General features: G+C 40.6%; 2 protein-coding genes and 1 long non-coding RNA gene across 10 annotated transcripts; 2 read left to right on the top strand and 1 right to left on the bottom strand.

Annotated features, from left to right (window-relative positions):
* Positions 1-296,915: 296,915 nt before the first annotated feature.
* Positions 296,916-327,616, top strand: MOCS1 (molybdenum cofactor synthesis 1). Of its 6 annotated transcripts, none has more exons than XR_012673120.1 (12): positions 296,916-297,053; positions 304,308-304,440; positions 305,114-305,281; positions 309,956-310,120; positions 315,038-315,099; positions 316,379-316,490; positions 316,819-316,931; positions 317,600-317,710; positions 318,539-318,659; positions 320,150-320,212; positions 322,411-322,465; positions 324,360-324,569. XR_012673120.1 is itself a non-coding variant. In XM_075146821.1 (12 exons), the coding sequence occupies exons 4-12, from the start codon at positions 310,055-310,057 to the stop codon at positions 325,229-325,231; spliced, it is 1,608 nt and encodes a 535-aa protein (XP_075002922.1). In that variant the 5' UTR covers positions 296,978-297,053; positions 304,308-304,440; positions 305,114-305,281; positions 309,956-310,054; the 3' UTR covers positions 325,232-327,616. The 6 variants fall into 6 exon arrangements, 5 of the variants coding, with proteins under 5 accessions (XP_075002923.1, XP_075002919.1, XP_075002920.1 ...); XM_075146821.1 differs by lacking the exon at positions 322,411-322,465 and adding an exon at positions 310,309-310,411 and having other exon boundaries at positions 296,978-297,053; positions 320,150-320,197; positions 324,360-327,616; XM_075146822.1 differs by lacking the exon at positions 322,411-322,465 and having other exon boundaries at positions 324,360-327,616.
* Positions 327,617-333,756: 6,140 nt separating this feature from the next.
* Positions 333,757-338,371, top strand: LOC142080799 (uncharacterized). Of its 2 annotated transcripts, none has more exons than XR_012673122.1 (2): positions 333,757-334,085; positions 336,104-338,371. It is a non-coding gene; the product is annotated as an uncharacterized LOC142080799 (long non-coding RNA). The 2 variants fall into 2 exon arrangements; XR_012673121.1 differs by having other exon boundaries at positions 334,708-338,371.
* A 1,380-nt stretch (positions 338,372-339,751) lies between these two features.
* DAAM2 (dishevelled associated activator of morphogenesis 2) lies at positions 339,752-556,199 on the bottom strand. 2 transcript variants are annotated; one of them, XM_075146815.1, is made up of 27 exons: positions 556,081-556,199; positions 535,425-535,561; positions 468,636-468,838; positions 445,168-445,257; positions 425,432-425,506; positions 417,770-417,864; positions 410,685-411,018; positions 401,642-401,752; positions 400,685-400,788; positions 398,460-398,526; positions 397,411-397,528; positions 395,476-395,614; positions 393,965-394,023; positions 393,358-393,542; positions 392,083-392,400; positions 385,113-385,220; positions 382,294-382,326; positions 378,664-378,770; positions 369,768-369,852; positions 368,034-368,140; positions 367,247-367,335; positions 366,305-366,473; positions 364,421-364,528; positions 362,897-362,957; positions 358,137-358,268; positions 349,767-349,937; positions 339,752-347,790 (listed from the first exon to the last, which is right to left on the bottom strand). In XM_075146815.1, exons 3-27 carry the CDS (start codon positions 468,807-468,809, stop codon positions 347,575-347,577), a joined length of 3,255 nt encoding a protein of 1,084 aa, XP_075002916.1. In that variant the 5' UTR covers positions 468,810-468,838; positions 535,425-535,561; positions 556,081-556,199; the 3' UTR covers positions 339,752-347,574. The 2 variants fall into 2 exon arrangements, with proteins under 2 accessions (XP_075002916.1, XP_075002917.1); XM_075146816.1 differs by lacking the exons at positions 535,425-535,561; positions 556,081-556,199 and having other exon boundaries at positions 468,636-468,995.
* Between the last annotated feature and the right edge of the window lie 20,517 nt (positions 556,200-576,716).

Genomic DNA, 576,716 nt, shown 5'->3' with positions numbered 1-576,716 from the left:
GGATTTTGTGGTTTTTTTTCCAAAACACAACTGCCTCTAAGTGCAATGATAACTTGAATTCTTTTTTGTGTAAGCATTATATTTACCATTGATTCTTTCTTTTCTTTTACTCCCACTTTATTTAACTTCTGGTAATCCCTCCTCTAAACTTCAGTCCCAATGACAGTAATTCATAAAGCCATTTGGATTACATGGGCTGTGAATGGTTTTAATCAAATGATGAATGCAATTTTTGTTTCACTTCACAACCACAGTCTGGTTTATTTCCTGCAAGAAAATGTTAGGAGCAATTTTGCAGCACATTGCATCATGAATCCTAATTTGTGTATTTTATTTCTATTGCAAGGCTATGGATTGTAGTGAACTTGACAGAATTCACTAGGCTCTCTCCAGAGAAAGTCATGAGATCAGAAATGGTGTAGGGTTCTACCAAGTCACTACTTACACAATGTCCTACTATCAAAATTAGTTTTGACAACAGTGGCTTCAACCTTTCCATCCCCTATTCAGGATAACTAGGCTGAAAAAGTGAAGAGGGTGCATTTTTTATTGCTCAGCCATGCAATAAAAAGCCTATGGACAAACTATTTTCAAAATAGTCTAAGAAAGGAGATGGTAGAAATCACTTTACAAAAATTTATCATTTTCTTCTTGTGAAGAAAATTTCGAAGGGATGAATCAACATTATACAATTTCTGTTAAACTTGAAACCCTGACATGATCCAGCCACGTACCCACACTCCAACCCAAGCCTAATCTGGATACAAACAGCTCTTGTTCAGTTTACCCCTGATTAAAAGAATATGTAAAGCTTGAGTCTGACTTCTTCCAGTGCTCTAGTGACTACAAGACAACCAGTTTAGACTGCTCAGAGCAAAGGAAAACAGTAAGCGTGCCTGATGTTTTGAAAGAAACACCCTGAAATAATCTGAAAAGGACTAAAAGTAGCATGAAAACAGATTCAAGTTTGTGGGGAAAAAAAAAAAATAACAAAAAAAAACCCAACCCCAACCCTGTGGGATTTAAGAACAAAAAAAAAAGCAATACTTATGTAGAAGGTAGGATGGATATTGTCCTTCCATTCCTGCCCATAGGTGTAGGAAGACTGTACCAAGCATGCCTAGACAGTCATGACATTCCAGACATTACTGAATTTGAGAATAGGTAAAATGATTCCTTGGGTTCTTGGGTTTTTTAGGATGAAAGATATAAGATATATCTGCGACTATACCCTCATACATAACTAAGTACTAGCAAAACAATCAAAATTCCTGTTGAAACAAAGAAAAGAGAAAGAACAATAACAATTTCTGAGAATTCACAGAGGAAAAAAGCAGGTGACTTGAACGGGATAATTATAATTTGCTGCTATTGCTGAAGAATGAACCAGAGGGGGAAAAAAGCACAGGAAAAGGTCAATCAGAAGAAAAAACATATGCCCCAAGTATGGCCCCAATGAACAATTGTGTCCCTGTACAGCAATTAGAGCAATGGTTTTCTATTCAGTTTATTCACTCTGTCTTATCACTCAAGAAAAGGGAAATAAATCAGGCTGTTGCCTGACCTTTAAAAAACACTGATTCCCACTGCATCATCCTGCCACTGACATCACTTGATTGCCTCCTCAAGTCTTTTTTTACACATCCAGCAGCTGGCAATAACAGAGCTGTGGGCCTCACGTTTTCATGAAGCAGCCTTTTTCCCTTGCTTCTTAAAGTAAATAAAGTATAGCAACTGGAAGCAGTTGGAAGCAACTGAAAGAGAAATTTATTGTCATATCCACCATGCCTATAGAGAGAAAATCAGTAACAAGAATGAGATCTGCATGAACCTCTATCTGAAAACTCAACATGGCATCAAAACATTACATTTTAAAGTATTGAAACCTTTTGTTTCTTTCTCTTCACAGTTATTTTTAATGTGTTATTCTGGCTTCCACAAAGATAAAGTGTCCAACCACCAAAAAAATATCTCTGTATTTATAGCTTGAGCTGACTCACAAAGGTCTGGAAATCTCAGAGAAAGACAACTTTAGGAATATTTCCAGAGACATCCAAGAAATTAATGGAAACATCCTACTCCTGTGTGTTTATCCAATCTCTACATTGAACCCTCTGCTGGTTTAGAATTGATATATGAAAAGCTTTTGCCATGCAAATATGACAACGATGTAAAAGAGATACATAGTTGTTTGTGAACATTACAAGGTTCATAGTTAGACTGCGGATATTATGCCAAAAACTAAGAATCTGCTAGTTTGTTGCACCATTTTGTGTCATAAACCATTGGAAGAGCAGACAGTGGCAAAACATAAACTGGATTCTGCATTTATCCTCCTTTCTGTCCCTGCTCTAACCATTTTTTAGGCCAAAGTAGATGATGCAGAGAAAGAAGTAAAAGTGACCTAGAATTTATTGCCTTCTCTGGAGTCAGAAAAGTAAGTAAAAACATTTGCTGTGGACCTCAATGTAGTTTCTAGTAGATATGATGGGGTTATGCATTTTGTGTAAGACCTACATACCTGACCTATGTAGAAAACCATTATCTGTCCTCCAACGGATTCTGGGGACTTTTCTGATTCTCTACTGTCTGAAGTTAAAATAGGAACTTAGGGCAAGTGAAGATCAAGAAAATGCAACATATAGAGAAATGTCAAATTAATGCCTCTTTCTTCTCGTTGACCTTTGTGGCTGTACTTACTGAAAATTGATTCATCTAAGTTGTCCATTTAGGTCACCTAGGTCACTGACTCCAAGCTATCAGAAATAATAACCTCTTATAACTAGCAAACAGCAGTAATTTTTGTGTCCACCAATAATTTCACTAAATTTCACTAAAAGTTTCACTCATTTTGCTGTTCTTATCATTGCTACTTCAATCTTGAGGAGCCCTTTTCTCATTTGTATATTAAATTCATTCATAGACAGTTTGTATCTATTTATTAACATACCAAAGTTTTCTTTTAGCTTAAAATGGCTCTTCTTCTTCCCTGATCTTTATTCCCTTGGCATATTTATAGAGAATAACAATATTCCCTCTCCATCTTTATTTTGCTAAGCTGGGTAAGGCAAGTTTTCTTCCAGTGTCTCTTGAGCAATAAATTAATCATTCCACTATTCATCTAGTAGCTCCTTTTGCACCTGTTTCAGGTTGATTTAATCTTTCTTGACTATGGCTTTCCAAAATTGTCAGTGTTGTAGAACATTATTACTGGCATAATTGGAAAGTTTCCCACATCTGGCATATATTTAATTATGGGAGATGAATATCTATTTTATCCTTTCATCAACACTGTCCTGTAGTTTAAATAGCTCTCTTCCTTCACTGGTGTTTATCCTTCTGTTTTATTCCTAGGTAGCAATCATCTGATTCCTCAGCTTGTGTTTTGCTAGGCTGAGCAGCCTACACGCTTTTACTCTTCTTTCACAACTGGATATCCATTTTCTTAATAATTTTACCAGTCTCCTTTTCATTTGCTCTTGTCTGAATTCATATTTCATGAAGGTGGTGAGACTTACTCACAGTATGCTAAACAACACCTCCCCATGACTTTGCTATTAACACTCCAATATATCTGCTGATATATCCAAAGAGAACATTTGATTTTTTAATGATGGCATCATACCAGCAGCTCACAGTCATTTTGGGACTGACAGATATATTTAGATAGTTTTCCTTCTCTTTCTGCTCTGGCCAGTGATATCCCAGGGCACTGCAGAAATTCTTGTCATTTGTCCCCGAATGCATGATGTTAAACTTAAACAGTAGCTCATTTTGCCCCTTTCCTATTACCCTGAATCTTCTGACATCTAATTCTTTATGTGTAATATTCCAAAATTGATTTCTATAGCTGGTATCTCTTGTGTTTTTGTCATCAGTTCCTCTTTTTCTGTTCCAGGATCAGGATCATTCACAAAAACAACATATCAGATTGCTCCTAAGACTAATTTTTGAGAAAATCCACTGATGATTGTTTTACAGACCAGCAATTCTTGTTCTAACAGTACCCTTTTTTTTTAGTCTGACTTTAGCCACCGTCTTAATGATTTCACGCTTTTTGCTAATCTACACCTTCCTGCACAAAACTAGTAATTCCTCAAACAGCTTCATAACTGAAATTACTTATGTAATTCTGGCTAGATAAAATCAGATGTGTTTCCTTTGTACAGGAAAAAAAAAATCACAGAAAGAAATCAGATTATCCCGTAGTATCTACATTTAATAAGCCCTTGTAATATCTTCTTCCTCAGTCTCTTCAATGATTCTTTCTTTCTGAATTCTTAACATGCTTCAAAGGACTGACCCATGGATTTCTTGCTTCCCAGTGCACTTCTCTTCTCTGTCTACATAAAAGCATTGCATTTTCTTCTTTCCAGTTTTGTGCCATTGCCAACTTGAAGTGCAGATTTAAAATCTTTCCTTCCTGAATGAAGATTTCATTCGCTAGTTCTTTCAGGGTTCTGGGCTAGAGATGATCTTCTCCCCTTCACTTGAGAGCATTCAACTCTTCGAGTTTAGTTCCCTCTCAAGTTCAGTTTCTAATTCCAAACTCTCATTCCCATTAAGTATTTTCTCTTTGTCTTCATGCATATCATTGGTCATATTTAAATTTTTTATCCAATGCCCTCTTCCCTCTGGTATTTCTTATACTAATTGGGAGACTCCTGAGCTTTCAACAATCCTTTTTTCCATTTGGTCAGTTTTCTCCGTTCGCCCCCGATGGCAATTTTTGAGAATGTACTTTTCTTTACAGTGCACAGACTACTGAACTCAACAATATTTTTAAACATGCACCAAATCCTACTTAAAGTGTCTTGAGGGAAGGTTGCCTTTTGAAATGTTCCTCTCTGTCTGGATTTCCCTGGATTCTGTCTTTACAAGAACAGAACATGTATCTTGTCACTCAAGCTCAGTTCTGGGAGTGGTAACTCTGAAGGCTTATGCCCCAGCAAAAAATAATCCCAGGAAATCAATGTTAATGGCAGTTTTCGCAGCTTCAGAAAAAAACTTTTTGTGATATGCAAATAATGGAAGTTTTGATTCACTGCCATGGCAAGAAAATAAATGAATAAAAGTAACTGCTTCTGGTTTATTAAAACATTTTATTGTTGTTGTTGTTGTTCTCTTTTACTCCAGTAATGCTTAAATGCCAGCTGAGAAGTGGGTCGTTTTGTGTTTCAGACTATAAAGCATACAATGAATCACAATGTCTGTCCTCAAAAGGCTAATCCTGTGCCATGGTAAGGTACCTCCAGTGACTTCAGCAGGATTTCAAAATTCCTCCATGCCTTCTGGGGTCCAAAAGACAAAAAAACCCAAGGATCTGTGGGCTGGGCAAGTACTTTTCCATGCAGGGAATTTCTGAAGGAGGAAGGCGGTAGAACAGAGGAAAGTCAGGTATATGCATGTGTGAGAGAAAAAGATAAACTTTCTGTAGTTTAATGTAATGTAATAGTGAGCTTCATTTCTCTACAGGCTTTTTAAAATCTCATTTTAGTTTCCTGTATCTGCTCATGGTAACCTGATCAAACCAGTGGGAGCTCTGCGGAGTTCTGAGCACGGCATGGGGCACAAAAACCTTCAGTTTCATCAACACGTTCTTTTCCACTGACAGCACGGAGATGGTTTAGAAAATAGCTTTAGTTGTCAAGAATTAAAACCCTGTCTTATAAAACCCTTTATTTCCTTGAATCTCTGAGTAGGCTGGACATTTAATTACAAAGAAGAAAATAATCACAATGACCTATCAGCCTTTCAATTTCCTTATCTGTGTTGATGACTTCCAGGGGATGGAATAATTTATTAGGTTCTCCAGAATTGGCAGCATATTATTCCATTTTCATCAATGTTGCATATATACAGATAGTTATTTGAGAATGATTTCTGGAGATAGGGATAAAAAATTACTTGTGCAGTGGCCACTGAACACATGTAAATGAAACTAATTATAAAGTGTATTGCTCCTCATGGACCAGATAACATCCTATGTGACTCCACTGGCCCGCTATGCTCATTTGTTGACAATCTATTAATGAGAGCATGTTTTAATTTGTAAATCATTATTTCCACAGTTCATCTAGCATAGAAAGAAGGGAGGTAGCCAAACCAGCTCTATGTAGTCCAAGACATTGTAACTCTGAGTAAATCTGCTCCCTAGCTTTGGCCTTATTTTAGAAAAAGAAAATGTATCTGCAAGGCATTCTGACACTTCACTATTCATTTCTCTTTTACTACAAATGGTAAGCAGAGGCTCCTATCATGTCACAGTGCAGTACCTAGATGCCAATGTTTCACAAATACTTCTCTGCTCAGGAAATTCTTTACTGTTTTATTCTCTTAGTCCTTCCAAAAAACTTTAATCTTCAGCTTGTGAGGCATCTACTTTATCACGGGTGCTTCTTCAGGGAGGGGGAAGAAGCCTGGTACAAGATAGCAGCTGAAGAGTTTGTCAGCTGGTGGATTTTTTTAAACCATTGGCCCCTATTAGGTAGCACTGCCACTTCTACCACTAACACAGTGAATCTGTCCAGCACATGAAACTATGCATCAAAAAACAGGTTGTGACTGGGCTTGCAAACATATTTATGTAAGTCTAGCTATGGCAGGCCCCGGTAGAGAGACCATGATGTGGATCTCAGTGTCTACATCTGTGATATCTGTCATAAGCTTTCATTTTAATTTTGAGCCTGTGACTTGATCTTCTGAAACAACTCATCGTTCCTCTAATTACAGACTTGGGGTGCCCAGAGTTTTTAAAAATGTCTGGGGACTTGTGTTTATTTCCTTTGCAAGAGCCAGGTGAGGCACTTTCAGAAGGTTAGTTTTCAAAAGGCAGGCTCAGAACCTTATGGAAAATTAGTTCCCTTTATTACTTTTCAAGCTGGACATCCAAAACTTCAGGCATCCAAAACTTTAGGCATCCAAAACCTAATGTCCCTTTTAAAATATTCAGACATGTAGTTGATGGTTATCTCAAATGAACATCCATCTTGCTTGTTTTTTAAAAGAACATCTATGCTCAGCCATGGCAAGAAGTATGTGATAGAATTTTTCTTCTAATCAGTCACTGAATAGGGATTTGAGTTTGGATAAGGGCCATGAAAGCAATTTGAATTAATATGGTCAGAACTGCAGGATAGTAGTGTCAGCAATTTTTACAGCCCTCCCCAACTTCTTTAAGCATCTGGGCTCCCATTTAGCATGGCAATTAAACAGCTTAAAATATGCATCTGTGTGTTTTGCTGTAGTTCAACAAAGAACCTCCCAGAAGCACCATTACAGGAGAAAAAACACTGGTAGACAAATACAGTCCTCACACCTTTGCCTTCAGATATTTTATCAATTTCTTAGAAAGATATATACATAGTCTATACATATATGAGTGTGTATTTGTCTATGTGTGTATACTTACTCTTGTCTAAAATCACTATAGAGCAAGCAGCACAAGAGCAGGTATCTGACACTGTCCAAGTGAGAAGCAGCATATGTACCTACCACATGGCGTAGGAAGTACTATCAGCCAAGATTTCCTTTGTTAGCTAGTGAATGGTACTTCATCTCAGGAACCAAAATCTGCTTTGGGGCCAGGGAACAAATTAACTCAGCCTCCTCCAAACTGCCTTTCTCTCTCCCTCTGTTCTCTCTCCTTGCCCAGCTACAAGTTTCAATAATCATAACACTACTGGTGCTTTTTACCATTAACATGATCCTTTGTGCTTTCTTCTTTAATGATTACCTTGTCATACCTCCTTATTTTTCCAAGGGCTAAAGGGAAGATGTCATTTGGGCAAATCCACTGAACAGGTACTTGCATGAAAAGGCAGTTTATAACAATTAATTAAATGTTAGGATTAATCTCACTGCCAGATGATGCCACTGCCTAATGATACACCCCTGATGTCAGTTGCAAATGATGAGTTGTCAGCAAGAAAGCTATTTGGAGTGGAGAACTTACATGTCAACCAATTATGATCTTATTTGTCCACACTACTTCTTATGCCAAAGCACTGAAATTCATAAAAATACAGCTACCCACTGAGTTGCTGATATGATTCAAGCTGATGTCGACTGACACTATAAACTATTCAGCATAAGGGAAATGGAAGAATCTCTTCAAGGGTTTATCTTACTCTCATTGTGTAGGGCTATACCATCCCTTACTCACTCCACTGGAGGAAGGGTTGGCCCTACAGTAAGTACTCCAAGGTCACCTGGCAGTTTGCGATCAGCTCGCCTGTTCCCAGCTTGGCCGATGGATGGTCTGCTGTGATTCTCCTCAAGAATGACAAGGTGTTAATGAAATTATTTATAGATGTCCCCCAGATTTATCAGGGGGATATGTCTCAGTGCATGGGCTGTGATGAAGTGAACAGCTTTTGTGAAGGATAAGTGCAAACAAAGGGAACAGATAAAATATTGGTGGATGAAAAAAGCCCAGTGGCTGGAATACTGAAAAAGGAAGTATTGAACGAAGTATTCCTGCCACCCACATGCTAGCTGAGGAGAAGCACCAGGGGGAAAAAAAAAAAAAAGAAAAAAAGAAATATGCATAACAAATTGCTCTGACACCCTGGCTGAAAGCCAAGATAACTTATAGGCAATAAATCATATTTCCAAGGAACTGAATTTCTTGCACTTGTGCTAGCTATGTCCTGGCTGTCATCATGGTAAAACATGGGTTAAATCCAAAATTCAAAAATTTTGGTTTGTTTAAGGCTTCTGGCCAATCATAAATGCTGCCTTTTAGCTCAGCTTCCTCGCATTTCTCTTGTGGGGGGACTGCTGCTTTGTTGCATATCCAAGAAAATGCTGCCTGGGAAAACTCTGGCGGTATCGAAGGTGAAAGAATGGTCCAAAGCCATCAGAGATCCACTGAACACTGATATGTCGATGGATAGAAATTTGTGCTTCTCATTCTCAAAGCTACATTCTGTAGTGCTCACCTAGAGTATGCATAGAACACTAGATTTGTGACAAATCAGAGAAATTATGGTGGTTGTTTTCACTCCTGTTGAAACTCTGTTTTGTTTCATCCAATACATCGTTTCAGAGATGACTGTCCTGTCTTTCACATGGTTGTTGCCTGCAGCCAGGACCATTTAGTTCTAACAAATATCCTATTTCATGCAAGAAACACCTAAAGCTTAGGTTACCCATCGCTGGCTGCATAAAATTGCAAGCTATCAGTATGTGTTAGATGAATCCATCTGGAGAGGATAAAAGAACCACAAATGAAACTAGGTTTAATGTTCCAGATAAACTGTCTTTTAAGGTTAAAAGAAAGAAAAAAAGGCCAAAGATTGGTTGCTCTCTTTCTCTTCATGCAAATTAGGGAAGAGGGCAAAGAGCTATTAGATAATGCAGTCAGCTTCCTAGCTGTTTCAGAATTATATTTCTCAGAGGCTTTTTCATTTGAGGTAGTCTTCCTTGCCCAAAGGGTCGTCCCTCTTCTATTGTTTATTGAAGTATTCTGACCCTTGTTTTTCAGCAGGACAAAGAGGCAGAAGAATTGAAAAATAACAACAAACTTGGTCTGGCTGGAAGCAGAGAGTATTAATGCTCCTGGGGAGAAAATCCTTTTCACAAACTTTACAGAAAAGTAGAAAAAACTATAAAAAATACTTTTCCTTGGAAATGAACCTCAGTCTTACTCTCATTCATGTCAGTAGGTCTGAATGTCATGATTAATGAATACTAATACCCCTTAATACCTCTTTCAGAGCATATATAGACAATAAAATTGTCTTAAATTATGTTTACGCCCACTTCAAGAGCCTTTTATGGAGCAAAGAAACGTAAAGTTGCTGTACAGTGATTAACAGTCCAGCTCTGTATGAATTTTCCTGTTTACTACCGGGAAGAAGAATGGGATACTTGGATTAGGACTTTTGAGAATTTGAGTTAAACCACCAAGTATTTGATGTTCACTATGCAGTTCATTATAATCATAAGACCATCCAGGTGCCGATGCATTAGCAAAGCACTCAGCTTTGTTTCATGCTGCTTGTTTTTCTGTTTCCTTCAAATGGAGATGGAGGAATCACATTTTGGCTCACAGAATCTTGGAGATGGAGTAACTCTTAAAGTGTAAAAATGTAGCTCTAATTCTTGGAAGCAGAGATCATTTTTCTATTCTGTAGTCCTTTTATTCCCACCCACCCACTCACGCCTTGCCTGCCTCATCTCTTTTCTACTCCATTACCTCCCTTTCTTATGCCACAGGTAAGGATACAAAGCCGTATTAGGATCCTAGAAAATCCTATCCATAATATCTATGCAAAATACATAGATCATACTAAATAAAAGTGGTTAAAAAAAAAGCCAAACCAAACAAAAAAAACCACATGAAATGCACACGATTCCTCTGTACTGGATATGTGAAGCTGATACATGTGCAAATCATGCCCAGGTAATTTTAATACAGGAGCCCTGGGTCAGTTCTAATGTGTGTAACAAACAGCCTAAGAGGAGAAAGGCATTTGCAGTTCCTCTGGCAGGAGAGTAAAATAATTACTACTGAGAAAGCTTTTTAAAAGTATGAACATTTTAATTCCACTGCATATGATAAAGGAGCCATGGAGATTGGAGAAACCTTCCCTTCCAAACAAATGCTGAAGAAGAGAATTTTTTTTTTTTACAATTAAGCAATACTGTCTCCAACTGAGAGGCGATGTCAGGTGACAGGAAGGGGATTATCCGTTATCTAGGCAAATGTATGAAAACAGGAGGAGGAGTAGGAACAGTGTGTGGATGTGAGTGTGAGAGTGTGCACATAGCATTTCATGGCTCTGAGAGACACCCCAGTGCAGTGACTAGCACATAGACAGGAAGTAAAGGGGTTTGAAGTAACCCCCTGGCTCTGTCCCCTACTTCCAGTGTGCTCCAGGGTCCCACATAATGACAACCACTCTACCCAGAGCAGCATTGGCACTCATCGGGGGAAGTTGGTAAAAGCTTCTTTGAAATTCAGCAAATGAGAATATATTCAAAATGGCCTTTTTTTTGATGAGGCAGTTAGGCAGGATCAGAAAGGAAAAGAAAACGGCATTTGTTAAGTAACTACTGTTGCAGGGGCTTGTGTCACGTCCACTTGGATCACCAGATCCCCACTTACCCCACAACTGGAGAGAAGTGAATTACCCTTATGGGGAGCCATACAGTACTCCTTATTTCCGGGAGATATGCCTTCAATTTCATGTTAGAATTTGTCATAATTCTACAGAATTGGAGCCATAATGTTTTGCCGTAATACTTCGTACTGCCAGAGCTGAAGAAAAAGCACAGATGGCAGGCCTGACTGTATCTTATTGAAAATCACAGCTAGTCCAGGATAACACACCTAAGTCCAAGCAGTCTGCCCTCAAAAGCAGTCATATGTTAGAGTGGAGAAATACCTCTTGTGCATTTCTAATGAAGATATGGTGCCTAATCTGACAAGGTCATGACAAAGCATGATTTCTTTTTTGTCTTACCATGTGCTTTAGGAATAAGCCCCTTTCAGCAACCTGAAACACAAACAAAATAGATACTATTAATACCATTTTTGATTTATTTACAAGAGGAAACCTGGGATGGGAGCAGCCTGTGGGAAACACAATGCAGCAAAGAACAGAGCTGACCAAGACCAGTAGGACACAATGGGGCATGCCACATAAACTGTGTCCAATACACTATTTATTCACTAGATCTCCACAGGTATTAACAACAATGCTCCCAGGAAGTCTCTCTCTTTTCTCCCACAGTTGAAGAGGCCATGAGCTTTATATTGTAAGTTGGGCAAGTGGGACCTACATCAAGTGTCTGTAGTATGGCTCACTCCAAGAAATCTCTTCTGCTGAGTACAATACAAACACTGTTTAACTAAAGCACGAGGCATTTAACTGGCTGACTCTTATGTTCCCTTTTTGCTTTTAATAGCTAGCAAGGGCCCATAAACACTCGGGAAGGGGAACAGAATTGCAAACAAATTGAAATTCATAGTCACGTGGGTATAAATTAAAGAAAGATGTCAAAGTACAGCAGCACAGCAGCCCTCCATTACAATCTACAGATACTGTTTATGCCTCATTAAAAGCAGTATGTACAGATTATAATGGCAAGAGGGCCTAAAACAGAACTATTCTTCTTCTTTTCATTTCAAGGCTATGACCCTGGACTGTTCAAAAGCCACTGTCAAGGTGATAAAGAGGAAAAAAAACCAAGACGCACTAGCAGAGAACTAGAGATGAAGATTTCAAATGCAGCAGAGAATGGAAAGAACTTGTATGATTTCCTGTATAAATAATTTTCTTGATTCCTTTCTTCCCTTCATAAAAAAGACAAATTTCTGCTGCTAATCCAACACCATCCCACTCAGTGGCTAAATTACATATAGGCTGTCCTGTTATGCTGCCTGACACAAGCATCTTTCACTGCTGGGTGTTGTGGGATAGCAGGTGAGATGTTCCTAAAATTAACAGAGGTTCAGGTTCAGGTTCATTTCACACCACTGAAAAACTTCCCTGATGTACTAGTGTCATGCTAGTCTAAACCTGACATAAATTATAACATAATCAAAGTCCTGTTCATTAACTCAGTGAAAATCTCTCTTCTGATTTTATTTGGATTTTTGGTCCGGCAACAAGTTTATAATCCAGAAAACTCTTTAAAGACCCATGAATTCAATAGTGCCATAGACATAGAAAATAATTATTTACTACTATAGTAATCTGAAAAATTATGATCTTTGATATATTATTAATATCAGCTCCCTTGTGCTCCAATCATTAAGAAATACAGACATTAATGTCAATTGTAAAAGTTCATAACAGAAATTGTTAAACAAAAATGGATTACAGTTATAGGATACCCTTTAAAAGAGATGTAGCCGTATTGGAGAGACACAGAGAAAGCAACAGGAATTGTCAGAGATCTAGTAATAATAACCTATAAGGAAAGACTGAGAGGAAAGATTGCCTAGGTAAGGGAATAATGGAAGAAAATATGGAAACAGTCTGCAAATATGCAAGAGGATGCTCCAAAGACAAAGGGTATTATCTCTCTTCCTTGTCCATGAGATTAAGACAAGAAGTAAAGGGGTTTAAAATGCAATAAGAGAGATTCAGGTAAAACATTTTAAAAAGCCTTCTAGCAGTAGAGCTCATGAATCACCAAAGTGGGTATGGAATCTCCATCATGAGATATTTTTAAGAACAAGAAGGACAAACTTACCTCCGGTAATTACAGTTAATGTCACCGTAGCAAGGGCATGGGTGATATGTCCTCTCAAGATTCCTTCTAACTCTTTCTACTGCATTTTGAAATTCAACATTTTCTATTTTAACAATAGGATTTTTTCCCTTTCTTTTTTTTTTTTTTTTTTCCTTGTCAAAGAAGAAAATAAAAAGCAGTTTGCCTATTGAAAGATGGATTATTTGTATCATAATTAAGCTATAGCTCCTTTGGGTCAAATTTAGAAACAAATTCCTGGTTTGGAAAAGTTACTGAGTACTACCTCAGCATTCCAACTCAGTTTTATTATGGGAATCAATCTTTTTAAAGATACCATTAAAACCAGCCATATAGTGGATGAAGCAATCAGCTAGAATAATTGTTCAAATAAGATGCCATACCCAAAACACAATGCCAGAAATTTCTCAAAATAGGATTTACTATTCTGAAAGGATTTCTTTTCAAGTGAAGGCTTCCATCAATGTCTCTTTTTATAAATTAAATTAATACTTAAACTATATGTACAGACTTTTCCATCGCTTAAATCTCAGCGCATGAGAAACAGGTTTGGGCTTATCCTCTATGTAAAAGGGAGTTTCATCAGACATACATAAACAAGAGGATCTTTACATACCTACTTTCAATACTCTATTTCTCCTGTACTGTAAACAACTATCTGCTCCATGGATGAAACTTAGGTGTGGGGAAGAGTTTGAAAAACATTCCCATAAACTATTGCCTACAAACTGGGTTTGTAGGGGTTTTGTTCTGTTTTGGTTTGGTTTTCCCTTTATGTCACACTTGTTTATGCTGGTCATGACCAGATGAAATAACAGTATTCAGATCCCACATGTTCTTGACATTTTTGTCATGAATGCAAGACACAAATTGCAAAAGACTTGAGTTAATATTACTTATTGGGAAACTAGTCAGCTTTGAATTAGGAAGTTTTGATTTAAATCCAAAGGAACAGCCAATAAAGGAGTATAAAAAATACTACAACAATATGTTATGTGGTCAATCACACAATATGTGATTCAAAAAATGGTCATACAACTGCCTGCAAACACTTATGGGCTACAAATAGTTCACTCACATTAAATAATGAAAAGTTGTAAATTACAAACATGATAAGAAAAAAATATACATTAGTTCATGAATAATGTATTAACCCAGACACTGGCAAAAATCATAAAACATAGCTGGGCAAGTACTACTCTTCATTTTCACAGATTGTATGTTGTCAAACAGGTTGTGAACCTGGGTTGAAGAATCAGCCACAGCGAATTGCAGGGCTCAAACGGCATTATTATGTTTCCACAAATGGAGAAGAAAAGGGAGGGGAAGGAATGTGGAAAAACTCTTTAAAAAAACAACCGCAAATAACAGATACCTTAACTGCAATTCAATAAAAGTAATTTTGCAGCTAAGACAAAGTAATGACCACATTTCTGAGATTTGTAATACATAGCAGGAGCTGGGCCCAAGGGCAGTGCATACTTATTACTGGCAGTGTGTATGCTCTTTCAATACACATAAAATATTATAAAGCTTGATCTCACACAGTCAGCAGAGAGTCTGCACATTATGTCGTTACAATGAGTCTAATTTCAAGAACAACTCAGAGCCAGAAGTAAATAAATAAACTAAGGAAATAAATAAACTAAGGAACTAAGTAGAACAACTAACCTTTCACAGAAAAAAGAGGGGAAAAACAAATGTGGCTGTCAACAAGACCAGCTGTATTTCTGCAATACCATCTACCTTTCTGATGATCATCCCACCTGGCAGAACTCAAGTGTTGAAAAACATCGACACCAGGAAATAAGCAAGGGAGGGAGAGATTAAAATGTCTGTGACCATCAGCAGCCATGGAAAGAGTAAGTGAGATGGTATGTTTTTCTGTAAAGAGCATCAGGGTATGGGCTAGCAACTCCTGCTGATAATTTTGGAGGGTGGGCTCCTGAGCTTTTTACATAATAGAAGACAATGTGCTGTTAATAACACTATGATACTATGCAGAGCTTCCTGAAATGAGTTCCTATAGCTATCCCCAGCCACCCCGGATCTAAACAAGCTATTTCTCATAAACGTTAACAGATAGTCCCTCTGGTCTGGATATTGTGCTTCTGTGAGATGGACTCAAATGCACTTTGGTTCTTTGTGAGCCCTTTTCCAGATGTGAGACAATGGCATGGGCTAGTGAACCTGTTATTCAAAGGGACTGAAAGCAGTTCGCACTTCCATACATTGCTAATCTTCTGAGTGTCAGTGAGTGGAACTGTCATTGCTTTTCTGTGTCCTGCCACATTAGGAAGAAGGGTTCATCACCTAGTCACCCTGAAAAACTAGTGGTTCATCATCCTTCCCCTGGTATTACTGGGCAAAGCAATGGCATGGCTGATCACCTATTAAAAGATTCTAATTCTCACAGGAAAAAAAATCCATCTTTCCTAAATTATGCCAGAATCATAATTTGAAGATCTTCTAAAAATTTTGGTAATTGAGGATTTCCTTGAAGATTATTCTCGGGATGTCATGGCTCAACCTCCAAGCCAACTGGAAGTTTACAAAAGGGTCAACATTGGGCTAAGAAGTATACTTCATAGCTCATATCAGCATCCAAAGCCTGAATTATGAGGTCTTCTGTCTTTGCCCATATGGTATTTAATAATCATCTTGGAATCTTAACACATCTGAAACTTTTATGATTTCTAGCATGGCATTGATAATGAGCAAATTTGTGACACAGTTGATATTAGAATTCAACTTATAAAAAATAGAGGAAGACAACCTAATTGCACTCGATGATCTTAAAGGTCTTAAAGGTCTTTTCCAACCTAAATGATTCTATGATTCTAATTAATACCAACACTATTTTATGGAAAACAACTGGTTCACAAAGTTGAATAATAAGGATAAAAATTATTAGGAACTATCATTAGATGTCTATAAAACATCAGATTTAATATCATGCAACATTTTGATTAAGAAACTAAACTGATAGTGGAAATGTCAATGCACGTCTTAAGAACATTGGCAGATCCCTAAATGTAATTTAGGTGAGGAATTATCATTATGTGAGTTAATTTCACTGAGAGATTCTGCAGACAGCCTTTTTTTTGTTTTGGCTTAGACTATTTAACAATTTCACATGTGACCTGGATCAATCAATAAATGAGTAATTTTTCAGATGAAACAAATGTTAAGTACTGGAAAATAACAAAGATACAGTGCTGTTCAGAGTAAACCACTGATAAATGGCAGAGGAAAGCATATATCTAGGAGCAGTTTTCTTCCCTGAAAGGACGGACAGGTTATCCCATGAAGAAATGACGGAAAAGAACTTAGAGGTCACAGCACACAATTGATTAAGAGTAAGTTTTAATATCATGTGATAGGAAAAAAGCCCCTTAGATTTCGATATAGTAGAAAATACAGTAGGATGAAGATGTAATATCTTTGTCTTTAATGCAGGTAAAACTGATTTCAGAACATTGTGTCCAAACTTCAAGAAAACTATCAGGAAAAAAAAATAGTATCATAGAATCATAGAAGCATAGAACAGTTTGGATTGGAAGGGACCTTTAAAGGTCATCTAGTTCAGGTTTCAACTAGATCAGATTGCTCAGAGCCCCATCCAACCTGACCTTGAATATTTCCAGGGATGGAGCATCTACCACCTCTCTGGGCAATCTGTTCCAGTGTTTCACCACCCTCACCGTAAAAAATTTCTTCCTTATATCTAGGCTAAATCTACCCTCTTTTAGTTTAAAACCATTCCCCCTTGTCCTGTCGCAACAGGCCCTGCTAAAAAGTTTGTCCCCATCTTTCTTATAAGCCCCTTTTAAGTACTGAGAGGCTGCAATAAGGCCCCCCCCCCAGCCTTCTCTTCTCCAGGCTGAATAACCCCAACTCTCTCAGCCTTTCTTCATAGGAGAGGTGTTTCATCCACCTGATCATTTTTGCGGCCCTCCTCTGGACCGCCCCAACAGGTCCGTGTCTTTCCTGTGCTGTACACTCCAGAGCGGGACGCAGTACTCCAGGTGGGGTCTCACCGGAGCAGAGTAGAGGGGCAGAATCACCTCCCTCGACCTGCTGGCCACACTTCTTTTGATGCAGCCCAGGATACAGTTGGCCTTCTGGGCTGTGAGCGCACATTGTTGGCTCATGTCCAGGTTTTCATCCACCAGTACCCCCAAGTCCTTCTCAGCAGGGCGGCTCTCAATTCCTTCATCCCCCAGCCTGTATATAATATATAGGATTTCAAAGAACCACAGGTATGACTTAAGACCAGGAAACCATGGCTGGTAGTGGGACCCTCCTGAACTCTATTTATTGAGCTTGTTAAAGAAAATGTGCAGAATGATTTGATCACAGCCATTTTGCAACTACCTACCAAGCAGAAAATTTGTATGTGTTCTTCAGTATAGCCAGCAAAATTATAACTTGATACAATGGATGAATGCTGATGTTAATTTATTATTTACATTTATTATTTAAAAATTAATGCACTGAATTTGCCATGAGGATATTTAACTTTTGGAATCATTTAATAAAAATTGTCATGGGTCCTTTGTCCTTGTTTGGGGAAATAGCTTTTTTTGACATGGTTTTGTTGAAGCTGTCTGCTGTAGCTCAAAGAATAATTATTTTTATGGTTTTTGCAGAGAAAGTCAAAGTAGCTGATCAGGGTGATTATTCCTTACTAATCTCTTCTAATCTAAATACAACTGACAAACCTGTCCAGCTGCCTCTTCACAGAAAAAGTTACTCTCTCAAGCCTTTCACACTGCGCTCTTCTCACCATTTTAAGCTGCATCTCAAATGTCCAAAATAAGAAAAAGTAAACCCAGCGTTTCACTCCTCAAGTATGTGCCTTCAGTTTTGGAGAACATTTCTGAACTTAGTGCATCAGGCAACCTGACTGAGTCAATTGCAATAGGGCATCCAAAAGGCATGAAGAAATCTCCAGAGTCTCATTTACTATCAAGATAAAATGTAGCCATCAAAGAAAATCCTGCTGTGTTGGTGTCAGCTTTTCTGTAGGAACGGAGATATATAGAACCGAAGTGACTCAGAAGTCTCTGAAGTTAAATTACGCTTGTTAGGCATCCATAAGTACCTTCTCCAAAACTTAAGATTGAATTGGCTTCCCCAGGACTAAACAGCCTGGTGAGTGTATTGCACCTTCTGCCACATTTCACACATTTAGAGGTTCCACAGGAGCTGAGTGCATTTTTGCTGTCTCTGGGCAGGAAGAGATTTTAAGTTTCTGATTTCAGTTGTTCATTGGAAAGATTAGAATCATAGAATCATAGAATCATACAGGTTGGAAAAGACCTCTAAGATCATTGTGTCCAACCGTCAACCCAACACACCATGTCCCTATATCTCCACTAAACCATGTCCCTAAGCGCCTCATCTACACGTCTTTTAAATACTTCCAGGGATGGTGACTCCACCACTTCCCTGGGCAGCCTGTTCCAAGGCCTGATCACTCTTTCAGTAAAGAAATTTCTCCTAATGTCCAATCTAAACCTCCCTTGGCACAACTTGAGGCCATTTCCTCTTGTCCTATCGCTAGTTACTTGGGAGAAGAGACCAACACCCACCTCACTACAACCTCCTTTCAGGTAGTTGTAGAGCGCGATGAGGTCTCCCCTCAGCCTCCTCTTCTCCAGGCTAAACAACCCCAGTTCCCTCAGCCACTCCTCATAAGACTTATGCTCCAGGCCCTTCACCAGCTTGGTTACCCTCCTCTGGACACGCTCCAGCACCTCCATGTCCTTCTTGTAGTGAGGGGCCCAAAACTGAACACAGGATTCGAGGTGCAGCCTCACCAGCGCCGAGTACAGGGGCACGATCACCTCCCTACTCCTGCTGGCCACACTATTCCTAATACAGGCCAGGATGCCGTTGGCCTTCTTGGCCACCTGAGCACACTGCCGGCTCATGTTCAGCCGGCTGTCAACCAGCACCCCCAGGTCCTTTTCCTCTGGGCAGCTTTCCAGCCACTCTTCCCCAAGCCTGTAGCGTTGCCTGGGGTTGTTGTGGCCCAGTGCAGGACCCGGCACTTGGCCTTGTTGAATCTCATACAGTTGGCCTCGGCCCATCGATCCAGCCTGTCCAGGTCCCTCTGCAGAGCCTTCCTACTCTCGAGCAGATCAACACTCCCGCCCAACTTGGTGTCGTCTGCAAACTTACTGAGGGAGCACTCGATCCCCTCGTCCAGATCATTGATAAAGATATTGAACAGGACCGGCCCCAATACTGAGCCCTGGGGAACACTGCTCGTGACCGGCCGCCAACTGGATTTAACTCCGTTGACCACAACTCTCTGGGCTCGGCCGTCCAGCCAGTTTTTTACCCAGCAAAGAGTGCACCTGTCTAGGCCGTGAGCCGCCAGCTTCTCTAGGAGAATGCTGTGGGAGACAGTGTCAAAGGCTTTACTGAAGTCCAAGTAGACCACATCCACTGCCTTTCCCTCATCCACTAGGCGGGTCACCTGGTCATAGAAGGAGATCAGGTTGGTCAAACAGGACCTGCCTTCCATGAACCCGTGCTGGCTGGGCCTGATCCCCTGGTTGTCCCGCACATGGCTCGTGAGCACCCTCAAAACCAACTGCTCCATGATCTTCCCCGGCACCGAGGTCAGGCTGACCGGCCTGTAGTTCCCCGGATCCTCCTTCCGGCCCTTCTTATAGATCGGCGTCACATTGGCAAGCCCCCAGTCATCCGGGACTTCCCCAGTTAACCAGGACTGCTGGTAAATGATGGAGAGCGGCTTGGCAAGCTCCTCCGCCAGCTCCCTCAGTACCCTCGGGTGGATCCCATCCCCAATTGAACCTTTCTAAATCAAAATACAGAATTTACCAAAACTAAGCTTGATTTGGAATTACCATTTAATTATAAAGGACTGTAAGAAAAATTTAAATCAGAGAAAAAAGGTTGAGAATAAACATATGAACAGAAATGAATGAAAAAATATCTTCCAAAACCACCTGGGCTGGTACTAAGTGAAGTGACAGAAAGTGAATGACTGATCCAATGGAGAATTTGCTATTGACCTTAGTGACAACAAATCTTGACTTCCCTGCTGTTCAACTTAACCACTTTATAAGGAAGTACTCTACTGGGAAAAAAATATTCAGCAGTTACAAAGAGATATTGATTTCTCTCAATTCATTCAATCTGACTTGGGAAAGACAAATGGCAAAGGTGTTGAATGGACAAATGTAAAAGGAGCACATAGACTAATGCATAGAGCTACAATTGCTCCCCACACCAGGATACTCTTTTCAGGTTTATTACTGGCCAAGGTGAAGGCTGTAAGTTGAAATTCAGAAATTACCCACCTATCAGTCATGCAGTTTTAGGACTTTGAAAAGAAAGTCACAGCAGGCAGAAGAAAATTACCTTAGGCCTTTTCAAAGTCTAAGACAGTTTTAATGCAGGTTTCAAAGTGCTCTGAAAATCCCCCATGACCCAGCAAACATGAATAGGTAGGATGTTTATAGACAGTGACTGCTGGCTGGGGATAAGACAAGCAATTGTTCCTCATCTTATATCTTGCCCTCCAAAACCTGTCGTCTCACAGTACTAGAAAGCTCTGAGCTCTATTACGCTTAAATTGCTCTATATTACTACATCCTACAGCTGTTTGAGGTGGTTTGTTGTAGTTACGCTCCTGCCAGGTAGGCATAAGGAAATAAATGATACATTTTGATACAAGGCCATTTTCTTGAACTGAATGGCTTAAAGAACTGGTAATGAATTTCTTTTTTCTCTTCTAGGTCACTGGTGCAAATCCAGTCCAGTTCAATAGTGACCAGAAGTTATTGCCACCTGACAACAGAACCGAATCCGTGTGAAATTGATTGGCAGTTCTTAACCCAGCTCCTAATGACTTGGTCATGAAATTACCGCCACTCCTGACACAAATTGGCCCCAATGAAACTGTATTAACACCCAAGGACAAGTGGGGTGGAACATTCCCTCTACTTTTTATGTGCCAGGCAGAGTTAGGTCACATTTTTCATTTTAAAAGCTTTCTTCATAAAAAAAAAGTGGTTTTGTCAAGACTGAAACTTTTTAAAGGGAAATATAAAATTCAACACAAAAATTGATCTTTTTATGGGAAGTGTCAAGCTGAAATACTTTTCATTTTATCTTGTTGTTCTGCTTTGAAATTTTAGTTTTAAAAAACAGGAAAAGAAATGACATGTTACGATGAGTGTTTAAGATGACAGCTAGGGTGGGTTTCATTTTACCTAACTTTAGACATCCATAAGGTAGGTGTCAACCTCAGAGCTAGTCACCCCAGGTTTCCTTTATAGTCAACGGAGAGAAATAGGCACATTTAAGGTGTGATTCATCTGACCTATTTTAAATATCTAGTTTAAGATATTTAAGAATGATCTTAAAATCACTGTATCTCTCCACTGACTATGGTATGAGACTACAGAGACTGTCTCAAATGGAGATCTAGCAGAGACACCTACTACTGGTCAGATGAGTACTCTCCCAGTTGTCTAATTCTTTATTACATACCATTGCTTTTCAGCTTTTTAACACTGAAATCCTTAACTAATAAGTTATTTTCATTTGAAATAAAAGGAAAGCTGTATGCTGTTTCAGAATTTTCATTTGAAGAATAAACTTCTCCAAGTCAATTCAAAATTTTAAGTGGAAAACCCTATTCCCTATATATGAAACTGAAGGTATGCTGAGGGACATTTTAGTAGGCAAGAAAGATGAAAAAATCATAGATTCTCTGAATCCTGTGTCTAGCACCTCATCAGATTGCTTCCACTTACAACTACTCAAGTCAAGAGAAAAGCTGTAAGGCAGTTCTGTGGGATGGAGAATTCAGCCATTTTGCTTTCCACTCAAAACTGCCATGAGGGAAAGGGGAGGGAACAAATCAGCTAGGATAGCAGAGGGGAGAGATGGGGACAGGTGGGACTGGCCATGGGAAGCATGCAGTGGGTAGAGAGAGCATGAAGAAACAGATTTGTAAAGGGTGGCTGAAAAGAAGGAGGGGCATTTGTGAACGAGGGGAGAATGTCTGAAAGGAAGGCAGATGTAAGAAAGAGCATAGAATGGGTAGCAAAAGAAAAGGAGCTGTAGAGACATTAACATTTTGCATAAAGTTAAAAAATCCAAAATGAGGATCAGTACTTTCTCACAGTTCTGATCATCGTTTCGTATGTTGCCAGGCACACATCAGACAAAGTAAAGCAGCACTGTGGATCCTGCTCTTCCCTCTATATTTAGTGTATCCCCATTCAGCTCCAGAGCTGTTCACAGCCCTCCTTCCCCTCTCTCAGCTTACACTTCCACAGATCTGAACCTTTTTATTGCAGATCTTTGGTTGCATTGGACCTTGTCCGGGTTCAGCCACACAGCTGGGAATATAGCTCGTTTCGTTCAGCAGAGCCAAGTATATTGATAAAAACAAATTTACATTGATTGCCTCTGAGCCTAGCACACAAACTTTCTCCACCCCTCTGCCTAACAAAGCTGTGAAGGAGACTTTTGACTTGCCAATAATCTCACAAACAAATTAGCTTGATTTTAGCTCCATTACTCAGGCTAATCTCTCTTGGATTTCCTAGCATTTACACAGGAACTGGTTCATTCATTATAAATGGTGTGCACACTTAGCTTTTGTAATTCAAGGAATGTGTTAGGTGTTAGGTGGTTTGTGGTGACATTTTTCTTAATAATGTGGACAGCACTGGAATGTCTTTCTCCAACTACCGTTCTCTCGGTGGATGCATACTATTTAGATTGAGAGCAAGAAACTCTCTCAGGTGGTTTGCAGGTACAAGAGAAAGTATCTGCTGGAAAGGTTAGGAATAAAATTGAGCTGTGCCTTTGCCTAGAAAGCAATCCCAGACTGATAATGGGTTTTAATGCAATTACCTTTTAGCAGTCTTCAGTTGCTTTCCTCCCCTTACCCCTTTTCTATCAGGTAGGAGGAAAAATGAAAATATAGGAAGCTGTGCAGTGGTTCAAAGTCAGACCAGGAACAGGTAGGAGTTTTAGGCATGTCTTTAACACTGATTCACCCTTCAGCTTCACGCTAATGCATATCCTCTCTGCTTTGGTGGAACAGGTCTTCTAGGCGATGTCAAATTAACCACGCTTCTGATTCTGCACTCAAAACCAGACACTGCTACCATCACAATGTTACTCTGCAAATCTACTTTAAAAGGCAGTCTCAGCTGAGTCCTAATATCTCATTGCTTTAGAAATGGACTAAACTTCCCTTTCTTACACAGTCAAACAGTTCAGTGACTGGCAAAACAAGTGGGCTCTAGACATCTCAGCCAGCCTCCTACCTCCATGTTTTCCTCACTGAGCTCCAAAGAAACTATGTGGATATGCAATATTTTGGTCATGAGCTATTGTGTCATTTTGAGTTCTTTCACTCCTTCCCTTGTCCTGCAAATGCAGTTGTCTCCCAAATCCACAGGAGAGTGATATTAATATTTAAGCACAACAGCCAGCATTTTTGATGTTGTAGCTTGGTAATGACTGCCTTTCCTGAAAGCAGGGGATACCAGCAAGATCTCTGGCAACGACTGCCTTTTTGTTCACTTCTGTCATTCCCACACCAGAGTTTTTCACCTCTTCACTCTCCATTCAGGAACTGATCTTCACATTGCACAGAAGGAATAATGGACTTGCAAAAGTTCACCTGGGAAAGATGCATGCTTTACTCTAGCAATGAAATAAAAGCAGAAGAGCGTTGAATTGAAACTTGTAATGGATAATGTGACAACAAGAAAGTCCTGGAACACAAATGACCTTTCCTGTTAATCTATAAACTATTTGTAAAGTACAATTTGTTCTCTTTGGCTGGAAAAAAAAAGGTTTAAAAAAATAGCTTCAGAAGAATGATGGTAGCACAGAGTACTAAGCAAAGATTGCATGATTATATGAAAAAGTTTTGTTAATCACTCCCTTCTGGTCTTAAGTGCCAAGAGACAATATTTTCCAGATCTACATGTTTCCCAAAATAAGACATTAATAAGGTTTTATCATTCCAGTACAGAATCATATAACTTACAAAAACACTTAGATGTCTATGCTGTGAAAGATGTCTCACACTTATGTGATTTGCCACACAGATCTGTTGAGCAGGAAAGAAATATATTGCAAAGGCTATTTGTTCAATTTAAAAGCCAAGGGTAAAAGAATACAGGAGCAGCAAGAAGACAGTGATTTGGGTAGCTTACACACAAGCAGTTTTACTGTCTCAGCAACTCAGAAGGTATGATGCCCTGTGCACCCAAATTCTCATGCTACACCATCAGAACTGCACGCCTACTAGATTGTACTAGTATACACCGTGCTTAACCCAGCTACAGGTAGTGTCCTACTACCACCATGAGGCCTTAATTTGTTGCGAGATACCAGTTCATTTCAGCAGCCCAGCTAGAGTGCTCTGCCCACCTTAGCCACTTCCATCTCTGTAGCAAGTTTATTCTCATGAAGAGCCTTGCAGAGTCAAGGCAGTGTTCCCCTGTCTGTGAAGCCTGGGCTTTTCATGTCTGACCTTTAATTGCAAGTGGCTGCAGGGAATCCCAATAAGCACCAAGCACAGCTCTGCAATAATGAAATGTGTCTGGAGTAGTGTTCACAAGCGTATGACTGCCTCTAAAGATTTACAATTCAACATTCAGCACAGATACACCTAAATAAAATATTCTGTTCTAGGAACAACAACGAATTAACAGATTTTTGTGTGTTTTTGCAAAAGAAAAAGGGTAGGGGAGAAAGAAAATCTTCTAGTTATTGAAGGAACAGATAAAAGGGAAATTCCTTTTCAAAATTTCACTACATCCTTCTTTCAAAGCCGCAGTAGAAAATATAGAGATTCAACCTAGATTAGGTCTAACATTTAAGGGGGTGACAGTACTATTGTCAATTGATGCTACAGAAGATAAGTGCTGAGAGCATTGCTTCTGGCCTGAGCTTTCCCTGGTACCTTTGTCTTGATCTGCCTCTGTTGTCTCTGTTGAAAATTCAGATAAACTAAGAAATCAGAATTAAAAATTAAAAAAAAAAACCAACACCACCCCCCCCCAAAAAAAAACAAACCACCAAACCAGCAACAGATAGAATCTGGCTTAAGCCAAAACCTGCTCAAATTCAGTTTAAGATTTGTTCAGGCCTTTACGTCAGCCTGGTACCCTTACCCTGAGTTTGTTCATTGTTATACAAAGCAGTCTCTTTAAAGAGGCAGCTTAGGAGGGAATCATCTGAGTAAATGCAGATGTTTGCCAGCATGAGCTAGCCAGGTATATTCTTCTTGCAAGAAGAAGCCTGGTACATTTGTCATTAATTCCCTCCTGAACTCTTCAGCTAAATTGGGTCAGATTAAGCACACACTCAGAGTAACTAGTTCACAAGTGGACATCTATCTTTCAGACATCTAAATATAGAGAAATCCAGTACAGTGCGTTTGCTCTGGAGTCCAGTGAGGGTAAATTTACAGTAGCTCATAACAACATACTTGTATAAAATTATTTTAACTGTCCTTAGCAGCAGTAGTCAGAAATGTAAGTCAGCACAAGTTATAACACAAACTTTAACCAGAAGCCCCCAAAGCGTTCATATGCTGCCTGTTGACACACGCTGAAGCCCATATTGCTATACCTTTGCCGATATCATTACCCATATTAGCTACTAACGTCTTTTTGCTGGTTGGATATATTCCCCAGGTGTTTGCAGGGGAAAACAAGTATCTTTTCTTCAACAAGTTCAGAGGGCATCTAGCACTCTGTTTGAGCTGGTATAGCTGGCAGTGACTCATTTTGCATTAAAATACAAAGAACAAGATAAATAGGAAATCTTGTGATTCCTGTCTCCACAATTAGGCTTTAAAGCCATTAGAGTGATCCTGTCTCTCTTTTAGCCACCATGGATCCTGGCTACTTCCCAAAACAATGAGCATCACCCCCATCCCTGGAAAACTAGCACTGTTCCAAATCTTCAATATCTCAGCTGGTAGGGGGGAACTAAACTAAACAAAAACATTCTACAGAATTAATTAGGGATTTGGAACACAATCTGCACCTGAGAATTAAATGAAGGATCTGCTCATACATAATTGGGAAAAACCATTGATCACTCTGAACAGAAACGATTCCTTCTTCTGGAAACAGAAATGCCCAACCATATGCCACATCATTGCCTATAGTTAGCATCAATCACTTCTCCTCCAGCCATGTTGATCAAAGCACCTGTATGGGATACTAAATGACCCTGGTGAGTTATCTGATGGGTCTAGAAATTGGAACAGGATCTTATGTATGTTGCTCTTTATAGAGCTAAATGTGTTTCATTCCTATAAACTCTTCTTTTTTCCTCTCTTCTTTCACCCATTTTCTACACACTTTTTTTTCCTTGAAGAAACACAGATTTGCTTGAATGCAATTGTTCTCTGCAAAACATTCTATCATGAGAAACATTTTAAAAGAAAAGAAAATGGAAATGTTCATTTTGTGTGAATTGCGATTTTACTTCCAAAGGTCATTCATTCATTTACGAATCCATTCTAACCACCCAGCTAATTTTACTTTCTTTCACACTCATACCAAATCAAACTATTACCCAGAGTTAAATAAAATTACTTCATTGTGATTTTTTTTTTAATTAAAAAAACCCAATCCTCTTCTTTCAGCTGCTATTATTTCTGTGTCTCACTCCTGCTCAGCCTCACCATAAACAGGAGCTGAGTGCCTTCTAAGCCAACCCATCAGTTACCTTTTCTTCCTGTGCATCACATCATGTCTTTGCACTGCCTTTTGGTACTCGCTACCACAAAGTGATCATATGCATTCATGAGAAATTATACCTCACATCAGCCGAGGTTCTGTAACAGAGAGACCGGTAATGTGCCGCAAGCAAGAGAGGCAGCACACCTCAGTGGGGAGAGCACTAGAATTTGGAAGCCCTGAGTTCTGCCACTGACTATGCAGTTTTAGGTACAGCACATACCAGTTTCCACATCAGTGAATTGGAATGGCTGGTATTTTATTTGCTTCTTAAAACATTTTGTGATCTTACAATTCAAAGTGTTAAACATAGCAAAAAATGGTAATCCTACTAATAATGATAATATTTTTGTACTACCATGAGTTTTATTGCTGTGTTTTTTCTTTAACTGATTAAAAACTACATACGGATACTGGCTCAGGACATTTCAGACAATCAGGATGATCATCTGTAAAAGAAATACTGGTATAGACTTAAAGATAATACCAATAGGCTAAAATAATGTTGGAAATTAGGTAGTATGTTAAATTCTAAGAACCCATAAAATTAATGTTTCTGAGCTTGAAAGATGGTCAATATAGAAGTGTCCTAAAGGTCAATATTGGGGCCAGTGTTTTTTAACGTGTTACTAAGCCAACAAAAGAAGTAGACAGCAAGTTATTGAAAATTGATAGAAGGTTAAGTTGTTTCAGCTAATAATAGCCTGCAGAGGATTGTGAAATTCCCCAGCTGTACTTAGTCTTTTGAGATCTGGGCAGCATGATGGCAGATTAAATTAATCTTGGGTAAGCAGGAAATATTTTACATTGACACGATACAAAAATCAAAGTCACTGATGGTCTCTAAGCCCAGCAGCCAGCTACTTTAGTGGAGAAAGAGATGGAGGAGCCAGCACAAGCAGTTCAGAAGCTAGATGATGAGCACAGTTAAAATTACTTAGGTTAGACATAGCGTGAGGCAGATGTCTCCTGCAAGCTTGAGTAGAAACAGGCTGTTTGGTATCTTAAACCAGGGAGAGAGAATAACCAAGAAGATTTTATTTCATGTGTTTTGTACAGTATAATACAGAGCTCACTCAAGCGTTTCAACGAAACTGGTTGTTCACCTTTAAGAAATGTAGAACAAGAACGATACTTAAAGTAAAGGGGGGGATTAGGGGCCTGGCTGGATTCATAAGTGATGAAGATTATTTATGCTGGAAGAGAGATTTAAAAGTAACATTTAAAAATTTGAAGGATTGAATGAAATATAAGTTACTTTCTCCTTAACATGAGTAGTTGAGAGGCCAAAAGAAAGAGTAATGGAGAAAAATATGAAGATAAACAAGCACAAAGCTTGCAGTGCAGGGAAGAACTGTGGAAATGCCGCTGAAGCAAAGGCAATTAATGTGATTTGTTTCAAATAGGAACCAGACAAGTTGTTAACCAATAACTGCAGTTGCAGTTAGGTAGTAAAGGTAATTGAATTCTACCTTTCACAATGCCAGCTAAACCAACCAATTTACCATTTGGTGAGCACCAATATTCACTGGGCAAAAAGCAATTAGGGTACTTTGTGTGCATTCTGATATTATTCCCTCCCAGGGGCATTGTAAACTCTGTTCTCAACAAGTTTGACAAATCCACTTTAAAAAATCCTAGCAAAAAACTTCCTTGCTTGCCCTCTCTGTGCCTGTGGAATTCGGACAGATCTCTCAGCTACAAATGGTCTCTGAAATCCAGCCCTCATATTGCTTTCCACAGTAGCTGCCTGTTATCCTTCGTTCAACTTTTTAGTTACCTCCTTCTAGAGGGCTTGGTTCTCCTTCTTTGACTCAGTCGGAGTGTTATTTTATTCCACAGGCTGCTCACTGAAATCAATGGCACTCATCACAGAAAGTTATTCTTTAACATAAACAGGAGAGGCAAGAGTGAATATGAAAAAATTGTCATGGCTTTTTTGCCCTAAGAGACAAAAAAAACTGCCCTGATACAAAAATGCACTAAAATGTGTCCACATTGGAAATACATAGAAGAATTTGCCTCACTGTTCCTTTGTCCTTAGGATAGGTACGGTTAAGTCATTCCTGTACTTGTGTGGGGGAGCTGCAAAATAAAGTCAGTATTGGGCTCCAGGATTCCTGCTCAGGAGAGCGTATACACACATATAACAGAGAAACCAATAGCATAGCAGAGTTTAAGCTTCAGGTTGTTTTCTGAATGGAGGTAGCCTGCTGAATCACAGCCTTATATGAAGCATTTAACCTATTGTGTGCCGCTCTGTTATAAAACAAATTCAGATACACGCTGGTAGAACAAGCTCCTTGAATCATCTAAGGAAAAGCTGCAGTGGCATTCTCTATTATGCCTCACAATAGGAGTTTCTCTTTCTCATTTTGTTTTATTTAATTCCTCAAATCAGAAAGAGAAGGAAAAAGAAGATAAATTACTTTTTTCTCCCCAGGTTGACTGAGCTTCAGAGAATGTCAGGTCTGGTCTTTCTTGCTTTCCTTAGGGTTGCCCAGATGGCTCCTTTGAAATGGATGTGTCTAATTTTAGAGTAAGAAAAGGAATTTAAAAATAGAGTCTGAAGCAAGGTGACTTTTTCCTGCAAGCTTTGATGTGTTAAAATTCTATGGCAACATTTTTCTCTCTTTCTCTTTGCTTGACTCTCTCACTCTCTTTTTTCCCCACAGAGATGCACATGTGTTAACTTAAAAGTAATGAAGCACAGAGATGTATCTGATGAATAGAGACTGCTCTGTGGCTGGTTCAGCTCTTAGCATGTAAAGAACACATTTGCTTTACTGGTTTTCTGTGGCCAACCTGAGAAAGAGATATGCTAAAACCACTGTAATATCATATTAAAATGGAGTAATAGGGCAACATGGGGCGTGAATTTCAGATTACCAAGGGGGCTGCCCATGGAAGTGAAAGAATGAAATACATGGGGGGGTTTCTTGTTATTAGAGCTGGGTGTGTGTTGTTTGTTTGTTTGTTTGTCTTTTAGATTAGCTGTGTTCTTGCTATATATATGCTAATTTATAAATACTGAAGCTTATGATGTATCCAAATGATCTGCCAATTCACATTGAATTCAGACACAGACAACTTTCCCAAATTCTTACTTCACAACTTTCCAAACAAATGGTATATTCTATTTTGGAATTAATCAAAAATTTTGTCCAAGCTGAAACTGAGATAGGTGGACAAGCAGATACGTTGACAGGTAGATAACTAGAGCTTTACAAGTAGGATGAAAATTATTAATCTATGCTCATCGAATATGTAAGTATCTCAAGATTAAAACTAATCACTGTAGTTTTGCTGTGTAACTCAGCTTTCTTCTGTTTAATACAACACAAAGTGGTATATGCAGAGAAAATAATCAAGTATTTTAAAAGTAAAAAGCTACATAATTAGAGCTAAAGAGCTGAAACTACTGCAGATAAAAGATATAGATTTCAAGAAAGCTTGAAATAAATCTTTAGCATCTTTGACCTTCTTAGAATGGCTGGCAATGGTGCTTTGCTATTGCATGCACAGTGCTTTAGATAATTTATTGTTCAGCTTGTACAGTCCTTTGTAATAAAAAATTCAGCCTTCAAAAACAGGGTCTATCTAAACACCTAAGAGAAAAATGGGAAATTACACACATGACAGGAAAGTAAACCAGTTTTGCATTTGTCTGTCATCCGAAGAATAAGATCTTCACAACAAAATCTTCTAAGGTCTTCTAAATTTTCGCAGTTATTAAAGAAATAAATAAAACAATGACTTTATAGCAAGAAATACTTATATTGTGTTTGTTCCTATAAACTTGGATCATTTGGGAGCTCGATGAAGTTCAACAGGCAAAGAAAGGAGCTCAGGCGGTGTCTCATATTACTGAGTTGAATTTGTGCTATTAATTGAAATAAAACTTAGTACTACCTAAAGTTTCTCTGTTTTATCTTCAGTACCCTGGAAAATAAATTTTATGCAGTCCTCTTCATTCAAACAAAGGTACGTTACAATAGATGATCATTTTTCTCTATGTTACTTTGAAAGATAATGTACAGGAGGTCTGGTGGATGATACTGCTGGAACTGATTGAGTCTTATTGGCTCTGGCCTTACCAGTGTAAAGGGCAGCTGAAGCCTGGACTTAAGGCCAAATTGACCACCACTTTGTCATTGCCTTCAAGAACATCAGTACCTTGCATTCCCATGTTCTTTCTTTCCTGGAGGTGGAAACAAGGGTCCATGTTTTTCTTTAGGTACTGCAGCAAAGTTCAGGGTAGTGGGTCTTTGAAGCCCTGATGATGCACGTCTTAAAAAGCTTTTGACAAAGGTGTACCTCAGCACCATTTATCTGCAGAGTATTTTCTATATATTGTGTTAAATGAATGATTCTTTTCGAGTAAGAAGAGGGAGGCAGCAATGTACACTTTGCTGTTAACAACCATGACATTGGACAGGTAGATCAAGTAAAGGTCCTGTTCCCAGGACTCTGATTTCAGTGGAAAAATCAAACCCCTTGCGTCTACTAGTTTCATTAGCGAACTCAGTAAATGCCGTCTTTGTCTGATTGTGTCTATATAAAAGACATACATCTTGGAATAAATATTTACATAGAAATATCATCTAGTTATGCTTCTAGAGAGCAAGCTATTTTCAATAAACTGGAGCTGTGATGAGACTTGGGAGTATTAATATGCATAATATTACAGTGAGGCCCACTTACAAGAATGACCTGAATTATGTATTTGTAATTCAATGTCCCAAGCTTTTTAATGTACTCTTGAGGATAATTGCAGCTGCAGTACAACTGATGTTAAATACAGTGAGTATAGAATTTTTTTTTCCATTTGTTGCCTGGTTTTCTCCATCAGAGTTCCTTTTTATTTCAGATGGTAGCTACGACTGTCCCAGACCTCCCCAATGTACACCTATTGCAAACTGAATTTCCCCATCCAGCTCTTACATTTAAAAGGCATGGAAAATAATCTGAAGAAAGCTTCCTGTTGGGGAATATGGTGGAAAAATGTCCACAGATAGTGATTGTCACAGCAGGAGATATTAAAGAACACAAAAGCTAGCACAAAATTGCCCAGGAGCTGAGCTGAGGTACAATAGTGTTGTGAGGAACAGAGCCAGATCCATATCCATCACTTACACAGAGAAACCAAGGCTCTGGATTCAGCCAGCGTCCTTGTAAGTACCAAAACAAGAGACAGATTCCCAAGGCTCTCAGAAGTCCTCAGTTTCTACTTTTATGTTGAGGAACAGATTTTCCAAGGAGCAGGGTAGCATAGTTAGTACAACATTTGGCACCTGGACTGAAATCTAGATGGGCAAATGACTGCTCTCACCTCTGCTCTCTTCCACCTCCAGAGCCTACAGAGGTAGTTACTCCACCTGCACATGCACCAGGGACATCTTGAAGCCTGCAGACCCAACAGAGGTCTGATAATCAGAGAGCTTCTCTGATAATCCAGCTTCTGATAATCAGCTGCCAAAGACGTCTGCAGAACCCATTTAGAAAGTCTGGTCCTTCTGTTTTTACCAATATGCTATGACCATGCTACAAGAAGGTATTTCTTTGTCAAAATATTTTCTTCTTATACTAAATGCTATTCTTGCATTATTTTTCTACTGATAATGTATGTATTTGAACGTGGGAAAGAATAATCAAGGAAACAGCTTTGGAAGAACAGATTTTATTGACGTAGCTCGGACTTTGGACAGTACATATTATTTGATGGTAGCTCTTCACCTATTTGCCTTTCTATGAGAAGAGATAGACTTGCATCTCTCTTTCAATTAGGGACGATGTTCTGCTCCCATTTATGCCAGTAAAATCCTCCAAAACTCAGTGGAACAGCACTGGCAAAAGACCTTGGACTTAGATGATTTACTTTTATGAAGAAGAACCTGATGAAAGAGAGAACATAGAAAATACAGTCCACAGAGGTTAAGAATAACAGCACTGCAATGTTACACATCAGTGACTCTTGTCTTGTAGGTTATGGACCGGTGGCAGTCTGTGAGACATAGACACGGGAAAGCGGTCCATGAGATGATCGCAGAGGAAAAATTAAAAAACAAAGGCGCTCTTGCCCACAGTCACGCAAGCAAGCAAACAAACAAAATGCAAGGAAGTAAAAAGAATAAAAGAACAAAGCTTAGCCTAGTTTGTATTTATTTGTAAATGAAAAACATTGTATCAACACTACAAAAGATGTAGTGAGATCACTCCTCAGACAGGGTAAGTGCCCATGGAATTCTTTTTTAAAGGCTAAATGGCATTTTGACTAAAGAAAGTGATAAATATTATTATGCAACACATTGAGAAGTATCAGCAGCACCTATGTTGTGATTAGGTCCATGATTATTACAGTTCAGGACAAAGATGTATAGCAATGGTTGGTGCAGAAAAAGTGTAAGGAGACACGAAAGATATGTTAACAGAACCAGGCTCCAACCTATTTGTGACAGAAAATTCTGCTTTAGAAACCAGGGACGAGATTTGCTGCCAACATTATTCACACTGCTTCATTGAAAGACATGGAATTACACTGATTTACCTGTAGAGGTCTTACCTCTTACTGTGGAAGTGACTACTGTGCTTTGGTTTGCAAGAATATGAAATGCTTCCATTCAAAAAATGCAGTTTTAGCCTCTCCTCCATTGTAGCATATCAGTCAGTTTTCAATGAAACATTTTTCATAGGAAAATACTAGTCCTTGTTTGCCAGAAACGGTCCATTCTGAAGAATTTAAAATTGTAAAATAGGTAGTGGAAACAAACTTGTCAAATTATGTGAGATTTTGTGAATTACATAGCTGAATATTCCTTCTTGTTTTAACATTTAAATGAATTCATTGTGAGAAGGAGGGAAAAAAAACAGGAGGTTGTCCTGATTTTTATTTCACAGACGTATGTTGTGTTTATCATAATTCAGGACAGCAAAAAATGTAAAAAGCCTTGAAAATTGCCTTGGAACAAAGAAAATAGCTATAACCAGATGCCTCTGAGCTCAAAATTTATCCGCTATCTCCCACATCTCAAGCACACTATCTCCCACTCTTACATTGCCACAAGAGGTTATTAACCATAGGGGAAATACTGTATCAACCCCTCCCTTTTCCATCACCCCATTAATTGCTCCAAGTCAGCAGCTTAAGGGTTAAGAAAGAAACTTTATCAAGGACCTTGTCAAAGTTTTCTGAGAACTGTTAATTTGCAGCATGCTATTTAAAGAAAACTTCTGCTCATCAGAGGATAATCTCAGAGATCTGTGGGTTTGCAAAGTGGCAGGTGCCCAGCTCTCCCTTGGCTGAAAACAGCAGAGAATTACTTTCCTATCTACCTCCCACGTACAGGAGCTTTTGCCTGGGTTTTTCCGCTTAGTTCCTCATGACAAGGCATTTCAGGCCACGCATTTGAACTTCGTTGGAATTTTCTTTATACATTTAAAATGAGGGATGCTGAGCCAAGCGCTAAGGCTTTCAGTAGAACTGAGACATGCGTACGTGTTGTCAAATATGATGAGGGGTTGTTCTGGAGCCTTGTGCTCGCTATTTCAGGCTCAAATGTTAGTGTTTTCCATAGCGCAGCCATGCCATCCCTTCAATCATTCCTGTTGTCCTTCTTTGAACATTTCCTGGTTTTGCTAAATACCATTTTCAGCTGAGAGGACCAGAAGTGAACACTTTTTCAAGATGTGGAAATACAGGGGATTTAAGCTTCTAAGTTATTTTATAATCCAATAAATAAATAGTAAGGTAGATTAATGGTGATATGTGAGCCAATATGGATCAGCATGGCTGTGATCACCGATCTGTGGCTGACATGCCAAAACTTATTAATGTCCTCAAATGAATGGTTCGGGTGGTTCTTGGCTGGTTCAGGCGAGCTGAAATACTGCAGACTAATTATGTCCATTACTTGCTCTCTCAGGCCTGCAGGTTACCCCTGATTAATTTTACCTTTGATATTTAGTACAAATCTCTGCTCTTCGCAAGTACCTGGAAAGGGCATAGTGTTTACTATACAAACATTTAACTAGGCATTTTTTAGGCATTCAAAAGCATAAAACTTGTGTTTGCATTTCATTAACCTAATCATCTTGTCTGGTGACATCAGTATACTTTTACTCATCTACCTATCTCCTCTGGTTTTACCCAAATGTAAACTGAGGGTATGATTCTGCTGTTATTAATGCCAGATCTCTGCACTTCTGGATCACAAAACGTACAGATAGAGGCAGTTCATGCAGGGGCACATTTCCACACTTTGCATGGGCACTGCCAGATCAGCCAGACTATACAAGAGGACCTTACCTCTGCATGTGTCACATGCAGCTGGCTCCTATTTCAGATTGCCATCCAGTTTTCCAGCTGGCTGCCTTGGAAGCCACGCTGTTTCACATGGGGTGTTTTGAACAGCTCCCCAGGAAGGAGAGATGAAGGGGAACAGAGATTACCCTGTTCCCAAGGCCAGGCAGAACCCCCAGAAACTTCCTCCTAAAAGCAGTTGTGCGTCGCTTCTGTCACCGTTTGCACCTCAGCCCTGTTCTTTTTATTTCCACAAAGGGCAATCCTTGTAGCAGAAGCAGCAGACACATGGTCCTAGGCTTGTTCAAGCCCTACAAAGCTGTCCAGAGATTACCTGCATGAGGAATGAGCTTTCTTATTCACAGTGAACCACACTCAGCTGGAAGCAGTATGTATGAAGATGCAAGACTGACCCATGTCTCTCTGTTTTTTCTTCTTTCTCAGTGCAACCAGCAGTAACTTGCTTTTCCACACCAGGAATAGGGGTTGCTGGGACTGTTCCCCTCTGCCTTGATGAGAGCTTAATATTCCTGTTTGCACCTTCTTAGCTGCTTGCACTGTGAGAGGAAAAATGACAAAGGATGTTAGTGGGAATTCTGATGAGGTGGTGCTTTGCAGTCACCCGTATCTTTGCGAAGTGTTCAGGATCAGCTCAGCTGAGGATGAGGACAGCATGACTTTGTGTTCTGTCCATCTCAGGCTTTATCTGCAATGGCCCTGTCTTTGTTGATTGAAAATTATTCCTGATCTGCATGATGTCAGGGTGAGGTTGGCAGCCCACAGGAAAAGCGCTCCACGCAATGGTTATGTTTGCCTGCTTTATATTTTTCCCTCAGTAAGCTTGGCTAGAGTCTCTGCCTCCTAAAGCAGCGACAGATCCAGTCACTGAATTGAGGACAGATGAATAATAACTAATAATAAGCTCTGCAACACAGCAAGGAGCCTGAAAGTGGAAACCTCTACATCAGTGGAGCTGGAATGGAAAACTTTGTTAATGAAAAATTGGTTTGGAATTTGTGCTTGCCTGTGCGAGCAGCTGGGCTTACTACAAGCACGGGGGATGCAGCTACTTTATTAGTTAGACCTTTTCCTCTCCCTCTTTGTTTTAATTAAATGAAGACCTTTGATACGAAAACCTTCTAACATCTCTCCCAATCATCTGTAGGTACGGGCAGGGTGTTCATTCTGTGCTTAGTCTTGCTGGCAGTCACTCAAGGGCTGGTTTTTGCTGCTGTCAGCAGCAACATGTGTCATGAATTCAGGCAGGCTCTTGTTCTGATGACTGTATTCACAGGAACAAGAAACGGCACAGAAATCATAGGACATTGTAATACATTTGCTTATTCCTGCCCCACTTCTGCTCTCAAAGTTTGTGAATTCATTGAAGTAAGTCAGCAAGGTGTAAAATGCTCGAAGACAAAGAATTCAAAATATACAGCTATATAAACACTTGCATACATGTATATAGGTACATATACATGCATATGCATCGTAAACAAACACTTGCATAATATACAAAACGTGTGTATACGGAGAGGATTTCTGCTGGCATCCACCCTCAAATACTTGTTCAACATACATGTCCGCTGCAAGTCTTTGCAGCGTCGACCAGATAGAATTCTTGCACTTTCAGTTCATTCCAGTACAGTATGTGTCATTTTTGTTTGGTAGTAAACTTAAGGAAGACTTATGAGTTGGCTGCTTTTTACTTCTACACAGTAAATTAACTGCTAGGTCTTCAATGCAGTTCTTTTGCTCTTGCTGTGCTTAGTAAGAATCACAGTGATTGGCCCAATTGTCTCTAGAACACAGAACTGGCATGTAGTAATTATGTTCTTTTCAGTTTTTAAGTGTTTGTATGACATCCTAGCTCTGCCAGAAAATCTAATAGGAAATAATAGGCCCAACTGAGCTCCACTGAATTTAAATTGAGCTACCTCAAGGAAAAATTAGGTTTTTAATTATGATTATTACTCTGTCTTATTATTTTCTCTTCATAATATCATGGTGATTTTAAAACATAATGAATAGACACTTGTCTGGAATCCTACCGAGTACAACACAAGCAGAAGAGGGATAGGAACTCCATTTGTACAGCAAATGCACAGCTCAGCAGAGCACATAAATCCACACAAAACTCAAGGTATACATTTATATTCTGTTGCCTTCTTTGGGACTTTACGGGTATGTCTGGTTACTTTGCCCACTCAAGTCCTGCTAGACTAAGTCAGCACTGTCAGCACGGTCAGTGGCAATGAGGTATGGAAACGTCCTATTCCCCCCACATCTGTGAGAGCTTCTGGTTTCTACTGTAACTCAGAAGAAGCACAACTGCTATAAGAAAGATTCTACCATGATATTTGGTTCACTCAGAAACTGCACAGGAAAAATCTGGTCATATAGAACATTTAGTCCATTTTTTTTCAGATATGACATTTTCAGATAAATGTTATATACCGGGTGCTCATCCAATGTACAGCAAAGCACCTTAAGAAGAGGAAAGTGAAACAATAACACGACAATCATATTCTAAGCAAGTAATTGGGAACTCCACATAAATATTTCAATCAGCATTATTTTATGCTAAGTTTATGCAAGTGTGGAGTCAGACCTCACAAATGTGGGATGTGATAATTCTATTCTGATCCGTGTTCCTATTCATATGATACTGGCATTAAAAGTTACAAAGCACCATCCATTCATGTTTTTGAATTTGTCCAGCCCCATCTGTGCTGCTGGCATGATTCGTTACTTCTTCTGGACCAGAGCCTGGCAGAGGGATGTACCTTGTTGTTTTTCATACAACAACTTCCATTTTCAAGCCACTTTTGTAACAGCTGGGAGTATTTTTTTGTTATCACAATTTTATATAGATAATGAAACAGTTGAGGAAATAGGCCATAGAAAGTTGGGTAGTTGCCTATCACAGTTCGTAGGCACTCTAACAGAACTGTGGGCAGGTGTTTTTTGTGAAAGTACTTCCTCGATCATGTTCCACAGACCAGTGATTGCATGCGAGATAACCTTTACTGAATTTAATTGCTTGGATGCTTGTCACATTAAGAAAAAATCCTTTTCTTCTTTCTGGATGCATACACTGGAAGTGGAGTTAGTAGCAGTGAAAATATACAGAAGTTTAGGAGCTTCTAGTGCAACTTTAATACTGTGTTTGTAGGTTATCTGTGAATAATGTGAAATCTGAGACTATTTTGCCACTGATTCACAAACTAAAAATGGGAGCGTGGGCTAAATGCATCAGATGAAGTATTCATAATGCATAATTCAAGTATTGGAAAGGCAATACTCCCATCAGTTTCAAAGGATTGGTCGTATGTGTTTTGGTTTGCCTTCATCTCTTTTTTTTTTTTTTCTCTTTGCCTTTTCTTTCTACATAACCCTGCTCTCATCACTAGATATATAAGGGCTTTCAGGTCTGAAGAAATAACAGTTACCCCCGCCCTACATATCAACAACCTTTGGTCAACAGATTGATTTAACGTTTCATGGTATCCATACTCTCAATTTATGATTGCAGGGAAACTGAGACAGAATCCCTTTAAAATCCTCTAATGCAGTTTCTATATAAAGAATCTTTTTTTTTTTTTTACTAGCACTTCTCTTCTTCAGTGGGAAAATAAGCATCATATTTTATGGGTCCTGATACATACAATCCCCATATTCTCAGTGGGGCATTTCATATTGTTTCTCACAGTCTTAAGAGAAATGACTGCAAAAACCCAGTTGACAACTCCATTATGTTTAGATCAGTACGAACCAGAGTCTTCCAGTTTTCAAACACGCCAGAAACAAACAGGAATATCCTGTTATTACTATGTAAGAGGAAAGTACTGAAAAAATGGAGATCTGGGACAGCAAGGCTTGGGCACATGGAAAAACACTCCTTTGTGCTTCAAATATAAGCATGCACTCCTAATTTCTTATTTAAAGTGATTTCTCCAATCATTGCCATAATTAAGAAGATGAGTAGAACTAAATCAGACCCAAATCTTCCACCTAAAGGAGTCGTCTGTGGAAGCTATAGAAGCAGCTCACTGCAAGCAAATTTGGGAGCTGTCTTCTGTTATGTTTCAGCTTGTTCTCTAATGTTACAAATAGCCTTAAAGTTTAACGTCCTTTTCAAAATGTGTTAGCGTGCATTGTTACTGCTGTGGTTGCAGTTCAAGGTATTATTTGCAAACTTATATTGTAGTCATGCTTCACCATATCCTGATACAATAGGAAATTTAGCTGGGAAATATTTCCAAGGTAACAAGGTCATTTTCCTAAAATCAGCCACTTTCAAGATTGCCTTTTAATTTTCAAGGACTTCTTCCCACAATTAAATAGACATTTTTCAGTGCATCATTTCCCTTGCCCTTCTCCCCCCTCTCCGCCTTCCCTCAACACTCAAAAGAAAAATCAAAGAATAAATGTTTGATTTAAAAATGTCCATCTGCAGCCAACAGAATGAAAACTACTTTGATTTTTGTGAGAACTTATGACTCATGGTCTTGGTGTGCTCAGTTGGAGGGATGGGGAGAAAGGAAAACATTGTTCACTGCCTCTCCCTGATTTTTCAATCAAACACTCCGTGGATTTGGGAGGTTCCCCCCAGGTAGCAAACCTCCAGAAATGTCCACGTCCTGTCCATGTATTTGTCAGGTGGGGATGTTCCCCAAACAGCTCAAAATTTCTTGCTTGCACTTTTACCAGTGGTTAGTCTAGTAAACATTCAGATTTTCTATATTACTGTATTTTAGTGCCTTGTACCATTAGGAAGAGCAAGTGAATTTTAATCACACAGCAGTGACTGTAATCACTCTTTCTTTATCGTTGCCATGTTTATACCACTGACATAGGAAGTGTGATGGGGATAATAATCACGTACAAGCTGGGGCTCAGACCACTGGTGTTTGGGACCCGTTAGAGCACCAATCTGCAAAAACCCAAAGTTAGGAGCAGAGATTGAAGACCCAGGATGCCAGAAATGCCCAGGATTTTGGTAGAGTCCTAATTAGCAGTGTTCACATGCACATCTCTTGACCCGTAACAAGGCTGATGCACACAGCCCAGTGAAATACAACCCGACCTTGTCACATCTGGATCTGTGGCTCACTCACACAGGCTGCCGGTGCGGAGTGACCACATGTGACCCTCAGCAGCCAGAAATCACCGCAAAAGCAGAAGAGCCGGTGCTCTGAGCTACCTGAACCCACACCTCAAGAACTGCCAGGAGCCCTCATCTGAAACACGGATGCTCGTTACAGCAGGACCCTGCCACATGTGTCCCTGGCTGGGCTCCTTGGCAGCTCTGCAATGACAGCAGGCAGCTGGGCTGTATAATTGGCCCCAGGAGAAGGTTAATCCTCTCTGTTCAAACAGGTGGATGCGCGCTACCAACGCCGTACTCGGAACAAAGGGGAAAAAGAGCAAAGGGTTTAATTTTGCTCTGACACAGCAGCGTCCTTTTATGTTCAGAAGGCAACTTGTTGATGAAGAGAGGTACTGCAGAGTGACGACTTCTCACTTCCTTAATTTTACCTATAATTTATGAATAACGTGCGATTTCAAGACATTAAAGAACAGTACCCCTAATCCAAGGAAGGCACATTTTTTTCCACAGAGTGCTGTCTGACCTCTTGTGCTAAATATTAGTAACTGAACATATATCCAACACACCATACGGGATTTTAGAAGTTTAATTCTTCTACCACCGGTAATACATATCAAATAATGCCTGCATATACCAAAGTAACCTAAATTCTTCCTCCAGGGTAAACTCTGTTCACTAAAGAAGACCACTTCTATCTCCTTTCCTCCAGTATAAAGGATTGCAAATCTATATTGGTTCATTACAGCTAAAAGAGTCACTTCCTTCTGAAGCATCACAGATGTGCAACAGAGAGAAAGTACTGATCATGATAGACCATTGGTGCCTAACAGGGAAAGAAACAAAACATGGGCTTAATTGTAAAAGCTTGGAAGCCAGCAGATTTGGCGTTTCTACTGAGATGTATCAATTCTCACTCAACCTTTCATTTTCTGTGACTGTAAAGGGGATTTTTGCTATCTACTTCCATGGCAACAGAACCAGGCTGCTGATGTCTTTTGACTCAGTTTCCCAGACAATAAAATGGAAAGGCCTGTACCTCTTTCATGGGTGTATAAACACACTAATGGTGGCCCTGCATGCTGAGATCCCTGTATTCGATTCCAGAGTGTTATTGAAACTGATTGATGCAGCTCATTACTGGGCTGTAGGCCAGACCAGCTTTTAAGTCCTTTCCATGGCAGCAAATTTTGGCTGTATAATAAACAGAGCCATGCTTATAAGCAGATCTGTCATAAATGCAACACATCTATGATCACAAAAGCATAAGTTTATAGAGCAAAGCAGAAGGAACGGTGAAGGGGAGGGACTGGACCCTTGTCGTTGTTGGTGGTAAGCCCTGGTCAGTAGGGCACATGTCCTTGTCCCATGTGAGGGCAGACATCTGCATTTCTTTCCTTCCTAGCAGACTGCTGCTGTGTCTATCCCTGAAACATCTAAGCAGGAACATGTCTGCAGGACTGTGCATGAGGGTGCATACTTATCCATGGGTAGATTGCAAAAGGGCTTGAGGGGAACGCAAGAACTCACACCATATTGTAATACAAATTATTCATATGTGCTTTAGCTAATGATCATTTCTTCTTTGTTAAGGTTATTTACATATTCCACTCAGTTAAAAGAAAAAAAAAGAAACCACAAATCCTTTCAAAATTTAAATAAGTTTGAAATAAACAAGGCCAGGATAAAACTCATATTCAAAGATATTGGCACGAGATTCATGTGGGGTAAAAGACTGTGTTGGTTCACCTTGTCTCACTTTCCAAAATATTTTTATTACTGCATTATTTTTCCCTTTTTCTTTATCTTCACCCTTGCATAATGCAGTTTAAAGAGTGGAATCTTGTTTATTTCAGCCCCAGGGCCCCACCCTGTCATGTTTCATTACATCAGGTTTTATAATCATCATATATATTTTTCACCCTAATCTTACACAAACTGTTCTCTTTTGCTATTTACATTTTAATACACACTTTAGCTTCTGCAAGTTTCTTTCAACTTTCTGTTGCCTGTGTTTATGTAGGACCTCCAAATATTGCTGCTCTGCCACAGAAAATTCAGTGGCACAGGTATGTAACTATGATGACTATTGCCTTGTCCCAGAGCTGACACAATACAGAAATCTGACCTTCACTTATGCTGCCACGGAGGGGCACAAGGGATAGATGAGTTTTTCTACTCCTATGTGACCCAGAGGTTGACTATAAAAAATGTGCCATCTGCTGAAAGGTCGTGCTCTGATTTAACATCCCTGAGGACTACTTTTCCCATTGAAGTTATGCCTACATCTCTAAAGGCATCTGTCTCAGGGAGCTATCCTGAGCAGCCAGGCATAGTACCATAGAGTGGCTCACAGCCAGACTGCACAGCACTGCCAGCTTCTGGAGAAACCTAAACTTATTTTTATCACCTACTATGAGCCCCATGTGTTCATGGGATAATTACTATTTGCATGTGTGGTTTATCAATCCAAAGTGCCTGAAACCTCATGGTACACCAAATGTGTTCTTTTATACCATGACGTCAAGCATATGTGACATGGGGCATGGCATAAGTGGGAGCAGGGGAAATGGGGGGTACAAGGCCTGCTGAAGTAATGCTGAAAGACTGTGTGCAGTAGAAACAGCCAAGTCTAGTGTGGAGGGGTCCAAACTGCTGTCCAGCGAAGGGCCACAAAGATGATTAAGGAACTAGAGCATCTCTCCTATGAGGAGAGGCTGAGAGAGATAAGACTGGAGAAGAGAAGGCTCATGGGAGGATCTTATCAATGTATATAAATACCTGAAGGGAGGATGCAAAGAAGATAGAGCCTCAGTGGTGCCCAGTGCAAGACCAGAGGCAATGAGCACAAATTGAAACTCAGGAGGTTCCCTCTGAACATCAGAAACACACCTTCACTGTAAGGGTGATCAAGCACTGGCACAGGTTGCCCAGGAAGGTGGTGGAGTCTCCATCCTTGGAGATATTCAAAAGCCATCTGGACATGGTCCTGGGCAACCTGCTGTAAGTGGCCCTGTTTGAGCAGGGGGGGTGGACCAGATGACCTCCAGAGGTCCCTTCCAACCTCAACCACTCTGTGATTCTGTGAAAACTTTACCAGGATTGAATTACCTGAGAACACTAAAAGTTACCTTTTTACGTTCAAAAGAAATTAGGATTCTAGACATGTAGTAGAAATAATGATGCTTATTAAAGCTGAAACAATTTAAATGTTTCTAAGTACATAACTCAGTGCAGAAGGCTGAAATTTTACTCTAAATTTTGAATGTGACAAAGAATATTTAACTTAGCAAGTTTTCAGGGGAATTCACAAGTATGGCCAAAGCTCATATTTTTCATCTCTGGGCCCAGCATGCCTGGCTAAAATTAGGACTGATTTTTCTTCACCTCTGAAATAATGAGACATATGTCATTAAAGTAAAAATTGAAAGCCTTACCAAAGAAGAGTGATGACTCCACACTTGCAGCAAAAAATTATTTTAAAATCATGGCATGAACTACTCTTTTGATTTTGTAGGGAAAGATGGAACTCATCAAAACAAAGTTGGTAATCAATTTAGTATTTTGCAAGGGAAGAAAGAACAGAATGAAGGAAATGCAAATAAAAAGCACAACCACTTAGCACTGATTGTACTGGTAAGACTTTTCCCTGTGATGCTCCATACCTGTCAGGACCCTCTTTAAGCGTAAAACGTAAGAAGAATAATGTATTTTTTAAATGCTTAAACTACATTTTATTTCATCTTTCTGTGGAGGTGCAAAGTTTGCTGGCAATTACTCTCTACCCACAGCTTGCAGGATTCATGCCAAAACCCTCCTCCACATGAGGAGATATTTCAGCTGCTTTTACTGAAATCAGCACATTTCCTTTAAAGCTGCTGTGGCCTTTAATTGAGATACCTCCTTTTCGTATTTTGTTTTTGTTAAGCTGACTCAAAGGGCAGAAGTTCAGATCACTGTATGAGAAACTTCCCAGTTTTTCCTGAGATAGTTTTGTAGTAGTCATCACTTTTTCTCGGTACGTACAGCATTATACATCCATCTATCTATTCATCCATCTATTCATATCATTCTTTTAGCTATCTATCCATCCATCCATACCATACACATCCACTAATTATGTTCACCCATTTATTCATGTAAAGAGGCATTCATCATAAGAAATCAAAGTGCCTTCCAATGCTAAAAGCTTTGACAGCATTTCCTCTCTTATACTCACTACCGCAGAAAGCTGTGAATATTGGGGCAATTTGACTGAGCTCTGTGGGCTAAGATTTCATGAGCTAAGTAATACAAGCCCTGATGGATACTGCGCAGCGTGAGAATCAGTTTCAGGCTGATCTCTCCTCTCTGTTTCCATTGGGCAGCCTCAGTGGTGTTAAAAGCTTTCTTAATATTAGTTTTCTAAGTGAGGTGCCACAGGGCTAGTAGAGAGTTGTTGATGGAAAAAAAGATGGAAACTAAGACATAGGACACACAACTAAGCAGTGTAAATCGAATCAATCTGTTCTTAGATCAAAACTAAACAACATATTTCCCAGAACTAGTCTTTACAAATCTCTGTTTTACTGTCCATTGTCTACCTAGCAGGTTCTCCAGCCCTCCACTATCAATTTCCTTCAACACATTTAAAGAAATTAAATACATATATTCATAAAAAACAGTTTTCAATCAAAGGCGTGTGGTGAGAGAGAAGATATTTAAAATGCAAAATCAGAAATGGTTCATATTCTCTGCAGAAGTAATATGAAATCCAAATTTAAATCTAGCTTTCACTCATAAGGCATCCCCATGACACAATACATTGAACTGTATCACCATAGTTGAATGTCCGTACCACTGGAAACATCTTGAAATACAAACCTGGATCTGAAATCCAAATCTAGATGCAGGTGTGTAGCTTGCAACTTTCTTGTCTTCTTATGGCCAAGAAGCAAGAATGAGTCACCTGATAAGGATAAAATGATAAACAAGAATTGTGGTCCAACACAGAAATTCTTCTTTCCTCTTTTTGTATCTTCATGTCTTTAGTATGTCTATCATTACTTCCTACAGCACTTTTCATAATAAGTCATACCTATTGCTTCTCAGGGGCATCCATGCAGGGTTTCCTTCTGAGTCCTCTTCTTTACAACTGATGTCTCTCCCTCAGACCCATACCCTTACAGAATGGATATCCTTCACATCAGCATGATTGCTGGGGCATTTTCCTCTGATCTCCACTGAAGTCATAGAATCATAGAATCATTAAGGTTGGAAAAGACCTCTAAGATCATCCAGTCCAACCATCAACCCAACACCACCATGCCCACTAAACCATGTCCCTAAGCACCTCATCTACATATCTTTTAAATACTTCCAGGGATGGTGACTCAACCACTTCCCTGGGCAGCCTGTTCCAATGTTTAACCACTCTTCCAGTAAAGAAATTTTTCCTAATGTCCAATCTAAACCTCCCCTGGCACAACTTGAGGCCATTTCCTCTTATCCTATCACTAGTTACTTGGAAGAAGAGACCAACACCCACCTCGCTACAACCTCCTTTCAGGTAGTTGTAGAGCGCGAAAAGGTCTCCCCTCAGCCTCCTCTTCTGCAGACTAAACAGTCCCAGTTTCCTCAGCCACTCCTCATAAGACTCGTTCTCTAGACCCTTCACCAGCTTTATTGCCCTTCTCTGGACACGCTCCAGCACCTCAATGTCCTTCTTGTAGCGAGGGGCCCAAAACTGAACACACGATTTGAGGTGCGGCCTCACCAGTGCCGAGTACAGGGGCATGATCACTTCCCTGGTCCTGCTGGCCACACTATTTCTAATACAGGCCAGGATGCCGTTGGCCTTCTTCGCTCCCTGGGCACACTGCCGGTTCATGTTCAGCCGGCTGTCAACCAGCACCCCCAGGTCCTTTTCCAACAGGCAGTTTTCCAGCCACTCTTCCCCAAGCCTGTAGCGTTGCATGGGGTTGTTGTGGCCGAAGTGCAGGACCCGGCACTTGGCCTGGTTGAACCTCATACAGTTGGCCTCAGCCCATCGATCCAGCCTGTCCAGGTCCCTCTGCAGAGCCTTCCTACCCTCCAGCAGATCAACACTCCCGCCCAACTTGGTGTCATCTGCAAACTTACTGAGGGGACACTCGATCCCCTCGTCCAGATCATTGATAAAGATATTGAGCAGGACTGGCCCCAAAACTGAGCCCTGGGGAACACTGCTCGTGACCGGCCGCCCACTGGATTTAACTCCATTCACCACAATTCTCTGGGCTCGGCCATCCAGCCAGTTTTTTACCCTGTACATCTGTCTAAGCCGTAAGCCGCCAGCTTCTCTAGGAGAATGCCGTGGGAGACAGTGTCAAAGGCTTTACTGACCATATCCACAGCCTTTCCCTCATCCACTAGGTGGGTCACCTGGTCATAGAAGGAGATCAGGTTGGTCAAGCAGGACCTGCCTTTCACGAACCTGTGCTGGCTGGGCCTGATCCCCTGGTTGTCCCGCACATGGCTTGTAAGCGCCCTCAAGATGAATCACTCCATAATCTTCCCCGGCACCGAGGTCAGGCTGACTGGCCTGTAGTTCCCCGGATCCTCCTTCCGGCCCTTCTTGTAGATGGGTGTCACATTGGCAAGCATCCAGTCGTCTGGGACCTGCCCTGTTAACCAGGACTGCTGGTAAATGATGGAGAGTGGCTTGGCAAGCTCCTCCACCAGCTCCCTCAGTACCCTCAGGTGGATCCCATCCGGCCCCAGCTGAGTCCCAGCAAGAGCTCCCCCTTCAGCCAGGCCGGTCGTCTTCCCCTCCCGTTCTTCTTACGGCACATGGGGACAGCCCGCTCCTGCGCCTTTAAGGCTTCCTTCTTGAAGAAGGTCCAGTCTTCCTCTGACTTCCTCCAGTCATTTTCTCTGACTTTGTTGTTCAAGAATGAAGAACCACTAAAATGTTCAACTAACTTTTTTGTATTTCTGGAAACAGCAGGAATGCCTGGGAATGAAGAAAATTATGGGAGATTAATTGCCCAAGAAGGGAAAATGCATTTGCTGAACAGCAATGTTGACAGTGATATGAATGTGCAAGGGAAGAAATCAACAGTCAGTAAAAGCTGATCCTTGAGTGTGCAATCAAATATGGGGGTAAAGGTGTTTACTCCATTGCCTGAGATTGTTATTCAAATGACTTTACTTCTCTCCAAGTTTATGCTTATCAAGAGGAGAAGCAGTATGCCATGTTGACATCTACTGAGGCAATCTCAAAAAATGTGTGCTGAGAGAATAGTCATACATTCCTCCAAGGAAGGATTTTGTTGTAGTGGTTCCAGTATTTTTCATTTCTCAGATGGGACAAATTTTTTAATAGCATAGGTTCTCTTGGAAGGGTAGGGCTCATTTCCTTCAGTTTATAATTTCATGTGCTGTGTAGTCAGAAAGGACCACTATGGTCATCCAGTTTGAAAACTTTCACCCAGAGGCCATGGCATTTTTTTCCTAGAGACTGGACTAAAGGGTGTCCAAAACTAAAGTTCTGCCTGAAAGACTCTAGACAATGGCAAATCTATCACCTCCTCCATGGAAATTCTTCCAATGTTTAATTAACCTTAGTGTTCAAAAGCGTGTTTTATTTCAAGTTTGAATTTGTCTGATTTCCAGCAAATTGGATTTCATTATATCTCTATGTGCAAGACTGCAAATCTTCTCATTATCATAGCTTTCCATGTCTAAGGACCTCTACAAAATAATCAGGTAATCCTTCAATCTTCTCTTTGATAAATGAAGAGATTAAACTTCTTGAAGTTCACATGGGAGAGTTTTTCCAGTCCCATTCTTTTTGGCTCTTCTTTAAATGAAAAGGTGGTGTAGCTAAAAGTGATTTCAAAGAGGCTGGCAAACACTGGGTATTCTCTTCCTAGCAAGTAGTAAACTTAACACAGGGTGCACTGAAAATTTCAAAAGTCCAGCTCAGGCATCCCTAGGTGCTAGTGACCTCTTCCTCTTAGATTGCAAGTGCTGTATCAGAAGCTGTAAGTAGGAGCTGTGGCTGGGGGGAGAAACCTTTAGCTGACAGACATTAGTTGTGGTAGGATTTGCTTGCTTAAACATGGGTGTGTAGTCCTGTTCAGATTGCTAAGAGACATCTCACATGGCCCCAGCTGCTCTTCTGGAAAGGTTTAAGTTTTTCGTAAGTCCTGTGTCATATCTACCAATCCTAGGCAGCTGAACCCAGTTCCTTACAATACTTAAAATGGCACCTGATTTTTTAAATTTTTTTTTTAATGAATTGAATCTCACTTTCAGTGTCATGTCAGAGTAATTCAGAGAAGTTATGAAATTTAAGAGTATTCTTAGAATTTTGTCATTCTGCAGGCTTTATACCACTGGTGAATTTTACCAGAAAGATATAACAAAACAACTAACCAAGAGGAGTAGAGGTGCACCTATAGATTATCTTACTAGTAAAGATTTTGCTTGCTGATAATCTCTATTAACTACTGCATGTTCAGCTCTGCTAGTAACAGAGTTTTAATCCACTTAAAGTGTGCCCTGTTCATTCCATATATATTTTTTTTCCCCCTCAAGGTGTCACATGGTACTAAATCAAATTCCTTGGAGAAATCCAACAAATCCACTGTATCAACAGAGTTGTTTTCATTAACCTGACTTGTAATCTTGCCAAAAAAGATTGAAGGTTTGTTTGACAAGGTCTACTTTCCACAAAACTATGTTGCCTGAAATTATTTATATTTTTACTTTCTAATACCTCAATAATAAAGTCCCAAATTAATTGTTCCATTAACTTATCTATCACTGAATCAGCCTAAGTGGTCATTGACATGTCTCCTTTTCCTCTTTTAACATATATAAAGTATATAAATTGCAGCCCTCTAGCAATTTAGATTTTTTTTTCTTTTTCAAGAGATATTAGACATTAACATAAGTTGTTCACAAAACTCCATAGCTTATTTACTACTCTTACAGAAATTATCTTAACTTGTTGATTTTAAAATGTTTGTTCTCAACACATGCTGTTTAATACTGGTCTTTTTTGTGGAGGATGACCCTTATTATCTATCTCCATTATTGCATAAGCCAGATAAATCTCCCTGCTTCAATCTAAACCTTCCCAGGCAAGAACAAAAATCAACACTGAGAAAAACAGTGTATGGATGTAATTCTGAAGCTTCTCAGGAGCAGCCAGGGAGCATTCTTGAGGTTTTCTCTGTTGTTTTTCAAGTCATCACTGCTTCTGAAAACGCTTTCACAAGAGCAACAGTATCATGAGCAAGCACTGTGCACCAACATGTGTTGTGTTGTCTTATACCTAAGGCATAGAACTATGAATTTAAAATTCTGGGTTCCATTCATATCTCTCTGACTAGCATGGAAAATATCATTGTCTCAGCCCATTTTAACTCCTTGTGCTCACTTCCTCTCTCATCTTTTTTCTGTCCGTGTATTCAAACTGTAAACTCTTTGGGACAAGGGTTGTCTCATGTAATCAGGAATACCTACGGAGCTCCTATTAAAATTAGGGCCTTAATGTGGTACCTCCACACAAATAATTGATAATACCAACAACTGACTCATAGGACAGGCTGGTGGTGGTATAACTCAGATGAACTCCCTTACACCCTTACATCTTTCATCTCATCAGAGAGCTCTCAAAACACCACAGCCAGTTGGTTACAGGGAACATGCGTCTCAGCTGCTTGTTTGAAATTTTAATTACAATGTAAAGCAGATGTGATCCTTGCTACCTGCTATTTATTGGTTCTGGGCAATGATTTCTGCCTTCCAACAGCAACCTAAACACAAAATGTTTTACAAAGCCCAACCACATCTGTAATTTATTATTTTAATTTTTTTTCTTCCAATCGTTCTTGTGCCATCTCATGTATAACTTTTTTACTTTCCTTTTTTCCTGTGTAAGTGGAAAACTGAATGTATTACTTTATGTATAAATTATACATATGTAAGAAATAAAAATGGTGTATACAAATTTATAGTTAACAACTCAAGCTACCACAAACCCTTCTTCCCCAACATCCTAGCTGCAGTTTTCCCTTTTCCCTACTGTTCCTAAGTGCTGGAACACACACTTCACCCTGGATATTTTTAAGGAGCCTCTGCACCCGAACACATCGCTCAGCAACAAGACTTTATAAATAAAGGACTGTGTAGGCAGCAAAACTGTTGTGCACATGTGAAAATCAAAGACGGCAGATATGAATATGCGTATGAGTGTGAAGGTCCAATCTGGAGATGACAGGAGAGGCACTGTACAGCCTATGACTGATTTCTCAGAACATACACAACATGCTAGTTAGTGTGCTGCAAAGAGGACTGTAGACCTTGAACCCTCTAAAAGAAGTGGGACTCATAAAGTTATCATGAACTCTTCAGGAGGTAGAGCTAACCTCCTCCTGTGTCTTCAAATGCTTTTCTTCTCAGTATTCTCTCTTCTAGCCCTTCAGCTTCCGTTGTATTTGCTTCAACTCACTACTTTGATGGACCCAGCAGGCCACATGCAAAGGTGATGTTTTAAGTACAGAGGATGTGAGCAGCACACTGGGAGGTTGTTATGAGTCTAAGAACTGGTCTGTACAACCTTATTCATTTTGAAGAGCTACTGACATCAATGTGAGTACTTGCATGGTCCAAATATTCACCAACATTATGGCACATTCCAGGCCATCAGAGAGAGACATCATTCTGCCTTCTTACCCATGCTGAGAATTGCTTTGATATAAATAGTTACATTCAGTAAAAATGTTTGTCCTGATAAATAAAACTGTCAGACTTTATATCCCTATAGCATCAAGCCAGTCCAGTCACTTCCGTGGGTTCACCCCATACCTGATTTAAGAATCATTAAGACCATTGATTATACCAACCTTAAGCTTCTTGAAACCTGCTGGTGTGCCTCAATCTTAATATGTAACATATGTAATCCTACACTCCTGTACAAAGTCTGTCTAGAATATTAATTCTAGCCATTGCAGCTCTAGCAGTGTGTTTGCAATGTTAATGAAGATCAAGATTTACAAGTGCCAAAAGTCATCAAATGTATTTTGATGACAGAATAATTTACTATTTTTTTTTCTCAAAAACATTTAAAAAATATATGAGTTATTTGAATTGACAGATTCAAGACAAAGTTCAGAAGTCATAACTATTGAGAAAATAATGGTGTTTGGTGTTCAATTTGTGAAGTAGCAACAGCAAGTTCTCAGAGAATTCCCAAAATAAAGGGCAAAAACAATGGCTGAAGACAAGACACTACATGGATGGATAAAACCCAAAACAGTGGCATGTTGATAAGAATGGTTGAAAGTAAGAGCTGAAAGGAAACATCCCTCCGCTAAACAAATTGTGATATAATATTGATATAGAATGTCCTGATGGACATTCAAGGCTCTCCTTGTATGGTGCTTGGAACAGCTGGAATTAAATATTACAGGTTACCAGAAAAGTCAAATACAGTGGCTGGCTTAGGAAATTCCTATGCTGGAAAAGTTGCAGAACCCTAAAACATAGACTAGATGGGGCAAGATTGAGCAGGACAGGTCATGATGGGAGCTAGAAGGAACATAAGACTATGTCCTGGCTTCAGAACACATTTAGCCCGATCTTCTGTCTTCAACAGTGGTCACCGGTGGAAACCTAGGAAAAGTGAAACCAGAACAAGCAGGTATGAAACTTTCTACTCTAATACTTGTCCATGGATTTCTTGTGCTTTTTGTCATTTGTTTATTTTGCAACCACCAACGAATATCTCCACAAAGTTCCTCTCCCATCTTCCACTGAGCCCATGTAAATTCCTTGTACCTGCAACATCCTTTGGTAAGGAGTCCCACAGGTCTGTTGCATGGAGAAGCTCTGATCATGGAGAAGCACTTACTCTTGCCATTGCACCAGCAGCATCCCCTGGCACATGTCTTCAGAGCACTTTTTATGAAGGAAGAGGTGGTTTAATCTTCCACAGTCATGCAGAAATTCCTAAGAGTGGAATGCTGTAAGAGATGCAAATTGATTGTGATAAGTCACAAATGTGCATCTATATCTATCTCACTAACAGCACACAGCAGTAGCAATGCTAACAATCCCAATAACTTCATGCTTTTGGAGACTAACACAGCTTTATTCTTCACTTTTCTTTGACATTTGAAAAACTCAGCAAGCTATAAGGCCTGAAGCAAATTACCTTGCAATTGCACTGGGGCATCTACGTCTGCTCTGTGGTTATCACAACTAAAAATGGCTGTCAGCAAACTCCTTTTTCCCCTGCTCAGTGAATTGCACTGCTCCATTGCTAAGGTCAGTGATCTCAGCCAGGGGAAGACTAACTGCTAGTAGCTGTCACCAGAGATAAGACACATACCCCAACAAGTAACCCAGTATGTGTCAAATGGGCAAAGAAAGAGAGAGAACCCAGTCAGCATCAAATCATCGAATCCTATAACTCTTCTATATCTACAAAACACTCAGTTTATTCACTTTCAGTGCCCTGCCTTAGACAGCAGAGTCTTAGATAAGTCAAATATTGTGTGGCCATATCACAGCAAAAATGACTGCATGATTTTTTACCGGAACTTGATAAATTCAGTTAGATGGCAGGCGAATGCAAACAGTTCTGGCAATACTAGCACACTCTGAAGGCAGAACAAGAAATTTTCGGTTAGCTCCTTATGAATGGTCTCAGTCTCAGTGGGTATCATGACCATATGAAGATGCCAATTTATTCCAGCTATAACAATATTGCCCTAAAGCAATATTGTTCTGCAGCAGTTAGTTTGACTTCCAGTTAACCTTTTCCTAATACCAGTGGTTTGGCACCATTTTGTGAAAGTAAAATCACATGTAGCAATTTTATTTCTCCCATCAAGAAATTCAAATGTGTCTTCACATTTGATATTAACCAATAATAACAGATGATGATGACCATTTATGGATGAGGCAAAGGAGCAAATAAATAAATAAACAAAAGTTAAAAAAAAAAGGAACCCTGGCCAAACTAAGTCCTGACTGATATGAAACCTCGCCTATACAGTGACTCGAGCACACATACTCAGACTCTACAATTTAGCAGGATCTGTGGGTATCAGAGCACATGATATCCATGGACTCAATCAGATCCAAATATCAGAAAAGCATGAGCTGTGGATGGTAATTTCTCATTGAGTCCTTAAGCAAAGTGTGTGTCTTATCTTAGTCTGTTCAAATTAGTCCTGCAATGAGAACATGTCCTTGAATAAAACAGACCAAGAACTATATCAGGATTTTTTTTTTTTTTAAACCTGGTATGGTGACCAGGACTGTAAAATGGTGATTACAGTGTCCAAAGGTGGTGCATTAATAAAAACTATGAGAATATTAGGATCTTCCAGTATATGGAGGGTAGAGGATAATGATAATTACCCATAAAACAGATTCAAAACTCAGTCATGGGGGTATGAAAATAAAATGACATCACTAAAATAAATTGCTATTCACAAGAGTAGCTGGCCAATAAGTAATTTTTCAGGGAAGGCTAAGACTGGGGAGCCAGGGCAGAGCCCAAGTAGACTGGAGGAATGAATAACTCTTCTGAAACAAGACCAGATGTTGCAGCAGCCCTGGAAACATTTTCCATTTAACAGGACGTTGTAGTGACCCACACCAAACCACCCCCAGCAAGCCTTGTGCCTCGGGTTTGAGATCAGCTTCTCTCTCACTCTCAGTTTTCCAGCAGCTCGATTAGAACAAAACTTGCAGGGATCTGCATTACTTCATGTGTTACCAGTACTCAGGTTAAACCTATGTGTTTCCAGCTTGTTCTGTTGACTCAATAAGCTCTCAACCTTTCCCTTCTAGAAATCTCAATCACAAAAGCAAGAGCAAGGAACTCTGGAGTACCACCTTGAAGTTGCTACAAACGACTCATTCATCTGTTTGTGTAGCAGCCTGAGCGCTCTTGAATCCCATTGAGACAATTAAGGACTCAAGGCCTCAGAAAAAACAGCTTGTGTGCATCACAGGCTGGGCATGCAAAGACCGCAGCATGCAGAATTGGGCATGTGCTGAGGTCTCCTGGTGATCCTGCAGCAGGGGAGAGAAATCAAGCCTCAACTTTGTCTTTGTATACAAAAAAAATACTGTAATCAAAACCAGTAGATAGCTCTGAGTATGTTGGCTTACATTTTTTTTCCTTCCAGCTTTCTCAGGCATTAAGAAGGGTAATACTTAAAGTTGTGAAACTTTCTAAGCTTTGCAGAGCTCTTTGAGAACCTTAAACAAAAAGTACTAGCAAAGAGGACAATTTATGCTTGTTGCCTGTAGTGCTGGAGCAAGCTCAAGTAAGGCTGCTCACAAGCTTGAGGCTGTTCAGAAGTTAATATAGGAGGAATATTCCAAAAATATTGCTCATAGACTCTGAGTCCCGTCCTCCTATCACTTACATCACTGCCAGTGCAGAATAACTTGGATGACCTGACAGGAATGGAAGTGTAAGTTGAGAATAATTTTCTCCCTGAACAAGTCAAAATACCAGCTCTGTCTTCAAACATCCATAGCCCCGATGATTTTACTGACTATAATTGGATGAAAAGAGAGCAATATTGTCATGTGAAGCCTGACTTCATGCTCACTAATAGAATCCTCTTCCCGGGGTGCCTGGCTGCTCCCAGCAGGCTGCGGCTCCGCCAGGAGCTGTGCAGGAGACAACTCCTGCAGCAGCTTGGGGTTTGGTGGCTTGCTTTTCTTGTCTTTATTAACACAGTGCCACTCATTAAACCTCTCTAAGATGCAAACAAATAGATTATTCTTATTATACCAATTATATGCTCCCTAATGAAGCCAGAGAGAGTACAGCTGCCAGAAAACCCTTCCTTTGCAAAGACTGTGCGGCAGCTTTGTTTTGGAGTTTCTTTCTCTCTTAGATATTATTTCTTTATGAGAGTTCACTGTTCTGTGTTAGTAGTGACACCTGGATAGCTGATTGCTAGGGCAGAAGTTATTTTAATTCATATTACTCCAGAGTTTCTGGTCCCTTCCGGTTGAGAATATCCATGTCTATCCACAGTTTTGCTTTCTGGAGCTAGTCTTGCAAAACTGATGCATCTCAATAAACCTGTTTTATATGATAGCCTCACCGACTTCAGTATTATTACATGAGGAATGTAATCTTCTGATTACAACATTAATCTGCTGAAGTCTTATAAAAAGAATTACCTGAGTTACTGGTGCTACAGTGTGCTTTACTCTTACATTGTTGCTCAGGCAATAAAAAGGTATGAGAAGGGCATTCAGACATCATATTGTATGCTTTCCCACTTTTCTTGCCTTTAGCACACTGCAGCTACATGAGGATGATCTGAATTGCTGCCTGGTATTTGGGGAATTTGTGGGATGGTGTGGCAAACACACCATCTCAGGAGCCATGTAGGTCAGTGGGGGGGGGGGGGGTGACAAGCAGGTAGAAGGAGAGTTTGGTTTACTCCACACATAGGGCACCTGCCTATATGGAGGGAGAGAAGTAAATATTCTGCATCCTCCAAATGATGCTAAACATTACGTGATTCACCCCCAGTGCAATCAGGAACCCCAAAAAGAATAGTTTGCTGTACAAGACATAATCACATCTCTAAGCCACGATGACTCCCAACATCCCTATGGGAAGTGCTTCTGTATACAACCCCTTGCCATGGAGGACAGACCACATGCAAAAAACACCTCATAGCCCATAGCTACTAAAGACACCTGACATGTGCCTCATTCAAAATGCCATTCTCCTATCAAAAGCAGCGTGAACTGAAGGCTTAGTCAAGCTTGAGGTCCTTTGAAAATCTAATTCTAAATTACAAACATTTCAAATCATTCAGTTTTCACAGCTCCAACTGACTTTTCTTTTCATAATACAGTTATGTTGGCCTCCAAATTAGTTAGTGTTTGGCTCTCTCAGCATTTGGAACCCAATTTCTCTTTTTCAGAAAAGCAAAGGTATTTTACTTTAGTACGAGATGCTTTGTAATTCTTCATTGTCTAACTATTAGACAGTGACTCTAATTTTCTCCCTATTTTCTGTCTTCTTTTGATTAATCCTGACACCTCCATTAAATTTTATGAAATCATTCATTTAATGACATATTGCTTCCATTTTGTCTTTCCTCTTTCTACATCTGCCTCTCACTCTGGGACAAACTCTTCTGTCACTGCAGGATCAAAAGACCTTCAGCTAACAAAAAAAAAAAAAAAAGAGTTTGAATCTCAGTGCCTCAATAAGCTTTGCAAGGCTCAGGACAAAGGACACATGAATTTAAATCTCTGTTTTCAAGCAAAGCATTCAATCACTTTGTTCCCTTGCTTTGCTACTGATCTTGAATAAGACTAAATTCTCCCAGTTACAATTTTCCAAGAAACAAAGTGGGGTTTGCTACTTTTTTCTCCAGTACCAATGTGACTTTGCAAGATTGTGAAAAGACTGCTAGTCTGCCCTGAGCAGAGCATAACTTAGGCAAAAAGAACTCAGATGATTACTCAGGATTGTTATAATTTTGGTTGTTTTCCTCAAAATCATATACTTTGGCAATTGAGCTGGAAGGACTGACACGGCACTACTTATTTCTGAAATATTTCATTTTGGTTTAAACCCAAAACACTACAGTCAGCTAAAACGTGCCATTTTTGTATGGCACATGGGTTTCCAACCCACTTGAAAGTCCATTTATTTATTTGTTTTTAAAAAAACCTGTTGAAATGCATAATGTTATAAAGCTATTATATGCAAGTATATTATTACAAATATGTATTAATCAATAATATTTTAATGATTCTATTTTTAATATAGGTGTTATACATTTGTTGGAGCTCCTCAGCATTCTTGTACTTTTTCCACTGTTGTGTTATATGCCACCAGGACCTGTAGTCAAACCTAAGTGTTAGGGAAGAGTCTCCTCTATGCAGAAACCCCATCTTACCAAATCCTGAGTTGTCTTGCAGAGCTTGTAGAGGGATAGCATGTTATTTCTTAATTACCACACCCAAAGGGGAGGATACCTTGCTCTTCATAAGTTACCTTGAAGATACCCTTAATATAAGTCACCTTTAGGCAAAAAGAAAAAAAAAACACACACACAACAAACAGATCAAGTTTACAGACACATTTTTCATTTTATATCCCAAACCCACTGTGGGCTTCCACTCATATTAAACTCCTTCCTTTGTCCCTGAATGTCCCTGATGTGAAACTTAATCAGAAAATATTTTATACTATGGTTATACTGACCACCACTGGTGGTCCAGACTTTTGCTGAAAAGGAGGACGTGACTGCTGCCCACCTGATCCAACCTCCTCCCTTCAACCAGCCAGATGGAAAACCACACTAAGTAATAGATTCAGGTGAAAGCCAAGCCTGTAAATGAAAAACAGAGGTAAGTGGAGCTGTTCCCCACTCTGCTCACCATGGGGCTGCACAATGCTGACCAAGGCACAAGAGGAAAGGTGACAATGACATCCAGCACTGGCAACGGGGATGGGTATGAGGCTGAGCCTGCCGCTTTCAGAGCTGTGGAACATTAACACGGTCATGTAGCCACTGCTATACCTTCCTTCCAACTGCTGATCATCTCGGGTTCATCTAGGGTACTAACAAACGGTTAGCCCCTTGTGAGGTTAGTTATTTCCACCTGCTGGAAAGAATATATAAATCTTAGGGTGAAGCCTCTCTCATGCTCTGAATTCACAATGGTATGACATTCATTTAAAGTTCGTGCAGACATACAACTGATAGTTTCGACCCATGTTCGTGGCAGACAATGTTAATGTTAAAATGAAAAACGTTGTTTCAAACTGAAAAGTCAAAGCATGCTTTTTAAATTGTTGAAATAAAACAGGTTGGCATTGACAAGGGAAAATAGTTCAGTTGTGAAAAGGACTAAGGGAAATGTTCTTGCCATTTTTTGAATGGACTCTTTCTCTTTAATTCTTCTAATGTTTTTTTGAAATTTAAAAATTTGAAATTTTGAATTTTTGGGATTTTGAATTTTTTCAAATGAAATCTGCCAGCTAGTTGCATGCATTGTTGCATACATAGTTTCAACCTCTCCAAATGAATTTTGTCAAGTTCCTATTTATAAAAAAAAAAAGCCTGAGAATGTGTCCAGATTAGCTACCTCTTAATCTACCAAGCTAATACCTCATCCCTTTGTCTGACACCGCAGCAGGTAAGAGGTGGGATATGAAATACCCCACGCTGTTCAATATTGTTCAGTCCCAGCAAATTGCTGTTACCTCAACAGCAGCTTTTGTCCAGCTCTCTCCAAGCTGCTCAGGGGATGCTTAATTAAGGTTCACAGTAACTCTGTAAGTTAATGTCCTGGTTTTGGCTGGGATAGAGTTAAATTTCTTCCTAGTGCTGTGTTTTGGATTTAGTATGAGAAGAATGTTGATACCACATCGATGTTTTCAGTTATTGCTAAGTACCCTGCTGGTCAAGGACTTTTTTCAGTAAATACTACTGTCATTTTGAAATGAAGTAAGCCAAGCCAAAAAAGAAGTAAAAGTTGTGCCTAACATTAAAAAAAAAAAACCAACATGTGTGAGATCCAGGAGCAGAACTGCAAGAATCAAACTCATGCACTTCAGGTACTAACACCAGAAGAAACTGACAGTCTATATGAAAATCCTGGTGCTCATTAGGTTAATCACCTGCAGAAATCCTTTTCTAGCAGCTTCTTTCTCTGATCATTCCAGTTTTCTCTTTGCCTGGTACGTTGTGTAAGAGGCCTCGAGGCACAATTAGCAGTTTGGCCTAGCACTAGAAAATTGTGGAATATATTTTTTATTAATTGCAAGTGTTACCGACTTTGCACACACATTCAGGTGATAAAAGCAACATTCTTTCTTTCTATTTACCAGAAAGCTGGTAAGCAGGCATTTAAATGGAGCTATTTACAGCAGTTTGGTGCTCTCTGCATCACTCTAATGCAGCACCCATTCTGCCTCTCAAAGGCTAAGGGCTATTGGCAGCCACCAAGCTCTACTTGGAGACAATTTCAACCAAGGGAAAGTCAGCTTAGGAACTCACCAGTTAAGGTCCTTTTCTCTGAACATATACATTTAGCTTTTCCTTTCCATGGCCTTTGGGTTCTTTATGCTGGATATATTCTTTATGTTCTTGAGGGAAACAGGTTTCATATTTGAAAAACATCTAACAGATAGTGGAAGCTACAGAAAAATACATAAGAAATATCCCTCTAAAAATTAAGATTAATATATGAAGAATGTTTAGTGGGATGCAGGTTTAAACCAACAGTTGGGCTGATAAGAATTTTGTGCTTGGCTATCTGTAATTTCACATTCTGAAGCCAGTATGTTGCTGCTGTATATACAAAATACATATGCGAGATATATATATACACAAGAGCATTGTCTAAGGGTTTATTATTGTTTTGATTCACTCCTCAGCCACCAAAGTTTGCAGTGACTGTGGATTCACAGGAGAAGCAAGACCCATGCATAGTAAATGATATTTCCTTGGTATTCTCTTGATGAGAAAGACAAGCCTGAATCAATGCCTGGCCATGAACACCCTGAACTTTATTGTAGTAAGCTGGGCTCAGAATCCAGATCCCAATCATGTTGCTAAGGCACAAAATGTTTTATATCTGCCTTCAGATATCATATCGTTCATTCATTGCACAGGATCCTTGAAGTGCTTTATTGACATTAACAAACAAAACCTATACAATCACTAAGTGCCGTGTCCTTACTGGCATTTCAAGGGAGCTGCGGGAAAACAATTCTGGGCTTTGGCTGGCCAAAGTGAATATCATTAATTGGTTCTTTAGTTGTTTTATTCTCTTTGCAAGAGACAAAAGTGGGAAGTTTGGGGAACTGAAAAGTAACAGTAATGGATCTAAGAGCCAATAGAAGAATTTGTTTTATATGCCCATTAAGAAAGCAAGCTGTGAAACCATCTTTTTGGGACAAGAATAGAACAATGTGTTTCGCTTACATTTTGACAGATCATTAACAATAAGAAAAAGTAGGCTTACAATTAATCTCAAGGAAGCCTCTAGTCCAATCTCTTTATGATGCAAGACCAAGAGTTCGTAGCACCAAATAAGATCTGAAAGTGGGTATCCACATACAGGTGTTCATCTGGGCTGCCCACCCCTCTCACAGGTATATTCTACTCACTCACATTGTTCAGATGTCACTCACACACCACCCATGTGTTTATATTTTCATTCCTTTCATGAAGGTCTCCTGTAATTACTCAAGAACAAACTAAATGCACACAGCTGAGAAACTACGCTTGGGAGACCAACCAGGACATAAAAACACATAAAGAATAAACTACCTCAGTAAAAATGAATGTCGAAAACCTAAAAATAGTTATTGCAAAAGTAATTAGGTGAAACAAACAAGGCTCAAAAGAAAACAGACCTAAATGAGCTGTAGCTGGAATTGCTGAAACGTGCCAAGACTTGTGTGAATAAAGATAGCAATAAGAGGACAAAACCTTCGCGCTTAGTTAATAAATCAAAGGGAAACCCAATTCCCAGACACATGCATAAACCACTGTATCTGTGGAAGAAATAATGCCATATGAGAAATGTGCTGCTGAATATATTAAGCAGGGGAGAGACAATTCTGCAGACAAACAAATGGCAAATATCCAGTCGTCTCCCAATTAGAGATATTGATTTTGGCCAAGTATACATCACAAAATGGAAAGGAGTAAATAAAACAGCACAGTTCTTGGAAACAAAAACAATTGCATTATCATCCAGAGATTATTGGGAAATAGGTGATGGCAAGGAATTGTGCTGGTTTGGGATGTTAGTATTAGATCTATGACCATAGACCCAGCTGAGTAACGATAAGGTCTCACATAAAGCAGGTACATTATTCTTTGATTGTTATAATGGCTGAAGGGGGAAATTTAGGCACCAGGAAGATTTCCATGATCTGTAGATGAATACCATGCATCTGAATACATTGTTTGTTCAGACAAACCAGAGCAAATGCCCAGGCTTTTGCAGCTTAACTTACAGATTGATCATTTCAGACAGTTTGAAGCAGGGAGAGAGGGAGCATCGGGGGAAAAGCAATGGACTAGGGCATGGGATGGCAGCTGAAATGCAGCATTTCTTTGTATCCAGGAGAAGAGTGTCCAGCCTGAAACCAAATTTCTTCCTTATTGTCACCTCTGTGAAAGGTGCTGCTAAGTTCTGGCTGGCGCACAGAGGTCTCTATAGGCATTAGCATCCCTGGCTAAGACCGCAGTTACATGCCATAAAACCAGCAATTCACCCTGTGTGGTGGCCCAGTGAGGTAAGAGTATGTCAGTGTTATTCCTGGGTTTCCAACAAGGACAATTTAGATAATTCCACTACTGAACACTATCCCTTCTTCTGGACCCAAGATGTAAAATTTTTCAAGGAGGAATAAAACCCCATGGCAGAAGAGTTTTTATAAACATGTTCAAATTGTACTTATCATGTTAAAGATACTACTTTTTAAAAAAAAAAAAAAAAGAAGGAAGGGAACAACAATATAACAAAAACTGTATTAGCAAAAGTGCCTTAAATATATATTTTTAATATCTCTAGAATTACTGACTCTGCTTTTTTCAAAGCTCTCCCTTCATAATGAGTATTTGTCTCTCTGTTTTATTTCTTCCTATCCTCATTTCTGATATATTTCTTCTCTTCAGAATCTCCAGCATCAGAACCAGAAATTTAATTATCATTTCAGCAATCCAAAAGGGGAAAAAAGTAAAATAACTGCAACAATTCTAGCAAAAATAATAGCCCATTGATAGTATATTCTGATTAGTTTATTTAGTTATCTTTGGCCATTAGAATACACAGGTTTCATGGTATTTCCATACTGTTTCTTGCCTGGCTTCATAGCTGTTTCTGCTTCCCTTTGTTTGAACTTTCTTACCTTTCCTCACTTACGTTGCACCTTGACTGCAGGGAATTCTGTATCAGGCATAATCTCACTGCAAAGAGAGCTGGCTGGAAGCTCCCAGCTTCTCTCTGCAAAGAACAAGTGACATGGGGAAAGATGGCAGCCATAGCATGATAATAAATTTTTTAACCCCAAACCCCACTGAACTTGTTCCCCATGTAAAAAGTCATTGGCCCAGGTGTTTGTTAAAGAATTCTCCAATCTGACAGTTGCATTGGACTTCCATTCTCTGAAGCTAAAGACATATATTTATGTGACCAAAAAGATGTAGGCAGATCCAGGCAATAAAAGTTAACTGAAATATTTTTAAGATGAAACGGGCTTCCAGATAAACAGAAATATTTCTAATGTAATCTAACACCTGTAATTTTAGCTTGCCAAACTTACCTTTATAATTACAATGATGTGCAAACCCCAAATATTTCCCTAATATAATAAAAAATCAAGATTTTTAAAATAGGAACATATATTTTCTAATTAAATATAAAAAATGAATTCCAAACAAGATTCTGCAAGTAAAAACAATGTTAATTACAAAAATCTAACTGTATGCTGGTTCTCCTCGGGAGTGCAAACTTTGGCATATTCAGGGACCTGCTTGGAGGAATTACTATGGGAAACCGTCCTGGAGAGAAGAGAGGTCCAGGAGAGCTGGTTGATTTTCAAGGATCAGCTCCTCCAAGCGCAGAATGGTCCATTCTGACGAGCAGGAGATGGCAGGAGGCCTTGTGGATGATCAAGCAGCTCCTGACTAAACTCAAACATAGAAGGGAACAGTACAGGAGGTGGAAGCAGAGTCAGATACCCTGACAGGAATATAGAGCCTCTGTCTGAGCACACAGGGATAGATGAGCTCAGAAAAGCCAAAGGCCACCTAGAATTTAATCTCATGAGGGACATGAAGGGTAACAAAAAGGGCTTCTAAAGCGATATCAGCTACTGCTGTCAGCATAAGAAAGCTAACATATCTTCCCTTCGGGGAGATGGATTAGTGTCAAGAGACATAGAAATACACAAAAGTCTAAATGATAAAGTGGAAATGAATCGCTTTAATGTTATAAAAATGAAGTATTCAATAAGGTCATCTGAAGATTTCTGAAACAAAATCTTTTTAGAATTTGCTTTTAATCTGAATTTTAGAGTGGAAGCACTTAATTGCAGTGGGAGATAAGACAGAACATCAAAAATGAATAATTTCCCAAGAAAGAAATTTCCAGATTTTGGACATTAATTCTTTGCTTTGACTGTGGTCTGAACATTTCTGTGTTGAACACAGTTTACAGGTTAGTTATTTCAGCCAAGAATGATTCCAAAACACAGGTTAAAATATGCTGCTAATTTCTCATGAGCTTTCAAATGAGTTCCCTTCCTACCCCTTGATTGGGAATAATCCTGCAAATTTGCAAGATTTGAAGCACTGCAGAACGGCCTTTTTGTCACCCCCAAGAAAACCCATCTGGCACTGGATAAGTTATACACCTTTGGAAATCCTAGTGTGAGATAAGTCAACAGCGACTTGCTAGAGCATGGCAACTAAAGGTCATGAAGTGACGGTGAGCTGGACTTTCCCCATGTGCAGCTCAGTGCTCTCAGGGACACAAGCTTTGCTGTGTTGCAGAGGGCAGAACTGTCTGGCAAAAAAGAAGAGGAAGAGACCTGGGTGCCATGAGAAAGGAGCAGGACATGGTGCTGGGAACGGAGGGTTCAGCAGAGCGCTGTAGCTCATGTTCGTCTGATGAAAAAGCCTGGGAAAAGGAGCCAGAAGAAGAGTTTCAGCCTGGAAGCTTAAAGTAGAAGTTGTGTAAGTATCAGAGATGTGACAGCCTAAAGGCCATTGGACAGAGCTAGTTCAAGGGATAGCTATTAAGATCATATAGGAAACTTAAATTTTATAATTTCCTAGTTGTTGAAGTGACTGATTTAGCAGCCTGTCTTTTTGGAAATTTTTTCTTTTCTTCCTGTAATGTAGATATTGTGAATGCTATGTAAATGCGACCAGAAACCACCACATTTTAGAAAAATGTTCTAATTTACTTCAAAATAAAGGCCTCAGTACTGATACAAACTCAAAGAGACGATCATAGCACAAATTAAGGTTCAAGTATTGAAAGAATAATAAAGATTTCCTCTCTTCCTGAGTGCAGTGTAAGCACAGCTTTTACAGTTGGTTTCTGAGCAATTCCATGTGCAGATGTATTTACAGGTGCACACATGCAGAATGTTAAGCTTTGTCATCTTAAAATAAGACATCTCTCTCTCTCTCTCTCCCCCTCCCTTAAAGTTAGTTTACTTTGTGCAAGAGATTTAAAGCTTGCTGCTTCAGGTCTGCTGGTGCAGTAAGCATTCACAGCTTTTTTTTCAGATGCATGCACACCCAAATGCATACTCACAGTCTCAGGTTCAGTAACACCCTCATTCATTCCCATTTCTTAAAGGGCAGGAAATGATTTATTAGACTGAGACAGCTCCTCCATAATAAAAAGGAAGTTATAAAGATAAAACCAGAAATCATACTCATCTACTAAAGACCAAAATATGAAACAAAAAGAAACCAGCTGCAAAATAACTACTTAACATGACAAGACATTTTTCATCTGTAGCACTGAATGTGTTTTTCAAAGACAGCTAGTATCTTTATGCCCATTTAAAAGCAGCTAAACAGAAGGGCATATGGAGGTGAAATGGAGAAGGCCACAGCAGGCATGAGAAACTGGGAAGAGAACTCAGGGTGCAATTACTGGGTAATGCTGTCTCTTTAAAGTGGGGATTTAGAGGTGTCAGCTGAGCATCCCTACCATCAACGGCAGAACAGCTCCCGGACGCAATGTGAGGTAAGGGACGTGCCTTGGAAAGGGCAGCTTCTCATCTGGGATTAGACAGGGATTAGAAAGTGCAGCTTGCATAACTCACAATAATCTCCAGGAGCAGCTTTTTGTATTTTTAAGAAACTCACTAACAGCCGTCAGTTTGACAGCACTTTGGGGATGTGATGGAGCAGGTCAGGCTGCTATTTACGGAGAATCCAATGACCTATGGAATTTCAGCATAAAACCAGTGATGCTGACTGAGTAAAGAGCTTCTCTCAGTCAAGGAAGAGACAAGAACTTTCTCACCTCTGTGAACAGAGTTTAGTACATGTAAATAATACTTGTGTGTTAGTTTTTCCATGCAATAAACACTGCAAATCAGCCCAAGAATGATAACAATATTTATGTGTACACATACACACGCAGTAGCATCTGCATGCAATAATTTTTGTACGTGAGACTGAGAAATATTTGTCACTCTGACCTGTTTCTTAATGGATCTTTATAGCATCAATAATAAAAATAGTAGCATTTGATTTGTACCGACAATGTGCTTAATACAGGGTAAGAAAGCATCTGTGTTTTAAAGAAGACAGAAAAACAAGACATGTTAGAAGTTCCATACTGGAAGGGTTTATTTTCCCTTTTTCCCTCATCGTGCTCCGCTATTTTGAGATGCTTTTGCCTTAGTCCTCAACAAAAGAACAGGACAAGAGAACAGTTTTCATAGGCAAAAACTGAAGTTCCAGCTTCTAACCAGAACTAGACTTATTTCACTAAAAATTGCACTGGCTTTATTCATCAAGGACTTGCTTTCTCATTCAGTGTTTGGACAAGCATCTCACACATTCTTCTCACTTAAAAAATGCCCAACGCTGCAGCTTGGCAGCCTGATAAACCCCCAATCTATTCCTGCAGACAGCTATCTCTGAGAGCCATCTTGCTATTAACAATGACCTCATCTTCCAGCAGAAAAAAATAAAAAACCCTCTGTAATTTGTTCCTTGCTCCCTAAGACTGTGTTTTTCTTTCATTAGCATTTCTGTGTCCCACTTGCAATTAAATCATCTTGGCTTCCAAAGCTACATACTAGGGATGAAATTTCTAACAATGCAGCAGCCTTTATAAACTGAAAACAGTCAGTGATTAGCATACCTTTATCCAAACCAACCATCATATGTGTCAATTTTTCTTTTAAATCGAGCAGTGATGAGGATGATGACTCTCAGAAATGAGCAGGATAAAGAAGCACAGACTCTCCACGGCTCACTTTGGGACTTTAATCCTTTTTATGAGCTACAGTAGGTTACAGTCAATGAGATTGCTAGAAGTGTCAGTATGCCGTTGCTTGTGTCTGAAAATTATTATTAACTCCATCTACCTACCTAATTAGATAGTGCGTCCTCACAGAAGTATCTCAAAGACTCATTTTCAGTGCTGCATTTTATTTACAATGTCCTGGGAAGATAGTGAACCTTTGGCAATAAAACTGCCTCTTGTGGAAGGGTAGAAGTTGACAGAGTAAAGCAAGGGAGTCATCCAAGACCACTAAAGGAAATCTGTTGCCAAGCCAAAAGTTGAACGCAGATCACTTGGGTATTTTGCAGATTGATCAAGTAATTGATATTTTCCAATTAAATTTGGTATATCTGCATAACTGGAATTCTATAATGCACTAAGTACACAATTTTTCAGCAGAAGAACATGTTTTCTATGTATGTAAATTAGGTGACGTTTAAAACTAGATACCAACTCGAAGATGGTGATGTAAAAAACAAAAAAAAAAGTAATAAATTTATTCCACATTTGCATTCTGCAGGCTTAAAAGCAAGTTTGAGTAGTTCTGATGACGACCACATAGGGGACAGATTGGATTGCCAAATGAATTTGACAGAGATGCTTTTGTGAAGCAGACAGCAGAGAGGAGCCAGAATCTGATTTCATTTCCATGTAAATAAATACCCAGTGACCAGAGGCAGAAAAAGAGAACTAGAAAAAAAGATATATTAGAATATAATGTATAGCAGTAAGCCATGGCCCTCCCCAAAGCCTTCAAAACCAGGAGAAGTTCCTTTCTGGGCAGCATTTGGTGATCTGACAGAGCACCAATGTCCAGCTTTAATAGATTTAATTTACAGTGAATGAGTTAACACCCAGATCTGGCCTCATGAAGAAGGAGGGGCCAGAAAGACTAATAACATATTTTATGAAAGAAAACCTCTATGCATGGCTGTAAAGGATCAGGGACTAAGGCACAATGAGATCAGAATAATTCCAAACAGAGGAGGTGACAAGCAGAGGGAGAAAAAGTATTTAGCTGGACTGTGAAAGAATAGAAGAAAGAAGATAGCTGAGGGCAAATTCAACAGATATGAGGGGAGATCAAGAAGGATGAACTAACTGAGACTGATACAGCCTGATGCACTACTGTGAAACACTCAGGCTTCACAGTGAAAAGGACATCATATGAATATAGCCAGATTTTCAAATAAGCAAGAAATTGTAGGAACAGAGCTGGAATAAATCTACTAGACCTGTAAGTCAGGTCCCATTCTGAATCAGTAACTTTAAGAAAGATTTACAGCTTGACTTTTGTCCCAAACTGGATGTGCAATCAAGTATTTACTTGGTATGTGGATAACTGTGTGCTGACATTCTTGCCATCTTAAATAATACATGGTTCTTTAACCATGTGTATATGAAAATTTTTCATATGCAAACTAGACTGAACCATCAAACCCCTAAGGCTTTAGATAACTGCGACTTGTCATTTCTCCGTACATGTTACAGTTTCTTTTTTTTCCTTTCTGAAGTACTGTAGAAAATAATTTTGTGATTTCTATTTCAAAGTTCACCTTGTTAAAAGTCTTTATTGATCCCCCCAGAGATAGAAAGAGCACGAGAGAACAAATGTACAGTGAAGAGAGAAAATTCAATAGAAATCATTCCTTAACACCGCTTGGAGACATGCAAACTGCTTCTGACATACTTGTGAGGACATTTAACTTTTTCTTCTTTCATAGCAAAATACTTTTGCCTTTTATAAAACTCCCAGGGTCTCATTCTCTCATTCAGGTCAATGAAAGCTAGCCACATCCTGCAGAGAGAACAGTACTGTTCCTCTCCTATGGCTCTAGAGCAGTGGACACAGGACCATTAACCACCACCACTTGTTTCATCCCAGAGTTGACAAATGCGCAGCTGGAGATACATGCTGCTGCAGTTCTGAAAGGGTCTGTCTCTTCTGGGGTGTGACAAGAGGATGAAGAAAGAAACTCCATTAAATGTTGCTACTCAAGAATTTCTGTTTGCCTGAAAGCCCTTGAATCCCCACTAATTGAAAATTCTGCATGAAGTTTCAAAGATTGAGGAAAAAAAAACCAAACAAACATACACAAAAAAAGAGCCTTAATGGCTAGCTTTGCAAAACGATAGGGGTCTTTAATTTTAATTGATTTGCAGAACTTAGGTTTAATTTTGTACCTCAAACTGCTTCCCAGAATTGCACATTATATATTTAAGTAGGAGTTGTGAGGAGGGCTAAGAATGAGAGAGGTTTAAAGCTGTTAAGCTGGTGAGGGAGAAGTCTCTGACTATTGTGCAAACACTGGCCAGCAACATGTGTTAATGTAGAAACTGATCCAGATAACACTGCAATAACCTTCATATCAAGATGTAATCTGATATTTCATCCTCTCTTGTTCTACTTAAACGTCAACAGGTCAGTGTTGAGGTAAAATGATCCACAGTGATTTGAATTGGAAGATCTCTCCCTGTGGCAAACAACTGTCAGAGTTTGGTTTTTGACTTGCGTTAACTGGACTTTCCCCGTTTTTTTTCCAGCTTTCCCATTTTGCCACAAAGTGCCATCTTCCCTTCTTGGACACTTGCTTTTAATAAGGTGTGGTATGTTTATGTGCTTCTTTGAGCAGGATCTCAATGCTCAGAGGACTGGACTACTACACAAACAAACCTTATCTCAGCTCCCCACTAGTCACCTTGCAGTTCAGCTGGGAGATATGCAGAGCTTTTCCAAACATTGCCACAGACTTGCACTTCACAGAAACTCTTTTTTTATTGCTTTTCTTTTTTTTTCCTTTCTTCTTCCAGCAGTAAAGTGTACCCCTAGCAAATATAGATTACTAACCCTCCGGTCTACGTTTTTTTATCAGGTGGCTGTAGCATTAACTAGAGAAGCTATTGAGTATTGACCTCAGTCAGGTGACAGCAATTCTAATTAACCTTCATAACATTGAGTATGTTAAGAGATCAGGGAGAGGAAATTCAGCTCATTCTCACCCTGATCTTGTGTGTCACACCTTTATGACAGTAGCAAACGGTTTGCAGTGAAGAGCAAGTCCTCTGCCAAGCAGATAAATTTGCTGCCCAAGACTTAGAGTGAACTGAATCTCTTTGTAGAAGTATGTCTCATTATCAGTGGATGTGATTGCGGAGATACATTTTTGGTTTATTTCCTAGAGTTTGGAATGACTGGGATTAAAAAAGCAGGTGGAGTTCTGCCCCTGTAATTCACTTGTTAAAATTGGCAATGAATGTTGTTTTATGCACCTTTACGGCTGCTAAGCAGAACTCTGTCTCTTAATCCATTCACTAAGGAACAGCTCTTTACAGGATAGTCTGGGATATGGATGCTGGATTTAACCGTTTGTTCTGTCACAAATTTCCTTGTGCATCACTGGTCAAATCACTTAGACTTTGTGTGTCTCGGATCAGTAAAACAAGGACAAATAAGAGTTCCTTATTTCTGGGAGGGCTGGTAGATACAAAAAATCTGAAGTTTCAGGAGTTGCATAGGAATAGCCAGGACATATTTCTCTCAAAGAAACTAAAACAGGTAAAAGCAGTTTTTTAAAAAAATCAGTTATGAGCAGTTCCAGCTCTTCCTTTTTTGCTGGCAGCAATAGCAAAGATACAAGTGACTAAATGCACTAACACCTCCTTCATCCTTCGGGCTCTTCCCTTCAGTTCATGACTGATGTGTGTTGAAGATTCAGAGCTTTTAAAAGCATGGCAGGAAGAAGAGCCATTTCTGCTGCTTCTGCGGTGGGTTTGAGAGAGAATATTGGACTTCAGGGTTGCCAGTCCCGCATCCTCAAGTCTGTTCCCTCCTTCATTTCATCTCCTCTCAGACATTCCTTCAAGGCACTGAGTTTGGTGTCCACCTCAGCCTGGCACATCATATTTTATTCTGCGACTTTCCAGACCCAAAAACTTGCATAGAAATAACATCAATTGAGCTGTCTGCTCAACCTCTCACTAGATCAACTGTATACATGCAGTCTTTCTCTGTAGGAGCAACAGTGTCTATAAGACTACAAAATTAGAAGATATTTAAGGGCCACCTGTGTAGCCTTTCACCATTGCAAAAATCCACCTTTCTGTCAGAGCTGTTATGCCTCTTCAGCATCAAGCTTCCAGAAATCCCAAATAGTCAAAATCCTCATATTTTGTCCAAAGCAAAGAAAAAGGATTTGGCTGAGAGCATTCAGTTACAGAGCTGTCATATAACAGGTACATTTAGCTCTATCATTCCTCTTATTTAGTTAATCCTTTTATTTCCCGGGTCGAGGACCAATAATGTCTGTCTGGAAGAGATGGCTATTTCTTGAGTTCTTTCCATCCCCAGAGGTCAAAAATTATCTACTAACTTCAGCTTCATTGACTTTCTTGATTTAGTTTCAGGAAAAAGTGTGTTGTGTGAAATTCTCTGATCAGCTACCCTCATCCCCAGGAAGCTTTAATGCTATGTCATACCGCATATCTATACTTTTCTTTTGCCCTTGGAAATCAGTTAATCTTGCTTTCTCTAGGTCCTTCCCAAAGGCAAAAGTTTGACAGATAATCCATGAATGTAATGATAGGTAGTTAACATTCCTTTTCCTGGACAAAAAAACCACCTTTCCCTTGGTGGTCAGATAATGAGTTAAAGTTTTTATTTCTCAATAAATAGGTGTTCCCAAACTGTTTGAGACTTCAGTTCAGATGAGGGAATTTGGGGTTGAAACATTTCCCAAAGTAAACCTTATTTAATTTTCACTGCCACTTACTATTTTCCCATGGTGCACAAACAGTTACATATTAAAAATTCTGACCAACTGTATCTAGAGAAGATAAAATGTCATCAGATTATACGGCTGAGGGCCTGATTCCATAATAAGCTTTCCATGTTCCACATCAAAATACTAAATAAGTAAATACATTTTTGCAATTATTTCTAATCTCAAAAAAAAGAAAATCACCGATTTTCTCTGTGCTAGATTAACTGTCAAAACTAAAGTAAAAAGTGCACTTTTCAGTGGGCTGTAAGAAGAAGTTATGAACAACCAAAGAGTTTGGAGATGGTTGGCCTCCTTCCTTTGATTAGCAAAAGTCTGCAACCATTGTCAAATCAGTAAAATTCCAGCAGGTCAACACAGATCTATGTGTCTACAGTAATTTTAAGTATTTATGGGACACTGGAATTCTCAAAGTTTTCATAACTGAAACAGTATCTTAAAACTTTGTGGCAGAGTATACACCTGATTTAGCAATATATTTAATCCTATTTATATCTCTTTTAGGTATATGAATAATCCAGATGAATCAGTGAGATTATGACTATGTTTAAGGTTCAATGCGTATTTTAACCAAATCAGTTAACTACTCACCAAATCAGGACCTATGTGAAAACGGACCAGACTCTTGAGGTTTTCTTTAAAAAAAGGAGAAATCAGCAGGAAAAGCCTGGCTCAGCTCTTGCAGCCTCCAGGTAGAACTCGCTCTGGAACACAACAGAGTTCATGCACTAATCTTCTGGGAAAGACAAGGAACAATAATCCTAGAAGAAAAAAAATACTCCAAATATATTTCTGAAACACTGTATTTTCTTTTCTTTACCTTTTTTTCCCAGTATTTTAAAAATTCATTTATCTAATTAATTACAGTAAAATCTTCTTTGTCTATGGTTTTTTTCTTCATAAAAAGGGTTTTCTGAAGCTGGATCACTGCTGCTATTTAATATCTCAAGACACAGTGTAAGTCCATCTATGATTAACTCATCAAAAAATAACTAAAAAGAAAAGCAATAAACAGCTCTCTATGAATGCTGTAAACACAAGAAGTGTAAAAAAAACCCCATAGGAATATTGTACATGTAAACATAATATTATTTACAAACAAAATATTGTTTTAATTCTCTTTCATACTAATAATCAAGTGATTCTTCTAATAAAGCAAAGCTCTCAGTTGTCTTTAAATTCACAACATTCCTCTGTCATGGTACAGAGAAAGCAAAGGACAGATGTTAGTAACCACTTCTTAGAAAGACAGTATGTCACATTTATTTAATACTTCCATGTGCATTTCTAAATTGTATCCCATCACCCGCCTTGTAGTCCACTCCCTAGAGTCAATATCTCTTCAATTTGGCTAGCAGGATGCTATGGAACAGTGTGTAGAAAGCTGTTCTAAATGACATGTGCGTGCAAACAACATAAACTTCTCTCCCTTCATCCACAATATCGGTCATTCCATCATAGAAGGCAAAATTTGCCCCTGGTAAATCCATGCTGGCTTCTTCAAATTACCTTCTAGTACTTCGTGTGTCTGGAAACATCTTCCATCAGGACACTGTCTACAACCTTTTGGAGGCTGCAGGGAGGCTGACTAGCCCATAGCCCAGACTGTCCTTGTTACCTTTTTCAAAAGATGGGCAGGATTTCAGCTACACACATTATAAGATTTCCAAACTTTCACACCGGTGTACTACAAAGTTACCTCTTTTTTTTTCCCCCACTAAAACGAAATATTTGCTGTCCTTGTATTGAAGTTAACCATTAGAATACTTATTTTCTCATATTGTTATTCTTCTTATAGAAACAAATAAAACTTTTAGCTAGATCTCTTAAAAAAACAGGAGTGGTTTCTGGTTATATGCTTATTATTTCTAAGAGCTAAGTAGAAACAAGAAGCAGTTGAATATGGGTCAGTACTGTGCAGAAAGTCTGATACTTCTCTGAAACATGGGACTTTTAAAGTGTGCTTTGAGCCACAGCACACCTCACATGCTTTATGGCCAGGACATTCTGTAGGCATGATGTTCATTGACATGTGCCATGCGGTTCATACACATTGCATATACGAAATTTCAGAAGGGAGCATGATAGGGAAATGTTGCTTGGACATCAGTGGTACTTTAAAGTATTGTCATCCAGGACAACAAAAAACAGTTAGTCAAATGCCTCTCAGATTAGGTACAGTAGACCCTGAATTAAGGTTCAGAATTAGAAGAGACTTACTGAGTTCCTCTCCAATGGAATCTTGCTTAATCATCAGGCCTCAGTCATGAGATTCAGTGAACAAAGAAATGAAATGAAAGACATGACATCGGATTTCCAAGAAATTACCCACTTCCATTTCAGTTAGTGCAACAATCCCCTGACTTAGTGTTCGTAAATGATGTGTTTCAGGTAAGAAGTAAAACCTAGATCCTAAATTCATAAAGTTAGCAATTTCCTTAGGGAAGTGTTTTTAATTTCCAAAAGATTGAATCAACTCCTTCCCCTACTGAGTCCCAACTGCTGTCACCCACGGTTTATTTGTCACATGCAGCTACAGTTGGACACTCTGTTCTTTCTCTTTTTCAGTCATAAACTGTTGGCTCTCTTAAACAGCTCCTGCCTTTCAGAAAGTCACAAAGTAATTGCTCAATTTACTTCCTTTTAGAGAGGGTGAAGTGATTCTTGTATACTGCTGGCAGAGCTCTTCAGGTTGAAAGGAGCTTTGAGAAGATGAGGTGACGTTATTCTACAAGCTAAGGAGACAAAGGACGACAGTATTAGCAGACAAAGGAATAAGTGGCTCCAAAATCTGATTACTTTATGCCCATCATGCACTGAGACATGCACTAAAGGTACAAGTCCAGGCATACCAGCACTACAGCAAAAGGTGTTAACTTATAGTTTTCTGCATGTTACAAAACTTCAATTAGATCTCAGAACAAGATGTTTTATTTATATACTGAACTTCACTGTGGACCAGTCAATGTGCATCAGTGGTATCAGGGGTGAGGTTTTGTAACAGTGAAATGTACTTCTGAATCTCTTTGGGTTTTAATGCTCATTGACTTGGACAGGTAATCAATTGCTGCATCTCCAAAGGCCCATAGATATTGGCTTTGGTCTCCAAAAGACTTTATAAAGAGTCATTTGGGGGATACTTTCACTTCAAATTGAATTGTGGACCATTAAATCTCTTTAGTAAAATACTGGAACAGGCACTAGATGTCAATGCTCCTTCTGCATTTTTAAATAGAACACAAATGCTCCTGGCTGAAGATGAGGTTCCTAGAAGGATCCCAGCTTGTTCTTTTTCTCTGGCAGATTCTTTAAATCATTATAGATTTTATTTCCCCTACAGACAAAATTCATTAGTTTTACAATACTCACTCTGCTTCTCTCACAAGACAGTAACACACGTACCTCCTTAGAATTAGGCATGGATCAGCTGTACAAATTCTGGAGAGAAGGGAGGAGGAGAAATGATACGGCAATCAATTAGTTGATATTTATCTCCTGGTTTCTTGCCTACACATTTGATAAAGGACCTGGGGATGAAAGGAGATGGGAAAATCTTATTTTAAAGAGTGTTTTTTTGTTACAGGTTACCTACTATGCATCTGTACAGAAGATTAGATTTTTTTTTTCAGTCTGCTGAAAAATGAATGATACTAATGAATCTACAGGATTAATAAATGTGATGACTCAGTTTGCTTGGCAGTAGCCAATACATTGGAATTCCTGCCATTTGGCCGAATCATTTCTATGAACTGTCAGAGTTTGATACTGTCTAAGTAGCAAACTAGTAGCAAACATTCCAAGTAGCAAACACAACGAAAAGACACTTTTTCAAAAAGGAAGTAGTGTTTACAAAGAAGAATGTAGTAATGCAGCAATGTAGGCTGTAGCAAACTTTTTGTGACTCATTAATAGTTCTTAGGATGTTCTATACGAACAAAGTTAGGCATTGTAATATAGACAACATGAGTGTTATGTAAATATTTTAGGTAAGTATACTAGCTATATTTTTCTTGTATACAGTGTATTTACTGTGGCATATTTATCACGTCCAAGATCATACATCCTACTAGATATTTTTAATTCAGTAAAAAAACAATGTGCCTTGAAATCCTCTGGAGCTCCAGTTTATGACTGCGAGTCAGCATCTTCCACGTGTCCTGAGCCCTCCCACCGCCTGACACTGCCCTTCAGCTTCCACACTGAGCCAAAGTCCTGCAACAAGCCCGTATTTGTGAGGTTCAGGACACAAGACTGCACCGTGAGCCAGGCAGGGCTGAGGAAGCCAGGTGTGTGTCAATGCCACAGTGTCAGGCAACAGAGAGTGTAGCCCTGGTTTACCAGCCCATTCTTGATTCTCCCTAGCCCTCCTGGCTTCTTTGAGCCCAATATCAGGTATAAATGTCCTGCACTACATTTGCCCGCCCTAACCTTTCCAGGCATAAGAGCCAGGAACTCCCTCTGTCCTATGAAAGGCTAAAAGTTGGCCTCAACTCAATATGCAGAGGTACTCCCTGCTCCAAAATTAGCAAGGTGATACTAGTGCCGTGGGTAGGTGCTAATTCAGTGGAAGGGGCAGAGGAAGGTGCGTTGGAGGTAATGGGTTTCACAAAGAGCACTGAGACTTTCATACATTGTAAAGTACAAAAATGTTATTTTATTATCAGGAATAAAACTCGTTTGTCATGCTGAAGTTATACTGGTTTCAAACAGACAGGCTGTTGGGAAGGGGAGTCCCCATTTAGCAGAAGAGACAGGTTGTCTGTACCATTGGGAGACTAAAAAATGTAGATAGGTCAAAAGGTAGACAGACAGATAGGCAGGCAGGCAAGTAGGCAGAAAAACAGAAAGACAGTCTGGCCTGCCTGTCTATCTGTCAGTCCAACTACTTAGAGCCCACATTAGAATATATTTTCATAGAAGTAAATCCAAATATATTTCCAACAAAACTAATAAACAAAGAATACTCTTATTTCATTAAGATACATCCCTGTAAGTACAGAATCAGCAGCCATCTCTGCCCGCAATCCCCATCTGAGACTGGTCTTCAGTCCCTGGATCCCTTCATCACCAGTAAGGTCCATTGCTGCAGACAGTGAAGGATGCACACAATAATTCCTGTTGCACATCTGAGAAAAATGAAAACAAAACCTCAGAAAACAGAGCCTCGGACCCTCAGTGAAGAAAACCTTTGCGTCCTCACCTGCACCTCCTAGCCTCCGCTGAACCTCTCCTCCCAGGCTGCTCCCACCGCCTTGACCTTGGGAAGTGAGGTGGTTTTTACAGGGATTTCGAGGTATACCATACGTCAGACCTGTGATCTTCATCAGCTGCATAAACCCCAGGAGAGAAAAAGCCATTTGTTGGGAATACTGCAAAGCCTAGAGCCCCTTTTAATCCATAAATAAGATTTGTAATGCCACACTGAGGAGAGACAATGAAAATGCCCTGATTTTAGATATTAAACTACTCCCAAAAAATACATACAAGGAGATTTAAATACACTGAATATATAGGTATTCCTCTCAACAAGCAGCACCGCAAGTGTTTAAACTTATCATCACTCTGATTACCATGTTATTTTTCTCTCTGGTGTTTTTATCTGATAGTATTTGGTTTTCTTTTATCAGTGCCTCCCTAACCCTACTTCACAGGTGTTTTTTATCTTGGGTGTTACGCTGTTTTTGGTTAACCATTCTGCACGCTAATTAACCTGTATGGTCAAAGATGATTTGTAATCTCAGTGCCTGAATTAATTTCTTGTTTTTCCTGTCTCTGCATCTTGCCCCTCTCAATTCTGCTTGTACTCTTTACCTGTTCCTTTCAAGTGCAGAGCGCCTTGTCTTTTCTCCAGGTGCCCCCTTAACTGTCTCCAGAATTCTGACACCTAAGATGTGCCAAAAATTTTGCCTCATGGATCTCTGCCACTTCAAGTTTGCAGGGTCTCCCCTGGAGTCAGAGAACTGAAGCAATTCAAAGCATGGCTGGGGGAAGGAGAGCATGCGGTTCAGTTCCCCTCACTGTGTCAGCAAGAAACAAAATTATTTGCTGCCACACAAGGATGGGAATATCCAGGATGGATACAAGAAATGGCAGCAGAGAGAGAAGTGTTTAAACGTACCTTTACCCAGGTGACATCAAAGTCTTTTTACTGCCCCATCTTTCTGCTTCCTTCCACCCCTCAGAGCTGCTCACTTACATGCGCCTGTCTATTCATTATCATCTAATTAATGCATACATCTGCTGCAGCTTTACATCAGCATTGCATTCCTCCACATTAAAACTGCCTGCATCTTTCTGTCTTTTCCTCATATTTGTTTCCGGTGCACTAAGAGCAAAAAAAGCTTTTTCATGCTGATTGACAAACAGAGGGAAAACAAACTGTGGGTTTTGAAGAGGATGAAAGAGCAGAATATGTTTCTCATCCAAAAACAATCTCTCCTCAGGGATGTGCCCCAGAGAGGTGGGGAGGTTTCTTTTAATTAAAGGAGTAATGAGGACAAAAAAAGTGTCACAGCTGTAGACACGACAGTCAGGGCAGAAACTGGGTAAAAGCAGAGGTTTTGTCTTTTTTTGCCATGGAAAGAAGTTGTGCTCTATCACTTTACCTCACTTACTCATCTGCTTGTTTCCAGCCCATTTCTACATACCGGAAAGGTAAGCCAATGCCACAGGTTAATGCCCAAACCTGAGATGATTTCCTAACCAGATTTCATACCATCCCTGGGGGGTGCATTACTTACAGAGATCACGGGTGACATACACAACGATGTTCCAGAAAGCCCTGCTAACTGGTAACAACCCCGCCTCTTCCTTCCCCCCTGCTTCTTGAAGAGCATATTCACAGCTCTTTCTGACAGGTCTGAGAAATGGAGATGAAGCAAGCCGTCCCAGTGCCTGCTGGCGCATCTAGTCTTGCTCACTCTCTTTTTCTGATCGTGGACAGCTTTCTCCACTGAGTTACAAAATACAGACCTGGAGGAATGACCCTGGGTATTTTCCAGTCATCCCTAAGCACACCATTGCTGGCCACTGGACTTGCTTTCTACCAACCTTTCCAACAAATGCAACTTGCAATTTCATAAAGATGCTAAAATGCTAAACTCCAAACCAGGAGCAAAATGTATAACCCAAAGGGCTTTACGGTAAAGCAGCATGCAGTGTTCAGCCACTACTTTTATCAGAAGTGACTGTAGTTTCTCCTCAACACAAAAAATACCCAGCTGTGGCATTTCAGCACAGAAATATCCACCATAAAGACAGACTGCATTTAGCAACGCTATGCTGCCTGCCTCACTGCCAACAAGAAAAGACTTCCACACGGTCCACAGTTCTCAGACAATATAGCATATATTGATAAAATTATCTACATTGTGACTGCCATCACTCAGGTTCTTTGACTTCTTGATGCTCCAGAAAGACTTGCTGTTTAATTGCTTAATATGGAGCTCTGGTGGTAAAGCACTTAGAAACGTGACCACAACTATCATTTTTTGAGACAACTTTCCATATATTTTGCCTGTATCTGCTTGAAACAGAAATATAGTTTTTATCCCAGCTGTGGGAAACAGAATTGACGTACCTAGAAGTCAATAATTTTGTTTTGCTTTTATTTGCTGATTTGATTATAATTATATGTATTTTGCTCCGGGATTCACTTTAATTCCCTCTGACATACAGTATCTTTTGTACACACATCTCAAAATTATTTGAAAGACTTAAATATTGATAGCACACGTAAACTACAAAGGAAAGTTTCATGGATAGATTTTAAGAGTGGGGATCTTTTTTCCTCTCTTCCTTTACACAGTAGGCCAAAAATCTCACATAAATGATTACTTCTTGAGAGTTTTATCTTATTTTGAGCATTAAGATATCTTTTATAAAGACATTGAGACTTGATTTACAAGCTGCCAGTGACAGAGAATCCATCATAACTGGAGGAAAGTTGTTCTACTGATTAATTACTCTCTTTGAATTTACCTTAGTTTAACTTCCAGCTCCTGAATCTCATGGATCCATCTTTCTGACAGAAATACCACCTACAATAAGCCATCTCTTCCCACTATCACCTCTTAATTTTCTCTTTGATGCACTACACTGATGAAATTCTCTTGGTTTCTCCCTACAAAAAAATATTTTCCTATTATTCTTTCCTGAACCCTTTTCAATCCTTCATCAGTTTTTTGAAGAATGACTATTAGAACTCAAAACAAAAGTGTATATCATTAGTGCGAGAGTTTAATGACTCATAACAACAGTTATAACTCTCACTTAAGCAATTGAAATAGCTAGAAAGAAACATGCAAGTCCCTCTTCACGACAACTGCAAAAATAGCACTCCCTTGTTCATATATGATATTTCCCAACTAATTCTTCAGAAGTTGTATTGAGCCTTAGCCACATCAGATTGCCCACTCATGTTCAGTTGTTTCACTGCTCTGGTGCTCTTCAGTTACTGATTTCAAGGATGAAGTCCCAGTATCCTAAGACTGACACACTTTCTGCATGCCTGGAAATATAACCTTGTAAGGTAACCACAAAAAAACATTTGTGTTGAAGTACCTGCTTGTTTATTTCTGTAAGTGATCCAGAGCAGCCTTTATACCCCCTATGCAATTTATCATTATTATTCATTCACTAATTCGGTGTCATCAGAAATTTACAAGTGTGGTATTTACAGGTGTAGTCCTCCTGGATTAGACTGGGCCAAGAATAAACAGCGGCAGCATCTGCCCAGAAACCAATCCATGGGACCACGACTTGAACTTTTACAGTTACTCTCGCTCAGTCGCTACCCGGCTTCTGTGGGCTCTCTTGATTTTGTTTAGTGGTAATTTTCTCATCAGAACATTGTTCCAGTATATCACCTGTCTCAAAAATGCCTTGGGTATATTATATCACAGAGATGCCTTCACTGAACACATCCGAGATCTCAAAAATGATACCTGTTTGCTTGACAGGATCAATCTTCTATAAAAGCATGCTGATGGCATTAATTATACTGCCATTCCTTTCTTCTTTCCTATTCGTGTCCCATCACTGCCTTTCCATGATTTTGCCATGAGCCTTATGGTTTCCTACGCAAATTTGCTGAACCTTTTAAGTAATTAGAATTTTAATGCATATGATTACATACTGTGACATTCCCATTTTTTCCAAGATTTGTTTAAAAAAAAAAAATCCATGTCTAAGGGAGTTCTTTTCCCATTCTTTTCCTTTTTTTTTTTTTTAAAAGTACTCAACTGCTGTTTTTTAACACCCCTTATGATTAACATTAGAATAGGAAGGAATAAATTATTGCTCTAATCTCTAATATATGACTATAGCACTCTACTTCTTTTGGGGTAGTATATATTTGTGAGTATATATTGAACACTATAGCTTTTTGTGCATCCTAAGAAGATGTTTTTCAGACTGGATCTGTACAGAGATAAAATATCTATTTTACCAGAAACAAATAAGGTGATTGTAGTCCAAAATTTAGAGCAAGAGACCAGAACTCCACACAGAGCAGAAAGAAAGGGTTCGTGATCATGCGTGTGAATTCTGAAACCTTACTTTACTCTCTTGTGCACATATTTCCAGTTTTCCTGATGGTATCATTTTCTTTCCTCAGACAAATGGAGGTAGTGGAAGAACTTTTGAATTCCATCAGAATTTTACTTAATACTGGCAAAATATTGTTTTTATTGATGAATCATAATTCATGGGAAAGCAGAAGCTGTTTATAGAATTTATAACCTGGACTGGTCAAAAATATTTTTATTACAAAGAGTGTGTTTTGATGAAAAACTGTTCCCAGCTGAAAAAATGTTTTATTGTTGGATAAAATAAAATTCTAATTTATTTTACTCCATTTCCTTGAAGTACAAAAAAGAGACTTTTAAAAATACCTATTTTCTTACGTTTTTGCAGTTTTGGAACTGAGAAAAAGGAAGAGCACAATACAAAAATGAAAATGTAGAGTGTTTTCTCAGGGAAAAAAATGTGGAAAACAGTAAGAGAATAGAACGAAACTTTTATTTGAAAAATTTCCATGAACCATCTTTCTTTCTTTTTGATTGACTCTAGTTGTGTCATCCAGAGCAGAAGCAGAAACAATCACCATGTGATACAGTAGGACACAGTTTGAATGGCAAATCACTGGGATGAAACACTCAAATTAATATTAGCTACATGAGTGAAATGGGTTGGAACAAACTATTCATCAAACCATTTCAAATAATAAACTAATTAATGTAAATTGTGATGTGTTCATGGAGAAATAACAAATGCAAAAAGGGCAAATTTCATTGTCAAATGAATTGTTCTCAGGGAATAATTCATCTAACTGCAGAAGAGAGAGAAAAGAGTTGAATGCTAATGGGCAGGAATGAGGAGAACATAGCACAGAAAAAGATGTAATTCGTGGATGGCAGTAAGTCTACTGACTGCTTGGGAAAAAAGGGGACTAGATAGATATCACTGAGTCTCTTGAAAAGTTGGACATACCTTAGGTTTAAACCCATGTGTTCTATTTTGCAAGATTAATATTTCAGACTGTAGCCTCTTAGGGAAAGTATCTTAAAATGAATATGCAGCATGTAATAGAAAGAAGCTCTTGTCTCAGTCAGGTTAACTAACCTTAAAGGAAATGATAACAGTTATTAATAATACATGGTTATAAAACTATTTTTTTCATTCTGCTAAATTTTGTAGAACCTAGATAAAATAAAACATTGTCTGAGAATAATCATATAAAACAAATCCCGCAGAGTCACGATATATTCATTTTAAATATAATCTGTGATCTTCAGTTTTATTTATTTGTCTATTTAAGAGTACTCTCACACCTGCTTGCTGGACACTGCGGCCCCCTAGAACCAGCTCCTGTTTCAGTAATGCAGAGCTGTCAGGAGGGTTCCGAGTCATCTGTGCATTAAGCATCTCCTCAGCATTTGCTGCTTCATTGTGGCAGAACAGTAACACATGCACAAATGTACACACACAAAGACCTGAATGCACAGCTCATTGCTTTCTGGATCATATTGATTAGTTTTGGAGAGGCATTAGAGAGAGGGAACTGTGATGTCAGTGGTCATTGATTTCCAAGATAAATGAGGAATTGACCAGCAAACTCCTGCCCAACCAAAAGATAACAACACTTAAATATAGTCCAAAGGATTAGCTTTGCTGAAGTATCAGAACTGCTTTTAGATAACATTAATTTCAAGTACATGAATGTAAATACTTTGCTGTTTCAAGGCCAGGAACACTGGGGGTTTTTTCCCTTTTTCAGTTTCAACTCTTTGCTAGTTATAACCCCAGCGGCCATTATAGGATGCCCCACTGTTTATTACAAGCTTAAGTTTCTGTACTAAAAATATCTGATTTTGTTCTGCATTCTTGATCAAACCTATTTTAACAAGGTAATAATTATAGGCACACTCTTCAGCTGTCAAATATATGTTAAATGGGGAAATATTTATTAAATGTGGGCACTTAATGCCAGGAGAACCAGTTACTGCGACACTTCTTAAAAAAGAACAGAAGAAGCTGTTCAACACCTGCATACTCTGTTTTGTATGAAGCTGCTCTAATTAGCACATTTTGAGATATGATTAGAGCACTAGAGGAAGCTTTCCAAATGCCATTAATTATGGATGTGATCTTAAATTATTCACTTTGAATATTTTTTCTTGCTATGCCTCTTTTATCTTTCCCTAACTTTTTGTTGCATCCTAGAACAGATCCAATTAAACCTCAAATGGAAGTCTGTTACGCTAAAGAAAAGGTAAACTGAAAATTAATCACTTTTTTTTTTCCTAAGGTGCTTGTCCTAAAAAGGGAGAATGTGGGTAGGAGTCAATTTTTTTCCTCTTAAACATTCATCATTCTCTACCTCAGCCTTTATCGGTATTGGAAGAGCGATATTCATGCAATAATTAAGCATGAAAATTTCCATCTCTTACTAAAGCAATATTATGGGATGCAACAAAATATTTGCGTAATCGTTCATTCTTATTCCTTTCAAAGATTACTATATCAGATCAGTTATCCAAGCCTCTGGTGTATCACAGGTAGTGTCATATGTGGAGTCTAATAGCTTGTGACCAGCTGAAGAACCTTTGCCAGGCTCACATGCAACCAGACCTGTCAGGAATAAGTCTGTGCAAAGAAAGGAGGATGGTACTAGGAAGGAGGGAGACACAGAGAGAGGGAAGGGTGGAGTCATAATGTAAGAAAAAAAGGCGAGCAAAGCTGAACAGAGTCCAAAGTAAGAAGCAGACTGAGAAGGAACAATAGACAGAGGAAAGCAGTGAGGGGAAGGGGGACCTTTTCCTTAAAGTAGCAAAGGTGGCTGTTTTCAGGTTGTGGGTGGCGTGGAGCGCTGTGACGTCCAGGGCTGCAATCCAACACAGTTCTGAGCCTGCTGCTCCCTGCACCAATATCGGTCTAAGAAAGATCATCTGGCCACCAGCTTTTTGTAGCTTTACACAGATACTGGCTGGAACCTTGGGTACCTGGCTCAGGTATCATACTAACTCACATGCTCATATCCACATGTCCTAAATACCTCTCCAGTGAAAAATGTGGACAGCATAGTGAGTAAATTGCTTTTGCTCCCTCTTCTCTCTTATTTTTTCCCTTCCACACATTAATCTGACTTGTTGGTGCCCTTAGCAGGGCACATTTTCACAGAGATAAAGAAAGAGAATTCACATACATCTGTTAAAAATAAAGCTCACATCTACACATAATAGACAGAGACATAGTAAAAGGCTCCCATGTATGTCCTCTGGACTAAGCAGAATAGTCAAACAATCCTAGCGCATGCAATGACTGAACATTGCCCTGGATTTTATCTTTTTTTCTAGGTTTAAGCTCCTCCTTTAAAGCTTCCTCTGGGACCCTAGAAGCTACTAGCACATACTTGTTTTGATAAAGACTGCTGATAAAATCCGATGAAAAGTAATGACAATTCTCTTAAAAGGCATTTAAAACATGTGGCTGTAGAAAACAGACAAAGATGAGCTGTAGTCCAAACTGGAGTGCTATCACTTCACACAACAGCCACATCCTTTTTAAAGATCAACAAAGCTGAAGTTGGTCTCTGGATAGGAAACCTCCAGGGAAAACACATCTAGGAGCAATCATTCAGAAGTCTGTTCTTCCTGTTGACTCAGTGTTTTCTGGTTGGTGTCATGTGCAAGCTGTCTTCTTACTGATAAGATAAGGTGGAATTTCTCTTGCATTTGGCATCATTAAAGCTCTTTAGAGAGACTATTTTTGACATCCTGAATCAATATCTTATACGTCTATTACCCACAGTCTACTAAAGCACTTCTGGTATTTAATGTTTTACCTTGTCTTATTCATTAACTTCCTCTTGTCTTGAAAATTACTCCTGTGATCTTGGCATGAGGTGCTGTATCCCTAGCCATTACCAAGAATTCACTTACATGCTTGAGTGGACTAGGGATCAGGCTCAAAACAGGTAAACAACCTATTCCTTATCCTCACTAAATCAATGGAGTTTGCATCATCTCTCACAGCTGCATCACAGTATCAGGTCCATACTGGACAATCAGAAACCCTATAGAACTAAGGAAAAATGCAAAATGTAATCTTCCATTCATCAGGATGGGAGAGAGAAACTGTTATTAGGTGAATAAAATACATTTAAAGGGATTTTACTGTCCTTTGCAACCTTGTAACCTTACCCACTTTATTTCTCCATGTTCATACCTTATCCTCCATGATCGCTTCTGACTCTAAGATACCATAACAAGGAGATTAGGACCTTCCTTCAGCTAGTCTGTCCTTGCCCTCAAGGTCCACGCATTGCACAGTGATGGCTCTGTGCAGCAAGCAAGATGCTTTCTGCCATCTGGAAGCTGCTCAAAGTCACCATCAAGTTGGCAAAGATCTGTGAAAAAGATAACATTTCTAATTGTCTATCAGCAAAAGGAAAATCTCATGGAAAGAGCAGGTCTTTATAGAATGGAAACCTATCTTTAGTGCTATGTACACACTGACTTATATCTTGAAGTTTTGAAAGAAAGAAGTTATTGATTTTGTAAGTTCATGTTGCCTTTGCAATATTGCCAGTTTCCTGCAAAAGCTTGCTGGGAAAAAGAAGAAAAACTGAACAAAAGGCAGGGAACTATAATGCAATCCAAATCTTCTGTGCTAACTTCTCTGCCTGCAGTTACAGATGTGTAAGTATATAACTCCAAAGAAATAACGTTAATATAACTCAGAGTAACTTCATTGACTTTCTCAGTAAAATTGAGATCAACAGAAGAATCAAAATCACAATAAGAAATATCTCACATATGAGTTCTGGCTCTTCAGTATCTTAACATTTCTTACGTACATTAATATTGTCACAAAACATTGCCCTGAGTGTGATAGAGGCATCCCAGCAAAGGACTATTTCAAATGCTCTCAAACATCATCGTATACTGTATTTCACACACAGAAAATTAACATATGTGATTTATATTAATTATATTGAATATTCAATGCATATCTTCCTGGCAACTTATTAGGACTGATATTAGGGCAGGTGGAAGAGAATTTCAGACACCCTGCACACGACACTCCTAAATCATTGTAAAATTAATTAAAATTACTTATATCTAAAGTGAGTTTTGTCCAAACTTATTTTACCGTATTTTTGCTGAAAACCTTGGATTTCTTGTTCCTACAGCCTATTATAAGTATGGCATCAGATAATACCAGCGGCTCCAAATCTAGCGCTAATCAAGGTGCACCTTATGTGAAATGAGCCATAACAGGTCCTAAATGGAAGCTGTCTGTATCACATAAATGCTATTCTCTAGTTGCCCCAGTATGAAACATAAGCAGATGGGCTAAGGTGCCAATAAATAAGAGACACTGAATAACACCCTCATATTTGCCAACTACTCCTGAAGGTCTAGAGTGGGGCATCTTAGAAAGTAATCATTCATGCCCATTCAGTTTTACATAGGTGGAGGATTTTTTTTTTTCACTTGAGTGTTGGACAAACATCTTCTTCCAGAATTAAATATATTGGAGAAGTTATCAAAAAACATTAGCCCTGCCTTCGCCCATTTTCAGCTGCATTGGGGGATGTTCTGCACGCTTTTATTTGCAGTAGGAAAGAATGTGAGAGGGAAGGAAATGAAGATGAATACCAGTCAGTGCTGTAAAAACAGATCTACTGATGCAAAAATGATGTATCTGGCAAATCTTCAGTTAATCAGCAAGGAGACTTGCTGTAACCATAGATCCTCCATGGTACAGGTGTATTTGTAGTCATATAAGAGTTTCCCGAGTAGCTTAGGACAGCTTATCTGTCCCATCACCCTCTCACTCTTCCAGGAGAATTCAGTGTGTCCAAAATGAGGACAATAAATAATGAAAAAAGAGAGAGAAGAGAAAATACAATAAAATACCTATCCTTGCATTACTGGCCAGAGAAATCCTACCAGTCCATCATGCTGGAATAAAATCCCAAGAAAGTAACCATGGATGGTTTGGGAAACTCCAGCCAGGGTCTTTCTCTCACATTCAGGCCAGACTAGTAATGATCAAAGGCAATAGCATTTTCAATTGGTCTAGAAAGGAAATTTTAAAAGCCTGGTGTGGCTTCAGATTGTGTTCCCAGCAGAACATTTCCTGGTCATATCTCTGAGTAATCTCTTGGGGCCACAAACAGAGACGCTACAGGAATATCCTTTGCCTCATTGTTGCAAGGTCAAAATAGCAAATAAAGAACATGCTACAAGCAATACTATAGTTTCCCTCCCCATTGCTCGGTTTTCATCTTCTAATGCCCTGTACGTGTTCCCAGGACACCCTCAGAGTGGCATGTAAAACTCCTGGTTGATTGTCAGACTGTTGCTAATTACCAATGTCTAAAGGGTATCACACATAACAGATGCAGGCATTCATAGCTAGCCTACTACCAAAGAGCTAGACTGGCAAGCCCTAAGTTAAGGAATGAAAGGCTTGTAGATTCATGGGGACAGTTGTTTATTGCTTTCACAGTCTTTCCCCATCCAGCCAGGCTTGTGGTTATCACCTGCACTACATCAAAATTGCTGTTCCAGATCTAGGGAAAGGCACAAATTATGTTTTACCCTAATTGGACTTACTGTGTCCCACAAGAATTTACTTTCTACAAGTCATTTAAGGCAAGAGATGATAGCTCTTCAGGAGAATAATATCATTATCATCTTTCTGTTTCACAACAGTTTTTCTAATTATATAATGGATTACATTCTCTTCTGCCCCCTCCCCATGTGGAAGCATTTCTCAGGCATGGCAGACAGGAGTGTTGTTTTAATAGAAACTTTTTTTTCAGATGCTTACTTTCATCTTGGTTAAAAATTACCCTTCATATCTTCTGCAAACACTAAAGATCACCTGGTGAGTTTTTTGTCAGCTCAGATTTATTTTTGTCTGTGTACTCCAGAACATGTTATAGTCAACACTGCTACTACTTGCAATTACAGGAGAGAAAAAGTGAGTACCTGATTGATACGGAATAAAGCTAAAGCAGATGTAGACTCCAGCAGCTATAAAACACATTAGCTTTTCTGCCCCTTACTATAGGGAAAAGGGAGTTTTCAACCTCTTATGAGAATGCTTTGCCAGTCACACTAATTGCCAGTAAATAAATTGATTCATATCTTGTCAATTATAAGTGTAGTGATTATCTCTATATATGCTACTATCACCTTCCACACTGTACATATTGTACTGAAGAATTTCTTCCCTCCCAGCAGTGAAATTCATCCCAAACAGTCATTTTGGGGCTCAGGAAGTGATAAAGGCTGCCAGACACACACAGAGAATATTTTTGGTAAACCAAATGTAATGGTCTGTGTTTGAACTGGCCTAAGATGGCCGGGTTACTACATCTACTCTTGCAAGAAAAATCCAATTGTGATTTTCTAATCAACAAAATTGTGAGGTTTGGTTTTATATTTCATCTTTTACTATGACTCAACCTCCAAAATGACCCAGTGTCCCCTTGTCCCAGCTTGCATAATAGAATTGGTGTTGGGTGCCAGGAGTGGGAAGTTACGAAAAAGTTCAGACATTCTGATGACATGAAAAATGGTAATTTTTTTTTAAAGTCACAAAGCCCAACCTTTACTCCAAAGGAAGCCAGGCCTTAGTTCAAAACATCTAAAAACATATATTTGAAAAAACTAAAAACATGTATTTTTTTCCCTTGCTACTCTCAGTGGACGCATAGGTGCTGATACAGCTACTGCTGAAGATGAGACTCTGCCTGTTGATTCCGTAGGCATCAGTTGGATTCCCCATGCAGGTAAAAGGTAAAAAAGCTGTGTCTCATTCATGCTAGGACTCATTCTGTCACAAACACACAAAGGGATCTTAAAAGGCACAATTGCAACTTGTGCTTCATTTTAGCTCCCTCCACACCAACCAGAATGGTGAAAAAGAATTGATATAGAGGCATGAATCAAGTCTAACAACTTCAGAGATTAGCAATTCATTTAATGGCTGACCAGGACTATAAAAGCCTAGATATTTTATGAAAAAATATCTGTTTCCCATGTGGTTCTAATGGCAGTGGTAAGTCTGCAGCTTTATTGAGAGGTGACAATAACCATCAGCTTAATTTCAGTATTGGCCAAGACATGGATTCCTGCCAGTATTCCCAGAGAATTCTGAAAGACCAGGAGGTCCGCAATTAAAGCTATCTACATCATGAAGTGCAGACAGTGAAAAAGCAGGATCCTAACGTAAAGTACAACTCCTGCCCAGTTTTTCCCACTGTAAATTTACTTTTCTTGGCAACATAGTTTACACTGTCCGATAGATGCCATGCTGCTCTAATTCAGTGACAACACCAATTGCACCTCTTCATCTGAATGTAAAATGAGGCGTATTACAAAAACTCAGATAACATCACAGTCCATATTAACAGAGCTGCTGAATTAAACAGAACTTCTGAACTGTGGTTTATTTTGTTTCTATTTCACTGATGGGAAACTGAAGCAAAGATCATGAAATATAAGGCTTTAGAAAAATTCTAGCACATTTTCTTGGTCGTGCCAGGGTCCTATGACAAAAAGTTAAGAGTGGTGAAATGACTTTTACAAGATGATACAAAATATCAGTGGCAGAGTTAAAAGCCAGAGCTCTACGTTCTGACTGCCTTTCCTCTAACCACCTGTATATCTTGCTGTTCAGAAGACAAGACTTCTGCAGTCCGTACACTTTAGCTGTTTTGCTCAACTTGTGAGCAAAGCATACGCCCCTGCGAACAATGTGATAACAACTCCATTTTCATCCCCTATGCTTTCTAATTAATGCAAAACATGCCAGAGTTACTTAAATACAGTTATATTATAAATATATAAATAAAGTTATAGTTGGTAATGGGGAGGTAGGGACAAGCTTATTTTTTTCTCCCTTGCTTAAGACAATTCACAGCTATGGCAATTATACAACATGCTGTATTTATTAACCCAGCAGGCACCGTCAAATGCTCATCAAGCATTTGCATGTAATCTTCAGCAGAAAAATTGCTTTTGATGGTAAGTTTACGGCATCTGGCAGCAATAGTCAATTTGTTGCATTGCAAAGCTGTGACAGGATTCTACAAGAGCCTCCCGAGAACCAAGGGATGTGGGGGTTAAGCGTGTCATTCAAATCTATGTCATCGGTGAGAGTGCCATGATCATCCTTGCTGTCATTCATTTTCAGCTCCGCTGAAGTTTCTTCATGGCACCAGTTGAAGAAACTTTAAGGGTTTATTTCTGACCCAACCAGAATTAGGAAAGTACCTATATTCTGGTGACAGCCTTCTCCTGTGAAACTTCATATCTACATTGTCTACATTTCTTTAAAAATAGTAAACTGTCTCCTCACATGACGTGTTCCTCATACATTCAAAGGTGAGCTATACTAAACTAACATGTGTTAGATCTTCACACCCTTGAAAATACATCTGTTAAAATAAACAGTCTCCAAAAATTGCTTGCAGATATCAGAAGATATGTATAGTCCCAGCCTGGTATAAATCAGAATAAGTACATGAATTTCAAGAAGCTATCTTCATTGCTGCTAAAGTTCCAAGTTAAAGTTCCAAGTTATAGCAAGTATTACCTGTGGTGCACACAGATTAATGCTTCATTAACAAAATTAGATTTACTGCACAAGTTTGCATTGTTCAGTTGATTATTTTTTTCCAAATAAGAACATTTTTTTATTATACTATACCCCTGATCAAGCACCACGCCTGTATAAATGCTTACACTAAAATCATGCATCCATTTGGTTCAACATGGATTTAAGTTAAGAAAACACTTCTTGTAAGTGAAGGTAGCATTAAAGTCATCAGTACTTCATCATACCTCAAAAGTGTTTGCATGTGCATGCAAGTCCATGACACGAACTCTGATGTCCTCTCACCACGAACTTTTCTAGCACTATTCCAGAGCAGTTTCAGCATTGTTGATGACAAAGTTAAGAGTATGACCTACAAGGAATATTTGAAAAAATGTAGAACATGGAATGTTCTTGCAAGGCACACTCAGCAAAAGAGTCAGAGTGCAGAATGACCCAAATGCCAACAAAGCCAATGAATTTAGAGCAAATCTTTCGGAATAATCTTCCAAGAAGAAAAATATAAGCACAATATTAATTTTATTATAACTTTGTGAGATAGGAAACTTCCATGTTGGTGAATTATAGGCCTGAAAGAAAAAGGATAAAACTACTTGTTTCCGTATGAGACAAAGCCCTCCAATGCCACTAGTACATTTAGGAATGTGCGTATCTTCTATAGGAACAGGCACATTGTGGTTCTCAGCCACTTTGCATTATGCCAGTAGCACAGTGTTGGGCTTCACAGACTACCTTTCCTTAATACTGCATTTGCCTGGAAATACTTTTTTTCCAGGTAGTCTGTGATGTATTATACAGCAAGACAGGCCTCATCATATAACAATGACATGCTTTCTGTTAAAAGGGACTTACTCTAGGTTAAGAGAAATGTTATCCCTCCACTAGTGCCTGATGACAGCTGGAAGGTCTTAGAAGACCTTCCACAGTAAGATAGCCTGGAAATACCACCCAGAAGTTAGTGTCTGACTGCCCCAGCTGTCTTCAAGGAGTTGCTCCAAAGAAAGAACACCATTCCCCCTCTGGTGGGGTTTTTTGTTTACTTTTATTGTTCAATTTCCACAACGGATTATTTCTAATCTTAATTCTCCTTCTTTTGTATTCAGCCCTCATCAGAATATGGCTCTTGATGTAGACAAGTGAATTGCCATGTAATGCTAAAGGAAAGCATTGCAACATCTGTGTAGATAATCCAAAACTTGGTATAGGCTCTTCTCTAATCTTCTCTAGTTACCGTAGATGCCCTAGTGGCTGCATTTTACAAACAGGGCAAAAAAATCATACAAAAATAAAACGTTACAAAGTTCTAATTCTGATTTTTTGAATTAGCCAAGGGTGTTTTTAACTAGTTTTTATACTAGTGCTAAGCTGAAATTTCCCATCTGAAAAAGTGTCCAGCTTCATTCCTAGGCAGGGACCTGTCATCATTTCAATCAAGTAGTGTTTCTAATTATTGCCGGCTAATGAGCACATTAACCCCCATTTCTGTTTGCATTGTGATTTCTTTCAGCATTTCAGCCTAGTCAGCTACTGTATTACTAAGGAGGATTATTACTGATGCAATAATATTTACGAATTCAGGCTTATTGCACAGATATAAGCAAGAGGCATCTGTTTATTTTAATTACTTTCTAATTAGATAAAGGAATGAAAATGTGATGGATCAAAGGAAAAGCTATCACAAAAAGGATTCAGTGAATTGTCTCTAACAATAGGCAATGATAATAAAGTAACACATTACTTTTTCAAACAACAGTGTGAGCATTAACCAGTTAATCAGCCAATACTAGCAACATGTAAAATATGAACCAGAAGAAGGCCAAATGACCTGCTGAACAGCTCCCAGAAAATCCAGAGCTATACTGGGAACAGGGATATGTCTGGTGCCCTACCCAGCACCCTGTGCTCTACTCCCCACCCGAACAGCCAGCCCTGCACTTTTAGCCACTGACATCAGCGACAGTCGTATTTCAGGAGGTCCATCTGTGGTGAGGCTAGTTTAGTTATCTAGGTTCCCCCCCCGCCCCTTTTCAGCACTATGAAGGGTATATTTTTTAAAACTCTACCTGCAAGGCAAGAGGCTAACAGAAAGAGGTGTTGTCACCTCTAGGACCAAAAAGAGCTTTTTTTCCACTGCAACTGACCTCAATGCTGAGGTTTTAGCGCACAACCTGACCTAAAAGTCAGTGGCTCACCATGACGGCACAGAGACCAATTAACATTTTCTAAATTTGCTGCTGTGTCCACTTTGTACTAAACACTAAGATAAAATGTTTTGTCATCCTCTCCACTTCTTTTGCCCTTAAGATCCTTTCCTTAGTCTTCATTTTAATTTACTTTTTTTTTTAACTTGCTTTACAGTCTGCTGAGCTTTCTCTTCTGCAAACCCATAGCAAGATAAAAAAAAAAAAACAACTTATCCTCTGGCACCAAATAGGCCACTCGGAAAATTAGTTAGCATGAATGGAGAAAGTATCACCGTTAAGCTGTGTCAGAGCCCCGAGCACATTCCCCGCTCCCCATCCTGGGGGTTTGTCTGCCTGGGCTCAGGGCCAACACTGAGCTGATGCTGCTGGTGGCCTTGGGGAGAGCTCCTCCAGACAGCACTGCTGGCAGGGCTCAGTGGGGGCTGCCCTTCCCCTGGGACAGGAATGTCCCTGCCCTACCCAGCCATGACCCCATTGATCCATAGCCTGACCCCCACCTGAGGGCTGATGTCCCAGCCCGGCCTCAGGGTCCCAGGGAGGAGCTTGGTGTTCGGGGCTGGGGCTGCCCCCCAGCTCTCCTGCTCCCCGGCTGAGGTGGTGGGACAGCCCTGGCTCCCAGGCCCAGGAAGCAGCTTGCTCACTGGGTGCTCCTTCATGACAGCATGATTCAAACTGGGCTTGTTTCAGTGAATCCAAACTTTTCCACCTCCACATGAGGATACTCTATGCACACACGTGTTCCTATGCAATGCCATGTTGTTGTTATTTTTTCTTTTCTGAATAACGCACTGAATAACAACTTTGGAAAGTGCTAAGAAGAGCTTTTCTTTGCCTAATTACTCAGCTATTTTTCCCACTACATTTTTAGCATATGCACTATTTTCTTCCTCTAAGCTAAAAAAGAAACAGTTTTAAAGCATGTGTTTGATCTGAAAATATGTGGTTGGGAAGAAGAGAAGGAAGTTTATTACAAAGACATTTGTGTTCAGATAGCCTAACAGGAACTCAATGTATTGCCATTGATTTTCAAGCGGTATAAACATGGTCTGCCCTCAGACTGTACAACTTGAGAAAGAATTGCTTACTAGTTGGTCACAATGTAAAAATAGATTAAATATTCACATTTTGGTGACAGCTATAAGATTACAGTTGAATTCTCTTTCAGTCTTTTTTCAATCCCTCTTTCCCACTAGAAATCTACCCTTATAAACATTCATTGAAAATGAATATCAGGCTTATTGCCTAAATTTGTGGTATCCCAAGTCAAATGTTGTTCACAATTGTATTTGCCTTAAGCAGAACATTGAGTAATTTAAGCTAATAGCATTAGCAAAAAAGAGAAAAAAAGGGTTTTTTTCTGATTTCCCAACAGCAAAAATATTAACAGATGTCACTGAAGTAGAGAGGGTTTTTTTATTTTACTTTTTTTTTTTTTAGTTTTTTTACATAATATACTTATTTCTGAGGTCTAATAATTAATCAATTATTGCAAAAGCTTATGGTGCAAGGCCAATGACACAGTGAGCTTGGACTTGATCCAAAACCATTTAAAACAATGGAATTTTTTCTTTTGATATAACTGTATCTTTTGATATAACTGTTTTGTGTCCAACCCTACTATACATCACTCCTGACACTTTTACTCTCAACGACTAAATAAGTGTTCTTTATACAAGCCCAGTATCCTAGATGATGGGAAAAATAAGTGGTTGCCTTCAGCGTTTACAAATCCCTGTGCTTCCAAGTACCATTGATCAGTGCTAAAGCTTTCTCTTCTGCTTTAACACCCTTTCCCACAGATCCAGACCGTTTTTCAGAATAACTCTACAACCCCAGATGGATGTATGAATTGATAAAGCTTTCCACATGTTCAAGCAGGAGACAACTGCATCCTGTTTGTTTACCAGAATAAAGTGGTACAGAAGATGCTGAACCTAATTTGCGTATTTCTGAAAGCCTTCATTTTATGCTTTCAGTCAAGAATGTTTGAGTTCTGTCCTGGGTAGTAAATATGAACAGGTATTTTTAAACCAACATTAAAATTAACAGCACCTATCCTCCCTCTTCCTACTGTCTTAATTTATACACTACTCAAGATCACTACCTCTTTTTGAACTATCTACTCAGCTCCTCTTCCCATAAACCTTGTGTACAAGTTGGGAATGATGAGTTTAAAAAGATATCAATATGTGAAGTCATATGTTTAACATCTTCATTCAAAATTCCAGTAGGGAGCTTCAGAGCATGATCAAGGCACAAGAGCTGGGTAAGCATGTACCTGTAAGGAAGGAGCCTTTATTTCTGTCCTTCTTTCCCTATCTATAAAATAAAATCATATTCTACTGGAAACAGAGTTGACTTTCCAAATCAGGCTCTTGTCAGACTCAAGGGAAGCAATTAGGTGTAAAGCAGGCCACCTGGTATGACAGTAATTAAGCTCTAAATCTGTTGTTATCAGGACCCAAAGCTGCACTGTGAAATTAGCTCAGAACTTTAATTAAACCTGTATTAACAACTTATTTCTATTTCTTAATTATTATTTTATTGGGAACGCAGCTGAACAGAGGGCTGAATGGCTCACTGAACTAGTAAAAACTAATATAGCTATTCCCCTCTGTATTATCGTAGAGATCAGAACCACCTTAGCTGTTATGAACACTTATTATCACAAGTACCCCTCTGGCTCTTTGGCATCTATCGAGAATTAATTAAAAGGCTCAAACTGGTGTGTAGTTAGCATTTCCTACTGTCAGTTTAGATTCCATGTAGGCAAGCAAAGCAATCATGGTCTGTACCCACATTTAATATTAGCATTATGGTTCAGGGCATTTTGGTGACTCTTCTCAGTGTACCAATTCGCCATGCACAGATTGCATTTACAGAGCTTATTTGGGATTCAGAAGAAAGTGAACCAGAAGGTCTGTTCCAGACCTATACCAGATGCACTCCAAGTCTGACAGGGACACAGACAGTGAATCCAAACAGCTACAAACCCTCCACATAGTGAGAATATTTGGTCCAGGGAACCAGTCTAATTTTAGTCTGACCTGCACCCCCTAAACTTCACATTAGGTAAGTGACAGGTCTTCAGCACCAGCTCTTTCAGTCCACTGAATCAGTCCTGCTGCACCAAATTTCTCGATGTAGACACAGGCATCAATAGCAATGGGTCACTGAGATTTTATAGTACATTAAATACAAGAAAGGAATGCTAACAAAACCAAGAAAGTTGTCTTGATTTTCATCTATCTGTGCATGGCATTTAGAAGACAAACATATAAACAGCCACCTAAGCAAGGCCCCCGTGCACATACTCTTTTGCAATGAAAAGTTAGAACCAACACATAATACAAAGTTAGGGCACAAGGGTTATTACTATTATGATAGCATTTGTTGTGCATTGGTACTTCATTCACAGCTCTGAGCTTGGCTACTGCCCATCATCAGTCTCTTCTATAATGTCCAAAATCTCTGTACACACTTGCAAGTACTAATAATATTAAGTATTAAAGCCCAGGTTTTTATCCCACAACATCAAAATGAGACAACAAAAAAAAAGATCCATTGATCCCTACTGACAGATGAATGCCACTGAAAAAGTAGCTCTGTCAGGGAATTCAATGGGACAACATTTCATTCATAGTACCCAATAGCATCTGGCATCCCATCCGAAGAAAGGTAGATATTCTTGGAGAATACACTGCCCTCAGATTCACCTGTATAACTGTATGAGAAATCAAAAGGGAATGGACACTTGTGAAGGCAGAATTTTGTTCTTAGTTTGCAGCCAACCTTAGCTGTGAAACATCGTAATTCCAAATTTTCTATATAGTAAATGAAAAGCTCTACTATCTACCACTGTTAACCTGTGCTTTACATCAAAGCTTATAATTCACTAGTTATGAGTTTAGAATCAGAAGATAAATAAACAATAGAAAACTTCTGGGGTAGGCAAAGGGGTTCTTCTTCTGGAATTGTGCCTCCATACAGGAGGGATGAATTGGCATGCTCTATATTTAAATCATTACTCTATAAAACCTATTAATAACGTTCATCTGGTCCATTCCCTTTGCCAAAGCACAATTGTTTCCTGAAGTACATAACCACAAGTTCTATTTCAGTAGGATAGGATTTTTATCCCCATAATACTTCTATTTAAAATAGCAATAACATTCTTAGCTCAGGTTTTAAAGCAGGCAGAATGTTTATTAACCTAATTTTTACTTTTCATCATTTATGCTCTTAATTATTCCTAATTTAGCTCCCTTAGGATAAGAAAAATTGCATTAACTGATTTTCACCATTCAAATACAATGACAATACTGGTTTGTACTTTCTTATCTTTAGCCTTGAAATCTACACAATACTACTACAATAATGTCTAATAAACTTTTTTTTGCATTTCAAACACCACAAAGAAAATTTGAGCAGCACATGCAATCTCTTTATTGAAAGGAAAAGATTAAATACATGGATGTCAATAGTAGATTCTGTAAAACCTAAAACAAAACAAAATTCTAATTGTATTTAATTGGCAACCAAAGAGCAATTAACAATATTCTTTAACATTTTGGGGAGAGAAATCAGTCTTCAGAAAAGTTGTGTTTGCTAGACCAATAATCACAGCCTAAAAGTTCCTTTCAACACCACAGATAAAGGTCTTCGTTATATCTTTTAATGACTGCCTATATCATATTCAATTCATATATTTAAAAGAGAAGCTACTGAAAAAAATGAACATTGATGACTTCTGTAAAGTTCAAGAAACATTGAATTTACTCAAGTTTCACTGATAAACTTGTTCATACATACCATTTACCCGGTTGTATCTTCGTTGCCCACTTGGTCATATATTTTGATGCATTCTTGCAGACAACTAGAACCTGCCTTTTACGTATATATTTCAAAAGACAAAAGTACCATTTTCTGACCTCTCCATCAATCTCACAAAAATCCTTGCAGAGTTTTGCAATATGTCTGGACAGCCAAAAGAGACCAGTCCTGGAGGCAAAAGGCAAGATTCTCCTTGAGCAGAAGCCCAAAGTAACATGGTGTATTGACACAAAAAGGCTGTTGTTTCAAGGTACTTCAAATTTCAGCTCCTGAACAAGCCAAAAAGAACATCCTGCACGACTATACTAATGGAGAGAGGAATAAAAAAATGCCACTTCCAAGGCAGCCAGGTCTCAGCTTCCCACAAATACTAGTCAGGTCCCAGAAGCACGTTTGAAACCTGTTGGGAGGTAATGCAGTATATGGATTTGACTTATAGTATGTTCCCCAGGGAACATGAAACTGAGCAGAAGGTTATAGCTATTCCCTGCACTAGCTAATATTTTTGCATGGTAGCTTTGTGAGCATCCTGCAGCACGGGTGTCATAAAAGAAGAGTATATTATTAAAGCAAGAATCCCTATCTGAATAAGCAAAGCACCTCACACAGCTTGCCAAAATGTCCATTATCAGACACAACCTACACTGTGCTGTATCCCCTACAGAACAGCTCAGATCTCTAAAAGTACAAGGTCTGTGAAAGAGTGGCTTCTAGCCAGCTTCTTTCTGTGAAAGAAATGCTACGAGCAGCACAGTTCTCCACGATAGAAATATACCACTTTAAGAGTTTGACAGCCATCTTTGGAGTACGTCTAATGAAATCAATGAAGAGGTGAAAAAAAAAATCATAGACATTCACAGCAAAAGGTTTTATATATATGTATATACATAGGCTTTTTCTTTCCCCAGCATCAGATGTCAGCTTAGTGTGAGGAAGAGACGAGACACTGAGGAACTAGCATCAGCCAACTACAGCGCTCTATTCCTGGGCTGCCTAGCCCGAGAAGAAATCAGAGCAGCTGAGGTTATAAAATTCCTAGAGTAGATCCGAGTTAATTGGTTTTTAGCCAAAAGTTGGGGGGGAGGGTTCCTAAATAGTGTATTTTTCAACAATGAACTGTTTCATAAACTTATGCTATTTTATCTGACTTGCTTCAACCAAAAGTAGCTAGAACAAAAATTGTAAAAAATTTGTTTCATCTCTATTTTTTATTTTTTATTTTCTATTGCATTTTTAAATTCAGAGTAATATTACACCTACATTTTTAAACTGTATTTTAGAATTATAAAAAATTTTAAAACAGCAAAAGTTAAATAGCTTCTAACTCAGTCACAAACAACTGTGTGTAATCTTCAAGTTGTCAGCTAAACTTAAAATAACTAAAGTAGAACATAAGCAATTTTTTATTTTTTTTTTACTTTGATGAGAACTAAATACAAATTTTGAAATTACAAAGTGTCATGACTACAGGGACAGAGGAATTTTGAGGCTGCTGGACAATGACATAGAATAGCTCTTTCCTGGTAATGGCAAACTCAGTCATCTGGCACAGTGTTTGGATATCATGAATTTTCACCTCCTGCCATTCTCCCTGTCATGACAGGGCAGTTTCTCACTAACCGTGAACCTAGACACTTAAATTATTACCTAATCTCTGCAAAGCTTATTTAAGAATCTGGGTCACACTGATGCAAAGCAGACTACCTTTCTTCACTTTCATAACGTTATTACGGATTTATAGAGATGTAAGAAAGAGCTGAATTAGGCCCACCGTTTTCTGAAGAGAAATACCTGCCAGGGTCCTAGCACTACTGCAACCCTGCATAACAACAGTACTCAGCACTGGTACAGGAGTGGGGCTGATGTGTCTCAGCTCTTCACCAGCACATTCCAGCTGGAAGTCCAGACCGATGAATGATGTATTTAGACACATAAAATGGATCTCCACTTTTCAGTGCATCACAAAAAAGGAGAGGGGCTTTTGAAGTTATTTTGGGTAAATTCTATTATTTAGATGTTTTATATGGGGTTGCTTGCTCAACGGCTTAACACAGCTGCATTGCTACTGTCTGAAAATATGTCAAGCTATCAGGAAGGCAGCTTCCTAATAGCCCTTAGAGCATCAATTTTAGAGCACATTACAAACAGTGCTGATCCCCTCAAAATCCCTCTAAGGTACACAAGTCAATAGTATTATTATTATTACCTTCTTTTTTACAGTTGTTGAAATTGCAGTAGAGAAACATGATCAGCCTTCATCAGCATTACAGTGTGGAGGGTAGGTCCTCATGTGGTGTGAAACTTGTTAATGCCTTTGAAATCAAAATAGGAATGAATATTACATTATGTCAGAGTCTGCACTTACAAAATGAGAGTTCGTTAATTGTTATTGTGGGTAATTTTATTTATGGGGAGCTTACAGAGAGAAAATGAATCACAAAGACAAAGATCTTTCCTATCTACAACTACTAAATTACATTTCAAAATAAATAACATTTAAATACTTTTCAGCAGAAGAAATTGCTGTGTTTGCCTCAGAGATGTTACACAGAACTGGCTGCAGCTGTGACATGCTGGGGGCCTACACTGTGCTATATAATCTTCCTTACAATGGAAAGTTGCATGAATGAAGTTTGAAATGCACCAAAGAGTTTCAGGTAAGCAGTCTAATGACTGAGTATAAAAGGAAATTCATCATTAAGGAAAGTGAATGGAAATCAGCTATTGGGTCTTGTTTTCTGGTCATTGACAAGGTACATGTAAATCTTGTTTATCTTTCTCCTATAGACATCTGTACCTATCTGGTTGACACAGATGGGTACTGGTCCTTTTCTTGCAGTGAGAAGCAGCAGCACAAAGGCCAGGGCAGAACCAAGTCTGCCAGGTTTGCATTTTCCTTCCCTTGCTACAAGGCACAATGTGGGTAAAGTAGAGATAAACCAAGTGGCAATCTGTGGGCATGGAGCTTGATGAAGGCAGGAAAGCAATGATGGCCAGGGTGGGTTGTCTGCTCCATATTTCTAAGCTTCTGCAACAGAGTATAGGGGCAGTGAATTGGCACAACTCCAGCTTGAATTGGGAGCCACTCCAATCTCTAAGAGTATTTGAACAAGAGAACTTCAGTTCTCTTCCCCTGTATATCTGCACCCTAAGGAACCCAGCTTTTCCCCAAAAAGGTCATACTTTGAGAGCTTCATTTAATTTCAGGGAGATGTTCAGCCATTGTGTATGCTCACAATAATCCTGCTTTAATATGTAGTAAAATTTTAATATATTAACATCTGTAAATAACAACAGATACAAGAAGGACCCAATGTAAGTAAATCTACAGGCCTGTCAGTGTATATAACTCAGCTGATTTACCTTAGGCAACACTAAATGGCAGAGTTTTAAAACCATCAGTTAGTGATGATGACAAAAGAATGTATAAGCAGATAAATTACTCCCTGCTCTTTGCTGGCCTGCTGACTAGCTGGCCACTTTGGGATGAGAAGTGAGATCTGCACATGAAAAATCATCTAGTCCTTGCAGGTTTGCTAAGAAGCCCACAGATCTGGGGCATGGTGATGTTCCAGGACTGAGGCGAAACCAGCACACTCCTTTTTGTGTAAGTCACTGGCCAGCCTTTCCATAGCAACAATTTTTGAGGGCTACTCTTCAAGGCAAGGTTTAAAATCATATAATCTAGAGGAAAAAGCCTCCCTAATCCACCACTGACTTCTCGTTCTGTCCAGTGTTTGGCTCAGAATTTTACAAAAAATAAGAAAGCTTTATTGACTGAAAGTATTGCTTTCAAAACAAGAAGCGGCTCAGATGTCTTGGTTCAGCCTTCATTTGTGAACTGGCAGAAGCAGCACAACCATGGGAATAAATTTATAAGTAGAATGAAGCTGTCTCTTTGAATCATAAATTGACTGCAACCAGAAAAATCACAGTTCTCACACTCTACAGTGTCCAATGATGCTCTAAAAACCACCCATCCCCAAACACAGCCCGTCAAGTGTCAAGTATGTTATTAACTGGAAGTAAAAGTTAAAATAATTCCTCCCTAAATTCTCCTTGGTGAAGTGAAACTTTATACTGTCCTTAATACAAGCAAGTGTTTTACGGGCATAGTTCAATCCTGTACCAAAGCACTACTTATCAGAATTGACATTTAAACACCTCTCCTGTTGTAGGATTTTGGAGCAATAATGACACTTTAACTTCTACGGCAACATTATCCAAGGAGTGTTTTAAAGACAATAATTAATTTAAGCTCCATGAGGTAGAGAGGTAACAACAGTACTTCCCATATGAGATAAATTAGACATAGATTCCCAGAGGTATCACACAGGGTTGTGCACAGGGCAAGCAACAGAGCCAGAGACTGGATCCCTGGGGCTTCCTGTGTCAGTGCCCTGCATCAAGCATCAGATACCACTCTCTGCCACCCTACGTGTGCTCTTGTCAATGCTCAGTAAATTCTCATCATAATGAAGACAACACTGAAGTCTTTTTAGTACTTATTTACAGTAAATGCATGTTATTATCTCTAGGTGGTTTGGTTTTGGTTTAATATGTTGGGGTTCTTTTTCTCCCTCCTCCTCCCCGCCAAGTGAGCTCTTCTTCCTTATTACTAAACAGCCAGCAAAGAAGTAGAGAGTTACCAAAGGCTGACTACATTAGTCTCAAATGTCTTTTCAGTGTATTAAAGTGTTTTCAATTACCTCCTAATATACCTCCAGGGAGCCTAGGAGAAAGGAAGGATTAGTAGAATAATGACTTTAAATTATTTAAGGGTTTGGGGGTTTTTTTTTCCTCTTATTATGTGACTTTGTTGGATTTAATCCTAGACCAGAGATATTTGACAGTACAAGCCAGGTTATTTCTAATGAGTAATCTTGATCTCAAATGAAAGGGTTGCAAGAAGAGGATATAAAAATGCAAATTTCCCCTCCTTCTCCAAGAAGATACAGTAAAAAGGGTAGGGAGGTCTGTTATATTTTGCACTGATTGAAACAAAGTGACTATTTTAGCAGTTGTTGAAACTGATTGATAAGACAGTCATGAATGGTAGGTGAATTTATCAGGCAGGAACATCCATAAGGAATCCACTTTACCTTATTGCATCATGATGTAATAAAACTCCAAAATTCAGCCAGATGAATTAAATTTCTGAGGTAGCTGAGATTTGTCTAGTTCTCTCTGATAACCACCGGCATGGCTATCATCACCCAAATAGCTGAGCATCTCAAAGCTATTAGATGTATTTTAGGCTCATAACATCCTGATGAGGTAGAGAAATTTCATTTTGATTGCATTCAGGAACCGAACATATGAAATCAAATGCTAAAGTCACACTGAAAGCTCAGAGAAAGCCAGGAATGCAACCAATATCTCCTGAGCCTTACCACATCCCTGATGGGCCAACAGTCTAGACAAAGCAATAATGCAAAATAAACAAACAAAAAAGAAAAAAATGCCAAAACATAAACCAGACCATGGTGTTAGAGGGAAGAAAACACATGATTTACAGGACAGATGTCTTAATCATTTCTAGTCTGGTATATTAAACAGGTGGTCCTGACTACGCTATAGGCTGCTTTTCAAGCTTTTCCTTCTTCCTACAGTTTTCTGTTCTACCTGGCTATTGTCTAAGGCACATCTAATTCAGCTGCCAAGTTCATTTTTCTGAACCTGAAAAATTAGGCTACTGACACTTCCGTCATGGTGGCTGTCAGTATCTTCACTATAATTAATGCAATTGCCTTCACACTGAAGCTGGAACTTGGCTTCTATCCTATATGGTCCTGTGGATTAAACATGGATTTGTTGAAACGGGTCCTAATACCAGAACTTTAGTGACCGATTTAAAATGAGGATCTAGATATTTTGCTTAGCTCCTACTTTCTTTGAACGGATACCTAATTAATATGGCTTACAAGTGCAGCATATTCTCAACAACAGAAAATATGAACAGACCTTACTGTTCTTAGACCCTGTGTGTTGTCAACATCACAGCTGTATCAGAATTTTAATGTGTCACCTATGGAAAATACTGGGGATCATGAGAAATCAGTCAGAAACAAAAAAGCATGTGAAAGATGTTTCAAATAAAAATCTCAATTGGTTTATATTGTGGAAGAATATCAACCATGTACTAGAGTTTGAGAGAAGAGCTGAGAAGAGCTGTTGGAACTACAGCAGGTCTGAATATTTTTTCCCCTCCCCAGAAGTAGCTAGTCAAAATGTAAACTTTAGGAAAAAAGTTTTCGGTTTTGTTTTTTCCTCCCACACCTCCACATCCAATATTGAACTTCTTGAAAAATAGACTCATGCTAGCTTATTGAAGAGATCCAAGGACTAGCATCAAGCAAAGCAAGAATCGTGAGTTTGGAGTTCCTTATGCTCAGGCAAACTTTAATCACAAACAAGTGGCTCTTTTGTTGGTGTTGACTGTACAGGTATCTGTGTGTGTATATATACACACACATATATATGTATGTATGTACATATACATGTTTGTTTCTGTGGTCCTTTTTCTGCTTATCTTTTTAAATTTTGTTTCTGTTTTTCTCCTCCCTCTTCCAAAAAACCTTACTGAAGAAGTCTTGGTTTATCCCTACCAGAAGAGGGGAAAAGCTTCTGTGGGCAGAAAGACACATTTTTTTTTTCCCCTCTGTTCTTGTCATGAACACCTGACTTATTTTAGTCGTCTTAATTCATAACTATAAAGGATTCTCTATTCTTGCTAATAGATATAATGACTATTGTTAATCCAAAAAGAGCATTTTTCTCACTCATGCTTTCATAAGACTGAGTAATCATAAATGAGTAAGTATGTGTAAAGATTCAATTTGAAATTAAAATCTAAAATATTTGTCAGATACATGAGATGATTAGACCAGTATACACAAAATTATCACAGAAATGGAGAAATTAACAAAAATGTACCCAAGCCACAGCTTCCATAAAACTGATCCAAACACTAGATAATCTTAAAATTGAGATTTTATCCAGTATTTCACCACCAGAACCAGTCCAGAAATCAGAGCTGGGCAAAAGATATTAGTTTCAAGCTGTACCCAGAAAATACATTTTCCATTGCTTTCACTGTTACTGTGATCTCTCGTGACAGACTCCGCCTTTAGAAGGTATCAATACTTTATGATGAATGCTATGAAAAGTGACCAGTGTGTTGTCAAGGAGCCTTCATCCATATTCATCTTCATCCTCCTCTAGGGTACCATTAGCTAGTGCACTTAGGGGAGTCTCCATGTTCTGCTCAGCCTGGGATCAGCCAATTGATGTTAAATCTGAGTGCTCTGACACCTTTTCTTCATCCCAGGAAGAGTGAAATATGAATTCACTCTTCAATATGGATCATGAAGATAGCTCTATCCACAATCAAGAAGCTTAATTTGCAATACTAATAGAAGCCTGTTCACAATGAGACGAACGAGACCCAGCCACCAGAAAAAATGAACCCAAACTGTCTTAAAAAACAGTAGAAGCTACAGATATTGCTGCCTTTCAAGCATTACATTTGTAGTAGTTTTAAGTGGAGTTACTACTCATTTTGGAAGTAGCTCACATACAGATGAGAGCTACAAAGCAGGACTGTAGATGGAGACACCTTAGCTCTGCTAATTCTCTTGTTAAAATCCTGTCTGCATTTACACGCAACCCAGAATTTAAAAGATTGCATGCCATAGCAAAATTCTACCTGGGAACCCCAAAGCAGCAGCAGATGCTTTGGGTGTATGTTAAATACTTCCCCACATCCCCAGGACACTCTGCCAGCTCTGAGTTGCTACCCAGCGGCATAGGAACCCAGAGCTGTGGAAGGGATGTGCGCATGTCATCCGAGTGCCCTTCTCCTGTTCTTTGTAAAATGCGTTTATGTGAATAGATTGAAAGTTTTAACCTGAAGTAAATTAACTACATTATGTATAATGACAAATTATGCAGATTTATACCAGATAATCAGTCGATGTGCTTGCCATTGGAGACAGCTGATGTCCAAATAGAATGGTTTGAACTTGAACAAATAAGTTCAGATTATTCCCACTGGGCACATCACTTCAGTCTCCTAGCATACTACCTTGTGATTGTCACTAAAACTACTGTTTCCTATTATGTTCATATTTCAGCTTGTTCTTTTTGAACTTTGATGGATCCATCCACCTCCACCCTTCTTCAACCCCTTTACTTACCTTATTGCAGCCTTTCAGTACCTAAAGGGGGCTTATAAAAAGATGGGGACAGAATTTTTATCAGGGCCTGTTGAGACAGGACAAGGGGGAATGGTTTTAAACTAAAAGAGGGTAGATTTAGGCTAGATAGAAGGAAGAAATTTCTTACAATGAGGGTGGTGAAACACTGGAACAGGTTGCCCAGAGAGGTGGTAGATGCCCCATCCCTGGAAACATTCAAGGTCAGGTTGGACGGGGCTCTGAGCAACCTGATCTAGTTGAAGATGTCCCTGCCCATGGCAGAGGGGTTGGACTAGATGACCTGTAAAGGTCCCTTCCAATCCAAACTATTCTATGATTACTTTGGACAGAAATGCTAAAAAGGGTGCTAAACTGTGCTACAGCAAGCAAAATACAGTACAGAGTTTGGAACCCAGGGCATTACCACTTTGGTACATTAAGGTGTTAACGACAGGTGTTTTGGCAAGGAGGAGGAAGGAGAAAGTAGAGGGATGATACTATGCTTGATGAGAGGGAAAAAAAGGAGGGAAGGAAAACCATGGGCCCAAACAATAGCTTCCCCAAAAAGCAATTGGGATTTGAGCTCAGGCTGCTCTTGGAAAACTTCCTTTTCCTTCCAACACACCAAGGGGAGCAATGGCTCCCTATAGAACGATGCACAAACAAATTCAGTGGAAATAATTGTAGTCTTGAAACTACCCCGCTGGACTCTGACCTTGCAAATTTGTGTTGCGGCAGAAAGAGACCTTCTGTGTGAAGTCAAATCGTTTTTAGCACCAGTGTCCCTCTTCCCCAATCATTTGTTCTCTTGCTATGCAGGCTGTAACCACGACGGGGATAAGGTGTTTCTTACCTGTTTACACTATATATAGTACTGTGGAGACCTTGTTTTGGTTGGTGCTTGGTGTTAAGTGTAATCCTGTTTCTAGGTATACACATATGAATGCTCACCTCATTCTCCAAGAATGGCAGGCATTAAAGACAACTGACTCCTCTGGGAGCCTGCACAATGCAGATCTTTCCAGACAATAAGGTACAGAGAACATAAGCCCTTTGCAACACTTAACAGGGAGTCAAACTTGCAGACTTCTCAGAAATCTGGTCTTGACCTGAATGATCCGGGTCTCAGGTCAGGTACCCAGCTCAGAGAGAAACCCATAATCTGAAGAGCCCAAAGGAAAGGACATGGAGCCCCAGCTCATTCCTTGAGAAGAGGAAATTTAAACCCCTTCAATAGCAGCAAGCCCTTGACACTCTGGTCACTAAAGCCGGTAGAGGCAGTCCAGCAGAAGCATCCAAACTGGGCCCCCAGGGGCAGTCCCACCATCTGAGCTCAGAGGACAAATGATTGTGGACACAGCAGCTGAACTAAGATCCAGAGAGATCTGCCAACTTTGTTGCCCTAAATTATCAGACACAGCTGAGCAGCAAACATGGCACAGACTGAAATGACACTGTGCAGCCTTTCTGCTTGGGGAGAAACTTCCCTGATGAAGTGTCTTATTGAGTAATTGCAAAATATAAGAAATGCAGGATTCTTTTTCTTCCTTCTTCTAATAGTACTATTAAGCTTGTGTCTCTGTTTGATGGGCATATTGATTTTTGTTTCATGCAGGGATACTGCAGCTTGTTGGGAATAGTGTAGTGGAAGAGTATTCTTTTTTTTTTTTTTAGTAATTTAATCTTCATGCATTTTTTTTAAATCCATCCTAGCACTGCAGGTGCTGGGACCAGTGCATTAACTGCTCCTTACTTGACTTTAATGCTTACAGAGGGAGCCCATATAAAAAGGTCCGGACTTACCAGGCAGGATTTCCGGCACACAGAAAACATACTGACAGTGTAGTGGTCTGTCAGTTGTGCCCTGCCACTTCAAAAAGAGCTTCTAGATTGTTCTGGAAGCAGATGCAGTGTGACCATGTTTATCTGCAGTAAATAAACATTACATCACCCCAATAACCTTATCAAACCTTCTTTCACACAGACTCGAATTGCTTGCCTGTCCCTCCCTGGGGAGACGCCCTTTTGTCTGATCTTGCAATTTACAATAAAGAGAGATATTGTATTTATGAAAAATCAACCAACTATTTTATTGTTCATGAATTTGCTGTCCTAAGGTTTATATTTGAACCTCGGTTACCACAGAAACTCTGTAGTACTAACAACACTAATGCCCTCTGCTGTGTAGAGTTAACACTACAGAGCAACTACAGCAGGGTTCACCATGGCAGCTGCCAAAGAGCTGCATTTTGACCCAGCATCTCAGTAAGCCACCCTTCTTGCCATGCCGCAATCCCATTCATAGCTGGGAGATCAGGAAGGGATGAAAGGTCTCCAAGCACTCAGATAGGCAGCTGCTTCTCCAGACGGATCTTTGGGATCTGATGAATACACAGTATGGGTGAAGCAGGGTCATTGTAAAGCCAAGTATGGATACGCAGGTTATAAGGGCTGTTATTTCACTTTATGAAGATCTGGGAACAAGTTAATAGTTGCCAGTGTGATGCCAAGGGGGCAGACTGGCCTTCCAGGTAAGACAGGACTGGAGACAGGTATTTGCTTCTCAGCATTTCCACCAGGTTATTTTATGATCATAGGCAATTCACATAAGTTCTCCAGACTTCTTCCTTATCAGTCACAGAGGTAACAACATCCATCTCTCGGGACTGCCATGAAGTCAGACTCATTACTATGTGTTCAAGGTACTCAGCAGTCACCAGTGCTCATCCCAAGCACACCAAAGGCAATATAAATATACCCACCGAGTTCAGTGGGCTTTAGGGTTGAGACTTATAGAGGTGCTATTCCCTGTTACCGTATGGCATAGCATGAATCCTATTAAGAACCTGAATACCTTTGAATGAAAAAAGGTTACAGGAGAAATCTCCACCTTTATTAACAGCGCATTAAATTGAACTACCTAAAGCAAAGAGCCATGGAGAAATCTCAGCAAGAAGGGAGATTGCATGGGTGAGTTTGGCTGTAGCAGCCCTTCAGAGCCAGAGAAGACTGCAAAACTCAAAATCAGAAAAATTTGCTTAAAGCAAACGCTTGTGATGATGGGGAAAGTAGACTCTTGGCTACCTGCCTAACACACTTAAGTTTAAAGTAAACTGAGGACTGCATTACCTCACTGAGTGAGCCTGCTCTTAGCAATACATTCTCTCTCACATTTTGTATTAATTTAAACGTCTTCTCACAATTACGACTATGTGAAATTTTTTTTGCCTTAAACCAAATTTTAGAACTATCAAATTCAATAGTTCCGAAATGTCTTTGCTACATCAAACACCAGTAGTAAAGATGTCTGAATACCACCCTTAGTCTCCATTGCTTTGATAATACCAGTAAATAAAAAAGCCAGGGGATCATTATCTAGATGTAAGGTTTACTGGACCACCACAACTTACATCACACAGCTAAATTCTTATCACAAGCTAAACAGGACAGATGAGAAGCCTGTTTTTGGACAAATATCATATTTCTGTATGGTTTATTATTTTCTGTCCTTTAGTTTATATACGATATAGGTAATTAATTACATTTTCTTTTTATCAAAACATTTTCAAAATTTCAAATGGCTTTTCAATTCCATTGTATTTTTTTGACTGAAAAATTAAAGCAAAGTTTGATCAAAATACAGAACAAACTGAAATCTTCAGGGGAAGAAGAAAACAAGATTTTTTTTTTTTCTACAACTTCTTGGGTTTGTTCCTGAGATTAAATATTACAATAATACTGGGACAATTTGAAGAATAAAATTCTTGTAAAACTTCAAATGAAAAGCGGGCATTTTTGATGTATTCTGTTAGCGTTGTTTTCCTACATTGTCTCTGGTGTGTGTTCCAGTGTTCTTAATGCAGGTAGAAAGCACCATATGAGAAGTAAATGACATTACTTATGGGTTTTCCACACAGTCCTTCATTCCCGAGAGATTTACTTTGCTATCTCATCTCACTTTTACATGTTCAATCAATACCTGTACTGGCATATATCAGGCACATACAGTACCAGTTATTGGTAAATTAGATCCTGACACAAGGCACCGTTTTTTCATGAAGGTGTTGCCCATGGCTATATGTACCATCCCTTATAATTAATCACTATGTGTTCTGTCAGATCCTAATACAGTTTTGGCCTGAGCTTTTCCCCAGTGTATTTAATACCGCAGGGATGGTCTATAAACTACATTATTTCACATGATTCAAATGTGAAGAGCTGCTCAATAGTGCAGTAGCCTTTCTTTGCCTGAATAACGATGGCAGTACTGATTACCCTTAATAACGTTATTATGCTGTATGCACAAATCAAGCACGATGAGCAATCAGGTGGAGAATTAGATTGTTTTAAAAAAAACGTGATCTTTATTCTTGCTACATGCCTACTGGACCTTGAAAACAGTAATAGGATGGCCTTTAAACTCCTACTGCTTTGATAAGAGATGAGAGGTGAAGCCAAATACATTTCTTCCGGTTTGGTTGTTATAGCTTGCAGGCACTGCTCAGTGCCTAGAGGTTACTTAAAGTGGAAGTTATGAAAGAAGGACTTGAACTGCATATGTAGTTGGTACAGTCATATCAATATTTTAATACAGTAATGACACATTTTATGCAGCTGTACACAAATATGGAGAGACTAAACCTCAACAATCAGTCCAAAAAACTCTCAAAGGAAATGAAAAGCAAAAAAAGCAAAGGAAATCCCAACCCATCAGTCGCTGAACTGGTTCTGGATGAATCGAGATCAGTCTCATACTCACCAAAAAAAAAACCTTCAAAAGAATCAGTGGATTTGATTTCATTTGTCTGTAGCACCCTGCTGATATAATCAGTTGCTCACAAAGTGATTTTTCACATAGCCATGCAGAACTGCTGCTGAGGCTTTTCTGGTTCCTCTTACACCCCAAAGTGTCTGGATAATGCCACCTAAACTCAAAATGTGGCCCATGAGCAGATTCCCCCGTTTTCAAGGAATCAAGACCTTCTTAGAAAATACCTCACATATACTCATATACAAACAGACACCTCTCAAAAACTGAAACCTTGAACACATATGGTTTATATCAGCCAGATGGGTTTCTTTTGTCCTATATTGCCAAAGGACTGGATATGGTTTGAAAGCAAATTTAAAGACTCAGGGCAAAGGCAGCTTTTCTTTGGGAGGACTCTAACTGGCTCCTTCAGTTTTTCAGTGGAGATTCAGAAGTCCTGGCAATTTGAACCACTTAATGCATTTTGAATCAGCAAACCATTTGACAGATCCTTGCAAACAACTCATCCCTGTAAACAGGTCCTTGTTGGACTGAACATGGACAATAGTCTTCTGGTCCTTTCCTTGTTCAGTGGTTTTTTGTGAAGTACCTGGATAATGGACACATTGCCAAATATAAGCAGTTTCTTGAGTGCCCTTTCATTTTACTCTCCCTGTCTCATTCAGCTATTCAAGGCTTTTTTGCATTCTTTCTTCTTTATATCCCATCTCTTACAAATCCCTTCCAGACAAGGTAACTTAGCCTTAGGCAACACACTTGTGCAAATGACACAAAGAACGTAGGTATTTAGTCTAGAAAGCTAAGTAAAGAAAACTTTGGATGACTGCTGTTGGATCCAAAACAGGCATAATTTAGTGCGAATCACAGAAAAACTGTTTATTCTAATGAAGAGAAATTAGAGGAAAATAAACTAGAATTTTCCAGGCATACTCCCTAACTCACAGCAATATATTCAGGAGATTATTTTACTTTCTGATCTATTAACATGCATAGTCATCATTCCTGGAAACTATAAGCACACCATCATTAGCATGCTGTGCATGGCTTTCTGAGTGATGGAGTTTCTCTGCTATGTGCATTTTCTATTGTTTCAAGTGTCCAAGGATTTACTAGCTCGGTTGCCACAACAGGGCATGTAGCTGCCAAGTTTTTATATGCACAGGGTAACCCACCTGACTATGCAATCACAGAGATTGGGTGCACAGGTATAGATGGGAAACATACCCAAATCTTACTGCTTTCAAACTTTGCCTCCAATCTTCTGCAGGATCCCCAACTGGAATAACTCAAAGTAGCACCATTGCGTAGGACCTACTTCTTAAAGTGGCCTCAATCCTTGACAACACATTGGGGATTCATCCAGCGCTGTGAATTACGCAGCCTAGGTGATTTTACATCATTGTTTTCTCAGATCTTTGCAGTCTTAGGTTGACAATAGACTTGTTCAGTGATGGCGTTAACATTTAACAGTGGACCCAGAGACGGGCAGATAATACCTAAACCTCCCTCTGACAGCTCCATGCCCTCCGATAAGGGCTTGGGTTTGCTGTTGCCACAAGACAATAAAGATGAAGATTTTGCTGTTGTCCTGTGGAAGCTTACAGTCCTGTGGGACTCAACACCTGCTCAGCCATTTGAACACACACAGAAGAAAATATGCCAAGTAGCACCACTACTTCCAACAAAGAGGGAAAAGTTAAACTTTTCACTGACTTTTGCATGACACATTGAGTCACTTCTCTGTGAGTAAACAAACCAGGACTACTCAGCCTATCCAGTTCAGCAGATGATCCCAGACTAGCCTTGTGGCTGCATTAATATGCAAAACCAGAGACACCAGGTGCTAGGTACAGGAAAGGGAGGAGATGAGTCAGAAGAAATTTAACTAATTGCGTAAGTCTGCTATTGGGTCTTCTGCCAGTTGGCAGAGAGTGTAGCAGCCTCATTAAGTTTCAGTCATCGTGCTGCTCACTTCTAGGTTGGGAAGAGGGCAGCTTCTTCCTCCACTCAACTTGAATTAAAAAAAAAAAACATAAAGAGGTGTTTCCACCCAACTTGCTGATGATGCCTGGCAAGAATCAGAGATGTCTCTCCAAACCTAATGCTATTCAAAGAGTTTTCTTTTCTTTAATTTACATCTAAGGGTCTGTAGAAGAAATCACCTTTTCTGGCTAGAACAGCACCAGACTGCAGCATAGGAGATCCTGATGAGTGGCTGAGAGCCAAATAACATAAGGTGAAGCATTATTATGAATTCAAACAGTAGTGCCAGAGCTTGCTTCTTCCTTCAGCAAGCACAGATTTGCCATTTCGTATTTAAATTAAAAGGCTGATTATTTTGCCTCAACTCTAAATAAAGATCGAAAGCTAAGTGGCACCTGATCTTTCCCCTGGGATAAACTGCAGAGAATTAAAAATAATATTTTCTTTTTTTTTTTTTACCAGATCATCCCCCCCGCCAATAACAACAACAAAGTGAAGATACTTTGTAGGTAGGATGTTTTTAGGCTGATGGGATACAGATCCCCTGAAGACCCTTTCCTTCACTGTGAGGGAGGACAGGAATGGGACATGCTGAAGACTGTATTCCACATTCTGGGCATTTTCCTCTCCATTCTTAAAGCCTGAATCCTGACTAATTTCCAAACCTCCAATTTCCCAAACCTCCAATTTCCCAAAGCATCACAGTAATAGTTTTATTCAGAATAATTTTATTCTCTTTTATTGACCCTTCAAAATCTCAATTCAAAATAGGTTGCAGATGTTTTACATGAGACTTTGATTCTTGTAACTAATTTCTTGCTTTGATTAAACATAGTTCTGACAGGTCTCAGTTCCCTGTTTCCTTCTCCTATTTTTTCTCATAAAGGTAAATTCACAAACCGTCAGGATGCAAACTGTGCTGAGTTGAACCACCCTTGTCCCTCTGCATCTGAGCCTAGCCCATGAAGTCCTGATGTCTGAAGAGGGAATAACCAGCAATTTTTGGTTTTTTGCCACAGTCAGAACCTTTTCTAGTCTCTGACATTCTATTCTTTCTTTCCATTTAAGACAAAGAAAACCTGTGTAACAGCCACAAAATATCAAGGATAGGATACTACACATAGGTGCTCTACACTTAACAAATCAATTTTTTTCATTTTTCTTAGCAATCTGGCATCTCCGATTTTCACTAAACTGATTTAAAAGCTCTGTGTAATATTTATAAATGTGCATCAACCAGACAGAGAAAATAAGGTACAAAGAACAAAAGTGATCTGCCCCAAGTTACTCAAGGCAATGGCAAAAATCACAGAAGAAACAAGGAACCCCAACTCCCATTCCCCTGCTTTTCTTCATCATTCAAAAGAAAAGCTGTTCCTGTCTGCAAAGCAGCTGCCAAAGAGGAGGCTGCACCTGGGCCATTTCATACTGAAGTAACCAGGGGCCTTGACTGCCTCCAGTGCCCCCAAACCTTTTGCATTCTTCTCATTACTTCCCCCAGTGCCAAGCCACAGAAACCCGCTTGTGACTGAAAGCTCGGGAATCTTCATGTCAGCTCACTTCTGCTTAGCTTAGCAATCACATCGGGATCTGAAGGCTCTGCCTTCCAAACCAATGTCTATATTTATTTGATTATGGAAATGAATGCAGAGGTCCTGTTAGGAAAAAATCCTAGCCTGTTTGGCATATTAATGGGATAACCCATCTACCCTGGGAGGAAAGCGTTCAGTAAAGACTGCTTAGTAGGTATTCAATAGTTTTAACCCTCAGTGGTGATGCAAGCCAAGACTTTGTATGTGATGCATGTGCTTCAAACCATCTCACCTAGTCTCACAGGATGCAGCTGCAGAGAGGCAGATGAGCACAGAGCAGATGCAGCAAAGAGTGCATGAGACAGAAAGATAGAGAAATCAAACAGGATCGAGATTGGCTTAAAGCCATCAAAACTTCTCTCTAAGGACTGTCAGTCTGGAAGAAAAGATGGCCTGGGAGGGATATAATACATAACCCAGGACTGACACAAAGAAGGGAGATTAAGGCTGAGTGCTCCTTGTCTCTTCCACCACAAGAATTAACAGGCATCAAACAAGAATCCTAGGAGCCACGCTCAAAGTAAACACAAAGATGTGGCTCACTACAGGTAGCAATTTGTGGAATTCCTAGACAAAGGAAGCTAAAACGGATGCTAGACCTTTATGTGTGCCAAACAGAGGGGAACTGTTCAGAAAAGAAGTCATTAGGGATTAGGAAATGTACAGAGAAATGGGAGTCATGTTCTAAAAAGTTATCAGAGGTTTGGAAAGTAACAGGGATAAGAAGCGTTAAATATGTTCACCCTGTTCTTGCTCATTCATAACTATCTTCTACAGCTACAATCAGCTACAGCTGCTTAGCTACAGCTAAAACCAGAGTATTGAGTAGATGAACCTTTTATTTGACCAGTATGGCCATTCTGTTTCATTCTTCTTACAACCAAAATTTTCCTACCCAGGCCTGTCACAGACTGTTCACAAATAATTTTGCTGTAATAAGATGAACCCTGTTGGTCTGGTCTGAAATCAGAGTAATTAGGAGAGCATTGCTTTCATGAGTTGCACGCCAGAATGCTGAGACCTCATGCTCTGTTAAATTGATTTTTTGTCTCTGTGTGGTCTCCTACCCACACTGACCACCAGGCTCCAGGAGCTGCCCCACTGCTCAATCATATGGACAGACACATCCTATTTATGCTTGATCTTGATGCACTACCATTCAATTATTCCCATTAACTAGTTCTCTTCCATAGAAAAAGAAATATATTTATATTTAACATAGTACTCCTAAAGGCAAACTAGTCTGACAAATCAAGAGACCAATATTGGCTGTTGATGTAAAGGCAATGATGGTGCAGGCTTTCACTTTCCTACACACACCTAATTCCTAGCTAACGTGCCTTAATGGGATTGTTACTAGCAAGGGAGAGTAATTCATTTTTCACAGTCTCTCTCGCCTCTCGGCCTCTCTACAGAGCTTGACAACCGAGGGAGACAATTAGCAGGTATGGCGAGGTGGATGCATATTTTATGAGTTAGCTGGCAGAGAGGACACACTCCATTTTCTTTAATGTGTTTAGGCAATGAGCTGGGGTGGACTTGAACTGCTGACTCTGTGCAATAAACCACCATGTGGTATTTTGACCCTCTTGAGCCAGCTACTGCCTCAGGAGATTATTTTTTAAAATCTGACTAGTAGAAGTTCTTTAAGGGAGGAAAAAACCTAATGATCACAACACTTGTAGAGAGAAATCACACATCCAAGGTTTTTTTTTCCTCCCCCTTAAACATAGCTACTACTGTATCATTAAACTATCAAGAGTGAACCTGAATAACAAAGCAAGTTGCACAATATTAAAAACACATTAACATCAGTAGGTGGAGTTCAAATGGCATGAGCTGCATTTCAGTCCTATGAGGTACAGATACATACAATATCTACACATATAGTAGCAGCATGATGGATGTTCTCCTTACAGAGGTGTAATGATGACACCAACAAGAGACAAGACAATTGCATTTCTAGTTGTACCTGGATGAAAGGATGCAAAATGCAGCTGAAAAAGAGCTGGTGATAGAGTATGAAGCACTAACATCGTGATAGTTTCCAGCAGCAAACAACCTTTCTGTAGAAAACTGCTGAATTGGTCATCAGCTGACTCATGCATTCCCACTGTCAGCAGGGAAGCTGCAGATTGAACAAGTCCTTGATCATTCCTATCACAGATGAGACAGCTTTATTTATTCAACCATCATGACAGGCTCCCCATCCGAAGGCACCAGCAGTCTAACTGGATAAACATGCGAGTGAAAGTTTGGGCCCAGAAATTCCTATAATTATTATTGAAATACTCTGTTGTGCTTCAGCTCTCTTTGGGAGTCTGAATCTCTCCAAACAAGAGTTAGCAGGATTTAAGAATATTACAGGGAATAATCTTAATCTAGCCCCTAGGGATAGCCTGGGTGATTTAAAAAACTTCTACCTCTAAAATCTACAAAAATAAAAGAGTTCAGCAGAACAACATGCAAAAAAGTGCCTGGGGATCAAAATAATTGTCCTAACAACACTCATCTTTAATGTTTTATTTTCAGCAGTTACTGTTTTCCCCTTCTTATAGCAACCACTGATTAGTGTTGCATCCTTACAATGGCAGCAGCTATTCCTGGCTAGTGACAGTCTTCCAAGTGGGCATGAAAGAGCTCTGCATGGCAGGTAAATTACTTGCTGACATGTTCCTAATTAGTCCTGGCAGCCTGTTCCAAAGCTTTAGAACTGAACAAGATGAAAGGAAAAGTAAAGAGGGGTAAGGAAGAGTGAGAGAAGAGGTGACGTTAATGACAAACAACCTGTTCTGAAAGTGATTCCAAGTGGCCAAAAGCCTGAGAACAACTGTGCCCAGAGGTCCTGCTTCAATCATTTCCATTGTGATGTGCATGTGTTAAAGAAAATCCTTACTAAATCAACTTTGTTTTACAGTCAGGGAATTATTAATAACTGAGTCTCATTCAAAGTCCATGGATTTAGTAGGAGTTTAGCATGTGAACATGGGTAAGTATTTGTTTAAATGCTGTACTAAATAGAAATTGTTTCCCGAATGATAGCCTCAGATTTATAACACATAAGGGTGCATCTATAGCAAGAAACTCCACAATCCAGCTGACCTTTCCAGGCAGAATACAGTTATATCATTCATTAGTAATCTGTGACAACAGTCCCTGACACGCTGCTGGCCCACATCAACTAGCTCGTTCACATATGGGACCCAAGATTTGTTCAGCCCATACAGCATCTGAGGGACGATTCCCAACGTGCAGTCTCTGCACACTGCCTATACAGGGGTGTAAAAGCACAACTTAGCATGGCTGAAAGTCATTCCCTGCCAGCTGAACTCAGTGCCTGCAAACTTTCCCAGCCACATTGAATTCATTACTGTGCACACAGCTAGACAGCCCTATTAAATTCACATGGGTTTGCTCCTGAGGCAAATGAGGAATAACTTAACCTGTCTAACCTTGCTTAGGAGAAGTTCAGGATAGTTCCCATTACATGAACTAGGGAAGCAGTAACAGAAAACCTGGGAGATTTGGCCTCCTAAATCAATACATCTGTAAAAATTACTTGCCTGCTTAAAATCGGGTGGGTCAACTGTTCAGCTGGGTCAGCATGCTGAAGCTGACTGTACGCTAGACCTCTGCTCCTTCAACATCAGAAATCCAACTCATGCCAAAAGAGCACCACCATCCCTACCCAGCACTCTGCTTAAGATCCCACAGGGTACTTGCATATCGGCTTTTGGCCATGAAGTGGCATGATACATTAGCAAAAATCCAGAGCAATTCTTCTGATGTCAAAGGACGTCCTTGTTTCCTTTCCGTTGGTGTGATCCCCAAAGTAATGACTTCTGGCTTTGCTCTTCTTGTCTAAACAGATCTGTGCAAACTATCTTTTATTTCACTTCTTACAGGCAGAACACGTTTTAGGAGCAGAAATACACTCACTCATACTGACCTATAAAGTCAGAAACCTCCATTTTCAACCTCTTTAGTTGACTACCCTTTCAGACCTAGACCCACTGTGAAAACTTAGATGATAATCACATTGTTTAAACAGACAGCATTATACTGCAATTGCACACAAATATTCAGTGGATTCTTAACTCAGAGTCATATTAAGAGATTTGACTGATTTTAGGGCTTTTGCCTCTCTCTACTTGAATTTCACTGAAGGATTAAAGATATTAGATACAATTCCCTTAAGTACTTCAGAAATATTATGAACAAAACAGATCAATCCATCAGCGCTTTAGTCAAATCTGACTATCATCATCCAGCCAACTTTCTCCAAGAAAACCACCAGCCACTGGTGGGACCTTTAACAGAACATCACATCACTCTAAGTCTGTATTTCCTTCTCCGATTTAAAACTGCTTTTCTGATATACTCTTGAAATCTCTGCTTTATTTCTTCTCTTTTAAAAACCTTCAGAATATAAATAAAGGCAACCCCAGAGGTTTCAAGTGGTTTTATTTTCATTCACTCATCTTTGTTTTCTTGGCATAGCTGACAGCAGATTTGGGCTAACGGCTGTATACTCCTAGATTATTCTCAGATGCACAAAAAAGAACACCCAGAAAAGCAGGGAGGTGAAAATGCCAATCTATACAGCTGCAATTCAACTGAGCCTTCAGAACTGAACACCTCTGTATTCTTTTCTAAATTTAGGAAAAAAGTTGTGACTGGAAAGAAATAAAGACCAAAGACAACCACAAAGTGATATAAGGAACAGAACATAAGCCACACAAGGAGCAAGTGAAAGAGTTAAAAGTAAAACAACAGGGAATAAGATCAATAATATTTTTAAAAAGAAAAAAAGAAAATAATAGAAGAAGGAAGTTAATTAAATCATGGCCTCAAAAGATAGCAGGACAGAAAGAAATAGCAAGAAATGAAGAAAGGTACCTATCAGTCCAGGTATCAGGTAAAGACTCTTAACAGTCAGAATTAAGTCAGCAGCTGATTATATTCTCCAGGTAAATGACCAAGAGATCCTCATTACAGACATTCAAGAGGTTAAATAGGACATCAATGAGAACATGTCAAAGACAAAAATCTCTGTGACACACAAAGGGCTGAGAACAGGTGACCTATAAGGGCTGCTTTTGTTTATTGTACCAACTTCAGCTTTTCTTTGGAATTGATGTGCCCGTAGGAGTACTTAGCATGCAATAAGCCACAGCATGGGTCACTCTGAAGGGGTAGAAAGCAAACTAGCAACACTGCAACAACAACAAAAAAATCTTCTCAAACATCCATTTTAAAATAAAGTTTTGTGCACAGCCACTCATTATAGGAGAAAGGTAATGAAAGATAAACTTTAACCCTATTCCACCTCCTTTCCTGAAACGCTTTACCAGCTGTCAAAAGTACAGGCAGGACAGATGGCCATTATGGCCAATAGCTCTACAGAGTAGTGGCATTTGAAGCAAAGCAAGAATGGGATCAGCAGAGACTGGTCAGTTAGTTGCATCAGGCTTTCCTACCCTTGATGCTGTTGCATGCATTCCCCACAATTGGGGCAGTCAGGTCTTCCGAGAGGGTTTTGCCTAGAGTCAAAGTAGATTCAAAGACAGACGCTGATATGAGAGTCAACTTGCTGCATTTTTATTCTGGTTCTGCCCCACCCCCTAGTTTGTAAGGTGGGAAAAAATGTGTTTGCATTGGCAGAAATAGGTTAGCCATTGGGTCTTATATTTACACAGATAATTCCCCTCTGCCTCCCAAAACACTACACACCTTGTTTATCTGATAAATATTAATAATGATGTCAGCTTAGAGGATGGTTGCCGAGCCCTGCAGTCAGGACCCAGCAGTAAGGATTAACTGAAATGAGAGGGGGGAGAAAACTAGCATAATCCAACCTCTATCAAGAAACAAGACTTAATTCTTTCTAATTTTCTGTTTGCTTATTTAACTTTGGAGGCCTTAAACTTTTTAAATTTTGTTAATTTTGTTTTTATTATAATCAGTCCCCCAGACCCTATGACTCATTACTCTTCTCTACCTTTCTTAAATCATAACACTAACTTAAAGACTGAGATCTTAAAAATAAATCAAAATGGATTTGGTTTTGACTTCTGCTTTCTGCTCCTTGAACCAACACACCAGCCCCTTCTTCAGATTTTCCTCTCCTATAGCCATGGGCAGCATCTGCATTTCATTTGTTTTTGAAAGGTAGGAAATCACATTTAAGCACATGCCTCAGTTTCTTAAGAAATAGAGGAAATAATGTGAGACATGACAACATTGTATCCTTCTGGTGCCCAACCTTTGCTGTTGTTTTTCCCCTAGTTTACAGCTTAATGAATAATAACTAACTATAACTATTGTTAGCTCAGTGACCCTCTGCGGCAAAGACATACACCCTATAAATTCACCCATACACCCTATAGGTTCACAGAAAGACACAGAAAAGAAGTTCCACTATCCTCATTTTACAACTGGGAAACAGAGGGAAGCTTCAAAACTAAATCCCACATTAAGAAAACCGCTTCACTGAACTGGATGAGACTTCTGCGCAAGATTAAATGCTTTGATGACTGGTACCATAAGTGATAAGCCATGGAAAGGGGGGGGGGGGGGGGGGGGGGAAGCAAAAAAACCAAACTACTGTGGCTTTTCAGAAACCTGGTTTTGGTTTTCTACATTTCTGGCTAAAGTCTTCACCTCCTGACTAGGCATGTTCTTAGGAACTATATTGAACATAATTAAAATCTACATCAAACACTGAGATCCCCGACAAGAATAAAGATGCTTACTGTATTGATCTGGTGAAATATCTATTTAGAGAATTAAAATTACAATCCTGGCAAGATGTACGTCAAGGGAAGACATGGCATATGGAGTTACAGACTGCTCTCAAGAGAGGCCACTTGCATTGGTAAATAAGAATTAATGCTCTTAGCTCATTTCATATCCCATTTCAGCAAACACACAGCTTACGTCTAGTAATTACTTCCAAACGTAAATTATATGTTGAATATCTACACTTAAGCCTCTCATGACAGTCTAAGGTATATTGCACAGCTAGATTACTTTAATGGAAGCTAAAAGGACTTTTTGTGGCTCACAGTCAGACACATTGCTCAGCCAGAAAATTCTGGAAGTATAAATCACAGCCACAGGCTGTTGTCCTTGATGTTTCCCCTCTGCCCCTCACAGAAATAGCATCTGTCTCTTTCACTTGTAAAACTTATAAATTGAGAGATCCTACACTGGGCTAAGCTTGGGGACCTGGATTCCTCTAGAAGCTCACCAGCACCAAGCATCCACGTCCTGCTGTCACACCTGGGCGCACAACGCACTTTTGCCATCTTTCACAGTAACTTGCTACCAATGTGCCACAAGGGGAGAATGAAACATAACTAATGAGTGCACTAATTACACCCAGTTTAAATCAGCCTGTGCGTTCTTCCTCCAAGCCTTACCTGCCAGGGTGAAGTTACAGCACAAAAGCAGAATTAGGAAGTTCCTCATATATCTCCCAAGCTTCAAATCTCTGCTGCCATCACTCACACTCCCTGCCTGTCCCACCAGGCTGGCTGCTCACCCAGCTCTAGTACCCACTCACCCACAGGGTTAGGTCCTGCTGTCTGCAGCCTCCAGCCTCTTCAAGGAAATGCAAGGATGTGACAGACAGACTTTTCACTAAAGGAAAGACATTGGTACAACTTTGGTAACTATATCTTCAAAAATTGATACATGTTACTCTGTAAGGCCTTTTAGGTATATAATTTTAATAGACAAATTGACTGATTTTGGCTGCCTAGATGTTGAATACTTTAAATATTGACCCGCAGAGGTATTCAGTGTAAACTAATTGCAGATCAAGAAGAGAGTTAGAGAAAAATGGACAGCAAAATACAGATTGTTTTTAGGTGAGGTTGAAAGCCTCACCTCTCCAAAGGCAGCTCCAGGAGGCTCCTCTGTCCAGTGGTCCCTCAGGGCACACCTGACCAGCCAAGGTTTTGGGGCTCAGGGTCCAGTCTGCCTCAGCTCCTAGTATCTTTACACAGTAGGAAGCAAGCTGTGCAGGTGAAAAGGCCACCAGCCAAACGAAAAAAAAAAAAAAAAAAAAGGCAGTAGCAGAGTCTCTAGAATATTCCCCATAGGTTCAGGTATGAACCAAAAATAAAGATTTTTCCTGATGTCTTACATTTAGCTCAAAAAGAATAAAAATATCTCAAACATGACAGCAATATGTCTGGATGAAATACTACCACAGTTCATCTCTCATACTTGGAAAGTTGTGCCTCTCCCAAATTCTATCTGGGATATTTTATTTTCTTTACTCTAGGATTATTACAGTGTTTTCAGCGCTGCTTAACTGTCCATGAATTGCATATCTGCAAGGTCATGGCCCACAAATTAAGATGCACTTCTCCCCTCAGAAATAGTGAAATGTTCTCTTTCCCCTTCCTTAATCAGTTAAGTGCAGGGGCCAGACAGAATTCTTTAACGGCAAGAAAAGCAATACCAACCAGAAGGAAGGGACAAGATGATTTAACAGGTCTTCACCATCTTTGTTTCTGACAGCTGACCCAGCAGATGAAATCTGTGGAACTGCATATATTCTTTGGTGGTTGGATGCTAATACTTCATGGCAGAAACTATCTCCATATAATTAGAATGCAGGCTTATGTGAGCTAGGAAACAGCCAGTAGACTAATTAATTGTGGCAGGAAGCACATGCTTCTCCATTTCATGGTAATTAACTGGCAGTGAATCAAAATTTTTTTTTAAACAACCCACTTTTTTAATTAAAAAAATGAGTTTGTAGAAATTCCACAATCAACACCAACTATGACAGACGAAATCCTCCGGAAGTAAAGGATGCTGTCAAGCATTCAGGTAAGTTTGCCTGAGTCTGAATGTAACACAAGCAAACAACTACTGGTTCCCTTACAGATATAACAAGGAATCTACAGACATTTTACAGATCACAGGCCAAGAAGAGGGAAATGGCCCAAAAGTTTGGGTTTGAAAAAGTTCGTGAATTAAAGGGATTTTGGATTTTTCAGAAAGAGGATTTACTTTTATGAGGAACAGTTACCAACTACTCATCATACTGGAGGTTCCTATTATGAATAATAGATACACTGTGAGCTGCATAGAAAAAGGCCGTTCAACTCAAAACTTTTAATATATAGAAACTTGCAAATAAATATTTGTAATAAAGGAAGACACAACCACCTGATAGATGATTGGAAACTGTTAAGGCTGGCCACTAGGAAACCACCTAAACCACTTTAATTTTCAATTATTTTCTCTTTCATAGAAAAACCTCTATGGGTAGGAGGAAATAGGACATTCACTGATGACAATAAGGCTATTCCTGTATGAATAAAGGTGAGATTTTGCCCACTGTTGGAATTCATGTCTGTTCACCAGCTGCCTTTTTAAAAATCATGAGTCATACTCCTGCTTGCCAAGATCTGACATAACCAGACAGCTTTCTGGTTTCTATAGCTACTTGGACTCTGGAAGGGATGACTAGAAGGAAGGAAAGGTAGCCTAAAGCTGCTTTTCCCCCTTTGTACAATTCTCCAGTGCACAGACCCCAGAGGGACTCTCTGATTTGACCGAGACTTTTGCATGCTCACATATTGCAGTTGTTGAGAAAGAAGTCCCAGAGGGCTTAACTCCAGGCTTTGAAAGCTTTGTATTTGCTTTAAAATGCATTAAGAAAAGGCCACAGCTGAAATCCACATGGGTCCTCTTGTGTGTTTGTTGTGGCACGCTAACCAAACCTCCCAGAGGAAGGCTACAGACCTCAGCTTCAAGGTGCATCCACAAAGATGTGTTCAAGGCGCAAGCAGAATGAATACCCACAGATATTGCTGTAAAATCCTACAGAGAGATTACCTACATTTTGGTAAACTAAGGCTGGCATTGTATTTTACTTATTACTGTCTAGATTAGCTTGAGCACATTTAACTGGCTTCAGAGTCACGGTAAAGACAGTATCTTTCCTTGTGTCTTATTTAACTCTAAAGTTTACCATGGGTAAAAGGTTTTTCCCACATATACAAAGCTTCTTGAAACACACAAATAAAAGTCCCTCTGGGAGTATTAAGAACTGGCTGCTTTAGGGCTTGCATTGCAACACTGGACAGAGGATAGTCCCCAGAAGCTCCTTTTTAAGGTTCTCTCATTCCTACCGCTTCATGAGTAGTTCATCCTTGGCAGGGGGGCAGGAGGATAGGACATACACAGGTCTCCTCCAGCCCTGCTAATGACTGACACAGAAGTGCCAAGCACAAATCCTTCCCCACTGACTTGGCTTAAGCTGTCTCAGACCTAGAAACACTTCCATGCTAGCAGGCAGGACTAACTAGCTTGGGTGCCACATACATGCTGCCACTCTGCTTCCAGAGCTGAGCTAGATTTTGTACTGTGTTGAGTTTTCACTGCATCATGAAAAACTATCATTTTATCTCAACTTGCCTGAGGGTGTCAAACTGAGTGGTAGAAAACAGGTCCTTTAGTTTCCTAACTTATAGTTGCAAACCTGTTAGGGAAAGACATTATTTTCAGGAAAGGATCCAAACATTTTATTATCATAGTCTATGTGTGTAGAACATTTTAGTACATTCATCCATATCTATTTACATATGAATGGGGAAAAGAGTTACATTTAATTCACAAAGAATGCATCTCAAAGTAAAGCGTTCAGTTCTGGAGCCTGCATGCCTTCTTATACCATATCTCCCTACAGCCAAAGACACAAGGAAGCCACATAAATAAATGCATGTTCCTGCCCTCTATTTCTCTTTGCTCCCAAGACACCACAGAGTGAGGGAGTTAAAGGCATTTCTCAGGCTATGGAAGAAACATCCTCAGCTCCACCAGACACTTTGGTGTAATATGGTCAGATGGACCTGAGCAGGTAAGCATGTCAGTGATTTTGCTGCAAAGGAAGATTTGAGAAAGATGAGAAGCATCAAGAAGATGAGGAATCCAAGTCCTGTGGTTTTGAGACTTGAATGGCCTTTGATTAGACTTCCTTTCCTGAATTTGAGGAGCAGAGTGGTTTTGGAACAATGTAACCCGTCAGCTTTACCGTGGCTTCTCTTTCAGCCCTCAGTGGTTTGCTATTGTGGAAATAAATTGACATATTTGCATATGAAAGCTCTCTACTATCATCTCTGGGCTCAGGATGGATTGAGAACTAGCAGGTCTGGAAGAAGAAAAAGAATAGATTGCCCTTCAATAAGAAAAAAACAATTCCACACCTCACTTGTCCTCTTCCCCCACTCCCCAAAAGAAAAAGGAAAAACTCACCACTTCCTTCCCAGCTGTCAAGGGCCAGAGGGGAAAGCTTTTCCCCTACCAGCCCTCTTAATACTCAGTCCCAAGGATTTTCAGTTTATGTAAGCCTCAAGAAGAAAAGTGTAAAATAACACAGTTCCCATTCTGCAAATAGACCTGGCTTTGTATTTTGCCCACTGCTCAAGCTGGGCTGAGCAAAAGACTGTTTCTTCAGTCTCCTGTTGTTTCTTCATCACACACACTCACTCTTGTTTCAACTTGCAAGGATCCATGTGCAGGGGATATTAAACTCATATGCCATCTTTAACTGCTCACCTTGCCCCTGAGAATGAATTTAAGGCAAAGAATATCTTCCCTTTCTTTCCACTCCATGCACAACAGCTCAGTCTGATGTCAAACACAACTTGCAAAATGGGGCCCTTATTGAGCAAAGACACCATCCTCTCTCCTTGAAAGGGATCAGGACTCTGAGCCTAGACAATGGATTATGCCAGCACTTCTTCTCTTCCCCCTCACCAAACTGATAACCATCTTGCAGGAAAAGCAGACCTATATATTAAGGAAAAGGAAGTTATTAATAAAGGTGAATTCCTGAATTTCAAACCTTCTCCTTCCTGAGTCAACCACAAAAGTTTCTGGCCAAAGCTGGGAAAAGACAGTATATGCCCACTTCACAACATGTTATGAAACTTAGTAACTGCAAAGAACTGGGACATCATCTCAAGAAGGCAACCAGACTTTCTATATTAACCAGACAGAACAGTAAGCCTTTTAGCCACAAGCACAGATCCCAAAACAAATCCCACCAAGATAACCTTGAATAAAAATATAAAAAATCTCTAAATTGGCCCAAAGAAAAGGCCAACACTACTCACCATATTACAATAAGCTTCCACTGCACTTTCTGATTGTCTCCGTTGGGCAGGAGCTTCAGACTACATATAAAGCTACAGATCACAGGGAGCATCTAAAGAACCTCTTATGTCCACTCTGTCTAGGCTAATACATCTCTCAATCACCCACAGAGGGCTAAGAGAAATGAGATCTGTCTGTCCCCTCCCATATATTGATTTCCTGATTACTCCTTTTTCACCTTTCAGGTGCAAAGGTGCTGTCGTGGTTTAACCCCAGCCAGCAAAAATAAACGCCACGCAGCCGCTCGATCACCCCCCCCCCCGGTGGGATGGGGGAGAGAATCGGGAGGGCACAAGTAGGAAAGCTCCCGGGTTGAGATAAAAACAGTTTAATAATTGAAATAAAACTAAGTAGAACAGTAATAATAACAATGAGAACAACAACAATAACAGAATACACAAAGCAGGCAACGCACAACACAACCGCTCACCGACCGCCGACCGCGTGTCAAGAACGGGGGGCGAGCCCCCCACACACCTGGTTTTTATACTGAGCATGATGTCACATGGTATAGAATACCCCATTGGCCAGCTGGGTCCACCACCCCGGCTGTGCTCCCCCCTCCCGGTGCAAGCATCACCCAGCAACAGCCAAAGCATCAATGGGCCATCAACGCTCCTTTCACAACGAACCCAAAACACAGCACACCCCCCAGGCTACTGGGAAGAAAGTTAACTCTGTCCCAGCTGGAACCAGGACAGGTGCTAACAAGCATCCACTTTCCAGGTGCGTTGGAATCACAAGCCATAGCAACCCCTCTAAAAGCTCCTAACATAAAGATAATGTAAACAAATCCAGGCTGAGGTTACTGTCAGAAACACAACAAATTGCTGATGGAAACAGATAAGCCTTAAAATGACTCTGTGTTCTGTTATTTCAAAAAATTATTCATTAAAATATGGTGTTTATTGCTCCAGATCCTATACCATCATCCTTTATTATCTAAGTCAAGCTGTGTACCCTCAGCTAAAAGCACTGTCTTCCACATGTTTTATTCCTCCTGGTAGTCAGCCATGGTGAACTATATATGCAAACAATATTTACTGGGGACTTGGGGATTTATTTTGCTTTTGCCAGAAGTGCTGTGTTTTGCACTGCATGATTCTGCCTCAAGTGCTAAGCTCCTGCTAGGCTGCAGCCACAGAACGGTTCAGGATAGCTATTTTGATGGCTTGTGACCAATGCTGCACTTGAACCAAATGCTGGAAAGACACCATGCTATTTCTTCCTCTTATCGAGATCTTTTTCCATCTTGGTAGAGCATACTTAGAAGATTCAGGTGAAAAATGTCAAAAGAAAAAGAGTAGAGAAATAGGAAGAGGTTTGGGTTTTTTTAGAGAGGTCATTTTAAGTCTTGTTTGAAATAGCTTTTCTTGCTCCCTGTCATTAGTAGTACACAAGACTTTGCTAATGCTTTATAATAAATAAGACTGGCCCAAACTGTCAGATTTTGCCTTTTGTGCAGGCAAAGCTCTCAAGAAAGAGATGGTCTGTGATTTTCCTGTCAAGTTATTAAGTCTAACAGTGTGAGAACTTGGCTTAGCCATTCATACAGCACCAATTTTTCAAATGATTCAAGCACCAGAAACACTATTCACCCTATCCAACTTTAGATAACTAAACAAGGCACATTCACAGTTTGGAGCCTCTTTCCTAATGGAGAGAAAGAGCCACCTCCAGAAGAAAACCCTCCCCACCATAAGTCCAACTTCTGAAGATATCGATCATTACACTAAAAAACAGGGCAACTTCATCTCCACTGACCACAGTGACCATATTTGCCTTCAGTTCCTAGATAAATAGTACTGATATAAAGCAAGATTTGTAGCCTGACCAGGAAAGTGGTGTCTTTGAAAATAGATCAACCAGCACTCTATCAAAAACTGGACAGGCTGTCTGAGGTTTCGTTACAACACAAAGTTAAATTTTCAATACTTTTGAGGCTCACTTCTTGTACCAAAAGGAGGAAGTATCCAGCCTTGCAGAGGGACCTAACTTCAGGCTACATTTCAAGTGCTTGAAGACACTGACCGTCTAGCAGAGTGCCCAGTTTTTCTTCATTGAGACAGGCACCTTCAGTGTACCAAAGCTGAAATATTTAAGTTAAATGGACACTCTCTGGTGATTTTCACAAATATTAGTCCCATTCCCCAAATACCTAGACATCTGCAACACTTGTCTCAGCATTACTTTGGTAGCTAGCTAAAATGCAGACAGATTTGTGTTAAGCATACTAGAGCCCATCTGAAGTTATCTAAATGAAATATTTGGAACTGACCAAAGCTTTTCTGTTCCGACCTTAAGCTGAACCTTCATACCACCCTGAACCCAAGCCTTTTAGAAAAGCTTGAAATAAACATCCTTCAATTCTAAAACTTCAGGCTTTCATGTTCCTTCTTCTTTCAATTAATCTCAAATCAGAGTCTTTTAGATGCAATTGGTTCTTTTCATACAAGGAATGGTGTAACCTTGTGCAAAGGATACTTTAAAAATCTTGTGGTGTATACTTTCCTCATTAAGCCAACACCTCTAATGAAGGTGGACTGCACTGAAGACAGCAATGAAGGTTTAGGTTCATCTTGTAATAAGTACAAATCTAAGTAGAAATTAAAAAAAAAACACAAACAACAAAAACCAAATCAAAACAAAACCCAAAAACCCCTCAGCTGAATCTAGCCCACATAGATGGGAAATAATGATGGATGGTATTGACCCTAGACTAGGTCAGCTGCAAGGTGTTAAATGTCAAGTACCTGTAGGGTTAGACCTACCAAGAGGTTGAAATAGTGAGTGAAGATTTTTGCCATCTTTATTTCTTCAGTAGTAAGTATCTGTCCCCAGACACATACAACAGATTAAAATCTGGCACCAAATGAATTATCAGCTGGTGGATATGTCTACCCTTATTTAGATGGGCAAGGAAAGGTCAAAGTACAACATATGCTGTTATGTGCAGCAAAAATGCTGCTATTGATTAGCACTCCTGTCTGCTGATGAGTAGTGCTGCACAGATTGAGTTCACTGAGAAGAGCAAGGCTGCACAGAGCTGTACGGTTCAGCTGCTCCCCCCACTCCCTCTCTGCAGCACGGCAGTTTAACCGAGCAACTGAGCTGGAACGAGACTCCAGAATTACACCCAGAGTATATGTGCGTGTAATCAAATTGTCAAAACAGAAGGAAGCTTATTTCCACAGCTACATAATACAGACAACATGTTTGATGTGATGGCACTTGCACAGAACAGGAAAGAAGGCAAGAGGTGTGTATGCTTTGCGGAATGAGTTTATAGGCTTAATGGCTCTGCAGGACATTGCTGTGTTATTATTAACTGTTTGTTGCATCTCTATTTTTAGAGTGTCAGTTTGATATACCAACAAACTAAGAGAAGAACAAACTTTTCCCACAGAGCCTTGAATCAACATGTCTAATTCCTCCCCTTGGAAAGAGCACTCTCAGGGTTAAGAGGTTACTTCAGTCTCCATGTATATTCAATCTTTTGCTTCTCTGATGAAATTGTCGGTGGCAAATTAGAGTGAACAGCAGCATGGTGTCCTCCTTTAGCCACTGCGTCATTGGAAACTAACACTCTACAGATGGCAAAAAGAAAGGATATCGTGCTAAAACAATGTTTGGTAGCAGTCACTCACAGCGCAGGTCTCGGGCTCAAATCCTGCCATATGGTAGGTTTGTTACAGATGATACCTTCTAGACACTGGAAAATGTAGTTTCAATTCACTCCACCAAAAAGCCCTCAGATGGTGATGATGATGCTTTTTGCAAACATTGTCTAGATCTGAAACACTGCTCCAGAGAAACACTCAGCACCCTATTCTGAGTTCTTTTTTGCCTCTTGCTTATGCATTTGCTCAATGTTCGTTTTTAGGAGTCAACAGTCATCAGAAACCAGGAACCCAAACAGAACCAGCTTCAAGGCAGATCAGACACACCACATTTACCTTGCTCCCACATGTCCAATGTTTAAGATGTTTAAGAACTAAAGTTACTGATCCTCCCAGAAAGTTACTGATCCTCCCAGAAAGCTAGAAAGAGCTTCACTAACACATACAATACTCTCAAATATTAGGAGCAGATGAGGATTAACACAGCTGGCGCTGGGAGAAGGACACAAGGAAGGTGTGGACCACAAAGGACCATAAGAAGAAAAGGGAGAAGTGGGGATGGAGCCTAAGAAACCTCCTAAGGATCCTCCTAAGAACCTAGGGAGGTTTTACCATCTGAATGTAAATGAGAGATTGACTGGGCAGATTTAGAAATACTTTTCCTTTATAGCAAGTAGCATGTGAAATAGCACACTGGCAGAACAGAAGGCCTTAATTCCTCTCTAACCCTGAACATAGTGTTATTTGCATCTTGGTCACATAGGCAGAGAGCTTGAACCTCAGCATGTGCCTGAAAGTAGAGTAGGAAGAGAAGAGGAACAGTGAGAGGTGAAAGGACTTTCTCCAGGGTGCATGACCCATCAGCAGCAAATAAAGTATCCAGGCTTCCTGGTGTCTTCACCGCTAAGTGGTGCTGCCGTCTGATTTGGGATCATCTTTAATTTAATGGTAAGGTGTTTGAAATGCTTCAAAATATCTTAATTTTTGAAGTCGTTATGAGATAGTCAGATCACTGGAACAATTCTGAGAATATTCTTATTTCCTCTCCATGAGCTCTCTTATCGTTGTGTTCCACAGCCATCCTTTGAGGAGCCTCCAGAGCCACGTGGTTAGGAATGGGGCAGGACAGGGGTAATCCTTTATTCTCAGCAAGCATTTAGTCTAGTAATGGAAAATGTAGGGATAAAAGCAGCTGCCATCAGTACACATTTTCTTCCATATCAGCACTCTGATGCTGAATTCACTGTGGTTCAGCGAGAGCTGGGCCTGGGTTGCTTTTCAAGGATGCAATGAGCAGTGTCTAATATGCTCATTATGGTAACTGTTATCAGACATATTTCTGCATCTGAGCATATCACGGCATTACAGCCAGTTTTATGTCTGTGTACACTTGAGGCAGGCAGTTGCCAGGCAAACATCCTTAATGTGTGTGCATCTTCCTTTGGGTAAAACGGGCCCACACTGATCCCCTCTCCGCTCCAACAGCTTCAGCAGCCTCAGAAGTCTTTTGCTCAGTGCACCTCTCTCCCCACGAGACCCTCATTAAGGTGTACACCTGCAGTGGCTTCAGGCCAGCCTTCTGCTCTGCAGTCAGTAGCTCATTCCAGTGCACTGTGATTGCACAGGTACACAACAGATGCCATTATCGGAGCTCGCATTTACCAGCAATTAAAACACAATAGCTGAAGAGCTTATCAAGGCATTTCCTTTTTGGAGGATTGCTTGGTTTATTTCCATATTCATAAGTGGAAATAGCTGCAATCCTTGTTGACAAACATTGACATCTCACCTAATGCATTAGTTACTTTGCATCTTGGGAGTTTTTGAGCTTCCCAAACTGTCTTTGCATTTACATTATCAAATTATCTATTTCACAATATTTCAGAAATGTTTCTTCATGTTAGAAATTAGTCATATGCCATTTATTTGCCCCACACCAGTCCTATCTACTACAACTACAGAGTAGCTAAGTAATACTGTTGTAAACCCAGTCTTCTAGGGTTTATTTTGCTGGTGGTGAAGGGTACGTGTCTGGGTTTGGCTTATCTTTTTGACATCCCGTCACAGATGTTGTGTAACATCACATGCATCTTCCTCCCCCTCCTCAATAATCAGCACAGCTGAGAGAGGTTTACTTTATCCTTAATCAGAGCATACTTCGAGGCAGATGTTTTTCTCTTCCATAGTCTTACAGACACAGTAATTTCCCGCTGCCTCAGTCCTCAATGAGAAATTGTGTCTTTGGGGGAAGTCAGACCTCTTATACTACCACATACAAAAATAACACTTACTGCTCCTCCAGGAAAGGTTTAGCACCTGAAACCCACCACTAGAATTCAGCCTGCACTTTCTGGCAGAAAGCTAACTCTCATTACACACGGACAAGACTTACGCAATGTATTCCACATTTTCTTTATCTGTTGTAGGCCATTAAGACTGCTGGATGTGAATCTCTTTCATTGCTGCATTTGTTACTAAGTGTATCTAAGAAAGAATGAATGACAATCAAGCTGGACTTTCAGAGCAGAGAATTCCATTCAGCAATTCTGAGATAACTGGAAATGAAAGCAGGAATCTCCTTCAGATCCATTGGACTCTGTGGCTGGGCCAGGAATCGAGACAGGGCTAAGAATAATGTAAAAAAAAAAAAAAAAAAAAAGACTCCTTGCTGCTTTTAATTAAAGCATTAAAGACTCCCCTAGGTCCAGCTGGCTCCACTGAATTGTCATCTTCAGTTTCTCAGCATAGCATCAGTGCTGCATCATTTATGGAGGTGTATTTGCTTAAGAGTCGTTCTTGTTAAAATTCAATTACATTGAAACCATATAATCCCTCATTGTAATAACCTGATAAAAAGCCCTTAACTGCCACACCACGTGCCCATTTAGCAAGGAAATTAGCTCAGCAAAGAACACAGTCCTAATTTAGCAATTAGGGTGTAGTTTGTATCAGGCTATTTCAATAAGATTGGAAGGCAATTTACAAGGTAGTTTTGCTCATTGCAAACTATTAAAGGCATGTCAATAGTGAACAGAATTCCCAGTGCATGTCTGGATAGAGAATGATGCCTTTGTGCATTTCCAAAAGTAAAAAAGCTGTCATGAACAGGATCTTCTATTTGTAGTCATATTTGCTAAACCAATATATTATATTTTCTTTCTGTGCTAAATGGTGAAGCGGATATATGTTACAAGAATGAATTACAAGATGAATTGTATTCCTATGGTCCAAGGGAATTCTCCTTGATTTTGAACTTCTTGATTTTTTTAAAGTTTAGGTGTGAATTTTAGGGTCAAATTCTTTTGATGGTATCTTGGAAACATCCAGTGAGACATAAGCTTTCTTGACTGTTCCCTAAAGAACGAGTTGTGGATTGAATGTGGTTGAGTTAGGATCTGCTTGTTGCTCTGATGACTTTCCCAGGTTTATTAATCACAAGGAGAAGATCACACCCTGTAGAGCTTTCCACACTTTGACTCAATGATGAAACTAAGATTTGGCTGTGCAACAAGAATATTTATTGAGGGGTGATACTGACGCCATGAACTACATTCATATAAGCTCCCAGAGAGTCAACGTGATATTCTCTCTCTGGAGCTTTTATCATCAGACCAGGTGATAAAAAAGCACACCTATGCAGTTTGCTCTCAGTACCCATTACTATCACCAGCTGTAGCTTTTAATTACTGTGATATATTGGAAACAGTGGGCCATTGCAAATCAAAGCTAAAAGGTCCCCTAGAAACAAAGTTAGTGACATGCTCCCAAAGTTTCTAACACACAGAGGCTTACTAGTGCCTTTTGCCAGTGTAGTAGAGTAATAACTTTCAAAGACTATGGTTCAAGGTAGCTCCAGGATTCCAGCTGTAAATTGGGAAAATTTCAAATCAAGATTGGTGGGGAAAAGTCCAACGGAAAGCAATGCTTTTTAGGCTCTAGCCCCCAGTACAGCCAACATTTGTTTGGACCAGGATTTGATGTGATCAAGGCAAGCTGGTTTTACAGTGTCTTTTTACTTTGTCCATTAGGCTGTGCAGAAGCTGGATTCCTCCCTTGGTTTTGGGGCATATTTTTGGTTTTGGTTTTTTTTTTTTTAAATAATGTTTCATGACAATTTTCAAAAGCCCTTCACAGCAGCCAGTCAAGACAGGAGAGCTCGTTCTCACTGGAGCTGTTTCTAACTCCACAACATTGCAGGGAAGGTGGCGTGAGAGTGCTTCAGGAACAAGGATACAACTCTGAGGTCATTCAGAGTGCTTTTTCTTCATATTGCTTCTAGCTATCTTTCAGTTTATATTTAAACCTTCATTTTGATCCCTTGCTGGTTTTTTTTTATTAATTGTTAATGGTTTCTCTAGAAGTATATGTCTTTTATTTGTAGTGATTTTTCTCTCATGCTAAGTCTCTTTGCCATGTTAATGAAGTGAATTATTAGCTTTAATTAATGGAATTAGCTTAATTTCCTTGGTATTTTTTTGTTTTTTATAAGTGTTTGTGTAGAAACATAGATAGACTGATAGTTGTGCTGTCCTCATGAGTAATATCAGAATAACATAAAGGGTTACCAGTAGTAAACTGGTACTGAAATTACCCTAACTAAATAGCTAATTAAATTAAACCTTTGTGTACATTTAGCTATGCATACATTTTTATGTGCAAAAGTATTATTACATCCATAAGTACTCTTTTTGCACAGACAAGATTTTATGTGCAAAATTATCATTCATGTAGTTTCTGTTGGGAGGCAATGCTTATATTTTTCCCTCAGAAAAGGTGAGCTGCTTAGCAAACACGAAGTTGATTTAGCAGAAAGTTAGTGGTAAACCAGACTACAGTTGACTTTGGGGGTCATATATTATTCAAGAATTGAAGCTTTCATTTAAAAACAACTAACAAAACAAAACAAAATCTTCCCTTAGACCTTATAATGGAAGAAATGCTCTTGTCAGACTCTTGCTGTGGTTTTGCTCATATTCCTATCTGAAACAGTCACAAATAGGAAAATGCAAGACGCATCTGCATAATTACCGAAGTTTTGCCAGTTTTGAATCAGGTCATCGTAGTTACACAGTGCACTACTCAAAGTACAGTAAATCAGGGGTCTTCAGGTGGACAGTCTTGTTTTGACACAGAAGAAGTCTTTTATCAATAGCTCACTGAATTCCTGTAGCCACAACTCTAGGGATCCCAGCTCCCTAGGATCTCTGCTGAGCTCCTGTGATAATGATGTGTGACTGTGCCTTTTGAATCTTTGCTCACGATCTTGTAAGGTTTAAGTGATATTCTTTGAAGATTGCAAGTGAAGACTAGAAAGATATAAAACAATCTGAAAGTAGCTTATCAGAAGCCATATAATCCATGACCTGTCTACACTCCACAGGCTTTTTTCATATTAGAAATTCTCTATTTGTCTCCAGTGCTCTAAGGGAGGTTGCTCCTATTGCATCCATTCAATAATCGGTTGGAACTGACTCATAACATGATCTGCCAAGGAGCAGCAAGAGTGGGCTTCTCAGTGAGGGTGACAGTAAAGCTGGCAAGGCAGTGCCCTCACTGGCCAGGACACAGTCCCATAGTACCCGAAAGAGAAGAGCAGAGCAGGTCTGATCATGATGGCCTTGAACATAGGCAACCAGACCACTAGGAAAGAGGGAGAAGAGGTTTCACTGTCTGTGGATACACTCAGTCTCTGCTCCCAGCCTGTATAAAGAGCCCAGGAAGAGCACCTCCTGGCTCAGAGGAGGCTTTTAAACTGCATTGAGTGTACTGTGTTTGCCTCTGTGTGCTGCTGTGAATCTCACCTATGAAATAGCTTTTCCTTTCCAGCCTTTGGGCACTACATAAACAAATACGATGAGTAGGCAAATAACTACGGGGTGACCTATAAAGAACTGCCAGGTTTATTCTGCTACAGACCTGTGATAATCAGCATCCAAAACAGCTATACAGTAGTCCAGTCTGTACAAGTTACCGGCACATCACTGTGGTGTAAAATACTGCCAGCGTCCCGAGTTTGGGCAAATTGTTTCCTTAGCCATGTATATCCTAGCTTCACCTACAAAATGAGACAGGCAGAAGGGTTTAGAGCCTGAACTCCTGTATATTTGTAAATGGTTTTGAATACCATGGGTGAAATGTGCAACTGAAGGGATCACTTACTGGAGCTAGCACTTGATGAGAAGATGTGAATTGGAAAGATCTGGGAGCTGGGCAAGAGACAAGGAGATGCATAGGTTGGAGCAGGGAACGAGAGAAGACATGCAACTGTGGTTGTTCCCTTTGGTGAGATTCATTAAAAAAAGGAAAAAAAGGAAAAGAAAGGAAGTGGGAGGCTGCCAAAATGGGCAGACCTAGCTGATTACATCAAACAAATGACCTCCCATAGTGATTTATGGGCTAATCTCTCACCAAGGGTGCAACTTATCAGTGAGTAGCCAGTACAATTAGTGCTGCTTCATGAATCGCTCGCAGTGTTGGCTCCTCTGCAGGGCTTTCACACAGAGTTTGTTATTACAACTAATGAAAGGTTTGCCTGGCCCTCCTTTCACCTGGCCCAGGAATTGCTGCTGAGGGCTGAAGATCACATTAGCGGGTTTCTGCAGCCTAAGGAGGGAGCTACTTAATTGCCAGGTCTGAGCCAAAGGGGCCATACAGAGGGGCATAAGCTGAGAACAGGGTTTAAACTTCCATGAGCAGATCAAGTGGTGTACCCAGAAATGGAAAACTAGGTTTGTCTAAGGAACAGTACTAAGAAGGGACATGTGATCTACTGAAAACTCACCCAAGCTCACTTTCTGTGTTGTCCCATCTTAATAAAATGGGGCCTGAAAAACAGACAGTTTAATGTTTTTGAACTGGAAGAAGTGGGTATATATATTTATTGTTCACCAAATTAATGAAGAATTAATCCTGTATGACGCATAAATAGTGAGTCTTAAAATGCTTGACATACCTTAAAAACAGTAACACAGGTAGCTGGGGATCTATATAGAATTCAGTCTAATCTTTTACGGCATAAGGGAATCACTGCAATAGCAGTGAAACAGTTCGCTCTCCTCCATTCTTGCTATTATATATGCTCATCGAATTGACTGTAATTTAAAAGACCATAATGTCTGGTTTACATTCCCTGAGTCAGAGAGAAGAGCTGCTTTCACAGCTTACGGGCTAGTGGTTACAAACTTTACTATCCATTATGGTTCCTGAAGAGACATTTTCAATCACATCCCTTTCACGGAAGAGTTTTGTTTTCTTTCGAGGACGCTCTGAGCCTATAATAATGCCATTAACGAATCAAGACCTAAGTCTGTATATAGGGAGTGTTTGGATGATAATTTTACCTTATGAAGATAAACACCAGCCTTAACAAACAGCAGAGCTCCTTCTTTTCACTTTCTTTCAGCTTCCATTAGTGTCTAAATCTGCCAGTCTGAAACAGGTTCCTTTGTCAAAGAAATATAGCTGAAGAGTATGATTCAACTTCGTGCTGCATGTGAAGTAGCTCAGAGCAGCAGCACTGATGAAGGAATCAATATAAGGGCATCGATAACAGGATGAGTGGGAAGTCTTTCACACTTTGCAGGCTTCCCTTGGGAAATGTGCTGCTGCTGCTGTGAGATGATTGTTCATACAATGGTGTTCACTGCAAGCATGCGGAGCTATGCAGAATTTATCCTGCTTATTCTTACATTTCCTTAGAGCTTCATGGCTCCATGTGATCTGTAGAGCAGATACAATGGCGTCCAAGCACATAATGGACTGTCAGCAAAAACAGGGGCTTGAGCCCAGTTCTCATTGCACATGAGTGGAAGGACCAATTTAGAAGTCAGCAGCATAAGGGGTTTGTCTTCCATAGGAACTAGCAGGTAACACAGACAGTATCTAGAAATAAGAGCCCTGGCAGGACACTCAGAGAGTGCTTACTGGAAAGCTTATCATACAGGGCTTGTTGAGGGTATCTTTTCTGCTGAGGAAGAGGAGGAAAAAATATCCATTTTTGTTGTAAGTTCCTCCCAGTCACTGACTTTTTGCCTGGATCAAAGGAGTGATCCTCCTTTGGATGTATGGCAGTAACATTTTTTTCCTATTATTTTTTCCTATTAATTACAGCAAAGCAGAAACAGGCTGTATCTAGACACTATGGTTGAAAGTGTGCAGGGGACATGGATCCAGCACCCTGTTTGCAGTTAGCCAGAAAACTGGACTTACAATATCCTGAAGTGGCATGGCATCCATTGAAATCAGAGGACAGCCCTACATTTATATCGCCTGCACATTTTTTGCTCTTAAGTGGGAGAAGCTTCCTGAGATAAGTATGGTATTTCGAACAGCTCTGATTCCCAGGCATATCGTCCAAAGGTCTCAAAGCCCAGTCTGAAGAGGTGTTGTGCACTCTTTGACCCCAGTCTCATCCCATAATGCAACCATTCCTAATTTATTTCAACATGATTGCAAGGGACACTGAGTGAAGTCTGGCTTTGAGTTCACATGGCAGATGATGACAGAAATGTCAGCACTGAAATCACTGACCCAAAGTAAAAGAGTGCCCTTGTAAATGTCTCAAGATTGAATTAATCCCTCATACCCTCTCGTAGCTTCCACTAGTGAGTGGGAACTGTTCAACTCTGACTGTATTTGGCATCCGGATCCACAAAATGGAGAACTCGGGGCTCCTTTTTGAGCCTGCCAATTTCCAGGTTTGAAATGTTTTTGAGGAGTATCTTGTGACTTTAAACCAGGCGTCAAGGCAAAAAGCAGCAAATCTGTTCTGAGGATGTAATGGTAGGGGGGAAGGGAATATAGATGCGGTAACTGCCTATAGCTTGTAAGTGTAAAACCATTGTTTGTATGTGATTTCCATTGTCAATTGACATCTGTGTCCCAGTTCTAATTCTACCCTTGAGATGATGGGGCATCACCAGATTTTCAACACTTTTGTTAAGGTGATTTTCAATGACTGCCTCAGCAACTCTCCCCTCCAGCTCAGAACAATTTAGGGAAGCAGAAAAAGTTGGCATGCAAAAGCAAGGCTATGCTGTTTGTTGCTGAGGATATGAGTCATGCTAATCTTCTCTGAATGCCTAACGTGAGGTGCTTCCAAGCCTAAGTCCAGTCTCTGTGTGCTTGTGTAATGCATACATCCGCTGCTGTCCAGTGAGACGCACAGGAGCCACTTAGAGCAGAATTTGGCCTTGTCAACTTTGAGACCTACAAATGCACATATCTGAAAATGTCTTCACTGGTAAGTTCATAACAATAATGAAAGTGATGAATTAAGGAATAAGTATTCAATAATTTATGTAGCAAAAGAAATTGTTCCTACCGATAAAATACCCAAACACAAGATTTAATACAAAGAAAAGAAGGAACTTTGCACATACCTCAAAATAAACCCACAGAACATCATGCTGCAAAATGTTGTAGAGGACAAAGAAAGGTTCAAAAAGCAATGAGACACATTCATTAAACCAAGTCATTTGGGGTCTATTAACCATCATGGTCTAGATACAACCTTCAACTCAGTAAGTCCTTAAGTCGAAGTTTGTTGGCACTTGGGTGGGTGTATTCTGGGAAGAAATGAGCCATACTGACACTCTTCTGACATGCATCACCTGCTGGAGATGGAATAGTGACTTACAAAAGATGAAGGTCTGACCCAGTACAATTGCACTTATAGTTCCTAGATTCAGTACTAAACATCCTTTCCCTCATGACAGATGTAATATTCCTGTTTTCTCTTTCTGCTGCAGGACATCTGCTGCGTTGTTTCTCCAGAAAGAATTTTAGTGTGGTTTGATGCCATAATTTGGGCTGCTGTAAGGGCTTCTAGCCCTAAGAGTAACAGGAATTGTTCACTGTGTGCTCCAAAGCCCAGCAATTTCCCATTGTGTTCTGTTGTTTTTCCTCCACTGGGTTAGGCAAAGATATCTTTTGGCCACTGGCATTTCAAATGCAAATCATTGAAAAGAATCCACATCTTCAAGGAAAAAAAAAAACACCAATTAAACATGTGGTCCTATAATCTTCATATCCCTAGTCAGCACACTAAGGAGCAAAGTAAAAGCCATAATTTGAGGTGAAAAGAGTGGAAGTGATATGGTGGACAACATAAGACCAAAGTTAAGTGAATTCTCTCTTATTATTTACATAATACCGATTTCTAGATTACAGGCCTATTTTGTAGGCATGGTGCATATGCACGGCCTTAGATTCATATCATCACACTAGTGGTCGCTGGTTTTATTCCTTTTTTGCCTTGGAAGATCACAGTGCAGGGAGGTGACAAATAGGCCCATCTCAGGGGGAGCTAAAAAGAGCCTTTTTCTTATTTGAATTACTTTTTTCCTTGCACAGAGAGACACTAAGCACAGAACTAAGTGAGCAGTAAAGTGTGAAATTAATTTCTGATTGTCAAATAAAGAGGAGGACAGGACTGTGTAAGAACAATGTGTATTCACAGTGAAGAAGGCACTTCAGAATACTTCATGCTGTTCTCCTCTGCCAGTGCCATTACACCTACAGGACCACCAGCTTCTCCCATAAAGCAGAAGTTCTTCCAAGCATCAGCTGAGATGACATGACCTGGCTGTGGTAGCAAGCAGACCTCACTCTGGCTCCAACTTCAAAACCCTTATCTGAAGACAAGAGTCTGTTACCACTGACTATAACAACTATGAAATATAGATGTGGCAGATGGTCTAGATCAAATCATCCTCAGACATGTGTGGCGTGAAAGATCTCAGCAGTGCTGCACATCTGATTTTGAAAAGGAAGAAGGGCTGGAGCTTTTGTGGCAGAGGAGAGGACAGTCCACAATCATGATTTTGGCAATTTGCACAACACTTTCCACCCCATTTCTGTGCCAAAGATGTTCAGCACTTTTTACTCTAGACATAAACCCATCCTTGCTTATAACTAAGAAGTCCAACCTCAGTATACCAGAAATCTTTTGTGTGACTCAGGCTGTGAAGCATGCTTCTAGCACTGTCCTAATTTGTGTTCAGTTTTTCTTACCCAAATGTTTTTATCTAAGAGTAAAGAAAGTCAGTCAGGGATCAATACTGAGCATCCCTGGATTTTTGTCGTTTCTCTGTGAAAATGCTGTCCATGAGCTTGACCTTCCAAAGGAGCGAGCGATACTTTCTAAACAAAACAATCGTAGCTCTTTTCCATCTGGATCCAAATAAAGTGGATAGAGTGACAGAAAATAAGCCCACTGCAGCTGTGTTGAAATAAATTGCTTGGCCTCCAGGAAATCAACCACACTGTTTTTCAGAAAATGTTTTTTGACAGCTTCCCTGATCGCCCCAATCCACTGAGGAATTATGCACCAGAGCAGTTATCCCCACATTTTACTGGTAAGGTGACTGATGCAGCTACTGCTGCTGATTTTATATTGTCCAGATATTGTCCAGGTTGTACTTTTCCTTTCCTTGTGAAGCTGTTGCGCCTATGCACAGACATTGGGATCCTGTAAGGCTAGGGAACCTTTACTTCCATAGACCATTGCCACATTGCCTGCATTGTCTATATCGGAAAAATCAGTAGTCTCCCACACTGGTCCCACTCAAGATTAACAGTGTGTCTGTGCACACACTGTGTCATTCCCTCTGAAATTCATGAAATTCTGGTCTCAGAGCCGCCTGCACTGCTGCCTGGTGACTACTTAGCAGAAACTGAGAATTCAGGCTGCCTTCTCAATAGCATAATCTGAGCCCTTAGAAAAACAACGGATGGAGCCTCACGGTGCACCTTCCCTATGACAGAGTATTATTGATCCTGGTTTTAGACATGGAAACTGAAAAATTAAGTCATTCATGCTTATTTACCACAGGTAATGGAAGAGTTAAGCAGAGAAACCTTTCTAATTCTGCCTTTTGCACCTGCCATCACTTCCCTCCCTTTCCTATTCCAGTGGGAACTTTCCTTTCCTAGTGCCCGTGACAGGTCCCAAAGAAAGTCTGAACTCTGAGGGGTGAAGCTGCCAATTCAGAGTGGGCACAGGGCTGTGCCAAGCACTTTGCTAGAAGCCAGTGTTCAGCAACAGCCTGTACAGAGGACTCTCTTTTATACAAGAAACCCAAGGAAAGCCATGCTATCAGAACACCAGCTCCTTCTTCCATGGCACGGGAAACACTCTTTCCATGAGGATAATCTCACACTGATTTTAAATCCAGCCAGAAAGCACTCCTATGAGTGATCAGAGACAGGTGGACATCATACATGCAGAGTGTGCAGTGAGCAAACTATTTAGTCTCTCCTTTTTGGAGCAAGTGCAAAAGCAATTAACAAACGCAGCACGAGTTTCCGTCTGAAAAGCCATTTCCTGAGTACATAAAGCAGATGAACTCCATCTCCCTTTAGGGTTTTACTGGAAAAGGGCCAGTGATTTCTCATAATTAAATACAATTGCCTCGGTTGTATGGACATCAACAATAAAGAGCCACGTTCCTCCTGTAAAACTCATTGATGCCAGGGAACACTCTGTGTTTTAAAACATATGTGATATTATTATTAACATCATTATTATTTGGGACTTCCTTCTTTGATTCTGAGCTTAATCAGTAATGAATTTTAGCAGGTTGTTTCTGAGATCTCCTTCTTATAAAATGTGTTTTGTGAAAAGTAGTTACAATAGTAAACGTCTCCTTTGAAAATATTATCGTCAAGGTTTTTAAAGCCGTAAGTGTGATTTGCTGTTATTCCTTCAGCTTCAGCACTGAGCCAGTGCCTCTCACCACTGATGCAGTGCTCCACACAGAGCTGGCTTCATTTTAATGCCATGTAATGCAAATTTCCTCTGAAGCAGTTTCACTGTGAAAGTTAGCATCTCATATAAATACGTTAACTATCCATATACATTTCTAGTATCAATAGTATCTTGTGGCTTGACGGCTGATCAGTCTTACCCTGCTACAGTTAAATTTATTCATGGCTCTATGTCGTTTCTATCCCTACCGCTGAAGAATTTCCTCATTTCCCTCCATTTTATTTTTATCTGGGACTTTGCTGATTCCATCAATCCCTATAGGCAGATGTCTTAAGCTTTAGCTATACCACATATCTGAATATGTGTGTTTCCAACACTGTAGAGGTTTCCACACTCTCTAAAGCTCCTTTTTTGCTTCTAGAAAGAATAAGACTGCATAGTTAGAGGCTGTTGCTCAGGAAGCAAGATATAATTGGGATTTGTGGTGTTGACGGGGAGAAGTCTATAAAGAATATGTCAGGAATATTCAGTGATTCTCTCTGGCTTCTGAAAAGCATCCTTTGAAATTCTCTTTTTTGTTTGTGTTACTTGTTTTACTCTTGTACTTAACAGTAAATTTCAGTCTTATGTTTTGCAGAATCATACAGCACTGAATTGAACCCCAAGCAATTTCAGGTTAACATAACTGCAAAAACTGTATAACCTAAATGACCATTGTATTTAGCAAAAGGATGTATTTTCATAAGAACAAGTAAGCCCTTCTGCAGGAATTCTGTATATTTTAAAACCAAGATTCCCCTCATGTTTTATCATCAGCTGCTTACAATATGAAGAAAAGCAGATGTCTTACTACCAAGAAAACATTTCCTTCTCAAATCTACTGGTTAAATATTTAGAGTGCACTTCAAAGGACACGAGGTAAAGCTTTAAAAGAGCTGTCTGTGGAAAGAAAAAAATATTATGTGAACTTTTGAGATGTGGAAAGAACTAAAATAATTGTTCCAAAACCCAAAACACTGCTTTACAAAACACTTTTTGTAGGATGATAAAGTTTGTTTTGCCACATGTTCCATTTCAAAATGCAGCATCAAATCAAGCAGCAGAAATTGTTTTATAGAGAAACCTCTCTAGCCCCACCACCTCATACTCTTCTCTCTCTTCCAAAAGAGACACAGAACAAAACAACCTGGAAAGTCAGTTTGTTGATGATATTGATTGTATTTTAGAACAGCTTTAGAAAGCCCATAATCTTTTCAGGTTTTTATGGGTTTTCATTTTTTCTTCTGGCTCTTTGTCACCTTCCAGACTGAGAGGAACTTAGGTGCAGGGTTTTTCCAAAACTAGCTGAATCTATATAGAAATTACTTCTGGGGTCTATTTAGTCCGTCTGTTTGCCTGGCTGTCACTGCCAAGAAGTTTAATAAAGCCCTGCACTTAAAGACAGTGGAGAAGCAAAAGTGAATACACCTCAGCAAAGACCTGAAGCTAAACATGGAACACAAGCAGGTCTCCTTTCTGGTCATTAAAAAGCTTATCTTTAGTCAGTCTCAGTCCATGGCCCTCTTATGCCTCTCTAGACATCCCCTACTTACTACCATGTGCTTTATTTTGTACTTTGTTATTTTGAGATTCTGTATGCCATATCTCTGCCCCGAAACCAGGCATTTGAGTTTTACAAAGAGAGACTTAAATTACAGCAGTATTCAACTCATGCAATGTTCAACATCTGCAATACAGATGGCTGCACTGAAGACAGTCACCCTACAGTCTCCTCACTGTCATTGGACACAAGTGACAGTGGAGAGTAACTATGACGCCCCGCTCAGCTATAGATGTCTACACTGCAAACGTTAACATTTGTCCAGATTAATCCTATCCCCAGGGTCTGACTGAAAAATCCTTCTTTGATTCTGTTCTTGTTCCACTTCATTTCCAACTCCATTTCATTCCCCCTGGTTGTCGATGGAGGTTATCTTCTCCAGCTATCTGCCCTCTACTCTCATATCTTCTGTGGACACATACAACCATTATATAGGGCCTGGGCACCTCCTGAACAGAGGTCGATGATATCCTTTCATGAGCAGCCTTTTCACAGACAAAAAGAGTCCACATCTTCCTGGCAGGATACGAAAGTACAAAATGACTGAAAGATTTGCCAGTTAGGCACATGAGCTCAGTCCTGAGCTGAAGTTAAAACCAACTGACTATTCCTTTTCCCTCATTGCAGGCATCATATTCAGGAGCTGAGATGCAAAAATCCAGATGAAACATTTCACTGCAATTTGGTGCAATATTTCACTTTCTCAAATGTCATTGTTCTGCAAAATGGCTAATGTGATATCAAAATAACACAATTTAATTCTTACCTGGTACAAACCTCCTACTGTCCCAGGAAAGTGTGTGCTACAAGGACTGTTGTCTGCCCAGCACTAGAGACATTAGGAAGGAGATTTTCAAAGCTATCTATAGGACACTTAGACCTTCAAAAATTCCATTAAAAATTCTTTCTGTAGGGCATTTGCTGCACTACAGGATTAATTCTTTTGAATAATATTAAGTCCCCTCCAAGGCCTCCATTGAGCTTCTTCAGGACAGGTGGAATATTAAAATTATAGGACCATCCTATATAATTATTGCTTTAGGGGTAAATAGGCAAAGTTTTGGGTCTGCATAGGAATAAATGTATTAACAATGCAAAACACTGCCTTGGAGGAAAAAAATTAATCTTAGTTTCCAAGATCATACACCACCTGTTTGAATTCTCCTGCTGGGAAGAGCAGATGCCCAAAGTCTGCTGCTTCTTCTGCCCTTTCTGATTTGCTTTGCTATATGTAAACAAGGCTTCCTCCCACATGGGAAGGAGATTTTTCCTCCTTTCCCTTTCTTTCCTCCTTTTTTTGAAGGCACAGTTACAGATCAAAGCTTATTCTCTTGCTCTTGGGAAAAATAAAAACCTCTCTCTCCCTCTCTTTCTGTTTCTCTATATATGCATACATAGGTATGTATGTATATATAAATATATGCATAAAAATATGATTTAATTTATCTAGGAATTACTTTTACAGTAGTACTGAAAGAGAAATTTTTTTTCTATTAAGAGGAAAGTATAAAATTGTTATTCTTGCTTTATAAAATTGTTACATATTGTTATTCTCCAAGACTGCAATTCACCCTTGTGCAGTGGGCCCAGTACATGCTGTGCATACCTTCGTTCCTAAAGGTCAACCTGAATGTCTCTACCATGATGCCTCATTTTTAGTCTTCTCCTGAAGGTCATTTCTGTAGCTCTGAGTTCTTTATTATGTGTGGCAAGTAAGTGACCAATAGGTACATATTCTGAAGCAAGAACTGCCTCTGATTCTCCAGCTTATCTCTCACAGCTTACAAATCTTCCAGAGGACAGCAGGTTTTGGTAATAAGTGATCTGAGACTTCAGCTGCTGAGCTGAAGTGTAAGGATGTGGTATATACTTCTGAGAAATCCGAACAATCTGCTACCCTTGGAAGTGAAAAAGTTTTCTAATCCAAGGGCATCATTTAGATTCTTTATGCATTAATACTGATGCATAAAAAAACATGAAAGAAAAATCACTTGGATGCAGAATGAGAAATGCCCAGCTGAGTTCAGGCACGTTGCATATGGATTAATAATTTGGATGCCCTTCAGAAAGTTCCTTTCAGTTCAGGCTGAAAGTTCTCAAGCTCATTTGAAAACTCCACAAACCTCTTGGTTAAAGACATTCTCCAACACTCTTCATAAAAAATGCTTTTTATAAACCGCAGGAATTTTGGCACCTTGCAGGCTTGGCCAGGGAACCCAAACGACACACTCAGAGGAAGGGGCACCCTGTTCAGTCTTGTGAGGGCAGCCCCAGGAGTTGTTCAGCTCTGTGGTCCAGGGGTGACACCCATCAAGATGAGTTGATGGGTGCTCTGCCAAATCTCTGGAGAACCTTTCAGACTGAGGGAGTCACTGCTCAGGGGTATGGGACACATTATGGGATGAAGGGGAAAAGCATTTCAGGATTGCGGAAGACTCATTATGGGATGCTTAGGTGAAGAACCAAAAGTGGGGAAAAGGATGGATATAGGTGATTTGGGAACAAGCATGGGAAAACACAGGGAAAAGGGAATAAAAGGGGCTGGTTGCCTGTACACAGGTTGCTGGTCAGTGCATTTTTATGACTATGCATGGTGTCTGATCAGTGCAGTCTGCCTTATCTTATTAAATTCCCTTTCTAACTATTTTTCTATTCTGTGTGCATGTGTGTGCCAACAATTGGAGTGGGATTAAGGGTCGGAGGCCCATGTGTCTGTGGTGCCAGCAACTGGAGGGAGTGCAGATGTGTGAGTGAGTGTGTGAGCGCTAGCAAGTATCAAGCCAGGCTTGCCGGCGAAGTGGCCTGGGAATCAGGTGTCCTTGTGTCTCTGAGGGTGAGACCATGGGAGGAGCTGGCTACCAGAGGGACCAGGGGAGTCCTGGCCAGTGACCTCTGTGTGTGTGTGCGCATGTGTGTGCGTGCGCACGTGAGTTTCTGTGAGCAACGTGTCTTCACCAGCAGCTGGAGTGGGACTGTGGACCTCCTGGGTTTGTATGTCCAAGAGCCAGGAACTGGGATCCAGGGGGCAGGCACTGCCTAAGGCCAGCTGCTGGAGGGATACATATTGTACATATATTCAGATGTATGCACACATGTATTTCCCACTCATGGACCTTCCTCCTGATCAGCCAGACAGAGGAACAGGATGAGGACGCTGAGGCTGTTTATGTTTGTGTCAGTGCTGAGTTTACCTGTTTGTGCTGATATGTGTGTCCAGTTGTCTATATATGCATTGTATATGTGTGTTTTTATGTGTGCCTACTGGGAATCCACGCACAGCCGTGGGGTACGGAACTGCGACAGCCTCACCTCTGTCAGGCCACTGGATTTCACACACACGCCCCCAGCTAACAATTTGCGTTTGTTTGACTTTAGAAATAGGACTTGAAGTAAGAAACTTTATTTTCTCTCTGGGTTCCTCTTGAACCATTACCACTCCTGCTGAAGGTTTTGACAGCCCAGCTTCTCGAGTGAAGAGTCTGCAGCATTCACTAATAATAATAACATCAACACAGTGCTTACATTGCAATCTATGTCTTAAAAGCTCTTTGAAAATATCTGCTAATTAACTCAATTAATTAAAACAATTAGTCTGTGAAAACACCACACAGTCCTCAAGTCATCCACTTGGAAAGCATTTCTCTTCTAACTTTTAAGAACTAAAAATATAACTGCATTGAATTCCCTTAATACCTGTCATTCTTACTCTGTGCCAATTAAGAGCTCACATATTCCTAGCTAACAACTAGAAATAAAGAGAGACAGAGTATGAGAGAGAAGGGAAGATTGTTTTAAGGTATTAAAGGGAATTTAATTAAATATTTGTTCAGGAGTAATTGTGTATAAATTGCATGAGAATTAAGTTTTACATCATTAGTACATCTTAATTAGTGTCTTTTCATGATCAATGTTTAATTTACTCACAAGTGTTTTGCTTTATTTTAAATTAAGTACTTCTTTGTAAACTCTTTACTTAAATCCATTACCCATGACTTTTTCACTTGGTACTAGAACTGATGTTTTTGATGTTATTAAATGTCTGCAGGTGCCCACTATGATCCCATAGAGTCATAACATTTCAACTTACTCCTCATATTCATTGAAATTCATTTTAGTATTTCTTGACTTAGCTCATAGTATATTTTTATATATCTATATTAAAAAATACATGGGAAAAGTAGGCTTGTGCACTTAGCTGGAAGCAGCAGCCTTCTCCTTAACTTCTGGAGATGAAAGGTTAATTACGTCATTGTGCTAAAGGGAAGATAGTATTAAATAATAGAACAGGAAGATGTGAATTAAATCAGAGCATCTTTTGATTCGTATGATGGAGCACTGTTGTAACAGATGCATCAGAGCTACCTTGGCTGCTGGAGGTCATCCATTCAAATATTGCTGAATTATGCAGGAATAGGCAATTTTATGGATAATAAAAACACTGATAGAATTCTGCATAACCATATTGCTTCCAAGGAGGATGACTGACTCACTATCTTCAGAAACACCAAGTTTTTGGCAGCTCCTAAAAGCAGATTTCCAATCTGTAACTAAAGTTGCAGTTCAAAATAGAAAAGTCTATGTCTTGGTCACTGAGATGGTGATGAATTGCCACTATAAAATCTGTAGGAGGAGAAATAATTAAAAAAAAAAAAAAAAACCAAACCAAAAAGCCCAAAAAAACACCCAGGTCAGCGTACTCAACATAAAATTCGGAGGATGCTTCACTTTCACTTGTAACTTTCCGTATGATAACCGTACATATCCATGTCCCCACAAATGATACATCACATCTCTATTTCTATTTTTCATCCTTTTAATATAGAAAATATGTGTAATCTTGGTTCTTTACTGAAAAATGGCCATGACAGACAAGTGTTAATGATTTAGGAATAACTGTATTGACAGTTCTTATTAATGTGTAGTTTTGCAAGTCAATCTGAGAACATAAGAACAGCTCTATTGGATCAGACCACTGGTCCATCTAGCCAAATACTCTCTTTGATAGTGGACATAGAAGACAACATCTAAGAGTGTGAAAGAGCCTTGGCTTTTCCTTTAATCCATTCTCTTTGTATTTCCACACTTCTTGTATTAAGGATAATAGAGGATATAACCCTGTCAATCCACTTCAGCATCTTGTTTATGGATCTGGGGTCCATGAATTTATCTAGTTTCTTATTGAGCATCTCAATACTATCTGCCTCTACAGCCTCCTGTGACAAAACTGTTGCAGTAATTTCAGTTATTATTCTACTTAGTTGAGTTTCATCCTTCAAGAAGGAAGAAATAAACACCTCCATTATCTCAGTTGATATCCCTTCAATAACACTTTTAAGAGCTTCATACCAAATTGTCAGAAACACTTTAGAAAGAGTCGCACATGAATGTGATTTAAAGTAGGCTAGCAGTCTTTTTGCCTGAAGACATCTAATGAGGTAATAGTAAAGCTGAGCACAGATCTTGGAAGCCTTTTTCCCTAACCACTAGGTCTAGCCACTCTTATGGATTGTATTTGAAAGGCACTGTCATCACAGAGGAGGTGTGAAATGGGAGGAGTTAGATTAACTGGCGTTTTCAGGTAGAAGAAGAAACAGCGCTTACTGCATGCCATGCCCTCAGACTAACAGAGTTTCTGCTGTAAACAAGGTGTCAGCATGCAAAAAGGAAAAAGATCAAGTGGATGCGTTAGTCAGTTATAATGGGACTACAAGACATCATTACAGTGTGGACATGGGAGACACATATGCAGTCTTTGAAACATATTCAAGGAAGCTGAAATCAAAGGTCTGTCTGAAAAGAGCTACTAGGACAACTTGAGAATGATGAGATGAGTTTAGCTCCTTTAGCCTCACTAAACAGGAGGGTGAATTGAATGACCTGGCATGGTATCTTCTAGCCTTGGTTTCCTCTGTTTGAGAGTTTGAGAAAAGCTATAAATACATGAAGTAAGTATTCATGAAGGAGAGAAGCCATTTCTGTTAAAACAACAAGATAATTTTTTCAATTAAAGCACAAAAAATGGATGTAAATTGGCTAAGCCAAAAAATTAGAAGGTTTCCAATGATATGCTAAAACAGCCTTTCCATAGAAATAATAGGGACAGAAATAACAATTTTAATAAGCAGTTCAATCATGTTATTGATAGGGTAGATAATCAAGTTACCATTAATAATTGGAGGCCAGATTTGGTGATCCAGGAATTTCTATATTCCAAGGACTTTCTGCTAGTTAGTCTACCAGGCTTACCTTCAGGGGATAACACCCAAGGTTATTCACACGTGGAATGGAAACCAAAATTGTTTAGTAAGACAGCATGAGCCTGCTATGCCATTCTGATTGGGAAGATGATGTGGAGGCAAGAGCAGTGATAATCTCCCCCCATTCTCACTGTGAGTTCATTGCCCTGTTGCACTCTGCTTTGATTGCTTCAGTACCAACTCTGATACCTGTGGACATTCATTCTAAAAGTATCCTGACAGGCGCCTGCTTCTGTACAGACCTCTATGAGAAATAGTCTAGTGGCTAGGAGAAACTTGTTCCTTCAAGAACTTTAAAGACTTTAAAAGCTGCTCATTTGATAAGAGCTGTTATTTTAATGATAACTAAAGAGACATGTTGAACATAAAAGAGACAGGTAGGTCTTTGAAGGCCACTTTCTTTTGATTTACTTTGGACTTGAAAACACAGAGACATGGCAGAGCAAGAAAAGTCAAGTTAGGAAGATATTCAGAAATTAAGAACCAGCCTAGATCTTAACTGAGCTATCAAAGAATAAAGTTCTGGTAATTTTCTACATCATATATTATATGCTGTCAATGCTGTAAATACGTGTGTCTTTTCACACTCTGACAATATCCTCATGCTGACATGTTAATATTTTACAGGCTAAGTTTCTTGAAAATTTTTCTCTCAGCCACATTTTCAATTCATCAAAAACACAAAGCCAAGTTTACATACTTATATGGTCAGCAGCCAGACTTTCCTATAAAACACTTGCAGATATTCTTTTAGAATAAATCAGATCCCATTCATGTGGTTCAGGTATGGCCATGTCTTACAAAATGCACAGGATGCAGTCATTTGTAATGAAACACTTAATATTAAGATCTCAGAAAAGTACAGCACAGTGCTCTTGATGAAAATATGGTTCAGCTAGGGACCCTAGACTGCTGAAAATTGGTCTTTAAATCAATGTGATTATAACTCATTTAGAAGGCTCAGTTCCACTTTCAGAGTCAGCTGGAGCTTTAACACTGACTTCAATGGGATCACAATCTATCATCAAGTCAATATTCAAAAGCAAGTAGCCAAAGCAGCTTTTTTAACAGATAATACTTGATTTAAAGAAAGAGGAACAGGGTGTGAAAGAAAGGAGAACACGGTGTGCGTGAGAAAGTGTAAGAGAGACAGAGATATAATTGCCAATAGGAAAAAAGAAGTAGGTTTCTGAAGGTGATATTAATGAGAGAAATGAGAGGAGAATTTCCATATTTTGCCAGTGAAAAAATACAGTGATTTTCTAATGGTGGATGTTGAAACCCCATCATCACCAAGAGGAGTTAAGAGAAAACACCTCCACACAGAGGATAATCTCACAGTCGTGTCAGGATGGAGGACGGGATAGATAATCCATTCAATACTTCAGCTCCCGCATTCTGCCATTCTGTCTATCAGCTGTGCTCACTTCCCTCTTTTATGAGGTATATAATCATTTCATTGTACCATGCACTCTTAATCTTTTGCTGCAATTTCTGAAATCTGAGAAATCACTTTTTATGCAGTTTATATTTCAAATCTCTTCAGGGTAGATTTGTGGCTCTCTATAATTCTTTTTTTCCTGTATGAAACGTTTCAAAAAACAAGATGCAGTCACAAAATGTTCCTTTTATTGGATGACTGTACATGTTCATTTGATTTTTATCTTCCTGAAGACAAATGTATCATCACATTCTCCCAGGAACGTGTAGTGAAATACTTGAAATACTTTCTGTGCAATTTATGAAAGTTGTGATAACATTCACATGGCTGAAACACAGCTATGTCTTAACAACCAAATGAAAAACTATGTTCCTGAAACTCAGCAAGATTTATTAGTAGGGCATGAATAAATAATCTCAAAAACTTGAGCTAAAGGATTCATGCAGCAGCTTGTCCCATTGATGGGTCTGTACCCAAAGATACAGCCTACCAAAGGGAAGACTTAATATAAGCATATTACTACTGCAGTTGTTGATTTTACACAAAAGCCCTGCCTCCCCAACCCCCAAAAAAAACAGTTTTCACTTCCTTTTAGACACATACCCAAAGCAAAACAGACAAAACATCTTCTGAACATGAATTGTTAACTTTTGTGAAGATGCCCATGGGTGATGGCATTAACGCAGTCACAGACTTCTTTTGAGGTAGCATCTGCACATTTCTCAAATACTTTAGACTCTTCCCTAAAATGCCTTGAAGAAAAGCCAATCCTGAGAAGAGAGAGGCTAAGACCCATTTGGACCTTGGTTGCACTGATTTTACTGAGAAGCAATTGAGTTTTGAGTGTTTGGGCTTGCACAACTTTCCTAAGAGGACACTTACTACACATCTGAAGTAGACCCCACACAGCCTAACCACAACCCTGTCTGGGCCAAAAACTCCTCCTCTTCAGGCTCCACAAAGATTTTAAGTTGAGTGTCATAGATATCATTATAGAGATGGACAGAAAGTGGATTTATCTCCAGTTATGATCTTTGTAGACTTAAAGAAATGTATGCTGAAGAGAAGACAAATGTAGACATTCAACAGATTTGTCTTTCCAACAATATACTTATCATATATTACATGATCTGGTATTTTAGTTTTTTTATATTATATATCAGTTTCTAAATGTCTCATTCTAGGTTGTTCTTTCTTTTATGACTTCTGTATGGTAGTCTTCTAGCCTTCTTTGGGATTCAGACACTACCAAAATTAACTATTATTTAACATAATATTTGAGTTTGTCTTGATGCTTAGGCTACAGCATAAAAAGAATAAATTATCAGTAAAACAAAAGCAATCACTGTTTTATCCTTTTTATTTCTGGACCTCACCTGATTAAAAAGCCTAATGTACTATGTCTACGTAGTAGTCCCTACTAGGTTGGTATAGGGTGCTCAATCTCAGAGCTGAGCTGGTATTTTGAATTGTCTGCAGTGTTCTGCTTTTAAATTTAACCTAAATAGTCCTGACTATTTGCTCCAAGTGGAAAATGCACTTACTTAACCTACCCACTAGGAAGGAAATTCTGAGTCTTTTACCCCTTTCACTTAGTAGGTTAACTAACTAGCGTGACATAGCAGTGACCATCACTGTGAATGTTTTATCTCTACCAGTTCTTCTTTGACAGAGAAGACAAAACTATTTTTTTTCTTAAATATACTTGGTGCTGGACGATATCCTCTTAAGAGTCTTTGTTAATGAGGACAGATACAGCGTTATATGTACAAAGCTTTGTTAGTGGGGTCAGTAGCTGATGCCATACATTACTATAAAAATTACTTTAGGGATAAACAAAGGGGGGGGGGGGAGAAAGAGAAGCAAAAAACTCCTCCACAGCTAAGACCAACAAACCACCTGTCCTTATGGCCAGCTAGGAAAAGCAGTGACAGGGCCACAGTGACTGCCTCTGGGCAGTCCCTTCAGCACCAGCAGGTTAATATGGTGGCAAGCCATCACCATCCTTGTCCCCCAGCACTTTGTACTTTCCACAAGGACCTGCTCCAGATCCTATGGGCTGTTCCCATCGATGACACTCTCTATGCTGCCTGGAGCACGCTTAGTTGGTCACAGGCATTGCACACGGATTGGCTGCTAAGCTTTCGTGCACGTGTTTCACTGGATAATCCTGACCAGGTATCCAGATGACCACTGTCTACTTTGCTATGGTCTGAGCTTTGGATCTTCTTAACACACACTAAAAGCCATAAGACAAGGTTTAGGAAAGGGGTAGGAGGAGTGATTCGCCATGCTGGTGGCAATTGCATCCCATTAGAACCTGCCAAAAGATCAGTATCTGGGCTTCTGGGTGCAAGACCATGAGGAAAACCATGTAGAACAACAACATAAAATAAGGGAAAAATATTGCCCTGGCAGCTCTGGAAAACCCTGCCACAAGAGCCCAGGTGAACAGGTACAGTCACCTGACACTGTGCAACATGCTCCTGAGCAATGTCTGGCTCCATAGCCTGGGATTCATGAGTGGAGGCCATGATGCTGAGATACCTTCCTTTGCACTGCATTCATGGGCTGAGTCCTGACAGCTCTACATATTTAATACCAGTCTCAGATCAACATTTTCTTCCTAACAGATTCTCTTACACCTCCCTGCAACTAAATGGCAATTTCTTACAGCAAACCAGTTCAGTCCTTGACTATTGATACTCTGTCTCAAGGTCTGTGCTACTGTGCAGAAGACGCTGATAACCAGTTACACATATTCTTGGTTTTTGCTCAGATAGCAAAAAAGTAAAAAGATGTGCATTACACCTTTCTCCAGTAGAATTTGGTCCTGACTTTTCATTTTCAGCTTCCTTTCATCCAAAGGAGGCAGGAAGTACAAAGTGAAAGTATCCCTTGGGGAGGAGGTCAATATATTTGATTGGCTGTCTAAGTAACAGGATATTAATTGTCCATGGAACCTGTGCTATTCAGGTATATAATTTTTGCCCTTATAAATTCTCCTTTAAAAAAAAAAAACGTTAACAAAAACAACCTACAAAAGTTTCAAAACAAATTTCAACACAAAGCTTCTATAACTAATATGAGAAATTACAGAAAATTATAGCAATATTTTAAGGCCCTCAACAATTTTTCACAAGAAACCTAGAAGATCAGCTTTAATTTAACTGACATATTTGGTATGCTAGCAGTGAATTCTTGCAAAAGGTAGTAATTTATTTATGTTTTTAATCTATATACAATGAGTGCTTTATGGAAATAGTACAAGTTGTTGACTACTCCTAAACACATCCCTAGCAATGGTAAACTTCAAAAAAATCATACACATAAAAACCTCCTCTGTTTCATCTTTTCGTATGAATATTAACATAAGAATGAAAACACTGAATGCTGGTGATATGATGATAAGCAACCTTAAATCATCTAAAATTGCAGCAGCAGACAGAAGTTATTTATTTGCTCTTTTTTTTTTTCTTACTTAGTATTCTTTTTCTCAAAAAGTTTAAGGTGTCCAGTCAGAGTGAAAAACAGTATCGTGCAAAACAGATGACTAATCCAGAACTATCTTAATGAACCAAAATGAAAAGGGTGAATTATTTTTAAGCAAAAAAAAAAAAAAAGTGTTTCCTGTTGCGAAGAAGTTCAAGATTTGCTAAAAGGAACATTCTGGAAAAGCACAGATATCCATGTATATCATTCACCACCAGAAAGCAAATGTTTGGTGTTAGGTTGTGAACAGAGGGAATTTTTTCAGCAGGAGTTAGTGATTGTTCCAGTATTTAGTCAGTGATTACTCTGTAGGTAGCAATACTGCTGTGCTACTTTTGAGTGCATTTTGGGATTATTGGGAATCAACGATAACAATCATGCACTGACGTTTCCGGAGCAGGTAGATGCTACCAGGACCAGTAAGTACAAAATCACCAAAATATGTCCTAAATCCACAAATATAGAAAGTTTTGTCACATGACTCTTACATTTGCTTTAAATGTAGGCAAGAAAGTGGTGTCTTCGTCTTCCCGCCTCTCCTTCAGATCTATGCACTGGACCATCCCACCACCATCAGCATTTCCAGGTAGCGCTCCCTGACTTTCCTCTTAAGTCATTAGCACCCTGGAAAACATGAAGACTGTAAAACTCTTCCTTGAAACAACAAAAACCCTAGACACAAACAAAACCAAAAGGGCAGGGCCCCATTCAATCCCAACACACGTGAAGAGGAGCATAAGACACCTATGTAGCCATACTAGTGTTAAATTGAGGTAAAACGAGATTTAAATAATCCTGATGGTGCTTCTATACAGGTTTTTCCTGAATCTGCATTAATCAGCATGTCTAAACGAGGCATAAGAAAGAGCGAGCTTTTGTAGGGTATAACTGCTGGAAGATAAAAGAAGGATACCTTATACCTGGTTCCATGATCTGTAATGTGGGCTTCTCTTGCATTTGTTTATGATATACATGACCAATCACTTCTTTGATATTTGCAGATGGGTACTGCAGCTGATCTCAGAGTACATCATCCTTTGATGGCTCCTGTCATTGGAGTACAATGTGCTACCTACTATCTACAACAGGGGTCTGAGGCCAAGGAGTCCAGGAGTCCAGAAATCAGATTTAGCTCACTGTGACCCTAAGCAAGACTGTTGACTGTATGATGCCACAGTTCCTCCTCATCCCTGAATGGAAAAGAATTAAAGGGGATTCAGAGGCAGAAAACAGTTAAAATAAAAAGCCTGACTGCTTTGTCCTACACCACAAAACCTGTTTCTCATCTTCCCTTGCAAAGCCCGCTGCAGGCGACGCAGCACAGGTTGGTTTTAATTGTTCCTGCTGTCTGCCATAAAACACATGATGCCATTTTTCCAGCTGAATAATGGAAGCAGAAGCATGATTGATAAAGAGATAAGCCAGGTTAATTGGCTTTATTTCAACAAACATCAATTAATTAAATTAAACACCAGAGGGAGGGCATCTGCTCACTGTAGTTCAGCCTGGAGTTCCTCCGTTCCTCCCTCTGCCGATCATGAAAAGCTACAGGGCTCCCTGGAATACCTCCAGGAGGGGCAACCTAATAACAAAATTATTTCAGAGTTGTCACGTGGTCTGTATTCTTAACCTTTTTGCAACTCAGTCAGCTAAAAGAGGCATTCAACATAGTTAGTCCTTCATGATTCCTCAGCTCTCTCAGCAGGAATCGAAAAATTAAAATCTCCTGGAAAGGAAACTGTGAGCAATCTGGCTCCTGAAGTTTGGCTTGCAGGGTTTTTGTTAATTTTCTTTTTAATTATGGTCTACAGTCATGGAAGACTTTATTGTTAAAGTTCATTCCATCCTCTACCTGTCAATGCAAAACAAGATTGGTAATCTTTGATGAAACATTATTTTTCATCTCAATATGTCAGTTAGTCAAAACAAAAACTTTCCTCTTTTTTTTGCATAAACTTGCCAATGAAAAGCTTTCTCAGAACAAAAAGGAAGAGGTATTCTTCCTTCTTTCTCTTATTTTTTTTTATTTGTTTCTAAAGGTGTTGGGTTTGCCCTGATAAGTGAGATAGCAAAATGGATAGAATTGTTGTTGCTGAATTTTTTGTGTGTCACAAAAGACACACACACACATACACACATACGGATGTATCCATCTCTGTGAATCTTATATACAATTCAATCTGTCATAAATTTAAAATCATAGAAAATGCAGAAGACAATCAAGAAGTCATCTACTTGAAACCACTCCCCAAATTAGGATCAAAATACAAGTGCCATCCCAGACAGACACTGACCTACTCTGTTCCTAATCCAATCTTTGCAGCCTTTCGTCCAAGATCATGACTCTTAGATCACTTTTACTCAATTCTAGTTCTTCTCCAGACAGTTCACATCTCTTCTAAAGCATTATGGATAAAAGTGAACACAGTGTAGTCCTGCCTAGAACTGAGCACATTGGGAGGATTACTTTGAATATTTTGTATGAGACATTCATGATTATACATCCTTCTATTAAATTTGCTATTTTCACCTCATTAAACTATGTTGGATTACTTTCAGTTTGCCATTCCCCTTGCTTCAGTCCAGTGCCAGTTATTCCCCAGTTCACTTTTGTGTAGCTGGGAATTATTACTGAAGCACATTACTTCATTCTTGTCCTTATTAAGTTGTACCCCATTTATTTCAACTCATTAACTCAAATGATCAAGATTTTTTTTTAAATTCTAAATCTGTCTTTCAGTGTGCTTCCACCATGTCCCTTCTTTAGACTGGAATTAAATACAGGTGAAGTAATGGGATTGTCTTTTCCATTGTCCAAGGAAATGAAAATCCTAGGTAATACCAGACATAAGAAAAGCACAGGAGATCCCACCTGATGGTATCTTTTCAGTTTACTTGTGACACACTAATTATTACTCCCACTTGTGCAGCTATTTTCTCTAGCCAAGATTCTCTAGCTTGGTTATGTGAATGTTGTGGAAGACAGTGTCAATAACCTGAAGATATACAGTATCTACTTCTTCTCTATCTAAAAGGCCTGTTATCTGTCACAGGATGTAGTTTTATATGACTTGTTCATGACAAAGACTTGTTGGTTATTTGTTAACCCTTAAAGGTTTGCCAATAGATTGATGTTCCAGTATTTCTCCAGTCATTAAAATTTAAACATCCCAGTAGTTTTCCAGGTCTCTCTTTCCTACGCTTTTTAATGAAGGCTCTATCTTTGCCCATTTCCAATCTTCTGGAACTTCGATCACTCTCCACAAAATTTCAAAAGCGTTTGCTTGAAGACTGCTGTATGTACACTGCTGTTGCTCTCCAAAGCTTCTTACAGTACTAAGGTGTCCTGAGAAGTGGAGCTTTCTACACGGAAAGTGGCCTCATGCAATAGAATTCGATCCACAGCTCTGTGGAAATCATTGAGGGCTTTCCATCAGCTCCTATGAGTTCTGCTCAGGTCTTATATGTGTCTTAATTCCTTATATCATATACTATAGAGAATTTGAAAACTATAATAATTATAGCAGTGAATCTAAAGACTTTAACACACAAAAGCAGAGAAATTTACAACCTGTGATCTCTACTGCAGTGTTAACTCAGATGAATTACAAATATCACTCCTCTAGGTACAAATTATTAGCATAAATATTCAATCAAAATCTTGTTAACTGTTCTTTGGTCAGCTGTGATGTAATGTTTGCCATTATGTGTACAAAATAATATTTCCAGTCGTTTCACTCCAAACACTGTTCATAGTGATAGCAATACGAGATCTGTGACACACCCCTGTGTAGTCCTGATTCCACACTCAAAAATATACATATTGAACATGTACCCACATATCAGCACGGCTTTTTTTATGTTGCCTAGCTCTAATTTTACCGTGCTTTTAAAATGCCTGCACTGTAGAGAGGAGACCTGTGTCTGTATGTGCAATATTGGCTCATGTGTAGGCTAGAGCCTGCCATTCTCTCTGTGTCCATATTGTTGATCTCATGAGTTTTGTGTTTCACTATGATTTGTCTGCAGAATTTTCAAAACGCTCCAGCTCAGGTATAGGAGTTACACATGGTATCTCTCCTTTCTTGAAAGGAGACTGGGACTAGTTTGTGTTTCCAGCACTGATCCCATGACATTGCTTTAAGGCCTTAGGAGTGAGATGGTGATGAACAACAGTTTTTTATGTTTAGCCATCTGTGACCTAATTGCATTACTAGTAGGAATACTTGAATCTGTGCTAATGAGTAACACAAATACAGTCTTTAATCTAGACCTCAGCTATGCCTAAGAGTGGTTTAGCAGCCAATCAAGTGGGTTTGGTCTAAGGCAAGCTTTGGTCCAGGCATTACCAGGCATGGAGCGCAGTCTGCACCAGAGAGAACAGAAAAGAGTGGCTTTACTTGTGGCATTGTCACTTGGTGTCAGTTCAGCAACAGTTAATCTTGTCAAAGCAGGAAAAATACAGCAGTCCCTTGGTTTACCATTGATTTAATAAGTTTAGTGTGTTTTGAAATCCTGGCTGAAATTCACTCTATAGTTGGTATAGCTGGGGAAAAATATGTGAAGGAACTTTCCCTGTCCCGAAGCTAGGCTGCCACTACACCTAAGCAATATTTTTGACCCATAAATATATCACGTATTTCATCATGGCCATATGTCTTTGGAGCTTCACCTCTAGCCAGACCCAGCATGAGAGAAGCAGAACGCAGATAAGCATGCAAAATTAAAAGGAAAACAAAACCACTGTGGATTTAATATATCTCTCTCTATGTCTCATTGTAGGCAGTCACTGGCCTCACAGAGGGACAAATAAATATGGTTGCACATCCATTATTAAATGTAATTGTATTGTTACTTATTCGTTTAATTAAATACCTAGGAAAAAATTGTAACAATTCAAGGCGCGGTATGAGCAGCAATGACATTAACCTTTAATAATCATCTTTTCCCTTTGCACTGTGGTAATGACCATATTAATTAGTAATGAAATGATTAAATATGAAGAGCGTGAACAACGCCATGAATTGCCGCACATGGGCACCTTTCAAGGACTAGCTGGCATCGCATCAAGCACACCCTGAAAGATGCATTCAGGGAGTTTTATTACTGCTGGCTGCAGCCTCTGGGCACTGCAGGGATTCTGCAGCCAGGAGACAGCTAAACTAATGGACTGCTGTTTTGGTAAATTGAATGATCTAAACCAAACACAGCCGGATTGTGCTACCATCCTGGAAAGGCTATGACCTTGACAGCCCTGCTCCCGGCTAAACCGTGTTTCTCCGCTCTGTGGAGATCAAAATCTCTCCTAATCCTGAAAATCACATATCTCAAAGTACAGCTGATCCTCTTGGCAGTCTCTTTGAAGGTGCAAGCACATCAGTGCAGCTTCAGTCTTGTGAGGGGTACCTCAGACTTAGAACATGCCAGGTGGGTGCTCTTCATGCATACCAGAGTGTACATTATGCTGTACTGGACAGGTAAGCAAGAGTGTAAGCTGCAGTACGCTTTTCTCACTCCTCCCACCCAAACATACAGAGTCTTTCTCATCCGTCCCTTTCCAAAGGCTACCAGTCAAGGTATTCTTCACCATAATAATTCTTTTCTGAAGGACTGCAGTCACTTTGCATGCCTTAATTATTCCCAAGGCTATAAACACTGTCCTCTAACAGAGGTTGTTCTCAGAGGTTTGGTGCCAAAATAAATCAATATTGATGTGATAACTGTGTGTGTGTGCTAGTACAAGCCTGCTGTCTGATTTCCTGACATTTAGGAGGTCTTACAGTCCCATTTTAGACCATTAGAGGACTCACATGTTGGCACAAGAGGCAAGGATTTGACACAGGATCAAGGGAAAAACTGCCCCTTTCTAGAAATGGGCAGCTGGAGCCTGGGCTGGTTACCACATATGGTCTGAAATGTCACTAAATGCCTGCTGCAAGGGACGTGAATAGCTCCAGACAACCCTGACATGTTTCACAGAACAGCTGAAGTTGGAAGGGACCCCTGAAGGTCATCTTGTCCTGCTCAAGCAGGGTCACCTATAGCAGGCTGCCCAGCACCATGTCCAGGTGACCAGTTACCACTGGGTGATCTGAAGTCACTCCCCTGTCATCAGTAGGATGACGCCAGATTTATATTAAAATGACTGGAAACAAGCTTTGGCATTAGGAAGAGGTTGTGTAAAATCCTTCCCATTCTGAGATGTGTTTTCCCACTCCTAGGAATCCTAGGCTATTCAGTGTCACCCAGTGGAGCAGAAATGCTTACACAGCACAGAGGCTTTAGAGATCCCAGCAGTGCTTCTGTATATTGCACTTTCCCATAGGACTGCAACACATCCCACTGCCTAATGCCCACTGAAAATCAACAGTAAAAACTCTTTCCTTTCATTACAGACACAAATGACAGGCTTTTAGAATGATTAGCTGGAAATTGCCTTTTCCATCAGATACAAGCCCAGAAGAAGGAGGGTGCCAGAGAAAGAAGATGTTGATATGGGCTTCTTTGTAATGCAAATGTAGGAACATGCTTTTTATCTTCAGACAAGTGCAAGTGCTTCAGAAAGATTTTTATTTAAGGCCTGTGTTCTCATGCATTACAAAAGTGAAGCAAAGAGACATGCCAGCATTAATGAACTTCTAGGGGCTGTATTATTAGTTCTGAGGAAAAAAGAGAGAGAGAGAGAAAGAGAGCAAAAGAGAGCGAGCAGAATTTAATGTCAGGCTTATTAACAAAGAGACAAATGCTATTCATGCAAGGAAGATGGTAGAATTGAGACACATCTCTATTTACTCTGGGGACCTCATATAAACACAAAAACAGTTCTATCTCTATCAACATCTAAATCACTCCATTGCATCCTTAAAGATCCTTTTTTTGCTCTTTTTCTCACATTTCCATGTCATAAAGCTCTGATAGTTGTGGTGACAGGAAGATGCAGTTCAAGGGAACGCATCTGTCTACAAGGCACTCGCTCTGTTGTGTGCTTGCCTGGCATTTAACAGTGATGTCGTAAATGCATAATGTCATGGCTTCCTTTCATTCGCTTTCATTTCTGCTGAGAAACATGTGTAGACTGGGCTCTGCAGAATGGGCAGACCTTCACAGGCAAGTCAGGAGAGATGAAAAGAAGCCAAAACCAACAACAACAAAAAAAACACAAAACCAAAACAAAACCCAGAACAATAGATAATTCCATTCATATCATCTTTATTCCCTCACACTATCAGATAGGTTCCCAGGAAAACAACAACACATGACACATCCCAATATGTTTTTTCTCTGCACTTCTCCATCTCCGCTGTCACAGGCACCCTATTTCCTCCTAGGTAGTGGTCTCCAACCAGGTGAGAAAGAAGAGGGCTGACACATATCTAAGGTTATCCAGAAGAGGAGGTGGAGTAATACCAGTTGCTCTATGAAGCCCAAGTTAGCTAAGTAACTGACACAGATTGCTTCAGCAGATACAGAGTCTCCAGTTGTATAGCTGGTCCAGCATTGGCCTCAGAGGAAGGATCAATTGACTTTGCAAGGTCCTTTTCTGTCTTATTTTCTACAAATCAGAGGTTGCATGAAATTCAAGCTGGAATTGACTGACTACTGACAGAGGGAGTAGGAAAGTTTAAGATCTCATATCAAGGTATTTTGAGGATCATGTAGTCCACAGCACCTTGGTAAGTAGCTGGTCTATGTATTGTTCCAGGTCTCACTTCCCAAAAGTACCCAGCAAGGTAGAACATCTCCCCCCAATGCCCAACATCAGAGGCTGCTGCACAACAGTCAGTGCACTTGTCCTCACAGCTATTTGAACATCCTTGGGAAGAAAAGGATAGGCACAGCTCGTTTAAGACATTGGCATGGGAACCTGCACTATAGTATATAAAAGTAGTTTTCAAAAAATGCTGCATTTTGTGAAGCCCTATTGAGGGAACAACTTTAGCCTAAATTAAGGCACCTCTCTGAAAAACTTTGATTTATACATACTACTATTAAGTCTTTTTGAGAAAAGCAGGGAAGGAAAGACAGAGAAAGGCCACTTCATGGTAGAAAGAACTGTTGAAAAGATTTCTGCAGCCTGAGAACATAATGATTAGAGGTTTTCAAGGGTACTCATAATGCTGCACACCTGTTAGGCAAAAAAAAATCTCGTTTTACTAAAGACAGGAATGAACACCTAGAAGCTAATAATTCAAGAGCTTTCTTGAGCAAGCTGTTTCTTAACAGAGCTTCTATTCCCATTTAGACCCACCCACCCCTCCCAAACACACACGCCCTGAGAAATGGTTTCCAATTCAGCTGAGAAATGCATATGGCCATCTTCAATATCTCCCCTCGTATGCTGAAAAACAGAATATCATCTTGGTTATTACACTGTATCTGGTCATAACACTAGATATTCTGCTCAGATGAGAAGAAAAAGACAATGTTGTTTCCCTTCCACCATGGAAAGAGACAGGAATGCATTGCACATTAAACTCCACTTCTCTCTGAAAGCATGTAACTTATGCAGCTCTTATGACATGCAACTCCCAAAAGATGGAGCACCCACACAGCTCTGCTCTAGATCTTCAGCAGCTGATAAAGCTCACAAAGAGATGAGATTTACAATGCTTATGCCCCTTACTCCTTTGACACCAAGTCTGCTCATCGTCCAAACTCCACACTTCCCCTCATCCCCCAACCAAGCTTTCAGCAGTGATGGGACTGAGAACCTTTCTGACTGTGCCAGCACATTTCACAGCTTGTTAATGATGGACTTCATCTTGCCTTTTGAACTTGCTGACTGCTGGCTGTGCTAAATGAAGCATCTTTTCCCTTGGCAGCCTACTCTAAGTAGTATGCTTTTGCTCTTTTCTTCAACCTATTGTCCTGCCATGAAAGCTGACTGTTGCAGAAGCAAAGATAGGCATATTGCACCTATTGAATGGCTGTGAAATGGCATATGAGGTAGAAATAAAAGGCAGAGACTGCAGAGTAAAGAAGAAAAAAGTTTCTTAAAAGGCTGAGTAATGCAAAGGAATCATTCCTCACCTTCCCACCTTTAAAAGACACTAACTAACAAATGAAACTACTACTATGTGTGAACATCATGAGATTCAACAAGGCCAAGTGCAAGGTCCTGCACCTGGGTCAGGGCAACACCCGGTATCAATACAGGATGGGGGATGAAGGGATTGAGAGCAGCCCTGCCGAGAAGGACTCGAGAGTACTGGTGGACGAAAATCTGTACATGAGCCAACAATGTGCGCTCACAGCCCAGAAGGCCAACCATATCCTGGACTGCATCAAAAGAAGTGTGGCCAGCAGGTCAAGGGAGGTGATTCTGCCCCTCTACTCTGCTCCGGTGAGACCCCACCTGGAGAACTGCGTCCAGCTCTGGAGCGTACAGCACAAGAAAGACATACTGTTGGAGTATGTCCAGAGGAGAGCCACAAAAATGATCAGGGGGATGGAATGCCTCTCCTATGAAGAAAGGTTGAGAGAGTTGGGGTTATTCAGCCTGGAGAAGAGAAGGCTTCAGGGAGACCTTAAAAATGTGAAGATCTTCAGAAGAAATAAAATATCTGCAGGCAACACATGGCTTCCAAGTAATTGGAGTGACCTTTGCCTTCCCTCAAACTCCATCTTATGGTCAGAAAAATCCCACCTGTATTGCAGAGAACAAGGGTATTAACTATCCAGGCTCATTGCTATTCACTGAGACTTACTCCCCACAGCAGGAAATCCCCTGCAGGGGAGTGGGGTTAAAAAGTCCTGAGTTGGTACCGAGCGATGGAGTGGACAGTAAAGGACTTACTGGGACATCTGACTGGAAATGGAGCCTGTTCTATTCTATTCGTTCACTAATTTGGTCAATTCATCCTATCCATTCACCAATTCCTGCCCCGCTCACACTTTCAAGATTGCCTTCTAACGCTTTAACAACACAAGACAAAAGGTTTTTGCATAAATAGAGGTCTTCTCATTTCCTTCTTTGCTTAGTCCAATATTTACAAATGTGTATTTTCAACTTGCCTAACACCCATTGCTGTTCCCTGGCTTCCTTAAAGCCATGCCTGTGGCACATCAGGACATCAGTATATCCAGGCTTTGAGAAAATGCAACAGCTTCTTCTACGAAGCTGCCTGGCAAAGTGTCAATGTATCAGAAATTATCTCTTGATATGAAGGTACCAGCAACTCTTTTATGGGATGAATGAGATATAAATGCATGGTGATCAGGTCCAAGCAATTGCTGTCCCCAGCTCCCCACCATGGGAGATACTGGCATCATTGTCGCCAACAGAAGGTTGTTCTTTTGAGCCCTTCCTTCTTTGTCTCTTCTCCTTCTGTTCCTCATTCTGACTTCCATATATTATGTGTGGGGAGTCAGTATATAAAAACGGGGAGGCTTCACAGTGCATTCTGCAGTCACATTTTCTCAGGTGATTGAACACCTGGTGACATAGTGAAGCTAGAAGTGTTCAAATGGCTGCACTGAGGATTTGGGAAGAGATACTATATTTCATGCGTCGCTCTCAAATGACCAACTATGACAATGCACCAGAATATGAAGACAATCACCTCAAATCTTAATCTGGCAAATCTTTTGCATCCAAGACAACTTGGAGAAAGTTTACAGAAACAGAGAAAATATGTTGAGAAACAACTACATAGAAGTGGATGCGGGGTTTAAGGCAAGAAGAGGCATTAGCTGGTGACATTCTGGCCAAGTGCTCAGAGCAGGACTTCAGAACAACGCAGCAATCTGCAGGACCCCTTCCAGTCATGTGCTTTCTAAGAGTACAGACTTTGAGAATAGATCCTCTGTGCAGTGTATACCTTCTGTCCAACAGATGCAAAGGATTATCTGTAAAGCTTTAATATCACGCTTGATTTTACTTAGGCATCAGAGTATCCTTAAAAAACTGTAACCTAAATCAGGGGCCTAAATACCATTTTTAAATCCCACTTCTGAGATTCTCATTATGTTACCATGGAAGAGAACACTGTTAGTGCTGCAAACTGAAACTCTTAGGAAAAAAAATGCAAATTATATGTATGTATTTATTGTCTAAATCAAGTCCCTGCTCAGGATGGGGTGGGAGGAAGGAAGAGAAAGGTGGAAAAGAAATTTGAGAGTGATACTCAGTCATTCTTCATTTGCTCAGGGGGCCAGTATGTTTCTCTCATCTTTAACCATACACTTTTACATGTCTTAAAGCCTCCCTAAAGAGGTTCAGATTTTCTTGTCTATGAAGATTTAATATGCAATTAAGCCAGAGGTGAGATTTTTTATTTTATTCCAGTATTTCTCTTTACATTCACTGAAATTGTGAACTATAATTAAATCAGTTAAGTTGAGAGGCAAATAGCAAGATTCTGAAATCTATGGAATTGAATTCCTATCTTGGGTATTTGTTCACAGAAGTGGGAATTGCTTTATTGTCTGTGTCAAGAACACATCCTCAACTACGTAACTCTCTAAAAGGCTTACAACTGATAATCAGATATATTCTCCAAGGAACACTTTCTCTTATGGTACGCTTCCCTCCCCTGTTTTTGTACAAACTCAACATTAGTAACTTTGATTTCACAGCTAAAAGCCATTGAAATGTTGTCATGCGCAAAGAGCATCTCCTGATAACTCCCTCCTAAAGATTACAGTACACTATTTATTGTGCTTTGACTGAACAGAGTCATGAAAACAGCTGGATAAGCAGCATGCAAGACTGAAGCTTATCGTTGCATTGGGGTATTTTTAGGAACGTGGCAAGATCATACCATCTAACAACCTGGAAAGTGAACACACTCAAACAGCTATACCTGCCTTTCCTAGAGCTGAAAATCAATAGCTTCTCCCCATCAAAAGCATAGTTACTTTACATTTCTGTCTCCGTTGCTACACCTTACCTCGCACACAACACAATTTATGTGCAGATCTATAGGTGCAGAGACAGTAGTACTGCTCCTGTCCTCTGCCTTCAGCGTGCTTCATTTCTGGTGATGAAGGGACAATCTCTTGAGGAATATGGGATTAATGAGGAAGACCTTCATGGTTCGGTAAGTTTTTGGCAATTCCTCTCAGCTAGGACTGTCCATTAAAGTGCTGTAAAGGCACCAATGGAGTATGTGCACACAACAGGACCAACTGTATCATCAGCTATCATCAATCCTTTTTGACCTAGAATGGGTTTAAAACTGGACCTGGAGGCAAGAATCACTCAAGATGCTCAGTTCTGAAGAGCTACAGTGTTTTTGAAAGCCCTCAGCTACAAAACTCTGATCTCCTATTTTATCAGCTTCTCTGTGTACCACTGTAACAATACAGGCATAGTCACACATGTAGGAACACAAAAAACTTCCAGTCCAGAACCAAATACTGGTCCCTCCCACCTGACCTCCTCTTCTGGCAGATGCTTCAGAGCAATGGCAGAGGCTCCACAGTGCGTCTATCATAGAACTAATGTTGACTGGTCAAGGAGAATTAATATCTTCACCACTTCTATAGCATTCAGAAGCAGTCAAACTCATTTTGTTGACAAAATGGCTAGCAGAAGAAAAGGAGATCTCTAGTGCTACTGATGCCAAGCTTATAATGCTACTAGAGCCAAGCCTTATTACTGCAAGTTTCAGATCCCATAAAACTGCAGAAAGCTGTATTGCTCAAAGGGAGCAATGAGGGCCCTTGAGGGCTGCTTTATTAAGGCTGCAAATTGGTCTTTAAGATCGGTATTATATCATCAGTGATGATGAAGGGCAAGATCCCATCAGCTGATTGCAGTTTTTCTAGCCCATTATTTATTTACACAGATAATTAATTCCTCTGAAGTGCAAACATTTATCAACAATTCCATTACCTAACTCTTCCTTCTTAGTTCTTTGTAGGACTAGGCACACTGACAGCTTCAGTAACTACCATCTAATTAAAGTAATTGTTGGACTGCATTTCTTATTCTGTTTCATGTATAATTATACTCCATAGAAATCTTGTGGGATTTGAAACAGACTTTTAATATATTCCACATGAATCAAAAACAACTCCCAAGAAAATAGTTTAATAGTCATGTTTAACAGTGTGCCACTTCATTTGCACCAGAGATTTCACAGTCTCAGTGCTACTCACAGACCTTTTCAGTCACACAAGGACAACAAAAGACTCTTTCAAAAGGGAAACATTTTCTAAAATTTTTGTATATTAATTAAGTTGGTTTTAAAAGGAAATCTTTGCTGAATTGTTTGGACAAACTCTCCTAGAGAGACTGACAGCTGCTCATCCTGAAGTTTTATGGACAGTTGCTCTTTTTGACTTTGTTCTTTAGATTTTCCATGACCCATTCACACTGTCATGAATTCTCCTTCCTTATTACCCGGCATGAGAGTACTACCAATTTTGGTTCAGTGATAATATGTACTTTCACTACTACTTTGTTTATAGGACAAGTTAGTGTCAAGATGTCTTATTCTGGCACTGATATCATTGCAATTCTTCACTGCAAGTGGTTCTACTAAAGACGATACAGAAAAAAAAAAAACCAACTTTTCTGGGGCTGTCACTTCTGTGGTACTTTCATGCTCAGAGTGATGGAACTTGTGTCCAGACAGGACAGGTGCATTGGAAAAGGACATTTCTGAGCTTACCTGTGGTTACATTTAAATTCAACTACTGGTGTGCATCATATCAGGACAACCAGCGCGTCAGCCAATTATCTAGTTGATCACAACACAGTTCCCTTAAAACCCATCACCAATTTTCTTTCTGTGGAAACCAACACATGGAAGCAGATGATGAGACCTGGGTGTCAGTTGAGTATGGAGCCAGGTGTTACCAGGACGCACACCTTACAGACCTATAAGTGGGAAAGCATTCCTGTGTCCTGTGTCCTTTACTTTAAACATGTCACGCAGAGAGGATACAACTTCTTATTAATCTTTGTGAACCTTCAAATCTTCTCTTGCCATTTGAACTGAAAATTGCTCAGATTGTCAAGTTCCTAACTCCAGGGCATTTCAGGAAAAATCACCAGATATGTTTTTCTTAGGGCAGTTTTCAAAATTGTACATGAATTGATTATGGATGTCCAGCTTTGCTTTATAGAGACAAGGAAGGTAAGGCTGTCTAATCCTACAGATGTGTCACTGTTCCACTTCAGACTAGGAACCATTTAGGATCTTTGTTTCACCTTTCAAGGGACAGAAACAGTGCCTAGAATTATGCTTCAGAATAACAAACCTGAGCGTTCAGATTGCTACACTTTAGTTTGATTACTTGCAGATTTTCATATTGGCTAAAATTACCAGATATGTGGATCTACAATGTTCTCCTTTCATGCTTATCACGCTGTCTTTCTATGATCACAGTCTATTAAATCAGGAGTGGTCATTAGAAAGAGAGCTTGCCAAGCTATTTATTGGGTTAATTAACTCAACATTTTCCTGCTGCCTTATTGATTTGGCAGCCTGAAGCCACTGGACAAACAATTTTATGGACATGCTTATTACAATTTTAGGGGATTATATAGGCATTGAACTTTACTATCGTGTCAGCTAGCCAGTACTTACATAAACAGCAATTATCTTATGCAGGTAGATCTCAACTGGCACACAGGCTTAATACTGACTCATTACACAAAGAGGAATTTCAACCACTGAAAACACTCAGCGGTTCGTCGGATATTAGCTGATAGAGCTTGCAGCTGGTCAAGAAACCATGCTATTTCTTTTCCCCAACTGGACAGCCCAAAGAGGGTCATGTAACATGGAGATGGATCTGGGACACTGCAGTCAGAGCACACAGCAGACAGATTCGTCCTACGGACCTAGGCATTGTCTACCACCTCACGAGAAGAAGCATCTAGCCAATATGCAAAAGTAGATGCTGTAACATAGGTTGAATACAGGTTTTGTGAATATATCCTTATGTACCTACTGTAAGACCCTCTGTGATCACTTTATGAAGTTTTTCTAAACCTTTTGCAACTAAAGTGACACTCACTTTTGCAAAACTGTTGGCAAAAAAAAAAAAATCACTTTTATCAGCATGATTATGGTGCCTTGACAAAGAACGAAATGCATTTTTCACTGATATTCATATATTGCAAACAAAACTTTGCAGACTATTCCCCTGCATATTTGTAAGCAAATAACGCACAGTCCAACTGGCAAGCTAATGAATTGTCTGTGAATGAGTTTTTATTCTACTGACCACTTACGGTTAATATCACTTGTTAAAAGGTTGGACATTTTGAAAGCAAGAAAATTAATGTTATATAGGGAACAAAATATGTTTCACAATGACAGCAAGCCAAAGGCACTATTTTGTGATTTTCTTGAGAGGGTCAGACGCACAAAAACCTTTCAAAAACATTCTGTTTTGGAAACACTCGGTTCATAGAGTGTTTCTATGGTGTTTTCCTACCTTTCATCATTATTTTTCTTCTGTCACCATACCCACCTAAAGCAAAATTATGCTGTAAGGGCGCTGTCCTTAGGCACCCTGGGGCTGGGGGAGCTGCGGGGCATCCCAAGGCTGGCAGGGAGGGAGCAGAGCAGCCGGGGGGCACCTGCAGGGGCAGCCCCAGCCATGGGTATCGGGCACCTCCCTGTTGGTGCCCCCAGGGGTCTGGCAATTTAATCTCATTCACTTCTAGCAGAGATGATATCTCTGCTAGAAGTGAACAGACTTTTTTCAGTTTTCTGTTACAGAGATGAATATTTGATCTATCTTTTGTGAACAAAACCCATTCTGTGCATGCTACGCAGCCTCACCTGTGACTCAGATTAGCGATGCAGTATTTCCATACTAGGTCTCACCTCAGTCTACTCTTCAGCATGTTGTAACATTATACCGTTCCCCTCAATACATCTCCCATTAACAGAGATGATTTATAAATCAGATGCACCCAATTTTTTAATCCTCTATTTAAATATTTATCTAAGTAGCATGATTTTTGAAAATGCTGAACACCTGAACACCTACCATTTTCTCTTCATTTCTCTGAGCATACCTCACTGCCCAGCTCAACACCTTACAATGTGTGATAGCTAAATATGGCATTAAAATTGACTACACTTAGTAATCTACTAATTACTATTACATACCAACTTGTGAAGAACTTCAGTGGGCTCTGCAGACACTTGTTCCTCAGAGCATAAATATAACTCTGTCACCACAGGCAAAAACAAAAGCAGGTGATCACACCCCACTTGGCTATACATCTACAATGAATCACTGCATCCAGAACATGTTGGTTTCACTGCATACTTGCAGATTAACAAATCGTGCAGTGAATCCAATGCATTTAAATGTGACAGACACATTGTATGTGATACAGAGCTGTTTTCTGCAACCATTTGCCTGTAATTGCTGGTGATCCTTTAGCCCCTGCTGGTTGGCATCAGAAGTGACAAAATGATAGATTACTGGTAGGCAATCTAAAAGATTACATGAACAACCCAAATTTCATTAATTCTTGAGAAAACAACTTAGAACTTACATTCACATAACATTTTTTTTCTTATTACAATTCCAAAGCATCCCAAAAGGATCAGATCAGAAATCATGTTCTATGTTACTGAAAGCAATAACTTTTTACATGAATAATAGAATAATCTTTTAAAACAATGTAAATCAGGAATCCAAATACAATCTGACAAGTTGAAAATTCAGGGGCAAATTGACGAGACAGAATGCAGTGGTGGTGAATTCTTTCTAATGAATGTGGAGAAATGTAGGATAAGGAATATAACTGTAGAATATGATTACAACTAAAGGTTATGGAAGAAAATCCCCATTATGTTTTAATTACTAGGTATCAGCTGCATTTTTTTTAAGTCATATAAAAAACCCGCCACAACTAAAGCTGTAGTGTCTGTCCCCTTACAACCCTATGGAGTCTGCCCTCATACCTGACTCCGAAGGAAGAGCGCTGCTTCTTTCATTTGCGAGCATTGGCAAATCTGTATACCAACTACAGAAAAATAAATAAATAAGCTTTTTTCACATATTCAAATTTCTTTCAATCAACACTTTTGAAACACAGCAAACCATTCTTGTGTCTTTCTGCAAATTTTCAAACACTTGTCATTCCTACCTGACCTCCTGTTGTCACTTGCAGAAATGGGGTGTGAATCCCAGCATTTCAGTATTTCTCCCACTAACAATAGAAATAGAAATTTCTATTGAAGACAAGAGATTCACTTAAATAATTATTGGATTGCTGGGAAATAGCACGTCTCGTCCACCTATGAACAATCAAAATGGGTGTCAGGTGGAATTGTACCTGCAACAACTTTAACACTCGTTAACATTGTCCAATAGAAAAGATCGGGTCAAGCTGAGAGTCTGCATTGTTACTCCTTCTCAAAGTTCTTTATTTTGTCTATTATTTCTTCCATTTTTCCTAGCTAATGAGGAAGAAGGAGGGATAATGTCAAAGAGTTATTGCTTTTTGAGGATATATTAATGTGTTGGGTTGCTTGTTAGAGCAAACGTGATACCTCCTAAAGCATCCTAATGATATTCAAGGAATGTGAATACATAATTACTGAGGCACAGGGTACTCAAATGCTGAGGTTCCAGATACAGCAAGGAAAAATTCCTGATTCTCACTGCAGTGCCCTGGGATATGATCTTGAGAATTCACATTTGTCGTTCTTACACAAAATTAGAGAAATTAATTGCCACTGGTATGGGATTTTCAGGCTGTTCTTCAATCAATGCACACAAAAATTGGCACGAAGGTGGGATCAAACCTGATCCCATCTGCATCGTCTTATCAGTAGTTTCCATTTACATGGAACAAAACATGATTTTTGTGGATAAAGACAATTGAGGTTTTTCACTAGAACAGGTGATTTACTAAAGAACTGAAAAATCAAGACAGAGCAATGGGAACTAACCCCTCAGATGCTGAAATTTCAATCACACCTTTGAGAAAGGAATAAAGATGCTTCTGTTGTTTTAGTGAAAGACTGACAGAGACGCTTACACTTCTTTTGCAGAATACATTTTTCAGAATAAATTAGGAGATTTATATGGCCCAAGTACTGGACTGACAGATCCTGCACCCTTACCATCATTTTGATTCTTGAGGGATTTCTCTCTTGGATTTCACAACCACCAAATGAATTATTATCTAATTAGGGATCTCTGTGGGAATTAAAAAAAAAAAAAAGAGACAAAAAACCCAACAAAAAACACGGAAAAACCTGTCCTAAGCTGGGACAGATCTTTTGCCAAAGATTTTCACTAACATCTTTCACTGAAAGGTTTTGTACTTAATTTATAAATCTTCTGCTGTACTTGAGTGCATGGATGGAAGGGATATTTTACATGTAACAATATTGGTGCTACTTCCCACTAGCTGAATTCCAGGAGGAAAAAAGCCCTGGGAAAGATAGGGAAATGTAAATGGTATGCGTGCTTCTCAACTTCTATGTGATATTCCAAAGATATTGTTGTTTGTAATTACAAATAATTCCAAAATAATTTCCATAACCACTTAACCATTTTACTTGTAGCTATAGCCTCCATCCAAGGTAAATTTAGGTAGACAATATTGAAGATACATGTGTTTGAGGGAAGATAGTGAAAGCAGTGTTAAAACCAGAAGTGTTTAAATCATTTTGCAAAGATCTCGATCTTGTCAGCCTTTTGTTTTTGTTCTAATTTCTACCTTAGGTTGGTTGTCCATGGTCAGACTGTTTTTTATTTCATCTCCTTCAATTCCTGTGTCTGAAAGTTGGGCATCTAAGCCTGCAGATCACCCTAAAATACTTATAGTCGATGAAGAGAAATGTCCAACACCAAAAGAGGAGTCATCATTATATGTCAAGCAACCTAAGGAGACTAGTTCAGGTTTGGATGTTCAAAATTAGGTGAGATATATACTACCCAGTGTGCCTAAATACTAGGTAAGAATATTCAATCTTATACTGATTAGTATAAGAATATTCAAATGTTCATAATAATGCAAACTACCAAACTGTAAAGTGAATTCAGGGTCATCTCTCATTGCTGAAGCCAATAGGATTCTTTATATTGATTATAAAAGCAGCTAAATCAAGACTATTTCCCCCATTGTAGGCAGGTTAGTGCTAACTTAAGTACCTAAATATAATGACTATGACAGGATATAATGAGTATTATATTATTATATCTGATTAATTTTGAACAAATAGACTACTGAAATAACAGGCTTTCGTTAGAGGGAATTTGATCTTATCACGTTTCAGTCATCATCAAAAGATGATATGCCGCTCTGCAAACACTTGCTGCTCAAAAAGAAATCCAAGAAAATTACTACATCTCCTTCACATTTGACCCCCTACATACTCCTCCACTTAATATATAACTTTATCTTAAGTTGCCAAAAAAGGCAAGGTTCATACGGCCATACAATGGAAGACCAATATGATGCCAAAACAGAATTAATAAACATGAAAGAACAAACAGCAGGTGTTCATGGACTTGTGTGGAGGTGGTGGCTGATCCGTCCTTCTTGTACCACACAATCAGAGCTTTTAGTGTCCCCAAAAAGCTCCTCTCCTTTCCAGTGCTTGATTTCTTGGTCGCCCATCACACTTTTAGACTTGTTACAGATGTTAACATTAACCTTAGATCCTCTTCTACTATAAAAGCCAGAAGGGAAATATATATTTGTAGACCATAGTAACAGAGTAGCGAGTCCTTTACCATAAAGAGGATCACTTAAAGTATGTTTCATCATAGAAAAGACCAGTGGAAGATCTTAAAGGCCAGGAGAATGCCCTGTTGAAAAAGAAATGAGAATTTAGTGCATCAGATGTGTAAAAAGTGTTATTTACTTTACCAAAATTGCAGTCAAATGCTATATTGAAAATTGAAATGGTGGGATGCTCTTTTGCTGGGGGCAGATTCTAGTCCTTAGGGATGATTATATTGCATTTCAGAAAACTAGTGTCAGATGACAAAAAGAAGCTGAAAAGTATGGGATTTCTACAAGGGTCTTTACAGCTAAGCCTGTTGAACACCCCTCTGGCGATAAGTGGGTTGAAGATAGAGAAGAAAAACATCTGAGTGGATGAAAATTGTTTTCAGAATAGCATTTTGCCTTGGTAAAAAGGTTTCTTTCCTTCACCAACATCAAAGAACAGTTTAACTTAACAAAACTTCACTGCTATTAAAATAAATATCAAGTTCCCCAGTGACAAACTGGACTATAGAGCATGCATATGAAATAACACATGGGTTGACTTGTTGACCTTCTATCCTCCTGGTAGTCAGAAATTCTATCTGATAGCTCTCCTGACAAAAACATAGCAGAGGAATGAGTGATCTATGCCACATGCCTGGAAATTGATATGACATAAGGTCATAAGATTTGTGGCATTAGATGACTCTCTCTGATGCAGGAATTATGTCAGAATCTTCATCAGAGACTAATGCAGAATGCCACAGCAGGGAAAAGATCCCCAAAAGGCTGCTGAAGCCAACGTGAGGCAAGGGAAAACTGGACCCTAAAAAATGCAGTTGTTTTTCTCCTCATTCTGGACTTTTAAAAACAATATTTTTGTGATGCATTCACCTCCATAAAGAACAAGTTAATCACTCTCAACTTTCACAACTCATAGGTATTAGCAAATATTGCCAAGCCCATGAAGTAATTTAAATAAATTTACCTAACGTAGATATATAACTATATATACACCTGTATATATAGGTATAGATGCATATATAGACTACACAGCATTTTAAGGGACTTCTAGCCTAAGTAAAAAAAAAAAAAAAAAATCTACAATAGGACAAAAGACAAGAGTAAAGTCCCTAAGAGGCTCCATATCACAAAGGGGCAGGGGAAGGGGAAAAAAAAAAGACAGACATTACAGTTTCACAGATGTAGGCATCACAAGTTCATGAACGTATGTGCTCCGTTTGTGCTCCCTTTCTGATTTGGCAATACAGTCAAGTAACTTTAATGCAATGATGCCAAGTTCCTAAAAGCTGAAAGAGCTATTACAATATCTAACATCAATGAAATTGATACCATGAAATGTGTCGCAAAATTTCTGTGGAAGCCATTTACTTTTTAAAGCGTGACATTTTTCTTCCCCGGAAAATACAATTACATTTGGAGAATTTATAACAACCAGGAAAGAAAACCTACTATAAACAAAACTGAAAGTAATCTGTTTCATTGTTCATACTAAATGGAATGCAAAAATAATTAACTAAATAAAAACCCCTGATCAGGCTTTCTAACATTATTCCAGTATTAATCCAGCATTGTACATTGTTCATTGTACAGGCAAGATCATATTTAAAATTTATGTTGGGTGACTACCTTGATGAAGGATTTTTAATCCACTTTTTCATAGTAAGGCTAACTCATAACTTGGCCAAAATGTTTAGAAATTATTACTAATAAGATTTTCTAAACTTTACTCATATAGATGTGATATAATCAGAAGCACATCTATTACTGCTGGTTCTAGAACTACACAATACCTCACAGTATTCTATGAGAGAGTAATTCACAAGCCCTCAGAGAGTGACAACAGGACATGTCCAAGATCTAGACATTATAGGGGTGGGAGAATAACTAGTGCTAAAAGATGCAGATCTACTGCCCATGTGGCTACCACAGGCCCAGGCGAGCTTCTCAATCATACACCACCATCCTCTTCACAGCAGAAATACCAGAGGTGTTCACATTAAAAAAGCGTACAATTCTTTCATAAGAGAAAGAAGACTGCTGCTTTTGAGAGGCAAACAACCAAACAGCAATTTCATTAGAATCTTTCTGAAATCAAGCCAGAAGGAATAAAGGATGTTTCTGCCAAGAAAAACCAGAAGAACCGGTATTTGTGACCAGTAAATAAAAATCCAATAAATGTAATAAGTCCTGCAAAGCCATGAAGCCTGAATGCCCCCCTTAACCATGTTGCTTACAAGCTTTATATTTTATGGTAAATCTATTTAATTTTCATGCTCAGGTACTGGTGTTGGGATGTCTTATTTTGCTTTGAAATGCTCGTAGCTATTGCACTTATAATCTGCCCTTCCAACCCCAGCACATTTTTTTCTGTGGAATGGGTAAACTGACTCTCAAAGAGCTGCTGGCCATTTACATGCTCTCTCTGTTACTCACATCTTCACTCTCTCAATGTGCAACAGTATTGCCCCAAGCATGACAGAGACCTACAGTTATTCCCAAGGAGTGATGAAGACCCTGTCCCATGCTTTGTCAAGGTCCGTATAGACACTCCAGGAAAAAGAGCTATGCGTTTCATCTGCCTTCCCATCCTGGGAAGACTGTTATGCCTTTGCTTGACAAAAGTGTTCATCCCCATTAATCATGTCCCCTAACCCCTAGACTCAGACTCTCCTTCTTAGGTGAGACAGCCTGTGAAGGACTACCTGAAATTGTTTTCAACAGCAGTTTCACCTGCAGCTGTGATTCTGCATGAGATCTGTGAGCTAACAAGAAAGAAGGCATTTCTAAAAAAGTCTATATATTTCACACTGTAAGGATAGGAGACAGTATTGAGGTCCTTTGACCTTAGGACTGCAGAATTCAAAATTTTGGTCAGTTTCCCTGTTGAGGGGGACAAAGGCAATGATTATTATATAGCACCAACTCAAGTATGCATTAGTGGAAGGTGCTGATACAATACAGCTTCCATTAAGAATACATTTGAAGTTGTCTAGAAGAAATTCAGGGTATTATTGGTAGGATTTAAAATGGAGTGTGCAAGTACATGAGACAGTGCCAACAAAATAAGTTTTACCCGTCAAACTCTGTGGAGTGAACCTTTGATTTTGTTCCCCAAGCTCTTCCCTTTAATTTTCCTTTTGTCTCTAAATTCTGTGGCTCTAGCTGTAAAACTGCTACAAAAAAAGCTGGGTTTAGAGCATTTCCAGCTGTGTAACACCTGGAGAAACAAGATATCTCTGGAGTTACCTGCAGTTGAATATCCACATCAAAGGAATTAGAGAAACTTCTGAACTTTGGTTGTTTATTCACATCATATCCTTGGCCGTTCCCAAGATATAACTGGGGAATTAAAAGAAGACCAAAATAAAACATTATTTTTCTATTATCTTTGCAGTGTCTTTAAACAGGGAGAAAAATCTACTTCTTCATTGGGTGGGAGCTGCCATTTTGTGTGTCAGCTGAGACACTCTTTCAAAGTTAGTCACTGTACTCATACTGTCACTCAAAAAGCCTTTAGTGTTTTTTTCTTTCTCATGGCATAAAAGTTAATCAGAACAAGATACATAACACAATAAACTGCCTTGCCACAGAGACAATCAGACAACAGGTTTTTAACTCCCATCTTTGTTTGTTCTTGAGGCTTTCTAAGCTCAACCTCTAGACTGCAAAATCTTTGAATGGACTCTCCTAGGTTCTCTGTTTTCCACAGCATTGAGCACTCCACCAAAACCAATCTATGTAACATTTAGCAATCCCCATAGAAAAATTGTTTTGAAATGGCTTGCAAATAAGTTTGTTTTCTTCTGGATTCTAATCCTTCCTGATACTTTTGGGATATTTTAAATTTTGATGACAGCTGGGAGTTCTCCCCCCGCCTCCATTTTAACAGAAATTTTCCTCCAGTCATGTATGTCTGTAGCTTTAAGGTAAACTTCAAATATGAGAAGCACTATCATAAAATTTCAGGAATTGGAAGCACTGTGGTGTTGAACAGATAATAAACAATTGTACTGCAAATGACTCCATCACAGAGCTACAATCTGCAGTCTCCAATGGAGCGTTACTTTATTAGTGGTCACAAACTCTATATCAAAGCACTTCTTTTAGTCAGAAACCAAGGCAATGTTTTTGAAACTGTGATGGATGGCTTAGCTATGCCTCTGCCAGGGTTTCGTTTTGTGAGTCAGAAGGGATGGTTGGAGAAGGCATCACTCACGCTGTCAGCAGGTACCAGGGGCTCCGGAAGGAAGGTCTCTCTTCTCCCCAGCCATTACGCACTGGTTCCATTACGTAGAAGTGGTCCCTGACGGTGAATCACCTGGTCTCCCACTCAAGCTGTTTGTAAATCTGATGTCATTTGCTGCAATGTATACACACCATGTCAATGGCAGCAAAACACCAACAGCTTCCCAGCTACAAATATTTACTCGCTGTGGGAAAAGTTCCTGGATGGATATCAGGAACCTGCCAATTTGCATTAAATATATGGTGCATGACAGTTTTTTCATCACCCTGGAGCCCCACTTCCAGCAGTGGTCTCTCCAGATCTTATTTTGAAGGGTTGCAAGACCACTGAAAGAATAGAAGGTGCTGTAAGAAATAGGAAGAAGTAATCTGAATTAGCAGTCTTCCGCGGGATCTGGTACCAAACTAAAATTGCAGTATGAGAACACAGAGCAGTTTGTGTGACATTTTAGAGTGAGACTTACAATTAAGTAAGTGCTGTTGCAGAATTTCAGTCATGTCTTCTCTCATTAAAAAAGACCCTGGGCTGATTTTTACAGGAAGCTGAAGGTTAAAGTCTTTATCTTGCCGAGTTGTATATTGCAATGTATGGATCCAGATGGAAGATGTTTCTTGATCAGTCCTACGTCATTTGCTCCTGATAAACCCTGTTCAGCCCCATCCCACTGTGACTAAACTATACGTGCCACAAGCAGGCAGAGATGATGTTTGCTAACCTCTATCAAAACTTAGTATATGGAAGAGTGGACTAAGGCAACAAGGCTTCTCAACAGAAGCGAATGCTATATTAGTGCATGAGTGCAGATTAGGTCTGAAGAGGCAAATTCTTTGGATGGGGCAGTATATTTTCATTGGCAACCACAGTGCCAATAATTCTGTCTAAGGCCAGTGCAAACAAACAAACAAAAAATCCTCAAATAATTCTAGGAATCTGCTCAGCTTTCTGGTAGAAAGTTGTCCTGGTTCCTCCTGTGTCTGAGCCCCCCCATCTGTGACCACATCTGTAATGATCTGATATGACTTCCTCTGAGTTAGGGTTAGTTAGCTCAAAGCTTTCCAGAGAGATTACCTTCTAATCGCAGACACTAGCGCTTTCTTAGATAACTTTGATTTGGTTTTGCTTTTCAAGATAGATCTGTTGCCAAGTCAAAGTCTTTTCACTGCTCAAGTGAAAAGACAGTTATATTACAAAAATGAAAAAAAAAAAACCAAATGTTGTACAGGACATAGAATTACTCATTTAGGAGTGGGTTATTAAAAAAACAGGTTGTAAGGGAAGTCAGTCTTCTGATGAAGAATATGAAAATATTAAAATGAACAGAAAACAGGCAAAACTGCTAATTTAGCACTTTTAATTTTCAAAAGAAGATTTTGACAGATAGAGAAAAACATTTAATAAAAGCCGCCAATTTCTCTCTCTTTCCTTAAAAAAGAACATCTGTATGCTTAATGCCAGCTATAACTGAATGTGATTAATTTAATCTTTTTATGTTAGCAAGAGAAGGGCAAGGGATAATTAGTTTACCATCCTCAGATACTCTGAATGACTCCAGCTTGTGACAAAATGTCAGAATTCATCAGAAGTATAATTTTTAGAGAAGTATATTTCAAAATCTTCAGACCCACTAGAGGTTATTAAAATGGCTATTTTCTGAGGAAAAACAGGGTAAGAATGTATTTCAGTATAAAATTAGATTTTGTTAACACAGAAATGAGTTTAGGAAAGAGGTGAAAATAAACATAGATAACATAGTGAGTAGGACACAGAGGTGCAATATGTATTCACTCCATTTACTATGTATTGTAAACATGTTATTAACATGAAGATAGATAAATAACAAGTATAGGAGAGAGTTCCCTATGGGGGTCTAGAGCCTCCCCTATGAGAAGGCCTGAAATTGAAAAAAAATTTTAATTTTTTTCTCTGCATTCAGAGAAAGAAATTGGAAGAGTACAAGGATAAGCAGCAGGATCACAGCTGGCTTAGAAATAAAAAGCATGCTGTGTAACATTCATTTAACAATATGCTTTGCCTTTTTACTCCTGATTATTCTAAGTACACATATATCCAGAAAAATTATTCATGTCCACTGTATAGGCATATAGGGAAGAAATTAACAATTTTCACCATTTGAAATAGATAAGATGCGTGAAATTGGTCCATGAAGATTTCCAGTGCTAGCTATCTATCTTAAACTAATGGCAAAGAAGATCTAATAGATAAAAAACAGAGAAAGAGTGAGTCTGAAAGAAATGGAGTGTCCTCCATCACTGTGATTCTTCAAAGCTTAGCAAAGCAGAGGATCAGACTAATGGGCCTATTTCACAAGTCAGTTCTGAAATACAAGAATGAGATTTCTAGAAGTGACTAATTTTTATCTTATAGTCCTCTCACTCATATACATAAAGCAACACCATAGACACAGGGGCTGTCATGGAAGACCTGCTCCCCAGCATATGGCACCACACACTTTTGCCCCTGAATCTAGCTTGAAAATGTGTTAGGTCAGGGAGTATCAAGTGCAGGAGGAGTGTGGCCATCCCTTACTTATCAGTAATCATCCAGGTTTGACATCAGAGCCATTTAAAACTAATCACCTCTGCTTTCTGCACTGACAGTGATAAGACCATCTTGATAGTGAGGACACCACAAATTGGACTCCTCTTCTGGTGAGAAGGGTGATAAAATGGGTCCCACTAGACCTAGGACTGAGATAACCACAGGTAAGCAAATGAATTTCCCTTTTAATGCAGGTCAAGTCATATAGTCTATCTCTACTTCTGTGACTGGAAAAGAAGAATAATTAATTATATTACATAGATGTTATAAATGTTTAATCCAGGAATATTGCCATGTACCTGTCTTGACTCTGTCCTGCCTTTAGGTCAGAACAAGACCAGGGTACATACCTGCCATAACAAAAATACAGATGTTTAGGCTGGAAAAGAAGTGTATCACACTTCAATCAGTCTCTCAATAGAGACATCCAGGAGAAATGGAAAATATTGGGGAACACATCTGTCCTGCAGCTCAGGCTCACATTCATTTCCCAAGCACAAACCAACACGAATGAAATGGACATGTCTGGGAGACCACGGCTTTCGGATGCACCAGGAAATGAACCAAATGCACAAGTCAAGGCATCTGTTCTCTAGTGCAGGCTGGGCTTCCCAGTGAAACACATCATTCCTGATGTCCTTTTCTGGAGATCAGTTATTGTGTGCTTGTAGTTCTTCTTTACCTGGCAACCAGACACATAGTCCAGTGATCAAGAGCTTGGGACATTCTGTAATCTAAGTAGGTAAGCCACACGACGGGTAGAAGAAAGGAAATATTTTCAGTCAGCTCTGGGTAATGACAGAGGATGAAAGCACCATTTGCAAAAACTGGGAAAATTAGAGCTTAAAATGGAGAAAAGTCTCATTTTTTCTCTTCAGACCCAATACTCTTTTACATGTCAGATTCCCCACCCATGCAACATGTCTAAGGAATTCTACATCCAAAGATCCCTATCTTATTAAGAAAGAAGATTTTGGCACCATGAGGTGTGCACTTCAAACACTAGATTACCTCCAAAAATAATTGAAAATGTACAGCTCTTGATAAATGTTATGGATATAAATAGTCTTTCAATTTTAATCCCAAAGTTAATAATTAAAAATTGCAGGGTTTAGCCAAATTCCTTTGGGTTTTTCCTGAAATTGATATTTCTGATTATATACCAAAGGGTCAAGATTTTCAACAGAAATATATTCGATGGAACTTTTCTTCCTCCCTCTCTTATTGCCTTTTTCCTCTAAGGAAAAAGTGAAAAACCAAACACACAAGAAAAAATTTGCTCAGCCTCACTCTCAGACAAGAAATTAAAGCAAAGAGATGCTACAAAACTTGCCTAAGACACCTCTAGAAGCCTAGTTTAAATCACAAGCCTAAATTCAAAAGGCAGAAAACACAGAATAAAAGACATGGTTTTAGCTAGTGAATGCCAATCCAAGGTAAAGCACAACAAGCAGAGCAGCACTCAGAGAATGCATTGTCTGTTTAAGCTTAAAAGACATTTGGGATTTTAGGCAGACAAATCTTAGTTGTATGTGTTTGAAATTCAGTTTGAACTTCTGGGTTCCAGCAATAGTACCTACAAGATTAATTACCCTTCTCAGCTACTAGAAGGAGCAAAGGCCCAGGAGAGGAAATGTTTAATTAGGATGGATAATCTATCTGGGAAGAAATCTGCATGATTGTTTGTCTTCTGCATTAGGAACAGGGGCAATGCTGACTTACTCATTGCTTCATTGCTATGATTTCACTGCACTGCACTTGGGTCAGCAGGAACCCTGAGGCCCTTTATAAGGGATAAGAAGCATGGGAACCTTGGACTAGTCCACCTGTTGTCAATAAACTAATAAATTATTATATGCTAAGGCCTTCAATCCCTTCTCACCAATTGTTACTCTCAATATTGGAATTTGGAGAGAATTCGGAAGAATGTGCTGTGACTGATGCTTAGCAGTTCTTTTTCTTAATGCTTAATATTGGTTCTAACTGTACAATGGCTAAATCTGATTATCAGTGCAAAAAAAATTTACTGTTCTAGTTCGCTACTTTAATACCAGTTATCATATCTTTATATCATAAAGCGAGACTCCCATTCATGGTACTGATATTCTTTATAAAAAGTTTCTTAAGATTCTCAGCAACTCTATAAAGCCTTATTCTTGACATTAGCACTGGGGGAAATTATTTGCCTATATTTAAATTGCACATTTGCTGCCAGCCTGTAAAAAGAAACCAGATCTCCTGAATACTAATCCTGTGATATAATCACAGGTTGTTCCTTTCATTTTATTTTCCTCCTCACTCCTTCCTCACTTTTTTTTTTCCTCCCCCTTTCTCTTTAACATCAGGACTCCACCATCAATGCAAATTTTGAACTTGCGTTGGAACACTCACAGAGACCCAAGACATCAAGTCCGGACTAAAATGTTCCTCTTACCTGTTTAACTTCACAACAATTCCCCTTTTCTCCTGGCCAGGTATGTTTTGCATCCGTATCATTGCTATTTATAATTACTTTACATAAAGTCAATGCAATATCTTTAAAAGAATTTTCCCTATGGAGAAAACTCACCATTCAGAAGGCATTACAATTTATATAGAATTATTATCAATCCTAAACTGAATATACAACCAAGACTCTGACCTGGTTGGTTTGTTAGTATCAGGGTTTGAGAACTATTAGACATAGCAGTCGCAGTTATTATTATAACAAAAGCCATGTATCCCTTAGAGGATCACAGCGTTTTAAAGGCTGTTCCTCTTGGATCATCACAAACTTTGGCTCTCTTAAACATAAGATATATTTATTCTCACAAAATTTGACAAGAATGCAAAATACACTCACATTTCTAATCAGCTTAGCCTATAGCATGCTGGCATGTTGCAAACTGCCAGCTGAATGAATCCTGAATATGACTGAGATGAATAACACGTCCACAAGACTTTAAATAGTTACTGCTATATGATATCCGAGGAGCAAGAATTCAAGATTTGCACAATGTCTTGGAGCTCCCAGCTTCCACCCTCATCTCTCTTCTGGTTAATGGAGTGGAAAATGGGTCTACATTTTCCCCAGGTTTTAAAGCTTCCTTGATAAAAGCAAATTCAATAACTTTTATTTAGGCTGTCCTATCAATTATGATTTCTGGTGTTCCTATTTCTTCTCCAGTCTGATACAAAATGGATACAAAAAGAGCACCTATAGAGGGCTTTGAACACTGCTGGTACTTATTTACACACTTAACAGCATCAGACTTCTTAAATGCAAGCCGTTCGAAGCGACAGCATTCACCTCTCACATCCCATCATTACCAATCATTTGATGAAGGTAATCTATAATTAAAGCTGGATAGATTCAGAGAATGCCTTTGGGAGGGTGGGAAGCCTCAGGAATTAGAATGAAAAGAAGAAAAAGCAAAAACAACTACACATTTTTCCCCAGCTGGTATTTCACAAAATAAGACAGAGGAAATGGATATTTATTTTTTTTCCACACAGAGAGTAAAAGTAAAATAAACATTTCAGGCTTCCATTACAGTGCCCTAATTCCCCATTTCTGCCCCTGTCTGGTTCTTTGTCTGTCTCTGTATCTTCCCTCGTGACTTACTTGTTGGAAAGGGAGATTGACCCACCCCAGCCCCAAAGAATGAAGGCAAACCAAGAAACTCCACACCTTGCAGGCAAGCAGGCAGGGAGTTGTTTCACTGCTTTCCCTATCAAGAAAGAAAAGTCTTGTGACCAAACTGAACTTCTGATGAGAAATTTTGAATGACATCATGAAGAATTTTCACCCAACATTTGTGTCAGCAAATTGGGAAGATTCTCAGTTAATTCTACTTAAAACTCTTGCTTTATTGCCCTATGTTCAACTATTCTTATCTTCATAATAAAATAAGCATCACAGACTACTTGAAAACTATGTTATTTTTTACCTTTCATAAAAAAGGACCCATAGGACACTTACAGGAATTAGGGCAGAATTCAATTCAAAATACTCTGCTAATCTCAGTTGCTGCTAATTTTGATCAATTTCAATTCTTTAGTTTTTTAAAAAAACAGATTACGACACCACATTACCATAGCTGGTAAATGGGAGGAGGGCTGCAAAGGTGAGTAGCAATGGACTTCAATGTGAATATTGTGTAGTCTCTTACAAAAGATGCCTCAAGAATTTTATGTAAATCCTGCAGAGAACTTTACCCAAACCTCAAGTAAAAAGGAAAGAAGAAAAAAAAAGAGGGATAGATATGCACACACACAAAAAACAGTCTGTCAGTCTTCCTCTGAGTAAAACTGCTGCATTACTAAATCCCTTGAAAAAATCTCTGTCACATTTTTGTAAAAATGAATATTTGTAAATTTTTGTCCAGCTCCTTAGCCCTATATCTTCTTCCAACCCCTTTATCGCTAGTTGAAGGGAGAATACAATCAGAGACTTTTCCCAGCTACTGGTTTGGAGTAAATGCAGTCCTTTGCAACACAACTCAGATCTTTACTTCTTACAATTATGCCTCTACCGTTCGTTTATTTGGGGTCAGTGCAGAATCCTGAATGATCTGCTACCAGAAGAAAAAAAGAAGGAGTAGAGGCACCTTTATCCCTTGTTTCTTTCAAACTCTTGCAAACCTTGGGCAGTCAGAAATTCAACTAGGAATAGTACTTGCATGGATCAGCCAACACGTAATCTCAGCATCATTCCAAAAAAACAGTCAAGTAGTGAAACTAAGACATAACTCTCCAGTGCCTAAAGATAGGACTAACACTTTGCACCAAATGTCTTTCTAACACTAGTTCTTTAGGTTTTTTAGGGCTGCTGCTGACACATAAGTGCAATGCAGGATCAGCCAACACAGACAATCACTGGGAACCAACTTGTGTACAGCAATGTAATAGTCCTATTGCTCATTTTAGTACAAAGCAAGCTCCAGGATCTCTCCATCTCCCAGTAGATTCTTCCTGGCATCATCAAAAATGCTTTGGAAGCCTGGCTCTCCAAGACAGAAATTCTTCACTATGTTTCCATCACAGTAGTTTTTTTCTGATCTTCTGTGCTTTAGAGTTGCTCCTCAGCCTAACCATTTTTCCCTGAAGCCCTGACAGCTGTAGGACTACATCTCTGTTTTCCTTCACACTGTTTTCCTTCAGCTGTTCAAAGGCCATCTTCCTGTCCTTCATCATTTATCTGTTTTGGATATCTATTCAATATATCTGGATATCTATTCAATATCCAACCAACTCCTTTGTCTTCTTCCACTTCTTCCACTTCTTCCAATAAGTTTTACTAGCTCAAAGAATTTCACTGTAATTTCTTTTGAAAATCAACATTTTCCTTAAAACACTAAAGCTTTGTACTTTGCCCCATAGACAACCATCAGGAATTTTGTAGAACATTTAAGTGCATGAAAACTAATAGACATTTAACCCTCACTGTTGACCAACACTGTGTCATATCCCCCCCCAAACCTTGAAAACATGAACTGTAAGATTAAAAATATAAACGATGAGTAAATCTAACCAAATTGCTCTACTATAATAAAATGTTGTTGTTTTGAAACTAATCCCACAAGTTCTGATGTCCGAAGAGTCAATTTTTAAAAACACTTGGGGCAAGACCCACATTTTCCATTCCCTGGAGATCCTCTGTCACTCCTGCTTCTTTTTCAATTTAGAGGGCCCCTGTTAAGTGCCCCAGCTGTGTCTGGTAGCAGCACTGGAACAGACCCACATGTGGTACCTCTGCTTTATTGTTTATACAACGCACAGTGATCCCATGGCAACGGACCATCCTGGAGCCCAGCTGAACATCTGCAAGCATGTGCCTTCTCCTACAGGAGGCTGAACCTTTTCCCAGCCACTAGCTCCAGCCCAGTTGGAGAGCGAGAGGGAGAGAGGCTGACAGCTCTTCTTGCTGCCAGTGCTGGCTGTACCTGCTTCAGCAAAACCAAGTGCTACAGAAGACATTGTCGTGACGTTCTTCGATAGCAATAGTGATTTTGTCCCGACTCCTCCCATGCTCATACCACTGCAAGGCACAAACATCTGCTGCAGTTTTTCTAGCTTTTCTCTGGTTTTTGATGCCACAAGTGTTTGTCTTGTACAAGAATCACGTGGCAGATATTGCAATTTATCATTAGCAGCTCTAGGTTTCTAAGTCTGAAGTTTCTGCTCTTTCAACCTGCAACCCCAGGCTGACTTGCTGACAAGAAGTAATGAGGGAGTGTGTGAGTTCTTGTCCATCTTAGCTACAATAAATGCTCAGCAATTCTGATTTCTAGGCACTGCATACAGCGCCATGACAACCTTTCTTCACAAAGGCATGTCTTCCTGGGCTGGAAGCTGTGTCCTTAATAAGACATGTTGAGGTGGATGTCATTTTTGTCATAAGGGAAAAGATTCTTTGTCCAGATAAAGACAACTGCATCATATTTGAGGAAGGCAGTGTCTGGGAAGCAGAGTCAAACTGAACTCTAGTGCTCTTAACAACATCTGGGAGTTCCTGTTTTCAGCACCAATGTGTCTGTCATCATTATCTTTGGCTTTTTAAGGCCTTGGGTCCCCGTGCTAAGCTGCTTCTCCTGTGGCCAGGGCTGGAAGGCAATTAGACCAGCAGTCAGTGGGGAACGAAGCCCAAAGCTCTGTGCTGAAAGGTTCAGTCACTTGAGATCCTTGACACAAAGTGGCAGTGGAGAAATTAATGAACAGAAAAGCAGAGCTTGCTGATGCTTTTTCCCCTTACTACTAATAAGTAACAAATAACATGTAGAGATATCAGCTGGATTGAACAGATTTGCAAAGCAGTGGTTAGATTCCCTAAGGAAGCACCTAGCTCCAGCTGCAATGTGAGAAAGCCAGCAAGGTCCTTTTCACACATTTGTGGATTTGATTAGTGGAATGGTGCCAGTTTCTCTGTGGTGCTTTCATACCTCTCTTAGTGCATCTAAGGTACCCAATGCAGAATCTAGCTGTGTGTGAAACCACATGGATTTCACCACAAAAATGCAGCCAGCTCTGGAACAGTACAAAGCAACACTACATGTCCATTTAGGATAAAGACAAACATTGTCTTCACAACTGAAACTGCTGGAAAAAATTATGTGGGTACAAGGGATATGCTGTGCCAAATTTGTGATTTTGCCAGGATACCAGAATTTACTCCTCAGTCATGTGTCTTTTAAAATCCATAATAGTAAGGAATTAATACCCATGCATCTTTTCCGAAAGATGGCACTAACATTTTCTGTTCATCATTCTATAATGCCATATTTTAGCCCTGATAAGATATGAACTGAGAATGTCTCATCTTCAGTCTTCTATCAACACAATGAGACAGCTGAGAGTAAGAACAAAAGCTGGCACAGAGAGGAGGAACTGTGAGGAAGCACCAGGACTCAGAATACCCCACACAACAGGCTTCTGCAACCCCTCTGGAGGGCTCTGCATTAAAATCCCTATCGTAAAATAGATTGAAGAGATATATGGACCCATATCTCACAAACTGCAGGTAAATGCTCCAACAGCTGGGCTTTTGTGTAAGAGACAGGAAGGCATTTCTTCCTGCTGATTGTTCCTCCAGCATTTTCAAAGCACATCCACAAAGTCAATCCCAGAAGCTAAGATAGGCAAGTGCATACCCAAGCACTTACTGAAATCATAAACATAAGTGTAAAAGTATGGATAGTTGTGTGCATAGCGGAAATGACAGAACTGTAGTCATCTGGAGACTTCGGGGTTAGGTTGCAAGTAACTGCCAGAAATGGTTAGATTTTAGCAGATGGTTCCATTAGGAACATAACTTCCCCTGTCCTGTTTCTTCTTCTTATATGAGGAAGGGTTTTTAATACTTTGCCGGTTGCAGAGGGTTCAGAATAATACTATAATAAGAATGTTTACTGCTGTGATGATCATTATAAAATTATGATGCATAGCCAGTAAAACTACTAGCTGTGAGCTATGCATAGGTGAACTATTGCTCTTTTATTTCTCAGTTCTGCATAATATGGGGCTTTTTTTGGTTTTTCACACTCAAGAAGAAATATAATAATACAGTAGAATCAGAGATCCATCATAAGAATTTACCTGCAGGCTTATGCAGGTGGCTACAATGTGAGGACAAATAAAATGCCACCAATAGGAAGATAAGTTAATATGCCAACTAAACCATTGCCTACAACAATAGATATCATTCAGCTTTGTTAAGAATTCCCTCATTTCACTTTCATTGCTTTTTCTTTTCTTTCTCCCAGTACAACATAGAAACATTTCAGAACATGAAATATAGAGAGTTGTTGTTTTGGGTTTTTTTTTCATTCTTACTTTCAGAAAGCAGACGGTATTCAGCTTACATAAGCTAGAACTGGATGATCTCGTTTGATCTCCTTCAGAGATCAATGGCCTCACTACAGATGGCCAGATGAGAACAGAAAATGTACCTGAAAACTTCAATATAAGCCCTGATTCTAGCTAAGCACAATTCACCTGAATGTTGCTTGGTCACCAGTTCCTGGGTCATTTTAACCTTGGCCACTTTCAAAGTATTTTTTCTTTTTTTTTTAACAGCTACCCAGCTCAGCTTGTTCCATTCTATTTCCATTTTAGATTCTACTCAAAATCAGCCCATAAGACTTTCACAAATACTCAGTAGCTAAGGTCCAAAATTCACTCCAACCTGTTATTTGTATGTCAGTCCATTTCTCCCCTACTTCTTTAATTTCTGGTCTGTAATCTCATAGTTGACAGATTCCCATTGCTTAACAAGCACCGCTTCTATTCTTATATTTGTGAATTTTATTGAGCTATCACGTAAGTAAAAATTTCCACTTCAGCGCAAGCAGTTAAATTAAACCCTAGTGTAATTCTCAGCAAGTTTGGAAAAGTAGAACACATGGTCTAAATACATAGGCTCCAAGGTCCTCATGGGCTAGCTCCGCATTGCTGGATAGTCACTTGGTCATGCTGAGATAAAGTGATGTTCATGAAAAAAGGAAGGTTTACTCGTAAAATCATTTCTTAAAAATAGTAACCTTTATCCCATTATTATTTTCTTAATAAAGATTAGATACAACATGAAAAGAATGCAAAAGAAACAAATGAAGAAAAGTGTCCCATGATTTTGCTGATTTGAATCCATCACATTCACCCATCCTACTGTGCAAACTGACAACAAAGTCCATTAGTACTAGTATATGTTCCTCTCAAAGCACCTGTCTGGTACCTCTATAGCAGAGAACACAAATCACTTTTCTGCTTTGCTTCCCTCTTGTCCCCCCTATAGATATTTGAGGGGATGACATTCACAGCATCGTTTAATTATACATTATATTAATAATTGTATACCTCCTTTATTACTCAAACCTAAAGAAAACAAAACAAACAAAAAATACAGGAAAACCTGATTCTTATTTCTTATACCAGAGATAATCAGGATTTTCTCTTCTGAGGATAGTAAGGTTGCAACAGTATAAATCAATGAAATAAGTACTAATGTCTTTCAGGGCTTCTGAGAGAGAATAACTTTAAAGCTGTGCACATGTTTTGAGGCAAGAAATCGTTCTCTTACCACAAGAATTTGCTGAGAGTATTTTCACCTTTGCATGACTTTCCTCCACCACATCTTCTGTGTTTCCATTTACAAGAGATAGATATTAGATCAGTGGATTCAGAGGATGAGCATGATATAGCCAGGAACTCGGTAGGTGTTTTCTTCTGCAGTTGCTCTGTAATATACAACAGTTCAGCAATGCTGTTTACAGGATCTCTGTACACCAGTAGATGCAATCTACCTATATAACCTGTAAGTATTCGGGAGCGTATTTAAGGCTTTTGCATTTAGATAGACCTTGTTCATATCAGTGTTGTTCTATAATATTCATAATTATGCAGAGATAAATCCTCAAATGGTAGAAATCAGATTAGTTTTGACAGGTTCCACCAGACAAGGACCCAGGCCAAAATGTATTATATCCTATATGCAGCAAACTTCCAAAGCTCTGTATGAGTCATTGCAATTTCAAACCCTCATTCTGTAAAAGAAGGTATTGTTCTTATAGGAACTCAGTGTTAGCTAGCAGAACTTACACAGCACAGTAGAAAATATCCAAGCTGCAATGAGTTTTAAAACTTGGTAAAGCAGACATGGTTCACCCCACACTTGTGTGGTACTTAATCTACATAATATGTGTGTTCTCCCAACACAACTGTTTGGATCCATCCACACTGCAGCTGTATTCTGTCTGGATGGAGCTGCTTCACACCCCAGTAAAACAGGTGTCTCATGAGTAGCTGTACCTGGTCCATCTGGCAGTAATTTAGCAATTATGCTTTTATTATTAGCACTCTATAATCAGCTCATTGTGTGATTGCCAGTGTGTCGTCCCTGCCATTTTCTTGTGTGTGTGTTTGCATGTTTTCATATTTTCAATATGAAACCAGTCTTTTGTGCCTTATGACTAGCATGCGCAACAGAGACTTAGAGAATGGAGGCACACACAATGGGCCAAACAGCTGGCTTTGTATTGCCTTAGTAGAAAATGTCTAATTACAGCAGAGTACACACACCACCATTGATGGCAACACATTTGTATTAAAATGCCTTTGTTCTCGGTACAGTCCTATCATTTATCTAAATGACTATTATTTTCCCTTTCTCCTCAGAGCTTTTATTAAATCTCTGAGCAATTTCAAGCCATCAGCCTACAGATACAGGCTTTATTCAACAGGAATGCATTACTAGGAGAATGGCTGTCTGCCTAGCTGTGTCTGGCACTAGCTAGTCATGTCAGGAGTCCCAGATCCAAGGGGCATGGCTCTTCTCGTTTTGATTGATGCTCCGCTCCCTTAGTGATGCTCCCAAGTGAGGTTGTAATTCATGCCTGGATGATTTTGCTGTCACTTATTTCTGCATAGAGCATCTGCCTTTTTCTGGGTGCATTTTAATTTCTGGGGTTTAATTCCATTACTGCAAAATCTGCTTGATGCTGGAGAGACTGCTTCCCAATACAAACTAATTGGGAGAAATGTTGAGGCGGAGGAGGATCAGTGTGAGGAAGAAACTGGTGCAGCTGGCACTTATACATGCCCTTGCTCTTCATCCTGTGATTGGTGGTGAACAGAGCACATCTGCAGTCATTTCTTTTCCAGGCTGTGCTCTTGTCAACCTGCCTTGACAGATAAGATTGATCACATCATCTGTGTTCTTCTTGTCTACTTGAATTAAGTAGTTTGGGCTAGGGACTGCTTTTATCTGCCTGTATATACTGTACTAGATGTAGTAGGGCAAGCATAATGACACTGCTAAAATGCAAATACTCACTAACAATTTATCTCATTAAAGTTCTAGAATGTTTTGAAAAACTGTGGCAGTTGGGCTGAAATTCTACCTTGCAGGGTCAAACACCACTGCCCCCAAGAGAGGTTAGAATTAGAGTTTTGAGAAAGCTAGGAAAGACTTTCGCATTGGGGACAAAAGGTCCTCCAGAATAAATGGAAGAATGCAGCTAGAATTCCTCTTCCAGCAATGCAGAGTATGGATATATGTGCAGGACACTGTCAGAACCTAGGACCTAGGAGTAGGGTTTATTTCAGCGGGAGGGGTTAGGTGAAGGGAAGACAAGACTGAGAGTAAAAGGGGGCTTAAAAGGGTTTGCAGAAGTAAGTGAGGGCACATCAGTAGAATTATCCTGCTAGCAATAATTTGGGAATGCACACAACCTCAGTGGCAGCTAGCGATTACGTCTCCAACAAGGGTTAGGGTTTGGAGAATGAGAAAGCCAGACAGAGGATAGCAACAGGGTTTGAATAGCCAGGAAGGGTAAGATTTAAGCAAGAATGCTTTGAAGCCTCTGGGCTATTTTTTTTTGCCCTGGGTAGGAAACCTAGCAGTAGCCTCTAGCCTACTGTGGCAGATTGCACTCTCAGTATAGCTCCAGGCTTTTTCCTTGTCAGAACCTCCACTGCTACCTTAAGCCTTCCTACGAACTGGAGACATAGCCCAGGACTCCTGCCAAACACTTGTACTATCTAATGTTTGGAGGGGACGTATCATGTTTCCTAGCTGTAGGGTTAGGTTCAGACTAGGGTCAGCATTCAGCAGAAGTGAAAGCTGGGAGAGACAACCAGGTCTGCTTCCCAATTTAGTGGAGGTCTGATGCCACAATTCTGTGTTGTACAGTACTTTGAAGGATTTAGGGGAGACTACCCTCTCTTAAATATTGGTTTAGCTTAGGATTATGCTTCTGAGAAGATAGGCAGGACCTGTGGTAAAGAGAAACTATGACTGTTTTTTCAGTTCTCCTCCAAGCATCATTCTCTAGAACTTCTAAGATCTGCACACCTCACTCTCGGACAAGGGATTAGGGTGCTGAGAATCACCTAAACAAGAGACAGAGTGAAAGTAGAGTTCAAAAGGGCCCATCAAGGTGATATTTGGGACTTGGACTCCCAACTGTACATTGTCCAGGCACTTGGAGACAGTTGGGCCTGAATCCCTGATTCTTTTCCAGGTTCAGGTAACAGTGAAGGTTCTAAAAAAGGGAAATCTTGGGTCAACACTAGGAATGCAGTTGGTTGAAAAAGGGGTTGGTAAAGTGAAGGACTGCAGCGAGAATTCATGTCCCAGCAGTATGTGCTCTCAGGACTTCGAGGAATTCCCAGCCCTGTTTCAGCTGAGGGCTAAGGTTCACATTAGGATCAGTTCTCTGTAGGAGAGACAGCAAGAGCAACATTCAAAAAGTGCCTGTTAACTAAACCAAGAGCTTGTTAATGTCTCTTCCAGCCAGAATACTCAGGTATTGTGTCAGGGAGTAGTCTGCCATGTCCCAGTCTCCATCCACTGGGGAATTTTTGTCTACACACTGATACCTGAGCTATTGCTGTCTAACTCTTCTAGCCCCAGACTGCTTCTTTTCCTTAGCTCCATCTTCCTACAGTGCAGTTACCAAAATTACATTTTCTTTTAACCACTGCAACTGGCAAGCCACACTGCTCTTCAAGGGCTTTCACATCTTTCCTCCAGTTTATTTACTTACCCTCAGGCTTTGCAGAGCTCTTTCACACCTCTGCTACTTCTCTTATGCACCCAAATCCTCTGCCCTTTCCTCAGCTTATTTTCCTAGTCTGCAGATACTCTCATCATCCTACCTCTGCTCACTTCCGTTCACAACTTCTTATTCCAGAAGACAGATCTCCTATCTAAAGAAACTGCTGGCAACATTTTTCTGGTCCTGAAAGAGTGTGAGGTTTTATGGTGTTTCAGAGCTCTAATTCAAAGCACCATGCTTTCTCACCATTGCTACTCAGAACAACATGCACCAGAAAGGGATTTACTACCAATATATTCCACTAATTTTCATTAGTAATACATCCATCTCTGCAAATGCAATGGATAACTTAATTAGCTATGTTATATTTACTTCGCTGCCCCCAAAAATGATAATTTAAAAAAGGCATGCACTGAAACACATTGAAAAATATTTGTACTTAACTTTCTGCAGGAGACCTGGATTTATAAACAAAGCCAGTTTCCTTTCTCAGTCCTGCACTTGTCTGCTGTTCTTCCTAGCCCTGCAAATAATGGGATGGGAAAGTAGACAAAGAGATAGGCTGGAGCTCAGAAGTCCAAGGCTGAGATTTGTGCAGTGTCATAGATGTCCTGTGTGACCTTTCATCCTCACAGACGAAATGGAGAAAGCAAGAAGGTACTTCTCTTGCAGAGATGGTATGGGACACTCAAGTGCAAGTGCAATAGGGGCCACAAAAGCACCCAATAGAGTGGTAAATTCAAAAAAAATATACTGACCCATCCTTTCCTTTGACCTATTTTACAAGATTAAAGCAGATGATAGCTTTCATAAATCTAAAGGGAAGATAAGACACACATAGGAATAAGTTTTGCATCTGTAGTGACGCTAGCTAGAATGAGATTATAACGGCTGTAAATAATAGATTCTCCAAAATTAGAGCTACAAAAGACTATTTTACAGGTCATCCAGACCATCCAAGGCAGGATTTCCCATGGAAACTATTCTCCAATATCTTTATCCAGCCTACTTCTAGAGTCTTTGTGGCTTGAGGCAGAAGGTGATCTCCAGATGAGGTCATAAATAAATTTTTCCCTGTGGCACAATACAATTTCCTGAGCATGTCTGAATCAATTTATTAATTTCCAGCAAGAGACTCTGACATTTTTTCCCACCAGTTTGAAGCAGATGGTCTCATCTGAAAGCTAGTGACCTGAAGATATGCATTTTTTTTCCACTCACAGGTCAACCACTCATCAGTGACCTTGAAGAGAAAAAAAAATCCAAATGCTGAAAGAATTTTCTTTGCTAAAGGAAAAATGAAAACATTTCAAGTGATTGGTTCAAACTATCATTCTAAAATTACCCTGTGAATGAATTAAGAACTTAACAATGAAACAATGTTCCGTGTTATCATTTGTTACAAGGGACTTCAGCCCATAAGCCATCTGTAGCTTTATTCTGGATTCCCTTTCAGAGGTCTCAGTCTGCGCCAACAGCAGTTTGCAAAGGAGGATGGATTTTTCTGAAGTCAAGAGGCTACCTTCCCCCAAGCATCTTTTTCTACAACTCATTAAGTGTCTGTGTGATCATATAATGCACGAAGGACTGAGGGGACTAAGCGGTAAAAGAGCTCCCAAGCATAGACTGTTCTTGCATTTCACTGTCTACTCCCTGTTCTAGGAGAAAAGTTGCAGCTGTGAGTGGGCTGTATGAATTACTTTACTCATGGCATCCTACACATGGAAACCATCTTTCCAGGTCACTTCTTAAGCACTGCTAGCTGTCAAGAGGCCTAAATACAGTAGTTGATCTGCACATAAGCAGTACAGCTGGCACTTCTCTCAATTCATTTTCTCCAAGGTACAAGGCAAGTATTAAAAAAAATCAGGTGCAGTTTTCCTCTTTCTATTCATGAGGACAATATTTTTTTCCTTGGAATCCCTGTCTGAAACTCATTTGTATTGTTTCACCATCTTGTGCTGAATCCCTCTGCAGTGCTGATGGACTTCACTTTCATATCTCTATTTTCCATTTGCTGTGCATGGTGTTATTGTTGAAAAGCTGGGATTTTTTGCTTCTGATTTATTCTAGGTTACTGGTGCAGATTCTCAGCTTCCTGAAAAACCCAAGAACACGTGACAGTCTCTCACTGCACTATTTAGTTCCAGCTGGTCTGATTTCCAGAGCAGTTTATCCAACTGTTTGTTGGAAGATACATTGCCATGGGGCATAAGAAAAGACCTTCTCATGAGAACACATAAAAGATGGGAAAGAAGAAGTAGCTATAAATGGTTAAATTTCACAATGGAAAGATATCAAAAGTGGTCCTAATGCTTTTCAAGGTATTAATATATGATGTGACAAAGTTATTCAGAGCAGTGAAAACCAGAATTGACAGCTAAGAGTTGCAGAGGTCTCTTAATGCTTAGTAATTGAGCAATAAAGCATCAGATGAAATTCAGTGTCAATAAATGCAAACTGAGGCACATGAAGAACAACTTTAATTAGACACATAAAATATCGGCCTGTAAGTTAACTCTTACTTCTCAAAAAATGATTCTGGAATTCAATGAAAGCATCAGTTCAGTGCTCAACATTGGCCAAAGAGGGAAATAGATTATTAGAAAGAGATGAGAGAGAAATACTGTGAAAAAGAAAAGAGAAAATGCATTATGCCGTGCTATAATGCCTTGGAGCAGTTAAATGAGGCCAATGAAAAATAAGGAGCAGATTTCAGATGAGGAAAAGTTAGAAGACGAGGGATCTTAATACAGGAGATGAGACAGAAGAAAAGGATATTACAGGCAACAATGAAATTATTACTGACATGGAGAAGGTGAACAGGGAACAATTTTTTTGCCATTTCACATAACACAAGAGATAGAGGGAACCTAATACAATGACTGAGCAAGAGTCTTAAACTAAACTCAGTATTCTCTTCGCACGTCATTGCTTCGGGACAGTACAGGGGTCAAAAGTATAAATGGTTAAAAAAGTAACTAGATTTATTCATGCAAGAATATTCTTCAGGGGCTCTTAAACACAAAAATGAGATTATAACACCTGTCTCAGGAAACCCTTACACCACAAATTTCCAGAATCTGGGAATAAGAATGGGAGAAAATATCATTTTGTACTTTTTGTTCATATACTTTTTCCTATTCAGTGTCTACTGGACACCATGAAGAACAGTGTACGGAGCTAAACGGACTGTTTAATGACTTGGTACAGTTCATTTACTAGTATAGCTATTCTTAGGTCCGAACGCTTTAAATCTCAACTACACCATTATGATTTCATGCTTAGGAGAGGAGATTTATCAGTCAAGGGCTCTCACACTAAGGCACAATGCCTTTTTGTGGTCCATCATGCAGTGTGGGCCAGGAATTCAGCCTGTGTAAATCCACAGGTGTGAAGTTATATAGTCTGTTCTTGAATTAAAGTTTGGTACAGATTAAGTGGCATCTCCCCATGGCAAACAAATTGTTTTGGAATGTATCTTTGACCAGCTCTGATATTTTGGGCTTTATCATTCAATCAACCTGTTTTGTTTAGCAATTTCATAAAGTAATTTAAGTTCTTGGTTTCCATGGTAACATATGATGCTTCTCTGAAATCAGATATAAGCTCTTGAAAGAACCTTATCTTCTCCCAGTTTTCTGAAGAGTAACGTTATATGGAACTTAATATAAAGTACCACTGTTTAAACATGTAGGGTTTTGTAAAATGGCAAGTATTCTTCATAGCCTATCAATATATCTCACTCTCACTAGATAACACTCTCCACATGATAATTCTTATTGTCTGTTCAAGTAAGGAAGTGCTGTTCCGTAACATCAAAAGCAGTAAAATCTGACTCAAAGTAAATATTAATGGCACTTTACAAAATAATAGAAAGTAAGGATATAGATCGCTAAGTACTTCACTAAGCACAAATCCAGAGTAGTGTTTGAATAACTACAGAAGGTAAATACAAACTGTTTTGCAAACATCAAGAATGGTAAACAGACCTGTTTCCACTGTTTATGTATTTAGTTTGTCATCTCTGCTGATTTCAATATGTGAATTTGCTAGATTAAAGAAAAGCTTTAGGTAACTGTTGCAGAATGTTTTCAGAGAGTTGACTTTAATTTCATTAAGACCTAAAGACCAAGAGTGGTTAGCCCATAGTGTTTCATGGGAAGTTATATCATTACATATTCTGCTCAGGAGGATAAAAAAAAAAAAAAGTCAAGTTACTTTAGATGTTATTTGTTCACTTCTAAAATACATATAAATAGTACGTAACCGAAGGGGAATGTCACTCTGGAATAAAGAACTAACTCTAGATAGAATCCTCAAAAGGTGTGAGTCCATACTAGAATCAGTACCACAGATCAGTACTCCAACATAAGTCACATTTCCATTGACATCAATAGGCCAAATTAGCAGCTGACATAACATGAAGTAGCTCCATAAGGAAGAACATACTTATAAGGCTTTTCTCCAGCTATGGGTCTGCATAAGTGGAAAAAAGAAAAAAAGTAAAAAAAAAAAATAGATGCAAAAAAGAAATATTTCGCATTTCATTTCACACCAGCCAGAGAACTTCACAGTACCACTTCCTCCATCTGCTATTATCAAACACTGGGGAGAGAAACACATTGTGTTGCTGACCTTAGAGGCTGCAATTTACCCACTCACTTTCCTTGCAGCGTTCCCCATTACAGGTGGGTCACTGATTTACTAAAGCAGTGATAACTCTCTCACCAGCAGGCACTGTCTTCAAACAAGCTGATTATTCATGAGTGCAATATGCCCCTCAGTGTTAGTACTTGACCTCTTATTTGTTCTTTTCTTTCTATATCTGGACCAATTTATGCTCATAAAATTACTTTGGGCCTTTTCTATCCTCCAGGTTTGTACATTTCTATTGCATGATTGCTTCCTTACATAATGGGATAGTAATCAGTAATTGATGACTTAATATTTCCCTTTTCTAGCTAATTAGCTTCCTGATCACAGTGCTGCCACCAGGAATGTTCAGGTGCCATAGATTATGATACCAATCAGGACTCTGAGCCAGGAAATATCCAATGCTTTTAGTGCTGGTAGGTGTCATATTTGCTGGAGGCATCCTTTTCCAGATGTGACAGGAAGCCAAGGTTTGTGCTACCCTGAGTTGCTAGAAGATGATGGTGTCTCCATATATGTTATCTTCTAACTCTGATTTACTTGCAAGATTTCACTTGCAAATTTGGGTAAATAGACCTGACATTTGAATCTAATACATTATATTCTTCCTTATCTAAGCTACTATGAAGAATTAGTACATGGTACAAACTTACATTCTGTGCTACAGAATGAAGGCTAAAGTGATTTTTATTTAGGGAGTTTGCAATATATGTCAAATATTCTGTGATCTTCAGCTGACAAGTACTCAATTTTAGGCACTGTTAATATATTACAAAATTTAGACAATTAATATGAGTGAAATAAGAAGGAATCTTGTTAGTGACCCTTGTGGAAGCTGTGGCAAAGAGGACACCCATGTTAATGTTATCGGTACAAACTTTGTAACTTCATCTACCAACTCCAAACTCTGTGTTCCTGAACATGCCCTACCCTCATACATATTTATGTCCATATAAGTACACTTAGATTAAGTTAAAGAAAGAAAAAGACAAGAAGTGGCATATTCCGGAAGAGGATTGCTCAACTTGGATTTTCCTGAGCAGAGAACAAGTTTCTACTATTAGTATTTATGTGCAGGTCTTATGTATCACAAACTTATGTTCTAGTGCAGCCAGATGAAAGATTTTGTCAGGAGCACCATGGAGACAAAAGTGAGAACTTTGTTGACTACTAATGTATTGCTATAAGACTGGCATAAACCATATTTTCCAAGTAAATTATTAGATTGATCTAGTTATTTCCAATAATTTCCCATTTACCCAGTCTGACTATGATACTGATTCCCTTTGATGGACCACTGATAGCAGAAGAGATGTCTTCAAAATTCAGGATTGAAACTGATCCTTGTAAAACTGCCCCTGTTCATACAGGGATTGTGTCAGACTTGGCATTAATACAGGGCAAAATTCATTTCTTTGGGTATTGCTGCATCACTTTGTGTGTGTGTTGGCTTTCATTTAGAAAGAGAACCTGTCATTAATAAAAAGTCTACAATCAAAACTGATATAATTTGATCAATGGTAATTTTATTTTCCCTAAGTGTAAAGATCTTACTTCTAAACACCTTAATTCTCATGACAGCTTTGATAACACTAATGTTGATGGATTATCTTGTAAATCATGGTCATTTATCTCCAAAAGACACCCTAATACAAATGATTATGGCATTACAAAGAAGCTTTTTTCCCATGAGAGCTGGTCAATATCCTTGATAACTTTCTTTGTAAACTATTGTTTGGAAAAATTTAAGTGCAATATCTTGGAAAAGTAGAAGACTGCACAAAGGAGGCTGTGCTCTATCTTCTACTTGGAGGAATAAAATAGACATGGTAAGCAGCAATTTATATTTTAGAGGTAGCATTTCTTATAATAACCGGTGGATTATTTCATTCATCATAAAGCAGTTTATTACACACTCAGGATAAAACCCTGAAAAAACCAGCAAAAAGTCTATCCTGCCCTGGCAAACATGGTGCATCTGTACTTCCAAACACAATGTGTTTGAAATTCTTGATTGCATATACTTTGTCTCTCTCTCTCTCTCATTCCTAAACAATCTAAAAGATATCAATGGAGGTCAAGATCATGGCAACAAAAGGTGCCTTTATTTAGGGAGAGGTTGTATTTTATTCATTACTTGCAAACAGAACTAAATAGCAGTCATGAATGTATTGACTTTCTGAAGGTTCAGTTTCATACAGTGAAAACACGTGTAAACTTCCTATAACTCACCAAGCTAAATCTGATGAAAAAAAGAATTTAAATGGAGAATGACAACTGGGAACTGTTTCAAATCCTGAAAGATCCAAAAGGCACAATCAGCAAGGCAGATAAAAATCAGTAAAAAGAAAAAGGAAAAAAAAAATGTGGTCATAAAGAACAAATAAATATATTTATGTTTTTGTAAATTAATGTATGAGTATGTGTAATAACAGAAGAAAAATGGTAACTAGACAGTTAAAAGTATGTGTTTGAAGCTATAATTTGTATAAATAAGCATATATTAATGTCTGTGATATATATATAATGTCTTGTATAATGTATCCAAAACTTGATTACAAGGTGAACTCAAAAATGAGCAGAATTTGAAGTCCTTCTTTCCAAATGGCAGAACTTTCTTCTGAAAACAGAGTTTCAAAGTTTCAGAAACTCAGAACCCAGTTTTCTCAACAGACGAGAGATGACAGAAGAGAGAAACCTCACTTTCACCTAACAAGTGCTAAGTGCTCTTTTTTATTTATCCTTCTATTCAGTTTCAGTTGTAGTTATATGTGAGCACTCAATCCAAGGTGATTCTCCAGAACAAGCTCATCTATAATGTCTTCATTGCTTTCTAATGTAAATCTACAATCTATATTACCTTTCATCTGGGAAAAATTGGATCCTAATTTTATGAATAGCATTTGCTCTCCACTCTATACATAAGAATTTGAAACCTCTCACAATGTCACAACTCCTGTTAGTATGTATTCCCCTCACAACATCAGAGAAGCCTCTATTCAAATCCAACCCTTAGTATTTGTAGGAGCTACCAGAATGAGTGATGATGGTAGCTGTCCTCCAGCTTTAACAACTCTGTGAAATGAAACAAGGAGAGAGTCCAGGACAATCCCATCTAGATTCAAACACTGTCTACCAGGCTTGTGTTATAGGGTCTCACTTCACACTTTACATTTTTGCAGCATAAAGCTGTAATCTCTTTCGCTTACACACTTTGGGATTGCACACAATAAAGTCTTAAGGTATAGGCTGAGGGAATCTGTGTTTCTCCCTCCTCAGGGCCATGTAGCTAGAGCACAGACTGCAATGTGATCAGGGTACGAGCATGGACTTTGTGTGCAAGACCTCGTGATTCTTCAGAACATGCATGAACCCAAATGTGAAACCATTGGGTTCATTTCCATGTGAAAACTTGGACCAGCTATCCGTTGCCCAGCTGCGTGTGACACATAGAATCATAGAATAGTTGGGTTGGAAGGGACCTTTAAAGGTCATCTAGTCCAACCCCCCAGCCATGGGCAGCGACAGCTTCAACTAGATCAGATTGCTCAGAGCCCCGTCCAACCTGACCTTGAATGTTTCCAGGGATGGGGCATCTACCACCTCTCTGGGCAACCTGTTCCAGTGTTTCACCACCCTCACTGTAAAAAATTTCTTCCTTATATCTAGGCTAAATCTACCCTCTTTTAGTTTAAAACCATTCCCCCTTGTCCTGTCGCAACAGGCCCTGCTAAAAAGTTCGTCCTCATCTTTCCTATAAGCCCCCTTTAAGTACTGAGAGGCTGCAATAAGGCCCCCCTCCAGCCTTCTCTTCTCCAGGCTGAATAACCCCAACTCTCTCAGCCTTTCTTCATAGGAGAGGTGTTCCATCCCCCTGATCATTTTCGTGGCCCTCCTCTGGACCCGCTCCAACAAGTCCATGTCTTTCTTGTACTGAGGGTTCCAGAGCTGGACGCAGTTCTCCAGGTGGGGTCTCACCGGAGCAGAGTAGAGGGGCAGAATCACCTCCCTCAACCTGCTGGCCACACTTCTTTTGATGCAGCCCAGGACGTGGTTGGTCTTCTGGGCTGTGAGCGCACATTGTTGGTTCATGTCCAGATTTTCGTCCACCAGTACCCTCGAGTCCTTCTCGGCAGGGCTGCTCTCAATCCCTTCATCCCCCATCCCGTATTGATACTGGGGGCTGCCCCGACCCAGGTGCAGGACCTTGCACTTGGCCTTGTTGAATCTCATGATGTTCACATGGGCCCACTTCTCGAGCTTGTCCAGGTCCCCTGGATGGCATCCCATCCCTCAGGCATGTCAGCTGCACCACTCAGCTTGGTGTCTTCTGCAAACTTGTGAGGGTGCACTTGATCCCACTGTCATTGATGAAGATATTAAACAGTACTGGTCCCAATACAGACCCCTGCAGGACACCACTCATCACCAATCTCCATCTGGACATTGAGCCATTGACCACTACTCTCTGGATGCAATCAGCCAACCAATTCCTCATCCAGCTGACAGTCCACCCATCAAATCCATACCTCTCCAGTTTAGAGAGAAGGATGTTGTGGGGGACCATGTCAAAGGCCTTACAGAGGTCCAGCTAGACAACATCTGTAGCCCTTCCCATATCCCCTGATGTAGTCACTCCATCATAGAAGGCCACTGGGTTGGTCAGACAGGACTTGCCCTTGGTGAAGCCATGCCGGCTGTCTCGAATCACCTCCCTCTCCTCCATGTGCCTTAGCATAGCTTCCAGGAGGATCTGTTCCATGATCTTGCCAGGCACAGAGGTGAGACTGACTGGTCTGTAGTTTCCCGGGTCTTCCTTTTTTCCCTTTTTTAAAATGGGGGTTAATTTACTTACTTAATAAGATTCTTTCCATCTGTAACTACTGATCTGAATCTGGCTTCAATTAATCACCTCCCAGTATTCTTGTTTCTTTTGTGCTGCTGACAAATCCTCAGTCATAGCAGAGTTAAGTTGGGACCTCCAAAGCAGCTCAGTCAAGGGAGAGGACCTGCTACAACAAATATTCAACACACAGGTAGAAGACTGGAGTGTTTCTAGCTGAAACTGGTAGTGCTGACCAACAGTGCCTTTTCACAACCACTCTGAAGTAGATCAAACAACACGGAAAGTGGATATCAGTAGATTTTGTGAATGGAAATATATTTTTCCCACTCTGGAGCTTTATTTAACGTCTTTATCCAAAAGACGTTAGAGGCAGAAAACTGCACTCTGAACAGGAGGCTGTTCTGAGCTCAGAGCAGAGACACAACTGCCACAAAACTATTCCCGAGAAATATATTATTCAAATAAAATAAAACAGGCTTACCTGCCCGTAATCCTGGGCAGAGACCATCAGTATAATCTCTTCCATTTTAAGTCCATTCATCTATGAAAATAATAGGTGCTAGAGTCTTAACTTCTGATCATGCTTTGCACCATTTTCAGCACAATTTCCTACATTGTCCATCTCTTCAGGTTTGGGAGAGGGACAGAAAGAGGTTGGAACAATCAGACACCAGCACATTCTCTCATCATGGGAACGGGTGAACAGTTCCAGCCTTCTGTGATCATGAAACTATGGTCTTGCACCCCAAATCCAGTTTTACAAACTCAGTTGTCTTTTCATAGCAAATCTCAGAGCTCCTTAGTGACATCAGCTCCTCACCGCTGCCTTGGATAGTCCCCTCAAGAAGCCTGATGGCACGTATGACACAATCTCTACTGTTCATCCCATCATCCCCTTTAAAAATAGGAAGATAGGAGAACCCAGACAAAAGGAAAACATGAATAACATGAAACTATGTATATTAGATCACAAGAACATTTTAAATTACATTCTTCTCACAAGAGGGACCAGCAGACATACCACTAGTGTGAATGCATTCTAGCTTCACGTCCTGACTCAAAGAAAAGAAAAAAAAATGTTAATACCTATTGCAAAACTGCTTCTACCAAAAAGAGATATACTTTGAACGCAGTCTGTTTTGTGACTGAGGCTGACTGAGGTTCCTCAGAATTGTTTATTCTTGGGGAGGAGCAAAAAGCCTACTATAAAAATGTCTACACCACTTTCATCCTATCTGTGAAGAACAAGGGATAGACCCCTTTCTCACTTCCAACTGCAAACCCAAGATAGCCGAAGCAGCCTCTTTCAAGTGGCTAAGCCTTGCCATGTCATCATGTCTCTTTGTACACCTCTGAGTTTCTTTTTTTGTACATGTATGAACAAAACTTACATAAGCAAACGTTTATGGAAAAGAAGATAGAGAAAACATTTGTCCTCAGCCAATTCAAAGTTATTATATTCTTGAATGGATTATTTATGGAATATTTTCCCACTTCACTCTGGGCTCCAACTTTTAGGCAAAGCAGTGTGCCAAGCACTTTAAATTATATCTATCCATCTGAACATTTCTAACAGTATAAGCACTGAATGCCTCCTATGACAGTCAGGATGGACAAGATGAATTAATTCATCACATCTTCATCATTAATTTCAGTGATTTCAATACAGCCAGACAGCTATTTGCCGGTGGTGGCAGCATCTCTATGATGTGTTACTTTCTCTGACTTAATATTTTTCTTAACAGAAACATTAAAGGGAACTGAGCAGAGCTGTGGAGCTGTTAAAGCAGAATGAAATGATGTCTGGGAAAAAGTTTAATCAAAACACCCTCAGTTTGCCCATTAAGTGCTCAGGGATATCTTGTAGAATTCAACCAAAGACCAAAACAACAAAAAAAAACACAACCAAACAAACAAATAAATAAATAAATAAAAGCAAGAACAAAGAGAGAGCTTTAGTGCTCTGCTTCTCTACTTCCTACAGAGTTTAATTGTTACACTACTGTCATTCACTACATGTTACACTCAGTCACAGGAGACTGAAACTACAGATTTTGTCTGAGACATACCTGTGGATAAATTTAGTAAATGTAGTTATTGGCTTTCTAATCAATCCTTTAAGATTCCCGTGGCTTCCTACCCACTGGGGACTAAGAGGAAGGAAATTTAACTGGGAAATTTGTCTTCTGCAGAAGTGTTTCAATGTAACTAACTAAAAATGTTACAGAGCCAATTTCTACTCTCACTCCATGTCCACAGACTGAGACTCCAGTGATACTAGTGCAGATACTACTGATTTACACTTGTAGAAGCCATAAAGCAGATACCAGTGCATTTACATATTTCTCTCTGGAGTTTTAGCATCCTCTTGTTTGTTTTATTTTTAGTCAGTACTATTGTTTGGGTTTTTTTTCCCATGTTTGTTTTTATTGAATTATAGTATAATTTATTCTTGGGAAAGCATCATCATCATTTGCAAGATGCCTCCAGATTTCATTTACATTTTTATTCCTTTGCTTCTGAATAAAAAAGTTATTCTTTAAGGCTAGCTGGCAAGATGGTGACTACTTTTCTGACAGTCACTGCAGTCATGAGACTACAGTGAAGCATTACAGCAGTTCAGCTCAAGAAAACACACTTCATCACAGGGTCTGGAGCCTTGCCAGTGAAGAATAGTGGCATGAGATATCAACACGGGGCATTTCAGTGGTTCAGGGAGATGTGGACTGATCATGAACGTACCCAGAAAGTAATTTCCTTATTTTGTATGACATAAAGGAACATTTTGATTCCCATCAGTCGAATGAAAAATTCTAAATGTAGTTATTAGCCTGCTAGTACACAAGAGGAAGTTTATCAGGCAGAAAAGGATATCACAGCATAGCAGCATTTGAATATCACTGCATGGAAACCATAAAGGGCTTTTAACCAGGGGAAAATAAATTACATTTTTCCACAATTGGGAGAACTAAGGAGATATCAACTCTCATGAATTTGTGCTCTATATTCTGGTGCTCTCTATCAGCAGTTACCCCAGCTCCTTCCTTTACCCCTGTAACCTTGAAAATCTTACCTTTCTCTGAAATACCTCCATGTTCCTCATTTCCTTCATCCGAATACAAAGATGAACAGCCTCTCCACTCTCAGTCTAATACCTGTTCTAGCTGCCCTCTAATAGACTGAGGACATGCTCAAACAGCTTCCAAGCTTTGTGTGCAATATTTTGCCAGAGGCAAGCCAAGCAGAACAGTTAACCATTGAGTTTACACTGCAGCCTTTCCCTCTGTGGGAGCTCTAATTTGGGTGTCACTCCTCTCCTCACACACCGCTTTTCACAAAGCATATATGAATGCCATTACCTTTCATGCCTCTGCTTCCTTGCAAAATGTAGTTGAAACTGGCCAACAGATTTGACAGTTACTTAGGTAAGGATTAGGAGACAAACAGATGAACAAACAGGTGGAGAGCCAACACAATCACATAATCTTTGCTTCCAGCCAAAAAAATAATTTTGGAAAATTTGCATTTGCTTCTACAGAAAGGGTTTTGTAGGAACTCTTCCATGGGAATGTAATCGGTTCCATCCAAGGCTATGCCTTGAGGATGCTTCATACAGTATATGCAACTGTCCCTTGCAGGACATCTGAGTCTACACTGAATTTTAATCAGGGTTTCTAATACCTTCTTTTTTTCTTTCTTTTTAATTACTGCAGATTCATTTCTCCCCGCCTCTCCATCTTTATATATACCTGTTCCCCTTGTTCACTCTTTCAACTTATTACAATGGTTACCATCTTAAACTCTTGAAAAACAGCTTTATTGAGCACACACCATGCAGGTAGAATCGAAGAACCTGATACCGCAGTCATGCGCTTGCTGGTGAAGCACATTGAGTTAGTGAAAGGCCTAACAACATGGACCCAACAGAACTGCTCCCTTCCCAAGACCAAACTGAGACACACTGTTGTGGATAACTGGATGCAATCCTGGATGTACTATAAATCACTCAAAGCTGTTGCTCTTCCTATCTACAAGTTCAACAGAAATCCACATTATGTTCATTTTCAAGATGGAAAGCTTGAGGGATTTCCTTTCAATTTCAACTTTTATGTATTCCACTGTAAGCAAAATAAAGTAGTAAATGCAGAAGAAAACCAATTAGAGAAATATTATTGTGAATTGAAAACTCTGGATCAAATTTTCACATTCATTATTCCTTGACCTTGCACATGCGCAGTTTTAAAACAATTGTACTAGATTTTTACTATGCACCTTTCATTAGTGCATATGGAAGGCTGATTAAGTGCTCCCTTGCGATGCAGAGAGAATTCAGCATGCTGTTTTGCTTTGGCACCAAGATCTTTCACAAGTGTTGGGGTTTTAATTGTTTTCTCATGCAAAATTTTATCTGTTTTCTTCGACTTTCACTGAAGTTGTCACCAGCTTGCAACATTGTCATCACTTTAGAGGAATTCTATCACTTCTGAAAAGTGAAGGGTATTAAACTGCCTCTCCCCCAAGGTAAAATGAGATTCTTGACTTTGTCTTTTGCTTTTTCATTAATATGCTCTGTAGCTCTAAGCAGGATTGGTTTTTCAGTTCTGAACGCTGACATGGAGGACTGAAATAATGGTCATTATTATAGTCATCAGTCACTTTATTCTGAGCTATGCCTTGAGGATGTTTCATACAGTATATGCAACTGTCCCTTGCAGGACATCTGAGTCTGTGCTGAATTTTAATCAGGGTTTCTAATACCTTCTTTTTTTCTTTCTTTTTAATTACTGCAGATTCATTTCTCCCCGCCTCTCCATCTTTATATATACCCGTTCCCCTCGTTCACTCTTTCAACTTATTATAAATTTTTATAAAGCACCTTCACTATTTCTTAGAAGGCTTTCACATTTGCACATTTCTCTTTTATATGGACTGTCCTCTGTTTCCTGCGTATGTCTCGTCTCTTCTTTGTAATCACAGAAACAAGAAGGGGAGCAGACTGACTGAATTGCTCCATTGCCCTAGGTCAAGGGTAGGGCTGAGCTTTATGATACATTTTCAATACTTGTTTCTGGAGGCAAAGAGCATGTAAACGTTACACAAGGTGTGTGTTGCATCTGACATGCTGGGAGTTGTACACAGAGCAGGACAGGCTTCAGTACATGCTCTGTCTCTGTTAGCTCCAGTGGGAACTTGCTCATTTACACAAACCAAGAGTTTGGTCCACTTTGGTCCACTGTCCTCCTTCCTCCCCCTGCCTGCCCGCATACTTCAACCACACCTTGGATATTGTCTTCTCAATCATACATTCACTAAGTTATGGATAAGTATATGCTTATACATCTCATACCAGCAAAAAGGCCTCACATAATTTGAGGCCTTCAAAACCCCCATCTCCCAGAATCAGGGGAATATATCACCCTTGTACCTTGATATAAGGTACTCACTTGTACCAAGTTTTTTTCATAGGAAAATAATGTTGGATTCAGATCCACTCTAATCTCAAAAAATTGACGTAAAATAATAAAGCCCCAAGGCATGTTATTATGATGGGTTTAGAATTCATTATTTTTAACACTATGTCATGATTTTCAAGGGTGTGACTCATCATTCTAGAATGCCTGGAATTAACAATATTGAGTGACAGTAAAAACAAGGCTCCATCATAGCATAAGCCCTTAGGCAATATTGTAGCAATAAAACAAACACTATCTCATAGCTAGGAAGCTATTTCTAGGTCCCTCTGGGTGTCAGCAGGACTTAAGCAGAGCATAAAAAGAAGTGAATTTCACAATGTATCTAAGCCTCTGTGATAAAAGGGCACAGCTTCTGTGGAATTAATTCTGCTCACAAGGAGAAGTTTCCACCTCCACAGTACAGCAGAATTATCTAATGAACAGTTTTATTATGAAGCCACTATCAGGTGAATTTCTATGCAGTGTTTACACCTTTCCTGTCACTATTGTGGCTATAGGCATTCCTTCCCCAAAGAATACATTAGTGTTTTGTGTATCATTATGAACGGTGAATTGTAATAGAAAACAGTTTTGCTGTCTGATAAACCAAGCATCATTTGAAGCTCTTCCAGTTTTACTTAAAAACTCATAAACACGTGTTTGTTTTGCTAGGACAATGAAATGCCATTTAGCTACCGAAATCCCAATTAACTAAAAATCTATGCTGATGCCACTGATGTAAATCAGGCTATTAGACAGGCAGTGCAAATGAAGATGCAGAATTGGTTCCAACCATTTAGCTGCTGCTAATTGAGATGAAACGGAAGGCAACACATTGAATTTAACATTGTCTGTATAGACAGTCTAGTAGTCTTTTTTCATTGCAAGAATTTATGGACTGTGCAATGATAGCACCAGTGAAAACATGACAATGTAATAGCATGACGCATTGTAATGCTTTATCCTTTATTGTAAAACAATTGGGAAATACGGAGGTGATGGAACATTACCTCCCACATTTTCCAATGAACCTTTCCGTACTACTGTGTCTCATGGAACTGCTGAAGCTAAAAACAATGGAAGACTTACCAGGGGAATCTGGTCACAGGGGAGGGGCCATATTATAGTCACTAATAAAAGAACCTCAAGAGTCTAGATTTCCACAGGGGAATCTCCATAAAGCAATATTTATCCCTCCAACAGTAATTTGTAGATGGCTTGCCATTGCAGTGCATATCAGAGCAAAAAGGCCTAAATAATATACAGGGAAGAAAGATACCTAAAATTTAATTCAAGGAAGTTGATAGTTCAGCTGAGGAAAGGCAGAACTCAACTGAGGAAAACAATTAGGGAAGAAGTTATTTAGATTCTGCGTCTCAAAGAGATTTTAATATCTGGGCTGAAAGGCAGTACTTCCCCTGACTTGTGTTTGAGAGCTGTAAACTCTTTTACAGAGTCCAGGGCCTAAACCCAGTTAGTCCTTAATTTTAAATAAGAAATCAACAACATCTACCATACAGAAAAGTGCCCTATATGCCACCGTGTACAGTCTGAAGTACAGCTTTCTCCTTCCCTCCCACTGAAGCCTTCCCATTTCGTATCAACAATATAAAGTGTTGTGTTAACGGCAGCATACAAATGGCTTAGCAGACCAATAGTTAGGATTATAGGTAGTTCAGGTCCTGTTTCCATGAATAGTTAGGTATTTCCAGTAGAAGAGTTTTAATGGGAGAGGTTCAGAGCGCTTGATATCAGAGTGTCTAATAACTCATCACACTGGAGTGCTTTAGGGTTAAGACACTTCTCAGAACAGTAGCAGTTCCTCCTTCAAATCAGGATGATGAAATTGTTGAACCAAACCTACTACATAGTCAGTGTAAACAGCTGGTCACAGGGACCTGTGCTGATCACACAGACAGATTATTAATTTTCTTTTGTTTTACTATTTTCACCAAGAAACTGAACTATGTTAAGAAAACTGTTCTCCTAGGATTCTTTGAAAGGACAAAAAAGTAGATGTCAATGAATATCTGGAGGAAAGATTAAATTTTAGTCTAGGCAACTTGGTTGCCATTTTAGGTGTCTCTGAATGCCTAAACTTAACTGTTCCCTGGCTGAGGTTTATGAAATTAGGTCCTTCCACAGCTCAGGAAGTGCCCTATTACTAGACCATGTATTCTTTTTTTGAAGTTGAGTAAGGTATCTGAGGACAGGAAAAGGAGCCAAGGAAAGGCATGACCTCTCAATATCTCTAGCTGAAGCTATATCACTCTGCATGAAACAGTTGAGTCAGACAAAGAAAGATGGAAAACTTATAAAGTTTATGAGATTAGTCAGTCACTGAAGATAAGAAGAGGAACCTAAATCTATTATCCATTCCAATAAAGAAAGCCTTTTGTCAGAAAATTATTCTGGCAAAAGCTGAGGTGCTTAAAGATTTTATGTTGTAACTGAGAATGTCTTTGGAGAATCATAATTTTAAATGTAGTGCCTGTATGTTCATATCAATGCACTTGTCTTCTGTGATCATTTCCCATAAGCACTTCTATGATTGAGTTTCTCTGAAATGAATATTCATGCAAAATATACATATTAGCCTGCATATCTGAATGCTGGTGCGAAAAAAATGTAAAATGTACTTTCTGCAAGCATTTACATCTGAAATTAAGTACAGTCAGCCAATCATAAAGTGAAAGCCCTATAGCATGACTCATATGATCAGACACATGAAAGCGACATGGTTCCTTCTGAATTCAAGCTGGCATAAGTTAAATGGTTGAACTGCAGAAAAACACAGGACTTTCAAGAATGTTCTCAAATGAACAGCATATTTAACGTATTTGTATTCATTTCTTATATATTATGATGTTCATTCTTTCAACAAGAATTTTTAAAGAGTGAAATTATCATTGTGACAAAATGAATTGGGCCTTGTTAGGAGCCTGGCCCCACCTATACTTATATGTTCCTCCTGGGCAGAAGTACCAGAAATGAAAATACTATGGGGCCCATACAACAGGGTAATGAGACTTTTGGCTGAAATATGTGTTTTATGAAAAGGAATGCTTTCTTCTCTTTTAGGTGTGTTGCCATCCAGAGTTGAAAGCAGGAGCCTGGAGGTTTACAAGATGTCTGTAGTTTAAGAATAAGGACTTTGGATAGTGGATGTCTGAGTCTGAAGAAAATAGCACTCAGAAAACTGAGGAGCATGCCATTGCACCTTTTGGAGATGTCTGGTTTTTTCTTCTGGTCTCAAGATAGGAGTTTGAGGTAGAAGAAGTAAACAAACTTCCATATAAACTTTCCCATACCTTACTGTTAAATATCAGGTGTTCAGCATCAGGAACCAGAATCCAGGATAATTATAAAAAAGGTTTAAAAATCATGAAGTTTGTTGATATTTTAAATACATCAGCTTCACTCTGAGCCTGAGCATTTACAGGCAAGTCTTCAGCTTTTCTAAACTAGGAAACTATTCTATACCAGAATCTCAAGGGAGAGACTGGTTTGTCAGTTATTTGCTTATATTACATGTTTCCAGGAGCAGGCAGGAGCCTTAAGAAGAAAAGCTAAATGTCAGTGACTCAATAGCTGGTAGTATGTTGGTCACATAAACTAGGAATAGGGACAGGAGAAAAAAGGAAAAAGGCTTACAGTAAAACCTTGTAGTAAGGGAGAATGAAAGACCCCTAAAGTATAAAAATGGACTATTGAGCACCACTGAAACTTGATGATAAGGGAGACTTTAATACCAAGCAACCAAAGACCAACCCTTTGCCGTAAAGAAACTGTGGTTAGAGGGGACACAGATATCACCCACAACTGTGCTTGAATTTTGTTAATCTCTCTAATTACCTTTGAAAATAAGAATGTCTGGTCTGTGTGGCCAATAGCTTCCATGTATCAAATTGTCCTACCAGCAGCTCTGGAAGGAAATGGTAATGCAAAGTATAAAAAGCTGACACATGGGCACCAGAACAATTACTGCGATATCTGTTGATATAATTTCTAGAGATACTTGAAACAAGATTTGATAAACATGCATGTGTTTATATTTTGGGTAGGGTGTGATTGGGATAGCTGAGTAGAGCATACAAACAGGCACTATGCACTTGTAGCTCAATCCTATTGACATCAAACTTCGAATACCCCATTGACTGCAGTGGGATTTGAATCTGGTCCTCTGAAGGTTATCGATCTTCTTCTGTACCTTGTATTGAACTACACAGCACACTGCTGAGTGACCCTTCAGAGAAACAATGGCAGGACCTCAGGAGGAGATTATATTTGTTCTTAAAAAACGTTCAGGTTACTTTTGAAGTAAGGAAGAAGGAAGAAGAAAGCTGTAATGACTCAAAGACCTGTGCATCGAAAGAACTTGAGAAGAAAATATGGCAGACTTCATTTCTGAAACTGTCATACAGAAAAGCTCTTTGAAAAGTCAAATATTTCTTTGTACCTTAACTTCTTTTGTCTTTAATGAAGAGGGTACATATGCTGAAAGCACAGGGATAAGCTGTAAGATCCCAAAAGAACAATATCAGAGAATCTGAATGTATTTGAAGCTTTCCTTAAAAGGTGATCTGGAATATGAGATAGGATCTCAATGATCCAACAGTGAAAACCGTTTTTCTAATTTTCTCCTTCTTGTCTCTTGAATGATGTCCCTGATGCCTCAAATCACTGTTGCATTTACAGGAAAATTCAAGTTTGTGTATAGCTGGAGTTCTATATGGGCCTGGACTTTATAAGACATGAATGCTCTAAATTTTTAACATACGTTACCTTTGTGAGCTGAAGATGCTCAGAATATTGACAGACAGGAATTGATAGGACAAAATGGGCTATGGACACTTTTGAACTTTATTACCTGCAGACCTTGAAGAGTCTGGAACAATGAGATAAGAGAATTGTGGTTAACTTTGTTTGAAAAATAGCAGTCTGCTGGTAAAGATTCACTTTGTTTTGCATATTCTTATCAAGCAGATACAGAAAAGATGATGAACCTGTTGCAAATATATCCTTGCTTTGTTCTGCTCAGCACTTTCTTTTACCCACCTCTCTATCCTTCTGCACTCAAATATCTATACAAGTGCAGTGATAGGAGCAAGCTGGGGAAAAGGAGAGGAAGGAGGGCAAGACAAAGCCTGTATTCATTTTTGCCAATCATGTGCGGTCTTTTAAAGCAAGGACTCAAGCAGTGACCGCAATGGTGAATAGAAACTGGATTCACCAAATCCTACATAAAGAAAAAAAACCAAAAAATTACAGAGAAACAAAATTAAGGAGAGGGGACATGGACAGATACATTGAAGAAACAACACAAAAGCAGAGGACGCTTTAAAGAAGGTGATGTTAAAAAGGAAGAAAAGAAGAGGCAGACTTTTAAAATGGATAGGTATGTGCCATGGTTTAATCTGGCAGGCAGCCAAATACCACGCAGCTGCTCACCCAGCAGAGCAGCGGGTCCCGGGGGTGGTGGGCAGCGGAAGATCAACCCCGGCAACAGACATGGTGGCTACTCAAAACCCCACGACAGGCACTGCGGCTACTTCAACCCCCATGACAACCCCTGTGGCTACTCAAACCCCGGCAACAGTCACCGTAGCTTCTCCAACCCCTGTGACAGGCACTGCAGCCACTCAAACTCCGGCAACAGTCACTACAGTTACTCCAACCCCCATGACAAGCACAGCTCCTCCTGGCACCCCGACTGCCGGTGCTGGGCTGGATGTTCAAAGGGAGGGTCCTCTCTACACATCATGCAACCGATGCTACGTGGAGTAAGTGGGTCGCACTGATCACACAACGGGCCCGAATAGGAAACCCCAGTTGCCCAGGAATCTTGGAAGTGATCACGAACTGGCCAGAAGGCAAAGATTTTGGAATATCCCCAGAGGAGGAGGTGACGCGTGCTGAAGAGGCCCCACTGTATAATAAACTACCAGAAAATGAGAAGCAATATGCCCTGTTCATTGATGGGTCCTGTCGCCTTGTGGGAAAGCATCGGAGGTGGAAAGCTGCTGTATGGAGTCCTATACGCCAAGTTGCAGAAACTGCTGAAGGAGAAGGTGAGTCGAGCCAGTTTGCAGAGGTGAAAGCCATGCAGCTGGCCTTGGACATTGCTGAACGAGAAAAATGGCCAGTACTTTATCTCTATACTGACTCATGGATGGTGGCAAATGCCCTGTGGGGGTGGTTGCAGCAGTGGAAGAAGAACAACTGGCAGCGCAGGAAGAAATTTAACCCTATCCCAGCCAAAACCAGGACAGTATGTATAACAAAACCTCATTAAAGTTTTATGGACCTTCATGAGACCACCTGTTCTTGAACTGTGAAATTCACCATTCTTGCAATCTGCAGGAGCAGCTATCCTGTACAAGTATGTTTGATATAGTATTGTCCATGAGTCTAAGACTCCTTGTATTTGTAAGTGTTTAAAGAAACGTCATTAATTGTCACACAACACTAGTGATCTCAGCAAAACAGCTGGAGGCAGAGATAGAAATAGATCAAAGGAGTCCGCTCAAAATACAGACCATTGCAATACCCACTAAAAACTGTTGTTATCTTATATGTAGCAAACAGCAATGTGATTTTAATAGATTGAGAAATGAATAAGGTTTGTGTGTGAGCTTGGGACTCCTTAAGATGATGATTTTCTGTGTTTACTGAGGATAGAGAAGCTTAAGAAGATACCTTCTTAAGAACTGAGTTCATTTTTGTTCAATGCTTAAGTTGAAAAAATACCAGGTAAAAAAATTTCTGGAAAAAAATAAATTATTAGTTTCAAAAGCAAAAAGCACAATAAAGGTGAGACTGGTTCCATTTTAACATTCAAGAACATCCAATATTTTAACTTAAAAACTCACCAAGTCAGAGACTCTTCACCTGTTTGTGGTATGCTTCCCCTCCCCTCTCCACAGTTGGATGCTTGAGTACTGCTACGCTTAAAGTATCTAAAATAGGATGCCTTGGGATCCTAGGTTTAAACTTTCTAAAGTGAAAAGTTTTGTGATGTTTTCAGATGTTTTCAGAAGCTTTTCCAAGCCTGTATGCAGGTTTTGGAAGAAAACTTTGGAAACAAAGGATTTCTTTTCAGTTATTCTAGTTCTTGCCTATTGGAGAAGCCATTTTCGTACACAATAGGGTTTCCATTTTAGAGGAGTTCCTTACTTTTTATTTCCCCAAGGTTGCATGACCAAGAGCTGTCATGCTAACAGATGTGGTTCGTTGTGAGCATGTAAAGACATCATTGGGTTCACTTGGCTACAGAGGAGCTTCTTGGAGCTGAGGCTAAGATGTTGTAAGGAGTTATTTTGGATCCATTTTTTACTTTGCGTCAAATGGTTCAAGATTTTTTTTTTCATTTTTCCCCATAATATTTTTCTGGAGATGCAGATCAGTTGAAAGAAAGAAGTCAATGCACTGAATATTAACACACATCATTTTAATGGTATTATCTTAGGCTATATTTATTTGGAAGGTTGATTCATTATTAGTTGAAATGCTAATAAAGAAATATTAAGCAAGAGGCCTCAAGGGTGATACTATCATTTCTGATTAATAAAAGTCCTACTAATGTGCCTTAATTAACTACAATATGTGGTTCCTATAGCCCGAAGGTCTGACTCTTCTAAGGAATTTATTGCTACTAAGGTCCAAGGCAGTGCCCGTTATAAATTTAATTCATTAAAATGCTACACTTAATGAGGAAAAGGTTATTCTACAGAATTCAGACTGGGTGCACATATTAGCTTTAGCAACTGATAGACCTTTTCTAATCTTGCAACAACTTTTTAACATTAAATTCTCTGCAATACTTCCCTTCTTACTGTAGTTTCAATCAAATGAAAACATAGAGGCAAATCAGAAGTAAATCACAAACACAAATTTGAGTCTCCTTCTTCTGCTAGAGGGCCTCTAGAAGGCCTTCCTGAAAGTAGTAACACGTGTGGTTGGGCAGGAGGAGTAAGTGATGCTGTCCTCCCATTGTTTATTTGATCATCTAGATGATAAGATAAGATATTTATGCATATATTTTTCAGTGGGAAAATTAATAGTGTGTAGAGTATAAAATAATGTTATAGAGCATAAAAGAGTGTGTAAAATTGAAAGCCAGTAACTACTGAACTGTATATTCAGGCCAGACAGGACTAACATGATTATTCATCTAATTCCCTGCATAATATATGTCATAGAATTTGACCCAGCAACTCCTGGATCAAACTCACAAGTTTTTCTTCAGTTCTGTGGGGCCAACTGAGACCTCTTCTGAATCACAGTCACTCCATGTCATGTGGTAGCTTATCCTGCATCAGCAGATAGTGAAAGAAAGACTAAAGGATCTCAGTCCCCTCCCTCTCTCTTCCTCCCAGTATGTCAACAACTGCCACAATTTTCCTTTTGTTTTTGAAAAGCTTATTTTCAAATTAGGCTAATTAGAACAAATTAAAACTAAATCTGGGCCATTTACCAGAGAAGAGATTCAGGCTCAAAGAAATGAAGCAATTTGTTCTACAAAGGCAATCTGTAACAGACTCAGGATTTGCAGGAGGGAAGAGCGTTAAGGGAAAATACAGGGCTACTTAACTTTTGCCAGCTTGATTATAGGTTTGATACTGTTTTCAATGCTTGACACATAGGAGGAGCCTGGTCCTCCAGTCCCTCACACTACCACAGTTCTAATAGAACATAGCCAATGAGAGTTTTCTTATTCCTGAATGAGAATTGGTCTTCTATGTAGTTTCATTATCATGCCATGATAAGGATCAATGTCTTGAGATTAACTTGTGTGTGGAGCCAATATAATGCATGAAGTGCTCAGCAAATATACTTCCACTCCATGATATAGCTCCAGGAAAGCTCTAGTCTGTTCTGGACCAGTTGGAGTTTTATGATTCATGTATACTTTCCAATACAGAATGAGTTAATTGGATCACTAAAATGGCCAGAGAGTGAGGTACAGGGTCCCTTTCCCAATCACAGATCGAAAAATGTCTTTCTGGCATTGAAATAAATTTGTGTATCAAGAATCAGAGAAGTCCAGAAATGCTCTCAGGCTATGAACCAATTTTACTTTCAGGAGCAGAGACTGTCAATGCATACAGATGTGACAACACCATCAAAACACTGCCTGCCTTCCTGTCCCTAGCACCCCTTTGGATGGATTTAGGCTTAACCAGTTGCTTCACAGCCACTTGCTGATTTTAGCCAGACAGCGAGACAATTAGATAACAAAGAGCTGGGCTCTGCCATAATGGATTTTCACACAGACGGCAACAGACGCAGGTGGTCAGACCTTGAACTGGGCAGCAAAAACATGTCTTTAGTTCCTCAAACTTGCTGGATTCTGACCACAAGCACATAAGACCTAGATTGCTATCCAAATACCTTCCTTGTAGTAGCACTACATGTGCTTTCTGAAGAAGACAAGGAGAAGCTGAAATCCATATGTAGCTAGGTAAATGTACAAGTTTATGCAATTTGTAAACGTATGGCATCTGCTGATCTTCATGCACAGCTCAGTCCTGGCACCCACAAAACTAGCTCTGAGGCCATAGGAAACACAATAGCAGTAGAAGATAGACCAAGTAATGCTCTACCCTGTCTCCCTGCCCAACTGATTGCAAAATTAGAGGCTAGCCTTCTATTTCCCTTGTGCTATCAACCATACTTTAGTCAATGTCACTTTATTTGTGGCCTTTCGATACTTAAAAGGGGCTTACAAGAAAGATGGGGATAAAATTTTTAGTAGGGCCTGTTGTGATAGGACAGGGATAATGGTTTTAAACTAAAAGAGGGTAGATTCAGACTAGGTATAAGGAAGAAATTTTTTTATGATGAGGATGGTGAAAACACTGGAACAGCTTGCCCCAGAGAGGTGGTAGATGCCCCATCCCTGGAAACATTCAAGGTCAGGTTGGACAAGGCTCTGAGCAACCTGATCTAGCTGAAGATGTCTCTGCTCACTGCAGGGGGTTGGACGAGATGACCTGTAAAGGTCCCTTCGAACCCAAACTATTCTATGATTCTATGATTCCGTTTCTCAGATATTCTTATATCAAGTCTGAGTGGAGCATGGGAAGTAGACGAACTTTAACATAATTGCCTTTACGTAAAATACTGATTCAGTTGGTGATGCATTTCACATTGCAAAACAGCTTCCTGACCCTCCTACAGAGTAAATGGTCCTATTTCAAAAATATACTTTGGTATCCACAGTTGCAATATTTGCACCCCTGTGCATCATTTCTAGTTCAAGTGGAAAATAAAGATCTATTTCTGAAAATCTTACAGGCACCTAAATACCTTGAGAAACCTGGCTTTTCTGGAGCAACAAACATTATCCCTGTTTCCTCCATTACACAATTAGCAACCTGCAATGCCGGTAGTTGACAAGGAACACAATCTCTGTAACAGATGGCCTGTTTATTGCGTTGTTGCTTTCCTCCTAGTCCGGCTAATTTGGGCCAGCTGTCTTTTTAAGAGATCTTTTGAGAGGTGCCTGCTTTCATGCTCAAGCTCCAAGAGTTTTCTTAGAAAGTGAAAAGTCTGGGATAGAGTGTGAGTCAGGTTTCCTCTTGGGTGCAAGTAGAAACTGGCAAAACTGTTGCTTTTAGTTAGTCTGCAGCTTGGTCTTATTGAGTGTGGAGAGAACAATTTCCTGACTCATCAGCTCACTTGACGATAGGTTCCCCTATCCCTCTTTTTTCCCCTCTCACCTTTTTAGCAAGCATTGTACAAGTTGTGCATATTGTACTGAAGTACCTAAGAAGAGTAGACCAACCTTGCCATTTGATATGTTGAACAATTCAATAATGTGAAGGAAAATGATTGACTGTAGGGTTGTGATGAGAGACAACTGTGGGCAGGGAGAGACTTGAGAAAAGAGAAGAAGTTTTAAAATAATGTTTAAATTCCTATGTTTTCTATAGCACTAGGACAGGGCTAAGAGGAGGGCTAAAATTCATTGATATTCCCTCAATCATGTGCTTTTTCTTGTGGCCACATCCCCTTGCTTCTTCAGAGCCCTGCAAAGATACTGTATTTTCATGTGGTGGAGAGCCGGGTTGCAACTAATCATTTTTGTGGGTGCATATTCATAAGTGAGGAACAGCAAGACAGGTGGTGATAGAGCATGTACACAAGAGAGGATGTTTATGTAGGCAGTTTGCTCAGATTACTTAACCTTGTAAGGCAGAATTCAGATAGAAAAAAGGTGGTAGGTAAGAAAAAAATTGTTTGTGTATTATAGCATTGTCTCAAATCAAACTGAGAACTGCAATAAATTAAAAACAAACTTTCCAAAGACATTCTTCAGACACTGAGCAGCATTTTTTAAATGATTGATAAACAATTACAAAGCTGCTGTCACACCTCTAGCATCATAATTCAAGACGTGTGCCTAGAGTACTGTTTAAATCACTGGTTCGTGTCAGGAAAAAATAAATAAGTCCCAATTCTCATATGGCACTGAGTTTTCCTCCTTTGCTTCATTTCTACCCAAAGTATTTTCCCTCAGCTCTTTGAAAACTGGCTAACAAGCCAAGCAAGTTTCTCACCAACAAGCTAGAAAGCAATGGCTGGATAATCTCTGGGTTTGCTCTCTGGATGGGCTGCTTAATTGTTGTTCACAGGTGCTGAATACCCTAGGGAAACCCTTACCACTGAAGAGGATTTAGAACCAGCCTCCTGATGAAAATATTGACAGCTTCTTCCAGAGAAGCATGCAAAGAAACATGAAATTTTGGAACTAATATTTATTGCTCAACAGCAGCTGGCAAATTGTTCTCATCTGATTTGGCTGGCTGCTTTGCCTTGGAAATCAATAGCAGATTGGATATATTTCACTCCGTCTATTAGGTGCAATAAAAATGTATATATATACACATCATTAAAGTCAGAGATTGCATAAAAACCTCATTTGAATGTGGGTCGTATTCTGTAAGCCAAGTTACAGCCCAAACACTACATGTCTGTAATGCATGTCTAGCTGCTACAACAGGTGATGAAGTATATTCAGTCATCCAGCTGTGCAGCTGCTGCTTAATTCTGGAAAGTATTGAGGAGTAAATTGTATTAGTTTGTTAACATGTTGTCAGATTACAGCACACCATAGCATAGCTACCACACACAGGCATCAGGGGGCAGCACCAATGAAAAGACCACACCAAGAACATGCCATGGCTGAGCTGTCACATGTTCCAGGGAAATACATTACAGAAAAGAAGAGATTGGATCCTAATGTTATTTAAACAAATTTACCCAGTGCTCAGAAAAGCTAGTATTTGTGTCTAGTAAAAAAAGAGAGGGTTTGAGATTGAGCGGTGGGTTCTTTCTAGTTCAAAAAAATATCTGGTAGAGCGGCTTCATAGAAAAGTTGTGATCTAATCAACAGCCCTAGGGTCTAGCTTCCCAAAGTTCAGAAGACCACAGTTTTGATGGTGGCATTACTGCGCATAATGATTATGCATACATAGTACTCCAGAATACGGTGAATGGAAAAGAGGAGGTTTCACAACCAACTTCTGCTCAAACAGCCAAATAAATATTTCCTTCCACTCAGAAGGGAGAAAAGAGTAGGGGAAAAGAAATTTGTACAAAGCAGGTGTATCTGATGCCTTCATGAAGTTAAATCCCTGTGATCTCCTAGTCTAAGCTGGAGGCTGGGAGTCAGGACTGAGGCTCTCCTCAATCTTCAGGTACTTTGCTATTTGACTGATTCCTAGATACTTTGTGCCAAAATAGACAGAATTGTGTTCACCTTTAATGTCACAATTGTCTTGGACGCTAATTAGAAGGGGAGGGCTCCTTCTGATTTATCTTGATCTTAATGCACTCACTGTGAATTCAGGCAATTAAATTAAAGCCAGCCCTTATACCTGCCCTTCGTTTCTTTATGGAACAATTTTCCTGCAGAAAATCAAACTTACAAAGGTCTGAGACTTAGATAACTCACCCATTTATTTCAGGAAGCTTTGAGAAGTTCTTTAGATCTTGGTAGAGTGAAAACGGTGAATGGCCAGTGTGGCTGGACAGCAAGAAAATGAGCTGGCATACTGACAACTGTGAGTTAACTCAATATGCAAACTGCACTCTTCTGGTGCAAAGATTTGATCATTTGGAATAGCCTTGTCTTGAGTGTTCTGTTTGCATTTCAATATAAAATAGATGTAGACGGAGTGTTTTTCAGTGAGTTTCTATAATAGGTCATTTGTCTGTTTCCTTCCTCTTGGAGCCTCATCTTTTTTCAATGATAAATGTATTAAATCTTTCCTGAAATCAGCAAAAGATATATGAAAATGGGGAATAGATCAAAGGCTTGAATGAAAGAGGCTGTCATTTTTTTTCACATTCAGTTGCCATAAAGATATACTGGATGTTAGGTTGCCAATTTTATTTATATTCTGACCTGCTATCAAAAGTAGATTATTAAAACCTGCATTGAGTAAAATAATATATGGGTGTGCCTTTACCATAAATTCAGTAAATTCAACTAACCAAACAAAAATGGAGAAATAAGCCATACACTGCAATGGAGAAGTCACCATAGTTCATAGAAGTCTCCTATGCCATCAACTGTCCATTCTGGTCTCTCCCAATCTAGATTCAAATCAATGAAAAAGTAGCTTCGAAGGAACCTTTAATCCTTCACATCTTTCGGTCAGTCCTGGAGTTACAATACTGAGTCTTAACTCTGTTGTCAAAGCTCACTGATTGCACTCCTTCAGCTGACAAATGAGGCAACCTCCTAGACATTGAATCTGCTTTATTTAGGCACTTATCTAATACTTTTACCTGCACATCTACATTCTCCACAGTGCTGCCTTTTAGAGCTCTCTTCTGAGTCCGAGCACAATTTCAGAGTAAAGCTTGTGTGCTTGAGCAGAGCCTTTGTGCTCTTTGTGCATATTTTGGTAAACACAATTAGAATGGATTTTCAAAATGAGTTTGAAAGAAGAAACCTTAAAAAGTCCCTATGGGATGTTTTATTGCCTGAAAAGAGACAATTACATACAATAACTAGAATCTAAATCGGAAAACACACAAGCTTCCAAGTATATTTTTTAAGTGGAAGGAAAGGGAAAACATCTGGAAAGGTTGAAACTGATGAGAGAGGATGTCATCAAACTCAGTGAAGAATCTCTAGATTAAATATCTTTTTACTGCTTGTGTGTCTTTAAAGGATATAGAATGGTATTGCAAATGTCTGTCTTTTCTATCAGATAGTCAAATAACTCATTCAAAGGTGAGATGAATCCAAAGCAGGCTGTCTTCAAAAAGTCTTCAATGTCATTATGCTGCTTTGGATTTCCAGAAAAAAAGAAATGGAAAAAGGGCAGGGAAGGGGTAGAGAAAAGAGAAGAGGAACAGGAAGCAGAAGAGGACTTCATGGAGCAACTCATCACCTTCCAAAAGACCCAGTCACAGACAGGTTCTGAAACTCTGGCATTAGTTGTATTAATTGCAGTTCATGTTGGTGAAGCTTGGGTGTGGATCTGAGAAACTGTTGGGCTTGCTCTGAAAGTTGTGAAGTCCTCTTCACTAGCCCAAGTCATCAAATTTTACTGACAAAATTTTGCTTGTGTTCTGGACTAGTAATAGGGGAAGGCTTGACTCCAGATTCTAAGCCTCTGGAAAACTTTTGGTTTTGCTATAATGTTAATCTTACTGCTATTGTGGCAGTAAATCAAGTACCCCAGGCAGAAATCAGCAGTACACTTGATAACAGGTGCTAGTCACAGCTCTAAAAAGATTGTGGCTTATTATTGAGATGATTCACAACAGCATATTCACACTTAGCTTGTAAGCATTCTGAGATGTACACCATCTGTTCCTGCGTGCCTTGTCCACACTTGAGAAATTATTGTCATAATAATAGTTTTAACAATAATAGATGATTAAATGGGCTAAGCTAGACCTTTCAACAGTGTCAGTCAAAACAATAAAGCCCCAAAGAAAAAGCAGCTTTCAGCCCTCTTCATGCCTCAAAGATTTCGGGTTGCTGCTCACAGTGGTTCTCAGAATAATAATCCTGCCTGTCATCATATTTGTACCACTAGTTTTAGATCTCTGACAAGTGGTCTTGTCTTAGACACAAGTCTAAGAGTGTTTTAAAAATTCAGCCAAGCAAATAGAGTTATTTTCATTTTCCAAGCCCCTTCGTCTCTTTCAGAATTCCAGATCATGAGGCTTTAGAGCTGCAAAGAAATCGCAGGTTTCAGCTGGGCATGGGGAAAGTATCGTACTATCCAACAGAGTCCAGTTTAATTAAGTCTTACAACATCGTGCAAGAGTCACCATTTGCTGTTGTGTGGTTCTTCTAGAAACACTCCTCTTCCCCAACAGATCTTGACAGGTTTAGAATTAAAATTTTAATTGGACTGACATTTCCTAGGCAACTGTACTTTCACAGCCCTTGAGTGCCAACAAAAAACTGAAACCCACAAACAAACAAAAAAAGAAATTTGCATTTAGATGGTAAAATTATTTTTTTGTTTTGTTTTGTTTTGTTTTGAAGAGAGTAACAAGCAGCAAACCATGATAACTTCCAATTTTTGAGATAACACCTGCTTGGAATTATGCCAGTCCTCATCAAATTAGGGGTCTGCCTCTTATTTAAATACATTCTCCCATCCCAGGCACAATATGTTCCTTTTTTTCAATTTTATTCTTTGCCTGTAGCATGTGGCAATAGAAACAAATCAAATCAGCTCAGTTTGTGCCAAATCCAAAGAATGAATTGCTTTCAGTAATACACCCACACTTCCACACTTTAAAAAAAGTAAATTGTTGGCCCCATGACTTCTAAAGCTCTAGAACATTTATTTTGTTCATTAAGAAGCAGTCAGCCCTATAAAGATACTCAAACTGTTTTATCAAAGAAAAAACACACTTAGTTGCTAAATGATGCAGCTGTAAGTGAAATGATTAAATAGACTGACGGTTAAATGCTTCAAAGCTGTCTGTCCCAGGAGGTATGGCTGTTTTACAGATTTTGAGAATCAGGGTAGAATGAACTGGAAACTCCTACCCACTCTGCAATCACACCTTCACTTGCAGTATAGACATAGACTGAGTTTCATATTCTTACCTGAGAAGATTCTTGGGGTCTACAATCCAAACACAACACAAAGGCCATTAGGTACAACAGAAAACAGCTGATAAAGGTTTCCCATACTGGTAGATTCTGGTAGAGAACATGAGTAATGGTCTGAGCTGGAGCAGTTAGCAAAATTGGGAAGGGGTCAGAAATGCAAATTCTGTGATCTTCCACTCACAGACTACTCTAGCTGATTCCTAAACCAGAAATTAGTTTCTTCAAGTGGTGATTTCCCTTCCTTGACTAGCTCAGGAGTAGGGGAAATCTAAAATGTAACAGAACCACACAACCTCCCTTCACCGAATTGTGCCAAAGTTAGGGTCAGCCTAGCTCAGGCTGTGTTCAGACTGAATATGGTAATTTTCAGCAATCAGTATGTGTGGCACTGATACTTAGATAAAATGAAGCAAAGTGCCAAAGGACAGTCTCTGGGTAAGTCTCAGACCATGGTCAATAGAGGCTACCTCTGAAACAACAACTTTCTCAGTTTCACTGGGTGCTTCTGCACATGCTTCAGTCCTGTGATGTGTTATGCCTTTTGCAAACAGCTAGTTCAGAACATAAAAGATTATTACAGTAGATGGCTAAAAAGCATTGTTTTTTTTTTTACTGTACTAAAAGGAGAAGAGACCAAAAGTGTTCATAGCACAAAGATAATTCTTTATAGCAACTACTTAATCCTGCAGTTTATTTCAATTTCCTCCACTTATTTATCCTAAAAATAAACCCTGCATCTTCTCTGAAAATTGTATTCTTAGCATTGCTTATTCTCTTTCCACTCTGCTCTAACCTCAGCTCTAACTTTGACTCAGGTCAAATATAATAATTAGCGCTTAGAAAGTGATTTCTGTTTGATGGCTCAATTTGCTTTGTAAACCTTAACAAACTCAGTCCCTGCTATTTCCAAAAGTCAGGTACTATTTGAGGAGTTAAGGAAGTTAGTGGCAGAGCCTGGAAGACAGAAAAGTCCTCACTTCCAGGACCCATATCTTAAACAAGAGACAATCTAGTTTTGTTTTGGTTTTTTTTGTTTTGTTTTGTTTTGTTTTGTTTTGTTTTGTTTTTAAAGGGTAGAAGATGTATTGTGTTATACAGGAACAAAAATCAGCTAAATCACCTTTCATGCTGTTCTTGTAACTGAAGTGAAACTGCATACCAGGGCTAATCAGAAACAGTTCAATAGTATTTCACTGGTAAAATGCTGTCTGGTCTGTTCTAGAATGTTTTGATTTTAATTTAATTCTTTCTATAGAAAGAATTTTGAAGTGATTTGATGTCAAAATGTGGTATTTAATTTTGATTTTCTCATTTGGGTCTCTTCCGAATCCTTTTTTTTTTTTGGACAAAAGTGGATATGTTTAAAATAGATGTTACCTCAGAAATATAAATTATTAAGATTTAGTAGTTAAACAACTGGTTTTAATACAGATCTTTTGACATTTCAGAATTAATTTGCTTTGGATTTTTTTCTAAATTTTATCACTTCAAAATTTGTAATTTATGCAAATCAGGGAAAAATCATTGCAGAATTGGAATTTCCTTTGAAATGCAAATTCTGTTTTTGTGAAGACCATGTGCTCATTAATTTTAAGAGTATCTTGGAGTTGGGTCCAATAACAACCTTGTATGTGCTTTGCCTGTTGTGATTCTGAACACGTTGTTTATAATCATGCACACACCACACACTGTTTCCATTCCAGACAGAGCCTCTTCTCTACAGTCTGAATAGCCTTTATGACATCCCCAACAAAAAAAGAATAGAGACAGGACAGGAAGAGGTTGAAGACAAAATGGAAAGTGTACATTTTTTATCTTCCAAGTTAATGAAACAACTGTCTTGTCTTCTACAGACCAAGTAAAGATTTCCAAATGGTATATACTGGATGATATGTGATCCCATACAGAGAACCGCTATAGAATGTAATGCAGTGCAAGTATCATGTTTCCATAGGCATACGCTAAAACTCTGTAAGCTGCTATCAAGAAAAAAAATTATTTCTATGTATTTTTAGACTTTCAGTAGAGTTGCTTCCAAAACATGGATATAAACTTCTATTAATATTAATTCTATTTAACAAATATTGGTACAATTGTTACCTGACAGTGTTTGGTTTTATAGAGATTTGTCAAGTGCACATGATTTTAATAAAGTTAAAGTATATGCAATGAACCAAGCTAGTACAGTTCTAACTCTAGTTTACAGGTGCTAAAAAAACATTGAAATGGAGTCCCACTTGGAAAAAGTGTTGCCTCCACTACTCTTCCTACCTTAAGTGGAAGTTATGTTGTTCCATTCTCTTACAATTCCTACAAAACTGAAATCTTGAGTACTGTGTCAAAGACTGTATCAAAATAACAGTTATTAAAAGGAGGGGAGATCACTTCAATTTCATATTGGAATATAATGGGTTGGTTGGTACAAAAGGAATATAGCACATTTGCTCATTCAAAAATCAGTAAATGAACACCAGGGCACACTGACTTAAAAAAGAAAATGGCTTGAGAATGCAACTAGTAAATATGGAAATAAACAGGATTGTCAGCCAGTTGAGATATTTCTGGAAGCAAGTGGGTCAGACAGCACCAAAACATATGGAAACAGTCTTAAGCATGAGGTATTTATAATCAAGTATGAGATGAGCTTCACAGTATCTCCCATGTTCACCAGGGATCATAGTGTGACTGGAACAGACACACGCATTCTTAACAGTTGGATAATACACAGTGCATCAAAATACAGCAGGTACAGATATGTGTGGGGAGAGTGAATGCAAACCTAAATGGAGTGATTTTTTTCCACAGTGCTGAATACTCACAAATGTCCTGAGAGTCAATGATGTTGAAAAACTTGGATCAGATAATGAAGGTACCTGGCTTTACAGGCAGAGGAGTCGATGCCAGTTCTATAAAAATTTCTCTGATACTTCTGCTGACATATTTGGAATAGAAAAAATACACAGGCGGTGCTCCCTTGCAGATACCTAAAAAGATTTGCACATGAGAATATGTCAGAGATTTTCTGCCCAAGTCCACTTTTTCTACAGTCAGCCTTCCTATGGTTTATTTCCTTTTACATCAACAGCTTTAAAATCAGAATAGCCTTTTCTCATTTAAATTCTTATCTAGCGTGGAATTATTGCAAAGCTCATTTTTAAAGGTCATGGTTTGTCAGATTAGCATCATGTGGACACAGTCAGCCATGAGGTATCCATAGAGAAAGCATCACTCAGGAAAGGTGAAGGTTTCCTTTTTAATCCTGACCTTGACATGTCTTATTAATGCCAGCTAGAGACCAACTAATGCTCAGGTAGGGAGGAGTGGAAGCCATGAAAGTGCACAGACTTGACAGAACCTATAGCTTGATACAAGATTCATTTTAGTGCTGAGACACTGTTTTTCCTAAATAAAGCAAAGCCTAAAAAAGAAAAGTGAGGAGGCATGGACAGAGAATAAACGATGTTTACCTGCAGCTAGACAACCACAAACAGGGGATCTGTATTCAGGCAGTAAAAAGGAATAGAAGAAATTCTAAACAATAAATAAGAAAACAAACGTGACTATTTCCTTTTTGTACTGTTCTGTGACACAGCAATAGGCATATCCAGTGAGCTCATCACTCTACATGATGATTGGTAGCTTGTATGCCAATTTGGAATTTAAGAGCTTATATTGTCAGTATAATTCCCTGTGCAAATGGTCAACGCTGCTCGTAATGCCCTTTAATATCTGGCAGTTTTTGTTCAGATTTTGGGGTAGTGATATGAATATCTCAGGGTCTCTTTTGGGTGCCCTCACTTTGAGAGCAATAAAGCATGGAACGATAGCACACATTACCTGCAGGTATGCCCGAGATGTTTGCGAGCAGATCACTACCACAGCCTGGAAAGAATGGTGCTTCACTTTGCAGAACATAATACTATTGATGGAGACAAACTTCTGGTTTGTTTTTGTCTCTGGAGCTCTTCTGTACTCCCAAAACACTATTCCTTGGCCTGTCAACACTGTTAATAGTGTTCCCATATAATTAACAGAGGAAGATTGCCTAAAGATGAAAAATAGCATTCCCTTTCAAGACAATTTTTTAAGACTTTGCTTCTTTCTCTATGGGATCTTAGCATTGGCTTTCTCAGAGGCAATCTTAATCTGAAGGATGGTATAAATGCTTTGAGAGATATCCAGATAATTTCAGCCTCCAAGAGAAAAATTCCTTGGTATCAACACAGCGTGAATAAAAAGTCTGGGGAAGATGGGGAGCCCCATTAGAAGAGTTTGATTTTAATAAGAGGATGATGAAGCTAATTAAAGCTCAGTGCCCGTAAGCAAAGAGAAGAAGAGAGCACTTTGGGGTTTTTCCTTTTGCTTTGCTCCAGCTGTTCCTATCTCCAAGCCAAAAACATGAGCCAAAATTATAAGAGCTGGCAGCTTTTTATAGCAAGGGGATCATCTGTTAAACGGTTAGGTTGGGGTTTTTTTGCCATAAGAAGACGAGGAGTATAGTTTCAAAGTTTTCAGCAGGACTTTAGCCAAGCAGTTCTCATTGCTTTTTTAGCCTCTCTTTTCATTTTCCTGCCTATAAATTATACAATGAAATCCCTCTCCCTCAGAGCACCTCTCATGTCTGGAGTTAGTCATCAGTTTCTCCTTTGCCTGTACTAACTTTAACCTTTCTAAGAATTTTGTGAGTTCTGTGCTTTCATTAATAAGGTGATTATGCATTAAAAAAACCCTGTTTGTGTCCTAGAAAATAGGCATTTGTGCATGCAAATTAGCTAATAATTGGCCAGGCTCTTAAAGATGCTAAGATCCAAAATTCAATGGGAACATAATAAATCTTTCAGTATTTCACCTATTATTAATACTTTCCAGGCCACCCACTTTCCAAAGATTCAGATTAGGAGCCTCAATGCACAGGGTTTACCTCTTGTCTAAAGCCTAGACTAGCCAGACTAGTGAATTTGAACTTAGGCCCAAACTCTGCCAAGCATCTCTAGTGACTGTCTGTTGGCTCTCAAACTTGGCTTGTTTCTGAAATAAGTCCTCTGGACACTAGGAACATCCTTGTTCCTGTGGATAGGATGAGAGAACACAACACACGTGACTCTCTCTAACGGCCAGGTCAGGTAGTCACATACTGTCTCTTTAACTAAACCATACCACAAACAGGCTGGCATTGCTTGGAAGTTTCAAATTACTCCATATGTAAGATCTGATTCTCCAAAGTGTTGAGAATTTCTTGAAAAAGGCTGAATGTGCTGACACTTACTTAAGAGAAAGAGAATCGGTATATTTACTCTCATCCTGCATGCATAAACTGATTTGATGCTGAAAGAAGTTCCTGACATCAGTGGATTTGCTGCTGTTTCACTTCAAAATATATAAGGTAAATCAGGTCTATGGTCTGTCCTGCTATCTCTTCTCTCTTAATGAATATTCCTCTCCATCTATGCTTTGACCAAGACAGTTCCATCATAAGTTGGAATTCACAGCCAGCACCTCACTTTCCCATGTGTGCCTTTCCTGCTGGCTCATCTTATTCTCACACACTCAACTTAGGTGCTAAGACACTAACCTATAGCCTTCAACAACTGCTGGGAGAAACGCTTCCATTGGGCTGTACCTTCAAATACAAACCATTCAACCAGCAGCTGTACAACAAACAAATTAATTTGTTTACAGTGGCAACTTGTCAGGATCTTTAAGGATTGCACAGTGAGGCACCTAATTGAGTCTTGACTAGGAGTACACCCCAAGTTAATAACAGGAAAGAGAAGAATCAAGAATTCTACTAAATTCTCTTCGTGGCAGTCCCCAGCTCCAATAGAAGTCAACAAAGTAGAGAATAAATCTCAGACTAAGAAGCTGGTTGGAGGAATCTAGAGGGATAAGATGATTTCAAAAGGATGGCAACTGAGAAAGGCAACTTCTTGTACACCCAGTTGTAAACAACCTAGCTAGCAGATTAGTTTGCAGTACGACACAGAAAATCAAGCAGTTTCTCAACGCCTCTTTAAATATCAGAGTTGCTAACATTTGAAAGCGATTAATGGTGATATTGTGTAGTAAACTGGGAGATACCTTTAACCCCCATAAACTGCACTGGTATCCATTAGGTTTCTGGGAGAGGAATGACTAGTCAGCACGGGTGAAATGGCAAAAAGACAGGCTGTGCCCTAAGTTCTCAAAACATTTGGAGCTCTAAAGAAAGTCATTGAAAGCAGAAAACGTACTTTGCAGTGCTGAAATTACAAAAAAAAAAAAACACAACAACAAACTGGGCAGTATCCCAAGAGCGCTTAAACAAAAAGTTGCGATAAAGTCAAAGTGCTGAAAGACAAGGGTATAAATAAGGAAGGCAGAGTTCTTTCCACACAATCTTCACACTGAGATTTTAGGTAAATCACCTGTGTTTTTGTTTCTGCATCTGTAAGACAGATAGAGAGATCAACAAGACATAGATTCTGGAAGGTTTCATCTCTGAGAGTCAATGAAGAGAGTCTGAATAATAAGACATAATATCAGCAAAAGTGCAATATCTCATCAAAACCAGACTCAACTTTCAGCCAAGCCTCCGCTTCACCTCACAAATTAAAAATAACTACAATTTGAGTTAATTTTCTCTCATTCGGGACATTGCTGAAAACATGGCCCATTCTGGAAAAGGAAAGCAGGGAGGTTCTGGGTGCTTCTTAGGATATTTTTTTTTGGATGGTGAATGAAAGTTTGATGTTGTGAGCATAATGCAAGAAGAAATCCATTGTCAGGAACTCACACATAAATATTTACAATATATTACTAAGCCTATCCCCCTGCTGATTTTGCACCAAGGCTCAACATTTTCAGTGATAAATTAATCATCTACCTTGAAGTACTGCAAGTGTTCCAGGCAGTTATAAATAACTCCCTCCATCAGATTCTCAAATCATACAACATCATCCGGACCAGTAGAGTCATGCCAACATTGGATTTGGCTGGTAATCCCTACCTCAAAGAACACACAGAGTCATTTCCATAATACAGCAAAAGACTGATCAAGGAGATCAGGACAGAGAAAGTCAGATGAGAGTATAAATAACTGGATTATAAATAAGCGGATTGGTTTGTCTCATTTTTCTGTCATAATTATTAATGATTCCTTAATCTTAACATTATGACAATGGAGAGAATTTCACTCCATATCAATATAATGTGCTATACAGCTAATAATACTGTTTGAGAACTGGTAATCCAAAAGCAGGGAGGCAACCCCTGGTGGCATAGATTGCCATTCTGTGTTACCTGTTCTTATTTTGACAGCTGTATTAGAGAAATTGCAAGCCTCCTTTTCCCCATATCCCCAGATTTGGATAATTTTCTGTCATAGTTCCAAATGTGTAGGGCTGCAAGATCAAATGGTGCTGCAATCCCACAATTAACACTCATTTTTTGCAAGGTTGCCCTTCACCTATAATGCAGAAAGTATATTCAGTTTACTTGAAGGAAGGGAACACAGTTTGATCGCTGTAGAGGACTGCATTTACAGACTTTTAGCCATGGATCCTCCAAATGGCTGTCTGTTTCTATACAGAATATAAAATCTCAAAAAAAATCTGTCAGAATGCAGGTTATCAACTCATTAGTTACCAAGAAAACAAAGATCAACATTGCAATTAACAAGTTATATTTATACAGGTTATCAGTATTCTGAGCACAGCAAATGAGGAAGTAGGTACAGCTGTACTTGTTCCATGGATTTCTTCCCTACATGCAGCTGAAGCAGATAATGACAGTCACTGCAGACGGATGGCATCACCAGCAGTTTTGAAGGTTTTCAAGTAAACAGTACTCTTAAGAGGCAAAAAAGAGTAATAAAAGAGGCAAATAGTGTGATGAGGGAGCAGCGCTATCAACTTGAAATCATTCAAGTTCTAGAGATGGAGTGCTATACGTCAAGTGGTTAAAATACTGACCAAGGAAACAGAGTAGGGCACAAGGACCCAAAGATGGTTATAAAGATTCAGAATAGGGCATTTGCCTGTTCTGTGACCTTGTGCTTCCCACCCTTTACTTGTCATTATCTCTTTTGGGATAAGCATTGTCTTTCACTATCTGTTCATATCAGAGAGCACCAAGCACAATGGTGTTCCTCTTTCACATGTGGCCTCTTAACACCAATATAAGGAGTAAGAAGTCTCAAGTCTTCTTGTAGGTCCTGCATCCAAATCAGAAATATATCAGTGAAAGCTATAAGAAAAGCCTGCCCTGGCATTGCTTACAATGTATGTTTCCTGGAGAAAGAAATAAAGATGTCACTTGAGTATCTTTCATCAATGCCAAATTCCCTTGCACTAAATTCATAACTTACAACATATTGTTTCAAGACAGTGTGAATAACAAGATGGAGATTTTAGATATAAAGGGAAGCCTAGTAATTGTTTTCATCCTCAGAAAATGTAATAATCATCTCTTTCAAAGATGAAGTGAAATGACTGACCATCCATTGAGAGCAGTGTAATTGATCCATGTAATGAAAGATGCAGTGGGAGGAAGACTTCAACAGTGATGAAAGAAGGAAGAGCCTAAGCAGCAAACATGAAACCAGCAGAAGAAACACAAGGTCAGAACATTATGCAGACTACTCTGGTGAGGCTTGTAACTCAAACCATAAATTCAAAAGATGGTGTGCACCAATTATGTCAATTTTATACTGCTTTTGAAATGAAACAGCTAAGAACTGATAAAGGTGTAAACTCCATCCATTGCTGGTCGCTGAAGCATTTAATCAATGTTTTACTAATATTCCCACCCCTACCTGAACTCAGTTTGACTTTTCACAGTAAAATCAATGGAACACTCTAATACTGACTCCCTTCCTGGAGTGAAATATTTGAAGATGTAATTACAGTTGGGATTTCACTTTTCAAATTACGGTTTCTTCTTTAAGGACTAGAAGGTTTTAAGTTTGTACTAGTGGTCAAAGACAAGGGCAGGACAAAATCACATAACAGAATACTTTAACTGGAACCTGGGCTGTCTATGAGTGTTGTCCCATAATCTTGACTTATAACAATATTATAAAATCCATCAAAATCTTAGGAGTTCAATTAGACTTACCTCTGTCTTCCCATATGTGAAGAGCCTTTCTAGTTAATATTGTCCAATGGAAGACAGATATTCTTTCTCCTCACTTCTCTGCATTAAGGGGAATGTTCATTTGTTGGTTTTTTTTTAATACTTTGATTAAATGTTTTGGAGCTTTGTACAAGTAATCTCAAACCCAGAGATAAAAACTCCAGAGCCAGCAGTGTGGAATGCACAGATTCAAGGCAATTTGCTTTCAAGTAATTATTAACTCTGGACAAATGCAAATAAGGGGAATTGAAAGCTCTTTTTCACCTTCCCATCTCCCTTTCCCTCAGGGTATTGACTGGCTGCATCACTTTCCAGGTACCATCTCTTGTACTTGACTAAACTATTACCAAATCTTTTAATGCCTTGGATGTTTAAGCTCCTTCCCAAAGTTATTACAACATACAAATCCCAGACTGGTTTTACTGTTACACTACAACTAACATTTGAGATCAAACTGTCAGCTGATCTCATGAGTTAATAAAAGGGTATGAAATGAATGGATCATTTTCATTTATTATGAATTCGTGATTGAGACCTGCTTGACTGAGTTTGGGGTTACTGAAAACTGCTACCACTTTGAAAATTACCATGCTGTTTGCCATGTGAATGCAAAGCCTGCAAGATCCTTCAAGGCAAAGTTTATAATGTTGGGCTGATTATATTTCATCAAAAAATCCTTCATCTGGGATGTCCTCTGACCACACAGACTGGGAGACTTGCAGGAGTATTCTTGCTGTCTTCCTGCCCACACAAAGTATTTTTTTTCCCAAAAGAAAGGTGTGAAGACAGAGGCCCTGAACCTAGGAGCTGGGAAATATTCCCGTATCCCACAGTTTAGATGTAAGCTGTCTAAGCCAGTTTGATATGCAATAGCAACCCCAGCAGTGAGTCACCAGCTAGTTTTGAAACAAAACTCTGACCAAGATTATATGGTACGGAATAAGAAATAAAGGTCAGTGTTACTTCTGTTCATCACATTTACATTAGAGTGTATATGATACCTACACAGGGACACTGAGGCCATAAATGAATTCAAAGTCTAGCATGAAAGGCATAAATCCTCACCGCTTGACCTGAAGGAGCAGGTCTATTGGATACACTGATAGCAGTGCATAGGCTTTTATAATTCACTAGGCCAGCCTTTGGAAGCAAACAAAATCACATGCACTGAATCAGAGAAACAAACAAGCAAGCTCTGCTGAGGCATTTGCACTAGACACTGCAGACTCACAGGTCTTGCTCTAAAGATTCAGATTTAATGCAGAATTAACCATGCCCTCTCTAAGGGACAGAACTTGGATCTTCGTGGTTCCTTCAACATTCAGGTCCTTGAGGAAATATTTGCTCTCCCTAGTCAGACAAGCACCCCACAGGAACTGCACATTCTGCCTTTCACAAGGTGGAATATATGAGGTTTTCAGAACTTACATGAAGAACAGCAGTAGGTGCTCCTCAGCACTCTTCTCATCCCAGGACTAAATCTGTTCTTAATCAGAGGTCACGTTTTTGGCGGAAGTAATGGATTGTGCCCACTGAACCGCTTTGCCAGAATGCAGAGTTCCCATGGAACATGTGGAGCCATTTGCAGCAATGCCGATGCAGCCATGATAAATAGGTAATTCTTGATCAACACAGATGGGCCTCTGAAGATTTCTCTCTACAAAACTTCAGTTGGCCACTCCATCAACTAACCAGAAAGAGTTAATGTAGTGTCCTCTCTGAAGAAGTGAGAGAATGCAAAACAGCTGTTATCTTCTTTCTCAAGGCACACATCTGCTCAACTCAATGTTCTTGGAAGAACATGCTTTAATCTTTTGGTCGGTCTTACGATCTTATTACAGACTGAGCTATAACACACTGGGCTATAACTTCTATGTCCTCCACTGGCAAAAATCACTGCTTCAGCAATCAAACCCATGTTTTTATTCCCATCGCACATATTTTGTGTCTATAAAGTGAACACAAGGTAGAGATCAGACACTAATCCTGCAAGTCAAGAGACGAATTCCATTCTCCATTCTGCCGCTAGTTTGCCTCATGCAAATTATGCTTGCTCCTTAGCCACTCTCATCACTACTCTCATAAAAGTCAGCTTCTGTGTCACAAAGCTGACAGCAAGCCTGCCCAGCACTCTAAGCCCACACAGACAGACTGTGAATAGCTGGAAAAAAGATACTTTGAGTTCATTAAACATTGGTCAGAGCTATTTAGCTCCCACCTTCTATATCTATGACCAAGGACAGATTTAAACTGACATGAACAGTTCTTCTATTTTCTAGTATCATTTAACTTATCACACATTAACATCTGCTTTACATATGTGACCCTTCCTTAGCATGAATAATTCCATCAGCTTAATGACACAGGGAAGGGGAAGATGTCCACATGCAACCCGCTGCTTGCTTTTTAGCAGTCACACATACCTGATATTTTAGGAAGTCAACTGATTTTGCATCCTTATTCTGGAAAAGATCTGTCTGTGTTTGTTTATCACTGCCATAAGTAATGTGTTGCTTTTCAGTCCAAATCCTATTTATATAAGCATGAAAAACAGACACACACATAAAGAAAGATTAGAAGTTCACATTTTTAAGTCACCTGAAGGTCTTATTACAACTGAAAAAAAGCCAGAAAACTGGCAACTAAGAGCTGACACTCCATATATCATGTTCCGTCAGGTTCTATTTTGTGTGTCGTGTGTGTGTGATGGGAGTGTGACTTTTACTTTCTGGGCTTATTTAATGTTAATTTTAAAAAGGGACTCGCATGCTGGAACAAACTTGAGAGACAAGAACATGAACACAAACAGACAGTGTCCTTATACACAATAAAGGCAACACCAGCAGGCATCATCCGCTGTAATTATCTTGACATGGTGGCGTGCATCTGTCTCCCAGGGCTACTTAACATGACCTTTTTAACCACAGTGCCAAAGGCTTTCTCTTGCACTTCCCTGCTCCATTGGTACAATGCCATTCTGCCTCCACTCCACCCCACTTTGGGTAATGTGGCTATTCCAGAACAGACTGGTCACAGACCACACAAGACAACAGAAGACTTTTTGGCACATCGTGAGACAGACAGCACAGAACAACCTTCATTACTTCCTGTGAAGATCCCCACCTAAAGGCCTCAGAATGCTTCATAAATACTCGTTAATTAAACATCAGAGGAGCCTCTAATAATAAAGGGATTATTTTGTACAGGTCCACAGCGCTGCCATATCAATATAACTCCTCCCCCAACGGGAGGCTATGCCCCACAGGGAAGATGGAATTCCCACTGGCAGGGTGAGAGCTGTGAGAGCAGGGCATAAGCTTGACATTGCCTCCTCTGGCAAGAGGACTCCCTTTCTAAGAAGTGTGAATGACTTACAATCTTACAGCTTCCTGAGCAAAGTCTCAGTGGCCAAGGGCTTACACACACCATTAGTGATAAAACAGCCAGCGAACAATGAAGAAATTACTGTTTAAGTATACCCTTACTGTCGAGGGTGATACAGCCTCCTAGCAGTGACCCTCTTTTTTGTGTCTTGTTAGGCACTTAACGTCAGGTTGTCTGGATATCTGTGGATAGGAAGATTTAACTAAAGCATAGATTTAAGAGTGAATAAAGCAGAAGAGGATTGACAGACTTGAAGTGATTAAATGTCTCCGCTTATTCTTACTCTTTTTCCAGTCTGCTGATCTTTTTTTGATATTCCTAGGTTTAGAATTGAAAACAAGGTGGGACTTAGCTGTTTTGCAAGTGCTACAGCAAACAGCAGGCAAGGATTGATCTGCAAATTCAGCTTACCCTTTCCTTCTCCCTTTTCCTCCAAACACATTGATTCTTAATGCCATTGTATTTCATTACAAAGTAACTTAATTTATTTTCTGTGGCCACCTCTAGAATTCTTTCAGCCTTGCTTCTTTTTCATTTAGCTGTCTTCACTTGAATAGCATGGATTCGAAATGTTTTTCTCCAGATAATTTAGTTTGCATGTTATTTTCTGCCCATGTTCTAACCTGTAGATCCTTTTTTATTATGTCTGAGCCCTGACTGGCATTCATAATATTTTCCAATACACTTTCACATATTAATTAACATGTGAGGGATTTCTTTTCATTTTTTCTAGGCAGCACAGAAGTGGCCCTGGAATTAGATATGATGAACGGCACACAGGCATACGACCCCAGGAAGTTAAAGGTGCCAGTAACAAAGATCTTGTTTTCAGATAATACTCTTTCTACATCTGTAAATATCTGCATCTTCTTTCATTTTTCCAAAGAGCAATGCCCACTATACAAAGGACACTCTGATACTTTAAATGTGCTTAGGTTCATTCATGTCAGCATTCTTTACAAAGTGTTTAAAATCTTTTCATCCTCCTCACAGCTTTCCTGAAGTCTGGCCCAAGGTACCTGGAAATGATCACTTTTTTGGATCCTGACTCCCAGAGACTATTTAAAAGCAAGGCAATTGCCTTACAATCCATCTGATAGACTTACCCATCCATCGTGCTATGGGAAGCAAGAAAAATGCCTGAAGCCCTGCCAGAGGACCTAATAACTCTAGCTATGGCTCTCATGATGTTATAGTGGAACTAGCAACATCCAGAGTAAGGTATGCAAGTAATCTGTATGCAGGGGATATAGTCAATTTAGAAGCTACTTGATGAATATGGCATTTGGGTGTAAAGGAGGCATAAATGACTACCATATATAAACATCTTCAAACCAAAATACAAAACTAGTTTTTCAACATGGGTTTCCCCTTTTATCTGAAAAAAAAAGAAAGAAAAAGCAAAAAAGAACAATGCAAAAGAGACTTGCAGAATGAAATCTACTCTTGACTAGAAAGAAAGTGATAAAAATATCTTTATGCATACTTTTCAGGATTGCAAAAGGTAATTGAAAAGCAAATTAATATAACTTTCTAAAAATTCAAAGACTGAAGTAGCTGAGTGATTTCAGTAATGTATTTTCAACTCATTTTTTCTCTTTCTCTGTGCATTATCCTTGAGGAAATCACTATTTTCTTGAGTATGTTGTTCCTTTAAAATTACTGCTCCATTATATTCCTTGCATGTATCCCATATTATGTTTTTGTTCTTGCACTGAATGAATACCAGTCTTGGAATCATATTTTATCCCCCCAAAAAGTTCATTAATGTTTATTTAATTAATAGGGTCTTCAGAAATATTCCTTCTTCCTAGCTACCTATTTTTTAAGAGGAAAGCAAATCCAAATGGACTATTTAATCAAATTCACTTAAGATATTAATTCATTTTCCTGGAATTCACCTTTTTTTCGGGGTTTTCAAAAATACTTTATTGCATTAAAAGGAGTAAGCAGTGCATTTTTTAATATTTCACAAGTGAAATATTGATGTTAAATGATTTCACTGAAATTAGTGTTATTCAGTGATATTGAATGATTGTTAGTCCAGCATACAATGTATAGTGTAGTGTATCCTATACTTGAAGTTTCAGATGATACCTATACAATTTTGTAAAGATCCCTGAAATCATCTCATGTAGGTTGCAAAATGCAGTTAGGGTGAACTATTTTTTCCTTTTCTGCTATTCTCAGGAACAGGAATGTTATTGCAACAGAGTGGCTTATTTCTTTCAGTTCAATCCTTTTAGCATCTTCTTTGCTAACTACATCTTGCTATTTCATCATGGTCAGTGGCATTTGTTCACTGCGTAAAGCTGGTCTGAGTGGTACTTTAGATCAAGTGGCATCTCTATGCTGTGATAGAGCCGTGACTGAGAATTCTCATTTGTGAAAATCTTTCAGATTTCTGAGTGTGTCCTTATTCATACCTGAAACGAAAATGAAACCTTTAATAAGTCATTGGTTGTTGTTTGTTTGCTTTTTAAAAACAGGGAAGTTGTATCAAAGTTTCCAGTTCCAAACAGAAAGCTTCAAGTCTGATTCGAGAAGAGTTGTCAAAACGTCCAGAGATGGGTCACCTAGTAGCTAACACGCCTTCCTGAGGATGTGAGATCAATTCCAGACCTTCTTCTTCCTGAATCTAGGCAGCATTAAATCTAGTTAACATTTGAAACTGGATCCCTTGTATCTCATAAATGTTTTTAACTGCCAGATGCAGAACAGGCAATTCAGTTTTTAATAAGAGTAATTTTACTGAAGTTTATTCAGGAAAAAGCAAAATATGAGGCTAAGCAGACACTGCACTCAAGCAGAGCACCTGGGAACTATGGTATTGCACAGCTTCCATTCCCCGAGTAAAGAAAGATATATGGCATCTTCTGCAAGATGCGGGAGAAGTCACGCATTCGTGAGCTCTGTAAAACACTGCGAAAAGCTACCTGTCTTTTTCAGAGTGATGGATCTGGATCAGACAGGATGAGAATTCACTATTTTCAGAGGTCTTGTGTGAAGATATGAACATGTCTTTTTCTTGCTCACTCTCTTTTTATCTCCTAAAAAAGGGCAAAAAATCTTTGATGTTTGGCTTCAAAATGGAAATGAAACTTCAGAAATAGCTAAGAACGGGAGGAGAACTTAGACTGCAGGTCACTCTATGGTTCTTCTTTTAGTGAAAACAAAACCAGAAAGGTTAAAAAGGAACGTGTTTACCCTTTTGGCACTAGTGTGATGTGTGTTTTGGGGCTAGCAAACAACACTGTCTTCTTCCAGAGATCAGTTTTTAGTCCTGGCATAAATCCAATTTACCTAAGGTTGAGTTAAAGATTGGGGGTTTTTTTGTCTTAAGTGAACAGCAATGTGAATGTGTTGACCTTCATTTGGAAAGCAAAATTCTACTTTCTCACTGATTGCTTTAATACTTCTCCCTCTGCTGGCCCTCACTCAGCTTCCAGCAGTATTTTCTCTTTTTATTCTGTGTGCACCAACCATTGGAAGAGTTGCTCTCTATCTGGCGAGAACTGTTAAAAGCATGAACTTCTTTGCACAGCTGTGTGGTCAGAGGTGCAAGATGGTTCATAAATCCCCAAAGCAGACACATGCAGTCTATTGCTTCAGTACAAAGTCCTGTAAAAAATAGCATGTGGCAGAACAGCCACAGGGAGGCACAAATAGTACCCAGATGATCTGCAGCGTAACAAGTTCAAGTAAAAAAGGTCATGCCGATTCAAGCAAGATGCGTAAACCTCTCTTACAAAGTAACAAGCTGGGCTTTTGAGTCTTCTGGGGTTTCATGATGATTTGACTGGTAATGGTCAGAAATGTTTCAAAAAAATCAACTTCTGTCAGAAAAATGCCAGCCCATTGAAAAGTAAATGTTTTGCAGAAATGTGCCTATTGAACAAGTCTGCTAACAAAACTCACCAGTTCTCTGCCTCTTCTTCATTCATCCACCCAGCTTCTCAGATGCTCCCTCAAGGACTGCCACACAGCTACATCCCCAGGGCTTTTAAACTTCTGGGATATCATCTGCCTCCCAGAATTGCTGCCCATCTTTTATGCTCAGGAAACTTGTTTTCATCAGCAGTGAGAAGAATTTATTGGACAGAGTTTCCAGTCTTGCTGCCACAGTGGTCAGAGCCCGAGTCTGGGATGGGCTCCTGGTCACCCTGCAAGCCACCATCCAGAATGAAGTGCGAGGAACCCAGTGTTTCCATTGCTCAGCCTGGCTACTGTCCTAGGGCTAGTCACCTCACGTGGCCCTGGCTATGTGACCACTGCCGCTTGGGGAGCCAAATACCCTGAGAGTACAGCAGTTATCTGTCCCTGTAACTTTATGTTGGAGCACTATGAAATTGGCCAGAAGTAGCCCCACTTTGAGTCAGTAGGTTTCAAGAATTTGGAGAAGCAGATTTTATTTTAGGAGTACCAATTTGCAGCATTTCTGAAACAAAAAACTTTGGAATTCGATTTTAACAAACATCTTTAAATTTTGGTCTCTCTTTCTGAAGATGAAAAGGTTTCGGATAACACAAAATTTATGAAGAACAGGAATGTAGTTTTCTGACCTACTATAGTCTTTTCTAAAGGGATAGCTCAATAGGTTGTAGAAATAATGAGTTACTTTACTGCTTTATTGCTACCTCCCAGCTCACTGCCAGTTGCTAAGGGAATGAAAACTCGTATCAGCCTCAAAGAGAATGAATGAATGCAAATAAATACTCCTACTACAAACAGAAGACCTGGTTCTTTTCCCCTTACATCAGTGAGACTGTCCTAGGCCAGTCCCCAGCCATTGATCACGCAAGACGGAGATGTGACTTGCATCTACTCCCAGAGAAATACAGTGGTGGTAACAGCAGGAATTTCAAGAAGGGAAAATCGGTAGCTTTTACTTCTGAAATCTATTCACCACTTGAACAAGCCTTGTGAAATAAAACTTGAAAGTGGACAGGAAGCGTGATCTTCAACCCAGCCACAGACTACTCGCCCTTCTTAAAACTGCATGCATGCTTCACAGTAGCCCCTGCATCATATTGCAAAGTTTCTGTTTCCAATGGGAAAGCAAGACAAAGAGCAGTCAAGTGTTCACAGGAAGTCATTTAGAATGATTCGGAAAGTGTCTGGACTAGACCAAACACCTGGAGAATTTCATTTCTGACTATATGGCATTATTTTACTTTACTTTTATAAATGCTAGCCCTGGAGGAAAAGGCATACTGATTCTACAACAATGCATATATATCTCCGCTGAATCCCCTTTCTTCCCCCACCAATAATCAGTCCCCAAAGTCTCTGAATCCTTCATTATGTCTGAATTTCAGATTTAGGTTTCAGGACATGGAATAGAGTGTAAGCCATTTATAAGTACTGAGGGAACGCAGTGCAGGTATTGATTATCTATTACAGTTCTGCAACATTCTACTGGATTCAAATCAAGGACAGAGAAATGGGTTAGGCTGAAATAAGATTTCTCGCTTTTCCCTTTTATCTTTTTCCTAGCTAGCAAAGCTTTGCTCCTCAAATTACTTTGGATTAGCTGCTTCCCTCACAGTCTTTCATTGCGCTCAACTTCAGCACAGCCTTGATATTTTCAGGTTTAATTTGCAAAAATACAGAGAGAAACTCTGCCAGGAAGAACTGCATTAGGCTAAAGATGAGTAAAAAACCCAGATGAAAAGAATCTGTCAAAAAATGCTTAAAATGTCAATGACATTTTTGTCAACATTGTGAATTGCTGACTCCAGAAAAGGATTATTTCCTTCCAGAAGATATAATTTTTTTTGACCAGATAAATTTCTGACATTTGGAGTAGCTGTATTTAAGTACACTGCCCACACGGTATTTGAATAGAGGTTCTTTCTATCCCTGGGACCTCTTCAGACCTAGAGTGTGGTTCTGAATGCCACAGCTTGAACCTCTCTCTGCTCACCTGAAAAACTGACATCATTCTCACCATCATTACACACCATTTTATAACTGATAGGCAACAGCTCTGTTTAATTTCAAAGCACATTATTATTACTTGAAACTTGGAGCCTTTCTAGTTTTGTCACTAGTTTGTGTGAGAGATGCCAAAGGATATTACAACAGTTACTCATTGATAACTATCATTCAAATGTTCAACAATAACCAAGCCCATTTTGGCAATGTGTGGGAACACAATCTCTGCCTAGATGTACAGTCCATGTAAGAAAGACAAACAGAACCAGAAACTTCAGTTGTGAATTCCCTACATAAAAACATTTGTGAAATAAAGCAAGCAGCTCCTTTCTACAAACAGAATACAAATATTTCACCAGCATTTTGAGGGATTTTAAAATAAAGTTTATATTGCCACAGAGCAGTAAGCATGACAATGGTGATATACTTACTATACATATGGTCTTAATGCTAGCAGTTTCGTTATTTATTAATTTCTCATATGGCCATACAGCAGAATGCCATATAATTTCTTCTTCTACCTTGCCACTAAAGGTGAAGGTGCCCTAATGGAATTGACTTGTTCAGTCAGGTGGCAAAATGTTAATTAGTTTTCATAAAAGATTAATCCATTGAATTCTAAGTGAGTGAATTTATTCCAGGGTGCTGAAAAAACTCACTGTGATATGCTTTGAATTAGCAAGCCATGTCTTTGGAAAACTCCACAAAGTAATATTATGATTTCCTGGGCATACTGTTCCACATATCTCCCGGTAATTAAAAGGTTAAAACACAAGGAAGTGTGTTTTAACAGGGAGAAAAGGATGAGATGCTACTGTTTTGGTGCAATTTGAGCAGAATCCACATTTGTACAGCTAATTATAATCAAAATCTAATCCAACAGTTTTCCTGAACTCCTAGTTCTGTCATGGTGGTGGTTCTGCTGACCACAGCTTAAAAGAAATTTTAAAAAATCTGAGTTGGAGAAAGGGGCTACAAAGATGGAACAAATCAGAAAAAAAAAAAAAAAAAAAGAAAGAAAAGTTGATAGCAATTAATAAAACTCAGATATTAGCAATTACAGAAAATTGATGGGGGAGGAAAAGGATATCAAGGGAATAATCGGTAGCCTGAGAAATTTAGCAGATAAAAAAGAGCTTTTAACAACAAAAACAACATGAATGTGGTCTTGGCTTATTCCTACCCAGAAAAAATAAAACCAGTGATAAAAAGGTGCAAGGGACATATGCATCCAGTAAATATTTCTGTTCTCTGCTTGGAAAAAACAGGTAATGTATTTCCAGTACCTAATGGTCTTTCAATACTTTCTGTCAGCAATGCAAGAGGATGTAAAGAGAGCTGCTACTACTAAATATATTTAAATCAGCAGACCTATATAGTTAGTACGCACAGGTTTTGAAAACTAAGAAGTTCTCTTTGACATAAATGTTGATCTTCAATGAATCTTGGAAAACCAGCAGATTTTCAGAGGGTGCTTAAACAAAATTACCTGAGTCATTGTCAGTCTGACACTGATCACAAACACAGCCTGGTAGAAGACTGATACAGGTCTAGATTAAAACAGAATTAAAGGAGGGAAATATAATTAAATCCAAGCAACATGGGCTTATAAAAAGCAGATCCTGTCAAGATAACATCAGAACTTTGAAAAAATTAAAAGCTCATAAATACAGTAGATAAGATGTAGTTCAATTTGATTTCAAAAAGTACGGTATGTTCAGCTCTGGGGTCTGTAAGGATATGGGGTATGGAAGAATTGGAGAAAACTCAGAGAGTAACCCTGAGAATGGTTACAGAAATGAAAACATGCCCTTCTAAAAGAGATTCAAAGAGCTCATCAAAAAGAAGGTTTACTGCATAACAGTCTGTAAGTATCTTCTTACATCAGAAAAAGGGACTACAGGGAAAGAGGGACTATATAATTCAAAAGTGTATTTTAAACAGTAGATTATTTAAATACAGGTTAAATTTCATTGGGGCTGTTGTACAGCCCCCACCTCTGGCATTTTTTAAATTAATACCATATAAATTATGCTTGTTTTCTTAAACTTTGTGTCATGATTTCCCAAGACATTATAGAAAACCGAGGGAGAAGTTTAAGAAAGAAATGTTAGAAAAGGCTCATGAAGTATTTAAGCTTAAGGAATTCTATTTCCATTGGGCGTTGCATGAAGACTGATGATAAAAAAGGGAGTTAAACTTTTAAAACATTCGGGAAATAAACAATTAACCCCAGAAATCCTCAAGGCCTATTACAGGCAAAAGATCAGGTGAGATAATTATAATGTCCTTTGAGTTCTTGTAATTTATTTATCTATTAATTAGACCTGTGTAAGTGGGGATTTGATCACTCCAAGGCACCAAGCTGGAAGTTTAATTTACCTGGTCTGCATGGACTTATTGTACCAGACATACACGAAATTGAAGTTAGAGATTTAAATATATGTTAGTGACCCAGCAGTCAGGTCAACAAAGGGCAGAGAAGTAATAAGACAACTATGATACAGACATTTTTGCAGGTAGGAGTCAGGATTTATGCCAACTGAGGATCTGCCACTCAGTTTCAAGCCTGCATGGGCCAATATCTTCTGCTGTCATAAATATGGTAGAGGTTATAACATAATTAAGAATGGTTTCTGCAAGTTTGAAGTGCTCTCTAATGTTTATCTAAGTCTTTTGGACCACATTCTAGCCTGTGTGGCTGAAGAAAGTAGTGAAGTTCTTTGAAATGGTTATGTTCATTATAACATCATCAGTTTAGCAGCAACGCCTCCAATAAGTTTGGTGGCACTGGGAATACATATTTAGTCTAATCATTCAGTAAGAAGGAAAGAAACAATGGATAGGGTATTTTTCTGGAGGATGAAGAATACAGACAGCAAGTATTAATTTTAGTAATTCAACATTGCTTTTACTATTTCTTAAATAACTAGTTAGCATTGATATTGCTATTTATTACCATGTAATCTGCAAGGTTACTACTACTCAGTCCTCTGTTCTTCATGCCATAGCAAGCAATGGCTCCCACTGCTCCTTTAAACTAAGATTATTCTAGTAAAACAAGCAAGGGAGAGAAAATGCTCAGTCTCCCATTATCTTGGCCATCTGTGTGTTTTCTTTATGGCATCTCTCCAAATGCTTTAAAAAAATGCCAGGTAAAGTGTTAATGTCTAATGAAAATATACAATAGACCCTGCACCCTACACTTTATCTTCTCCTTGACCTTCTCTTTTTCTCCTTCTCCAAAAAAATGAAATAAAGAATAATTTACCTGATAAAATGCCATGTGACCATTCACACTGCTAAATCTGCTCAAGACTGAAAGTAACCAAAAATAAAATCCTAATGTCTGCTTTTCCTACCAAAAAATGTTTGCCTGCCTTCCAGATTGACACAAACCTACAGGTAATCCCTCCCGTTCCATGGTGGTGAGGTTAGCAAGGATGAGCAGGTGGAGAGTGCCTGGAGAGCAGAAGCCTGGCTGGGCCTGTAAGGATTCTTGCATTGGAACAGGAATCCAATCTACAAGGAAGATGGCTTTCAGTATTCCCATTTCTGGAAAAAGTGGAGTAAAGAAGACTTTAGACTTGCCCCTCTTTAGCTTTTCCCATTAGGTCTCACCTCTGCCCTTTACGCAACCTGGAAGAATAGGATGAGCCCCCACTCCTCTCCAGCAGATCCCTACAGACTTCAATTTGTCCTTAGGGTGCAGAGGCAAGCTGCAAGCCTTCCTTTTCCTCTGGAAGCAGAGCAACTGGTTGTATCATTGCTGGCTCAGATCCATCTGTTTAATAGTAAAGTAAGGCAGCATCTCCTCCAGGTGCAGAGCTTCATACTGAACACAGACCTAACATCAAACATTTGCTTGTACATGCTGCTGCTGTAAAGGCACATGGTACTTCACAGGTGGAGAAAAGCCCTCTGAAAGGATCTGGCCAGATGCAAGACAAACTGCAGCGCAGGTCACTTCCTATACTAGAAGGGCTTTTTACTAGCCATCAGTATCTGCACTAATAAAATTATAATGAAGGAATACTGATGCAGAGTGATCCACCCTGGATGTGTACAGACCTGGCTATGCCTGCTGGAGATGTGTGCTAAACCTCTGGCTAGCATGCTACCCACTTCCAAAGGAATGGTTTCAAATTACACTTTTTTTCCCTGTATCTTCCTCAGTATGTTTAGTCACCTCATTTTGAAGCCTGTGGAGAGTTTTGCCCCCAGCTGATGGAGGTCAGGTTAAGGGCTTTGCCTGGATGATCCTTGGGAGCAAGAACCTCGTCTTCCTGTCTGCCTATAAAAGATCATGCACATGGGGTTACCCACAGAAGTGACAGATCAGAATTCAGTTACATTGGTTTTCACTAGTATCAAAGGCTCTGATGTTTTCCAAACACAAGGCTTTGCACTTGTAGGCTTATTTTTAGAAACAAAGGACAGTAAACACAGTATGTTTTTTGTATGGGGGTCCTTTTATAAATATTTGATGATCGCAAGCTTCTCACTGAGCTGTTACTTCTTTACCTCATTTTATCTGAGTGGGGCTTCCCTCCACTACTGCCCCTCACACAAAAATGAATTTGCCATTGCACTTGAATAAAATCATGGTTAGTTTTGCTGTGGTCATTCTGCAATGATTTATCATTCAATAGACAACCTTTGTCCTGCAACTATCGTAAAATCAGATGAAAACAAAAAAAGGAAATATTCCAATCATATAGGACAGATCAAGAAGGATTTAACCACACTTGAAACAACCAGTTTGTTGAAGGTAAACATCATGCTGGAATGCACGTTTCTCATTTTCAGTCCTATTTTTTCTGTTTTGAAATCACTGACATATCTTAATTTGGTATTAAAAATCTATTTGGAGAATAGGGACATAAAATTTTGTTTTGAGGTTAACATTATTCTATTAAAAAAAAAAAAGAGAGAGAAAATATAAACTATTTCCTAACCAGATTTAAATTTTTCAAGCTTTCCAAATTGAAATAGAGAAGCACACAGTCCAGATTCTCCTCGGATAATCCTAGACTGTTCTTCCCTCTTGCATGTGAATTTATTATCATGTGGCATTGACTTTTATGGGATGGTAATGTTATTGCTTTGATTTAGTTTCTTTCCAAATACCAGAGTCTATTAAAAGCATCAGTTCATCAAAGTCCACAGTATTAATTTACCAGGAATATCCCCACAGGATTTTTAAAAATAATTTTGTATTATGAAATTATGCTTCAAACTGAACTAACAGAAATCTAATTATAAATGGGAGCACAGTGCTAATTAAACCACCCACTCCAGCATTAAGGCCCACTTGGGGGTATTCACATTGGTAAGTTGCCAATTTAAGCTAAATTGCAGGATATAATATCCAAGTATTTGCTAGCCCTACCTTTCTACTCCTCTCTCTCCTTTGGCCTGCTCCATAATAATAAAGTGTAGAAGGCAAGAAATCCAACAATTTTTCAACCCATGAAATATCTTTCTGTGAATAACAATAGCTACTGTAGTAGCACGGGTCAATGTAAAACACGAGAGCTCCCAAGCCTGACTCTTCACATGGTTAAAAGTAACCTGACATGCTCTTTAACATGTCTGGCCTGTCCCAAATGCTGTCCCAGATCATCTCATTCGCCCAAGCCATGCCGAAGGACTGAGGAAGGCAGCTGCGTGCTAATTCATGTTCAGAGTTTTGCCATTTTCCAGCAGAAAGTCTCATTTCTGGAGGAAGGGATCATTCAACGCACAGTGGCCCCAGCCACAGCACTGATATGGCCCATCTAGCTTCTCTGCCTTGAGTCTTCATGGTAGAGGGTAGGTTCTCCAGCAGAACAGCCATAACAAACCTCTGGTCAATCCTGTCTGATCTACAGGGTCTGATAGAACAAAAGCCAAGTGCCATCTGGGCCAGGTAGCCTTGATCTTGTTTTCTGCCATTTAGACTGAAGGTCACCTACATGACAAGCAGCCTGTGTATGATAAAATCACCTGCTCTGCTCTGATACTTTGTTCAGAGAGAAAGAGAGAGATACCTTAAAATGAATACTCAGAGCATTCATTTTAATGAGAAGGGAGATGATTTGATTCCCAGTAAGCCAGTACTCTGCTGAGAGATAGGAAGAAAGTGACATGACTTACTCAAGGGTTTGATTTCAGAGTAAGGATAGTGGCCCGTATCTTTTGCTCTGAGAGAAAGGTAACTAGGTCATAGATGCCTTACCACTCTGATAGACAGGGAGAAGGATGGATGGGGTTGGCAATCAGCCTTTTCTAAGTAGTGATAATCTGGGGTCTAGGACAAAATAAGAACAGAAGGAGAAATCTTAACAGGTTATGTCTAGGACTATATATGCATGATATCTGTTATCTTTCCAACAAAACTTGGTTTTCTATTTATTACACTGAAGTGTTTGGCCTCTTATACCACCTGGGTTTTACCACCAAACACTAACGGGAATTTCACCACTTTAGTGGACAGATCCATAGTCAAGCTGGGACCTTTCTGACCCACTAGCAATGCTTCCTTCCAATCATGTATGTCTGGAGAGATCCCATGGGTAACTTTGAAAGGCTTGTGTGATATATCAATAGAAAGCCACACAAGACTATGATTTCATACAATAACTTACCAACTACATGGTGTCAAGCTTGTTCACAATTTGGCTGACAAATCTCTGAAGATAGCCTAGGGAAGGAAGTAGCACTAGCACATTGCAAGTAGAAATGTCCAATACACAGAGAGTAATGAAGCACTGCTTAGTGCACCGGGGCTCTAACCCAGCAAGAGGAAGGTTGTGTGACTGATTACTTGTGGTCATTAAGACACCAAAGTGTCGACCAGAGCAAACATATTTCCCCAACAGGAAAAAGAATCCTGTATGGTAAAAGAAAATTTCTTCTATATATAATACTATTTTTGTATTTTCTGTTAGATGTAGTAGTCATCACTTTTTCCTATGTATTTGTGTACCCTTTTTATCTCCTATGCTGCTCTATGTTATTAACTGGCATAACTCACACCAGATTTTTGTTTTGCATGGGAAAAAAAACATTTCTTCTTTGTGAAGCTTTGTTGTTTTCAAAGATGCTATGTTCTCACATGCCTGCAATGGAATTCCTAGGTGACATGAAGCAAAAATAGGCATGTCTGGCCATACCTTATAGAATTAGATTTGCTTGATGCTAAGACCTGGTTCTCAATTTCTTACAATTTTTCTGGACTTTGACAGTCCAGGCTCAGGCTTGTTATCCTGAACATTTGTTCTAAGCTCTATCAGTGACCTGGAGGAGGTGGGGAACACAGCATCATGAAGTTTGCAGGTGACACCAAGTTGGTGGGAATAGTTGATATGCATGAGGGCCGGACTGCCATTCAGAGGGACCTAGAGAGTCTGGAGGAATGGCCAGACAGGAAATTCAACAAGGACAAATACAAAGTCTTGCAATGGGGAAGGAAAGGCCCCTGTAGTGGTACAGGCTGGAGACAGATGGGCTGGGGAGCAGCTCCGTGGAAAAGGATCTCGGTATCCAGGCAGAGAGTAAGCTGGGTATGAGCCAACAGTGTGCCTCGGCAGCAAAGAAGGCCAACAGTATCCTGGGATGTATTAACAGAACAGCCAGGACATTGGAGTAAGAGATTTTTCTGCCTTACTTGTCAATCATTAGATTGTATCTAGACTACTGCATCCAATTTTGGGCCCCCAATACAGGACAGATATCAACAAACTGGAGCAAGTTCACTGGGGCCACCAAGATGTTCAGGAGCAGGAGCACTTGTCCTGTGAGGAGAGACTGAGGGAAGGGGGCTTGTTCAGCCTGGAGAAGAGATTACTTTGTGGGCAGGTAACAGCAGCCTCCTAGTACCTATCAGGAGGTTATCAAAAAGAGAGCCAACCTTTTCACAGTGGTGCATGGTGAGAGGATGAGAGACAATAGGTACAAATTGAAAAAAGAGATATCCAGACTGGATATAAGGAAAAGCTTTTTCACCATGAGGACAGCCAACCAGAGAAGAGGTTATGCAGTCTCTGTCCTTGGAGATGTTCAAGACCACATTGAATAAAACACTGAGAAAACCAGCCTGATCTAATGGCTGACTCTCCTTTGAGCAGGAGGTTGGATTAGAGATCTCCTGAAGTCCCTTCTAACCTGAATTCCATGATTTTCATTATTTAAAGTTTCAATCAGGAGAGTTCAACAATTTCCAAGAAGGCATTTTTAGACACATTAGGATACTTCTTGTAGAATATTGTTTTGGAAACTTTAGTTCCCCAGGGTCTAGAAAGGAGACCTCTTCCATATTTTCATTTGAAGTTACCTCTGTATTGGGGTTGTTCCTTTTGCTGTTCCATTAAAACCCATCCAAGTCAGAAAACTTTGTAAAAGTCTTCTCAGCAACAAAGCAGTGGGAACAGGTTAGAAGTTGCCAAGAAAGCTACCTGAAAATGTCCTTCTCTCTTTGCACTGATTGCAGAGGAAGACTAGCATTGAGATTTACCTCATTTACCTTTAGAAGTCTACAGTGTAGGTGTTCGCTTCTGAACTAGTCAGCCCAGGCTCCTTTTATAGCACAGTGTAGGAGTTAACAGCTGGTTACCTGAGTCCTGTCCTGGATGACTAGCCTAGACACAGAACTTTTAGATTATTTAAATTAAAGGTGATGAATCTCATGACTTACAAGCAGATATCTAGTCTGTATTTGCTTTTTTCCTCATCCCCCCCCACCCCAAATTATGTGACCAGAAAGCATTATATTACTTCATCAGGTAGTTTTCTGTAGTACCCAAATGCTTTGAACACAGGCAATGTTAATTTAACCTTGATTTGAGTCTGTTATTATTCCTACTTTATAGGCGGTGGACTGCACCATCTGCAATAACCGATACCCACAGACATATTTATTTAAAGACACTTCATCTCCAAATCCCTGTCTTAGTCTTGTTGGTTTGAGTTGGTTTAATGTGACCTTACAGGAGACTTTTACATGTCCTGAAATATGGTTTCCACAAATTTTCATTAAAGCAGTGCTTGACACATACAATGCATTGCACTTCTCTCTTTAAATTTACTCGCACACTGATCACAAAATGTTCCACAAACGATGGTTAGCAGGGTTATTCCCATTTACCAACAGATAAACTGAGACACTAAGAGTTTAGAGTGTGGCCTGTAGAAGGGTTCAAACTGTCACGTTAATGCCCTTATGTGAATTGACCTCACGATTTTTTCTCAGCTGAGAGAGAAAATGCACTTGGAATACTGGAGAGCGATCCTGGGGGCTAATTCATTTCTTAATAAAAAGGGAGAAATAAACTGCAGGAGGAGAACTGAATAATTATTAAATATCTTTCTTTTTTTTCTTCCAGAAAAAGAATGAATCTTGAGAAAGTTGCAGGGACGATCCAATGGGAAGTGAATGGCATGACTGTCCTACAATGCATGTTAGTGAAATAGTCACAACCCACTGCATGAGCCATTTTCTCTCAGATCTCTGAGCTGGTTTCTTCTCTGTCATACATCTGCATGAAAAGCACAAGTCAGACCCTTGTTCTGACGCAAGGATGTGTCTCTGACCACATTGCTGCAAAAAGATGACTCTTACAAATAGGTAAAACCATAGATTTGGCTCTTTAAACTACAGCTTGCTGAAGTCTTCCACTGTAGCTTACTGAGTTTGTCCAAAGCAATCTTACACTTGCTTCCTAACGTGTTGTGTTTTTTTTTCCTGTAAGCTTAAAGGCAAAGACAGAGGAAAAGGTAACTTAAATGTAGGTGCTCAATACTGAATGCTTTGTCAATGCTACTGGGAGATCCTGGAACTATGTCAGTTCTCCGAGGCACAATATGCAGTAGCTGTTTACAGCATATTTTCTTGTCCATTTTTATCAGTCCTTTCCTGGAAAGTGAGACAATGCAGCAAGTAACTCAGTTACTTATTTCATGTTTAAAGGAGTTGTCTGTTTCACTGCCCTGGATATCTGATGGAGATTTCAAGTGAGTGTAAGTGCAATTTAAACCTCTTTAGAACATAAGGATTGCCACGTGTTCCTCAAGTCCACTGTCCTGACACCAAGAGTGGCAAGCCACATGGGTAAAAGCAGAGTGTACCTATGGTGATTGTTCCCCTGTTACATCTTTCCATCCCAGCATCACAGTTTAAAGACTTCCTGAGCCAGAGGTTGTAACCCAGCCTTTGTGTTGAATAGCTACCAAAAGACTTTGAGGGCTCTCTGTAGTTTCCAGGCAGTGTAAAAAGAAAAAAGCATAAGCAAGAATCACATCAGACATCTTTCAAGCAATATGGTATGTCCAGAAACCTGCAAGGTGATGGTAAAAGATGCTTGGAGTGGTTCTTGTTCATTCCTACTTGTAATCTGCAGTGTAGACACAGCATAATTCTAAAGGCAGCTGCTGCTACTCCCCAGGCTCTGGCAGGAGATGGTCTCACTTTGGGTTCATCATAGGCTGAAGGTGTGTCACAGATGCCCACACACAAATTCAAAACTTATTCCCTGAGGAATTTCAGCAATTCAAAAAGGGGTGTGTGTGTGTGTGTGTGTAGGGGTATCTTTCTCCCCTGACTAACATGTATAATCTTTTTATTCAGAATTAATTGTATTAATGCCGAAGGGGGACATTTTTTCAAGGTGCTGTAAATACACTACATTTACTAGTTGCCAGTCAGAAACATATGTTGTTTAGAGATAATAGATGTAAAGGGTTTATAGGAATGAGCCCAATTCATAGTGAACAGAGGCACACAGAAAGGAAAAGCAGTCTCAAAGGATGTTTTGTGTCCGTTCGAAAACCCTCAGCCCTAAACACTGTATTTTCCCAATACAGTGTACAAGGAAAATCACTAGATCCAGGACCTGAACCTCTGTACCCTCATAAATCACTCAGATAATGGTCTGTAGAATTATGTGTTGTTACTTTCAGGCCCAGTGAATATTTAATGATTTATGCAAAGTGCAGCCTCTCCATACGACTTTTGCTGTCTGGATAGGAACTGACTGTCCTGTCCAAGAGCTCTGATCCCTCATGTGAACATTACATCCAAAAAACCCAACAGATTCAGTTTTGTTTTGTTTTGTTTTTTAAATAAGCACTCTGTTCACAAGTGTCTGTGCAACACTTACATATGTCCAGTTTATCTAAAAAGCTCCTAAACAGATCATCCTCTGCCACAGGTAGTATATCCCACCAAACGCTGCTATTATGTACTATTATCATTTACGAACACTCGTTTTCTAAACTGAGTTGGAGCTTTGATTTTGATTCGCTTTGGTTGGGGGGAGAGGAGTGGAAGGTGGTGAACAAGTGACTGAACAAGAAGAACATAGAAGTTAAAAAAATTTTGTTCTCTTCTTGCAGATATGTTTCTTCATCTACTCATTATTTTTTGCATATGCATGTGTGTGTGTAATGTAGGTTTCATTGCATATAAGTTTCTGGTTAATATACTTTAAAAGCTTCATGAAGAACATTGTCATTTGAATTATTTATCATTACAGACGCTTTTAAGGCACTTATCACCATGATATCTGGATGCACTTTTTATAGTTTGTATTAGGTCATTAATAGCTAAAAAGAGAGAGAAAAAATCCACCATCCTGCTCTGCAGTACCCTATAGCTGAAAGGCAAGGGAGATGGTTTTGGCCAGTCAGCTAAAAAAGGAGAAGCTTATTGCTTCAGATCAGGCCACACATAGAGGTCCAATTGCAGTCCCTGAGCACACCCAGATATGCTCCCAAGTATTTCTGATAGAAGCTATTTGCAGAGACAGGCCTGTTTTCCCTCCAGATCCCAGAACCGTCATCCTGGTCCTACAGATCTTAGCATTTTATATGAGTAGAGGCCACATAATCAGCATAACTGAATCCTGTTCCTTGGCCATCAAATTGACGGGAATGGTAGAGCTCCCAATAGCTGTGTCTCTGTTCTTGTGAGACCTATTGCCCAGCTCCAGGCTGTGAGTGGAACATGTGGGTGTTATGGGTGGAATATGGAACAGGCTTCCTGCATGATGTTATCTTCTGGTGTTGGAACAAGAGTTATTTTAGCTATATTTCACTGAGATCTTGGCTAAGTTGAATTATTTTGCATCTGCTTCAGGCTAAGAGGATGCATAGAGGCAATTACTGCAAACTAGTTGATGCACAATAACCTGTTAGCTGTGTTACTTTGTTCATACATCTAAACCATTAGACAACTCTAATAGGAAGCAAGATAACCGAGGTAATTCTCAACTGCCATTGGCTAAAAATAAAAACACAAGTGTCTTCCACAGCTCGACTGCCGTGTTCTTGCATGTTACCCTAGAATAACATGTCCATGTGTCTAAACGGTAAGCAAGATTTTCTTAACCATTAGAGAAATCAGTCTTTCAGGGGCAAGCAGAGCAGGGTTCAAATCCCACATCTTTTTGTGCAAAATGCATGTGTTCCCTTGTCCTATCTGATTCTCAGTTTTGGCAACAGACCTTCAAAGCCACTGCTGAGCAGAATCGATGTTTTTCAGAGCATCAGGAGTCAGATTGTTCAATACAGCACTTTCCCTGTATCTCTCTCATCTTATACACTGTATTTATTATTCACATCATGAAGCTTCCCCTGCAACATGCTGGACTTGCTTTTGCTTCTGGTGCTGTATTTCACTCATACTTTTTTTTTTAAACTTTTTTTTTTTAAAAAAAGATTTCACTAGTTTTATCTTGTAGACAACCTTGTCAATCCTCAATTGTCAATCCTGCTCACTATTAAGGAAAGAATACAGTATTTCCCATTATTAAACCACAGCAGAGCATTACGCCAGCTAGACTGGATGATCCTGTAAAAAATCACACTTCTTGTATCATTTCAGAAAATAAAAATACCAGAATAGTCATACTGAACCAGAACCTATCACTGGCCAATAGTACAAACTTGGGGAAAAATATAAGATTAGAGTAAGGCTACAGTGACACTGCCTTATTATAACATCCAAGATTTTAGCAATCACTAGTTTACAGATGTCCTGAGCCAGAGATTGTACCTGCATCTTCACACTTCATAGCCCTCAGTGGACTTGTCTTCCATGAATATGTCTATTTTTTTCTGAACCCACTTATACTTTGGGGCCCTACAACGATCTGAAGCAGCAAATTTTTCAGTTTCATTGTATGAAAAATACCCTCCTTTTCGTTTCTTAATTTAAAAAACATCCACCTGATTCTTTCACTTGTACACTGCTTTTTCTACACTATTTGAGAACGTATAGGGCTCTATCAAATTCCTCTTTGACCATCTCTTCAAGCTGAAAAACCTTTCTTCACACCAAAACCTTTATTCCAGCTTCTTTTTTACTACAACTCAGCTGACTTTTCCTTAGACTACACCCGGACTTGATAGAGCAAGTTTACCTAACTACTGTCAAGGTTGGAGGTCAAATTTAGTTCTCCCAGCATTCAAGAAACTTGACATGTGGATGTAAGACAAATGTCTTAGACCTCATAATTTGCTGAGAAAGCTTCAAAGAAGAAAAACACAAATACGTTTATAACACCCTGGTTAAGTGTGCCATGTTCCACTGCAGCAGCTGGTTTGCATTAAAAAGAAGGGAACTTCTGCCAGAGATTCCAGATTTTATTACTTGAGATAAAGTAGTAAAGTCCTTTTTTCAGAAAACCCTTGTTCAAAGGCATGCTTAAAATTAGCACGGAATTCTTTCTCAAAATTGCAGATAAAGATTCCATGATAGCATAAACTAAAGGGACTAAAAGAAAAAAATCCCTTGTAGTCAGTGCTCTTCTACCATGTTGCAGAGCCACAGCTGAAGCACCTGTGATGTAAATAAACTTAAGTTACTTGGAAGATAATAATTACAATGAGGTAAGGCATTGGCATACCTCTCCAGCTCTGGGCCAGAGGAGCAAGAGCTACGATACACATTCTTGTGCAAGTATATCTGATGAAGAAGCAGAAAAACTGAATTCTCTGATTTATCAATATCTTTGTTCACCTTCAGACATCAAATCAGGACACCAGATTCCAGAAATGACTCAACTGTCAAATGCAGACATAAAGTACTTATCTAGTTAGCCCCTCCTGATACCTCTATTAGGTAATTTAAGGAGTTAATATCCTTATGTGTTAGTACTCATGAAGAAATTATTTCAGGAGCATCCTATACGATTACATTACGTAATCTTTGTAAATGGATATTCTCTCCAAACACCAAACAGAAATATTTGAAAACATTTGTGTTTTTCTGTATTACTGGAAATTCTTTCCATCTATTGAAATCTATCACTTTTCTCTATTCAGCTGTGGTAAATTGATAAGGTAAGCCAAAGTGTATAAAGTACCATACTTGGTCAGCAGAGTTAAATTAAGTATTTTAGGAAAAAAAATAATTCTAGCAATGCATCAATCCATGATGAAATTATCAATAGTAACATAGAAAAGGTTAGTGTGCAATAAACACTATATTCTGTTTGGGAAAACAGAGTATGGATTTATGTCATATGAGGCTTTGACATGAGGGCTGAAGATGTATTTTTTCCCAGATTCAAACTGTGCAAAATTAACAGATTGAAGACAGAATATGAGTACTTCAAAACTTGGAAACTTGGCATAATGCAGCAATCCAACAGAGAAAAGGCAAACTTTAGGCTCAAGAGCATTGCCAGATAAAGCTCTATCAGGTAGGAAGAGAAGGAGGAAAACTGACACCAACCAAAGTGTGATTTCTTTCTTTTTAATTTAAAATTAGTACCGAATATCTCTCTATTCTAGGCAGCTTGGGCATTTATTCTGCTGCCTATCAAATCATGTAAAATCTTTCGCAATTGGCATCCAAGGTGCTAAACCTTGGCTGAGTCTTCAGGCAAAATTAAAAGCCAAGGAAATGTCAATCTATCAGAGATTCTTAAAATCCAAAAATTTGCATTTCCTTACTGAAAGTCATGTTTCAGTAGAATCAGAGAAGTTGTTGAAGGGTGGTACCTTTAAAATCTATGATGCCTGTGTTGAGAGTATCCAGTTGCAGCACCAACACTGGAGAAAACTTAGAAGTAATTTTTAAGTATGTGCTAAGAGGAAAAAACAGATGTAACTGCTCATCAAATAAAAGGTAACTATTTCTGAAGAAGCCTCACTGTGAGGTCATGGAGACAGTCCAAATCTGAAAAGTTGATATCCATAAAAGCCAAATCAGACAAGGCAAGGGCATTTCCTCCTTCTAGTTACAAGCTATCAGCTCTCACATTGCAGAAAACAACAAACTATTGTATGGATATACAACTGGCAGGTTTTATGCTGAGTTTTGGCTGAAGTTTAACCCATAGAGGAATTAATAGTCTGATCCATCTTGTGATAAAGCCTAGTGAGTAGGCTTTTGTGAGTCATTACCAAATTATTCAAACACAAAATATAGGAAGCTTGTGGAGACCGGAAACAAGAGGAACAGTCACAAAAGAAGCCAGAGAAGTCCTTTACCATCAGCACTTCAAAAGCATCAGCTTTGTCATAAGACTTTAAGCAATAGTTATCCTAAATCACAGAGAATGTAGCCAGTGGAGGAATAGTGTAAACAGAGAAAACAAAACAAAGCACATTTGTGCATCAGTCATAACGAGGAAAATGGCTGCAAGAAAGGAGAAACTATGAGTAAGGAGAAAAGTCGTAAGAACTGAGAGGTGGGACAGGCCTGACAACAATACTGCACATCATTGCTTTAGCAGGAAATCCATCTGTCCCTCCTTTCTGATGACAGCCACGACTTCTGAGTCATGGGTGAATCCTGTCCCCGCTCCAATGATATTTCTAAAATTATCTTGCACCATTGAAATATTTTATAACTCGAACAGGAGTTACAGAATTGATACAGAATTTAACTAGTGAACTATATGGCTTGTGCTGTACAAAAAGTCAAGTCAGATGGACCTAGCAATAATCCCTTCCAGCTTTAATATCCTCAAGTCTGTATAGATCAGCTTCTCCAACAGCCTTATCTTAAAATAGGAAAGTGAAGTTGATTTTACATTAGATGATGGCTGAGATCCAGGCCCAGTCTCCTGACATACTGATTCCACAGGACTCCAAGTTATGCAGTCTCATAAGATTGGGGAAAACTATCAGTTTGTTGTATGGACCACTGAATCTTAAAAGAACTTATATGCAGTGCACCTGCAGGTTCAGATTTTACACTTGACACAGAGTCCTTAGGTTTCTCATCTTAAATTGTCTTTACACTTCATTGGGAGTGGGGAGAAGGGGTTGGAGGGTTTTCACCTGCTAAAGCCTGTAGGTGTCAGGGCTATCCATTGTATCAACTCCCATCTTTTGATGTTATTAACAGCTTAAAAATGGCAGTTTGATCTGTTTGGGTAATTCATAAACACAGGGAAGTTCAAATCACAGATATCTCTAACGGTAAACGGAAATTGCCAGAGGGAAAAAGATAACTTCAAACTTAGTTTACATGGGGCAAATGATTCTGCAATATATCCCTGGTCTTAAGGGAAAGCAGCAGGAAAGGGCTTTGAAGCACAAAATTGCCTCTGCTGTTATCATCTGTTTGCATTTGATCTAGACAATATAGACCAGGCTTGTGTACTTAAGAAATAAAGCCAGGTTGCTCAAAAGAGGACAACAGCATATACAGATGCATCAGCATCTCACATTTTCACTGAATTACAGAGAAAAAAACCCACACAAATAAAGACATCTGAGGATATTAGATATTGTACTTTCCATGATCAAGTTTATATGACCACTCCTATGTAGTATTTTCCAGTAGCCAGCATGCTTTCTATTAACCTCTCTTTAATGATTTGATAGTGCAAATATTCATGGCTCTGATGAAGGCATATATAGACTGATGTCTCTTTAGCTGTACTATTTCTTTTCTAGACTTTATAAATTTAGCTCATTGTGTCTCATTCTTCAGTCCTTGAATCATTTCTGAACTTTTCTTCGTATTTTTTCTATCTTACTAGTAGTTCACTTACTACCACAGCAATCTTCTGCTTCTTTCTGCACTTCTTTCTTCCTGACAAGCCACCTGAATCTCTGGGTCTCAATATGCTATTCAGTGTGACCACTCAGACATAACTTTGTCTTTTGCTGCCCTGCCAACATGCCTGAGCCCAGACCCACTGCGATCATCACAAAGGCTGAGAATTAATCATTCATGACCACTTAATCATCAGCATCACTGCTGAAGCTGATGACAGGGGTGACAATTAGTGTGAATTATAGTGGACACTTCCTTGGGGGAAAAAAGGTATCTAGAAGATCTGATAAGAAATTTTCAATCAACATGATTTGGGGACAAAATAAGCAGCATCTGAAAAACTGCAATGTGTCCAGCCAATGAGAACAAATAGATGTGCAAGACATATATTCTCTTCCCACTCTAGAAAATATCTTCATCACTACAGCATGCAAAGGAAATACAATTTCATGAAGGACACATTTGAGTCATTGGAACAGTGTTTGGATTTAGAAATATTGAAGCATCTTGTTCCTAGAGAGAACTGAAAATAAAACACTACACTGCATCTGAATTAAAAATGCAATGAAGTTTTGGTCATGTGGAAAAGGTTCAGTATTTCGCCTTTTTATAAATCCAGGAACAGAAGAAGCACCAGAATGTGGTACGAGACTGAAGCCCTGATATTTGCTCAGAGCTCTCCTGCCTTGACTAAAAGCCTCCCAGGAACTCATTTCACAGAATAATTGCCCAGGCATTAGATCAGCACGCCAGTGCTCCACTGGCCTAAACTGAGAATCTATGATGGAGGATTCTGCGAATTTGCTCTCGTCCCAGTAGTTCCTGGAAGATGCTCTGGACTTTTGACCAATACAGGGAAACATTCTTATCAAAAAATAATACACAATGCAGTAAAGGCAACAACTTCTTGTAGAAAAAATTTTTAAAACAAACTAAAGTTAACCTGTGAAACCTGCTACATCATGAAAACCCATGAAACCTAAGATTTTATCAGCACTGAAGAAAGAACTGGATATTTACATAGATAATGGACATCCATATGCTGATTTGATAGCCTACATAAATTAAGAGACATAGGAACCTTTATGGCTTTATTACCAGTTCTGAATATGGGATTGTCCTGAAAGACAAGTTGTTTACAACTGTCCATCATTCAGACACTTGTATTACAGAATCCTGCAGATTGTACTGCAGAATCCTGTTTCACAGATAACAATGTTAAATGGTCTGCCAAAATGATCCGGCAATGGTCTTCCTCCATTCAGAGAGATCATCTGGCTGGCATGCCTCTGGATGGGTATGTGAGGACTTTCTTAACAGGTAGCTTTGGTTCCCCTATAGATTTACCTAACAGATGACTGTAAAGGTCTGTTAATGAAGACCAGACTCAACCACTTGTACAGTCAGGTAGCACAGAGTGGTTATAACAATTGCTATGCTTTCCCGGCAATTCCTTACATCCACAGCTGCACTCTTCCTTTTCAGGTACTTTTCTGGGACATTAAAGAGAAGACATCTAGAAACCATATACGATGAAGCCAGAGAAACGGCTTCAAACCAGGCACGCTAACTCCTTGCTATGCCTTGCTGCAGTGCAGCATGGATCCACCCTGCTGCAGAGCAGTAGACTCACAAGCTTTCTCCTGGCTGACACCTCTGGTTAGTGCAGAAGTCTACTCATGTCTACTCAACAAGTGATTTAAAGCTTCCTGTAGGATCAGCAAAACTAACCCACTGGAAGCTGCTCCCTAGAGCTTTACCCTGCAGAGTCCTACGTCTCTCTGACAGTGACTCTCTGGAAAGATTCCTGCAGCTGTGAAATACAGATACATAATTATCACTGTCAGGAAAACTGTTGTGAGTGCAGTCCTGTAAACACTACGGTGAAGTTCCCTTGTATTCATCACTTGGGCACAGAACTCACTTTTGTGAAGTTCTCAAAGAGGCAAAAAGCAAAGGAGTAGCCAATGTTTCTGCTCTTCTGTTGGGGCTGATCTTGTGAGGGCTGCACAGAGTTAAGACATTCAGCAGTCTCCAATTTTAGGCCCTGAGATGTGCCTGGAGACTCTGCTGAATCCACAGCTCACCAGACAAAAGACATTTCTGGTGCTCAGACTAAATTTTCCTTATCTAGATGTTTCCTAGGTACCACCCAAACAGTGCCTTTCCCTCTTGCCTACTGCATACTGCAGCCTGCAGGTCTGCTTTACAGGATTATCTCAGGAAAGGTAGAGAAAGCAAGAAAGGAAAGATATGATAAAATGAATTTAGTTTCAGGCAGGAGCAGCACATACTGCGCATTGGTATAGCACGCTCATTCCTCCACAGAACTGCTTGGATACCATTGTGAAGGACTAGCATAAGAAGCCAGATCATGCATATTAGGATATGTAGACAGACAGATGAGAACACCCATTTAGATCAGTTCAGACAGTCCTTTAATTCACAGTGACTGAATTCTAAAGCTCCTACTGACATTTTAAAAAAAAAAAAAAAAAGAACCATTGTCCTTATCAGAAGCTCTTATTAAATCCGTTTAGTAAACAGGCTGTACCATTTTCAGTGCCCCGTGTTGCAACGGGAACTAGGTTGTAGCAGGAGCTGCCAAGACAGATTTAGGCTGTAACAAAATGAAATTAACTGGTTTTCATGATATTTAAAGTGCGTAGCAAACCATCACAAATCCTGCTCTCTGTATATATATATTGCCATACAGGGCACCAGCAGCCCACATTTTAAATAGCTCAGAAATTGGCCTATTTGTAATGTTTTTAATTTATTGACTGTATTGCAGATTTATTTATTTTTTGTTACCATGTAGGTGGAAAGTAATGTTGCTTAGTCGACAAGGAGCCTGAGACCATATATGCTAAGAGGAGTTGCGTAGCAGTGCGGGTATATCTGAACGGTGGGGGTCCTTAAAGCTGTAGGTCTGGTGCAGAGGACTTATGTAAAACAAGCCTACTTTCCACAAAAAGTGTTTAGTCAGGTGCTTTTTATCTCCAGGTCTCCTCCTTTCGTTCTGTCACTCAAGGAAATTAAAAGGGAATTAAAAATGGAGGTTCAAGAGGGACAATGGCTAAGGGAGGAGAAAAGGGTAGGAAAAAATCTGACATTAAAAATTAATCCGCACGCTGGAAAATAATTTTCCCTATAAAACATAATTGCAGCTTCCCCTGTTGCTCTAGTAAATGAAATTTAAATATTTAACTGGAGTACTGGCATCACAATGCCTGCAGCATGTGCCATCCCCTGCTCAGGAGAGGCAGAGCAAATCTTGCAGAACTGAAGTAGCCCTGCTGCTTTCTGCTCCATGGGGCTGCTTGACTCTGCAACACACCCACCTCTTCTGCTCATGGCAGCTCTCCTAGCCCCAGGCAGCTGCAGATGGTGGCTCAAATGCCATACGGATGAGGCAGGTGGTACCAGGTCCTTCTGCTGGTGCACTTTATTTTACCTCAGATATAAGCAAAAGCCAGTGGGACACCAGCCCTTCAAAAAGAGTGCCATGGTCTACTGCAGCCAGGAAAAGTCATGAATCTCCTGTATGTTGCGTGACTAAAACAATCCAACACAGCTTTCATGGCCACAAAAATGGGAATGAGGTCATTGATGATCAATAACCTGTTATTTTCTTGAAGAATTCGACACCCAGAAGTCTTGCTAAAGTCAGTGTTAGAAATAGCCACATGATACATTTAGAAAATCAGGCCATTAACCAGGTAGCAGTCAGGCTCCCTGCAGAGACAGGACGGTTCCTTTGAGTATACTCAACAGCACTCTGTCTAGTCTGCTTTTTCAAATGGCCTATGTAACAGAGACTCCATCACATCCCTTCGTAACTATCCCATAACCTAACAGCTCTCATTCCTTGCTATTCTGCAGAAGTGTTCCCTCTTAGTGTATTTATCCTCATCCTACCCTTTTGTACTCACTTTAAAATCACTCCTTTGTGAGACTATTTGGGACCCCCACTTCCAGATACTCCAATATTGCTTTTCCTACACTTGTTTAAAGATTAATTGTTTCCCTTTTATAGTGACCAGAAAGAGAAGCAGCATTGTTCTCTCCTTTGTGCTTTTGCCATCCAGAAGTGATCAGGGCTGTGCTATGCTTGGCTAAGGAACAGGCATGGACAAGATGCTTTACGCAGTGTATGTTACTGTGCACATTAGAAATGCATCAGAACAGTGCCTATTTCAGGCTTTTTCCAGGTAAGGGATCCTACTCTCTGATTCCCAACTAACATTAAAGTTTGAACTTTGTCCTCTTATTTATTGATAGCGGACTTACCAATGCATCCTAAAGAAAGCATAGATACATGTAAAAAATGCAGCTATTTGTAGCTGAGAAAAGCTTTTGCCTGAGCAGACCTCAATCAGGGTGTCGTGGTTTAACCCGGCAGGCAGTCAAACACCACACAGCCGCTCACTCACTCCCCCCGCCTCCAGTGGGATGGGGAGAGAATCGGAAGGGTAAGAGTGAGAAAATTTGTGGGTTGAGATAAAGACAGTTTAATAGAACAGAAAAGGAAGGGAAAATAATAATAATGATGATGATGATGATGATGATGATGATAGAATATATAAAATAAGTGTACCCGCCGAGCAATGCCCATAAAACAGCAATCGCTACTTCCTGGACACGCCTACATTCATATACTGAGCATGACATCACATGGTATGGAATACCCCATTGGCCAGCTGGGCCAGCTGTCCCAGCTATGCTCCCTCCCAACCTCTTCTGCACAGGAAGCTGAAAAGTCCTTGACTATAGGGTACTTAACAACAACTAAAAACATCAGTGTGTTATCAACATTTTTCTCATACTAATTCCAAAACACAGCACTAGGAAGAAATTTAACTGTATCCCAGCCGAAACCCAGACACGGGGAACACAGAACAGCACACTCTAGGATGAGTTAAATGCCAATGGAAAAAGGCTTTTTCTGAAGCTTGAGTGAAGCCTTTGAGAAGAAAATCAGATCACAGGATGACATAGTTTACTCTGATTCTGGCATTGCCTCACATTGGAGCAGAAGCCCAAACCCTCTGAGACACAGAAAGCCACACTCTCCTCTCCTATGAAGAAAGGTTGAGAGAGTTGGGGTTGTTCTGCTTGGAAAAGAGAAGGCTTCGGGGAGACCATACTCCAGCCTTTCAGTACTTAAAGGGGGCTTATATGAAACATGGGGACAGACTTTTTAGCAGGGCCTATTGCGACAGGACAAGGGGGAATGGTTTTAAACTAAAAGAGTGTGGATTTAGCCAAGATATAAGGAAGAAATTTTTTACAATGAGGGTGGTGAAACACTGGAACAGGTTGCCCAAAGAGGTGGTAGATGCCCCATCCCTGGAAACATTCCAGGTCAGGTTGGATGGAGCTCTGAGCAACCTGATCTAGTTGAAGATGTCTTTGCCCACAGCAGAGGGGTTGGACTAGATGACCTTTAAAGGTCCCTTCCAACCCAAACTATTCTATGATTCTAACTTTTATGGTCCATTCTGGTATCAAAACCTATGAGAATCTAAGGTTCCATCTCCTTCTCTGTAAGTGAAAATCTATAAATATTGACCACTCATTTCACAAGGAAAGAGCTATAGTAAAAAGCAACCCTTTCCTTCCTAGTGGTAAAGGGCACCAAGCAAAATTTGCCATTCTTTTGCTTCTAGTATCTCTGTCTTTCTGATACAAAAAGCACCCTCTAACTCTGAAAGAATCCCCCCTTTGCTTTTGTTCATATAAAATCATGTGTCCATAGTCAAATGCAATCCCAAAGAGGGAACACCTGAGTTAACAGGGTCTCCACTCATCAGAGCCATTAAATACTCTATGTGGTCCTCTACAAGCAGCAACAGATTTTACAAAGTTGTTTACATAAGGATGGTAATGTGATTTTCTACAGTACCACATAGGTGAAGGTGTCTAGAAAAAGGTGAGTCTTTATTTGCTTTTTTTGGTTAGAACTGCTAAGACTTTACTGCGGTGGTTATGAACAGAGGTAATCCTTTAGCTAAAAAGTAGCAGGCGCTTGGGGCTTAAGACCATATCTGTGGTTCTTACTGAGGGTTCCACTGACAGAGCAGTGTCTTCTGATAGTGCTGCTATTTGAGCACAAAGTTGCCCTGCCTTGTAGCTCCCTGAGGCTTCTATGGGAGGTGAGTAATTTAGAAAGAAAAAGGGGATCACACTAGTAAAGCTGGAGGAAAAAGTTGGGGGGAGGAGAGGGAGAGTTGCGCACAGTTTAGTCTAAATCCCCGAGTGAGTATGAGGAAATGAGTGTGTCCAAAGAAGAGCAATGAAGCCAGTGAAGAGTCTAGAGAACAAGTCTTATGAGGAGCGGCTGAGGAAACTAGAGTTCTTTCGTCTGGAGAAAAGGATGCTCAGGGGAGATCTTATTGCTCTCCACAACTACCTGAAAGGAAGTTGTAGCAAGGTGGGTGTCAGCCTCTTCTCCCAAGTAACAAGTAATAGGACAAGAGGAAATGGCCTCAAGTTGTGCCGGGGGAGGTTTAGATTGGATATTAGGAAAAATTTCTTCACAGGAAGGGTTGTCAAGCATTGGAACAGGCTGCCCAGGGAAGTGGTTGAGTCACCATCCCTGGAAGTATTTAAAAGATGTGTAGATGTGGTTCTGGGGACATGGTTTAGTGACGGTCTTGGCAGTGTTAGGTATACAGTTGGACTCAATGATCTTAAGGGTCTTTTCCAACCTAAATGATTCTATGAAATAGAGTCTATCCAGTTTCTGTATGTGACAAGCATAAGGCCTTAACTTAGGAAGCTTTTCAGTGCATTCATATTCAGGACTGAAGAACTCTTTAGGAAATAAACAACATCTGTGGATCCAAAGCAACTTCTAAATTAGCTAATCACTCTCTGTGAAGTCCAATTTCAATATAACACTTCTCAAAGGGACAGTACATTCTGAGTCATGCTGAAAAAAAAATACAGTCTTCAGGTCACTAAGCTGCTTTCACCCCTTGCACTCAGAAAGGTCAGACTTTGAGAAGAATCCAGGTGGGTGGATGCATAATGTATAAACTCACAAGTGTAAGCCTGATTACAGTGATTATACAACAACATTGTGCCTGGCTCATTTTTGTCTCTGTGTTAGCTAATTCTGAGAATCACTTGCCTAGTGATTTATTGTTGGAGTTCCCTAGAAAAGTGAGGTCTTACAAGCCCCTGAAGCTGCAGCCTAGAGCAAATGCATTCTAATATCAGAAAAAACAGAGAGGAGAAGAGGTGGTGCCTTAAAGCTTGGCACAGGTAAGCCTGTCTCAACATCATTTTTTGCAACAGGAGACAAAGTTGCTTCCTATAATACGATGATTGCTTTTGTAGAAATGAGGAACAACTGTTCAGTTGAGAGCAGTTTTACCTGTTTTATCAGAAGAGTTTTCTTCTGTAGTGGAGATTCCCCAAGCTGTTTCACAGAGATCTTCAGAGAACCCAGAGAATGAAGCGAGGTGATCTTTTGCAGGTGTACTAATGTCATGTAGGGTCATGTAGCACTCTAAGCAAAAAGGTAGGAGTCCAGATAGCTTTGCTATTTGTCCACCTCTAGTACTAATTTGCTGGGTATCTTTGAGCAGCAGAATTGATCGCTGCAAGCCCCACTTTTTTAAGAAAAGGTCTCCTAATATTTTCTTAATATGTGAAAACTGCTGAAATGCTTGGGTAGAAACACCTATGTTATGAAAGATTAATGCTCACTCATTAAACAGAGTGCCCGGATCATGAGAAATCTAAGGGAACTCAAGGGAGCTCTGTCAGTTTACACTGGTTCAGACAGAACCCTCTAACCTGAGACGAAGGTGCATATAACAAATATTTATCTACAATCTTTAAATATCTTGACAAATAGCTGATGTCTGACCTTTACCTCACTAAAATCTACCCCAAGGTGCCCATTGAGTAGATCGAGGATGAATTCATGCTTAAAAAAAGCAGATCTATAACTCAGTTATGTCTCAGCTGTGGGACAAGCATGGTGTATGGTGGCTACTGAACATCTAGATTTAGTAGTCTGGCAAGGCAGGGCCTGCTTGCTGAATCACAGACCCTTTCACAATCTGTGCTGCTGGTGGTCATGCCAGAGCAAAGCTCATGCATGCTTAAGTAAGTAAAAGGGTACTCCTGCCATAGTCAGCAACGGCCTCCCTGCAAGGAATTAAAGGCTAGCATGTACTTAAGAGCTTTGCTGTACCTGGGTAAAGGTGCCCCATGCCTTGAGGGCTTGAGCTCTGATCCAGCACAAGTCTAGTACTTGAGTCATATTCTGCTTTCATTTAACACTGATGTAAACTAAAATAACCCCACTGAGATTAGTGGCTTTACTTTAGCTTATACCACTGTGTAATAATAAACTTGACTGTATTAACTGTTTCTTATTGTGCTGTGCACTTCTGAGGATACCTTTGCCAGAAATGCTAAATTTCTGCAGAACTGTCTATTATTTGGGGAAATTGAGAGATTTCCATCTCTGTAATATTAATTTCTTGACTTCTATCAGCATGGGCCTGAGGAATCATCTTTCAAACTCTTTCAACAGAGATAGAATCATAGAATCATAGAATCATTAAGGTTGGAAAAGACCTCTAAGATCATCGAGTCCAACCATCAACCCAAAACCACCATAACCACTACATCATGTCCCTAAGCGCCTCATCTACACGTCTTTTAAATACTTCCAGGGATGGTGACTCAACCACTTCCCTGGGCAGCCTGTTCCAAGGCCTGACCACTCTTTCAGTAAAGAATTTTCTCCTAATGTCCAAGATATTGGTAATGTACCAAGATATTGGTAAATTCCTTAACATGAATACTGCTTTCCTTTTCAGTGCTTGAAATGAATACATTTGTAAAGCAGATATTACTTTAATCTGGAATATATTCCCCACCAGCGAACATGCTATTGTTCTCATAGTTTAGCTGGGAGGCTGTTCCTTTCTTCTCCCCAGTAACAGTTTTGGTTGTTGAAAGAAATGTTGAACCAAAGAGATCTCAGGGCATCTAGTGGTTCACAGGGAAAACTGCATCTTCGTGCCAGCCGTTTGGGGATGAACTGACAGCATTAACAAGTGAGGAAGTGATAAGGAGAGCTAGAGGGGAAAAGTGTCACCTATTCCAACGCCGATCAGCAGCGAGCCTTTGGCCTCAGTCACAAAAGTTCAGTCTCATAAAAGCTCTGCATGTGTGGCAGTCCAACCTTCATCATCACCATCAAATGACAGTGACAGGTACCCGGCAGGTTGGAGGAATGCAGGAATGTGATCGTTTGCCCTCTGCATCCGTTCAGACTGCAATAGAACAGACCCATCCTAACAGGGCAGTAAAAATGGAGGACTAGCCTTGTGATTAATGGGATACAAAGCCAAACGTAGAATTCTGCCTCAGTTTTCCTTGCATGATTAATGGTATGTATTAAAAATTGAGTGTTTACAATATGGAAATGCTGCTTACTCCCACAAGAACTGTCCCTCTGAGTACAGAAGCACAGGAGATGGAGTGTAGCTGCCATAGCCACATATGTATCATTCAAATCCTTGTTCTTGTCCATGAAAGAGCAAATAGCTTGGTAACAGTGATCATTTTGCAGACTATTAAGCACTTTTCTAAGGGTATTTTTTGTATGGCCTAAAGCTAGACTACAAAGGGCTTCTTTCTAAACTCTGCATCTTGCAGGCAACAGTTAAAATTTAAGTGTCCAGAGGGCCCAGCTGAGATCAGAGCTTTGCTGTGCCAAGCATTGAGTAAATATATAAAAGTGAGCCCCAGGTCCAAATTAAAATTCTGAAAGAAACTGAGGTGAAAGGAAAGGTAATTCATGTGTAGAAACAGATGTTTTAGTATAAGGAAATAACACAGGACAGAGATGAGCAGGGAGGACAAATAAATAAATGGAAACCAATTGTCACTTCTATGTCCATTACCTCCCCCAAAGGCCTCTACAGAGCTCCCCATGCTGGAACTGTTGCCCTGTGTTTTTTGTAGTACAAGATAAAGCACGGGCTCTCTGATTTAAATGCCATAGTTGAGAAAGCAACAAGTACACTTCTCTCTTGATTGTAAATTACATCTACACACTGTAAGTGAAAAGCATTTTATTAAGGTTGCAACTTTGCAATCCAAAGTTAGAAAGTGGCAGAATGATGGCAGCATACAGAATTTCAGTTCAGTCCTCTTGTGTCTCTATTATGGCACATTTCAGTTCCTTGATTGCATGCTATTTTTCTCAGCAACCCCCTGACATATATTGCAGACCTGGGCTGAACTGATCATCAAAATTATGCATGGCAACTAGCAGGGAAGCTGTCAACTACTGGAGAGATCTACAATGAATTCAGTAACACCAGCAAAAATGAGCTGCCTGTAGTTCACCTGACCAAGGTTAGAGTTATGATCAGTGTATATGCACAATTTTCCAAAACTGCATTTATGTGTCAGAAGTCCTCTAAGGCTAACAGGGAAGACCTATGCCAAATACGTGATCAATGTGCTTATTAGATGGTGGCTAGCTTAATATGTAAACATGTTTGGAGCCCCTTTAGCAAATGCATCATGCAGAGACAGAACATATGTTTCTGTGTAAAGGAAGTCGTGGCTAGTGTGCATTGGATTCTAGCTACTGGATGAAATGCTGTTGGTCATTGTTTGCCCAGGAACATACAAATGCTGTGCTGCTTGGTGTTTGCCACTGCCAAAGTAAAAATATCTAAATGCTGGTTCTGGTACTAATTCAAGTCTGTGGCAAGGAAGATCAAAGATGCATGGGCTGAAAAAGGAGAGTAGTGATGGCTAATTCTGCCAGAGTTGCATTATTACCAGCAATTAGTACAACTTCTTTTAAGGACTATTTTTTCTTGACGCAGATAGGTCAAAAGATGTGTTTCTTCTCTGGCATAATACACAAGGTATCCTTGAATTCCCAAATGATCATAGATTTGCATTTCCAGCAAGTAATTTTAACAAATGTTACTCCATTTAAATGTCACTATTCGTAGATAGCTCTTCACCGTGTTAAAAAACAGTGAGAGATGGAACATATCTATCTTATTCAGACTACATAGTTCAGGTTGATGGCAAATCATGATACTGTTGACGGTAAATACCTCAGAGAGATACAGCAGTGCTGTGCAAACCAGAGTGCTTGACTTAATTTCAAAGTGAAAGTATTCTGGGTAGTAGGAATGTTTAAAAGGACTGAGAAAGACACATCATGACATAGACCTAGAAGAAAAAATGATTGTAGCTATGCAGTGTTTTGTGATTTAACCACAGGAAAGCTACTTGAGGAAGATAAAGAGATTAAGATAATGTGAGATATAATAAAGGATAAGATTATTCAGAATTATTAAAAAGAAAAATTATTAAGAGGTGTGTTTTAATGCTGAATGTCCCTGCTAGGATGAAAACTAAGAAAAGGGTTTGTGTCCCTGCTCCAGGATACTTAGCAAAACAAAAAAAAAGGGCCCTGGTAAGATCACTGGACAAGAATACTCTACTTACATGGATAGGAGTACTCCTACCCATCCTACCCATAACTATCCACGCCTATTCAGGGATTATCTGAGGAAGACTTATATCCTTATTATTGATATATTGCCCTCGTCTTGTAACTCCAAACTGAGTAGTCTGCTAATCAGTTTCGAATAATTTCAAATAAGAAGCAGCATCTTTTTATCCATCACCCAGAGCTGGGTGAAGAGTTCAGGGGAAAAAAAAGTGTCCATGAATGTTCAAATAGATGCTCTGTAGGGCAATTTGGGGGGAGGAGAGAAGGTTTGTTGTTTACATGTGAGCATCTACTTTTCCATAAGATTATGAAAACAAATATTGGAGAAAAGGAACCCTACAATGGCTCTATTAGAAGAGGATAACGAAGAGCCGTTTCTTCATCAAAACTGTTCTGTCTTCTTTCTTGTAAAAGCATAAACAGCTTTATGTGTCACCTTCTGATACTTTTTGTCTCCTCTGGAATATATGAAACTTCTGATAATAGCATGGAGAGAGTGGGATTGTAAGATGGGATCATAATGTTGTTCTACAACTGCATCAAAAAAGATGGCTTAAGAAGGTCCCTGCAGCAGAACCTAAAGGGATGCCAATGTTTCTTGATGGCAGGCTTGATGTCAGGTGAATGGACTGGCTCCAAACTATGTGCTACTTGCTTCAGGTGAAGAAGTGAGGCCTACTCCTACATTATCCGTTAGGGAAATCAGGTAGATACTGCTTTTCTTATTTTTATTTTTTCTTCTTTCTTTTTTCCACAGGCTTAATGACATTCAGGGCAGCAGTGTGACTATTGATCCATGGGGCAAAGATTCTGTCTAGTTCTTCTATGGTGTAACCTTATGCCAAAATCTAACCAGTTCATCCCCTTACTAAAACTTCCCTCCTTGCCCTCTTCTTTTTTAAGACATAAAAATTATAGAAAGTGCTGAAAGGGAGAGAGCATGGCAGCAGAGCTGAGTGTCAAAACTCCTTGGTACTGTCCCTGATTGTGATCTGATTTGCTGTGTTACCTTAAAAATAAGGGGGTTAGATCTCCCTGTGCCTTGCTTGTTTCTGCTCTGTAAAATGGAGGTAATTAAAATCACCTGCCTCATGGGAATGCCTTACACTGATACTTAATGGATTAACATTTGTAAAGCTCTTTGAAAGCCTTACATGTGGGTCTGTATAGAAATTCAAAGCATTGTTATCTTGCAGGATAAACAGGCATTTCTCAAGGCCGATCCTGCTTTATTCCTGGTATATGAAAGATGATAAAATGTGGGGATAGATACTATAATTCAGATAAAGCAAAGCCTACTGGCTTGCTTGTGCTTCTAATATTATCATGCTGTCTTCAACATCTTCTGCTTATATCTTAGCCTGTGAGCAAAAATCCCAGTGCATGTAAGGGTAACCTAGGACCTAATGACACAAATGCATGTTTTTTGAAATCCTATGATAGGTGTTGGAGAAAAGACATATTCTGGTCAGAATCCAGAACAAATATTTGTTTTTCCTTCATGCAGTGGACAGGCTAAGAGAAAACGACTTTAGCAGACTTTCTCCCCATGGCTGTGGAATGATGTCATCTCTCTAACTACAAGTGACCTCCCCTCCTAGCCCCCAGCACAAAGAACGCTTTTAACTCTGGCCATCAAAGTTGTCTCTTAGTTCTGACAAGTAAGGGGTTGTACACTTTAGAGATAAGGGATAAAAGGTCTAAACCAACATTTCTGTTTGTATGTACATTATGTAGCTGGTTTGTCTGCTGTACTGAGAATAGGGAGGCCTTCGCACAATCCCTCAAGTACATAACTGAGACCTCCTAACAGGTCAAATATGTAAATAGCACAGCCAAGGTCTTCAACACACATCAGATCACACAAATGCAGAAAGAGGTAGATACTGCATCATCAGACCATGCACCAGTTTATGCACTCCCTGTACTTTGGTGAGGGAAGTGAAAGCCACCCAAATTAAAACCAAGTTATCCTATACATGTGCCTTGTGGCTCTTGGCAATAGCACAATTTTGGAATACAGCTTTTAAGTATAGGAAGGTTCTAATTCTTCTGCTGCTTTCTTCTTTCCTTACGAAAATCAGTCCATTCTGTTTGTAATCCTGCCTAACACAGGCAGATGGAGTGAGTCAAGTCCTTTTTTGTTGTTTATAACAAACATGATATTCAGCTAAAATGTTACAAGCAATCACAAAACCACTGATACTATTAAAACAAGTAAGATAGTTGTGGTGAAGAGCCTAAGGGAGGCAAAACAGAACAATCTCAGGCTGAGAAAATAACAACTACGAGGAAATCTTCAAAGATTTGAATTTGTTTTCATCCTTTTAAAAAAATGTAAGGAGAGATATGAGCTTTCTAATGAATAAAAGATTCTCCATATATACCAAGGGAAATTGAAAAAAGTTGGCTTTATTTTTAGCAGAGATTTAGATTGAATATAAGGAGTTGCATACTATGAGGCAGACTAATGAAGTGCTAGGCCAGGCAGTCTAGAAATGTGGAATTCACTTAATCAGCAGCTTAAAGGAGAAGCTAAACAATCTGAGGATGGTTTCCAGCTAGTTGGTCTTGTATAAGAGTTGGAGGTTGGAACATTTTTGGTTTGGGTTCCCCCACTCCCTCCCGCCATGTGATATACTGAAAAGAATCCCATGGGTTCTTTTCAACAACAATAAGCAGTACAACCTGATGTAGGAGGTGTGATATTTGATAAAGCACATGACTCTCAAGATACGAGCAAAGAGGCAAGACATTTCAAGATATGTTTAAATTCTTATTGAAATCATTTCAATCGCTTCAATAATATACAAACAAGGGGAGGCTGTCTTTGAAATTGTCTTCAGTTTTACTTTGGAATAAATGAATACTGTCATGGTGGGTTTGGGTTGGTTTTTTGAATGATGTGCCATGAAACATTTAGCTGTGATCTTGACTTCATTATAGGAGGGAAAAAGAACGTGCATTCGAGTGTTTTACTGAGTACATTGCTTTTGTTAACTTATACAAGCAGATTCAAGAGTACAATGCAAAAAGCTAATACATATTGTGGGTAAAATAGATCTGATTAGGGAATACCTAATCAACATGTCTATAGTTTTAAGTATTATGGCAAGCCCATTGCCTTCAGTGAGGAAACTAAAATCCTTAACATTCATTAAATGTCTTGCTGAACAAGTGCCTATAATGGGAAGTCTAGGGGATGCTTTCTTTCCTTTTTGGAAAAGGGGTTCTGTAAATTCTCCTGATTCAAATGTATGTGCCTGCTGAAGCCTTTGCAAACTATCTTTTGAACTTTGCACAATAGTCTCTAACTCAGTTTTGCAAATTGCGGTGTATTACTCAGTAATTGTGCATTCCTACCATTACAACTTGAGTTAAATCCTACTGACATCACTGGACTTACCCTGAAAAGGAATCTGGTCCAAGAGGTCAGCAAATAGCAGTGCAGTGTACTCTGGGACTTTGATCTGATGAGGAAATAATAATTGTTAGTACTCTGGGGTCCTGTCCTGGTTGCATGCTGGTTTTGCACAGAATTCATTCTATTGACTTCATTGAATTTGCACCAGAATCAAGCTTGTTCCCTCTCTTATTGTATATTTGGATCCATTAATAAGTGTTTATTTTAGGGGGAGAACGTTGTTGAATTTCAGTCACTTCTAAACTGTGGGATTCAATGACTAACACAAGCTAGATTCTGGTCACTCAGAGCATTAAGCAGCACGAGTTTAACACAGTGTTAAAAATGAGTCACTTAATTAACAAAGGCAGGGAGTGATTAGTATAGAACAGAATAAATGGTACCCAGCTAAAAATATTTTCTCTGCTTCATTCTTTCAATTTATTTTTTACTTTCAATTACATGCACTAGGGACATCAGGCTGATATATTTCATCATAGGGTCCCAGCCTGAATATTGTAGTGACAGAAAACAGTGTAAGTTAAATATGCAACAAGTGACTCTACAGATACTCATTTAAAGTTGTGTTAGGTAAGTGTGTGCTTTGGCAGGGGAATTTTAAGTCAGCTGATGGTAACTCCTAGAATACTCAAAAGTGAAATATATTCTTTGCTGTGTATCTTTCTGAGTGTGAGCCATTTATCTGGAGACAAACAATATGGAAAACATCAGGTGTATTAACATACAAATAAGGAAATATTCCGAACTTAAAAATTTATGTAAGAAACTAACATATATCCCATTTCTGACCATCAAAGCTGAGTATTTTCTCTTCCTTCTAATTATTAATTTACAGATTGCCTTATATATTCAAACTATTGTACTCTGCCTTGCACTTCTTGTTTTCTGCCTAAATCCGGATTACTCCCATCCCATTCTGTCATGTCAGCTAGTCATTTCCTGTGCCATTCTTCTATTAAACCAAAAAGCCTGTCTATTAGTAGGCTTTCCCCTCCCCTTATTTGCAGTTTTCATTTCTGCTGCCTCTTTCGCTGATTGGCTCATTACTGACAGCAGCTCACTGAAACAATTTTCTTTTAAATGTCAGCGAATTCTGTGTACTGCCTTCTTGACGGCCCATGTTTCCATTATGAAGAAAACAGGTCCATGATCAAGGCATTTGGTCACATGAGTCTGCTTCCACACCCCTCCCCCCCCCCCCCCGGGTTTATAGGGACATTCCTCTGTTCTCCACTCTGCCTCGGCTCTCCACCTCTAAAATGGAGATGATAATTGTGATCTACAGGAGGGGAAGGTTAAAACAGCTTATGGATTGTTTCAGTCAGATGACAGGAGTTATAAAAGTACTACATATAGAATAGAAAAATACAAATCACAACTGAGGTATGGTAGACAACCATAACAGAAATTCCTGGACTTGAATAATAAAATCCTTCAAGACAAAGATGGAAGATGCAGTATAGGGTAACTTGCAAACTCCCCCATGCTGTAAAAACCTGAAGCCACACTGACCAGTTCCCTTTTAAAAAAGTAAAATGCCATCAGTAGATGAATGATAATAGGAGTCCATAATAAGCTTATCAGAAGCAGTTGTTTGTGTTCCTATGTACCCACAGGAGAATTACAGCAAAAAGGAATGTGATTAGAGGCAGCTGCCAAAATTGGAGGGTGGAAACAAAACTTCAGAGTTACATAGGAAATAAGGTGACATGAAATGAACTATCCCAGCTGAGATAATATAATCGTATATGCATTTGCCACACTTATAAATAAAACATTGACTTATTGCACTTCCAGGGTGTACATGTCCCAGGGAATTTAACATAATGTGATGCACATGTGGGGGCAGAAGGGAAGGTCATATACAAAAATGTGATGCTGGAAATGGCTTTCATGTAGTCTGTAGAGGAGGGAGGAAAGAAAAAGAAAAAAGCAAGGAGCATTCAAAACTTGACTGTTGTTTTTCCCTTTAAAACAAAATTCTAATCAGGACTTGGGCACAGAAAATATATTAGACTTCTAGCAGAGTAATTCAAATGATAGGAGATAAAAGTGTCACTTCATTTATTACTGTCTTTGAAAGGTTTCTACATCTCTTTCAATTTTTGTCACCATCTCTATCCATTGGAGCTTGATGTTGTTTTCATTTCCAGTTGATGCAAACCTTCCAGATAAGCAGGAGAAACCACCCAAATAATGTGAAGTGTCTTGTTAAAAACACACAAACATTTGGGCTTTAAAAAGCAGGTTCTCTTTCTTTAACTCCTGGTGTTTTGAAAGGAAGGAGAAAACTCAATAGTGTATGTTCCAAATGCAGTGGGTGAGTATTTGATGAATGAAAGAACACAAACACAATAAGGAGGTATCCTGTGGAGTGTCTTTGGTGTAAATGTGATCTCAAAGTGCTTTATGAATTTAAATTGGGTAGAAGGATGGAGAAATTAAAAGCCAGGCAGGTGAGGAAATTAGGAAATTTTTTTCAGCTGATGAGATGGAAAGATACAGACAAGTTTTCAGCTCTCACACAATGGTAGAGAAAGGTCTTGCACTGAGGTAGGAGAGAGAAAGTTGAAATTAATAAAATATACATGGAGGGAACTTCTGAATGCATTTACAAAATGTGTGTATAAAATTCCCTGAAGATTTTGCACAGTTCATTGGAAACCCAGGGTTCTAGTAGGACGGAAAATACAAAAGACTTATTTAATAGAAATAACTTCATAGCCTCTCAAAAGGTGTGCCAGAAAGGCAGAAGAACATTCACTGCTGCTCCAGAAAGATTTTTAGAGGAGGCAGAAAAACTGGCTGTCCTTACAAATTAAACAGTTATCGCATTTTATGAATCCTACCATGCAAGCAACTTTTAGCTTTTTCCATATCTGTTTCTTTGGGGTAGTTTTTTGGCCTGATTTTGTGTATTTGCACACCTTCCTTCAAGCTGGAACTGCCTTTTGCAGAGTTTTGTTAGTCTTTTGAAGGACTATTGACACAGGATTGATTCACCTGTGTCTATCTGCTTAGCAGCCATTCTCTGAAGTCTTTCTATGACTCCATTATTGCTGACTTCAAATATTTGTCCTTGTAGGCAAAGGAGGACACGACAGGTATGACATCATGTGCTATACCTGGATGCTGCCTATTCTTACTCTATTCCTGCAGCCTAGAAATACAGTCTGTGGGGGTTTGCCTTCTGTTAGTTTCCCTTTTTGTAACATTGCTTGGTCATCTTGACAGCTGCCTCTGTGTTGCGGCAGACAAGATGTGATACAAAGAAACTCTTCAGACTGAATTCTGCTTATGCTGCACAGTGTGCAGTACTCCCAAATGCTGGATGGAGCAAGGTGAGTTACATCTGTCATGCCTTGAAGCTATTACGCTGGGGAAAACAAGTATCTGGCATTCAGTTATATGGACTGCTCTTGTTTTATTTAAGGGATCTACTTTCCAATTAGCATTTGTATTATTAACTATAGCAACAATGTATCCTATGTTAGGCATCTGCATGTTAGCTCTGAAGGCTTCCTAATATTTACAGATATCCCAACCATTTGCACTGCAGCAGGGAAATGGGTATTGCCTACTCTTATGCTGAAATGCTCAATGCATTTGGCCAGCTCCACTTAAAATGAGTTAAAATTAATCTAATATCATACTAAAAGCAGCAAGGAAGGTCATTAACAGGGCACATTGCCAGCTGACTTCCCTGGTCTTTTTTCTTGTTTTCTTTCTTTTTTTTTTTTAAAAAACAGAAAAAAAAGAACATAATAACCATCATAGCCCGTTTGTTCTTGAGCACCTTGAACTGGCTTATTCTGTATTGACAGCTGTACGTGTACAATTAACTCTTTCAAACCAACTGGCAAAAGCCTGTGCAAAGCACTGCATTATGAAAGACCAGGCATAACCAATGACCCAGCCATCTGACCAACACCTGGCTGTACGACGATAGTGGAAAAACAGTTCTGCTGAAAATCAGAGCATCATCCTCTGATGAATAACTACACATTGACAAAGAGGTTCCAAGAAGGGCTCAATATGTGCTGTCTGACACTTCATCAGCCTGCCACCTCAAAGATGGATGCTTGCGTAAGCGGGCCCGGCAGGGTGCTAGCACGCCGCTGAAGTGTGTGTTCTGGCTGTGGTTGAGCCATCCTTGCATAGCTGCTACAGAAAAGAGAGGCAGGGCAGCCTGTCACAGCCCACAGATGCATGCCCCATCCTACGTGACACATGAAGGGCTGCATTCTCAGGTTCATATGCACGTCTCCGGAGGCTGAGTAAAAACCACTGGATTTGGCCTTCACTGGGTAAGGCATCAAGGTACCTGATTGTCACACATTAGCTTGCAAGTGTGATTAGAAGAAACACTAATGGAAACCTTCCTCATTCCTATTGCTAGCCTGTCTGCCTCAGGTTCCCTGTGATAATAATAATAATAATGGAGTTTCCAATGGCATTAGTCATTCCTTTACATTCAGGGAGTTTTGACTGGTAGAGGCATAAAAATAAACAAGACACAGTACAGATAAGCAGTAGGTAACAATTTTCCATAGAATTCCTCTGTACACATTTTCACTGCAAATGTCACTAGAAGAAAGAACTATATAATCAAGACACAAATAAGTAAAGAGCACAGAATAAACACAACAGCCCTCTTACTGTAAGATATAAAAGTTGTACTTATTGAAGGGTAAAGAGTGTACTGAACACTAAGGAATGGATCACCTGCAATAAGATAAATTGGTTTTCTTCTGATGATATGGTTTGACATGGCGTTATGGCTCAAAAGGAGGAGGAGAGAAAAGTAGAAGAAGTAGAAAGAGGAGGAAAGAACACAGCTCTTCATCACAAGAGGAGAATGAAATGCATAAACCAGTGGAAAGGCACCCTAGCTAAGAAACTCAGTTGTGAGACACTTCTAGTGCAGGGGGAAGTCCCAGATTTTAATCCACTCAGTGATTTCAAGGTTAGACACTAAGAGTTCTTCTTGTGGCCCAAAACAGGGACATAATTTTTAGGTAGCACTTGAAGACAGGTGGTCTCAATAGCTCATTGAACCTTTTGGCACTTAAATTTCAGACAAGTCTCAATCCAGGTGGAGTCCCGTTCCTAGTCTGTTAATGCACAACTTCCAAAGGGACTGTGACCACACGAACTGCAGTAAGCTCTAGAGCAACAGAGAAAATGAACCTGACTTCTAGAGAGATGCATGTATTATATGGAAAGAGATTCAAGAAAACCACATTGCCTAGTTCAACTGAACTCTGCCTTCTAGTAATTGTGTTGCTTCTCTTCAGGTTTTACTATTGGGTTCAAGCTGGTGAGCCTCACAATTTGAATGCTCTGTCAAATGCATTCATGTAGTGACGATGCATTTGTACTCGGTGTCATGTATACTGTGCTACACAGTAATGTAAAAATCAGAAGTTGACCTCAAAATCTAAATTGTTAGGAAGCACAGAAAAGATTCAACTAAAATAGTTCTGTGAATCTCAGGAGCAGTATGAAAGTACACAATTGGGAAAATAAACCTTATAAATGTACTTAGCTTGCTGTTTCCCCCAGCTACATAAGATTTCTGTGGGAGTTTCTTAACAAAATACTTGCTATTTTTGAGGAGTTAGGGGAATCAAGGAAAAGTAACTGAAAGAACTAGATAACTATTAAGGGTAAAGAATAAAATTTTAATATAGTATTCAGGAGGGGATCACTAGGGCATGTACTTCCATGTGCACAACTAGCTAAAGACTTAGAGTTAAAGCAAATCATCAGCGTTTGTAATCTCTCCTAGGATTTCATGTTGTTCAACGCCAGTTCAAGCAAGACAATCTGCCACGTTTTTGGCAGATCTTATTTCATGTCTACCACTTGTATGCATGAATTTGAAGAACAGCTCATACAGAGTTTCAGTATTTGTTAGGACACACATCTCTTCCTCTGTCACTGAAGTTCCCTGTTACCTCAATTCTGCTGCTGCACAGAGGGGTGTTACTGTAACTTCTATTTGAGTTGGGCGGTGTCACGGGACAGGAAATAATTCTGAAGTGACTACTGTTCCTGCAATACTAGAGACAGCAAAACAGACTCTCTGAAGCAGTTTCTGACTACTAGATCACAGCCTGCTTTCATACACTATTACGTGTAGGATGGAAGTCCTCTTATAAAGCATCACTAATTTGGTTGGGACTGCGTAAGCCTATGGCACCACCTAGCTGCAAACACTAGTTTTTTTTTTTTCACTTCAAAAAACACCTTTTTAATTCTGCTTTCAGCTTTAATTCAGCTAATTAAGAAGTCGGCTAAGTATTTACTACAAATCTACTTATCATCTGATCTAGGGTTCCCCAGACCTGTTGCAAGTCTTTTGTACGTGCTGGCTTATCTCACTGCTCTGTTATAGGATGGTGCATTAGTGCTTAATTATGTGCACTGACTTGGTGAAAAGAACTCGGCTGTCTAGGGCTCACTTCTAAGTACAAGACCGCTTGTCTGAACCAAGGTCCTGACTTGTATTTCTTCTTTCTGAACCAGAACACATGCTGAAGTTATTTGTTTGTTAAATCACAAAATTGTGTTATGACCCCAAACAGAAAAAAGAATTAGGAATCTAAAACCAACCCCAAAAAAGATACTTATTTTACAGCAGGAATTACAGCTGCACTTTAAAAAAAAAGTTGACAAATAAGTGTACCAAACTGTGCTGTTTTGTGGAAACTAGAAGTATTTGTTTCTTTGGATCAAATTTGGCAGTTTCACCTTCCCAGAAAGGGGTAAGAAACATCAAGCTTCCCAAATGGTCTCTTCTTTTCTGCAACTTCTCAAAAACATGACAAGTATATTTTTGTTTAAAAACAAAAACCACTCATGTTTTTCAAGTTTAAATGAAAAAGTAAACACAGAAGTGAAACAGTTCCCTTAACAGGGGGGTCAAAAGAAACATTCTTACTCTATGCAAAATGGTATTTTGTCTGTTTTCTTTAAATAGATATTCATGTTTATGTTAATCTAAACCAATGTGCCTTCCTTTTCTTTTCTGGGACATTTCTTACTGCCATTGAACAAAATCAAATACCCTGTTATTTAGCCAACTCCACAGAGCAGGCTGGAGACACATCAAGATGTATTAATATCTTCATTGTTCTTGATATGTTTCCCAGAAATCTTGCCATAAAAGAAGTAGAATTTGATATTTACAAAATGGGTCTTTTATGAACTTGGTGGCCTTGGATACACTTACAGTCAGAAAAGATGCTTGAGTTGTAATGGGATGGTCTTCATGACTGAGTGATCATTATACCATTAATAGTTATTGTATTTGGTGAAAGAACAGAAAGTTGACGTTTTTCTTTGTCAATGTTCACCTCAGGCAGAGTTCAGAAAAATGTGTTCGAGGAAGATGCAGTACGTGCTTTAGAGAACAGAGAATATTTTGGGGGTTTTCTTTTTCTTAGAGATGGCATTTTAGACACGTCAGCTTCCTTGACACTCTGCAATATGCAAGATTCACTTATGCCATTGTGCAAAATTACTTGGAGAGACTTATAAACTGTACAGACTTTTCTTTCTGTATCATTACCTAAGGTCCTGCAGAAAAGCCAAAATGACAGCTTTAGCACAGTTGGACCTGTGCTTTCTCAGCATGCAGCTAGCTCCTTCACACATGTCCTCTGGTTGGTGCTTCAGAAGATTTATTTTGAAGCTGAAGGAGGAGAAAGCAGGCAAAAAAGAGATCATAGCACCAGCACCTTAAATCTCATGCTCTAGGCCTCAAAGAATGCTGCCACAGACATGAGGAAAGATGCAAACTTTCTTCCCAAGCAAGTTTTCTATTAGCAATTAACCAGAGAGTTATAAGATTTTTATTTAGCAAACTGAAAGGCTGTTTTTGCAGTATGGCAAGGTGAGCTTTTTGAACCAGAGAGGTAATGCTACTCCGCATTTCACCATTTCCACTGACTTGGAAACGAAGATGCTGATTTCTGAGTTTTCTTAACTGCACTATGCACAAAGGCTTTTCCAAAGCTTAGTGAAGTTATTGCATCCTTCTCAATGCAAGATTGCATCTTGACAGCTCTGGTCCCCCAAGCCCTGCTGTTGAAGTTTCCCAAAAATGAAGAGAAAACATTCAAATAAGTCATGAATTCTTCCTGATCTTCAGGAAGGTTTTGGATGAATTTCAGGACAAAGGCTTGGGGCCGAATTCACTGTTCTTAAATGGCTCACACTTCCAGACTAAACAAGTGAGGGTAACTGCTAATAAACAAACAAGCTATTGCAAAACCTTTGCAATTATAGAGAAATAGGAAATTATTTCCTGGGTTGTTATTCATCATTCATAGCTTTTCTTCCCTACTCTCCTTTCTGATGCCTACCAAAAAATCTGCATATAGTGCTTTTGCTGCCCTTTACTATCCATTATTTGGTACAGCTGAGCAGGGCACGGACACTTAGAAAGCACCAGGAAATTTTCTTGTTAGCATTGTATTCATTCATTCTGAAATGAGTCTCCTAGTTGTGCCAGTAGGGTTGTTTGTGGACAACATAGTACGATGAATTGGAGAACAGATCTATGTTAAAAACAACCTTGCACAGAAGTAAGAAAAGTCTTTGGAACCCTGGGGTTAATGGACCTTAGTGATATTTCTCTCATAAGTCTGAGTTTGGATGCATAAATAAAGAACTACAGCCAAGCAAAACTGAAAGGGGAAAACACCTCAAGGGGAATTCAAACACTTAAATATTTAGTGAAGGTGCTTGAAAAGGTATTTAGGTGTTTCTGGCATTCAGACCTCCCTTTCCACACACACTCCTCCCCACTACCCAGAACATACACGACTGTTTCTGCTGTATGGCTGGAGGTTGCTGCATGATTCTGATATGTTTTGTCATCTCACACCAGAGATACAGAATTCACAAAACAGTTATTTTACTTCCAGGGTCTGATTCAGTAAGACTAATACAATGATGCCTATCTTTTCCCAAATGAAAACTGGGGGACAGGGAAAATCTGGTAAATGTACACAGCTCACATCCAACCCCATCCAGTGGACAGGTCTTAATATAATTCTACATAAAACAAAACTTTGTTATGTGTGAGTTTCATGCATTGGGCATCTGCTTGGGACTCAGGTGTCATGGCCTACTGAACATAATAATTATAATTACTAATTGTTCATTAGAGTGGCAAATGGCAGTCATGTTCCTCTTGTCACAGAAAGGAATGACTTAGCTGTAAGACTGAAGGGTCTTTTTTTTCCCTCTGGCTCAAAAGCTAATTCTTCCATGCAAAGCATGGCATCTTTAAGAGAGGTGGACTAATGGTGCTGCGCTCAGGAGTATTCTGACTAGAACATGGGTAGAAAGGTGGCAGAGGTGGACTCCTGCCTCCTCAGGCAGGAGGAGCAATGTGCCAGAGCACCCTAAAAATAGTACACTGTTGAAGAAAAAGGTAAGGGGAAATGTGTCATGCCCCTCCCTCCTTTTCCTTGCAATCTATGTTGTCAGAAAGTACTTGGCATTTCACTCCTTCCACACTGCTTTACCAGCATCTCCATTAAGTAAATAAATAAATAAATAAATAAAACCAAACAAAAACCCCAGAAAACTCAAAAGAGATACTTGGCCATGAGAGTCCAGAAGAGGTTGTAGTTTTGAATCCTGGAAAGTCAGAGTGAACTCCCCATGGAAAAGAGTAATGGGACTTAAATATTAGTTTGTTCTAGGCATTTCTTGATCCAATGAACAGGAGATTTTTTTTTTCCCCCACAAGTCCCTAAACAAATAACAATTGCTGCTGTTTAGATTTGGATTCGGTATGACAGAGGTTATTACAAAAGAATCAAATAACTACATATACTGATCATTAGTGGATTAATTCAAAATCAAATTAATAGGAGAATCAAATTAATAAGAGAAACTTTGAGAGATAAAAGAAATTTGCTGCAGCACAGGCATATAAAATCCTGAAAAGGAATAGAATTTCTTCCTATTCTAAAAAAGGAGGAAGGGATTTACTCAGGGAATTAAGATAGCTATCATATCCCTTTTGTACCTACTCCTGCAGTACCTCACATGACACAATTGCTTCTTGTGAGTTTGGATAGCCCTTATCCAGACCACAGTTGCATCTGGGCTGATAAATCCTATCTATTATTTACATCCCAATGAAGGGGAAAAATGTGTAATGATGAGCTTCGAAGATAAAAATCACTTCCTCAAGAATATTGGGAATGAGAACAGCATGAGGAGGAAAGCCTTGACCAGAAAACAAAGTTGTGTTTTGGAGTTCCAAAAGTGGAAGTACAAAACTAGTTGGAAAACAACACTGTGTCTCAGAGCTTGCAGTGTTTACAAAAATAAATGGCAAAATGTTGCTTAATTGTAGAAATAAAAACTAATAAATGGTGTTGCTATGTATTGAGATGGTATGGACTAGAGCAAACAGTAAATAATATCTTGGTCTCTGTTCTACATACATATTCTTATTGAAAGTGCAGTAAGGGCAAGACTATTAATATGAATGAGTGCACAGATATGGAAAGTACACAGTCAACAGGGAAATAACTGACCCGTCTGGTGGCAAGACTCTTTAAAAAGCTATTCCTTCTAGTCTTAAATGGTTCCATGAGATTTTAAGATAGGATATTATATTTTCTATTTAAGAAAGGAGTAGTGGTGTTATTCAGACAACAAATGCTCTATTACTTTGTCCTCAGCTGGTTAAGCGGTATCTAAAAATGACAAAGAACATTCTGCTGAAAGAGAAGGCCTAGAAAGAGATGACTAGTGGAGCTCTTCAGGATCTGTCTTCGGACTTCACTTGTCAAATATTTTCACTAATGATGTTGGCTCAGAAATCCGGTGCTCTGATGAAATTTGTTGCATACACTTTGCGGCCATTAGCAAATCAGGGGAGGTGTTGAATATCAGAGGAGAAATACTGGATTACCATGGGGCCCTGACTAATAGAAATGAGATTAAATTAAATCACACAAAACAGAAGGTCATGTATTTACATCATACATTATTGCTCATTCCTTAGTGATGAAATGACAGAAGATCGTATGTTGACTAGTTAGTCATAGCTTGTCTATTACCACCAACATGATATGGTCTTCAAAAAGACAAATGCATCTTGGGATCATATTAGGAAAGAGATTTCCAGCAGACAATGTATTGAGAAAGGATTCATTTTAATATATAAGTCAGCGTTCAGACTTAAGCTGCTGGAAGGATGTATCTTAGAATGTACCTCTAGCCAGCCACCCAGGTGAAGAAAAGGGTTTTCCTCTTTCTTAATACTAGAAAGGTGCAAGGAGAATGTTGGGTCATGCAGAAAGATGATCAACATATGTGCCATGTCTAATGGCACTGGGAATTTATAGCACTGTCCTGTAGCTCCAGGAATGACTTTGCCAAAAAGTGGCAACATTTACCTGGCTCACAGCACCTAAAGAATAGTAAGAACAGATTCCATTGCCCAAAAGCAAAAGGAATTACAGCAGAACAAGCGCAGAGAAAGGCTTTCCATGTCCCCACTCACCCCATCACCACATCTAATAAGAGAAATCTAAAAGAGGTATGCTTCATCTGCTCTGAGAAGGGGTACACATGAATGGAAAGCCAGGGAAAGTGGTATAAAAGACAGAGGCCAACTTGTGCATAAACTACTGACAATTTTTTTTAGGTTGAAACTTAGAAGGTGGTTTATAGCCATCAAAGCTCCTTGGCTCTAAACTGGCTTCTCAGCAACAGTAAAGTTGCAGGTTTGTGACAAAGCCATCTGCAAGTCCCTCTCCCTGCTTCGCTTTTTCCCTCTGACAAGTACCCCTGTGATTGTTGGAGGTCATAGCAACCTGAAAAAGAGACGAAGAGGTGCTAGCAGACAGTGAAACACAATTATAAAACTCTAGTAATCACAATGAGTTGGAGTCACTTGGGAAGATAAGCAGAGAGAGTCTGAAATGTTGGTGGCTTTTGTTTTGGTCTTACCTCTGTTGCAATATACCTGCTCTTAGAATTCTGCACGTTCTCATTCTCCAGACTCTCAATCTGCATGTGAATTGAATAAAGTTTTTGTAAACTTCCTCAAGACTGAGTTAATGTCCTAATCATAAATAAATTAGGAGGAATAGGGCCATATCCTTCCTATTAATTCAAGGACAAATTTCTTTCTTCATTTGCGCTGCAGCAAAATTGGATCAAAAGGCTCAGTACTCTGCAGCCTTGTTCACTCATGCAGTCATTTACCCACGCACGATGATTGCAAATTATTGTACAAGGCAGAACTCAATGATGAAACAACTGCTTGGATTATTATTTAGCTCTTAGGAGTGATGAAGAAGTAATGTTGAAGAGAAACTGTCACAGCACTGTCACAAAGCCAAGGTGTATCCTAACACCTCACTGCTCCAACAGCTAGATGTATGTGAGTCCAGGGTAAGGAACAGAACAGAAATTTAAGGTAAACACTAAAATCAGATATCTCAGACCCACTTCTCTGCTATGTCCTTGTTTCACCCTTCTTTTTCTGCCATGCTATGTTTAACCAAAGTGCTCAGCCTTCCTCACAGGTATCACGAGTGCTGTGTGTGGAGATGGAGGACTTGCACAACAGCAAGACACAGAGTGACAAGCCAGTACTGCCAAATGTTGTTGGATGCCTTTTGGAACAGGAAGATATCACCAAGATAAAGTTATTTTCTTCTGTCAGAGGAAGAAACAAACTTGTAAACAGCAGCAACACAAAACCTCTTGACACTAATTGCCAAGCTTAAAAAAAAAAGAAAAAAGGAAAAAAGTAAAGGCATTCCACTGGCTAAGATGGAAAGACTTTCCAGCAAACAATAGCCCATTCAGGTCAGCATCAAATCAGCCTGCTACACTTTTGTGTTTTATTTTATAATTAATTTTCTTTACACCCACAGCATTTGAAGTTGAAATAACTGGGTCAGGAGACCAGATTTCCAGGGCTGGGATCCTAATGAATACGTCACTATCCACAAGGAAATACAAGGCCAATAGAGTGTCCTACAGGCCTTTTTCCCGTGAAATAAATAACCCATTCTCATTTCCCCACAACAGAGTATTTCAGAGGCCCAGTGGTTAGCCAGTCACAAGGTCTGAGCAATTACCACTGTAATGAGTGAAAAGCTTAAGAAGAACAGCTACTACAGAAAATAAAGCCTCTGACCTCTCAAACGTAGTGGGCATAGCTGTCGTAACCTTTGAAACCTCCAGCCTGATGGCTTCTCTGAGGTCAGACTGAATGCCACTGGTCAGATAGCTGCCTCTCAAGGGCTTGATTTTCTGTTACCTTACAGGCTGTTTGTAAACATTGATGTGAGGGTGAGTGGCAGGAACCAGGAGAGCAGAATTCTCTTCTCCTCTAAAGGTAGCATCTCAGGCCCACTTTTCCATCAGCTAAGTCACTAAACAATGCACAACAAAGTAATGATCCTCTGTCCAAAAATTCAAAGAAAGTTTTTCCAAGACATTGTCACATTTTCACCTTTTTTGGAAACACAGCTTAGAAACTGGCAATACGGAAAACACTGGGAAGAGGAGATGAGAGAACAGAGTGAATCTGCAGACAGCTTTTACAAGATGATAGCCATTTATTGTGATTTGCAAGAACTGAACAGAACTGTAGTGCCTAGGGGATCTGAAATGACAGAGAGTGAAATATCTGTGTGATGCCGAATCTGGAACGTAACAGTATCTGAAAAAATATAGTCTTTGATACAAGCATCTACAAAACAAAAATGCCAACAGCCCCCAAAGATGCCCTGATGTTTTTATTATTTTGTTTTATTTTGTTTTGTTCTTTTCTGCCTTGTGACCCTCTAACTTGATAAAGCTCTTTGGATACAAATGAAGTTTCTCAGAGTGCTGTTTGTTACAGTTTCACTTACCTTAAGGGGATGCTTAACAGACTGCAAGTTGGCTTGTTTCAGCAAAATAAGCCAAGAAATAAGCAAAAAATAAATCCTATTCTAGGTAGACTAAGAACCCAGCTATAAACACTACCACTTAGTTTTGAAAGGGACAAGACAGGTATAATTTAGACCCTTGACAGAACTTAATCGATTTCCAAATCACATCAAACTCTTCCAGCACAAAAAAAAAGTCTTGAAAGTCTATGTTCTTGTTTATTGTTTTGTTGGGATGTGGAGAAGATCTTTTGTTGTTATTGATGAAATTGCTTGCTTCAAAGCAAATTAAATGGGAAATATCATATTTCATAAGATCATATGTCCAGCTATTTAACTAAATTAATTGCTTTTGGAAATACAGGAACTAACTTCAAGAGAGCAAGGCAGCACCTGTATTGGAAAAGAGGCTGCTTTTTTTTTTTTTTTTTTTGCTAATGCTTAAGGACAAAGCTACTATAAGGCTATTTGGAATTTATTTCTCTTCTCCCCTTTTGAAGTCAAATACATTCCTCTTGGAGCAGGGAAGGCATAATTCCTTCTCTTAGAATAGATGAAGACCAAGAACTGGATCTGCACTTCAAGGAAAAAGGGAAATTATGATTTGTTTTGTCCAAAGTACAGCTGAATTCTCAGGTCTGAGAATCATCCCACTGACCCAGTGCCTTACACCTGGCATGTCGGTGGTGCTAATATAGAATCATAGAATCATAGAATCATACAGGTTGGAAAAGACCTCTAAGATCATCGTGTCCAACCGTCAACCCAACACACCATGCCCACTACACCATGTCCCTAAGCGCCTCATCTACACGTCTTTTAAATACTTCCAGGGATGGTGACTCAACCACTTCCCTGGGCAGCCTGTTCCAAGGCCTGACCACTCTTTCAGTAAAGAAATTTCTCCTAATGTTCAATCTAAACCTCCCTTGGTGCAACTTGAGGCCATTTCCTCTCGTCCTATCGCTAGTTACTTGGCAGAAGAGACCAACACCCACCTCGCTACAACCTCCTTTCAGGTAGTTGTAGAGCATGATGAGGTCTCCCCTCAGCCTTCTCTTCTCCAGGCTAAACAACCCCAGTTCCCTCAGCCGCTCCTCATAAGACTTGTGCTCCAGGCCCTTCACCAGCTTCGTTGCCCTTCTCTGGACACGCTCCAGCACCTCCATGTCCTTCTTGTAGTGAGGGACCCAAAACTGAACACATGATTCGAGGTGCGGCCTCACCAGTGCCGAGTACAGGGGCACGATCACCTCCCTGCTCCTGCTGGCCACACTATTTCTGATACAGGCCAGGATGCTGTTGGCCTTCTTGGCCACCTGGGCACACTGCCAGCTCATGTTCAGCCGGCTGTCAATCAGCACCCCCAGGTCCTTTTCCTCTGGGCAGCTTTCCAGCCACTCTTCCCCAAGCCTGTAGCGTTGCCTGGGGTTGTTGTGGCTGAAGTGCAGGACTCGGCACTTGGCCTTGTTGAACCTCATACAGTTGGCCTTGCCCCATCGATCCAGCCTGTCCAGGTCCCTCTGCAGAGCCTTCCTACCCTCCAGCAGATCAACACTCCCGCCCAACTTGGTGTCGTCTGCAAACCTTATGTAAGGTACCATCACATACCACCAATACAGTTAACTTCACTCTGCAAAATGAAGCAGGATTTCTTTAATATGGAAAGGAGGAATGGGAGTTACTCATGGGAGGAGAGGGGAGGGCGTTGGGGGTCCAGGTCATCTGTGGGAAAGGAAAAAGAAGTCTCCTGGTGCTTTCTAACACTCAGGTACCTCCTTTTACCATGTCCTTGAATTCAGTCAAATACAAAAAAAAATGTAGGCATGCTAACAGATTAACCCCAAACCTACAACTGGAGCTGTCTGGGGCAGAATAAGCCCACAGAGAGTTAAGCTGAGACAATGTATGATTTTGTCTAAACTTTCCTTTGGTTATGTTTGTGTCAACCTTATTAGATGGGGTTGTTCTGTGTCACTATATTCATTGTTCTCACAGTTCTCAGGAATTAAACACGATAAGCACGCAGTTACACCAGCAAAGTTGTGGTGGTCAGCCCATAAACAGCCTGTTTACTGGGAGCGTTGCGTAAAGGGTGGAACTGTGGAATCCTGCTCCAGATAAAAAAAAGCACAGCAGCTGTCTTGCACAGAACTTCTACGTAAAAACCAGGAAGGCACAAAGTGCTACTGTTCCTCAATTGTGTAATGCTAAAGGTGTGATGATGAGAATTCATGTAAAGGAAGGAAGCCAAGAGAGAAGGGTATGGTCGTACATAAATGATAAGGTCAAGCTCACAGCAAAACTCTTCCCCCTTCCCTCCTTCCTTGCTTCCTTCTGCCCTTCCATCCTTCCCTCCCTCCTTTGCTCCCTCCCTCCCTCCGACCGTCCCTCCCTCCCTTCTCTTCTCCCTCCCTCCCCTTCCTTCCTTTCTTTTCCTCCTTCCTTTTCCCCCCTTTTCTACTTATATCAACCTCTGGTTTTTATGCATTTCTTAATTCCTTTTCTGTAGTGTGGGTGTGCAAAAGTATGGAAAAGTAAATGTAGACTTAGCTTTAATGTGTAGGATCAGTTGGATTCCTTGGTATTCTACAGCCCATTACTCTAGATACTGCTCAAATAGAGAATGCAAAAACTTCATCACTATGAGTTTAGTAATGTTAAATGAACATTTTTTCTTTTCTCATTGTTGTGAGCAGAAAAACTGGACGACATCAAAGAAAATACACCAAAGGAGGAGGGTAATAAGATGAGGGAGGAGAGGGTTTCTCCAGCACACAGGAGAAGACAGCATTGACACCTATTTTCTAACTAGCCTGGCTGGTTCCATGCCAATGATTTCAGATCAATTTGATTAGAATGGCTGGTCTTGTTCTGATTTCTTCTGCATCTGTGAGAGGCTGTTGTTTTTGTAGCAGCCTTGGCATGGGTATTTACAAAATCCCTATTTGCTATTTGTAACTCTGTGTGGTTTTTGACGCATGCTTTTTAATTCCATGGGAGCAGTATGTCCTAGAGAACTGTGGATATTATTTTGTGCCAGTTACCATGAAGGAACACCAGGAAGGCTCTCATGCCTCTTTCTAATGAGGAAAGCAAAATATTACAGAAGCCTCTGCTGTATCAGGTCCCAAGGATTTCTCAAGTGTAGATAAGAATAATTATGCAGTGGTGTGCTTTGAACCGAAAAATGCTATGACGCTCATGAGCAACTGTGAGATGTCCTAAGCTAGTCATTCATACCTCACATATGCCCTGAAGCTTAACAGTGAATCTCTATCCTCATGGTAGTTTCTTTAAAGGAGTGCCTATGTTGCTCACTAGTAACAAATGCAGAGAGGGACGATGTTCTGCTCTTGCAAGAAAGAGACAAAACAATTACCGTGTCTTTGCAAAGTCTAACAGTTATTTCGTGCTTAATTTGCAGGAAGTTGGACATGGAGGCTTTCTCTTGCTTGCCCTAGACCAGGCATTCCCGCAGTCTTTCCTAACTGCAATCCCAACACAAGCCCTGGCTGTGTTCCAGCCCCAGGTGAGCAGGATCAGGTCTTCCACTTTGCCCTGTTTTTTGTTCAGGCATGGAGCCCAAAGTTTCAAAAAGATGTTGAGAAACTCTTAACGGATGCCTAGTTTGGACAATGAGGCAATGGTGATTCAGTGTGGTAGATCCATCCAGCTCACATGCTGTGCTTTCTCCTGAGACTTTTTAATTATTATTATTATTATTTCATTATTAACATATCTTTAAACTTTGTTCAGTGCTTATTTGAAGCATGAATAGCACTGGAAGTAGTCCAGCACTTTGTATTTTCGTATTGTTCTGAGATAGGCTTACAGAAGGTGCTGGTACATGGACTGGACTCTGCCCTTCAATTGCCCATGTGGCTGTAATGCTCCGTGACCAGCACATGGACTTTTACGAATGGCATAGTGCAGAGTCTCGTGAGGAAAGCTGGTTAATCTCTGAATGTGCAAGAGTGCTGAATGAGACCTGTAAGGCGTTAAGCATGAATTCACCAAAATCTTGAAACAAATAAACAGCTAAATAAGACATAGCTAATCTAGGCTCCCTGTATGTCAGAAAGGAAGGCAGCAGCAGGAAGGGCAGGAAATGTCTTTCTTTGGAATTTGGACTACAGAATTACTCTGTGCCAAACATAAGTGAATGTCTGCATAATGTCTGGAAGATAACTGAAAGACCAGTGGCAAGAGTTTCTGTGGATCATAAACTTGCCTTGGGTAACTGTCTTGAGCTTCACTAGAGTGACAGTGGTCTCTGAAACTAGATGTAGATAAGTATTATTTTGCCATGATAGAATATCACACGAAACTTCAGTTACAATGCAAGGGCATGACACTGTGCATCACCTTGGCCTAAATATATAAACCTCAAACCTTTAATTCTTTGCTGAGTACTAGTTCTTCACACAGCTGCTGAGAAAAGCAAAGAAATCAAACCTCCAGCTGATGTCTCAGATCTGCAAAACCCCTTACTCTTCATGACCTATGACATGACATGACTGTATCCCAGTAAAATTCAAACGGAATCATCTCTTATGCAGATGCTCTTATTCCATTACATTTATTTTATGATTTCGTTTAATTCTGAGCAAGTGCTTCTGTCAACCAGTAGCAGCTACTTCTGAGAGTAAGAGGTTGCCTTTGGAGGTGTAAAAGCTGATTTTATGCTGGTTTAATGAGATATGCCTATATTTGTACAATCTGATAAAACTGGAAAAATACAAGGCTTCAAGTATGCAAAGACATTTCGTTTCTTAACTTTCCTGATATGCTCAGCCCCACCATATTCAACGGGATTACAGATGAAGTCAAGATTAACATATTTTTTAAGTAAAATAAAATAACTATAGAACCATAGAACCAGACCCTTCACTGTAGGTAAGAACATTTACTGGAGAAAGATATCAGAGATCCTGCGGATTTTTTTAATGCTAATTAAGCAAATGATAATTTTTGTCTTTTTTTGTGGTTGTAACAAATTTTGATCTTTATTAATTTACATCTAATTAAACTTTTTTTGCAATTGAAAGGTTCACTTAATTGAACAATTACTACATTTAATATGAAGCTAAAATGCTTTCTGTATTTCAGCCTTCATTATCACTTGCTGTTCAATTAAATTCAGGAAATCCTTTAATTACAGTTATTCCAGTTCTACAGGGAGAAGTGATGCTTTATAAACCTACTGTAAATGTAAACACCAAGCTTGCTTCTCTATCCTTTGAAAACTGTAATTAAAACAGTATTTTGCCTTGTTATCTTCTCTATTGTTTTGATCTGTGTATATGTTACCTTGACATCATACTGATGAGAATGGTTTCAGAATAGACATTTGGCCACATCACAGGTCATTCAAGTCTGTATTTCTTTTCAAATGGCTTCAGCTTTGGGAAAAAAAAAAAGAAAAAAAAAGTAATGTTGCATTAAGTTTTCCTGTTAGTTTCTATCCAGTCTAAAGACTGAATAAAGTCTAAAGTCTAAATGCTTAAGACTGAATTGGACAGAAGAAGGTGTTTTGCAAGAGAACAAAGATTTAAGTATAACCTGACTAAACATCTGAATCTGTACCAGCACATATAACTATCTCTTGAAATAATGGCTGACACAAGCAATTATAAGGCCCAGTTACTCACACATCAACAAGTACTAGCAGGTCAAACAGTAAAAGATTAAGACTGTGCAGAGACTTAATGTTTTTGCAACCATTAGTTGCAAATGCAAATATCCCTGACAGAGCAATTTGGTAATGGAGAATAAAATTATTTAAACTGGAAGAGTTATCATAAAAGCAGCAGGCTGTATAAAGGTGTGAGTTTTACTCTTAAGAGCTACAGCAATATAACAGCTGCATAGTTCAAAGGTTAAGAGAAATTAAAGTCATTTAGGGAAACACGTGTCTCTTGGAAGACTAGCTGACGTGATTCGGGGAAGGGGATCCAGGGAAATTTTGGGCACCCGAGCCCTCCTTTCATGTGTGAAACCGGTTCAGAACAAGTGCTTCAAGTTCAGCTTGGCAATGGGCGACCACGTTCTGCGGACCCACTGCCCAGTGGAGGTGGACAGTGGGCCACCAGGCGTTTCGCCATAAGGCCCCTTGTCTGTGAAACACTGGAAGTGTGAGGGAAAGTATAATAGGCTGGAAAACTGAAATACTGTTTTCTTATGCCCCGTAAGACCAGAAGATTTAGTTCCTCTGCCCATCTTCTGACAATGTTTTACAGATTTTACTGCAGACTTGGGCAGGACTGAGGTTGAAGTTGTTGTTTCCACCAGAAACGTTCCCCAGCCGAGGATAACCGTGTTTTGTGGTCCTCTGCCTGTCCCTGCTGGGACACATACCCCTTCCCTGTGCGAGTCCTTCAACCCCAGCGTTTGCCACAAAGGCAGCCGGCAGGCAGGGCTGGCCTGCAGCCCTCGGGCTCTACACCTAGCTTTTGGAGGGCCGAGGCGAAGGCGGGGGAAAGCGGACAATTAAGGCTGTCAGTGTAGGTTTTGCCCTCGTCGCTGAGGGACGCGGGGCTCGCAGGAGCTGCCCGGGGCCCCTGCCCCAGGAGGAGGGCACAGCGGCGGGCGAGGGACCTACGGGCCGCCGGCGGCAGCGACTCCCTCCGCCCGCCCGCCCGGCTGAGGGGAGCGGACTACAACTCCCGGCGTGCAGCGCCGCACCTGCGGCCGCTCTGATTGGCTGCCTCCCCCCCCGCCCTCCCCCGCCTGACGGTGCGAGGCTGGCGGCGGCGCCGCCGGAGCCCCCCGCGCGTTGGGGGCCGGCGAGCCGCATGGCGGCGGCGGCGTGGGGGCGGCGCGGTGGCCCCGCGCTCCTGCGGGGGGCGCTCGGGGCAGGCCCGGGCCGCGCCTGCAGCTCCGGGGCGCCCGTCAGGGCTCCCTCCGCCGCGGCTCAGGTGAGGGGGCGCGGGGCGCCGAGGGCTCCGGCGGGGGAGGGCGGCGAGGCGAGGCGAGGCGAGGCGGTGCGGTGCGGTGCGGTGCGGTGCGGTGCGGTGCGGTGCGGCGCCGCGGGGTGAATGGAGGGTTTGGGGCCGAAGGTGGTCGCCGGTAACGGGCGGGTGCCGCTGCCGTGGGGCCGCCTGGGAGGCGTGCGGCCGCCGGAGGTCGTGTTTGGGATGTTGAGTCCCGGGCTGGTGCCTTGCGCTTAAATTAAGAAAACGTAGTTTGTGGAGGGGTGCTTGTGGTAACCGCGGCTTCGCCTGGCGGGGTGCCCGAGGGGAGCTTGGGCTTGAGAGTTCCCCTGCCGTAATCGCCTGCAGCGGGGGGTACCGCCGCTGGAATCTGCCGGGGCGGACGGCGCCGAAAGCCTGCCTCGTGCTTTCTAATGGAAGCGCTTGATTTTGCAACCTGTCCCAGAGCCGTTGGTAATTTGCATGGTGAACGTGACTTGATTATATGAGGGGGGCCGAGTCAACAAAACATGTAGTAGTATCTAATTCTACGTTCTTACTTTGTTGAGATGTCACCCTTACTTTGAAAGTAAGTAGGACATTCAGTCTCTTGGACTGAACCAGTTCTGTGTTCGTTCCCAGTCAAAGAAGAGATTACACAACGGCATTTGATCTGCCTAGGTCAAAATCAAGTGGTTTGGCAGCTTTCGGTGGTTGTGCTCCAAGTGGTCACGCGAGGTGTGCAGTGAAGCTGTTTGTGCCGTCGCTGGCATGAAATCAACACAGGTGTTGTCCAGATCTAGCTCCTCCCAGTTTGACTTTCGATCCCCCAGCTGGATTCGGTCTCTTGGTGTCCGAACGCAGGAGAAAAAGCTGCACAGGAGGGCAAAGGTTCTGTAGCTGTCTAGCAGAAATAGGGCATGACATGCAGAGTAGTCCCAGCTGGGATGTGATTTATTGATTTACTTGCAATTGCATGGCTGGCTTTAACAAGCAGAAAATAAACTAAAGCTACTAGCGGCAGTCTTTGTGTCACCAGAATTGGATGCATTCACTACCACTTACTTATTTACAGAAAGTTAAATGGATTTTTGTGTTGCTTTATTGAATGCTTACTTGGCTCAGGAATCTAGAAAGGTTATTGAGTTTCTTTTTTTTTTCTAAACCATGTACTTTTTTATAAATCCTGATCAGAATTACTGTTGACTACTTTCTATAAATCAAGTAGTTCTAACATACATTCAGGAATACTTTTGAGAGAGCTGAATTACAACATCCATCTCTGAAAGCCCTACTCCCTTAAGGGACGAAAGCCACAGTGGTTGGAAGAATGGGATGGGTGATTTGTGTGTGTGGCATAACTGAGACAAGTGTTTGAGCCTGTTTGTATCTTAGTATTTAAGAAACAGTTGTCAGTCCTGGAGATGTGCACAGGGTAGAGTCCCTTTTTCTAAGACCAGATAAGGGCAGGTAGCAACAGGCGCTTTGAAAGCAGCGTTTTCATGGGGTTTGGTTGCGTACAAGCATTTCTTGACTAATTCACAGTTAACAAAGGAAAGTCTGATGCCATCCTGTCATCTTGTACACATGATGATAGATGTCCGAATTATATTCTTGAACAAAAAAAAAAAAATCATATAGGATTACATATTTCTACTACAAAACTGTGTATTTTCCAGTACAATAGAAAAAGTAATTTGTACTTCCTTTTTTTTTTTTTTTCAATTGTAAGCTGGAAGTTTACATGCAAAAAACCCAGCTTTTTGAAACAAAAAGGAAGGTGAGAGGACTCTTAAGATAGTGAGGCTTGAGAGCAATAACATTAAGGAAATTAGCTTTTTTTTCTTTTTTTTCCTTATCCTGCTCTAGATGTATCATTTCCAGTGAAGGTCTTCAGCATCCTGGAACAAAGTTTCATTTCAGCTTCCTCCATCTAATCATGTAGATCCTGTAGTTCAAACATAACCACCTGAAATTTTCTGTGGCCTCAATGAAGTCTTCACCACTAGGATAAAGGGGAGAGCCAGCTTGTCTAGAAAGACCTCATACAGCCTTTATTCTTGGCCAGTCATATGTGAAACTCTCTGTGTCCTGGAGCTCCATTTTGCGGGTAGCTGGTCAAAGTCCCTGAGCAGTGCTCTCTGTGCCAGTAACCAGAACTGTAGCATGCTGTTTGGGGTCAACTGTTGGGCAGCAGCTGCTGAGCCCTCAGAAAAACATTTGTCTTGGACTTCTCAGCTCAGACCTCATTCTGGCACTTGGCCTACTTAGACCCATTTCAGCCTCTGTGGTTGTCTAATTTCCAGGTTGAACAAGGACACTATGTCACCGCTTCCCTACAGACTAAGATATTCAAGGTGAAGCACGAAACAGAAGAGCTTTTGCTGAGTTGTGTCCATGATGCTGGCGCAGCAGCGTTAGGTACTGCGGTGAGGTGGCAGCACTGATGCATAGACCCAACAGGATTGCAGGAGCTGAAAGAGCCAGCGGGTGCAGGAGCAGCGCTAACAGTGTCATAAGCGCACAGGTTGTGGTGGTCCCTGAGGCCTGTCCAGAAGAAGTGTTTGCAAGCATTACTGTTTCATAGTGCAGAAATATCACTGGGGATAAGGTGAAGGTGGAAGGCTAGAGCAAGTATAGTACTCGATCTTCAGCTTGATAAATAGGTAAGAGCTCTGTTCTCTTCCCCCTTGCGTTTAACTGAGCCTTTCCAGTATCTGTCAGTTTGTGGTGTTCCTGGGTTATTAATACCTCTGGTGACAGCTTCCAATTTTGCTGCATTGTTAGAAGAGTTCTCCTAGAAATCACAGGTGAATTGACAGGTCTGAAGGGTTGACAGCTTGTCAAAATATAGCTGCTAGGTGCAGTCATCTAAGCTCTCATTCTTTCAGTACTAGTATAGAACATAGGATTGACAGCCTGGAGACTGAAACTGTTTTTTCACAGATCAGATAAAGCACACTGTGTGACAGGGCATATTTCTCTGATGTGCAGAAGTGTCTCCTGTCAACTATGGAGAGAGGGGAGTGGGGACTTGGGGATTATAGCCATCCCTTTTGAGTGAAAAAGTTATGTGGTTGGGCATTGATACGTTAAAATACCAACAGCCACCCACAGAGGGAACTGAATAGCCCTTTCCCTGTAGACTGGGAACTGTAGCAGGCAGCTTTTGCTTTCTCCCAGATCCAATACGCTCATGCAGGCTGCAAGTGACTAGGTCCAAACTCACCCTATTCTTCCCCTTCGGAAAAGCCTATTTACGCTACTACCTGAGAGAGTGCTTCATCCTTGCCCTGAGTTACCAGGAAGGCAGCTGAGTTTCTGTCTGTGATATTTGGCCTTTCCCGTGGAATTGATAAAAATATGAGTCAGTGCTGGCTGCAGTGGCAGTTTTGGTAATACAGGATCCACTCCCAGTGGAGCTCAAGCTGATGCTGCTGAACTCCTCATGGGTGTCTCTTAATTCCTCCTTGCTGACATCAAACTGGACAGAAACTGAACTAACAGCTTAAAAATTCCATCTCCAGTCACTCTTTCCTCCCAGACAAAGCCATCTCTGTACACGAGAAGAAGTTGATGGAAAGAAGCTCTAGTAGCTCTGGAAAACTTCTTTCTTTTCCCCATCCCAACGCCCACTATTTTGCAGCAAGAGAGCAAAAGTTAGTTATTTCCAACAGGAACTTCAAAGTATATTGACACCATCTGCCTGCTGAGTGCCTGTTCTTTAAATGCTGCTTCTTGACAGTTCACTTTAGAGTAATTAATGAAGGGCAGTATTATTCCTCCAGTAAGTCCTCTTAACTTCAGTTTCCTTTCCTATGACAGCCATGCAGGTGGATGGCAGACCAGGAACAGAACCGCTGTCTCCTGCATCCCACTCTAGTGGTGGCTCCTTCCTGAAAATAGGAAATTACTTTAAGCATATTATTGTCCTTGAAAAGAAAGTATACAGTTTTGGCGTCCGTTAGATACAATCATTAAAGTCTCCCTCTCTTGCCTCCCTTCTGTCAGGGGGGACAACTTTTCACTTCTTTTCCTCCCCGAAATGCACACTCTAAAATGGGGAGGCAGGAGGTTTGTACTGTTCTGCCTTCAAGTGGAGTGGGTAAGGAAGCCTGGTCCTGAAAAAGGTGCAAAAATGAGTTACTGAGAAAGAAACAGGAGAGGAGTGCTCCTACAAGAAGGGCTAAAATAATTTTAATAAGCATGGGAGTACTTTCCCTCTCAAATGTGAACACCTTTCCAAAATAATAGGAAGGAGAACGTCAGAAATCCAACCAGGCCAGAAAGCAGTGCAGCTTTCAAGAAAAAATACTTGTGTTGTGGTTTTTTTTTTTTTGAAGTTGGCAGCATTTAAAATACCTTCAGATTTAGTCTGTTCAGGGGTGAGTTTCCTAACTGGGGAAGAAGCAGAAATGAAGTCTGAATATTTAGCTGGGCTCTTTGACTTAACCCTGCTTGTATCCTGAGAAACTCTCACAGTGAGTGCAACAGAGCCAGCATTTCTAACAAAGCAGGCTCCCAACTTGGGGTTTCCTGGGGAGAGCAAAGCTGTGCCCAGCTCGCAAACAACCCGCAGGTGCCCAGGCTGGAGCGTTTCCCCCAGGGGATTAAAACCCAGATGACTTGTTCTGCCTGTGCCCGTTGGAGAAGCGGGAGATGTGAGAAGGTGCGTAAGTGTGAGCGGCGCAGGTGGCTGCGGAGGGGTCGGCTTTACGGCTCTTGTCGCTGAGACCTTCGGTGCCGCAGGGAGGGAAGGGCAGGCCTGGGGAGGGCTGGCCTGGTGCCCCTTATCCCTCTGCGCCTGTGGCCGTTCCAAAACAGAAACTGAAAGAGATTTCCTTCTTCCGACAGAAAAGCAATTACGTGGAAACTAGTACTGGTGTTTTATCAGGGGTAAACAGATGCTTTCTGCGCTTTGAAATCAGCCACTTTGTGTCCCCTTTATCTTTTCTAACGTCCCCCCCCTCCTCCCCACTGCCAGGGATGTTCTTAGAGATCTTCTTATCTAGCCACAAAGCTGTTTGGATCAAGAAGTATAGTGGATTGTTTAAAGGCTGGTGGAAAGATTGTGTTGCCAAGAAAGACTGCTCCTGCTAGTAAGTTTAGCAGCAGCTGTGGTGTTAGCGCAGCTGGAATCAAAATTGCTGCAGCTGCTGATGGCTGAAGTTGGGCCTCTCCCCAGATAACCTTTGCTGTCTGGCTGATCTGGTCACTGAGGGTGTCCTCTTCACCCGCCCCCCAAATCTTTCTTACAAATGTTTTCAGAATAAAATGTTTTGAGGAAGCATACCTGGGTTGTTCAACATTTTAGCTGACCGTTTCCAGACTTCTTGCTAGGGCTGTTTGGAAATACTGTGCAGGATTAACTCCTATGGTTACTACTAGTGATGACCAGAGCCAGGGAGATGATGGCCGTGGCTATGTGTGCTTCTGCCCAGTCCCTTGGCATTGTCCCATACATACTGATTTTAGTATGTCTGGAGATATCACAGGTCTGTTTTTCCCTAGATGGAAATCAGGACTTTTGCTCAGTTAAGCAGTTTGAATACTAGATGTGTCATTTTGTGCGGTTCCTCATTCTACCTCTTAAATTTATGTCAAAACTTTATTTAATCCTTTGCTTGCTGCAGCCTATCAAGACTAGCCAGCATGATTTTGACTTGAGGCACAATTCTGCAGCTGATTCTTTCCCCCCTCACTTTTTTAACTTTGTGAACACCATGAATCCAGAAATGGTTTTGTATGTGCTCTTTCACTGGAGATGAAGTTCACTGTATGTCCCGAAGTCCGTTAGCTTTCTTCCAGTTTTCTTAGCTGGCTATTAAGTGTCTGGATGGGGTTAACTAACAAGGACACGGTGAAGGTAGTTCCTTTAATTATTTTGATCCTATTTTCTCTGTTTCGTTTTGTGATGCTGTGTGGCTGGCCTCTGTCAGAGTTACTAAATTGGCCTCCTATAAAATGTTAATTTAACTGTGATATAGTAGATGAAAAGACACCAGAGTTGGCAGGGTTTGGATGTTGTAGTTTGTGGATGTTTGTATGCAGTGCCTGAACCCAGTATCCACCAGCTGATTGAAGTATGTTGGTAAACTTGATTTTCTGCAGTACTGTGATAAGAGTGGGTTCAGTTACTGTGTGTTTCACTTAAGGTATTGAAATATTTTCCAAAAGTAGCAGAGTGGTTTCAGCTGTGCTTTACAGGTGTGGAAACATAGAGATGTAACATCATAATTTGAAAGTCATGGGCTAAAGGCAGTGGGACTCCCTGTGTTTAGACCTTGCTATAACCAGCAGTGTTCTGGTGTTGATGGTAGTGATGTTTTAAAGATGCTTGGTATAAACTTGAACTGTATTCATTTCCAGTAGCAGCTACTAATTCGGGATATTTCATTTGATACCTAAAGTGATCAGCCCTCACTCAGGAGGGCAAATACTCAGTACTTCCTGAAAACTGTGTTGCTCTAGAATATGTTACACTGTGCTTTAAAAAACAAAAAAATTGTAAATAGAAATCACTTTTAATATTCACTTCATGACAGTTAATAAAGACATTATTAAAATGCTGAATCTTTTTATGCAGGCGGAGTGTTCAGGATCATACATTTCTCTTCCAGTCCCACAGTGCCCTGTATTATTTATCATCTTTTAACTGAGTATTCTCAGTTAAACAAAGTATTCTGTTGTATGGATTTGAGCGAGAAGACCTTGTGGGAAATGTTCTTGAAACAGACATCGTGAAACATAATTGTACACAGCAATAATTTTGTTTTGCTATTAACAGGATGTTATGTCTTGCACATGAAAGTTGGTAGGGACACAAGCAGATATGCAGTGTTTCAGCAACTTTTAGTTCTCTTGCGCTGAAGTGCAGGGAGGGACCCTTCTACATGATTTCATTTATCTGAGGGCTGTAGTGAGATTGGGTGGTCCTGGATCACTGATTCTGGAAAGTGAAGAGACACGCAATTGAAAAGCTGCCTCCTATTCTGCACAAAAAACCTGAAACACCTGTGGCAAGGAGGCTGTATCTTAAAATGCACAGGGAAAATTGTAGTACAGTTCCGTGGAATTAAGTAGGGTGTGAAACTTAATCAATAAATAGCCATAAAGACAAGTCATGGGTTTTTCTTGTGCAGCTGTCCCCCTGGGGAAAAACGGCATAATAATTATCAGTTGAGTTCAAAGTTAGTATTTATACAGCAAGTTGATAGGATAACTATTCAAATATTTAGCACTTGCTTGTTTTCGTTACAGGAATTGCAAAGCTCAGGAAGAGGACGCTTTCTACTGGAACATGCTGCTCCCTTCTCTGCTTTTTTGACGGACAGCTTTGGGCGTCAGCACAACTACTTGCGAATTTCTTTGACCGAGAAATGCAACCTCAGGTGTAAGTGTCTGCTTGCTTTCTTGCACAAAGCTCTTATGCACCACATTGTGCAAAGGCCAAGAGTTGAGTTAGGGTACTTACTGCTGTGCTGGCCCTGTGCTGTTTCTTGTCTTCACAAAGTAATGGTAAAGGAAAGATAGAGACTGATTTGGGGCTGAGCTGCTGGTGGGATGGGGAAGCAGGAGCAAGCCTAGGGATCTGCCGGAGACAGGTGGGAGTGACAGTCTTCCATCAGGTGTGGTTTGGATGATGGTGCTTGTGGATGTTTGTATGCCCTACCCAAAGTGTGTGATAAGCACGAGAGCTTGTACCTAGGCATTCCCACAATTACGTCTGCAAAGTCTGTGGCAATATCCCAGTGCTTGCCAGTTCAGTTTGGTGTCTCTGTTTGAATGCAGGTTGGATAGAGATAAGATCAGCTTTTCCTTCGAAGTGGATCCATTGTAATTTTGAGACCCATCAAATGAGTCTTGGGTTTTCTTCTGAAGGAAAACAGGAAATTGTTAGGAGATTGCTTGTAAGATTTGCTGAATGATCTTATCTGTATTTCAGAAAAGCAGAGTTGTTTGACATCCATTAAAGACAGTTGCACTTGGTGCATTTTGCCCATCAATATTAGATTAACTGCTGCTAGTTATTTTTTCCCCGTGTATTTCTGTATTCTTTGTTTCAGGTCAGTATTGTATGCCAGAGGAAGGTGTTCAGCTGACCCCTAAATCAGAGCTACTTACTGCTCAGGAGATAATCACCCTAGCCAGACTGTTTGTGAAAGAAGGTGTACAGAAGATCCGACTGACAGGAGGAGAGCCACTTATCCGTCCCGATGTGGTTGATATTGTGGGTGAGTTCCCAATAAATACAGTGTGTTTCAAAGTGACTTGCTATATATTGATCCAAGAACTACGCTTATAACTATCTACTAATACAGTCCAGCAACCTGAAGAATAATTATACATTAAATGACGGTGCTTTTTCCCAACATTGTGAAATGCAAGATAGTTGCTTTCGGAAAACTTCCAGTTCTGCTCTTCTGCTTGGATGGGACTTATGTCTCTTCATATTATAACAGCTGAACTCAGTGTTGTCTTCATATTCAACATCTACTAGAATAGCTTGCAATAATGCAACCTTGGGGTGAAAAACCAAGAATTGATTTTGCTTACAAACAAAACAAGTTTTCTTTTGGATTTTTGGGGGGTTTTGTTTTTGTGCTTTCATTTTGTTTCCTTGATAACAGATGTCACTTGCTTGTTTGTGTTTAATAAGGAATGGTGAAAATGCCTATGTTTTTACAGTTATTGATGAAGACTATTACTTCGATGGAAGATATATTACTGGGGTAATTTTTAGAAGTTTATCTCCTTCGATTGGTATTGTGTTGACTGACTGTGCCTGTTTTTTTTCTTGAGCCAGGTGCTTTTTTCCCTGTCCAAAGTCTCGTATGTTATGGACATTACCATAGCTTTGTGTGGTGGCAATGTATTAGATTAAGGCTATGTAGGAGGGTGCACTTTGGTGTATTGTAGGCAACTGAACTTGTCTGTTTCTGCACGTATACTCTTGTAAGTACTGAAGATAAGAAAGGGTTAGTATGGAAGATGAAGGTCTTGGAAGTAGAGTAACTGCCTACTGATACACTGAGCTTTGGTGCAGAAAGCAGTAGGCCTCTGCTCCTGCTCTGTTTTGTTCAGGATTTGGAAAACCTTTATGGTCTTTTCCAAAGGAAGCAGCAAAGCAGTGTAGTATGTAGAACCGACCTGTTTATAGGTGGAAAAAGGTATGGCTAGAGTGAGCTGGCTTGGGTCTCCTTGAACCTTGAATGTGAGGAGTCCTGAAACTGCATTAACTTCATCTGTTTGGAACTCTGGAATACCATTCTCTAGGTCATTTTGCCCATGCATGATAGGTTATTTTTTATTTAGGATTGAGAGCACCTTTTAAGAGACCTGTTTCTTTCAAGAAGGCATTCCCCATTTTTGTAATACTAGGTATAATTACTTTTAGCTGGCTTTTGCCAGCCAATAGGAGGTCAGATTTATAAAATAGGTTGTATTTTAAAATACAATGAAGCTTTACAGCAGCATATAGTATTGGCATGAAAATGAGTCGAAATTAACAACATCATCAGTTCAGTGCAGAACTTTCTTTCCTTGTGTATGCACCTTTTTGTTTGTTTGTTTTTACTGCAGTGATAGAATTCTCAAAGGCTTATTTCTGTGGCTAGAAGAGGAAGATGGATCTTTTTGAACGACTGGGCTTTCATTATTCTGCCTGTGTTCTTGTTCACATCTGAACTTTGACAGATTCATAGTGATTATTTTAATGGATGACAAGAGTAGTGATCTTGGGGTAAACGTAATGGATGTTAAGATGATTGTCCTGTTGCATTAGTTTATTCTGTCATGAATTTGTATTAGCCTGGCTGTTTTTTTCTAGGGCATATTGAAAATTGGCAAATTAAGTCTATAAACACTTTTTGTCTTCTCACTTTGGTGTTACTCTATGGTGCACAAGTTTGGGATCAAGATAAAAGCCTCAAAACTAAACAGATCACTTGTAACAACTATGGGAAAACTCACTGAAGGGAAAACAAGCCCAAAAATGTCTTCTGCAGAATTTGAGTTAGGCACCTTTATTGAAGCCATCTTAGCACAATGGTTTGGGCTGGGATAGAGTTAACCTGGATTTCTAGATGGTTTATAGAAGCTGGCTACAATATCTCACGTGCTGAATAGGGTTGAGATTTAAGTTAGGCTTGTTTTCAGCAAACCTTTCTCTTAACCATAAATGGTCTGTGAAATACCAATAAAGCTCAAAAATGTTAATGCTGGATTACTATTGCCGTATTTTTCTAATACTCAAGTTCAAACTTTGTTGTTGTTTCAATGAACAAATGTGATTTGAAGTCACTGTAGGAGACCATGTTATTCAGAGACCTGCTGCAGTTCTTTAGATTATTTTAAATCTTCTTTTAATGCTTGCACATACATAAACTATGACTCAGCAACTAACACTTGCTGAAAGCTAAATCATGTCCTGGGGACTGCTGAAAACATATGTTCGAGACTTTTCTGAAGCAGCTGATAGTGGAATATAGAATCCATCTCCTTTGGGATAAGCAGAGTTTAAATTAGCACTGGATATAAACTGTGTGATAGCTGTTTATTATTAATAGTCTGAGAAGTACACATCTCCACTGACAAAATCATTTTCCATGGGGTGGGGGACGGACGGTTGCATGACTTTTTATAGCAACATGCACATTTCATGAGTGAAGTGGTGCAGGGTAGACTTTTTAATTTTCATGTATTAGGAGATACACGTACCTTTTCTGGACTCAATCAGGAGAAGTGCAATTGAGAAAATGATTGGAGGAGACTATGTAAGAAACTTGTCTATTTAAGAAGATGCTCCTGATCCTAAAGGAAAAAGTAAATGTAAAAGGGTTTACTTGATGGCTCAAGCCTGACATATAAGCTTTTAGCTTCATGCTGTTGAATTATAGCATCTGTTCTGTTTTCTTTTTAACTTGATAGTTTTATCAGTTGCCTTTGCTTGTGCTGATTGTTGCTAAAGCAGTGACCAAAGGTCAGCAAACAGACTTAATACAGGTACAAGGTGAGTTACAAAGTTATGAAATCTCTTTAATCCCTTTTGAATTTAGAGGTCAACACGCCAAGAAACCAAGCAACTGCAAATGTTCCACTTCTTAGCTTGCACAAATAAGGCAGAGTGTACTAACTGGTCCTTTTTAACTTGTTGGTCTTAGTGTTAAGTCTCCATCTCTAATCTCTCACAGTTGGCTTCTATCCAATTTGTTACTACAGGTGGTTCCACATATTAGTATATTTCCAGTGCCTCATCCTGTATCTCATTCTGTCTGATGAGGAAGAAGACGCATTGATAACAGCTGCTGCCTGCACTAACTGACCTACTCAGCTGGTGCTACTTTTTAAATTTTTCCATTTTAGGTTGCAGCATGGCTTTGGTTTTATTCAATGCCTTTATGCATTTTACATTTCTAGCAATGAAACCTGTACAGCAGCTAGTTTTTTGTCCTCTGTTGTTAGGAGATTGAGCATCTTGTGTGTTCTGAGGCTGTAAATAAAAATAGCGGTGTTCCTGTGCTGTCCTGGGTGCAGTGTGTATCCTATGCTCTCATAAAGACTAGGCTGCTAGTGGTAGCTAGTGTTAAGTAATTTTTGGCAAACTTGGGCCAATAGAACTCTTCCTCCAGGAAGAGGTTATTCCTGGTCAGGAATTTTGAGAGGTTAATGCCAGAAAAATCTAGTTCTTAGTAAAGATTGCTCTTTTGTTACAGCCTTAGGTTCCAAATGTCTTTACAGGGCTCCTAATCATGTTGCAAATTGCTGCTGCTGTAAGCCTCAGCATCTTTGGTGTGGCCCAGCTTAGGGTGAATATTTTGAGAATAGCTGGGAAATGACATAAAGCAGAAGTAAAGCCCTTATCAACAGGAACAAATAGAGGTAAATAGGGAGGGAAGAAGGGACTATGAAATATTTGTGCTGTAATTAAAGCTGCCTCAAGAGTAAGGGTTCTTCAATTATTTCTCAACTATTTAGGGTGGAGGCTATGAGAGAAGGGAGGCGGGAAAATAAGAATAGAAAATTACTTTGCCGCAGCTGTGCTTCTGCAAGTGGTTCATGAGGGTTTTCTCCTATTTGTTATTGTACTGATAACAGGAGGTTTGAAAGCCTGCCCTCTGGAGATCTGGTATGCTGAGGATTTCTGCATTTGGCTTATGAGGAGGCAGCTATTTTCTAAATCTTAGTCTCATGATATTAACTGTTTCTTATGTGGTTTTCTTTTGTTAGCCATTTTTTAGTGTCTTGCATAAGCCCTCTTCAATTGGCTGGGCTACCACTGTGGGTAATGGAAATATTTCAGTTGTCAAGTGCAAGTGTTTTGTCCCTTGGTTGTTGTTGCCTTGGATTCTCTGTAATGGTCTAATATGTTGACCTTTTTCTGTTTAGTTAGGAGTATATGTGGTATTCAAACTGATGAGAGAAAGTCACTACTGCTGGCAGCTACCTCTGGCTTAGAACTGGTTTTTGGTAAAGCATAGCAGGATAAATGTTGCTACATAAACACAGCTAGTTCAGGTGTGAAAGGGATGGCTTGCTGCTTATTATTATTGCAGAACACAGAATTCAGTTTGCAAAACTAGATTGAGGAAAAGAAGGTAAACAGAATCAGAGGCCTTCTTCCAACAATAAAGTAGCTATTTACTCTAAGAAATGGAGAACAAAATTAACGTGCATTTTCAGTGTTCTTTATAACCAATTTTGCTTGCAGTAAACTACTGTCTTTCATACCTTTTGAAATGGATTTGTGCTAAAATGGATCTCTTAAACCAATACAGCTGGAAGAAGGCTGAAGCACTGAAGTGTCCGTGTTTTCGTCACACCCTCAGTGATATTTGTTTGTTTGTTTTGGGTTTTCTGTGTAACATACAGTTGAATTAAAGTGTTCTTTTTACTTTTTATTTTCCTAGGTCAACTGTACAAGCTAGAAGGGCTGAAAACCATTGCTGTCACAACCAACGGGATCAACTTAGCCAGATTGCTGCCCCGACTGAAGGAGGCAGGACTGAATGCCATTAACATTAGCCTGGATACTTTGGTCCCAGCTAAATTTGAGTTCATTGTCCGGAGGAAAGGTATAGGCTGGTCTTCTAAGGCAACTGTTGTTAATACTTGCAGTAATGTTGTGAGTTGTTTGGTATGTCTTTCACACTCGGTTAATTTGGGAGGAGAGTGAATTGCTATCCTTCTGAGGCTAGGAAAGCAATTCCTTTCAATAGCTTATTTGATAGTGACTCTCTTTCCTTCTTTCTACAACCCTTAGGCAGGTAGAGCCTCTTTAGATGGAGCTGGTGGAGCAGAAGATGCTCAACTCACCACAGTCAGTGGGACTGTGACTACAGCTGGCAGTAACTGGCTGATTACTGGTTAGTCATGGATATCAAGAGGGTTCTCCAGATCTTGTGTTGGTCTTGTGTGCTGCTATTCTTTGATACTGTTCAAAACACATGTTCCCGCTATAACAGCTGAGGACTAAGATGCCACGAGAACTGAACTTCTTGTCACGAATAGCGGCGGTTTCTGGAAGTTATATCTGGGGCATGCTAGCAGTGGTCTCACTTGTGATTAGTGGTGTTCCTCCACTACTTTTTAATAGGAATAAAATAAACTATGCCTGAGGTCATTTGAGGAGGGGTACTAGCTTTGTAACTTCTCTCCGATTGAGCTAGTAATTCCAAACTGTTTCAAAAATGTTTGGATGTGCCCAGTGTTACGGATTCTTGCTTAAATGAATCCCAAAGCTCATCATGAAGTTCAAGCTCATGGTTGGGCTTCCTTCCAACCTAAAACTGATTTGATCTTGTATCATTCTATTTCTGTCCGGTAACGTAGCTTTGGCAGTCTGTGAACTTCCAATTCGGACAAAACCTTCAAGTAGCCACTAGATGGTGCAACAACATAAGATAAGTGTAGGGCAAGGGATGTAGAAATCTGGGATGCTGTGAGAAGTAATTTCAATGTTTGAATCGCTCTGCTATCAAATCGAAGTTCTGCTGACAGGTGCAGAAAGGAGTCCTTGTCTACAGTCTTTCTGGGAGCACTTCTTCATGTTTCTACATCAAGGTGAAGAAATTTGTTCTTGTCATAAATCTGACTGGAGCATTATCCTTCTAGCGTAGGCTATTGCATTAATCTGGTTGTGTCATGGCACAGTTGGCTCCCAGAGAAGTATCTGGGAGTATCTAATCACAAGCAGGTGTTGACTGTGCTCTTTCCTTCTGCTCTCTGCATTTGAATATTACCTGGTTTGTGACATTCACTGGAAACAAGCCCTTCCTTTGCTACTGAAGGGGCAAACCTGATCCTCCAGCTTCCTGAATTATATGGCTACTGCTCTTCATATCTGATTGGAAGCTGTTAGGAATGTGCTGCTTATAAAGTAAACTAACATTGGGGGATGAGGGTAACATTTATTTATATAAATGTTCTTTTCCTCTCTTCCCCCTTTAAAGAAAAAAAGGTCTTTAACCACAAAGAGAAATTTCAGCTGAATAGCATGGAGAGTGGACAGGGAAGTTTCTATGACTCAGTATTTTTAAGGAGGAGAATAAAGTCTCCAAATCATAGATAATTTTTTTTTAAGTGGAGATCAGGTAAAAATAGTAACACTGAGGTGGGTTTTTTATTTTGCTAAGGTCTGAAATTATGTAAAAATACTTTCTTTATTGTTTTTGAGGGCTTTTTATTTAATAGGAGATTTCCAAGTATGGGATGAGCAGAGAATAAGTGCCTGCCCTACTGTGCTAGCCTGTCTCCTGTGGCAGTTCCAGAGGCGACAAGATATAGCTCTATTAGGGTGAGAGTGATTCCTGGTCTTGCACCACTATAGGCTGGTAACTTCTGTGGAAAGTAAAGGTGGCATCTGATAATGGAGCTAACCAGGCGCTCAAGACACTTGGAATCAATTTTTCTGCTCCTCTGGAAACTCATTCTAGGGTTTTAAGAAAAGGCTGGAATTTGGTATCTTTGGTGCAGGTGACCTGCATTACGCCTGCTTTTATTCCCAAATGGTTGGGATAGAGGCAATGACTGCGAGATGATCACAGATTTCACTGAGGTATGAAAGCACATTAGAGGACCGTAATATTTCTACTTCTCCCCATCTACCATATTCTAAGGGATGAACAAATGAAAAGTACTTTCTTGCAGGTAGCCAGTCTAACTGTTTCACAGCCTGTCCCTTCTTTTTTGTTCAGTACAGAAAATGAGATAATACTGTATTGTAATTGAATCATTAAACATTGGCTTGAAGCCTTTCTTCTTGTAAGGATTAAATGTTGGGAGGTCCCACATCGGATTGTTCTGGATGTGTCTAAGGTTCTCTGCTTTAAAGTTGGCTAAAATTACGATTTCAGAAGAAATCTAAAAAGATGAAAATACTGAAATTTTTCATTGGGTGGAAGAGGAGAGAAGGGTTGTCATTTTGAAATGTCAAACAAAAACTTAGAGAACTTCTGTGCCTTGACAATATTTCCTGACACAATGACATCTAGTATTCATTTCTGCTCTAATATTTTGGAATGTTTTGGTTTTATTCTTTTTGTTGTTCCATTACCACACAAAGACTTTGATTTAAAAGGGATGTTTCAATAAGTATGGCAATACAAATGAACTCCTAACAGCTTTCCATAAAGAAAAAACAGAAAACAGTTAACATCAAAATATGAAATGCAGTAACAGATGTTTATTTTTTTGCTGTAACAAATTTTTATTTTAAATAATCACCCTGCCCCCAAAATCTTTTAGTGGAAAAAGGCTCTGTTGTTAATCAGAACAGCTTACTTTTTTGTTTGTTTGTAGAGATTTTTGATAGCTATTCTGAACCACACTCTTGTGCTAGCATGGCAGGAGGTAAGAGGCAGAACTGGGAAGGACATTGAGTTAGATGTATTGCAAGCTGTAATTCTGTTTCATACTTCTACAGCGAGCTGAGCCCGAGCACGCGAGTATTCAAACATGCGGAGTTTTTGATCTGCTGCTTGCTAGTGATTACTTCCTGGCCTTTTTAGTTAAGTTCAGTTTCACCTTTCTGCAATCCTGAAGTCTCACACAAGGTTTTCCGAGCTGTTGCAGAGCTTTTTGATCCCATTCGTGGCTCTGGGACGTGCTTACAACAGTGTATCATTATCTCTGTTGCCACATTCAGCCTGCAAACTTTATTAATTGGAATGAAAGCTACCACTGGTGCTACAAACTTCCTGGGCACATACAAAACAAGTAGGTAGTGAAGGAGAAGGGTAACAAGTTCTAACTTCAAACAGTTGCTTGCAAGAGTTAGTTTACTGTCTTCTCCTTGCTCTTCACCTCTCTTTTTGCAGCCAGGACTAGCATTAGGACCTGCTTATAAAACAGTTAATATCTGCTGTTTTCCTGTGTTCATGCTTTATAATGCCTTTACCAGCCAGAAAGCAGTTAAGTGAAAGTTTTGTGTGTCTCTTTTTTTTTTTTTTTTCCTGGATCTTGAATGCATCTAATATTAATTATGCACAGAATATTATTGAGTTATTGCTTATTTCTGGTAAAGCACCTACAGATTAATGAAGGTATGATCTTTTCACTAGAGAATCTGAGATTCCAGTAGATAAGGAAAGGAGGGTGATAGACCTACACAGAAAAACATACGACTAGGAACAGCACGGGTATTGTCAGCACAAACTTCTGGAAGATATTGCCCTTTTGCTAGCATGCGTTAAGTATTTGCTGTTGAAGACTACAGCTTTGGAAGAAGGAGCTCAATCTCATACACTGTTTTGTTCTCATACCTGGATTTAGAGCGCAGAACTGGACAGGAACTTAGTCTAGTACCTGACAGGGCAGAAGAGGCATTCACAACACAGGGCTAGCAGCTAAGCACGCCCACTCACCAGAAATGCGTACCCAGAGCTTGGTAGCTTGCTGACTTATTCTTGCTACCATCACCTTGTTTCTTTGCCAGCTGGTGAGTGTGACAGGGAAGGAATAATATGTCAAATGTGAAATTGATATCACGATGAAGCTTTAAACTTTGTTTAAAGTTGACAGAAGGTGTGATTTGAATGAGATGATTAAGAGGCTTTCCTAAAGGCCTTTGGAATTCCAAAATTGCATTGTTGCTTTATTTTTCTTCCAAATTTAGGAGGTATGTGTAGATACTTACCCTAAATTAATTATATCTCTGTGTCTGGGAGCAGCTGACAAGTGTAGGCCACACTAAATGGTAGGGTGAGGTTGGGCACTTAATTCCTTGGAGTCACTGCAATTTCTGACATCTTTCATTTGTTTTCAAGGGTCAAAGGCCAACTGAATTGTTTTCCTAAATGCTCTAATCCCCCCCACGTTGTGCTCACCAATTTTACATGTTTAAAGTAGTCATAAAAATGACGATCCTGTAAAATGCTGCCTGTGATCTTCAAACTAATGGATAGTCAGTAGCTTTTGGAAGCCAATTACATCTGTAGTCAGGGTTGAACAGAGAATCGAGGGCTTTTGTTTGTTCCTAACCCCACTCCCCTCCATACGCACTTTAGAAAGATCCTTTTTAGGATTCTGCCATTTTAGCGAAGACACATGTGCCATTATTATCAAATAAATATTAATTTAGTATCCTTTCTTCATTGGGTCTGGAGGCAGTTCACAAATGCTTGCCACTCCCTTTAAGAAGAACATAACGCAAGGCAAAACTGAAGTACGGGGAAGTGGAGAATCTTACGCTAATGATAGATGGATGGCCAAAGATGCAGAAAACCATACAAGTATTTTTGACTACCCATACAACAGTTAAAAAATTTATCTCGATGACTTGACCACGGTAACACTGGCAGCCTTTGGGGAGGATATGTGGGGGGGGTGTGTAACATTAAAGTCTCTTTGCTTGCAGCTCTTCTTACTTGCAGCCCTGTCTACTGAATCAGATTGTTTTTTATTTGTCATCTCTTTGTCTTGTACTTAATAACCTCCTTTTGCATTCTGTTTTTAAACAAGAAAAAGAAATTTTTATTCTCTTTATATCTTAGGCTTTCATAAGGTAATGGAAGGAATCCACAAAGCCACTGAACTTGGCTACCGTCCTGTTAAGGTAAAGCCAGTGTTTGTTTACTCTCGAGCTGTTGTGTTTTACCACAAAGGTGATAAAAGATACAGCTCACCTGATGAGGAATTTATTATTTTTCTCCTCTCTGTGAATAATTTTTGATAAGACTGAAGATCACATCAAGAAGTGATGGGGGAAATTTGTATTATCTCCTCATGCAGCTGAGGGTACTGATTCACTCTGCTACAAAGCCTATTGATTGCCTTGCTGCAGGCTACAGGGTGGTCCTGCTCTGTGCTTGCCTCTTCCTACCCCCTCTATTGATTTGGCACTTGTCTGACCCAGCTGTGAACTTGGCCAGGGGAGTTAACAGGCAGAAAACTACCCTGCAGAAAGACATTAATTTTGTCCTGGTTTATCCCTTTCAGCTGCTTACAGCAGACTCTGACGAGTGCCAGTGTGAGAGAGAGGGAGTCCTCCTTTGGGGGTGCGGGTAGACCAACTTAACTGTAACATGAAACTTCACCCTAACTCAGCTGTTTGCAGTTCTGCAGCTGTGGTTCCTTTCAGTTTCACCAGTGCTTTAGAAGATGTGTAAGTGTTTTAGACTATAGAGCTATGAAAAACACTTGAAATTAAACTAGGGTTTAGGCTTTCCTGAAAGATCTTGGGAATCATCATGCATGATGCTCGGACATACAAGTCTGCCTTGCTAACAGATAGTGTTTTAGCAACTGCATAGCTCTCTGTTGTTCTTCAGATAAATCAGGGAGGATCTGAGGCTCCAATGAAAATATTGTTTATGAGGAATGTGCGGAAAACTCAGTTTTAACCTCTTTCTGGAGGAAAGCAGAGCTAGTCATCCTGCAGCCTATGGTTATGGAGTGTGCTGTGAACGCTTCCTCGTCTGGGGCATTTGCCTGTCATCTGCCAAAAAGAGTGCTATAGCAAGTACCCTGCCAGTACTTTTCCAGAAGCCATACAATGTATGGGAGTGAATTTGTCATTTTAGACAGTAAAAACTGCCATACCTTAGGTGGGTAAGATGATGCCCTCATTATGCAGCTTTTATTAGTTTTCCATTTAGCAAGGCAACTTTAACAACTTTAGTTAGATTGGATGCAAAAACTTACAGGCAAGTTTGACAGAAATGATCATCTGTACCATTTCAATCCTGCCGACTTCTCTCATCATCTTTTCATTTAAAAAAAAAAAAAATGTTCTTTCTGTCTACCTTGCCTTCTGCAAGGACTGTGAAACCTTGTGTAAGAGGGAAGAAAGTCATACTGTGCTCGCTAATTTCAGGTGTCTGCTTTTCCGGCAGGTAAACTGTGTGGTGATGCGAGGCTTCAATGAGGATGAACTGCTGGGCTTTGTGGATTTCACGAAGGATCTGCCCCTTGATGTGCGGTTCATAGAATACATGCCCTTTGATGGTAAGCAGTCCTGCTTTGAGATTCTTCATGGCATGGAGTGTGCCTTGGACCTAGGTGAATCTGGTTGGTGGTTATTCACCCCACGGACTTGTCTCTGGAAGTTTTGGTGAGGTTTTTGGGAATTAGGAATTGCCTTAAGTTTTATGTTGTATCTTTTGTAACTTATCTGTCTTCCTGGATAAGCTGGAGAAGGATTAGTAGCAGGATTAGTTGGGGCTGGGACACCTATAGGGAAAACTGAGATTTGTGGAGAGTGTAAAGGTGGTTCTCTGCTAATTAAAAAAATAAAATCCACAGTGTAAAGTTACACTGGTTTTGTTAATTCTAGGCAATAAATGGAACTTCAAGAAGATGGTGAGCTACAAAGAAATGCTTGATACAATTAAACAGCAATGGCCTGAATTGGAGAAATTGCCCTGTGAAGCTTCCAGCACAGCCAAGGTGGGGTTAGACAAAGAACATGTGAAATATGCCCCCATTCTTTCCCTGCCCTAAATCCCAAATTCTCTCAAGTTCAGCATTTATATTTGACAACCAAAGTAAAAAATACTCAGTGTAGTAACTCTGGGATTTTGGTCAAGCTGCCTGCATGTGGTTTGACTCTTATTAAACACTGATGATAGTCTTTACCTTTAGGAATACAATGCGTTTACTAGATGCCTTGGTCTGATACAAAGAATGGTAGGCTTGTATCCTGTCTTTACAGCTTTTGAAACTTTTGTCAGTCTGTCTGTGACTGCACATTATCAAGCCTGATGAAACGGTTGTTCAGTGAAATAAAAGTATTGCTTTAGAGTGTGCAGTGTCACATGGGGGATTTCTAGCCTATGTGAATCTATGGCTTATGGCTGCCTGAGTAAGAGCATGCCTACTGGCATCACCTGGCAGTTGATAACTACAAAAGCAAACATTTAACAAGTTTGTGAATTTCCAGGAACAGGGCAGAATAGACTGGAACCCCTGACAAAGCTGATTTTGCTTTTTTCTCTTGTGTGACCTTAGAACTGAAGAAAATCTGTGTTAAAATTTCTTCTGGTCTTCGGGCAAGTGGAACTTTAAAAATGAGTCTATATTTGACTTTCCTTTTTTTCTCCTCTGCATTTCTTTAGAGTTATAAGGTGCCACATTTCCAGGGACAAATCAGCTTTATCACGTCCATGTCGGAGCACTTCTGCGGATCCTGCAATCGGCTGAGGATAACAGCAGATGGGAACCTAAAGGTTGGTAGTGAAACATGATTCTCTTTGCTTTCATGCAGCGAAAGTAGTGTTGAAATTATTCCCCTAAAAGTAGCTAGGATGTAAAGTAGCATGGAAAGACGCATAATTATTACCAGCTAACTCCAGTTTATGTATCCTGTACGTATTCATGTTCAAGCTTGTTGGGCTGCTAGGGAGATGTTACATCACCTTTTTTTGGTTTCTCTGTTTTGCTAACATAGTTAACTTCAGTTGTTAAACATGGTTGTAAGGCCAGTAAATATAAATATTTATTTTAATCTTTGATTCAAAATCATCTTAAACATGTGACAAGCAGATGATTTCCCATTAAAAAAGGATCCAAGCAGCTGTGAGGGCTTGGCTTTTGTGTTCCACAAGGATCCTGTCTTGTTTCACCAAACATCTTCTTGCAACTCTTCTCCTTCAAGAGCTGCCTGTACATTTGCTCAACGGCTGTAGAAAAGGGAGGGATAACCGTTTCCTGCCACGTTGAAACTGGCAGTTTCTGGGGGAAAATTAAAGTTTTCAATTAAAAATTGGCACTTATGCATTGTCACCTGATATTGACAACAGCTGTGCTGCTGTCTAATGTCAGATGACCGAGGCAGCCTGACGGCCCAATGATCTGAGGTTACATAAATGTCCCAGGCTGTCTGTGTGTGTACATGAAGAGAGATAAAGAAAACGATCTCCATAAACGTTCTCTTTCTTCAGTAGGCTAGGCCTCTTCGAAACTCTTTATTCCGAGGTTAGTACGAAATACTTGTAAAAGCCATTTATTTTATTCTTTCTCATTTCTCCCCTTTTGTTTCCTTGGGTTGGCTGCAGGTGTGCCTTTTTGGGAATTCAGAAGTGTCCTTGAGAGATCACCTACGGTCGGGTGCCTCTGAGGAAGAGTTGGTTCAAATCATTGGAGCAGCAGTGGGCAGAAAAAAGAAACAGCATGCTGGTATGTTTGTTGTACCTGAGAAATAACAGCAGTGACTAGGCAAAACAATGTCCTGGCACTGCTGCGAGATGCATTGACTTGCCAGGAGAGAGAAAGAAGGAAAGGCTTCTTGGATGAAGCTGCATTAACCAAGGAAAGAATTTTCCCATCTGATAAGAGTATTGTCTCTTAGAAAGCTGGTAACATACCGGTCCTGCAGTTACTCCAAAATTTGGATGTCAGTTTTGAGTCTTCTAATTTTCCACATGAGCTAGAATCCAGGCTGTCTAAAAGTCTTTCAGACTGACTTTTGTCTTCAAAGAGATGCAAATACCACTGCTCACGATAACAACAGCAAAGTGTAAAGCTAAGCAAAAATGATGGAGTTGTACTGTATCCCTTTTTTTCTTAAAATTAGTTTGCTGTAAAATAAGTACTAAAGCTAAATTCAGCTGTTGGTCCAACTACTGCATTAACACGTTTTTAGAAGTGACAAATTTCTTTTTGAGTATGCAGAAATTTGTAGCCACTCACCTAGTGCTCTGCATAAGGTCATGATACAAGCTCCATGATGATGCAGTCATATCCTCAGGCTCTGTTAGTCTTTTCTGAATTTATATTGATATAAACTATATTTCAGTCACATCTGAACCTAACCATATTTTTGTAATCTGGCTGCAGCTGGGAATGCTGACCTTTTGTACATGAACTGGCTTCATGATCATGGAAGAGTCCCCTTCACACTAAAAATATGCTTTGGCCCTTTTGTTCTCTTGCAGATTCTGCCAGATTACTAACAGTTGGTTTTGCCTTTTTTTCGCGATGTGTAAAACAAATTTAAAGGAAGCTTTTAAATCTGAGCATAGACTAACTTGCAAAGTACATTGGTCTGACCCAGATAAAATAGTGCCTTGTAAATATAAGGGAAGGGGTGGCAGGATTGGTTCCTTTTCTTTTAGACCATTCATTTCCGAATTTCTCATTTCGGAAAGGGCAGGGTGGGAGGAGAAGAGTGTTTTCCCCTCTAGTTAAAGTCATTTTGCCATCAGCAATGTTTACCTGACGTTGTCTTTCTTCTTCCAATTTGTGTTAATCCCAGTATTGTCCTTGAGGCCTTCTGTGATTGGACTTCTTTGAACTGGAACACTGTTAACAGCTTATCTATAGAACTAGTACAGTTAAATGCTGTTGTTAAGAAACAAGATAGTCCCAAGTTGTTTGAAATCTGTAGTAGGTAGACTGTAATTCCAATTATGGAAAGTGTTCTGGGAAAGGGTCCTACAGTGTGATAGACCCATAGCAGCTGGATGCCTGGAGACTGTGGCAGCTATGGTTTTAAATAACACTATGCTAGATTCCCTCTCCTCCAGCTCCCTCGGTCCTTATTGAGCTTTGGTTTTCCTAGCATGCAGGTTGCACTGTGAAGAGCAGAAAACTAAATATATAAACCAGATGCATGACTTAAAACCTGAAAAGCTAGGATTTTTATGTGTTCCTTATTTTATTTCTAGGCATGTTTAACATTTCCCAGATGAAAAACCGGCCAATGATCCTGATTGGTGGGTGACAAATCAGTACGTAATAAACATACCATGATTTTGTTTGGTTTTTGTCTGTGGGGGAGCAGAATGGATTGGGCTTTTAAGTCTAACTTGTGTTCGGTTCTGGCTTAGGTTTAGACAAAAAGAAATGGGTTTCTTAAAAGGCAGTTGTGGTTAAAATTATGCTGAAGTGGAAGAGAAGGAAAGGTCTAATGTCCCTAGAAGCCTTACCCAATCTTCTGATTGACAGCTCTGGTTTTGTTTTCTCTAACTTTGAAAGTTCGTTACATTTTCCAAAGGTATCACTAGCTTTCCTAGCTTATTTCCTATCTGCTTCCTTTGTACTTAACAAGAATTGTATAGTAACTGATAAGGCATTTTGGGGTGAGTTTTATGAAATTGACCGAATTGCCATATAAACATAAAGGATGCAGGACAGACCTTCTATTCCTTGATTAAGAAATTCAACTTTGGTTATAGTATATAGAGCCAGTAACCTGACAGAAATTCAAGTTTTCCCACCTCACTACTTCTTTACTTCAGAATCTGAAACTTGGGTTTCATTCTTTTGAAATGTCCTCTTACTGCTGCGAAGTCTCAGAACATAACCATGAAAACTGTAGTATCTGGTATCTGGCCAGTCTCATGGGCAAGAGCCTTTCTTCTCTTTGTGTCTATTGAAGATGTTTGCTAACTCTCCCTTCTACTTGAAGCTCTCTCTATGAGTGATGTGGCACTGCTGGGGTTCTTTTACTGATTTTTCACATCTCCTTCAAAGTGGTTTTACCTCCTCCATGCCTATGTTTCGCTGTTTTGTAAGATAGCTATCTTCCCAAATACCTTTTTTCTTCCTTAGACTTAAGAAATGCTTGCAAGTGTTAGCGTTGTGAGATTAATTGGAAGTTGTTCTGTTGTTTCTTATCAACAAGGGGGGGGGAATGCAGCAAGGGTGGAAGAGATGAACATTATGTTTCAAACACAAACTCTCATTCTTCCATTGATGCTCTGGAGCAGGTTAGCTGCTGTGCAGCTTAAAACACAGCTTTTAAAACAGGTACCCTTGGGGAGGGGGAGCGTAACATGCATTAATTTGCAGGTCTTTGCTACAGGTGATATAATAACTAACTGTTCTTTTTTTAAACCAAGATCCTAGTGCTTGTACTTCTGTTGCCTTTATTAGGAAATAGGATCTACAGAGGTCTTTTAACATAGGTTTTCACTGGGAATATTTTTCACTTGATGCCCCCCTTTAAAGCGCCATCATTTTCCATGTGGAGTTTTAAAGTGAATGGATTCAGTGGCACAAGATTGTCTCTCTGTTTGCTTTTGCTCTTTTGTATTTGGTCACTGCTGCATTGTGTTCCAGGAAAAAGGGGAAAGAGGACCCTTTGTTTACAGTGTGTATTGACTTGTTGCATGATGAAAAATTTTCTGTTTTTTTTTTTTAAGATGAAAAATACTATCTTAAACTCTTGACAGCTCACTGGGACTTACATAATTTTTCAAGATGCCTTTGAAAGAATCCCCACACTCCAAAGTTAGCATTCATAGCAATGTTTGGATGTCTACAGATCAGATCCATCCAATTTCCTTTTGAAAAGTGCTTTAACATTCTGACATACAGTAAAAGAGGCAGCCTGTCCAGGTCTTCCCTCTTCCCCCAGCTGTTCCATGTCCCTTCGAGACTAAGTGCTGGCAGTCACCACATCAGTGGAGAGACTGGAGATGAGTGGAGAGTATCCCACTGTGACACATGGGGAATCATTAGGAGATTTCCTAATTGTGTTTTGAATTACTTACAAACTTCAAATAATGCTGGCGTGCAAGCAGTCAGTGGGGGTGTGTGTATGGAATTAATTTAATGAAACTTAATGAACGCTGTGGAAATCACTAATTGGTTTTGCTAGTCCCAGTAAGCCAAACCTGGCTTCTTCCCTGCACTGCTGTTGTCTGATCTTTTGCTATATGGTTTGTATCCTATTTCCCTTAATCAAAATATTCCTTTTGGCAGATTGTTCTCCTCATGGGTTCACTTCAGTTATGGGAATTTCCTCCTTAATTCAAGTATCATCTCCTGCCTTCTTTTCCCCCATGAGATTGTGCTAGTTGGAAGCTAACACAATTAAACTTCAGGTGCAGTAATAGAATATAAGGAGATGCAGTTTGTCAGATGGTTTCAGTTGTGTTATACGTAGTGCTGTAGAAAACACCATTATCTATTTTTTTTGTAGGTATATGGGCAATTTGGGTGAAGATAAAGATGACTAGGTACAACTTGAAGAAAATGTAGGTTGTTACAAAAAGCAAAGGTGCTTTGCATGTGTTACTGTCTGTTGCCATCTTTTTACTTACCACTCTACTTGAGCAAACAGTACTTCTTTTCCTTGCTCCCACCCATGTGTGTTTACCCTGTGGAAGTAAGTACTTGTCTGCCTTTGCAGTCCAGCTTCTCCTGAAGACAAGACACCTTGCCAGGGGTTTAGCTTCAGCTTTAAAGCTAATCAAGGAATCCAGAAGAACAGAGTACTTTGAGTTCCTGGATTTTAAAAGGAATATTTGGGATAGGCCCCACTGTATAAAGAGCGAGAGAAAGAAAGGAGAAATAAGCACAATTTTCTGTGCTTTTCTAAAGCAGAGCAATGTTGCACTCGAAATATCTATGTCCATTTAATCCCATTCTTCTGAGGGTGAACACATTACCACTAAACTTGCAGGAATCTTAATTTTAGTGGACAGGCCATCAGCTGTAGATTAAAAAGGGCCTTGCCTGAATTTAGATTATTGCAGTGATTTAAAAAAAAAAAGTCTTGTGAAATCTATGGTGGATTTAAGCTTCAGTAATGGGCACATTCAGGTCAATGTTTGGAGGGTACTCTGGATGAAAAAGGTGCTAAGTGTATCTGTCTTGTTATAGCAGAGGCTGGGACTAACAAGGAAGAGATCGGTTGGTTTGTGTTTTAAAAAAGAGGGGGGTTGGGCACAACCGATGCCTTGTCCACATTCTGTCTGTTATTGTCATGTGGACAGTCCAAGGTGTTACCTGTAGGTCTGGGCAGCAGAGGTAGCTCAGCGAGGTGCAGAGGGGCCAGGAAGCTGCTTTGATTCACCTGTGGGCAGTCTGAAAACTCACGAGTAAGGATGTCCCTGAATACCAGAGCTACCAAAGGAGGTTATTGAGCAAAACCCAATTCCAAGTTTCACGAAGCAGAGCGAAGAGAGCAGGAGCTCCAGAAAAAGAGAAACATGCTTATCAATGAGGCTATTAAACTAGGGCTTAGCCACTTACCGCTATACTGCTTTCTCTTTACTTACAAAACAAATCACTTCTTTTATGTGAAAAAGACTCCTTCTGTCTTGACACTTGGCATTTAGCCCTGTGCAAATGCCAAAACCAAGGGATTAAATAGTGAAAAGGGGCAGGAGGTCTTACTACCTCTCTGCCAGCTGGGAGCTCTGCCAGCTCAACTTGGAACATACTTCTGAGTAGATTTAAAAATCTGTCAATGAGGGGAGCATGGTTTCTCCAGTGCTTAAACTTCAGCTGTCATTAACGTGGTAAGAGCTGGCAGTAATAAGTGAGATTCCCATCACAGAGCCACCCTCTGAGCTTGTAGACAGTGCAGCTGCAGATGCGGTGCTTCTGGTCCCTGCTGTCCTCAAGGGCTGGCATGGCCCTTCCCTGCAGAAGGAGATGAAAGCAGGAGGTGCAGCCGCCTGTGCTGGGAGGAAGGTGTTTGGAAAGACAGAGTTGAGAATCTGAGTGCAAGAATTTCCTATTAACCCTGCCAGGCTTTCAAAAGACTGGTGCTGGGACAATCTCAAATGGATGCTGAGATGCTGTGACTTGCTTTTCTTCAGAACTGATGTTCTTATAAGCTTTCTTAGCTGCTGTTTCTCAATAAGTGTTGATACTTTTTGAAAGCAAGCTGTTTCTGCTTGTCAGGGACCTTGAAGTAAGTGTTTTAAGTCTTGGGGTTTGTAATAACAAACCAGCAAATGCAGGGAACTGATGAGAGGGAAGAGAAAGAGCTTGAAGAGAAAAGTGGATGTTCACAGACATATTGAGGTTTTTGCAATACAGAAAGTCCCTGCTCTGACAGGGTTCTCAGCTACTGCAGGCTTAGCTTAGCTTTCCAGTTAGTAAGATGTATTCTCATGTTACTTTTTTTTTTTTCCCCAGAGCCTGCATTGATGTCATTCCCACTATGCCAAGATGCCCTACAGAATCCCCCAAATTCAAAACAGTGGGGCCACACATTTAGCCATTGGCTGACTTCAAGAGCAAGTTTACCCAAACAAATAGGAAAAGCATTAATGAAAAATCAGCTTGCAAGACAACTTTTCCTGCCAGGATCTCACCCAGAGCAACAGTGGCACATAACGACAGGAATTCTACAAACCCAGCTCAGAGGCTGCTGTGTCTTCCGGAAGGATCCAAGCTCCACGTTTGACACAAAGTGCCTTGAGGCTTCTCCTGTTGGCCAAGTTTCTGTGGACTGTCAGTCCAAAGAGGCAAGTCCAAGATCTGAATTCTGTACCAGGGATTCGGGATCTTGCATCGAGGTACCTCATGCCTCTGACAATTTGACTCACACTGATGAGGAAGGACGGGCCACAATGGTTGATGTTGGAGGGAAGCCAGATTCAAGAAGAAGTGCTGTTGCTGGTGCTGTGGTCCGTCTGGGTGAGAAGGCATTTGGGATGGTGAGGCAGAACCAGGTGAAGAAAGGTGATGTGCTGGCAGTAGCCCAGATTGCAGGAATTCAAGGAGCCAAGCTGACCAGCCAGTTGATCCCATTGTGTCACAACATCGCCCTCAACCATGTTGAGGTGTCTCTGAGCCTAGATGAGGCCAGATACGCAGTGGTGATTCGCAGCTCCTGTCAGGCCTGGGGGAGGACAGGTGTGGAGATGGAAGCTCTAACCGCTGCCAGCCTGGCTGCCCTGACTGTGTATGACATGTGCAAAGCAGTTACTCATGACATTGTGATCGAAGAGGTGAAGTTGCTTAGTAAGACAGGTGGGCAGAGGGGAGACTTCTCAAGGGTCTAGATCATATCCAGACACCTCCAGCCCTCCAGGTGACCACTGCTCATGTTCAGCCTCTTTCAGAACAACTTGTGCTCAGCTGGTAGGCTTGGAGACCATGCAACAATCCTCTGACTTCAGTTTTGCCTTACCCTGTCAGCTTACTGCTGGGTGAACAGTGGAACCACTTATCCCTGTTGATAACCATGTGTGTTTTTTAGAGGACAGACTTCTCCACTCTGCCAATACCTTCATTTCAGTGTCCTCGCCATGAGCTTGAGCAAAGATTCCTTGTTATACCACAGAGGTTTGGTTTGTTTTTTTTTTTTTTTCTTCTTGCTATGAAATATTCACAGCTGCTGTCATCACACCATGCAACTGTGAGCTCTGGAAATGAAACAAGTGCTGAAAGTGCTGTTATTTGGCAACTATTTTTAAGTCAAGGATTAAGATTTCAGAATTGTGTCTGTCCCCCTGTCCCCCTTAGTTGAATTTAGAAGGGGACAGTGAGAAGAACATAGCTTGGGAACCTTACCATGCAGCAGAGATTATAACTGTGGAACAGCCAGGGTCATAGGGGCAGCTCCCATCCCTCCGCATTGCTACTGCTTCCTTTGCCTGCAAGTGGGAAATACCCACATACCAGCTTCAAAAGAAAAAAAAGATGTCAGCTGCCCAGCTCTCTGCCTTGAGCGCTCTGTAAAATGTGATGTAGAAACAGAGGATTTCTGGGTTTGGAAGAATTATTTTGCTGATCTGAAAGATACAATATTAGAAGCATGACCTTAGTGCTCAAATACATCGAGGCCTGTGCCTGCATGCTTAAGGGCTTAATTATGCCATGCACAGAAGTAGGCGTCAGCTCTCCCTGACTTCAGAATCAGATGTCACACCAAGCCCCAGAAGACTCCACGTTTTTTAATTTTGCAGTACAACTCCTAGTAACCAGCAACCTGCATAGTCCTGACAGGTAAAACAAACTTTAAGACTAGTAGCCACTTGGAAGAGTAAGGTAGTTACTGTTGCCTCGGCCAGAGTGTTTTCCTGCACGTTTCTCTAATTTGATTTCATGAAGTCTTCTGGCCTCAGAGCACTTACGTGTCCCCATAAATGTACCAGTGGCCACTGTCATGTAGCATTAAATAGCTTTGATAATTGACTATCCTAGATAAGAAATTAGTCAACATTATTTTGTTAATACTGATGGATCCTTTTCAAATGTTAATTTAAATGCTCTAAACAGGGTATTTTCAACTTTGGTTTACTTGTTTTATAGTGCTTATGGCTAATGTGAAGTCGCATATGATTCAGGGTGCTCCCTTTCCATACGCACAGAGTTGAAGACAGCTTTAGTAACATCAACGAGGCTACCGAAAAAGTGTCTTAAACTTTGCAAGTAGCTGCTTCTCATGTAATAAGCGTAAATTACTGAGCGCATCAGTAAAGCGCACATGCTGTCATGCATATCCTGCTTACTTAAAGTAAGCACATGTCTAAGATGAGGAGGCAATAGGTTTTACTACAACTATCTTTGCTCGTCCTTTACAAATCTCATACACTAGTCACCACAGAAGGCACTTTTTCCATTGAAGGTGAATTAATTTGATTCTTTATTCATTGTGAGGTAAGGCACACACGATGACCCACATAGCAGCTACAGCTGAAAGGGGAAGGATTCTGGAAAGCTTGGTGCCCAAAGTCCGTAAACATTTGTACACCTACATTCAGTGCGATAGTCCTGATTCCCTTGATATCGCTGATCTGTCTGTAAGTTAATAGTAGGGGCACTCCTGCTCCTTCCCAGGAGTGTACCTAGCACTGCCGTACTGAGCACCAACCCCAGCTCCCCCTGCAAATACGAGAGACCTTGTTCATCTGTGGAGCTGCTGTGCCGATAGCACAAACGCACCCTGCCCTCCCTGCCTTCACCCAGTCTCTAGATAGTTTTGAAAACTAAAAGGAAACTAGACATACTCAGTAGTAATAAAATGATGCTTTGGGGCATATGATTCTTTGGCTTCTGAGAAGTTTGCTGTCATGCTGTAAAGCTCACACAAAGGATTCAAGACCTTACAAGGGACTACAGAGCACGTGCATGACTCCACGCACATTTCACGACTTACGCACATTTCACTACTTTCTGGGGTTGAGAGCAGCTGGAAACTTTGGGCAGACTTTGGTGCAACTTTATGCTCATGTTACATTATCAAGTCTTGAAACTATGCACATTTATAGATTATGAACCAAGCATGAGCCACAAGCTTTTGTGAGAGAAATGAGTTGATAGCACTGTATGTTTCAGTGGTGCTGGGTGGGCAATGGTGTAGTATATGTTGATGAACTGACTACTTTTTGGAGGCTTACTTTTTTTGGTCCACTGCATTTTTAATAAATACTAGTTGTAATGGAGTATGTTTTGCCTTACTTTGAATACTCTTTTTATTCATTGAAAGGAACATCTATGTTTTAATCCATGAGCTTCTGTGAATAGTTAACTGAGGGCAAGTAACAAGACAGACTTTATAAGTTGCAACGATTAGTCAGCAATTAGCAAGGGATCAGTCACAATAACTTATTACTGTAAGGAATCTATTATTTCTTTTTTTTTGTTGAGTGAAACTCATCTCTATCTGACTGTTCTTAAACTGAGTAATCCTGTAGGCTTAGCATCATAATTTGTCATCTCTCATCATTATCACAGCTTCTCCCACGTGCCTGTTCTGAGTCAGTGGATGTGTGTAACAGCACTGCTTTGTGTTGTAGGGTGACATATGGAACTGGTGCCTCCAGAGCTCTCCCTCTTAGTCTGAGTGACCGTGCACTGAAACTGAGGTCCAGGGAAGTGCCTGTGTAGAAGTCCATCCCTCCTGAATCATGAATAAGGCTAAGGGAGATTCCTCTTCTGATCCATCTGAGCCTCCAGGAAAGCTCTCGCCTCTTCCACTATCGGGAAGGCCTGTTCCTACCTGAGGAAGTTTAGTTGGTTGAGCTGTTCACTGTAATCAGCCACACGCTGCAGCCCCCAGGGAAGCCAAGGGCCCCAGTGCAGGGGCAGAGCAGCCGGTGCTCTGCAAGAGGCCAGAGACAGCAGCTGTACTGCCAGAGGGTCCGTCCGTCTGTCTGTCTGTCTATCTCTTCAGGTACAGCTTCCAAATGCTGTGATCCTGGGACAATAGCACAAAGCTTTATAGCCTCTTTCTAGGAGCTGCATCCTAATTTGGAACCAGGTTTTTGAAAATTTAACCAAAAGAAATAGTGTAAAGCACCAAGCCTACCACCCCCTTCTGATGAAGGGTGCCATAAGAGCACAAGTTGCACCTCTAACACTGTGCGTGCCGAACACAACGCGAATGCAAATATTGCAGATCATGGCAGGCCTCACAATGCATGTGCAGTATAGCTTTTGCCTGCTGGAAACTCTCACTTGTCCCAGCTAATGTCCCATTTGTGCGTTATTGCCTGTTCACTGCTAATCCAGCCTGCGTCTTTTGTGGCAGCTCAGCCTGTCTTTCCTTCATGGCCACATCCTGAGGCTAGTTACCCCACCCTCGGACTGCCCTGGAAAAAATTGGATGCAGCATATGAAGGAGAAGCCAGCAGAAGCCAGTCACTAAATATTCTTAAAGAGATTAAATCTATGTCAAAGAGAGCAGTGCTTTCAGAAAGTGCTGGGGAAAGGAGAGTGGGGAATAGAGGGAAAATGCAGCTTGAAAGACCTTAGGAAGGGACCTCTTCTTCCGAATGGGAACCACTCAAAACCAGACTCTAAAAGCAACAACAGCTGAGCACCAAAAAGGGGAATGAATTTTTTAGCTATTCTAAGCCACTGGTGACCTGCAGTAATTCTCACTGACATTACTCAGCTTTACGTGGGATTTGACTGAACAGAATCCGGCCCTTCGTCCCACCCCTTCCTCGGCCCTTCGCTAGTTTGCAGCTCCTTCTGGCTGGCTCAGCAGTAGTTATGTAGGCATGTAACAGCTTAAAAATGGCTGTAACATCATGTGTGCTTTGGCCAGGACACAGGGCTGCTAATTAGTTAAATGGAAACACAGTTCACTTCCCTCCCCTTACTAGAGCCTTGCTCCAAGAGAAGCTTAGCATTTCAGGGAACCTAAAAACAGTTGGAGGAGTCGCTGGTTGCTGTGGGCTGACTAGGCTTTCACTTTTTTGAGGCTTCAGATTAAAGCCTCAACTTAGGTCTCAAAAGCCAGTGGGTCTGAGGAGCTCTGCAAAGCCATGACGATGGCAGGCAAACCCCTGGTACGCCTGGCACGCTCCCCGGAAAGGCAGAGGGTGGAACGACCAAATCCTTTTTCGTAGGCTGGGCCTGAAGGGCTTTGGGCGAGCTCGGTGCACCATGTCGTGAGAGGAGATTCTCATTTTGGTCAAGCAGTTTACACAGCGGTAGCTGAGACACAAATCCACCTATCTCTACTTTCCTCTGTCCTTCCACGCTGCCAGTGCCGTGTTTAGAAAGCTTTCAGTTTAGCATCTCTATTTTTGTACTTGTCCTGTTTGCTCCTTTGGGGAGCAAAGGGTACTCAAAATAAACAACAGTGGTGAAGTGCAGCTGAGTGCAAGCTTACCGGAAGGGACGGACGCCCCGAGACACTGCTGAGCCTTGCTCTGGGCAAAGCTGTGCGACAAACGGGGCATTGCTCAGCTTCACGTTTCGCAGCCCAACTGCAACGCCATGGCCATGGCCATCAGGCAAGCTGTCAAGTGACCGTGGCTGGCTGAGGCGCCATCCACACAACACTTGCTCTGTGGAACAAAGCTTCACGCTTCATTATTGCTTAACGGTTGCTTCCAGAACCCCAAATTAGCAACAGTATTACAGAGACAATTGCTTCATCAACAGAGAGAACATAGAGCTTATCCTCAAACTCTGGAGAACCTGCTCAAAACCAGAAACTCTCCGTACCACTAAGCGGTTCTTGCAGGGATTTAGTCTTTAAATGCAACAGAAACACTCTTCTTCTATACCCATGACACTTCCAGGGTGCACAGCTGAGAGGACACAAGGCCAGCAAAAGCAAAGTTTCTAGTTCCAATGTCAAGGGCAGCTTGGCTGCAGTGTGACAGGAGGCGGGGGAGGAAGAGGAGGAGACAGCAGAAGGGTCAGGCAACCGTAAAGTTGTGTTAATATTATGCTTGGAAAATAACACATGCCATCAGATATACAGCCGCTCCGTTAGTAGTGCCCTAGGCCAGTCACCAGCTGGTGCACGTTGTGGCAAAGCTCCATCAACATCACCAGAGCTGCGCAGCGTCGCACCAGGCAGAGACCTGGCAGGTCACATCTGCTCCTGCGGGCCTGGGAGAGAGGGGTTTCAGCTGCGCGGCTCTGACCTGCCATTACTGCCACTTTCCAAGGCCTTAACGAACTCCCGTTTCATTAACAGGGTCATTTCGGCACTCGAGCCTCCCCATGTGCAGAGTTCCAGCGAGGCTGGGATTGCTGCTGTCTTGAGGCAGCGCGTGGGACTGCGTCCTCCCTCCCATCCCATCCCCTCCCCTCCCACCGCCTCCCCAGCTGCCACCCACAGTCTCCACATTTCGGAGAGCTGCGCTTCCCCACCCTGGGCCTGACGCTGAATGGAAATGTTTTAGCTCTGTGTGGCTCATTTGGCTTCTGCACATCAACTCCTGGGGCCATCCTCAGCCCAGATCCAAGAAATGAGCAGAGCTGAGGGAAGGGAATAATTTCTGCTGCCCCTGAAGCCTCATCTCTCCTATTATAGCTGGCAGCTTGTAAGGCTCCATCCTGCCAAGACTGCATCTTAATTGGGATCAGTGGAAAAGACAAGCTGCTGCCAGGGCCGCCCTGATCCCGGGCTTAGAGGGAACACGGGCAGAGCTTGCCCGGCCCCACAGGAGAGGGACTTCAACAGGGCTTACAAAAAATTTTTAAAAATTCCCTCCAGACCTGTGGTATCAGCGGAAGCAGCAGGCCGAGGCCAAGGAGAGAGGAGAGGCTTAGCCAGGTAGCTTGCAGAGGAGGAGCAGGCAGAACCACACCACATGGAAAATCCACCCCCCCTCGCAGCCTGCAGGGAAGGGAAGCCACCAGCAAGGCCGAGGGGCAGCTGGCAATCCCCAGGCCCTGCAGTAAATTCAAATACTACAATCAGCCCTTGAACAAACACGCAAAACTATCAGTCTTGCCCAGAAACGCTCCTGCTGGGAGATATAGGACAAAGGACAGGATAAGCTTATGAGAGAAAGGCCAGAACAAAACCTCCTCAAGCATCCTGTCTGCATGTGGCACAAGGATGCTACACGATGCTTTTTCCAAGCCACAGACACCGATTTCGAGCCCGCTCGCTACAAAGACCGTTGCCAGAGCTCACTCATACCTCCGCGATTAGGCACAGTCTAGCCACCCCTCTGGCTTTGAGGAGGCACCCAGAAGCGCTACTGCCAACTTCTAATGCACCCAAGATGGGTGCTCCTTAACCGATTCCCTTATAAGCACAGTGTCCTCTCATCTCGGCCACTGTCTTTGCCACCCAGCGGCAGCAGAAACGTGCAGCGGGAGCCGAGCTGAGCGAGTAGCCAGGAGTCTGGGTGATTTTGACACCGTTTGTTCCATCTTGCCGATTTAGGTGCATCTCTGAAGTCCTTACATCAGACAAAGGCCACCATGGTAAGGTCTTTTCCGGACTGGGAGCGTTAGAAGAGCTCACCTTGCAGACTCAGGGGGACAGGGTTTCCAGCAGCTTATGCAACAGACGCCATGCCGGCATCTCGGAGCTGCTGGACTTGAGCAACGAAAATGGGCTCTTGCTCCGGTAAAATGGCTTTAACGGGATTTTCCAGCCAGCAAACATGCTTTGACGGACACACCCAGGACATTCAGCCATAAGCAACACAACTGCGTGCAGAAGGCTCTTGGCCAGCCAGACTGGGAGGGGTATTTAAACACAAGTTTCTTGCATTCATCTTTATAGCCTGCTATTTCCCTCCCGGCTCGCTGAAGACGCCTCAGGGCACATCCCTCTGGGATGTCCCAGATGCAGCAAAGGCATCGCCAGTAACACTTAGCCCATCGCCGGTAAACCATAGCTTTTGCAAATCTGCGCCAGAGAACTCTAGCTGAACCCCAGCAGCTGGAGGGGTTTTCATTTCCACTTCTCCAAGGCTGGTATTTCAAGGTGTTTTTATTTCTTTTTAATCAATGCACATGGCCAACTCCGGAGGGGGCTGAAGGAGGGGAGGGAGGTGGTGCAGCCACTGTATCTGTACAAAGTACTTCCACATGCAAGCGAAACAGGGCTCGACTCGCTCGGTGCGTGTGTTGCAGTGCGGTTACGGGCCGTCATTCCACCTCCACAAAGCTGTTATTTATTTACTTAAAGACTTGCATTCCGTGGAAAAAGATGCCCCAAGATAGCACTGTGTTTCTAAAATTAAACCCAGCTGGCTGGAGTGCTCGCTAGCAAGCGAGCGAGCACTCCTGTGCTCCCACCAGCAGCGGGAACAGGGCTCCCCACGTCCCGGACTCCCCCACCCTCACCAAGCTGCAGGAGAACCTGGCAAAATGCCTCCTGTGTCCTCAGCCAAGAGGGAGGCAGCTCTCCGGGAAGCCAGGCTCGGACCAAGCACCCTACCCAAAAATAGGAGTGCCACCCCTTCCTATGACGCAGGATGAGGTTTTAATAGCAGTCATCGCACTTCCTTCCCCGGCGGCCCTGGGAAAGCCCTCGCCCCGCTGCAGGAGAGTGGACATCCCACCAGGCATCTGACAGGTTTGAGTGTGGCCAGGAGAAGTCATTTAACATAGTTTGTGGGGACAGGCTGCATTCCTGAGCCTCATCTCCTATCTAACCTAGCCAAGATTTTCTTCCCGTTCGCATGTCACTGGTAGATTCCTCCTTACAGTAAGGCTCATTTGGCCCCCGCTGTTGTAACTTAAGTTAAGAAACCTGTTTTCACAAAAACCATTTATAGAAGGGCAGGAGAAAACCCAAGTATTCCTCCAACCTCGCATGGCACCAGCAAGAATTCCCCCCCCAGACTCAGGGGGTGCTCTTGGCACCTGTTCCCCTGCCCGAGGCACGTGCGCAGGGGCTGCCTCTGCATCAGCAAGTAGCTCAGCTCGGAAACGAGCGCATCAGCTCCACCAGCGGAGCAGCTGGTGCCGGAGCTGCTGTTCAGGGGTTTTACGCTGGCCTGGATTTAGCCTCAGACAAAGTGTCTCCACACACGTGTGGCTGAAGCTCTCCAAAGGACTGGTTGGACACTGGTGGAGCCCATCGGGGCTGGGAGCGCTTTGGAGGGAAAGCAAAGGGGAAGCAAAGCTCCCAGGAATGGTGGAGGTGGCTCCGCAAGGGCCGCAGAGGGGATGGTGGGGTTCAAACCTCGCTGCTCTGCACCAGAAGGCTCATGTGGGTGTGAGACAAGGAAAGACAGCAAAGAAGTGTGAATCAGACCCAGAAACAGCAGTGGAAGAAATGGGGACGGCTGATGATGGGGACGGCTGATGGGGACGGCTGATGGGGACGGCTGATGGGGACGGCTGATGGGGACGGCTGATGGGGACGGCTGATGGGGACGGCTGATGGGGACGGCTGAGCGACAGGGAAAATGGTGAAATGGTGGGCGAGGTCGGGGGTGCCTGTGCAGCTGCTGCCCCCAGGTGCACGTGCCAGCTCCCCGGTGGCCTGAGGACCGTGCCCTCAGGACCATGCCCTGAGCAGAGGCAGGAGCTGCTGCTCTCCCAGCTACAAGCAAAGAGGCAGTCCCCGGCATCCCATGAAGCTTGTTGCAACCAAGGCAGGGAGAAGAGGACAGTCCCACTGCTACAGGCCTGGACTGTGATCCAGGAGGACCTGATCACAGAGATGTGGGCCAGACCAACATGTCATGCTTGGTAAGTCACTCAAATTATTGTTTGCAGATGGGGACGCTAACCTGGCCTTCCCATTGTTCTGTGCACTCAGCAGTGAGCACCTGGAGACAGATTTGCAAGCCTGACATGCATCTGGAGAAGGCAATGCTTGCCACCAGATTGACAAGGTTGCTTTTAGCAGATGTGGCTTTTGTCCCTCAGTTTCTCCCAACCGTTATATGACAATTTTACTTCCCTGCCTCCCAAGGGGAAACCTCCATCTGCACTGGTGACACCCCAGATCCTGTTCCAAAGGCTGTGAGAGGCACAGACGTTCAGGGGTGGCAAAGCTCATGGCAGAGCTGAGGGAAACCGCGGGCAGGAGTAAGAAGGGAAGAGAGCTGGCCACCACTCCTGCTAGAAGCTCTCAGGAAAGAGCCTGCCCCTCATCAGAGCACAGCTATTTCTGTGATTATGTCCATTTGCCCATAATTATACTGGTTCTGCAGCACTAAGTCAGGGCTACTGATCCCTGTCCAAACTCCTGCTGCCTTCCTGTTTGGATTAGGGTGCCAGCATGGGTTAAAAATTAGAGAGTAAGATTGCCTCAGTATCTGATTTATCCCCTTCCTCCTCCCATCCCGCTTTGGGATGTGCTGGTCAGCATCCCCCTGGGAGAAGATTAATCAGGAACAGAGAGAGAACTGGCAGCTGCCTGACAAGGACAAGATCATGGCTATGGGACAAGCTGCAATTTGGAGTCTCTTTCTTTGACCCTGGTGCAAGTCCAAGACATGCTTGCTGATGCATCCCAGCACTGACACCCCAGGAGTTGGCACAAGATCAGCATCCCCGAGGCCACAGCTAGCTGTGGTCCCCATGTCGTATTGCCTCAGTGCTGGAGCTGCTTCTAGGTGAAAGGCTGCCTGTCCTCACGGGCTCCACGGGCAGCTTCAGCTCTCCAGCTGCAGAAAGGGCCTCCTCTCACTGAGGGAGCAGCTTTCATTTCAGGGACCAGAGCAAGGGAAGATGTTACCGCCACTCTAAAAGGGCAACACTACATGTTTAACATTTGCTCCCTGGTTGAGCAACACCACCAGCAGATCACACGAGGAGAACGACGGGAAGGTACGAAGTGCCATCTGATCCTCCTGCCGACTCCTGCCCTGTTACAGCAGCGCCTGCGTGCGAAGCCGGGCTGAGGGCAGAGCAAGAGGGTTCCTACCAGGGACGATCCTCTGCAAGGGGCTTCCCCTGGAGCCTGAGGTGCCCAAGCTCCAGCAGCCGTTACTGCCACAGAGACGGGGCAGCAGATCCTCCCAAGGCAGGCAAGCAAAGAGTCACGGCAGCAGAAAGGACTTGTGAGGCCGCAAGAGGAAGGTGAACAGGGCTCAGATGTTGAAGCAAACCAGGAGCAAAAGCAAGGCGTAGTTTACTGCAGAACGGGGCATGGCTCTGAAGAGTTGTTTTCCTCTTTGCAAGCACAAAAGGAAGAAAAACCCTGGAATGGACAGCCCTGGGAAAAACCTGCCTTTGGGGTTAGCCAGCTCCTTCTACAACGTAAGAGCGGATCCAGACTTGCCCAGGGACACAAACATAGTTTGTGTTACCTGTGTGTCCTGTTATAATACCTTAATGTGAGCCCAAGGGTGGGCAAGCACTGGGCTGATTCCTACTTCTCCCCCTGGAAGCACCTCATGACTCTGCAGGGGCAAAGATGACGGTTCCCATCACACTGAAAGGCCATTGCACAGAAAGAGCAGCCAGCAAGGCAGGGCCTGCATCAGGCCTGCTCACAGCCACAGGAACATGCAGTAGCACAGAGATGCTTTAGAGCACCATTTCTTATCTCTTGAATCCAGTGACCACCTGACCTCCGGGGGGTTGTGCGTGTAGGAAATCCATCTTTGTTCTTTTATAGTATTGCCACAATGCCATAAGCAAATGAAAAATAGCTTAAGCTTTAAGTAGATGGACATTCATTTTCCTCCCATTTTGTTTGCTTCCTTGTGTGGGCAATGGAGCACAGAAAAGCTTTTGATCTTTTTTTCCTTCCTCAGCCACTGTCCACAGATCACCTTCTGATACTTTTACAGACCACTGGCTTTCCAGGAACCACAAATTGCAAGACACCAGCAGAGTATGATAACCAGAGCATGAGCCGTGGGTTCACCACAGGCAGGTACTCAGGTATAATCTCTCGTGAGGCATCCAAGCCAATGCTTACAATACTCCTGATATTTTAGGGGATGATAAAACACAAGCTTTGCCCTTGCAGACCCACTGGCAAGGCAGATCCTTTACTTACAAACAGACAAGTAGCAAGTATCCCTATTTCCCAGGGACAGATCTCAAGAAATCTGACAATCACAGTTCCCCCCCAATCTTTTAAAACCTCCACAAGGGACACAGAGAGAAGGGAGCCTTCCTCTCCGCAGCGACAAGCAGCATCATCACATAGTTCACAAGGCACTCGCCTCCCCGTCCGCCCTGTGGGGAGGGGTGTCCAGGGCTAACCTGCGCCCTGCTCCCCAGATCCCTGCAGCCTCTGCATGACTTCTTGTGCTTTCCCTGGTTAGCAGCTGCCTCAGTAGTTGGTGGATCTGCTCTGAATAGCCGTTTCCATTGTATCTCCATGAAGGGAGAGGACTGCAAAGGTCTTGCTATAACACGACAGACTGAACCACTATTGGTCATAGACATTTCAGCCAGACAAAAGCCTTTTTCCACATCTCACACTGTGCAATAAATTATTAAGTCCTTCCCCCGTCCCCCCCAATTTTCTGGTTGTTATTTTTTTAGCTAATGTAATTAGAGACGTGTTCTCCTTTCATGAGCCCTGCAAGGGATTGGCTCAACACCACTGTTTCCCACATCTAAAACAAGGTGGGCAAAGAATGCTTCCTGGGTTCCCACATTAAGTTAATCACAGCATTTCAGACCCCTCTGGACCCCCAGGGTTCAATGCTGTCACGATAGGAAAGATGCAGCAGCTCTCCCAAGGCAAGCCTCCAGCTCACTGCAAATCCTCCAACTCACGCAAAGATTTTTCCAAGACCGAATGGGAAGAAATGTTGGCTTGGAGGGAGAGAGGCAGCAGCACAGTTAATTGCTCATTTTAAATTCCACCATTTAAAAAGGGAAAAAAAAAAAAAAAAAAAAAGAAGGGAGTTTACAGATACTAGTAGCTACCTGACATGGTATCTCTAGGAAGAGACTGGTATGTGGGGCATACAAATGAGGGCACATGCCAGCAAATGATTCATATTTACTCAAGCATCTTCTGAGCTCCAGCCCTGCAGGGACATATGGCAGCCCTGGTCAAGAGAGCTGGCAACAGCTCACCCGAAGGAGGGACTGCAGAGGCTGGGCATGAGACTAGACATCAAGGTGCTCCGTTCCCCTGGGCAGGCCAGGTGCTAGGGGATGTCTGGCACCCCTGTCCTTACCCCAAGTGACAACACGCAGTGGGAAGCCCCAGGAACCTTCCCATCCCACAGCTGCTTTCCTTAGCCCATGCACCGGGAGTTGCCTGCAGCTCCCACTGCCACCTGCGGCCCAGAGGTCCCCGTCTCGCTCCTAGCCAGCATCCAGCCCAGCAGCACAGGCAGTAAATGAGCTGGAACTCCTCAATACATTCGTGACATTTTTCATGCTTTGATCATAGCTGGAAAGGTTTTTTTAGCCAGACAACTCCTCCTCATTAATTAAGCCTAGGAAGGAAGAGGGGAGCTCAGCTTTGGAAGAGGGCAAATACTTGTCGCTAAAAAGCAAAAGTTAACCCTTTGGAAGAATCCTAGTTGTGTTTCCTTTCAAAGACACTTTTTGTTTGTTTTTTTTTTGGTTTTTTTTTTTTTTTTTTTTTTTTGTTAAAGCAGGAAACAAACAAAGATTAAAACCAGGTACCCCAAACTGACATCCTACCCCACTTTATTTCTCCTCTGCTTCATTCCCTCTCCAAGGCACATATGAGCAAGGCATTTTGCTTTCTTAATGCATCTGTACATCACTATCTTATATCAACATTCAGTCTGACAGGCTGGTGCTCGTACAGAACAGACCTCCAAAAATGGATAAAAAGCAACATTTTAGCAGAGTTACATAGCTCCACATGCAGCATCACCCTCACCAGCCCAAGCAATCTGTGCTGAGACTGAGGGTGAGGGTTAGGGAGAGGACTGGAAGAGAGGGGAAAAAAAAAAAAAAAGGAAAAAAGGACCCTACCTCCTGATGAGAGTCTGACCAAAGTAGAGATAAACAGCAACCATGTCTCAAAGAAAACAGCAAGAAGCCCATTAGCTACAGAAACATGAAACAAACAAACAAAATCTAGCACAACACCATTGAAAACCAAAGTTTTGGGCTTTGGGGGGAAAAAAAATCATCTTTAATTATTTTGTTTCCTAGCAGTAGAAATCTGTTCCCAAAGGGCCAAGCAGATTTCTCCCAGAAAGCTCCACGCCTGCTATGGCAGAGATAAAAGTCATCTTTGTTTAAACAGAAGCCAAAGGTTAAAGAAAGGGAAAACCAATGAATAATAGATCCTCAGCCCTTCCCAGCAAGAGCAAAGAGGTCCCCTTACCCTCCCCTCACTCCCAGTCATTCAGGGCAGCTAAACCCTGACACTAGTTTTGCTCAGAAAAAGCCAAGGCACTTACCTTGCTTCTGTGCAGCGATGACAAGGACAGGGAGGCCCATGACCACAGGGAAGACATCAAATGGGAAGACAGAAGGAGGCTTCTGCGCTGGACCCATCTTGCAGGGCAGAACACCAGCCCCTTGCTGCGTGCTCCAACCCCAGTCAAAATAGTAAAGAAAGAAAAATCTTCTTGTTAGAATTCAGGCGGGATACCTCTCTGGTTGTTCAAAGCAGACAGAATTCAAATGTCGCTGGGTTTCACCTCTAACAAGAGGGAAAGCAACGGTTGGGCCTCCTCTACTAAAACCCAGCTGCTGGAGAAGAACAGGCAGGGAGGTCCCTGTATTTTCATCTTGCCTCTGCCACTCGAGTGCTGCATGGATTTCAGAAACATCCCTTTGCCTCTGCCCTTGCATCTGTAAAGCAAGAACTTTTAGCCAAGTCTGAACTAAATAGATCGAAACAGGGAAACTAAGAGCCCTTTTAACAAATATAAACCAAGAGCCTTCCCACACAGCACTCAGACTTCCATCTGCTGCCTGCTGGTCCTCAGCCTGTGCAAGCAATTATCCCCTGATTGCTTTTGCTCATTGCCATGGCCCTTCCCACCTGAGAGCCAGAACCAACAGCTGGAGCTTTGTTTGGGGTCCCTGGGAACCCACGTACTGCAGGAATGTGCTGCACAGCCAGCAAGGCTCCCAGTCGAAGCTAGGCATGAGCTTCTCAGGAGCTCACGGTTAAAACATGGACCTTTGATAGGCTGAAGATAAACATGAAAATTTTTGGCTTAAGGATTAATTTTGTCAGCAGGCTATTTCCATTAATAGAGACAGGCAGATGCATGTGTAAGTGAAACAGCTGCATACATTGCATCTAAGATGAAAACAAGTTTCTGCCCCTGAAGCTCCAAGGAATTCCTCGGCATGTCCCTTGATTCACCCACAAATTAGCCCTAGCCTTTGTGTGCCTCCTGCTCACCCTGCTCTTCTGTATCTAACGTCTCTCCCCTCCCACATCCCTGAAGGCTTCTCTCCTGATGTTGGCTTTCCTGGCTTCTTTTCAGCTGGCCTTATTTAACTCCTTCCTTTGAAGCCATCCTCTCCTGCCCCCTCCTCCTCTGAGTCACGCTCTTGCTGTCAGGATGTTGCTCCGTTGAGTAAGGGAGCTTATGGCCAGCGCTGCAGCCCTGCACTCCCTCCTCTCCTGGACTAGTTATGTCCGCATGGGGCTTATAAGTTCTTAGATAGCAGGACTGTCTTCCTTTTTTTTTTTTTTTAAGTGAACTCCTGTGTTCCCTATGTTGTTCTGAAAGAGCAATGAAAGAGTGCTTTATTTTAAGAGGACCCTTGGATGTGGTAATCTGGTGGTTCCGTGGTTGGCTCTTTACTATTGCAATGTGTGAGGAGGACGTGCTTGGTTCCACCATGTTGCTTGTTCCCCCCAGAACAACCTGAAGATTCTCACCAGCTCTGCAGTGACTGTGTCACCTAAAGAGCTGCACGCTCGTGACCAAAAAGAAAGACCCAGAGCTTAGCAAAAAAGTGCACCCAGCCTCCAACTCACCGTTAGGACTTTCCAAGCAAAATGCACAGAAAATGCAACTACAAAGAAATGTACTGAGACGCAGTGGGGGCAATATATCTTTAATTTTTTTTGCTTTTGTTTTTTAGTATTACAGTATATTCTTATAAAAAGATACAGATAAAAAGGACACTACAGGATTTGTACATTTAATTCACTTATAGTCTTAAACTGACTAAGAAATGAGGATACGCCAAGGCATTACAGCAGCACACAACCTCCCACTTCAGTAAGCAGCACTGTACTTTCTAGCTTGGCGGGCAGGGGCACCTCCCAAAGTGACCTGCGAGTTTCAAGCTGAGCAGGCTTGCAGGGGAGGAGAATGGCTGGAGATGGGGATGGTTTGGAGGGAAGGTGTTGAGCACAGAGTGGCTCAGGTACCTGACATCCCCTTACAATTCTCCTAAAAATGACAAAGGTTTTTAAAGAGCCTGTTTAAGGGCAAGCATGAAGGAGGGGAAATGGCTTGTAAATCACTTGGGTGAGAGCTCCTAGTCGTGGATAGCTGAAAGAACCAAGCCCTTCATGAGCTCTGTGGAACATCTTGTAAACAGCCAAAACTACCTACAGGGGAGTTTTGATCCAGATGCTGCTTTGAATTACACTGGTGTAAACTCAGAGCAATTTGTACTGGTCACACTGGATCTATTTGACGTTATCACCAGTTACAGAAGACTCTGGTTTGGAAGATCTGGTTGGTGACAGCCAACATAGCTTCACTGAGGGCAAATCGTGCCTGACAAATTTGGGTGGCCTTCTACGACGGGGTTACAGTGTTGATGGATAAGGGAAGAGCAACTGACGTCATCTACCTGGACTTGTGCAAAGCATTTGACACTGTCCCGCACAACATCTTTGTCTCTAAATTGGAGAGACATGGATTTGACAGGTGGACCACTCAGTGGGTAAGGAATTGGCTGGATGGTCTCACTCAAAGAGTTGCGGTCAACAGCTCGACGTCCAAGTGGAGACCAGTGATGAGTGGCGCTCCTCAGGGGTCGCTATTGGGACCAGCACTGTTTAACATCTTTGTCGGCGACATGGACAGTGGGATTGCGTGCAGCCTCAGCAAGTTTGCCAACAACACCAAGCTGTGTGCTGCGGTCAACATGCTGGAGGGAAGAGATGCCATCCAGAGGGACCTCAACAGGCTTGAGAGGTGGGCCCGTGTGAATCTCATGGAGTTCAACAAGGCCAAATGCAAGGTCCTGCACATGGGTCGGGGCAATCCCAAGCACAAATATAGGCTGGTGGAGAATGGATTGAGAGCAGCCCTGAGGAGAAGGACTTGGGGGTATTGGTTGATGAGAAGCTCAACATGACCCAGCAATGTATGCTTGCAGTCCAGAAAGCCAACCATATCCTGGGCTGTATCAAAAGAAGTGGCACCAGCAGGTCGAGGGAAGTGATTCTCCCCCTCTACTCCGCTCTCATGAGACCCCACCTGGAGTACTGCGTTCAGCTCTGGGGTCCCCAATGTAAGAAGGACATGAACCTGTTGGAGCGAGTCCAGAGGAGGACCACGAAGATGATCAGAGGGCTGGAGCACCTCTCCTATGAAGACAGACTGAGAGAGTTGGGGCTGTTCAGCCTGGAGAAGAGAAGGCTCTGGGGAGACTTTATAGCAGCCTTCCAGTACCTGAAGGCAGCCTTCAAGAAAGCTGGAGAGGGACTTTTTTACAAGGGCATGTAGTGACAGGACAAGGGGTAATGGCTTTAAACTGAAAGAGGGTAGATTTAAATTAGGTATAAGGAAGAAATTCTTCACTATGAGGGTGGTGAGACACTGGAACAGGTTGCCCAGAAAAGCTGTGGATGCCCCATCCCTGGAAGTGTTCAAGGTCAGGCTGGATGGGGCTTTGAGCAACCTGGTCTAGTGGAAGGTGTCCCTGCCCATGGCAGCGGGGTTGAACTAGATGATCAAGGTCCCTTCCAACCCAAATTATTCTATGATTCTATGATCTATTAAACATCCAGACTCCCTCATGAAATAAGGTGCCAAAACACCATGCTAGACTAATGGCATCCTTCTCAGCAGGCACAGTGAGCAAAATCTGGCCAACTTCAGGGGAGTCTGGTCATTAAAACTACTGCTTAGAGTAGTAGATAGCTTTTATATATGTATATACACATATATAAATTCTGTATTTTCAGTTGGCCAAATTGTGTTACCCAGGTTGGCCTCTTCAACTTTTGATAGCAGAAGCTAAGGTGGCCAATGGAGGCTACCTGTTTGGATGGTAGGCAACCAGAAATCTCCTATGTCGAGTACAGAAGCCAAGGAGCCATGGCCAAACACCTGGTGATTGCTAGAGACTCCACGGGTAGAAAACGAACCAATAGAAAGATTTTGTTTACCCTGGATAATCTGGGGAGGTGGAGGTGGGATGGAGGAGGAGAGATGGGAATTAGAGGAAATCCTTCTTCCTTGGCCTTGAAGATAGGGAGGAATATTAGCTCTGAGGAAGGAGAACTGTCCCAGTTTGTCCCATGAGCATGTTAACTCTGGTGAGAAGCTACAAGGCGTGAACCGCTTTTGCCCATCAATCCAAGCTTCTCTGGCATTACGGCCAGAATTTGTGTGGAAGGGTGAAGTTTGAGTGAGCAACTGTGCAGCTTAACTCTTCTCAGTCTTTCCACCGTGATACATGATGAGAAATAAACAGGTTTTATAGAAAGCCTTCTAAAATAACCAACCTGCATCAGTTTAACACATGCTTTAAAACGCATGCTTTCCCGGGACCAGAGTGATTATGACAAAAGCAAAAGGAAAGTTTTTTCTTCCCTCCCTTCCCACCCCAAGGCTGCTCACATGCATCCCCTTGCCTAGCTCAGCTTGCTGCACAATAGCCAAGCCAGCTGTCTAGCCGGTGTAATGCCCTGGCACGGTCTCAATAGTCTTTGCTGTAATGCAGTGTATACATACAAACATAGCAAACTAAAATAAGGCAAAATAAATAGAGGTGTCAGATTTACAGGTTCCCCTTAGAGATTCCTAAAACCCTTTTTTTTAAAATCATTTAACCCCCAAACAAACAAACAAACAAAAAAACCCAAAACAACCAACCCAGAAACGAAACTGCATATATCATGTACATCATCAACTGTACAATTGATCTCCTTTCCCCTCACGGAAACTCCTGACACAAACTTCTCCCATGCAACCCAACGCAGAGTGTGAGCTTTCCTAAAGAAGAGGAAAGATTCAGCCAGTGGGGCTGACCGTTACGGAAACACCTGCCCCAGAGTCTCCCACCAGGGCCCCTCGCGATTCCTTTCCCTTCCTCAGACATTGTGAACACATTACAGAGATGCTTCTGAAGGACGCCCACGTTGTCTCCTTAGTGGGGAGTCTCTCACCCCTGAACGCTAGTCCTACTTCTGCTCTTGTAGGGAACCGGTGCCCAGACAATAGCTGTGCTGCAGGGCACGGAAGAGCCTTGCTGCCCTGAAGTCACTTTACCTTGTAGCATTTCCAGAGACTCATGACACACTGAGAAAAGTGACCCAGACCAAAGGGAGTAGGAGAGAGGGAGAGTTCTTCAGTCTTTTCTGGGGTCATCCTAATGCAACCTGCTTAAGAACAATGAAGACACAGAGGTAAGTGAGTGAGCACTAGACCTCTAGGGACAAGGTCTGCAGAGTTAGAAAGTACCTCCTCTTCTAGGTGTGAAGAACTTAGTCATAAAGTTAGCAATGACTACATTTCTGCAGGAAGCAGAACAAGCCCTCGATTACACCCTTCTTTTTGACATCCCCTCCTCCTCCACTTATTTCCAAAGACAGAGTGATCTCACTTAAAATGCAGGTGCTAGGCACAGGTGCAAGGAAACAGCAAACCCTAGCTCTTCTCCAGCTCTCAGTGCGATAAAGAGGTTATGCCTCAATGTTATACCTCACGACTGTTTGCTATACCTGCTCAGCTCTGCTAGCACTAGAAGTTAAGGAATAGGATTTTCCCTTCTCCTTCAGCACTCAGCATCTCTACCACAACAGCTGATGAAGAACAGAGCATAGATGCACTCACAGTACTCAAGAGATGACAAACAAGGACAAACTTGGCTTCAGCAAGAATCTGATGCTAGGCCCTAGACCAGAGCCAACTTTCTTCCTTATCTTCTGTGTGGCCAGCCTCATCTGATACAGTAGACCTATTAATGGGCCTCTCCGCTTGTCACCACTTATATGAAATCACTGTTTGCCTGAGTGTGTAACCGAACTTTTCCAAAAACCCTCTTTATGAACATTCACCATGGAGTCAAGAGCCAGGGGGGACTGTCCAGCATGTTGAACGAAGCCTTCAGCCACCATCACAGTTTCAAAACAAGAGGTTGGGGCACTGGAGTGCTGAGAAAGTTGAGCTGCAGTGAATCAGAGGCACGACTCCGAGCTTTCTGTCACTCCCAGTCAGCATCCCACAGATGATTTACAGGAGTTGCACAATCTCTCATTATTTGTGTATGAGTCAAACAGGTGGCAAAACTACAGCAGCTTTCTTTGACTCTGTCAGTGTGGCCGGAGCGCCGCGTACCATCGTATAGGATCTCTTTAAGTCGGGGTTGAACTGTGTACACAAATGGACAGAGGGCTTGTCACTCTCTCTGCTTTTGCTACATTTGTGGCCTGGCAAAGTGACTTCAGTTTCAAAAAGCACAGCACAAACCTGGTTTGACAAACACCGGGGTGGGGGGAATGCTGTATTTATATTCAAGGGTTTTGCCCTGAGGTGTTTCTTCTCTGACAGCACTGCCATGCTGACAGTCTGCCTTATCAAACAAGTACCTAGGGAGCAAGCAAGCAGCTGTAAATCGGACAGAGCCATGTGTCACATCATCTTGCACCAGGGCTGACCTTGGCACTACACCTGAATTTCTGGGCGAGTCCTAAACCCAGGGAAAACAAGGAGGGGAAAAAACCTACAATGTTCTAATCCCTAAAAGCATCATCTTTGGAATTCAGGGATTATCCAAATCTAAACTCAACTGTATACCAATTTGGCACATATTACCACCTCTCATATGGCTTACATGGCATAGGTTATATGGCATGCTTTAAAACAAGACAAACAATAAGGGCTGGGATATAGCAAGTCTACTTCAGGGAGCAGCAAGGAGCTTGTTAATATAATTTACAAGAGACATTTCTAAAAATCCATTTTGTAATTTAAAATAAAAATGCTTAAAAAAGTGAGAGTTTTTCTTAAACTTTCAAAAACCTTTATGAAATACAGTCTTTGTTCTACAAGGTGCTTGTGTCCACTGCAATGAGTATTGCTGTTAATAGCTAATCCCAGAAGGGGAGTGGGATAGTAAGGGAAGAGAATGCACCCAGCTCTTGTAAGATACCAGCTCTTTACGATGAGTATTATACAGAGGCGCGGCAGTCTGGAATGTCGTAAATAGGGAAATACTGGGGTGGGAGACTCAAAATTCAGTAAACAATGAAACATTAGACTTTAACAATTCTGACTTTTTTGCTTCTTTCCATAGTTTACATAATTATTTTACTCTCAAAGTGTTCAGAAAACCGCAACAGTTTGCTTCTCCAATATCGGTAGTGTGTAATACTGATCAGGCAGCGTGCATGGCAGAGGAAGTTCTGTTCTGCAGACTCGGTGCAGAGCCTGAGGTTAAGTGACATTCAGAGAAAAATCAAACCAAATTATTAAAGTGACAAATAGAGCTTTTTTCACTTCCCTGGGATTCCTTGACATTTTGTGCTGTTGACTATTGATGCATAGTTTGTAGATGGTGGGTCCCTCTTCTCAAATGTTCTCTCTTTTCTTCCTGTCTAGGAGGAAGAATCCATCACCATTTCTTTCTTTTCCTCTTTTCCTTCTCCAGGGAAGATATTCAAAAAGGAAGACAAGATTAAAAAAAAAAAATAAAAGCCCATGACAGCCCACACAATCCAATCCCTTTCCTAGAGCCATGAAGACACACAGAATTCAGGCCTCTTCTTAGAGTTCTTTGCTTTTTCGCTGTGTGCTTCATACATGTAGCTTAAGTACAATTTTTTTTTCTTATGAATTAACCCATCTCCAAAGTCTGCTCGGCTTACACAATTCTGTGTCCTCCTGGAAAAATCTCAGTTTTCATTATGGGACCCTCCGTTGGTTCATCCCAAGTGATCCCTTCAAAATGAAAAAGGCTCCAAGGCTCTCCTTCAAAACCATTCATATCTTACTGAGTTACATGATTCCCCTAGGTAGGAGTGGATGTGTGTGGTGAAGGTCAGCATGTTAGACAGAAAGACTAGTTCATGCCAACAGCAATCACAGCTAGCATCAAGTGGAAAAGAAATGTAATTTCTTGCAGCCAGTGACCCCGTTTGCTTTTTGCTACTTGTGACCTGTGGATGATACTAGGGAGCTCCCGATTTCCATTGGGCTGCACTAAGAAATCTTGCAAAAACACGTACGAAATGTTCTGCTGTTTCCCTCCCACCCTCCAGCAATGACAACAGGCTCCACAGTCATCTACTTGTAATCCCAACCTGGCAGTGGCTTAGTTTTCTAAAGAAAAGCCAGAGCTTCTTTCCTAGAAGATGCATTTCATAGCTTCGAGGCTCAACCATCAACAAATTCCAGAAAACTGCTTCTAGAAAAGCAGAATCCAAAAGACTTTTGTGAAGTATCTTATGTTGATCCTGATTCTTGAATTTCAATTTGTTCCAGAACCTGATGCTTCTGTCTCAGCATCACTTGCTTCAGACAGTATAGGCCACACAAAAATACTATACAGAACATGAGATCAAAAATATTTTTCAGGTGCTAATCAATGGCTTATAAAATCCAATTCTGGAAGGGAATTGGAAACCTTGAGAACCACATCTTGACGAGCCCCTGAAGGCCAGTCTAGATCTTGAAGAAGCGACAGGTGTTTACAGAACTGCTCTGAAATTAGTCTTACTTATTACCAGCGAGATGGAGATCGTGACTAGTTTTTACTTTGGCACACAGAAAATTATCTTTCTCCAGCTGTGAGGCAGTCTGCAAGGCCCAAGTACTTTCTGTCATCACCATGAGGCCTTTGATGACACAATAAACTCCCAGAAGCAAATCTGTCAGCTCTGCATGGCCCAGTCACAGGCCCTGCTGGCTCCACAGAGGCACTTTTATAATGGTTCAAATTAGGAGCACAGAAGAGGGATGAGAGGAAAGCTGAGCATGGAAAGGTAACGTCTCTAGCCACAGACCAAAGAAATCCTTTGGGGCAGCTGTCAGCCAGGCGCCATCGCACACATTCATCTTCCTTGTTTTGCACTTTTTCATCACCTTCTTTTGGTTGATTATTTTTCTTCCTCTTGTAATTAATAATTTAGCTTTGTCACCACCCGCTCCCGGCTTGTCTCTAAGCCTTGGTTCCCCGAACGCTTGCGGTTACGCTTGAGCTTGGATAAGTCTTTGTCAAAGACTTCACCCGACCTTAATGCTGACACGAGGTCATCAAATTCCCCACTCTCTTCGGAGATGCTTCCAGCTTTTGCTTTCTTTTGTCGCCTCTCTTTTTCCCTCTGCTCTTTTAGCTGTGGAGAAAGACACAGAGCTTTAGGATTAGCTAACTGAGATGCCAGATCACTAGGTACACTGCCAAGAAACAGCTAAGATGCATCAGTACAGTTTAGGGAAAAAAGAGATCAGGAGCTTATCCACAAGGCCATTACCTGTGCAAGAGCAATACATGACCATGCTGGGCTTCCCTTCTTCTGCACAGGCAAGCAGAGAGCAGGAGAGATGAGGAACAAGTAGTATCATATGTTTGCCTCACAAAGCACTACTACCCTGGAGCAAAGAGGACACATGGGAGCTGTCTATGCTGCTGCTGTTTTGCACTAATTTTACAATAGGATAGTGCCAGCAAAGTAGCTGTGCCAAATGAGTCTACAAGTGATGTTGGCATAGGTAATTTCCCAGCTTCTGGGACAGGCTTGCAGTGACCTTAGTGTGGCAGCACTTACTATGCTGACAGTATCTAACCTAGTGAGTTTAAAGTTAGTTTGGATAGGTCTATACAAACCACAGTCACTACTTAGCCACAAACAGCTTTGTGCTTGGGACATAGCTAACTAAATTGACAGGCAGAAAGGCTGCACTCCTGCAGAATGAGGAAAAGAAGAAAGGAAAAATCCCAGAAAGCCACAAGGCTAAACATACTGGAGAATGAAAATTGTGTGAGATATCAAAACATCAACAGAAACTATCCACCAAACAGCTCATGTTTGCACGGAGGCAGCGTGTTGCAGTGATGGGAAGAGGAAGGCACGTTGCCTCGACTCTGGAAAGAGAAACTGGTTATAAACACAACGAGCAATGAATCAGAACTGCTGATTTTACAAATCATCGGATAGGTCCACCTGTCAACGTGATGCCCTCGGTCTCCCTCGGGTAGCTCCAGGGAGCTCAGTTATCCCCTACTGCTCAGCTCCAAGATCAGTGGAAATGACAAGGGATGGATGCGGCTGTCAAGAAGCAGGTCACTTACTCTGCACACTAGCCCCACGTTGCAGGAACTCTTTCCCTAAGCAAACTGCAACCTCTCTCATGATGTACTAGGCCTACAAAACCACCCTAGTGCTTTAACAGTGGACTCCTGCACTTTCCAGGCTGGCTGAGAGGAAACTTGATCTTAAGTCCTGGCATTTTATCCCTGTGTCCAACAGTAAGGCTGCTGGCATCCTGACATTTTACCTCTCTCTTCTTCTGAAAGGCACAAACCGGTGCTTTTGGCAGAGCAAAGATTTAAACCAGCAACTCCCCACAGCAAGGTCTGGGGCCACGGCGGCAGCCGGGGTTGAAATGTCGGCAGGGGAGAAGGAGGCAGGGGACTGCTGAGCCGTTCTCAGGCCTCAGGAAAGGCTGAGGTTAGAGGGGGAGGCTGGTTCACACGAACCCCTGGGGACACACACGTCTGTCTCCCAGCAGCAAAATCAACGATGCCAAAAAGCTCTCTCACCACGTCAAGGCCAGACGCGGCCTCAGTAATCAAGGCATTAAGGCTGGCCAGAGAGAAATACTGCCAGTGTGGGCTGGAGCAGGTGCCAGGGCATTCGCTGTGTCACCGTGCGCTGTCAGGTGACAGGCAGGCAGCAGATGATGACAGTCTGAGTGGAAGCTGACCAGCTGGCAGGACCGAGGGAGATCCAGCTCCCAGAGCTTTTGCACAGAGCCTGCAGCCCGAAAGCAGGATAGTCTGTCACTGGGCAGGGGCAGCACCATCCTGCAAAGTGCCGGGGCAGAACAGGCAGGGATAGATTTGGTATCTGAATCCAAAAGAGGGTAATTTAGGAGCCAAACAGTATGCCCTTGAGAGGTGACAGGATAGCTAGCAAGAAAAATGTAATCGTTTGTGAAGAGAATGATGACAAAGAGAGGTGGCAGAGAGAAGGACATAAAACAGTGACAGTGACAGGACATGAGCATTGGAATTGGCTCTCTCAACCTTTCTCTCTTGAGATATGAAAAGGCTTTGGAAGGAAACATCTTCTTGTGCCCAGGTCCTCACCATGGCCTCCATGCGTGCCCTGCGCTCCTCTTCTTCCTTTTTCTTCCTCATATTCTCCAGATCTTGCTTGGCCTCTGCAAATGACTGTAAGAAAGTGTCGAAGATGCCAAAAAATTCATCTGGCTGCATCTTGCCCTCGCTCTCTCCAAAATGCTTCAGTGCCTTGGCATACTGTCAAGGGGGCAGAAAACACAAGAGCAATAATTAGGCAGACAGTTTGGTGAAGACAGTGAGGAAAGCTTATGAGTAACCACACATGTAATTCAATACCCTCTGAGCATTCATGCGGCAAGAGCAGAAACTACCCCCTGGCAACAGAAGTGCCTCTCCTTAGGGCAGGTGCCTCTGTCCCTGAAGAAACTGCTCTCTTCAATATCCTTCCGGCAACATGGGGCAAAGGTGCTGGAGAGCACTAGCTGTCCATTTATACAAAAAAACCATGTTCAGTGCCTGAGGGTGATGGAGTAATTTCAGAGGACGACTGTCTGGCCACTTCTCAGCTGCAGCTGTGGGACAGCAGGGGCACAGAGGACAGTGAGCTAGCTGAGGAAACAAGTAGTTTTAGTATATCCTAACTACCAAACAAGTAGTTTTAGCCCATCCTTTCCCCTTCCACCTTCCCCTCAAATCCACTTTTAAAATGGCTGGAGTTAGAGGGTTTTTTTTGCAATAACGTTATAGTCTGTCCTCTCAGGAGCCTCTTGCCATGTCGTCCATCACTCTGGAGTCCTCTGAGTCAGGGTGTTGCCTGGGAGAGAGGCGACTATGGACAGACATGGCATGAAAGAGGGACAAGGAAAGCAGCCAGGGCTCCCGGGCAGACTTAAAAGAGAGTGAATACATCACAAGTGGCTTTTATTTTAAAAGGCAAATGTTGAGGCTGCAGGACACATGTGGAGGCAGCCAACTGGCAGGACTTCAGTCACAGGGCAGTCCTGATTGGGATATGGTAAATTCACAGCAACCCCTGGCTCTTGGACATCAGTCCTGCAGTAGTTGTCCTTGCTCTCTTCCTTGCTCTCTCACGCTCACAAACATGCCTCCGTACTCACCAAAATGCATTCAAATACATGCACATATAGTCTGTCAACAGCATGTGCGCACGTGTCCACTAAGTCCTATGTAAGTACGCATCCAAAAGCTGTATCATTGTCCAACAGGCAGCACCAGCAACACATTCCTGAGGGCACTAGTGCCCTGATGCACATTCCCTGCTTGCACAGGCATTTCCACACCACCACTGAGTGGCAGAGCATCCTTACAGACCTCAATGTTTGCCAAACCAAACCCAGACTCTCCCAGGCTATGGACTGCCTTCAGACTCTCTTGTGCATATATTCAGCTCATACTAACGCAGCCCAGCTTCCTTTTCCTTAGGTAGGTGCTCTTGCAGAATGGAAAAGAGAGTAAGAACAGTTCAGGCTCCAATCCCAAGAACAAAATGGGTTTGGAAGCAGGTCTTATAAACCCCTCTGGCCCTGTACCAGGTAAAGCATAAACAATGTCTCCCAGTCAACTGCAGGGGGGAGAAATCTCCAAGGAAAGCAGCTTCCTTCTGGCACAGCCTGAGACATTCGGCATCTCTCATCCTCTGCTTTCCCTGCCAGGCCCACAAAGCAGTTTGAGGCAATAGCTTCTTTTTTCTTTAAAAAGGCTGTGTTCTCAGCCAGAAACAAACAAAGAAACCCAAAGTATCTGGAAAAAAAAAAACTGTTGGAAGAAATGCAAGTTGCTTTGAGCTACCAAACATGGCAGGAGTTGAAGGAAGCACTACAGCAGAAGATCATGGAGGGACTTCAGGGTATGGAAACAGCAACAGATTACTTCTCTGTTTTAACTCCTTTTCTCTGAAACCTCTGAAGACACATACACACATGTATGCACACCTTCTCCTTCTCCCCCCGCTCTCTGTATATATGTATTTGCTCTGTATATAATGTATGCACAATTTGTTTGAATATTAGGAAAGTGCAGCATTCTCACAGTAATCCACACTGACCAGCACCAGCTCTTCAGCAGAGCGAATATAGGCTGTCAATACCGCAGGGGGAAATAATGCATCTCCATGTGCTATATTTTCTTGGTTTGCTTGCTCCAGCGTGCCAATCAGCCAGAGGAGCAGGAGTGCCAGAGAAAGACTTCAGCACAGGCGTTGCCACTGCTGCTTGAACACATAGAGCACCTAAAGCTCCTTGCTCAGAGATGTGCTACCTGGAATCTCTTCCCACTTAACTTGTGGTTAACTCCTGTGAAAATTGAAAGTAAGGCACAAACTAAGAGCAGTGTCTAGAGCTGCCAGCTAGAAGGAAGGCTTGTCCACCTCCTGTGAAGCCCGAAGTCCAGGGACAGCACACAGGAGATGGCTCTTGTACCTAGTGATGTACCGCCTCCGTCCCCTGCATTCCTCCTGTGCACAGCAAAGGTGAGTGAGGGGGTACACAGGAACCGAGCTGGTTTGAGCCCATGAATGCCCGTACGGGTTTCCTAGTCTTTTAGAGAGGGTGGGGGTTGAAAAGGAGGGGGTCCTTGCCTGGGGCTCTTGGATTCTACATACATGGAAGTCTCCATTAGAGGGTGCAAATGTTCTGCACATGGCCTGTCACCTAACTACCAGCACCAGCTAGTTCTTGTCACACTAGCAGAGGGGCATTTGCCACTGCCTTCCCACTGCCACTCAGGGAAGGAACAGTGTTGCTGTGCTGGAAAGACCCAGCAGCCTGGGAGCCTTCCAGAGACACTCATGAATATAAGGTGTTGTGGTCTCTAAGCAGCAGCAAGGAAGACAAATCCTGAGAACAGCCCGTCTTTGGTGCCCCATAACATGGCTTAGCAGGTCACAATCACTTACTGTAAAGCAGTGAAAGATGAAAAGCAAAAATCTGTGAGCTTGATGTACCAAAATAACAAAAGAGAAGTCTGCAGTTCACTGAAGTAAACATTTTCCTTCTTTCTCTACTCACTCTGGAAAAAAGCTGACTGAGCGGACGAAGGCAAGTCAGGAGATCCAGCCTCCGCTGCCAACTCTGCCCATGATGTGGCTTGGGAACTCATGCTCCCTTCTCTGAGCCTTCCTTTCTCCATTCGTTACAGAACATAAAGTGTTGCCCCACTAATCTGATATAGGAAAAGGCAAAAAATCAGTTGTTCACATCTGTAGGGCACTGTATCAATTCAATGCACTATTGTAAAGAGAGCCACGCTGTCTTTTCACTGTTTAAAACTGCAACAGACCCTTTTGTTTTTATTACTACTTCTATTTCCCTGTAGCTCTGGTTCCGTGATCACATGTGCTTTTTCAAAGCACTGGTGCTGGGATGAGGTGCAGCGAGCTGCTGGAGGCAGCCTCCCCAACCCTGATGTGAAGCTCAGGCTCCTACCTGCCCACAGTAGCTAAAACCACACTGCCTGCCTCGCTCAAGGCATAAGAGGCAGTGTGGCACAGACCGAGGTGCTCTGGACCCCAGCCCTCTCTTCTGCTCTCCACCACAGGATTTGTGTCACCCTGTACAAATCACTTGACTGCTCCATGGACAGATTCCCTGCCAAACAGTACCTGCTCTCGTGCACAATTGTGAAATCTGTAGCTAAGTCCTCATGCATGCAAAAAGCTTCCCAGAATTTTGTGACGTGCTGTAACATCGCAGAACAAGGGCTGAAACTTGCTTATTCCTGAAGTCATTTAGGGACAGATGACATGGGCAAAAGCAAGATGGAAAATGGTGTTTCAGCAGGTTTTCCACTGTAATACAGGATGGTATCTCTTTTTTTCATTAAAAAATTCATTTCCACACCATAAGGGCCCCCAAGCTCCATGATATAACAGGTCCACGAGCTCAGTGCCAGCTCTGCTTCCTCTGCCAAACTTTCCACTGAATTCATCCTCTTGCCAAAGCAAATCGTTTAGACAGTTGTTTATTTTAAAAAGCCATTTTAGCAAGGAGAGGGAAAGCGGGACAGCAGCACACACACTCTCTGCTGTGCTTGCCAATGAAATGTTAAACAGTGGCAGAAGAGCTCTGGAAACGGCAGGAACGGGGCTCTATGAGGAGGAGGAAAAACAGCCATGATAAAAATTTCCTGCTGTCTGTGCTGTCTGCTACTGCGGGAGGAGCCAATGCACAAATGAGTTATACCATGTAGCCATGCAACATGAACTGTCTTCCCCAGAGAAGTAATCTTGCGTTTGCTGTTCTGAAGACTCCAATCCTTTACCGAGGCAGTTCAAATAAATGTCTGTTCTCTTTATGGGACAGATTCAGATCAGTTAATGGAAAGAGCCCGGCCAATTTCAGGCAGGGCTGGGCCCAGCTCTCCTTGCGCTTAAATGCTCTTAAAGGATTCTCCCAGGAATGCGACAGTGACTCTGGCAGCCCCAAAATCAAGATACAGGTGCTATAAACATTTCTGATACGTTAGATGCCAACCTGCCCTGAAGCATCTGCAGTTCTAAGTTACTGTACAATAGCTACGTAATTTATTTACCAAATGGCTGTTTCTGACAGCAGGCTGTGGTGCCTGCTCATGCCCTTTGTAATGCGTCTCGTCTTGACTTCCTCAGTCTCCATCCTGATCCGTTCCTTAGTCATTAGCCCCAGTGGCTGACAGAAAATACGGGTCCCCGCAGATGAATGACTGAAGTGCACAGCCTGTAACTGGCACTTGGACTACAGTATTTCTGTGTGCTTCACAGCATTCTGCCATTAATGACTATTTTCGTAATTGGATTTTGGCTTTTACTGCCTTGCTGTTCTTCAAAAGAGTTACTATATGTGCTAAGCTTGTTAAATGCATGTGCAGAGTCTGAACTCCTTTCTCCATGATGATGAACACCCTGCTTGAGAGGAGCTGTCATAAGGAAGACTGGGCATGGACACTTTTCCTACCCTCCTCATCAGCCTTGCCCAGGCAGTGGCCTCCATTGTGCCTCTATAGAGAGGCTCAAGTTTGATATTCATCACAGACATGGCAATACCTGGCTAAGCAGACTTTGTTCTTCTAGGAAGATCCAAAACATTTTAAAAACAGGTTATGAGCCAAGCACAAAGTAGAACAGTTATGAAGCAGTCTAGCGATCTAAGTTCATACCTGTCAACATTTAAGTATGTTGTAAAGCTTCATATAGGGCAAATGTCACCTTTTTCAAGTAGGAAAATAAAATTCATACCATGGGAGGTCACTGTTTCTCTGCCTGGGCATTTTCATTGCTTCCCCACAGGAAACACAGGGAAAAATTTTCACAGACAAAATTCAACCCCATTCTGTTCTTTCTGATGTAAAAAGGTCAAATTTTCATCTGTTCAAACACGTAAGAACTGGTGAAGGATTCCAGGGCAGAATTTCACTTTCTCCTGCCTCCACCTTCCAGTTTATGGGAAATGGCAGAAAACATTATCCCTTGATCTAATCTATATATTCCCTTATAAAGTGGTATTGAAAGTGAGAAAAACACAAAAAGAACAAGAACCAGCTGTGCTAGGGAGCCTGTTTAAAGAGTCGGTCTAAGTTTTCAATCAGTTCTTAACCAAGCCATCTGTTTACTGCATGAAGATAAGTACAGTTACAAGGCTTCCTCTGCAAACATGGATGCCTGCATCTGACAACCTGGCCCTTTAAATTTAAAATATCACTTCCTCCCCATGGCCACTAACTGTAAATGGTCCTGTTTAAGCAAAAAGGACAAAAAAAGTACTGCATGGGATTGTGAAAAATATCCTCTACAGAGAAGGTCAGCACCACACCTTGGTAATGGATTGTTTCCATAACTTAAAGGAATAAAGAAATGACTTTTGCTAATACTAAAGACATTTAAAAAAAAAAAAACTTCCCATGTTTGAAAAGATAATTTGTATTGTTTTAAATCCCAGCTGAGGAAACATGGCTCTGATTAACTCATGGCAATCAATTAGCCACATCTATATTTAGAAGGATATCCAACTCCAGCTGTTAAAACTAGGGCTTCATTATTATTAATAAATCCGTGAAGCAGACCAATTCTTCCTGGGCTTATTAGGATATTTTTAAAAGTCCTCCCTCTCCCACTACCTTTTTTTTTCAATTTGCTTTGCTTTGAGAAATCAAAAAGGAACAGGATAATCAGATGTTTTGGTCCCTCTCTTCCTTTAATTGGCTAGTTATAGTAGGTTTCCATGGTAAGAAAAAAACTTGTGATTCAACAAACACAGAGAGCCCATTGAGGCTGGAAGATGTTATAGGCTTTGCAAAGCACATCTGGTTTGTTGAAAATTTCCAGCTTTCTTTTTCCTTTTTTTTTCTTTTTTTTTTTTTTCTTTTTTAAGAAAAAAGAGGAAAAAGAGGAAGAAGAGAGGGGAAAAATAATATGAGGCAAACATGAGAAATAGCTCAGCATTGGTAAGGACAGACAGTTCCCTTTTAGGAGTCCAAAAGCAGTTTTTTGCCAGTGGAAGAACCAAAGCCATAGGTTGAGCAGAAGTTGGAATGGCATGTGTTCAAACATAGTAAGGGTGTGTGAGGAGAAGCTAGAGAAACGTTTCCTAAGCATGTTATAGTCATTAAAATAAAACATCTCTTTATGTCGAGTGCTTTATGTTGGCTATGTCTAAAAAAGCGTGCAACAACTTCCAGACATATTGGTCTGTCTGTAGGGAGATTCTCTGGTTATTCTTAAAGCAAAAAAACGGTATTTTTCCTGCAAGTGCCTGATCAAGAAAAGTTGCATTGCTGTGCTGGAAATGTACCTCTTGCTGGTTTTTAACCCTTGTCTGACCTTGTAAAGAATCCGTATTGGCCTTTTGTCCTAGTGTGCCAAAAGAAAGGACCACCACCATCTATAACACTAAACCAAAAGTGGGTACTCTAAGGCAAAGACAGAATGAATTCACTTCCAGAAATGTGCACCTAACTATAATGAAGTCGAAAAATCTACCCAGTCATAAAGCAGAAGCCCCCAAACCATAGAAAATCGAGCTTTTCTCAGTAAACTTAGTGGGGGCACAGACTGTAAAATATTGGTTTTGTGATTATAAAGCCAGTATGGTGTGAACATTAGTATGTTGGAAGCGGATTGAATCTTCTCAAGCAACATGAAAACAATGAAAAAATTAGGCACGTTATCCTCCACAAAATTTCCTTACAAGATTAACAAGTGTCAGACTGCCCAGCTTTGCCTTCAGAGTGCTGCAATAACTGCTGCCCCACTGGCATTTGCCAGGGCAGCTAGCTCTAGCTGACAGCCAGTAGCTCCTGGTGTTTGCAGCTGCAAGTCGGTATTACCAACATTATCTCCACAGCAAGGAAATGCTTTTGAATTACAGAACGACATTACTGCAGAGCGACTGGATGAGTGAGGAGTCTTACTGTTCAGATCCTCAGCCTGTATTTTGCCTATCCTTCAAAATCTAAGGCCTACCAATCCAGCGGCACAGGTTTCATTAATAATGCAATAGGTCCCTTAACGCTACAACGACTGACACCAGCGGTGGAAACAATTCAATCCAAAAGAAATAAGGCATTTGCTACATAAAGCCAAGCATTTTTAACATGCCAGCCAACAAGGGCAGATTTGCCATTACATATCGTTTACTTTAGAACTTGCTCTTCTCTAAACATTTTCATATGCTTATGATCTTTTCATATAAATTCTTCCTCATTCTGATGAGAGACAGAGGGATTAGTGCCAGACTCCAATCATCGGCAAAGAACAAGCACCTTCTTAGTTGTACAAATCTGGTAACAGAGATGCAGACAGTGAAAGGACAAAATGATCACAGCAGCACCTGAAGAGTAACACGCACATGGTGCTGCTGTGTACAAAGGATCCAAGAACATCGGACAAACCATATATGTTTGGGATTTCTATCCTTGCAATGAAATACAAGCAGTAACAGAGAAGCGTAAGTGGAAAAGATCAGGTATTCAGGGTTACCAAACTACCCAGAGATGCACCTTTAAAGGAAAGAAATGAAGCACAAGTGTCCCCAGCTGAATGAGCAGAGTAGGATGAAGTCAGAAGCAGAAGGTAAAAGGTCACTATCACTAACCACCAAAGCACCTCTTTTTGAGAGATTGCTCAAAAAGCAGTCCCTTCAACACCACAGCACAGTGTGGTATCCTGGTACAGACATTGCCATCGCAATTCTATGCTGCACACGGACAATGTTAAGGAAGATTAGCAAGAAGTGGGCAAGAGCATTGAACCTTCTTTTAATCCTAAAATATATTCTGAATGGCTATAGATCAGATTAGGAAAAGTAAGAAACTTCAGCCTAAACCACTTTCAGTGTCTATTATAGTTTTCACTACAGTCCCAGCATCTGAAATTGCTGCTTCCATTTTGATTCAGGCTTTTGACTGAGCCAGTGAAACCCCAAACACCTCAAAAGGTATTCTTACCTTGTCTCTAGCCTCATTGAGAAGGTCTTCTAACTCTGAGAAGCTGAAACTGGCCACAGTGATGAAATCGCTCATGACGGGAACGAACCTGTCCCCTGATTCCCGCATGCGTCTCTTCTGATAATCCAGTTCCTGAAAGAAAAGAAGTAAGAGATATAGACAGGCAAGAGTCAAAGATTCCTCACTGACAAGGAAGGGAGCAGGGAAGCCCACCTGCTTCACTCAGTGCAGAGCATGCTCTGCTCCCACTCCTCATGCATTTATCCAGAGCTGTAACTCAGAAACCACTTTCTCACTAAGTCAAAGGTTTTGCCTTTCCAGCGTGAGAGGGAGGGTTAAGGTGGCATGAAGGAAGGTCTTAGTTACGGTTCCCTTTATCCTCAAACAACCACCACTCCCAAGAAAGCCATCAACATGTTGAATTTCTAAAGCAACTTTAAGCATCAAGTACATGAAATGCTGCGTTTTTTTTTTTCTATGCAAAATGACAAATAATAGAGAACTCAGATTGTGTAGCAAGTGAATTTGAAGTTTTAATAGTGAGGTTCCCGCCATCTTCTCTTCCCATGGTGACTCAAAAGGGAGTGTGTACACTGAGGAAATGTGTACATGTGTGAATAATCTATATAGTTCCTAGCTCTGGATCTCCCCTTTAGTTTTCTGAAAAGCACCAGGTGGGCAGCAAAAAGACATCAAAATTGGTTCTCCCACTGAAGAACAAGCAGAAAGATGTCAGGTGGAACGTTTGCTAGCACCCTGCTAACCAATAAGCATTAGCTTGGATGTCATAAAAGTCACAGAATTATAAATGGGGGCTATCGCGATAAAAAGATCTATGGGGGAAAAAAAGACAAGACAAAGTCATAGGAAACTAAGCTCTATTTGTCCACTACCTACAGAAAGAAAAAAAAAATTGTACGATTCTTTCTTTCTGGCTCAAGTTTTTTAGTTTTAAGCCAAGATTACCCATATTATCTCTTCACTTACTCTATTCACCATGCTTGTGGCACGGAAAGAGCTACAGATCTCCTCAAAATGACTAAGTTGTAGTAAGACTGGCAGTCTCCCATGCCTGTGCTTGGCTTGTGTGCTGTTGACAGTTTCATGGGGACAATGAAATCGTAGTCTGGGCTTCATCTTTATTCTCAGCTGAATAATCAGTGGGAATGATAAAGCCTTACGTTCTCTGTATGGAAAGCAGCATGAAAGAGCAGGTCAAGTTACAATCTGACCCTCTGTTCCCTTTGGAAAAAAATATTTTTGTGCTGGCTGCAACTCCAGCTGCATGCGTGTTTGGTGCTTTCTGTTACTGGTCATCAACATACTGGTTCACAGAGCCAAATGGGTAGATTTATAAGCATCTATACTGACAAACTCCTTGGGATTTGCTCCACAGTGCTGCTGAATGCAAAGAATGACTTTGGCCATCAACAATCTAAATTCAGATGTGATATATCTTCTGGTCTGATGTGAGTTGGAAAGAGAATGTAACCACTACAAGGAAAGACCACAAGGCAGAAAAGGGGCAGGAAAAGCAATGAGCAGGTTGCTAGAGAAAAGTCCACAATAAAGAAGTGCTACTTCCCCTGCTTTATATTACATCTTCTTCTCCACTGGTTTTCCTAACACATCACAAGGGATAGTCCCAGGAGCACTACTCAGTTACATCACTTTGCAATGAATTGTCTCTATGTTACAATCACTTTGAATTGGACCTTACAAGTACAGGAAATGTCACTTCACGTGCTTCTAAGAATTATGCATTTTTTTTTCAGCCACTCTTTCCCATTCTAATTTTTAAGCTAATTTTAGCTGAAAGTTGCTCTACTCCCTCCTCCCCCCGCGTCCCAGCAGGTGAGTATAACAGTTCTGTCATCTTGCTCACTGTTGAAAGCTATGGCATTTGGGGCTGTTATTGGAGAGCAATGTTTTTCAAAGTAAAATTAAGATTAGGTGGTCTGCCCTTTAATTTCAAATTCAGTCCTTCCCTGCAGAATAATTCTTCCAAAATAAAAAAAACCCACACAAGTAACCAGCATGACTATGTAATCAGCCCGAAAGTGATGCCAGAGAATAAGAAACTCCTCTGTATCTTCTAGAAATGGTCTATACTAGTCATAACAGCACAATAGCAGAAGCTAGCACTGCCCCTTGTGGGCTGGGCTGCCGGTTCTCTAGAGAGATGAAATGATTCAACATGGCAGTGGTTTCTCAAGTGGTGGTTATGATCTCCGTGCTGTGTGAGAGAAGGGTTCTACTGACAGAATTCACTTCCTGATTTGGAGAAGACCAAGAACTACTTAGCTGTCTTTCTGGGAGCATCTGACACAAAGGCAGCAGCTGCCTGCATGTCTTGAAAACAAGTATGTCTTATTTTTACAAAGAAGTTGCAAGTCCAGTAAGGCAAAGTGTTAGCAGTACCTTTAAGAACATCTGACTGTGAAACTATTTTTAGCTTTCTATTCTTAAGGGGCCTTGAAGAAACTTCTCAGTCACTGGAGCCAAGGTTGTGGTGAGAACACACTGGAATGGAATCAAGAATCACACCTTCCCCTCCTCCCCCTTCCACCTGACAGTGATCTTCTATTGTTGCTATAGTGCTGCTTTTTACACGCCAGAAAACCACGAATTGAGCAAGCAGACTGGGAGGTGCTGGCAGCCCCAGATGAAAAATACCACGGCTGGGAGAAGACTGAGGAGGGAAGATGGTGATTGAATGGGAAGGAGAGGTTGCCCATGGAACCCATGTATGGGAAAAGAGAAGAAAAATTGGCTGTAAAGGCAAAAGGACAAATAACCCAATCACACAAAGCAAAACAGAAGTAGGCACTCACATTTCAATGGGGGGACTTGTCTGTCCCAGCCAAAACTGGGTCTGTCTTCATGCCATGAACTCCATGTCAGCCTTCCCTTTACAGGTGCTTTTAATTCCCAAACACTGCACTCCATGTATGCAGCAGTATCTCTTCTCATTGCTGCATTCTTCCTTACCCCAACAATCCAGAAATAAGGTTTGGAAAGTTTGTTTTTTCACAGGAGGATCACTGGCTAATTACATGATGAACTGCTGGAGACAAACAGACAGCTTGGGGGCTGCTGACAGGACAAAGATCCCTTCCTCTACCCTCAGAGCCAAACCAAACTTAGGCCAGGTGAAAGGAAAATGAAGTCATCACTGTCTGTCTCATAGGGGATGAGAAGGACTGGAGGGTCCTGTGTTAGTTCCTTGTAGATAGGTAATGCTTGCACAGAAACTACCCAATGCAATTCCCAACAACTGGTCCCTTTGCCAACAGTCCCAGTGCAGAATGCTCCCCATCTGGAATGCTCCTAGCATTAAACTGACATGAATTGAAAAAGACAGGTGAAACATCCTGAAGACAGAGGGACACTGAGAAGTGTGGCTAATAAAACCCTGTTTGAAAGGGCAAAGAACAGCTAAACACAGCAGGGACCTTCTTGAGTTCCAAAGACCTCTGCCTTGTCTCTCAGCACTACCCTTGCCTTATATCCAACAGGCAAGAGATGCCAGCACCAACCTGAACATAGAGGTTGGTTTGTTTCTATACTTGCAGAAAGAGAGAATGATGTTCTTGGGGTCAGAATATGTTTATCTGTGCAGATTGATGGGTGTCGTGCTTTAACCCAGCAGGCAGCTAAACACTACACAGCCGTTCGCTCACTCCAAAACATAGCCCCATACCAGCTACTATGAAGAAAGTTAATTCTATCCCAGCCAAAACCAGCACAATGGGAGACATTAAGGGACAGAGACAATAGAGTGACTTCAGCCTTTAATCTTTACTTTTTCAACTGCTGTGCAAACACTAAGTTGCCGTTCCTCACATCTGCCCTTATGAGAAGTAGGTATTTGTAGCTGCCATTTCACAGAGAAGAGGCAAACACATGGAGTTGTTCAAAGCCACACACATGTCAATGGCATAAGCAAGAGGCAAATATGAGAGTTCCTACCTCCTGCCACCAAAGACGGTGTCTCACTCTGTGCTCTCCTGCCTCAGGAAAGCTGGAGTCTTTCCCCAGGAACAAACCCAACACGTTAACTAAAGGAGGCTTCCAGGTAGGGGAACCATAGCTGACACATGAAGTTGTGACTCCAGGGAGCATTTAGGCCCATCCCTCATCTTTAACTCTTATAATTCAGTACACACAACTGCATCAATGCACCATTTGTACTGTTCTCTGTTGAGACGGAAGGCTCTGCACTACCCAAGTACAAATCGAACACAGGCAACCTAAGTCCAGCTTAAAAGGTTTTCATTAATAACAGGAAAAAATGCCATTGTTGCTTTGCTTGCCAGCTCAGCTCCCTCATCTTTAACTAGTCTATCTTTTCCTTTGCCTTCCCAAGGAGTGCTTAGGGTTGCATATAACAGTGCACTACCTGTTTACTACTACTCCAAGAGCCATGTGAAACACTTGCTCAGCAGCCAGCCATTTCTCAGTAAGAAAGAGAAAGAATTTTATTTCTTCTTTCAGTCCATGCCATTTGTCAAACTGTCCTTTTACTTTCCAGGCTGAGATCAAACAAGCTTTTCATTAGGCTTAAGTCTGCTAAGATCATCAGCAGGAGCTCCACATGAGAAGCTTTTATTTGTTTTTTCTTGGTTAATGCGTTCTGGAACGGAATGGAAAGGAATGGAAAAAGAAAGCCCACTTTCTCTTATCATAAAATATATAGTGCCCCTGATTCTGAGTGAGATATTTTAAGTATGGTGCTTTGGAAACCTTCAGATACTTACAGCTTCAACAGCTTTCAATCCGGTCTTTATGTTGTTGACTTCCTTCTCCAGCTCTACCAGGCTGCACAGGAGACAGACACAGAGCAGATAAAACAAAAAGAGCAGTGTTACACAGGAATACAGGAACTGTGCAGCAGAACAGACCATTGGCCCATCAAGTCTGGTATCCGGCCTCTGGCACCAGCCATGCCAGATGATTAGAAACGAGTGGAAGAGGGTCTGTTAACGCTCTGTGCTGCTTTTTGTATGAGATGTAAGATAAGGCAGAGCCTGCTTGCCTGTGGTCACACTGAAGATCGGGATTTTCCTGGGAAGAAGAGGGGGGTTGCCCTCAGAACATCTGCCCTGTGAGCTGAGCCTGACCCTCCAGCAAGGACCCTATGACACATGGCCAGCTTGCAATAATCAGTTGACACATAAGCAAGGATCCCAGCTTTAGCACATACATTACTGGGGTCTCAGATTATCTCTATATATGATTCTTGAACCTCTTAACTACTAAATCCCATTAGCAGTACATTTACTTGTGATTTTTGTCTTCCTCACAGTCCAAGCATTGTTTTTTCCATCTGCATTTCTACCATATGGTAGTCCTTGCAGGCTTACATTGTAACTGAGCATATAACCCTACTGTTAATGTTAATACATGCTTCCCTAGACACAACTGTTGTACTGAATTTCAGCTCATCATATACAAACGAGTTTTTTTTCTAGGACTTGTATAAAAAAAATAACTTTTCATTTCCAGGTAACTAGTTATTTGTGAGTCAGCAGGCATCTCTTCCAAGTATTTGGTGAGTAGTAGTTTACATCTCAAAAACACCACTAAAGCCTTAATAAATGCCTATAAGTGTGAACCTACATTTATTTTTTACTTGTCTTTCATTAGCTGGAGTAGTTTCCTATCCAAAGAATCATGGCTGGGCAAATAACATGCAAAGGTATTTTTGAGCAGTGCTTTGGAAAGAAAAAAATGCTAGTATTTTGGGGGATGGCTTGTGTATTCATTTTCCACAAACATCTACAGAAATGGAAAAAAAAAAAATCATTGAAATTTGTGCAGAAAGTATGATGCTTTCCACATTTCTGTGCAAGACTGTTTTGTGCAAAAGTTTGAACAACCTTCCTGAAAAGGGCTTACTATAGCTTCTGTGCACTGACTCTGCCTTAGAAACAAACCTTCAATTATCTATAAAAAATAGCACGCGACTTAGATGAACAACCATAGAATATGATTAGCGAATTACAAACAACAACCAGTCTAGTTACAATGTCTGATTCAGAAATAAAGTAGATATAGGCATATCTGAGTAAAGCTGTCAATTTAATTATCTACAAATGTGTTTGGACCAAAATTTTCTGTTGATACACATCTGAATAACATCAAGGACGTGAGCAAAGGCATTTCAGCTGTAAGGCTGGCCATGAGTTTAGAAGACGCAAATGAAAAAACTGAGGATCATTAAGTTAACAGAAATCACTGGGAACTCCAGCTCTGGGAGCAAGCAATAGCACTGGACTTACTTGACTTTTGCTGCTTCTGGAAGATGCTGCAACTCAGACTGAATATCTAGGATATCTGGATAATTCTTTTCAAAGATCATAATTAAGTAGTGCAACAGTGTAATGTTCCTAAAAAAAAAAAAAACACAAACAAAAGAGGGGAGAAATGAGAAGGAAGATGGTGGTGAGAAGGAGAAGGATGGTGGGAGGATTGTGACAAATCAGTGAAAAATATTTGGGTAGGAAATGTGCTAGAATGAACAAAACAAACAATATATCAGCAGTTAGCAGCTCTGTTATCGAAAGAAAAGTATCACAGACTGAAATGAATTAGCCCTTTATGAACCATCCTTCCTAAAAATCTCAAGCAATATATTGTGCCTTGATTTATTCTGGAAGCACCAGCATGCTTCCATCCATCTGTGTAGATGGTGTAACAGAAAAGAAAATTGTGTAACACAGTATACTATTTGTCCCCAGATACTTCAGAGAATAAACAACTAATAGTACCAAAGTGACATTAACTTGTAAAAGAGAAGTGAGTTGTTCTCAGAGGCAATGTAGAAAAAACCTAAGAGTTAACTAAGAAGAGGAAAAGGTTCTTGAAGATTGAAGAAGCTGTAAAGAAAACTCCTACAGTAATGAAACAGCTATACTTGTGAATAGTGGTCAGGCTCACTACTACAAAAGCAATGGCAGCTCAAGTAGAAGTGGATAGAAATGAGATGTGTGAGAGATGCAGAAGACGGTTTAAGAAAATTTTGTAAAGTAAATGATGAATTTTGCATCAGTGAATTTTGCATGTAGAGAGAACAGCCAGCCATAACAGTTACTTGAGGTGGGTGTTATGTCGTTAACTGACAGGCAAGACAGCAGATGGCCACTGCTTCACACAGGCTAGAGCCTGGAAGCTGAGAACAGAATCTGCACAGGACATTTAGTATATGGAAAATCAAGCCAAGCTACATTAAGGCAAAAAAATGTTCAACACTAGCTACGCAAGTGTTAGCCTTGGAATACGGTAAGGACATCATGGTAGTCAAAACAGAACTCTGTTAGTTCAAACTCTATTAGTAGGGATGAATTTCCTCCGGCTTCTTACTGCCATTATTCATCCTGTCACAGCCTGAAGTCATTTCACCACAACTATGGTCTCAGCAGGTCTCACAAGTCAAGGAAGGTGCAAATTAGTAAGAACCAGGATAGGAGATCTTCAAGGAAAACCTTAGTGCTGCTGGAGCCCAGAAGTGGTATTCTCTCCCCAGTCACAGCTGATTAATTTCCAGAACCAGCATGGGGATGTGGGGCAAAACATGGGGTAGCTCTATACAGACCTGCAGCCCATGTCCATAAATAGGACGCTCCACGTTTCAAAACCAGCTATTTTCCTTAACTGCTCTAGATACACCCAGGCTCAATCTCTCTGAGCTATGCCTTGTGGTTCCATTACTGGTGTAGGTAGAGAGCCAGTTTATGACAGTCCTGCATCAGAAACATATGCCATGTTTCATAGGAGACATAAAACTGTGGTCAGAGTTTTTTGTGTTTTCTTTTTTGCAAAACCATGGCCATAAAACTTTGGTATAAAGGGCAAATTCCATAGAAATCCTCCTCCCTCCCAAACTTATTTCAGTTATTTGTGAACTACTACATTTTGTCATCTTTGCATAGTGTTGCAGAAACACAATCCAACAACAGATGTGCATTATCCAAAGAAAGAGCAGAATTTGAGTGCTGGTCTTAACTGCTGCAGGATATTTTAGAGTGAAAAGCACTACTTAAATGCCAAATAAGGCATTATTTTAAATGGTCTACAGAGCTAAAAACAAACAAAAAACACTTTCATTACTATGATAAGAGATGCAGCAGGACGGTAACTAACTCATTTATGGCCTTCTAGCCTACCTGTCTATGCTGGATTTGGTGTCTGCAATTTTGTTCAGGCTGGAGACTTTGAAGCCATATGCACTTCCCCTTTGGCCCTTGTTCATATAATTCCCAAAGGCCAGAACTACTTCCAGGAGTTGCCTCAAACGCTTGCTTCGGATGAGTTCTTTGGATGCCAGAAGAATGGCTTGAAAAGAGAAAAAAAATGAACAGGTTATTGTACAGTGGCTATTTTTAACATGCTTGGGCCCATAATTTGAAGTACCCTAAAATGCCCATCTGACTATTGCCCAGCAAATGCTGCAACACAGTCTGTGTGTGTACTGTCCTTCCTGCACCCACATGCCCAGAACCAGGACAACTGGAAGGAAGGTGCACTACATCTCGCCTGTAGGATGCTCTTCTGAACGCAGAAGCAAGGCTGTTCTCCTGGACCTCACACTCTAAAAACATAGCCAGCGAGAACAGGGGGAAGGCTCGAGCTTATCTGAAAATGCAGAGTAGAATACATTCACCTCTTCTCTGCAATAACCATGGATGTGGCCCAGAAGCCATACACCCCCCTCCTTGTAAGTTACACGTTCCCAGAATACCTCCGTCCTGAGGCATCTATTCTAACTGCCCCATGGAGAGGGAAGGTGCAAGGACTTGGGGGTGAGAAGGGAAGGCTGACCTGCACAGAAAGGCCATAAAAGCTTTTGGCAGCTCAAGCAGAGCCTGATAGCAGACTGTCACATCTGTCAGGGCATATTTACAGTGTAACGACCATGAAACTGACTTTATTAAGTCAATGGGTCCAAGAAGAGTGTCAGACAGAATTAATTTCTTAGCACATGATATGCTGTGGACTTACTGGCTCTACAACCATAGCAGGCATGTAACAGCACCTCCTTTGAAGACAAGCCTCCCTTGACCTTCCCCACCTCTTTACCCAACTCTTAGCAAAAGGTTTAATCATACCTTCCACTTTTGGCTTTGCTTCTGCCAGCCTCTCTGGAAACTTCTTCTTAAAGAATAATGCTTGCAGCCGCTGCTGATAGTGGTCAATCCTGCATGAAGGGTAGAGGAAAGCTAACACTGAACTGGAACTGTATTTTGAAGCCCGGGGTCAGTATGCTGCCTACATAATTTAATGGTTGGATGTTGAGTCCCACAAAGCCTATGCATGGGATTACGGACATAGTTCAGAGATCTAACACAGTAGGAGGACCTCAAGGCATGTTTTGGTCACAACTGAAAAGGAGCTGGAAGAATTGCCATTACTCTCAAAATATGAGAGTCGTAGGAGATGCCAACTGCATCTCAATTAGCAGAACAAAATGTTAATCCTGATTGGGGGTGTAGCAAAGTTGGAATAAGAAAGAAGGTCAGAGGATGAGGGGATGGAATAGCTGAATGGAAAAAGGGATCTATATGAAATCCTGACCCCTGGCTACACTACATCTGATAGTTGGATCTGAATTCCTTTTTGTGTGAACAAGTTTAGACAGAGGAGGCGGATTTCTGCTTGTCATCAGGGGACTGGTCCTTAAATGACAGCACGGAGAGTGCTTATCATCAATAAAAAGTTTGTGTAATGAACTGAAACATTTGTAACATTTGTGGGCTTCTGGCAAATGCAGGGTATAATGCTGGCCCACAATCTCTTGCACATTCCCCCTCAGTGCCAGATGATCCATTTTCAATAACAATTGCAGCTGCTTCCATGAAGCCCTCCGTGCACTTTCCCATAATGTATCAAACAGACCTGCTCATTTCAAAGAGGAAACGATCCGCCCGGGCCATGCGCTCAATTTCGTGTTTATGCTCCTCCAACAGGTCGGTATCGCTCTTTTCAGGAACGAACTTCAGCAGCTAGAGTGACAGACACAAACCAAACACCGAGATGAGAGATCCCGGGAAAAGGAGAGAGGGACGGAGAGGCACAAACAAACCCTGATGGAGAGAGAGAGGACCCTCAGATTTCTTTGCTATCGTGGGGAAGCATTACGTTGACTCAACCGTAAGACCGTAACTTCAAAAAAGTGCAGCTGTGGCTACAAAACTGACCTTTTTCAAACCTTTGCTTGCTGTTCTGTCTTTATCCCTCACTGACCCCATTAGATTGATTTTTAATTCCAAGGGGGAATTTCCCATTTCTAAATCCTAAAGGCCAAGTGCTCCTGCAACTTACTCAAGGGGAAGTACAGAGGGAACTTTGATTCCCACAGCATTTCTTGGAGGTTAGATTGGTGCAAACAGGAGCAGGATGTGTCCCACTCAGTGTGAAGTACCCATCGTGCCTATTCTAGACTACACACAAAGCCTCATCTATCTCTCTCTTGGGTCTGCCCCACTCTGCTGAAACAATAAACAATAACTAAGCGACTGGATGGATACGTGTCTGACACTGGCTGCTATTCATATGCTGACCTTAAAGCTCATACTTTGATGGATTTTTGACATATCTGGTGGTAGTTGTGCTTTAGTATGGTGATAAATATTGCCATGCACACAGCCTCAGCGCACACCCACAAAAACTGCTCACAAGGCATATCAAGCACTTTGCTTTTTACCACTTTTTAATATTTTATCCCACTCCCCAAAAATGCGATATTCAAAGGTATGGAGCATCAGAAGCTTGCAGTGACTTCTAGAGCTGCTGTGAGCATTCAGATAACATGACAAGTAGGCTATAAATTTCCAAAATGGAAAAGCTTTTTGTACACGATTAAATACTGTGACTGCACACAAAGAAGGAATCACATTTGTCAGGCAGTTCAGAATTATAACATTTTGCACACTCCTAAGGAACTTTATCATATGCATCTTTGGTCAAAGCATCATCTTTCACCCTCTATAAGTGGGGGAAATTGGGCAATAGCGGTTTAATTGTTTTGGTTCTTTTTTTCCCCCACAAGCTATGCAGTGAACCAAATACAGGGGACAAAAGTCCCTGACTCCTTTTCTAACCATTTGAGTTAGAATGCAAAATCCCTTCTAGTATAACGATTGACCTACATGGTCTGGTTCATGGCATTTGCCAATGGAAAAGCTGCAGGCAGAGAAGGCAGATTAACAAAAAGGAAATGAAAGGAAACAGAAAAGGAAAGGCGAAAGGGGAAAGGGGAGAACAGCAACAACAAACCATAATCAGCAGTATAGGGAAGAGGTGGGAAAAATTATGGGAAAGTCACAGGTGAGAAGAGAGGACATGAAAGGAAACCTCATGCCAACTGTAATCATGCATATTTTGCATCAAGAAGAGAAAACTCTTATGAAATCAACCTGATATAAATAGTTACATGAGGGAGGTATATTTGACAACATTGGAAAAAATACTTTTCTCATGCTCCCATGTGCAGCTCCACTGACATGATAGGGCCAAGTTCAAATCTGCAGACATACCAGCAGAGCCAGTACATATATCCACTTACTTCAGGTGAAAAAAAGGCAGTGAAGGACTTAAGAATAAGATATATCTGACTGTAATCTTTCTCACCTGCTCAAGCATATCTTTCGCTAGGTCCTCTTGTTCATCCATCTTCAAGATTGCTTGTCTGATTTCCTCATTAGACAGCTTCAGCCTTTCAACAGGATCAACATTGTACCATTAGCGCAAAGCTTAAGTGACTCTGACAATTCAGAAAGTAGGAAGCCTGAAAAGCTGCTCTAAAAAGGCACAAAAGAACCATGGGAAGCTCCACTATGAAGCTGCTATTCTAGAGCATTCAGTAAGATAAATGAATCAGTTCCAAAGGCAGAGATTTTCTAGATCGTATATTTTTATCCTCTTCAGCTAATCAAACACACATCAAAAATTAGATGGTGATTAAGAACAGTCAGAACCTCATAAATCAAAAGTGCTTCCAACTTCCCGCATATCAAATACCTCCCTCATCAAGTTCTTTTGCTATACTAAAACCCCTCAAAACCATGTGACATGTAAGTGACTGTGAGCCCATGTTATATTTCTGCTTGTGCATATTAAAGGATCTCCCAGAGTAACAAGCAATAGGACTGATCTTTCCCTTACAGATCTGAGAAAAGGGTTTCTTGTAAGAAGACTGGTTGTGCTAGGTAAGTTCACTCTGTCAGCAGTCACAGCTCAAGAAAGAACTGACAGCATTTATGTATCCATGTTTCATATCCAATATGAAAAAAGCTCTGAAAACAAGAGCTTATTAATATTATCTGAGGTATTAAAATTACACTCTCCTTCCTCCCTACTCCTGTTCATCTGTGTGCAATGAGTAGGGATCATCAGTTACAACAAAACACAGAATCAATAAAAAAAACCTCAAGGTCTCCACTTGAAATCCAGGGCAGACCAGAAGCAGTCAAAATTGGTGATTATTGAGAGGTTGTTTGATAGATTACATGAAATGAACTTGGTGGCTCTCAGCGCAGATGTCAATGAACAAATGTGCAAGTGACAAATTCTACCCCATCATCCCCAACCCATGACACCCTCATCAGTCATTTCAGGAGAGTAGGGGAGGACCAAATGACCCATAAAGGAAAGGCTACCCACGAGAAAATCTCAATTTGGGGACTGATAGCAGGAAAGTGTGAAAAGAAGTACTTGAGGAATGAATTCTGCAGCCTCCATGGACCTTCTACAATCAATATAATTAATTAACAGCAGGAAGAGAAAATGCAAATATAAATAAGAGACAGGCTGATGCATGAGGCAGAATGTTTTTGTGTTCAGTGCTAAGAAATTCCATGTTGAAATTTCACATTGCTATTGCCATTTGGATAGAATCATATTTTTGGAACTATGTAAAAGCAAAAGAAAGAGCTTTATTTTTGCAGACAGGAAATATTACTAAATCTAAGAAACTTAAAACATTTTAATATTGCCCAATATAACCAACAGCTGGAAATTAAAATACAAATCAGCAGACATTCAAAAGCTTTTAAATATTACACCTCTGAACTAATTGCTCTCGCTCTGTTCCTAGCTTGTCACTGTGTCTGCTTTTGACAAGGAGGGCAAACTGATACCAGCCAAGTAAGATAAGGCTACTGAATTTCCAGAAAAGCTACATAATTAGGCCATGCTTGGATGAGATAGAAGGATTAGAAGTTTTGCAATGAAGAGGCTGGAAGCTTTTTATTTTAGGTCATCAGTTTGACTCAGGATCAAAACAACAAACCTCAGTACATGGGCTTCTGCATAAAGCTCTACAGCCTCAGTCAGAAAACTGAAGGGTTTCTTTTGGCTTTAAAAATCATGAATTGTAAAGTCCATGGTTGTGTGACCCTGAACTGATCAAACCCTGTGACCACATGAGGGCTGAGCAGCATATTGGTGGGTGTGGGTATGGCTCCTAGCAGACGCATATATATAATGCCCAGAGAATTTGGTGCCTGCAGCTTTTGAAGTGTCACATTTTGTTGGTTGTTTTTCCTTTAGAAAGCACCTTTACATTTTCTAGAATCTGGAGTCCGCAGATCAGCTGTGTCTTGTGACACAGGCACTCAGTCTGTCAGAGGGGATGCAACAAGCCAACCCATGAACACCAGGGTGGATTTTTTTTTGTTGCTACTTTCACTGAAGATAAAAAGAATGAGAGCGAGTTCCCTAGTTTTTTCCATGCAAATAACTCGAGCAACTACTACACCGACCACCCCATTACACAGTGCATGTCCTTCTGTGTGTGTTTGGGGATGCAGTAAATAGGACCAAACAGACAGGTTTGAGGTACGTCAACACAACAGAAGGTGTAGCGCATATTATTGCTGATCTTGCTGTTCTGTCCAGGAGCCTGAGGACTTCAGACTCCAAGCTTCTCTGCTTGCTGCCATTCATCAGCACTAAATACACTTGAAAACATCTTCTGTTCAAAAATAATTGAGAGCCCCAAGGACAGACACTTATACAAACACTTTGATTTCTTGGATGATTCTGTGCCGTGCCATCAGCAGAAAAACATCTGGTTTGAATGGTTTAGTCCACAGTAGAGAGAAGCAGAAAGCTTGCCAGCCCCCTGCCGAGAAGCAGTTTAATTTAGTCACTTACAGGCCTGTAACAAGGTCACAGTGCCTGCAGGTGTGCATCCTAGATAATTACCAATCCAATTACAGAAGGGTTTACAACAAAACAATCTTACTCTTCCAAAGTGGACTTGTTCCTCTTCTGGGGCAGGACACATTTCAAGAGCTGTAAGCATCAACAGCACAAAACAGGGATCTTCCCACTTAAAAACTGGCTGAATAACTGGCCAAGGAATTGTTAATCAAGTGATTCTTCTTGTATTTTCAAAACTCATGCCCAGCCATGCAGTAGATCTTAAAGATGGCCAGCAGTAATGTGAAACAGATGTGCTGCTTTTAAACAGAAACAGGTGAACTGATTAAAGAGGAACCTAAAGCAGATGCGTAAAATCTTTCCATTTAGAACTGAATAGAGGCATCCCTCAGAGCCTAAAACTCATATAGGACAGACAGCAAATTAAAGTGGAATTACGGCCCAAAAATTTACACTATAGAAATTACATTTCAGTATCTATTGGAAAGTCTGCAATGACTTTCTTACAAGCTTTGCAGATCCAGGCACTCTTCCTCCAGCTGCTGGAGACAACTCAATTCAGAACAGCATACAATTCAAGCTGTATTCTCTCTGCCTTACGCTTCACCAAATCATGGATGCTGGCATCAGAACTCAGGAAGTAAATGTGACCAGAAGAAAATACAGTGCCCCTTTCCTCAGCTGCAGCACATTCATTCATAGCACAGATATTGACTGGTTTTTTTCAACAGCAGCCTGACACTGGTCAGATGAGGAAGGAAAAGGACCTTTACTGAGAATACTCCCTCCTTCTTCCCTCACCCATACATCTGGTGGCAGCATATGGAAGTCCAACTGCTTGAGTCATCTTCAAGCAATGTTAAAGCTCAACAAGTACCAAATAACTTCTGATATGGTACTTAGCCTGCCTCCCTCTATCCCCTCTGGCTTCATAAATAATCTCTATTGACTCTGCAGAGTAATTCATCACTAATCTCCCCAGGACACCTCGGCTGATTTAACACCAGCTTCACTTGCAGACATCAAGTGGTTTATTGTTTCGTCCTCTCGGAGAAAGCCAGCAGCCTGACTCTGAACATGCCTGGGAGACATGTTGCAGTTTTACATCAACTTCCCTTACAGACATCCAGTGCTTGCTCATTTTTCCTCCTTAAATATACCCATTGATTTAACTCACAGTAACCTCCCCCCTTCATTCCTCCCTCCCATGGATCAAAGCAGAATACTTGTCACTCATTAACCATGTCCCCCTCAGAGGAAAAAGTGAGTTACTTCATGGGCTCGTTCCTTGGATCTTGCTTCGCTTTTGAGAAAGAAGCATGCTTGCCTACTACCAGAGAATCCGGAGTTTCATTGCAGCTACATTAAGCTCCCATACCACAGGGATCACATTCCCACTCTTCCTTTTACCTTGCAGAAGGGGACTAATTATCATGTATTAAGGCCACTTCTACTTCAAACTGAACTGAACCACAGTGCTTGCAAAAGATGCCAGCAGTAGCAGCTGTGATAGTGAGAGGCACTGACACATAGCTGCATCCTAAGGCAGTTTGTATAGCTCACCCAAATCTTAGCTTTTACTGACTGCAGACTTCTCCATCTCCACAACTCGTTTCACGCAGGCTACTAGTCAGTTCACTCCCGAACTTTGTGACTGGGACATAAGCTTTCTCTAACTCCTGAGCTCTCCTAAGCTCTGTAAGGTTCTGTACAACTGCCAAGCTGCAGGCTGTTAAATAGCTACGTTTTGGGAATACTCATTGTCACTACCCCATAAAGGCAGGAAAAGGAGATGTCTCCCTGCTTTCAGAAGCAGCATTCAGGAGTCAGGCTGGTCTAACTGCACATTCACCCAGAAGACAGAAAGATGCAGGCACTCTTTTCACGTTCTCTTATCCCACAGCTGCCAACTCATCTCCTCTTAACCTTTTGGAGGCAACAGTCCGGACACTTTATCAGGTACATCTCACACCATTATATCAACATGTTGGGAAAAAATCCACCAGTGCCTTTTCAGCACTTCACTGTGAAAGTATTCGGCCAAGTGCATAAAGAAACAGGCTTTTCTCTTCCTCCTTCAGTGAAAGCTCACAGGTGATCAAGCTACTTTGCATCCACATACTCTCAATTTCCTACCAAGAAGGATCTGGGGATGGCCGCCTTTCTGAGCCAAGCAGAGCAAAGCAGGGCCAAACCTGGGAATCCCCAAATTACAGTGACATATTGGTGAGGCAGTGGTTCATCTTTTATCACAACCCTACCTACTGGTTCCTACTTGTGATCTAAGACAGGATGGCACCGACTGACGTGTTCAGTTTAACCTTGGGGTTTATCATACTCAGAATAGCAGGTAAAATCATTTAATGTGGACTTTAACTTAAAAACAGAAAATCTCTCCAGGAACCCAGGAGGCACTGTTTATTGTCTAGTGTTTTTCAAGACAGCACACTGAGGCACTGAACTGCTGAGTCCGATGAGCTGTTTCTGCATCAAGATATGATCTGTACCCCAAAATATCATACTGCTTGGAATCTACCTTGAAGTAAGGGTGAACACTGTATTGTCACATGGCAGAAAGGCACAGGGGGACTGGGGGCACAGCAGAAGCAGTACATGGAGACTGACATTGGCTGAATAGCTTGTCCTCTTAATGTCTGATCTGAAAGGGTTTAGAAGCACTGAGGAGGCACATCTATGTGAGAGAAATACTCGGTCTCTCTAGTATTCTGGCTGGAAACGCTGCACATGTCCCTTTTCTTCTCCCTTATTGATAGATGTTTGAATCAGCAATCGTGAAAGCCACAAACATTTGGTAAAGCTGCTTGCTAGTATCTATCTACTATCATATTCACATTTAAAAACTATTTTTATGTATTTAGATTCTGCCTTCTGCTACTACTGGTTTTATGACATTTTGCTAGCACTCCTACTGTTTCCAGCCTCTTGAGAGGGTTACTGCTGACTAGCTGGGCCACAGGAATAACAAACACATCTCAGAACAACACCGATATAATGATTTTGCTGGAATTCATGCAAAATAACTTGCACAAAAAAGTTCCATAAGTATACATTCAGCTGCCTTCTGAGCAACGTGTATTATAGAACTGGACCTCTCCAGAGCATTTCACAGAGCAAGACAGCAAGAGAGACATGTCTTAGGCATGTTCTGCAAGGACCATTTAATGTTTTGCAAGAACATTTAAAGATATGGTACAACAAAAACACTAGAGCAGCAAAAATACTACCTGTTACTTAAGTAATGGAGACAGGGAGAAGCCATACTGCTGAGAGAGGTCAGAGAAATTTCCAGCTGCTAGGTGAAAGCAGGGAAACACAGGGATCTGGGATGACTCTTCCAGACCACACAAGTCTGACAGTAAATTTCCAGCCTGGTAGAAACTGAAGACATCAGGAAATTCATGAGGGATAGCAGATTTCCAGTGTGACAGAAATAACTGTATGTTGGAAACACCATAAAGAAAGGCAGATTTGAAGCTGGTGGGTGCCCGGACTTACCACAGACAGATGGTTCCATGTCCTGGTTAAATTATGGCCTACTGGAAATACTGTGAGATAAACTGATCTTGCACCTATTCAAACTTTTACAGTTGGCCTATGGGACAGAGCTTCGTTCTGGATCCATCAGACTCCATTAAACAAGGGCAATTACATCCTTCCACTGCAGGAAAACTGAAAGATGCTGCTATCAAGTAGTTGAAACAGAGCTTTTTTTATGAAAAGAGAGATAAGAATGGGGAGGAAGGCTTATGAATCTGTTAACTGTCAGCAACAATCAGCTAGCAATTCAATTTTCATCTCTTTTCAGTCTACCATGCTCCAGTTTCTCTGCAAAAGAAAGCAAGAGACATCTATTTCTCACTCTAGCTAGGTTTTGGCTTGTTGGACCATATGAAATATGAGCTCTGCCTGACCCCTTCTAACACAGTGTTAGTAAAACAAAAACATTTGAGTAGTGGAGGGAAAGAAAACCCAACCCATGCAGCTATTCTACTTTAAAGGACACGACAGTTTAGTGTAAACAAAGGGGGAATAAACTACAGGGATATATGCACAGTAAGATTCAATTGGAAACAGCTGTTGGCAGATACTGTGGCAACCTGAAAGCTGAGGCTGCAGCTCAGAGTTGCACAAACTCTCTTTGTCACCAATTTTAAATCCCCTCTCATTGCACGTGTGCGCACACCCACATGCACACACGTGTAAGGTGCGCTGCAGGAGCAGCAAGGGCATGGCAGCAGCCAGGGATGATTTGGCTGGGAGTGTCTCTCCTTCAGGGTTTAACCTGAGGAGGAAAAGTCGGGTAATGAAAAAAACTGCAAAGGGGTCATAAAACCCTTTCAATTATTGTCTGCAGCCAATCCTCCCAATTGCTGTCTTTAATAATAGAACCACATTAGCATAAAGAGCAGAAAAAGCCATGAATGTAGAGGTGCCATTTCAGTTCCCAAAGATTTTTGCTTTTCTAGTTGCCTTTAAAAGGGAAGTTTGGGGAGGAATAGCAATCCTGGGCCAAGCTGTAAGGTATTTCTGATATCCTGGGTGTAACGCTATCTGTTACAAACATTAAATGATCTAAGCCAGCGATAGCCCTGGTGACTGGCATTTCCCATAGCGCAGCACAGTGAAGTCAACAGGGCACAACAACAAACTGGCAGGCTCCCTAGGGACAGTGAGCTCAGTCTCCAAATCTCTATCATCCACGTTAGGCCTGCTAACAATAAGATCAGGATATTTCCTGATCTAGTGGGGAAGTTGGCAGTCACAAAACACAGCTTTTCACCTCTGGTTTGAGTCCAGACTAGCAATTTGAGGTGGACTGGCTTCATGGCGCACCTGGAGCAAGCACATGGTGTGGACCCTGAAGTGCAAGGTTCATGTTTCAGTGCCACTTTGCTGGAGGCAGCAAAAGGGAAGACAACCTACAGAGACCGTCCTTTCTCTCTCTCACTGTTTAGAAAGGATTCCTCTCAGGTAAGAACGGGCCAGACTTGCACGGCAGAAGAGGTGAATGGTGAAAAACATGTACTGCTGTCATCCACACTGCATTTGTTTTGGGGATAGAAAGTATTTACAAATAAACATCTAGTGTCATACGAAGTCATGGACCGCCTTCCTGGATCCTCCTCAGCCCAGCCACCTGCACACATTATGTTACCATTTCTAGGAAATGTTCCATGTGCTTACATGAGTTAATCTCAACCCCAGACACACTTCACCAGGTCTGTCAAACAGCATGAAAATCCTGTTGCCCCTGTTGCCTCCCCATGCCTCTGCCCCAGCTTGCAGTCAGCTGCCAACACCAGCAAAGACATGCGTTGGCAACTGCTGCAGAGAGAGAAATGTAAGCCTTCTCTCATTGCTGCTTTGGATGGGGGGGTCCTGCTGACATGCAGGCTAATGCCACAGAAGTAGCATAATGAAAGCCTCTGTGGGTTTCACTAAGCAATGGAGAGAACTCACTCCAGTCCTGGTGGTCTGGCTGCAACTTTGCTTTTAACTGTTAGTTTGTTACAGCAGACAAGCAATCACATCCATACGAACCCACGTTTTCTACTGATCAGTAGAAACAGTTTTATTGCTCAGTACTGCCACAGCTTTCCGAGGATCTGTCTCCAGCCCTGCTGTCCCTCCTCTGGCAGGAAAGGCAACTTTCTCAGGTGGATCAGTGCCTGCACAAATTTGATGTTTAGTGACAGACATCCAGCCCAGTACTCATGTTGGTAGAAAGGCATGTAAAGCATATAGAGGGACCTGATGTCACAGTATTAGAAGGCATTAGAAGGAGCATGCAAAGGCAACTCCTGGCATCCAAAACCTAATTTACAAATACAAGACCTAATTCTTGAATATCTCTTTCTACATTTACCACTCTTCTCACCAAGAGTCAAAAATGACAAAGATGAACACCACTCTCAGCTCTGCTGTTTTCCAGGGAGATGCTCAGGGCAACATTTAGAAAAAAACATACAGAACAGAAACAAATGACATACATAGAGCATGGGAGACACATCACTTACAGTGACGTGCAAGCACTGCCAATGAGCTGCTTTCATCTACCTATGAGTACTGATAGTTTTCTGGTGATGAGTCTTCAGATACATCTTGATGTCTATGTCTATCTGTTTAATGCATAAAATGTGTGTATGCATATGTTGATTAAGTGAGCTAACACTTCAGATGTGCTTTTATGGTACTGCAAGAGAGGTTTCTCTGAAGCTCTGCAGGTATTACACAGCAGGTCTAGGTGAGAAAAGAAACATGCCTGTTTGTTTAATTCCATCCCCTCTTGCCTCTACATTGACCACAGGATACCCTGTGAGCTAAGGCTTAGCACACTTACTTGGAAAGGAGAATGACACAATTCTGGGCCCTCCGGCCGTCAATCACAGAGAGCTCTTTCACCTTGCGCGTGGAGAGGTAAAGGTCTTCTGTTGAACCCATCTCTTTCTGTATATAATTCAAAAAGGAGGGAAAAATCAGTATCATATTTCTCACCCAAGACTGATAAACTTAGCTGAGTGCAATGAACAAAACCCATCCCAACCTGGCAAAATCCACCCTCATGGTGAGAAAAGGAGACAGGAAGGGCAGAAAACATGTAGGTAGGTCCTGTATTACTAGAAAAACAGAAGTCATTCATTACCACCTGTAAGATCATCTTTGATTCCAAATACTGGACCTGATTCTGACCTATTGGACTCATTCTACCAACAGTTATGTTATTATTATTATGTTATTGTGCAAAACTCGCATGACAGGAAAATCGGGCACATTATGGTAACGCCCACTGGTGTCACAGCATATCCTTCAGCAGATGCCTTCTGCAGGGGTTACACAGCATTCTTGAAAGGCTGCAGCCCAATCAGGAAAAATCCTTTGATCATCTCTTAAGGCTGCCACTGGACCAGTCCAATCCATACGATATGAGAGATGCAAACAGTAGGGCAAGATGGTGTTTATCTTACTAAATATATCTTAACTAAATGGTCTACATCTACATCTGAACTAGCCTATCTTTTTAAAATTAATTAATACTTTTAATCGTACAGAAACCACCTTTTTTCAAAGTTCTCTGTATATCCCCATTGCCAAACACATCACCTGGAAAAAAAACGGAAAATCCCTGTCCAAAATGTTTGTCATAGCACACAGAGAGAAACTATTTGCAAACCCAGTCTGATCATCCAGAATTCTCTGTCTCCTCATCCTGCCTACCCACCAGAGCCATGGGATTTGTTTAGCTTCCAGAGATTGGCTTTCTGTAGTTACTCTGGGTATCTTTTAACACCATTCCTTAAAGGGAAGTAGAGGTAATGATAAAAGGTGTTAATCCTGGATAATAGCTCTCTAGTTACCAACAGAGAAGAGGAAATTGGAAACGGGACAGTTTTTATTTTCCCAGCTAACTGCTGTTGGAACCTCTTCAAAAATGCCTTTCCATGATATCCATATTGTCATGCCTTGAGATTTTGAGATTTACCAGTATAATCTAGCTTTGAATGGACCCATTAAATTAGCAACATGACTTCTTTCTTTGGACATAACAGCAAGCATGCTGAGTCAGATCAAAAGGTCCATCTTCCCCAGTAACCTGTCCTGAGAGTGGTCAACAGCAGATACCCAGGGAAAGGTGTAAGATCATGGCAAACATACAGTCGTGCTTCCCAGAATTCAGTCCCAGGACTCAAGGTTCTGCAGCTCAGGGCTTACTTATAATCAGCATGACTAATCCACTCCAAGAGATTTTGACACCCAAATATTTGAAAGTTAAATGTAAATTCATACTGCTAGTTGTCATTTAAGTTCTTGGTACAATCAGCTACAATGAGCCTGTGTTGCTCCTGGATATACAAAGGATTCTTACAACCACGTCCAACTCTGCTGCAGTGAGCCACCACCAATACTAAGTGGCATTTATAAGAAGGTACAATGCACCAGCTGAAGACATGCGTGCTGGATATGTGCCCAAAGTGTCCAGCTTGGCAGAAAAAAATTGCAATGTTACTTGATGCATCAAATAGTGTTTCCAAAAAAAGGAAAAATTGGGCATTGGGCAAGTTTATTATTTCTGAGACAATAACTAACAATACCAAAAAGCAGGGCACCCCCAGTATAATCTGGCATGTAGAGAGGTTAAAATTTTCCTGAATTTCCTCAGTTTGTGGGGAGGAAGACAGAGGAACGGGGAGATAGACAGCTGTTGAAGGTAAGAAAGGTACTTCTTGGTACTTGTTGCTCTTTGTTTAAAAGCTTCACTGTGCCTCACTAGCTAATGTTCCAGACAAACACACCTGGTTAATGTTAACCAGCACCCATCCTAAGGAAAAAAAAAAATTGTTTCAGGGTTTGGCTGTGTTTGTGTGGGGTAGGGGTTTAGACAGCTTCCCCTAAAGCCATGCAGCAGGGATTGGTATAATAGTCTCCATCCCATTTCCAATTCTCCAACCCGCAATGTTCAACATAGATTAATAACTTGAACTATTCAGACGTGGCCCACTCCTTGGTCATAAGGAGCGGGCTAGTCTCATCTAAAAATATATTCTCTTCAACTCATATTGAGGAGAGAGATATTTATAGATACTTGGAGTTCTATGTAAGCAAAAGCAGATGAAGCCTCAGGTTTTACTGAAGCCAGATTGCAAGCTTAGCTGAAGGAAAACAGATTGCATATGGACAATCTGCATTTTCTTAGACACAGAAAAAGAGGAGCAAAGGAGCAGTAGTGACCAGCTTTTGTGAGACAGGCCAAGCATACAAAGCAAGAAAAATTGGAGCTGTTGTCAACCTGACAGACAAGATCCCTAAGTTTTACCAGCTTTTCATCTGGAATAACATTACGTTATGTGCTTCAAAAAGTATTTCACATTTGAGATTTTAATTGCAAATTCAAAAAATCAACTAAAATTTCAGTGCTGGGATGACTAGACATGTGGAATGTGTTCATCATATTGCTGCCCTGTTTGATTTTGGTTAGCTGCAGAACTCATGGTCTGGTACCACAGCAGCACCCTAGGTTCCAGTAATTATCAATACTTTAGGGAACTATTTCTACCATATTGTCTTGTTTTATGGTGCACGCTGCCATGATGAAAGCCAGTAAATAGCCCAGAGCCATGTATTAGCTTCACCCAGTGGTAGAGGTCCTGACCAGACTTTCCAAATACAATTCCCTGAGCACTCATAGCGAGGACTACTTTCTTCTGAAGCCACCAGAGACACTTGTGATGACATCTGAACAACCCTTTTCTGAGAGTATTGCTCTTCCCAAAAGTGTTGCCAAGAATTTTGGTTAAGATGATGAATAAATTGAGAAGTAGCCAGTTTGAAGACATGTGAGCAGTCTGATATCTCTACTTCATCTAAACACCATTTCAGTCTTTCGCTGAACTTTATGAGGGTTTCAGCAGTCTGAAATGAAGTAGGCTTTCCTTCAGTCTAACCCTTCTGCTCCTCAGCTGGCACAAATCCTTCTGCCCAACCAAAGTGCCTTCTGGTTCTACAGAAAGAAAGATTTTCTTTATCAGAAAGTCTGTGGCTAGTGAATACATCTGGAGACTTCAGTACTGTCCAAAGCAGATGGACTACAGATGGGAACAGTGAGAGTGAAGGCGCCCTTAGAGCCCCTTTTGTTCTCTACTAAAGAGACTATTAGTTTGGTTAAGGAAGAGTTCACGTTCACATTCTACTTTGTCCCTCTTTTTTTCCCTCAGGATCATCCAAAAGCGGACTACAGACACCAGCAGACACCACAGTGAAGTCATAGCTAAGTGAAAGAATGGGAACTACTTCCTATCACAGAGCTAATACAACTAAAGGAATTTTTTGTACCACCTTCCCCACCCAGAAAGCAGAGGTGCAAGGGCGCATTAAAGAGTAGCATCAGATGAGTCATGACCCCATAACGGCGTGGTGCAGGACTTCACCTTCCCACACACTGCAAGAGGATCAGTAGGCAGACAATGATACTCACCTGCTTACAGGAGGAGGGGTTAGTTAGCAGGTCCTATGCAGGCAGCAGCCGCAAATAACGAAGAAGGAAACATGCCAAAAATTAGTCACAGAGAAAGATATCAAGTTTAACAAGGCAGCTGAATTTAGACACACACTGTTTTCTAAGAGAATAAAATGCTTAGCAAGTAATACTAGCCCAGATGGTTCAAAGGTATTTCAGCATTTATTTGCATATTTTAAATCAGCAGATGTTGGGAAACTAAGAGTTCTAGGTCTTTTCTGAAAAGAATAAATTCAGTCTCCAAAGCATAAATCTCTTAGGTCTTGAAACATTAACTAGGATAAAGCTTAAATACCTTTACAAATCTAGTCTGGAGCCCTACTGGAAGAACAGCCAAGGTTAAACTTGAGGGTCAGTTCTTCTCCCCTGATGCACAGGCACAGTTTGCCATTATTAGTAACATCTTGTTTCAACGGCACGTTATACCCTTTAACAACTTATAGTCAAGTATTTTGAAAGCACTCTGTAACCACTGAAGAAGCCTTACAGCACTACTGGGTGACAGACACCAACGATTTCACAACGTATTCCATATTCCAGGAAAACACCAGATATACTGAATCAAAAGGTCAATATTACACAGTAAGATTGGAGCAAGGTCAAAAGACAAGTGTAAGAATTCTTAGTCCAGCATTCTGTACACTGGACAGTTCTGCTTTCCCTCATAGCCACCAAAAATGATACATTGGGCTTGAGAGAGGAGAAGAGACCCTTTGTGATTAAAAAAATGAAGAAGAAGAGCTGTTTAATGTAAATGAAACTGGAAAAAATATGAAGATCATGTTAATAACAGCAAAGAAAGAAATGTCTTTATCTGTACTCATTCAACTTTTCAGATGTACAAGAGCAAGGCTTTGCGTTGACATTTTTCTTTACAGACATTTGGATGAAGTTTAAAAGTCACAAACCCAGGGTGAACACATACTTGGCCAGAGTGGAGTATTTCCAAAAATAAAAGAGGAGAAAAGACTTAAGTGTGAATCAACTGGAAAAGTTCTCATAAGATTTTGATTCAAAAGCAATTTTGGTTGCCTGGTCTTTTAAAAAAAAAAAAAAAAAAGTTGATGAGGACTTGTTGATTGGAATCCAGTTCACACTGGAGTGAGTATGGATGAAAAAGAAAGTATCACATAAAGTAATAACAATGGAATATTTAAGGGAAAAAAAAACCAACAAAACCCTCAACGAAAGCTGGAAGGGCAGCAATGCACCTAACTACATAAAAATATGTAGCTCACATAAGTGATACTCTAGTGTCTGGAGCCACTGTCATAAAGTGTGTTTGATGAGGATAGAAGAGAACCGGTCTGAGAACCATGGAGGTCACTCTGAGATGATGGCTCCATTCCAGTGGGCAGGGGTAAGGGTCAGGTTAGTTTACGGTTGAATAGGCCAGGCTGCTTTTCAGTGGTTGGTAACACAGCCATAAATATTACGATTCTAACTGAGAGTTGGCAGAACAGAACGGCTTTGGCTTTGGATTTTGGGGCCCAAAGGAAGCAAGGCTTTGCAAGGTCATTTCTAGTGAGGATGCTGCAATGTTTGCACGCGAAACATTGGAACGGCACCTTGATGCTGCAATGGCTACTCAAGTGCACAGATGACAGTCAGCTACTTGCAAGACAACTGGGAGCTCACCACCATAGCTAAGCTGTTGGCACAGGGTCTAAATCCAATCTTGTAACAGCACTGAAGTTTCATGTGCCTTTCTTCCCCTCTATGAACTAAGTTCTTGTTTCAGGGAATGGGATTCACAGAAACAGAGGGGGATCCACTGAAACAGCAACAGCTATTTGCAGGAGTAGAATGAGAAATAAAATGTCATCATGCAACGGGTAATATCACATTCTTCACAGTTCAAGTTGGGATGCTTATCTAGGTGGCTGTGAGCTAGTTTATTGGATTAAATAGAAAAATGACAGAGAGAAGGGAACAGATGGAAAAGTCCAAAGACAAGGGGTTTGTTTGTTAATTTTAAGGTACTGAATAAGTTAATCATAATGACAATGAAGTAATCATTGTCACTGTAAGACTTAATCATAAAGGCTGCTTATGGCAATCACATCTGTGTCTTTTCCTAAAACTCCAGAGCAATGATCCAATTTTGCAGAGTACAGAAGATTGAGTTTCTCCAAACATATTCCAAAAGCAAAGGAAAGCTGGGGGAGTTCAGGGAGTGCAAGTACAATCCCTCTCTTGCTAAATCTCATACAGCGGAGACAGACAGATTGAAGGTGACTGGTTTTCCAAGAAAAAGAGGAGGGAAAAAAGACATTCTAATAAATGGCTGCTTTTAAAGTATGCTATTTGTGTTATAATCTGTAATTCAGACAGTTTCTGTCACCTAGCCAGCTGGGTCAGTTGGCTGTTTAAGAAGAAATAGACAAAGCGAAAGACAGCTAATTCAGTCACCTTGCTTTGTACTCAGGCAACTACAGACTTTTTCTCTGGATGAATGGGAGAAATAGAAAGATAGATATCAAGCATGAATGCAAAGCTCAGGAGCTTTTGGAAGCCAGTGGCTGCTGAGATCAAATACAGCATTACCTGTTGGGAGCTGTGGTCTCTGAGAGCTGCCTGTTAGTATGAAGTATGTTGATTACAGAAGGTTATACTCTGCCCTATATGTCCTCCCCACTTCTTTTGGTCTTGTGATTTTTTGAACAGTGACAGAGCAGCAAATGATACAGCCTGACTGCAGGTGGACAAGGGTCCAGATCCCATGTGTTCCTTCCTCCTCCAGAAGGAAGACAAGGTGTGGAAGGGTTCACCCCTACCTGGTGTCTCTGATACGCGGAGAACATCTTTTCAAAATCTTCTAGATCCAGCATCTTGAATGCCTTTAAATCATCAATCTCATTCCAGATTGTGCCATGGATCCTCTCCTGAAAGAAAAGGTCATATTTTAATGAGATAGCAAAAGCTCTTAGCTAAGAACATCCAATCCCATTTGGATAGATCATTCTGTCCTGCTCACTGGCCATATTCCTATGTACTACTACTATCATTTTAGAGAGCACTCTTTGTTTCAAGAGTCAAAGAAGAAAAAAAAAAGTGGTGTGTTTTTTGGTTTTTTTGCGTTTTTTAAACATACTGAGTATTTTGTATTTTTCATCACAACAAACCTTGATGAAAGGGCACATTCCAAGACTAGCAGACCACATCCCAAGCAATATCCATGATTCCATAGTACGTTTCCTTTCAAGAGTGGCCATCTGTCTAACACAATGATTGTGGTCATGCTGAAAGAAGTGTTACCCTCATGAGGAAAAAGCTTAGGAAAGGCACTGATGCATGACAAACCCCAGACACATCTTCCCTTCTGCAAATTTTGCCAGGTTCTGTTGTAAACCCCAAAGGGTATGTGGTTTTCATTCTGCCTGCCTGTGAAAGTAGTTTAAGATTTTATTTTATTTTACTTTTAAGGCTCTGAGTCTTTGAAGTCTGATTGTTTCCTATTACATGATCTCCCCTGTCTACATGAGTTCTTTGTTGACTCAGATAGACACAAACTATACCCAGATCTCTGAAAGAGCATCATCCACATTAACTGGAAATTTTCACAACCCATGTGATACATTATCCCGAATGCCAGGGAATCCTAGCTGTCTGGTAGATGATTAGCATGGAGGGAGACAGGCACAGACTCCTCCAACTTTGCTGTCCACCAACCCTGGACCAAATAAGCTCAGGTAGTACATGAATTAGCTAATCAGCAGTCATCCTAAACTAGGAGAAGGCCTCGGGGCCTCCTGCTGACTTTCTCAGGGCAGATGCCCTTGCTGGCAAAGAGGACACAAAGATTGAACTACCTTCTCCTTCTTACTGACCGTTAAGGTGCATATTGTGTGGGACAAGCTTTGGGCAATTATCCATTCAGAAAAGGAAAACTTGCCCTTCACATCTGACAACATTGTCTTTCAGTTCATTTAGTTAATGAAGTGTACATTTATTATACTTTATTAACTGGAAAAATAAGGAAGGTGTTGATTAAAAGAAAAAGGAAATGGACAAAAGGGATTGTAAAGAGACCTAAGCAAACCCCAGGAGATGAAGAGCCAGCAGAACACTGATGCAGAGAAAGCCAGGAACAGCAAGCAATAGCAATGAAACCCTCACACAGGCTCCAGCTCTGAAGTACCTGACTTGTACCTACCCAGCAAAGTGCGTTAACACTTCATTATCAGAACTAATTAGGAACAGGCTCTACTTCCCATTCACAGTCATCAAAGGAATGAGGGAAATGTGCTAAGCCACAAGGCTCAAGGAGCAAGGAAAAACACCTGATGGGAGGATGAAATGAGAAGGAAATAAAAGTGTGAAGTGTTCTGGAGGAAATTCCTGGCAGGGCAGACACTGTGGAGGAAAACCAACACCCTCCCTCCAGAGGCAGCCTGTGAGTGCTTGAGGGCAGGGAGGGGTGTCTGCAGTGCTATTTACAGTGAAGAGCATAGGCTAGATGGGAGCAGCACCCATCCCTGAACAGGCTCACCAATATCATTGTATCATTCCTTGCAATCTGTGTGGCTCTTCTTTCCATGGTAGGAAAAACATCATGACCCCATGACTGTAACATGACAAACGAGTTTTGGAGGCTCATCTCAGCCAAAGGAATAGGAGACAAAGTTAATTTTCATTTTATTCTAACCCTGGACTCTACTGCCAATCTTAGTCAGAAGCATCCAGGCAGAGTGTTCATTCTCATTCAATTTCCAGGCTGGCTTTATAAACCTTGAATTATAAATCCCGAGGGATGTATTCAGAGCAGTTCTCCGAGTTCCTCACTGTTTCAGATTGTCCCATCAAACACTGAAATGGAAGAATATTTCTTGACAGGAGCCAGTGGACATGACTGCAGGAGCAGTCCTTAGAGTCATCATTGGGATAGAGCCCTGAGGATGCCAAAAAGCTATATGCCGTGTTTGGCAGAAGGCTGGATGTGACTCAAGAGACAGCTACTCATGAGAGTCTTGCCAATCTACCTGTACTGCTGCAAAACTCTCATGGGAGTGAAGTTTCCCCACAAATGGCAAGAACAGTGAAAATGCGCTACAGAACGGGCTAGTCCGAATGAATTGCAGAGGTGCCAGAACAGGCAGTTCCGAGACTCACAAAGGGATTGCAGAGAGCAGTTCTCATCCATACTTTCCCAGAAAAACAACCCAAGGAAGTGAAAATTATTCTTATTTCAATTCAGATTCATTTAAAGACCCAGGTTGAATCTGGTCCTGTACAGAATGGTTTGTATGCTACTTGTAGCAGAAAGACAAATTCCAAAGCAGCACCCATTGCAATGGTGTGCACAAACAGAACTTTGACCCAAGCAACCCAATTTTAGTGCTTAAAAAGCAAATGGGCTAATCCAGTCAAAGAAAAAACAAGGCAGGCAGAGGTACAAACTTTGTTGCACAAAACACTTGCAATGGGGGTGTCCCTTCTACTCCTACCCTAAGCTCTGCCCTTGAAAACTTTCATGTTGCTGCCAGATAATTTCCTACACTGAGCTTTTGCTACTCAGTTATGGATTAACTGGCTGATAGTTCCTTGTCATCAGCCAGAGAGACTGAGCGTTTTAAGAGAAACAGACTTGCATAATGATGATTCCCTCAGCACCATAAAAAATATTTATGGTCCCTAAATAACAATTTAAAATAAAGTAAATTCTTTATTTCTTCTTTCCCTTTTTCTCTCTCCTTAAAAAAAAAAAGAAAAAAAAAAGAAAAAAAAAGAGAGGTCACTTCATCTGTAACATGCTTTTCTCCCCATATTCATTCATTCATTCATTTATTCATTCATTCTACAAGACTTCCAAGACCTGTGGTTCCTCTGCTTTACAAAGTCTTGGCCCCCTTTGAGAAGCAACATTTCCCAGCGTCCTCTAGCAAAATGGTAGTACATACTAGGTAAGGAAACTTCTTATTATCAGAACAAGTATTGACAAGGCATTTGCTCCATCAAGCTGAGTTTTTGGTATGTTGCATTTAAGAATTTGCTCACTCCAGGTATGTCATTCCACCTTTGTAATGAAGCCAAATTTGCTGAGAGACCTACCAAGATTAGAGAATGACAGTGTTTCATGGAGCTACAAATCATATCAAGCTGTCCTCTGCTACATCTAAGAGATTATTTTATTTACCCTGAAAGATAAATAGTGATACTCTGCAAGCCACCAAAGTCCATCCTGCCTCAATAACCTCACAGCATGAGTGAAAACTTACCGTACTTTGGGAAAGCCTTTAATTTGTCCTGTGAATATTGGAGCAGGCAACCCTGCTTACCAGTAGGTTAATATTTGTAAAATATTAACCATCAAAAAATGAATCAACTTAAAATTTTAATTCACAATTCCATTATGAATCTTAAAAAGGAATATGAACAGAGCGTGTTTTTCAAATTTCTCTTTTGATATCAGATCCTTTCCTCAGTGTAAGAAAAATCCACTTTGAGCAAAAATCGTATTTCTGGCATGTTTGTTAATTGCGACAGATGTTTTACTCACTGTAGGACTAGGCACCACCAAGGCTATTATGCATAGCTTCACACTGAGATTTTGTAGAAATCTTTCCATTAATTTTGAATCTCTGGCAGCAGTCCTGCATCATTGTTTGCCATGATCCTCAGGCTGCTTTTAGGAAGAAAGTTCCAGAAATCAGAATCATCAATAACATTATAGAAACATTTTTTTAAAAAATTAGTGTCAAAATGAACATTTTCTGTTTATGTGACAGTTTTTTTGGGTTTTGGTGGTGTTTGTTTGTGTTTTTTTTTTAAATCCGATGTGGTATGTAGAACAAATACCGTTCTTCTGAGACAATTTCACCCAGGTCTATTTGGGGCTGGCTAAAGAAAGCCCCTTTCAGATCATTGACTAGAGTCATTACCAGCCTGACTCTTAATGGGAAGCTGCTTCTCCAGCCATGAGATAACAAGCAGCGCAGTTGAAGGTTGACTTGATTTACTCTGATAACTTCAAATCAATATGTTTATGTTTATTAAAGAGGTAATTATATTAATCCATACTTCCAGTGTGCTTGAAACCAGTCCATCATTTGGATTAACCATAAATGTCTGGTCCCTGTTTGACCTTGGGTGTTGTGTAAAATTCAGAGTGGGAGAGCAAACTCCATTTGCTGTCCAGAAACAAAGAAAGGAATCTTTCCAGGACATTACAGTGGTTACACTGCAATATCTTTTTCTTAAAAAACAGAGATCCTTGGCACCAGTACTTCTGTAGTGCTGTATGAATGGAATTCACAGATGATGCTACAGTGCTGTATGAATGGAGCTGTGGTGTGGAAGGGCTTAGCCAGACCTCAGCCCATCCATGCATCTAAATGGCTTTGCCGCTGATCGTCAGCTCACATCAAAGCTAGCACAAAATCTTTAATTGTCAAAGGAAATTAGCGGGTTGTTGGAGTTTCCTTGTTAGAAGCACAAATACTTTCCAGCCAAACCTTTTTTTGTGGTGCCCATGGGAACTGTGGACAATTTGTTATTGTCAACTGTTGAGAGTTTTAATATATTTGATCATTCTCCTAACACCCAACAGCTCAGTCCTTTCCTTCCAAAGACAGTATCAGTATTGGGAAAGAAGGTGTCATATGAATTGCCCTGGTGAACAGCCTTGATTCCTCTACTGAGAAAGTGTATTGCAGACAAATCCCTCTTGGCCAGCCCTGTCCACGCTCCTCTCAGGCTCTGTTGGCTTTCTCTCACCCCCTTGAGGCAGGCTGCATGGACAGAAAGGGGTTCACTCTCATGTGGGCTGCCTCAATCCTGGCATCATCTTCACACTTAAGAAAGCTTAGGAGAGAGACTCTGTACTAACTGCTTCGAGAACGATGGTCTAAACAGTATGCAGAGATACCTATGAACAACATATTTGACCTGGCTGCAGCCCTGGGTTTGTGTACAGTTCTGTTTCCAATGCTGTGTCACCGCACCTTGCTGTGTTGCATGGTGCAGACACGCCTGTGCTCTTTGCTAACTAGACCGGTCTTTTAAAAAAGAAAAACACATATATTGTGTCAGATGTATTTTTCCTCAACGTGTTTTGTTTAACTGGAAGCTAAACACTGCCATGAACCACAAGAATACTATGCACACTTCCAGGCCTCAGTTTCCCATGCTCAAAACCTCGAGATACGCTGCTCCCAGCCAGTGTGCTTGTTGAGAGTCTTCATTCATTCATGTATGGCTACTTTGACAGTTCAGGAGAACACCACAGAAGGGCCTCAATGGTAACCAAAGGCAAGATGAGGCCATCCGACCTACCTGTGACTTTGCATTCAGAGGATTCATAGCCATGTGAACATAAAGAAAGTGCCTGGTACTGATGCAGGGAATCTAGGATAACTGATGAAGATGGCCAAAACGTATTGTCTCCTCCAGCAGTCAGTGCAATTAAATAATTCCATAACAAAGTGCATCCCAAATAACAAGGCAAGCCACCTGTGTCTGCACCACAACCTCTGCAGTTTTGCAGAGACCTTACTAGGTCAAAACACTAACACTGGCAAACACCCCAAAACGAAGCCCCCACCCTCTTATGCCCCTTTTCCCAACTATTCTGCCTTCTTCAAAATAGCATCTTTTACCCACCTCACCACCCAGGTCTTCAATTTTTATTAGCACAGCTGCCTTCACTCCTAACCAGAGGGCAGGATAAGCCTACAGTTACTGTACACTAAACAGAAACACCTGTGACTCTCTCTTTTTCATATACATTCATATATATTCATATATTAGTTATTATTTCTTTTCTTCAGAGCACTAAGTCCCATGTTCTGCAAAGGAAAATAAATCCTCATCCTTACATTCTCTCCCACACCCCCCACGTGGCCTTGACAGACAAGCACAGACGGTGCAGCAAATATTTCACTTCACTTTATTTTAAAGAAAAGGAGAAAGGGGGAGAGAGAATTCTTGTGGCATTCCAGAGGTCCCTGGACACTCATTCCAAATGCCGGAGTTGGGCCCTGGGTGAGTTTCAGTCTAAAAGAGAACCTGGGTTTCTAGGCAGCCGTCCAAACTCAACACAGACACTTTTTTTCTTTCTAAATCAGTTAAAAAAAAAATTAAGACCTAAAGACCTAAAGAGGGTGGGGGGGAAGAGAGAAGGAAGAGAGAGAGAAGTGGAGAGGAAGGGGAGGCAACCAAGATAGCAGAAAATGAGTGCAACAGAAGAATCCAAGTCCTCTATTTTTATTGCCAATTTAGAGTTTTATCGCCAAGAGACAGAGCTGTAAACATGCAAGGAGAAGGGTAGCTTCCCTCGTGGCCATGAACAAATGGTGAGGAGAATCAGGCCACCTTTCTCTCCTTGGTGATGGCTCCTGCCAGGGTAGAGGAGGCTGGTTTTGGAGCTGGTTCTCACCATGTTTTGCCCACATTGGCTCTGGCCAGCCTTTTCCCTGACGCGCAAGCAAGGGCAACTCTGGCACACCAGTCCTGGAGATGTCCAGCTCTGGCTTACGTATTCAGCCTCACTACAGCTTTGCCTAACGGATAGCATGCCCAGATCTACTGCAGCTCAATCTATCCAGCAGCTTGGTCATCACAGGTGATATGCTGCACTGCTGGAGAACTGGGGAGACTCCCTCAAGACAGTCACTGACTCCTACTGACCTCAGCCCAAGGAAAGCCACAATATCACTGGCTTCTGTCAACTTGCACTTCATGGCATTAATCAACACTGAGTTATACGTCGAAAGTAAATTAATTGCTGAGAGTACTGCAATTTCTTACCTCACTCAGCTTAGCCCAGTTGAAGGATTTCAGTGGGTGTGAAGGCTGCGGGATGGATTTCTTCTTCAGGCTGATGCCACTGCTGCTGAAGGTGGTTGTTGAAGGAGGTGGCATCCCCATGCTGAAGAAAGGTGGTGCTCCTGGTGGGGGAGGAGGTCCTCCTGGTGGAGGTGGTGGAGCAGGAGGAGGGGGACAGCTGGAGAAAGGCAGAGGAGGTGGCAGCGGGGGCAAATTCTCAGACATGTGAGAAGAGGACAAAGCTAATGGGCCACCTGGAGGGGGGGGTGGGGGGGGTGGGAAGGAAATGCTGCCCCCTTGCTGGAAAATGAAAAACACACAGAAAAAGAAAGCAAACAGTTTAAAAGGCACAATAACTCCATATTGCCAGCTGATGTGATTTTATTACGAGTCTCAAAATATTTGATGTTTTCTTTAAAGCCTCCTGCACTCAAAGCCATGCAATAAAGGGAGGAATCTCAGCTTTCATTTAAGAGAAAGTTTCAAGCCCTTGAAGTTGTGGAGAAGAGCTTGAAAAAAGGAACCATAAATGGCTCAGAAAAACAGAAAGCTAGTAAAAGAAGCCAAAATGTATTATTTTCTCCTTATGTATGAAAAAACAGAAAAGTTCAGTCTTATGAACTTTTGAACTCCTGGGTTTTAAACCTTAGGGTTTGAAATACTGAATACCTGTCATTAGGCCCCACTAATGCAAAGTGGGAGAGGGGAGGAGGGAATCAATCTGCTTTCTGCAGTGTCCAACTTCTCAGGGCCGTGTCCTGGTGAGTTGAGGCTCAGGCACACTGCCGGGACAGAAGGAGCGCAAGCAGGAGAGAGCAGCTGCAAATGTCACTTCTGCAGACCACTAAGGCAGTACAGACGCTCTTCAAGCATGACAGGAATCCTGTTTCTTCACTAAATTTACTTTCATGTCTGGGAGATTTCTCTCTATTCTACTGAAATAACAACCAGGGCCACCCCACTCAGCAGTAAAAATAATGGCTGGAGGAGTACACGTGTGACTCAGCAGCTCCTGCAAGGAAAGTGACTGAAGAGAAGGAATGGAGCAGCCCATGTGCTATCCTTTCTATACCACCAACTTGGGGATTTTGATCTCAACTAAAAGCTGAGAAGCTTCTAAGTATTCATCTTTCTAGCTGGCTAGACAGACTCTCTCTGTACTGACCATAGAAAGTGTTTCACTCATAATGTGCTTTTGTTCATCATTCACTAGTTAGCAGGCTTTAAACAAGGATGGGAAGAGTCCCAGTCTCATACCGAGAACTCATTAAGTTGAGCCACCAGGTCGTTCATCTGGTCCCGGGTCTGGCGCAGCTCCAAGGATTCCTTCTGCAGCTTGTCCTTCATTTTGTTCAGTGTCTTCATCATTTCATCTTTCTCCTGGGTCTTTGTCTCACATTCCCGCTCCTTCTTCTCTAGCCTGCTCATCAGCTCGGCATGATCTATGGGGAACAGGCAAGTGGGGCTGAGGAAATAAAGCTCATGAACAGTCCTCCGAAGGGATGCAGGTTATGCTGAAATAAAGCTGACAAATCTGTCAGTTCAACTGGGGATGGATAATGAGAGTAGGAAAAAGAAAACAGAGTCTGACTGTCTTGACAGTGATCTTCAGTGATCAAGACAGCAATGCCCAAGTTTCACTTAGACTGTAAAATCACTTCATGGGAGGACTGAGGGAAACCCCATCGTACGAAACACATAAACTGTTCACCATGAGACAAAATGTACTGGAGGGAACAAAGCAGGGTTTGTCCATGAAAGGAAAAGCTGTGCCCAGCTCTGCTGCCTGCTGCTCTGACTGTGACTGAATCGGGATCAATCTTGCCTCCTCTTTTGCCTCCCCAAGCATAGAGAACGCACTCACCTTTCCGAAACTTCTCTGCCTGGTCCCTCCACTGCTTGACTTCATTTTCATTCACCAGCCTGAAAGATGAAATCAGATCATTTAAACTTGTTCTGAGCTACCGAGGCTGAAAGGCAAGTGGCCATTATGTATAGAAATCAGCAAAGGGCAACCTGGTGAATTTACATGTTTATACAGGTTCATACCAGTGGTCAGTCTGGTTCCAGATCGTGATCCTTACTGTAGCCACAGCTAATATAAATGTGATGGCTTGTTGCTCAAAGTCCTGAAAAGGGATAAAGGAATGCCTGGGGAAAAAATCCTGATACATTCCTGTCTTCAGGTAGTGCCCCCAAGTGCCAAGTCTACTTATTTTGAAAGAGAGAAGTCATCGCTAAAATAATCATAGTTGTTGTGGGTTACAAATTACCCCACCCTTAATATGAGACCAGAATGCCATCTTTTTTTCTACTTTCTGTGGTTCTATTTCTTCTTTCTTACATGGAGGGAGGATGCTTATCTGTTGGGTAATATATCAGTAACAAGGCAATGCTCATATCTCATACTGGCACAGCTATTTCCTATTACTGACAGAAAATATCCAGGGCATGCTGGGGATTGATTAGATATGCAGAATGAGGAGTAGCTATGAAAGTAGAAAGGGAAGATCAGGCACGAGGTCTACAATGAAGTCTGATATTCAGACAGACAGAAAGAGATCCACACCAGAGTATTTTTCCATGATGAGAAATCAGTTTTTATTTTGGCTCATGCCTGTAACAGGAGGGATTGTAAGATTTTTAGTACAGGAGAATTTGGTTTCATATGAGGCTTATGTTCTATAAAATGCTCTTTTCAGTGGATAATTCAGAAGGGTAATGGGCCATGAATTACCTGCAGAGGCAGATGGATGGGATGAAGAGTCCAAAAGTTTGGCTAAAAAAGGACTGAGAACAGGGAAGTTGAGATGAGAGCCAGCTCATGTAGCTAGACTTCTCAAATGATGCATCCTATGGGAAAAAATAATGGTAGTGCCCTCAGCCAAGCTTGTGGGTGAGAGCATGCAGACATTTTATGAAGAGGTAAAAGGTTTTGTGTGCTAAGTGGGGGTTGCTTTCCACTATTTGAAATCTTTCTAAACTATGTGCTCATTAGTGAGGAATGAGATCTAAGTAGAGATGACCACATTTTTTTTTTATATCAATGAAAGCTTTCATCAACATTCTGAATGAAAAAAGGCACATGAGGAAGCCTTGTTATAATATCATGGGTATTTTTTCTGCTTTTCTAACCAGCTTAACATTTAATCGAAATTAGAAGCCAAAGGCAAGGACTTTGCTAGAAAATACCATCTGGTTAATTTCTTCTAACGTCATTGGAAGGAAACTATTTAGAAGACTAAGAAGACAACGAGAAGCTGTAAGTTAAAATAAGAAACTCCTCAGATATGATATTTTATTTCCTAAGCACCTGCATACTTATCATATACCTATACCTGCATAACAGAAATAAACAATAATAAAGCAGCTTACATTTTAATGATATTTTTGACATTGAAGTTTTCCAATGGAGCTATATCTGGATCATCTCCTCGTTCATCCTGAAGAACAATTTGTTGCAGTATTCTGTCCAACAGCTGCCACTGCTGGAAGTTTCCTCCATTCCTCTTATCTGTATGGAAAAAGACCAAGCCATGAGAACCTTCCATTTCCATGCCAAAGTGCACAGACCTGCCAACAGACTGGCATTCCTTCCTTTCCACCTTCCATTTAAATCCTGTATGTAGTAAATTATAGAACACAAAGCCTAACACCGGACTGTTGCTAGCAGATTATTTACAAACACCCAGCATACTGGAACAGCACATAACAGGCATGGGCAATTCTGCACCTGATTTGCATATTCAGGCTGTGCAACCCTTTCGAAAGATTAACTCTAACTTTAAACGCGTACAGAAGTGATTCCTTTGTGATAGCTGTTACTCAGTATTTTCTGGGGCTTGATGTTGGGGTTTTTTTGGTACCTAGGTAACATTGTGACCAGGGACTGTAAAAACAATCAGATGTTCTATCTGCATGCTCAGTTATCTGCAGGTCAGTGAAACTCAACTGGCATGAAAAATTCATACAAACATGACCAAAAAGTGCGGAGAGAAAGAACAGAAATTGAACCGAAGGGACTGATCCCATGGATATCAAACAGAAGAGCCAGAGCAACATAAAGTTCAGCTCAGCTCCCTGAGTTACATAACCTAGACCTTTAGATTCTTTAAAACTGCTCCAGTACAATCCTCTCCTGGCCTAGCATGATTTAGCCCTTCTGCCACCAAAAATCCAGGTCAATACCTAAAGCTCAAGTACTGTCTTAAAGAGTAATATCAAGGAGACCACTGGGCCAAACAACTGCTTGAATTTGTGCATGGCAGTACTTGAATCTAATGAGTGCCTGAAAACATATCACATTACTTTCTGAAAAAGCACACCACAGTACATCTCCCTCACATTCCCTTCTCAGTTAGACTGCTCAAGTATGGCTGAAAGTAATGAAGACCAGCACCTGATACCTAACAGGATCAAGGCAGGCAGTTCTTTAGTGATCTTGCTATTCCTTTGCTCAACTGCTACACTCTGGAAGCATAACTGAATTATTTTATTACAGTTAACAAGATGATTCCTACCACTTCTCTTGAAAACAATTGCCAATGTTATTTTTCAGTTTGAGTTCAAGAGCTCTCCACTGATCATAGAATCACAGAATCATTAAGGTTGGAAAAGACCTCTAAGATCATCCAGTCCAACCATCAGCCCAACACCACCATGCCCACTACACCATGTCCCTAAGCGCCTCGTCTACACGTCTTTTAAATACTTCCAGGGATGGAGACTCAACCACTTCCCTGGGCAGCCTCTTCCAAGGCCTGACCACTCTTTCAGTAAAGAAATTTCTCCTAACGTTCAGTCTAAACCTCCCTTGGCGCAACTTGAGGCCATTTCCTCTCGTCCGATGCACTGCCATGAGATAGCAGCCTGAAGACTTACTGTGGAATTTTCCAGTGACAGAACAGCCTTCAGTACTGTATTGTTTCACCAGAAAAATTCCTCACTGCATTTTGTTAATATTCAAAATGGTATCTATTTCTGGGAATTCCCTGATCTAGAGCACAAGGGCTCTCTCTTTTTTAAAACTTCTGATTTAAAATAATTAAAAGCTCTGTCAGTGACTAACTGGAATGTCTCAGCTACTTAATTTTATTTGCAAGTGCAGAGAGGTCAAGCTGCTGCTTTAAATACTGTGACAAAAATCTGCTGGATGGAGTCAGTGTAAGATACCAAGTCCCTTAGCCACTGCCAAGTTCTGAATGGAAGACAAAGGCAGTGTGTGTCCTGGTATCTGTGACCCTGTACCTACACCAAAGCTTCACCCAGTTCTTCAGTACCTCTTGCTCTGGAACACTGTGATGTACTCACACGGCATCTGCAAGCAGTGCTGGAGGATGGATAACAAATAGGGATAGGCGTCTGTGTGCTTCAATCTCTTCTTGATCAACTCAAACATCTGAGAGGCGCTTTTTGTATCGATGTGGATCTGAAGTGAGAGAAGGTAGTGAAAGAACAAGTGAGAGAAAAACCATGCGCAGTGAAAGCCTGACTAATTGTGAAAGATCTGATCAACACAGAGACAGGCAAATTTCCAGCAACTGGACCTCTGCAGAGTCTCCTGCAATGTCCAGCTGCAAGTTCCAGTGAGGAGCAGGCACATGAGTCTTTCAGACCAGCATTGCCATCCCCACTCCAGTATGGAAAAGATCCCCAAAGTAAAGGGCTAGAAAGGTGGGAGGCATGCAAAGCCACCAAGAGCTGTTCTGGAGCAAGCAAAACACTTGAGTTCTGGAAAGTGGTGGCACAAATAGTAGAAGCTAAGCAGGAAAGGGCTAGTTGTTCCATATCAGTGTGTGGCAAGAGCTGGTCATGAAGAAAGAGGAAACTATAACTATTCTGGACCCTACAGCCTATTACTATTGCTAGAGGTTGTGGAAACTGTCCTTGTTTTATGCTCATCTTTAAATCCACCCAATATAAAATACTGATCCTCTCCACAGGCTCTGAGGTGACAGTCTTCAGGAGAGTTTTGTGTAATCTTGGGAAAAGTATCAGAGAAGAGCCCAAGCTTCACCCACAGTCCTGTAAAGGCAATGTCTGAAACTGGAATGCATCTGGATCTACAGGACTGAGAACATGAGAGCAGGGTTGAGAACCTCCTCCACTCCTGAACCTTCAGCCAAACAAAAGAAAGAAGTCTTTGTCAAAGATACTTGGCAGAAGCCCTTTCTGTGATCATTGTTTTCATTGTGCACACGTTGCAAACCCCCTCATTGCTAAATGAGAAACAAGAGCACCAGCCGCTCTCAGCACCCAAGTCGATCATTGTTTTCAGGGAACACAAAGGCAAGTTGCACCAAGCATCCAAAGTGGATGTTTAGCTTTGGCAAGTTCAAGTACTCCAGAGAAAAACTTACCAGGTCAAACCGCTTGGCAAGTTCCAAGTCATCTTCATTTCTGACCATCTCAAAGAAATCTAAGTGCCTAAGAGAAAACAGAAAACCAAAACAAACAAAACCTGCCAATGTTCATGGCATAATTCAGACTTAAACTAAGTGTGTCACTACAGAAGCAGCAACACCTCATTTCCAGCTAGAACACTTGGAAGTTGGCAAGCCTTTCTTACATGAAGTGCTGAGATAGGTTTGCAAGGCAACTCATGGGGGTCAGTGACAGGCCAAAAGGAATGGCTGGCTGAGGTATACATACTCTTTAATCCTTGTGCTAAGTTACTGTGTTGAGGTAAGGCTACTAAAAATAAACATAAAATAGGAAAGGGATATTCTATTTGTGATGAATGCAATGCCTGCAGTGATAATACATTTCTAAAAAGTCCATGCCATACTTGTTAACCAGATATTAGGCCATTAACAAGTAGTTTCTTTTACACAGTGGAGCAGAGATGCATTCAGTGAATTAGTCAAACAGCAGAGCTCCCAGCTGTCTTTACGTTTGCCTATTGATGAGCACAGCAGCATGCCTCTGCAGGGATCTGGGAGACCTGGTGAGAGACACATTTGACCACGGCATCTGGACTTCTCTTGCATGGAGACCAGAGCACAGCAAATGATGTGGAGAAAGGCTGTGGCACACCCCCCTGTATAGACCTGGCGTATGGTGTGTGTAATCCAGGCATCTGAGATCCTCTCAAATCTCTGTTATCATTCTCATCACTTAACTTTTAAGATCCAAAAGTGTCCCTAAGCCCCTCCTAAACACTCCTGGTTACTGACCAAAGGAACAGGGCAGTTCTATTGCCTATAGGACAGATTCTCTGCTTGGTTATAATGTTGTAGATCAGAAGTAACATTACTGGTTCCAGCTCTGCAGCAAATTGTAGGCACATACAACTGCATGCAATTTTTCCCTGTGACATTAATACACAGGTATATGCCTCCACCTGCTCGAAGATGAGTGAGGCCACTCTTTATGACAGGCAGCTGGTGCAAACCTGGTGCTTATGCAGAATCTCAGGCACATTACATTTGCGCCCAGGCATAGCTCTATCACCCTACAGCAGCTCCTGACAGTGGATGTTTGCAAAACAGTGCCTTGAAAGCTGCAAGCATAGGCCTAATCCATAGGTTTTTCACCATGTGCTTTGGCAAACTTGACACTTCTATATAGGAAATCCCAGATATCAGATACCTACAGATCAGCCCTGCTCTGTAGGAAGGGGCTTGGAGTAGCAGACAATAAGGGATAGCAGCAAGTCAGCAGGTCAATGCCTCTCCACAAAGGTTAATGTGGTCACAGGAGAAGGTAGACTCCCACGGCTGCCTGCTCTTACATCTTAAAATGCTTCATTTTGTTAAGCAAATGGATTTTACCAGGCTCCTCATTGGTTCATCAGTCTTTTAGCTTCTTGAAGTGTCTCAGTCAAATTGTTCAGATTGTTCAGTCCAAGTTTATTTCAGCATGTGGCTTTGTGAAGGGTTTAATTTAAGGTCATTAGCAGCTTCAATTACTGTGGCAAAATATGGAATTGCTAGTGGAGAAAGCATTTATTATCCATATAACTTTTAACACAATAATTTGAAGGTGCCATTCAGTGTTACATTTTGTGCAGTAGCAAGTATGTTTGAAGATGCTCCTCATTACTCTCTCTTGCCCCCTTGGCATCTCTACCCCTTCACCCACCACATAGGTCCCCCTTCTCTCATAGTTGTGCTAGTGCCACTGTTTGGGAGGTTGTGGTACAAGCTAGATCACAAAAAAGACTGAGCTTAAAGAAAAAACTTGGAAACTCAAAACCTGTGCTTTGACCACACATACTCAGTCTCAATGAAGTCAATGAACTACTACCTTCCCTCTCTCCTACCAGGACAGGCTTTTGTTCCAGTTTTGCTACACGAGAAAAAGAATTAGAACTTTTTTTTTCTTCGTTCTGATTGCCATCTCCAGCTTAGAAGAAAAGCAATTCAGGAGCTCCTTGCCACAGCCACTGCCAACTTAGTATGTATGTTTCCTACTTCATCTGCTGATTTTAATTTTAAGGACAAATCTCCTTTTTGTCTTTAAAGGGAGTCAGTTTAGGGAGAGACAAAGACAGCTTTGTGCTTAAATCTGAAACCCAAATGGAGAAGAATTTCTATGAACTCTTTTTGTTGATCAATAACTGTTCTCAGAAAACATGTCTTACCTGTCCAGTGTGGCATTCTCATGTCCTCTTAGCTTGTCAATGACGGGTTGAATTCCCAGCATTAGAAACTCATATCGTAGGTGTAATCGGAACTCCAAATTGTCCTTAAAAAGTGAGGGAAAACCAAGTTATTAGTTCCAAAAACTTTTAATCACATTTAAAAAAAAAATTTACTTAAAATCGCAGTTCTCCATGTTGTTCCACAAAGAACAAAAATCATTAGTGTTTGTCCTGCTAGTCCATTAGGGGTCTGCCTCCTGCTTACAGATGAGCAGTACTGCTATATTCCTCCTAGTTTTTATGTTTATTTGTCATAAAATCATCATATACTCTTGGCAAACTTGACACCTATTCAGTGGGATGTTACAGGACTGCCTCATATAGAGACAAATACATTGCCAGAGAGAGCTCTTATGAGCTTGTTGTCTGCTGCGGTTTAACGAAAAAAAGAAAAGCCAAAGTAACAAAAGTAACAGTTTTAATGAAATAAAATCAGTTTAAACTATCCTCCAGACTCAAAAGAAAGTCTTGTTAATGAAATAAAAAGAACAAACTGTCTTTTTTGAAATGTCTCCCTTTGACATTTTTAAATTAAAACATTTTGAGTTCAGCTTTGAACTTAACATTTCAAAACATTTCTGAAGGTAAACCAAAATGTTTTCTAAAAGGCTGAAATCAAGAGATAAATGCTTTGCAGTTCTTTTAAAAAACAAACAAACAAACAAACAAAACCCCAGAGTAATCATTTCAGTGCAAGTAGTCTATGTTATATTAGAAGAGGCTGGGAATGAAATAATATGGAAGATATTGTAAGATTGATATTAACAATTAAGCATTATTTTCCACAAACTACATCCACTCAATAACACAAGATTTATGACTTAATCTACTAGTCATTTCCAAGGTAAATTAATTCAAGCAAACATTTTAGAAGGAATTTCCAGGGCAGTGACTCACCTCACCAGCACCAGCATTCAGAACAGCGTTGATAAAGGACATGATGGCTGTTTTGAGATTTACTTCATCTCGGTATCGCCCCATGCTTCGGTCTAGCTCGTTCAACAATGTCTGAAATAGAAGAGCAGGCTGGGTTAGAGGATATAATCTAATTTCTTGCACCATTTTGCATACTGTTCATGGGATATGCACGCAGTCTTCTTTTGATTTGCTATATATTTACTTAAAGAAATAATTTCAGACAAGGTTGTTAGCAATTTTGGGCATGCCACAATAAATAAATGAAGAAGAGTGATAGGAATAAAATGCTTACCTGATCCTAATGAAGGAAAAAAAAAATTAAACAAGCTATTATTTGAGAAAAAGCAGATGCTCCTTATAGTTCCTGCCAACGTGACCTAAGAAAGTAGTAGAATTATATCCTTCCTAGTCAGTTAACTCTGTATGGCGAATATGACAGGGAGTATACACACGCAGTAAAATAACATCAGATTTATGCATCCTTTCCACTCACATCGCTCAAGTAATTTTCATTATTTTCTTGGATCTCAGCAGGATAGATTGCACTTATGTATACAGGGGGAGAGAATTCTAAAGAGCAGCTGTCTTTTGAGGAATAAAACCTATACGTGGACCTTGGAAGATTTCTCCTTGTTCACTCACTTACAACCATTTCACATGAAGCAGACAATTACCTACCTCTTGGTAAGCTCCTATTAGGGATCTGCAAATAACAGGAACATCCCCTGTGCATTCAGCTCCAAAGCTCAAAGGTGAATTACACAGCTCCACTGGAAGTGCAGTTAAGCTCCAGTTTTCTTGTTACAAAATCATAGAATGGTTTGGGTTTGAAGTGACCTTTAAAGATCATCTAGTCCAACCTTTCTGCAATGGGCAGTGACATCTTTCAACTAGATCAGGTGGCTCAAAGCCCTGTCCAGCCTGACCTTGAACATTTCCAATGATGGAGCATCTACAACTTCTCTGGGCAACCTGTTCCAGTGTCTCACCATCCTCATCGTAAAAAAAATCTCTTCCTTTTATCCAATCTAAATCTAGCCTCTTTTAGTTGAAAACCATTACCCCTTGTCCTGTTACTACAGGCCCTGCTAAAAAGTCTTTCTCTGTCTTTCTTATAAGCTCCCTTTATATATTGAAAGGATGCTATAAGGTCTCTCCAGAGACTGTATGTCTCCCTATTAACTAAATAGCAGGGATATTTAGCATTTAGGGGGTATTTAGCACAAAAATGCTTTTGATCTGGTCTCTACATGCTTATAGATATTTCATCATAATCTTGTGAACATCAGGAGACAAAGGAGAAAAAAGACTAGACAAATAATGTTGGTAGCCTGTGCCTTATACAGTCTATTTAGGATTAATTCCACTTGAACATTTACCGAAGAGGTTATATGTAGAAACTGATAAGCCATGAAAGCAACTCTACTTTTAGCTTTGTGCTGATCATCATGAATCTTCTCTTCAGGATCTTCTCCGATCACTTCATAATTCCAAGAATGATTTTCCTTACTGGAAGAGTAAGGAAATTCCACTTGAGATCTGCCAGTCCGATTGTATGTCTCACTCCAATGTTAATAATAAATGCCCCACACTCATATATTTGTTTTGCTGATGCACTAGAAAAGACAGAATTCTTTTTACTCGTCCCAAGAAGTTTTGGCCATAAAGGGAGAATGAAGGTAAAAATAACCTTTTAGTGTTCAGCTCAGCAGATCCATCTAAATAATATTTTTAAGCTACGATGCTGAGTAAGGAAGTTCATTTTCGTTTAGTCATTCTTCTGTCCCTGGCTACTGAAAGTGTTCATTCATAGCAAAATCTTTCCTGTGCTAGTCATCGGTTTCATAGGTCTATCTTGTTTCCTGTAGGAAACAGACATCACCACGGAGATATGCCTCAAGAAACAGGGGGAATATTCTCCTGTGCATTTCCCGGAGGAAAGAATACCCTCCTCGCTTCATGCAAACCCTTTACTTGTTTTTGTATAAAAATCTTCTGATCTATCATACACTGCTACCAACAGCTGTTCTTATATCTGAGCATAGTATGTTCACTATCAAGCAAGGTTCATTTCATAAACTCTTTCTTCTTGCATCTTGTAAATTGCTCAGCTGGCCCTTGCAAATGTCCCTACTCTTGGCATTTGAACTTCTATTACATCCATGATTTCCCAGTAGTTATATTATGGCCAAATACCAACCCTTCCCCCATTTTGCTAGAAATGGGAATGAGTCCTACATAAAAATACATGAAATGTCCTACTGAGTCAGACTGACAGTCAGTCCAGTCCAGCATCCTATCTCTGACAACGACAATAGGAGACTATTTAAGAGGTCTTTAAATTCACCAACAAACCCAACTCTTCAACTTGACAAATAAGCAGAATTGAAATAAATGAGAGAATTTAGTTCTGTAACTGTCAGATTTGACACTGAAATCCAAAGCATATGTGTCTTCTTGGAATAATTTAAGTAGCCATTACTATAGAAGCATCAAAACCAAGGATGGTTTTGCTGCTTTTCTTCAGAGACCTCATTCCTACCATATATTCTCACAGACGTTTATGAACATGCTAGACTCTATGCAACAACATATTAGATACAGCATCCAGACAGGTTGAAGGATATCAACAAAGTTTTCTATCCCCCATTTCAGAAGGCTGGACCAGGAGCAGAATGCAGTGGGGGCCAAGCCAAATTTAGGGCAAGAAAAACAAAAACTCCAGGTTGCACCAAGCTAATTAAAGAGCAGCACATCTTCATATGATTGTTCATCTCTAGAAGTAAACACTATAAGTCCATGCAATTCCTAAAGATCAGAGTCTACACCCACACACTGTGGCCGAACTCCAATATCTCCAACCCTTTGCAAATGGCTGCGGTTCAAGTCTTCACTTGAACATTTCCTGTGAAAAAGATTTCACCACACCTCTTGGCAGCCAGCTATGTGGCCCAATCAATCTTATGGTTGTAAAGGTTTTTCCTACTATTTAAGCAAAACTTTCCTCACTTAATCCCATTATTCCTCATCACTGACATCCAGTAGGGTTTCATTCAATCTGCAGCAAACCTCAAAAGGCTTTGGATGAGCCCTGAGGGGAAGCAGCAAATCAAGTGGGAATACAGGATTTTAATTTGTTCCTTGTTAGCTCCTCTACTACAATTCCAAATTGATCAGATTTCTCCCTACAGATTATGGTCTGTACTGACAGTGTTTAACACAAACCAGGCAAGGGGGCTCTGGAAGGAATGCTCCTAATCTCCACCTTTTCAACTGACAATAACAACTTTATTCCTTCACCTCAAGCTTCAAAATTTCTAGCAGCATTAAGGAGGAAAACAAGAGTTTTCTGCCCAAAGCAGCCCTGTTAATATTTTCATCGGTAAGTGAAATCAGCTCCTTTCAGACAATATCTAACACCTAGGTTCTCTCAAGACTAAAAGGAAAATTCTTTCTCCCCACAGGGGTCCCCAGGTGGGTGGGTGTTTCAGACAGCAAGCTAGGCTGGAAGGGCACTGGAACATCCTGATATACTTTTCTGGGCCAGTCCAGCATTATGACTTTGCAACATTAGTTTGATTCAAAATATGCCATGTTAAAAAGTACAACATGTTACAATGTCATAACACCATGCATTCACTCCACAGGAGAAATGAGGGGAAGCAGCAAGCGTAACAATAATCAGAAAGGCAACAGCTTAGGGAAGAGCAAGATTGTGCCCCTTCCACAAAGGAAACCAATCATAAATAGGATAATGCAGACATAAATGGCACTGAAACCAGAGACACTTCTTCTCAGTTTTCATAGCATTTTAGAAACCTCCATCTTCACACGAAAAGCACCTAAGAAATTCAGGATAAAACAACATTTTCATGGTCACACAGTAAGCCAGTGACAGAATTACTAGTGCCGATTTTGAATACATCAGATAGAAAAGAATCCCAGCAAGGACACCAATGGCTCATCTTTCTAATTCCATGTATCTACTGTGAGGGTTTATTGTCTGGCTTTCCAATGTTTTCTTTCATCTCTCTTCTTTAAGGGGCAGAGTAGATTTTGTAGGCAAAGAAGCATGTTTCAAACAAAAATTGGATGAAGAAAAGACAGAGCTTTTCCAGATTGCCTCAGGAAGGAGATTGAAGGTTTGAAGGCATTCCTTTATATTATTGTGGTATTTGAGTAAAGATGGAATATTACTCTGAAGAGGACACTTTCAAGGAACATCTTAAAAGAGGAACTGCAGACTGCCTGTTGAACATTAAAGGGAGAGTTATTCCAGGCAGAAGGGCAGCATGAAAGAAGGGTCAAAGATTAAAGCAGGCAAAGGGATCAGCTCAGGCAAGAAGCTGCGGCAAATGTGAGAAAATAGCAATAACCACAATATAAATTCAGACACAAACATAAAGTATAGAATCTTGTTGTAAGTGCCAAGACAAAGATGATCCCGATAGACCTGTGAACACAGTGAACAGCAGAGATATAGAGTGAAGTTGTAGTACTAAAAGGCATTAAATAGAAGACTCTTCTTTGTAGACACTTCAGCAAGTTCTGGAGACTCTCCCATAGCTTTAAAGTGATTTCTCTCTGAAGTTAAGGATTAGATTGATAATTGCAGTCAGTAGCTGAAATGCTGGCAGTTTAGAAAGTAGCAATATTTTACATCAGATTTTCCACTCAGAGCAAAATATGAAATTTTGTTAAGTTAAGGAGATAGTCCTTCACATTAATAAAATTTCTATCTATATTTTCCATTAACTTCAGTTAAAAAAAACGAACGCATCAAAAAGCAAGGACATCCTTTCCAAAATATTTCAGCACAGTTTGATCAGTGGTCTTCAGTTGGTATGACCTGGTGGAATTTAGTTAAAGTAATTGGGATTACAAGTGTTTATATCACTCAGAAATCTCACTGTAATTTGGATTTTGACTTTAGATACACTAGTATAAAACTGTAAGTTTCCTATTCAAATAGTAAGAGTTATAGCAGGACAGAGCCAATGCAATTTTAGTAAGAACCATACCTTAAGTTGCAGCTTTTCTTCTCTACTAATTCACCAGTTGCTGGGTCCTCTGACTACTTTTGGCAAGCTGTGCCAGGTAGCAAGAGTTGTGCTCAGAACACTGACCAGCAATAACTTCTGACATTCAATGAAACATGCCATATTTTAAGTTACCGTGTTAAATACATGATCTCTACATCACTCCACCACACTTGAAAATGTGCAAATTGGAAATAATCAGTGTTCGAATCTAAAGTTGTCAGCAGCAAGTTATGCACGAGCTCAAGTTTTAGGTGGCTGCCAGTAAATAATTCTGAACCTCTCTTCCTCCTTCTTACAAAGAGGAGTGGAAGCAGAACCATGCACCCCAAATTTTTATTCATTACCATGATATTCCTCTGCAAGAAGGCAAAAAAAAAGAAAACAATTTGTGTTGGGGAAAAATAGATCTGGAACAGTGTTTCTTACGTTTTACCTCCTGATTCCTCAAAGTACAAAGTGCTGGTCACCACTGATGATATGGGGAGAGTGGGACACTTAGATTTACTGCAATCTGCAAGAGGGGAAAAGAAATCCAAACACATGGTATACAAACAAAATGCCAGCTTTCATAGCTGATAATTGACAGCAAGGTGGCTGAAAGGGATGAAGAGTATTATCCACCACTGTTGTCAGGAAGGCAACTTAAGGAAAAGCAACAATTGCACTGCTGTTGTCAGAGGTCAGCATTACTTGCAAATTATTTGTTGGACATTCCAATAAAAGTGAGCTCAGTACAGTTTCCAGAAAGCCCTACACTTTTTACTTCACAAGAACCGAGTTTGATTTCCAAAACTGAGAATCTGAAATTATTCTCCTCTTAGGTATTGTGTCTCTAATTTGGCCATTGTCTTATGGAGATAGATCTAGAGAAAGACTGAGCAGTGCCTTTACAGTTCCCAGTTTTCCTTTTTCCCCCGCCATTAGAATCAGTCTGCAATAATGAACCATAGAGCCAAAGGAATAAATTCCTACTCTGCACATTGAAAGTATGTTTCCCCTGTTCCTACAGTTTAGTTCATTTTTTATTACTTTTCACAGAAAGAATTCTCATTTCTTGGTTCTGCCAGATCCCCAGTTGCGGGGTATCATTTTCAACATAACAGTGATTAGGTGTGGCCAGTCAAAGTCAACCTAAAGCTGCGAGCTCTAAACTGTTCGGACACTTCAATACACTGAGTGATGCTGCAAGTTACTCAAGCTACAGGAACACATCCCCAAAAGACTTCAGTTTGAAATCCGAAGGATCTCTTCAGATATTTGCAAAGTCTGGGTTACAAAGATTACACTCAGGACCATGATAAAGAAAAAAAGGTTTTCACTGGCTTTCATTGTACACCACATCTTTGAAGTTTACAGTAAAGGTATAGGATAAGTGTTGTCAGATCATCCTTTTCTTAAAATGGCCTTCCATAGTCAAGTTACAGTGGATGCTTCTCTTGATAATGAGCTGCAAGACCGTTCTGAGACACAGGTGTGGGAGGACAGGAGGCAAAGAGATGTAACACTCTCTTAACTGACAAGTCCTAGAGTATCAGAGAACTTGCCACTAAAACGTAAGGAAGACCATGACCACATTTATTTCATCAGCATTTAAAAAATCCCCAGTCTCTCTCTTAGAAGAAAATGACTGAAGATGGATGAGGAATGTCTTTGGATGAACCCTTACTTCCTCAAAATGAAACTTAAGCTATTGCTGTGTGTAGTGGAAAACCCCATTCCAGCATCTAGACACAAGCGTTAGAAATTGCAAACAAGAACGCAGCCTTCCGCTAAATCATTTTGGGGTTTGGGTGGGGGGTTTTTTTGTTTGTTTAACAGAGAAAAAAGAGAGAGAATCCATTTATCTTTCATTTTTTCCCAATGGAAAAGCATTTTGACAAAAGCAAGCATTTATGCAAAGTACTCTTTCATGAATGTGAGAGTTGGTAAGCATCTGCAAATCATTACATTAGATTCCTCAAAAGCTCACAAGAAGACCTGTGCTACCACACTTTGCCCAGCAATGACTTATCTCAGTTATTCTGTAATTTTTAAACCAATTAAAAAACAAAAAGGAAAAAAAAAAAAGAAAAAAAGAAAAAAAAAAGGAAAAAAAAAGAGAGAGCAAGGATCCAAAGAGGAGACATCGAGTAAACTCAGCATGTGTCTCCCATATGGGCTTATTAAGCAGAGTCATTTGGTCAAGTAAGGATAAGTTAACACAGGACCACAAGTGTTGTCAGGGCTGTGAGTTACCACTGCTTTTTGACGAGCATCTAAGGTTACCCTCACCTGTCTCCAAGGTATATAAGAATGTTAAATTAATTCAGGAAGGATTCCCCATTTCAGCTAATTACTAGAGAGCAAGCTGGATGGGGCAGTGCACATAGAGGGGTGGACCTGCCAATGCCACATATAGGCGAATAGCACAGCATAGAACAGCATAGACTCTTTCAGTTGGAATGGACCTACAACGATCATCTAGTCCAACTGCCTGACCACTTCAGGGCTGACCAAAACTTAAAGCACATTATTAAGGGCATTGTCCAAATGCCTCTTAAACACTGACAGATTGGGGCATTGACCACCTCTCTAGGAAGCTTGTTCCAGTGTCTGACCACCCTCTCGGTAAAGAAATGCTTCCTAATGTCCAGTCTAAACCTCCCCTGGCAGAGCTTTGAACCATTCCCATGTGTCCTATCACTGGATACCAGGGAGAAGAGATCAACACCTCCCTCTCCACTTCCTCTCCTCAGGAAGTTGTAGAAAGCAATGAGGTCAACCCTCAGCCTCCTTTTCTCCAAATTAGACAAGCCCAAAGTCCATAGCCGCTCCTCATAGGACATTCCTTCCAGCCCTTTCACCAGCTTTGTTGCCCTCCTCTGAACGCATTCAAGGACCTTCTTAAATTATGAGGCCCAGAACTGCACAGAGTATTCAAGATGAGGCCGCACCAATGCTGAATACAGTGGGGTAATCACCTCTTTTGACCGGCCGGTTATACTGCGTTTGTTGCACCCCAGGACTTGCCCTTTTGGCTGCCAGCACTAAGCCAAGATCTCCTGCATCCCAGTCTCAGGTCTGAGTCACAGTCAGTGAATCCCATAGTGCATTCAGTCCTAACAACAAACATTGGCAGCTACTGTTCACGAGCGCAGACTGTTTCCCATTCACTTTTACAGTCATAGCTCATCGTAGCCCAAAATCCACTGACGCATTAGCCGAGGAGGAGGCAGGAGGTAATGGCTGACAGAAACCAGGATCCAGGGCCCGTTGGCCCACCACCACCCTTATCATTTCACCTAAGAATGAATAGTAAATGGGTGAGGTTACACCAAAGTTTAGGAGCTATAGGTTCATACACAGCAACAGATTCTGTTATATCTTTTGGTAAAGGTGCTCAGTTCCCTAGGAAGAGGACCATTATAATAGCAGCCAGCAGTATCCACAATAAAAGCCTGTCAATGATCTACTGACCTCTCTGAGATTGAGTTTTCCTTCTGTGTTCTGAATGGGAGATATCTGAGCCAACAACTGCTAAGTGGTGACAATTCACAAGCTGATTGCTAAGTGGCAATTGAAGTGCCTCCACTGTCCATTATTTAATCCACAACTCTTTTATTACTAAATTAGGGGCTTTAAAATCAGGACAGAGGCTCCTGGAATTCTGTGGCTTCGTCTTCTAGGGCAGAACAAATGATTACCACCCCAGAAATGCCATCAGGTTAGAGTATGAACAGATTAACAGCTTTCATTTAACATAGCAAACCCTCATTTTAAGGTAATATATAGGAGATTTTAAGTTAGCATTAATGACAAGCAATCAGGTCTTGAAAAGAATACATATACGCTGATAATCTGTTTGAGGAAGTGCCCTTCCTAAAACAAAATAAGAAATATTGCCTTTTTACTACCTAGCAAGTTTGCAATACGTGCACTGTAAAAATCACTCCCTGAGATGCATCATACTGGGTATTTCTGGCAAAGTATCCTCCTTGTACCTGGAATCTTGTTCTTTCTGCAGCATAGACTTGATAGTGAAGCATGGCTTGCAAGACTTTCTTGTGACCATCTGGTACCAAGCAGACAGCCCCTAGAATCTCCAGCACAGCAATTTTGGTCTTAATGTTCTCAGTCCGTAAGCTCTGGGAGATGATGTTGATACTCTCTGGATGAGCCAGGACATGAGCCCGTCCTTGGGAGTTGTTCATCAGTGCCTTGATACACCCTATAACGGATGTGTGTATACGGCTCTCCGAGGTCTCATAGTCCATGCTCTTCAGGAAGTTCAGCAAACAGCTCAGGCCATCCAGCTCAATAAACCTGGTCACAAACCTGAAAGAAAAACAGGTAGGAAAAATAAGGAAAGCAGACCAAAGGCAATTTATTCAAAAAGTACCATATTATTCAACCCTGCATCTGTAAAAGCTGGCTAGTTTTTAGCCTAAAGTTCACAGAATAATTCCCAGGTATTTAAGACAAACAAACCAAATCAAAACAAAACAAACAAAAAAGAGAGAAAACAGACTAGCTAATAATGGTGTCCCACATAATTTCAGGGTAATTATATTCTATGACCTTAAGAGCCGGCTGTTCGGTCGCTGTGTTCTTTGTTGCAGCTACCACCAAACACCTGCTGTGGTCCACCCCGATAGTTGCTGCATTTTCAAGGCTGAACAGATTCTTTCAAATGGCTGCATCTTACATACATGCTAATACACATAAGATACATTTTCACACAGACTCATCACGACACTTTTAACTATGAGTTCAGATTATCTTGAAAACGATTTTTAGACTTAAGTCAAACTTTTAGCCAATACTATTTATAGGCTTCCACCTCCAGGAGTGGGTACACTGACAGAGGCAAACTCATTACCACTGTGTCTGTCAGCTGTACTGACTTGACACTCTGATCCTGTGATATATGTGTAGGAACATATAAGTCAAAGTTTAAAAGGTACATGTTCTTCAGTAAAAGGCAAAGCTCCTATAATAGCCTTGACTGCATTTTTTGTTTGTTTGATTGTTTGTTTTTAGTTTGAGTAGGTATATTAAGGATGGAACAGGTCCACTGTCAACCTGCAGTAACAAAATGTACAGTAAAAACATTATAAATAGAGGAAACACAGAATTAATCAGTTACAAATGACACACTGAAGACTGAACCTATAGTAGGACAGGTCTATTTTGACTATTAACATCATTAGAGTTCTGTTTCTACTGTATTCTACCATAACATTTGCCTTTCTTCAGGTTAAGATTATGTTAACTGAGGATGAAAACAATGTAGGAGAAAGTCCTTAGAAAAGTTTAAGGTTTTGTTGAAAACCAGGCTTAAAAAATCCAGACGGGTCAAATTAGACCATGCAGACAGCCTCCTAGACAAATCAATAGAAATGAATGGAATTATGTAAGTCAGTTCAAACCAATCATTCTAGCAATGTTTCATTTAGAGTTCCCAGGCTTAAAAATGGGGATTCAAAGATATGAAAAGGGCTACAAATAATTTCTCTAGATCACTTTGTTTACCTCCTGCCTCCTCTAACAGGTTGTTCAGGTAGGTGCACTTTTTTAGAATGTCTGAATGCAAAACCACGTGAACTACATTTGAATTTTCAGTCTACCAAAATGTACACCAACAATAATATGTCCATGACCATGCTCTAAACAGCATAATGTAGAAAGACACCTTAAACAAATGAAAAGGTTGTTAACAATTGCCACCTGTGTAACAAATTAAGAATACCAAAAGTCTGTATAATTTTGCTTTTACCCAGCCCCTTTTCCTCCCTTTGGATACTTCCTAATGTGCTGTCTTTCTCTTTTCTGTCCTTAAGTGAGATGCTGTTCCTAATATGCATCAGTAATGGAAGCACCATACTGAAAGACTGAATTTCACTGGTCTCTCTTCATGTCTCTGCACCAGCAAGACAAACCTGAGCCATACTTATATACCACCTGGATAATATGGACTTGACATATGTATGGCCTTCTGGTGGTTACACCCCACACCACACAGGAATTTTCAGGGCCTACCTGAAAGTTATGCTCACTATGCTGATAGATTTGCCAACTTTCAGCTTATTTGGGCCAGCAGTTTGACCAGAAACATGGCAAAGCCTGGTGCTTCCAACAAAGTTTCGGTCTGAGGTTTGGGTTTTGTTCAAAATTGAATTTCAAAGTGAATATCAGAGTAAGGGCAAGCACACACAGGAACACGTGTGCACCAAAAATGAAAACAAGGTTTAGTTGAACCCTGCTAAGACAATCTGCCAAGTTTCACACAGGTCTGATTGCACATTCTTTGGATGCATCATCTTGTCTACCCTAACAAATCATAGGAGCAAAAGCCCCTCTGCCTCCAAGCCAGAGAGTGGGATCAACATTGTGCACCAGGAATTTGGTAAGTCATTCAAAGCAGTTTGTTATTTAAACTGATTATAGAAAGATTAAAACTTACTTCAGTTTTTGTAATGCATTTAGCTGCTAGCATGTCAAAGACGACTGAAGTAAGTGCATTCATGGCTAAAAGAATTGCTGCTAGCGATGTATTTGGAACCAAAATAAGCACAAACTCAACTTGTTACGAAACAATGTGATGCCAATGACTTCTGAGCATTTCTCTAACCCTAGGCCTAAAGAGCAGAGTTGCTCTTTGCCTCTACTGTGGAGGGACTAGTTTAAATTCTCCTTCTCCTCCTCACCTCCAAAGTTCAATTCTATGAATCCATCCTACACCTTAGCTATTCCCTCCATCTTTTAGGGGAGAAAAAAAAAAGGCAAAAAAAAGCTGATGTTTTGCTGTTCTTTTCAGTTCCAGAGCTGAGGGAAGACTTAAGATGGATACCTTTCTGAAGGTACAGAACTCTACTGACAAAAGAAAACATCCTGAAGAAGCAGCTGAACAAAAGGTCCCTTAAACATATTTTCGGATGGAACACCTGGTCCTACGACAAGACATACAAGGCAATACAATCTTCATGTATTTTAGCCTGCTCTGATAACCACGTGAAAAAAAATGGTAAATGCACAAAAGTCACATTGTCCCAATTAAGTACAATCCCTTACTAAATTCACTGGCAGAGCAATTTTTCTCAGACTATTTGGATGAGGTCATTCCAAAAAGGAGGCATGCGCAGGAAAGTGGTGCGTGTCACAGACCTTGATTAATGACATAATTTAAAACAATGTCGGGACTTTCCTGTACTCTTCCTAGTCCAGAGAGCAAACAGTAGGCTGCAGTACTCAATAGGAAGCAAAACCAAGTACCTTCCCATTTCAGCTGACATCAGAAGCAGGAATTAAATGATGATTTTCACCTTCCTTTTCCAAAACACTTAGTTCACTATTCTCCGGAAAAGCCAGAAATCATGCAAGAGGAAGATAAAGAAATGGTGATAGCCATTTCTGAGCCAACAGACACTCTCAGTATGAGAATTTGCTCAGTGTGAGCACGTATGTGGGAAGGTATGTATGTAAATGTCTGTACAGGAGAGAAAAAGAAGTGGGAGTTTAGCTGACAGGCTGAGAGCCATAATCCTCACACTGTTTGGTGTTTGTGCATCTGTATGTCTGTAAGCAGGGACGTGTGTGTGTGTATGTGCAAAGGCAAACCCAACTCGTACAAATAAAGTACCTTCTTCCTCACAATATACATGTATGTAACTAACTGCCATCCTATACGTCCTGTACGCTGCAAAATAAGGTCTTGTTCTAGACCAAAAGGTGTAAAGTTAAGCATATTTGCCAATGCATTCCGGCTAACACGTTCAAAAACTCAAGTGTAAATAAAGCAGGGTGTGTTTTAATAGGTGCTAAACAAGCAAATTAAAACCTAACCTCACCTCAGACTCTCACTTGACCAGTTTAGCACACTTTAAAAGGCAGAGCGTCTCTTAGCCTTTCAAGTTTTAGAGAGTGCTGATCAGAATGAGTTAGCTAGCCCTAATAACAAACCTTTCACCCAAATACACATGCAGTGCAGCCTAAGAGGTAATGACCCACTGATGGATTCCAAGTGTAGGGGGGGACAGCCTCCCTGTGAGACTTGATCCAGCTCAGGAAAGACAGAAAGATCATATGCTGTGGGTGTGCAGAGAGCAGGATGTTCCCACCCTGTTAATAGCCAAGGCTACACTTTCCTGCAGCATCAGTTTCTGAATAAGGGGGCACACATAATCCTGACAACTACTGAACTGCTGAAAAATTCAGCATAATGGGTTTTGCTTGCTGGATGCATAAATGAACATCTCCAGTATGCACTTGAATGCAATATGGTTATATCAAACAAAAATAACAAGAGGTAAATCTGAGTTAAACAAAAAGAGAGAAGCAGACAGCAAAGTGAGTTAGTGATGATTCAGACTAAAGGAGGTATTTTTGGTATTTTTGTGGGGTTCCAAAAAGTGATTTTTTTTCCAGACCCTTGTAAGTTTTTACTTTTGCTGCACTTCTGAACGTCCATTTTTGGGCACTAAAATACCAGAAGAAAAGCTCTTCCCTCACTGCTTCTGTCCAACAGTTTGTCATCACGCTTGTTTATAGTCATAAGTTCTTACAAACCTAAAAGAAATTGTGTTTCCTTACAAGATGCAGATGTGCGTCTTTTGTTCTCTAAAGCTGGGGTTGTTCCTACGTGCTGGGACATAACCTGGCTTTACTATTGCAGGGCAGCTCCTAAATACCAGAACAAAATGCACTTGCTCAAAGGGGGGCAACTAGCTGCCCAGGGATGCTTCTATCACCTTTTCTTCAAAGAGGAGAGGAACTTGAGTTTGGGTAGGTGTGCTTCATTTCTTGTTGCTGTTAGAACTGGTGGGTTGGAATAGAGGCACAGATTAGTACCATTACTCTGCATTTTCTACTAGTAGAGACACAGTTCTACAGTAAAATAAAACACAGAGCCAAACATACGCATTTTTCTTCTTTTAATTCCTCTAGATCAGAGAATTCAAGCAGAGGAGCCTATTGGTAAGCTGTCAGAACCCCTGTGCACCCTACCATCACAAATGGATTCCAGATAGTTCATCCTATGTGAATTTAGGTCTCTATTTTCTTCAGAGGCCTGATGAACAGAAGTGGCAAGGAAAAGAGGTTTTGATGTCCAAATTCAACTAGAAAGACTAGTATTTTGAAGGTTTGGGTATCGTACTGCTTATGAAAGGGATCTGATGGAGCCGAGGGCCTCTCTACTGCAACCTTTCCATCAAGAAGAAATTGGCTTGTTGATCAGGCATTGGCATGCAGCCCATTTGGCAGCTAACGAATTGAGTCGCTGGAAATTAGTTGAGACATAGGACTTAACTCAAAATTTGGCTTGGCTTAACTATTTAAAAAAAAAAAAGCCCCATAACCATCGCCAGCGATTTAGAAGAGAACACTTTATAGGGCAGCTCATAGATGCTTGTACTGAAGCTTGTTAGGGTTATTATAAACAGATGAAGCAACACGCTGTTGTCAAGGGGATCCAGTAGAAGCAATATAGGTCTGAGAAGGAAAACCTTGCAAGGCTTTGAGCAAAAGGCATTTCTATTTTTTCTTCTCCATTGCCTTGCTCTCAACAAGGAGGCTGGGCTGTCCTATTCAAAATGACAGAGCAGAACAACCAACAGTGGCCACCAAAGTGTTTCAGCTGGACATAGCAGAGAGGCCTTGCTGCTGTGTCTATGCTCAATGAAAGCTATCACTTTCACAGAGTAAGCATCAAACCAGCTCCACATTAATGTAATAGAGTTGCTACATCAAGTCTTAACAGAGCAGGACTTTGGTTTAAAATCCTTGTGAGAGCTGGGGGTTTGGCAGTTGTCTTAGCTTCCATATTAACATAAAGTCCAGCTGCATTTTACTGTGTTCTCTGCTTTAGGACAGTGATATACAGGATCAAACAGTCTCTTATCCCCTTGGGCTAGGTCTCAATATAGGCCACTGTTTCTCCACTTCCATGTTAAAAGTACTCACCCTACACACATGCTAAAGTTACCAAAGCCTGATGAATCTTTATGCCTCAGAGAAGCATCAGAATCTGGCTTTGTGCTCTCTTAAAGCCCATCACAACAGGAGGTAAAACACTGAGGTTTAAGCTGATGCGCTCTACCTCATAGCTGCCATGAGGTGAGAAGCTGCATGCAGTCAACTTTTTAAACGTCATGAAGGGGAGAAGCACAATCAGCACTTAGCTCTGCAAGAAGTCCCAGAAATATTTTCACTTCAAGTCAATGTAATTGCAATGCAAATTCTTTGAGATTATTTTTTGGGTTGTTTTTATTTATTTATTTAATCTGTTTGGTTTGGTTAGGTTCCCCACCCTGAAAAAAAAACCTGTTTCATTAGGCATTATTGAAGCTCTCTGAAACTATGATTTCAGCATAGTGTGGATGCAAACACATTTGGCCTATTTTGGGCCCAATACAAAGACATTCAGAAACTTTTTGACCAAGTGTTTCCTGAGATCGTATCAACTATAGTTATGGCTTCTGCACAATGCTCTTCAAAGAGTTAAATGGAAAAGGTTTCTATGCTAGTTAGTTTGCTATTGTTCAGAGCTTTGTTCCCAGAAAAACAAAGATGACCTTACCTTCAAAGACACAGTACACAATAAAGTCTCTTAACATTTCTCCATGCCACAATTACACATAGAACAGGAAGAATGCCAAACCAGGTGATGTCAGATGGATTAGCTGCTTTGTACCAAACAGTTCACATTACTAAAGATAAGAGGAACCCTGAATTCAAAGTTCAGAGTAGAGGCTGAGATTTTGCCCAACATGAATCAAATTACATGGGACGTTCAGGGGGCTATGAAGTCTAGAATCTGATCTTCATAGTCGTGTTTGCACATATCTGCCACAGGTTTTTCACAGCAGACTTTGTCTTTTATTTTCCTGAAGCTACATACTTCAACATTAGTGTGCCCTCCCAACTAGGCAGGTTCCAACCAGGGACTGTAGGGCTCTCTGTGGATTGTCTGAAATATCAGAGGCTTGTGTGAGGTGAGACAATGAGGTTTCTGTTCTTGCCACTCTTTCCCGTGTCACATCTGACCAAAAGGAGGCAGTGAATTGTGATGAAAGATGAACAACATTACCTCATGGGCTGAGTCCGCAGAGCTGTCTTCAAGTCTTCAACTATTTTATTTTTCATTTCTGTTTCTTCTTCATCGAAAGCATACAGAGTCTGCATCTGTTTAGAAAAGAAGATGACAATCAAGAAAGCTCGGGCTGCCTGGAAGCTAAGAGACAGGCAAGGAATTATGAAAAACAACTACCCCATCAACCCATGCAGAGGTGCCTGCCGACCTCTCACCAGGAAAGCAGCGCCTCCGCTACAAAACTGAATCCAGATGAGGCTGCTCATGTGGACTGGCAGCAGCATACTGCTTTGCCACACTGGCTAAACTAGGGTTCTCAGATTACCCCCCAAAAATCATATTTGCCAGTATGCCCTCAGAAAACTGTACCTAATTTGGAACAGTGATCTGCTGTGGTGATCTATGGATATGTGAGGCAAAGTTTGTAGGGAGAGGTAATATCTTTTATTAGACTGACACAGCTGGAGGGATTTGGGGGGGGGGGGGGGGGCGAGGAGAAGAAAAAACCCCAGACTTGTGTGTCAGATTTCAAAGCATTAAAACTTTTTCTCCAAGTGACTAAACAGCCTGCAAGTACCCTGAATTACAGTTTGTGTACATACAAGTTTGACTTTTCTTCCCCACGCCAAGTATATCACCTGTTTTAAGGTACTGATTTTTCCTATACACTTTGCCCTTGTTAATTAGGAACATTCACTGCAAAAAGCTGGAGCACCATAAAATCCCTGTCCCTGTTTTTTAACAAGTAAACTGAAGCACACGGAGACTAGTTTTTTCCCCAGTATGCAGCTTGAGATAACTAGAGCTTGCAGTCAACTGGAAATGAAGATGCTGTGGGTCACTGTAAATTATGGTGAGAAATGATGAGGGGAATACATGCAAAAAATAAGGCTCCCAAAGTCAGACAATACCATTAAAAAAAGTGATATATCAGGAAATCAGGGCTCCAGCACTCAGCACCATGGCAACCTTGTGATGTGAAGCAAGACTCTGCAGTGCATATCGCATATGCCATTCAGGCTCACAACTTCAATGTGTGACTTTTTAAAAAGTCAAGATTCAATGCTGGAAATTCTTAACCTATAGCTATGTCTTCTTAGTCGCTTTAATTGTGAAATAGAGAGGATAAATGCCTCTCTTACTGGCAGGACTTCTGGGGGATATCACTCAACGGTATCTGGAAAGCAGCTCTGAACCCCTTCTCAAATGAACAACCTGATTAAACTGGTATCATCTGTCAGGGATCTGATATTATACCTCTCTGTGGTGGAATCTGACTAGCTACAATTGTGGCCCATTACAGCAAAATATTTAAGTCTTTATTTTACTATTTAGCAAGCACCAAAGAAAACCTTCCTCTCACTGGAACTTCCTTTAACCCTCCCCCTGTGACCCCCAACACCTCACTTCCCTTGGAAGTGCTCCCATGTTGCTTGCTTTTGCAAACCATGTGGTGCCAGCACATGTCGGATCCTGAGGGTGGTCATCTGGCTACATGCCGTTGCCGTCTTATGCTGAACAGCTGGCATAGGGAGATGTGTTTAACTCTAGGGGTCCTCTCTCTGATCCACGCTAAAGTCAAATTCACTCAGTAACAGAGCAAGCTATTTCCTGCCCTAATGGAATGACAGAGCGCTACTGATGGAAAATGAGCTGATGATGTTTTATCTTTTGCCAGCATCCCCCGACAGCCAGAAACATAAATTGAAATGCTTAAGCCAAGCCATATATGATCTCCCTCTTCGAAAAATAAACAGAAATCCTGAACAGGCATTATAGAATCTCAATGGCAGAGTCCTGGGGTGTGATCTGGGGCTTGATTTGTATTTTCTTGGGTGACAGCCCATCTGGTCATCTTTCCTTTGGCCCATAAATGCTCCTTTGAAAGGCTCCCATTCCTCCAACAGCTTAATTTCTCCTCTGAGCCATTGTGGGGGGAAAGCAAATGGATGGTAGGAAGGTGCTCAACAGTATTTCGTTCAGAGTGAAAAAGGCCCATTTCCAAATGAAACAAATACAAATAATCCTGCCTTTACTACAGAGGGTGATTATAGAAAACCCCTTTTCTAAAGCTGCAGGCAGCCAAGAGCCCTTCATTTCTCACTCCTGTGCATGGCCAGGAACTCAAATCCTTATGCCCTCTCTAAAGACAGACTGGTCACGCGTTTGCATTATGAAATAGCTTTCTCGGCAAGAGTTATAGAAAACATAACTGTCCCTAGGAGACAGAAGGGAGGGAACTGTCATTATTTGAGGCTGGATTTCATTAATGTGGCTGACTGATGAATTGCTTTCCTGAACTACAAATTGCACTCAAGGACTAACGTCTGCTGTGCTGAGGATGCAGCTAGTTACTATCAGTTAACCAAACTTACTAGCAAGAGGAAGCAAAATAGTGCCAGGTCCTCATCTGGTCCCTAAAAAGTGGTATACATAAGGCTTTTTTTACAAGCACATTTTGCATATTTAATGTTGTTCAGATTAAGTATATCACCCAGGAAAGTATAGCATCTACTACTTGATTTGCCAATTCCAAAAAAATCACAATTTTGTGAAAACAACCATTCATATGGAATTTTATGTGAAAAACTTCAGGTAGTCCAGGAAATTACTTTTGAAAATTTGGCTCCATTTAAAATGAAATATTTCAGTTTTATAAAAAGCACAGATTAATTCCCACACCTTATCCTAATGGCTAATCATTCCCCTAAACTGCTGGGAAGGAAAATACAGGACCATAATGACAGTACGTGTGAGAAAAAGAGAGGAAAAAAGAAAAAAGAAAAAAAAGGGCATGAACTAGCATCAGCAATACACTGTATGATGGACCTAGTTTTACTTAACAGTCTCACGCAAATGAAATGAAAAAAGAAAGAAGCAAATAGAACAAATAGTGAAAAAGCAACCTGGATGTTCTGATTTTGCATTATAATCCAAGCTCTTTCTTTAGATCTTGTCTAAAGTCATAACTAACAAAGTGATATCACTATTGAAATCACTTCCAGTTCATAAACAAGTATAAGTTAAATATAAGTTAAAATACAAAATTAAAATCAAAATTTGATGAAAAAATATTGTATTGCATGCCTCCTATGAGATCCTTGGACAATACTACTCTAAAACATTTCTTCAAAGAAGACAAGTCAGTTGAAATTCAAAGTGCACCACCGCTAACTACATTAAGGCTGAACTAAGAGAATAAACTATGAATCATAAACTGTGAATAGATGTAATTTAAAAACCCTGAACTTTTAAGCAAATAAGTTTAAAGTAACATAGATGGCACCTAACCCAGATGGAGGAGAGAGTTATCATCCACCTGCTAAATTCTGCTGAAAGATACATATTTTTAACATCCTGTGAAGCTGCTCTGCCCTGAACAAATGCTTTCTGAATAAAGGAAAAGGGCCTGGTTACAGCTGTATTTATTGATCTTGACCCCTGTCTCATACTCTCGACCGAGCGATCTCTCCAGAAAAGCTGGATCTGCAACTACTGTTCACCTGAAAGTCTCTCTGTGGAAATGCATACACAGCCAAGCTCATAAAAGCAACACAGTGCTGTCAGAAGTTTTCCTCCCCAGTGGGCTGTGTTTATTTGTGCTGCCAAGCAGACAGTATCATGGGGCGAGGAGGGCAGGAGGAGCACAGGAAGGTTTCTTTACATGTGGTATTGTCGTGGTTTAACCCCAGCCAGCAAATAAACCCCACGCAGCCGCTCACTAACACACACACACCCCCCCCGGGTGGGATGGGGGAGAGAATCGGGAGGGCACAAGTAGGAAAAACTCCCGGGTTGAGATAAAAACAGTTTAATAATTGAAATAAAATGAAGTAGAACAGTAATAATAATGAGAACAACAATAAGAGAATATATAAAGCAGGCGATGCACAATGCAACTGCTCACCGTCCGCGTGTCACAAACGGGGGGGCAAGACCCGTTCCCCCCCCCCCCCCAACCTGGTTTTTATACTGAGCATGACGTCACATGGTATAGAATACCCCATTGGCCAGCTGGGTCCACCACCCCAGTTGTGCTCTCCCGGGTGCAAGCACCACCTAGCAGCAGCCAACGCATCAATGGGCCATCAACGCTCCTTTCACACCAAACCCAAAACACAGCACATCCCCCCAAGCTACTGGGAAGAAAGTTAACTCTGTCCCAGCCGGAACCAGGACAGGTATTAACACGGCAGCTGCCGCATTTTTAAGAAAATAAGTTTTGTGTGTTGATGAATCAGCAGAAGATGACAATGACCTTGATAATGGAAATGGTCTCTAATTGCGGGCATGCAACCTGTCCACAGTCACCAGTATTATTTATAGCATGTAGACATCAGAGGACTGGGCAAATTTGGAGGGTCCTTTTTCTAAATTAGACATCATTAGCAGCCATCCCTTTCTCTTAAGGATTGGTTTAGAAGACTCTCTACCAAGGATCTACTTGGGCCCTTCCTTTCAGTCAGGCTACCTGAAGGATGGGACGGTCCCTCTACAGGAGTTGCACACTACCGACTAATAAAGAGATCCAGTTTTACTGTCATATGCTCTTGTGAGAACTGGGTTTTAAAACTATTAAAATCTAAAAAGTCACAGCAACAGAAAAAATTCAGGGAACAGAACTGTGCCTAAAATGCATAGCTTTTTGAACTGGATCAAGAATCTGTGACCTAAAGTGCTTCCTAACATAGTGGTCTAAGGTTACAAGTAGGGAATGTCAAACATGTCAAGCATCACCACATTGCTCTTAAGCATAATCTATGAGGGGCAGATACGGTGGGTAACACTGCAGCGGGTCTTCTGAGAAAATGATCCTTGAGCACAGGGACCTTGGCCTGCTGAAATCCACAGAAAGATAATGCATGATATCAGCAGGATAAAGGTGCCATTTTCATTTTATCAGCAGGTAGGGAGAACTTTCTTGCCAAGCTAATATATAAAAAAAGAACTTCATAATTAAACAAAAAGATATAGAAAAAGATGTGAAAGCCTCATGTAAAATGATTCTTACGCAGTTAACTCACAGGAGACGCAAAGATTAAATTTTATTAAAAAAAACAGAACTTAAGGCATTTTAAACTAACACTTTGTGAGTATTGCTACCATTTCAGCTCTAATACTTCTTGCAGTATTTCTAATTAAAATATTGCAATACCTGATAGTGCCTAAGAGACACAAACTGAAATAGACTAGACAGTGTCAGGAAGCAACATGAAACATGTTTTTCTTTCACCACTTCTGAGCCAACTCCACTTGGATGCAGTTTGAAAAAAAAAATTAAAAAACCCCACCACTAAATTTAGGACTGAAATTATAAGGGACCCAAAATAACCATTTGGAAGTTAAGAATCTCAGAGGTCTAAACAGTAATGAATAGAACATGTCTTTTAAAGTGTGTTGGAGCTGGTTCTCAGCTGTATTACTCCAGTTTTCCGCTGATACAATCCCTATGAAATCAAGTCAACTAAGTTTCACCTGCCTAAACGTGAAGCAACTAAGTGGTAAATCAGAAGCAGCGGTTTTAACCCCAGTGTGTCTTAACACTGCAAGCATAAGAGTAAATCATGAGGCTTGACGCCAAATAAAAGGTTATCAATCATTCAGTGCTGAGGCATGCAAACAACATTACTGGGGCTGGTGTTTATTGGTGCTCTTAAAACATGTTTAAAATTAGAAACATAGGCCAAAATATAGTCTCATTCCATGGAAGTGCTCCAGATTTACAATAGTGGCGTGTACATATTCACTCCAGGTTTACATCAAGATCATTCAAAGACTAATCCAAAAGTCACTGAAATCAATGGAAAAACTTTCAGTAGATTCAAGAGGCCTTGGATCAAACCCTACCAGAAGTATTTGGCTCGGTGACATTGCAAGGTTTCATACTTTTTTTTTTCCCTTAATGGCCCTTGTAGAGCAAATTTGTTCAGTCAGGAAATCAAAGCACAGTACCATGCCAGTCACAAAAGCTCAATCGCTTTTCTCAAAACAAGTCCATATTCTTTCTACTCCATTACTCTGCTGCAAGAAAATTTGGCACGAAGGAAGGTGATCATTTTGGTTATTCATGACTCACATTAGAAAGCAGCTTTTCTTTTATCCTCTTACAGTGAGTTATAATAACTTGTAAGTCTTGATTTTTTTACTGAGCAAGACATATTTCACCATGAGAAATGCATCAGTATTGACACATTTAGCATCCATTAAGGCATTATTTTATAAAATTATTTTATAGCTCATAACCACAACACAAGAAGTGCAGAGAAGCCTTTAGAAATCAAACATAAAAGCATAAGTAAACAAACAAAGTGTGCTACCTAAGATGATAGAAACAGAAGTCTATCATCACTTCTGCACAACTGCCAAAAAAAGCTGAGTAGACATTGCACGTGAATAACTGGAGGCAAAATTTAACTATAAAATCAGTAAAAGGATCTAATTTCAAAATATAAGATCTACCATATCAAAGGAGATCAGTGGACACTATATGCAGGTGTTCTGCTTCTGCTGGTAACCAGCTGTACTGGATGCTTCAGAGGAAGAGACATATTATACAGCTATTGAACAAGGACAATTAAAGAAGGTTTTCCTCAAATATCTTGTTGGCTTGTATCTGATGTCTAAGGTGTTAAAGCCTTATGTTCCTCTATTTATCTGCTCTTATATAAATGTATATTATCTTACATAAACAACTACCTTTTCTTTAATTCTTCTACTGAAATAATAGCCCTAGTGTTATTTTGCAGATTAGTTACAAATCTGTTTGAAACCACACAACAAAACAAAACTTTACCTAGTTTTCAAATAGTTGCTTTTCTGATTCATCAAATATTCTCTTTTTCTTCTATTCGGAAGGGATAAATAGGGGCCTTGGTTCCCTCTTGTTCATGATTTCATATAATCTTTACTTATAGGCTGCACTTAAGACTCCTCTTGAAGAACCAAATTATTTCACCTCTGCTTGGCCCAAATGACACACAGGTCTCCAAAAATGTTAACTGCAGTTAAAAGTACAGTTTTGGGAAAAGATGCTTTCAATTCTCACTGTTTCAGACTGGTTAGACCTGCCCAGACACAAGTATGAGCGTGTGCTGAAAGCTAGCTTTACGTTAACACGCCTCAAAATTTCCAAAATAGGGGACATAGCTGAACTACCTTTGTTCTCCAACTCCACTCAAGAGCATGACAATCTCTTCAGGATTATTATGGTCTACTACAGTTTAAAGCCAGCTGAATTGTACAGGAATTCAATAAAGGCCCACAGCCATTTCTGTCACTTCTTTGGACTAGTGCCAACGAGCAGAGATCTAAGGATCGGGGCCATACTTTGGGATATACTTCACAGCTGGCACGTAAATAATTTTAAATCATCAATCTCATTCCTCCAGCTCCGAATTTTCATTCCAGAATCTAATTTGATTGCCTTCAGTGCTCAGTATTGTAGAAACAAATACTGGAAATGCTTATTGTGCTTTCTAATCTATTCTTCTGCTAGAGCAGGGCTCTTTCTTAAATACATATACTCGTCTTCTTTCAGAAGTCCTATTTTAAATCAGTCATGCACGTGGGCTATCATTTTTCTTCTTTGGGGACTTCTTCCTAAAGAAATACATCTCTATGGTAGAAAATCTTCCCTGCTTTGCAGGAGAGGTAACTTACTGCTGCCATGGAATTGATGCGGTCAATGTAGTAATCTGGCCAGCTGGTAGCAAGCTTATTAGGATCTTCTTGTTCCTGAAACAGAAAGTTGAACAAGTTTACACAAGAAGCCTTTACAGGATGAAATGCCACTGTAGAACCACCTGGGATTCTTCACTGCGCTGTTCTTTATTGTTGTATCTCCCCCCATATTCTTGTATACTGCACATAGATGTGTGGCATTTATTAAAAACATTTCTGAAAGTGTAATGTTAGCACTGGCACCACGGTGTGTCAGATAAAAAGAATCCCTCTTAGCTAAGGTTATTAAACACAGAATAATAAAGTTTGATGGAGACACAGTTATCTTTGGCATCTAAGCAGCAAACCTCAGTCCCTTAAACGTACTATGTTTCCAAGTAGAAGGATAGCCCACTTACAGATAACAGGTTTACATTTTGTAGCTTTATATTGACAGATCTTATAAATTATTTTGCCTCTCTACTGCTAGAGTGATGGTGGGATTCACCAACAAAGGTGTTTAACACCTACTGGAGGGGGGGGTGGTGGGGAGAAATCAAGTCAAGGAACTTGAAAAGAAGCCAAAAGACTGTCTTACTTTGACGTGATAAACCACAAACAGGTTTAGACTGGACATTAGGAAGCATTTCTTTACCCAGAGGGTGGTCAAACACTGGAACAGGCTTCCTAGAGAGGTGGTCGATGCCCCAAGCCTGTCAGTGTTTAAGAGGCATTTGGACAATGCCCTTAATAACATGCTTTAAGTTTTGGTCAGCCCTGAAGTGGCCAGGCAGTGGGACTAGATGATCATTGTAGGTCCCTTCCAACTGAAATATTCTGTTCTGTTCTATTCTAAAAAGTTAAGCACAACCTCAGAACATCTGAAGGAACTGAACAGCATTCCCTCAATTACAGTAGGAGCAATATTAATCCTACTATCCCTACCTCCCAATTAATCCACCTGAAATCATCTTCACTAGACTAAGCTCAACCAAGCTCAACTTCTAAAAGAAGACCTAACCCTACTCAGGAACCAATTCTTTTTTGTTCCTTGGCTGCTCAATAGAAACGAGATTTCATTCTAATGGGTCTATTTATTTCTGGATAGGTGTAACAGTCACAGGCAAAATAAGGATTGGTTTCTAGGATCCTAATCTCCCATTATAAATTACAAATAACTCATATTAAGACTCCTAGCATATGATAAGAGATTGAACCACTTAACTCATCCTAAGGATGTCCAAAGATGTATGAAGATTCTGTGTGGATCTCACCAATGTTGTCTGTGTTTGAATGCTTACTCATACTAGAAAAGTTACTCTGGCAGATATACAGAACAATATTAAATGTGTAGGTCTATCAGAGTACCTCAGCTATTCCAGAACTGTTTGGTTTAGAGATGAGAAATAGCTCTACATGCTCCCTGCTGAGCCACATTCAGAAAATACCTTGCTACGTGACAAGTTCCTGCCAGGCTACATACCAACACATGGCAACAATTCTGCACAAATCAAAATCTTCATATTTAGAATTAAAAACAAAATCACAACTGAGACTTGGATCTTTCCTTCCCCTCTCTTCGTTCCACTGGTCTTTCAACATGTAAACTAAAGGAGTATCTCCATTCACGGTAACAACAAACTAGCTTTGTTCCCATCTAGCAAAGGACTACAGTACAGACACATCCTAGACAGATACTACTCTTTATTCAGCCCTTGCATCCAGCTGAACAATTAAGAAGAGGAGAAGATTTACACAAAGCATCATATAGTAGACTACCACTGTATGAAAAGTAGGGGAGGCTAGCAAAGTGGCAAGAGGTACCAATTACATCCACAGTTGCTATGCCCCCACCACCTCACAATAATAAGTGGTGCAATTAAGAACAAGGTGACCTTTCTCAAATTAAGTGAGAAGTTCTGCTGCTTTTCCTTACTTCCCTTTCCTGGTCGCAATCAGCAGCAATCCGATGGATCCAAACCCATGACAAATGGCACATTACAGAAATATGCAACTCCCTACCAGTAGCCAGTTAGAACTGCCACACCACATGTTATTGGTAGACTGCCTTTCGCAGAAATTTCTACATTTCTGTGTAGAATATGTATTGGCAATTATAACCCTGACAATGGTTTCACACTCAGCAGACCTTAACCTCCTATGCAAAAGCCAAAATATGACCTTGCTGATGAAAAAATAAATTAAAACATACAATAGATAAATACAGCATTATTTTTATAAGATAATCTTATCATCCCCAAAGAGAACAATAGAGATGGGGAGCTAATCCAGAGGTAGTGAAGTAGGGTCATTCCGCAGGGAACCAGGTTGAGCCACCATCTGAAGTGCAAGGTGTGCTTATATGCCCTTCTGAAATTTTTCTCTGCATAGAATTATGGAAGTGCAAGTGACAGCTATAATTTTTTGCAGAGTACAAGTGACAAGAACATTGTCAGAACAGGGAATACCTATGTTCCCTATACTTCTCCTGCCTCCATTCTGAACTCCAAGAAACAAACACATGTAAATTAGGGACTGCCTGGATCCATCCTTTATATCCCAAAATAAGCTACAATACTTTTTCTCCTTAAATTTCTTTAGGGGAAAAAAAAAGTATAAATGCTGGAATGCCGCAACTAACCTTTCTATATGTGTAGTTTAGACACACAGGCTAAAGAGTATCAGAATAGATACACTAAAAAAATCAGAATTCTGAATAATTTTCTACCTGAACCCAAACCGTTAGAAATTTCACAATCAGAACCAAGGATGAGAAGACCTTGATCCCCTAAAATATATCTGTATATGTGGTTGGCTTGGCAAATGAGATAAGGTCCTTGGTGTATCCTGCTTTTGACTGTTCTCCATCCACTACAAATTGGTCTGAACTCTGAGTCTGTAAGTCTTATGTTTTGATTTTGTTTTTAATTAGAATTGGGAAAAAGTTGGTTTCAGTGGAACACAGCAAGTGTAAGCTTTTTTCCTGAACTAAAGCCAGACTGAAGCTGTACACTGCTGAGATTAAAAAAATTTTAGCAGATACTCCACTATACAATCCTCACTTTCTGAAATTATTTCAGCCCAGAAGTATATTAAGCAGAGAAGTCCATCTAATTTCAGTCGTCCTCCACTCTCCCTGTTCATAGCAGAATTTTATGGCTGTCACTGTGTATTTTACTTCACTAGAATAAATGTGATTATGTACTTAAAACCTGGCACTCTATTTTCATTATGAAGCCCCAGAGAGCTACTTATACTTGGGATGAACATACAGATTTTTACCCAGCCCCATGAAATCATTAGGTAGCACAGTGTTATTTATACCAATCACCTGGGCAACATTTTCAAAAGAGAGACAAGTTCACACCTGTAGCATCAGAGCCATTGGAGAAAAACATTCCATTGCCCAAACTATGTGAGTTCTGCCCACGGTAAGAAATTGCTATACCATGTTTCCTCTCAGAGAGGGGAAGATAAGTCAAAAATGGAAAGCAACTCAGGGTGTGGGGTGTGTGTATGTAGGGCAACAACAGGGTGCTGGGGTTTTTTGTTTGTTTTGTTTTTAATGTCTTCAGGGTTTTGACCCTCAAATAAAACCTCAGAGAAAACTGCAATGCAACTTGATGATAATGGCAAAACCCTTCCCTTGCTCCAGGAGACACAGAGAGGTTAAAAAAAAGCCAAACCAAAAAATGAGGCCCTAATGTACAAAGCCACATAGGTATCAAAAGCTGGAAACAATAACCCATCTGTATAAGGGAAAACATTAGCTGAAGGAATCTATTAAAGCAAAGCCTTCTTTTAGCTCCTTGAACAGTGTAAATATTACATTAAAAAACAGACGTCAGCTTGTGGACTTTATAAGGGGCCATATCATTCTTCACTGGAGTAACAACTATGTAACTGCTGTGAAAACAGGGTCTTGATACTATACAAGCCTGCAATATAGCCAAGGTATTATATAGGCTTTGACACTAATTTGGACAGGCTCCATGCCTTGGTGGAAAGTGGAACTTATGACTTCATCCCAAATAGGACTTAATGGAGTTCTGCAAATATTTGGACCATCTGAACCAATCATAATGAAACAAGAAAAACCAAAGTATTGTGTGCACAGCTCAGCTGATCCTGAAAACCTTTTTGCGAATCCTCGGAGACCTGGTCCATTGGGCAAGCTGTTCTCTAGAAAGCAGAAACCTTTAGTGGCTGCCATGTCAGTGGGACAAGCATTTGCATTACAAAGACTGCTATCATAACAGACATAATCAAGAATTACAGACCACTGCCTTTGTTGAGAGACTTTCTACAAAGAAGTATCGAACACTAGTGTTACAGAAATCATGTGGAAATGCCAGATATTCATGGCTGAGTGGATCATGAAAATGAAAGATGCTGTTTATATGGTGGGTGCTTTTTCCAAGATGGTTTCAGTCTTGAAAGAAACAGCACAGGAAAAGCCTGAACAGTAACTGCCTGCATTGAAGCTCTTTTGTGGTGAGCACTGGGTTTCAGTTTCCAGTGATGACACATTGGTATTTTACTCTGCATCAAATGGACCCCAAACAATGTTAAGCAGTTCTCTACAGTGTGTCCCAAAAATCTGAACGTGTCAAAGCATTAATAAATAGATCCACAAAATTAGCAGCTTTACAAGGCTTCTCTCCTGCAGGCGGAGACAGGGAGACATATATGGTGACATGACAATTAAAACTCATCCAGGAAATCACTGACAGAGTTAGGAACAGACGCTGATCTGACACTGAATCCAGCACGCTCTTACTTCTACCATCATTTATATCAGGTTGGTTTTATGCAATGTAGACAAACCCTAACTCCAGGGGACCAGCACGTGCTTGGCATCCCTGGGTGTCCAACTATTACATGGACTTTGCCACTACTTGCACACACACCCCTGTGATAAATTGCCAGGGCTGATGACTCATGAAGCCTTCTAACATGTAAATGAAAATAACACTTCCTCCTTGAACAGATGCATCAAGAAATACACCATATGTTATGGATGTCATACAACAAGCATGGGTACTATTGGGATGACATCTATTCATTGGCAATATGACTTCCTTCTCAAATCCGTCTCTTCAGAACTGCAGACAGCTGACCTGAATGCTTTGCACTGTTCAGAACAGAATGGGAAACAAGCCATATACCTGATGCTGCAAAATGTGGGTTTAAAATCTTTCTTGGGCAAGGAACCATGATACCATTCATTGAGCTCCTCTCTATATCAATAAAAACAGCGTGCAAACATAGATGAAGAATATAAGATGAGGCTACTGTAATATAAATTCCTGTTCCAGCTTGTTCGCTGTATCATGTCTGGACACTGCATGCTCAAGTTTACACCTGGGTCACAAAGAATTGCATTTGCTTGCAAAAGCCACATTAAGGGTAATGTGGTTCCTCCTTGCAACAGCCTGCATGCATCATTCTAGTACCTCACAGAGCTGAAAGACAAGTTATTTTACCTGGTGTGAAGGGTCAGCGTCATCACATATAGTTCAGAAAATACAAATCATGGAGTTCAAGTCATTACAAGAAACTAATACCTTTTAATAAAAAGTGAAATACATTATTTGTCATACTGAGTAAGTCCCTGTAGCTATTTTTTTTTCATATTTCCCATTAAAGGGCAATGGGAATTGCGATCCTGATTACAAATAAGTGGGGATTTTTCAGTGATTTTTTTTTTTTTTAATGCCAGTTCACTGAAACTTTAACTTTTAACATGACTTACATCAATTGAGATGAAAGCTTTGCTGGATAAAGATTCTCTGCTTCTGGATGAAGCCCTCCCACACTCTTCAGAACAACAGCTTAGCTGGTAAAACATTCATCTGCGATGTGCAGGATTCAGACTCATGTCCATGTTCTGTTTCAAAGTGAGGTGCACGACCCTAGCTCTCCACATGAATATTCTGGCCACTATAAACAAGGTAGGTTTTTTGCTTGCTTGGAAGGTGGAAGATGGTTATCACTTGTGCTTCATTTCCCACAAGTGCTACTCTTCTCCCTTCATGTGCTTTTAAAAAAAGACTCAGCTATCGCAACATCTGCTATTAATGCCGAATACAATACAGGCTTGTAACACCTTGCACTCTACATTGTCAAAGGTCCTTAAAGAAATTCAGGTGTTAGGTTTTTCAGTCTCTCTTTCAGTGAGATCAGCAGAAATAGGGAAAATGGGATGCAGACAATTACACAGTTCCCAGTTACACAGGAAATCTGCAGCACAGCCAAGAATCAATCCACACTGAAGTTGTACTGCACTCTCATCCAAATCACCATTCTCTCTTTTTGCCACGACTGACCTACTGACTTTTCTTCACTTTAAGGAGAAGTTCAGCTTTCAAAGAAACATTTACCTGTTCATTAACACACTGTCCATCCTATTGGCTATGTGTCAGTTCAGAGCAGCCAAAGATGCATAAATAAAAAGCACTTTCATTAAAAGACACAAAATGTGTTTGATCTGCTGTGGGATGAAACACTAATTCAGAAATAGAGCTAAAATACATCTAAGCTTTTCAGACAGTTTACGCCTCCAAAAAGCCAACCATGTCCCAAGAGATGCTAATTTTGAAACAGGACAGACCATAGGACTGAGCCATTCACTAGACAGATGTGGTCACTGCTCCATTTCTCAGACTCCAAGACTAGCATTTACACAAATATTCTCAGGGTTTGGGGGAGGGAGCTATATCCAAGACTTTTAAGCACAATTTATCCAGAGTGAGAAAAACAAACATTACTTCTCTCCCTGGAATTAAGCTATTGATGTGCAAATAACAATCCTTCTGCCACAAAAGCAGTCCACTGTATAACTTATTGAAAGGGAATATTCATTAATTACCAGCTGGAGCATGCAACTGAGGAGTTTTAATTGTCTCTCATAAAGGTCAGGTATAGCCATGCATGCTTCCAGTTCACTGGATTATGACACAGGAATATTTTACCTAACAGACCATAGGGGGTTTTTTCGGTTTTTGATTTTTTTTGCTTCATTTAGCCTGATCTCTGTCCTGCTGCCAGTAAATTGATGAACCTAATAATGACCTCCAATGCTGGTTACTAACCAGCCTTTCAAAGGAAGAATCAAAGCCTTCATATTATTATTTATATCACAAAATGCTTTATCCTGCCAAACTGTGGAACTCATTGCCACAAAATATAATTAAGTCTAAAAGCATAAAAGTGAAAAAGGGATACATTTATGAAGGATAAGGATTCCTTCTTAGAAATCTTTTCATAATACTGAGAGAAGCTTCAACGCTGCTGAAATTCACCAACCTTTAGAAATTAAAATGGACTCTACCACAGGCTGAAAAACTTTCCAGTAAAGTTAAATATACGCTTTGTTTTGAACTGCTTATTCCATCCATCACCTTTTTTGCTTCCCAAGCACCCATAGATATAGCAACTGTATATATAGCTGTACATTGTATACACACGATGTGTCATTTCCAACCTTATCTAACACTCAAAACCACTTCAAATAAATTACTTCTAATTGGTATCAGTCTAATGGAGATGAAGACCATGGTTTTATTTCTTACCTTCCAGAAGACATGCCAGATCCATTGCATACACACACAGAGATACATAGTGTCTCACTGAAAATGGACTGGAATGCCATACCTGGCAGGCAAAAATGTTGTTGGTGCAGTGTTAGGACCTGAAGATAAGAATTAATTTTTTCTGAAACCTCAGAAGTCTCAACCACTGGTTTTAATGAACTGTATAATTGTAGTGTTTAAACCAAGATTAAGTTTTACAATAACCATGTCTGGCACAAGACTTACTATAAATTACTGATGGAGAGAATCCCGTTTTAAGGAACTTTGTACTATGTAAGCCTGCTATAATTTACTTTTAGTTTTAAGAACCTTTCTTCTCTTCTCTTCTCTTTCCTCTTCTGTCGGCTTTTTGTCATTCTCCTCAATATAGACAGATGTAAACTTGCTGACAGCACTGACTGCATCAGCCTCCTCTTATCATTTACAGATCATACAAGTGTGCTTGTCCTTCTTCAAACATATTTAGCCCTGCTGTAGGATGGGGATCCCACCATCACCAGGCATTGACTTATGGGTATAGTGTCGTGACCAAGAGGACAACTTGTCCCTATATTTACAGAACTACTTAAATGTACAGCTGAGGCCACACTGAATTATCCAGTGCCTTCAGCCCTCAGGACAAAGCTTACTTGCCAAATTGAAGTCTACCGGTATTACGCATTGTTTCTCCGCTGAACATTTAAGCTTTGTGATGGAAGTTGGTCTCTTGTTGAATATGTTCTCCTGACTCTGTTGCTGCTTAAAGATCATTCTGTCCTACTAGCTGAAGTCCATGCTCATGTTTAAAACCTCTTACATGCTCTACTTTTCACAAGCCCCAAATCAATCAACTGATATTTTGCAGTTGATAAGTGTATAATCTAAATAATAAGCACCCAAATAAGACAATCAATGAATTCCCTGCACTTCCAATAAAGAAGTTCTCAGGAGTCTACCTTCCCTCAGCCCATTCTGTGTACTTTTGGAGGTGAAGGAAAATGTCCACTATGGAAGATCCCACCAGTTAGGAGGTCAGTTCATGATCGTTCTATTCAGGGGGTCCTTCAGGGGAAGACAAAACATTTCTCATGGATACAGCCTGTTCTCCAGGTGTGTGGCTGTGGACTTAGATTGATGGCTCTGTCCCCACAAACCTGTGGAAAGCTTGAGGTCAGGGTCAAGGTTCTGCAGTGATTCCTGTGGCAGGTGAAGCCAACAATCTGCCACTATCTCAATAAATCCTAAGCAGCAGGACATACTCTATTGTTTAATTAACGACCAAGCTCCTCATTGTCCCTACTCCTTTTCACTCTGTGTTATGTAAAAGTATTGTTTGTACATTTCCATTCTAGCATTAACCCTGTTCAGCTTACAGTCAACATGCTATGGATACAGAAAGGGACTTTTCCCTCATCCATCCAGCTTACCTTGTTCCCTTTCCAACAGCACTGTTTTCAACTGTATTCCTACCTGGCTAGTATTTATGTCATTTGGACTGTCTCCTTCCTCACTTCCTTTCCTCCTTCTCCTGAATTCTTTAGGGAATGTGAAAAGTCTGCATAACTGAGCCTCCTATCTGCCACATGCCTGCACTGAAAGGTTATCTTTTTGTCCTACTCTGTTTACCTCCAGCAAGCAACCACTTACAATCTTTCCTAAATAAAATGAAGTCACCTACCATTCATGGCAATCACCCTGCATGTTGCTTGATGGTGGTAATGAAATATCACTAACCGTGCTCAAGGACACAAGGAACTACCTAGGACACACCTACCTAGAGCCAGCACAGCTACCTAGGACAAGTCCTTCTGAGAGCACACACAGAATTTGTTAATGCCAAACTCTAAAAGGTTTCTCTTCACTGTCCCAATGCTGTGGAAAATGCGGACAACATGTCCCACCATCTGTTTTTCCAGTGACACCGCTGCTTGCTCCAGTTCACTTCTGCCCCTTTACTAAGAGGGATGAGAGTGAGATGGTAAAAGCAGCCACATATTTTCTGTCTGTCTCCCTCCTTTAACTGCAGTCACTATTGAAAAAACAGTAAAGTTAGGAGCTGTTGGACAGGTGAACTAATGGGTAAATTCAGACTGAGAGACCCGTGGCTTTTAAGTTGCTAATCCAGTATCTGAGTGTATCGTTCAGTTGCTTTGTCTATCTCTCCCCTTTCCATGAACTCAGGTAAAACTGTTTCCTTTATCCCAGCCTTCATTTCTCTCGCCTATGACATCTGCAAAATGTTTGGGATGGCCGGTGTCTTTCAACAGATGACTGAATATCATGGAAGACAATGTGATTTTCACCTCCATTCAGATGCGTAGCTGAAACTGTCACATCTAACTGAATGAAAATGAAACCTTTCTCCAGAACAGTAGAAGGAAATTTCTTTCTTTCTCTTCATTGCTGTCACTAGATCCTGGCAACAATTCTTTACTGTGCCTGTTTCTAAACTTTTCACTGAAAAGATAGGGAATTCAGCAACTCTTCCTGCTCACTATCCACTGGCTTTTGAAAGGCTGGTGAGCATTCAGTGAAATTCGGAATACAGAGAAGAGCGAGCCCTGGTCTGTGCCAAATCTGTTTCTCACGTACCAGAGAATATTTACATATTCTTTGCTCTTGCTTATCGACCTGAGACCAATCTGAATGGTGAGAAATGCATTGTACACAGTATATATTATTATTATTGCATACCATCAGCAGGACTGACTCATACCTGGATTGTGGAGACCCAGAACTTTTGCAGGAGGACAAACAAGGACAGAACATAATCCAGTGGCAGCAACTAAATCACACAATCAGCGTTTACACATACTTCCCATACAGCAGAATTGGATTGCTCACTACTATTTTTGTTCTTAAGTACAGCAAATTACACCATCTTAGTAGGATGACAGCTGGATAAATGTTTTCTTTTTTTTTTTTTCCCCTCTTTCTTCCCCCCGCCCCCCCTCTTCTGTTTTTTCCACAGTAGGGTCAAATCTGCTCCCACCAAGCTTGCCCAAACTCCCACAGAATGCAAGCCAAACGCAAAACACAGCATTAGGCATGATGATGACAATTTTCCAACTATCACTGTATAAACTCAGGACTATTTTGGGCCTGATTTTTGAGAAGTGTTGAGTGCTAACTTCAACTGGAGCACTAGTAGTGCACCTGAAAAATGCAGAACTGCAAGATGGACACCCAAATTCTACATACTCAGGATATCTATAGCAAATACCATGGCAAGTTTATGGAGTTTATGTCTTCGGCAATCTGAACAAAAGAGCTGGGAGGGCATTTTATAAGCAACAGCTAAGCTTTCTTGTTGGAGAGAGAGAGTGAGAGGGAGGAAGAAACTAAAAATATTCCATGCTCTTCCCATGGGGGGTGGGGAAGAGAAGACTTTTCGATTAGACATAAATAAATATATAATTTCAGGGCCCTGACCCAAAATAACCTCTTATACCAGGATAAATAAATGAGTCTGTAACTGTTAGTATTGCAGCATGGAAAACATAAACCAAGTAAAATGAACAATTTGGAATAACTCCTTATCTCCTCTTACGTCTGCTACAATGAATCTTTTAAGTATCACGATTCCAAGCTGTAATAATGGTATATCAGCTGAATTGTGCAAGGATTTTTGCCTCCTTGACACCAAATTCATCCTTGAAACCACTACAAGAGTGACTCCAAGGAAAAAAACCATGTTTTTAAGAGGAGTCTCTCACATCATTAAGCCTACTATATTGTTTCTCAAAGTAACAGAATGGAAAATATCAAGCAAAAAAACATCAAGACACAAGTACAGGAACTTAATGATAAACCATACAAAACGGCCAATATTTCTTCTCAGGTATGCTGACCTACACAATGCATAATGGGGTTAACATCAACAAATTTATACTTAATGTGACATGAGAAAAAAGCCTAAATTCGTTATATGGAACTATAAAAGAGTGAGATGGTGTCTTATATGAATCTCAAGTTTTATTCTTCCATTCTCTGCATTAAATGATGTAAAAGGAAATGTATATCATTTTAGGGTTTATTTTACACGAATTAATCATGTTGCCCAAATTTGGGAGCTACTACTTCAGCCTGCAATAAATATTAACAGGTGCTATCAATCAAACAGCTCTTTCACACTGAAAAGACCCAAGTATACCACTAATCAGGAAATGTGTGCATTTGCTGCATTAGTGACACTCTTGTTGCATTTTGTTGTTTCCCATTATGTCCCGTGCTTGTCATAGGCCAGAGTTTCGGAATTGACTGCTCTAAAGCCTACTTGCATTTATAACAGAGTAATTTTTGAAGCCATGTGCCTGTCTTCCATACCTAGACTAAAGATACTGGAATGACCCAATGTCAGCATCAAGCTAACAAATCAGCCCAAACATCCGAGCATGAAGTCATTCTGTTAACAGAAAAAGGAACAGATGGTGGTGGGAAAAAAGCAAGTTAACTCCACAATCGCTGGCATTTTCCAAACATGCAGCTGAAGGAATGCCGCGGTTTGCAAAGGGCAATATCCTCCCACTGTGACTTACCAGTGTTATGAGATTTCCACTGAGCCATAGGCTAACTGAAAGCAAGTCTATTTTCAGAGAATTCATTTGAGAAATTCCACATTTCAGACTGTTTCACCAGCGGTCTCCTGAGCTAAGGAAGTCATGCAGTCACTCAGACCAAAAGCAACTGTGGATCCCAGGCACTGGGAGGGAACCAAATAACATCTTCTGCTACAGCCTGTTTCAAGGAGTTGGTCTCATAGCAGTAATACAAGAGACAGTAGGTTGCACAGAGCCTTACTGTTCCCATCTTTCTTTATAGGGCCATACAGCTGGTTTGCTCGTTTGATTTATGGTCAGTTCAGAGAATCACAGAACAATTTAGGATGGAAGGGGCCTCAGGCGGAAGGGACCTGCTCAAAGCAGAGCTAATTTCAAAGTTAGATCAGGCTGTTCAGGTCATTGTCAAGGTTTGAATACTGAGTTAAATGAAAATGTTGACTGAAGAGCTAAACTCCTGCCACAAACTTCTAAAGCACTGTTAGGAAGAGAAACAATTTTCTGATGCACCAAAGACTTCAGATAAAGTCTACAGCTCCGATGTACAGGGTGGGCTTTGCCCTGTGGTCATCAGATGTCCTCATTGTTTGGCCAGCAATACACTTGCACTAAGCGCCCCAAGTCCCACACAGCTTCTTCAGCCTCCTACTGTCTACCAACTGCTTTTGCTTTTAGGGTATCACATGTGCTGTGAGAGTTACTGTGCATTTTTCAGACTTCCCAGGGGAAGAGAGATTAGAAGCACTCACCCACACACCCACCCACACTCCATGCAAAGCTGGGAGAAAAACTCTCATGAAGTCACATCCAAGCCTCGTCAAACTGGGATTCCTTACAAACGGCTTCTCCAATACTGCAGCAAATCATCTTGTGTGTTCATGTCTGCTGCTCCCAGATACAGCATGTGGAATAACAACTCTAAAGAAAGGAACTTATAAGGGACACATTAAATGCTTCTTACAGCTATAAATCCATAACCAAAACAGTTTAATATTCCAAATCAATAACAGACTCTAAGAGTATTTCAAAGAGGAAAAAATACTGCAAGAAGATAGAACTGAAAACAATACAACTTCAACCCACCCACTTCATTTATTATGAGACGACCACGTGCTTGGCACTCTTCATACAGAAAGGATGAACCCCAAAGGGCTCTCATAGCTTGGATCAGACAATACAAAACCAAAAACCCACACTCAGACAACACAATGGTGTGATCTTCATCTGGTATATTGTATCACTAAATGAGACCAGATGAAGATCCATTTTCTCTCTTCTTTAGGGAATATCTATCTTCCTCTGAATATCTCCATGTATATCTCCTACTTTAAAGTAGGAACCTGAGCAAACGAACACTTTCCTACAGCCAGAATTGCAGAACTCCTACCTAAATACAACAGATGTAATGCAGCCTCTTGCTCTTAGAGCTTCCATATGAAGCCTTAAATGCATAGAAAAGACCTTAGGGTTTTGGAAGAAAAGCCTTGCCAGTTCACTTTAGCTGAGAAATAACTGCCTCTCCGTTTTAACCAAGCTGAAACTACACTTTACAGTGCAAAAACACAGAACAGAGCATCCCCAGAACAAACAGTAGGTGCACGAACTTTCACTCACTTCAGAAAGTTTTCCTCAAAGCCAAGGAGGACTCCAGGTTTTATATTTGCATCCATCTTCTGCTTCATCCCTGGTAGGCTAAGGTAATTATATCAAAAGCTGCAAAAGCAGCTTAGATTTTTCCAGCAGATTTAATATATTTTTTTAAATATACACACACATATATATATGAATTTATATTATACATATGAATTACTTTTTATATTTATAGTTTTAACAGGAGAATGAATCCAAGGCATAGGGTGAATTGCACTGTCTGGAAGCTGGAACTGTAGCTGGATTTCAGGCAGAGTTTACAGCAGTAATACAGCCTGGGTTTTGGATTGGAAATTTTGCTTAGAGCTCTGCAGGAGTCTGGAGGCAGGCGTGGACATGGGGGTGGAGGACAGAAGTATCTTACTCTATATCCAGCTGCACAATATCAAGCTATACTTTTTATGGTGACATTTTGCTAACAATGCAAACCTCAAGGACAAAGCTCAAAGTGAAACTCTCAAAGAAAGAAAAAAACCAAAACCTGACATGTAGACATTATCTTCGTTAATGCTAGACAGCCAGCATGGGACCAAAGTGGGAATTTGTGAAATTGAGCTGCAAATGGTATAAAAAGACTGCAGTAAAAATACTAGAAGTTAAAGTCTGACTAAGGCTAGGATTCCCCAGGGCATTCTGAAGCCTAATGTAGGGCTGGATGCAGCCCTCACATGAGGAAAAGGGAACTGAACACAAGGTGCTGCAGCAGTATTTGCTGCTGCTTTGTGGGAGAGGTGTAAACCTTCTCTAGAAGGGAATCTGGGGAAGTCTGCATCTGGACTGCAGCTTCACTGGTTTCAGCACTGATCTGTGACCTCAGTCCAAAGGACTCGAACTCCTTAGTGATTGTGTAATGCACAAAAGTGCCTTCCACCCCTTCCTTCCTGCTCCTTGCAGTGAGCTCTCCCAAGTCTGGAAACTTCACTACAAAATCCATTCCTACAATACCTTAGAAGACAGGTAGGTGCAGCAAGAAAAAAGAATAAACAGTGCTTAAACTGAAAGTATATTCAGACTTTTAAGATTGTATCGGAGAAGGGGAAGGGGAAGGGGAAAGAATGTTGTATGCAGCCAAGACATGTGTATATAGTGCAGGGAAAAGGTGTGAGAGAATGGCATGGCCAGAACATTGCCACAAAGTTTCTTAACTTTCTTCCAGGTAGAGAGAAATGCATTTATATATATAAACGTAATAATGACAAGTTCTTTGAAATTATACAACAATTTAGATCAAAGACTTCTAGAACCAAAGAGTTTCCTTATGAGTATTCTCATATTCAGTTTACTATTTTTTTTATTCATCAGGTAGATGAAAAATATAATTGACAGATATTAGAAAAATAATTGCAGGGGATGGAATCATAAGGAAATTATCTTTTCTGCATATTGGCTATTACAGCCTATGGTTCAGATAAATTTTCCTGAGAATTTTTAAAGCCTATTTTGCTATTGTGGAGAAGCCTTTCTCTAGATCTGTTTCCCATAATAGAAAAAGTATAATCAATTTAAGGATTATAAGCACGTACTCTTTTTTCAGATGCCATAAATGCCTCTTTCCGGAAAGTTGCAGTGTGCTGATTATTGCTTCACTACTTGAGTTTGAATAATCTCACTTGAGTAGGTAAAGCACAATCAACTCAAAGCAGCTATTCTAGCATACAACTAAAATCAGAAGAGTACAAAATAACCCCAAAATATCTAGGGGAGCTCAACATAGTTATTAGGATTGGGCTTTTTGTTGGTTTTGTTTGTTTGTTTGGAGAGAAGCTGTATGATACAGCTAGTCCAGTTTGACTGTACTTTGGAAAGAGATTTGCTACCAATTTTTCCCCCAAAGAAACACAGAAGTAAAAAGAACCTAATTTGTTTAACTCCGCAAAATGTGTGTGCTTCCTACCAAAATCTGCTCAACTGAAGGCTTACAAATTAGTCTCGGGAGGCAGGAAAGGCCATAAAAAGAAAACAACTTCACTTGCTTTCCAATAGTAATAAGTCTAAGAGCTTGTAGGATTGTACAGAAGGCAATAAGCTATTGCCTGCACAATGAGGCCTCATTCTTAGAAACACAGACTGCATCCAAAGCAATGTGTGCCAAAGCAGTGCAATACCTGCATTTTCTACCCTTTTTGGGATCGAAATATGAGCTTATTTACAGATAAAATAATTGAGCTGACAACTTTTTCTTTCCATATCATTATTTGATCAGTATTTAATGAGATTATGTACTTTAGTACCAGCTCCTGCTAAAACAGCACTGAATAACAGCAGTTTTCTAAACCTTGACATCAGAAATTTTATACTTACAAATAAATACATCTGAAAGCATGGTCTAGTGCTTGATCCAATTCCTGCAAAACATATAACTAGTAGGAAATCTAGAGATAATTTTACAGGAAGGAATTACAGAAGTGGATTATATGTTTTTTGTAAGTCTAAATTTCAGCTGATAGTGAGACATGAAGATTACCCTAAACAAAACCAGAATAAAGTACCTGAACTGGGGGAGGATGTCATCATTTGCATTCTGTCTACATATGGCTTTACTTATAACTCAATATGGTATCAGGTGAAGTTCATACTACAGAGAAAGAGGCAATCTAAAACATGTAATACTGGTGTTTTGGGTAGAGGGTCAGGGTGCCATCAGTGGTGACTGACTAATGATTCTTCTGATGCAAATTAAGACAACTGCATCTCTTACTGTCCTCTCTGTACTGATTAATGGCAAGATAGAGGACAGCTGAGACTGAGAACACATGAACATTTTCCAACAGAGCAGCATTTATTCCTTGCAAATAGCTACTCCACAAATGAGAGTGAAGCATTCACAATAGCTGCTAGCTGAAGCTACTCCTTTAGATCAAATCATTGGTGATTTGTTTTTTATGGGGAGTGGGTTCTGGAAATAATGTGCCGTTTTTCCAAATCTGCTATTACTTCAAACATTCCAGTTCATGACGCAGCAGAAATCAGATACTGCGGGACACTGGTGATTTTTGAGGCAGGGAGTACAGTGTCTGCGCAAAGTATGTATATTGTAGCCTCCCAATTTTTCCTGGGGTTGCGGTCAATACTTGAACTGAAGGACCACACCCTGCCATCTGGTAGAGAGACCTTTTATCGATGGCAGATCTTTGGTAAGCGACCGATATCACGCATAACATTGTAGTATGGTAACTTTGATTTGTGCCTTGGTAACTTTGAATTTGTCTTGGTAACTTTAATTTGTGCCTTGGTAACCGATTTGTGCCTTGGTAGTTTTGAATCATTGTTCAAATGATTGTGCCATACCGTAAGAGAGTGAACCTTGCCATCGAACTTTGTAAGTCGCACATTTACAACAGCATATGAAAACCATTTTTGCTAATACCTTTGACAATGGTTCTTTAAGCACTCTAAATCACCCATTCGCAACAGTTTTTAGTACTAAGGGTTTCAGATACAAACCTAGAACAGCCAGAAGTGACCAAAGCAAGCATAGCTGTACAATAATGTGTGAACGCTCCTCTGTACATATCACCCACAATCATGAAATTTCAATCCAGAACTGAATCTCCTTTGAGTACTGTGGAATGTTGACTGGCAAGCGATGCCTCTGGCGTGTAATTTTAAATGCACAGACATCCATGTCTTCCCCCATTTCTTCAGAAAGTCTTGGTATCAGAAACAGGTGGGATGAGTTTTTTGATACAATAGTGACTTTCTGCTACCACGTTGGGAACAAATACCGTAGAAGGTTATATCTGAAGTCTGATGGCCAAGATAAATGGACAATGACTGATCTTCATTTTTGCAAGTGACATTTGTTTACTTAAGACAGTCCACTAATCTCGTCACCTTTGGAGCAAATCAGGAAGCTCTGACCTTCCGTTACTTTTAGACTAGAAAAGGCATCTGAGATTAATGATTGTGAACAGTTGCCTCAAGCTGCACTTCTTCACCTTCTAGTTCACAGTGTTTTCACTTGCCACGTTACTAAGTGTCAAGCCCTCGCTTCCCAGGAAACTTAAAGAACCCAACAGCAGCAAGACAGAGCTCTCTGGGGGCTTGTCCTGGGTGGCCGAGAGTGTTCTGCCAAGTGAGGAATTGGGCCCTTTGTGGCTAAAATTAGATTATAAATTCTTCAGAGAAAAGACAGCTTTCCTCTAAAGGGAAGCCTACAACAAGCTTCTCTGTCACTGTAAAACAATGATGATAGGTGGATGAGGTAGTAAGCTAGAGAGAGAGATATGTCATCACTGATCATCTGACTGCCTGTGAGGGAAACAATGAATAACATTGGACAGTTAAGGTTTTAAGTAATTGAAAGTATCTACAATGTAATGAATAGACATCTGGCAACAGTATCCTGTTCCAGTTAGCACATCATTTTGGATAGCTGGACTTCAGCTAACTGAGGTTGCACTATAAATGCATTATAAAGATTTTCCAGTATGCAGCTCCTTTAGCTCTGGAGGTCTTCAAGATTCTTATAATCAAATCCACTGCTTTTTTTTTTTTTAAAAAAAAAAAAAAGTGTAATGTAGTGAATCCAACCAACATATTAAATACATTAAAGCCTAGATCTTCCTGCCAAGGCTGACCGGTCCGGGAGGCAGAATGTGTAGTTCTCTAAGATGGCTACAAACAGATCCTCTCCCACCAGAGCTGAAAAAGCCAGCTGAGTCGGCCAGCAAAAATGTAAAGCAGACATTAATCACAGCAGCCTGCACCTTCCCTCCACTTGCAAGCTCTGTGTACCAGCAGGAAGAAGAATGGAGAGGGCACCAAAGACAACTGGGCCTAGACTGCTCTTACGCACTTCCTGAACTATTGCTAGCTCAGAGGCACTGTAACTAATTTGTTGCTATTAACTTCCCTGTGTGATGCATTTCAACAAAAGCAACACACATGCAGAGCACCCATCTGATTGGTTTGACTGAAGTTTCCTTTAATTACATGTAAGAAAGCTAATTCCCCCCCACACCCCCAGGAAAGAAAGGCAGCAAACATAACCTCAGAAGGGCCATCATCAGGGTTTCAACCTGCCATCTTCAGTATTGAAATCTAAACCTCCTCTTTCAGCTTCTGTTATGCGGACTTACATATAAAGACTGATGTTTTCACAGAATGACTTGCGCATTTGGGAAATAAAACTAACCAACAAACTCACCACACCTTTTTTCCCTAACATTTATTGTTAATGAATACATGCTATTGGGGTTATCTTTGTTTCTGACTGTCTGTTTCCTTCCTAGAACCGCAAAACTTTTCCACCATACCACTCCTGCAGGAATTCCTATTTTACAAGTTTCACAAGAGTGATACAACTTGGCAATTCACTTGGCCATCATTCTGCCAAGTGACAAAATACCCAGTATGATACATCAGCCTCTGATTTACTGCCCCTCTCACTGGTTTGTCAGAAATTTTAAGACCTTGAATGGAGAAGCGTTACATAGAAATTGATAGGAGCAGGTCTTCTTCACTTTCCAGTGCAATACGGAACATTTCCTACAAGCTCTGGAAGACCTTGAACTACCAAGTTTTAAGACATCGCTATTATTATGTACTTTACAGATATTTGAAGACATCCTGAAAGATTTCAGTAATACTTTTTCTATTCCAAGCAACCTACAAAAATTTTTTAAAATTCCTTAAAACATTTCCATGATAGCTTTTATGCCAGCTCAAAGAAAAAAGAAACACAAATCCAAAAACAAACATGCAAAAGATTCAAAATGGAACAACGTATGATTTTAACTTGTTAACGTTCTTTTCAGACATCACATGTGCATACACTACTTATAAGAAAGTTGTGCTACATTCATGCTGACAAAAATCCTTACATCACTTAATCGTGTTCTTGAGTAAACAGTAGATAAACATGTAGTTCAAATCTAGATGTGTATCAGTAGTTATGTACATGCACACAGAATTTATTGGTGAGCTACTTCAATCAGAACAGCAATAGTACCTTCTTTTTGCTGCAGTAAATCTGCCATTTCTTCTCTGGAGGGAGTGCAAACATAGCCTCTCTGTTCTTGTCTGTGAGATCCAATTCATCCTGGAGATTGTGAAAAAGAAAAACAAAAAAAAACAGTCAACAGCTGCATTCGTAACTTCTAATAGGTTGAGAGGAATCTGGACGAAGTATGTTGACTAGCCTTCAATCAAAAGGCAGAGGACTTAGTGGCTCCCAAAGACTCCAAAGATTATTGGTTTCATAATTTTTACCTTGCTACTGCGAATTCTCCCTGTCACAGCAGAACCTATGAAGAGAGGCAGCCTGAACAACTCCCACATCAAACTTCCATTGCTAATAATTAGCCAAGAATGGGAAAGATCACATGAAAGGCATGAAGTAAAAAACTCAAAGCACTGGCTTATGTGACACAGACACTCCTTATGACTCTTAGAGAAAGGCTAAAAATTCAATACACCTTTTTCCTGGCCTAGCGTACCAGCTTGGTCTTCCATAGAAGGAGAACAGTGAAATCACTGTGTCTTTTAAACAAAGGTCATGGACAGTTGTCTAGTGGCAGTAATGTCAACAGCAACCTTCAGGTTGAAATGTTTGTCCAGATGTTTGTCATCTGAACCACACAGTCCCCAGCAAAAGACAACCAGCCTTTCAGACATAAAGGATGTATCTCCACACAGCATCACATCAGGTTGAACAGACGAGCAAATTCAGTGTCTGTTAAGAAAAGTGCGTTCAGTGGAACACACCCTTTTAGAGCCTAGCCAACCTTAATTTGTAAAATGAGATAATGCTGTGATCTGGAACTGACTCCTAACTCTGTCACAAGCTCCCTCTCGGTACACCACCGAATTCCCCAGCTTCGGTTTCTCTTCTGTAAAAGGTGGATAACAATAGACTCTCTTCCTAAACGACGTATCTCTAAAATCATCAAAGCAGAGACTGCTACTTGCTCTGTGTTTATTCAGCACTGACCAGAACAGGGCTCCAATCACAGCTGCCAGTTTCAGGTGCTAATGGGAATTAAACAATTAAGAATGGTCTTCATAGGAAGCAGCCTGCATGAGCACGGACAGACGAAGGTGTCTAAATGAGAGTTTCAGAAATATAAAGACAAGCTTCCAATAATGTTTCAATGAATCAGTTTTGGCAGGGTTTTCTTTTTCCCATATATTTGAAAGTGTTTGGAGAAGGAAGTGTCCAGGGGTCCAATATCAAGATGACATTGCAGCACTAAGAACACTGCACATGCAGATCCTGGCACCCACACTAACCTAGCTCAAGCAGAGACAATACCTCTTTAACTCAGCCCAACAATGGCTCATTTGGAAAGCATTCAGTGCTGGGAAACTTGTGAAAACAGTGAGCTAAATTGCACACTGAGCCTGGTAGCGGCTGCTGACAGATTTAAAAGCCCACAGAGATTTCAGCTGCAAAAAGGTACAAAAGAAATGCAAACAGTAACAAAGCGAGGTCAGTGCCAGCAGCCCAAGGTAGAAGAAGCTGGAGGGGTTTTTTTAAAAAAGAAAAAGTTTAAAGGCAAAAAAAACCCCTAAAAATTTTAGCTGTGAAAAAAGAGTGCAAACCATGTGGAAATGTTTAGGGTGAGTTTCCAAACAAGGGGGCAGCCAAGCGAGGCAAGAAGTTTTATCCTTGCTACACACAATTACAAAGCTCAGGCCAGGATCACATTCTTAGGGGGAGAGGGAGAGTGAAACGACATGTAAGGTCTTAAGACAAGCGAAGGAATGCTGTTGGAGGTCAAGCATGTGGGAGGGAAAGGAGGGGCAGACAGGGAATCAGAAATGCCAGGTTTGGAAGAACTACCAAAGAGGCCAGAATACACATCTGAAATGAGCTGGCTGGGCTCAGCTAAATTCTTAGAAAAATTATGATTGTTTTATTGAACTGCTTAATGATCTTAGCCTTTTTTTTTTTTTCTTTTTTTTTTTTAATAAAAAGCAACTAACTAGGTCTTCTAATCCATACTGCTCTTTTTGGAGTCTGATGGCAGATCAGACAAGCAGCAAAAGCTCTTCCCAGAAGCTGTGCACAAAACTGAATGATGATCTCAACCAATATAGTTCAAGACAACCATTTCATCAAAAGAATGCTCCTATTGACTAAAACCACCCAGATGGCAAAATGCTGACACTTAGCAGCTTCTAGACGCTGCCCTGGACACTGGCAGTATTAGGGACATAAAAGCACTCTGCCTTCAATCGGCAATAAGAAAATGCAACTTCTAGCCATGTAATTTTGCATCCTGATAGCATGACATTCTTTTCAGGACAGAAGCCTAGAAAGATAGTTTGAAAGGATGGAAGATCCAGTGTGAACAAAGTGCATCCACACCCTACTTTGCTGTGACTCGGGAGGGTAGATTAAGCCAGAAGAACATCAGTAGCCATCACATTAGCTCAGGTAACATAGTAACAAGGAAACTGCTCAGGGTTCCATGCATAACATGATCACCAGAAGCAGACCCAAACACACCTGACTGGAAAATAGCACATGGAGGATGGATTACCCTTCCTTTTGAAACAGCTAGTGTTTGTCTTCTGGGAGGCAAAATGCTGGGTTCTAACCCCCAGGTCCGATGGACAGGTAGCAAGCATGAATATTCAGCAGGGAAAGAGACACCTTCTCCAGAATGCAAAGCAGCAGTCAAGCTCTTCAACATCCTTTCCTCAAATTAGTCTTCAGCAAGTGTGCTCCTTCACTGAGGGGAAGAAAGGAGGAACTGAAGAGCCCTACCTGCCCCTCTCTACCTATACCGTTAATCAAATCCCACCCTACAAACACCAAGAAATCCCTGCAAAATACAAGGAACATGAACCCTTCTTCTGGAACCCTCCAAATCATCTTACATCTCCTATCCCCATGCCCCTTCTATAGAGAAAGATCAGAGGACCACCGTGACTGCACAGGAAACCCCTGGATCTAGCTAAGAAAGAAGATCCTGGATCAAGCAGACCATTTTCCTATTCTAACTCAGGATCCTAACAGAATGCACATAAGGAAACTTGCTTCCTTGGAGGGAAGCAGGAAGAACAACAGAAAGAATGAGTTTCAGAAGGGTAATTTGGTCCATGAATAGGTCATTCTGACCCAACAACAGAGGCAGATCTGTCAATATGTAGAACTTCAGACCCTAGAGTTAGCTCAGTGACAGCAAGCAGCTATTGAAGGAGAAAGGAATTACAAAAGTTGGCAGGAAAGTGGAAGGTCTACAAACTCTGAATGCAGTCATCAAGACTGGGGTTGGAGCCAGGCTAAGGAAGCCGACGTGACCAAACGCCCACGGAGGGCAAGAAATGTAAAGGGCAAGAAAAAATAGTCGGTCAGAACAAAGTGGGGAAAACGCCCTCCTCCATCACCTGTGCCAGTTTCCCAGCAGAAATATAGGAACTCCTCTTCTATGCCTTGGATTGGCGGCTCGGTTCCAGCAATTCATGCCAGCATGACCCTGCACAATGGAGCTCAGCCTCCTGGCTCTTAAAAATACTTGAAGTTGCAAGTGTTCTCATGAAACACAGATTAAAAAGACATTTGCCAGGCTGGCCTGAGGGAAATGTAAAGTACTTCCAGTTAATAAACCTTACATTTCTCTCCATTATCTATTTCCTATTTTATTTTATTTACTGAGAGAGGGATACATTCAGTTAATTTCACTTTCATGTGGGCATTTTTTTTACTTACACAGATTGAATTTCAATGATAAAACATATAAAATGTACTGGAGCTGGATTTGAGGTTCAAGTATTTCCAGTCCAGTTCTCAGGCCAAAAGGGAAGATGGCTTCCATTCAAAATGGCTACAACCCAAGGAAATAAGAGACCGAGAGAAAGAAAGGGAACAAGAAGGACAAATGGGCAGGAAACATAAACCCAGTATTTTGTGGGATTTAAAACCACATTATGTCCCTTGTTTTTGGGAACATTCATCAAAGTGTGAAAGATGGATTTGATGCTGTGTAGCCATAAGCTCGATAACGATATCGCTCAAAGCCCCGGAAGAGATGAACAGAACATTTCTCACCTAGACTGGGCCGCACTTTTCTTAGTGACATGAAATGAAATTAATATAGAGAAAAAGTAATATTTTGGGAATGTAGAAGAGTGGTTCACTTGGAAAGAGAACCACTAAAGGAGAACCTTTAATACCTACCAACATCTCTGTACTGAAATGTGTATTGCATCTCCACCATTCAGTCGGCTGTGGAAAGGTGCGACAGAGTCACAGGATAGCTGCTCCTTCACCAGTCTACTTCACCTGGCCTTGCGAGAAGACTTACACAGTCCATAGGAATTTTGGAATTTAAATGGGGAAAACTCGAAATAGTTCGGAAGGCAAACTTAGTAAGATACTCAAAGACACAACGAGACTTCCCATTTTCAACATATTAATGCTGAAGTCACAGCAGGGGCAGGATGGAAGTAAGTACACACTATAAGTACACACCGTATCAGGGCTTCAAGGCTCCAGCACTTCTTAGCTTCAAGTTGGAATGCTGGAGGCAAAGAGCCCCAAACTTGGTTCTCCAGGGATATTTGGACACTCACGGGAGATTTCCTCAGTTCCAGTTTCTCATTCTACTTGTCCCAGTTCCACTGGCTGCCGGACTTCCTGGTCACCTGGGAGCTTCCCACTGACTTAAGGTCAGATAGCTGCTTCATTTTGTAAAAGGGAAAAAACAACAACACAAACCAACCCACCAACCTTCAGAGGCTGGTGGGGTTGGTTTTGGGGGGTTTTTTTTTGGTTGTTGGTTTTCTGGTTTTGTTCTGTCTTCATAAACGTTTAATGAATCGTGCATAGCATTTCCAGCATGATGAAGCACAGAATTCTGACATGATATGTTTGTTTACTGCAGGCAATAACTTGATTAATATGGGCATTACACATATTTTGCCAGGAGGGAGAGGAGATTTTGCTTATTTTCTTATGTTTAATTGGCTACCTGTCTTGTTTCACCAATTTCTTATAATTTCAGCTACAGATAGTCGAGTTACACTTTTAATTTTTGTCTGTAGGTCACAGTCTCTTTTACTTACAGTGTTCTTGAAAGCACATCCTTTCTATGAGTATCCATCCCAGGCCTGTGTTTCACATTTAATGGCTTTTTTTATGACTGAGAGAAGTTAATGACATCTAAAAGCCTATTCTCGTTTTTTAAATGTTTATTTCTGCCTACAAACATATTCAGGCAATTATTAAAGAATTATGAAAGAATTAAATCCTTTTACCATCCCCAGAGGGAATAGCTTTGTCATGAAATCAGTCTTTATTTTACACCACAGAATCCAACACTAAGACGTAATACATTGGCAAACAGGCTTCATCATTTCTGCTCATCTCCATTCAGAGATGCCTAATTTGACTGTCTAATTAACAGCTCTATTGCATTGTTTGGTTCTTTGGCAGTGGATGGGTACTCAAACAAAAGGACAGCCAGGTCTTGGTATCAACAGGCACCACGGGAACCAAATCTTCAGGTGGCACAAACTGGCAAAGCCCCCCAGAAAGGTTAAACTTCACTCTCCCTTGTTAAACTCAAAAGTTACTCACCCAAGTTACAAAATGAAGTATAATACACTGTTGCCAGTATAATAAATTCCCTGTACAGTATGATACCTGTTGCCTCAGGTTCCCCAAGGTCATTTATATAGATGTCTGTCACCATGTCCCCAAAAGGGCCGTATTCCAGTTCTACTGATGCTCCCAAGTGGCATAGCACAGCTGACGGCCTTATGCCCTGGATGAATTTATTTAAATCTTGTACAAAGTAAACAGTGATTATGACACACCATGGGATCCCATCCAGTATCCACTGGCAGGCCCCAGAGAAGGTTCCTGTTCATGTGCAATCACTTTGAGGGAATAGTTGGTGGTGGGTTAATCAATGCTGAAGTACAACTCAAGCTGACATGAAATAAATGGCACTGACATGTCTGGGACTATAGAGGAAGGGGAAGCAGTGGAAAGACATCAGGGAGGAGGTTGTCAGCTACAAGCCTTTGCAATAGAGAATCCAATCCAGCGTAACTATTATAGCTTTAACAAGTGAACTGAGTAGGACCACATTGCTAACACGTGGCTTATATTGCCTGAAAGCTACACTTTTACATTAACAACAGTTCCAGGAAGCTTTATTTTTCAATTCATGCTGCCTATGCCAGGTTCTGTTGGCAAATGACAAACAGGTTAGTCTGGTGGCTCACATTCGAGCTGTGCTTCTGCCCACGAGGGAGGAAGGTCAGGGAGGAGCAGAGACACTCTCATCACAGGTCCAGAGGCAGCTGTCCAAAAAGCTGCTTCAGAGATAACTGCAGCGAGTGAATTAAAAAAAATTAAAAAAAAAACCAACCCAAACAGAAAAAACAATCTTCAGATCTTGGTCTCTTTGCAAAGAGCTTATGAATCCTTCACTAGGAGAGAAAAACCTTCCCTATTTAATTACCACCTCCAGGGGACAGTATAGGATTGTTCCCCTACAGTTTTCCTTCCATTGCTTTGTTCAATCCAGCTAACAAGGCTGACATATAAGAGGCAGCCTGCTGGAAAAGCGTGCATTTCCAATACTGAGGAGGTCGATAAGGCATTCTGAAAGACTGCCTGCCCAAACTGTCAGTGAATGAGGTTCATTCAACTGCACAAACTGCCTACACTCATGTACAAACTGGAGCAATGAGCAGTGCAAAAAAAGTACCGCTCAGCAAAGCTCCCTAAAAAAGAGAAACAGTTCAGAGACTTTACCTAATATGCAACGGCAAACACTGGAGTGTGACTGAGGCAGGCATCAAGAGGAGTGAAACAGAGCCTCCTTCTCCAGATAACAACCAGTTCCCATCCCTACCTTCTCAGGGCTGTGCCTGGCACAACTGCATGGCTGAACCCACAGCAGAACTTGATGGGAGATGCTCTTTCAACAGGCCCATCCACACAGCTAGCACATCTCCAGATAAAGCACATTGGTTAAAAGTTCCCACTTGGGCACCTGATATACGTCCCGAGTCCACTGATAACCCAACGAAGAAAAAGCAAAACAACCCCCAAAACAAACACTTCCCTCCCCTTAAGCTCTTCATCTCATCCTAACCCTTGGAATTAAAAACAGCTTTTGTTAACACAACAGAAACAACACACCATATGAGGCTGGGGAGTAACGTTTTGATCAGTTTCCCAATTGATAAGAATTAGGTGGATCACTGCAAAACATCATTGGGCTTCCATGCCTATTCCATACTATGTGTATGGGCAGATATGTATGCCACTCGCACCTTACATACACAAGAACTATATACATAAGACATATCACGTAACATCTGCCCATACCTATAATGTTTTGTGGTTCCATTTGTGCATGATGAAACCACTGTGCACACGAGTTGCTCACGCTGGTATAGGAAGCAATGTTTACATTTCAGCTACTGCCACAGATCTGACTGTAAAGCAGAAAAGCAGACAAACAAAAGGCTGTGATTCCCATTATACTCCTTTTCTTCTTGCTTTTTCAAAATGTTGTGGCTTTAAAACCCCTTCAGTACTAGGGGCCCAAATCTCTTGATTCTCAGTCATAACAGACTGAGAAAACAAGACAGAAAACACCTGATGTTTAAGTACTGGAAGACATGTTTCTCTTCTACCCTGCCAACACAGAAGTTTCTTATTCTTAAGGCTCAGCAGCAGAGTAAGAATTTCATCCATCAAGGGCACTGCTTTTTGGCAAAGAAATTTATCTCACAGAAAGTCAATTAACATCCCCCCCACCCCCAAACACCCCCCCCGCACTGTACTGCTTCCTTTTTTCCTCCTTAATCATTGGTTAATTGCTTCTTTGCTTCCTGGAGAAGAGTTAAATCCTGTCTCTCTCCTACTCTTCGAAGTTCTCTGTGACTTGACAGCATGCAAGTACGTATAACCAGCAAGGCTTATTGTGGCAGTGCCCTTTCACAGGCCACTAGAAGCATCTGCTGTTCATTTTTCTGCCCTTCACAGGCAAACCACATGCATGAGACAACAATCTGCTGGGCCAAATAGAAAGAGAAAGAATGAGGAAAACCAGTACCTGTTTATGCAACAATACATGCAGATGTTTAGAGAGAAAGAGAGATCATGACTTAGATACACATTCTCCTATATGCAGGGCTACAATACAGATAGAGCAAGAGGGACACTCCATGGATATGGGTGGGCATATGTGTGGACAATAATGCAAACAGTTGACTATCATCACTGCTTTTTATGTTAAGATGGGTTGCATGTCCATGTCAGTGAATTGGAATGAGCCCAATGAGAGGGATGGAGATGAAAACTGAATAGTCAGGCTCATGTCTAATCTAAGTCCCCGCTGCTGCAATTTAAGCCTATTACTTCCAGCCCTATCAACCACAGACATGGTGAGCAGATTTTTTCCTTCCTCTTGATAACAGTTTTCAAGCCTATTAAAGGCTGTTGTAATGTCCCTCCTCAGTCATCTTTCTTGAGGCTAAACAAGCCCAGCTCTTTCAGTCTTTCTTAGAGGTCATGTCCTCTGGACCTCTCATTCCTCTTCTAATTGACTTCCGGGCTCTCCCTGGTCAAAGTACATCTTTCTTAAAGTGCACTGTTCAAAAGTGGGTACAATGTTCCAGCTGAGATCTTACCAATGCTGAGTGCAAAGATTACTTCATGCATCTCCCAAACCGCATTCCTGGTTATATACTCCATAAAGACAATGACCTTCTTTTTTTTTTTTAATTAAAAAAACCCAAAACTTAAAACCTGCATGATTTATGTTCACTCGTGAGCCACTATAATCCCTAGTTTCTTTTCTGAAGAAGTGTACCCACCTGGCTGCTTCCCATCCTGAATTACCAGACTTGCTCCTAAAAGCAGCATGTTTTAACTGTCCCCATTGAATCCCATCCTTTTTCACACAATTTCTCCATCCTCTTTTAAGCCTGTCTTTTAACATATCCACAGTGTTTACAGCCTAGTGACATTTGGAAAGTTAATAGGTATGCTCTGTATTCCACTACCCAGTCAATTAAATGAAAACACCAAACAGAACTGAAGCCGTTAAACCTCTGCTTGATACATCTTTTCACTATGACAGGTTGCAAGTCCTCTAGGGCAAGTACCACGTTTACCTCCACATTCTGATTATACACAGTATATCAAATACCTCTCTCAAACAGAGCTTCTAGTATCACCATATATAATACTAAATAACAATAAAATCTGCTGTTTCAGCACAGTGCCCATTCCCTACTCCTCATTTCCTTTCCTTCTCCTCCCCTCATTTCCCCCTCCCTTCCCCCTCCCTGTGCCAGGGTTTGTTTTTCATGCCAAGGTCCTTTAGATGAGACCCTGTATGAGAATGTAGGTGTGGGAAAGGTCATTAGGAAACTGCCATCTAAACTGCTACCTTTCCGGCTTCCCCACCCTCTCCCTCCCTACAAAGTCTCCTCTGTTCTGTTTTAATACTAATGAGTTCAGAGGAGGTTCCTAGGCTGGAGCAATTCACAGCTTAGACTGTGCCAAAGCACACAGGCACACACCTCTCTGATCGCTTCCTGCCCAAACACAGTCCTGCTGGCTCAACCCTTAAAATGTGGGCTGGGAATTGCTGCTGCGGCCCTGTGCCAAAGGCAGGCTGAATTTCCACGGGCGTCGGTGCCACCTACTCCCCTCCTCCCAGCTTTATCCTCTTGTGTGCATCCTATTTGACATATGCCCCTATGAAGGAAAACAAGGGTAAGTCAGAGTTTGGCTGACCTTTAAATCTCTGATAAAATATTACATAAAAGGGCAGGAAGAACTGAGAGGTCGGTTAAGAATTTAATGAGCAAAATTAACTTCTTATCGAGCTTTGGTTGTGCAGCTCAGACACACATGCTCAAACTTACATGCAGGGTAAACTTAAAGGAACTCCAATAAATCAACATCATTTCTGGCATGAGTTCAGGTTTACACAGATAGAAGTGAAACCAGAAGCTGGCTTTTGTTCTTCTCTTGCTCTCTGAATAATTACTCCAGATTTAGTAAACCAGAGATCAGAATGTCCCCAACGCCATTAAACTGAGTGGACTTACTCTGGATTTATACCGGTGCAAAATATTAATCGAATTACCTGTCTTAATTGTAACAGAGCCTAAACCTCTCGGCTAGACAGCCTACAACGCAGGCTTGTTCTACAGTCTACAGCACAGACTTCAGACATAGAATAGACTGAGCAGTCTATCAGTCCCCTTTTTGCTAACTTAATTTCTACTTCAGTAAATGGAGATGAGCTGTATCTACCACTAATCAGTCCAGATCAGCTAGAAGAACACCCACATATGAGGCTTCTGTTATCTCCTCTGGAGGGAGGTGGAGGGCAATTCCATAACGCTCTTCACTCACATAAACTGAGTATTTCCATGGTCAAACACTGAACTGAAGACATGACAGTATATTTGGTTATTCACTCACACCCTGTCCTGTCTCATTGCTCAAGTATTCTGATAATCAGAACAGCAACTACTGCACTGACATTGCTGGGCTTCAGAAAACACCAGTCAAGATGTTTTGCTCTAGATATTTCTAAGAAAGAAATTATCAGAAATTTTCACAAAATACAGCAGAAGGAATAATAGAAGGATAAGCATTTGCCTTGCAGAACGAACTCATCTCCTAACATCAAATCATAATTGCATTTATTATCTGGTTAAGCATTTGTAATCCAAAAGTTCTCTCACATCATCAATGTAGCAGCCAACAACTTTACACCCACCGACAAACTCATCCAGCTGTTGCTCTCTGTACAAGATGTAATTCTGAAACACAGCCACTAAAGCAATCCCAATGGATTTTCAATGACTTAGGGATCTCCCTGGATACCTTCCAAACTGGGAAACTGCAATCTGCTTTCCCCTTGTAATTTCCTTTGGAGAAGTTATTCGTCAAACCTCCACCTAGTAAACCATTGCATAACGTTGTTGTGCACGCTGCTAAACTCTTTTCAGAAGGTGTTTGTGTTATTAGTCTGGGAAGCCTTTCCCTTGATGTGGTCAACAAATGATGGGAAACTGCAAAATTAAAAGATGCCCCTAAGTCTTTTTAATATAGAAGTGCATAGAATATACAGATGTTCACTAGGGCCCTTTTGCACACAGCACTGAGCCCACATGTGAAAGAAAGGACAGTCTGCCCAGGAAGGCTGTAGAGTCTTGTATCAGATTCTCCCTAAAAAAAAAACAAGTAGATAAGAGCAGGGCAATGTCTGTGACAAGAGGCAGTAGTAGAGATTTGCTCCCAAGATCTTCAAATACAATACATTTTGCCGCTGGAAGACTCCTGTACTACCTATGACCTACATATCTTGTTGTTGCATCTTTTCAGCACCTTTTCCACCTGGTGACAATTCTGTGCTAAAACTGATCTAAGAAGCATTACTATACCCTGTTTCACACCAGGGAAACAAACTCACAAATGCATTAAATGAGTTGTATAAGCTCGCAGAGGTACCTAGGAAAAAGACATAATGCTCTTGAAATGTTTTCCTCCCAGCAAGCTTACAGACTTTTTCATTTACAGAAAATGAGGTACCTAGCATTAAAACCTATGCGTCAGTGGTGTTCCAGTGCCAGGTGGATGGCATCTGTCTGTACTTCCTCTGGACAAAACATGCCAAAGACAGAGCGGCTGTGGAGGCAGCCCAGTGTGATGAGTGACAGAAAAAGCACCTTCTGACACTTGTCTTTCATGTGCTGCTCCCACCTGGTCCTGAAGGGATGAGCAGAAGGGCCATTCATCTCCTGTATTTAGTGACACCAAAAGTTCCCCTTTACCCTGTGCGGAGTGAGGTGCCAGGAAACTACAGACTTGAAAACCTTGTACCCTAAAAAGGTGCTACTCTATCCACCCAGCCTCACCTGTGGCACCTTGTGCTCCCCACTTTGGAGTCCTGCAGACCAGGCACATGATAAGAAAAGGCCATTTCCCTCCAACACTGGAAGAGCCATCCCAGATTACCTTAACAGTTTCCCTGAATGATAAACAACCTTGAGCACTGTTTAAAGACACAATCCACCTTTAGAAGGACACAGAGGCATGACATAATTATAAACCCTTTTCCCCCCACTCTCCTTCAGGCTATATGATACGCTATCTGAGCAATGATTATATCTGACATAAATTGCTACTAGATGAGCAAATACAGTCAATTTGAGTCAACACGTTAAACAGATAATCCTTCATGATTGGTATCTACTTCTCCATTCAATTATCTTATTTTGTTAACAGTTCTTCCTAAACCCCAGCTACACTCTACCTCAGTAGGGATAACTCCTATCCTGCAAAACACTTGCATCCCATCTTCTTTCACTACCTTTCCTCATCACTGGAAAATTTCACTGCTTCCCCAGCTTCAGGTAGTTACTTTTACATTGCTATTTTGTTATAAATTTTGTAAGGTCTTCATCATCACAAGGACCTGGGTCCCCCTTTCTTGCTCAAGTCAGGCTAAATGACAAATCCTACATCATCTCAGATCTGAGCCTTCTTCTATGAGCTGCAGAAGAAATAGACATCTGTCATTCAACCTCCCTGCATCAACATGCAAGCTCTCTCTCCAAACGCATAGCCAAAAGATCCTCTTGGCCTAGCATTCGTCCCATGTCACCTCCATCTTTGCACCCTGTCTTTGCTCTCCCTTCAGCACCACAGCTACTTCATTTGTTGTGTCTTTTTCTTCAACGCTTTGGAAAACCTTGTCCCTCCTTATCGCAATCTCCCGTCCAGTTACAATCTGGCCATCGTGCTCTTTGCATAATGTAGTACTTTCCTCTGCCATTTCTCCCAAATGCATCTCCAGGTGGCATCTTCTCATCCCAAATGACCTTTCTGACCTGATTCATAACAGTCTTCCACCCCTCCTCACCAGACCAAATCTAGATTTAAATATCCTCTCTAGAAGGTGAGGAATAAGGTCTTAATAGATTTGTAAGTCATCTAATTCAGCTCTGAACAACATAAGACACTTATAAAGAGAAGTAAAGAAAGGATAGAAACTGCAGAATGGCAGGAATCATATTCAGAGAAGATATTTCAAAGCAGTGGAACAATAGGACAGCAGGTATCAAAGTGGCATGAACTATATGAGAATGCTGGCTCAATTCTAGAAGGAAGGTAGGAAATTGTCTACTCTATCCACTCAAGTGGAGCTGGAAAAGCCTCAGAAAATTGAAATAAAGATAAATTAATTTGTTCCTTCCAGCTAGCAAGTATGACTCCTACTATCAACATCATCTCAGTGTTTTATCACTTCAGCAGCCTTCAGACTCAATCCAGAAAGTTCCTGACTCTTCGTTATAGCCATAATGCAACAGAAACCATTCAAATATTAATGATGTCTTACCAAGGAAAAAGGCCACAGTAGAGCTTTACGTTATTTTTTTCTTTTTATGTAATGCTGCCTAACACTTGTAGCTATGCCAAAACAAGATAGTGTTATCAAATCAGCTGATAAGGTATTAGAAACATGCGGACACAAGATTTCTGAACGGTAAGCACATCCACCCTATCTGTGGCTTAGGGGATAGGATATCATGACAGCTTCCAAGCATTCAGTAGAGGGAAGACACAAGATTAACATCTTAGCACATCCATTCTCTAGTGGCAGGATCTGTTCTTTCCCTTCTTTTGCATCCGAAGCTACATATCTGCTGTGCTTCCAAACCCAGTACTTCTATTCTTATGCCCTAGATGGACTACATACATTTCCTCAGTCAGGGAACATCAGGATTACCCTGTTAAAAACATGTAGTCCAGTAAGTAGGTCTTTCTCAGGTGTTTCATGTCTACTGTAAGTAAATCATACTCAGAACACACTCAAACATTGCCTTCAGGTATTCCAACCATGACCACAACCTTCCCTACCTTTCAGAAAAATGGCCAGTATGCTCTGCTTGGGATATTGGGATAGAAGCCAACAATCACCACAGAAAATACCGCACAGGCCAAATTTCAGGCAACGTAGAATGATATAACTCCACTACTGTCTTCGATGGAACTGAACTGCTTCACATCAGACAACTATCTGTCCATAAGTTTTACAGTAAAGCAACAAGATCTACAAAACAGTGTATCCCTGCACAAAAACCTTATAAGTACACAGGTACTTTGGTAACACCCCCAGTTTCCTCACACCCAAAATCTGGCACGTAAGCCCAGGTCTGGATTTACATTTGTTTACACAACGCTATCAATTCTCAGACATTAGGTGTGAGACGTGGCTCCCATCTCGTGCTCCTCTCACAGCATCTGGGTCTCACACATTTGCAGCATAGTGACTGCTGCTTCTTACACAGCTGGTCAGGGAGCTGGGAGCTGCCAACCAGCTGCACCTACTGGAAGGGAGCGGGAGCCTAGAGACAGAAACTGCTGGTGCTGCACTCAGTGCCACAAGCCTGTCCCTGTCACAGGACTCCGTATGTAGGTGAGTATCTGAAGGGGGGAGCTGTCTCTGCCACGAAGTCTAAAATGTAATACCTCTTATGTATTGGGACTTGAGTAACTATAGAAAGCTGCTGGTAGCGATATATGCATTAAAATCAGGGACTTGTACACATTTATTGCACATGGGACTCATGTAAAGCAGACCTGACATTATGAAAAATCTCTCTTTGAAGAGCAGGAAGAAAAAGAAAAAAAGGTATCCTGGATATGGACAATTAAAAAGAAAAAAGGTATCCTGGGTACGTACAATTCTGGACTGAAGAACTGTGCTGGACATAAAGGAACATCTGTGCATAACTAGACAGACTATGATACCATGAAGAGCTTTTGCCTCCCAAGCCTCAGTCCCCTAATTGCTTCAGGAATCTTAAGCCACTCAGTACTTTTGCCATTATTGTAACAGAAGACAAGTGCATCTGAGTGCATGAAAAATGTTAATCTGACAACTATAAACTAACCCAAGAGAAAGGAAAGTTTTTGTGGCCTGGCCCCCATCAGTGAGGAAAGCAATCTGCTGCCTCAAAGCTTTCCTTTTTTCTGCCTTTAGAGACAGTGTCTTCTACTCAGATGGTGATGCTAAGCCTTCTTCCTGGATATGAGCCTCTGGTCATGAAAAATCCAGCTTAGCCTCACCATCAGTATTTTCTTACAGCCTCCACTGGTGCATTCTCATTAAGTGCAAGAAAGGAAGCAATAATTGGGATGGGGAGTCTCCACTGAGCCAAGGCCAGCAAAGCTTCCTAGTTTGCTGAAGTCAGAGATCACCATATGCAAATAAAAATGAAGGACCTCTCCAGATATTGATTGCATTTGGCACTACACAACCTTCCTGACTGATTAGGTACAGTCATTCATTACAGAAAAGCACAGAGGGGATGGGCACAGGGAATAAAAGAACTTCCTCTTATGGGCAAAGCAGCATAGAGGCACTTTTAAATTATGGTTGCGGAGAAATTTGTATTGATCAACAACTCAAAGCTACAGGCCTGTCAGAGGTGTAGTCTGAAACTATGATTTACATGCAGGGCAAGTAACACAGAAATTAAATCCCTGTATTCAAAAAAATCCAGCAAGAGGAGAGAATGACTCAAAAGACTGATAATTTGAAACTGAGATACTCAAATCTTGGTAACATGCCTGAATTTAAATGTGATTAAATACTGTTATCAATACACACAACCAAACGCGTTTGGGGTTTGAAGCGAGGACCTAAAATGCATGTCTTCCTAAGCCACAAACTTTCAGTGAGAAACTAAGGACTAAATAAGCTTCAGACACAGAGGATACTTTTCTGGGAAGGTGGCGCTCCACACTGGGAGCCAAGAGACAGAAAGGGCAACTCTGCATATCTGTTCCCCAGAAGTATTACAAGGGAGCTGGGGGAGAAATAGAGAACTTTGTTCTCCAGGCTCATCAACAAGCACAGAGAAACACAGCTGATGCCCTCTTGTGCCTACATACAGACTAATGTTTAAGACAGTCTATATGCATGTGAAAGCCCACAATGGAGGCATTTCTTGTACTTTTTACCCCATAAATACTCTTGCAGGTTGCAGAGCCAAAGAAGGGCCTCACGAACACTGCCACAGCTAGGACTTGGCAAGCTTGAGTGGGACTGGTGATATATGGGAGTACTTATTCAATGTGGTGAAGCCTAGTTTTCATCTGAGGTTTATGTTGTATCCATTACATTAAATGGCCTGCAAGGGAGAACTAAGCATGAAGGAAACACGCTACTTCCAAGTAAGCTGCAGTGGGAACTGCTACTACAGTTATTTAGGTTTGGATCTCATCTCCCTGTGGCTCTTGATGAAGGTGTGTTATCCAGCATGTGCCAAATTGATGCCTTGCTCAGAAATTGTTTTGCTTCCGCTGACAAAATAAATAAATGAATTCTCAGATGCTTCATGCTGTACCTTAATCTCTTTCAACATAAAACTCCTTTTTCTTTCTTATCTCCTCAACTTTCTCTCCTCTGGGAAGAGAGACTATAATCTCTGAATTTTATTCTCTGTGAGGGTAGCAAAGGAATAGATGTGGAGAGATGTCACAGAGTAAGCAAAGAGCAGAGTTTTTGCAAACCTTCTGTTATTGATCACTTCATCCAATGCTTCTAAAAATGTGTCCCCGGTGACCCCACTGTTCCTTTTTCTCTGTCCTGAGAGTACTAGCAAAGATCATATGGATGGCTCGTGTGCTCAGAATACGCTAACCAACTCCTTTCACATTCTTCAGCATTCTGGCACTGAAGTGTTGGCAACTACTAGCCTGGAGGGTTGAGAAATCAAGAGAGCACAGCAAAATATGTGACAGGAGCAAATATCACACTAAGTCCATAGTTCTGTTTCAGGACAAGATGAAGTCACTGATTTACTTAGGAAGGGATTAGCTAAATGGGCAGAAAAACCAAGTGAGACCCATGTGGTGAGAGAGGACAGAGAAAAAAAGGCAAGAGCAAAAGGTACAGTAAAGCAACAGGCATCTTGCTCTAGATACCCTCCTTCCTCAGGTGGCACAAGGCATTAAAAGTTCTAGTCACAGTTACAGAAATTATCAGAGTATTCAGAGGTTACCACGTTGCTGCCTCTGCTGCTTGGACTCTCCTGCCACATCTTCTCATATTTTTCACCTTCATGGGAGTTCCTCTGTACAGCTCTTATTCCAAGGAGACTGAAGGAGAAGGAATTAACATGATCCTCATTTTCTCTCTTCTCTTTACTGTCATAGTCACTGCCTTCCAGCTAGATTCCTGGGCTAGCTCATCTTTAATTCAGAAATGGAGCCAACTGTGATGCCGTGGAAGCCATTACTAAATATTATGGGATCAGAGGTGACAAGGTGAGAGACTAAGAGCTGAATTTAGGGTTATGTCATGAAGGGACATAGTTCCATGTTCTTGTGGTTACTGTTACAGAGCACTGCAGACAGAAACCAAGGTTAAGGTTTCAACCATGGGTTCCAGCATGGGCTGAACACACTGAAGGTGCTTGACCCTGAGGGAAGGACAGAGAACTTGGTTCTATCTTCATTTCATTGCACTCAGGCAATACTACAAGGGAAAATACGTTTTTGATTTCCAGTGGCCTCACTGTCCATGAACACATAGCAGTTTCGTGTGCATCTTCCCTACAACAAAAGCTGGGGTTTCGCAGTAGGGTCAGAAAACTAGATCTCTTCAGAGAGAGAGGGAGAGAGAGAAGAGTATATGTTACCTCACTGTCGTGGTTTAACCCAGCAGGTAGCCAAACACCACACAGCCGCTCGCTCACTCCCCACTCCACAGTGGGACAGGGAGAGAATCGGAAGGGTAGGAGTGAGAAAACTCATGGGTTGAGATAAAGACAGTTTAATAGAACAGAAAAGGAAGGGAAAATAATAATAATAATAATAATAATGATGATGATAATGATAGAATATACAAAATGAGTGATTCACAATGCAATTGCTCACCGCCCGCGCTGACTGGTAACCAAGTAGCGATCGCTAATTCCTGGAACACACCTACCATTCATATACTGAGCATGACGTCACATAGTATGGAATAACCCCATTGGCCAGCTGGGCCAGCTGTCCCGGTTATGCTTCCTCCCAGCCTCTTGTGCACGTGGCAGGACTCAAGCTGAAAGTCCTTGACCAGTAGGGTACTTAGCAACAACTAAAAACATCAGTGTGTTATCAACATTCTTCTCATACTAAATCCAAAACACAGCACTAGGAAGAAATTTAACTCTATCCCAGCCAAAACCAGGACACTCACCCAAGCAGCAACCTACCTTTTTCAGCAACCAAAGAATGATGGGACCTCATATGGAGCTGTCATTTCAATGGATGAGAAGAAGCATAAAGGCAGGTCAAAAGACATGCTGGATAATTCTGAAGTTTTCAAATACAGAGAGTTCGTAAGTATTTATGCTGCTCCTCAACTGTAAGTAATGTAACTTAATAGGTACTTTTGGTGGCATAAGGTCTAAAGTTTTGTTCTGGAAAAGCCTGGGAGGATGGTAAATAGTAATATGGATAAAAAAATTTTGTGACTCTATAAAGTCAACAAAACCCCTTATTTAGGGACTCTGAGGAAAAAAAAAGAAACAGAAAAAAAACCCAAAACAAAACTAAAAAAGAAACAAGTTCAAATGCAACACAAGAGAAACAAACCATGACAGGAGAATCCAGTCAATGTCCCACCTGAGCTAATTACCAGAATGCTTCAAAGGCAGCCAAGACTAAGAGGGCATAACAGTAAGCATTTCTCAAATCTTTCCCAGTGTAAGAATCTAATGTGGTGCAGGTAACTCGGACAAGGATATTATCATTCAAGCTTGGAGGCTGTAATAATATGATCAACTTTGAAAATGGCAACTCAAAAGATAACTCCACTTCTTCCCCATGGACCTTCCATCCTCAAATAGACTATCTTGAACTCCACCTTCGCAAATACCATGACCATCTCAACAGAGCCACTAACAAAAGCAACAAAAGGATACAAAAAAGCACAAGCTCTTTACACTGCTTTCTCCTCTGTGCTAGCATTCTTTATATTTTTCTGCTTGCCCTGAATTTGCCAGCATTTAAGTTACCCTTCTTGGCACAGTCTGAGTGCATATCTGGGATCAGGTTGCTGGTGTAAGAGAGATCTAGATGTCAAAATCTTTAGTGTCAAGCAGCACACCACCCTTAACCAACAAGAAGAGTCCAGGACACTAATATTGAGCAAAAGGAATCAGAATGCACTGTGACAAGAACACACCTCTGCTAACAAATATGAACAAGGACATGGAGAAGCTGTTTCATGAAAAAAATTATTTCCCCTTGCCTTGCAATAGTTCTTCCAGATTCTTCTGCAGTTCCTATTTAGTCAATAAATCTGTACAAGAAAAAACACATGTGCTTAGCACAGCCATTTTTGCCAGCAGGCACAAAACCAGCTTGGCACCTGCCAATAGACCACCAACTGCAACAGCACTTTACTACATGGTAGTGTACACAGTGCCAGCTGAGAAGAGAGACTGAGGAAAAAAGCAGAAGTGATGCTGGCTAGAACAGCCTTGATGGTCAGGTAGGGCTAGTTTAACAATTTATGAGGTACAGGACCACTCCACACACCCTACTCTCTAGGGCTTCTCTTCCTTGCCTGTTCATTGAAGGAGAGATGCTAAAGCCAGCTGTTCTGCCCTCTTTCAGCTGGGTGCATGAAAGTGGCCCTTTGAGGGACAAAGCTTGTGGTCACAAGTATTTTGTTTGCTTTGTGTCTTGTGCATCTAGACTTCTGATAAGGACTTATCTATACTGTTACCACTGCATTAGTCCCAAGGCAATCACTGCCAGCAGACGGCCTGAGAGCTAGTACATCTTCTCCTGTCTTAGCCCCAAAAAAATCAGACCAAATCACCCTGAGCCATAGTCTTCATTAAGACCTACTCTCTGCACATGTTCCCAATGAAATAAATCAAGACTGAATTTGGTCCATATCAGGAATAACTCTGTCTGGTTTAATTTTCTAATTGAGGAGACAAGGCCTAAACACAGCATCCAACAACACAAAAGCCTAGATCCATCCTAGAACTGTTTTTCTGGTTAAGCAGCATCAAGAGCAGTCATTTCAGCTGAAATCAGCATCAACTTGTCATTTGACAACCACTGCCTTGGTCAGAGTCCAGTTAGGCAGCTGCCATTACTCAGTTGGTTGATCTGGGTGCATCCCCCAAACAGAGCAGCCCGTATATGTATATTTGCCTCAGCCTTGAGTCTACACGAGCAAGTTTGCAAGCTCTGGAGGGGTCTTGTGACTCCATCACAAATAAAGGATCCCAACACATTCCTAATTCCTCCTCTTGCAAAATGGACATCTCCAAATTAACTTTTCATTATATTAATTTAAGGACCACAAGAACAAGAGAAGACATGCTTCTGGCCCTCAAAATGTCAGTTTTCCTCAGAAAGGCAGGTAGAAACATACTGAATATTTACTGGACTGGAAAATTCATCACAAGGGAGGCTTTTCCAGCACAGCTGGGCTTAGCTCTTCTTGTCATTAACTCTTAAGTGGGAAAATGCCCCAGATTTTAACCGCAACAAGGGGAAAAATAAGGCTTTTAAAAATTCATTCAAACACACCAATGTTTCATTATACCCTTTGTAGAGCAGATGGCAAGACGAGGCTATACCCCCTAGGCCTGCTTCAGGGAGCTAACACAAATGCTTTTCTCACTACAGATCTCAGATGATGTTGGTGTCATCATTTCACTTGGGGATTTGGGTCAAAAGGCTTTACACTCAAATCTGTTTTTTATATAGTACGAGTGCACCCAGACTAGACCCTAACGGATAAGCAGCAGAGACGCTAGTACACAGCACAGAGCCCTCTCAGGCACTTCCAGGTCGCTGATTTACACTGGTGCATTTACAGACTGAATCTTTCTAATCCAATTAAAATCTCATCTGAGCTGTCAATACAGATGTAGCCTGTTATATTTTAGTGTCTCGTAGAACATGCATTAATCCGGACCTGTGGATAAAGTAGCCCTTCTAGGCAAATTCTGCATTTTGCCAGCCCAGTTTCTAGCCCAGCTTCTCTCGCTCATAAAGCCCTTACTGCTCTCATGTTACGTGCCTACCCAGGAACTCCTATGAACATGCATCACCATCCCATCTGAGTGCTTTATAAAAATGCGTGATATACACCATTAACCTTCTGAAAAATAGCACTTTTCTCTTCCAGCTCACTTCTCATGTAATGATGGCTAGGGTACTATCATTAAATATAAGAACATGAATACGATCTATTTTCATTTCAATGGCTTCATTTGTTTGAAATGTATATGCCAGTTACAGGCTGTCAGCACATTTAATAAGTTATAGCATAGACCAACAACTCACAAACTTCTGGGGCCAAAAATTTTTACAGGTCATCATGTATACTTGTCATTAAATTTTGCACCAAAAACATTATAAATTATAGTCTTTAACAGACTTCCATAAGGCAGCTGTGAGCTGTTTTGCCACAAGCACATGGAACACCAGTATTTGCCAGGCATAAAACAAAAAGCTAAAAGCACCCTTAATACCACCACAAACTCTGAAACTCCTCATAGAAACTGATACCCTTTCTCAGTAAGCAAAAGCCCAGCTGCAACTAAAACAGGTCTTTCACTATGACCCGAAGGTAAACAAGTTCAAGTTTTAGCAAGCCAAGTTCAGAAGCAAAGCACATCTGTTGGTGATGTCTTCAGGAAGGCTGGATTGAATGCTTCAACGGATCTTGGTATTGGAGAGAGGTGAACTTTGATACAGCAATTAAAGCTTTACATGTGAAAACCAATACTTAAGCAGCATCCAGAAATAAACTGACAGCAGAGCAGACTACAGATTACACTCTTACTCATGAGAGATACCTGTCACCAGGCAGAATTCTCCACAGTCAGTCAGCTGCACTTTCCAAGAGGAATTCAAGTAGTCTCACATAAAAGGCAAACTGATTTAAATATAGACCAGGATTTTGTGAGATATTTCTGTAAGAGGAGATTCTTCATCTGCTACTTAGTCAGAAGCAAGTAGACTCTCTTCTCTGCACACCCTATTCTTCCTGAAACAGCTGCAAATCCTATTGACTCCTTCCCACACCCCTACCATAGAATACTGCAAGTGCTAAAAAGTTGTCATGGGTGCTAGGGAAGGTGGAAACAGTTAATGGAAAAGAAATCCATACCAATTTACTATGTACACAGAAAGAGACTTTGGCTGAGGAAGTCCTTCAGCTGAAAATTGTCAGAGGGTTGGAGTCTATCCCGGAAAAGACTACCCTATGGCCACACCTTATATTCTTCCCTAGGCATCTGCTTTGGACCCCATCTTGAAATAGGAGCCTGGGCTAGGTTGTCAGACCACTGATCTGACAAACGATAGCTGTCCCTATGTTTGGTATGATGTACTATAGTTGCCCATATGCTAACCTCCATTTGCATACCCAAATTATATGGTTATTTTCATTGCTATAGCACTTTGAAGCCATCATAACGGACAAGAACTTACTGGGCTAATAAGTGTCATGTAGAAAGATTACTGGCAAATTCCTCTAATTCTGAGATCGAATATTTTCTGTTCTATTCCTTATCTCAGTAGCACCACTCAGGCATATATAAACTTACAGATACCTCACTTTACATAACCTCCGATATCAGAGTGGTAATGAGATATCTAATCAACTGCATCAAATGGGCATCACCTTTACAATGCAGATTGCAAAACATCACAGACCTATGACCTCTGCCTGTGTTTTGCATGCAGGCTGAAGAAGTGGGCAAAGACAGCGAAGTCATTTGATGCCAGGCATGAATAGCAAGTGCCTGCTGCTGGAATCTGTAACATTTACCACAAAAGCAAATGACAAAGTTCATCTGAAATAGCTGCTTCCCTTCCTGTTTATATCTGTTGCTGCAACAGCACCATTTCATGGTTCAAAGGCAGCTGGCTGATGAAACATAATTAGCATGGTCACCTGATTCTTACATCTCACCAGCAGTATGTTACTGATCAACAGAACAGTATAGTCCTTACTTTATAGACCCGCAAACCCTAAGATTTTCCACTGTACTATATTATACAGCAGATTTTATCCCAAAGTTGTTAACAAGAAATTGACTGTCAGGGATTTGTTCTCTAGAGAACTTACAAGGTTCCTTCTAATATACCCAATCCTACACCTGGAGAATTGCACAGTGCTGTGAGAATAAATAAGCATATTTAAGCATTTTGTTGTACTTATACCCAGCGCCACTGTCATCCACCCTGTCATTTGTCGCCTTTCTCCCAGCGAGGAATTCACCAAAAAAGAATGAAAAAAAAAAAAAAAAAACCACCAAAAAACCCTTCAACAGTTTTTTCCTATCCCTAATAAAGTCCCTTAAGTCCCTTTACTCCTCCTTTGAAGGGAGGATTTCATCCAGCCCCTAAAATATATGAATCTGCCAGCAGAAACTTACCACAAGTTCGGAGAATCTGGCATTGAGCTCTTCTGCTGGTGGGATCGGGACGGAAAACTCAAGGAACTGGAGCGGGTTATTGTCCTTGAGGTTGATTTCAGGGAGGTCGCTACCCCCAAAACAACAAAGAAACCCCAACGCATGACGATTCCTCTTCCGGGGGGCCATGATCATGGTGTATGATGCTATCTTCTGATCATGTTCTGCAGGAAGAGAAAAAAAAAAAAAAAAACACAAAACCAACAGACATTAAATGATAAACAAGACTGTTGGATCTGTGCAGTGCTCTGCAGTTACAATGGTTATCACTGGTGTAACAGCTGGAAGAGGACAGAAGGATCTGAGACACAAAAGAGCAAAATAAACACGCAAGCTAGACAAGGTAGCTAAGCTTTAATACGGTATTAACATATTCTTGTATGGCAGTGTAGAATGACTTCTCCCAAAGTTTCTGAAAAGGTTTTACAAACTCAGTGTGGGATTTCCCAGCAGGTAGATTTATCAGTAATGCTCAGTAGCCAAGGTTGAGTGCTACCATTGAATGCCAGTATTGGCCTTTCTCTCACTACTACAGTAAAGGAACCAAAGAGCATAAACTGGAGAATTTACCAAGAGTAAATGGAAGACTCCTCCAAAGGCATCCCATTTGGTCAAAATAAAACGAACAATGAAACAATGAAGCAGAAATCAATTTTCTACCACTCTGGAACCAGACCACCAAACGTTCACTTAACCCTTTACGGCCAGGACTATTGCAGTAGGACCATTTTGTCTATCCCGTTTTCAAACACACGTAACTAGTTTGGGCTGCTTTATGTATCAGGGGAGAAACTGCACAGTGCTAATGCATGCTTTCAAATTTACATTGGAGCAGCCAGATCCCATCTTGACAGGACCCAGGCCTGAGGAGCTTTGGTATCAGGAGTGTAAAGGGAGGCAAAAGGCCTGAAGGAGGAGCTGGGAAGTGACTGATTTCATCACACAACACCGTTTGTGAGCAGCCCATCCAAACAGGAAGTCTCCTGCCAGCAGTTTGAAAGGAGGGATCTGTGCAGTCCACAGAGAGCCGCATATTTTGCCCTTTTAAGGGACTTGTTGTTTGACAGCTCAGGGGCTTATTTGTGTTATATTTTTTAAGGACTTCACTTTTTCACTTAATCTGCAGAATAAGCCATATCCTTAGAGAGTAAATAATTAAAGCCTGTTGTGAAGCCTGGCTCCCTGGGCAGGGGAGCAGGGAGGGAGGTGGCAGGTGAACTAAACTGCAGGATGCTGGATGCTGTATCAGCAGCAACACAGCTGAGCTTTGTCAGAGCAGCTGATGCTTTGGGCTCTTTGCTTGCCAGGACAAGGCTGCTTTGAGCTCTCATAGAGACTAAGTAGCTGTGCTAGGAAAAGCACCTTTAGGACAGCAGTTGCGTAGTGGGACTTAACATACTGCACACAGCCAGAAGCTCTCCAGGGACTTTTTGTGTAGAAATCGGCATGTTTGTTTAAGAAAAAACTAAGAGACAAACAACAAAAAAAACCAAACCCAAACCACCCAAACCTCCACCCTTGTGGCACCATGTGCTTGGCAGAAATCACCTGCCCTGCTTTGCGCTGGCATAAATTTATCTAGCACCTTTCTCATATGCACTGGAAGAGCATCAGCTGCAACTCTCATGCAGCTAAAAGGAAAGTGAGTTGGTACCAAGCGCTGCCTGCAGGCATGCCCACTTTCCTTTGCTCTCCATGCCAACTCTGCAAGAGGTGGTATGTCTCAGCAGGACTCACTAGGGCAGGGTGATGCTAGCTTCAAAAGCGCATTCATAAGAACATTGGATTCTCACTAGGAGATGCCAAAGGTCAACTTAACCCTGGAACCCATCTCCAACACTGGTTCAGTCAGCAAAACCAAAACACCCTCAAATCTAGCACAATGATGTGCCCGGCAACTTCTGTTTCCTCTCAGTGCTGGAGACTTAAGAGATTCAGTTCTCAAAAGATTTCACAAGAGAGCCTCAGAAGAAATTGAACTTGTCCACCACAGACCATCTTCTCGGGGACTAATCAGAGTGCTTTATGGTAACCTGGTCATGGATGAGGTTAGAATCCATTAGTTTGACAAAACTTTGTATTGGAAGGAACTCAAATCAATGAGACAAACCTGATTTACATACAATATAACTACATTTGCATCAATTCAGTTGTAAGCAAGTTCTGGCCCGTTGCCTAGAGGTTCCTCACCACCCGTCAAAGGACCAGCATTCTCTGGGGTATGGACAATGAATCCTCCTTGGAAAATTGGCCGAGACATTGAAGTGATAGGACCATAACATCTTCCTTTTTGAGCTCAGGTCAAGACTTTGGTAAGCACTCGTCCAAAAGAGGTACCTTCCCAGGAGATGAGTACTATGTGAATGGATACGAAGTCCAACATTTTCTACAGGGTAAGTACTGCCCTGGTCAGAGCACCACAGGTTGTCCTGTACTGACATTTCATCACTCAGCTTTCATCTTAAGCAGGTTCACCTAAGAGGTGAACAGTCAGTCTCCAGGCCTTCTTCATCCATAATGCTGAAAAATACACAAGCTAGTGCTTGTTTCCGTGGTGTTTTTACAAAATCGGCATTCATTCCTTGGGATCCATACTTGAGAAATTCAGCAAAGCTACTCAGCTTTTACTACTCTGCAAAAGCACACAGAGCTCACATGAACAGTAACCTTGTATTGCCTCGCTTTCACAAAGCATCATTCCATTGCACAACTCATACTCTTAACACTGGCATTTTCCAGGTCCATCTATAAGCAGCATGCAGGAAATTCATACTGACACAGAGGGGTAAAATGGCACTTTTGTATTGCTACAACACTGTAACTGTAGATAGGTGAAGTCTCTAGATGTTTTTAAAATAAGAACAATTGAGGACTGCTAGAAAGGAATCCAGCACAGGTATTTTAGAATTGAGACACTCAATGAATGAATGATATTTCTAAATGGGAGCACTGTCTTTCTAAAGATTAAGCCTGTCAGCCACAGGATGCTGAGGGGCATTTACTTAAGTTGCACTGTTTATGCTATTTAAGAACTAATTACAACTCCTTGATTTTTGTTGGTGGACATAGTTTTAAACAAAATAAACATTTTCTAATAGCCTCCAAATTAATAACCTTTTCCTTTTCTTTCTCTCTCTTTTGCCTTTTCTTTGTCAAGAACCAAATCTGGGGAAAATGTGCTTCCAAAGATTGGGGTGGGGGAGAGTGGGAGGCAACAAAGAAAATGAAGAAAAGAACATCTTTCATTTTTCTGAGTGGTAATTGATAACAAAGCTGTCATTAAAAATTATGAAAATAACAAAAGGTGTGGAGTTTTTTTTTATTCTAATAAAAGCTCTATTGCCTTTCAACCTCTTGCAAGTAAAGTGATTGTAAAAATGAAACGTGCACATTTATACCTCCAGTGAGAATCAATGAGAAATCTCTCTCTGGAGAGAATCTCACTATTACACATAACTCCCTCCCACAGCTCTTCTCAGTTGTACTGTTTTACCCTTTTGCACAACACAAACAAGTTGCCATCATTACAACAGCTAACTGCACACCCATTCCTCATAACGATCCCCCTCCTGCTTCCCAGCCCCATCTGTGGTTCGGCTCAGGTCAGGAGTCACAGTCTGGAACTTTGCCCAAGGCCTAATTATAGCAACGTCCTCTTCCTCTGACAGGGCGTACGTGTTCATTTCTAAACCATTTGGCCCAGTGACCAAACATAATGAAGCTAATGCAATTTTCCCAAGTCTTATCAGATGGTTTAGCCACATGGGATGGGATGCATGCTAACTGCACACAAGGATCCTCTTTCAATTGAAGGTTCTAAATTCAGTCTCACTCTTTTCTTCATTCTCGTCTCAGAAATTATAATTTTCATGCAAACATATCCTAAATAAGCAATGTTGCTCAAAGAGTAAGACACCTGAAACAATTGCTATGCCAGCAGCTCTCCTGTGCAAGAGCGCCGATTATCATAGTTTTTACCTCGCTGTCCTGTCCTTCACCACAGTGAACAGCCAGAGCACAACTATAACTAAAATAGAGAAAGTTACTTTTGTATCATCACCTTTGGAAAAACAGAAGAGAGAGAGAGAACTCTGTGGGTTAACTAAACACACGCAGTCCTGCAAAACCAATTTGCAACATAAGGAAGCATTAATGGAAAACACCGATGCGCTCACTTCCAGAGCTGAATCTCCACCGATCATCAACAGACACACAATGTCGGTGGATGTAGCCACAGCTCTCACCTGAGTGGGAAGCATGGGACTAAATGTATGATGCAGAATCACTGTCCACACTGGTTTATGCTAACAGGAGAGGAAACAAAGTAAATCACTTCCATTTGCTTGTAAATCTGTATCTTTCTCTATGGCAGGATAAAACATACAAATGTGACGTATTATCACAGAAGTAGAAAGAAACCTGGATTTGGGCTGCTTTGGAACATAAGCCAACTCACCCCCCAAATCCAAGTTAAATCTCTATGTTATTCAACTATTAAATAATAAACCACCAGAACTTCGTAGTATTATAATAGCTACCTTCATCGTCACTTACTGATGATGAAATGGAGAAAACAAGCACCATGCTGAAAATTGTCAAAATATATACATTGGGTAAAGCTAAAGAGCTCCATCCTGATCCTATGCTCAGTTCCCTGGACCACATTGCTTCTCCAGTACAAAGATGGTGAAACTATGAGCTTCACAGCATGTTCCAATTACCATGGGAATTTTCCACGTATGTTACATATAACGTGACGGATGTCAGATGCAATATAAGGAAATTGCAGCATGGGGGACGGGGAAAGGGGGCAGGCAAGCAATCCATCTGTTGCATCTGCAGTAGTAACCCAACTCCTTTGGTTTGGATTTGTCACCATACTAAGGAGTTTCCTGGTCTCCAGGACACAAAACAGCAACAAAATAACCAACTATTTAAAATCCACAGAGTTAAAACCTTTCTTTCAGGAGGGAGGGTAGTCCTTCCTGAAGAGCGCACTTGCCTACTATGTTGGAGAGGAAGGCATCAGATCCAAAACGGATCAATAGATCACAGGAAAGAAAATTCTGGAAAACGAGTGGGACCTTGCGCAGTGACAGCCACTCAGTCCTGGTGAGCGATGGCCCACACTTAACGGTTCCATCAGAGGAGAGAGCTCAGCTCAAAATGCACTGTGCACTTTGAAACCAGTTCATGGATTTTCTCCTCCCACAACACATCAAAACAAGGATGCAGATCTCAAGGTGGTATAAGGACTTCGCAAGCCAGCCCAGGCACTCAGCTCCGGTCTGTTTTACACACCAACCTATCAAAACTGAGATGGCTGAGAGTTTCAAGGCATTCCACAGACCTAAAGATTGTCTCCTGCTATATACATAATATTATATATTATTAATATTTTATTTAATTTTTAATTTTTATTCATGTATTTGCTTAGGAAATATGTCCTAATATAAGAGAAAACACAAGGGCTATTTGAAGACTGTCAGGTGTAACTATATCCATGAACCTACTTAACGCAACGTGTCTGTCAAAAATCTGTTTATTTTTAATACTTTAAGGATGCTCAGGATGTGCTGGATGATTAGTGACCACTAATGTTAGTCTGTTAATGCCCACAAATCCGATACCTCTCACCTGATACCAGCTTATCAACACAAAAAAAAGCTAAAGAACTGTAAGAGACCTTTCCCTTCTAAAGATTAATTTACAATACTTTCTCTGTCTTCACCTGGGAATGAAGGGAAAAAACCTACAAAAAACAAACAAAACCAAAAACCAAACCAAAGAAAACAGAAAAAAGATACCAGCAGGTTCCTCATGTTCCTCTCAACCCATTTATCTATCTAAATTGTATTCATAGAAAAACAATTTTAAAAGAACAGTCAAATCAAAATTCAAAATAAAAAGTGAAGAGAGCAACAAAGCAGTTAGAGTCAGTATCATAAATCTGGCTAGTAATAATTTGTTATTTCTTTACACCTTTTTTTCCATCTTTAATCAGGTACAGATTATTAATTTTCTATACCTTGAGCTGACTGAACAATCCATTCATTCTTTTACCTGCTAAGAAGTTATTTTATTTTCACAAATGTATTAGTTTACTATAACTCTGACTCGACACAAAAATTCGCAGGGTCAAAACTAATCTGTCCTCCTAGACACCAAAAGCTGAATCTTAATTATAATCTTGCATCTCATTTAGATGCAAGTAAATCTACACATCTTTAACATTTCTGAATGATGATGTGACCACCACAACTTAAACTGCAAACAAAACAAGAAAAATTCAGAACTTAAGTGTTTATCCAGAATACATATGTCCTTCATCTCCTCAGTGTCTAAGCATACAAGATATTTGGCTATGAGGGGAGGCAGAGATGTCCTACTAAACAGCAACTTTGGAGGCAGGAATACATTTTACTTAGTGTTTATTGTACCACAGCTTCCCGTCCTAATTTATCAATTCCACACTTAGGCAAGCTTGCCAACAATTCAAACCACTGTGGCGGTGGATCCAATGGGATTGCATACCCCCTAAATAAAAGCAACCTTTCAGGTTTGAGTGCAGTAGTCTGGAGTCCCGTCTTTCTTTCCTTGCCCCCTCCCTGTTACTACTTCCAAGTTTTCTAGTGTTGAGCACTGCAGTTTCAGTAAAATCAGTACCCTCCACTTTCTTCTCAATCAGAAAGAATGGACTATTACCAAGTGTGTCTTCCTCACTATGAACCACATTTGTTCTATTCGTATGCCTCACTAAAGATTACCCCATTCCCTTCTATTAATATAAAAAAAAAAAAAAAAGAAAAAAGCGCACTTCTCCTTCAGGCAGGGAAGAATGACACTTTCCAGTTCCAGCCTCAGTACTCCCTTTCCTTGTTTTCTGTCAGCTTTGGTTTTATTCTCTATTTTTTCCCCGCTGTTCCATTGCAATATCCTCACTATCTTTCATGACAACTCTTAGACTTGGAATGGCTTCTAGCAGCCACTTTCTACGCCTCAAACTGCAAAACTCCTCTCTTTTTTTAAGCAGATATTAAAAAGAAAAAAAAATTCTGAAGAGACACCTACTGCATGACACAAGCTGTAAAACCTGCACCACACTTTGTGTATGTTTTATTTTTGTTGTATTATACTCCACCAGTATGTTTTATTTTTGTTGTATTGTACTCCATTGTCCCAGCTGTGGCACTGAGGTTGTAGGTTCTCCAGTGTAGGGTCTTAGTTATCTACTTAAATCAGTTATTGTACAGTGCCAAGAAGACTTAAAGTACTATACAAATAGTAATAAAAACAGAGGTCAGCAAAAAGCAATCCCCCAGCTGGAATCTGGCCAGGACATGACAGTTCACACCCCAGTAACGACGTAGAGGCAGCACTTAGCAGTGTCCACAAATCCAGTGTGGATAAATTTATGCTTTATGAAACAATGGAATTTATGCAATGATTTCTCCTACCACAGCATTAGCTTCACTAGATGGGTTGATTTGTTATGTCATTGTTCTTCTTCAAATCGCTGTGATTTTAAGACCCTGTGGGAAATAGGCTACATAAAAGCAAACACGGAGAAAGAATCCCACAAACCCCACAAATGCCACTGCAGGACCCAATCATAACTGAGGATAAGACCATCCAGCAGTAAGTCTTTTCAAACACTCTCTACAATCCCCAAATTTTACTCTTGAAAAATGAAAGGTGCTAAAAATGTTATTTTTAGGACTTGCCAAGAATATACTGTCATCTCAGGGCCATGAATTCAGGACAAGACTACAATCCAAGTTGTGTCTGTGCTACCCAACAGAGCAGGTCTAAACTGCCTTTTCTGCGAGCTATGGATCTAGACAGCAGAGCCCAAGTTAGACTCTTAACTTTCTTTACTTTCGTTTGCTGGTGGGTACAACACTGTGATGCAATTTCACAGGATAGAGTGCCTTGGAAGCTGGAGTGTGAGATTGAGCCTTTATTCAATACAAGAATTCATAGACTGAAGATGAAATAGATCGTGATGATATCAGTCAAGCAGACATACACATTGACAGCCAGAATCAGCACATTGCTGCTTCAGTTCCAATGCAGAAGACTATTTTCCTCTACAGGAAGATGAAGTCTCGTGTCTTTTACAGGTCTTATAGTATGAAATGCCTTTAATGTCACTGGTTTGAAACCAGCTCTAATCAGTAATGTCTGTCAGTTCTATCCATAAGATCAGCTCCCAAGGATGAGACATCCACACCCCAGAGCCAAGTCTTTGATCACCTCAAGAAAGAAGCCAAGGATAGGGTGATCTGGAGAACAAGCTGTCCCCCTCTACACCAAAAGACCAAGAGGTCAGATTAGTACTAAAGGGTAGGGCAGATTAGTACTAAAGCTTGTCTAGGGACTTGAAATCTCTGCAATATTTCTATTGGGAAGAGTGGGGTTTAGTTACAAGGGATGTGAATCCAGAGTCTCCCAGTAGCACTAAGAACTCCCACCTTCAGAAGAACAAACACACAAAATCCTATTACTAAGAGCGTCCCTGTCTTGCTTGAATCATTGTAATTTTTCCATTCTGTCATTGCCCAATTATTTCGAGACGTGATGTAACTATTTTGCCAGGGCATTTGGGAGTCAAAATGTTGCTGCTGTTGTCATCGTCATCCTGGGTGCCTGAATTTTCCAGACAGAATAAGCAGCTGAGGGCATTAGAGTGCCTCTGCTGAGAGAGAAATAATCTGTAAGAACTGCCAGTGTGCTCCAAGAAAAACAAACAAATGGTAAAGGTCCAGTTACATCTTCCCAAACTCCAACTCATTTCCATGTGAAATGCTGTTTTCTTATTCAGACAATTAGTAGAAGAATGTTTTATCTGTGGTCCAATGTCATCACAGCATACAAAAATTGATTTCCATTCTAACACTGGGTTCAGGGCCACTACAGGACATTAAAACTCAACTTGACCAGAAATATGCGTTGGTTATAACCACTGGAAACTAGCCACAGATGTAGGTGTACAAGTGCTGTCTTCACTATTGACAGGCAAATCAATTACCTGCACTGATAAAATTTTCCTGAAGTTCTCTCATTGGAAAAAGCAACTCAGTCTTTATAGCAAATGGGTATAACTGGGGAAAAACCCAACACAGACAACATTTGGACTTTTACATGTTTTTTTGTGGATGCACTGAATCTCTTCAAAACTAGTGTTCATCAATGCCACCTGGGAAAGCCAGGTTCCAGGCTGCAGATCTGCCACTTTCCTACTTAGCGCCCTAGCCAAAGTACAGTATATTTCTATATGTCACTGCAAACCTGTAAATAATAAAGATGGTGGTTCTCAGTTCAGTTTCCATTACTGAAAAGCCACTGATGGGGATGACAGTTAAAAGGCTGCTTTAGTGACACACCAAGTAGAAGAAACAGTCAGTAGATGCATCACAAAGGGAACAGGTCTTGGGATTTTGATACTATCTCCATCTTAGAGATGGTTTCCATAGGTCAAGGCACAGACAAGGTCAAAGTGTCATTGATTTTATATACCTAATTTTTAAGCTACTCAGATTCCAGAGTTGTCAATTTGGCACCAAAAATAAATTCACTCTAGAAAATGAGGTTAAGAAAAGGTCATATGCAGCATTTTATTCCAGCATTTTTATTTTTGTTCAACATTCTGACAAGGAATACTCTGGGTTCAATGCCCTGAAACCTCAACATTACGCAAGTAGGTTTGAACTCCAAGCCAGCAGCTTGGTGAAATTGTTGAACTTTTAACCTAACGTGTCTTCATGAAGAATGGATATTTGGAAAGAGTTCTGCTCAAGGATTTTGGGTTGTTTTCTGTGTGTATTTTTAAGTGGCATCCAGATAAAATATATTTTCTGGCTGCTGTAATATTTACAGGAGGAGACTTTACACCAACACTGAAAGCTGGTTTCAGAGCCATGACTTACTGCTTTAGGTTTTGGGGCTGTTAAGTGTTTCACGACATTAGGGTGAACAAGACCTCATCTATATTAGGTCAAATTCCACACAGCTGATGCTCTAAGTGACACAGTTAGTGATCAGTTATGAGAGTCTTTAAAGAAAGCGCTACCTAAAACCAGCCACCTTCCTTGCATAGTCAGTGGGTGCTTTTGGCCAACAGCAGTATGTTGCAAAGACTGCAGTAAAAGGAGGGACATGCAGAACCCCACTAAAATACTCAAACGTGAGGATCTTCTCTACAAAGCAATGCATATCCATGTGGTCTAGAGCATATGGTACACGAGGGTGTGGTACTTGTGCCAATCACTACCAACTCCATTCTACTGCCTTCTCTGGGCTGCCGATAGCAAGTTCTGGCCCCCCGGATTTTCATGGCAAGAGATTATGTCCATGTCGAGGCCCTTTACTGTTCATGATTAAGAAAAGTTTAAGTACTGAAGTATATCGAGGGAAGATTTCCTAGAACTGTAAGTGACCAACACACTGTTCTTCCCCAAGGGTAGGTCATTTGCTTAAACGTACGCTCAGATACTCAAAGAAAACTGCAGAGAAACTGCATACAGAGGATGTTTGGGTAGTCATCTCCGGATTTCTAAGTATCTACAGCAAGTCAATAGCCTGCCCGAAGATACAGCAAGTTCTTTCAGCTTCTGAGCCCAAGCTAATTGCATCTTGTTGACAAAGATTTGAGCACACTCCACAGAAAACCAAACTGCAGTATAAAATTCCCTCAGCTCCCCACCACAGCTGCACACTACAGGGGGGGAAAAAAAAGCAACCAACAAAAAAAACAACCCTGCTTCTAAACAGCCACTTGATCTGGGTATCCAGTCCTTAGACATGATTCAAAAAGAAGGTCCATTGTATACAAATAGAAGAGAAGTCTACCCTTTATTAGAGAAGGAACATCTTCTTTATCCTCTTTGGGCTGAAAATATTATTATATCCAGTGATGTATGTCTTTGCAGAACATGTACCAATATCACTGCTTGTTTTCTCTAGTTCTGTACAGCACTGATTTATTTGATAGATTGTACAGGGTTTTATCCAAATCATCACCTGCTGCAGTTTGTTTTGTCTCACCCTTTGGAAGCATATTTAAAACTTAAATCATTAATTTTTCTTGCACCTTATATCTTAAATTATGGATGGAATACATACAAATAAAGACAGTAAGCAGTCATACATTGCCTCCTACAACAAGTTCAGGTCTTGGCTCTGCTGCCCTGGTCAGGCAGGGACACTTATAAGATAAATACATATTATGCAAGAATATCTCCCACTGCAAGAAAGACTGAAATTGCTGTTATCCCCGTTTTCTGCTTGCTGTAGAGAAGACGCAGCCAACCAGTACCAAAATCTTTCCAGTGGCAAGAAGTAGCAGCAGCATTCCACCCTACCCCTGCTCAGAAACCCATCTGAACAAGGAAGCACTCTCAATTTTCACACACTTTGCACCTACCTCCCAGCAAAATAAGTGGGAACCACAAAACATCAGAAGCTCTGAAACATCAAGACCAGCTATGTACTTGGACTGGGTGGCAAATCCAAGCAGAAATACATTAAATGTAACCCAACAATTTGCATGCAAGCTGCCAGCCTAACATTAATTTTTAACTATTGGCTGTTGGACCAGTAAATATGAGATGAAAATGGCACTAAAACTACTGAATACCAATGTTTTATTTTTTTCTTTTCCCCCCATAGTCATTCATATTACAAGCAAAGGGTCCACCACACTACAGTGGTGCCTGGCGATGCTTAAAACAGAGAAAATTGTACAGAGAAGTGGCTCCATCTCCAAATCTCTGAAAAGAAGATAAACTAGCAGATTTATAATGCAAACACTGAGCCCACGCCACTGAGACACTCTTCAGGGTGACCTCTTCCCTAGTACTTGTTCTGTCCATACCCTAATGTCAGTCAAACGCAGCCTGTAAGAAGCATGGCTACTGCCCAGGAAATGTTCTTAGTGCTGGGTTTACTGTGTTATCAGCTATTAATCACAGAAAGCTCCACTGGGGTAACCCCAGAATTAAACAAATTAAGCAACACAAGCCTAGAGAGGGGAGTCGGTGTGGGAAGTAGCTTTAAGGAATGTTATTTTGTTTCCAAGAAAAAAACATTTCTTTAGACAGGAGCAAGTCCACAAGGTCTTAGAATACTCTGTTCATGCTGAGATTTCAAACACAGGCAAAAATTTTCTGCATTTTTAAGAAGTCATGCATGATAAGGAAACAATTCATCTCCTACAGGGCCTACTAATAGCAGCACTAACTCTCCTTCATTCCCAGAGCATGTTTCATATCCATATCAATATTGCAGGACACATTTCCAGCATCTACTTGAATACTCTTACAGTAAGAGTTTCTCTCCATTTAAATTGCAATAGTGCAACTACATGGCGAACTGTTCTCAATCATCAAATCCCAGCGTGATGACCACCAAGTCACCTGCTTCCCAGAAAGCTGCTCATAGTAGAAGTGCCCTCCAAGGAAGTGGTTTTCACAGCACCTCAGAAAACTCCATGGAAGAGAGGATGAAACATAACATTGCCCAAATGGAAAGAAAAAAAAGAAAAAAAAAACAAACCAACCAAACAAGAAAAAACCACCAAAACCCACATACTTTAGCACTGGGACTGGATCCACCTTGAGAAGCAGTTTTGTCTCATTGATTTAATAGAGAGAAACAAACACTGACAATATCTTGGAAATGAGATCTCTCTGCCCCTTGTAACCGTCCACTCCAGACCAAAGAAAGCATTTCTCTAAGCTGGAAGGAGTGCCTCTAAGGACCAAAATTTGAGGTTGAGTTACTAAATAACTGAATAGAGGGAAACCACTTATCACGGGAAACAGAGCAAGGGGCAAGAGGAAAGATCAGTTTTCTAGCTGGAAGGATGCTGTGCTCTGTGGGAGTACTATAGCAAGTCTCGTGCTGTGGAAGGACCTTAGTGTGGAGGTAATGCCAGTGGGTCATCCAGCCAATAGTTCAGTCGAAAAAATAAATTTATGCCTTCGTATTCAGTTCTTCAAATATTTAGACTGAGGTCACTCCAGAGGAAATCTCTTTCTTATCAGACTAAGGGTCTTATATTCTGTAAAGTGAATTATTTCAGACCTTTGCCAGGGAATCCCCCAAAAATCGTATTTATGTAGGCAAAGTCAGCTGGAAAAGAAAAGAAAAAAAAAAGAAGAAGAAAAAGAGAAGCATTTTATCCTTCTCTTCAGAAGGATATTGGAAGGTATACTCAAAATTCTGTTCGTCTTATCAAGGCAGTAATTTTCAGGGTGAACATACAATTGGAATTAGGTTATAGAGACTTTACAAGAGCTTTTCATTCCTCAGATGAGTGAACAACATACATTCCCTATATAGTTTCCTCTCCATGGGTATAACAGACTCCTATTAATTCCGATGGAAACACATAACCTCATAGAACAAGAGACCGACTCTTCCAAACAGAACTCAGACTCAGTTCATTTCTAGTGAATGTCCTTCACTGGAATTGTGCCAGGTGGGCACCTGAGATTTTTTTTTTAGTCCCCCCCAAAGTCAAAGCAGAGCATCCAAATCATCATTTCCTGTCTCCTGAGGAATGTATTCCAAGTCACATACAAACTTCAGCAGGGCCAGTATGAACGTCTCTCTAACTTCATTCACCCATGCAATTTCTATCATTAAAAAAGGGAAAGAAAATGCGATGGTGCTAGGAGCAGAGTCGATAGAGAAACTTTCTTCTTTTAATAATTGAGATTTAAAATGAATGGTTAGATTGAAGATAAAACACCTTTTCATTTGGGCCGTAAAACTGTTTTCTTCACTCCAAGAAGTGGGCAACGCAGCGAGGCAGAAAGCTAAATCTAAATTGGAGGTAATACCTCACACTGGAGGTATTACATATACTGGTGCATGTACTTGGTTAGTGTTTCATATACCTCTTGCCAGGCTGGATGTACTCAAAAAAGGTTTAGTTCTCAACCTTAATCCTAACTCTGTGAAAGTGTCTCACTACAGATTCAGAAAAGCAACATATGCCATATGTCAGTAGTACTTTTATGCTTCAGCTACACTTCCATGCTTCCCCTTAAACCTTCCTTGCCCAGGAATACTCTTCCATGCAGCTTGCCTCAAATTAGAAAGAAAGCGAGGGGAGAGTCACCGTTGCTTCTGACACCACTACGCAGAAGCTGCTCTCAAGCTGTGCAGAAAGTCAAAGCTTTCACAGAGCCTCTGCACCTTCACCAGCCAGTGCCAAAGTGCAGTTGTGCATCGTGGACTGCACTGCAACAACCTTCAGCTCTCTCCATCCTGCACCCCCACCGCCAGCAAAGACCTAGATGTAATTTGCTCACCGTTCCTCCTCACCCACAGATTTTCAATGCGTCACAGAGCAGCACTAGATAAGCAGCACTCACTCTTGAGAGGATAACTAACACAAGATGTACAGGTGAAAGTGACTGTAGATGCAGACTTGTTCCCCCACTGATTGAAGAACTTGTTGGGATATGCCAGTGTTCTGCATGTCTCTTAGTTGGTTTCAAAGGAACATTGTATATTCTTTTCTTACTTCTATTTGCAGATGCTCTTTACCAGCTATAGTTTTGGAGCCCATCAAACAAAATGCTTTTCACCTGCCTACCACTTCTGAGACAACCCCATTGAAACAAGCTAATGCCTGCACACCGATGCTCAGGAGCTGCTCAACAACCACATAAGCTGTTGAGCATCAGCCATCCACAAATAACATATATGCATTCACAACCCAAAGCACTGTCAGACAGGTGGTGAGTAGTAAAACAATGTCCTCCTGTTCTGCTGGTCAGTTAAGCTCCCACAAGTAACTCATGAATAAACATGTTAAAAATGGATAACAGGTTTGGCTGGTAGAACATACACTTTAAGCTCAACTATTGAAATATGAGTCAAAATTCTAAGCTTCTTTCACTGCCTTGCTCACATATCCCTGATTTTCAGTGCAAGGTGTTTCTACATAGTAAATGTTTCGAGGCTCACAAAACCAAACACACACCCCCCCCAAAGTGTCTTCTAAAAGCAGTTCTAAAAGAGAAAAACGGACAACTTTCATGCAAGTTTTCCTTCCTTCCCTATCTGAAAATAATGACACAACCTCAGTCCAGACTTCTGCCCCCTCTTTAAAAATCCACTGACTGCCACTGTAGCAAATACTCCACCTTAGTTCAAGCTCTCTGTCCCCTATAGATAAAGCAAAAGTAAAAGGATTTGCAACCCATCTCAGAAATAATCTGCTAGAAGGAATTCCCTTCCACCGGCTTTATTAGAACATTGAGAGCACAGGTTTTTGCAACACCTCTTCCTATCTTCTTCCAGCCAAGGAAGTACTTCAGTAAGAAGATTTAAAAATAGCGAGCCTAAAACAAAGCTTTACTATGGTCCACATATATATATCTATCTCATTTCCTTGTTCTAATTCCCACCACCAGACAGACCTAAAAGCCCACAGTGTTTTGGTAAATACACCAAAAGTAGCTGGGGACATAAGTATGAAAACACGTACAGCAAGTTTATTTTATGCTGGTTTGTTTTATGGCTCTCCTCCAGCATTTTGGATGCACAGCCCCACTAGGGTCACAGTGCTAAAATTTTCCTTAAACACTTGCAGGTCCAGGTCTCTTTTTCTCTCTCCATACCACCTGCATTCCCACACTTTTGAAAGAAAATGGAATTTATCCAGCGCAGAAAAGAATAATGATGTGTATGTACATCCCTCTGTACTGAGTCGTGCCCCTAGCTTGGCCGTGCTGCGCCACGCCTTCCTTCATCAATGCAGTTTCCCACTATGCAGGCAGGGGTTCTGTACAAAGCTGCAAAGGTGACTAACTGCTTTGGCTCATCAGATCCAGAAGTTGGTGGGGATGCAACTTGAAAGTTTTGAAACAAGCTCAGCAGAATAGCTGGAGCATCTTGGTCCCCTCAAAGCCTGAGTGAGATGAGACAAAGGGCAGGGTTCCCTCAAGTATTACATCCCACAATGGCTTTACACACAAAGAGCCCCATCTCAAAAGGCTCTGATGCCCCATTTTATGCTTCCATCCATATTTTTCCATTAAAAGGACATCAGAATCCCAAACCACACATTTTATTCTGTCCATCTCTGAAAGGCAGAAAAAGTTACAAGTCCACATTATTTTACCAGGCAGTAGAGGCTAATCTATATGAAATATATGGAAGAAAAGGAAAAAAAAATGGTTGAAGGGAAGACAAAAAATGAAAACATTGCCTTCAGCCTCACTGAAGAAAATTTATATGTCTTTCTCAAGGAACGATGCTTCTTTCACGCACTTATAAAGAGAGAGTTTTCTTTCTTCGCAAACACTGCAGTGTAAAACTAAAAACAAACTGTCCCCAGATTAACAAGAAAGATCTGACAGGTTTTCTTTAAGAGGCAGACCGAACAATTCTTGGAGCAGGTAGCAGTGAAGTGAGTCATGACACACCTTCCATTCGGAAGTTGATAAACGAGTTCTGAGCAACTGGTAGAGGGAGACAAAGAGAAAGAAGAGAAAAGTGTGAAATGACGAGTCAAAATATCCCCTTTAAGAAAAAGGTATAGTTTTGGTCTGCAAGGGGGGTTAAAGAGGACATTTAGAAGGAACGTGTACTACCAAGAATCCTTCCCAGGAAAGGCCCAACTTCCTGGCCCCAGAAGCCACATGCTGAAAACTTTCACATGGTCAAGAGCCAAAAGACACACACCACACACCTTGTGAAGCTGAGAAAAGGGAAAGCGCTAGGAAGTGGTTCACAGGCTGGATGTGACAATAAATCCTCATGACTCCTGCTTTTGAGATAAGGCTGGGCCAGGCAGGTAGCCAGCTCTTAAGAAAACGCTGCGATATTGATCTCAGCAGTTGAGGTTGGAAGGGGCTTCTCGAGACTGACTAGTCCAACCTCCCTGCTCAAGCACGGTCAGCTAAAGCAGGTTGCCCAGGACCATGTCCATTTGGGTTTTGAGTATTTCCAAAGTTGGAGTCACAACTTCTCTGGACAACCTGTGCCAGTGTTCAGCCACCCTCACAATGAAAAAGTTTCTAGTGTTCAGATGGAATTCCCTGTGCTTCAATTTATACTCATTGCCTCTTGTCCTGTCACTGGGCACCTGAAAAGAGTGCATCTTTCTTAAGCAGAGTCAAATTTCTCAAAATCTCTTTGCTCTTACCAGCAAAGCCCCTGCTCTATGTAAACATTTAGGGGACTTACTTCTGTGTAGAGATCTAGATTGGTTGCATGACAAGAGAATATTGTAGAAATTCTCTCTTGAGCCAACATCTGCTAATGACAGACAAGAACAAGCAGCAGAACAAAGATCCATGCATGGAAAAGGTATGTTAGAAATAAAAACACCAGTACATTTTCCCATAAATCAAAATCATGATAGGTTCTCACACCACAAAAATTCACAGACAGGGTGTCAATCAGCCAAAAAAAGACTCCTCGTATTTGTAGAAGGTGAATCTTCACAGGTTGTTACTCCACTGCATTAGGCAACTGCCCCATCCTTTCTCAAAAACAAATGTTAATGACAACACAATTTTGTCATTAACATTAAAAGTTGTGATTCCCCAGACAATTTAATACCAATAGAAGCAGCCTTAAAGAAAAGCTCTTGACTGGTAATGCTTACCAAACAATGTTTCCCAGTTCTAGTACCATCCACAGCATAGACACTGCCCCTGCATTAACACAGGCAGTGACAGTGACAAACACAATGGACTTGTACATCTACTGGTTCTCATACCAGGTAAGGTAAGACCATTGCTATTGCACTGGCTTGCTCCAAGACATTCCCTAGACATGCTACAGTCTCATTACTTCACTGCTTGGGAATAAGTCTTCGTAACTGGAGAATGTCCAAACTAAAAAAAAACCCTTGGGTTTGGATTTGAATTCTCCAGAAGTTTAGGGCTTTGCAGAACTGTTCCCTTTGTATGCCTCAGCTGCTTGCACTGAAGTCAGTGGATGTTTGACCACTGATTTCTGTGGGAACAGGATGGGATTTTAGCCACAGCAGGACTGCTAACCACTACCATCCAGTATTTGCCCTTCAGAAGCTTTTCAGGGCAAATGCTTAGAAAGTAGTTGAATTCAGTTGTTGTAGGCAAAACCCCAGAAAAACCCGTTCCCAGAGGTCAAGCCCTGTTCCCTGAGGCCTGGGTGCAAGCTTTCTGGCAGGACTTCTCCTGAACCTGTTGTGTAGAAGATAAGGAATTTGAATGATTTCCTGCTCAGCAGCATGTAGCTCCCCAAACATCTGACAGTTTATGTACCAGGGACTGCCTCCACAGAAACCTGGCTAGAGAGACCATGATGCTGAAAATGACAGCTTTCCAGTAGCAAGCAGCTCATCTTCACTCCCTCGCACTCTCCATCCTGTACTACTTTCTAACTTTATTCTCTTGCCTGTGGCTCTTGCAAAGCACACCATGTACTACACACTTCCTCCCAACCAGGTCTGAAGGAAAGGGTATGAACTCCCACATCAATGCACCAATGCTGCAGATAAAGCCGCTCCCCATGGGATCCTGAAATCAAACACATTCCCTGTTCACCAAAACATGTGCCAAGTGAGCGTACACTTGGCCCTGACTTGCCACCCTCCTGTACTGCATACATTATCTATCAGATAAGCCTCCGATAGAGCCCTCAGGTGACATCTTTTTCATAACCGTTTCAAAAATCAGAAGGGCTTCCCCTCAAGACAGCTTGATTTTTATCTCTAAAGATGTAAAAGACAAGGAAAAAACAAAAGCAACCCTTATATTTCAGGTTATCCTAAAATAAGGCTGTGTGCACCCCTATGCCAGAAAAACAATGTAGCCCCCAAGGACTACGAGCCCGGTGTTCTCTCTCTTCAGGTGCTCCTTTTCCATGCAGCTGCTTGGTCTCTTCAGGACACTCACCTGCTAGACTACATCCAGGAGATGCTGTGAGTAAGATTTCTTAAAGCAAAATTGCCCAACCTCTCTTGGGGCCAGGCTTATCACATGCAGTGGCTGAGCTTATCCAGCCATGTCTAAGTTGTAGCCTCACGGAATTAGGCCCTGAAGAGTAAGAAGGATTTGTACAACACAGTTCTAAAGGCTTACCTGAAACGATGCCTGCAAAGACAGCTAGCCTGGCCTCTCCAAGTTGCATGTGGCCTTCAGGGCATTCATTCAAAATGGGGATTAATTGAAGAGAACATCTCAATTAGTTGATGCTTTTTCTGTTCAACTGCCTGCCATAAAAGGAACATTTTACTATTTAGAGGAAATGCAGGAAATCCTTTCTCTAAATGCACTGATCTTATCAGTCTGCTCTGCAGCCTAGTCTTCTTCACCACCGTTGCTTACAAGAAGAGAATTATACATATAAACTGCAAACTTCACTTGCCATGCATGTACAAGACACACTTGAATTTCAATAATTAGAATTTAATTTTAAAGAGAGTTTGGCCCTTGCCATCAAGAGCAGATTTTCACAAAGCTATCCAGCTTCCATTTCAGTGTAAAACAGGAGGCAAATTTCCCAAAAGACTGCAGCTTATTGAACAGAACTGGTCGAAAAGAGAAAGAACTGTCTTGAAAAAGAAAAAAAACTTCTGGAAAAGAAGCAAGCTATTTTAGTGTTGGGAATTCTATAGATGCCTTTTGAGATTTTTTTTTTTTTTAAAAAAGGAAAAGAAAAAACAAAGACATTTCCCCTTTCACCAATATCTTTTCCCCTTCTACTGAACCCAAAATAAATAAATAGAATAAAGAATTTAGAAAAATCTATCACCATTGATTGCATAGCATTCAGCAGCATTAAAAAAAAAAAAAAAAGGAAGAAGGAAATAGTTACAAATAAATACATGTTTCTGGTGTGATTTATCACAAATTTTGAAGTATCCAGCTCTCATAAGAATGTGGAAACATTTGGGAAACTCTATGTTTTCTTCAAAATTTGGCAATGCTGACAACAGACCTTTTCATGGGAAAATCTTAATGGAAAAATTTGCATGAGACATACTGTGCTCTTTCGAAAGTCTAACCACCAGTGTCAGTAAGGGAGATGAACACTTACCAAGATCTAGTCTGCCTTCTCAGAATAGTCACTCAAATAGCCAAGTGATTATCCTCTTCAACTTCAACACCTGTAGGCTATTACCAGCTGTCGTCCTTCAGCAACAGCAATCATTTAACTGCTAGTTTGGTCAGGAATATGGAGTTCTACTTTACCCCTGGAGCTGCCTCATCCATTCTGAACACGCAGTATAGCACAACAGTAGGAGACAAAATAAAAAAGACCCACTGGGCTAGTTGCCTTGTGTCATAACGTATAGGGGGAAAAGTAACAGCGGATCTCCATCTGACTTGCTGGACAAGTGTATGAACCATGGATAGCAACTCAGCAGTCAAGGATCCCTTCTTTTGCTGAGCAATTTTGAATGGTACAATGCTTGGGGGGCGGGGAAGGAATCATAAATATAAAAACATATGAACGCCCTATATCAATCATTGCCAAAGGGACAGCAGAGCAGGAATGTCCAGCTGTGTCCACAACCTCATCGGCTTCCTTTTAGATCTGCTCAAACCTTCTCACTTTTCAATTCCCATTTTGAAAATACAAGGAAAACAAAAAAGAGACATCCCACAATTTTAAGGCACACGTGGAAGGTACTGCAGATTGGAACATAGCAAGCTAGGTGGCACCATGCAGTGATAAGAAGATAAAAGCAACGCAGGAGGGTATTTCCACGTGTTAGCTGGGCAACAAGTGAACACAGGCTGGAAGCATGAAGGATGTGAAAGAAGGCAGTGTAAAACTCTGGCCTTAGGTTTATTTGGCTTCCACTGGCCTCAGTGAGACTTACACTCACAAATCTGATAGACAATATTATGAACTATAAAGCTGAAAGGGTTGTACCAATCAGCTAGTCTGACCTCATGCACAGCACAGGCCACAAGATTGCCATAAATTAATTTCTGCCTGAAGCTGAATATAACTTTTCAATAGGCATCTCACTTGATTTAAAGATTTCCAGCAGTAGAAAAATCCTACCACAACACTCAGTAAACTGTCTCTCGCTTTAGAAATTTGTGCTTCATCTGCCAAGTTTCAATTCCCAGAGCCTGTGCCCTAACTTACTTTTCCTAGATTGAAGAATGCTATCGCCAAATGTCCTCTATATAGCTAAATATAAATGGTGATCAACAAGTCACCTTTTAAGCACCTCTATAAATAATTACAGGATAAGCTTTTGAGTCTCATCCATCAATACCCAGGATTAATCAATGTTAAATTCTGTAACCTTCCATTTACTACCTCTGCAGCAGTCCGTTACATGTACAATGGTCACTTGAAAAACAGTTAGCTCTTGGATCGAAAGAGTTATTCAAGTTTAAAACAGAAGAAGTTATGTCTCATGGCAACCTGGCAAGATACAAGGATATCACAATACAGGTATGAAGAGAATGATGGTCTGCTTAAGATCATGCAGCAAGTAAGCGGCAGAGCCCTGAGTAATGCCAGTTAATTCTGATTTTAAATCCTGGTCCTTGTTCACAATGCCATCTTCCTGCACGACATGAGACAGAAGCTATTCTAAAAACAAAACAAAAAACCACATCCTGGAATCTCTCGATTTAGAGCAAGGTTTTTGAGCTATTTGCATGCAACTGAAAGTAATATAGAAAAAATCTTGGGATCTGCATAATAGTATCCTTCCTGATTATTCTGAGGCATAGAAAACATACCAAGCAAATGAAACTCTTAGGCCTGCACCCACCGCAGGCCCACTCACAGATTCTTGTTCTTTTGCAACTTCAGAGGTGCTTGGCAAGACCAGTTTCAGCAGCCTACTGAGGCTTTACTATCAATTCAATTTCTAAGAACTAAGTAGTCAACAAATTCTCTTAGTTCCAATTGTAAGTCTGTCCCACAAATTCCAGTTTACTAATGTAAACACCATTAAAAAAAAACCTTTAAAAACAAAATATTTGAAAGTCAGTTTCCCTTCTTTACTAGCTGCCAAGAGCAGAGTTCAGGGCTCTGTGCTTCTCGAGTTGATGAAATCATTAACACCTACAGCAGCGTCAGGAATGTAACTCTGCCCTCAGGACTTGGTAAGTAATAAGAAACCGGTGTCAGTTTCACCTTTAAAAACCAGTTCCAAGTAATAAATTTCCAATTTCAGATCCGGATGGAAACCCAGCCCAAGCAGCATAGAAGAGGCACAATTCAAAGTACTTTGTTCAAAAGGTATCAACGCCGGCAACCATGCCAGCAAGATGCTCGCGAAAACAGTCAGAAGATGCTACCATAAAATGATGCCTTGCTGCAAAATGCATCCAGCAGAGTGTGTGGAGAGTTACTACAAAAAACAGCACACAACACTCTCAGCACAGAAACCTTGATTCATTTTCTCTTTACCCAGTCCTTTTCTGGCTACAGACGCCAGACCAAGACTTAGGGAGACCTTGTGTGGCAAGATCAGGCAGCAGTCAGCCAGTCTGGAAGCTAGAGAGCCAGTGTGAATTACAGGGTCTGTATGCATTTAGCAACTTCAATAAAGGACCCCCTTTATATTCATTACAACACAGTTCTGTCTTTGCTACTACAAGGGGTACTACAGAAGAGGCATTAACAGCTGCTCCTTGGAAGAGTCAAGATCTTCTAGTAGGATAAAAGTGGGGTGCAACCCTCTTTCCAGCAATACGAGTCTCAAGTGCCCCACAGCACATGGTGATAGCTTTGTTGTGGCTCATCTCCCTCTTCCCTGAACACAGCACAGCAGGCACCATCCTACACAAGTTGTACGTGCCCCTTTCCATTTCAGAGGAGAGGAAGCCATGACTGGAAGTTCAGTACTGTCCTCATGCCATTAATTTATTTAGGTCTGACTAAGAGAAGCACAGCTGGCTTTCTACCACTTAAACCAACACTTCCCTGACTGTGCTACCTCCCATCCATGCCCTCTGGGCTTTAGGGCTGGAGCAGGAGATGTTACATGCCCCCTCTCTGCTACTTTCATGTTCCTCAGCTGAATTCACTCTTGTGTTATAAGGCACAGGGGAAAATAAATACAACAGTGATAAGCTACCATTTGTTCTGTATACATTTCAAGCTCAAGGCAAACTCTCTATATACCTGTCATCCCATTAGGATGGGATGCTTAGAGCATCCTAACTTGCCAAATGTCCTGCAAGTTGCTGCGTATATTGATGCACTTCTTTTGACACTAATGCTATGTTTTGTTCCTCCCCGTAAACATACGTCAGATACCCTTCGCGAAAACACCTCCTCTGACACTTGGTTCAGTCCGCTGCTGGTACCATATGCCAATCCTCCTGTAAAATTCACTTCCTTGTGTCCTACCAATAGCCCAAGAGTCCACAATTCTCAGTCATTTCCTGTCCCTTGGATTAGCATCCAACGATGTCCTGTTTACATTTCAGGGCTGTGGTGGAAATAAACACCATAATGTCAGGACATTCCGTCAGCAGGATTCCAGTGCAACCACGCTGAGCTGTGAGCAGGATGCTGAACCAAGTATGGTCTGACTTTTTATTTTATCTTCTTTCCTCTTCCTTGTACTTCCATTACCTAACCAAAATATCAGAAGGCGCCTGCTAGTGAGTCAGTCTATGCAAGTAGTGAACACGCTGGAAAGGTCTTTACAATCGCAAAGTTACTAAATCAAGGGAATTAGCAAGTAAGCAAATAAACACAACAAGCAAGGAAGGGGTACTGGATCACAAAAAGGATTTTATTTCTTTAGTAAACAGAATTTCAAAGCAACATAATCATCCCTCCATCTGGCAGATGACAAAATTGAGACATGGACAAGACAATGCCATTTCCTGGTTAGATGGTTGTAAGGACTAAATTCTGCTGTCAACTACGGTAGCAGTAAAATTAAAGATAGGTCAAAATTAATTAATTTCAATTATTCTTAATTATATTTCATCTACTTAAATAGCAATACTTGAATAATCAAAGGAGACATCACAAACGCATCTGTATTAAATCTCAGCCAAGAGAGACTTCTTTTTATTTAAGTAGGTTATAAAACTTCCAGACTAGAAAACAGCCTGTTAGCAAAAAGGCTCTCCTGTGGTATGATTAGAATCTCTCTATTTCTCACCCCAGCAACATATAAACAAATGCTGTCTTCTCCATTCCAATCAGAATATTAAATGTAAATATTATGAAGAAGGATCTCTCGAGACACACAAACTGGATGACTACTAAGGACAGACTGAATGCTCTGAAAGCAACATTTTCTATGATGCACTGGATCTCTCAGAATCAGAGAAAACAAAGAAGAAAAAGATATACCAAGCTTGTATACTCTATTTGTCCTACTGCAAAATCACTGGACAATATTTTGTTGAGTGGTCAGTTCAATCTAAATTTCAAGTGTTGCCATTTTATGCACAGCAGAGCTACTGTACAGGTATTGATCCTTGAGGGAATATAACTGGAAACCAGAAGAATGTGCCGTTGGAACGAATGCTTGCTGTTTGGATTGAATTGGCAAGGAAATCGCTCCCTAGCACTTGCATAAGATTCTCATCTCCAAATTGCAACCCAGGCTAGAGCTGTCTTTAAGACAGTTTTATACAATGCTTTAGTCCCACAAGTATCTCATTTACTGAGGGTGATAGCCCTAAAGACTATCTGGAAACTCCAGCAAGTGTGACGAGAGCTGCAATCTACGCCTTAAATAAAGCAAGGGAGGTAAGACCTGTGCCCCAGGCTTGCAACGGTCTCCTTCCCTACTTCTAGGTGTCAGTTATTAACCACCATTCATCAAGTGGACTAGACCTGCCAGATGCCTTGATATGACAAGGGCAGCATTAAGAATCTGCCTCAGGTGCCACAATGCCATGCAGAACATTTTCTGTTCTGTGAAATTTGTTCCAGAAGAAATGTATGGAAGCCTAAGCCTCACCACATTTAGACCATGATGCAAGACTCACCTCTTTGTCCAAAGCATAGCGTGAACTGTAGACTCAGAACCTCCTGGCGCTTTTCCATGAGCTGTATTTTTCTTTCTCCCTGTCCCTGAAGTTTACAAGCACATTGTTGGAGGCAGGTAGGGAGTACTGGTGCTTTTGCTCCCCCTATTTGGGAAGCCGTTGATTTAAACCATGTGCACACAGTGAAGTCTCAACAAGGACATTATAAATGCATGTAATGATGTGACAGCTGCTGGCGATCAATGGAAAAAAAAAAGGGGGAGGAGGAGTTTACTGGGTCTGGGGCCAGCTCCTAATGGACAAGCTTCCACATCACAAAACCAAATACTGCAGCTGCCACTAATCACATCAATCAGTCATCTTCCCAGAACAGCCAAGCAGCGAATGGAGAGACACTGACCAAGCCACTCTCTCCCAACATGCTTCCACAGGACTCTGGAGTGCGCTGGCAAGACAGGGTGTGAGCAAATTTGATGTATATTGCCCACACTTTGCCTGCCACTTTAGCCAATTTAACAAATAGTACACTAACTTTAAAAATAATCAGTGGGCCCAAGTTAAAAATAAAGTGCAAGTTGGCTTCCATGAGAAAGCAACTGAGCCAATGCCATTTATAGTAATTCAACGTGTCACTGAATAGCATCATTTTTATAAATACACTGAAAGCCGGACATGAAATAACTGGTTAACAGCTCCCTAATCACAAGGGCTTCCTCTGCTACACATTTTTCCTATTTATCCAATGGCTTCTGTTTTATATCTAGTTTGCTAATGGAAAGAGGGGAAGGGGAGGGGGGGAAATTGGTCTAAACTGATCCAGCAGATGCACAGAGCTGGGGCCTCAAACACTGGCTTCTTTTCTGCAGCCACCAAAGGGCGGTGGGGGAGAGATATTTCAGCAAAATTCTTTCTGTGCAGCAACTACCGCAGAAACACATTTCCCTCTGTTTGGAGCCACTCAAAATAACTGCAGCTCAAATGCCAGAAGAATATTTTGTGCTTCCTGCATTCATAAGGAGAAAGAGATGGGAAAATACTGAAGAAAGTTCCTAGTATGGTGGTCTCAAAACAGCAGTAGAAGGCTTAAAAAAAAAAGTGCACTCTCATAAAGAAAGCAAAACAAAACTAGCCCCAAAATATTTGTCCTTTAATGATCCCAAAGTGTTTTACAACCATGCATAGGAAATACATTATTTTATAAGACCGCTTATCTTCTAGGCCATGCAGACCTTTCAGATTTTTAGAACCACTCTCTATACCCAATTTCTCACAACTACCAGGAATCCCTTTGCAAGTGTGACTGCGTGCAGCACAAGCAGCTATCATCATTTCTGCATGTACTAAAATAAGGAAACAAAACTTCCTCAGACACATTGACTTCTGTGTCTGCACTGCTTAGAAGGTAGGATGCCAAAGTACATTGGAGCCTATGTACTTCCATGGCGGACACACTGCCTTGTGTCACCGAATGGAAGGGGGCAGAGGATAGGAGGAGGCTTCACACTGTCACAAGACCAGGAAAAAGGTGAAGGATTCACCATCTACTCAAAACTGCATCCACCTTTGCTCTGCCCACTTTAATTTTAAGCTGCTTGGTAAATACTCAATGTTTTTAATCTACAAAGGTGGAGGAGGGGGTCACTGTACATGCAAGCAGAATGCAATTGGGAGAATTGTCCAAACTCAAGTCGGTAGCAGAGGCAAGCAGCGAACGCCTGCCTTGTGTTCTTTGTCCACAAGGCCCTTGGCTACAGTGAATTGTTTCATTGTCTCTCCTATTTCTGTACTGCAGTATTAGCCCCAGAAATAGGTATGTAAACCTCTATGCTAACCAAGCTGCAAGCATCTTCACATCAAAACTATGTCTATGTCATTGTGTACTCGTAGTCCACCATCAGCATTTAAAGGGACACAGTTTTCTGTGTTGTGATGACTTACACTCATTTTCCAGTCAATTGTCAACAATTTGTCTATCCAGAGGGGAAGGAAAGAGACTGGTGACAAACATGGGAGAGCTAGTGGCACTGAAACAATCTTACCTCTGTACGCACTGCAGTGTGGGCAGGCTCTAGCCTCTAACCTACACTTCCAACTGCTTAGGGTAGCCTGTGCTTAAAGCACTTCCAGGTCTGGGTCAAAGGCATTTCTCTTTGTGAATAGTATGAGTGAAGTAGGGAAAAACTTAGGAATGTATCAGAGGAAAATAGGCTCTGAAGATCACTTCAGACTTAAACAAAAAACAAACAAAAAAAACCCAAAAAAGTTTATTCACCTGGTAGCTTTGATCCACTTTATGAAGGAGGCCGTTTATGGCTAAGTTTTATATTTCACCCATAAGGAATCCTGACATAATAGGAGACAACCAAACTAACTGCAGATTCAGGAATGACTGACTGCCTTTGCCACCAGTAGAATGGGCAAAGGAGAATGAAAAGCAAGAAGCAATTTTCACTGGATCCATGGACACATGCGAGCCAGGGACACTATGAGATCTGTTCCTTCCCTTCTTCCCCTTCAGTCTCTGTCTCCTTTCACCACTTGCAGTCAGGGCATAGTGTTCACAGAAATCACCCAGCAGTTTCTTCTGTAATAAATAATGCAGTACTTCGAAGAGCAGTTCCTCTCCTCTTGCTAAAGAGTGAGGGGAAAAATGCTACCCCAAAGTGGTTAGTATTGCTGGTCCAAACGCAGATCCCTTGCCTTGTGCTACATAAAGTCAGAGAAGATGATGGCCCAGAAGCAAATGCCTTGACGTGCTGAGTGGGATTACAAACCAGGGCCTGCACTTTGTATGAAAGAGCAGCAAGCAGACTGCCAAGACCCTTCTTTAAATACATTTCAAAGTGGGTTATTGTGAGGAGTGTGAGCACTATGATCTCAGCTGCCAACAAGTACTTCTGCGGGAAGCAGTTTGCAAGCAGGAACTCATTCTCCCAACAATCCAGGCTTTGACCCATATTCATGCTGTGCAGTTAATCTAAGTGGAATTAGTGCTGGTGAAAGGGGCCATATGGACAGCTCTTGAGACAGAAATCTTATTTACCCACAGAAATTCCCCTGTGGCCAGCAGCATTGTAAGATACATCTTACATGCGTGTGCCAAAGCCACGTGCACTTCTCTCCAGCTCCCTAAACTTCTCTCCAGCTCCCTAAACAACTAATCCTGGACTGTCCAACCCCAACTTTCTGTAAGATTGCAGGGAAAGATTTTGTGATTCCTAGATTCATGCAAAGTAAATAGAAGAGTGACTCAAAAGCATTTTTATATAGCACACAGAAGACCTATCAGTATTTTCTGATTAGTGCCATGTTTGTCTGGGTCTGAACAGAGGACATCCAAGAACACATCTATTGGTATTCTGGTCTAATTACAAAATAAACACATTGTGCTATAACAAAAACGTGTTTTGCCATACTTGCTGGATACTATTTTCCTCCCTCTCTTCTCAGGCTACAGCTCCTTTAGCTCTACCTCAGAATTGCTTAATAACGACAGACCAAAACTTCCAGTTAAGATCTCCTTTAGTTATTATGAGGAGGAAAGCCACAAGAGGAACATAAAGCCAGCAAGGCAGAAGTTAAGCCTGGACTTAGATGCTCCTTTTCCTAGAAAGTGAGGCTTATAACATAATTCCCCTGTGTTTTCACAAGGCACATGGATTGTGTCTACACAAATTTTGGAGGACTCCATGCATATTCCTCACATGCAAGATAGCAGCATATCACAAAGCTGTCAGAGAAGCATCCCTTGTTAACATTCTTCAGCTTGTTTTATGAACTGAGATTTTGCAGAGGAGAAAAGCAAATAGAATAAGCTGTCCAAAACCAGCACTATATGATGGTACATGAGTAGAGAGACACAGGCGAAGATAGGTGCACCAGAGGTCCATGCAATGACTGAGTAAACCAGACCATTTTTTCCTCTCAGTTACATTATATGTGCTGGAACAACCATAGTAGCCCAGGACCCTTTCATTTCTGAAAATGCAACGGCAGATGGTGTTAAGAAAACTGCAGATGGATTCACTGTTGTTCAGCAAGTGTTAGCAGAAACAACATCTGGCTCCCTTACTTGTATTTCTCTAAGTTTTCAAATGGAAATATTCGTTATTTAATTACTTTCTAGCCACCCTACACAAAGCATCCCACACATGCTCCTCCGGTGGATTCTTCTACAGGAGCGCAGGTTGAAGTATTACAGCAGTTCATTGCCTTTCGGTTTCATATGCTTTCATGCTAACCACCGAAATTCTGGATTGACCACCACTGACAGGTACAGATACAATTCAAAAGCTCATTGCTGCAGACGTCCTAAAACTACCAGGCAACCACAGAGCAATTACATAATGTCATCAGCAGAACAGGTACAGCTTCAAAGACAAGCAGAAAGCCTCACTGCTTTCCTGCATCCTGTCATCCCTGACCACCATCTTTGCCTGATGAGAGGACATTAGTCTTTCAAAAGAGCATGAGGAGAGAGCAGAGGCAATATTATATCTTTAATCTATCCCTGGATGAGGATATGCTTATGTTTTGCATGCCATTGCCCTGTTGCACACTCCAGAGTGAGACTACTCAGGCTTCATTTGTCGCTGGCTTCTACAGTCAGAGGGCTGTGTGTTTGAGGAGTAGGGTAGGGATTCGTTTGTAGCATGTCTGGCTTAGAAATGAGACTGGCATAATATTCACTTCCACCTTCCTACTGAACTTAGGAGTACATTGCAATTCAGTACTGAATTAAAAACATTTTCCCCAGGAAACTGGAAGCCAGCAAGTGTTTACCTTAGAGCTAAACTCTCCGTTCCACCAAAGCAGCGTGTTGGAACAGTTATGCACCAGGACAATCATCTTAGATAGAAAGTGTTTGGGGAACTCACAATAACACCTCGTCTAGCTTAAAATCCCACTTGGACAAAGCTCATGAAACACTAGTCCTTTCCCCTTCCAAGAGATAAAACAGTGTTAACATCTCTTGCATAAAAGACAACCCCAGTCCTGCTTTTGCTTCTTAAACTACTGTTCCCACAAATTCTCCTGTATCAGATCCTTTGTTTATACTCAAAGTTCCTTGGAGCAGTGGCAGCTTCTCCTTTTGCTCCTCATTGGAGCTTAGCTACAAAGAATAATAGTCAAATCTGCATTGGCAACATTTTCTATGGCCAGGCATCAAGCCCAGAGAAAGCGTTAGAAATTCTCTGACCTTAAATATATTTGCCTATGCTTACTCTGCATTCTCAGTTACAGCCATTGTTCACCTCAGAGGGATGAGTTTACCTTTGAACCCATTGATCAGGATGACATAGTCATAGCAACACACCTTCCCAAAACACTGCGAATACTAGACCCACTCAGAATGGTATCACAGTGAACAAGTGGATAATGGGATGTACAAATTCAATTCATACAAAGTACTAGGCACCAAGTTCACCAAACCAGACTAGCACTGCTACTTATTGGTTACAATATCTACACACAAAAGAGTTTATGCCATGAGATCCTCCATTCCAAGAATCTAAACACTGTAATACAGAAGGCAGAGAAAAGCCAGGCACAGGAAAATGGCTGTACGTCTTCCTTCCGGATTAGATCCCCTTGCAAAAATCCATTCTCCCTCCTCAAGTCTAGTCTAAAGGCCCCCTGCAAGTGTTGTTCTGATTAATGTTCAGGAGATGATTTGTTTCATACACCAACTCTGCTCTAAGCTTCATGCTTTATGGATAAATGCACAGCCCACATTCCCCAGCACTCGATGGAAAGATATTCCTGTAAAACGAAGGTTAGAATAGACCATTATGATCATCAAACCTGACCTCTTGCAGAGCACAAACTGCAAAATCTCACCTAATAACTTCTCATCCACTATCTCTCACAGAGGTGGAAACAGAGCTGTCACTGCATGGTATAATTTCTTTTTTTTCTGACTCCCATCTACAAAAGGCCAGAAGATGTCTCTTAATAGCCAAAGACACTTCATCAAATAATGTTTGATAACCACTCAAATTCTGGATCAAGCTTTCCCTTTCCACTTGACCCTCCTTACCCAAGGATCAGTAAATGCTTTACTAGCATCAGTGAATTTAGTCTAAGGTTGTGGCTTAAAGTTTTCCTCTATTTCACAGATAAAGAAACAGAATCTGTTGGAGGGACAACATATGCAGGGCATAAGCAATCCAAGAGCTTCCTGGAATGCGTCAATGATAACTTACTTCTCCAAGTGGTAGAGGAGCCAATGAAGAAAGGTGCTATCCTGGACGTTGTTCTCACCAATAAGGAGGGGTCGGTGGGGAATGTGAGGCACAAGGGCAGCCTTGGCTGCAGTGACCATGAAATGGTGGAGTTCAAGATCCTTAGGGGACCAAGGAGGGTGCACAGCAAGCTCACTACCCTGCACTTCAGGAGAGCAGACTTTGGCATCTTCAGGAATCTGCTTGGCCGAGTGTCATGGGATAAAGCCATGGAGGGAGGAGGGGCTCAAGAAAGCTGGTTAATATTCAAGGATCACCTCCTCCAAGCTCAAGAGCGATGCATCCCAACAAAGAGGAAGTCAGGCAAAAACACCAGCAGGCCTGCATGGATGCACAAGGAGCTCCTGGACAAACTCAAACACAAAAAGGAAGCCTACAGAGGGTGGAAGCAAGGACAGGTAGCCTGGGGGGAATACAGAGAAATTGTCTGAGCCACCAGGGATCAGGTTAGGAAAGCTAAAGCCCTGATAGAATTAAATCTGGCCAGAGACATCAAGGACAACAAGAAAAGCTTCTATAGGTACGTCAGGGGTAAAAGGAAGACTAGCGAAAATGTGGGCCCTCTCTGGAACAAAATGGGAGACCTGGTTACCCAGGATATGGAGAAGGCTGAGGCACTTAATGATTTTTTTGCCTCAGTCTTCACCAGCAAGTGCTCGAGCCTTACCACCCAAGCTGCAGAAGGCAAAGGCAGGGACTGGGAGAATGAAGAGCCCCCCACTGTAGAAGAAGATCAGGTTCGAGACCATCTAAGGAACCTGAAGGTGCACAAGTCCATGGGACCCAATGAGGTCCATCTGCAGGTCCTGAAGGAACTGGTGGATGAAGTTGCTAAGCCACTATCCATCATATTTGAGAAGTCGTGGCAGTCTGGTGAAGTTCCCACTGACTGGAAAAGGGAAAACATAACCCTCATTTTTAAAAACGGGAAAAAAAAAGACCTGGGGAACTACAGACCAGTCAGTCTCACCTCTGTGCCTGGCAAGATCATGGAACAGATCCTCCTGGAAGCTATGCTAAGGCACATGGAGGACAGGGAGGTGATTTGAGACAGCCAGCATGGCTTCACCAAGGGCAAGTCCTGTCTGACCAACCTAGTGGCCTTCTATGATGGAGTGACTACATCAGGGAACATGGGAAGGGCTACAGATGTTGTCTATTTGGACCTCTGTAAGGCCTTTGACACGGTCCTCCAAAACATCCTTCTCTCTAAACTGGAGAGGTATGGATTTGATGGGTGGACTGTCTGGTAGATGAGGAATTGGTTGGATGGTTGCATCCAGAGGGTAGCGGTCAACGGCTCAATGTCCAGATGGAAACTGGTGATGAGTGGTGTCCTGCGGGAGTCCGTATTGGGACCAGTACTGTTTAATATCTTCATCAATGACATAGAGTGCACCCTCAGCAAGTTTGCAGACGACACCAAGCTGAGTGGTGCGGCTGACATGCCTGAGGGATGGGATGCCATCCAGAGGGACCTGGACAAGCTCGAGAAGTGGGCCCATGTGAACCATGAGGTTCAACAAGGCCAAGTGCAGGATCCTGCACTGGGTCGAGGCAACCCCCAGTATCAGTACAGGATGAGGGATGAAGGGAATGAGAGCAGCCCTGCCGAGAAGGACTTGGAGGTACTGGTGGATGAAAAGCTGGACATGAGCCGACAATGTGCGCTCACAGCCCAGAAGGCCAACCGTATCCTGGGCTGCATCAAAAGAAGCATGGCCAGCAGGTCGAGGGAGGTGATTCTGCCCCTCTACTCTGCTCTGGTGAGTACTGCGTCCAGCTCTGGAGCCCTCAGCAAAAAAAAGACATGGACCTGTTGGGTGCAGGTCCAGAGGAGGGACACAAAAATGATCTTCCTATGAAGAAAGGCTGAGAGAGTTGGGGTTATTCAGCCTGGAGAAGAGAAGGCTTCGGGGAGACCTTATTGCAGCCTTTCAGTACCTAAAGGGGGCTTATAAGAAAGACGGGGACAAACTTTTTAGCAGGGCCTGTTGCGACAGGACAAGCGGGAATGGCTTTAAACTAAAAGAGGGTAGATTTAGCCTAGATATAAGGGAGAAATTTTTTACAATGAGGGTGGTGAAACACTGGAACACGTTTCCCAGAGAGGTGGTAGATGCCCCATCCCTGGAAATATTCAAGGTCAGGTTGGACGGGGCTCTGAGCAATCTCATGGCAGGGGGGTTGGACTAGATGACCTTTAAAGGTCTCTTCCAACCCAAACTATTCTATGATTCTATGAATTAGAAATCAGAAAACTACAACTATACAGAGCAGGATTTGTAGAGCTACAAAGAGAACCTAAGTCTCCTACTTTCAAGATCAGCCCCATTTTTGGAACAACAATTTCCTTTAAATTAACCAGGTAATGCAGAAAATTAGTCTTTTTTTTCATTGTTTCATTGTTTTCCATAGGAGGGTCCAGAAGGGACAATAATAATCACATCTTGTGACCTCCACTATACTAAAACAGCAGCAATGAATGTTTGCCCCGCCAAGTGCCTTCTCATGTCCCTCCCCAAAACCGAGAATTTGTCCATCATTGAAACAGGTTATAGAATTTCACCCAGTAATATGTATAATGGTGTGGCAGGACTGCTCAGTTATAGAGAAAGTAGCACATCTTTTAGCATGGGGCACTACAGTTTCTAAATATAAAAGGAGAAACAAGATCCAAGCAGTCAAGTCAGGGTTGTTTGGGTTTTTTCTTTCAGAGACAGGGGATTGGGATGAAGCAGTGAGCTGAAAGGAAAAAAAAAAAAAAACAGAAAAAGAAAAAAAACCCCAAACAAACACACAAACAAAAAACTCACCAGACTACAAGGAATTTCATTGTACTTCAGTGTTTCTAAAACGTCTGCTGCCTTTGTGTGAATGTAACACAACCTTGAATCTGCAGGATACAGGCTTCACCACAAGACTTCTTTTTACTTAGCAAATATCCACTGATAGATCCAGTTCACTGGTAGATTACCAAATTGCAGTTCATCAGGTCTAGAAAGCTGTGACCCTCAAATGTTGCAGGGAAAACATTTAGGAAGCCTGCTCAAATATAGCTTTCCTCCCAGTCTAGTATTTATGACCGAGGCAACCAGAAAACATCTATGCTACCACAAAGCTAAGAAATAGCTACAAGTTTGATGCCTCTGGCCAAATCCTTTGCTCAGTCATAGAAGAACAAACATGTCTGCCTTCAGCAGGATTTTCTTAGTATTTCAAAGGTGCCCTTGGCCTCCAATGGATGCAAGACATTAACGAGCCAAGAACTTGACGCAAAATTGCCTACAGTCATTAAGACCCAACTACCAGGTACAATTCCCACTAATTTTTATGATGCCATTATTTTGTTCCCATGAACACCACTTGAACCCAGTAGCTTTCCTTTTGACCTGTTCCGGCAATTCTTCTCATTTTCCGGGCTGATCATAATCCCTACTCAATGTTCTGAGAAAGATACAGTCTCTTCTTCTACTTTCCTTTTGAATAAATCTAAGTACTCTGGTACTAGTCTTCTGAATTCTATTAAGTTTCACTTAGTAACGATGTAGTTTCTTCCCTCAGAGATAGCAAGTAGGCTCCTCCACTGTGCCTGGTCCAAACTGCTTGTGATCTCCACCACAGACAAGTATTTCCAGGGCCAAACAAATCCTGTATGCACTACAGGTATGCGGTGCAAAAGAAGAATGTCTAGAGACATGAGCTAGACACTCTAACTAGCATAAAAACCTATGAAAAACTGTATTTGTAACTTTCAGGATGTAAGCTAACCTCTGACAGGAGTCGGGAAGAACATGTCCTCTCCACCACCTTTCTTAACTTGGGGGGGGAAGAAAAAAAAAGAAAAAAGGGAGATGTTTTCCTTAGACTGGAACTATGTTGGATGGCTCCAGGACACAGGACAAGAAACACTATCTCTACCAGTAAGTATGATATATGGGAATTTTGAACTGTGTGATTTGTATAGGATGAAAAAGATGTAACACCGTGAAGTTTAGCTCATCCTTTCCTCAGCATAATGCTTTTCTATTTTCCTTGCCAAAGTCATTATTCTTCAAGATGTAAGTTGATCAGAAGTTGAGAGCAGGGACAGTTACCCTTGTAACTGGCAAGTTACTTGTGCAAGGAATGCAGGGGAGTATGCATTGGCTTCCATTAGAGAGGAGATTCCAGCTGAAATGATTATTTGGTCCCTCTTGGCACAACAGTTGTTAAATTGCTACATTTTGCTACTGTAACAGGACTTTCTAACTTTGCTGTTTCTGTACCAATTTAATATTGATTTCTGTTGAAGTTGCTGCCAATGCAAGGTCCTGAAATTCAGGGCCCCACCGCAGTCAGAAGGAAAAGAAGGTACAATGGAACCAGGGAGGGGTTAAAGAAAACACAGAGAAGAACATTGTACTTGGCTGTACAAGTAACTTGTGAATATGTCTCGAGAAATATCCTGGATTATCAACTGTAATAAAATCTCTCAATGAGGAAAACAGGGATGTCCTAGAGAACTATGAGTTCTGTTTTTCTGTGTTCACTTCATGCACAGTTTGAAAAGATTCCCTTTATAAAATTGGGGGGAAAAAAAAAAAAAAAAGAAAGGAAAAAAAAAAGCAGCCACAGAAAGCTTGTTTCTCCAGGTAGCTAGAGATAGATTTAAACATTGCTCCTGTAAGGAGAAAGACAGCAAAATACTATTTGCGACATGGATGGGAGAGCAAGGATACAGAAATAAAGAAGTTTTTTATTTAGTTCTTATTCACAGTCAACTTTAAGTGGGAGACTGAGAGCCCAACTGTTAGTTTGGGGGCAGCAGTTCCTCCATGGAGAATGTATTTGAAGAAAGGAGGATGAAGTGGGGCTGAAATAGTGACCAAAGAACAAAATGGTCCCCAAATTACACAGGTGTATGCTTAAGGTGGTCAGCCTGTTGTTAGGCAAGACAACTTTAGAAGCAGCAGTAAAGATCTCAGATTTTTTCCTCTCAAAGTTGGTATAGCACGATCCTCTCTATATCATCTGCTATGGAGTAGTCCTTTTGCCTACCTTTAAGCAACAATTGGTAATATCTGTAAGACACAGGCCAGAAACAGCCTTCTGCACTATTACAGTACTAATTACTTCCCCCGAGTTTGAGGAAGACTGTCCAAGTTGCCACATAAGCTCCCCATTTCCTATTGAAACATAATGGCTTAGCACGTGAACATTTCTCTCCCACCAGCACTTGGATTTGTCTGAGTAGGAAGAAGTAACTAGCCAAGTTACTCCTTTATCTAAAGCAATAGAAGCTTATTATTTTCATGTTGATATCCTAAGATCTCTGCATGCCAGAAGCACAGGACGAGTGCCTGCATGCACTTGGATAGAAGATTACTTGGTGGGGTTTTTTTATATTTGCTTTAGCCTCGTCTTGATACAGTTGAAAACTACTTCAGACCCCTACTCCCTACCTGTTGAGGCTAGGCTGGTATGTTTGCTATTATTTTTTTTAACAATAGCCAAGACTGAAAAACTAGTCTTTCTAAGCAGGGAAGCCACCTCAAAAAAAATCTAGCAGTCTGTTGAAAATGCTAGTTAAGGGGCTAAGCTCTGCTTTATCTCAGGCACGCTTTTAGGATGCCTCAACTACGTGCAGGGACAAAATGCAATAAAAGAGTTTTAGGAAAGGAAAAAGAACAAGCAACAAACCTTATCTTCCCATCTTCATCATAAAAATGCAAAGCTACCCATATGGCCCACTGCAAAAGAATGCATTTCCTGGAGGCACTGTGCTGTCTCACTAAAACACACATACAAGATGTACTGTACAGATATCAACTGGAGGTCACAAAATCCCGCTGCTGACCAGCAAAAAAAAAAAAAATAATCCTCATATTTCACAGTCAGGAGATTCTCACACAGCCACATTTCACAACACAGCAGCTGAGTAAGGATTTTTAAAAACAGCAAAAACATCAAAGTATGTTTAAGGTCCCAGATACATGACTTCTGCTCAAAATAAAAAGTGTCTGTTCCCACTGTTTAGAAGAAGAGAGAGTTGGATGTGGTTGTGGGTTTGTACAATGACGTGCATGCATAGCATCATGCTAGGAAGCTTGCGGATCCGTGACGAAGAGCATGAGCATGTGTTCATATATCCCAGGACAAAAGTGTGTGATGCATGCCTATTCACATACTCAGGCGTACACATGTTGATCAGGCAGGATGAAGGCAGAAACACAAGTTCGCACACATGCAATTCTTACCTCTTCTCTGTATACAAAACACAGATTTAGAGCCTGAGTGCAATAACTTGGCAGTCAGAAAAGAGTGATGTTTCTCATGTAGAAAATACCACCCAAGCTGCAAAAGCCATTTTTCTTGCTGCTCTTCCATTCCATGTGCATGCTGGCACCTCATGCCGACATGAAGTCATAGTATATTCCAGGAACAGCTCTAGCTTTTTTCCTTCCTTGGTTTTTTTTTTCTTTTCTTTTTTAAAGAAGGAAAAGTGGCAAGTTTACCAAAATTGGCTTAAACCATGAAGACTGAGACCCTGAAAAAAGATATGTAGATGCTTTAATCGTGGGACAACCATCCTCCAAGAGAAATCTTGGGAATCTGCGTTCCTGTGAACACCAGCAGAGTCAAAACCACAGTGAGGTCATCTGATGACTGTGGAAGAAGACAGAGGCTTCTGCAGGCTCTTATCCAGTTTGCCTGCACTGTATTAATAACCTGGGACTTCTGACATTCATAATGCAATCCAGCCATTTCTGATAAAAACAGGGGAGGATTATGTACATTTCACTGTATATGACAGCATCAACTGAGGCTTTGAAGCGATGCTGTGGGTCTTGGATGGCTTCTCTATGATTTTAAGCCACTGGCTGCTTCAGTTGGAACCCAGTGTTTTTTTCTGTGATGTGTCTTCCTCCACAGACATTAATTATTTTCTAGAGCATTCTAGACTATCTAATGAAACAAAGGATTGGAAATGTGAACAGCTACTCTGCCTGCTCAATGCTGCTACCAATCTAAAATTTTCAATGACCCTAAAACCACAGAACCTATCTTCTCCAGTTTCCCAAATCTGTGCCACAGGATCCATATCCTGTCCCTCCAACTTCTAACCCACCAACAGAATGACAGGAGCCTCAGGCATTAAAGCAGTGTTCAGCAGACACCACCAAAATTCCAGGCAGAGAATTAAAAGCTGGTTTTGCTTTTATTCCAGCTAACAAATGTTCTGCAGAGGGAAGAGACAACGACTTTGTCATCTCTATCAACTGTGAACAGGCAAGAAACTCCTACCAGAAATCAAATGTTACGGAACCCCACCACTGACAAATACTGATACGTCTTAAGCCCTGGGCTGGCAACCCTAACATTAGACTGGCATGCCCTAAGGAAGCTGGGAAGAAAAGGTTCTCCGAAGCTACAACTCCTCAAACCAGCTAAAGGATTATAGTTATTCATCAATCAACACTGTTTCCAGCCACACAGTTTTGGTGGGTTGTTTTTTTGGTGGGTTTTTCGGGCTTAGACTGAAAGCAAAAAGAAACACTATGCCTTGCTTCAAACACTGAGAAGCAAAATGCACCAAATAATACCTACCCCAATCTTGCAGGTCTGCTATTAGCAACTCCTGCCCCATTATCAGGGTTAAAGTGCCACCAAAATGTTCAGATAAAAGTGCAAAATGATGACAGATATTCTTTCCTAAATACATTTAGCCATATGTACAGAGAGGAAAAGAACACATTATTGAGGGATTGAGAGCAACTCCAAATACAAGAACAGTTTTATCAGATTCTCCAACTTGATGCATTGGTCTCAGTCACACAAGTGGCACTTTCATTTGCTTTGTCCTCTAAGCAAAGCTCAGTTAAAGAGCACAACTCCCTTTTATTCTGAAGCCTGTGGACTGCAAGGAATCCAGACAAGGTTTCAAGCTCAGATGCCACAGGAGAAGGGGAAACATCCCTGGGTCATGCTATTTTTAACACCTGTCTCCCTGCCATGTCATCACTTCCATGCCACTTCTACAGAGGATGGCAGCTTTGGAACAGCTTCAGTGGAGAAGATATGAAAGCCATATAAAAAAAGCGTAATCAGTGTGTTCTTACTGTGAAAAGTGTGAAGTTGCAGCCTTTTCTTAAGACCTTTGCACAATGGTGCAAATGTAAAGGTGATGGTCAAAATTTTCACTGTTACTGGTGAGTACTGCAAGAATCATGGACAAACAACATAACAAAACATCCAAGAATTTATAGTCCTGAATAAAGACACCAGGTTTCAGAATCAAAGGAATGTTTGCAGACCAGCCAGTTCCAAAAGTACCCTTCGCTGTTTAGGAAAGGGAAATGTGCACTGCCGAAACCGTTCTACTTTCACTCAGTTATATGCTGTTCATGATCTTTGTTATCATGGGGGAGAGAGGGAAGGAGGAGGAAGAAAGAGAGAAGAGAGAGAGGAGAGAGAGGAGAGAGAGGAGAGAGAGGAGAGAGAGGAGAGAGAGGAGAGAGAGGAGAGAGAGGAGAGAGAGGAGAGAGAGGAGAGAGAGGAGAGAGAGGAGAGAGAGGAGAGAGAGGAGAGAGAGGAGAGAGAGGAGAGAGAGGAGAGAGAGGAGAGAGAGGAGAGAGAGGAGAGGGGAGGGGAGAGAGGAGAGGGGAGGGGAGGGGAGGGGAGGGGAGGGAAAAAAATGCAGCTTCTGACCATCCAGGAGTTTGGAAAAGGTTTAAGGAAGTTTTTGTCTTTTGAAGGATTTCTTAGCGCTGGGAGATGAAAAGGAAAAAAAAAAAAAAAGAAAACAAAAAGAATAAAGATATTCAGAAGAAGAAAAGAGCATGTCTAGAGACCCGTTGGTAATCCTTAAAGTTTAACAGAATCAGACATTAAATACAAATGAAAGATCTGTTCATCCTGATATGAGAAAGAAATTTTTTACAGTGAGAACAATCAATACTGGAACAACCTCCCCAGGAATGTGGTAGAGTTCCCATTACTGGAGGTTTTCAAGATGCAGTTGGACAGGGTGCTAGATAATGTCATCTAGGCTCCCTTTCCCATAAAAGGTTGGATCAGATGATTTTTCAAGGTTCCTTCCAACCTGGGCTGTTTCAAGAGTCTATGACCACTAACTGAGGATTTGGTTAAACCAATTGAGGTTTAACATCCAGCTGAGTGCATCCTAGATTCTACTTCCTGAAGAACCACCTATATGGACCAAGATTGCCAAAAAGATATGCAGTTGATTTTTTACCATTATTAGGATTTCAATGTGACATTTGTCCAGTAATAACACTAAAATTACTTCACAGTGACCATAGGACTGGTTGGGCATTTACATCTGTGCTCATGTCCGTGCTCTTTCAGCTTTATCACTATTGGTTTTGGACTCTCTACTTGCAGGACATAGTATTAGAATCATAGAATAGCTTGGGTTGGAAGGGACCTTTAAAGGTCATCTAGTCCAACCCCCCTGCTGTGGGCAGGGACATCTTCAACTAGACGAGATTGCTCAGAGCCCCGTCCAACCTGACCTTGAGTGTTTCCAGGGATGGGGCATGTACCGCCTCTCTGGGCAGCCTGTTCCAGTGTTTCACCACCTTCATTGTAAAAAATTTCTTCCTTATGTCTAGTCTAAATCTACCCTCTTTTAGCTTAAATTAACCATTTATGGTTTAGTTTAAATGAACCTTTGTACGTCCATTAATTACAATGGTTTTTAATTGTACAGCTGGAGCCAAACAAGCAGACTGGTTATTTCATCTTTTGCTTTCCAATTGCTTTCTTTAAGTCTAGACCACTGAAGTTTACGCAGAACACCACTTTGTTCTGCCAACCTCTAGTGACTTACTTCTAACCATCCTCCATGCATTTCCTGCTGTGTCAATAGAGAAGCTGATACAGCTGGAGTCATTAGATGAAGGGGTCAGTGTTTGTGAAGGCTAACTAGGCTAATGCAAAGGAGTTATTCCACAGTTGACCATAGCCCCTCATATCTCTGAGGCTTCAAGGTACAAAGAGATGCACAGATACAGGTACACAGAGGAACTGAGGTACAGGAAGAACAAGAGACTCTTCATGCAGAGTAAAAGCAAGGAAATATGAAGACAGACATATGAAATATGTCCCCCAAAAGGACAGTGAGGTATTTTTAAACCCACTTGCTATATAACAAATTATGGTTATTTCTAGCTTTAATGAAAGGTCTGATTGTGTCACATGAAGCCATGGCCTTCTAACTTTAACTTAGGTTCCTTGGATAAAACATTACTGAGGGATCACAGGAGACCCTTTTGTAGAAGCTACCTAAGCCTGCTTAGAAGTCAGGTTAGTTACTGGCTAACATGTTCTCAAGTTCAAGCCACCACAGCTTTACTGCCACTGATTTCTAAGCTCCCCAGACTAAAGTTAGCTCAGGTCTGTCTGTATGCATCATGCATTTCCTGTCCTAAGCAACAGTGCAAAAATACTACACTGGTAAGCTGCTGTTGCTTTCCATAACTTCATTTCACCATCAGCTAACATGCATACTAATGGTTAGAGCTGGAAGAAAAGGAGACTGTAAGGTATTCAGTACTGTACCCGTCACAGCACAGAATCGACTTGCGATGCCTCTGTACAGTGGCAGTAATATCATTTCACAGCGAAGTGCCATGTCACCAAATTAATTGGTTGTTTGTAAAGTACTTCAGGATGAAAAGTTAATGGCCAAGAGTAAGATTACTGTTTATGTTATAGCAATGTTCACCAGAGCAAGTGCCTGTTTAAATCACCAAGCTTTGTAAATTCATCCACTCAAGTGATGCTCTCAGAAGCTCTTTGTTATTCAAACTCATTCTCGGTGGGACATCAAAGCAGTGATATTTCTCAGCTATTGTATCACAGACTGCCCTAGAATAAAGAGCTCACATTAAGAGAAGACTGTTTCAAAATGTACATGTGAAGGGGTATTTTCTTCCTGTGCAAGAATGAAATTTTGGAAAATCTATACTATTCCTCTACATGGAAGCTTGAGATAGGAAGCCTGAAGGCACAGACAAGCATAAGCTGCGAAAAAAAAGGAATAAAGGTGATAATGGAAGATAAACCAGAGCCAAAAATTCTGGGAAGACAAATATTTCGAGAGGGCCCAATCAGAAGGTTAAATGTGGAAAACCAAAAATCACTAGCTATTCAAGTTCAGATGAAAGACAACCCCTAGAAAAGAACAGACAGCTGAAAGTAGAGAATGAGACCAAAGACAAAAGATAAATCATAAGGTAATGACAGGCAGAGTCAGTCAGGACCAGATAAATATGGAACTCAAGAGATAACAGGCCAGGGAAAAAAAATGCATGAGATGAATATGAATTTTAAGGCTGTAAAATTCAGGCAAGCACAGTTATCTGAGAAGACTGTGATACTGCTCAGAGGTAGAGCTCTCAAAGAACCTTCTCTCACTACTTGGCAGGGAACCTGATACCTGTGAAACTTCAGCAGAAGGTAGCTCAAGACAAAAATGCCATAGAGGCAAGATGATGTCTCTGACATCACAAGGGAAAAAATCTAGTTCAAGATTTTTGGAAGCAACAGAGAAGGTGAGGACACTTTAAATGAAACTTAAGGGAATATATGAAGCCAATGGAGAAGTGAAAGGTCTGCCCGAGTCACTTCTACATACTTTGTGCACCAATTCCATCAACTTGACAGATGAAAAATAAAAAAGTGAAGGGGGAAAAAGTAACACTGAGACACTGGGGTTTATGGAAACTTTTCTGGTTTTTTTTTTTTAAAAGATATCAAAAACCAAGGAGTATATTTTAAGTACCCTAAAAGTTTCATTTTGGACAACTCAGCCGCTTAAGTTCTAGCTAAGGTGGGCAGGGAAAGGAGAAACACATTCCTGTACAGCAAGATTTGAAGAGGTTAGGTAATTGTACATGAACTGTAAGGAGGGAGAGCTTGTGTATCTGTTTATGTGTGTGTGTACACGTGTATCCACCCAAGATAAAAGTGAGGATGAGTGAAAGTTTTCCAAGGAACAATTTGAATCTCCTAACCTAAACACACAATCTTACTGTCACATAAAAGAATGTGAGAGATGAATTTCATCCCTTTTAATTAGGAAGGGAGCTTTCAAATTCATTCACCATTTCTATTGCTGTATTATATTTCTTTCATCCTAGGGACTCTGCCTAATTCAATGGATTGAGTCCACTGGTTTAAGCCTACCCACTCTTGCAGGGAGAGAAAGAGGAGACAGAGAAACAGATGTTAACAGACTGTCAAATTTTGGAAAATACCACATGCATCTGTGACACGTAGGGCCAAGATGACTGACTGATAAAAATCTAGCCCGAGAAAAGATGATTACATAGAAATCAATCTCACTGACTGAGAAAGAATAGACTTTCAGAGAAGCCAAAATAAGGGTGCTGGCACCAACTCCGATGAGGTCTGGATCCCACCCAGAATAGTTAGGTGATTCACCAAAGTTAGGCAGCAAGTCAGTCTTCTGAATCACACTCTGCTCTTCCATACCACACAGACAAGCACAGAGGATATACTTAATGAACAAGAAATCCAAGTCACCTGTCCTCTGCTCTAACTGGTAGACTATATTCCCTCCTTACCTTACCCCAAAGCCAAGAATACAGTCAGCAAGTCCCTCCGCTGTTCTCTTGAAGGAGGACTAGAGAGAGCAGTAATGCATAGTTTCTTCTGCAACTTGCATTGGAAAGGTAAGACTGGAGTACCATCTGTTAATCATCATGATCTCTATCTGCATAAGAGAATGTGTTCATAATCAAATTATAATTATGTTTGAAGTTAAAACAAGAGGGAAGGAAGAAGAGCTGCTTTCGGGCTGCTTAAAAGAACTGGGATAAGACAGATTTTTTTTTTCAGGTTGGGCCCAGAGATGCCACTAAGAGATATTTACTCATTTGTAAGAAAGGGTAAAGTACCATCAGTTTTCACTTCTCTGGTTACAGAACACACCCAGAACCAGACTATGTTCAGACAGGTTGGGCAGGGTATAGTTCATGTTGATAAAGAAAAGTCCCAGTAAACACTTCCCAGAAAGTGGCACTACAGCCTGCCTCAGGAAAGCTGAACTTCATTTAAAACCACTTAAAAAGGAAACTCTCTACAAATTAAGACTTGGTAATGAGTAAAAAAAGATCAGAGGCAGAACTACATGCTGATTATAAGAGAACTTAATTAAGGAAATTGTACCCATCTGCACAATGTTGAAATGGCAACATGTTCATTTCCAAAATTACCAATATTCCTACTTTACAAGAAAAATCAGAATAGTGCCCAGGCTAAAGCCAGTTTCATAACCTAACAGTGCTGTCTATGTATATTCTGGATCTTTGTCTTATGTATTAAGCATATACAGCAAACTCAAGGTTCCTTGTAGAAATATTTTCAAGCAAAAGTAAGGACTGAATGTCAGACTCACATAATTGATCAAGAAGATAATAATCTTGAAACAGCTAAACTTCAATCTTGCATAACAAACAGTCAGAACAAAGTCAGTGGCAAAACTCTAAAGCATATCAGTAGAACCAGATTTTCACGAGCTTTGTTTGACTGCCAACTTTTTCCTTAGCCATCATTAATAGATCCAGTCCATTTCCCACCTAACTGTGAAATTCAATTGTGTTTCAGATGTGTTTTCATCTTTATATAGCACACATTAAATAGAGTCCTGCATAAGATCCACCAAGAGGTTTTTCCTGCCTCCACACCTGATAACAGCTGTGGCCATTCTGACTCCAGACTTGCCATTGACTGCTGTCAGTAAGTCAAGGGCAATCCTGCCTTTTACATTACAAACATTAAATGCCTTTGGTGTTATTACCAGGAAGCACGTCAGAAGTGACCAAGCAGTCAGCTGTGCACAAAGCTCTCATGAATATATCTCAAACACACAATGGGGAAAGATAACAAGAAGGGCATGGACAAAAACATTGTAGCAAAAGGTCCTTATTCAGAATGGAAAGATATCCCATTGAAAAGAAGGACAAAAATCACCTGGAAACTAAATCTCAGTTTGCTAATATCAGAGAGCCCCCCCAAACAAAAACCAACCCAATCTAAAAATAGTGTTACTAAAAACATCACTGTAACTGAAAGCCTCTTTAACAATGAAACTTTCATAATACTCTCTTTTGACTATTTAACTAGCCTTTCAATTTAAAGCACTATGTCTTGATTTAGTGAATGGAGATGCTGTTCTTTTAAAACAAATTACCAGGTTCTTGTTCAGGCTACAGTAAAGGCTATGTATCCAGAGCTAGATGGTCAAAAAACCCCCAAAAAACAAACCAAAACAAAACCCAAAAAAACCAAAAACCCACAACAAAATCCCTTCATTTTATGGGGACCTCTTTAATTAAAAAGTATTTGTTTTCTGCTCAGACCAGACTACCCTTCTTCCTCATATCATTGCTTAAACCACCTATTACATTACTTCTGAAAAGAGACTCCCCTTCCCCAGCATTAGTGCTGCCGTATGCCTAGGAGCTTTCAGGTATGTCTTTTTTTCCTGGAAGTGTTGCCCCATTGGAAAAGGATAATTTCGGTCATTTTCCTTGGCCTTCTGAATTAATGGCAACTGTGAGCTGCAGCCAAACAACTGAGCTGCATTTGCAAGCGAGCGTTACGGTACCATGCACAGTATATTCAGTGTATCACAAACATATATATTTACTAAGAAATTAAAGAAAACACAGGAGGAATGCTCAGCATCAGGCCCTCGAAGTTTGAACCTGTTAAATGTATTCAATATTGCATTTGCTGGGGGGAGGGGGTGTTGGGGCAGAAGGTAATAGCGAAGAATTTTGTCGTTCCTGCAAGCTGAATCCAGCCATTTGTTTCCTTCTATGGACATTATATTGCCTTTTAAAAGCACATTTATTTCTGGCTCTGCCTGTCCTGTATGAACCCTCTCCCCAGGATTCTGGAGGGAGAAAGTACAACTAATCCTGACCAAGGAACTCTAACAAGAATCACCAGCAGGACTCAGAGAGCAACCTTTGCTTGTCGTGACCCTCTTCTTCAGTTTCTGTGCAATAAGTGAGGAGCCAAAAAGAGAGAACAGTGAGGGACTGTTTATTGATTGTTTGATTAGAGTCCCCAGGAAGATACATTGGGGTGAGTGGCTGAACTTCAGTCTCCTAAGTCCTTGTGAGTACTGACCAAGCACCAACAGCATAGGGACCCTCCTCTTTTTTAGTGTCCTGAGAACACCTTTAGCACCTATTGCTTGCACACAGGACTCAGAGTCCTCACTGTGCCTTCTGGACTGAACCATGGGAGCTGCATGAAACTTGCATTACCTCCATGGGAGAAGGAGTGCCTGGGTAACACAGAGAGCCTGGGCAGGCATTCTCTCCCGATTCTGTCACACATTTCCAATGCAAGAACAGAAGTATAGGTATAGTACAATTCTCCTTCATCTTGGGAGACCATCACAAAATGCAATCAGAGCATAAGGATATACTCCAAGTCAAAAAATGGAAAGATTTTCAACCAGCCTATTCTCTTACATAAGTAGGGCCAATCATTACCATTCATATTTTATAAATGAACAAAGAACCAACGAGTGACTCCAAGGATTTATCATAAAACAGAAGAGTATGCTGGGCTCCGAAAAATCTACTAGGTGCAGGGCACCTCCAGCTAGTTCTACTCAGTCTATGCTGGCACTGACTAGAGACATACTTTACCTGTAAGCTTAGACTCTTCCTGCTGGAGACCATTAGGATGGAAGAGAAAAGAAAGAGACTGGTTCTGCTTCTTTGTATACAGTCAAACAAAAGCAATTTAAAACATATTTACTTATGGTCATCAGAGCATCAGCACCTCATGCAATGAATGATTAAGACTCTTTAAAGAGATCTGTTGGAGGAGAGAAATGACAGTTACTTTGAATTACTGATCAGTGAACAAGTCCCAAATATTCTTTTACACCAGTCCCGGGCATCTTCATTCCAGGAGGATTCCAGAGCTATCTTACTCGGTGAACTCCTGGCAGAGAGGGAATACAAGCAGTGCACAATGCAGCAAGCTGCCATATCTGTGTGTGCATACCTCTTAACTGCAGAAGCAGCGGAGACAATAAGACAGGGTATAAAGGAAAAACTGCTTGGGTAGAGCTATCCTAGCTACAGTCCTGCTGAATTTTAAAAATATACTGCAACACCTTTTTGCTGAACTGTAGCTGCTCTACTTAGAACTAGGTGAGAAATGGTTTTTTCCCTGCCTTTGCATCACGGGGAAAAAAATTTTTAAAAAAGAAAAAAAAAAGTGTTTTAATTTCTTTGTTAATCAAAAATAGCTCTGCATACACAGAAAAATACAGACACCAACTTCAGAAGAGCTCAGAACCACCCTATTCACGTTAAGCTGATAGATCCAAACAGAAGTCCCACTATTCTCACACCATCTGCTCTACCTACCTAATACCTACCGTCTGCTCTAATACAGGAGCCAGGTCTTTTGTTTTCGCTCTCCCTCCTCTCCACTCTTTGTCCTCCTGACCCAAAATTCTACTCTAAACCTCAGACGTTTTGACTGAGACTGGTACTTCCCTGCAAAAAGTCCTGGTTTTGACACACTCTGTTAAATAAAAAGATGTCTCATAAGAGACATCCAACCTTAATTATATAATTTTAAGATCAGTAGCATGCTGATAAGTATAGTATAAAGTACAGTAGCATGCTGAATGGACTATACATTTTTTTCTTACTGAGTTTAATGGAAATTCTGTTTGAGGAATCTTGTAAATGATACCATTGAGCACTGCCCAGAGAGGAAAGCTGCATGGGAACTTATCAAGGTCACAGCAAACCTTACTCAGCTCTCTCTCCCCTCCATGCCCGCCCTCAACTGCAGCTTAGCGTGGGATCCTGACAGCAGGAGGTTCCCACTACAGGCCTTTGGCTTCAACTCTCCATCAGCCCCCGGACTCTCAGCTCTTCTCAGGGACTCTCTACATGCTCTGGAGAAGAAAGATCCCAGGCATTCGTCTGGGGCTCTGGGAGCCGCTTGCCTCATTCCTGCTGAGGAAACAGCTGGAAAGTTGCCCTCAAAAACTCATTTGCGAGCTGCATTCCCTCCAAAAGTTTTATCAGCTGGCTCATTTCAAGCAGGTTTTTACAGAGGGATGGGAGAGCTGGACTGGATGAAAGAACTGGATCAACGCCTTTGCCTATCCCAGGCACTAGATCCTCAGACCCAAGTCATTCTTCACAAAGTCCCTAGTGAAAGCTTTTTACAGATGCAAAAACATGCAGGCCACATTCTCCTTCTTCCCAGCTCACCTTCCTGGTGCCAGAGTTACCAGAAAGTTACACATATTCTCTGCCTATCTAGTAAAATGCGAACAGCCACCTTTTCATGCTTCTGTCTGCCTGAGAACTGACTGGAAAGACTAAAAAGCTCTCAAGACTAAATTTATCAAACCAAGGCACGATGACACTGACAATGAAGAACATTGCAAAGAGAAGCACAATTTGAATTATCTTTCCTTCTTAGGGAAAAACAGAAGGAGAGAAAGTCAAGAATCCTCTCAGATCACAGGAGGATTATAAGAAAGGGGAAGAACTATGAAAGACCAGTGTTGGCACAAAACCAAATGGGCATGAACTGGCTATGAACAAATTTAGTTTGGAAATTAGAAGCAGATTTCTAAACATCAGAGGAGTGAGGTCGTTGAATGGCTTCCCAATAGGAAACAACAGGAGCAAAAGCCGTTTAATTTTGAGACAGAGATGATTGATAAATTTATGAAGGGAATCCTGCAACACAATTTCCTGCCATTACAGAAATGCTGTACTCCATGACTCAGAAGGTGTCTTTCAGCCTTGCACACCTCATCCTCTGCTGAGCCAAGACAGGATAAATAAATAAAATCCAGAGACGAGGTGCAATAGAATCAGAATATTAACAGGGCAGCAAACATAAGGGTGAGTCTGCTTTCTTTATTAAGCAAATTTATGGGTGTTTTTTGAGCAGAATTTATCCACCTCTAGGGATTTTCAGGTAAAAATTTGGATCATTAGGGAAGACTGAATTAGTAATAAAGTTCTATATATCTATGACCACCTGCAAAGAACAGTATGGAGGTGAACTCTCCCACCTATCATGTAATCATTAGACTAGACTGTGAGAAGTTATCTTCACAGACCTGCATCCAGGGGTTAAAGCTGTCAAAGGAACTGTAGAAAGGGGTAGATAAGTGAGAAAATTAAAACAGCAAATCATTTGGGAAGAATCCGAGTTAAACAAAGAAGTTTTATAGCTGTGAAATGTGTGGATGGGTATAGAAAAAAAATCACCTGTCTTTTTCAGACTTTTCTGAAATTTTACTGGAAAAAAGTCTCTGAAACCATTTAAAAGTCAGCAGGGAGAAATCTTTTCATATTCTAGTTCTATATTGAAAAACCCGTGATAATACCACCCTATTCTACACACAGAAGAAAAAGCAAAACACATGAAGCTGAAAAAGCATGAAAAATATAGTACTGTAACATAAGAAGTCATCTGTGAACTCTCCCGTAGCACATCAAACATGAGGTATTCATTCATTCCCACAAATGGAGTCAGTGTTGATCTATAAGCTGCAGCTCTGTATTACACATTTCAGTTTCATGCATTTAAGCCAGACAAACATTCCCAGGGGATTGAAAGAACCCGCTACAGTGAGTTGTGGTTCTATTTTGGATCATATCACAGCATAACAAATCACAGTTTCAGACACTGGGATAAGGGGCTCAATAAACCAAGTAGCATGATAACTTCATGTATATCCCTTCCACACATGCAGCCATGTGTACAATCAAATCCACGTAAGGCCCTTCAAACTGTACAACTACGAAGCAATGATCACTCTCATACCTACATGTATCCATATAACATTATTCATCCAAATATATATTCTTAAATACACATCGTTTACTACATACTGTTTTATAGCAGTAGCTATCTCACCCTGTCCACACACACACAAAGACTGTTGACCAGATCTGATCTCTTGCATTTGAGGAAGCAGAAGAGAACATAAGTTTTTAATGCAGAAAGTTCTTTTGGTGCTGCTGGTTTGTACTGGCGGTTTTTCAGCTGTGCTCCGTACAAAGTGGTCCTCAGAAGCAGAGTCACTAGACCTATTTGGTAACGTACCAGTTCCCTGTGACTGCTGTCCCACAAGAAATTCTGAGTGCTGAGAATGAGGCACTGGTCCCCTGTTGTTCTAGCAAATTTTTAGAGTCAAAGTGGTTTGCAAATTAAGTAAATTTTTAGAAGGAAAAAAAAAAAAACCCACAACTTAAAGGTTGGATTGGAAAACCAGCCATACTGCAAGTACCCTGTACTGGAACTCTATTCCTGCTGACCTTTGCTCTGGTTCCCAAAGAAATAGCGTTAAAACATGCAAAGGCATTAAAAAAAAAGTTTCTCTTAATAAAGCATCCTACAGCACCCTGTGCAGATTAGCAAATCTTTCTGAAATATGGAAAGACTCCTGTTAACCACCGAGTAAAGATGAGAGATAAGACTTTCAAGAGAGTTCAAATATTGCTGAGGTATGAGATGCTATATTTTCCTAAAGAATTTTGCACATTAGATGCCTGACCATTAATGTCACTTGGCTCTCAGGCTGAGAAACTGAAAATATAACTCTATTTTGACTGTCTGGGCCTTGGGACATGAAGGAAGTCAAAGTAGCAAGCATGAGCATAAGTCTCCAAACCCTGACAGTCACACTTTCTTGTTCTCTCTCTGTTGTGCTCAAAGTCAAAGCTCTGCAGCAGTTGCCTTCTTTCCAGCTGATTAAGGTGTCTTGAAAAGATAAATGAAACAGGGAAAAATAACTTGGCTGGAGTACATTTTCATTTTTCCATTTTAATTTCACCTACAAGTCAGCCACCTTAAGCATGACACTGGATGATTGGCAAAAGCACACATTAATGACTAAAACCTAACGTCACTAGAACTCATTATTTGTTCTCGGGTATTTTCTTAAGTGAAAAAAAAAGGTTGTTCAATATAAATAAATCCCTGAAGAGCTTCCAACCCAAACGCCGTAGAGTATTAGACGATGAAAGAACTGTTAGCGAAGTGAACAAGAAACAGGAAGTTGGAACTACCTGGCCAAGTTTCACTCTATAACCTGAGTAATGTGTAATTAAAAAATAACCAGCACAGAGTGAAAAACAGCTTCCAGTACAAATATATACTTTTATGACCAAGTGCTCTATAGACAGAAATCAAAGATTTTTTTTCTAGAGAATATGATTAAAAGACAGTTATTGTTTAAATCTCAGGAAAAACAGAAAAAGACATATATACAAACATGAAAATACAAAGTTTGCATAATGTTTAAAAACAGTATCTCTTTTTTTAAATACAACATCCTGCCAAAAAGTTTAGTCTGTGCTAAAGTTATTACACATCCTCGCAGGTACTACCACAACCTTTGTGCCACTGTCATACATAGTCCCTTTGTCCCACCTTCCAGTCTGAAAGGAAGTGTCTGCAGTTCACAGTCTTTGACTTCTAGATGAGCTTAATGCAAAAGCCCACATGCAACTTTCCAAAGGACCTCTGAATCAGGCAAAGAATGCAGAGTCTAAAAACACAGGACTTGTGTAATGCAAGTGGAGTACTGAAAAACCGCATCGGGCGACTGAATGATTCAGAGGGCTGGTAATGGAATACAGTATGTCCTACCACCAGGTCACTAGGCTGAATCCACTCTGAATAACGAACAAAAAGCATTCCCATTTGATGGCTGCTCATGTGCAATAAATTGATCAAGGCTGTCCCGATAAGTGAGCGAGTTTGCCACAGTATTATTTGTCACTTGAAACAAAAAGATTACAAGGACTTCTGTTGGCATAACCTAAACAGATTACAGAAGAAGCCATCCCAAATCTAACTAGTCAGCCCCTTGTTGGCAATCTGACAATGCTGGCCAAAAAAATGAAGTTGAGCAGAAAGATGCTGAACTTCAGTTTTGATCCTCTGACTGGACCAAAATGCATAGCTAGAGAGCAGCACTGGGGAAGCTGACTCAGCCATGGTCCAAGGGCATCACTCGTTCTGTGGCTGAACAAAGGGACTGTGGCCTCCCAGGGCTGTCAGTTTAACAGCTTTTACCCAAACTAAATTGATTTTGCCTTCTTAAAATGAAAACAAAAGAAATCCAACTCACTGGTGAAGCTGTCCAAGATTTTTGAAAGATAGTAATCCTTCAGCTTACTGGGACCTGCACTTAACAGATAGATGTGGGTGCCAAGAGGTAGTTCAGCTCCAGCTGCCAGTGCACCTTTCTATTCGAGCAAACCCAGCTTCCTGCCTTTTAGCACACACAAATTTGGCACATTTAATCAAGTTACTGTTCATTTTACTAAAGTATCAAATTGCCAGAAAAATGTTTTGTTTGCCTACCAGAAGATAAAATTGAGCCTTTAGAATGTTTTCTTTAAAAAAAAACAAAAACAAAAAACAAAAACCATTTTGATGCAAACACTGAAGCTTTTACTTTATTTTGGGTCTGTTTCAGCTGTAGTAAGGTATATTAAAAAAAAAAAAAAAAAAGAAAACCAAAACAAAATCCTCCATCCATCCCCTGCATCCCTGCATCATTGAATCCTGTACCTGAAAGTGTATGGTAATGCCCAGCCTGCTGTCAAAGACACAAGCTTTCAACACGAGAGTGAAGCACTAGTGTAGGCATGCACATGCATGCACACGCATAGTATTTATAAAACTGCCGCAGTAAGGGATTTGGGGTTTATTTTTGTAATTAACTGAAAATGATAACACAAGAGCTTTTCATCTGGCATGAGCTTGGGTTTCATCAGCTGCTGGAAAAGATTGTCTTGGAGAAATGAAATTGTGGTGTTTCTCCATGTACTTTCCGTAGATTTCAAAATAAACACAGCTATACGATCATGCCAGTTAACAAGACAGATGTCGGTAAAGTTACAGGTCTTGATACATCTAGAAAGAGGCTACAGAGCTAGACACACAATCTGGCTAACACATCATATTGGCTAAACAACAGAACGCCCAGATAAAAAAAAAAAACGTGAAGCACAAGTGAAAAGAACTGGGAAGGGCAGTTGCAAAGGGTGCCCTTAGCCTACCTGCTGCACCTGGATGTTGCATTATACACCACATGGCATAAAAGACAGTTTATTATTTGATACTCCTTCTGCTCATCCACATTTCTCACCATGTCAAGTTTTTCAAATAGAACAATGCATGACAGCAGGAAACTAAAAATGATGCAGATGAAGACTTCAGAACTGCTTTTGCTCTATGCTCCACTTTAAAAGTCAGCAGTTGCACTGTGAATCTGTTACCCCCCACCCCTCTCCAAAAGGACAATTTGACAAGATAGTAAGCAATAGGCCTGAGTATAAAACTTATCCTTTCCAATGAAGGCACTGAGAAGTGCAGCCCATACTACATAACAGCACTACCAGATGCCGCTGTCTTTTCTTCTCATATGGAACCTTTACAATCCACGGTCTTTTGAACTTATTCGATTATAAAAAAGGAAGGGGGTTCTCAGGAGGGCCTTTTTTGGTCCTTAGGAATCTAGAAATTCCTACTTCTTTTCCCCATTTCATGCTCCAAAACACATCAACTTGATACATATTTTTGCTAAGTGCTCAGAAGATTATTTCACAGGTTTCAGGGTGTAGCAAAGAGAACAAAAGGGATTTCGTCATTGCTTTGATTTACTGGCTGGCAAGGTCAGTGCAGGATTTAATTGTGATTATTTAATGATATATTAGGTCACTACCATGTTTTTGTAAGTATAATTAAACTGGTAGAGTGCCTAAAAGTTTTTTAAAAACTTGTTGTTCATTATTTTTCACATTTAAGAAATAATACTCTCAATAATGGATTGAGATTAAAGAGAGATTGAAGTTTCCAAGGGTTCTGATGAATCTGGTTAAGAAGAAAAGAACTTTGGAACTACAGATAAGAAAAAGGAACAGCTCAGTCATCAACTGTCTCAGACACAAGATGACGGCTGTACATAAGTGAAGATGGAAATAAATTAATTCCTTGGGAGATGCTCATGCACATGAGCATTGGCAGATCTGACGTAGTTTATCTGGAAGAGTCAGGACTAGCTGCATACGGGCATCTACTCCACTGAAATTATTCTTTGGGGAACACATTCCTGCAATAATTCCTTTCCACCTCCACCTTCAGAGCCATTAAATCTTATTTACTTTCCTTCATCTTCTCTGAAAGTCAACATTTTTTGATGTTGCACATGACAATGACTTGAGAGGTCTCCACTTAACACTGATAAACATATCCCTTGTGTGATGGAAAATGTAGCATTCCAAATGATTGCAAAAGTAGAGACAGGCAAATAAATCAGACATAAAACCACATCTATCACTGTTCAGTGTAAAAAATTGTCTATGAAATCTGTTATCAAAGAACAAGGCAGGTTACTATGCTATCAGCACAGTGAGTCTTGCATATGAAACTGAGATTTTAAGTTGGTATCCTGCTTCTGTATATAAAGCAAAAAGAAGCTTCACCTACAACAGAGAATAAGGCCAGGATCTCAGCTATGTGAGCATCACAAGCCTTCATAACCAGTGGTAACATCCTGCACTACATGAAGCCAGAAACATTCTTAGAGAAAGGATTTTGCAATAGGCTTCATTAAGTAGACTATGATGAGATGCTCAAAGATGAATTAACAACAAGAACCTGAAGCTCTGCAAAACAATGACCAAAACTAACAATATTAGAAACCAAACTATCAGTAATTTGTTGAGTAAACATGAGCTTTGCTCTGGCTAGACTCACTCAGCAGAGTTACTGTCAGTGTAAGCAAGTAGTAGACAAGCACCCTAATGGCAGGCACAGAATTTATAGCACCACCAACATCGTAAGTATCTGCTGGCAGGTAAAAAGATTAGTCTCTAATGAAAAAAGCTATTCAAGGAAGCTCCGTTCCTTTAATTTGGCATAAATATAGGTGGCGGATTTCTTCACATTTTAAATATCACACATATATGTCATATTAAGCTAATGTTTTGGAGACTCTGCAGGAGTTAACTGTATGACCTCAGCATCAGCCACAGACCAACTTACAGTGTGGACTCTCAGGTACAAAGTAACTCAGAGAAAAACACTCAGGAGCAAAATTAAAAACATGCTAAAGTGAATTTCCAAACAACACAGTAAAAATAGGATCAGGGACATCAAACTGTCTCTTCCATTTGTGAAATAAAGATTTTAATTTGAAGTATAGGCAAGTAGGAGAACTGAACTGAAATCACCTCAACTACCATATTAAACATGTCATGCAGACAAATGAAATAGATGGGGAGATGCAACTGATAAGAGCTTAGCTGAACGTCAGTGACAGTAGAGGAGACACACTTTCAGTGAATAAATTAGCCTCCTACCAAGACAAGCATCTGCTAGGGCCAAATGCGTCTCAGGATGTCTGATAGCTCTATCACTCTCAATGAACTTGCTCCACTGCCCAGGGGTCCAGCATGTCCTGCACAACACACGTGGGACAGCTGAGTAATCCCATCAAGTAGTCTGCTTGAAGGAAAGTGAAAAAGATTCCTCAATAAGTTACCAAAGCAGCAGTCAGACATCTGACTAGTGCCTGCCAGTTCACAGACGAACTGGAGAGGGAAATCTTTCCTCTAATCCGGTAAATCATTTCAAAGGGCCATTCATGGGATGGGATGTCTAATGAACCATAACGAGTACTAAAAAATGGCTATTCTTTTCCTGAAAAACTACTAATATCCCAAGGATGCACTGCCTCACAATAACTGTCAACTGTTTCTTGCAGGTAAGAAAGTTGACTTCTGCTCACATACTCCACTGATTCAGCAGATAGTAGCAGTCTAAACTTTTCAATGAGGTATAATAATTGGGAGTCTGAATAACTGCGTTCCATATGGTCATTCAGTTCTTTTAATCTGCTTTGCCCAGCATGTCTCGCATTAAGGACTCAAAACCTGCAAATCTTTCCACTCCACTGCAAGTGATGTGTAAGTAACAGGAATAAAGCCAGACAGAAACATCTTGTTGTTCAAGGCACAACCAAAGCCCCAGGCCACAACAGAAACATCAAGTTCTAATAGATGTTATATTAGACGGGAACTTGACAGCTCTGATCCTTCTCTACTCACAATAGAACTGCACTAGTTAAAATAATACCTTCATTCCTTTTAAAGACTTTGATTCAAGTAAACCCAAATTCCTACTCCACAAAGCAGCAGAATATTGTCATACACACCAGAGTACACATAAGCAAGTATACACGCACACAAGTAAGGACAGTCTGTTTACTGTATTCTCTAACTCTTTATTATATATGGGTAGAATATGGCACAATTATCAGCCTCTTGTACCAGTAGTGGTATTGGGATTTCTATGAAGAGGGCTGTATGCCTGCCTGAACACATCCCTCCCCCTTTCCCCAAACTATTTGACAATATGCGGTTCAGTCATTAGGATTTACAGGTCTTATTATTCAGCTTATAGATCACCAACCTCTGCTACACATCTGTGCTGGATACAAAGGATACGTTCCCATATCAGATGTCTAACTCCAGCCTGCAACTTGAGCAACACTGAGTGAGAGTTCTTCCTCATCTCCCACACCATTATTGAATGTAACATTTCTGTCAAGAGATTCCACACTTTCCCTCCCCTTCTTTATCCAGGCTGACCCCACAACACATTCCAGAAAAGATAACAGGATCATAATCAGGCTCTAATTTCTAGAGCTGATCAACAGAATTTATATTTCTCTTTATAATTCAAATAATCACTTAAAAAACAAACAAACAAACAACCTACCTCCGCAACTTAAGGGAACAAAAATTAAAAACATTGACTGCTCAATCTGGACGCTAAATACTGTAGCTGTCTGCATGTGTGAACAATTTCTGTTTTAATTGTTCAAAACGTCTTATCTCTACTCGATTTTCCACTTGAGTTTTTACCAACTCCCCGTTTGAGGGAGGGTTATGCCAGACGCAGCAACAGCACCCTCTATCCGGCGCAGAGAAAATGGCACTTAATGCCTCTCCTCTTCCAGAGCTGCCAATGTATTTAGTTAAATTTAAACAAACATACAAAACATTTGCTCGCCAATACTTTGGCATCCAGATCTCCACTGACAACACAGTTTTAAAAAGATTCTTATTCCTGCTGCACACATCCCAGTACGTTTTAAAACTGTTTAACATGAGATTTGTTTTTACTCTGAAAAAGTAAATGACAAGTCACTTCAAGCTTCTTGAAAGTTGTGGTGGTTTTTTTTTCAAATCTCCCTCTTTAATCATCTCCGCGAGAAAAGCCAATTACAACTCTCACCGGCTTTCTTGCCCCCACACACATACAAAAGCACTTGCTGGTTTCCCCTTCCCCACTCCTGCAGCAAAGCGCCAATGTGGAAAGAGGATTTCAAAATAGGAGCACAAACACTGACAAACCCTCAAAGTTATTTTACACTTTTATTTTGCCTCCATGTTTTCCCAGCTGCTTTGCTTGGAAGACAATAAGAAAACGGCCTGCAAAAAAACATTACAAATTAAGAGACTGGAAAACTGCAGCGCAAGGAGGAGGATGTGACTTTAGTTTGACTTACCAGTTTTATCCAGCTGTATGTTTTCCTACTTGCTTTTTACAGCAGCTGAGCTCAGTGCTCAGGAACGTCCACCCCGTGTCAGGGAGCCAGGCAGAGCGCTGATCCCCACGCTGGATGCTGTTGAGCGAGTGGAGCTCGGGTGGCTGTGGCGGCGGCTGCTGCTGCTGCTGCTGCGTGCGCGCGCTTGTTCGCTCGGACCCAGATCAGGAACTGCTTCCCATTCCCCAGCCCCGCTCCAGCGCTGCAGGCTTCGGGAGGCAGGGCCGGCCCCTGCTACTGTGCTGCACTTTCTTAAAGGCACAAGCTCCGGCCTGGCAGGAGCGCACGCAAAGCGGGAGCTACCGGGGCTGCCCGGCGTGGCGTCTGGAGCCGGAGCGGCGGGAGGGGTAGGCTCACCGCCTCCAACCCGGGCGATAACCATCGCAATACGAGACGGTTCCCTACGTGCCCTGGGAACAAGAACACTCTTCTATACAGCTTTTCATTCAAGGCTCTCAGGTGTTGCGGTTTTTTATTTTTGCTTCCCTCACACCCTCCGCAACGTAGGTGGGAACTATTACACAGCAAAGGAGGAGGCAACAGCAACAGAGGCCGCAGGTTTCTCGGGACTGTGGGCGCAAGGTCCCATCTGCGGCAGGGAGCCCAGTGGGGTGCAGTGCATCCACTCCAACCCCGTGTTCTATGCTGTGCACTGTGGCATGCTGTCCCCAGCCCACGGTCTGCAGCGGCATTAGGATTAGGGATATCCCCTGGCAACTCGGATCATTTTAACCTTAAGAGATTCTATTCCCTGTAATGGAGAGGATATGACTTAACTAAATAAAAGGCCCTCATTTCCCAGTTTTTCCTCCTCAGTCATTCTCCAGATCACTTTAATCGTGTGTAAACCACTGTTTCTAACACATTTTCTGTTTTCTGACTTCGCTTTCAACTATATCTGATATTAATAGCTAGATTAATATGGGGGAGTTGTCCGCCTTGTGTGTGTTGCTGTCTGCAGTAGAAGAAACCACATTCTCTCTTAAACAGTAATGCTGAAATTCAGAGATAGTAACACCATCTGCAAAATCTCTCTCTCTCTTTTTTTAAACTCATGGAAATGCATGGTTTACTCTCTGTACATGTAAGTCGTTTGTTTTCATTACAATAACTGAACTCTCTTGATGACACCACCAATCAACGCGTATCATAAGACAAAGTCATAAATATACAAATATGTATATATTTAATGGCACAATCAGAGAAAGCAAGTTACAGTGGAAAAATATCACCTCCAAACTGGCAGGCCAAACCAAACAAGATGAGGCAAAGTCACCACTGTCCTGTCTTCTCTGCCTTCACATACACCAATGCACAATAAGCACAAAATGGGCATATGCTGCTAGCAAGCCAATGTGATGTCTTTCCGTTTCTTTGGTCCTATGGTAAAAGGACACCAGTACAACCCAAAAGGTGATTCCAGCCCTTTTAATGCTAATGGTCCTTCACAAACAAGCTCAGTAGGTATCCGCTAACTACTGGCATATATACCTTCTACCTTGTAAGCAAATTAGCCATTTAGCCACATTGCTAAATTACAATCTTCAGCATTATTAGCCTTGTATTAAACCACGGGGACCCATCAGCGTTCCTCTAGCATGAGCTGTACTATGCTCCTGCCTTTCTCAGCATAAAGCCTGGGAAAGTTTTATATGATTTATACATGCAAACTACATGTGATGCATCATAGAAGAGATCTTATAATTCCATCAGTCCTCCCCTCCGTTCACACATTTCCATTGGTCTATTAATCCTCACTTTCCACTCACATCTGCCTACTACTTTTTTCGTCTCACTCTCCAAGTCCCTGCCCCTTTACTCCCTGTTTCCCCCTTCTGCATGCCAAATACTTCTGCAGCTGATCACTTCCTGAACTCCACCTGACTGTCTTGGTCCGCCCTTCTCCCCTCTATCCTCTCAGTTTCTCATTGGAAGAGGAAAGAAGAGCTGAAAGGAGAGGTGGGAATGATTAAGCGATTCCTTCTCTTGCTTCCTTCTCCTTTCTCCAGCCAAGGTTCTGGAGCCAGAGACCTGTATCCAGCCCTAGAAACTAACCTACAGCAGCAGGCCAAGGGACAAGGGTTAGGTAGGCTCGCATTACCAACACTATCTCCCTTCTCACCTTAGAACACTGTGCCATTTATTATGATACAGTGTAACGAAGATAAATGGCCCTTGTCTTGTTCATTAGTTAAAAGTTAACAAAACACTCATCTTTAAGACAAAGCTGGTCATCTGATGCCTCAGCTAAGGTTATTCTGGTATGTGCAAAATAGGCAGAATCTATCTAGAAGACAACAGGGTAAGGTGCTGCAGTGGATGTGGATCTGAATGGCAAAGACACCAATGATGGAGTGAAACCGGGGTTTGGGAGGAGCTGAAGCAATGCTCCATTGCTGCACACACACAAAACAAAAACATGTAAAACACCAGAAAGTGCCCAGCAGGAAACAGGCTTGTGCCACTGGACCAGAATGATTTAACCACCATAAATGTTAAGATAAAAAAAGACTATCTGCTGTTCCTTACATATGTTGCTCCTTACACTCCTCATAATCCCATGTGAAAGCTGTCCCCTCTCTCACTGCAGCATCTGGATGTTCCATTGACAGAGCATTGTCTAATGGTTACAGCACAACTCCTGGTTTCTATTAGTGGCTGTAGGAGAAATATGTGGTATATTAAACAAAATAAAGGACATAGAATTTGAATTCTGCTGCATGCTTCAATATTTAGTCAGCAGTAAATGAAACTAGATAAATCACTGATTCTTTCTGTGACTCTGTTTCCCCAATAACGAAAAAATACATTAAACTCTGGTGTTATATAATTCAATACTTGTATTAGTAACAGCCTGGGATGAAAGATGCCAGAGAAGCCAGCTTTTTGTTATTAAATACTGAACTGCAGATACCTCAGTGAAAACTGAAAATTGTTGCAGTTTGTAGAAAATATTTGATTCTGCAGAGCAATCCCCTCGCACAAAAGGTGACATTTAATAGGAGTTAGTAAGTCTTAGCCTATAGGGGACAGCAAAACCAGAAGTCATCCCAAAGTTACCACGAAAGAAAAAATGTATGTTTCTCTTTCTGAACAGTGTATCACATAAGGTCTACAGCCCAAGACAGCACAAACATACTTACAAATGCAGCTCCTTCTGAATTTAGGAATAAGACCTTTTTTTAAAAGAAATCACCTGCCTATTTCTAGAAGCATTTTTAGGCTCTGATGACCAAGGTCAGAACCAAAAAGCTATAGTATTATCTATGTATAAGGGCCCTTAATAGTAACAAGTGAAAAGACAAGGGGAAAGGGATATACAAAAACAAATAGATTATTTGCTGCTCAAAACCAGGTTCCTTATAGAACACAGAAGCAAAAGCTTCTGTGTGATGTTGCTCCACCTCTGGAGATATAAACTGTTTGTTAGATCCCTTGTCAAAACAAAAGGACATGGGTTTATTAATCTAGCAACAAAAGTGCCCATTGTGAGAGGAGACCCAGTGCCAGGCTGCCTGCTCCATCTGACAATGAGATTAAACACCATGGCTCTGTGAGCTTGGCTGCATGCCTTGCCTGACACCACCACCCAGTGCAACTATAGGGTCAAAGACTTCTGCGCAGTCACCACAGGCTACAGAACTAGCAAGACTTTCATACCGTCCCTGCAGAGATTGTTTCTGCATGTCTCCCAGTCTCCGAAATACTACACAATGTTTCGAGCATCTCTTGAGTGTGACACGCAGAGCAGTGTTGCTACTATACACTGACATTGGATGTAACATGGTGATGGAACCACCATGATCCTTACTTATCAAAGATCCACAAGAAACTCTGTCCCCTTTCGCTGAGGGTCTGAAATGAGGCACATATAGTCAATACAATATAGACATGCAATACATTCTTTTAGTTAATATAATTCTTCTAAAATACTTCTAAAATTATTTTTATCTTTGGGCTCAAACCACACCATTGGGTCTAAGGGCTGGATTCCACTCCCACTGACTTCCTGATGAATAAGGATGGAAGTATGCTCCAGTTCAGGGATACATAAGCTTCAGACTAAAGCTTTTCAATCCTAACCCACATTTTTAATGTGTTAATACAGCAGTTTGAGAAGTTGCTTTGAACTTTAAAAAAGTAGGGATCTGGACAATGCTCATCTGAAATAATGTTCATTATTAATTAAAAATTAAAACTATTAATGCCACAAGATTGTCTTCCACTTGATGGATCATAATGCATGTGTGTGTATGTATGCATTTACATATGTGCATGCATGCAGATGTTTGAGTGAAACTGCGACAGAACTTACTGCTATTAAGGTTAGCTTGCATCTGATGTATTGTTGGTGTACTTCTTTTTCTGCAGCATTCCTGACACCATGGAAAAATATGTTTTAGCTAGCTGCCATTACAAACCCAGCACAAACATTTATTTTTCGTGGATTTATTTTCTCAGTTGAAAAAAAAATTGGCTAAAAGTAAATAAATTGGTTCCTAAAACATAAGCCTTATCAGATCTGTAAGAGTTGTGCAGTTAATGAAAGTTATGGCCTCCCACATGAAGGTAATGTTCCTTGACAATGCCTTAAATCAATGTACTAGCTATCAAACTACTTCTACCAATTGTTCTTAAATAAAAAGATTTGTTTTCCATATTAAAAAATGGCCCACACCACAGAATTTAGGTCAACTACAACTACATTCAGATCTGTATCCATCATAATAAGATGCAAGATGTTGGTTTGGACCTTTCTGGAAATGGCACATTTCGATTTCATCCTTTTCCCTGAGTTTTTCCTATTCACAGCTCCTTCTCTTTCATTGACTTCTCAAGCCCATTATAACCCTCTCTCCTGTATTGGTTAAGATCTAGTGAGTGGTCTGCACAAGTTGTTTGCTGACAAGGGAACATGCAAGCCTGAAAGAAAAGCCATCAGTATTTGCTGCAACTCAAGTAACAGATATGGAAAGAGGAAAGACATTTGCTCTTCAGAACGGAGAAAAAGTTTACAAGCTCTTAGAAAGCAAAAGTCAGAGATTACTCCAACTGAAGGAAAAAAGAAAAAAAAAGTGGAAATTTTACAGGAATTGTCTCATTTCTCCTTTTATTTTTGCTTGGTATTTCTCAAATATTTTGAAACTGCAACCCTCTTTTCAGATAACAGCCCAACTCAAACTCATATCCCTGAAGGCAAGGGAGACAGAATCAGCCAGAATTAGATTAAATTTCCTGCTACCAAAACATTGATCATCTGCCAGCAATTAGAGGTAGTTAGCAGTCCCGGACTACTGTAAACATTTGTAGCCAGCAACTTCACCCTAACTTCATTTGCCTGCCTTGAAGAAACTTGGGTTGTGTTAACACCTAACACCTTATGACCCTTTTGAACCTATTCATGATAGTTTCTCAGGGATGACAGACCAGAGTTTTAGAAAAAAAAAACAATTCAGCTGAACATCACATCCTTTCAGTTTCTTTCTGCTTTTCAGTTAGCAAAATAGAGGGCACTGATTTGTAAAATGCAGTCTTCCTCTGCTTTCCCCATCATTTTTGAATGCTTCCTTCTATTCTGTATATATCTTCTCATCTTCCAGAGAAGTAATTTTTTCAAAAAAAATCTATATTGTAGCAAATTCCAGCACCTTACAGAAAGGTGCAGTATGCAGACAGGTGATCTGTATCACAAACATTAGTAACCACATGTTGTTGGCCAGATCTACTAAATATCTGAACTAAGGAGGGCTGGAGTAAGCTTGTCCCTAGGCAGCTGTTCCAACAAAAGTCTGTATAATAACATTCATCATTTGAAGGATTTTTTTGCCTTTTTGAAAAAAATCCAAAGACCACCTTGGGCTGCACTGCAACATAGGCTTTCACTAATAATAATTTTAAAATTAGTTTGGCCTCTGAATGGTCTGTTGTTTTTTTTTTTTTTCTTTTATTCCCCTGATTTATGTGCATGGATTTGTTTAGCTGCATGGTGGGGAGGGGCACGTGGGCTTTTTTAAGTTTTGGAAGTGTTTAGGGAATGCCCGATGTTGTATTGACCATCATTTAATTAGCAATTATCTAGATCAACATGTCTTGTTCCAACCAAGAATAGGGCATTAATACAGTCAGAAATAAAGTCAGTCTCTAGCGGTGAACACATAGACCTCAGTGACTCCCAGGAAAATCAAAGCAATGTTAATACCAAGGAACAGGAAGAATGAAAGGGAAAGGCTATTTCCACTTCTTATTCTGATATAGGGTCTCGGCCAGATCTTTTACCCTGCTTGACTTCTGGTTAGCACAAAACCAGAGTGATGAAGTAATGGCAGTTTTTAAACTGCCCTTACAACTCTGTGGTCTATAAGCTGATCAAGGTATGTTAAGACTGATGCCAACTTAGAAGAGCCTTGAGGTGTTGTAAATGATACTTGGCTACTCATAGATCCTGAAACAGCTGCTTAGCAGGCAGAGAGCTCCAGCTAAATATCCTCTTCTTTACAGTACTGGTGACAGAGCTATCACACTGCTCCTATTCTACCTAGGAAACTCACTTCCTTCAAAAGTGACTTCAAGGTTGCCAGTTCTGCATGCTTCTGAGTGCTTTGTAGCATCAAAGTAGCTGGAGCAACAAGTTCTGGCTCCATCTGTGGTGCTGAGCAGGGGACAACATTTGCTTACTGTGTATTCTTTGCAGAAGAGCTAGAAGGATTAGTTATGGTTGGTGTGGCTTGCTAAACTCCGATTATTCATGTCCTCTGAAGTTTACATGCAAACTAATTAGCAGCACTGATCCCTTAGTAAGAAGCTGAAATCAATTAGGAAGGCAGCTGTCCTTATTACAGCAATTAATTGCAAATGACATTTGGTCTCAGTACTTGATGGCCAAGCTCTTTACTCTAGCTTTTGGAGCTTTGGTGTTTTGCTGTTGGGTTTTTTTCCCCCCCTCCATTACACCACTGTTAACCCACCCTCATTTTCCTGGACATAACTTCCATCACACAGAATCTGCCCTATTTTGTGACACACACTTTCCTGGAGAATACTGGGCTTTCTTTACAGGAATTCCTGTATGCTTAGGAGTCCTGGAAATGGGACAAAGTTCCTATGGAAAGGTGGCTCCTTACTTCTAGGCAAAGGATGCTGAATTGCCTTCTTGGAAATCTGATTGACTGTGAGGGTGAGGACAGGCGAAAAGAAAGGTGTAAGCCATCTTTGTTGTACTTGGCAAGACGGTTCAGTTCACTGGGAATGCAGAGCACCGACGCTTCAGTGGGGTGCTAAGTAGTACATGTGTGATTACGAGAAAGATTGAGTTGCTCTGGAGACAAAAAAAATACATTGCTCTCTCTGTAAAGTTGTTGACTGGGATATGAAGAGGGGCACACCCAGATTCTGCAAAGTTTAATTCCATCATGGTAGTCTGAGCCAGAAAGAGACTTGGCGTATGCCAAGAGAGCAGCACATATTTAACCGGGTAGTGGCCCTGATTCTGTGCAAGATATTCATGCACAGAGACTGGGCTTCTAAAATCATTGCTTACTCCTGAACCACTCCGCATGCCAGAGAAGAAACTGATCACCTTGAGGGATGTAGCTAATCAAGAATGAATTAGTCAGTTCTCCAGAAGACTTCAAAGATGTAAAATGGTAATGTTTTAAAATTGTGGGGAGTAAATGTGCTCCTTTTGAATACATATTCATAAGCAGCTAGAGAACTGGAGCTGTGAGCAAAATATACTTAGTTTCACATAACAGAATTTGAAGTTTAGCATTTGTATTTTTTGTATTGGCTCTCTGTGAGGTTCTAACAGCTGTGGGAACTATTTAGGATACTGACAGAGGGGCAGGATCATGCCTATAGAGACAACTACAGGAAACTTACTGCTCAGTTCAGCAGAAGTATGACTGAGCTTGAGCCCTGACAACTGATTCGCCACTACCCTGCTGCTTGGTGTACTCATTTACGTCAGTGTGAAGCATGAACCATCTTAATCAGCCACACGTTACACTCACATTGCACTCATGTAAATACTGCTGCAGAGTCCGTGGCAATAGGGAACTGGGTCACATTACTTCACAGCATTTTGGATCCCGTAAAGTGGGAATACCATGGGAAGAAAAGGTTTCACGCTATTTTGTCTCTGTAAGTGATTGCTGTAAGCACTACGAGAGAAATAGAAAGGACACTGAAAATGATGAGACATTAGGTGTAATTAGGCTTCATGCACAAACTGAATGCACAAGCTCTTCTTAATAGACTAAAGCCCTGAAGGATTCTGAGTTGCACCAAGGAGGAAGATGCTGACACTAAGTTTTTTTCTAATTGGTGGCTGCTCTGGAAGAACGAAGGACAGAATAAAGAAAGAAAGAGGAAAAATAGAGCATAAAATCAAGAAAGTTACTAAACTATCATTTCCAATAAGCCTATTTACTAACTTACAAGAAATGCCTCCAGTTTAGACTATAATTATAATCAAAACCAAGTTAATATGCTGGCCCTCAGACTGAGTAACAGCGTGACTAACAGTTGTAGCACAGCCTGGATACAAGTTCTGTTCTGTTGAAATGGTGATGGGGTAAAGAGAACAGATGGGGTAGGAGGTTACAATTTTTATGCCATTAGGATATATGTTGCTTCTTAACACACCTAATTTGTCTGTAATTGGGGACAGTGAGGCTCTCTTTACTGTAACATTGCTCTAAAGTTGAAAATCACCTTGGTGGAAGGTGAAAATCACTTTCTTGGTGGAAGATTCCTCTTGCCTGGTGAATGTAAGTAACATCACACAAGTTTACGAGAACAAAAGTGTTACCTAAAATCTTGTTCCCTGGCATTCCATTCCTCTCCCATCCCCAACATGCAAATCAGAACTAACCTGGATGATCTGTGTAGTTTCTGATTTGCTCCTCTCTCTCTCTGTGTAGGTCTCTGTTCAGTTCAGGTCCTCACCGTGTAGGAAGAGCCTACCTTCAGATGAGCTAGCACAGCTGTTTTGACTGTAGAGATGGTCTTCTGGAGAAACAATTGCAAATAAATAGTTCCTTTTAGCATTCTATCAATATAAAAGGCATCTCCAATGTTTTGTCACTTTCAAAAGAAATTGCAGAAGAAATATGTACAGAGGTTCCTGTATGGTCTCTGTTAACTTCAGTACAGGGCTAGTCTTCCAGTGTTTTGATGAAATTACTTTGTCTTAAACCAGACTGACTTGAAGCACATGCTTGACACTAAGCAAGAGAAGATGCAGGTAGTAGGTATTATTTGGGCATGTAAAGGCAAGAAAATACTTAAAGGCTTCTTTGCTGAAGCACTCAACAGTGTTCTTAATACACTCTAGAATCAAACCCAGTATGAGTATCTCACATGTACCAATTATATCTTCAACAGTGATTGCATCTGCATTGTAGACAAGTTGTTGATTGGTTACTCTACACATTAACTTTGAGTATAGGGATCATAAGTGATCACTGATAGAGAAAAAGAAACAAATTTGTCTGCACAGAGTGTGATTAACATATACAAAAATGGTTTTCAGCTGGTACAGAACTATTGGCTTTGGCTGCTTTGTATCAGCTGCTCCAGGCAGATGACTTCCAGGATTTAGGAGGAAATCTGTTATGAATTATTTACTTTTATCATTCAGCTAATTTTCTTGTTGTTGGGTTTTTTTCATTATTTTTTATTAAAGCCAAATGATTGTGCTCCAGGACATTCCACAAATGCTGCTGTACTGTCGTTTTAGGAAATACCATTAAAGCAACCTCTTCCTTGTTTGCTTCCCATGGCATTTAACTAAGCTGTTTTAAGAGAAGCATCATTAAAATTGTCGATTCCTCCATGGGTGCCTTAAGATTATTCATAGAAACTGTAGTCTTTTGAGGATAACAGAAACACAGGGCCTTGTTTTCCCTTCATTAACCCCATTTTCCAACTCCAATATAAACTTTAACACAGGTCTACCAACATTGGACAAATTCAGGCCTCTTTTTGTTTCTCTGTAAGAATTTGATACTAGTGAATGATACCACATTAGAAACATTAGAGTGTGAAGTCCTCTACTCAACCTCAAATTATATATAGCACAGGAAGCAGTTCTACTGCTCCGCCCCCCAAACCTTTCACCAGAATTCCTAATTTTTGTCCTGGCATAACTTATTTTAAGAGGATGTGAGACAGCACATCTCAAATAGTACTTGGCCCAAAAGAGTAAGCGCCAGCTGTGATCACAGTTCTTGAGCTGTTTTGACTCAGTCATGAGAAAAAAAACAGATTAAGGTATCACAGAGCACAGAACAGTTGAGGTTGGAAGAGACCTCTGGCAATCACTTGCTTTAAACCCACTGCTCAAAGGAGGGTCAACTAGAGAAGGTTGCCTGGGACCCCATCCGGTCGGGTTTTGAGTATCTCTACACATGGAGCCTCCACAACGTCTCTGAGCAACCTGTTCCAGTATTTGATCATGCCCATGCTAAAAAAGTTTTTTCTTATGTTTAAATGGAATTTCTTTTATTTCAGTGTGTGTCCATAAACTCTTGATCTGCCACTGGGCACGACTGTGAAGCATCTGGCTCCATCTTCTTTACTCCTCCCACCATCAGGTATTTATACATATTGATAAGATCCCCTCAAGTCTTCTCTTCTCCAGAATAAACAGTCCCAGGTCTCTCAGTCTCTCCTCATATGTCAGATGTACCAGCCCTATAATCACCTTTGTGGCCTTTTGTTGCACTCTCTCCAATATGTCCATCTCTCTCTTGCACTGCGGAACCCAGAATTGGACACAGCACTCCAGATGTGTCCCACCAATGCTGAGCAGAGAGGAAGGATCACCTCTCTTGACTTGCTGGCAATGCTTTTCCTAATACAGTCCAGAGGCTGTTGGCCTTCTTTGCTACAAGGGTACATTTGAGACTCATGTTCAACTTGTTGCCTACCAGAACTCCAGGTCCTTTTTCACAAAGCTGCTTTCCAGCTGGTTGGCCCCAGCCTGTACTGGTGCATGAAGTTATTCCTCCCCAGGAACAGGACTTGGCATTTCCCTTTGTTGAATTTTATGAGATTCCTATTGAGGTGCCTCCAAATAGCAGTATGACCATCTATCAATCTTTCTTCCGTTTTATGTTGTCTGCAAATTCGTTGAGGGTGCACTCGGTCTCATCATCCAGGCCATTAATGAAGATGTTAAACAGTTTTGGATCCCAGTACTGACCGTGGAATACACCATTTGCAGCTGATCTATTTGCTACTGACCACAACCTTTTGAGCCCAGCAGCTCAGCCAGCTACTAAGCCATGTCACTGTTCACTTATCTAGCCCACTTCATCAGTTTGTCAATGAGGACATTACGTGAAAGTGTCAAAAGCCTTACTAAAGTCAAGATAAACAGCATCTACTGCTCTCCCCATATCTACCAAGCCAATCATCTCATCATAAAAGGCTATTAGAATGGTCAGGCATGATTTCTCCTTATAGATCCATGCTGACTACTCCCAGTCACCTTCTTGTCCTTCATATGTTTGGAAATGGTTTCTAGGATTGTTTGCTCTATCACTTTCCCAGGGATTGAGATGAGGCTGTCCACCCTGTAGTGCTCCAGATCCTCTTTCTTGTCCCTCTTGAAGATAAAAGTGACAGTTGATTTCTTCCAGTCCTCAGGACCCTCCCCCAGTGGCCATGACCTTTCAAAGGTGGCTTCACAATGACATTAGACAGCTCCCTCAGCATTCATGGGTGTATCGGATCAGGTTCCAGGGAATTACTTGTTTATTTGTCCAGTTTATTTAAATATTCCCTAACCCAATCCTCATCCATCAAGACTAAGTCTTCCTTGCTCCGCTGGTCTGAGAGGCCTGGGATTTCTGAAGGCGAGTACTTCCAGTAAAGATCACAGTGAAGAAGACCGAAGTATCTCATCCTTTTCTGTGTCCTTTGTCACCAGGTCCCCTAGACCATCAGCAGCAGGTCTACTTTTTCCCTCATCTTTCTTTTGCAACTGATCTCTCTTTAGACACCCTTTTTGTTGCCCTTCATGTTCCTTAGCAGATTCAACTCCAGGTAGGCCTTGGTTTTCCTTATCCCATCCCCACACATTCAGATAGTGTCTCTATATTCCTCCCAGGTCACCTGACACACTCCCATCTCTTGTAAACTTCCTTTCTATGTCTGAGTTTAGTCAGGAGCTCCTTGCTTATCTACACAGGCCTCCTGACACCTTTGTTTCATTTCCTGCTCATGAGGTTGAACGGTTCTTGAGCTTGGAGGAGGTGATCCTTGAAAATCTGTTGGCTCTCCTGGACCTCTCTTCTCTCCAGGGTCGTGTATTGTGGGATTCTTTCAAGCAGGTCCCTGAACAGGCCACAATCTGCTCTCCTGAAGTCCAAGGTTGTGATCCTGCTTTTTGTCTTGCTCCCTCCTCTCAGGATCCTGAACTCTACCATCCCATGTTCACTGCAGCCAAAGCTACCCTTGACTTTCACACTCCCAGCCCATTCCTCCTTCTTTGTAAATACCAGGTCCAGTAGAGTGACTCCTCTCTTCAGCTCGTCCATTATCTGTGTTAGGAAGTTGTCATCACTCCAGAAACCTCATGGATTTCTTGTGCCCTGCTGTGTTGCCCTCCAGCAGATATTGAGGTGGTCATGAGGCTCTTCCAGTTGCCTGAAGAAGGTCTCCATTACTCATTCTTCTGATCAGGCGATCTATAACAGACATCCACCAAAGCATTGCTCTTGTTGTATTGTCCATTAATCCTGACCCACAAGCTCTCAACTGGCTCATCATCCATCCCTACGATGAGGTAGTGTAAAGAAGATGCTATCATACACTGGAAAAACATTTCACAGCAATATCAGGCTCCTCCTCTGCTGCAGTTTGTCCTTCCTATGCTTTTCAGGGAACACTCACAAATTCAAAGATATCCCATTCTGGGAGGCCTCATGCCCAATCAAAGCAACACCACAGTTCAGGGTCAATCAATCAGTTCCCCTGCAAACCGCACTTCCTTCCCAGTTTGCTGGTGTTGATATTTCTTTTCCAGTCTTGCTGCCTGGGACTTCACCACACTGACACATTAGGCAACATTTTAAGACTTGGACTTTACCTTCCTAGAAAGAAGTTTCCACTAAACCTTTCCATCTCATTAATGTAGAGAATCCCTCACGTGGCCCTGGTTACCCTAGGGCTCTCTGCTAAAGGTTATCTCCATCCATTCCCTATGTTACCATTTCATGATTCAGTCTGTCCTTATATTCCCTAGAGAGCTATCCTTAGTCATGCAATTCACATGGCATTACATCTTATCCCTGAGTCTAAACGTAAGTTAGCTTACCCTACGACACTTGCAATTGTAACAATTTTTCATTCTGATCAGCTGAAACTGGATTTGAACAGGTGAGCAAATCTTTGTTTAGCCACATGTAATAACTATAAGCTTACTTACCAAGCAGGCCTGCTTATTTCTATAGCACTACTTTTGATACGGAGCACTGGCTATTTGATTCTGCGTTCACATCTGCATCTGTCGGTGCCACAGCATCTCACTATGCAATGAAGTGATCCTCATACATTTTTCAAAAACCTTCTGTGCACATTTTAGCCACGTCAACGTGTGGTCACATAACTAAAAACTGTCCTGACTAGTGACAGTGTTTCCACAATAGCTGATGTCCTCTAAAAGAGGGAAAAGCAAGGCAAAAATTAATAAATACATGAATCAACAAAGTAAGGTGCAGAAATAAAACCCGTTGATGATAGCAAGTAAGCATGCGGCTTTTTTACTGGGATGAGCTGAGTCACTCACTCAAGGCTCAACCACTTATGAATAATGTGGTCATCTGAAACACACAGAAATAAAAACTTTATAGCACCTTATAGCTGTGTTCATTCATTCATTTACTCACTTTCTTTGTCTCACAGGTCTATAAAACCCATCCCTCATTTTAGCAGAAAGAATCAAAATACTCTTTACATTTTCAGCCAGTGGTACAGCCACTGGTATTTCTACTAATTAAGCTGGATAGCTGGAAAACTACACCAATGTTCTTTTTTCTTGAGCTACTCAATCCATAATGAGACATTTCCTTTGAGACTGAAACTCTGTAAGAAGAGGCTAGATTTAATGCAAGGGAGAGGGAGCCTGATGTCAAGATTCTCTATCCACTTCTCCCCTTAACTCTTTGATGCTGCTGAAAACATTGCGTGGGGATAATTTTTCAAAAGGGCAGGAAGAGTTTGCCTTGGGAAGTGTGTTACTGTTTGTCTGTCCAGAGCTGAATTGTGTAGTGAATTTGAGAAGTTATGATTCTAGAAGTGACATTGAGAGGCAAAACTGTACGGTAAAATGGACTAGTGAAAATAATGGTACTGTATTGCACAATTCCTTTTATCAACAGCACATGCATTCACATTGACTGTACTCCTCAAAAGTAAGGAAACCTAGTGCCTGGCCTTTTCACGTTGCAGCCTAATTTTTTCTCTTGCCTAATTTCCCAGTGAGTCAAACGGGGCCAATAATGAATGCTTTTTGTTGCCTTCAGGTAGGCCTTGTTGCGTAGACAGGAATACACACTACCTGCTGTGTACGTAGTAGTACTCTTGCACTACATTTTCTGTGTTTCTCTGACTTGGCTTTCTTTTGTTATTAAAACATTTGCACCAGCTTCTGTCTGTTTGTTCTTGAAGTCAATCCAGTGTTGCTCCCAGCACTGTAAGTGCCACAGCACCCCATCTTCCTGATGGCAGAGGGAGAAGATATTGATACTGTTCAGCTCAGTTCAAGTTAGGCAATAGGTACAGCAAGATTTGTTCATAAAAGAGATGAAATAACACCTCAGATCTGGTCAGAGAGGTCGCTCCCAGAAATGTCCAAATCTCACACGTACCAGGAGTTCTGGAGACCTGGTATCCGAGTCTTGCATAAAAGCAGCACATGATAGAAGAAATAGTGACAGTGGATAACCTTTTGATGTTTCCAACCTTAACAATGCCCAAAAGTTTGCAAGATAAACCTATTTCACAACACTTGTCTTTTGGGATTAGAAAAAAGGAAAACAGTTCAGAAAAAGCTATTGCTATGGATTTGATCTTCTGTCCTCATTAAACCTAGTTTTTCATTCAAGGGCTGTCTCTTTGAGTAGTCTTCACTAACTTTGACATTTTTCCACATACAAGACCAGTCATAAGAATATAAAAACCTTAAATCAAGAATGGGTTGTTTTGCCACATCCGTGTCATTAAGCTGGTCCTCCATTTTCTTCTGCTTCAGTGCCAGTAGAACTTTGTCACTATTCCCTTCCCATTTGCTACAGCAAAGAATTTGTCTTTAGATGCCAAATCTACTCCCCAAAGCTGATCCAGGAATACAAGTAATATTCCAGAAAGCTTCCTCTTTCAGCTTTTGCTATTGGTATGGTTTCTGGAAAGCAGATGTGCTGTAGACCTAGATACTCTCTACTTCACCATTTACATGCAAGTGATGGGTTTGGGATTTTTTTCCGGTAGGAGAGCCAGTGCAATGAAACTCCTCATAATTCTACCCCGTATGTTTAATACCTTACACAGCCTTCTATCCAGCCTGTCCTTCAAGTTGTGTCTGATAAATGAAAGCTCAAAGCTCGAGAAAAGGCATGAAGAGCATTCCCATTACTTCTGCATCTCTTCAAAGGAGCAAGTTACAGTCCTAACCCCAAGTTACTGGGAAAGTGGAAAAACCCTGGCACCAAGTCCCCATCTTCCCAACACAACATGTAACAGAACTAGGATGTAACATCTGACAAGAAGCAACAGGCATGCTTCCCTGTAGTCCTCATTCATCTCAAAGAAAGTTCCTGCCTCAGCTGACACTAGGGCAGTGAACCCCTGCGGCTTTAAGAAGCATTGCCTGGCGCATTATCCATAAGCAGTCCTAAGTGGTTTTCTCAGAAGAGCTGGTGGAGATGGAGCAGGGAAAGAGAGGTTTAATGCCAAATTTCTTCGCTTGATGCAAATATCAACCCCCCTTGAGTAATAATTTGACATTCCTCAGTAAAGACACACACTGCTTTTGAAATATTTACCTTTCCTTATTTTTTATAACCTTAAGAAAACTTGTGAGGAATGTTAACTGTTTTGTTTTTTGTCTTCCTATGACGACAGAGATTTATTTATAGCCAGGAACTGCAGGACAGTTCTCACGTGGCTCCTGAAAATTAAAACAGCATGTAGGGTTTTGTTTTGTTTTGCTTTTATGCCTTTGCTGCTACAATCTCTCCCTGAGTTCCCTAAACCCTTGTTATTGTAACCAGAGCCACATTTTGCATTGCTACAATTGCAGGGTTATGTAAATTCCAAAAGCTTTAAAGGAAAGGGCCTGCAGAATCTGCTCCGGGCCGTAGGGAAGTTGACACAAACAGTTATGCTCAACATATAGGGAGAGGCAAAGGCATTCATAAATTGTCAACAGACAGGAAACTTAAGTCTCAAACTCAGCATCAACCTGAAGTTTTCTAAACCTTTTAGAACTTACTGTTTTCATTTAAATTGATTGTCCTCTCATTTTCAGTGTTGTGCTTTGCTATGGCCAGGAAAATTTCCTTCAGCCACTTCTGGAAATCTTCATATGTCCTCTTTCACTTTCCACTGGTGTGTACTGGTTTACCCAGCAGAGCCAACAACAGAAAGCTACAGGTACAAACTTTTTCAAACTCAACGAACTGTATTTTTACAGTGATCATGAAACTGTACACGCTGAAAAGCATCACTTTACTCATGAAGACTTTTATATTAAAAAGAAAATTACACCAAAAGAGAACAACCATACTCACAAAAGACAGGAAGAGAACAAAGAGTATGCATCTGATGCCTTGCAAGAAGTCTTTACAGCAAGTAGGGGTGGGGAGAAGTGTGATATATGTTGCACATCTGTGTGCTTCTGAGTAACCAAGTTGTAATGCTGACACTAGCTGTGCATTTCTGTGTGGGCATGGGCAAGCCAATTCATGTTTCTGACTCTGTACTGTTTAAGAGGGATAATAATGCCTGACTCAGAGTCAATGTTAGAAGGCTCTGCATAAGCTCATCTTAGTCCCCAGTGTTTAGACAACTCAGCTAAATGAGAAGAATGTTTAGCCCATTCTCCAGCCTCGCTTCTATTTCAGCTCTAAATCACCGTTCGTCAAATCATGCTTAGACCTGAGACAAAAACCTAGATTACATTATTCCTGAAGTATGTGGAGCTTTTGCACAGCATGGTGCACCCTGATCACTGGAATGTGCTAATGAGACCTCAAGGAAATTACTGTTTTTGTGAAAAGGTGCAACCAGAACTCCCTAGCCAATTCAGCTGACACTATAAGGAAGGATGAGGCCACTTCAACAGGCTGCTTTCTATAGCTGTTGAGTTTTCCAGGCAACCTTAATTTATTACAGTGGATATGAAAAAGCAGGGCTTGCTGCATTGTTCGCCCACTTCTTTGGTGCAAAGACAATCGTGGTAAGTCCTCAGGAAAGAAAACCAAGAATCACTGCCTCGCAGTCACTCTACAACCAGGTAGGTCAGTGCCAAGCCAACATAGGAAGGGACATTCCAAGCAATTCCCAAGCTGTGATATTTTAAAAACAATCACTGCAATGGAAGAGATTACTTCAGCAGTGGACAATAGTTCCTTCTCAGCTGGTAGTTACTGTCGCTGTACAGGTGGCGATAACTGTTATTATTATGAAAGTGTAGCTGTTTAAATCTTATTAAGAAAGACAAGACCCATTTCTGGAGGTGCCGCTACACAGGATCCCTGCACAGCTCAGAAGTTTCTACCAGTTGGTCACTGTGTTTATTTACTTGGAGACAGGAACTGCTCTGTGGAGCTCTGATCCTGACTGTCACTGGACCTTGGGCAAGTGACTGAATGTCTTTGCATGCACAACTCCTTTTGAAGTCAACTGGTGATGTAGATGCTCAACAATTCTGAAAAGACAAGCCCTACAGGTCAAAGCCAATGTCTGCTAGAGCTGAGATGTTTTGGGTCATATCGTAAGTTGTATAAATTTTGAACACAAAAACTGAAGCATCTACAGCTAACAAATATTTTTGTAAATGTGGTCCTGTAATTGGCCCAGTGTAACACAACTCTCAGACACAGAGGGGTGGAGTCCAAGGGACCATCTACATTAACATTTTTTGGAAGAAGGCAGTTTATTAAGGGTCTGTGTGGAGTCAGAAAAAAGTAGCCAGAAGACAAAGAGCAACCAGAAATCAAAGACAGCTATATTAGACTGTGTCCCATTCTCAGGGCACCTAATGGTAAGTATCTGAGAACTACAAGTTTTACTGAACCAGGTAAAGTCTGACCAAAATCATTACTTTATTCTGTAAGTTATGTTTCCTAATAGTCTAAACTCTTGAATCCTTTCCTCAAAGATGACTAGTTTAGCACTCAAAAGCACTGTGGAACACAGGCAAGAAACTCTGATATCCTGTAATATCAAATTCCTCAGATTTCAGTCTTGAACCCGAATTAAAATTGATACATGCGTCTAAATGATCAGCACTGCTTCATATAGACTTTGTTATCTTATCCAAGCAAGGTGGAGGTTGCTTAGCTTTTGGAACCTGTGAAGTCTGCAGCCTGTAATTATTGGCCAAACCAGCAGCATAGCTCCCATCTACAACTCATTTGTTTCCCTGAGTTAACAAAACCCTTCCTTACCTTCCATGCTTGCACATCCAATAGATACTACTTGGCTCAGCACGATTAGCAAAGCAGGCAGGACAAGGGGCCACTTAGTCAGCTCTGTGACACAGAGGACCTCCAATAGCTGACACAGTTCAAGCAAGTAAAAAAGATCATAAAATACTAATAAACATAACCACACAGACTTTTTTATACATCAGACAGGCCCGATGAAATAGAACACAATCCTCCTACTGATACCAAATGGCAATAAGAAAATAAAAGGCCTGTGTCAGCCCCATGGTTCAGTGTGGTGAGGTCTAGTTAGGCCCATATTAGATTCTCAGGACTATCATATTCCTCTGCTGGGTAAAGAAAGAGCGAAAAGAAAGAACAACTGTAACCATATGGATAGAAGGTACATAGTGAAAAAGCAGCAAAGCAAACCAAACAAAAAACACCCATAAACAGAAATAGAATGGAATGGAATGGAATGGAATGGAATGGAATGGAATGGAATAGAATAGAATAGAATAGAATAGAATAGAATAGAATAGAATAGAATAGAATAGAATAGAATAGTTCAGTTGGAAGGGACCTACAATGATCACCTAGTCCAACTGCCTGAATGTTTTAATGCTCTCTAATAATGCAACTCAGGTGAGCTGCAAAAGGCAGACTTGTGTCGTCCTCTCTCTCTGCTGCAATCAGCTACCCGAAAATATCTGGAGGGAAAATGACATCTGACATAGCCATGCTAAAAATGACCCAAACTAAGAAGTGGCAACTCTGAGGGTGTGGGAAAGTCTGCAAACAAATCACTGGGTGTGTCAGATATACAGACGCTAATATAATGCAGTGATTACTATGTCTCTGCTCAGTGAATATGTAAAAGTGAGCTTGGTGTTTTAAGAACCATGCACAATAACTGCTGAACAAACTCAAGTCTGGGTGCGTTTGCCTAGGAGCGGTACAACATTCGCTGTGACCCTAAAGCATCACGGGACACTCAGAACATAACTGAAGTCCAGAGACACTAAAATAATCCAGCATGGCATCTATTTCTACATGGAGACTTTTTAGAGGGCTTCTAAGTATCAGAGAACTGGGAAAACTGCTTTTGTGACACCCCTGAGTGAATTCCTCTGGGAGCTTCACTGTGGCTACAGGGCCCCTTATTCGCATCACAAGATGCAGTGTGTATGATCCACATCAAATGGCAAAATTTGGCCCTAGAAACAAGCCTCCAAAATGCTGGTGAGAACTTCAGCTTTAAAAGTCCAAACACATGAGAGAGCTCATGGACTTAGGGTCACACAGACTAAACAGGAAACCTAGAAAGCAAAGCTTACACATCCATGCAGCCTGGGCTGTTCCATTACGAGCAAGCAAGCAAACAAACAGATAGGTAGGTAGGTAGATAGATAGATAGATAGACAGCACACTGGAAAGCACATACCCCAAGTCATGCAAACAGCTAATGGCCAGCCAGCAGAAGCAAGCCCAAGATTAACAGTGGGAGAATTTCTAATGGAAGTCAAAGAGTATTTCCCATTTCTCTGAAGGTGTTGCCCCCCAGTGCGGCACCAAACTGCCCAGCTCCCTCTAGCTTCTTTGTGAATTAAGTTTATTCCTGAAAAAGCTAAAGAATCCCAAAAGACCATGACTAATGAGGGCTCAAAGGAAAAATGAAGGTTGCCTATCTCTCCCCATCACTGTGTAACCACTTAGTATTGAGCACCCAGAATTGAACACAGCGTTCTAGTGTTGTTTCATCATAGCTCAGAGACATTTTTCCTCAGCAGGCTATTTGGATCAAAGACTTAAGGCAACATCCCTGAAAGAAAAGACAAGGCAAAACACAGAAGGGACTTTTTCACCATCTGCTTCCATTTTAATTTGCTGCACTCCCACATGTCACCAGAGCCTGGAGGGTGGTCAATTGGATTCTGTGTCATGTGCATTCATGGGAGTATAGGACTACAAGGTCATCACGTCCTGTTTCCTACAATCACAGACAACTGCTTAATAGACATGTAGTCCAGCAGACTCCACAGCACATTTATTCCAATACTGTCACACGTTAATGTAAGACTTTTCAAGTGACCAGTGGGAAGCAAAATTAGATAAGTTTTTCAGGCTGAAGTGAGGCAGCCATTTTCACTCTTAGTTTAAAGCAGTTGACAATGACAAATTAGGTATTTCATTGTCCAGAGGTATAATATAATCTCCCTGACCTCTGATATCTGATTCTAGAGATCATAATTTAGTTCACTCTTATTTGAATATTCATGCTCTGTGGATAAAAATACATACAGCCACAGATAATATTTTTATGTCAAAGTGAGAAAAAACAAAATACTGATATGTATGTAATCTGAATTGTATGTTGATGTGTCTTGCAAAAATCGAGGCCAGTAATTGAAAAATTGACTCTCAAGACTGATGAAGCAGCATTCTTAAACTGCTTTTCATTAAAAGTACAGCGATACTATATGAAAATGTTAATATGTCAGGTCAACTCTAGCTTGTATTTACAGTATTTTCTTAGATAAGGCTCCCATTTCACAGTAGCTTAGCTACACTAACAGATGTGTAAATCAGAAAGAGTATGGGCCTCTGGAGATGTCCCGATAAATGTGAACATTCTAAACATCACCACAGTAAGTAAGCAGGGGATGAGGCAGTGAGGAGTTGCTTCCTAAATTTTACCTCTGTTCAAACATAAAATGTGTCATGAAGGGCACAGTAGGACATTTATAGCTTAACACATGTCCCCCAGCAGGTACATGAAGCTATTCTAGATAAGCCCAGACACAGCTGGAAAACAATTCATGGGTCCCCCAAGGAAAATTTCACCTAGTCAGAAAATGCATCTGTTTTTCTCCCTATAACTTAGTAATGGTGAGTGCCAAAGACTTCGTAATATTCACACAGACTGCCTGAATCCTGCTGATGATGAAAGGCTAAGGTCAAGCTTTGTACTTCTGTCATTGGCAACACATTTCAGGGCCTCTACAACAGAGCCAGAGATTCACTCATTGGGATGCCTGACCCACAGGGCAGTAAAAGTATGAAACAAGCAATGAGGGCAAGTTCATATCTCAGTAGGGCACAGTTGGAAGACAGTTCATATTGGCAGGGCCCTAGCATGGTTGTTACTCTATCCCTGCATAACAGTGCAGGAGGATGCTGACAGATCAGAGCACAGGCGAGAACAAAACCAACTGTCTCTCTGTGCATTCAGCTGAAACATAGTTTAATTGGTTCCCTCTGTATACACGGCTGCAAAAGTAGCAAAGGACTAAAGTCCCCTCATGTTTGGTCAAGATCTTGCTTTCTTTCATCTGTTGTGCAGATGCTGATGGGGTCGCCTGCCTGGAGGGGGTCAGGATTCTGCCAAATGGATTTAAGCAGAGTACTTACAGTCCAGGCATCCCAGCTTAATGGTCAGTGACTCAGTGAGAAAACCAAGACTGTCTGCACTAGTGGATGGCCCCATTCCTGACAACATTTGTGAGGAAGAATGGTATCCTGGCAAACCCTCTCTACCAATGTATGCTGTTTAATCTAACAAATAAACCCATTCCACCCTGTTAGGGCAGAGCTGTTAAAATCATTATCAGCAGTACCTAAGTTTCATACTCTCAGTGTAGGCAAAAATCTAAACAAAGGTTGGAGAATAGGAAGAAAAACGGGGGATTATAACTTGAGGCTCTGGGAAGCCACAACACAGATATGGGGGAAGGAGAAAAAAAAGGGATACACTTGCATTTTGGGAGAAGTATGATTTTGCTGAATATATGGCTTGTCAACCAAACAGGAGACTAAATGCGACATAATGATAAAGATGTTGTTATAATATTTCAGTTTAATTGCTATAGCTTTGTTAAACTAACACTTCAGAGGACATAAAGATAGCTAAAAAAATGGGTCTCTGACCAACCTGCGGTGAGAGTATTTATATGATAGTACAGACCTACAGACTCCCATCAGGTTGCAGGCATCTGAGAAAGCTGTGCCTCAGTTTCCCAAAATGCTAAATCCATTAATACTTGTAAAGTTCTTGGAAATTTTCCAAAGGAAAGTGCTGAATGCAAAAAAATAAATAGTTAACTTTATCTAACTATATATATGTGACTTATCCTCACATATTTGTATAGTGTATGCAGACAAGAAAATATTCTCATCCTTTAACTCCTACTGGTTAAATAGGAACAGCCCACTGAGATTGCTCCAGCTCCATCAGAAACAACCTGGCTAATGAGCATACAATAGCCACAGCATTCAGGGTTTGATCTTAAACCAGTGGAAAGTACAGAACTTACTGTATTGTAGGCTGATGATATACTGACTACACGTTTTTAGAGGGACTGGACTGTTGTAACATTCTGGGGGAAAAAAATAGCTTCATGTTAGAGGGAAATCATGTTACACCTCTACAAGAGTTCAGGAAACTTCTACACACAGATCAGCAGAGGCAAGGATGCTTATACAGCTCTACAGTAGTTTCATTCCTTCTTGAAAAGGTTGCTCCCTTCGACCTGACAAGGAAAGAAGCAGAATTGGCAGGCTGATGCAGAGCAACATGGAATTCCCATGTATTTCTGTCACAGCCTTCTGGAGATTTGAAAGAAAACAGATGACAGTGCAGGATCAAGAGCGTGCAAAGAGATTAACAATTTTTCAAAACCAGTCTGAAACACCTAAAAATAGCCTAATTTTTTTTTTTTTAAAGCACTGAGCTTTCCTGGAAAATGGAAGCACCCCAAATATTTGTTATTTATGAAAATACCAGCAACAATCACACTATTGATGAGTAAGCCTGTTTGAAATGTTCAGATTTACAGAAATATTTAAATGCAAAAGAAAATACAAAACATTTCTAAAAATAACTGGAGGGGAGTTAGCAAATGAAATCCTTTCTGCAAAAAATTGTCACTGCTTGTAATCCACTTTTTGAATTGGGGAACAAGGAGAGATGCTGGTCGCTTTTTTCACTGACAAGAAGACACAGACAATACTAAAAATGAAAGTACAGTTTCTTCATGTGCATTCTTGACACTTAAAGACTCTAAAATGTGAATAAGTTTCTGGAGGTTTATGATGTACCTGGCAGGTTCCTCAGCCCACATCTTACAGATATGACTGTTTCTCCCTCGTAGAATAGCTGAAACATCAGAGGATCTTCACAGTGTTTTCTCTCTCAAAGACCACAGGAATATAAAAATGAGTACATAGAGTCAGATCAGAAGTCCGTCTAAACCAGTACCCTATCTCCAAATAATGGTCAGCTGCAGATGGTTAGGGAAAGTATATCAAAATACCATATATAGTCTGATCCTACCCCTGCTCAATCCTTGTAGTTGTTCAGGACTTAGAGATGGGAGTACAGCCAGATTATCATGTTTAATAGCTACCAGTGGACCCATCTCTTCCCACAGCTTTGTCTTGGGAGAAGGGAATTTTGCCACATGATATTAAACCCTTGAAATGTATCCTTGCATGACTTCTTCACAATGAAATCCAACCTGGATTGTGCTCCTTGGCAGAAATGTTCCTTCTCCCTTTTGGGTGTGTGTGTGCGTGTGTTTGTATATTTAATTTATGAAAATGTTCTGGGAACACATCTTCAGATCAGATCTTAAAAAGTTAAATTGGACCTGACCACTTTCCTCAAGGATGAACAGGGCACTCTGTAAATTTCTGTCTCTTAAGACTTTGTGGCTTATTAATTCAATTGTTTAAGCAGCTAAAAACATTGCCCTTCCAAACAGCAAACAAAATACGAAGCCCCCCAAATCAGGCTTGTTCACTGCCTTGAATAATAAAAGCCATAACAGTAAAAATGAGTCGTCGTTTATGCCTCCCTAAAAAAAGTAATATACCAAGGAGACAGAAGAGAGTTGTTGGGTCTCACAAATCAGCTTTGTCTCCAATTCAAAGAAGAGTGGACTGGCACATGCATTGCCTGAATTTAAGTCATCTTGGGAGACAGTGAAGATAAAAATACTCTTCAACAAAAACAAATGCGAACTTCAAAGCTCATGAGCAGAAATATCAACTTCAGTGATTATTAGTTTGAAGCCAGCAAAACTGGGAAGTGAGCAAGCACTTGTTATTCAGGGACGGAGCCTATTCCTCTCTTGCTGGCAAAGTTTTTCACAGTTCCTCAAGGTTACCTCTATTTTCATTTTCATGCAGTCCAAACACATCCCTCTGATCTCCAGCTCCCACTCCTTGAATTACAGCAAGCCTTCTGATCTCCTCCCTTTCTTATTTACTTCCTTCTTTCCACCTTAAGTCTCACTAATTCCTAATTCCAGAGAAACCTTATCACTGGTATACGCCTGCCATACTCTTAGAATAACTTTTCTACTAAATCCAAAACCCATGAACTTCTCCTGGTCAGATTTGTTACTCTATGTTGTACCAAGTCTAGAAAGCCCCTACTACTAGAAGACATTATCTGACACCATAGAGATAACCAGAAAAGCCAAAATCTCAAGTGTTGAAATACCATGTGGAAAACAAATTGAAAATATAAATCTAACATGGAACATGAACTTTGGGCAACATACAAACCAGACACAAAGCCTAAGGGAGGGAAAATCTGATGTTTGACCATCATCAGATTTAACACACATCACTAAGAAAGGTTGAGGCTGCACTACCAATAGCGCTGCTCAGCGTGTGGTGTGATCATGGGCATGTGGCTACGTGGTTCTCAGCAAATCAAAGCAGGGCACGTCCTGGACATGTCAAGAAAAACAGAATATGAGTACAGAACTGACATACCAAAGCTCGTGGGAGCTTCCGGCGACATGGGACACATTCCTCTGTGACTTCTACTGCTGTAAAACAGCAGTAGCTCCACTGACCTTCAGAGAGTTACACTGCTGTAAAAAGTATGCGAGAAGAATCAAATCCACTGTGTAGATTTGCCCAAGTCAGTCAGCCAGCATTTCAAAAGTAGCTTATAATTTTGGCTGTCTCAAATTTTGAGTGTCTTGGTGCCTTAACAAGACACTAAAAATAAAGAGCCAAAATTACAGGTTACTTTGCACAACTTGGGCCTCAGTTTCTCTGGACCAAATTCTGATGCTACTTGAACTTACTTGTTACTGAAGTCTGGAATAAGTTTCTTGAACAATATGGAGCTACAGAAAACTTTCACTAGTACAGATGAGAGCAGACTTGCAGTGCCTGTGCCTCAGGTCACTCATTACCAGTCTGAAGACACCAGGCCAAATCCTCAGCTGGAATACATTTGTTATAGCTACATTGGCGCCCCCATACCTATTTGCACTGGGTAAGAATCCAACCCAATAAATCCCGTTTAACTAATTTACATAGCATTATGAAATTCAATACCTACACAGAGCTTGGAAGATAACAAGTCCTCAGCCTGCTAATGACTCAGAGTAGTGCCAAACAGAAGTAACTCCACTGTTAAGCGAAACTGCAGAAAGATGAGAAACGAATCAGATCTATTGCATGTTAGTACCTATACTGAGTCCTACTACTACCAGTTTTCTGCAAATGCCTCAGTTCAGAGGAGTGTCATATTAGGGAACACAACTGGTAAAAAAAGCCATGACACACCACTGTCAATCATCAACACAACAAAAAGCATGGGAAAATACATGTAAATTCTTTCATCCAATGAAAATCAGAGCAGTCAGCTTTCTTTTAATTTAGGAACACACTGTGCTTGCCTGGGGGCTGCATGGGCAGGGAAGAGAGAGAGGGTCAGATCTCCATAGGATTGACCCAGGTTTGAAAATTCGCAGCAATTAAAGTGCTGAGAGCCAAACCTCCCACACATCCTTCCACTAAGTGTCAGGAAATGGTGTCCCCTGATTGCTCAATCGCTAGGTCAGATGGCTGGCCTAGAGGGACTAGATGGGTTTCTGGGATTCCACTGGACCTTGGGGAATTTTATGTCAACTAAGGCAGATGGAGCAAAACCAAACTATCTGGGAGATGCTTTCAAGATGCTGTTCAACCCTTGCCGTGCCTCCCTGCCAATAAAATACAGTCAGTGCATGCCATGTCTGGGCTGGGTAAGAAAAATGTTTGCGACTGATTTCACGATGAGCAGAATGATCTCCATTACACATAAGGAGCACAACTAAAATAAACAGCAGTGATAGCAGCAGACAAGTGATACAGTGTGGTAAAGCCACTAGGATATCCAGAGAATTTGCTTACTCAGCTCTGTGAAACCATGAGACTGCACTTTGTAACACATAATATAGACTTTTAAAACCTCAGGGTTGCACTGTGATTGTCATAAGCTCCAACAGGGAATTGTTCTCTGTTTCACAAAGCAAAATTGAAAAGATGTCTGCCCTGTCCATATTGTATTTGTTTCTCTTGCTTCAGGGTCAATGTCCACCAGTAGAACTAGCAATTTCCTGGCTGGTATAACCTCATCTAAACTCAAGGATGCCGAGTGATGACCCATGCTTTCTCATAAGACACTAAATTTATCTCCTGCCAGATCAGTATCTCCTTCCCCATTCCTCCTCCCACCTTTCCACTCAGTGTGCAACTTTCCCCCTGAACCACGACTAACAGCCCACAAGGAACTTCCAGACTTGCAAACCCCTGCAGGTAGTGTCACTCACTAGTGGGATGCTGAGCCGGAGGACAGAGAGAGGAATCGTGAGGCAGAAAGGAAGCAGTCAGTTTAATACACCCCAAATCTGGAATTATCTCCTCCTTAGTTCCTCTTCTCACCCTCTGAACTTTTAGTAGTTCTGTATGTATTAGTTCTGTATTGTCCAATGCACTTCAGACAGACTAACTGCTGAACCAAGTAAAAGTGTCTGTGGCTCCCAGACACTTGTCTTGGCTGTAACAGCTCTCAAGCTTTTATGTGTGGGGCACATAGGTTTCTAACAAGTTACTACATTTCTTAAGGATTCTTTTTTTTTTCACATTGCCAGCCAATGTGACTAGACTGTTGCTAAGAAAATAAAGCAGTTTCTTGGAAAAGGAGCTGCTAGGCTACTGGCAACAAAATCTAATAAGAAATAAATGGGGGAGAGGAAAAGGATTCTGATATGTCATGGTACAGCAGTCCAGATCCCAAACCGATTCCTTTCATGTCTGGAGATTTCACTTCCAAAATACATCCCTGCAGGATCTGGCTCTGAGAACACATGCTCCTTTGCATGTGCAGTCATTACGGTTGCTTTTTCTTCAGCTCAGCCCAGCTTGCTTTACATGGCATGGCATGGCATGGCATGGCATGGCATTGCTTAGTGGGGATTAGACCTTGAACATCTGCCCAGTAAGGGCTACCCCCGTTACATTAGCCAGCACAGTGGTTACATCAATCTGCAGTTGCTTTCAGCACAGCTAACTAGACTTGCTCAATTTCATTTTGCAGGGGAGATCCCTGCAAAACTCCCTCCTAATCCTCACCTTTCCTCCTTTACTTCCTTCTCCCTGCCCCAGCAACCCACTCTGCCACTCTCAAGAGGAAAAGTATTTGCAGACTTATTCCATTACCAAAACAACTCAGCCCAGGGAGCACTGACTCGCAACAGCCTTTCTTGTGACTGCTTGTTGGCTGAAGCCAATTACTAACAGTACGGTGCATTATATTGTGCAATTCACACAGCTCCTGCTTCTCAGCCCAGCTTTGTGTTTACGTTCAAGGGTGTCATCTCTCCTTCCAGCAATCACACAGACCAAGAAACTTCTCACTGGCAAAGAGGTTTCTAAAGTTACAAGTGCTAGCTAAGTATGTCAGCTTCACATAGGAGGCATCAAACTCTTCCATCCACCTGGGGAAATGAGCTGTTTCTGTCATGGGTCTCATTAGAGAAGATGCCAAAGAGGAGGACAGCTGCCTCCACAGCTGTTCCCAGAACCGCTCCCATCTCTACACGGAGAATAAAGAAGGGACATCCAGGTGTGGGGTGAGGGAGGTAAGGTTAATTACATGAATGCAGCACTGAATTTTAATTGTAAATAAAAACAGCTGAGTGCCCCACTGAAAACACCACCTTCTTACACAGTGGGTTTGGGAATCTCTAGACTGCTGAGGTAGAAAAATAAAAAAAATTATTAAGAATCACTAGCTTTCCCTGGGACTTGCACCATGTGCCTGTAGCAGTACCTCTGAAGGCTTCTCACAGGGAGATTCTCCCTGTAGTAGTTGCCTCCTTCATGTATGACCCTGTTACAGCTAGTTTTTGGATGTGAGATGCCTCTTTCCTCTGCAGAAGCAGTGGGTTCCTTGGAGAGCCCTTAGTATCAAGCTAGTACAGGCTCAAGGTGCTAAATTTGTCAGATTTAGCAAGCAACATCCCATACTTGTGTTAGGATCTGTTATTGTCAGTAGCCTGGCAAACAGAGTGGGACAGGACTTCATTGTCAGGAAGCCAGGAAATTGCCTGTCGTCCTCATAAGGAAAGAGGAACTGCTTGCTGCACAATATGACAAGGGATTAAAGAGTTAAAAAAGAAATCCTGCATTGTGAAGTTGCCTAAGGAAGTTGGGTTTTGCCTAGGGCTTATTTGGGATTTTTCTGTCCTGCTACCAGAACATGAAGGAGATGAATTTCAGTTAATTTTTAGTCTTCCAAAGATACGTCCTTCCCTCCCTCTCTCTCCTTCTCTGACCTCCCTCATCCCCTGTCACCCCCATCCACATACAGAAGAGTGCAAACGCCTGCACCATCAGCCTCTCTGCATACCTTTGGGAGAAGCAGTCAAGCTAAACCTGAATCCTGTGTGCTGCCAAGCTGGCTGCAGGATATTTCAGAGGAGAGAAAAAAGAAAAGAAAAGAAAGACAAGCGGTACTTGCAGGGATTTGTTCTAGAAAACCAGCAAAAACACGAGAAGAGTTGCTGCAGCAGCTGCACTTACACTGTAGTGCCCGTATCTCTGCGCAGTTCCTCTCTGCTCTGCAGTCTGTAATCCACATAGAGAAATGCCTGTGCTGCTCCTCTCGCTGGCTGTGCTGTTGTAGTGAGACTGGAACTGCTGCTGTTTTCACTTTCAGACCAGCCTCTCTCTCCAAATCCTCTGACGTCAGACAGCCTCTAAGAGATATTTACGGAACGAACAATCTAAAAGTTTCTCTAGGTAGAGCCCAGACTGCAGTTTTTTGGGATTTGTAATTTTTACACTTTTGGATAGAAAACCCCTCCAAGGGGCGTAAGGGAGGAAATGGTGGGGAATTACAGATGTGGTTGTATAAGTCCCTGGCAAAAGACAATCCCCGTACTTTTCTGCCCATGGCATATTATATCCACACCCAGGATGTAACTATCTGTCATGCAAGTCCCCATTTGGAAAGCGGTATTTTCTAGTTTCTCAGCTGTGCCTAAACAGTGTTTGAATCAAGCCTGGCAAAAAGGTCTCCCCCCGCCGACACACAGACACACTCCTAGCCCACAGCTCTCTGCTGTGTCCAGAATTTGACTGGATTTAACCAAAACGGGAGTGAAACAGCCCTTCCAAGCATCTTGTCCACATCCTCTTTCAGTTTTGTACTAACCCCTTCCAGCTGGAATGTTTTCCCAGGCATATGGGCCAGCTGCTCTCCTAACTTCAAAATACCTTCTGGAAGTGTCTCATCTCAGATGAATACCAGCTCAGAAAATTCATTTGATCTTTGATCTCTATTATGGTCTGCCTATTTGCATCTCTATTTCTATTATTTCTTTGGTACCGTACAGTATGACACGCTTCACCTGCTGTGAAAGCCACTTACAGTGTTACATAGAAGAGAAGAGATGTTAGAGCAAAAACTGAAGCTGAAGTATTAGCATTAATGTTAAGCAGTACTTGAAGAGTGAAATGCTCTCATGGTATAATCCTGCTGAGGCAAGTGATGATAAATTTGGACTGATAAGACCTCTTTGTTTTGCATTTAGGAGCTGAGCTTGGCTATAAGCCTCTAGGTATCAGTAGTCCCATCCAAGAGATGAGGAAACTGAGGTCTGAAGGTGAAGTGATATATGTTGAAAGTCCTTGAGTGAGCCTTGCCTGATTACAGACAGACCTTTTTAAGAAGTTCAAAACTTATTCAACATTTTCTGGAGGAGTATATAAATGTGCTGCTATTATAAGCAACTGTTATTTTTTTTTATACCCCATCATTTCCATTTGTAAACGGTTATAAGAAGTATGTGTTTTGGTACCACTTTTGGAGATGCAAGGGCTATTTCAAAATGTAAAGCCAAGATTCTTTTCTGTGCATCTTACTGGCAGAGCAGATTTACCATTTGGGACTGTGTGGATTAGTTTTTACATATACACACGCTTTCTCTTTTCTGCTTTACCATCATCACCTTTGGGCATAAGCCAGGACTCTCTGAAATCAATAAAAATTATCTGATCAACTTCAAAAGGCTTAAAATCAGGTTTGCCCTGATAATTTTCTAATGGCAGCTAGCCCCATACATTGCCACATCATCACTATGACCAAAAGCCTTGAGATAAATTCCAGAAGAAAATGGTGTTTCTTTGAAAAGATTTCCACCTTTATACTTAAAAGATGGGTCTAAGAATCTGGCAGATGCAGGAACAAGAAAATATTCCCAGCCCCAAAGCAGTATTCTGTTGAGTAAAGGAAGTAAAATGTTTTCATATATAATGAAAAATAATAAAAAGAACACAGTTTTGACAATGCAATCCAAGCATTGAACAAGTGGTGGTGTTGTCCCCTCTGGCTATCAGATTTGCCACTTATCTACTTAAGATCCACAAGGATAACTCAGGGCATGAGTCCTCATCCTACATGCTGCATATTACTCTTCTTGAAGATCAACTCTGGCGTTACGTTACTACCCGTTGGCAGCTTGTTCCGTAGATATCCGCAGGGAACTCCGAAGGGCAGAGTGATTCAGGGCTTCTCTGTAGGATACCAGAGCTGTTCCTTATGGGTAGTTCCACCTCCCAGCAGCTTTCATTGACTCAGCTCCTGTGGTTAATAAACTCTCTAAAGCACAGTAAAGGCTCCTGATGTTTGCTAAAGATGAGATGGCTATCCATGACTCCTGCTTCCTCTGTTTAATTTATAGGATTATATTATGTCTTCTCCCTAAAGAGTGGAAAAGGAGGAATGTGGAAATCCTGATTATCAGACAGAAGTAAAGCATTAATAATTACAGCCTGTCTTACAGCATGACCCAAGCACAAATGGGATTTCTTTATTTCAAAAGACTTTGCAGAAAGATTGAAATGCCAGAAGACTGAAATGCTGTTTACCCATACACGATATGGACAATGACAGTGAAAGCTGCTATTAACCTGTGTCCAGTAGCGCATTTCATTTCTATCCTGAAGGGATATGCCTCTTAACATGTAGTTGTTAAGGTAGAAACACCCATCCCGCCAGAAGTGCTACTACATTCCAGTTACTGCGGATTAAGACAGTATCTCTATGAACCTGTTGCATTTCTTCATGGAAATGAAAGGAAGCATAGCCAGTTGTACCATCGTATATTCATAACCTCTGCACTGAATCACATAAGACTCACGTCCACAAGATGCAACAGGAGCCCTTTTTAGAACACAACACCACGAAATGAAGAGCACGAAGATCCCATCTGCAGGCGATCTGTACTCCTCTTTCCTATACAGGAGAACCCTCTCCATTGGTCTAGGAATGTGCATGTGGGAGCACAATCTGCTCCATTTTAAACATAATTTATTTAAAACAGTACTTCTCCCAAAAGATACTAGAGGCAGGCACTTTTGGAGGGTGAAAATCAACTTTGTGCACTGGACCAACACAAGCATAGGCATTGCTTACTCCTAAAAAATAGAGAACAGAGTGAGACCCTCTGCATCACTAGCGCATGACTGACAAAACAAGAGAGCATGTGTTCCTCAGATCCAAACCAGTCTCAATACATGTTCACATGAGCAACTATAGCAGTCCAGTTGTCACTCCTTTAGTGCTACATAACAAAATAATAAACCAAAGGAAATGAAACCATATTAAAATACTATTCTTGCTGCCATAGTGGAACAGACCATTCAGTTCTCTAGTCTAGTACACTGCCTCAAGCAGTGGTTAGATACCTGATGATTCAGAGCATGAAGAATGGAAAACACACTACATCCAGCCAGTTGTGGGCTGGAATATTACATAAGAACTGGGGGGGAAAGAGGAAAGAGAAATTCTTTCCTGAACCCCACAGTTGATCAGCTTACACCCTGAAGCATGAAGTTGTTTCAGATGCTGGGTTTTTTCCCTTGCACTGGTATTGCTATGGATGTTATTTCTGCATATATTTCAGTTTTGGGAACCTGCCAGGTTTTTTTCCAATCCACTGAAGTCAGGAAATGCAAAGTTATGGCATATGCTCAAAAGAATAGCACACACCAAAGCATGCAGAGAGTTCTATCTTTGTCCTCAGATGCACACAGCCTTGGCCATAGTTTTTAAATCCACCCGCTGATTTTCCTTTCATTTTGCATGACAGAATCCTATTCTCTGTGTACTTTTGGCCTCCGGATTTAATTGTCCACTACACTGACCAGAGTGAAACCACTTACAAATCTCCTAGATGTCTTCATTTCCAAGGCCTGAAGCAGTACCATGGCTTATCAGGTGCTAATAAACAGTTTGAGTGATGGGAAGGGAAGCTGGTGATGTGCTGCAGATACACGTGCCAGCAAGAAGGATCATTCTAAGACTGCCACAGCTGTCTTTCTCCTGTGTAAGGGATTATATCCTGCATATCAGGAAAGGGAGAAGGAGACACTTTCTGGCGCTGTAACACAGTGTCTCTTTAGCCACACAGGATCGTGCAGAGGATGGTAAGTGTCTGAGTATCATAATCAATGCATGGCACTGGATAAACCTGTATTTACAGCTAGGCAATGAAGTGACAGCATTTTAGACTCAGTTTCCTCCAGTATTAAAGCCAACAAAAAGTGAGAATCAGGGGAGAATGAGGCTCACACAACTGAAGGAGTGCTTCCAATTAAAAGTAGTGCAGTGTTAGAGTAAGACTTACAAAGCCAGCACCTCTGCTGCACACTGCGACTGAACTCAGAGGCTGAGACTCCCCAAACTAAATTTAGCAACAGTCTTAGCCTTGATGGACAGTACTCATACATGGGGGTAGACAGAAGGCAGCACAGGCTGAGAACACCCTGCTTCCAATGCTGGCAGAAGAGAAGGCAGGAAAGAGTGAGCTCTATCCCACACAGGGAGTTGTGGCTAGGCTCTGACTCCTTTGCAGCAGTCAACTAGACCAAAGAGAATTGAGTAGGCCAGACTATTTGGACAGTTGTAAACTAAAATTGTTCTGCAGATATATAATATCAGAATTAAACAACATTTTTGTAATATATCACAGCCCAACTAGCTATTCCCAGAGCTAACTTAGATTCATTTTGTTTTCCACCAAAAACTATATAGCGAATTCAGGTTAACCAGGGTCCTTTGAGAGCTTTGTGGGACAACAGTTTCTTGGCTTCTTTCACACACATACTGGATTGACGACTGTTAAAGCATAGATGCTTCAAAGAAGCCAGAGATACAACTTGGGGGGAAAAAAACGTGCGCACACAGTAGACAAGCATGCAGACAGAAATGCCACCAATGATATACCATATTAACAGCAATCATCATGTGTTACAAAATATCAGGGGAGCCTGGGTTGGAAGCAGAGTTAAGTTATGTACCAAATTTAAGTGTCTTCACTAGCATAATCTTTTTCTTTTCTTTCCTAGACATTCTCACTTCTTGCAAAGGATTTATTTTTAAAAGACTTCAGGAAGCCAAGAGAGCCTATTAGACTAGCAATTATCCTGAGTCACTTCCTACAATGGTTTAAAACAACTTTTCAGAAAACCTCTTCTGTGGGCGTGGATGCAAGTACATCAGTGGCCCACAGAGTTGAATCAGTAAACCTGAAAGGAATAATGATCTACAGCTATCTACATTATATTTTTAATAACATTGAAAGAACACCAAGGTTGGAAAATCAAATGTCGGAAAATGACAGATATCAAACACATTATGATATGGATATGTTTATCCATTACCCGTGTAAAACAGCTGTGGCAGGACATGGGATTGGACCCAGTTGCCTGCATTTTAGTTCAAGACATTTAGCTCAAGACAATTCTCTTTCTCCTTGCGGCTCTTGCCACAGTTGATGTAAGCCTGATGCATGGGATGAAGCAGTTATCTATAAAATACAGAGCTGGTGCTGTAACTTTGGCACTTTTAGGTGCTTTGGATTACTACTGGTTATGCTCTTTACTGTTCTTTCTACATTATTTGTGAATTAAAGAAAAAAAGAGTACCAGTTCCAAAACTTTTGCATATGTAATTCTACTGAATTTATGAGATATCAGCATAATCCCTGAAGTCTCCTGAATACAGGAGTTTTACTCTACTGCTGTCATGTCACCATACTGCTCTCCTCTTGTGAAGCTGCCATTTCAAGATGTAATGCTGCTTGACCATGATATATACAAGTGTCTTCTCAGGCAGGAAGATATTAGAAGGTTCTTGAGTTCTGCTTCCGAAGCACGGTACAGTATTATGAACATAGGGAAAAAGACTTGGCACAATTATTCTTGGAAGATATATGAATTGTAGAGACTGCTGTGCTTGAGCCCCAAGTTTTATTACTAGACCAGCCAGAAGTGACCTTGTGTATCCTTGGTTACCTCACCTGCAGAAGAAGGAATTATAACAGCCTGCCTATAGGATAAGAGCACAGGATCTTGGCTGATAATATCAAAAAGCATTTCATAATCTTTTATAACGTAAGAAATGAAACAAGCAAACAGAACAAAATGAAACCATAACATTTAGGTATTCTGTCTCCTTTGTACTTATTAAATAGCAAAAATGAAGAAATAATTCTCATGTGACACATACATTTATTGTGAACATATGTTTCTATCACCTGCCCAATAATCTATAGAAATGAGTAAACTCACAGGATTAAACAGAAAGCCACTGAACTCCAGATTTTAGGTTTTGTTCTTTCCAGATAGAATAAAATCTGATCTTATAAATGAATTAAAGTTAATGAATTAAAGTTCGAAGACGGAATACTCATTTGGAGAATCCAGTTTTGTGCTGGACTTGGGGAAGGGTAACATATGACAGCAGTATAATCAGACTTCTGGTGAAGATAGGCAAGAACAAACAACTTATGCTAAGAGCACACTGACTCTCCAGGGTCTTAGTCACTATTGATTTAGCCATGGTTCAAGATATTCAATATTCCACAGCACCAGGTTTTTGTGTCTGAAGTACAGCAAACAAAGCAATGAGACTCTGAACAGCTATGACTATCCTTAGAAGAAGAGACAAGTGCTACTTCTACATTATTTTCACAAATGCTACACAGAATTGGGACTCAAATCCCATGAATTCAAAGATTGGCAAATGAGTTTTGTAGCCTCTTTAAGAGAGGAGGCAGCTGTGAAGAATTATCTTGCAGGCACCTACAAATACTGACTTTGTTGAAGACGCTGAGAGTGGGAGTGTGTCAAAAGAATGGGCCCACAGCTGAATGGATTGATCTGAGTTTGGATTCTTTTGTCACACCGTCTTTAAACAGCAGCAGATGCAGAGACCAGAACTGAGCAGAGGAAGCTTAAAAGAACTTGAACTGTACAGAAGAAACCAGAGGGGGCTTAAAATTGTCCCTGGAGCTCAAGAAGGAAAAGCAGCACCTCACTAGGGTAAGTGCAGGGTTATATTATGTAATGGGATGGCTATTGTGTTTCACACAATAAAAACCCATCCAAAACTTCACTAAAACCCGATGAGCTAAAAATTCTAAAAAATAAACCAGAATAACAATTTTCGTATGTCTAAACCCACTGATCTCCTGAATCCCTGAATGTGTTCCTTAAGATCCCAAAGCAGTTTGAAATAAACAAAGTTGGGATGCTCAGCATATTCTAAGACCCAGATACAACATATTGTCAAATGTGCTCTAAATTAGTCCATTTTGTTCTGATAGACCCATTTATAGAAGAAGATTGACCATTGATGAAAATTAGCAGTGGTGAACCAGTTCAGATAAAACTTTGTTAAACAGTGGCACAAGAAAAGGCTATGTATCTTTGATTTGTCATTTCCTTTGATTATTTCAAGTATAGACAGAAAGGTGACAGGCTTAAACAAATAATTTTATAACTTTTTGTGTCATTTCATAAAATTTATGTCATAAAAAGTGTTACTAGTAGATTCTTGTCCTCATTAGGTACAGGAATTATCTAAAAACTAAAAGTTTTGTTATTGCATTTTTTTTTTTTTCCAAATTAATTTGGCAGATCCAGGTAGGTGTAACAATTTAATTACATTTGGATCAACTTAGTCAAGACATGAAAGTGGCAGTTTGTATAAAACACATACATATGTTTTAGTCTCTTTGACAGAATTCTTCATTGCTCTGGGCCTGTTTCTTCATCTGCAAAATAAGAATTACAGAATTGAGTGCCTGACATGGATGCTGTGAGGTTAATCTCATTCCTCTTTGTAAAGATCTGTGAGCTCCTCAGACTGGAAAAACTGAAGAACAACAAATTTATTCAGTGCTTGTGTCTCTGATACACAAGTGTGTATGAGATGTTGAAGAATAATCTTACATGAAGACGCTCCTTGCTTTATCTTTCTCTGTTCTTGGAGCACCTGATTTGACAGGGTTTTAGATACTTTGTTTCATATGGGCTAAAGACAACAATCAAGCAATTATTTCTGATGATTGTGCTTGTCTTCCTGAATACTTTGATAGAAGGAAAATTCTTTTAAGTAATACACGGAAATGGCTAACACTTTTCTGTGTGCATGTCATGTCACGTCACGTTAAACTAACATAAGTTATGTGGAATTAGCTTACAGAAGAGAGAGAATCGCTGGTATGGATGTACTTATATAAGTCTTTGTACACCTTTCTGATTTGGGATGCCAAATGTATTGTTTCTTAGGACAGGAAAGATGCATACTAAAAGCAAGTGTCAGAAAGGCCAAAACAGTCAAACGGATGCACAAAATATAAGATGTTGCTTTCCAGAGACTATACTTATTTAAAAAGTTCTCAAATATACAGGTGGAGAAGGCAGTAACAGTGAATCCCACTCATCTCTCTTAATACAATTTCCAAAATTCAGAAGTCTTTATTCTTGCTTTGAGGAGGAAAGGACTGCCAGGTTGTGAACAGCTTAGTCAAGCTCTCTACACTTCTCTGCACATTCCACTACAGCTGTTATGAAGTTCTTCGTGCAGTGAGAATGAAATGCTGGTGCATGGCCATTGAATATGGAAATTTCTGGATCTACTGGTACAAATTTATATGCAGATAGACAAGCTGAAACCCTGCAGCACGGATAACCCGTACTATTCTCTCTCTAAGAGAACACTGAATTTAGTCTTACTTCTGAAAAAAATCACTTATTTCCATTCTCAGAAGTATTTTTATGTCAACACAGAGAGTTTTATGGATAAGAACTTTGCTTTCATAGTTGAAGGAGCACTGTCTGGCCCAGGACTGTTTCTAACAGCAAGCAAGTTACCTGATGTTACCAGATATTACTAATAACAAAAAAGCAAATGTTTCATCATCAAACATTAATACCTTAGAATTGGCAAGCTGTATAGATAGATATATCTTGTTTGATTAATATTTTATTGAAGAATTAAGATGCTAAAATGGAAGGATGCCAAGGCTGAGACATAAGCAGTACCACCAGTGGTCAGTGGTACTGCTGCTCAGTGGCCCCAGTGATCAGGGCTAGGCTTGAGTAACAGATGGATACAGATAGCTCTGTAAGGGTACCACATTCAGGGTTAAGAGGATTAAGGTTAGAGGCTTCACTGGCTAACGTCAGGGACTTCAAAGTTTAAGTTGGAGTTGGGAGAAAGAAAAAGGTAGGGCTAGAAACAGTTCAGGTAGTGGGTAAAAAGAGCCCTGTACGAGCAGGCAGAAAAACAATTCAGGAGGAAGGTTCTGGGACACAGTTACGAAGAAAAAAGGGGTTGTCTGGGTTCCCTTACATATGTAATTGGTAGGACACAGGTCAAGTTCATGTGGGAATCTTCAGCAAGTGTGAATGATAAAGTCTTCACTCTCAAGGAAATTGATTATGGCCATCTGTGGAACTGGTTATACCTTACTTAGGCATAAGCAGGACTTAGTAGTAATCAAATGGCAAACTAATATATTCTCGAGAGGACTTTTGGGGTGTATTTGCTCTGTATTTTGTTCATTTTTTTATGAAAACACAAGTTGCTCATAAGGGAAATGCTCAAAGCATCTGAATACTCAATAGTCTATAGTTGACATATATATAATCATGCAATATAATGTTAATTACACTATAAGAATTATAATATTATAAAATTACAATAATAATATTATATGGTTGGAGGCAAAAGGCATTTTATAAAGCCTTAAACATATGATAAGATAAAAATAATACCGTCTTAAATGATTTGAAAAATACATTGTGGGCTGAAAGGTAGGACAGGGCCAGTGAACCTGCAGGAAGAGACTGGATTCATTGTGTGGGGACTGCTGAACAGGGAATCACAACTAACAAATTACCAACTAAGTACTGTCAGGGATGTCTGGCTTACTCGAAAAAAATTGGATGAAGACACTTTTGCTTCCTACCCAACTCTGAAACCTGATAAAAACTGCTCTATATTACACCCAGCCACAGTAGCCCTCTGAAGCCATTCCAGAAGCGCAGGAGCTCTGGAGTGCAGTAATGTTTGTAAGCAATAGAGGGGATCACAAGTGAGTGGCTTCCTTCACGTAGAATCAAGCCCTCTGAGGATAATTAATTTATCTGAGAGACTAGTCATGAGCATCCTCAGAAACTAGGGAACGTAAAAGCAATCCAAACGCAGGAGAATAATTAGGAATTGGTGAATGAAGTATTTTGTGAAACTTTGTGCTGGCAGAAGAGCACAAAGCAGCTAACTGGGACAAGGATACGTTTTTGGCCACAAATAGCTTGACCAGCTTCTTTTCTTCACACTGGTGTTACAAGTCTGATTTTGTTAATATCTGTAAATCTCTTTGAGATCTTCCAATGGAAATTACTATTTAAGTTTTAAAAAAAAATTATATAAAGTAAAAGTTACAGTGCCAGAATATATACAATGAATCTATGGGAAATCATCATTCTTCCATGTTTCAAGAATTGTTTGACAAGTTTTTAAATTATTTCTCTGGCAACTGGTCTGGCTTAAATGTGTTTATCCTTTGCCTTTTGTTAGCTCATGTTTGCATTTACTGTCCATTAATAATTAATGAACACAACAGCCTAAGGTACTTGATTCTTTTATGAACTCTAGATCATTCCACATTTCAGTCCTACATAACATCAACAGCATAGGGAAAAATGGAATGTGGCAAGAAGCCCAGGAAAAGGCAAGTTGAGTTGGATTGGGAATTAGCTGGAAGAATAATAATCCTGCAAGCCAATATTCATTAAGCAATTTTATGTGCAGTGGAAGAAACTTATGATACACACTTGGCACCTGCAGACTTTAAAACGTTACAAAAAATATTTCAGTAACTGTAGAAATTGGTTAACAATTGTGATACAAAACAATTATTTCTAGGGTGCCTCATGCCAACATGATTCAGTTTTACTCAGTGTTATTCTGGAACTCCAATAAGTAATCTAAAGAATTGCTTATCAGACAGTCTAGCTGTTTTCTGAGATGTTATACAATCCTTCCTACCGTTTTTTCTCTTGCAGCCATCATTTGGATTACATCCAAATCACATTCACTTCAACAATGTGGGATTAAGCTTCTGGAGGTGCTTTAGCATACACTAGGGCCTAGATAAGGCCTATGAGGACATGCAAAAACATCACAACTGTAAAATAAGAATTTAAAATGTTCAATAACTAATAACAAAAGCAGTTAAAAACCAGTGTACTTAAACTGCCCTTATGGATTAAATTCATGTCTGTTCTTAGACTATTTAAACTGAGCCAAAATAACACTACCCCCTTCCAAGGTTCCTTTTGTGGCTCGTGATTTGCACCAAACTGTATGTTTTACTTATGCAACTTTTCTGATAAACCATTCAATGGATACTGCAAATTATATGAGCTCCATTGCAAGGTAAATGTTATCTTCCTAGTATCAATTTAGTTTGTTAAACTAGCCATGTAACTCACCTAGAAGGACAATTTCTTTCTCTTTAGACCACTCAAATCATTCCCTCAAGTGAGACTATTGGAGTATCCCATTTGACAATGATTGATCCTACTCCATATATCTGGATTTCTGTTCATTAGTGAAAGAGGTATTATTTACCTGAAAGTAAGCCGTAGACAGGGATTTGGTTTTGTTTCCTTCCTTTTTCAAGTAGCATTTCTTGTTCGTGCATCTCAGTGGATCAGACTTGACCTCTGTAAATACAAAAACTTTTGTAGGGAGTCCTTACACATCTTACTAGATTTATACAATTGGAAAAGCGTTTTTTTCTTAGTTCACAAAATCATAGCTTCTTCAATGACAGTAACTGCTAACAATCTTATCCGTTGTGTTAAAAGCGAGTATCCATGTGCCAGTCATTTGCAAGAAAAATTATGTTCTGAAGAAAATCTCAAAAATGAATTTATGTACTGCTGAAACTCGTTCTTCATGGAGGCAATCTGATATACGTATTGACCTACGTTTTCCACATATCTAGTACTTGATGTTTATTAGCTTTGGAAAAATCTGACTGGAGTGTGTACAAACCACTGCCCCCTCCTGGGGGTCACAGAACAATGCAAACTTGAGCAAAAACTGCAGAGGTCCTGATTTTGTCACAGTATCTCCAGTAAAAGATAAACTACTACATTAATAATAACATGAACAAACGCTGCTGGTATATATTTGTCTGTCAAATTACCTCCAAGATCTTTAGGAACCTCACTTTCTGAAACAAGGATCCACAGTGTATAGAGTGTTGTCGATGGTGTTTATAACCACCATCTTGGTTATAAACTACATGTGAAAGATCAAAATTCTTGACAGTACTTACAATAAGACTTTGATTCAGTGAAGAAATAATGGAGATAAAGTGCAGTACAGTTATTAACTTAGAAAAGAGGGTTTATTCTATTTTCAGCTTTGGCCAATTTACTTTATCTCTGTGCTCTTCAGTCATACATGAAAAACAGGTAAAACACATATTGTCGCTTGTGCTTGTAATCTTAGAGGCCTAGATTCAGTGTTAATTTGAAGAGGATTTAATTCCAAATGCAAGACAAATGAAACTCACTGATTCGTTACATGCTTGGGGATTCTTAAGTGAAAGATGCTAGGAAAGTCTAAACAATGACTAAATACATAATCCACGGCCAAGATAGAGATATAAGATCAACATTGGGTAAATGAACATTTTGTGTTTTAATATAGTGACTCAGACAGGAAGTCTGCCTCTTCACATTGGCAAATAACTGATGTCTGCAGTCCCTGGATACCAACCCTTACCCATTTATAAGATTTCTCAACTGTAGACGCACAACATCAGCATGTGACAAAATCACCCAGCCTTAAATGCATCTGGCATTTGAGACCTGAATGAGCAATAGTAGTTGGCTTCTTTTAAACCAAAAACTGGATGTTGGAAAAAAAAAAACCAAAACAAACTAAAACTCTTTTTTTTCTTCATTACTTGAAAATAAGGAGTCTTGTAAAAAGAGAAAGAAAAAAAAAAAGACTGTAAATACTGTTGCAATGTTCTTAAATAAGAGCTATTCTATTTGGTTTCAAACAGTTCAAGAGCACTTCTTAATTTTACATTGCTTTGGTGTTAGTCTTCTACAAGTCTTTTTTTTGTTTTTGTTAGTTTGGAAATACTACTTTCCGTAGCTATTGGGATGCTGTATGCTTCAGTAACAGCATGCATATATCCCACCTATTCACAGAATTATATGGAGGGGAAAACAGTATTCAAAACCAAACTCTACGAAAATCAGCTACTTTGCAAATGATAGCACATGAACACAGCTGCATTGATTTGTGCATTGTCCTGTTTGTCCCTTGTTTACCAGAGTATGCAAATACATTCAAAGTTTAGTGGGAAGGTTGGTCTTGATCTTTTAAGGTATTTAGTGGCTTGGTACTGAAGACACCATTTTCTCTGGCTTCACTGCAGGCTGTGCTTGCACAATTGGACACATTGCTCAATTTCTCCATGTCTTAATTTTCTCCTCTAAGAAAAAGGCATGTACCAACTCTGCAGCTAAACGTGTTAATGTCTGGCATGCCTGGCTGGAGCATATTATTATATCCACGTTGAAGCACCAGTGAGCCTGTGTAAGTACTTATGTATGCTCATTATGGCAGCTTCTTGAGATCAGTGTACCCGGGAAGTATAATTTCCCTTAGTTTTAGCTATGCTATGCTACTTGGATTATGATGCAAACTTTTGCTTCCTTATAGATGGCTTTCTGTTCTTGTACAACTCTCTTCATCTCATTGTAGATACAAAAGTTTCTCATGTGCTCACCTACTCAAGTACTAGTCACCCCATCACCTTTTGATGAGATCAACTATTATCCTTCTGTATTTTTCTTAATTACTCACTCTCCTGTGTCTCTTCACTCTCCCTACACTAACACCATACTTCAGTCTTTTCCAACCAAATAAATAGGCAGACCAAAAAGCCCTCAAGTGGTCTGCTACCTTTGTTTCCCTTTGCCTCCAAAGTAATATTTCATTTTCCTCTCTCCTTTTCACTTTTACATTACTTAAAACATTACCTAAAAGCTTATTTTTACTGTCTGGAGTTCTCCTTTACACTTATATTCTAGAGCTTCCTTCAATATACCTCCCTGCATCATGCCCTCTATTTTCACTTAATGATAATTGTGAAACTGAAATCCAGGCCTTTATCCTTACCCTTTTGAACTACAAAAGTTAATTTTACTCCATGGTTGTAATCATCCTCCATCACATTGTTATATTTTCCTCCTACCTAGCCTCAATGAACGAAATCCTCTTCCCCCGCCCCCACCCCACACACAGACTCTCAGAATGCTGTTGCTAATATCATGCTTTCAGTTACCACTCTGATTATGCTGCAGGTAATTGTGCCTCCTCCAGTAACTCTCCCTTCTTTATTACATTACTTTGTTTATCTTTAAGGTCCTTGTCCATTCTGTAATACCTTATTCATGACCAAGTTGCAGATAGGTTTCTGTCTATGATCAAGGGATAGTATCAGCTTTATGTTACACTTTCAAACAAATCTTTCCCTGCTTTCTGCTATGCTAGTTTTCATTCCCGAAAAGAGCTCTTCACAAAAATCTGTAAAACTACATAACTGTCTTTCTTTAAATCCTCTTTACGGTAACGTCTGTACAACAGCTTGATAGGAGAATCCTGGCCTCTGACTATTGTGCTAATATTATCTTATCCATGTTATTTCCTTTATTTTCCTCTTTTCCTGCATTGCCTCCTGTCCTAAACGTGGATAGTAAGAGCTGTGTGGTACAGGGATATTTCTCCTTTTTTTTTTCTCTCTAAACTTACACAGTGCCCAACAAAACTTCTAATCCACGGCTTCAATTTCTAAGATTTATTATAAATCAATGATGACTAATCATTATGTTTCATAATGTTCTGTTGAAGCTAATGGGATTGTAATCCTTTTCAAGAGCACTAACTAGTTATACAATGACTATAATAGGAATTATTTGTTGAGAAAAACTGAACACAAGAATCTGAATTTCTCACCAGTTTTCAGATCAAAAAAACCCAAACCCCACAGCCTTTTCTACTCATGGTGACCTAGCATTTTATCTGTCCCTTGGTTAGAGACAAATCAATAATGGGCTTTGGAAGGTTTCATGACAAAATAACGAATAAGAAAAACTATAATGCTAAAGATAAATGTGGGAGAGAGGTAGAGAAAATTGTCCAGATAACATCAGCATTGCATTAGAAGTATGTTAATGTCTCCTGCTAACACTTCGTACATTGTAGTTTGCAACAAAGGATGCAGTTTACCATTTAGAGGATAAAAAAAAAAATTAAAAAAATACAAAACTTGGAAAAAAGATTTGTTGCCTGTTGCAGTCAGAGTCCTAGGGATCCCGAAATTTCTCCATGGAATTTTGTTTTACTCTAAAACAAACAAACAAATAAATACATATATGTGTACAGGTATACATGTACATAAGCCCTCAGGAGGATATTTTAAGATTTTCTGTCTTTGCTGAGTCTACCAAGGCATACATTTTTAGGAAACATATAAATGTGCTTGGTAAGAATGTCAGAACAGCAGTGAAATTTTAAGGTACTTTCCAAATGTGACTTTAACATACATGAAGATGTAGCACTGTTTCCTAAGAAACAGATTATAACAGTGGCCTAAAAGACAGAAACATCCCTGCTCTTCTCAGAGGGGTGGACTATCAAAAGCTGAACAAGGCTGTTTACATGAATTTACATTTTAACACTGAAACACAGTGAAAAAACAAAGGTTATAGAATTTTGGGATGATATCTGAAATATGAAAGAATATGGCCACAACTTTTTCACATTCCATTCAAATATGGAAACATAAGTTTCTATATTACCACACCTTTTACAAATAAATGTTGTACTTTTTCTGGCAGAGCTTATATAATATACTCAACAGATATTATACATAAATTTAGGCCAAGTTTCAGATCTTAAGTTCTGGTCATTTAAGAAGGGTTTCTGGTCGTGTAGAAGATACACATTTGGCACTAATGTTTCCAGGAGTTGGATGATGAGACAAACTCAGACTTTGGCAAGAGTTTTGGCCCTTCATCCTGTCCGGTTGATCTATGGAAAGATTTTAATGTTCTAACTTCTAATCATTATCTCAGCCAAATGACATGATAGTTGCCAAGAATAAGTAAAGTCTATGAAAAGTAAAATTTCGGAAAAAAAAGAAAGGACTTGAAAGTTTGGGCTATTATAAAACTTACAAAGCTGTTTATTTGGAAGCATATTAAGTTGCTAGGTGACATAATGGAGCACAAGTCCTTGACCTGCCAGCTCCAGTATATAATATGACCCGTATAATTTTTGTAATCGGAAGAAAACTACAACGGTAAAGGCAGACGATTAGTTGTGATGTTGTAACTATTAATTCAGTATGCAATGGCTGACCTTTTTAAAACATGTAACTGCCAGATCCTGTAACTCATACAGTCACATAATTGTTTCAAGCCTATAGGTTGCTCGTGTTCTGTGGTACACTTTCTCAAATACTGGAGCTGAAGAAAGTTTGACAGTTATATCTCTGAGGTTTAGCATAAATGCAAATGCTGAAAATTCTTCAAGTACAAGGTGATTTCCCAGGGAAAATAGAAAGAAGATCTTAAACACAGTAAATTCAAAGTAAACCAAAACTTTTCAGGCCTCCAGCATAAGATGCAATCTCTAGACCAGTACATTATTTGGAACATTTAGCTGCCACCTTCAGGCTCCATTTTCCAAGACTTTCTTCAAAGCTGTAGGAAATACAAATAATGAAAACAGTTCTTTTTGTTTGGTACTAACAGAAAGATGTTCTACAATTCCTGCATCTTTGTAATCAGCTCTTTACCTCTGATAACAGGCTTCTTTTCCAAACCTTAGGAAAATTTTAAAAGTCAATTTAGTTCTTTAGCTAAGCCTCAAGAGAAGATTTCTGTTAATCAGCAACTCTGTAGATTAAAAAAAATGGCTTTTGTTTATCATATTCCTCTTGTATCTTTCTACCTTATTTTCTCTTAGAGGTTGGAAATCTGCTGTTCTCTTTCGTTTTGTTTTTTGTTTTTTTTTTTTTAAGTGTGAAGTGTTGCTTCTAGCAAGCACTGGACATGGTGTATAGACTCATCACAGTGGGGACTCTAATCAAGTCCCTGTTCAGATGAAAATTAAGTTATATCACGGAATAGTAAAGAGATTGAGACAGATGTCTTAATCTCTCTTGGCTAACGAAAGTTTTGTGTTATTTGGGGTTTTTCATTATTATTTTGTTACTTGTATTATTTTTACAGCTTCAAACAAAAGAATTAGTTTAATTAATCGTTTAATTAGGTTTATAGTTTCTGTCCTCATATGTACCTATACATACTACTTTGATCATTTATATAACTTTTCTGGAAAAAGAACGCTACTTTAGAGAAAATTTCCCTGGGACTAATGCCTATGAAAATGTAGCAGTCATATTAATACCCACATTACTTCAGCAAATAAGATACTAGGAGATAGTAAGTATTATTACAAGATATTAGGATATTAGTTTTTTAATAGGTCTCCACATGTCTTCATTCTTAAATGCATATCTCTCAACAGTTGCAAAAATGGGAGCCTGTTACACTTAAAGAGGTTTAGATTGGACATTAGGAAAAATTTCTTTACTGAAAGAGTGGTCAGGCCTTGGAACAGGCTGCCCAGAGAAGTGGTTGAGTCACCATCCCTGGAAGTACTTAAAAGACGTGTAGACATGGCACTTAGGGACACGGTTTAGTGGGCATGGTGGTGTTGGGTTGACGGTTGGACTCGATGATCTTAGAGGTCTTTTCCAACCTAAATGATTCTATGATAGGGGGATGAGAAAGTACTCACACTGTCTTTGCCTTCTCATTCCTAGTAGGGTTCTAGAAAGACGTTTCAATGTTCTTAAAAAAGACTTTTTGGAAGAGAGGTTCTTGATTTCACCTTCTGGGTCAAACCTCTGCTAACATAAATGATCATGATCTCTTTCAGAACTTTATCATGTTTTCTCCAGTATCCAAAAGGACCAATGAAGCACCTAATTTTCTTCTGATTTCCAGTCTGCATTTATCTGCATTAAATTATTTCCATTTTTCTTATGTCTATTTTAGAAGACTCTTTTGCTTCCACATCAATTCCCCACAGTGTATTCATACACATGCATATACCCTCTCATATTTAGCCTTTGCTAAATAAATCAGGTTCTATTGGTGTGTTCTCTTACAGCAAAACCTCCATCAGCCTAATCATTCTAGTAGCCCTTGTATTCAAAAACTTGAAGAAATAAAAAGAACTGACCATAAACACACACAGTAAGTATGCTGAAGGTCTCACCAGGACCCTGTACAATAATGTGAATGCTTTGTTTCCTTGTAGGACACATTCCCAATTCATTGAAGAACCACAGCTGCCTTTTTTCATTGGCAGCTGTCATCTGGACTTCCACAACCAGAAAATCTTCTGACAATTCTAGCTGAATGGATTCCAGATTGTAGCAGAATGTGTTGTCATTAATCCTCAGTCCTACATGCCTGCCTTGATTTTGCAACTTACACTACATTTAATGGTTATCCGTATCTACTCCTCTAATACTCATGGTCATTCATCTTCTAAATACCTTGATCCTCTTCAGCACACATGACTCTCAGCCATTTAATTAATTAATATACACTCCCATTTTTGGCACAAAGTTATTAATTAAAATATTACATAACATCTGTCTCCTCACAAAAGTCTACTAATAAAGTCTACTAAACTTACAGCCTAAGAATACCCTTTTTCTTAACAAACTATAATAGATGACCTTTAACTAGGTTCTCACCCATCTCGTAATTCTTCCACTGATCTCCAATCTTCTGCAGTCAACATACCACATACTCCACTCAAGAAGATAAACTGGATAATTTTGGTGGCCGATTAATGATGCAGCTTTTGTTTTGCAGAAGGACCAGTAAGCCTGGAGAGTGCTAATTCTGAACTGGACTAACAAGCCGTTCTTGAAGGCAATAAATTGTGGAGCACAACACAGAAGCTCTCTAGCATTTTTGCAAGGACAGTTGTGTAATAAAAGGGGTATTTTAGAAGATTTAGTGAGTCCCTTCTGTTATCTTTGTTTTTCTCTTGCTGTGCAAGTGACCACTCTGCAGGTGGTCCAGGATTCCTTCTCCCCTTTCAGAAATTCAGACTGTGCTTTTATGCTGGAAGCAGCTTGAGTCTGAGATGGCTCATTGGCTTCTCTGTGCAGGCCATATCATATTCAGACTAGTCCTATCCAAACCCAGTTGGGTGTCTCTTCACTGCACCATTGGTTCAGAGTTTACAGTTCAGACTTTGTGTTGAAGAAGGACACCTAAACCCTTTGCAGATCAGATTTCGTCCCAAAAGCAATATAGTCTCATTCACCCAACTCCATATTCCAGCTACCGAACACCAGCAGACACAAAATGGCTTTCCACACGCTAATTGCAGTGTTTCAATGTCCACTGCCCAGTTACTTCACAATCCAGCTAAGCTGCTAAATAACACAGTTGACTATTACCATTTGCAGTTTTCCAAGAATACTGTACTCTCCTGCATCTGTTTCAATACAAAACCAAACAAAACAACAAACACACACAGCTCCTGGCCCTTCAATTAAACATCCCAGTTCTCTCAGAATTCTTGGACTGAAATTATCTACTCTTCCCTCTCAAATCCCTGTCTCCCAGACTAAATTCATTGAACTCTGTGGGTTCTGCTTTCCTGTTGGCTGCAGTTATTTCCTTCTCACGCTTCCTTCCTGTTAGTCACTCCTGCCTCTAACATCACCTTCAGCATCCCCATCCCAAAAATTTTTTTGTAGTTTAGGAGCAATGCTGAGAAGATACTCGCTATTTATTCCATTATCCCATTCCAGTGTCCTGTTTTTTCTTCACTCTCTATTTAATCACCAAGTAATATTTTCCACTTGTTTCCATTTTTACCCTTTTGACTTTTGCACTCGACTTCAGTTGGTGATTAGTCCTTTTCCATTTCATTCCCTGAAGGCTCACTACTTATGCCTCATATGCTTTCTGAGACAGTTATTTGTTCAGTTGGGACAGAAAACCTTTCCCCTACTGTTTTTCTTATTTGGAATACAAGTTCAACATACTTCTACCATATCTGAGTTAAAGAAATTTCTATCCTCCTCTGTAATCAAGTCCCTGATTTTCCACTTAATTTAAATTAGTGGACTTGTACTCACTGTAATCTGATCTTTACCACTATGTCTCACCAAAACTAAGGCCAAAATAGTATCATGTTGTTTGTGTGACTTTTCAGTAACCACTTCACAGAATAACAGGGTCCTACTATTACTTCTCTAGAAGTGCAGCTCTCGTAATAAGACAATACCCTGTATTTCCCTCTAGCAGTTTTTTCAGAACCTTTACTCCAACTCTTTTTATATTAGAATTTTAAAAATCGATGTCTGCATTGCACATAATCTAGGTATTTTCCCCCAATTTCGCTTCCAGATCTTTCAACTGGTTAACCACAAACACTTCTCTTGAACCAAGCGGCCTTACACGTGTGGTTTCAGCCGGAGGAGGGCCACGTGGACACGCAGGAAACACACAACCCCACCGATCTGGTGGGGAATTTCTGGTGTGCCAGTGGAGTGATCCACATGCGATATCAACACCGCACCCCTCGGTCGGGCAGTGTTTACAAGCTCCTTCTTCTCACACCCTCTGGGAAAACGGCTGGTGAGGAATTACCGTTAATGGCCACTCAGGCAGTCATCCACCTGCGGCGGGGGGAGCAGCCACCCCTTGCAGATGGAGCC

Source organism: Calonectris borealis, chromosome 3 (assembly GCF_964195595.1).
Source record: "Calonectris borealis chromosome 3, bCalBor7.hap1.2, whole genome shotgun sequence".
In the NCBI taxonomy this organism is placed as follows: domain Eukaryota; kingdom Metazoa; phylum Chordata; class Aves; order Procellariiformes; family Procellariidae; genus Calonectris; species Calonectris borealis.
This window is presented reverse-complemented; position numbering and strand designations above follow the sequence as displayed.

Bases quoted from the DNA above. Each gene is read 5' to 3' on its own strand.
- MOCS1 (XM_075146818.1), top strand. From the start codon at position 305,125: ATGCCAGAGGAAGGTGTTCAGCTGACCCCTAAATCAGAGCTACTTACT. The intron at 305,282-309,955 runs GTGAGTTCCCAA...TTATTTTCCTAG, and splicing joins CGATGTGGTTGATATTGTGG to GTCAACTGTACAAGCTAGAA. The intron at 320,198-324,359 runs GTGGGTGACAAA...TTTTTTCCCCAG, and splicing joins CCGGCCAATGATCCTGATTG to AGCCTGCATTGATGTCATTC.
- DAAM2 (XM_075146815.1), bottom strand. From the start codon at position 468,809: ATGATCATGGCCCCCCGGAAGAGGAATCGTCATGCGTTGGGGTTTCTT. The intron at 417,865-425,431 runs GTAAGTTACCTC...TTTTCTAAACAG, and splicing joins GCATCAATTCCATGGCAGCA to ATGCAGACTCTGTATGCTTT. The intron at 398,527-400,684 runs GTAAGACATGTT...GTTTTCTCTTAG, and splicing joins GAGAATGCCACACTGGACAG to GCACTTAGATTTCTTTGAGA.